The sequence below is a fragment of the Maniola jurtina genome, chromosome 26 (genome assembly GCF_905333055.1).
Source record: "Maniola jurtina chromosome 26, ilManJurt1.1, whole genome shotgun sequence".
Taxonomy (NCBI): Eukaryota; Metazoa; Arthropoda; class Insecta; order Lepidoptera; family Nymphalidae; genus Maniola; species Maniola jurtina.
The window spans coordinates 1347347-1778048 of record NC_060054.1 but is presented as its reverse complement, the minus strand read 5'-3'; the positions used below and the strand labels follow the sequence as shown (position 1 = coordinate 1778048).

Genomic DNA, 430702 nt, shown 5'->3' with positions numbered 1-430702 from the left:
TGTTGGTAGAACGTTTTTTGTGATGAAGAATTTTTGAAAATAGGGCTTTAGGCGCTTTTGATAGTTTTTAGGATTATTTAGGTTTTTAGGTTTTATTCGTAGATTCTTAGCTGATAAACATTTATCAAAATTAAAATATTTGTATTAAACAATACTTTCGAAAATCAGAAATTCAGTAAAAGTTTCAACGACCTTCATCTCATTCACTAAAGTTCATTCACCCACAATCAGCTGGTATTGACAGTTACGTCATTAAGCCAAATTGAGCTAGCCTCACGTGTCAAACCTAGTCCAAATCCGAGCATTGATGTCGGAGGAGCCACCAAGAAATTTTTCAAGGTCATTCATCTACGATTTCATTATCATAATATGATATCGTTGATTTTAAAATCCTGTGTCTACTAGTTTACTTACTTCTTGCATTGCGGACTGTGAACAGATACAAACCTGCTACAGTTAAAAAACTCAAACTATTATTTTCAAGCAATTTCATAAGAATCGGTCCAGTGACCAGTCGTACAATTGCATTTGGGTTATAATTAAATACCACTACTTATGGAATATAAAATGGAATAATGAATATCATCAAAATCAGTCCAGCGAATACTTTTTAATTTTTATTATCAAAGCACGTGCACATGCACACACATACACACACAACACTCAAAACATTACTTCCCACACGCTACTATTTATTTCATAAAATGACAATTTTTATCAAAATGTGCTCAGCATTTTTGTGATAGACTTGTAAACAAACAAATCGAGCATGCTTCTTTGACAGGCCACAGTATTTTCATCACGTGATGTAAACAGTCAGTGAGTGAGTCAACTTCATCGTTCAGTCACCAACTGACTTGTCAGGGTTGTAAACGATTTGGCGTTTCTAGCTAGCGGCTAAGCGGCTGAAACGTACATACTTGCATAAAGTGACTGACTGATTGACATACCTATGATTAAATTATAGCTGTCTAGAATTTTAAGATTTTGGCTATAGGTTTTCTTTATATCCTACATTTTTTTTCAGAAATATTCCCCCAGGGAAGACGAGGCCAGTATATAAGTTATGAGTTATACTATCACTTCCATAACAAAAAAATGAAAAAAATGTTAAAATTATTTTAAGTGACCTAGTATTTTTGCAGGATATGTTTTTTTTACGATAGTTAAGTAACTATCTAACCATTTATACCTACTAAAAATTGCTTTATTAGTTAAATAACAAAATAATTAGGTTGATATTGTTTGTCTGTACTTAATTTTCTTGCTATTCTAAATGACATACTTTTTTATTTATTATTAAAGCTTAGCTCATCGTATTTGTATAAAAGGAAAATTTTCTTCGTAAAATTCAGGTTTCAAATTGCACAATTTTTTAGATCTATTACTTTACTGCGTTATTAATAACCGATGTTTATTTTTTTTAATGTTTTTTGCAATAACTTTGCTTGGCAGCCCTGAAATAGTATCGATTATCAGGGCTATGTGTTGTAAGCTTCGTTAGTTGTGAGTGCGTGTGCGTAAATCGCTTACATTTCGGAAGTGTCAAAAGTAAAAGGTAATAGGAAAGGACAACAAAAATCGATAAAAACTAAGCATTCAAGATGGCGACTCCATCTAATGGCAGTGGTAATTTGGTCGAAGAGTTCGAGGAATCTTTTCAGGTAAGTAAAATTATGATCTTCAGCAATTTTCATGTCTTAAAACTACAATATTCCTGTACAATTCATAACCTCTTCTGTGAATTTATGTTTACTGTTTGTGTATCTGTCAAAATTAGTGAAAGATACCAACATGACAGATCTAAACATATCGTGGCCGGTGTTGCCGTGGTAGTAGAAGCTGCATAAGCTGATTCTGGCCGTGGGTACCGAAAATCCCAAGAACGAATTGAGTACGTGACCCGATTTCATTTATGCGTCTTCGAGTTCGATCGCTAGATTTTGGATTTTGTTGCAAGCGCATCTCATTCATGTCGGCCATTTTACTGATAATGTTTTCTCGTTACGAACAGTTTCATCGTGGTGAATAATAACTAATTAAAACGCGAATCTAAGCTAGTTTAATAAAAATAAATGAATAGAAACAGTGACATTTCGTTAAATATGGTGGTGTGGACTTTCTTGTGAAACTTGTGTTTCGGTGACGAAACCGTGTTTATTCGGACTTGTGTGAGCGTAAAATATATTGACAATGTCGTCGGCCGGGGACGAAGCTGGGCATTCCGGGAATGGCAATGCTATACAAACGTTCCGCCCTACGTGGGACGAGTTTAAAGACTTCAACAAGTACATACAGTACATGGAATCGAAAGGTGCCCATAAGGCAGGGCTCGCCAAGGTGATCCCTCCGCCTGAGTGGGTTCCGCGGAAGAATGGCTACGACTTGGAACAGCTTAACATCACGATACCGTCGCCGATATGCCAAGTGGTGACCGGGAAGCAGGGGTTATTTCAACAAATCAACATACAGAAGAAATCTATGACAGTCAAACAGTTTGCAGTGATGGCTAACTCTGCTAAGTATTGTACGCCCCGGCATACCAACTTCGAGGACCTTGAGAGGAAGTATTGGAAGAACGTGACGTATGTGGCTCCGATATATGGTGCCGATGTCAACGGCAGCATCACAGACCCTGACGTCAAAGAGTGGAACATCAACCACCTCGGCACGATCCTCGACTTCGTTAACTCGGACTACGGTATCGAAATCGACGGTGTGAACACAGCTTATCTCTATTTCGGTATGTGGAAGACTACATTCGCTTGGCACACTGAAGATATGGATCTTTATTCTATAAACTATCTTCATTTCGGAGAGCCAAAAACCTGGTATGCAATCCCACCTGAACATGGAAAGAGGTTTGAGAGAATCGCAGCCGGCTTCTTCCCAACTTCGGCTAAAACTTGCCAAGCATTTCTAAGACACAAAATGACTCTGATATCGCCTCAGATTTTGAAACAATACTCTGTACCCGTTAGTAAAATAACACAGGAAGCAGGTGAGATCATGATAACTTTCCCATTCGGTTATCACGCTGGCTTTAATCATGGTTTTAACTGTGCCGAGTCCACAAACTTTGCTGCGCCTAGATGGGTAGAGTATGGCAAAAGAGCCAACCAGTGTACGTGCAGTAATGATATGGTGAAGATATCTATGGACACATTTGTGAAGAGATTCCAACCCGATCGCTACGAACTATGGCTCAAAGGTCAAGATATAGGCTGCCACCCAGAACAGCCAGAAAAAATGGTACCAGCCCCACATCCTTCTGGCCAAGATATACTGTGCAACAAAAATAATACTGAGCTTCCTGAATCATTTATAGAAGCAGAAGAAGAAGGGTTGAAAAAGAAAAAGAGACATCCTTTACATTTGAAGAGAGCAATGGCTAGCAAGAGCATATCTGAAGGTGCTATCGCTGTGTCTATTCTCGGGCATGATGTCATGGATGATGATGAGATGACGATGGCTGAAGGAGACTTAGACATGATGACCTCAATGAAACGCCCCATGATGCCACTAGACCCTGATGACACTCAGTTAGCTGCTCTTGAAGATATTTGGCTGAAAGGAGACGAAATGGACCCATCAGAGGCAACTCTACCTGATATCGGTTACATCGACTCAGATAGAGACTCCGATTATGTTGCACCAAGTAAAAAGACAAAGTCAAAGAAGAAACGTAAAGAAAGCGTCAAAAAGGAGCCGAAAGAAAAAAGTATCAAAGAAGAATTAACAGAACTTGGTGAAGCCGTACCGCAGACGAAAAAGACACGCAGAAAAATGCAAACGAAAAAATTATCTAGTGAACAGTTGGAAGATATGGCTGACGTTGTGTCCACCTGGGAGTCCCCGCCGCATACTGAGGAAACTGTGCCGGTCGATCAAATCCCAATGCCTGGTGAAGACCCTCTCAATGACTCTACACAATCACAGACAAATAACACTAGTATAACCACAGATACTACTGGTGATACAAACACACCACAAGAAATCAAAAAGGAACCGAAGCCAAAACAAAAACGTAAACCAAAAGAAAAATCAGACACAGAGAAGACAGAAAAACCGAAAAAGGAAAGAGTAAAGAAGGAACCCGTCAAACGACAACCGGTTGTCAAAAAAGAGAAGGTCGAAGGCGAAATAAAATTGAAGAAACCTCGGAAACCTCGACAGCCAAAATTCAACCCAGCTTTTGCGTACAACTCACCGTTACAACCAGTAATGGGAAGCCAGACTAAATTATACGGACAGCCTGACGAACATAAACCTTCTACAGTGACTTCCAACTCGCCTGAAGCGGTTAAAACTCAGTCAGCTCACCATTTACCAAACCCACCCAAAGTATATCCTGGCCTTCTTAACACCAATTTAAGAGTACCAGCCATCGTACAACCGATTGACAAAAACCCTAACGCTTTTCAAGGTGAATTCCACAAATTCATGACAAGTGCAGCCAAAGTCATAGATATAACTCCGCCCAGACAACCAAAACCACCAAGAAAAACTGCACCCAAGAAAGCGCCTGCAGCCAAAACTCATCCCCAACAGCAATCAAAAATTTCAATGCAAAACTTTAACGAAGTACCATCACCAATCGGGCAGTATAACGACAGTATATTCGTTGAAACACCAATAGATTACAGAACGTATACGCCTCAAAACCAACCACCAAATCTGGAACGACTTCACGATAACATCAATCTTAACATGAGCTATTCTGAACGGATGCCGTGGCGGCCAGATTTCTACCAGAACCAACAAGTTTTACATAATATGCAGCCAATGTATGGGCAAATGAACTCAAATCAGTACTTCAGAAGCCCGTACCAATCACCGTGGTATGGTTACCAGAAATAGAGTATTTTCTCATAATAATTAGTATATTATAGTAATAAGTAGTATTATTTTTTTTTTAATAATTATTTTGCACATTAGTCATGATAATGTTGTGTAAATGACTTTTCCAATACCGAATTAACTCAGAGCTGATTTTTGAACCACCAGATCTTTTTTTTTTTTATTTAATTTTTTTTTTTTTTTTAAATAATCTTACATTTTTTAGCTTGCCAAATCTCTTCTAATATCTTCTATACCACATGAAAACGTAGTTGCAATATTTGCGTGGTGTTAACGGTCGGTTAAAAGTACGGTTTAACCTCAGATTAAGAACTAAAATTGTAGTTTTTACATGACAGTTAAGGCCGAGCAAATATGGTGAGTGCATTCATGCATTAATATGCACTAAAGATCATCACTTGAGAATGGCTCGACCGATTTGCCCCATTTTTAGGGTTCCTTACTTCAAAAGGAAAAATGGAATCCTTATAGGATCACTTTGTTGTCTGTCTGTCTGTCAAGAAACCTATAGGGTACTTCCCGTTGACCTAGACTCATGAAATTTGGCAGGTAGGTAGGTCTTATAGTAAAAATTACAGGAATAAATCTGAAAAGCGCGAATTTGTGTTTCATGTAAAAAAAAAATATTAAAATGTGTTTAAGTTTTCAAAGTAAGATAACTATACCAAGTGGGGTATCATATGAAAGGGCTTTACCTGTACATCCTAAAACAGATATTTATTTATTTTTATGCATAATAGTATTTATCATGCATAATGTTGGAAAACATACCCGAGTACGGAACCCTCAGTGCGCGAGTCTGACTCGCACTTGTCCGGTTTTTTGTTGTGTCCATAATTGTCAGGATAAGGTTTTTATGAATGAATTTTTTTGGAAAATCCACCAAGAAAGTGATTGAGAAATCAGTTTTTAGATAAATAATTTAAATTAGTATTTAAGGTATGATCCGTAATTTGTTTGTGTGAGTGCATAGAGTATTTGAAGATATTAATGTTCATTGTACAGTTGATAAATAAATTAATTGAAAATTTAGAACTCTTTGAATTTGGGGCAACTCAATCTTAGGCTGAAATCTATAGAGCGCACTTTGACTTTGCTTAGACTTAAGTTTCAGTTAAAACGAGACAGGTTCATGCAAGCGGTATATCGCTGTCTCGTTTTAACAGTGTCTTAAGTCTGAGTAAAGTCAAAGTGCGATCTATAGATTTCAACCTTCAGGTGCATGAGACGGGTCTGCCCGCGAAATTCAAATTTAATTTGGATTTTGGTCTTTCGCAATGTGTAAACTAATACGACAAAGTAGGCTTATGGCATTCTAATTCCGACTATGGCAGTACCATCTTCACAGGATTACATACAAATCTTTACTTGAAAGTGTTTAGTTTCAGAAATTAGTCAAAGTAATGAGTTTGACATGAGTTACTCACAAATTAGTCGATACTATAGCTAATTTCTTAAACTGGACACTTTCAAGTAAAGATTCTTATATAAACCTGTGAGGATGATACTGCCATTGGCGCAATTAAAGTGCCATAAGCCCACTTTGTTGTATTAGTTTACAAATTGCGAAAAACCAAATTAAATTTGAATTTCGCGGGCAGACCCATCTATTGCAACTTAATGGTCTGTTTACATTATTCAAGTCGCTGGATCCATTAAACCCATTCTAGTCCAGCACTGGAAAAGATGGTAACATTCTTATATCTTCATATTATATTGTGCTGTACACTATATTATGGGAAGACACTGCCTCCTGAAACACAGTTTTCACTTCATCAGGAGGCAGGGCCTCACACCAAAGTCTGTAAATAATGTTCTGTTCAGATAATAAAGATTTATTTATTTATTTATTTATTTATTTATTCTTCCATGAAAAGTATTATTTCTGCTGGATTGGTATAATGTGAAACGACCATTAATAGATTAAAAAAAAAAAAAAAGTTTTTTTCATCACATTTTTTTTAATGATGTACGTATTTTTTAATCTAAATTAATCTTAAAATCTATTTATCTAATTATTTTGAAATCGAAGCCATACTTTATTTTTCACCTTCCCATGGGTTTATTTTGACTGATTTATTTTAATTTTAAGAATTTTAGAGTATAGTAATTATTTTTATTTCGTTTGTATTTTTGTAAAATACATAGTAGGTATATTTCTAGAATTACCTATTTTAATTTAATAAAAAGACGAAAAAGCTATATGTATAAATGATATAACATTTCTAGTGGTTTTTTTTCTTTTTTGACCATCATTTGCTGTTTCTAGTTTTGTTAAGTCGCACCTACATGTTGCTGCACCGTTACAACCGGAACGTATAATGTTGCCTTTATACCTAATCTAAAGCATCATGATTTGATCAGTTTGACTATGATTCCTTTTAATAGGGCTCTCTCCGTCACTTACTCCACACAATCGTAGTCCCAATTTCATTTGAATATTAAGCAACCAAAGTCCATGAAATTTTGCAGACATATTCTAGAAACTAATATCTGTGCCTGTGGTGTTTTAGATATTTCTAAAAATATGTAGTTTTAACATTACAGGGGCTCAAAGATTTGTATGTGATTTTGTAAGACCGCGTAACTTTGAAACCGAATATTTTAACGGAAATCTGGTAAACCACAGGTATATAATTATATTAGTTCCCGGAACGTTTCTACAACATTACAATGAGTATGATTGGTTAGTATTCCAATGAGAGACGAACTACGTTTGTATGGAGCGAGTGACGGAGAGACCCTTCTTTGAAAAAATATTTATTAAGTTTGTATATAATAATTACTGCTTTTGCTTCATTTGCAGCTAAGGATAGATTAATTACCTATTATGCGCTAAGTATTTTAATTTAAAATTAAAATATTCAAAAAGAAAACAATGCTGTATTTTACCTATTCCTTCTTCTAGTGCTAAACTTTTCGGTTGCAATCTAATATGAACTTTATATACTCAAACATAAGAGACATATTCCATCAAAGCTTTGATTTGGATAGGATCAGCTGTTAGACTGCAGAAAACTTGCATCAATTGTTGTGATTGGCTGAATTTAGGGTATTCTTGTTGCAACAATACATTGTAGCCAATAGTGAGCGAGTGTCAACCAATCAAGTGATTGCAATCGTGACCTTAGCTGGAGACTTCGTCTGTGTTGGTGTTAGCTTGCGGGCGTGCTCTGCCTTTTTGGAGTGTTTTTTTTTTTGTTAAAACTGACTGGAAAGCGCTCTAAGGGGGTGCCGTGCGTGTGTCGGCGAGCGCCGGCACAGACGGGGTCCATACTTGTATAGTTTAACTAACTTGTTACAAATAACTACAAACTTGACATTGACTAATCTTTGTTAAAGCCCGACGAGAGAAAAAAAAAGACCTTAGCTGACATTTCCATCATGTTTCGTGACAATCTCAATTTATATTCTTATTCTGTACCTAATAAGGTACATATTAGATTGCTCTACATAAAGTGCATCGTTACGATTTGCGTTGTCAGTAAGCCGGGCCACGGCTTTAGTGATGCCGCAAGCGACGCGACATGCCTCTTTTAAAATCTATATTCAAATCACTTTAGCTGGCGTAAAACAAACAAGTTGCTTCTAACAAAAACTCGTAAGCGACGCCTTATACACGGCGTATAGGACGTTCTTACCAAATAATAACAATGTGAACAGATACACAACCACCGTGAAAAACCAAATAGAACGTCTTAATCGCCAGTCAGTTTGTTACGCAATAATTGTTCATAATACATATTATTATGGTTCGCTTTTCCTTAGTTTACTTAAAACATAAACAAAATCGCAGAAAACTTCTTTGTGAAACGCGTAAGCGACGCGATTTGCCTGGCGCTTAAGACTTTCTGGAGTTCGGGTTTTCACTCGTATCATGATTTCATTATCAATTCGCGGTAACAAGGTCGTATGTTTACCTTTAAAGTAATCCAACGAAAACTAAATATGGCGTATAGCAATGCGCCATAGAATTACAATGCTATATTCATCCGCAGGGTGCTGTGATTCGGCTGTATTCGTGCATTTTTAACCCCCGACCCAAAAAGAGGGGTGTTATAAGTTTGACGTGTGTATCTGTGTATCTGTCTGTGGCATCGTAGCTCCTAAAGTAATGAACCGATTTTAATTTACTTTTTTTCGTTTGAAAGGTGGCTTGATCGAGAGTGTTCTTAGCTATCCAAGAAAATCGGTTAAGCCGTTTGAAAGTTATCAGCTCTTTTCTAGTTACTGTAACCTTCACTTGTCGGGGGTGTTATAAATTTTTAATTTACACTTGTCACTATAATTAACACATTGAAAACAAAATTGACCCTATGTTTTGTGTGATGTGTTCTTAAGAGGGGTCTCTCCGTCACTCGCTTCATACAATCGTAGTTCCAATTTCATTTGAATATTAAGCAACCAAAGTCCATGAAATGCAGACATATTCTAGAAACTAACATCTATGCCTGTGGTTTTCCAGATTTCTGTTAAAATATTCGGTTTCAAAGTTACGCGGTTTTAAAAATTCACATACAAATCTTTGAGCTCCTGTAATTTTGAAACTACATATTTTTAGAAAAATCTAAAACAAAGGCACAGGTATTAGTTTCTGGAATATGTTTGCAAAATTTCATTGACTTTGGTTGCTTAATATTCAAATGAAATTGGAACTACGATTGTATGGAGTAAGTGACGGAGAGAGCCCTGTTAATTTATTTAATCGATTTTTTGGTCAATCTTAATTTACTTAATCGAATTTTTTGGCCAATCTTAATTTATTTAATCGAATTTTTGGCCAATCTTAATTAATTTAATTGAATTACGGATCATACCTACTATGTAAAATAATTTGTAAGTTAATTTTAGTAATCGAATTGTAATGAGCAATAAATATAGAGACAGATTTATTTAAACATTTCTTTGTTTTTTTTTTTTTTTGTATATTTTGATAGTATATTAGTATTCAATAATATTCGATTATTGAATATTATAAGCTGGATTCACACGCGCCGGTTGGGTCACGGTAGATAATCATTTTTTTGTAATTTTACCACCGGTGAATGTGTCTACTATTGATTTGTTTTGTTTCCGATGAAACACACTTCACTACAGAAGGTATGTGAAGAATACTTATAAAGCTATAGACCCACAGAATTCAAAATAGGCATGGAAGTGGTAAAATTATTGGAAATGATGTGAGGTTGCCTTACCAGCGTACCCTGAACCTTATATAGATACCAGTTCTATTACCTTTAAATGGCGTTTACATTGTATCGTACCAAAATCCTTAATCTACATGTGGTAAGTATTATGGTACAGATTTGCCTTATTGGATTAAAAGAAACAATCCTAGCTCCAGATTTACTTGGAAGTAGGAATTCCCAGATTTCTCAGTAAGACAAATTCCTGAGAAGTTAGGGCTTTACGTTAGAGAAAATATAGGTTTTCGTTGTCACGAAGAAGGCTATGGTTTTGATTTTCAGCTGAAAACGTAATTTACTTGCCATTAGTTTACAAAAATATAAGATAGAGACAAATTAGATTATCTAATAAGGATTAAAATATAGATTACAAATTAAGATAGACCTTATTACTGTTGGGTTAAGGGTTTAAATTAAAAGTGAGGTTTTGTATGAATTTTAATAAATCAAGTTACTTATGTCAACTTATCGATAGATGTCGCTAGTAATTTTTACAAAAATCGTAAAAATATTTGAGCCAATAATTAATTATTAAAATTACAATTTAAGAAATCGTTGCGTTTGGCCGTAACGTGTATGTCCGGCATAAGAGCTTTTATGTCCATAATTCAATAGTGTATGATCGATAAGGAAAAGTATTACGGGTTAAATGTCGATTTTGATGCACTTTTTGTGACGCCAGTGACTAATTAGTGTGAATAATAAATAATAATTGTGTTTTTATCATTTAAGTCATCTAATATTATAGTTTTTACTGTTAAGCGCGAATCGATCGCTGTTTGAACTAGCTTTACAATATTTAAGTATGATTGTTTGTAAATTAAATAAAGGATATTTAAAATTATATGTGCCTTTTATTTATGTATTTTATTTAGCTGATGCCCGAGACTTCGTTCGCGTGGATGTGGGTTTTTTAAAATTCCCGTGGGAACTCTTTGATTTTCCGGGATAAAAAGTAGCCTATGTGCTAATCCAGGGTATAATCTATCTCAATTCTAAATTTCAGCCCAGTCCGTCCAGTAGTTTTTGCGTGAAGGAGTAACAAACATACACACACACGCACGCACACACATACAAACTTATAACACCCCTCTTTTTGGGTCGGGGATTAAAAACAGGGCTCTTATGAGAAAAATTTATGCCATAGTCCACCATGCTTGCTAAGTGCGTGTTCGCACACTTTTGGGATCAGTATGGAGAACTCTGTACCACCACACGAATCTACTAAAACACACGTTTCGCTCCGACACCGGAGCATCCTCAAGAGATATATAGACCTTACAATGCACAATTGCAAATCCGACTTAATAAGTAACTAATTAGGTATCCATATGAATATTAAAAATGCGAAAGTGTGTCTGTCTGTCTGCTACCTTTTTACGGCCCAACAGTTTAACCGATTCTGACGTTTTGTACAGGATTAGCTTATATCCCGCGGAGACGGACATAGACTACTTTTTATCCCGGAAAATCAAAGAGTTCCCCCGGGATTCCCAAAAACCCATCCGCTTAACCGATTTGTATGTTTGGTACCGAGGTTGCTTGCGTTCCTGTCATTGGCATAGGCAACTTTTTATCCCGGAAAATCAAACAGTGCCCGCGGGATCTTTAAAAACCTAAATCCACGCGGACGAAGTCGCGGGCATTCGACTCTAGTATTTGTATATTTGGACAGGCGTGCCTAAACGTGCTGACGAAGCAAGAGGCGTCGCCGTGCGTGGAGAAGGAGGAAGTGAAGGTCGAGGTGGAGAGGTTCATTGACCTCGCCAGGCAGATGGAGGCGTTCTTCTTACAGAAAAGGTAAATGCTTTATTTTTTATTTTTATTTGTTAAGGAACGCTAACAATATACATATTTAACATTTTATATACATATACTTACTTACAAACTATTACATGACCGTTATGTATATCAATAACTAGCGTCCACAACATTTTTGTAGAGCGCCAGTAAACTTTAATTATTAAGTACAAAAGACTTAACAGATATAATAGATAGGTACATACAAGTACTTAAATAATAGGTATATGAAATATTATTACATTATAAAAAATAAAAATAAAATGACTACAATGACTATAGCTAAGTTAAACAAAGTACTAAAAAAACAAGTGTAAATTAAAAATTTATAACACCCCCGACAAGTGAAGGTTACAGTAACTAGAAAAGAGCTGATAACTTTCAAACGGCTGAACCGATTTTCTTGAATTATAGCTAAGAACACTCTCGATCAAGCCACCTTTCAAACAAAAAAAAGTAAATTAAAATCGGTTCATTCGTTTAGGCGCTACGATGCCACAGACAGATACACAGATACACACGTCAAACTTATAACACCCCTCTTTTTGGGTCGGGGGTTAAAAATACAGTCAGTTAGCTTTGGATAAAATATGATTGGTGAGTTTTTTTTTAAGGCAATAGGCGAGTCATGGAATATGTCGATGCCAGGTATCGTTTTAGATAGCTCATTATATTAGCTTAGTAAATTTACATCATCATGATCAACCCATTTCCGCCCCACTACTGAGAACGGGTCTCGTCTCAGAGTGAGAAGGGCTTAGGCCGTAGTCTGCCACGCTGGCCCAATGCGGATTGGCAGACTTCACACACCTTTGGGAACATAGAGAACTCTCAGGCATGCAGGTTTCCTCACGATGTTTTCCTTCACCGTTAAAGCAAGTGATATTAATTGCTTAAAACGCACATAACTGAAAAGTTAGTGGTGCGTGCCCGGGATCGAACCCCGGACCTCCGATTAGGAGGCGGATTTTCTAACCACTAGGCTATCACAGCTTAGTAAATTATGAAACAGTTATATTATTATATAAGCGGTTTCAGTAACTTGTCCTTGTATATAAAGTTAAATAAATCCATCTTCCGTACTAATGTGTGTCTGTCTGTCATGTCATAGCTGGTCGGTGCAGTAGTGCGTAGATAGGTAAGCAGGGACCGAAATACCGGTATTTTTAGGGTTCCGTAACTCAAAAGGAAAAACGGAACCCTTATAGGATCACTTTGTTGTCTGTCTGTCTGTCCGTCGTGTCTGTCAAGAAACCTATAGGGTACTTCCCGTTGACATCTGTTTTAGAATGTACAGGCTACAGGTAAAGCCCTTTCAAATGACATCCCATTTGGTATAGTTGTCTTACTTTGAAAATCAAACACATTTTAATTTTTTTTAATGTTAGAACCACAAATTCACGGTTTTCGGATTTATTCCTTTACTAGTGCTATAAACCTACCTACCTGCTGAATTTCATAATTCTAGGTCAACGGGAAGTATCTACCCTATAGGTTTTCTTGACCGACACGAAGGACGTACAGACAGACAGATAGACAGACAGACAACAAGGGTTCCGTTGTTCCATTTGAGGTACGGAACCCTAAAAATGATTTGTGACGATTTTTCTTGACTTATTCCTTTTTAGCAAGAAACAGTTAAAAATTATTTTGCTATAATCCGCCAACAGAAAAAATCTGTATGGTCAAACATGCAGTTACAAGCTACTTGACAATACAGCATTGTAAAGTCGAAATCTCCTGAGGATGCTCCGGTGTCGGGGCGAAACGTGCGTCGAGAGTAGTGGAAAAGTCTTGTGTGGTGTTGCATGTGAATGGTGGTGGCAGTGCTTGCTTGGGAACTTGGCTTTATTGCTTGGTTGGGGAGGTAAGCGGTGCTTAGCTTGTAACTGCATGTTTGGCCATACAGATTTTTTCTGTTGGCGGATTATAGCAAAATAATTTTTAACTGTTTCTTGCTAAACATGAACTTCCACAAAGTAACGCCTGATTCTATCCAATATTTATTCCTTTTTGTTAGGTTCCTGTTATCAGCAATGAAGCCAGAGCTGCTGGTGAAGGAAGACAACAACGAGCTGAAGTGTGAGCTGCAGAGGAAGGAGGAGCTGCTGCGGCGGCACTACGACAAGATCAGCCAGTGGCAGAACCTCCTCGCTGACTTGCAGGTGCTTTAAAAACATGTTTTTCACCTCACCAGCTCAAAAAGGGCGTCTTTGATGTCTAAAACCAGTGAGCAAAAGTCGTTTTTGCTCACTCAGTGTGAAAAAGTGTTGTCTTAAATAAATTCAATAAACTTTGCACGCCATGCTTGGCAGAATATGCGATTTTACGTAATATTAAAGACCAATGTGTATTATACCATATTCTAGTAAATAAACACTTATTCTTATTCTTATTCTCAAGAAAAGTTCAATACTTTTTCTCACTGAGTGAGCAAAAACGACTTTTGCTCATTGGTTTTAGGCAGCAAAGACACCCTTGTTGAAATCGTAGAAAGTTGTATGTAAGTTCTCACTCAGTGAGAAAAAGTGTTGTATCAAGAAAAGTTCAACCTTTTTCGAGTGCTTGATTTCAGTGAAAATCAATGTGCTCTCACCCAAAACATTCAACTCCGCGCGGGTGGTGGAGGGAAAGGCCAGCCGGTGCATTTTTATATCGGGGATCTCTCTCTCACACAATGTTAGGTGAAATAGCAAACAGATAACCAACGTGCGCTGGCAATTTCGGTCGAGCGTGCAGACTGCAGTGCCACCTTAAGGCCTCATTCATACGAGAGCTTTTTAATGTCCGTTAAAAAAGCATTCAAATAGAACAAATGCTCCCAAGTATCTGTTCACACTACAACGCTGTTTTATCACGCACTAGAAGATGCCCGCGGCTTCGCCCGCTTGGATATCGGTTTTTTAAATCCTGTAGGAACTCTTTGATTTTCCGGGATAAAAAGTAGCCTATGTCCTTCCCCGGGATGTATCCCAAGTCTGTACCAAATTTCATTAAAACGTAGCAGACAGACAGACAGATAGACAGACAGACAGACACACTTTCGCATTTATAATATTAGTATGGATAGTTGTATTTTCAGCGCAACGCAACGCAACGCTTTTTAACGCCCTAATTCACGCGAGCGTTAAAAAAAGATATAGAGATACAAAAGGGTTGACATGTGAGCAGATACTTGGGAATGCATTTGTTCTATTTGAACGCTTTTTTAACGGACGTTAAAAAGCTCTCGTCGAATGAGGGATAAGTATCCCTGTTTAAATTTTTCATGAAGGGATTATTTTTTGGAGTGGTTAAAGGCCGATTCACACCAAGCATGTACACGTGACGTGCGTAGTGACGCGCGTTACCCCCTAACACACCGGGTTACGCATACGCGCACCCTTTACGCAAGCGGTGTGCCATGTTTCATACAGTTCCATACATTACAACGCAATGATACGCGCTAGTTACGTATTATGGCAGCGTCCAGGGTGGACTGAAGAAAATGGAGGCTTTTTACCAACTAACTTTATTCTTAAAACTATAAATTAAGTGACAATGCTATTTACCATACTTAATCTATGTTTGACTTAATAACTAATTCTTTAGGTTTTATAATATCCGTGTCCCCTCTTCCATTCTTCGGTTATTGGTAACAGAGATCACGTACAGTTGCGAGCGGAATTGGCAGTGATGCTATGTGCCGCGTCGGCGAATTTCCACACGTAGTGCGTAGACATACTAACTCCTCTGACAATGCCTGCGTTCCCATAAGGGTACGGATGGAATACGTAACTCGCTACGTCTACGCTTACGCAGCCTGTGTGAACGAGCTATAATTGAATGGTATGTGAACAGACGCCGCAGCCCGCGCTGCAGCAAGCCGCGTCGCCGATGCCGACGCCGTGCGGCGTGCCGCAGCCCGTGCAGCAACACCCGCAGGCGCCCAAAGCCGAGTTCAGCTCGCCGCTCACGGTCAGTACTGATATCGGTCTAGTATTTACATGCTAGACTTCAAAATATTAGAAAGTTAACACAAGTTTAAAAATCTATTAAAAGTATGCTCCTGAAAAAAGCTTATTACACAATCGAAGATTATGTAAATGACAAAAAAGCTTGGATTTGACTCGCTCCAGCAATACACGGCGCTGCAATTGCTTTACATACAGTATGGCATATTATTGTAAATTGTACATTTGAAAAGAGCAACCGCCGAGTTTCTTGCTGGTTCTTCTCGGTAGGAACAGCATTCCGAACCAGTGGTAGATTATTTTGACGATTCAAAAGCACTTGTAAAAGTTTAATTGAATAAAAATAATTTGAATTTGAATTTGAATTTAGAAAAAATATTTGACAACAAAGGCTGATTGTGCTTCTTTGTCGCTCGTTCCGCGCTCTCGCTTGCACTTCAAGCCTTACATGTAACGCCTCAGAGCGAGGTAACGCCGCATGAGTCATGTTTTTTCGTGCGTGCAGCCGGCTCTATCGAATTATAAGACGTTGTCACGTCAATACGGCCAAGTGCGAGTCGGACTCGCGCACCGAGGGTTCCGTAGTTGAATATTTTTTTTCGACATTTTGCACGATAAATCAAAAACTATTATGCATAAAAATAAACGAAAATCTGTTTTAGAATGTACAGGTGAATCCCTTTTATATGATACCTCACTTGGTATAGTTATCTTACTTTGAAAATTGAACACATTTTAATTTTTTTTGGTATGCTGTAATCACTAATTCACGGTTTTCGGATTTTTTCCTGTACTTGTGCTATAAGACCTACCTACCTGCCAAATTTCATGATTCTGGGTCAACGGGAAGTACCCTATAGGTGTTCTTGACAAACACGACGGACGGACAGACCGACAGACAACAAAGTGATCCTATAAGTGTTCCGTTTTTTCTTTTGAGTTACGGAACCCTAAAAAAATTGAAAAAAGAATAAAATATCATCAATATTATTTAAAATAAAATATAAAAAAACATGGTTTAAACAATAATTACAAATTATAATGTCTTAGGTTCTTAAATTCAAATTCAAAATATTTTTATTCAATTAGACTTTTACAAGTTCTTTTGAATCGTCAAAAGCATCTACCACTGGTTCGGAAAGCCTTTCCTACCGAGAAGAACCAGCAAGAAACTCGGCGGTTGCTCTTTTCAAAGATTTGATATACAATATTATGCCATGTATAAAAGCAATTGAAGTTCTAGGTACTCATATGTAACTTTATTTATATTATATTTAAGCTACGATGTCTAAAATAACTAAATAAATTCAAATGAAAGCGTGCATCATCCAAAATGCAATATCATTATCATCACGATCAACCCATTGCCGGCCCACTACTGAGCACGGGTCTCTTCTCAGAGTGAGAAGGGTTTAGGCCATAGTCTGCCACGCTGGCCCAATGCGGATTGGCAGACTTCACACACCTTTCAGAACATGGAGAACTCTCAGGCATGCAGGTTTCCTCACGATGTTTTCCTTCACCGTTAAAGCAAGTGATATTTAATTGCTTAAAACGCCATAACTGAAAGTTAGTGGTGCGTGCCCGGGATCGAACCCCCGACCTCCGATTAGGAGCCGGACGTTCTAACCAAGTTAGGCTACCACAGTATTTTTATTTTATTTTATTCGACTAACCTACAACTTTTATACATAAAATATTAACAAAAATATAATAGTTTATAGCTACAAAGATACAAAGTATAAACGTTAATAAAAGGCTAGTACAGAAGATTTAGGTACAATGATATTTTTAACCCCCGACCCAAAAAGAGGGGTGTTATAAGTTTGACGTGTGTATCTGTCTGTGGCATCGTAGCGCCTAAACGAGTGAACCGATTTTAATTTACTTTTTTTTTTTGTTTGAAAGGTGGCTTGATCGAGAGTGTTCTTAGCCATAATCCAAAAAAATTGGTTCAGCCGTTTAAGAGTTATCAGCTCTTTTCTAGTTTTCTTGTAGAAAAGAAGGTTAGATAACCGTTAGGTTCATAATATTATGTCAATTGACAAATGTCAAGCTGTCAAGATGGACGTTGCCTAAATACATAATTATTTATTTGAAAATGATGTTTTGGAAATCTCAAATACTTTGTCGGGGGTGTTATAAATTTTTAATTTACACTTGTAAAAGATTAGTATGATAATAGTATTTAAAAGAGTAGTATAATACTAGCTGATACCCGCGACTTCGTTCGCGTGGATGTAGGTTTTTTAAAATTCCCGTGGGAACTCTTTGATTTTCCGGGATAAAAAGTAGCCTATGTGTTAATCCAGGGTATAATCTATCTCCATTCTAAATTTCAGCCCAATCCGTCCAGTAGTTTTGCGTGAAGGAGTAACAAACATACACACAAACACACACACACACACACACACACATACAAACTTTCGCCTTTATAATATTAGTGTGATTAGTATGATAATAGTATTTAAAAGAGTAGTATAATATGTTCTTCTACTAGGTGCAGCAAATGGCAGCCGCGGCGGCAGCGCAGCAAGCGGCGGCGTTGCAGCAGCAAGCGATGCAGCAACAGCAGGTACCGCGGCCCCCGCTCCCGCCCGCCTACCCCGCTAACGTCCAGAGACGGTAACAGGGGGACAACCCTGAGGGGGTTAACATCAAGTTGTTTTAGGATTGTAATATGCGAAAATTTGATTTAAGAGGGGCGAAATCGTAGACAAAATATTAACAGGACTCTCTCCGTCACTCGCTTCATACAATCGTAGTCCCAATTTCATTTGAATATTAAGCAACCAAAGTCCATGAAATTTTGCAGACATATTCTAGAAACTAATATCTGTGTCTGTGGTGTTTTAGATTTTTCTAAAAATATGTAGTTTTAAAATTACAGGGGCTCAAAGATTTGTATGTAAATTTTTAAGACCGCGTAACTTTGAAACCGAATATTTTAACGGAAATTGGAAAACCACAGGCATAGATGTTAGTTACTAGAATATGTCTGCAAAATTTCATGGACTTTGGTTGCTTAATATTCAAATGAAATTGGAACTACGTTTGTATGAAGCGAGTGACGGAGAGACCCCTCTTAAGCCCTGGCTAATGCTAATGATCTAAAATATAAATGCTCCATACCTATATTTTATTTGATGTCCTGATTTTCCAAAACTGAACCTACCTTTAATAGAATGGTATAGGTTTAAACTCCATTAAAATATGAAATAAATATTGTATTTTTTTATATTTTTGTATTAAGTAATAATATGCAAATATTAATAATGTCAAAAAGATTTATATAAGGAAAGGATTGGTGGTACAATAGTGTAGTTACTTCAAAATCTATGTGTTAAATAAATACTTAATTTAAAATATTATAAAGTAATTAGTGTAGTACACGACAAGTCGAGATGGCAATCGATAGCGCGGGTGACGTGCTGGTGTGCGCGACGTCCCCGCGTCTCATATTCCGATTGCCATCTCGACCTGTCGTAAGTGTAAGTTAGCTTTTATTAAAGTTCGTGATTACATTTGTAAGTTTTACATACGTAAGTAGCTTACGTAATTAATTGACAAAAAAATTTAAGTACTTAGGTATTTTTTAGACAGACAGACAACAAAGTGATCCTATAAGGGTTCCGTTTTTCCTTTTGAGGTACGGAACCCTTATAGGATCACTTTGTTGTCTGTCTGTCTGTCTGTCAAGAAACCTATAGGGTACAGGGTAGGGTAGGTTAGCCAGTTTTTTTACTTAAGTATATACATATTACGTACGTATAAGGGTTTTTACATCAGTAAAGTCGTAAGTTAATCATATAAGATCCTTACGTGAGTAAAACTTACAGGTGTATCCGCGGCCTTACATTTAATTTTATCAGCCTTAGTAGGTAAAACACGATTTATTTTTTAATTAAATCCAAGCACTTTAATGTAGAAATGCTTTTATATTGTTTTGAACTATCATTTGCAAATATAATTTTTGGATTGTGATTATTCTTAGTTTCATTTGATTTTCCTGCACTTTTTGTTATAGAGAATATTAATTTTGCTGCACAATTTTTATCAGGTGAGTTTTTTTTATTATATTACACTTAAAAGTATACTCGCTTAGTTTTTTTTTTTTGTAATATCGGCCTGTTTTTTTTTATGTATGTCTGTATTATAAAAAAAAAACATACTCGTTTCTCCAAGTTCACTTGTCGGGGGTGTTATAAATTTTAATTTACACTTGTTTATTTATCTATCTATGTTTTTTTTTTGTTATTTACTATAAAGTAAAAACACTTGGAAAATATGACAGATGCAGAACAGCCTGGCGCAAGGCATGTTCATGGCGGGAGGTCGCGGCGGGTACGGCGGCGCGGCGTTGCAGGGACCCCTGGCTTACCTGGAGAAAACTGCCACCAATATAGGTATACTTTAACGTTTAAACTAACATGAGTGATTCAAATTCAAATTCAAAATATTTTTATTCAATTAGACTTTTACAAGTTCTTTTGAATCGTCAAAAGCATCTACCACTGGTTCGGAATGCCTTTCCCACCGGGAAGAACCAGCAAGAAACTCGGCGGTTGCTCTTTTCAAAGATTTGATATACAATATTATGCCATGTATAAAAGCAATTGAAGTCCCGCGCATTGCTGGAGCGAATTGCAGGTCAAATCCACGCTTTTTTATCATTTATCTTCGATAGTATAATATGCTTTTCTCAGGAGCATATTTTTAATAGATTTTTTGAACCTAAAGGCAAGTCCAAAATTGGCTGAGGAATTTTGTTATAAAAGATTATACCCATTCATACGATTTCCATTATAACGTCGACTTAATACCTGAGAAGAGCCCACAACAACCTCGCTTCTCGCCATCTGTCAATCTGTAAGCTTAGATCTTTTAAACTACGCAACGGATTTGAATGCGGGTTACATCAATAGTGATTAAGGGGCAAGCGACGGGTCTGCCCGCGAAATTCAAATTTTACTTGGTTTTTCGCAATTTGTAAGAAGTTATTTCTAGTATCGACTATAACTCACAAACTAGTCGATACTAGAACTAACAACTTAAACTGGACCCTTTCAAGTAAAGATTTTTATATAAACCTGTGAGGATGATACTGCCATTGGCGCAATTAAAGTGCCATAAGCCTGTGTTGTCGTATTAGTTTACAAATTGCGAAAGACCAAGTAAAATTTGAATTTCGCGGGCAGACCCGTCGCTTTCACCTTAACAGGGCTCTCTCCGTCACTCGCTTCATACAATCGTAGTTTCAATTTCATTTGAATATTAAGCAACCAAAGTCCATGAAATTTTGCAGACATAATCTAGAAACTAATATCTGTGTCTGTGTCTGTGGTTTTCCAGATTTCTGTTAAAATATTAGGTTAGGCCCTCTTAAAGGTTTATACTCATAGTTTTATATTGTTCAAGATGTCAGAAGAAATCAAGCCGACTGAAATCACTTGACACTGTCACCACATTAGTATAAAATACTAGAGGATGCCCGCGACTTCGTCCGCGTGGATTTAGGTTTTTAAGGAATCGGTTAATTTTCCGGGATAAAAAGTTGCCTATGTCAATTACAGGGACGCAAGCTACCTCGGTGCCTTTCATACTAATCAGATAAGAGGATGGATCTTTAGGAATCCGTGCGAACTTTTTGATTTTCCAGGACAAAAAGCCTTTGTCCATCCCCGGGATATAAGCTAACTTCGTACCAAATTTCGTCAGAATTGGTTTAACTGTTGTGCCGTGAAAAGGTAGCAGACAGATAAATAGACAGACATACACACTTTCGTATCACACTATCACACTAATATTATAAAGGAGAAAGTTTGTATGTGTGTGTGTGTGTATGTTTGTTACTCCTTCACGCAAAAACTACTGGACGGATTGGGCTGAAATTTAGAATGGAGATATTACCCTGGATTAGCACATAGGCTACTTTTTATCCCGGAAAATCAAAGAGTTCCCACGGGAATTTTAAAAAACCTACATCCACGCGAACGAAGTGGCGGGCATCAGCTAGTTTATAATATTAGTATGGATTACTCCCATACGAAATCGCAGAAACCTTCTTCAAAAAGACGTAAGCGACGGGGTTTGCCCGGCGCTTTAGACATGGGTTAGGTTTTTATCATATCATGATTTCACACAGGCATTTCGCGGTAACAAGGTCGTACTGGCCCCACGCATAAATCAAATCAAAACAATTTTATTTGCTTAAATGCATACAAATTCGTTTTGGTATCACAACATTTGCCATGAGATGGCGTGCAAATTACGTGCGTGGTGAATATAGTGCGTCGCTTACGCATTTCGGGTCAGGAACCCTAAAAATTCAAATTCAAATTATTTTTATTCAATTAAACTTTTACAAGTGCTTTTGAATCGTCAAAATAATCTACCACTGGTTCGGAATGCCGTTCCTACCGAGAAGAACCAGCAAGAAACTCGGCGGTTGCTCTTTTCAAGTATTCAATTTACAATAATATGCCATACTGTATACAAGCAATTGCAGCGCCATGTATTGCTGGAGCGAGTCAAATCCAAGCTTTATTGTCATTTACATAATCTTCCATTGTATAATAAGCTTTTTTCAGGAGCATGCTTTTAATAGATTTTTTAAACTTGTGTAAAGGCAAGTCTAAAATTGATTGTGGAATTTTATTATAAAATATTACACTCATTCCCACAAATGACTTTTCCACTTTCCTGAGGCGGAGCGTAGGATATGCGAGCCTATTACGGTTTCTAGTTTGCCGGTCGTGGAAATCACCGATTTTTTTGTAACTAAGAATGTTTTGTAGTACAAAAATTATATTAGCGTAAATATATTGAGTAGCAACTGTAAAGAATACCTATTTTCTTAAATTTCTCTCGTAGGGAATCGCGCGGTTTTAAATTATAGATTGCGCGTATTGCCCTTTTTTGTAACATGAAATTTTTTTCCAATATCTGCCGCTTTACCCCATAGTAAGATTCCGTAAGACATAATACAGTGAAAATAGGCAAAATGTGCAATTTTTGCAGTTTCCACGTCAGTTATCTGTCGAATCTTTCTAATAGCGTAAGCAGCAGAGCTGAGTTTACCAGCAAGTGTTATATGGGCGTTCCATTGAAGCTTGAAAATGTAGGTATGTGTATGTTCATGTGTGGACTTCGTCTGTGATGGCGTTTGCTGGCGCGCGTGCTGTGCTTGTTTGGAGTGTTTTTTTTTGTTAAGAGTGGCTGGTTTTTGTGTTAGTTGCTGTTTTTTGGTGGTGGAACTGACTGGGAAGCGCTCTAAAGGGGCGCCGCGCGTATGTCGGCGGGCGCCGGCGCAGACGGAGTCCATACTTGTATAAATTCAGTAACTTGAAAATATCACAAACTTGACATTGGCTAATCAGAGTAAAGCCAGATTTAAAGAAAAAAAAAATGTTGATGTGTTTGTTTGTGTGTTCGCAGACATGGTGGGTCTGGGCGACGGGCGCAGGTGACGCGGCCGCGGGAGGGGCAGGGGCCGGGGCCGCGGCAGAGGCCGAGGTGAGCGAATGTCCGCTTGGCCGAATTTCGGCCACGGCGGCCAGTCTCAACGGAGACTAGCCATCTTTGCAGGAGATGGATACTTTGCAGCTATCGAAACTACTTTCAAAGCCCCATATTACACTCTTTGAACGAGAAATGACATATTGCTTTTTACTAAGTATATTTTTATTTATAACTAGAGGATGCCCGCGACTTCGTCCGCGTGGATTTAGGTTTTTAAAGATCCCGTGGGAACTGTTTGATTTACCGGGATAAAATGCCTATATCAATTACAGGGTCGCAAGCTACCTCGGTACCAAACATACAAATCGGTTAAGCATGGGTTTTTAGGAATCCCGTGGGAACTCTTTGATTTTCCGGGATAAAAAGTAGCCTATGTCCGTCCCCGGGTTATAAGCTAACTCTGTACCAAATTTCGTCAGAATCGGTTAAACTGTTGGGCCGTGAAAAGGTAGCAGTCAGACGCAATTATAATATTAGTATGAATTTAGAGCCTCGATAGCTCAACGGTTGAGGAGCGGACTGAATTCAGAAAGGTCAGGCGGTTACTTCAAACCCCACCCGTTGCACTATTTTCGTACCCACTCCTGGCACAAGCTTTACGCTTAATTGGAGGCGAAAGGGGGGTATTAGTCAAGATTAGCTAAATAATTTTTAAATATGTACATATCTAAAATTGCGGAACCGGTGCGAAGACGTATCAATAAGTGGTAGTATTGTAACTCTCCAAAGCTTGCTAATGCTATGTCTGTTTGTCTGTCAGGTCGTGGCGCATCCCCTGAGTATGGCGGCAGCATGACGCCGCCGTAGCGACCCTCCCGGCGCGCCGCGCTCTGTCTCTCTCACACACCACCACACAACACCACACACCACCGCACAACACCACACACCACCACACAACTCTTAACACACTCACTGATTCTGTTCAAAATCAAAATCACTTATTCAAAGTAGGTACTCTTGTACACCTTTTGTTTGTCAGATTTGCTGGATTTGAAAGATGATATAGTGGTGATAATTAATTACGTAAACTTAAAACTATAAAGCAATAAGGCCGCCTTTGCACACAATTGTTTTTTCTGTTTTCTTCCTTCTGTGTTGTTCGTTTACATGTATTTGTGTGCAATAAAGACTGTCTATCTATCTATCTAAAGCTACGAGGGTTCAACACATAGCTTGCATGTGTTGAACCCTCGTAGCTTTACCTGAATAAAGCCAAGGACAGTCACATAGTTTTACAAACACAAGAAGAGCATATTAATAACGTTATGAAAGAAGTTTGTCATTTTCTCTAAAAATGGGGGTTTTCGAATAAATCAGTGAGTGTGTATTTCTATAGCATTTTAAAGTATCTTTGCACAGGGCGACATATTCACTATCTACAATTGAAACGTGGCAAATGCAATTAAAACGTGTTGCGAATGTGATACCTCCCAGCGTGCGAGGCTATCGGCTAAATTGTATATATATGGGATTGGCCAAAAACCATGTTTTGACATTGATGCTGCCCTTTAATGCTGATTGATATATTTTTAGCTGATATAGGGGCGCTGATTAACTTCATATCAGGCCGACACACCTGTAAGTTTTACTCAAGAACTCTCTCATAAGTACAACTTTAGTAAAGCTATCAATCAATTACGTTAGCTACTTCTAGGCTGGTTTTACAGCGACGCTCACCGTCCGCGCGGGTGGTAAGCGCGAGTTACATAAGGACGACTGTCCAGAGCTGGTAGTGAAAGTAGAAGTCCTTTTTGGTTGTGGAATAGTTTAATTAGGTACTGATTTACATAAAAATGACATATTACAGATTAGACATTAGAGATACGTCCGTTTCGCACCGATGGTAGGTAACGAAGGCTGCGAGTGTAGTCTGCATTCGGTGTATGGTGCTATTTTACTCGGTCGGCACGTTTCGGTGATGAAGCAAATTCTTCCAGCGTAACGCGCGGGTGGTGCGCGGTGGCCGTATTGCCGTCAGCGCGGACCATCCGCGCGACTATGTAACGATCCAAGAGACGCAAAGCTCGTGGCCCGCGACGCTTACCAACCGCGCTGGCGAAAGCGTCACTGTAAAACCACACTAACATGAGTAAAACTTAAGGCCGATTCACACCAATTGCGTATGCAGCACGTACACGTGACACATGCGTAGTGACGCGCGTAATTCCCTAACACACTTTTACGCAAGCGGCGTGCTATGTTTCATACAGTTCTATACAACACAATGGTAAGCACTACGTCTACGCTTACGCAGCCTGTGTGAACGAACTCTTACAGGTGCAATCGCGGCCTTACATCTACACTCGCAATGAAGTTTGCAGTACAGTATATGGTGCGTTTGTAAAAATGCTCATAAAAATGTCGTCAGGTGTAAAGGCCCTTACTATTTCAGCCTACGTCACTATTCTAAAGGCGCGCACCCATTATTAAAGCGGGCGCATTATCTTTTGTTCTACATTTACACCATCGATGTATATGGATGGGCCCTTCGCTGATAAAAAACGCGCTCAAAAAGTCAAGAGAAATTGCAAAAGTCTCTTGACTTGACGATGACGTAAGATTCAAGCGTATTTTTGCGGACGGAATTGTATGGGAAAGGCTAATCCATATACATCGATGATTTACACTGCCTCATGTTTTCAAACTTTGCAATCCAATTTTTATATCACCGATATAAATACAGTAACTCTATCTATTCTATGAATACAAAAAATAATATATTTTTAGTAATCTAAAAAAAATGGGACTTCTCATAATAAAAGAATAATTAAATTGAAAATGTATATTTAAAACCTACCTATCCTAGTCGCTATTAGAAAGAGTTCCATTTTCTATAAACCATGGGAATGACTTCACTTGTAATTTCTTATATAACTTTGACGGATTTAGTACCTATATTATACTTGTTATGGGCAAAGTGAATAATCGGGCAATATGTTTATGCATAGAATATAATCCATACTAATATTATAAATGCGAACGTGTGTCCGTCTGTCTGTCTGCAAGCTTTTCACGGCCCAACAGTTAAAGATTTTGATGAAAGAAATCTATCTGTCTATCTACTATCTATTCGATAATTTAAAAAACTAGCTGATGCCCGCGACTTCGTTCGCGTGGATGTAGTTTTTTAAAAATCCTGTGGGAACGTTGTACGTTCCACAATTTGCCCTAATTAATCATTTTGCCTGCGACATAGCTAACTTCATTACACTTGCAAAATCATTAAGAGGGGTCTCTCCGTCACTCACTTCATACAAACGTAGTTCCAATTTCATTCAAGTCCATGAAATTTTCAGACATACTCTAGAAACTAATATCCATGTCTTTGGTTTTCCAGATTTCTGTTAAAATATTCGGTTTCAAAGTTACGCGGTCTTAAAAATTCACATACAAATCTTTGAGCCCCTGTAATTTTAAAACTACATATTTAAAAAAAAATCTAAAACACCACAGACACAGATATTAGTTTCTAGAATATGTCTGCCAAATTTCATGGACTTTGGTTGCTTAATATTCAAATGAAATTGGAACTACGATTGTATGAAGCGAGTGACGGAGAGAGCCCTGTTAATAAATACATACCTAATAATCATAATTTTAATAACAAAATGTATTCAGTAATCACTAATCATAGTATAATAGTTAATGTAATAAATAGTCTCCTAGAATATTAAGACATAGCTAGTAATTAGGTACATTATAGAGAACGTAGCATTTAATATATTCCAAAATAAAGTGATGCAATATTATATACAAATTGAGTTTTAATTATTCATACCTACCTAAGCTTTTTTCCCCATGACGAATCATAACTACTTGTAATAATATCAATTATCATGTATTCTGAACCCTGTATTTCTGTATGATAAAGAAATAAAACCACACAGTATATGCTAACAGCATTTATTATTATCATCAATTAAAACAGCATACACTATTATTCTTACAATTAAATACACGATTTCGTATCAAACCACATTTAACAACAACATAAATGCTTCGCTAAGTACGTTAGGCGGTGTACACACAGAGCGGGCTGGGATTAGGCAACAAACGCATAGAGCGTGTTTAGGCCCGGTACAGTAGGTGGAGACCGGCGGTATCCACCTAAGCGGAGAGGTGTGTTTAGTTGACCAATCAGATTCATAATAGATGACGCAAAAATATTATCACGTCATCTTGTAAAAATCTGATTAGTTGACTGTTACATATCTCCTCTCCGCTCCGCTTAGGTGGAGACCGGGCCTTATATTAGGTATACATGGCAATTGTAGAACCACAGTCCTAACAGTTACATTTTTATCTTTATGAGAAAATAAGGAAAATGCCTTTGAATACGTTGTTATGTTCATTCTTAAGTTTGGGATTTCTCAAAGAGAATGGTACAGTAATTAATATATTAATAATAATAATAAATTTTTTCAGTTATTTTATTGTTTGATATTTCTGTTAATTTATATTTGTTATTTTTGTAAACATTCTTTGAAAATACCGTAATAATGAGATAATGAATAAATGAGAGGAATATAATTGATGCCAAAGTATTCAATTTTAAGGCCGATTCACACCAATTGCGTACACGTGACACGTGCGTAGTGACGCGCGTAAACCCCTAACACACCGGGTTACGCTTAGGTGCACGCTTTACGCAAGCGGTGTGCCATGTTTCATACAGTTCCATACATTACAACGCAATGGTACGCGCTACGTCTACGCTTACGCACTTTTTGTGAACGAGCTATTATGGTCCATAGCGAACTGTTTTATTTTCATCCAGCCTGTCTGTCGCAAGCATAGCTTAGTATTTATTATTTTATATATATACCAAATCCATACAGCCCGCTCTGAATGTTCACTAAAATAATTACAAGCGGTGAAACGCTGCGTTTAAAAAAACGCTACAAGCACACTGGCGATTTAGTTTTTCTTACTCTTGGCCATTTGCAATACTTTTAAAGTCCGCGTAACTTTAAAACAAAATATTTTAACGAAAACCTGGAACACCACAGACAGCTGTGCCGGTAGGGTGGTAACTAGCCACGGCCGAAGCTTCTTAGACAGAGGCAATAAAAAAATCCGAATTTTTCTTGCTGAGAATCGAACCTGGGACTTCCCTATAATAATACCACTCATGTCATCATTCATAATCTCTGAATGATGAATTTATTGTTATATTTTTTTTTACCAAAATTAAAAAAAAAAAAAACTAAATCGCCACAATGCCAACTACTCTATAAAAAAAACAGATCTAAGTATATCACATTCTATTTAAGTTTATATAATTATTAATACATATCGTAAAAAATAAAATAATTAAAAAAAAATCGCATGGATTCCCATTCACATTCTACATTTGACTCGCATAATTTCGTTGGATAAAAAAATAAGCGCTAAAATAAAATAAAAAAATTGATGGCAAAAATATTTTTTACGGTTTTTTTTTTACATTAACATTATTGTCGTTGTACATTGTTTAACAACTATTTTTTTTAATATTTAAATAGATACGTAGGCCATATTATTTTGTTCAAGATTTTAAAATAAATAAACAAAAAATATGCCACAAAAAGCAAAAAAATTATAACAGTGGGTGTATTATACTTAACACAAAAAAAAATGTTGACTAAAGGCAGATTTTTCCATGATTTTTCAACGGACTAATTAGACATATTAAAATAGAATTTTGACATTTTTACACCCCATTATGAAAGCTGTCAAAATGTCAAAATGTGGTTACATTTTTGGCGAAAGGAAAATCGGCTCAAATCATGATTCCTATTAAATTGCCATTGCCATTGTGATAGGCTCAAAACATTAAATTTTATCAATTGAAATAAAATTAGGTACACATTTTTTCATACAAGAATATTCAAACATTTCAAGCTATTTGATCTCAAACATACATCAAAAATATTTAAGTGGAAATAACTTAAGGTGAACGCACATTACATCACGCGCCGCGATTAACGCTTATTTACCCGACTACGGCAAAAACGGAAGGGTTATGACTTTAGCAGTCTATGTATGTAGTTCCACCGTAGCGCCAAATTACTGAGCCGATTTTTATAAATGAAGGATTGTCAATCGATTCTTTATTGTAATCCAGGTGACATAGGTTGCATGTTATGAATAATCATTATGATCCAAACAAAATCCACGCTCAGTATGCTTTGGTATAGAGCTTCTAATTGAATAAAAATATTTTGAATTTGATGTCGTGTAGAAAAGAAATCAAAAGAATATGGTATGGGTTTAATGAAAACTGCTATACCTCTACCAGGTTAGATCGCTTTCATCTTAGACTGCATCATCACTTACCACAAGGTGAGATTGCAGTCAAGGGCTAACCTGTATCTGATTAAAAAAAATCTTGACGGAGATTAAGCAACTACGCAAAATAAATTATATGTACTGCTCGTGCGACGAATGTAACGTGCGTTCAACTTAAAAATTAATTCACTATAGTGTTAAGTATAATTTAAGTTAATCATAGTAGAGGTATACGTAGATAATTTTTGGCTTGGGGTTTTTAATACTTATCAAATTGTTTTGGCGCGATAATATTATGCGTTGTTAGTTAGTTTTAATTTTTATCCCCTTCAGGAAAGGCAAAGGTCGTAGACCATGCAGCCTGATAAGTCGGAGATGAATTATTCTTTTTTTTTTCTCTCTCGTCTGGCTTTACAAAGATTAGCCAATGTCAAGTTTGTAGTTATTTGTAACAAGTTAGTTAAACTATACAAGCATGGACCCCGTCTGTGCCGGCGCTCGCCGACATACGCACGGCACCCCCTTAGAGCGCTTTCCAGTCAGTTTTAACAAAAAAAAAAAAACACTCCAAAAAGGCAGAGCACGCCCGCCAGCTAACACCTACACAGACGAAGTCCTGAATTATTCTTATGTTGTTATGAAATATGAAGGCAAAGCCTGTTCAGTCGTTTCTCTTAATATTTTTTTTTTTTTTTTATAATTTCATTATGCGTTGTATTTTAATTTGCGAATCTTTTTTTTTTTTATTCAAAAACATCAAAAAAGTGTTGGACCACATGAGCGAATTTAGTGTCGCGCTAAATAATATGTATGTTTGTTGGAGACAAGATAGAAATTTTATATTGTTAGTTAGTCATTTTATATTGTTAGTTAGTTAGTTATCTAAAATATAAAATGTCGTTAAACCACGAAATAAGCTTAAAATCATTAAGATAGATATTATCTATAGCCTTAGTCAAATTGTAATGTGACATTTCACAAACAAAAAACATTTTTTTTAAATTTTGGCTCCGATATTATTGTTTGGTATTGGTAATGGATTTCCTGGATTTTTCAACAATTTTGAAATTCATATTATTGCGCCAAAACAAAATTTATGTTCTAATATTACGTGCAATCTATATAATGTCTATAAAAACAGTGCGTCTCTGTCTAATTCCTTGTATGTTTCTTAAGCTAGATAGAGATATCTATATATTATGTTTACTAAAACCTTTGTTTGTGTATTTGTTTACTTTTTTTTGGAGATAGGCTTGCGCTTGACGACAATCATCTCTACATAGCATACAAGTGTAAATTAAAAATTTATAACACCCCCGACAAGTGAAGGTTACAGTAACTAGAAAAGAGCTGATAACTTTTAAACGGCTGAACCGATTTTCATGGATTATAGCTAAGAACACTCTCGATCAAGCCATCTTTCAAACAAAAAAACCCTGTCCTCGATTGGATGTTGAAACAAGCAAATATACAAACAAAAATTCAACTTTTTCATTATAATTCTAAGGTTATGACGGATTATTTTACCCATAGTACATTTTTTAATCAATAACGACTTTACCTTAGTATTTAAATGGTTTTAAGGCCAAATTTGTATCAAGAACTATGTGGTCAAAATAAGAATAGGAATGTCTGTCCGTCATATTAAGACGTCTTAGGTGATGACATATGATTTAATCAGCGCTAATATTATAAATGCAAAGTGAGTTGGTCCTTCAATCACGCCACAATGGAGAAACGGATCGATCGGCAGTAGCCCATGCTAGCCGGGCAGGTCGATCCGATAAAAATTATATCCACTGATTTCTATGACATCAGTGGATATGATCGGGGGATATAATTTTTATCTACTACCCATGCTAGCCGGGCTGGAGAAAGACTTTTTCCACAGCTAAAATAATGTCGAAAAAAAATTGTTTTTGCGAACCATACTTTAAGTGACATTTGACAGATATAGGCCATTTCCCTTTCCCAGACTTTTCTATTCTCACTTTGATCGCATTGTATGTTATAATACTTTTAAATTTAATTTACAGATTAACATGAGATTTCTTATAATATGTGGTACATGCTAATTTTGTCTAGGTGTTTGACTATTTGTACTAGACTTTACTAAAAAAAAAAACTACGTTTTTTATAAAATTCTTGTCAGGAATCGTATTTCGAATAAAGTTAATAGTGAATTTTTAAACTAGTAGAGAAAAAATAAAATTATGATAGTGGCATTGTGATAGGCCACTTTTGACAGTTGTTAAAATGTCATTTTTTATTCACTTCTTCATTTAAACAAACGTATAATTAGGTACGTTGAGTACCATATTATTTTTGTTGTTGTTTTATATCTAAAATTATGACCCTTTAGTTTTTTGAATATTAATTCAATATTTCGCATGTTATTAATAATATAATAAATACATGCATGAATTGTACAGTAATTAAATAAGGCTAGCTTTAAGTTTCTTTGTAATACTAAAGGAAAAGTTTCTAAAAAATATTAAAAAAAGATTTTGAAAATAAAAAAATCGAAAAAAATACTTGACAATTAAAAAATCAGTAGATCGTGAACTGTCAAAAGTAGCTTATTACAATGACTTTACTATAGTAATATAAAATATAATCATGCATTAAAAATTTAATACATATTTATTTATACTAAATTAATGATCTATATTATAAATTAAAAATGATCTGATGTTTTAAGTACATAATGCATGCTAAAAATAAAATAATTTAATTTGATTTGATTTGCATTAAAAAATTTCGATAATAACTAATGACTAATATATTTTTCCATGAATTAAAATAAGTTTTGAAGCAAATCTTTCATAGCCTCACTTCTGTTGGATATTTTTACCAATCATAAAATATTAAAAAAAAAATATATTGAGTAATATCAAAAAAAAATATTGAAATGAAATTTATTATTATAATGAAAATGATAATAAATAAAAATGATAAATGATTTTTTTAGTATAAAACTGGGGCATATTTGGTTACTTGTTTTTTCATGCTTATGTAAATATTGAAACTAGGCTGTTAATGTTAAGATAAATATTGAAACTGGGGTCTTAATGTTTAGGTAAATATTGAAACTGGACTATTAATGTTTAAGCAAATATTTAAACTGGACCGTTGTGGGTTATTGCTTGAGTAGTTTCATATTTAAGTAAATATTGAAACTGGGTTATTAATGTATAAGAAAATTAAATGGACTGTTGTGGGTTATTGCTTGAGTAGTTTCATATTTAAGTAAATATTGAAATTGGGGTATTTTGGGTTAATGTTTGGCTAATTTCCTGTTTAAGTAAATATTGAAACTGGGCTATTATGGGATAATTGTTTGAGTAGTTTCATGTTTGTGTAAATTTTGAGACTTGGGCTTTTAATGTTTAGGTAAATATTGAAACTGAGCTGTTAATTATTAAGTAGATATTGAAATTGGGCTTTTTATGTTTAGGTAAATATTGAAACTGGATTCTTAATATTTTAGTAAATATTGAAACTGGGGTGTTAATGTTTAAGTAGTTTCTCCTGTTCGTCGTGGGTCGCTCGCGCGGCAAATACGTCGCCGTTGCGTTCGGGCGACATTCGCGATGCAAACGACGCGCGCGTCAAAGGCGACGCGGACGCGGGCGGGTTGGGCGACACCTGGAACAGACAGTATCCATAGGTATACAAGAAGAAACTGCCTATTTGTTGTTATAGCGGTATATATGTACACATTCTGTGAAAATTTGAGCTCTCTATCTATTAGGGTTCATGAGATATAACCCGCTGTCGGACGGACGGCCAGTGGAGCCGGTAATAGGGTTCCGTTGGCATCCTGGTGCGTGTGTGTGCGTGTGAAAGGGGTGAGGGAGTGGGTGAGGGAGAGAGGGGGGGGAGAGGAAGAGAGAGGGAGGGAGAAAGAGAGAGATCTGTATGTGTATGCGTGTAAGACACCACACAGTATACAAACCTGTCGGGATGGAGTCTTGTGATCGCCACTGATGCTTATGTCTTCATCCACTGATTCCAGCAGCTGCAAAAAAAAAAAGCTTTGAACATTCGTTACAACGGTTCGCTCTTAAATAAAAAGTAGCTGAAGCAACTAAGGTAGTTCCTTGCAGTATTCTCAGCGTCTAAAATCTAAACCGACGTGAGCATCGGTCAATCTTGTCGCTTTTCCCTCCCTCCCCTTCCCTCCGGACCTCTGAGGAGATCAGACGTGTTTAGACATAAAGCGATTTATTTTATTTGTTAATTTTGTAAATAAATAAAATTTTAATCCTTCCAAAAAATTAGGAGTGCATAGCATACAAGAGTATTCTATACTGCGCGCAACACAGCTGCACACTGAGTGAGTGATCATACATGATACAGTTAACACACACAGCACTTACAGACTGCAGGCTGGTGTGTGCGTCAGTCATAATGACACGCCCATAAAAACAACAATCAGCGATCGGACTAGAGAAAAAAGGACCACACTAATTTCGCTATTTCGCCACACAATCACCTGCTCCGATACGTCCGTGCAATTAACCAAACTCCTACTATTTCTAAAATCCTGGTACTATCGCCGTTAAAACAATGCCGCTGAGCCGAAGCCCACCTCAGGATGCTACCACATCGCGTCGCACAACTGATATGGCGGCCTATGAAAAAACTCCAACAAGTATTCCCTTTCGCATCAAGCGTAAGCGCTCGGAGGACATAAGTGCGGAACTACAAAGTTTTATGGCAGAAATGAGAAATTTATTTACAGAATTTAAGACAGAACAAGACACAAAATTTAATAAAATGTATACAAAGATGGAGGAAGTTTTAAAACAAAATTCCGAACTCAGAACGTCAGTTGACTTTTTATCAAATACCTACGACAGTCTTAAAACGCAAATTGACATATTAGAATCGGAACGAAAAAAGTACCTTCAACAAATGCAGTCAATGGAAAATAAACTCGAATTTTATGAGCGCCAAATGAAGTCTACGTGTATAGAAATCAGAAATATACCACAATCAAACTCGGAAACTAAAGACAGTTTAATTAACATTGTGATAAACATCAGCAAAAAAATCGACGTCGACTTGCAACCACGCGACATAAAGGATATTTTCCGTATAAATTCCCGAGACTCTGACCGAAAAACGATAATTGTTGATTTAACAAGTGTCATTCTCAAAGAAAAAATTGTAAGAATGTACAGGGCTCACAATAAACGACAATCATTTGATACAGAGTTTTTAAAATTAGGGGGCACCCCCAAACCAATTTTTATCTCTGAAAATTTAACACTAAACATGAAAAAAGTTTTCTTCTTGGCCCGTGATTTTGCGAAATCAAATGATTATCGATATTGTTGGATTGCTAATGGAAAAGTTTTCCTACGTAGGAGAGAGGGAGAGAAGCACATACGTATAACGAACGAATCTGGACTTTCGAAACTTAAAGAAATGGCGTGACTATCTTTTTTTGAAAAACGTTTTTTCTTGGCAGTGTTATATAATTTCGCTTCATTCCTAGTAGATGATAATTATTTGATTATGTATACCAAACATGTTTATAAAAATTACTTTACACTATTACTGCAGTTCACCTCCATTCACACACAATACTTTAGCTACCCACACACCATACAAATAAGTTTACAATTTCACGATGTCTTCTGTGTTTCACAAGCTAGCGTACGTTTGCTTAAAAACATATTTTTCGTAATATATTTTTTGATGTTTCTATTATGCATAATGTACTCGTATACAGTACGTCCATGTAATCGGAGATCCTTAATAATACTTTATATTACTGAATTACTTGAAAGTGATTTGATAGGAATTAGACACAGCAATATTGCTCATATGTTTTATTCTTACCTTCTTAATGGATGATCGCATAACAATAGCTAACGACATGAACTTATTATCAGTATCTCAGTCGTTTCGCTGCAACGCAGAACAATGCAACTACTACTTAAATTGCTATAAAACCGGCCTTACAATTCTTCATGTAAATATAAGAAGTATAACCTGCAATTTTGACAGTTTAACTGTACTTCTTAAACGTATTAACTTGCCAATCGACATAATTATACTCTCAGAATGCTGGTTGAGTAAATCTCCATTGCTCCCTGTGTTGCAGGGATACGACTCGCATAAGTCAACTTTTAAGAATCAGAACGACGGCATTGTTATCTATGTTAGAGAAAATCTATGTATTACAGTAGAAGAACCCTCGTTCAGTGAAGCAAACTGCCTGATTCTGAAATATCAGAATGAATTAGCTGTAATTGCGCTATACCGATCTCCGTCCTATCGAAACATATCTAACTTTATAACTAACCTTGATAACATTTTATCTAACTTGAGCAATTTAAGTACAACTGCACTCATTGGGGATATAAACATAAATATTTCTTCTAATAACAGAGACTCGTACTCGGACGAATATTTAAACGTTACAGCATCGCACGCAATGCTTCCCGCTCATGACTTTCCAACACGAAACATGAATTGTTTGGACCATGTTATACTAAAAACCAACAAAAACACTGTCACTCTTGTACTCGACTCCTTAATAACAGATCATGCACCAGTAATTTTGTATTATGATCAAGATGCTAATATTCAAATTGGAAAGAGTACTATAAAGCGTACTGATATGGCAGCTGTAGTTAAAACCCTAGAGAACACCGATTTTTCTCCAATTCTAAATATTCAAGAACCAGAAACTGCAGCTCAAACTTTGGTAAATATTTTGACTACCGTGGTTGAAAGTCATTCTAGTACTGTAACAATTCGCAATAAACATCGAATTATAAAGCCCTGGATAACAAAAGGTCTCCTACGTTGCATGCGCCACAGAGACAAGTTATATCGTTCTACCAAAAAGAACCCTACAGACGAAACTCAAAAGAAAATATATGTTCGTTACAGGAATTACTGCAACAACCTTATCAAAAAAGTTAAGCTCGAATATGAACGTAATCAATTTTTACAAAACAAATCAAAACCTAAAGCCACATGGAACCTCATTAAGCGAGTCGCTAATTTTGATATAAACAAAAACAAACATACAGAACTTCTTAAAACAGCGAGTGATAATAGCACTGCTGTTAATGCTATTAATAAATTTTTCGCTAGTATCGGTGAAACCTTAGCCACTAAAGTTAGGACTCTCAACACTAGTAATAATACAACCTTAATATCTGATACGTCTTTCCAACCTGTAGCTCAACCTAATTCAATGGTACTATATACTTGTGATAAAGAAGAAGTAGAAAGAGTTATTCTTGGATTGCGCGGTGACTGTGCTACAGGCTGGGATGGCATTTCTTGCACTTTGTTAAAACAAGCCAGACACTTTCTCTCACCCGTTCTTGCCCATATCTTTAATATCTGCTTTCTGAACGGTATCTTTCCATCTGTTTTTAAAAAAGCGGTTATACATCCTATATTTAAAAATGGGGACAGAGGCAACGTCAACAATTATAGACCAATTGCTGTCTTATCTTCCATATCTAAAGTTTTAGAAAAAATAATTAATAGTCGCCTTGTTACATACCTTAATAAATTCGAAATTCTATCGAATAACCAATTTGGCTTTCGAAGTGGTAAGTCTACAGAGGATGCCATCTTAGAACTTACGAGCATTATAACAGAAGGTTTGGATAAGAAAGATAAGGTAATTGGTTTATTTCTCGATCTGTCAAAGGCTTTTGACACTGTCTCAGTCCCTATTCTAATTGGCAGGTTGGAGGAAATAGGTATAAGAGGGATGGTACTAAACATTTTTAAAGACTATTTAAAAAATCGCACTCAGTGTGTGAAAATTGGTGATTGTATAAGCCAAGAAGAACCATTAACTTTTGGCGTTCCCCAAGGGAGTGTCCTGGGTCCGACACTCTTCCTCATATACATAAACCAATTATGTAATCTTTCTTTTCCCCTAGTTAAAATAGTAGCTTATGCTGACGATATGGCAATAGTTGTTCGGGGCAAAACCTGGACTGAAACGCAGACAATTGCAGAGCGGATGTTAGAAAAGGTCATGCTATGGCTCGCTTCTAACTTGCTTTCACTGAACCTACAAAAAAGTAAATATATCACATTCTCTTTAAAAAGGAACTCACAGCCCCAAAACCCTTTTCTAATCAAAGCTCATACTTGCGGCTCTAATATTGCTAATTGTAACTGTGGTAAAATGGAACGAGTTGACTGTATGAAATATTTTAGGAGTAATTATTGATAATACACTATCCTGGGCTCCACAAATTGACAAACTTGTCGGCCAAGCGAGAAAAATGATATACATATTCAAAAATCTCAAGCCCATACTCGACACAAAAACCTTAAAAGTTGTTTATTTTGCTCTGGTACAGTCGATCCTGTCTTACTGTATCACAATCTGGGGTAATTGCGGAAAAACACTACTCTTACGACTTGAGCGAGCTCAAAGAGCTATCCTTAAAGTGATGCTAGGGAAACCTATTCTATTTTCAACCCGTGAGTTGTATGGCTTATGCGATGTTCTAACGGTGCGACAGATCTACATACTCCAAGTAATCTTACGCAAACACAAACAAACGCACTATGATCCTACGTTGGACCATCGTAAAAGAAGATCCGATAAGGTATGCCAGATCAAATCTTGCAGAACTGAACTAGCAAGTAAACATTTTTGCTATGCTAGCCCAATATTATACAACAAAGTAAATTATCACTTAAATATTTACTCTGCTAATCAACGAACCTGTAAAATACTTATATCTCAATGGCTTAAATCACTCTCTTATAGGGACACGGAGGACATCGTAACTTTGAAATAATCCATTCACACTTGCATGCACATACAAACAAACAAACACACACACACACACACACACACACACACACACACACACACACACACACACACGCACGCACACACACACACACACAAACACACACAAACACACACATGCATATTAACTTAACACAATATTCATTGATTTTTAAGATTGTTACATATATATTTTTATTTTTCTTGTCTTTAGTACCTAATTTTGTTAATCTGGAGGTGGGCGTTAACAACTGCAACACAGTTTGTACTTAACTAACGCAGTTGTTATCGTTGTTTATTTTAAGGTAATGTTAAGTGTAAATAAAGATATTTTTCATTTTTTTTTTTTTTTTTTTTCGTTTTTTAAAAGATTTTTAAAGTCCTTGAACCAGTGTTCCTTTAAAACTAGATACTTTCAGGGAAATGTGGTTAACTACAGCTACATATATTAGATCGCTAAAACGCATCTAGAAAATTTCACTGAGTTTCATTGGTTAGTATTCAAATGAGATCCAAACTACGTTTCTTTGGATCCCTCTACGTATAAACTCCTCTTAAAAATTGTACTAGGGATACATAAAGTGACATATATATATAAAAATTTGAGTAAGTGGAGTGGCGTATTTTTTTTTAAATTTACATACTAGCGCTTGGCTGTAATCCGACTTAATGGCAAGTGATGATCCAGCCTAAGATGGAGCGCGCTTGCCTAGAAGATGCCTATTCACTCTTGACTTAAAGGTGCCCGTATTAAAAGTGGAGGGGAAAACTGATGCAGGAAGGGAGTATAGTGACAATGCATTGATATAGGAAGGAAAAGAAAGTACTAACATATTCCAATACCAGGCAAGATTCAAGTAGCATCTTTCTTCTCTAACAATCTTATGATCTTCGATAGCTGTGACATTATCAATTGATCGGAATAAGCCAACCTTCTTACATCGTTATCGTATCCGTCTATTCGATTAAATTCATCGAAATTACGTCTACTACGATTATCTTCGTCGAAATCGATTCTGTTGTTATCGATTTCGTTTATACTTTGTCGTTTATGTGCAGTTTCATGCGAACTTTTATCATCACTTTCTGTCTTATGACCACTTTGGATGTAATTTGGTCGATTTTGGTCTATTTCAGTGAATTTTTGGCGTTCTTGTTCAGTTTTATCAAAACTTCGGTCATAATTTGATCGAATACTGTCAGCTTGTTTTTGATTTTGAGAATTACATTCAATTTCGTTCATACTTTCTGTTTTATGGTATTTATCTGCATTTTGTTGAAGAGATTCATTTTTATACTCACTACATTTATGGTCAACTTCATCAAACTTTAGTCGTCTGCGATTACTTTCACTATTATTTTGTTCAGTAGAATTAGTTTCATCAAAGTTTTGTCTATTAAATACTGGTCTATTTTGTCTATTGCTATTAGAATCATTGAAATTTTGTAGATAACGATCAAGTTTGTCAATATTTCGTCGATTAATTTCAGTTGTATCAATATTGGGTCCTTTGTAATCACTTCCATAGTATTTGGTCATAAAATTTTGTCTATGAACGGTATTATCGAATTTCGTTTCTTTTTTTTTAATATTTATTCTGTCAATTTCCTTTGCATCTTTAATGTCTGTATTTGTTTTATCATCATGACAAGCGCATTCCACGTTAGATTTAGATTTTCGTCTTTCTTTGCCCTCTGTATTTAAGTTGTTCCTTAGTTTTGTATCGTTAGTGTTAATTTTATCTTTATTTTGTGATTTATCGTCAGTCAATTGAGGTGAATCATCTACATATGATTGTGTAGGATCCTTAGTTGTAAATTGGGCCTTTTTAGCACTATCTGTGGAGTTTGGATGGTTATTATGATTTGAACTTTAATTACTGAATAATATTATCCCTTTACTACAATTAATCTTTTCATTTAACAGGTTTTTGAGGTTAACAATCCCAATTATTCTGAATCCTTCTAAAAACCCTGGCCCTGGATAAATATGGAGTACAGTACTAATTAGAACAAGTGTAAATTAAAAATTTATAGCACCTCCGACAAGTGAAAGTTAACAGTAACTAGAAAAGAGCTGATAACTTTCAAACGGCTAAACCGATTTTCTTGCATTAAAGCTAAGAACACTCTCGATCAAGCCACCTTTCAAACAAAAAAAAAACTAAATTAAAATTGGTTCATTAGTTTAGGAGCTACGATGCCACGGACAGATACACACGTCAATATTACAACACCCCTCTTTTTGGGTAGGGGGTAAGAAAGATATTTTTTAAAATTATTAAGTAAACTTCTGAATTTATACAACTATAATAATAATATTTGACCCTAATTTCAAAGGTCCACTTGAGACAAAATTATTTAGTACTAAGGTAAACTTGAATACTCCTTGATTTTTTGAAGTTAATACCATAATATACTTGCCTTGCTTTTCTTCTTCAGTACTAATATGAGGCGTTTCATACTCTTTACCAATCTTTATGGACGTATCCGATCCCTTTGGCAAGGGCCGCCAATTCTTTGAAGTGCTTGGCAAGTGTTTCAAATCCCACATAGATACATTGGGCCAATCTTTGGGCAAATCATCGTCTATAAGTTCAGTTTGACTCTCATTCATGAGTTTTTTATAAGTTTTTGCGTAGTAATTCTTATTTTTGGAGGCAAATTTATCAACAGTTTTGTCTATATCCAATGTATTTTTCTGAGATTTGTCTAATTGGGTATCGCTTGGCGCTTTGAGTGTTTCTTGGGACCAACGTTTGGAAGACGTTGGACTCCAATAGGGTGCTAGATATTTGGAAGTGGTGGCCATTTCGTTGGTGATGTTTGGCAAACTCTTGGTCTCAGTTAATAAGGTTGCAATATCAGGATCTCGGTTTGTTGAAGTTAGTAATTCGAGTGTAAGCGGTTTTATTTCAACTGAGTTACTTCTGGATAGTTTATAGTTTGGAAGATATTCCAATTCTGAAGTATTTCTATTTTCCTGGTAATTTATGACCTATATGAAAATCTAGAAAACTGGGTTAGGTATGAATTTCTTTAGAAATAAATTTTAAAATCGTAAAACCGGCATCTCTCTGATAGTGAGAGAGCCAGCGCGTGCCAGACCTTCGTTGTTTTATAAAAGCTGAAAGTTTCTCTGCGTATTGCTCCCAACACAGGGAGGGACGATCAGCGACTATGAAGTGTTTGGACCATGGTGGCTTTAGGAGATAATAACCATTTTGAGTCACCAACCAATCACAAACGAAACTATGTTTTCTAACTGAAAACATTTTTTGAAAACATTTTCGAACTGAATTTCGAATGTTTTTTGAAAACATTTCCGAATTGAATTTCGAATATTTTTTGAAACTATGCTTGTGATTGGTTAATGGCTCAAAATGGTTAACGCCCACTGAGATTTTTGTCTCTATCATTTGTATGGGATAACAGAGACAGCGTTATACTAATTTCTTTCCGTGGATAGGGTATACCATCAGTTCGAAAAGCTGTTTTGTATGTATTTTGTTAGTTACCTTATCAACTTCAGTGTCGAACTGTTCGTTAGTAGCTCCCTTTGATAAGGCGCCCTTTTCCATCAGAGTCGCTCTCTTAGCCGCTAAGTACAACGACCTGAGGGTAGAAAGAAAAAAAATTTGTATGTATATGTAACTTTTACACAATTTCACCTTGAGGAAAAAACTACGTTTAAATCCATACTAATAAATGTAAAAGAGCGTCTAACTGTCTGTCTGCCACTTTTTATGGTCTATTCTTTTCAGCGACTTTGATGTTTGGTAGAGATATCTTAAATTATCTAAGAAGGTTTTTTTTTATTTATTCAGGTACAAGTTAGCTGTTACTGCAATCTCACCTGGTGGTAAGTGATGATGCAGTCTAAGATGGAAGCGGGTTAACCTGGAAGGGGTATGGCAGTTTTTACTAAACCCATACCCCCCTTTGGTTTCCACGCGGCGTCATATCGGAACGCTAAATCGCTTGGCGGCAGGTTTGCTGTTAGGGTGGTAACTAGCCACGACCGAAACCTCCCACCAGACTAGACCAGCGATTTAGAAATTACTAGATGATGCCCGCAACTTCACCCGCGTGGATTGGTCAGATCCCCTGCAGGATCAGGATTGAGGAGTTGGAATGCAAATTTTTATAGAACAATATCGCAAAGTTCCCTTAACGATTAAAAAAAATTACACAAATCGGTTCAGAAATCTCGGAGGTAACAGTGTACATAGATAGGTAGAAAAACACAACTCCTCCGTTTTTCAAAGTCAGTTAAAAAAGTAGCCTATGTTACTGCTTGGTTAATCCTCTACTTGTCTCTGAAAGTCCCGTCAAAATAGGTTTAGCCATTCCGAAGATTAGCCCGTTCAAACAGACATGACACTTCAATTTTATTTATTAGTATTAGTATAGATAAAATTCCAAACCATGCCGCGAATCGAACCCGGGACCTCCCACTAATAAGGCCACAGCGCTTACCACAGCGCCAGGGGGGTCGTCAAAGCTTGAGCGGTTACCGTTTGACAGTGAGGTAGTAGACATCGGCGACGGCTCTGACGGAGTAGTCCGGTACGAACGTGTGACGTAGCATCGCTTCCATGTTGAACCCATGCCCCTTTGTTTTACACGGCAACATACCGTAACGCTAAATCGATTAGTGGCATGGCTTTGCCGGTAGCGTGGTAACTAGCCACGACCGAAACCTCCCACCAGACTAGACCAGTAATTTAGAACCTGCCGGGAATGGAACCCGGGACCTCCCACTAATAAGGCCACAGCACTTACCACAGTGCCAGGGGGGCCGTCAAAGCTTGAGCGGTTACCGTTTGACAGTGAGGTAGTAGACATCGGCGACGGCTCTGACGGAGTAGTCCGGTACAAACGTGTGACGTAGCATCGCTTCCATGTTGAACCCATGCCCCTTTGTTTTACACGGCAACATACCGTAACGCTAAATCGATTAGTGGCATGGCTTTGCCGGTAGCGTGGTAACTAGCCACGACCGAAACCTCCCACCAGACTAGACCAGTAATTTAGAACCTGCCGGGAATGGAACCCGGGACCTCCCACTAATAAGGCCACAGCGCTTACCACAGTGCCAGGGGGGCCGTCAAAGCTTGAGCGGTTACCGTTTGACAGTGAGATAGTAGACATCGGCGACGGCTCTGACGGAGTAGTCCGGTACAAACGTGTGACGTAGCATCGCTTCCATGTTGAACCCATGCCCCTTTGTTTTACACGGCAACATACCGAAACGCTAAATTGATTAGTGGCATGGCTGTGCCTGTAGCTTGGTAACTAGCCACGACCGAAACCTCCCACCAGACTAGACCAGTAATTTAGAACCTGCCGGGAATGGAACCCGGGACCTCCCACTAATAAGACCACAGCGCTTACCACAGCGCCAGGGGGGTCGTCAAAGCTTGAGCGGTTACCGTTTGACAGTGAGGCAGTAGACATCGGTGACGGCTCTGACGGCGTAGTCCAGTACAAACGTGTGACGCAGCATCGCTTCCATGTTGAACCCATGACCCTTTGTTTTACACGGCAACATACCGAAACGCTAAATCGATTAGTGGCATGGCTTTGCCGGTAGCGTGGTAACTAGCCACGACCGAAACCTCCCACCAGACTAGACCAGTAATTTAGAACCTGCCGGGAATGGAACCCGGGACCTCCCACTAATAAGACCACAGCGCTTACCACAGCGCCAGGGGGGTCGTCAAAGCTTGGGCGGTTACCGTTTGACAGTGAGGTAGTAGACATCGGTGACGGCTCTGACGGAGTAGTCCGGTACGAACGTGTGACGCAGCATCGCTTCCATGTTGATTGAACCCATGCCCCTTTGTTTTACACGGCAACATACCGAAACGCTAAATCGATTAGTGGCATGGCTTTGCCGGTAGCGTGGTAACTAGCCACGACCGAAACCTCCCACCAGACTAGACCAGTAATTTAGAACCTGCCGGGAATGGTACCCGGGACCTCCCACTAATAAGGCCACAGCGCTTACCACAGCGCCAGGGGGGTCGTCAAAGCTTGAGCGGTTACCGTTTGACAGTGAGGTAGTAGACATCGGTGACGGCTCTGACGGAGTAGTCCGGTACGAACGTGTGACGCAGCATCGCTTCCATGTTGATTGAACCCATGCCCCTTTGTTTTACACGGCAACATACCGAAACGCTAAATCGATTAGTGGCATGGCTTTGCCGGTAGCGTGGTAACTAGCCACGACCGAAACCTCCCACCAGACTAGACCAGTAATTTAGAACCTGCCGGGAATGGTACCCGGGACCTCCCACTAATAAGGCCACAGCGCTTACCACAGCGCCAGTGGGGTCGTCAAAGCTTGAGCGGTTACCGTTTGACAGTGAGATAGTAGACATCGGCGACGGCTCTGACGGAGTAGTCCGGTACAAACGTGTGACGTAGCATCGCTTCCATGTTGAACCCATGCCCCTTTGTTTTACACGGCAACATACCGTAACGCTAAATCGATTAGTGGCATGGCTTTGCCGGTAGCGTGGTAACTAGCCACGACCGAAACCTCCCACCAGACTAGACCAGTAATTTAGAACCTGCCGGGAATGGAACCCGGGACCTCCCACTAATAAGGCCACAGCGCTTACCACAGTGCCAGGGGGGCCGTCAAAGCTTGAGCGGTTACCGTTTGACAGTGAGATAGTAGACATCGGCGACGGCTCTGACGGAGTAGTCCGGTACAAACGTGTGACGTAGCATCGCTTCCATGTTGAACCCATGCCCCTTTGTTTTACACGGCAACATACCGAAACGCTAAATTGATTAGTGGCATGGCTGTGCCTGTAGCTTGGTAACTAGCCACGACCGAAACCTCCCACCAGACTAGACCAGTAATTTAGAACCTGCCGGGAATGGAACCCGGGACCTCCCACTAATAAGACCACAGCGCTTACCACAGCGCCAGGGGGGTCGTCAAAGCTTGAGCGGTTACCGTTTGACAGTGAGGCAGTAGACATCGGTGACGGCTCTGACGGCGTAGTCCAGTACAAACGTGTGACGCAGCATCGCTTCCATGTTGAACCCATGACCCTTTGTTTTACACGGCAACATACCGAAACGCTAAATCGATTAGTGGCATGGCTTTGCCGGTAGCGTGGTAACTAGCCACGACCGAAACCTCCCACCAGACTAGACCAGTAATTTAGAACCTGCCGGGAATGGAACCCGGGACCTCCCACTAATAAGACCACAGCGCTTACCACAGCGCCAGGGGGGTCGTCAAAGCTTGGGCGGTTACCGTTTGACAGTGAGGTAGTAGACATCGGTGACGGCTCTGACGGAGTAGTCCGGTACGAACGTGTGACGCAGCATCGCTTCCATGTTGATTGAACCCATGCCCCTTTGTTTTACACGGCAACATACCGAAACGCTAAATCGATTAGTGGCATGGCTTTGCCGGTAGCGTGGTAACTAGCCACGACCGAAACCTCCCACCAGACTAGACCAGTAATTTAGAACCTGCCGGGAATGGTACCCGGGACCTCCCACTAATAAGGCCACAGCGCTTACCACAGCGCCAGGGGGGTCGTCAAAGCTTGAGCGGTTACCGTTTGACAGTGAGGTAGTAGACATCGGCGACGGCTCTGACGGAGTAGTCCGGTACGAACGTGTGACGTAGCATCGCTTCCATGTTGAACCCATGCCCCTTTGTTTTACACGGCAACATACCGTAACGCTAAATCGATTAGTGGCATGGCTTTGCCGGTAGCGTGGTAACTAGCCACGACCGAAACCTCCCACCAGACTAGACCAGTAATTTAGAACCTGCCGGGAATGGAACCCGGGACCTCCCACTAATAAGGCCACAGCACTTACCACAGTGCCAGGGGGGCCGTCAAAGCTTGAGCGGTTACCGTTTGACAGTGAGGTAGTAGACATCGGCGACGGCTCTGACGGAGTAGTCCGGTACAAACGTGTGACGTAGCATCGCTTCCATGTTGAACCCATGCCCCTTTGTTTTACACGGCAACATACCGTAACGCTAAATCGATTAGTGGCATGGCTTTGCCGGTAGCGTGGTAACTAGCCACGACCGAAACCTCCCACCAGACTAGACCAGTAATTTAGAACCTGCCGGGAATGGAACCCGGGACCTCCCACTAATAAGGCCACAGCGCTTACCACAGTGCCAGGGGGGCCGTCAAAGCTTGAGCGGTTACCGTTTGACAGTGAGATAGTAGACATCGGCGACGGCTCTGACGGAGTAGTCCGGTACAAACGTGTGACGTAGCATCGCTTCCATGTTGAACCCATGCCCCTTTGTTTTACACGGCAACATACCGAAACGCTAAATTGATTAGTGGCATGGCTGTGCCTGTAGCTTGGTAACTAGCCACGACCGAAACCTCCCACCAGACTAGACCAGTAATTTAGAACCTGCCGGGAATGGAACCCGGGACCTCCCACTAATAAGACCACAGCGCTTACCACAGCGCCAGGGGGGTCGTCAAAGCTTGAGCGGTTACCGTTTGACAGTGAGGCAGTAGACATCGGTGACGGCTCTGACGGCGTAGTCCAGTACAAACGTGTGACGCAGCATCGCTTCCATGTTGAACCCATGACCCTTTGTTTTACACGGCAACATACCGAAACGCTAAATCGATTAGTGGCATGGCTTTGCCGGTAGCGTGGTAACTAGCCACGACCGAAACCTCCCACCAGACTAGACCAGTAATTTAGAACCTGCCGGGAATGGAACCCGGGACCTCCCACTAATAAGACCACAGCGCTTACCACAGCGCCAGGGGGGTCGTCAAAGCTTGGGCGGTTACCGTTTGACAGTGAGGTAGTAGACATCGGTGACGGCTCTGACGGAGTAGTCCGGTACGAACGTGTGACGCAGCATCGCTTCCATGTTGATTGAACCCATGCCCCTTTGTTTTACACGGCAACATACCGAAACGCTAAATCGATTAGTGGCATGGCTTTGCCGGTAGCGTGGTAACTAGCCACGACCGAAACCTCCCACCAGACTAGACCAGTAATTTAGAACCTGCCGGGAATGGTACCCGGGACCTCCCACTAATAAGGCCACAGCGCTTACCACAGCGCCAGGGGGGTCGTCAAAGCTTGAGCGGTTACCGTTTGACAGTGAGGTAGTAGACATCGGTGACGGCTCTGACGGAGTAGTCCGGTACGAACGTGTGACGCAGCATCGCTTCCATGTTGATTGAACCCATGCCCCTTTGTTTTACACGGCAACATACCGAAACGCTAAATCGATTAGTGGCATGGCTTTGCCGGTAGCGTGGTAACTAGCCACGACCGAAACCTCCCACCAGACTAGACCAGTAATTTAGAACCTGCCGGGAATGGTACCCGGGACCTCCCACTAATAAGGCCACAGCGCTTACCACAGCGCCAGTGGGGTCGTCAAAGCTTGAGCGGTTACCGTTTGACAGTGAGATAGTAGACATCGGCGACGGCTCTGACGGAGTAGTCCGGTACAAACGTGTGACGTAGCATCGCTTCCATGTTAATGTTTTGGAGGGAACCCATCGCTGACGGAGTGGGGGATTCCGCTGGAAAACAAAGAAGTATGATGTAGTCGTTGTTAAGGCAGAAATAAGCAATCGGACGTGACCGTAAGCCGTGGCCGACAGGTGAGCACAGTTGTTTTGAACGCGGATTGCCAAGATTCTATCGGAGTCGGTGTTGAGTTCTCAGTAGCGGACGGCCCAAGGTCACGTCCGTTACTTACGACCGGTAGATAGTTTACACAGTTCAGTGTACATTTTATCATCTAGATATCCTATAGGTCGAAGGGGTAAAACAGGGGGTTGTTTGTGTACCTAGTCCAAGCAGACGTTGCGGGCATAAGTTAGTCAAAGTCAGTCATTTATTCAAATTGAGTACTATTGCACACTTTCTAATTGTCAAACGATGATGTAGTGGTGATAATTAATTACGTTAACTTAAAAGCTACGAGGGTTCTAAACGCGCCCAAGTCTGAGAAGAGCCCACAAGAAACTCAGCCGGGCCGGGCTTTTCTTGGGACAATAATAATGGTTTCCCAGATCCTTCCGCAAAAAGAGATAGTGGTGTTAGGAGTATAGTAAAAAGGACTATATATACTATAGCTCGCGACAGGTCGAGATGGCAATCGGTGTGGTGACACCCCTCACACCCACCGTGCTAACCCGACGCGGGATAGCGCGAGTGACGAAGCGTCCCCCCGCCTCATACCCCGATTGTCATATCAGCCTGTAACGAACTATACTACAAGTGTAAATTAAAAATTTATAACACCCCCGACAAATGAAGGTTACAGTAACTAGAAAAGAGCTGATAACTTTCAGACGGCAGAACCGATTTTCTTGGATTATAGCTAGGAACCCTCTCGATCAAGCCACCTATCAAACAAAAAAAACTAAATTAAAATCGGTTCATTACTTTAGAAGCTACGATGCCACAGACAGATACGCAGATACACACGTCAAACATAACACCCCTCTTTTTGGGTCGGGGGTTAAAATCAAAATCATTTATTCAAAGTAGGTACATCTTTCTACAAGACTTCTATCTATCTATCTGTCTATCTATCTATATTTTGAAGGTCAGATACTTGTTATAGTAACTCTTACCAACTCCAACGTTCTGTGTGAGGGCCTGAACCCCAAAGTACGTGAAGGGTCCGGCTTCGAACACGAGGTTCTCGCGACCCACCGTCACCTCCACGCGACCCTCCAGGATGAGGACGAAGTAATCCACCTAGAGAGAGAGAAACAAAAAGGCTATAGGTGTCGCATTGCATCTCTTTCATGCATAAGTTAAATGAGAGAGACAAAAAATGCACTTTTTTCTCCCGTATTCTCTTCTATCTTGCTCATTCACATGAGCTACTACAATACACCTACAATAATCCATCCATACTAATATTATAAATGCGAAAGTGTGTCTGTCTGTCTGTCTGCTAGCTTTTCACGGCCCAATAGTTTAACTGATTTTGATGAAATTTAGTACACCGTTAGCTATCATCCTGGGGAAGGACATACTTTTTATCCTGGAAAATCAAAGAGTTTCCATGGAATTCTCAAAGACCCATCCATTTAACAGATTTTTATGGAATTTGGTACAGAGGTAGCTGGCTTCTCAGAAATTGACTTTGGCAAGTTTTTATCCCGCAAAAGCAAACAGTTCCCACGGGATATTTAAAAAAAACCTAAATCCACGCGCACGAAGTCATAATCATCAAGACGCAGGCATCATCTAGTGTGTAAGTAATTCGGGTTAGTGCATTATAAATTACTTATCCATACTAATATTATAAATGCGAAAGTGTGTCTGTCTATCTGTTTGTCTGTCTGTCTGTCTGCTACGTTTTCACGGCCCAACCACTGCACCGATTTTAATGAAATTTGGTACAGACTTGGGATACATCGCGGGGAAGGACATAGGCTACTTTTTATCCCGGAAAATCAAAGAGTTCCTACAGGAAATCCACGCGAGCGAAGCCGCGGGCATCCTCTAGTAATAAATAAATTAAAAAGAACCCTGCCCAGTCAATGAGATTTGTATAATACAGAAGCTTTAAAACAATATTAGCGTGATAGAAGTTTTATCGAAGTCTCACCGGTTTTCCCTGCTGGAAGACGTATGTGCTAGGCTCGCCTTTGGTTTTTCCCTTCATCTTGATGTATTGTATGACGTCCTGTCTCAATAAGCGACGTAGAACAGTCTCTGAGACCATATCTGGCTTGAATGCGTCTACGCCTGAAACAAAATGGCCACTTTAGATAGTAAAAATCTTGTTTGGACTGGTAAAGAGGATGTTTAGTTTGGATATATAACTAAATACAAATATGACGAACAACTCTTTGTGTGGTTACGAGGGCGTTGTGTGTGGTTACGAGATTTTGTGTGGTTACGAGGACGTTTTGTGTGGTTAAGAATACATTTCATGTGGTAAGGAAGAATTTCATTGTGTCGTTATGAGTAAGTTTCATTTGGTCACATAGACACTTTCTTCTAACCTATTGAAATATTAGAGAGTTTCACAATTCCGATACAAAATCTAATTGACTTTTTCCTTTTAGGCATCAATTCAAAAATCAAAATCAAAATCAAAAATCATTCCAATTAGGCATAGTGGTAGGCCGAGTGGCGAAAACTCGGCAAAAGCGGCGAAATCTTGCAGCTTATACTGCGGGCGGTTGCGACGTTGCTTCGTGTGGTTTCTTCGTTTTGTGTGGTTTTGACGTCGTTTTGTGTGGTTTCGTGTGATTACGTGTCGTTTTGTGTGGGTTCGAGAGCATTTAAAGTGTTGATGAGGATGTTTGTGTGGTTATAAGTATGTTTTGTGTGGTTAAGTCAATGTTAAGAGTCGTATAAGTTGGATTCTGTATACAGATTATAAAAAGGCTATACTCACTGGTGCTAAGGAACTGGAAAGTGGCAAGCGTGAGTTGCGGTGAGATATGAATGCGTTGGTTTTCGTGACGTTCAGCGAACGCGGCGAAATCTTGCAACTTGTTCAGAGGGCGGTTGCGACGACGTTTCGATCTGTTGTCCGCTGTTGGGAAAAAGTCGAATATATCTATACATATAATAAAATTGTAGAAAAGTGGTGTCTGTACAATGGAAATATATAAAAAAAAGTAGCAGGGGTTGTTATTGTATCGATGCCGAACCCGAAATTGTAATTAATTTTTTTTTGTCTGTTTGTCTGTTTGTCTTTTTGTCTGTTTGTCTGTGTGTTTGTGCACGCTAATATCAGAAACGGCTTATTCGATTTAGATACGGTTTTCACTAATATATTGTAGTAAGCTTCACTTAGTATTTAGTGTTTATTTCATGTCAATCGGTTCATAAATAAAAAAGTTATGTCAATTTAAAGAATCACGGCGCCTCGCGCCTGAGCGTCCGTGGCTATATAAAGCGCGAAAAGTCACTATTCCACGCGAACGAAGTCGCGGGCACAGCTAGTAAAATAATACATATAAAGTTTATTGTCTACATATAAGTTATTTTTTGAATGGGTACTGTCTGCCGACTGACTGATGAGGTGAGGAACTGATAACTAAATTTGATTAGAGAGTGACTGATGAGTGACTGTTTAGTAACTTACTGATACTAATAACCTTACTAATAGGCTGAATTTGGCTGTATCTTTTTGTTTTTATAACATCTCTACTGTTTACCCATATTCGCATTAAGAAAATTGAATTGAATTGACTCGGTTCGTTACGTCTTCGAGAGTGACTAGACCGATGGTTTCGTAGGAGTCGTCTTCACCTTCCTTGGTTATACTAGTAGTTATCTAGAGAGAGACTGGTTGGTGACTGATTAGTAACTGAAAATTGACTTGTTAGTAACTCACTGAATACATCAGTTTCGTCGACGATCTCAGCCTGAATCATCTCTTCGATGACGTCTTCGAGAGTGACTAAACCGATGGTTTCGTAGAAGGGATCGCCTTCACCTTCGTTGTTGATGCGGTGGACGAATGCCATGTGACCTTTGTGACCTAAAATATTAAAAAAGATGTTGAGAAATTCCTTTTTAGGACAATAAGTTACGTCATTTTTTTATAGCTTATAAAATTGTGTGGTTATGAAGAAGTTTTGTGTGGTTACAAAGACGTTTTGTGTGGTTACGAGGACGTTTCGTGTGGTTAAGAGATAATAATAGTGTGGTTACGAGGACATTTTGCGTGGTTAGGAGGACGTCATAGATTGCAACTGTAATAAAAAAAGAAAAAGTGGATCTTGGATATTACTATTAAATACTTTATACGAGCGAAGTGAGCCCAAAAATGCTCTTTGCAACCATGCTGTCTTGTTTTCACTGCTTTAACGGGCATTTGCATCAAAGTTACCTTCTTTAAACTGCTTGAACATGACATCCAAGGTGACATCTTCGAAGACGAAGTTGCAGGGGTTCTGGTAGTACTGGCACAGCGTGCGCAGAGGAGTGTTGTCGTCAGGATCCACGAAGGCCAGGTCCTTGATGAAGAGCACCGTCACTATGTTGGTGCGAGCGCTCTCGTATACTGGGATGCGAGAGAAACCTGGAAACAACTCATTATTGCAACTTACCCCACTTTACTACCTACTAACCTTTTAAAATATCATTGTATTTAAATCTTTTGTACTAGCCTTTTATTAACGTTTATACTATGTATCTTTTTAGCTATAAACAATTATATCTTTGTAAATATTTTATGTATAAAAGTTGTAGGTTAGTCGAATAAAATAAAATAAAATAAAAACAAATCTGTGTTATAGCCACGCTTGAATTGGTGATAAACTTCCATGGTGCCATGGTTCCTAACCTGGGAGTAGGGATAAAACTGGTATTCTGCGGGGGTTGATACAGGTAAAAACCGGCCAAGTGCGAGTCAGATTCGCACACTTAGGGTTCCGTACTCTGGTATTTTTCCAACGTTAATAACTAGAGGATGCGCGCGACTTCGTCCGCGTGGATTTAGGTTTTCAAAGATCCCGTGGGAATTGTTTGATTTTCCGGGATAAAAAGTTGCCTATGTCAATTATAAGGACGCAAGCTACCTCGGTACCCCATACAAATCGGTTAAGCAGATGGGTTTTTGGGAATCTCGTGGGAACTCTTTGATTTTCCGGGATAAAAAATGCCTATGTCCGTCCCCGGGATATAAGCTAACCTAGTACCAAATTTCGCCAGAATCGGTTAAGGGCCGTGAAAAGGTAGCAGACAGACAGACAGACACACTTTCGCATTTATAATATTACTAGGGGATGCCCGCGGCTTCGCCCGCGTGGATTTCGATTTTTTTAGATCCCATGGGAACTCTTTGATTTTCCGGGATAAAAAGTAGCCTATTCCCCGGAATAGTTCCCCGGAATGTATTCCAAGTCTGTACCAAATTTCATTAAAATCGGTTCAGCGGTTGGGCCGTGAAAACGTAGCAGACAGACAGACAGACAGACAGACAGACAGACACACTTTCGCATTTATAATATTAGTATGGAAGTATGGATTATGGATATTATTACCTTTATAATGAAAGCAGTTTTTGGGTCGCGATCGGTTGGATTGTTTTTAGGTCTGTACGTAAGTCGTAGGTAGAAACATTTTTGTGTTTTACTCATAATATAATATCCTAAACAAAATGACAGACGGATGTGTTCGGACGGAAGAGCTAATTTTCCATGTAAATATATTACTTCATTTTCAATAGCATTGGGGCTAATTTTAATATGCCGTGAGTCACACCACAGTTACATATATTCAAACTTATGACGTACGTATAATATTCAGTCTCATCATGTCATGTCAGTCAGTTCGAAGAAATAGATTTTTTTTTCAAGTCCAAGGCTGTAAGTTCTAGCGTAAACTATTTTCAGGGTTCCGTATTTTCAGCAAAAAACCGGCCAAGTGCGAGTCAGACTCGCGCACCGAGGGTTCCGTACTCGAGTAAACATTTTGCACGATAAATCAAAAACATATGCATAAAAATCTGTTTTAGAATGTACGCACTGTACAGGTAAAGCCCTTTCATATGATACCCCACTTGGTATAGTTATTTTACTTTGAAATTTGAAACACATTTTTTTTTGTGATGTAATTACAAATTCAGTTTTCGGATTTTTTCCTGTACTTGTGCTATAAGACCTACCTACCTGCTAAATTTCATGATTCTAGGTCAACGGGAACTATCTTTTAGGTTTTCTTGACAGACACGACGGATTTTATTTATTTTATAATAGTTTTTGATTTATCGTGCAACATGTCAAAAAAATACCTAAATACGGAACCCTCGGTGCGCGAGTCGGACTCGCACTTGGCCGATTTTTTTTGGTGATAACTGAAAAACTATTTTTTGTAGCTAACAGCTTTTTAGATATAGGACGGTAGCCTTATTTATCACATGTCATCTGATAACGTGGTTCATTCCTCAAAGTGATGTTATAAACAAACAGCCAAGTACGCGTCAGACTCGCGCACCACGGGTTCCGTAATCACGTATTTTTTCCAACATTTTACAATAAATGTTTTGCATAAATCTTATGCATAAAAATAAATAAAAACCTGTTTATTATAGAATGTACAGGTAAAGCCTTTTCATATAGTATCCCCACTTAGTATAGTTATTTTGGAAATTGAAAATACTTATTATTATTTGTTCATAAACACATTTTTATTTTTATTTTTTTATTTTTTTGTGATATAACCATAAATTCACGGTTTTCGGATTTTTTCTTTTACTTGTGCTACAAGGCCTATGCCAAATTTCATGATTCTAGGTCAACGAGAAGTACTCTATAGGTTTTCTTGACAGACACGACAGACAGACAGATCCTATGAAGGTTCCTTTTTCCTTTTGAGGTACGGAACTCTAAAAATACACACGCTTGATGTGAATCGATGTTGGACCCCGTCCAAGGCTGTAGCGTAAACTATTTCTGTAATTTATTACAACGCTTTTTTTCATGTAAGGATCATTTTATTATATTGAAAGAAAATAATCCAGACAACAGAAGTTGGTCAATAAAATGTCCTTTAAAGACTTGAGCTATAAGACCTATCTACCTGCCAAATTTTATGATTCTAGGTCAACGGAAGTACCCTTAGATTTTCTTGATTGACACGACGGACGGACAGACGGATAGACAGACAGACAGCAAAGTGTTCTGTTTTTCCTTTTGAGGTACGGAACCCTAAAAATAAAAAAATCCACGTGAAATGACTAGCCTATTCAGCGACGAATTTTAAGTCCGCTAATAATTCATCTGCGGGGTATGTATCGAAATAGTTTACGTGGCAGCGACGTTGGAAGGGCTCCAGACTCCGAAATTAGTTTTCTATACTGGGCATTAAAGAATGTCATTTTTACCCGACTGCGGCAAAGCCAAAAAGAAGGGTTATGATTTTAGCAGGCTATGTATGTATGGATGTATGTTTGTATCCAGATTCTGTGTGTTCCATGGTAGTGCCAAAACTACTGGGCTGAGTTTGATGAATGAGGTGTCAACCAATTCGTTTTAAAGGTCCGGGTGACATAGGCTATATTTTATACAAAAAAAAAATTACCTAAATTACCTAATCAAAAAAGTGGGGGTCTCCAAAATCTTTTTTTGCTATTGTATCGAGAGGGATGTCAAATTAAAGAAGAGAAAATTCTGAGCTCATGAATATAAATGTACAGTAATATTAAAATAAACAAAGCGATAGAAAAACAATTTTACTCTAATATATCAGCGTTTATTAAAACGATCACAGTCGGGTTTTAGTTTTCAACTTTATAAAAGACTCAAGTTAAATTATTATTATTCTCCTCTTAAGATTCAATAGCTCAAAAGGCCATCCGATTATATAAATTGAGTATAACAAATAAGGCAACAAGATGATTAGTCGAGTATGGCCTTTTTTCTAATTAGACAAGTGTAAATTAAAATTTATAACACCTCCGACAAGTGAAGGTTACAGTAACTAGAAAAAAGCTGATAACTTTCAAACGGCTGAACCGATTTTCTTGGATGATAGCTAAGAACACTCTCGATCAAGCTTACCTTTCAAACAAAAAAAAAAAAAACAAAATTAAAATCGGTTCATTCGTTTAGGCGCTACGATGCCACAGACAGATACACAGATACACACGTCAAACTTATAACACCCCTCTTTTTGGGTCGGGGGTTAAAAAATGGCATCCATTTTTCAAACCGGTAAATGGCGAAAATTGAATGATATCAAACAATTGATATATGGGTGTATTGGAGGATTCTGATTGTTCTGATTACGAACATTACACACCTAGGTAGGTACTTGCAAATTAATAAAATGGTTGAAATACATTTTGATGCAAAAATGGGAATATTTTTTCTTTTTTTAAAAGATTATTAGCCATGCTAATCATGACTAATATTCCCCTTTCCCCTCCAACTAAGCGCAAAGCTGTGTTAGGAGTAGGTACGACAATAGTGCAACGGGTGGGGTTTGAACCGCCGACCTTTCGGAATTCAGTCCGCTCCTCAACTGTTGAGCTATTGAGGCTCTAATTTTATCCATATCAAATCCAAAATGGGAAAAACATTTTAATGTGGTCCAAAGAACATTGATTTTCTAAGATATTTCTGTATGGAGTGTGGTACAGATCTGTCTTGTCTTACGTCCCAGTCTTAGAGCAGGATCGAATGCTTGGGGTGCCAGCCAGGTAACCTCCTCGTGTGCCTGAGTGTTGTGGGTAATCCTGGTCACACTGTTAACGATTTCCCTTCATGGGATATTGTTAGCCGTAATTGACCTGGCAGGAAGGGGGTGTTGTCCGCATGTCGTAAGAGTTCCGAGCAGAGGGTGCAGTAGACGCACCCATGGGGCATAGCCCCAGGAGCGGAGGGTGTGGCTGTGTTGGGTGATGAATGTTTCATCACCCATGCATTTGCTGGCTGCCCTACCGGTTTCTCGCGTGTCCAGTTTGGTGACGGGCGAGGGAGATGTTGAGGATGGGGAACGTGGAAAGGGAATTGCCCTTCCCGCGAACCCTAGCCCTCGGGAGGACCTGTGGATGATAGACACGGGGGGGGTCCGTCGTTCACAGTGTGGTCCTCGGGTTGGTTGGCGTGCTGTGGTTCCGGCATGCCACTGACGGTGTTTGGGAGCACGAATCGTCCCAGTGGTGGGCCAAGAGCTGTGCTCACCGACATTCTAACCCCTAGGATATGGAACGCCCTTCCGGCGTCAGTTTTCCCTTCAACCTATAATATGGGTACCTTCAAGTCAAGAGTGAATAGGCAACTTCTAGGCAAGCGCGCTCCATCTTAGGCTGCATCATCACTTGCTAGCAGGTCTGATTGCAGCCAAGCGCTAGTCTATATAATTTAAAAAAAAAAAAGCCTCACCGGATTTGACGATCTCGGACATGGTCTCGAAGTCGAGCACGGACGTGATGGGCAGCATGAACACGTCCTCCAGCTTGGTCATCACGTCGGAGACGGTTTTCTTGCGCATCTCCAGGGCTCCGGAGATGATGTTTACCTCGTCTTTGTCCAGGTCGTTCACACCTGTCGTTACCTGGGACAAACAATAGTACATTATTGTCCTGTGAGGTGATTCACTAACTTAGTGTCTAACACTGAATGATACCGAGCTCATTTTTTAATCCATTGATGGTTTTCTACGAAAAAATGTTTTACTGTCAACCAGTGAACCACCAATGTAGAACAAACCTACCTCAGTGGCTATGACTAAAGACCGATTCACACCAATTGCGTATGCAGCAAGTACACGTGACACGTGCGTAGTGACGCGCGTAAACACGTAGGCACAGAATAGAATAAAATAGAATAGATTTTTATTCAAATAAACTTTTACAAGTGCTTTTGAATCGTCAAATAATTTACCACTGGTTCGGAATGCCGTTCCTACCGAGAAGAACCAGCAAGAAACTCTGCGGTTGCTCTTTTCAATGTTCAATTTACAATAATATTCACACAGCTGCAGGAATCACGTCTACCTGAACGTTCACGCCACGCAAGCGGTGTGCCATGTTTCATACAGTTCTATACATTACAACGCAATGGTACGCGCTACGTCTAGGCTTACGCAGCCTGTGTGAACGAGCTCTTAGTGCTAGACACCGAGTTAGGGAATCAACTAGCAGGTTGGTAATAAATCAATTGCCGGCACAAATTCACTGGGGTTTTCCCCCTTTACTTTTACTTGTGATATAAAACTGCTACCCTGCCTGAAAAATACCCTAAAAATACCCTCTTTATAGCATTAGTGATGCAGTATTTTTTTTTATTCAGATACAGGTTAGCCCTTTGACTGCAATCTCACCTGGTGGTAAGTGATTATGCAATTTAAGATGGAAGCTGGCTAACCTGAAAGGGGTTTGGCAGTTTTCCCATACTCCTTTGGGTAATTTAATTCAATTCATTTATTTATATGACAACAAGATCCATTTGAGTGTTAGTAACAATAAAAAACTTAATTACTATGTTAGTACTTAAACACTAACTAGTTAGTAACAATACTTAATCACTTTAGTACTTAATGGTTTGGTATGGTTAGTAAAAGAATCGCAGACGTTGGTACAAAGTAACCTTTTGGCATGGAACTGTTAGCGAAGTTAGATTGTGAGCGCGAATATATTTAGCTAACGAGACGTCACAGGTGTTGCAAATCGAGCGTTGTCTTGTTTTGACTACATATTATCATTGTGACGATAAGGACCGATATACGTATTATCCATACTAATATCATAAATGCGATAGTGTGTGTGTCTGTCTGCTGACTTTTCACGGCCCAACGGTTTAACCGATTTTGATGAAATTTGGTACAGAGTTAGCTTACATCCCGGGGAAGGACATAGGCTTTTTATCCTGGAAAATCAAAGATGGATTTTTGAAGAGGGAACCCTAAAAAGCTGACTGACTGATCAACTGATCTATCAACGTACACTCAAAGTACTGGGCGGATCGGGCTGTTTGACATACGGTAGCTATTATGATGTAAATATCTGATAGGAAAGGATTTTTGAATATTCAAACCCCTAAGCAGGTAAAATATGGCAACCCCTATTTTCTATATATATTTATATTTTTTACTAGAGGATGCCCGCGGCTTCGCCCGCGCGTATTTCGGTTTTTTAAAAGTCCCGTAGGAACTCTAAGATTTTCCGGGATAAAAAGTAGCCTATGTCCTTCCCCGGGATGTATTCCAAGTCTGTACCTTTCATTAAAATCGGTTCAGCGGTTTGGCCGTGAAAACGTAGCAGACCGACAGACACACTTTCGCATTTATAATATTATATAAGTATGGAAGTATGGATTTTAGTATGGACGTAAGTGTGGACTTTGTCCACACGAACAAAGTCGCGGGCATAAGCTAGTGTTACACATACCTTGACTAGCTCCTTGAGGCGCTCCCTGTTGTAGACGTTACCAATCTCCTCTCCAAGGAAGTAGTCCAGTAATTTGCTGACCGGGAAAGCCAGCGGGGCTGTCAGCGCCATTACTGCCTGAAAAACACGAATGTTAGAAAAAAGAAAGAAAGAAAAAACGTTTATTTTTGAAAGCTGTGCCACATACCACCAGTTATACCTATGGGTTAGGTTATCCCGGCGCGTCTAATGCTTGAGCATTAAAGTCTGAAGACCTCAAGCAGAAGAAGCGCCGGAATAAATTGTGTCCATGTGTGGCACAACCCGGAAAAAGGTCCCAACTGAGCATAAATGCTGTATACCTTGCACATACACAAAAACATACAACGCTGATTTTCGTTGGTGATAAAACATAAATATTAAAAAATAAAATAAATAAAAAACCGACCAAGTGCGAGTCGGACTCGCGCACCGAGGGTTCCGTACTCGGGTATTTTTTCGACATTTTATCATGTATAAATCAAAAACTATTATGTAAAAATAAATAAAAATCTGTTTTAGAATGTACAGGTAAAGCCCTTTCATATGATACCCCACTTGGTATGGATTATTTTACTTTGAAAATTGAAACACATTTTAATTATTTTTTAATTATGTAAACAAAAATTCACGGTTTTCAGATTTATTCCTTTACTTGTGCTATAAGACCTACCTACCTGCCAAATTTCATGATTCTAGGTCAACAGGAAGTACCCTATAATTTTCTTGACAGACACGACGGACGGACAGACAGACAGACAACAAAGTGATACTATAAGGGTTCCGTGTTTCCTTTGATGTACGGAACCCTAAAAAAGTCCGCGTCGCGAAAAAATCGCCTGAAGCGTTATTTCGCCCAGCAACACAATCGCCAGGGTCGAGAATATCACCGCGGACATGCCACAAGTTAGCTCCAGTGATATTGTGAACGTGGAATGGAGATGATGTCTATGTCAACAATAAATTATTTCTTACTAATTATTAAATAGAGTGTCTTCCAAAATTCGTAAAATCCACATTCGATGCTAGTTATAAGTTTGCTAACCATTTCAAATTATCGATCTCACTAAAAAAGTACGGTAAATTACGTCAAATGTTATGACGTCACATCTGTGAATTTCACACAAGCTACGTTTGATAAAAAGTCGCTGATTTGACTAGGAGTCATCATCCCTATTGTCTCACCTTGGTGATCATGATGCTCTTGGCGCCCACCATCAGCCCGTGCCGCGAGCAAATCGCCTGAGGCGTTATTTCGCCCAGCAGAACGATCGCCAGAGTTGAGAATATCACCGCGAACAAGCCAGAAGTTAGCTCGTCCAGTAATATTGTGAACGTGGAATTCACCGCCACATTTCCTAAAAAATTGGTTGTCTGTAAAGTCGGTTTACTGACGATAGTTGAACGTGACAACAAAGGCCGATTGTGCTTCTTTGTCGCTCGTTCCGCGCTCTCGCTTGCACTTCAAGCCTTACATGGAACGCCTCAGAGCGAGGTAACGCCGCATGAGTCATGTTTTTTCGTGCGTGCGTGTTTAGCCGGCTCTATCGAATTATAAGACGTTGTCACGTCAAAAAAATCAAATTTTATAGTCCATCAGTTGGGCTTAGGTCTCCTCAAGATTATCCCCAAGTCTTTGCTTGAAAAGGTCCATAAAGATAGATAGATAGATAGAAGTCTTTATTGCACACAAACAATGTAAAGGAATACAACACAGAAAGAAGAAAAACAGAGTGCAAAGGCGGCCTTATTGCTTAGAGCAATCTCTACCAGGCAACCTTTCCTAAAGGTTGCCTGGTAGAGATTGCTGAAAAACCAGATGAAAAGAATCTATTATGTGACGCTAACATTTTCCAGCCTTCAGTTTCTTGATGAAGTCACTAAAATGATCTAGAATAGTATATAGAATGGATAATTACCTAACAAAATACTGCACAGCAAATAGTTCCCATGGTCCCTTACAGGCATGATCGCTTTCGCATAGTTCCTCTCCTTCTCTGTGCCAGTATTGGCAATGATCTTCAACTCTGTTCTATCCAGGGACATTAACCCGAGGTTTAACCCAGAAAATAGTGCCAAAAACATCAAACAAGTTAAACCCATAGAGGTAGAGTGCCGAATACATTAAAAAAGTAAAAATTAGGGATGTAGAGACCCATAAAGGTAGTAAATAATTTGTTATGTGTAGCCAACTCTTCCAGCCTTCAGTTTCTTGATAAAGTCGCTAAAATAATCTAGAATAGTATAACGAATAGATAATTACCTAACAAAATACTGCACAGCAAATAGTTCCCATGGTCCCTTACAGGCATGATGGCTTTCGCATAGTTCCTCTCCTCCTCTGTGCCAGTATTGGCTACAATCTTCAACTCTGTTCTATCCAGAGACATCAACCCAAGGTTTAACCCAGAAAATAGTGCCGAAAACATCAAACAAGTCAAACCCATGGTGAAGAGACCCATAGAGGTAGAGTGCCAAATACATTGAAAAAGTAAGAATTAGGGATGTAGAGACCCGTAAAGGTAGTAAGGTAATTTGTAATGTGTAGCCAACTCTTCCAGCCTTCAGTTACTTGATGAAGTCGCTAAAATAATCTAGAATAGTATATAAAATAGATAATTACCTAACAAAATACTGCACAGCAAATAGTTCCCATGGTCCCTTACAGGCATGATCGCTTTCGCATAGTTCCTCTCCTCCTCTGTGCCAGTATTGGCTATGATCTTCAACTCTGTTCTATCCAGAGACATCAACCCAAGGTTTAACCCAGAAAATAGTGCCGAAAACATCAAACAAGTCAAACCCATGGTGAAGAGACCCATAGAGGTAGAGTGCCAAATACATTGAAAAAGTAAGAATTAGGGATGTAGAGACCCGTAAAGGTAGTAAGGTAATTTGTAATGTGTAGCCAACTCTTCCAGCCTTCAGTTACTTGATGAAGTCGCTAAAATAATCTAGAATAGTATATAGAATAGATAATTACCTAACAAAATACTGCACAGCAAATAGTTCCCGTGGTCCCTTACAGGCATGATGGCTTTCGCATAGTTCCTCTCCTCCTCTGTGCCAGTATTGGCTATGATCTTCAACTCTGTTCTATCCAGGGACATTAACCCAAGGTTTAACCCAGAAAATAGTGCCGAAAACATCAAACAAGTCAGGATCAGGGATATAGAGACCCATAAAGGTAGTAATTTGTTATGTGTCGCCAACATTTTCCAGGGTTCCGTGCCTTGGTGGAGGTATTTCTCCTCATCATGTTCTGGGTTCTGTACGCCCGGCCTCAGGTTTTTGGCGCATATGTATAGCTTGGAATCGATTAAGGGGGACGGTGCTCTAATTTCGAATAGCGCAGATGTTGGGGTCACGGAACCTTCAGCAGCCTGGAAGAAATGGATGTGTGAGATAGCAGATATTTATAGAAAACTCGAGGATGCCCGCGACTTCGTCCGCGTGATTTAGGTTTTTAAAGATCCCGTGGTAACTGTTTGATTTTCCGGGATTTTAGACTATTTGCATCCTTTTCTTACGAATGAATAAGAAAAGGATAGACAAACTTTATTTAATTTAGAACTGTCAAAAGTTTGGGGGCCAGTCTTGAGCATAGTGTTTTTTGTTGAGTAGCACTAAATAGAAAATGTTCCATTTCTTGATTAATGGAAACAGAGTTCACGACCCTAATCAGTGACGAATACGCGCGACGCAGAGAAACAGTACAGAAAGAGAAATACGTACCAAATACTCCCCTTTGAGTAGGAACTTGCAGGGCTGACCAAACGGCAGCATATCGTGGGTAAATGCGATGACCGTATGCGGTGTCAACCCTTGACCGAACAACCTGTGGAGAGTCCGATTTTTTAGTTTCGTACCCGAGCCTATGTCACCCGGACCATTACGACGAATCGATTGACACCTCATTCATCAAAATCGGCCCAGTAGTTTAGGCGCTACGGTGGCACACACAGAATCTGGATACAAACATACACACAAACATACATACATAGACTGCTAAAATTATAACCCTTCCTTTTGGCGCAGTCGGGTAAAAAAGAAGCTTTTGGTTTCTTATATACCATGGACTTCCGCAAAGTAACGCCTGCTTTTTTTTTTTAAATTCACTATAGGTAAGCGCTTGACTACAATCACACCTGATGGAAAGTGATGATGCGGTCTAAGATGGGACGTGTTTACCTAGAAGGTGCCTATTCACTCTTGTTTTAAAGATACCTGGATTGTAATTGGTAGGAAACACAGATCGCGGAAGAGTATTCCAAACCTTAGCCATGCGTATGAGGAATGAAGACGCAAAACGTTTCGTGCGTGTAGATGGAATGTCAACGACATAAGGATGGAAACTCGCCCGACGTCTTGCGGTTCGGTGGTAAAATGGTGAAGGGGGGACAAGATCGAAAAGTTCCTGTGCACACTCTCCGACTTGTACATCTATACATATAATAAAATTGTAGAAAAGTGGTGTCTGTACAATGGAAATATATAAAAAAAAGTAGCAGGGGTTGTTATTATATCGATGCCGAACCCGAAATTGTAATTAATTTTTTTTTGTCTGTTTGTCTGTTTGTCTGTGTGTTTGTGCACGCTAATCTCAGAAACGGCTTATTCGATTTAGATACGGTTTTCACCTTATATATTATAGTAAGCTTCACTTAGCATTTAGTGTTTATTTCATGTCAATCGGTTCATAAATAAAAAAGTTATGTCAATTTAAAGAATCACGCGCGCCTGAGCGTCCGTGGCTATAATATAAAGCGCGGTCACTATTCCACGCGAACGAAGTCGCGGGCACAGCTAGTACAATAATAAAAACATACCTGAGTACAAATTTACTATCAGCCAAAACGCTAGGAATTCCACTGTCAATGATCTTCGGTTCCTTATCTGAATCCTCTACCCTCAAGCCATCTATCATCACTGGGTAACCATCACCCCTGACTATTGGGTACTCCCCTAGATCACCTATATCACGAATATCACCCATTTGTGCATTAGATACCACCAGGTTCTTATCATCACCATTCTTTTGTATCACATCACTTGATTTCTTATCATCTTTTATTTCTTTGCCATTATCCTTGATTATTTCACGTTTAAATCTATATTGAGTGTTATCTTTTGAGATATCATCATGGTTTTTAATTACATCACTTAATGTTTCATTATCTTTTATATCTTTTATTGTTTCACGTTTTAATGTATATTGAGTGTTATCTTTAGAGATATCATCATAGTTTTTAATTACATCACTTAATGCCTCACTATCTTTTATATCATTTATTGTTTCACGTTTTAATGTATATTGAGTGTTATCTTTTGAGATATCATCATGGTTTTTAATTACATCACTTAATGTCTCACTATCTTTTATAGTTTCACTTTTTAATCTATATTGAGTGTTATCTTTAGAGATATCATGATAGTTATGTATACCATCACTTAAGTTCTTGTTATCTATTGAATCAATGCTATCTTTTGTGTTTGTGTGTTTAATTATTTCACGTTTCTTTCTATCAAGCGTTTCGATTTCAATTTCTTGTACTCTATTTCTGTTAGTATCGTAATTTATAACTTCTGCATTATTAATATCACTGATAAAACTTTGTACGTTATTTTTAATATCTTCCCTTGGTTTAGCATTAAATTCATTGATTATTTCACTGTTCAATTCATTAAAATTATCATTTTTAATTATTGACTCTGTATTTCTATTCGGTATCTGATTTGCAAAATCATTATAATTAAAAACTTCTGCATTGTTCATATCACTTTGACTTTCTCCATTATCATAGTTTCTTGCCCTAGCATTAAAACCTTTAGTTATTTCATTTATACCTTCTTTAAAATTATCATTGTTTGTTATTACCTGTGTATTTCTATCCAAAGTTTCTATTTCGTTGGCAAAATCATTATAATTTATTATTTCTGCAGCATTTACATCGCTTATATGACTAAGTGGTACATATTTTTCATTAATAAACACTTCTATATCATTTTCTTCTTCTCTGGTTGGTCTAGGTAGACCGGGTAGATAATTGACATCGGTGTCGTGGGATAGATCGGCCCATTGTGTACTGGTCTCTTGGAGATCATTGTGTGTCTGCTGCTCTTGGATTTCACTCTCTAATCTGTGAACAAAGAATTTTTAACGTTAGGTTTTTATGTTCCCTTGCATGTTACTGATTTTGACACTAATAGCTCGTTCACACAGGCTGCGTAAGCCTAGACGTAGCGCGTACCATTGCGTTGTAATGTATGGAACAGTATGCAACATGGCACACCGCTTGCGTAAATCGTGGATGTATGCGTAACCCGGTGTGTTAGGGGTTTACTCGCGTCACTACGCACGTGTCACGTGTACGCAATTGGTGTGAATCGGTCTTTAGAGTACCTTCAAGTTTGCTGCAAAGTGATAATATTTTGACTGTGAAAAATGCTCTGCGCTGCGCTCCGCCATATGTACCCCGGCCCTTACGCTAATACGTCTACGGCATCGATGTATATGGATTAGCCTTTCCCATACAATTCCGTCCGCAAAAATACACTTAAATCTTACGTCATCGTCATTGACAAAGTCAAGAGACTTTTGCAATTTCTCTTGACTTTTTGAGCACGTTTTTTATCTTCGAAGGGCCCATCCATATACATCGATGGTCGTCTACGGCAATGACGGAATGAAAAGCTTTTTAGCCAGCGATTTTATTGTCTGCGCCTATAAAATTCATTGCCAGACATCTGGTTAGACGTGTATCTACTCATAAACGTATTACGCAAGCGCGTGCATAAGTATGATTGAATCACTCCATTCACAAATCAGAAGTGTGTAGGTAGGCACTAGGCAGGTAGGTAGAGTATATAGTGACGCAGTTGGCACTCGGAAAATTTTACACTTTTCAACACATGCACTGACAAAATTGCCTGAAGCTGTGATCAGTGGCGGGCAGTTCATAGAGGCATAAAAGAATAGAATAGATTTTTAGAAGATTTTTATTCAAATACACTTTTTACAAGTGCTTTTGAATCGTCAAAACAATCTACCACTGGTTCGGAATGCCGTTCCTACCGAGATGAACCAGCAAGAAACTCGGCGGTTGCTCTTTTCAAGTGTTCAATTTACAATAATATACCATACCGCATAATATGCCATACAAGCGATTGCAGCCCCGCGCATTGCTGGAGCAAGTCAAATCCATGCTTTTTAGGGTTCCGTACCTCAAAAGGAAAACAGAACCCTTACAGGATCATTTTGTTGTCTGTCTGTCTGTCCGTCCGTCGTGTCTGTCAAGAAACCTATAGTGTACTTCCCGTTGACCTAGAATTATGAAATTTGGCAGGTAGGTAGGTCTTATAGCACAAGTAAAGGAATAATTCCGAAAACCGTGAATTTGTGGTTACATCACACACAACGGTACGGAACCCTCGGTGCGCGAGTCTGACTCGCACTTGGCCGGTTTTTGTCATTTACATAATCTTCGATTGTAGGTATAATATGCTATTTTTCAGGAGCATACTTTTAACAGTATTTTAAACTTGTGTAAAAGCGCCGCTTACCCTAATTGAAATTTTCATTAGTACCTAGTAGATAGATAGAGTAGTAAATAAATAATTTCGTAAATGCACGCCACTGTGTCTGTGATAGGTACCTAATAGTCTAGTGGTTAGGACGTCCACCTCCTAATAGGAGGTTCCGGAACCCTTCGTATACGAGTCCGACTCGCACTTGGCCATTTTATTGTTGTTAAAGCGACCACACTCCAGTCGTAACTCAGCCGCAAAGCATGAAGAATTTTCAAACATCTAGGTACCTTTAAGAGGGGTCTCTCCGTCACTCGCTTCATACAAACGTAGTTCGTCTCTCATTGGAATACTAACCAATCATACTCAATGGAATTTTGTAGAAACGTTCCGGGAGCTAATATCTATGCCTGTGGTTTTCCAGATTTCCGTTAAAATATTCGGTTTCAAAGTTATGCAGTCTCAAAAATTCACATACAAATCTTTGAGCCCCTGTAATTTTAAAACTACATATTTTTCGAAAAAATCCAAAACACCACAGGCACAGATATTAGTTTCTAGAATATGTGTGCAAAATTTCATGGACCTTGTTTGCTTAATATTCAAATGAAATTGGGACTACGATTGTATGGAGTAAGTGACGGAGAAAGCCCTGTTAAGACACATTTTAAGGTCTAAATATTTGTGTTCGGGATAGAATCCTACCACGAAGCAGAAAGTTACACTGTGATAGTTATTTATCCGTATTGAAATATTCCCTCCAGTCTACTGTGTTCTGGCTGAGGGCCAGTAATATTTTAAGCTGGCATAAACGGCGCATACAAATTACATCTAATATTACTATATTATGAGCGATCTTATGAGGCTAGAGGCCTTTCATTCAATAAGATTGACTTTTCTGCAGTTTTTGCCTGTGTTTTAATCTGCAGGTCGATTCCGTAAAACCTGCATCAATCATTGCAATTAATTTGATTGGCTGAATTAAGGTGCAGGGCATGTGTCTGCCCGCGAAATTCAATTTGGTTTTTCGCAATTTGTAAACTAATACGACAAAGTAGGCTTCTGGCAATCTAATAGCGCCAATGGCAGTATCATCTGCACAGGTTTATATAAAAATCTTTACTTGAAAGTGTTCAGTTTAAGAAATTAGTCAGAGTATCGACTAATTTTTGAGTAACTAACGTCAAACTCATTATTGTGACTAATTTCTTAAACTGTTACTCCTTGGTTAATCCTCTACTTGTCTGTGAAAGTCACGTCAAAATAGGTTTAGCCATTTCAAAGATTAGCCTATTCAAACAGACACGACACTTCAATTTTATTTATTAGTATAGATATAGATAATGTAGCTTTTTACTGGTAAAGGAATTTTTAAAATCGGTTCAGTGGTTTCAGAGATTACGCCCTATACAAACAAACTTACAAACTTTACCTCTTTGTAATATTAGTATAGATAATCCCAACAAATTGTCGGCAAGTCATCGGATATAGCTAGCAAAACTAGGCTGCGTAATAAAATCTGGTTCAAGGCCGAATCGCGAGCGTACACTCGTAAAGTATGAAAAATCGGTCAAGTTCGACACGGAGTCGCACACGGAGGGTTCCGCACGATCGCACAGGATATTTTTTAACCCCCGACCCAAAAAGAGAGGTGTTATAAGTTTGACGTGTGTATCTGTCTGTGGCATCGTAGCTCCTAAACAAATGAACCGATATGAATCTAGTTTTTTTTTGTTTGAAAGGTGGCTTGATCGAGAGTGTTCTTAATTGAAGAAAATCGGTTTAGCCGTTTGAAAGTTATCAGCTCTTTTCTAGTTTTCTTATAGAGGTTTTTGTGTATGGGGTTATTTAAATTTTGAGTTATATGACATTATATTCCTGTCCTAGAGAAACCTACATGCCGGAGAACTCTCCATAACGTTCTCAAAGATGTATGACGTCTGTCAGCGTGGCGGACTATGACCTAAACTCTTGATTAATATTTAGATACAAGTTAGCCCTTGACTGCAATCTCGTGTGTTGGTAAGTGATGATGAAGTCTGAGATGGAAGCGGGCTAACCTGGAAGGGGTCTGGCAGTTTTTATTAAACCTATACCTACCTCTTTGATTTCTACATGGCATCGTACCGGAACGCTAGATCGCTTGGCGGCACGTCTTTGCCGGTCTAGGCACAACTGAAGCCTCCCACGACAGAACATTCAAACATTCCACGTTCCCTTTGCCGGGAATCGAACCCAGGACCTCCCGCTAATAAGACCACAGGGCGCCAAGGCGGTCGTAAATATATAACACTTTTTAATATTTTTACTATGTGTTTTTATAGCAGCAATAGAAATATTCAACTCTACCAACGGTTCATAAGATACAGCCCGCTCACAAACAGACGGATGGACGGACAGCGGAGGCTTAGTAATAGGGTCCAGTTGGTGCCCTTCGGATACGGAACCCTATCAGCTAAGTTGGTATTATAGTTATACCCATTGCGAGCTGTCATAAACTATTGATATTTCTACCCAAGAGGACGTGGCAGGAATAGAGACTGCTAACCCTAATGCGCTCCCTAGCGATTTCCATACAAATAAAGAATTATTAAGAAGAATTATTTATTACCTATATTTTTTAACCCCCGACCCAAAAAGAGGGGTGTTATAAGTTTGACGTGTGTATCTGTGTGTCTGTGTATCTGTGTATCTGTCTGTGGCATCGTAGCGCCTAAACGAATGAACCGATTTTAATTTAGTTTTTTTTGTTTGAAAGGTGGCTTGATCGAGAGTGTTCTTAGCTATAATCCAAAAAAATTGGTTTAGCAGTTTAAAAGTTATCAGCTCTTTTCTAGTTTTCTTATAGAAAAGAAGGTTAGATAACCGTTAGGTTCATAATATTATGTCAATTGACAAAATATGTCAAGCTGTCAAGATGGACGTTGCCTAGATACATAATTATTTATTTGAAAATGATGTTTTGGAAAAATGCTCGGATACTTTGGATCGTAGGCGCGGAATAGTCCAAGAAAATCGGTTCAGCCGTTTGAAAGTTATCAGGTCTTTTCTCGTTACTGTAACCATCACTTGTCGGGGGTGTTATAAATTTTTAATTTACACTTGTTTATTAAGATGCCCATCTAGAATAATTCTAGTTTTGCCAAAAATTCCAGTAGAAGATATATTTTTTAAAACACATCAATTTTACTTTTCAGCATCAAAGTTGTGCCTGTTATAGTGTAGATCTTTCGCGACACTGTATAAGGCCTCATTCGCACGAGAGCTTTTTTAACGTCCGTTCAATTAGAACAAATGCATTCCCAAGTATCTGTTCACACTACAATGCTTTTTTAATTTTTATTTTCAGTGCAACGCCGGGGTTTAACGCAACGCTTTTTTAACGCTCCTGCGAATTAGGGCTTAATGAATACATAAATGAAATGAATTGTTCAATAAATAAATTATATTGAAGTTTATACGGCGGACAGACGAATAGACAGACAGACAGACAAAGTGATCCTATAAGGGTTCCGTTTTTCCTTTTGAGGTACGAAACCTTAGAAATAAAATAAAAAGTGATATTTCTTGTACAATGGTATGGTAGTTGGTACCCTTGGTGTGTCACTCTAACTCACACTTGACCGGTTTTTAACTATTCCCTTCAATTTAGTAAGTAATTACTGAGCAAGCATGAAGCATAAAGTAATTGGAAATTCGCCAAGTCCCTGGAGTAAACTCAAATAGCTTTTACTTTATTAGTTACAACTATGGAATGGAACCATGAAAAAAACTATGGAATAGAGCCCCAATAGCTCAACCGGTAAAGGAGTGGACTGAAAACCGAAAGGTCGATGGTTCAAACCCCAGGCCATTGCACTATCGTCGTACCCACTCCTAGCACAAGCTTAACGCTTAGTTGGAGGGGAAAGGGTAATATTAGTCACTAGCTGATACCCGCGACTTCGTTCGCGTGGATGTAGTTTTTTAAAAATCCCGTGGGAACTCTTTGATTTTCCGGGATAAAAAGTAGCGTATGTGCTAATCCAGAGTATAACCTATCTCCATTCTAAATTTCAGCCCAATCCGTCCAGTAGTTTTTGCGTGAAGGAGTAACAAACATACACACACACACACACACACACACACACACACACACACACACACACACACACACACATACAAACTTTCGGCTTTATAATATTAGTGTGATAGTGTGATGATTGAAATGGCTATTATTTTTTTTCAAACAAACAAAAAAGTTTTTTTAATAAATATTTTATTGCACACCACTTGAAAACTTTGTTTATTTACTTGGTGGTCAAGGCTATAAAAGCAAGAATGTGTTAGGTGAATAAGGGCTTGTTGATTATTATGCTTCCGTGTTATCTACAGGTTATAGTGAGTTTAGATAACAAGTAACAAACAATACTATCTAACTACAATTCTATAAAAAGTAATATTATCCATACTCAGTGCTTTGGTGCTGCAAATAACAGACAAACAGACTGTCTGCCTGTCTGTCTGTCTGGCCGGCCAGCCAGCCAGTCATCCAGACAGACAGACAGACTTAGGTTACATCCCGGGGAAGGACATAGCCTTCATTTATCCTGAACAAAGAGTTCCCACAGGATATTTAAAAGCCCATCAATTGGTATGAAATTTGGTACAGAGGTAGCTTGCATCATGGGAATTGACACAAGTAATTTTTATCTCGGAATATTAAAGTCCCCACAGGATTTTTAAAAGACTGAATCCACGGGGGAGAAGCCAGGGCATCATATAGTCAATTATAATAATAATTATCACCATCAGTTAATTACAATAGATTTATTATTAATTAAACATTAAAATTAAAGAGAGTATTAAATAATATTATATTTATCTACTTCAATAAAGATAACTGATTGATTGTTTACCTACTTCTTTGTCTTAACAGGGCTCTCTCCGTCACTTACTCCATACAATCGTAGTTCCAATTTCATTTGGATATTAAGCAACCAAAGTCCATGAAATTTTGCAGACATATTCTAGAAACTAATATCTGTGCCTGTGGTGTTTTAGATTTTTCTAAAAATATGTAGTTTTAAAATTACAGGGGCTCAAAGATTTGTATGTGAATTTTTAAGACCGTGTAACTTTGAAACGGAATATTTTAACGGAAATCTGGAAAACCACAGGCATAGATATTAGTTTCTAGAATATGTCTGCAAAATTATTGATGCAGGGCAGATATTGAAAAAATCTTAACAAGGTGAAGACTAAGGAATCCTCAGTGTGTTGATGATGAAATAATTAAAGGACACAAGTTCCTTCGTAAAAATTAGGTTTTTATTTTCCTTACAACATATACAAAAAGTCTTGACGTATATTGAGTGAAGGTTTTCTTTTCCTCGAACATTTATTTTTAAATATGTGTGTAACCTACAAAGACAAATATACAATTACGATTACCTATGCGTTGCTCCATACTTGACCATAATTAAATTAAGTATCTGACTCCAAGGTATTGATACAGTGCAGATATTGAAAAAATCCTAACAAGATAAAGACAATTATACAATTACGATTACCTATTCATATATTAACAATAATTAGATGATAATTTACTACGAACCATTTATGTAAGTGAACAGAACGTAAACAGAGACGCATAAAACAACTTACTTTTTATTCATATTTTCGGCCGCCTGAGCATCGGTTCTTGGCTCCAAAAATATATCACCACCTTGGTGAACCCATGTACCGCCGACCGGATTATGTTCTTTCTCGCTATGGCGTAAACAAAAGTAGATTCTTTCAACTACATTCGGCACCACGACACGAACTCGCGTATACAATTGCGTAGTTTCCACCTCATTTAACTCGTAATCAGAATATATATTATCACAACTGCTACCCCTAGCACCTTCTATAGACGTTAATTTCCAAGAATAATGCCCTAAGAACTCAGTACCGTTCACTAATAACGAATATTTACACTTAACATTTACACACGATTTCGCTTCCACTTTTAGAGACACTATCCATGGTTCCACAGTAAAATTCTTCGTTGCATGCACTTGAAATATTAAATACAATAATATCCCACAAGTCCGCAACGCACAAGACACTGGAGCCATTTTTAAAACACAATGCGGTGAAAAGAAAACAAGAAATTCTGTGAATTATTATGAAGATAGCGACATGTTTTTCTCGCGTTTCTCGCTTGACAGCCCGGCGGCAATTGTTGCCGGAACTGCAGTAGTTTGGAATCCACAAAATGTTGTCACATCCGGTTTTATAAACTTCACAGACTCACGACTTGTAGTATCGTGAATTTGCGATTAAAAGTAAAAGGCAACGCATGTAATATATAATCTGACGTCCCTTGCAGCAGACTGCGGTCACACGCTGACTCGATATATTCTAGTCTCTATTACGTGCTTCAAACATTTTTAGCATAGAATCAAAACATGTGTAAATTCAATAGAGTAATAAAATATTGTTAAAGTTGCAAGCGTGTCGCAAGTCTGCTCTGACCACGCTCTGTGTACAGATAAATAATTATACTTTTGACATTAACAGCTGGGTTTGACATTTTATTTCTTCATACCGTTCTGTCACATTGACAGGATTGACAGTCATGATGGGCCAATGATGGGCGGATTTTGAAATTTTGAAAAACATCTGTGGCCATTTGGCAAAAGTCAAAAATCAGTGTGTTGGCTCGATTTTAGGATTTTTAGGCAAATATATTCATTTTTATCACGTAATTACTTTATTATAATGCGACCTAAATTATTTAAGTAGCCATGAAATTAGTTAAAATATATTAATCGAGTGAATACGCATATTGGAATCGTTTTATCTTTTCGAGTGTACTATAGTTGGAGGTTCGGGCCGTCATGATATTGCATTGTTAGGCCAAATTTTGTATGGAAATTGTGAAAATGGAGCTCAGGGAGGCTGGTGATGGGGCAGCGGCTGGCGAATATGACCGCGGACCCAAGAAATACAGCTGGTCAGAGGTCCGACAGGCTGTGCATGATTTACGTAAAGAATTATCGTCTTTGTCGACCATGGTACCTATGGCTATATCGTTTAGGAGACTCGGCAATGGAAAAACGAGAGTCTACTTCTTGAGGACTCCTCAGAACGGGTGGGAGATCACACTGCTCTATACGGACGTTACGCCCTCCCAACAACCTAGCAATGCAAGGTAAATAAAATAAGTAAATACTTTTACAGTAGTTTTTTTTTTTAATTCAAGTTAGTTTACTTTTTGATAGCCAAGCGATTCTTCTACCGGCTTAGAAGGCCCATCTTAATAAAAAGGAGCATCAATAAAACTCAGCAGTTGTTCTCATAAAAATCATTGTAAAAAAAAGTTTATTGAAAACTGTTTTATTGTAATTTAAAGTTTACTTTAAAAGTAAGTAAACTTTTTGGTGCTTTCAACAAACCACCAAAAAGTGATAAAAAAAATTAAGTTTGTTTCTCTCTCCTCTGGCTTTACAAAGATTAGCCAATGTCAAGTTTGTAGTTATTTGTAACAAGTTAGTTAAACTATACAAGTATGGACCCCGTCTGTGCCGGCGCTCGCCGACACACGCACGGCACACGCTTAGAGCGCTTTCTAGTCAGTTTTAACAAAAAAAAAAACACTCCAAAAAGGCAGACCGCAGAGCACACCCGCCAGCTAACACCAACACAGACGAAGTCCAAAAAAATTAAGTGTATAATGTATATGTATACTTAATTCAACAATAGATTAATATATTGTTGAATAGATAGATACATTTGTAATTGATTATCTTTGAAACTGTTGAATCTATTTTAATAAGTCTTTCACTATTAGAAAGCTACTTCATCCAGAAGAAACATATGGAGGCTATATATTTTGTATAATATGTATATCTTTATTATATATCTTTTGTTTTGTATTTTGGATGATATTTTGAAAAAAAGTTTCTTTTACAGATTAGATTGGAAACCTCTCATCGAATCGAACGTAGCCCTGGGTGTGTCATCGGGCAAGTGGTCCAGAGAGGAACAGCTGTTGTGGGAGCGCCAGCGGGTGGCCGCGTGGGGCATAGCCTCCTATGAGCTGCACCCTAAGACGGGGCGGGTGCTGTTCCCATGCGCCTCTTCACTGTTCATAGCTGAGGAGGGGCCTAATCAAGTGAGTATCTTTTTTTATGATATTTCTAGGCTATCTGCAATTTAATAGTGTTTGTGTTACTTTATTTTTACCCAGGTCACAACAACATAGTGAACTGTGAGCATATTAGAATAAACTAAGGACAGTTATTGGACTGTAAATTAGATTTAGAAATTATTCATAAGTAGAAGTTTAAGCTAGAATAAATAATTATTAGCCCATCGGCTAGATGGTAGTAGCAATAAAGCTGCCATTATATAATAGAGCTTTATGGTAAGGAAAAAAAAATCTGCAATCAGTCATTCATGTGGACTATAATCTACTAGTATACTAGACTAAAATAGGAAAACGTAGCAGACGGACAGACAGACACACTTTGGCATTTATAATATTAGTATGGATTTTATGTTTGTTCCAGTCACCACCTCTAGTACCCCGCTCGCTCAGCACCGGCTGGGGTGCTCCGCTGACGCCCGCGATGTGTCCCTCCCTGCCGTCCCTAGTGGCGCACGCGGCTCGAGGGGACATCTGGCTTGCGGGGGACACTCTGCGCAGGCCAGCCAGACTCACCTACGCTTGCAAGGGAGGTGATGAGAAGTGAGTATGATTCAGCACAGGCCACTGACCTCCCTTTTTTTTGAAACTATTTTTTTTTCAAAGAATATTAGCCATGCTAATCATGACTAATACTCCCCTTTCCCCTCCAATTAAGGGTAAAGCTTGTGCCAGGAGTGGGCACGACAATAGTGCAATGGGTGGAGTTTAAACTGCCGACCTTACGGAATTCAGTCCACTCCTCAACCGTTGAGCTATCGAGGCTCTAAATTCATATATAAGTTAGCTCTTGACTGCTATCTCGCCTGGTGGTAAGTGATGATGAGATACTGCCCGCTGGCAGACAGACAGACGGACAGTGGAGGACAAACATACACGCCCACATACATAGACTGCTAAAATCATAACCCTTCCTTTTGGCTTTGCCGCAGTCGGGTAAAAAAAGAATCAATAAATTTGGACTTTAATGTAATGTTGCAGGTTAGCGGACGACCCTCGTCAAGCTGGAGTGCCGTGTTACGTTACGCAGGAGGAATTCTCCCGGTACACCGGCATCTGGTGGCAGCCCAAATGCGATGGTGAGATTACTTACTAGAGGATGCCCGCGACTTCGTCCGCCTGGATTTAGATTTTTAAAGATTCCGTGGGACCTGTTTGATATTCCGGGATAAAAAGTTGCCTATGTCAATAACAGGGACGCAAGCTACCTCGGCACCAAATTTCATACAAATCGATCAAGCGGATGAGTATTTAGGAATCCCGCGGGAACTGTTTGTTTTTTCGGGATAAAAAGTAGCCTATGTATGTATGTGCCCCGGAATGTATCCTAAGTCTGTACAAAACATTAAAATCGGTTCAGCGGTTGAGCCGTGAAAGCGTAGCAGTCAGACAGACAGACAGACAGACACACTCACTTTCGCATTTATAATATTAGTATGGATTTATATGCAAGTGCGCAAAGTTAGCAATTATAGTTAAACTAAATTGTATTTAAATTACTACATTGTAAATAAATTTAGAATGTAGTAATTTAAATAGAGGTTTTAACCTTTTTTAGGGTTCCGTACCTCAAAAGGAAAAAAACGGAAACCTTATAGGGTCACTTTGTTGTCTGTCTGTCTGTCCGTCCGTTGTGTCTGTCAAGAAAACTTATAGGGTACTTCCCGTTGACCTTGAATTATGAAATTCGGCAGGTAGGTAGGTCTTATAGCACAAGTAAAGAAATAAATATGAAAAACTTGAATTTCTGGTTATATCACGTAAAAATTAATTTACTAAGTCACAGATAGATGGTGTAGTCCGTCATTAACTTGCAGTGTTCTACATAAAAGTATTCCGTATATCTTGTACGATGGTACGGAACCCTTCATGTGCGAGTCCGACTCGCATTTGGCCGGTTTATTTTAACTTACATACAAATTACAACTTGGAAAATAAAATACCTCTGTAAAAGATGGCGTCTTCAAAGCAGCTGTTCTGTTTGGCGGCCACAATGGTCACTTCAATGTAAAGCGTCTGAATAAAGCACCTTACCGTACTTGTGCGATAATATAATATTACCGCACGTTGTCTGTAGATAACTGACTGTAATGATTGCAGATGACGTATTCCGGATAGTATACGAGGAAGTGGACGAAAGTGACGTGAAGATATTCAGCTTCCCCTCCTCGCAGAGCTCTAGCGGGGAAGTGGAGGAGTTCAGGTAATACATCCCCATTTTTTTTAATTATATAGACTAGTTATGCGCATGTCCGATGAACTGTGGGCAAAGACCACAACACAGTGGATGCCACAAAATTTTAAAAGACGTCGAGGCAGGCCGAGGCGTTGCTGGCGAGACGAACTCGATGCCTACATGTCGGCCTGGCCTCAAATTTCTATAGACAGAGACAGGTGGAAGAAAGAAGGGGAGGCCTTTGCCCAACATTGGGACAGTTCGGGCTAATAATAATATAGACTAGGGCTTGGCTGCAATCAGACCTGCTAGCAAGTCTATGCGGACTTCGTCTGTGGTGGCGTTTGCTGGCGCGCGTGTTGTGCTTTTTTGGAGTGTTTTTTGTTAGAAGTGGCCGGTTTTTGTGTTCTGCTGGTGTTTATTGGTGGTGGAACTGACTGGGAAGCGCTCTAAAGGGGCGCCGCGTGTATGTCGGCGGGCGCCGGCACAGACGAAGTCCATACATATAGTTTCCCTAACTTGTAAATAACTACAAACTTGACATTGGCTAATCAGTGTCAAGCTCGTCTGGCTTGACACTGATTAGCCTAGAGATAGAGTGCAAAATGTTGGGAAAAAATACCAGAGTATGGAGTCTGACTCGCACTTGACCGGTTTTTTTTTCTGTTGTTTTTGTTATTTTATTGTTTGTTGTTTCTGTTATTTTATTTTTTGTTATTTCTGTTATTTTAGTTTTGTGAACATTTTTTAAAAATAGGGTAAAATGAGAAAAATAAATAAATGAGAAATCAGATTAGATTTAATTTTTTTTATTTACACTTTTTTTTGGCCCTTTTTGGAGGTGATTAGTAATTTGAACACTGTGTACATGTTATCATATCAGGTTTCCACGAGCAGGGACCCCGAACGCGAAATCAATACTCAAAATGGTGACCTTCCGACTACAGAAGGCGACCCCCACCACCGTCTTAGATTATTATCAAGAAGGAAACTCGGAACGAATAGGTAGTTACCGCTTTCAATTTAAGTATTCTTCCATTTACTTTTGCCTCCCTTATTTTGTAAACAATATTTCCTTTTTTTTTATAAAACCACACATTAGTATAGTGCGTTTCATCGAATAGTACCTATGGCGTTATGTTGGCTCCCCTGTCTGTCCAAGTCATTGGCACCATATTTGCATAAGAAGACGCAGATTTTGTTTAATTTCATTTGATTTTCCTGAATGAATGAAATGAGAATCAAATGAAAATAAACAAAATCTGCGTCTTCTCATGCCAATATGGTGCCAATGACCACCCAACAGACAGGGGAGCCAACATAACGCCATAGGTACTATCCGATGAAACACACTATAGTTGTGTTTAATTACTGTACAGTTTAAGTCGTTTGTTTATATTAGGCTAAGTATTTCAAATTCAAAATATTTTTATTCAATTAGACTTTTACAAGTTCTTTTGAATCGTCAAAAGCATCTACCAGTGGTTCGGAATGCCTTTCCTACCGAGAAACTCAGCAAGAAACTCGGCGGTTGCTCTTTTCAAAGATTTGATATACAATATTATGCCATGTATAAAAGCAATTGAAGTCCCGCGCATTGCTGGAGCGAATTGCAGGTCAAATTACGCTCTTTTATCATTTACATAATCTTCGATTGTACAATATGCTTTTCTCGGGAGCATATTTTTGATAGATTTTTTAAACCTGTGTAGTTTGTTCATATTGTGTCGACCTAGTTCTGTTGCTAAGCTGTGGATAGTGTAGTTGATTATATATTTGCCAGTATTGTTTGATAGATATACGTTAAAGTTTTATTACATAATATCTAACTGTTTACTATCCCAAATAAATAAAAATAAAACAAAAATAATAATAATTTTTATTTACCAAAAAAACGTTAACAAAGGTATGATTTGGGCCCTAACTCCCAAAAACGCAAAAACTGTGCTATGGGAGTTAGTGCCTTCTTCTTAATAAACTTATGTTATATCTAAATAAACTTATCTTCTCCTCTTTTATTTACCATAGCAACTTAGAATGAATCTCAGTTTCAGACTCAAGCAATGATTCAATGGAAGTGACAGATATCCGGTGGTATGACCTTCGGCAGTCGCTGAAAGAGACCTTCCCTTGGCTGGAATACTTGGCCAGGGTGGGGTGGACGCCGTGCAATCAATAGTGAGTGTGTATTTTGTCCCTCGTAACTCACAAACTTGTCTTTACAATTATTAAGGGGCATGAGACGGGTCTGCCCGCGAAATCCAAATTTAATTTTGTTTTTCGCAATTTGTTAACTAATACGACACCGTAGGCTTATGGCACTTTAATTGCGATAATGGCAGTATCATCCTCACAAGTTTATATAAAAATCTTTACTTGAAAGGGTCCAGGTTAAGAAATTAGCTGTAGTATCGACTAATTCTGACACATTAGTCGATACTAGAGCTAATTTCTTAAACTGGACCACGGTGATACTAAAAAACTAAATTATGTCATACTAGAGGATGCCCGCGACTTCGTCCGCGTGGATGTAGGTTTTTAAAGATCCCGTGGAAGTCTTTGATTTTCCGGGATAAAAAGTTGTCTATGTCAATTACAGGGACGCAAGCTACCTCAGTACCTTTCATACAAATCGGTCAAGCGGATGAGTTTTTAGGAATCTTGCGGGAACTGTTTGTTTTTCCGGGATAAAGAGTAGCCTATGTCCTTCCCCGGAATGTATCCTAAGTCTGTACAAAATTTCATTAAAATCGGTTGAGTGGTTGAGCCGTGAAAGCGTAGCAGACAGACAGACAGACAGACAGACACACTTTCGCATTTATAATATTAGTATGGATTAGTGCCTCAGTGTGTATCGGCAAATATTTAAATTAAGGTTTTTATTTTATTTTTAATTATTTTTAACACCATATGGGTCAAGGCCTGAAATATTTTTTTTTTTTTAATTTATTTATTGAAAACCTCATCCTGTTTGGTATTTGTTTAAAAGTTTTTTTTTTTTTTACTTTTTCCAGCGTATGGGTACAGTTACTGGACAGGAAACAGCAGCGGTTAGAACTCGCGGTAGTGCCAGTGAGTGAGTTCAGTGCTCGCGCGAGCTACGAGAACGCGCCCGCGGATATGAACCCCGGGGAGATGAATGAGCCTATTCTGCATAATAATACTCAGGTATGTTGATTTTGTGGTTAAGTTTGCTTTAGACGGGTCTGCCCGCGAAATTCCAAAGTTGGTTTTTCGGTATTTGTAAGTTAATACGATAAAGTAGGCTTATGGCATTCTAATAGCGCCAATGGCAGTATCATCTCCACGGGTTTATATAAAAAATTTTACTTGCAAGTGTTCAGTTTTAGAAATTAGACAAAATAATGAGTTTGACGTGAGTTACTCACAGATTAGTCGATACTCTGACTAATTTCTTAAACTAAATGTTAAAATTTGTGTGTGTCTTAAAATAAAATGTCCATTCCCGGGATATAAGCTAACCTTGTACCAAACGTCAGAATCGGTTAAACTGTTGGGCCGTGAGAAGGTAGCAGACAGACAGACAAACTTTCGCATCACATCACCCTATCACACTATCACATCACACTATCACACTAATATTATAAAGGCGAAAGTTTGTATGTGTGTGAGTGTGTGTGTGTGTGTATGTTTGTTACTCATTCACGCAAAAACTACTGGACGGATTTGGCTGAAATTCGGAATGGAGATAGATAATATCCTGGATTAGCACATAGGCTACTTTTTATCCCGGAAAACCAAAGAGTTCCCACGGGATTTCGAAAAACCTAAAACCACGCGGACGAAGTCGCGGGCGTCAGCTAGTTTATCATAATATTAGTATGGATATGTCTACGATATGTGTAATCTATCATAGATTTAAACTTTACACAAGCAATAGCACGAGAGTTCCAAACGCGCCCAAGTCTGAGAAGAGCCCACAACAAACTCAGCCGGGTAACAAGAACTCACCTACGAATACAGATCGTTTTTTTTTTACAGCCAATCCAAGTCTTAGTACAAGAATCAGCGCCCGAAGCGTGGGTGAACGTGCACGACATCCTGCATTTTCTGCCTTCCTCTCTTGGCACCGTGAAGTTCATATGGGCGTCGGAGGAAACTGGCCACCTTCATCTATACCTTATTACATGCGCCGTGCCCGGGAAGAGAGCAGAATGTGAGTTCTACATTTCTACTATTATTCTACCTTTTTACCTTCATTCCACCCATTTTTTTTCCTCCCTTTTTACCTTTATGATACAATTGAACCATCATTCTACTTTTTAACCCCCAACCCAAAAAGAGGGGTGTTATAAGTTTGACGTGTGTATATGTGTATCTGTCTGTGGCATCGTAGCTCCTAAACTAATGAACCAATTTTAGTTTAGTTTTTTTTTTGTTTGAAAGGTGGCTTGATCGAGACTGTTCTTAGCTATAATCCGAGAAAATCGGTTCAGCCGTTTGAAAGTTATCAGCTCTTTTCTAGTTACTGTAACCTTCACTTGTAGGCGGTGTTATAAATTTTTAATTTAAACTTGTTACACTTTTGGCATTGTTGAATTAAAAAATGTAGGTGTTTTTCTGGTAACTTCAAATAGTGCATATCTCTTTGACCGATTTTGATAGAGATTTTGTGTTTTTTTTTATTCACTATAGGCAAGCCCTTGACCACAATCACACCTGATGGAAAGTGATGATGTGGTCTAAGATGGGACGCGTTTACCTAGAAGGTGCCTATTCACTCTTGTTTTAAAGATAAGAAAGTGTTATAAGAATGTACTAGCTGATGCCCGCGACTTCGTTCGCGTGGAAGTAGATATTTTAAAATTCCCGTGGGAACTCTTTGATTTTCCGGGATAAAAAGTGGCCTATGTGCTAATCCAGGGTATAATCTATCTCCATTCTAAATTACAGCCCAATCCGTCCAGTAGTTTTTGCGTGTAGGAGTAACAGACATACACACACACACTCACACACATACAAACTTTCTCCTTTATAATATTAGTGTGATATTAGTGTGATAGGCAAGCCCTTGACCACAATCACACCTGATGGAAAGTGATGATGTGGTCTAAGATGGGACGCGTTTACCTAGAAGGTGCCTATTCACTCTTGTTTTAAAGATAAGAAAGTGTTATAAGAATGTACTAGCTGATGCCCGCGACTTCGTTCGCGTGGAAGTAGATATTTTAAAATTCCCGTGGGAACTCTTTGATTTTCCGGGATAAAAAGTGGCCTATGTGCTAATCCAGGGTATAATCTATCTCCATTCTAAATTACAGCCCAATCCGTCCAGTAGTTTTTGCGTGTAGGAGTAACAGACATACACACACACACTCACACACATACAAACTTTCTCCTTTATAATATTAGTGTGATATTAGTGTGATAGGCAAGCGCTTGACCCCAATCACACCTGATGGAAAGTGATGATGTGGCCTAAGATGGGACGCGTTTACCTAGATGGTGGCTATTCACTCTTGTTTTAAAGATAAGAGTGTTATAAGAATGTATTATTGCCCACAGCGGTGATAGAGATGATAACAGAGGACGAGTCACACGCAATAGGCCCCAATATAATAAGTAAAGAAGCGATCACTACTGGTGAATGGGAGATCATGGGAAGGAAGATTTGGGTAAGTGAAGTTCCATTCGATTGCGGACCCCCTTTTTTGAAGTCGGTTAGTAAGATATAATGCATAAATTTTAAGAAAGGTCTCGTCATACTTGGTCTATGTCATCTGTAATGTGGAAGCGACGGGCCTGCCCGCGAAATTCAAATTTAATTTGGTTTTTCGCATTTTTCAAACTAATACGACAATGGTAGTATCATCCTCACAAGAAATTAGCTCTAGTATCGATTAATGTGTCAGAATTAGTCGATACTACAGCTAATTTCTTAACCTGGACCCTTTCAAGTAAAGATAAAAAACCTGTGAGAATGATACTGCCATTGTCGCAACTGAAAATACCATAAGCCTACGTTGTCGTATTAGTTTAAAAAATGCGAAAAACCCCCTACCCCTTAATCTAAGGGTATACAGTATTTTGATATCAACTTTTCGGAGTTATGTGTTTTTAAGCAATCAAATATCACTTGCTTTCATGCCATTGTTCTCCATAATGTCCTCAAGGGTGTGTTAAGTCAGCAAAACCGTACTGGACCGACTTGGTGGATTATGGCCAAAACATTTTTCATTCCTCATCACCACTCACCCATGCTCAGTAGTAACCAGTGATAGATTGATCATGATGATTATCTTCATAGGTGGATGAATCCCGAGGCCTAGTGTACTTCGTAGGGCTCCGTGAGACGCCACTGGAGCGCCATCTATACGTAGCGCCCTTCAACCCGCCTCGGCCGCACCAAGTCACTCTACTTACCACTGTTGGCCACTCGCACACGGTTGATATGGACGAGGTAAGGTGTGAAACAAACTTGTTCTTGTGTTTGATTTTTCACTATTTTTAGTGTTTTTTTTTGACGTGACAACGTCTTATAATTCGATAGAGCCGGCTGCACGCACGAAAAAACATGACTCATGCGGCGTTACCTCGCTCTGAGGCGTTCCATGTAAGGCTTGAAGTGCAAGCGAGAGCGCGGAACGAGCGACAAAGAAGCACAATCGGCCTTTGTTGTCACGTTCAACTATCGTCAGTAAACCGACTTTACAGACAACCAATTTTTTTTAAATTATATAGGCTAGCGCTTGGCTGCAATCAGACCTGCTAGCAAGTGATGATGCAGCCTAAGATGGAGCGTGCTTGCCTAGAAGTTGCCTATTCACTCTTGACTTGAAGGTACCCAATTATAGGTGGAAGGGAAAACTGATGCCGGAAGGGCGTTCCATATCCTAGCGGTTCAGATTAGGAAAGAGGAAGCAAATCGCTTCGTACGTGTTCGAGGAATTTGTGTTAGTGTTTGTTGGAACTATTACAAATCTCATTATCATTAAAAACAACCACCTATATTAAAAATGCTTGTTAACTGATTTGTCCTTCAATCACGTCAAAACGGAGCTACGGATCAACGTGGTTTTTGCATGGATGTAGTGAAAGACTTGGAAAATATTATAAGGCTATAACTTTTATCCGGAAATATCAAAGAGTTCACACGGGATTTAAAAAAAGTTAATCCATGTGAACGAAGTTGTTTTAGCTATAAGTGTGATATAATAAATTTTTCTGCAACATTTTTTTTTCTCGTCTGGCTTTACAAAGATTAGCCCATGTCAAGTTTGAAGTTATTTACAAGTAAGGAAAACTATATAAGTATGGACTTCGTCTGTGCCGGAGCTCGCCGACATACGCGCGGCGCCCCTTTAGGGCGCTTACCAGTTATTTCCAGCATGGTTCCAGCACCAAAAAACACCAGTGAAACACAAAAACTGGCCACTTTTAACAAAAAAAAAATTGGTTGTCTGTAAAGTCGGTTTACTGACGATAGTTGAACGTGACAACAAAGGCCGATTGTGCTTCTTTGTCGCTCGTTCCGCGCTCTCGCTTGCACATCAAGCCTTACATGGAACGCCTCATGGTAACGCCGCATGGTAACGCCGCATGAGTCATGTTTTTTCGTGCGTGCAGCCGGCTCTATTGAATTATAAGACGTTGTCACGTCAAAAACACTTCCAAAAGGCACAGCACGCGCGCCAGCAAACGCTAACACAGACGAAGTCCTGCAACATTTGCTATTTTAAAAATATTTTGTTGACAGGATTGCTCGATGGCGGTTATTACGTCCTCAAATATCAGCAGCGTGCCAAACACGCGAGTGTATCGAGTCACTCACGGAGCGAACACTATGCTGTTACCGCACGGGACTCTAGTCGAGAGAGCGAGCTCAGGTATGTTCTCAAAATCAAAATCAAAATCAAATTCAAAATATTCATAAAATAAAATATTCATCTATCCCATCCTATCCTATTCTATCCATAGGCTAGGAATCTATCAATATTTTTTTTCGGAAAATAACAGTTCCCGCGGGATTCCCAAAGATCCAGCTGCTTAACCGATTTGTATGAAATTTGGTAACGAGGTAGCTTGTCTGTAATTCACATTGGGCTACTTTTTATCCCGAAAAATAAAACAGTTCCCACGGGATATTTAAAAGTCTAAATCCACGCGGGCGAAGCCGCGGGCATTAGCTAGTATTATGTAAATATGTTCCAGAGTCATCGGACACGCGGTCGTTCAACGGCTCCTGGGACAGCAGGTCGTGTGACGGCGAGGACGACAGCGAAGTATCATTACTTGTGAGGGGTAAATACTAACGATACTCACACACAAAGCTTTGCACTTTCATGAAAAATACTTGAAAAATCAAACACAAAAATGCATAGTGTAATTTGAACTCAAAGATACACTAAGGGTGAGATCTATAGAGCGCGCTCTGCCTTTGCTTAGACTTAAGACAGAGTTAAAACGAGACAGAGCTATATCTCTCACATAAATCTGTCTCGTTTTAACTCAATCTTAAGTCAGAGCAAAGTCAAAGTGCGCTTTATAGATTTCAGCCTAAGGGTGAGGCCAAACGAGCGTAATTTTGTGAGTTGTCAGTCGCGTAACTTCTGCTGCATTCGGTTTCTTAGGGTGAGGCCAAACGAGCGTAATTTTGTGAGTTGTCAGTCGCGTAATTTCTGCTGCATTCGGTTTCATACAAAAGTCCAGTTCGTGCCACACGGCGACGCAAAATGAGTTGTCTTTTGTACGAAACTGAATGCAGCAGAAATTACGCAACCGAAATTACGCGACTTACAACTCATAAAATTACGTCCGTTTGGCCTCACCCTTACAAAAGTCCAGTTCGTGTCACACGGCGCACAACTCATTTTGAGTCGCCGTAAATTACGTCCGTTTGGCCTCACCCTAAAACGATAAGTACTTTAGTGATAATCTGTCCCTTTTTACCCTCCTAACTTCTATTTATTTTTGCGCTATACCTTTTTAACCCCCGACCCAAAAAGAGGGGTGTTATAAGTTTGACGTGTGTATCTGTGTATCTGTCTGTGGCATCGTAGCGCCTAAACGAATAAACCGATTTTAATGTACTTTCTTGTTTGAAAGGTGGCTTGATCGAGACTGTTCTTAGCTATAATCCAAAAAAAATGTACCTTCATTTTTTCACCATCACTTACCATACATTATTTCTACCATTTGCTTAGGACTCTTATAAAATCGTATTTCAGGTCATATCCTCTCATCTTGCTCATGAAAGATACATTTGGCAATATTTGTAAAATTGGTGAAAATTCTGCTTTTGCGACTGTCGTAATTTAAATTTTACGCTTACGCAGCCTGTGTGAACGAGCTTTAAGTCTGACGCTCTGTCGCGGCGTCACTGGCGCGACAGTCGCTCGACTTGAAAGCCCACCTTAGTAAATAGCAAAATGAATGGCCTGTAGTGTAGCTAACTTTTGTTCCAGAACGTTCCCTCAGCAGCATAGACGTACCCCCACCACAGATACTGTCGACGCGACTGTCGTGCGGTCTAATGGCGTATTGCACGCTGTGGCGATGCGCGGGCTCGGGCCGGCGACCCACTGTTCTACACGTGTACGGCGGGCCAGAGGTGCAGACAGTTACCAACAGCTACAAGGTACGACGCGATTGTCTTGCGACAAAATGTCTTAAGACAAATTTGTCTTGTGACGTTTTTACTGTGACCTTATAGTTGGGAAACGTAATCAACTTGCGACAGAATTGTCGTGCGACAAATGTGCCTTGTGACAAGCTTGTCTTAGGACATGACTATCTTGTAAATACCATGCATTACCTTCCGGGGACAAAATCGTCACGTAATTTTTAAGAAATTACTAAATGAAGAATTTGACTGGAGCGACAAAATTGTCTTGACGTTTTCATGTGACCTTATTGTTGTGATAATTAATTGAATTACGATAAATTTGTCGTGCTACACAATTGTCGCGCGACAAATGTGTCTTGCGACAAAATTGTCTTACATTATAATTAATCCTTCGCATTAAATTCTTAGGGTATTCGGCAACTGCGGATGCATATGCTGGCCGCCCGGGGTTTCAACGTGGTCGCAGTCGACTCTAGGGGGTCGAAGCATCGTGGCAGGGCGTGGGAGGCCGCCATAAAGGGGAAGATGGGGCAGGTGGAGCTGGATGACCAGGTATTTACGAGGTTTTAGCTACATCCCATACGTCAAGTCATTGCTTGTTTACCTTACTAGCTGATGCCTGCGACTTCGTTCGCGTAGAAATAGATTATTATATAATATACTATATATACTATAGAATATATAGATCCTTCGGAGCTATATAATTTTTCCAAATTTATTGTGTACTAATATTATGCGATCGGTCATGTATATTACATTGTGTTACCTGCATGAGTTGTGTGTGCCCGTAAGTGGTGTGTCACACTGAATAAGACTATACTATTGTATTTTTAAGTGTTTTGTGAACATGCTGTGGGCGTACCTTAAAATAATAAATAAATAAATAAAATTATGATTACTCCCCATGCAAAAGACCATATTGATCCGCTGCGGCATGATTGAAGGACAAATCAACAGTCAAACTTACCATGGTACAGTAACGGTTTCGTAGAGCGTTGTCTCTGTCGTTGTGACCGACAAAACGTCACATAGGTGTGAGTGACAGAGACGACGCTCTACGAAACCGAAATCTCTTTCTAAAGTTCGATCTACAATATTTCCTGCCGCGTCGTGCTGTAATGATGTTAGTCACTACTCAATCAGTCAGTCACTAAGTCAGTGAGTCGGTCACTAAGTCAGTGAGTCAGTCACTAAGTCAGTGAGTCAGTCACTAAGTCAGTGAGTCAGTCACCTTTTCCTTTTATATTATTATTTTGATAACCTTTTCGATGTTCATAAAATGACAGCAGGGTCCGCGTTATACTTTGTTTGATGTATTTTTCTCAGGTAGAAGTATTACAGTGGCTGGCCAAAGAGACCGGCTGCATAGACATGGAACGAGTGGCTATACACGGCTGGAGTTATGGTAAGTCAAAGTCAAAGACAAGGGCGAAGTCAAAATCAATAGATATCCCATACGCACCTGACACAATGGCAAAATAAGTTTCAAAAAGACCAGTTCCATAGACATCTAGAACTACGATAAGTCAAAGACAAGGTTAGAGTAGCGTCTGTAATTACGGTAAAAGAAATATTAGAATAGCTGGTCAAAGAAACCAGTTGCGTAGACATTGAATTGCTGTACACGGCTGAAGTTATAAGTCAAAGTCAAAGTCAAGGGCAAAATCAAAGTCACTAATTGTTTCATATCAACGGCAAATTAAGTATTTGAACGGCCTGCATAGACATGGAGCGAGTGATAACACTGTCCCAACTACACACTCGCTTCTCGTTGTTCGCCAACTCGTTTCTAGTTTTTAAACGTTTCGCTATTCGTCGGTGGTCGCATAAGTGCCTTAACTGGCTCGTCCGCAAACAATAAGGGCGTCGTCTCCCTAATATTTACGCTGTGCTTTAGTGATGTATGTTTTTTTTACAGGTGGTTACCTCTCGCTAATAGGCCTAGCGACTCGACCCAGCATCTTCAAAGTGTGCGTGGCGGGAGCACCCGTAACGTGTTGGCGACTCTACGACACGGCGTACACGGAGCGATACATGGGTCTACCCGCATGGGCGCCGCATGCGTACAGCAGAGCGAGCGTGCTTGCGCATGCGCCTTTCTTCCCCGACAAGTAAGTTAAGCATGAGCGACAAAAATGTCTTGCGACAAATTTGTCTTGCGACAGAATTGTCTTACCATGGAATTCACTTGTGGCACGATTTCTGCAACGGTATTGTGCTGTGACAAAATTGTCTTAAGATAAAATAGACGCATTGGAAGCATTGTTAATATTGCTAGTTAGATAGTACCTAATTAATGAGCTTGCGTCTAGACCTAATATATTCAAAGTGTGCGTGGGGACAAATCTGTCGTGCGACAAAATCGTATTAAGTTGAAATTGTCTGGTGACAAGATTTCTGCAACGGTATTGTGTTGCGATAAAATTGTCTTGCGACAAATTTGTCGTGGTCAATGGCGATGATTGTTTATGTTTTGATGATTGTTGCAGAGAAGGCAGGCTACTCATAATCCACGGGTTGGCGGATGAGAACGTACACTTCTGTCATACCGCGGCTTTGCTCGCCGAGCTTGTGCGGTTAGGGAAACCGCATCGCGTACAGGTTAGCATTGATATATAAGGTCGTTCGGATAGGAGGTCCTACACTCCTAAACCTATAAGAATGGGAGGTCATAGTTTTCTACGGGATGATCTATACCATGGTGCAAGCTATATTCCATTCAAACATGGATGCCCGCGATATGAATTTAGGTTTTTGAAAAATCCCAAAATTCTTTGATTTTCCGGAATATAAAGGCGCCTATGTCCTACCCCGATCTCTGTTCTAAATTTTGTCAAAATCGGTTAATAGACGATGTGAAAAGCTAGCAGACAGACAGACACAAACTTTCGCAATATTAGTATGAATTACTACTATACAACTATAATATACTATCAATATTTTTACAGTAACTGGCAAGAAATATTGTACATTGAACTTTATTATGAGATTTCGGCTTTGTGACGTTTTGTCGGTCTCAACGACAGAGACAGCGCTCTACGAAACCGCTATCTCTTTCTAAAAGTCGATGTATAATATTTCCTGCAATATGTTTTTTTTCTCAGGTTTACCCAGGCGAAAGGCATTCTCTGCGGGCGATGCACGCGGCGAAACACTACGAAGCAACTCTACTTCATTTCCTACACGAAAACCTGTGAACTACCCTCCATACACCATCAAACAGCAGTCGCCTACCAGTCGAGCAACTAGTCGACCAACTTGTCCAATACGGATAACTACCCTCACATCAACACAACACTCGCCTACCAGTCGCGCAACTTGTCGACCAGTTTTTCAGTAATGACGTCACGAAAATCTGCGAACTACCCTCACCATCAAACAACAATCGCCTACCAGTCGCGCAACTAGTCGACCAACTTGTCCAATACGGATAACTACCCTCACACCAACACAACACAAGTGATAGTACTGTAAATGCAGACATAATAATATAACTGGTGCAATTTTATTCATAATTTTTAATTACTTAAAACTGGTAGGCAAATGTTTCTTATAGAGATCACTCAGTATAAGGGTGCCTGTCCATTGAAGCGGAATGTAATATTAGTCCACCAGTCAGATATTTGAAAGAGAACGCGTTCATTTTATCATGTCATTTAAGTTCCTCATTTAAGTCCTCCGATTTGATCTGCGATTGTTCTGCTACATGTCTATTCCACTCCGCTTACTCGTAGTGGACAGGTACCCTAAGAATCGCAGGAGGCGAAAGAACGGTAAAAAGGCGAATTTTTCAATTCTTAAATTCGAGTGTAAATGCGTTAGCAGAATTAGGCACGCCGTAAAAATCCATGAGCTCTGTCATCAGAATTTCTCTGTTGCGTCCTATGCGGCCGAATCTTGCTGACATGCGCCTTTTTAGTATTGGAAAATGCGTATCTTTCGGTTAGTCTTATATGCGATCACCTTTATTATATTTTGTAGCGTTATGCAATAATGTGACAAGTTATTTTTTTTTAAATTTAAGTAATCTTATGAAGTACTAGCTGATGCCCGCGACTTCGTGCGGATATAGGTTTTTCAAAAATCCCGTGGGAGCTCTTTGATTTTCCGGGATAAAAATTAACCTATTTCATTCTCCAGATCTCTAACTAAAATCACGTTGATCCGTTGGGTCGTGATTGAAGGACAAACCAGCAAACAAATATTTTCGCATTAATAATATGGGTAGTGATGTTTTCAAGGAAGCCTGCCATAATAACTTTTTTTTTTTTATTCACTATAGGCAAGCGCTTGACCACAATCACACCTGATGGAAAGTGATGATGTGGTTTAAGATGGGACGCGTTTACCTAGAAGGTGCCTATTCACTCTTGTTTTAAAGATACCCGGATTGTAATTGGTAGAAAACACAGATCGCGGGAGAGTATTCCAAACCTTAGCCATGCGTATGAGGAATGAAGACGCAAAACGTTTCGTGCGTGTAGATGGAATGTCAACGACATAAGGATGGAAACTCGCCCGACGTCTTGCGGTTCGGTGGTAAAATGGTGAAGGGGGGACAAGATCGAAAAGTTCCTGTGCACACTCTCCGAAATATATCCTATAAAACACGGATAAGCCGGCAACCTTACGGCGGTGATCGAGGCTTTGAAGTTTCGCCAACAAAGGAGAGTCTTCGCCTATAAGTCTCCTAGCTCGACGGTCAACGGCATCCAGAGCCGCTAGTTGGTACTTAGCAGAGCCATCATAGAACTACGAATTCCTAGAAGGTTTTTTGTATTGTATCACAGTTAACGACGCTTAGGAAACTAGTAACAAAACTTCGAGGCTTGCGTCAAATGTTACTTACATTTGACGCTAAGTCTATACTTCTATACTAATAAGTATTATAAATGCGAAAGTGTGTCTCTCCGACAACCAACTCTGCGTGTTTGACCGATTGGTATGAAATTTGGTAAAAATATAGCTTGCGTCCCGAAAATTTAAATAGACTACGTTTTATCCCGAAAAATCAAAGAGTTCCCACGGGATTAAAAAAAACTATATCTAGTAGGCTAAAACGTCTAGGTACGAATATCTTTTATTTTACATCACCTTTAGCCTAATATTAGACAGATATATCGATTTAGGATTAAAACCGAGAGTTTCCTCACTAGTTCATTCTTATAGTATTTCAATGAATTGTTTCTTATTTATTGAATAAAAATAATCAAACGAACCTAGCATAATAATATCTTAGCTTTGCTCGCACAATAATTATAAGTATCAAAGATTATATATTATTATTTTTACAAATAATTTCTGCAATCTATCAATATTGTTTTTTTCAAATTATCATTTGATTTGAAAAAAAAAAAATTGATAGATTGCAGAAATTATTTGTAAAAATAATAATATATTTCTTTTTATATATATCTTTAATATATATCTTTTTATTTGATTTGAATATCAATATTTAAGCCTTTATTCGCTACAGGCTGAAATACACCAAGCGCAACGGATAAGGCCGACACTTTCTTGATAACAACTCATTATAGTAACTATTTTTAATTCCGTGGAATTATGACGTTTCTCGGTGTTACCAGAGATAAAACATTTCCCACAAAATAATTTTAAATCCATAAGTAATTATCAAAAACTGCGAAACTGGCAGGATTCGAACCTGCGTAAGACGCGCCCGGAGCGCCTTTGATCTAAACTCTGAATGGAAAATGAGCCTCTATAGCTCAACGGTTGAGGAGCGGACTGAATTCTAAAAGGTCGGCGGTTCAAACCTCACCCGATGCACTATTTTCGTACCCACTCCTGGCACAAGCTTTACGCTTAATTGGAGGGGAAAGGGGAGTATTAGTCATGATTAGCATGGCTAATATTCTTTAAAAAAATACTTTGAATTTTGAGGTTCAAATCCTGCTGGTACCGCAATTTTTGAAAATTATGTAGACCTTGAATTGTAGCGTACGTAAAACACTACTATAATAATAATTATGTACCTACTATAACAAATTTAAATAAAAATAATCTCATACTATTACACAGAACTGTCGCGCGGTGTGTATCAGCCTTAAACGTTTATTTAAAAGTATTTTTTTTTGTATTACAAAATGTATTGGTGCGTTATTGCATAACACTGTTTTTTTTTTACAAAATAGAAAATAGTCATCTTTATTAATTTAAGTTTTGCCCACTGTTACTACGAAATAAATATTTTAAAGAATTTATTACTTTGTTTTTTTGTTTATTTATCCATCCATACTGATAATACGAAGCTTTTTTAACCCCCGACCCAAAAAGAGGGGTGTTATAAGTTTGGCGTGTGTATCTGTGTAGTCTGTGGCATCGTAGCTTCTAAACTAAAGAACCGATTTTAATTTAGTTTTTTGTTTGAAAGGTGGCTTGATCGAGAGTCTTCTTAGCTATAATCTAAGAAAATCGGTTCAGCCGTTTGAAAGTTACCAACTCTTTTCTAGTTGAATGTAGGTAGGTAGTACTGTACGTATGACGCATATGTACAAGTCATAAAAATTTCCCTCATAGCATTATTCATAGCGCGCTTTCTAATTAGGATTCAAGGTACCTAATTAAAATAAACCCAAACTGACATGCAGAGTATCAAAGATAGATAGGTACCTGGATTGAACCACGGATCCCCAGATTATAAGGCAGATTACCACTAAGCTATCAGAGATACCGTTTTTAGGGTTCCGTACCTCAAAAGTAAAAACGGAACCCTCACAGGAACACTTTGTTGTCTGTCTGTCCGTTCGTCCGTCCGTCCGACCGTCGTGTCTGTCAAGAAAACTTATAGGGTACCTACTTCCGTTGACCTTGAATCGTGTTTGGCAGGTAGGTAGGTCTTATAGCACAAGTAGGGGAATAAATCTGGAAACCGCGAATTTGTGGTTACATCATTAAAAAAAATTAAAATGTGTTTCAATTTTCAGTGTAAGATAACTATACCAAGTGGGGTGTCATATGAAAGGGCTTTACGTATACATTCTAAAACAGATTTTTATTTATTTTTATGTATTATAGTTTTTGGTTTATCGTGCAAAATGGTGGAAAAAATACTCCAGTACGGAACACTCGGTGCGCGAGTCTGACTCGCACTTGGCCCGTTTTTTTTGAGGAGGTAGGCACTAAAACTATTTACAAGATGCACTCAACTTCCTCCACGTGAATTTAGGTTTTTAAAAATCCCATGGGAACTCTTTGATTTTGCCGGGATAAAAACTTGCACATGTCGATTCCCGGGATGCAAGCTATTTCTATACCAAATTTCATATAAATCGCTTAAACGGATGGGCCTTTAAGAATCCCGTAGGAACTCTGATTTTCCGGGATAAAAGTTGCCTATGTCGATTCCCGGGATGCAAGCTATCTCTATACCAAATTTAATATACATAAATCGGTTAAACGGGTGGGCCTTTAAGAATCCCGTGGGAACTCTTTGATTTTCCGGGATAAAAAGTAGCCGATCTCCTTTCCAAGGATGTAAGCAAACTCTGTACCAAACATTAAAACGTGGCATTTGTTAGGCTATGAAAAGCTAGCAGACAGACAGACAGACACACTTCCGCATTTATAATATTAATTAGTATAGATTTATTTCTTTACTACTAAATACAAGATGCACACGCATCTTGTATTTAGCAGTAGATTTACTATTTAATTTTATATAACTGTAACTCTAAGATTACCTAATATTGCTTATTTTTTTACTCTCATTTATTTAATAATTATTTGCTTAAATTACTTTTAGAAACTACTTATTGATTTCAATTATAACAGAATATGTTATGGAAAAGCGGGGCCGTCCGCCACAAGTATTAGTTTAATACTAGTCACTTACTGGGACGGTCCCAATTTCTATGTTATATGTAAACTTGTTTTTTACCGAAATAAATATTTTTGTATTTTCTATTTTTGTAATATAAATGATAATCATTTTGAAAATATAAATAAATAGGTATGCCTCAAGTATGTAGCGGTAGGTACCTAATAAGTTCCTTACTTAATTAATCTTACACTAACTAATTAGGTACAGTTCTTATAGTTAAACACTAGCTGCCACACAATCATACAAACAGACATAAACGATCAAACGGACTGGACGCAACTAAAAAGGATTTCTTGTTTTACTAGATGTGATTTGGCATATATCTGTGTTAGGACAAAAATTGTTTAACGACCTACGTTGGCTTTAACACTGGGTAGGTACTGTAGTCGGATTAATTAAATACTAAATAGTCGAGACAAAAGCGCGCGAATGCGTGCACGTTTCTCGCGTTCGGTCACAGATAAATAATAAAAACTTTTTTTAAAAATATTTTTTAATATATTTTAAAGACTTCATTAAAACCTTATCCGTGATTTTTTTTTTAAATTTAGTGTTAAAGTGACTGTTCATAGAGGATTTTCTCAAGGTCAGTGGGTTTCCGACTTTAATGTTTGATCTTCTTTTAAAACTGGTTCTGCAAATTAGTTATTACCACTACAGAGCTAATCGTGTTTCTTAATATATTCCGTAATATTATTATAGCTATCAAGCTATTATCAATTTTAAATCTCGAATCTGGGATTTAAATGGAGGTTAATTGGACGAGGAAAATTAAATGTTATCGTTTCTTTTTTTATATTTCGAACTTGACAGACCATAGTAAATTATTCACATTATGGTCTGAAGATTCACATGAAATTAAAAAAAACCGTCCAAATGCGAGTTGAGCCTTGATCTTTTAAGGTTCCTTAAAAAAATTATCATATCTAATTATGTTTTGGTCCCAGTTACCTACTTTATGAATCGTTGTTTTGTATTTAGTATTTGTTTGTATATCCACTAATAACTTCTAAACTTCTTGGCGGGTTTCAATGAGGTTTTCTCTTTTATTTAACTATCATCTATACATATAATAAAATTGTAGAAAAGTGGTGTCTGTACAATGGAAATATATAAAAAATAAGTAGCAGGGGTTGTTATTATATCGATGCCGAACCCGAAATTGTAATTAATTTTTTTGTCTGTTTGTCTGTTTGTCTGTGTGTTAGTGCACGCTGATATCAGAAACGGCTTATTCGATTTAGATACGGTTTTCACTAATATGTCAGCTCTGAGATGAGATCTGTGCTCAGTAATGAGCCGGCGATGTGTTAGTGATGATGAAACCAACCGTCCGAAGCCGAGGCTATTCAACTACTAGGTAGGTACCTACTTATTATAATCCATACTAATATTATAAATGCGAAAGTGTGTCTGTTTGTCTGTCTGCTACCTTTTCACGGCCCAACAGTTTAACCGATTCTGACGTTTGGTCCAGGGTTAGCCTATATCCCGGGGATGGATATTGGCTACTTTTATCCCGGAAAATCAAAGAGTTCCCACGGGATTCCTAAAAATCCATCAGCTTAACCGATTTGTATGAAATTTGGTACCGAGGTAGCTTGCGTCCCTGTATGTATGTTGACATAGACATTTTACCCCGGAAAATCAAACAGTTCCCACGGGATCTTTAAAAACTTAAATCCACGCGGATGAAGTCGCGGGCATCCTCTAGTATTTTTATATTCATAATCATTTATGAGTCAATTTTGATACCGACCTCAAGGCATGTATAATAAATATAGGTTCCTATTAATAATTATCTACAAACCTCTTAATAAGACAAATAGTAGGTAACATCTTTTTCCTTGTATGACAGTGTTATGGAGCTGTTGTAGGTATATGAGCTTTTTATAGTAGCTAGATAATGCAGAATAAATAAAAGATGCCTTACTAGGGTTTCGCACCCGAAGTATTATTGTACCACATAATATTATTGTAAAACTTGCTGATGCCCGCAACTTCGTCCGCGTGGATGTAGGTTTCTTAAAATTCCCGTGGGAACTCTTTGATTTTCCGGGATAAAAAGTAGCCTATGTGCTAATCCAGGGTATAATCTATCTCCATTCTAAATTTCAGCCCAATCCGTCCGGTAGTTTTTGCGTGAAGGAGTAACAAACATACACACACACACACACACACACACACATTCTCCTTTATACAAACTTTCTCCTTTATAATATTAGTATGAAGTATGATAGTGTGATGTGATGTGATTGAACGTTTGAAAAGAGCAACCGCCGAGTTTCTTGCTGGTTCTTCTCGGTAGGAACGGCATTCCGACTCCGAATAATTATTTTAACGATTCAAAAGCACATGTGAAAGTTTACTTGAATTAAAATATATGCTATTCTATTCTATTCTGAAGGGTGCTCTGTTACTAAGCCTCCGTTGTCCGTCCGTCTGTCTGTTAGCAGGCTGTATCTCGTGAACCGTAATAGGTAGAGAGTTAAAATTTTGCACAGAATGTGTATTTCTATTGCCGCTAGATAACAACAAAAATCACACTTATAATATTATAAAGACGAAAGTTTGTATGTGTGTGTGTGTGTGTGTGTGTGTGTGTATGTTTGTTACTCCTTCACGCAAAAACTACTGGACGGATTGGGCTGAAATTTAGAATGGAGATAGGTTATACCCTGGATTAGCACATAGGCTACTTTTTATCCCGGAAAATCAAAGAGTTTCCACGGGATTTTTAAAAAACTACATCCACGCGAACAAAGTCGCGGGCATCAGCTAGTAAAAAATAAAAATGACCGCCGAGAAAATAAAAAAAAAAAATAAAAAAAGTTATTTCTTGTGCGATGTACGGAACACCCGGATGTGCGTTTCTAACTTCGCACTTGGCCGATTTTTTGTACTTACATCGAGTTACATTACCGAGTACTTTATCGAGTGCATTAACCTCAAAGTCAATACTAACGATCTATTACATCGACTAAGATAGTGTAAGTATTAAAGTTGATTTCAAACTGCGGAATATAATATAGGATAGCCTAGAGGATGCCCGCGACTTCGTCCGCGGAGATTTAGGTTTTTAAAGATCCCGTGGGAACTGTTTAATTTACCGGGATAAAATGCCTATGTCAATTACAGGGACGCAAGCTACCTCGGTACCCAATTTCATACAAATCCGTTAAGCGGATAGGTTTTTAGGAATCCCGTGGGAACTCTTTGATTTTCCGGGATAAAAAGTAGCCTATGTCCTTCCCCGGGATGTACCCCAAGTCTGTACCAAATTTCATTAAAATCGGTTCAGTGGTTGGGCCGTGAAAACGTAGCAGACAGACAGGCATACATCAGACTTTCGTATTTACTTTACAATATTAGTATGGAGTAATTATGGATTAACTTGCCAGTACTATCAGGCATCCAGATTTCCTCACGATGTTTTCCTTCACCGTTAAAGCACTGATGCTAGTAAAAATTTCAATAATCAAAGGTCAGGGATTGATCTTGGAATCTTTAAGTATACTTAAGTATAATTCTACCTACTTTATATGGAAGGGTCAAGTCAAACAAGTCATGCACATTGGGGTTTTCCAATGTTAACGTACGTACATTTGTTTTGCACTGGCTCACTCGTCCGGGTGGTTTTTCTTACCTATTTCTCTGAAGAACAATTAATTAAGAGGGGTCTCTCCGTCACTCGCTCCATACAAACGTAGTTCGTCTCTCATTGGAAACTCACCAATCATACTCAATGGAATTTTGAAGAAACGTTTCGGGAACTAATATCTATGCCTATGGTTTTCCAGATTTCCTTTAAAATATTCGGTTTCAAAGTTACGCGGTACTGTAATTCTAAAACTACATATTTTAAAAAAAATCTAAAACACCACAGGCACAGATATTAGTTTCTAGAATATGTCTGCAAAATTTCTTGGACTTTGGTTGCTTAATATTCAAATGAAATTGGGACTACGATTGTATTTAGTAAGTGACGGAGAGAGCCCTGTCAATAAACAAAATTAGTCAAGTGACAGTCGGACTCGCCCACCAAGGATTCCGTACCATCGTAGTACAAGAAATAACCTTTTATTTTATTTTTTAATTTTCATGGCGGCTTTTTATGTAATGGCAATAGAAATACACATTCTGTGAAAATTTCAACTCTCTAACTTTTATGGTTCACAAGATAGCCCGCTGACAGACGGACGAACGGATGGACAATGATAGTATAATAATAGGGTCCCGTTGGCGTCCTTCGGGTACGGAACCCTAATAATTACGTGTTATGATGCCCGCTAGTATTCGTCCGCGTGGATTTAGGTTCTTTCAAAATCATGTGGGAACTCTTCGAAACTTCTTTTTGTCTTTTCTTTTTAACACTATTAGGTACGAGATATTGCCTATAAGTCCACACGAACGAAATTGTGGACTATAAAGCTAGTCTTTCCATAGTAATTTTATATTGCGAAAGTGTGTCCTGTCTGTCTGTCTGCTAGATTTTGATGTTTGGTACAGAGTTAGCTTAGATCCCAGGGAAGGACAGAGACTACTTTTATCCCGGAAAATCAAAGAGTTTCCAGGGATTCACAAAGGCACATCCGTTTAACCGATTTATTGGTAGCTTGCACCCCGGTAATTGAAATAGCAACTTTTTATGTGTTTTTATCCCGGAAAATCAAAGAATTCCCACGGGATTTTTCAATAAATTCAAATCCACGCGGACGAAGTCGCGGGCATCGTCGAGTAAAATTATAATTGTGCAATAATAAAATTAATTTACTCGGAATGGTCAGAAAATATTGCAATGAAACCTGTTATAAGTATTATGAAGAAGATGTAGGTATGTATATTCACAAGGTTATGTTTTTACATATTAATTGCAAGATATCTGAGATATAATATACTAGCTAATACCCGCGACTTCGTTCGCGTGGATGTAGGTTTTTAAAATTCCCGTTCCCGTTCCCAGGAACTATTTGATTTTCCGGGATAAAAAGTAGCCTATGTGCTAATCCAGGGTATAATCTATCTCCATTCTAAATTTCAGCCCAATCCGTCGAGTAGTTTTTGCGTGAAGGAGTAACAAACATACACACACACACACACACACACACATACAAACTTTCTCCTTTATAATATTAGTGTGATAGTGTGATATTCGGAGATCGGAGATAGATATATAAGTAGTTATAATATATAGTCATATATATTAATACTAGCTTATGCTCGCGGCTTCATCCGGGTGCACTACGAATTTCAATCCTCTATTAAACGCCTTTAAGGGGTTAAATTTCCAAAAATCCTTTCTTAGCGGATGTTTACGTCATAATAGCTATCGGTATGCCAACAGCCCGATCCGTTCCGGTAGTTTGTTTGCTCTCTCTCTGTTTGAGTAGGGGTTAAGCCCCAACCAAAAGGTTTCTTGCCTATTTTTTTTATTTTTTATAAAAGAATATTAGTCATGCTAATCTTGACTTTACTCCTCTTTCCCCTCCAATTAAGCGTAAAGCTTGTGCTAGGAGTGGGTACGACAATAGTGCAACGGGTGGGGTTTGAACCGCCGACCTTTCAGAATTCAGTCCGCTCCTCAACCGTTGAGCTATCGAGGTTCTATTTTGGTTGCTTCATGCACCAACTCAATGCTTATATTTCAGATGCTGTTACCGCTTCTGTTCTTGCTGACGGTGAAGGTCGCGTACCAACAGACCCCTGCAGTAGACCCCTCATTGCTGGTGGACATCTTCGGGACACCCCCCACGCCGACGAGACCTCCCAACCAACCCCCTAGACTTGAGGAAGTAAGTATTTTTAACCGACTTCAAAAAAAAGAAGGAGGTTCTCAATTCGTCGGTTTTTTTTTTAACGTATGTTCCCCGATTACTCAAAGACCCCGGGACCGATTTGGAATTTTTTTTTTGTTTGAAAGGGTCCCATATAAATTTGGTGAAGATCTGATGAATATCTTCGGAGATGGAGAACAGAACTCCTCAATGGGTAAGAGCAAATTGCTCGCGATTAGTGTAATAGCTTAGTAAACAGTAGGGTTTTAACTGGGCGTAGCATATTATAGTACAGTGGGGCAACTAAAAATTGTGAAATAAAAAATTTTCGTGAGAAAAATAAAACCGACTTCAAAAACCACAAACACTAAAAAGTAAGAAATAATTTTTGTTTAGCTACACAAAAATTAGAAATCAAAGTGTGAAGCTCGCCCGACTTCATACCTAGGTACATTAAACACGTGTAGCTAAACAAAAAATATTTTTTACTTTTTATGTTTGTGGTTTTTGAAGTCGGTTTTATTTTATTTTTGAATTTTTTTTTAATCATTTCTGAAAGAGGGTAAAATCATTGTACCTACCAATGGATAGTTGGTGACATTGATGTGCCTAGTTTGAACCCCGAACGGGTGAAGGATTCTAAATTAGAATCCTGAGTGTAGTGAGGGATTCAAATTCACAAGAAACAAAAAAATACAAGATGTAAAAAAACTGACTTTAATTATTGAAATTCAATACCTAGTTTAAGAGCTAGTGAGGGAAAAATTAATTTTTCCAATGCATAGTTGGTGATATTAAAATTTTTTTCCAACAATAGGTACTTATTACGGGTTTGACCTATTTTGTGAGGATGGCGGAGGATAGAGTGTGCAAAATGTTTTGTGTTGCGCTGTAGTTTTGTACCTACATATTTTAATAGTGCATGCCGAGTCCACATCGCGTACATGTATCTTTGTCTATGTATCATCTTGTATTTAAAAAAAAAAAATGTCGGAAAAATACCCGAGTACGGAACCCTCGGTGCGCAAATCTGACTAGCCGGTTTTTTTTACATGTGGTTTACTCTTCCAGATAACTGTAAGGCCTACAGAGAGCGGCGCAACGTTCACTGACAGCAACGGGGACGCGTGCCAGTGTGTGCCTTATTACCTGTGCGATAACAACCTGAACGCCGCGTGGACGAGGAACGAGAGCACCGGCTGGGGAGTGCTGGATGTGAGGTAAACATGACTGAACTCCGAAAATGTTACACGTGCCTGCTCAGGATCGAACCCCCGACCTCTTGCATACAAAGCGGACGTCTTAACTAGGCTATCAGCCAGGCTAACAGTACAAATAAAAAATTGAAAACTAAAACCTGACTGTGATCGTCTTAATAAACGCTGAAATATTATAATAAAATTGTTTTTCTGTCGCTTGGTATATTTTAATGTTGTAATACCAACCTACATTTAAATTTATGAACTCAAAATTTTTTCCTCTTTTCCCACTTGATTCAATAGTAATAAAAAAAATTTTGGAGACCCCCACTTTTTTTCAATTAACATCCGTTAGGTCAATTTTTTCGTATCAAATGTAGCCTATGTCACCCGGACCGTTAAGACGAATCGATTGACACCTCATTCATCAAAATCGGCCCAGTAGTTCAGGCGCTACGGGGGAACACACAGAATCTGCATACAAACATACATACCCACATACATACATACATAGACTGGTAAAATCATAACCCTTCCTTTTGACTTTGCCGCAGTCGGGTAAAAAAGAACCTGTTTCATGACAATCTGAACAGAATAAGGAAAAAAAAGAAGCCGTGTTAAGCTATACAAAGTCTCCGTTAACCATTTCGAAGGGTTGCCAGCAAAACATACATTAAATTAAAAAAAACTAGGCTATCACAGCTTTTAAAAAAATGCATTTTTGATTAATTATTATTAAGTAGTAAAATTCCCTAGAGTCTGCAAAAAAGAGTATTGTCTTTCAGATTCGGTGCGAACGATGAGTGCCAAGAGAGCGTGGAGAGATGCTGCAAGAACGTCCTACCAGAGCCCGAACCTGAGCGGCCTGACCCCGGCAAGCTGAGGGGCTGCGGGTACAGGAACCCCAACGGCCTGGACTTCCAGATCACTGGAGGCAACGTGAGTCATCATACCTTCGTCCACTTCCCATACGCCACGCCGCCATCCAGAAGCTCTCGCTTTGTTACATGAGGGAAGGAGTGTGGGGGGTGTAGGAGTAGGGGGAGGTCAAGGGGCCTGAAGGGCTATAGAGCGGATAGCATGGAGCGCCTGACCCCACCAAGCTGAGGGGCTGCGGGTACAGGGACTTCAACGGCCTGGACTTCCAGATCACTGGAGGCAACGTGAGTCATCATACCTTCGTCCACTTCCCATACGCCACGCCGCCATCCAGAAGCTCTCGCTTTGTTACATGAGGGAAGGAGTGTGGGGGGTGAAGGAGCAGGGGGAGATCAAGGGACCTGAAGGGCTTTAATGCGGATAGCATGGAGCGCCTGACCCCGCCAAGCTGAGGGGCTGCGGGTACAGGGACTTCAACGGCCTGAAATCCCAGATCACCGGAGGTAACGTGGGTCATATAGCTATAGTCAACTGCCAATAGGGGCGATGGTGCAAGGTCCTTCCCAGATACGGCCTGAGCGACCTGACCCCGGCAAGCTGAGGGGCTGCGGGTACAGGAATCCCACCGGCCTGGACTTCCAGATCACTGGAGGCAACGTGAGTCATCAATCATATGGACATAGCCTCGATAGCTCAACGGTTGAGGAGCGGACTGAATTCCGAAAGGTCGACGGTTCAAACCCCACCCGTTGCACTATTGTCGTACCCACTCGTGGCACAAGCTTTACGCTTAATTGGAGGGGAAAGGGGACTATTATTCATGATTAGCATGGCTAATATTCTTTTAAAAAAAAACATAGGTCTTTTGTAGGGATTTTCATACGCCACGGTGTTGCGCTGCCGTCATCCAGAAGATCTCGCAAAGTTACATATCATCTGTCACCTAATGGGAGAGGGGGGGGGGGGGGGGTTAGATTCATCATGATCAACCCATTTCCGCCCCACTACTGAGTACGGGTCTCCTCTCAGAATGAGAAGGGTTTAGGCAATTTTAGCTTAGTCTTTCCCAATATATTTCAGGGCAACGAGGCGCAATTCGGCGAGTTCCCGTGGGTGGTGGCTCTGCTGGCCTCCAACGGCACATACGTTGGCGTGGGCGTGCTCATCCATCCTCAGGTCGTGCTGACCGGCGCGCACGTCGCCAACAAGTGAGTTAACTGCCACAGAGTCTTGCTAAACGGAACCCTAAACAAGTGTAAATTAAAAATTTTCAACACGCCCGACCAGTGAAGGTTACAGTAACTAGAAAAGAGCTGATAACTTTTAAACGGCTGAAGCAATTTTTTTGGATTATAGCTCTCTATAAAGACACTCTCGATCAAGCCACCTTTCAAACAAAAAAAAGTAAATTAAAAGCGGTTCATTGGTTTAGGCGCTATGATGCCACAGACAGATACACAGATACACAGATACACACGTGAAACTTATAACACCCCTCTTTTTTGGAAGTCGGTTAAAAAGGGTAAAACCGGAGCCCTATTGATGTCACTCTGCTGTCTGTCTGTTTGTCCGCGTGTCACAACTCTCTAGCTAGTAGACGAAATGAGTTATAAACCTGAAATTTTCGTATTTGATGTAGAACGTTGTCCCAAAACAGAATGTTGAATTCATTTCATATTTGTGCATTTTGGATGGAGATCATGGGTTCGCGCGTGGGGCGACTCGTGGGGGGTTCGGGTGACCGGAGGTCTGGCAGTTACCTTGGTCAGTATATTAGTCTGGCCATTCAACGAGGTAACGCAGCCAGCGTTCTGGGCACCCTGCCTCGTTACAGTGGTTTAGATGACACTTGCCGATGCCCACGACTTCGCCCGCGTGGATTTAGGTTTTTTGAAATCCCGTGGGAACTCTTTGATTTCCGGGATTAAAAGTAGCCTATGTGCTAATCCAGTATATTATCTATCTCAGCCATTCTCAGCCAAATCCGTCCAGTAGTTTTTGCGTGAAGGAGTGGCAAACATACACACACACACACACACTGACATACAAACTTTCGCCTTTATAATATTAGTGTGATTTTTGTTTTGTAATTTTTATATTTACTTACCTAAGTATTTTGTAAATAAAGACGCCAACATAGTACAAAATCAGTGTCACATTTTTTTTTTGAATTTTTTTTTTAATGCATTTCAATGTCATTATAACGAAAAGCCGATTTTAGCAAGTTCACCTAGCAAGTTCTCCGAATGAAATCCAACAGGTTCTCTGAAGACGACAGTGAAGAATCTGGAGAATACTATATTGACAATGGAGAAGAAGGAGGCAATGGTGAATTTAATTTTCCGTACGTGCGATATAAGTGAATATTTATATTATAATAAAATTCTCTTCATTTTACATTAAAAAAATATTTAAAACTAATCGGATTTGGAAGATTTTTAAAGACCTCGTACCCCGATTGCCATGTAAATCTGTCGCGTATCATACATACTTAATATTTGAAAAGCACCAATAGTTATTTGAGACACAAGGGGCCAAAGTGATATTTTGGTCCCAAGTGACGCACACCACCTATGAGAAAAAAAAAGCGGACCAATCAGAAGAGAGAAAGTTCAAACTCCCATGAGAACTAATTCAAAAAAAAATTATTTACTCTTATTTTGTTCCCTAGATTGCAGCCAGGCTCGCTCATAGCCCGCGCTGGGGAGTGGGACACACAGACAAACAAGGAGAGACTGAAGTCGCAGGAGAGGGTAGTCGACGGCATCGTCATACGAGAAGGTAATTATTATCCAAGGAGTAAAAACCTTAACTTGGCTGGCTTTTCCTGCATGCTTAGCTGTGGGAGGGCGGGCGGTGCATATCACTTACTGCATGTTGTACAATACAGATTTTTAAAATATTTCAACAAACGAAAAATTATGGAACTCTAAAGTTACTTTTTTAACCCCCGACCCAAAAAGAGGGGTGTTATAAGTTTGACGTGTGTATCTGTGTATCTGTCTGTGGCATCGTAGCGCCTAAACGAATGAACCGATTTTAATTTAGTTTTTTTTGTTTGAAAGGTGGCTTGATCGAGAGTGTTCTTAGCTATAATCCAAGAAAATCGGTTCAGCCGTTTGAAAGTTATCAGCTATTTTCTAGTTACTGTAACCTTCACTTGTCGGGGGTGTTACAAATTTTTAATTTACACTTGTTGTACAAGTTAGCCTTTGACTGCAATCTCACCTGGTGGTAAGTGATGATGCAGTCTAAGATGGAAGCGGGCTAACCTGGAAGGGATATGGCAGTTTTTATTAAACCCATACCCCTTTGGTTTCTACTTGTTCCAGACTTCAACCCCAAAAACCTGAAGAACGACATGGCGCTCCTGCACTTGGCGTCACCGTTTGAGCTGGACAAGCACATCAACATGCTGTGCCTGCCCGAACAGGACGAGGACTTCGACAACTACCGCGGCTGCGTTGCTAATGGTTGGGGGAAGACTGTGTTCGGTAAGTTCTAGACCCCTCCCGCTATAGACAACCTAGATACTAGATGACTGGGGGAAGAACATGTTTGGTAAGTTTTAGAAGGATACAAGATCGTGGGGTTTGTTTGGTGGATTGACCCTTGACATGGAAGATTTTAGGGTCCCAAGGTGCAGGAGTCGTGACCCTACACAGGAAGCTGTGACGTTAGTAGATCTCCCTACTAGGTGGACCTCAGATAGTCACAGCGAGCCGCATAAGACCGTGGGGTGCAGAAGTCCATTCAAGAATCTTAAAATATCCTAGAAGGGATCGCGGAAGAATGTGTTTTGTGATTTCTAGAAGGACAAAAAGTTCCTTCACTAGATTATGGGACAAGGTAGATGGGAGACACCAAGTAGGTGGATGAAAGCTAAGTATCAAGTGGACAAGCATCAATATGCTGTGTCTGCTTGAACAGGACGAGGACTTCGACAATTACTGCGGCTGCGTTGCTAATGGTTGGGGGAAGACTGTGTTTGGCGAGTTCAAACCATCGATGTATATGGATTAGCCTTTCCCATACAATTCCGTCCGCAAAAATACGCTTGAATCTTACGTCATCGTCATTGACAAAGTCAAGAGACTTTTGCAAATTCTCTTGACTTTTTGAGCGCGTTTTTTTATCTTCGAAGGGCCCATCCATATACATCGATGGTTCAAACACAGTCAAATGAAAGACACCCCAGTCAAATGAAAGACACCCCACTCGATGTCTTTCATTTGACATCGTGTGGGAACCGGGATGTCAAATGAAAGAGGAGAAAATTCTGAGATCTTGGAAACAAATGTGTAGTACATTTGTTTTAGTACAACAATAATATATACCAAGCGACAGAAAAATATGTATTGTAAATGTATTTATAATATTTCAGCGTTTATTAAGACGATCGCAGTCGGGTTTTAGTTTTCAACTTTATCTTGTTGCAATGGGGATGATGCCTATGTCAAAATAAATTATTTTTTAGTAAAAATTATTAAATAGAGTGTCTTACAAAATTCGTGAAATCCACATTTAATGCTAGTTTGCTAACCATTTTAAATCATCGATTTAACTAACAAGTGTAAATTAAAAATTTATAACACCCCCGACGATCCAAAGTATTTGAGTTTTCCAAAACATCATTTTCAAATAAATAATTATGTATTTAGGCAACGTCCATCTTGACAGCTTGACATTTGTCTATTGACATAATATTATGAACCTAACGGTTTTCCTTCTTTTCTACAAGAAAACTAGAAAAGAGCTGATAACTCTTAAACGGCTGAACCAATTTTTTTAGATTATAGCTAAGAACACTCTCGATCAAGCCACCTTTCAAACAAAAAAAACTAAATTAAAATCGGTTCATTCGTTTAGGCGCTACGATGCCACTGACAGATACATAGATACACAGATACACAGACACACAGATACACAGATACACACGTCAAACTTATAACACCCCTCTTTTTGGGTCGGGGGTTAAAAAAGTACGATAAATTACGTCAAATGTAATGACGTCTCATCTGTGTATTTCATACAAGCTCATACCAGTCGCTGATTTGACTAGTAGTCATCAAATTCAAATTATTTTCAAAATTCGAATTCAAAATATTTTTATTCAATTAAACTTTTACAAAGTGCATCGTCAAAGTAATCTACCACTGCCTGGTTCGGAATGCCGTTGCTACCGAGAAGAACCCGCAAGAAACTCGGCGGTTGCTCTTTTCAAGTATTAAAATCCTCCCATTATCATCATTCATCATCCCTATTATCAGATTTACTTGATAGTGTCCATTCTCCCCAGGTCGCCAAGGTCGGTACGCTGTGATCCTCAAGAAGGTGGAGGTGGACATGGTGCCTTTCGCGAAGTGCGAGAGCCAGCTGAGGCGGACCCGGCTCGGGAACCGCTTCCGGCTGGACAAGAGCTTCGTCTGTGCTGGTGGTGAAGAGGGGAAGGATACTTGCCAGGTACCTACCAGATCTTTTTTTTTTAAAAAAAAACAAACACAAATGATCATATTATTATTTAAAAAAAACCAACGAATACACAAAAACACAATACCGAAAATCATTGATATAAATGACCGAAAATATGTTTTAATGTGTTAAATAACCAAAGAATACCTACACAATAATTATTATGAAGCACAATAGTCAGGGAGTCCCTAAGTAAGTGTTCCCTCACTGAGCCTATCGCTGTCCTCCCCAGCCCAGCCGATTGTATTACATATTTTAGGAACTATATATTATGCGCTTATTATTCTATCGTAGTAGTTATACATTTTTGGCACTGAAAATCTCACCTTCTTATTTATTCTAACATCTCTCTATGCCCTTATTTATATCGTAATTTTTTAACGTAAAAATCTGTTTTAGAATGTACAGGTAAATCCCTTTCATACGATACCCCACTTGGTATAGTTATCTTACTTTGAAAATACCTACTTATTATTTGTTCATAAATACATTTTAATTTTTTTTTTAGTGATTGTAACCATAAATTCACGGTTTTCAGATTTTTCCTTTATTTTCTAACCTACCTATCTGCCAAACATGATTCTAGGTCAACGGGAAGTACCTATGATAGGTATTCTTGACAGACGCGGCAGATGGACAGACAGACAGACAACAAAGTGCTCCTATAAGTGTTCCGTTTTTCCTTTCGAGGTACGGAACCCTAAAAATACCAGTAATTCGACCCCTGGCTCTAAATGTCTACCCTTTGTCCTCAGGGCGACGGCGGAGCACCCTTGGCGTGTCCCGTGGGTGGCGACCGCTACCGGCTGGCGGGGCTGGTCGCGTGGGGCATCGGCTGCGGACAGAAAGACGTGCCCGCGGTGTACGCGCGCGTAGCCCTGTTCCGGCGCTGGCTAGATGGCGTCATGGCCAACTGGGGCTTCGGCGCGGAGGCCTACACCGCCTAGAGCACCGCTAACGTCTGGGGAACTTCAAAAAAAAATCTAATCGTAAAAATTTTGCGCTCGCTGCGCTTGCGTTAGTATCATCATTCCATTCCACCAGTCTGTATGCGTCCAACGCTGGACATAGGCCTTTCCAAGAGCGTTCCAACGCTGGCTAGACGGCGTCATGGCCAACTGGGGCTTCGGCGCGGAGGCATACACCGCCTAGAGCACCCCTAACGTCCAGGGAACTTCAAGAAAAAAACAATCGTAATTTTTTTGCGCTCGCTGCGCTTGCGTTGATAACAATACTGCCTTCATTTTCAAAATCTTGACGTTTAGTGACGACAGATTGATTTTATTACTATTGTCTCAGCTGCATTTTTTTTTATATACCTAGCACTTATTTGATGATTTCTATAGATAGTGATACCATAGACAAAAATGTAATGAAATACAGTACCTACCTTTAGCGTCTCAGATTGACCATAATGAAATTAATGTGATAAATAACTTTAATGAACGATATATTGTGATTTTCTACGACGTATTTTTTATAATAAATAGTTTACTTTGTAAAAGTTGTGTTTTATTTTACAAACCATTTAAAGCTGTCATTTTAATTTAGTTTAAAGCCAAAATTAATAATCCTATCTATCTGCCGATTGATTTTGACATTTTTCGAGAATTGTATGGTATTTTTGGTATTTTTTAACAATTTAACAATGTCAGTAAATAAGTTATAGACATATTACGGATAGATTGATTACTAATTTCGGCCATTAGAGATTATTACAATAGAATTAGAGCAGTTACGCACTCATCCAATTCGAATCTGTGAAAATCACACTAATATTATAAAGGTGAAAGTTTGTATGTGTGTGTGTGTGTGTGTGTATGTTTGTTACTCCTTCACGAAAAAGCTACTGGACGGATTTGGCTGAAATTCGGAATGGAGATAGATAATATCTTGGATTAGCACATAGGCTACTTTTTATCCCGGAAAACCAAAGAGTTCCCACGGGATTTCGAAAAACCTAAATCCACGCGGACGAATCGCGGGCGTCAGCTAGTAAGGATATAAAACTAGACCCAAGTCGGATATTACTTACGTACTAATCCGATCTCTGATCCAAATCCAAGCTATTCAGTCGACATCTTTGACATATCTACGTCATACGTCCGATTTGAATCCGAGACACATCCGATATATTCTCACGGATCACGGACAGAACTCGGATGACGGAAGTCGAATCTACTGCGTAAGCTACCATACAAATAGTTCTATGACTACTTCTGAACGTAGTTTCACAGATTCGGATCGGATGGGTGCGTAACCGCCCCTAGCCACGCTGGTGTCGATATGAAACAAGCTTCCCCTATCAGCTTATCTTAATATAGTTAAATACTTTGGAGTGAAGAGGAATCTTCTAGGCAAGCGCGCTCCATCTTAGACAGCAGGTCTGATTGCAACCAAGCGCTAGTCTATAAAATAAAAACTTGACAGCGAGAGGTTATTCCATACAGTGCCATCTATGAATGTCAAGTGGAAGTATCAAAATGAAATCTGTTACGTATCTTACATAATAATTTATTTCATATAGAATCTATTTAATTTTCACAGTGGGTAGAGCGTTCCCACAGTTGGCCTTCTTGAGTTCAGCGTGGATTTGGCGCGAGTGTTTGTATTCAATACCATCGTGGTATTATTTGATCATCATCCATCCATCATGATCTAACCATCGCCGGCCCACTACTGAGAACGGGTCTCTTCTCAGTATTAGGCGGGTTTAAGCCATAGTCTGCCACGCTAGCCCAATGCGAATTGGCAGACTATTATTTGATAGCGAGAGGTTATTCCATACAGCGCCATCTATGAATGTCAAGTGGAAGTATCAAAATGAAAACTGTTACATATCTTACATAATAATTTATAATAAAAATTGTTACATATATTACATAATAATTTATTTCATATAGAATCTATTTAATTTTCACAGTGGGAAGAGCGTTCCCACAGTTGGCCTTCTCGAGTTCAGCGTGGATCTGCTTAAGGCGCGCGCGCGCAAGCGACAAGCTCGCATTGGTCGCTCGCATACTCTCCTGTAAACAATTATGTGACTGATTAGAAAACTGTTTTAAACAGGAATTAAAAAAATTGGCAGTCAGTGGGGATGGGCGACAGAAGTGAAAACACAATAGCGCCGATTCTATTGTCTCTACATCCTACTCTTTTTAATATTGTTAAAAAAGAGACCCAGTCCCACTATTTGTTTGGCCCTGTATTTCCATTCTAAATAGCCAAATCCGTCCAGTACTTTTTTCGTGAAGGAGTAACAAGCATACAAACACACACACACACATACATACAAACAAAGGAGATTGGCGAATTTCATAGAACTTCTGACCCAAACCCTTAGAACCGCGGGTCTCACGAAGCAAACTTCTCATGCTTGTTCTAGTAAACCAGTCTAACAAAAAACTTCATCAAAGTCTATCAAATAAAGTTGGGAGAAAAAAGATATTCACTTGTATTGGCCATGTAACGGTTATTTATAATGTGTACTTGTGAGAATAATTATATTTTTGATCCCCATCTTTAAAAGTATCAGGCTTACACAGAAAAATACAGTGGACCCCCGGTAATCCGACAAACGTTTAACAGGACATTGTCGGACTATCGAAATTGTCGGATTATAGAGCCTAACCCCAATAGTCCGGCGTTTTTTAGAAAAGAGTACCTTGTAATCCGACAAATTACAGATCCAATGATAAGATTCCATATGTCATACATACTCTGAAGTACAAATCATACTTCACTATGTATGTCAGATTTAGTAAATTCAATAATAATAGACATGTCGGATTACAGGGGGTGCCGGATTAGACAGGGGCCGGATTACCGGGGGTCCACCTCTGAAAAATAATATTAAAATTAAATGATTTCTGAATCTGAACGGTTTTTAAAAATGCTGGGTTCAAATTCGCCAACCTTCTTTCGCTTTTATAATATTAGAGTGATATCCGTACCTGCACACTGAGCAAGGTTTTGTCGGCCCGGCTCAGTTTTTCCACACATATATCCGTAGTGTGCTTCGCCAGGCCTTCCACGGTGGCTCGCAGAGATACATTGCATTCCCCTGACACAACAACACATTCATATCAATAAACGTTCTCAGTATAATTTTTTAAACGATCTATATTAGCTTCACTTATTATAACTTTAAACACTTACTTATTTGACATAGATTTATATTAATGACTAGGACACTTTGATATTGTAATTGTTAGAATAATGAACTGGTGTACCTAACCAACTGTAACATCTCACTGTCATAGGTCGCGTGGTCATTTCAATCTCAATTAAATAGTCTAACTATATATTTTGCACGCCATACACAAATGGCAAAATGTGAATGACCAAGGACCTGTCAATATACCTACCATCATTGTTACTCACATTTCGCAAAATAAAGAACCATTTCATTTCATTTCATTTCATACAACATGTCAATGCATACAACATATTCATTTGTATGGGAATAATAATATGGAATCCTCGTAGCTTTAGTTTTAAGTAACGTAATTAATTATCACCACTATATCGTACAAGTTTAACAATTTCGACCATCAATAGAAGTACAATTGTACCTACTTTGAATAAATGATTTTGACTTTGACTTTGACTTTAATTATTTTGAGTCTGTGACTTAAGACACTGTTAAAACGAGACAGCGATATACCGCTGGCATAAATCTGTCTCATCGCAAAGCATTGCCCCCAAGTGTTTTATCTTTCCAATACAATACTGCATAGAAACCGATAAAGTTTAGTAAAACTGCCATAACTCTTCCAACTTACCCCTCTTCTTTCTTAAATTGCATCATCACTCACCACCAGGTGAGATTGTAGCCAAAGGCTAAATTTTTGTTTTTTTAAAAGAATATTAGCCATGCTAATCATGACTACTACTCTTTCCCCTTCAATTAAGCGTAAAGCTTGTGCCAGGAGTGGGTACGACAATAGTGCAACAAGTGGGGTTTGAACCGCCGACCTTTCGAAATTCAGTCCGCTCCTCAAATGTTGAGCTATCAAGGCTCAACTGTAACTTGTAATGGCATTGGCGGTTCCTCTGGTACTGCAAATGTTAATGAGTGATCGGTGATCACTTAACATCAGATGACCGTGCTCGTTTGCTCGCTATTTTTATTTAAAACTAGCTGTGCCCGCGACTTCGTTCGCGTGGAATAGTGACTTCTCGGGCAGCATGTACGTTAAAAATGTTCGCCGTGATTCTTTAAATTGACATAACTTTTTTATTTATGAACCGATTGACATGAAATAAACACTAAATGTTAAGTGAAGCTTACTACAACATATTAGTGAAAACCGTATCTAAATCGAATAAGCCGTTTCTGATATTAGCGTGCACAAACACACAGACAAACAGACAAACAGACAAAAAAAAAATTAATTACAATTTCGGGTTCGGCATTGATATAATAACAACCCCTGCTACTTTCTTTTTATATATTTTCATTGTACAGACACCACTTTTCTACAATTTTATTATATGTATAGAAAAAAATATAGTACATACATAGCTTCTGATGTAGCAGTGAGTTATGTATCAGCTTGGTTGGTGATGACGGTGATGAAGTGAACATTGTATGCAGCGGGGCATCCTGCTCATCACTTATTGGTGATGGGAGCTTGCTTTCTGGAACGTGAAAACTTTATTAACATCCTTCTAGCAATCCTAAGCCCCATTCAAACCAAGTTTAGTTCTTATTTTAATACTACCTATGACTTTTTAGGGAAAAGGAAAAACGGAACCCTTATAGGATCACTTTGTTGTCTGTCTGTCTGTCCGTCCGTCCCTCGTGTCTGTCAAGAAAACCTATAGAATTATTCCTGTTGACCTAGAATCATGAAATTTGGCAGGCAGGTAGGTAGGTCTTATAGCACAAGTAAAGGAACAAATCTGAAAACCATGAATTTGTGGTTACATCATTAAATTTTTTTTAATGTGTTTCAATTTTCAAAGTAGGATAACTTTACCAAGTGGGGTATCATTTAAAAGGGCTTTACTTGTATATCCTAAAATAGATTTTTATTTATTTTTATGTTTAATAGTTTCTGATTTTTTGTGCAAAATGTTAAAAAATACCTGAGTATTCCTTACCCCCCTATCACTCCCTCGGTGCGCTAGTCTAACTTGCACTTGGCGGGTTTTTGACATTGATTTAGGTTTTTAAAAATACCATGGGAACTCTTTGATTTTCTGGGATAAAAAGTAGCCTATGTCCTTCTCTTGGATGCAAACCATCTTTGTACCTTTCGTTCAAATTGGTTCAATGGACAGGCCTTTAAAATTTTTGTGAGAGTTTATTAATTTTCCAGGATAAAGAGTAGCTACGTAGCCTATGCTCTTTGTGAGGATGCTAGCTAGTTCTGTACCAAATTTCGTCTAGTTGGTCAAACAAATGAAAAGGTGACAGACAGACATACTTTGATACTAGCTGTGCCCGCGACTTCGTTCGCGTGGAATAGTGACTTTTCGGGCGAGGCGTGTAGTACGTACTCTGTACGTTATAAATGTTCGCCGTGATTCTTTAAATTGACATAACTTTTTTATTTATGAACCGATTGACATGAAATAAACACTAAATGTTAAGTGAAGCTTACTACAATATATTAGTGAAAACCGTATCTAAATCGAATAAGCCGTTTCTGATATTAGCGTGCACAAACACACAGACAAACAGACAAAAAAAAAATTAATTTCAATTTCGGATTCGGCATCGATATAATAACAACCCCTGCTACTTTTTTTTATATATTTCCATTGTACAGACACCACTTTTCTACAATTTTATTATATGTAATAGATTTATAATATTAGTGTAGATTACCATCATCTGATTCAGGAGCTTCTCCGGAGATCACAAATGCTTTAGAGGAGGGGAATGTGTCCTGAAAATATATAAATACTGTTTATATAATGCCTTCAAAGACGTCGCTTTGTGATGACCACGACCGCTCTGCCAAGAGTGTTACAATGCAGAAGTTTATATAGACACTCTTCGAATTCAAATTCAAAATATTTTTATTCAATTAGACTTTTACATGTGCTTTTGAATTGTCAAGAGCATCTACCACTGGTTCGGAACGACGGAAGAACCAGCAAGAAACTCGGCGGTTGCTCTTTTCAAAGATTTCATATACAATATTATGCCATGTATAAAAGCAATTGAAGTCCCACGCATTGCTGGAGCGAGCTGCAGGTCAAATCCACACTCTTTTATCATTTACATAACCTTCGATAGTATAATATGCTTTTCTCAGGAGCATAGTTTTAATAGATTTTTTAAACTTGTGTAAAGGCAAGTCCAAAATTGATTGTGGAATTTTGTTATAAAAGATTATACCCATTCCCACAAATGACTTTTGGACCTTCCTGAGGCGAAGTGTAGGAGTCGCAAGTCTGTTACGGTGTCTAGTCAGCCTGTTGTGTAGATCGCCAATTTTCTCTTCATTTATTCAAAACCATTCCACCACTTTAGCACCTTGGGACCCTAACTTTTATTGATTTTTCGAGCTATGTGCCAAGCATTAGGTGCATATTGTAAATTGAACCCTAGAAAAGAGCAACCGCCGAGTTTCTTGCCGGTTCTTCTCGGTACGAACGGCATTCCGAACCAGTGGTTAATTATTTTGACGATTCAAAAGCGCTTGTAAAAGTTTACTTGAATAACAAGTGTAAAATAATTTATAACACCCCCGACAAGTGAAGGTTACAGTAACTAGAAAAGAGCTGATAACTTTCAAACGGCTGAACCGATTTTCTTGGATTATAGCTAAGAACACTCTCGATCAAGCCACCTTTCAAACAAAACTAAATTAAAATCGGTTCATTGGTTTAGGCGCTACGATGCCACAGACAGATACACACGTCAAACTTATAGCACCTATCTTTTTGGGTCAGGGGTTAAAAATATATTCTATTCTAATTATATTCTATAGTTTCATGAAATATTCTAATCTAAAACTCGCAATCTTTTATTTGCTAACTTACCGGTGATTTGCCGACTTCAACATCTGAATCTGACTCGGACGCCTCTCCGTCCACAACGTGAGCTGATTTAGACATTCTTTTAAATTAATAAACGCCACTAAATCTTTAAATTTTGTACGAATTAAACGAATAAACACCAAAACACCATTGTTTTGACATTTGTTTGATTTGTTGTAATTATTTCACATGACAACTGACAACAACTGACAAGTGAAACTTTGCTTTTTTTTTCTCTCGTCTGGCTTTACAAAGATTAGCCAATGTCAAGTTTGTAGTTATTTGTAACAAGTTAGTTAAACTATACAAGTATGGACCCCGTCTGTGCCGGCACTCGCCGACACACGCACGGCACCCCCTTAGAGCGCTCTCCAGTCAGTTTTAACAAAAAAAACACTCCAAAAAGGCAGAGCACGCCCGCCAGCTAACACCAACACAGACGAAGTCAAATCTTTGCTTTGACATTGACAGTTAAACAATATTGCCATAGAAATAAAAAATAAGAGCTACCTATTCATTAACCGACAAAATAAACTTCAATGCTTCATGCAGTCATGAATAGAAGAAGAAGAGAAAGAGAAAAAGAAAAACTGTTTACTTGGCGCCACAAGAAATATAACATAATATATAAAGTCGAAAAAAGATGAAATGCGTGGTGTGTGGTACCAAAATGGATTCCACTCAGCATTTGCTGCACCTGTATCGGAAACGCAGGCCCAGCGCTGGTCTTCCGTGAAGCCAGCTAGAAGAATATATAACTGACTACGTCCTTGGCGCCGAGGTGAACGCTGTGGTCTCTTAATGGTTTGGGTTCGATTCCCGGCAGTCTAAATTGTCTCAGGTGGGTGGGTTGGAGGTTTCAGCCTTAATTAATACCCTAACCACCACCGTACCAGCAAACTCCAAACGATTTCACTACGTTATTTACATTTATGATTCTAAAATTTTGTATTCCAATACGATAAAAAGTACCTGACTATTCTGTGATTCTAAAGGCATGATTTAATTAATGCAATATATAAGTACCTACCTCTATATCTGGTAGATGCTCTTGACGATTCAAAAGTACTTGTACAAGTGCAAATTAAAAATTTATAACACCCCCAACAAGTAAAGGTTACAGTAACTAGAAAAGAGCTGATTACTTTCATACGACTGAACTGATTTTGTTGAATTATAGCTAAGAACACTCCCGATCAAGCCACCTTTCTAACAAAAACAAACTAAATTAAAATTGGTTCATTAGTTTAGGAGCTACGATGCCACAGACAGATACATAGATACACACGTCAAACTTATAACACCCCTCTTTTTGGGTCGGGGGTTAAAAAATTTAGTTGATTTTTTTTCTAGTATTACTCTCGATCAAATGTTACAAACATGTTGGTACAGAACCCTTTGTTTGCGAGTCTGACTCACACTTGACCAGATTTTGCTATTCACAGTGAAAAGGAAAGCAAGAAAACACAAAGAAACATGAAGAACTGGTTTACTATCAGTTGTAACGTGGACGTATTGACACAGCGACAAATATTTACAGTAATTTATTACACATTACACAATAACGTCTTAAGGATCCCACACACGCTTTTACCCAGTCACATGATGAAGAAAAAATACTTACTTGTGATGTCAATTGTGACACCTCTTTATTATAAAAGAGCAGTCGAATTTGCCGTCAGTTACAAGTAGATTCAATCTTATTAACAGAGATAAAGAATCAGGGTCTAGACTATTTGGTGATGTTATAAAATAGTTATTTGTTCAACAAGATAGCAAAGTTCATTTTTCTTGCAAGTGCCTAGTTCGAAACACAAGCGGGCGAAGGATTCTATTATAGAATGTAATAGTAGCGATTTATGGGTTAGTTAGAATCCCGAGTGTAGTGGGGGATTCAAAGGTACAAGAAATAAAAACTTTGGTATCATGTGATACATACAACTTTTTATCTCACTAGTTGTTCAAAAAGGGCACCTTTGCTGTCTAAAACAAGTGGGCAAAAGTCATTTTTGTTCACTTCGTGAGAAAAAGTGTTGACCTTTTCTTGAGACAACTCTCTTTTCTCACTGAGTGAGCAAAAACAACTTTTGCTCACTGGTTTTAGACAGCATAGGCACCTTTTTTGAGCTAGTGAAGTAAATAATAAATAAATAAAATTTAGATAAGAATGGTGTTTGTTGAAAACTTTAATTCATAGCATAGTTTTTCCAAAAAGCTGGCTGTATTGAACTGCCATATTTTTATCCAAGAGCAGTTGAGTTTACCGGTGGAGTTAACCATCCCAAATTGCAGTTATGCCTACGAGTTTATGGAATTTCAATGTTATAGAGCCAATATTGGGCCCAGATAGATTCAAATTGTGTTTATTTTACTAAATTTTTTCTTCCTCATGTCACAAAGGTTGACAAAGACATGAACTCCGAACTAGAACTTTGTGACAAATTGATAAAATTATACTATTGTAACAATAGACATATTGATAAAACTTTTATTTAACTTACATAAACTTCTGAAGAAATAAATAAAAATAGTAGGTACAGAGTAGGTATCTATTGTAGTTAGAATAAAGTCTATTATTTAATTTCTGATGTAAAATAAACTAAATAAGTAAAAGTTATTTTGGTACAATGGTAGGTATTCGATTTTTTAAACTAAGTTTAAATTATAATTTACAGGTTTTACTTTCTAATTAAGTAATTTACGTAAATATTAAACAGTCAATCGAATATAATTATTATCTAGATACAATAATTCATAAGATAGAACCTTTAAATATTGTGTCACACTAAGCCTGGCTTTTTCACTAAAATCTTATATATATATATATATATATATATATATATATATATATATATATATATATATAATATAAATATATATAAATAAATAAAAAACTATTGCAAAGCATTCGAGTACCTGCTTGTTTCAACTTTAGCTTTAGACGATGCGTTTTACTTCAAAGTTTAGTTTTAAGTAAACTGTAAGTTTAGGTAAACTGAACTAGAGTGACAAAATATTTAAATTAGAATACTTATTAACTAGAAAAGCTTAAAAATGTCAATAATTTTAAAATATTAAAAACATAACAACTGCTGGGCAGTTGCAGGATATAAATTATTGATACTATAATGGCCTAGACTCTTTGTTTGGCATCGGCTGTAATCTGTATACTCGTAGATCTGACGCGAGAGCTCAATTGGTGCCATACTTACATTTTTATAACGCTTAGTTTAGTCGGACACCAATGGTATGTCCTTTGCATGCGTAAGCCATGCAAAGGACATACCATTGGTGTATGCTTTGTCTACTTGAATAGGTCATAAACGTCATGTTGTTGCCATTCACATTTTCAGAAATGAAAAACATGGACTTCCTCGGTCAGTAAGGCCCTAGTTAGTATTTTTTTTTTGCAAAGTATGATTACAAAAATAAAGTTCTTTAACCGGTTTTATTTTTACACTTTTAACACATGAATTATGTTAAACATTAATTTCATAAATTAGTTAGTAATAAACATTAATAATAATTAATTATTATATTATTATAATTAATTAATTAATTAATTAATAATTAATTATTATATTATTATAATTAATTAATTAATTAATTAATAATTAATTATTATATTATTATATTATTATAATAATTAACTATATGATATGAAGATTAGAATTGCTTTTATTAGATTCAACCAATGTTATATTGGAACAGTTTATGATTTTTAATCTTCATATTAACAAATATATAGAATAGTTATTTTTAACGGAATTTGTAATTAATCTGTAGAACATCATTAATGTATTTTGAATATCGAATAGTTTAAAAAATTATTTAATCGATGATGAAATTAAAACTGAGCACGTACCGTACTAGCCTTAATTTAATTTTTCGTAATGTAGACTAACGCGTCTAAACTATCAAAGGGAAATTGTTTCTGCTGTAGATGTTTTAGCTCGAAATATTTTGAATTTATACATTTTTGATATATTTTACTACATACTTACATAATTTTGTAAGTCAAATTTTCAAATTTTTGAAGGACAAAATCAATTATAAAGACACTGAATTTAAAAGCATTTGTATTTGTATTAGCTAGGACGTTATAATATCACGGACGATCTCCCTTTGGGGCATTTCACGTCAAGCGGACAACTAAAAAAAAGTGAGGTCGTGAATTTTGTTTATACTCTGGTCAGTTATACTTCTAGTAGACGTGGATATATACACACTATGTTTTTTTCGTATGATGCTTTATTGCTGAGTTATGAGCTTTTAAAAATTTACTAAGAATGAAGTCCGTTATTTTTGGATGCTTATTATTTGTAACAATTCATTTGTAAAAAAAACTAAAAAGCATTGTTTATTATAGTTAAAAAGTTGAAATTTTTATTTTTTGTATCGAATTCTAAACTTAAATTTTTTAACGTATAGTAAACCGGAAGTGAACATTTCAAATCGATATTTGAGTAACTTGGCCAAAATAAAAATAAACTTTTTTTACCGTGAAATAAAGCTTACATGTACTTATTCTTCACCAAAAAAAATTGTAACGTGATGTCTAATAGTTTAGGACTTAGAGTGGTTTTATTAATTGAGATTGAAACAGTATTAATTAAAATGGAGTGTTTTATTTTGTAACTAGCTGATGCCCGCAGCTTCGCCCGCGTGGATTGGTCAGATCCCCTACAGCATCAGGATTGAGGAGTTAGAATCCAAATTTTTTATGAAACAATGTCGCAAAGTTCCTCTATCGATTAAAAAAGAAATGACGCAAGTCGGTTCAGAAATCTCGGAGATTTCGGTGTACATAGGTAGAAAAACACAACTCCCTTTTTGAAAGTCGGTTAAAAAAGGAGCCTATGTTACTCCCTGGTCAATTTTCTACTTGTCTGTGAAAATCCCGTCAAAATCGGTTCAGCCGCTCCGAAGATTAGCCTTTTCAAACAGACAGACAGACAAAAAATTTAAAAACGTGTGATTCAGTTATAGTATCGTTCAAATAACCATATGACCTTAATATGCGGTAGTTATTTCGATATTACAGACAGACACTCCAATTTTATTTATTAGTATAGACTAGCTGATGCCCGCGACTTCGCCCGCGTGGATTTAGATTTTTAAAAATCCCGTGGGAACTCTGACTTGCCGGGATAAAAAGTAGCCTATGTTACTCTGCGTCCTTTCAAGTATCTTTATGCTAAAAATCAAGTTGATTGGTTGCTTAGTCAGGGCGAACAAATCTTGTGGGAACTTTTGATTTCCCAGGACAAAAGTGGTCTATCCGTAATAGCCCATCCCCGGGATACAACGTGTTTCTCTACCACGTAAAAACATTTAAACGGATGATCCTTTAAAAATCCCGAGGGATCACCAGTATTTAGGAATGCAATTCCTTACAGCATCAGGGTTGAGGAGTTGGGTCCCCGAGGTCAAAGCCAAAAAGTTTACCTGTTATAGATACCTTCCATATCAATTTATAACCGACAGTTTCCAAATCCCACCAGCTTTAGTGATCGGGTCCCCTGCAGCATCAGGATTGAGGAGTTGAAATCCAAATTTTTTATGGAACAATGTCGCAAAGTTCCTTTATCGATTAAAACAAATTACGCAAATCGGTTCAGAAATCTCGGAGATATCGATGTACATAGGTAAAAACACAACTCCTCCATTTTTGAAAGTCGGTTAAAAAGTAGCCTATGTTACTCCCTGGCCAATCCTCTACTTGTCTGTGAAAATCCGTTAGAATCGGTTCAGCCGTTCCGAAGATTAGCCCGTTCAAACAGACAGACGAACAGACAGACAAAAATTTTAAAAACTTGTGATTCAGTTATGGTATCGTTTAAATAACCAATTATGAGCTTAATATGTGGTAGTTATTTCGAAATTACAGACAGACATTCCATTTTTATTTATTAGTATAGATTATATTTTATTTAAAAAATCTTTTATTTTTGTATATTTCATGTTAGAATGAATGAATAAATTATTCATAGCGTAGTATTTTAGCATGTTAGTGCATAAACCCGACTGCTTAGAAAGTGCTCATACTTATATCTATGTATTCTATATGCTCTAAGTCCTAAACTATTAGACACCACGTTACAATTTTTTTTGGTGAAAAATAAGTACATGTAAGCTTTAATTCACGGTAAAAAAAAAATATTTTTATTCTGGCCAAGTTACTCAAATATCGATTTAAAATGTTCACTTCCGGTTTACTATACGTTAAAAAATTTAAATTTAGAATTCGATAAAAAAAATAAAAAATTCAACTTTTTAACTATAATAAACAATGCTTTTTACTTTTTTTTACAAATGAATTGTTACAAATAATAAGCATCCAAAAATAACGGACTTCATTCTTAGTAAATTTTTAAAAGCTCATAACTCAGCAATAATGCATCATACGAAAAAAACATAGTGTGTATATATCCACGTCTACTAGAAGTGTAACTGACCAGAGTATAAACAAAATTCACGACCTCACTTTTTTTTGGTTGTCCGCTTGACGTGAAATGCCCCCTTTCTTAGTTTAGTCGCGTTATACTCAAAATACTTATGTACGGAGTTATTGTTACCAAACGTTGTACGACGTGTGTATGCAACAGTTAAAAAAAGCTGGAAAATAAAGTAATTTCACTAATATTAAATAATAACTCATTATTATGCAATACAAGAAATGAAATAAATTAAATTTGTCGCACTTTGATGTCGAATCGTGTATGGTTAGCTTTATTGGTTAATAGACTATGGAGCGTTCAATTTTACCATGGACTATAATATTGACCACAGACACAGATACAGCTGAAGAAAAAGCTAAGAAACATCGGTTGCCAGTATTTTGATGATTTTTATTTATATTCATTTTCTTATTAATATTATGTATTAAATATTTAATTAACATTAAACGTATGTATGTAATTATTACAAAATAAGAAATATTAAAAAATAAGCTCCTGTTCGGTTTTTAGAAATTTAGAAATTTATAGGTTTAAAAAGTAACAATAAAAAGTTAGGTACAATTTTGTTGCATGGCATTAAATTATCAAGCTCTTTTTTTTAAAAATAAAATAGATTTTTATACAAAAAATGTATTAGGTACATATCAATAGTGTAAGAGCCAATGGAATAAATTGAAGGGTGGTTAGTCCCTGCGATTTATTTCGGGGCTCTTGTACTATTTGTGGATAGAAAATAGATGAATACTTAGTATGAAGGCAAAAAGAATTTGTATTCAAAAAATATGGTAGTCATTAAGCGTATTCAAATACTAATAAGTAGGTATATTTTTCTTTTTGTAAAATAGGTAGGTAAGCATTTTTCCAGTTACATACAGAAGAGGACTTGTACCCTGTTATTTTGGTCTTATAAATGAATATGAATATTTAAAACAATATATTATTCAAACCATTTTTTTTATTTAATATCGAATAATAATGCATAACTATTTGTCAGGTTAAATAATTTATTTTTTAATTATTCCGGATTATCCTCCTTGTCGTTTCAATTTTTAAAGCATGTTGCCTAATTTAAAAAAAAAAAAACGAACTACATTGTCTATTATCTATGACGCATTGCGTGTTTTTTAAAAAAAATCTCCTAAAAACCAACAAGTGTTAAACTCAACAAAACCTATTAACACTATGCCTAAACATCTCTACAGGTAAAACAACTTTAATTTCTGGGGTCTAGAATTATTAATAATAATCACTATCTACAGCAATCATTAATATACATACATTCTAAGAAACGATAAACTGCGCTTTCAATAGCCGTAAATACATTTTTTTCTAGAACAAGAAAAAAATTGAAAACTAAAACCCAACTGCGATCGTCTTAAGGTGGAAGCGAAAAGTTAGTTCTAGTATCGACTAATTTGTGAGAAAAGTCGATACTAGAAATAATTTCTTAAACTGGACCCTTTCAACTAGAGATTTTTATATAAGCCTGTGAGGATGATACTGCCATTGTCGCAATTAAAATACCATAAGCATACGTTGTCGTATTAGTTCACAAATTGCGAAAAACCAAATTAAATTTGAATTTCGCGGGCAGGCCCGTCTCACATCCCTTAAACGCTGAAATATTAGAGTAAAATTGTTTTTCTGTCGCTTGGTATATTTTTATGTTGTTGTACAATTATATTCACGACCTCAGAATTTTCTCCTCTTTCATTTGACATCCCACTCGATACAATAGCAAAAAAATTTTTTGGAGACCTCCACTAATTTTTTGATGTAACATCCGTTAGGTCAATTTTTTTCGTATAAAATATAGCCTATGTGACCCGGACCTTTATAACGAATCAATTGACACCTCATTCATCAAAATCGGCCCAGTAGTTTGGCACAACGGTGGAACACACAGAATCTGGATACAAACATACATACATACATAGACTGCTAAATCATAACCCTTCGTTTTGGCTTTGCCGCAGTCGGGTTAAACGTGTCTAGTGCGAGTTTACATAGTTCTGTTATCAAATAAAATTCGTCATTGAGGTGTTTTAGAGCCAGCTCTAGCGGAATAAAAATTAAAAATTCAGTAGAACAAAATATACCATCCCAAAAAAATTTTACTAAGGTAATTTTTACGCGAATTTGACTTTAATATACGAACAAAATATTACCGAAACGGATCTAGTAGGATACCCAAAGGTGCTTTTTTTACGCAAATTTTAGTTAGGTAGGTAGATAAAACTAAATTCATAGGTACGTAAAGTAATTTTTACGCGAACTTAACTTTAACAAACAAACAACATATAACCGAAACCGAAACTGATCTAGTAGGATACCCAAAGGTGTTTTTTTACGCAAATTTTAGTTAAGTAGGTAGATAAAAAACTAAATACATATGTAAAGTAAGTTTTAACTGAAGTTTGCGTACGTAATCACTATTGGCCATTGATAGCGCAGCTCTACACCCTGTTCAAATGCTAAGATGAGGTGTTGCGTCTCTTCATGCTAACAAATAAGATTTTGCGTCCCCTGCTAACTAACTTCAGTCACATCTTTGTTCGGTTACAGATACATATTCTATTTTTTTTTCTCTCCCGTCTGGCTTTACAAAGATTAGCCAATGTCAAGTTTGTAGTTATTTGTAACAAGTTATGGAAACTATACAAGTATGGACCCCGTCTGTGCCGGCGCTCGCCGACACACGCACGGCACCCCCTTAGAGCGCTTTCCAGTCAGTTTTAACAAAAAAAAAAACACTCCAAAAAGGCAGAGCACGCCCGCCAGCCAACACCAACACAGACGAAGTCCTACATATTCTATTTTCATAAAGACCGTTTGGCTATGTTTGTGTGAGTACACAGAACGTATCTATACATCGCTGTTATAGTGTGCGTGGGGCTTAGTGGCGACCAAACACAGTTTACGTTATGCACACAAATGCGCCAAGGTACATGACACGGGTCTGCCCGCGAAATTCAAATTTAATTTGGTTTTTCGCAATTTGTAAACTAATACGATAAAGTAGGTATGGTATATAGTTATGGTATTCTAATTCCGCAAATGGCAGTATCATCTTCACGGGTTTACATAAAAATCTTTACTTGAAAGTGTTCGGTTTAAGAAATTAGTCAAAATAATGAGTTTGACGTGAGTTATTCACAAATTAGTCGATACTATAACTAATTTCTTAAACTGGACCTTTTCAAGTAAAGATTTTTATATAAACCTGTGGAGATGATACTGCCATTGGCGCAATTAGAATGCCATAAGCCTACTTTGTCGTATTAGTTTACAAATTGCGAAAAACCAAATTAAATTTGAATTTCGCGGGCAGACCATCATGCACCAACCAAGGCTTAGCGGCCATTGTGAAACAGAGCATCAGTCCAACTTATGAGTATGAGTGAAGTTAGAAGGAGATGTCTATGAGCATTTGAATAGGGGTTTTAGATTTTATTACTCTGTATTAACGAACATTCCCAACTATATGACGATCTACCTGAATTTTATTTTCTTTCACCGATTTCGCTATGGCGTTTCAACGCTTCCCAATCATAATAATAATATTTATTAAACTTTAGAAATGTCTAAAAATGATCCGTCGAATAAAAACGAGTGCAGAAGTACAAAAGAAAAAAAAAGAAAATTACTTCGCACCTAATAAAATAATTTAAAAAAAAAAACCGATTTTTTCCCATGTAATCCACAAAAAGTCAGTTAAACTTGTTTAATTTTTGTGTTATGTTGACTGCGTCAGTAGGTTAAGAGGGGTCTCTCCGTCACTCGCTTCATACAAACGTAGTTCCAATTTCATTTGAATATTAAGCAACCAAAGTCCATGAAATTTTGCAGACATATTCTAGAAACTAATATCTTGTCTGTGGTTTTCCAGATTTCTATTAAAATATTTGGTTTCAAAGTTACGCGGTCTTAAAAATTCACATACAAATCTTTGAGCGCCTGTAATTTAAAACTACATATTTTTAGAAAAATCTAAAACACCACAGACAGATATTAGTTTCTAGAATATGTCTGCAAAATTTTATGGGCTTTGGTTGCTTAATATTCAAATGAAATTGGAACTACGATTGTATGAAGCGAGTGACGGAGAGAGCCCTGTTAAGTAAGACTTAACAATTTACAAATTCAGCATTTTCAATATAAATATATATTATAATATTTTTAATAAAAATAAGTAATTCAAAATACTTAAATTGTTTAAAAACATTATTTTTGATACCTCACAGCTGTTATTTGACTTCTGCACTCGAATTTATCTAAAATTCCCTAAAATACTTCAAATGGAAACACCCCTCGAAAAATCCATAGCCTTATTGGAAATATAGAAAAACAAATATTTCATAATATTACATATTAATAATTTAAATCCTAATATAATTATTGATTTTTTAAAGTAATTATATTGTACCCGATAATCAAGTATAATAAAAAAAAACTGTACTTCAATAAATTAAAAAAAGGCTTTAAAAAAAATGAAAAAATTGGTTGTCTGTAAAGTCGGTTTACTGACGATAGTTGAACGTGACAACAAAGGCCGATTGTGCTTCTTTGTCGCTCGTTCCGCGCTCTCGCTTGCACTTCAAGCCTTACATGGAACGCCTCAGAGCGAGGTAACGCCGCATGAGTCATGTTTTTTCGTGGGTGCAGCCGGCTCTATCGAATAATAAGACGTTGTCACGTCAAAAATAAAAAAGGAAAATAATAAAAAGTCAATAAAATCAAACAAAAAAAAACTGTTTATTCTGTAAAACGATTTCTTTTTACATTTCCAATCGGGCTGTGGGGCACGCTAACAATTAATTAAAAAAAGTCTAGAAATGGAAAAACAGTACGCTCCTGATCCTCGGCTTGAGCACTCGCCGGTAGAGGTTGTCTACGGCTGCGGCGCAGCGCGCGAGGTTGGCGCGCGAGAGCCACGCCGCCGCCATATTGTAAAGGCCGTGGCAGTGGCATGCGTGGTGGTATGTGCGCTTTATTACGACCCTGGAATTTAAAAAAAAACCAGTCAATTGCAATTCGAACTCGTTCATGAAGGGTACCGTAACTTCGTACAAGAAATAACATTTTTTAAGGGGCATGAGACTAAAGAATTATGGTTGACAGGTAGAGCAATGTCTTAATAGCACAAGCAAAGAAAAAAAACCCTAAAACCGTGGAATTGTGGGTACATCACAAGAAAATATGTACGGGCAAGCGACGGGCCTGCCCGCGAAATTCTAATTTAATTTGGTTTTTCGCAATTTGTAAACTAATACGGCAAAGTAGGCTTATGGCATTCTAGTTGCGACAATGGCAGTTTGTTCAATTTGTTTGAACAGTTTGAACAGAAAAAACAGAAAAAACAGTTTGCGACAATTTCGGGTTCGGCATCGATATAATAACAACCCCTGCTACTTTTTTTTTATATATTTCCATTGTACAGACACCACTTTTCTACAATTTTATTATATGTGTAGATAGATGTACGTGACGCTCAGTTTACGGTACATTCACTACTACAACCAAGTCTGAGCGGTCATCGTGGAAAGAACATCTACATAATAAACAGAACCAATTTTTAAATTCTTGACCTTCCTGACCTGGAGTCCACGTCAGTCTGCCGTCATAGCACTGTGTCGAACATCTGCAGCGAGCGCGTGATCACGTCGTCCTTGAGGCACGACTCCAGGAACTCCTCGATCGTGATCACGCCGTCCTGGTTCAGGTCCAGCTTCCTGAACACGCGGTCCACCTGGAATAGTTCCAATAATATGATATTTTATTAGCCTCTGACAGGAATGACAACTTGGCAAAACCTGTTTTCTTCAATCTCATAGGAAAAAACATGATTAAGGAAGCGCAGCGAGCTGAAATATTTTCGAAAATTTTAGAGAAGGGATGCTTTCAAAAGGCAAGCGTGGAGCGTTCACTATTTAAGTAATCAGTTAGCGTGGAGCGTATTTAATTAATTTAACAGAATCTATCAGATGATACATGAGATTCAGCATTTCAGGGCTGTCAGGTCAAGTCTCATTTTTATGGTGAAGTTGGTCTGGGGACTGGTCTATTACATACTGGAACTAGGAAAACGTGTATCTACCTAGCAAGTCTGGATCTGCTATCATATCCTCAGCACACTCCTGTCTGGTGATGGTACCACCACCATCATCACTAGGTTATGGTGCTCTCACCTGTTCGTTAGCCTTAGCATCGTCAACCCTGGAGGCAGGTAACCCTGGAGGTGTGCGTCTACCCAGCAGCTCGTGAACTGCTACCACCACCTCAGCCAACTCCTGTCTGGTGATGACACCGTCACCATAATCACTAGGTGAGGATGCTCTCACCTGTTCGTTAGCTTTAGCATCGTCAACCCTGGAGGCAGGTGACCCTGGAGGCGCGCGTCTTTCCAGCAGCTCGTGAACTGCTACCACCACCTCAGCCAACTCCTGTCTGGTGATGACACCGTCACCATAATCACTAGGTGAGGATGCTCTCACCTGTTCGTTAGCTTTAGCATCGTCAACCCTGGAGGCAGGTGACCCTGGAGGCGCGCGTCTTCCCAGCAGCTCGTGAACTGCTACCACCACCTCAGCCAACTCCTGTCTGGTGATGGCACCGTCACTATCACATCACTCGGTTATGATGCTCTCACCTGTTCGTTAGCCTTGGCATCGTCAACCCTGGAGGCAGGTGACCCTGGAGGCGCGCGTCTACCCAGCAGCTCGTGAACTGCTACCACCACCTCAGCCAACTCCTGCCTGGTGATGGCACCGTCACTATCACATCACTCGGTTATGATGCTCTCACCTGTTCGTTAGCCTTGGCATCGTCAACCCTGGAGGCAGGTGACCCTGGAGGCGCGCGTCTTCCCAGCAGCTCGTGAACTGCCACCACCACCTCAGCCAACTCCTGCCTGGTGATGGCACCATCACCATCAACGTCATAAAGGCGGAACGCCCAGCGCAGTCGCTCGTACACCGACCCACGGAGTAAGGTCGACAGGGTAACTAGTAACTCCTGGAAAGAATTATATGTATCCAATTAAAATGTATAAAAACTTCAAAAGCGTTTATTATTTTGAGACCCCGTTGCCCGTCAATTTTCTGCTTCTTATAATAGAAAAGTTTTAGGTGTTTATTCATTTTACTAGGTACTATATGACTGCGTGGATTTGGTTTTGTAAAATCCAGTGGGAACTCTTCGATTTTCTGGGATATAAAGCTGCCTATGTTAATTTCCGGGATGCAAGCTATCTCTGTACCAAATTTCACATAAATCGGATCGGAATCGGACGGATGGACCTTTAAGAATCCCGTGGGAACTCTTTGATTTTTCTGGATAAAAAGTAGCTCCGCCTCAGGAAGGTCCAAAAGTCACTTGTGGGGATGGGTATAATCTTTTATAACAAAATTCCTCAGCCAATTTTGGACTTGCCTTTACACAGGTTCAAAAATCTGTTAAAAATATTATGCTCCTGAGAAAAGCATATTATACTATCGAAGATTATGTAAATGATAAAAGAGCGTTGATTTGACCTGCAGCTCGCTACACTGCTACAGCAATGCGCGGGACTTCAATTGCTTTTATACATGGCATAATATTGTATCTCAAATCTTTGAAAAGAGCAACCGCCAAGTTTCTTGCTGGTTCTTCTCGGTAGGAAAGGCTTTCCGAACCAGTGGTAGATGCTTTTGACGATTCAAAAGAACTTGTAAAAGTCTAATTGAATAAAAATATTTTGAATTTTGCAGAAAAGCGCAACCTAACGCCGAAAACCTCCACTGGTCTGAAACTTCCACTAGTAAAAATAAATAATCCAATTTGGTCCCATCACATACAGCAGACCCTTTAGTCTCAACGATTTGGCACATAATTTAACGTAGTACCAATACAAAACAACCTGACGGCACAAATCTGGGAATTTGGGAAATGCTTGGCGCGTTTCCAACAGGGTAGTGTCTGTCTGTTAGTTGTCTTATTTAGTACTAGAGGATGCCCGCGACTTCGTCCGCGTGATGTAGGTTTTTGAAGATCCCGTGGGAACTGTTTGGTTTTCCGGGATAAAAAGTTGTCTATGTCAATAACATGCACGCAAGCTACCTCGGTACCCATATAAATCGGTTGAGCGTATGGGTCTTTAGGGATCCCGTGGGAACTCTTTGATTTTCCGGGATAAAATTAGTCTATGTCCGTCCTCGGGATATAAGCTCTCACAGCAGACCCTTTAGCCTCAACGACTTGGCAGAGAATTTAACGTAGTACCATTACAAAACAACCTGACGGCGCAAATCTGGGAATTTGGGAAATGCTTGGCGCGTTTCCAACAGGGTAATAGTGTCTGTCTGTTAGTTGTCTTATTTGGTACTAGAGGATACCCGCGACTTCCGCGTGGATGTAGGTTTTTGAAGATCCCGTGGGAACTGTTTGGTTTCCGGGATAAAAAGTTGTCTATGTCAATAACATGCACGCAAGCTACCTCGGTACCCATATAAATCGGTTGAGCGTATGGGTCTTTAGGGATCCCGTGGGAACTCTTTGATTTTCCGGGATAAAAAGTAGTCTATGTCCGTCCCCGGGATATAAGCTCTCACAGCAGACCCTTTAGTCTCAACGACTTGGCACATAATTTAACGTAGTACCAATACAAAACAACCTGACGGCACAAATCTGGGAATTTGTGAAATGCTTGGCGCGTTTCCAACAGGGTAATAGTGTCTGTTGGTTGTCTAAGTGTAATTGGTATTCAGCTGACATGTCGTTACGTACCTATTTTTAACCGACTTCAAAAAAAGAGGGGTTCTCAATTCGTCGGAATCTATTTTTTTTACTGTATGTTCTCCGATTACTTAAAGACCTCTGAACCGTTTAGGAAAATTTAAAGGGTATACCTACTGTGTATGGTCCCATATAAATTTGGTGAAGATCTGATGAATATCTTCGGAGATGGAGAACAGTTAACTCCTCAATGGGTAAGTGTAAATTGCTCGCGATCAGTGTAATAGCTTAGTAAACAGTAGGGTTTTAACTGGGCTTTAACTGGGTTTTATAGTAAAGTGGGCCACTAAAAATTGTGAAATATTTAAAAAAAAAAAAACACTAAAAAGTAAAAAATATTTTTTTTTTCTACACGTGTAATGTATGTATGAAGTCGATGCCATGTAAAAACCAAAGGGTTTAGTATGTACACTACTTATAATATAAGGGTTAAATGGGTTTAGTAAAAAGTGCCATGATACCCCTTCCATATTAGCCCGCTTCCTATGACTGTATCATCACTTACCACCAGGTGAGATTGCATTCAAGGGCTATCTTGTATCTGAATAAATATCAAAAAGACAGCGATTTTATGGCTTAACCTCAGATTTCAGAAAACATACCTAGGTAGATATAAATATTTTACGCACACCACAAAATATACAAGCTTCACGATTTTTATGACACAAATCTAGTTCAATACAATTTAACTGCTTGCGGTTGCATAAAAATGTTATTAGCTTATTGATAGAGTTAAACATCTCGTTTGAGATCGTCGAAACTCATACTGGGTGGTCTCCGAAAAAAAAAAACTTTTTTTTTTTAAACCCCGACCCAAAAAGAGGGGTGTTATAAGTTTGACGTGTGTATCTGTCTGTGGCACCGTAGCTCCTAAACTGATGACACAAATCTAGTTCAATACAATTTAACTGCTTGCGGTTGCATAAAAATGTTATTAGCTTATTGATAGAGCTAAACATCTCGTTTGAGATCGTCGAAACTCATACTGGGTGGTCTCCGAAAAAAAAAAAACTTTTTTTTTTTAAACCCCGACCCAAAAAGAGGGGTGTTATAAGTTTGACGTGTGTATCTGTCTGTGGCACCGTAGCTCCTAAACTGATGACACAAATCTAGTTCAATACAATTTAACTGCTTGCGGTTGCATAAAAATGTTATTAGCTTATTGATAGAGTTAAACATCTCGTTTGAGATCGTCGAAACTCATACTGGGTGGTCTCCGAAAAAAAAAAAAACTTTTTTTTTTAAACCCCGACCCAAAAAGAGGGGTGTTATAAGTTTGACGTGTGTATCTGTCTCCGTGCTCCTAAACTAATGAACGGAATTTAGTCTTTTTTGTTTGAAAGGTGGCTTGATCGAGAGTGTTCTTAGCTATGATTCAAGAACATCGGTTCAGCCGTTTGAAAGTTATCAGCTCTTTTCTAGTTACTGTAACCTTCACTTGTCGGGGGTGTTATAAATTTTTAATTTACACTTGTTCTTATGAAGGTATTATCTTTTTTTTAAATAAATAAATATTTTTTTAAAATATAAATTTATTATTTTAGGGCATACGTAAAGGAGAGATAAATCTATATATGACTTAATTATATATCTATTACTACAAAACAATAGAATGATAGGCATAATACGTTTGTATGGAGAAGCGCGTAAGAAGAGCCAACTTGATGAAACTTCCTCTTGTTCTGAAATGGGTTTCATGTTTTATTACGGAACTCTAATAATGCACTGATCGAAACTTTTATCACACATCGCGCGATATACTCGGCGCCATGGGATGGCAAACTTTCAAGACACTAAAAGTCAGCCAGACTGAATTATCTGCCATTTGCTACGCACTTGTTTGTTATTGTGTTGACCTGGTAACCCTTCCTTATCCGTTTCAGAAGCTCCGGACTTATGTAACGTGAATAAAGCGTGAATATATATATATATTTTTAATTTATTAACTTTTTATTTCAAACTAGCTGATGCCCGCAGCTTCGCCCGCGTGGATTGGTCAGATCTCCTGCAGCATCAGGATTGAGGAGTTGGACTCCAAATTTTTTATGAAAGAATGTCGCAAAGTTCCTCCATCGATTAAAAAAGAAATGACGCAAATCGGTTCAGAAAACTCGGAGATTTCGGTGTACATAGGTAGAAAAACATAACTCCCTTTTTGAAAGTCGGTTAAAAAAGTAGCCTATGTTACTCCCTGGTCAATTTTCTACTTGTCTGTGAAAATCCCGTCAAAATCGGTTCAGCCGTTCCCAAGATTAGCCTTTTCAAACAGACAGACAGACAGACAGACAGACAGACAGACAGACAAAAATTTTAAAAACGTGTGATTCAGTTATAGTATCGTTCAAATAACCATATGACCTTAATATGCGGTAGTTATTTCGAAATTACAGACAGACACTCCAATTTTATTTATTAGTACTTATATAGATTTCAGAACATCTAAAATCTTATAAATATTATTTGGTCAGTTGCCCCTGTAACTGTTTATTTTGTAACCCCTGACCCAAAAAGGGGGTGTTATAAGTTTGACGTGTGTGTCTGTGTATCTGTCTGTGGTATCGTAGCTCCTAAACTAATGAACCGATTTTAATCTAGTTTTTTTTTGTTTGAAAGGTTGATCGAGTGTTCTTAGCTATGATTCAAGAAAATCGGTTCAGCCGTTTGAAAGTTATCAGCTCTTTTCTAGTTACTGTAACTTATTCACTTGTCGGGGGTGTTATAAATTTATTTTACACTTGTTATTGAAAATGTTACCTACTCAAATAAAAAAAAAACGTGGCCCGGCCAATAATTCCTAAACCATAAAATACGTTCACTTTAGACATATTTTTATTGTTATAAATTACCTGGTTTTGATAGAGAAAATTGGAGATGTAAAAATACTGAATGTTTTCACGACTTTCCTCTATGAAATACTACCGATATGTGCCGATTACAAGTGTAAATTAAAAATTTATAACACCCCCGACAAGTGAAGGTTACAGTAACTAGAAAAGAGCTGATAACTTTCAAACGGCTGAACCGATTTTCTTGGATTATAGCTAAGAACACTCTCGATCAAGCAACCTTTCAAACAAAAAAAACTAAATTAAAATGGGTCCATTAGTTTAGGCGCTACGATGCCACAGACAGATACACAGATACACACGTCAAACTTATAACACCCCTCTTTTTGGGTCGGGGGTTGTTCGGGACAACGACGCAGGAGCAACTTAGAGCAGGACAGCCTGCTCCCTTTCTACAAGCAGCTGTTAGAGCGAGATAGCCTGCTCCCTTTCTACAAGCAGCCGTTTAGAGCGGGACAACCTGCTCCCTTTCTACAGAAACTCATGCCCGCGCGCATATTAAAGTTTTAATTAAATAAAAATATATTAAAATATGTAGATAAATAATATGCTAGGAGATAGACAAGCTTAGTAGATTTATAAGTATATAATTTTTTGTATGGCAGATTGAATAGTTTAAAAATAATCTTATTGTAAAAATGTGCTACTACCAAATAAACGCATGACAAACCCCCTTGGTGGCAAAGCGGCTCTCTTTAAGGTAAGCACTCGGGCGCATAAAACCCAGTGTGCGCGCCGCTCGAGCGTGGTTGCAATTTAACTTCGAAACAAGAAACAAGGAACATCAAGACAAGAAAACAAGAAGAGAAGCCACCAAGCCACCAAGGGAGGTCCTGATTTTCAAGATATATCAGTGGTTTCATTTTCCGGCAGTACTCGAGTCCTGAACCTCGGTACCTTCGGCCAGTATTTCGTCCGGGCACCTTCCATCTAATCTGCCTTTTTCAAGGCGGACCAGCCCGGCGAGCGCAGCCGAGAGGTACACCTAACGTGTACGAACGGACACCAAGCGCCTCCGTTCCGGTAACCACTGCGGGGTCAGCCTTCCGAGACTGACCTACGCAATCTTTCCTTTTTGCGAGCCCTTTTCAGGGCTCCGCCCGGTTACCAAACGGATTTCCGCGCCTGTCCAGTAAATGTACTGGACAGGCGCGGAAATCCGTTTGGTCCTTCTCTGCCGGATCGAGTACTGCTTCTTCAGCCAGCCGACGTGTATATCATTTTGCAACCACCCACGTCGTGAATAAGCCAGTAGCGATTCCGTCAGTGTAACAAAGCGCGCGTTTAGTAAATCGCCGCGCCCGCGTTCCGCGACCCCGCACTTTAAGCAATCGTGCGCCGTACCCCGCGTTTCGCGACCTCGCACGTTAAGCAATCGTGCGCCGTTTCGCGACCTCGCGCATTAAAGTCGTGCGCCGTGCACCTCTGTCCGACCGCGCGGCGCCTCGCCGCCGCGCCCCTCGCGCCACACCCCGCGCGCCGCACCCCGCGCCGCACCCCGCGCTTAGGACGCTCCGCCGTCGTAGCCCGCGCGCCCCGCGTAGCTCGCCCCGTGCATCTCGTTCCGCCACCGTCCTCCCGCGCTACGCGTCGCACCCGTCATTTCGACGAGTTTTTTACTTGTGTTTTTCGTACTGTGCCAATACAAGAGGCACGAATTCTGCGTCCATCGTGTATCAAGAATACAAGTAGTGTTTCGTCATGCCGATTACAAGGTCTCAAGGACAAGCAGCGAACATATCCGAAGAAGGAAGTGCAGTACCATTTGCAGCTTCTGGACTCATCCGCCATTCTCCAGTGCCACGATCGCAACCGCGGTCACCGTCTCCTACATTGGTCCCGTCGCGAGAAGAAATCTCAAGACAAGAACAGCCGGCGCCGCCAAGCAGGTCGTCGTCGCGCCATATAAGAAGCAGACAGCCGGTTCCGTCCGAAGGAAGGTCGTCACCGCGTCATGCTAGAAGACACAGCAGACACTCAGTTTCGTCAAGTCAAGAGTCGTCGCCGCGTCGTACAAGAACACCACGTAGGAAGTACTCCACACTTCGAGGAGAGGAGATGGCAACATCAACAAGGAAGGGCGCTTACACACGGAAAACATCTAAGAAAGAAAAGGCTCAAAAGTTCGACGATGAGATAAGTGATTTGAAGTATCGTCTCAAGCAGCTTACAAGAAAGAAGAGGCAGCTTGCTACAGAATCCGAAGATGAATACGACGAGGACGACGGGCGTTCAGAATATGTGAAATCGTGGTTACATGACACCGCTGACATCAGGCCCGCGTCGCCGCGCGCCACCGACCGGGTTATTCAAGAGGACGACGTCACCAGCCAAAGGAAGCATGGATCGTCGCGCCTACCATCATACCTGGAACGGCCGAAGCAGGGACAAGCATGTTCGTCGCACAAGGCAGCGGACCCCTGCCCGGCAAATCAAGATGACGACCTCGCCAGTCAAAGGAAGCATGGATCGTCGCACCAACCGTTACAGCCGAAGCGGGGACAAGTGTGTTCGTCGCAGATAGCAGCAGAACCCCGCCCGGCCAAAAGAAGTGTTGCTTCACCCAGTGAACAAGTGCCTGTTTCTCAACCTCAAGGAGAAGGATCGAAGAAACAAGATACAAGTATTGAAGATAAGAAATTCACGATGTTGCTCGAAATGGAAGAAGAGCTTATCAATTTTAAGAAAAAGTTTTTCGGAGTAGGGTGTCCAAGACGGTCAGGAAAAACCGAGACAACCCGCTCACCTACAAGAGAGCCCTATAAGGAGGGAGATATTCGTGTTGATAGTTACGCTATCACATCATTCGTTATGAAGTTACCAGAATTCAGTGGCGATGTGAACGGTTGGATTTCATACAAATCGATATATGAAAATTCAAAGTCATCGTTCAGCCGATTTGAAAACATCGTAAGATTGAGAAAATCATTAAAAGGAGAAGCCCTGGACTGCGTGAACGTTTTGATCGCTACAAACGCCGATCCTGACCAAATAGTGGAAGAGTTGCATCGAACATATGGCCGCTCCGACCAGATGGCTTTCAAGGAGTTCAACGTATTGAAAGACTTGCCTAATGTCAACGACAAGCCAAAGGAGATCGTCCAATTCGCCCGGAAAGTCAGACAAGGAGTCCTACTTTTTAAAACACTTGGGGAAGAACGTTACCTCGGGTCACCGGAACTCATGCAGTACCTTCAAGCTAAGCTACCAAACAGCATGAAGAGCAAGTGGAGGAAAACACAAGCATCAAATAAGAACAAGGCAACACTAGTACAACTGAGAGACTTCCTCGACGAAGAAGCGGACAGCTGCATTATCGACCTACCGCTGGACGAGAAGAACACTGCGACTAGGCGGATAGTGCACCGAACACACACCGTAACCGAAGATCCGGAAGAAATAGAAGAAAGGAAGTCGACCACTGTTGAAGAAAAGAAGAAGCCTGCTGCAGAACCCAGCTGCAAGATCTGCAACAGGACTGGACATCGAAGCATTGACTGCTACAAAATGAAGAATGCGAGCGTGGATAAGCGATGGGAGCTCGCCAGGCAGTCACGGCTGTGCTTTCGGTGTCTACGGCCACACGCACCAGGACACTCTTGCCGATGGGTGAAGTGTGGCATCGACGGTTGTATTGGCACTCACCACAAACTACTGCATGGACCCAAGAATGAGAAGACAAAGAAAGAGACCGTGGCGAACACCTGGACAAAATTCACCCCTCAAGCATATCTGAAGATAGTTCCAGTCACTGTTTTTGGACCGGCGGGAGAAGCGAAAGAGTTCGCTCTCCTTGACGACGGATCGACCGTGTCTTTGATGGAAGAAGAGGTGGCGAACAAAATAGGAGCCCGGGGCTGTATGGAACCACTACATGTGCAGACAATGGGAGAAAACATACAAGCTTCAAACTCTCGAAGAATCACCGTCGCACTCTCTGGCCGACGTGGCGAGAAAGTCAGCTTCAAGGCCCGTACAGTTCCATCGCTCAAGCTATCGCCGCAGACCGTCGCTGAAAAGGACATCAAAGGATGTAAGCACCTTGACAGCATCAAGAAGGAGATTATGTACAAAGCCGCCGCTCCAAGAATATTAATCGGACAAGACAACTGGAATTTGTTGTTGGCAGAGGAGGTAACCAAGGGACCGGAGTCACAGCCCATAGCTTCACGCACACCCCTGGGGTGGGTGCTACACGGCGCTCATACCCGCACTCTTGGACACAAGGTCCTGTATATGAATTTGACAGCGGATGCAAGCTTAACCAACAAGTTAGAAGAATATTTCGCGCTAGACTCGCTACTGATTAATCCAAGAAGACCAACTTCCGACCCCGAGAAGAGGGCAGAAGAAATTTTAAACAAGTATACACACTTCACAGAGGAGGGTCGCATAGAGACTGCGCTTCTCTGGAAAAAGGAAGATTTCGTGATGCCTAACAACTTCGAAAGCGCTATGAAGAGGCTCACAAACATCGAACAAAAATTAGATAAAAATATGGAGCTGAAAAGGAAATACACGGAGCAAATGAACTCCCTAATTGAAAAGGGGTATGCCGAGAGAGCTCCGAATCAAGTAACACAAGGAAAGACATGGTATTTGCCACACTTCGACGTAAAGAACCCCGCGAAGCCGGACAAGTTCAGAATCGTCCACGATGCGGCTGCCAAGACGAGAGGAGTGTCGCTCAACGACTATCTCCTCACAGGACCAGACCTCCTTAGATCCCTACCTGGGGTCCTGATGCGATTCCGCCGCCATGAGATCGCCGTATCCGCCGACATTGCAGAGATGTTCATGCAGATAAAAATAAGGGAAGAAGACCGAGATGCTATACGCTACCTGTGGCGAGGGGATCGTCGTGAAGGCGCGCCTGAAGAATACCGCATGACGTCGCTGATCTTCGGGGCTGCGAGTTCGCCGTGCACTGCCATCTACGCGAAAGATTGGAATGCAAGACGACATCAAGAAGAATTTCCAAGAGCGGTGGAAGCCATTACCGATAACCATTATATGGATGATTACCTCGATAGCTTCAAGAGTGTCGAAGAAGCCATCGATGTTTCGAAGAAGGTCCGGTCAATACATAGTGAAGCACATCTAAACCTACGCAAATGGATTTCGAATTCGCGAGCGGTTATACAAGAATTAGAACCTGACAGCGATACGGCCAATTTCGTGCACATCGGCTCCAAGGAAGAGAAGATCCTAGGGTTAATGTGGAATCCGTCAACAGATCAACTGGGCTTCAACCTGGGGATGGCTCGGCTTCCAGCGGATCTGATCAACAAGGAAACTGCAACAAAGAGAGAAGCTTTGAAGATAGTAATGACGCTATACGACCCACTCGGTTTTGCGTCTCCAGTCACTGTGAACGCGAAGAAAATACTGCAAGAAGCCTGGAGAAAGAACGTTGATTGGGACCAAGAGCTCGACGAGGATCTAGCTGCCCGATGGACTGCGTGGAAGGAACACCTTCAAAATTTGAAGATAGTCACTTTACCTAGATGCTACTCCGGCTTCACCGATGCAATCTCTCTGCAGTTACATACGTACACCGACGCCAGTGAGACCGCCTATGCAGCAGCAGTATACTGGAGGGTGGTCACTCTTGACAATCGTGTTCATGTGTCAATGGTCATGGCAAAGGCGAAGGTGGCTCCGTTGAAAGTTACATCGATCCCACGACTGGAATTACAAGCGGCCGTCATGGGCAGTCGCATGGCCGCCGCCGTCATAGAAGAACATCGTGTGGTACCCGAGTCGAAGACCTTTTGGACCGACAGCAAAACGGTTCTTTCATGGGTGAAAACAGGTGCCAGATCATACAAGCCGTTCGTCGCGCATCGGGTGGCGGCGATAGAAGAAAACAGCAAGACTGATGAGTGGCGCTGGATTCCTACAAAACTTAATGTCGCTGACATCGCCACTCGAGAAGTGCCTCCGGATTTCGGACCAGAACATGACTGGTTCAAAGGTCCAGCGTTCCTGTTCGAAGATCCCGAATCTTGGCCCAAAGAAAAGCTAACAGTCATCGAATCGACCGGGGAAGAACGCGTGCACACCTGCATCGAAACAGCAAGTAGGCCCAAGCTCAAACAAGCAATTCCAGATCCAAGTCGTTTTTCAAGATGGGAAAGATTAGTTCGTGCTACAGCAAGAGTCCTACAGTTCGTACACTTGTGTCGAAAATCAAAAGAGAAGACGTATTACAAAAGGACAACTCGTAATACAGAAACAGATCCTGATTGGCGAAAGAAGAAAACAAGAAAACCAAAGAAAATTTCCTCAGTTGCTCCGAAACAAGCGTCAAAGAACTTTATACCTCTCGAAGCGGAGTTCATGAAAAAAGCAGAAGTCCTTCTCGTCCGCGCCAGCCAGGAAGATTCCTTCGGGGAAGATATCCCAATTCTACGTAACAAAGAACCAGTGAACAACCACAGTCGCCTGAAAACGTTGCCAGTGGAATACCGTCCAGATCGAGACGGCCTTATAGTTCTTAGAAGTCGAATTGCAGCCGTCACTGACGTAAACGAAGAAATCAAGTCACCGCCGGTAATGGATGGAGATCATCGCATCGCTCAGCTGTACATTGATTGGACGCATCGCAGCTTACATCATAGTGGAACTGAACCCACAATCAATGAGGTGCGCCAACATTATTGGGTAGTCCGGCTCCGACCCACTACCAAAAAGATCGTCGGTCGTTGCCTCCAGTGCCGCATCCGTAAGGCACAACCTCCGATACCGCCCACTGGTGATCATCCTATGACAAGACTCGCGCATCATAAGAAACCATTTACGTTCACTGGATTGGATTATTTCGGACCACTCTCCGTTACTGTGGGCCGCCAACATCACAAGCGCTACGTGGCCCTATTTACGTGCCTCACCACCAGAGCGGTTCATTTAGAGATCGCTGCCAGCCTCAACGCAGACTCCGCCGTGATGGCACTCCGCCGTTTTGCCGCACGTCGTGGTTGTCCTACCGAAATACACAGCGACAACGGTTCGAACATGCATGCTGCAGATAAGGAACTCCGCGAGGCACTCCAAGAAGAAGCAAATCGTCGAGGGATAGTCTGGCGCTACATCACGCCCTCCGCGCCTTTCATGGGAGGGGCGTGGGAGCGACTAGTTCGCTGCGTAAAAACTACCCTCTACACCGTCCTACACGAGAGACACCCGACAGAAGAAGTCCTGGCCACTTTGCTCTGCGAAGCAGAGTACACCGTCAACAGCAGGCCGCTGACACACATTTCAGTGGACCCCGACGACGACGAGGCGCTCACCCCTAACCACTTCCTGCTAGGGGGATCTGCAAGATTACCAACTCCTGGAACCTTCGACGAGAACGACCTCATCAGCAAGAAACACTGGCGGCGCGCCCAAGCACTAGCAGACATGTTTTGGCGCCGCTGGATCCGCGAGTATCTTCCCGAGCTTCAGCACCGGCGGGAGCCCCATGGCCGTGGCTCCACCTTTGAAGTTGGCGATCCAGTCCTCATCGCCGACTCTCAGCTCCCACGCAACACATGGCCGCGCGGAAGAATCGAAGCCGTCTACCCGGGGAAAGACGGCCAAATACGCACTGTCGAAGTTCGTACGTCCGGAGGAATTCTGAAGAGGCCGACAAAGAAGCTCGTCCCTCTTACCAAGTAAGCGACGTCGCCCCTCACCGATTGGATTGCAGCATCTCGACGAGCCTGATGCTGCACGGCGGGAGAGATGTTCGGGACAACGACGCAGGAGCAACTTAGAGCAGGACAGCCTGCTCCCTTTCTACAAGCAGCTGTTAGAGCGAGATAGCCTGCTCCCTTTCTACAAGCAGCCGTTTAGAGCGGGACAACCTGCTCCCTTTCTACAGAAACTCATGCCCGCGCGCATATTAAAGTTTTAATTAAATAAAAATATATTAAAATATGTAGATAAATAATATGCTAGGAGATAGACAAGCTTAGTAGATTTATAAGTATATAATTTTTTGTATGGCAGATTGAATAGTTTAAAAATAATCTTATTGTAAAAATGTGCTACTACCAAATAAACGCATGACAAACCCCCTTGGTGGCAAAGCGGCTCTCTTTAAGGTAAGCACTCGGGCGCATAAAACCCAGTGTGCGCGCCGCTCGAGCGTGGTTGCAATTTAACTTCGAAACAAGAAACAAGGAACATCAAGACAAGAAAACAAGAAGAGAAGCCACCAAGCCACCAAGGGAGGTCCTGATTTTCAAGATATATCAGTGGTTTCATTTTCCGGCAGTACTCGAGTCCTGAACCTCGGTACCTTCGGCCAGTATTTCGTCCGGGCACCTTCCATCTAATCTGCCTTTTTCAAGGCGGACCAGCCCGGCGAGCGCAGCCGAGAGGTACACCTAACGTGTACGAACGGACACCAAGCGCCTCCGTTCCGGTAACCACTGCGGGGTCAGCCTTCCGAGACTGACCTACGCAATCTTTCCTTTTTGCGAGCCCTTTTCAGGGCTCCGCCCGGTTACCAAACGGATTTCCGCGCCTGTCCAGTACAGGGGTTAGTAAAAAGATGTACAAAATGGACGCAATTTTATTGTTTAGGACTTGGCCGAGCCACTTTGTTAAAAGACAGTGTTCTTTCACAATCATTGAAATTGTTACATTGTGTGAGAGAGAAGGAAACAGCTCACCACAACTTTACTTACCCTAAAACTGATGGCGCCACTGCAGTTGACGTCGAAGGCTTTGAACACATAGTGCGCGTACAACGCTGAGTCTGAAACGTGAGAAACATGCCTTATGTAAAGAAACAGCTAATAATATCCATACTAATATTGTAAATGCGAAAGAGTGCTGTCTGTCTGTCTGTCTGGCTGTCTGTCTGCTACCTTTTCACGGCCCAACAGTCTAACCGATTCTGACGAAATTTGGTACACGGTTAGCTTATATCCCGGGGACGGACGTAGGCTACTTTTTAACCCGGAAAATCAAAGAGTTCCCACGCGATTCCCAGAAACTCATCCGCTTAAGCGATTTGTATGGGTACCGAGGTAATTAACATAGGCAACTTTTTATACCGGAAAATCAAACAGTTCCCACGGGATCTTTAAAAACCTAAATCCACGCGGGCGAAGTCGCGGGCGTCCTCTAGTCAACTATATAGCGGAGATTTAGTAACAGGGTCTCGTTGGTCAGCCTTCGGCTACGGAACCCTAAAAAATAGGTATTCCTGTCAACAAAATGTATACTTACTTCCATGTGGAAAGAATTTGGCATAGATATCCTTGAAGGAGTCTTCGTGGACCACCCCTTCCGGACATTCCTGGAAACAACAAAATACTGTTTAACAGGGCTCTCTCCGTCTCTTACTCCATACAATCGTAGTCCCAATTTCATTTGAATATTAAGCAACCAAAGTCAATGAAATTTTGCAGACATATTCTAGAAACTAATATCTGCCTGTGGTGTTTTAGATTTTTCTAAAAATATGTAGTTTTAAAATTACAGGGGCTCAAAGATTTGTATGTGAATTTATAAGACCGCGTAACTTTGAAACCGAATATTTTAACGGAAACCTGGAAAACCACAGACATAGATATTAGTTTCTAGAATATGTCTGCAAAATTTCATTGACTTTGGTTGCTTAATATTCAAATGAAATTGGAACTACGTGTGTATGAAGCGAGTGACGGAGAGAGCCCTCTTAATCTGTTGAAATAGAATAGGTAGGTTTAGGTATCCATATCTTCTAATAAATAAAATTGGAGTGTCTGTCTGTAATTTCGAAATAACTACCGCATATTAAGGTCATATGGTTATTTGAACGATACTATAACTGAATCACACGTTTTTAAAATTTTTGTCTGTCTGTGTGTCTGTCTGTCTGTCTGTCTGTCTGTCTGTTTGAAAAGGCTAATCTTGGGAACGGCTGAACCGATTTTGACGGGATTTTCACAGACAAGTAGAGAATTGACCAGGGAGTAACATAGGCTACTTTTTTAACCGACTTTCAAAAAGGGAGTTGTGTTTTTCTACCTATGTACACCGAAATCTCCGAGATTTCTGAACCGATTTGCGTCATTTCTTTTTTAATCGATAGAGGAACTTTGCGACATTGTTTCATAAAAAATTTGGAATCCAACTCCTCAATCCTGATGCTGCAGGGGATCTGACCAATCCACGCGGGCGAAGCTGCGGGCATCAGCTAGTAACAAAATATACTGACACGACATTAGTTTTTTTTTTTTCAAAATTCAAAATATTTTTATTCAATTAGACTTTTACAAGTTCTTTTGAATCGTCAAAAGCATCTACCACTGGTTCGAAATGCCTTTCCTACCGAGAAGAGCCAGCAAGAAACTCGGCGGTTACTCTTTTTAAAGATTACAGATTAGTATTTACATTGCACCCGAGGGCAGCCAGGGCGGGTCGTTAGTAAGTGTGTCTGTCTGTCTGTCTATCTGCTGCTAACTTTTCACGGCCTATCTCTTTAACCCTTGGTAAAGGTACAAAGATAGCTTGCGTATGGGACGGACTCGATCAGTCATGGTGCCTACAGATTTATATATCTGTACCTATTCCTACCCATTTTTTACCCGATTGCGGCAGTGCCAAAAGGAAGGGTTATGATTTTAGCAGTCCATGTATGTATGTATGTGTGTGTCTATGTTTGTATCCAGATTCTGTGTGTTCCACCGTAGCGCCTTAACTACTGGGTCGATTTTGATGAATGAGGTGTCAATCGATTCGTCGTAAAGGTCCGCGTGACATAGGTTACCTTTTATACGAAAAATTGACCTAGAACGGATGTTACATGAAAAAAAGTGTGGGTCTCCAAAATTATTGTTTATGAATGAGGAGAATATTCTGAGTTCATGAATATAAATGTACAACAACATTAAAATGAACCAAGGGACAGAAAAACAATTTTACTAAAATATTTTAGCGTTTATTAAAACGATCGCAGTCGGTTTTTAGTTTTCAAGTTTATCTTGTTGTAAAATACTATTAACTCAACTTCTACTGTAGTATGTAAATTATACATGTGATTAACATACTACAGTACGATAATACAAGGCTTATCTATATACATATAATAAAATTGTAGAAAAGTGGTGTCTGTACAATGGAAATATATAAAAAAAAGTAGCAGGGGTTGTTATTATATCGATGCCGAACCCGAAATTGTAATTAATTTTTTTTTGTCTGTTTGTCTGTGTGTTTGTGCACGCTAATATCAGAAACGGCTTATTCGATTTAGATACGGTTTTCACTAATATATTGTAGTAAGCTTCACTTAACATTTAGTGTTTATTTCATGTCAATCAGTTCATAAATAAAAAAGTTATGTCACTTTAAAGAATCACGCTGCCCGAAAAGTCACTATTCCACGCGAACGAAGTCGCGGGCACAGCTAGTGCGTACTATGTTACAAGAAATATGCGAAATAAACACGCAATAGACCGAAAGTATGCGTTGCCAAAAAACCTTCGACGCCCATGACAAAGCAACGTAAATTGGTACCTGTCGTTGAGTTATATAGACCATAGAGATGCAGACCCCGTACCACTTGAACAGATATCTAAAAAAAGAAAGAAAGAAAAAACCGGCCAAGTGCGAGTCAGACTCGCGCACTGAGGGTTCCGTACTCGGTTATTTTTTCCAACATTTTGCATAAATCAAAAACTATTATGCATAAAAATAACAGGTAAAGCCCTTTCATATGATACCCCACTTGGTACAGTTATCTTACTTTGAAAATTGAAACAATTTTTTTTTTAACATGATGTAACCACAAATTCACGGTTTTTGGATTTATTCCTTTACTTGTGCTATAAGACCTACCTACCTGCCAAATTTCATGATTCTAGGTCAACGGGAAGTACCCTATAGGTTTCTTGACAGGCACGACGGACAGACAGACAGACAACAAAGTGATCCTATAAGGGTTCGATTATTTTTTTGAGTTACGGAACCCTAAGAAACAAAATTGCCGCCATGAAAATGCAAAAAAAATTAAAAATGTTTATTTCTTGTTACACAATATGCCTCTGTTCAGGACTATTTGTTTTGCGCGCTCTATATAACGACAGCTCTCTGGTAAGTATGATCTAGGAATCGCGTTTTTGTATATTTTGGCCGCTGTCACGCAATGGCGCAGTGGCAGGCACCTTGGCGATAACAATCATTTGTATTATAATGGGCTTTGAACACAGAATTTCAATTTAAGTACCTAGCCATAAATAACTGGGGAAATTTTTGGAATAATTCCAGAGTTTACGTACAAAATTCGTGAACACGTGAAAATCCGTGCTAATATTTTAAACTAGGTAGATAGAGTACTAAGGAACTCGAAGTACTAAGGAGTAGGAAGGAAGGAGAAACAAAAATTATTTTTTACTTTTTAGTGTTTGTGGTTTTTGAAGTCGGTTTTATTTTTCTTTTCAAATTTTTTTTCATTAATTAGAGACACGAGTAAAAAATATTTCGATCAAAAAGTGAATCGGAAAAACGAATGATGCACTCAAAGTGTTTTTAAAATGAAATTATAACGATACACACGTTCCAACTTTCAGTATCCCATCCGACGCGACGCGACGAATCAATTAAAGTTAATTGGATGCTAATTGAACTGACACTCGAAATTCGAAATTCACTTTTTTTTTTCGTCGATATCTCATTTCGTGCTCTGGATTCTAGTTCATTGAATTATCAGCATCTCTTTGAAATTGTTCGGATTGGGTGGGAAAAATTTATAACACCCCCAACAAGTGAAAGTTACAGTAACAAGAAAAGAGCTGATAACTTTCAAACGGCTGACCCGATTTTCTTGGATTATAGCTAAGAACACTCTCGATCAAGCTACCTTTCAAACAAAAAAATCAAAATTTAAATCGGTTCATTAGTTTAGGAGCTATAATGCCACAGACAGATACACAGATACACACGTCAAACTTATAGCACCCCTCTTTTTGGGTCAGGGGGTTAAAAACTAATGGACGGATTTGACTGAAAAGAATGGAGATAAATGATAGCCTGGATTGCTACTTTTTGCAACTTTTTATACCGGAAAATCAATGAGTTTCCACGGGATTTTTAAAAAGATATATATATATCCACGGGAAAGAAATCGCGGGCATCAGCTAGTACAAGATAAATGTGTCTGAAAGCAACATCAACTGAAAGGTCACTAGGTAATGTCAAATGTCAACGACCGTTCGCGCCAAAAATACCCCGCCGTCACTTTGACAGGTGTTTGGAAGCCAACATGGACGTCGGCGGTACACGTTCGGAAATAGTGACAAGGGTTATGTAAGAGTGTTTATTTTAGTAACTGATATGGCTGTGTAAACTCCGAAACTATGCCAATATATTGTCGGCGTGGTCAGCTAATCGATAGACGTCCACAACACCTGGACATGAAATGAAATGAAAATTTATTTATCTTTATTTAAGTAGGTACATGCGTTTCATGGAGTCCTGGCCCCTAAATTAGGACAGTCCGTATTATAGGGGCCAATCTATCCATAGGTATCTTGAAGGGAATTCTACATACTCGTTTGATGTCACTTGTCGATCTAGTAGACTACACTACACTTTCCATTATGCCAAGGGGATCTCCAGCCCCTTGGGGTCAAGGTGTTGGGATGGCGACCTCACACCGGAAATCCCGGCGTCGAAAGACCACCGAAGCCCTAAAAACTAGGTAACTAGGTAGGTATCTACAAAACTGGCCAAGCGCGAGTCTGACTCGAAGGGTTCTACATAACATCGTACAATCACACTTCACACTAATATTATAAAGGCGAAAGTTTATATGTGTGTGTGTGTGTGTGTGTGTGTGTGTGTATCTTTCTTAATCCTTCACGCAAAAACTACTGGACGGATTTGGCTGAAATTCGGAATGGAGATAGATAATATCCTGGATTAGCACATAGGCTACTTTTTATCCCGGAAAACCAAAGAGTTCCCACGGGATTTCAAAAAACCTAAATCCACGCGGACGAAGTCGCGGGCGTCAGCCAGTAAATAATACTTTTTAATTTCTTTTGTGATGTAGCCACAAATTCACGGTTTTCGGATATTTGTGTTTGTCTCTACTTGTGTTATAACACAAGTAGAGACAATGATTCATGATTTTAGGTGAATAGGTTTTAATTCCCCCTAATTGATAGTAACGACAGACAGACAGACAGGCAGTCAGACCAACAGGCAGACAGCGGAGTGATCCTATAAAAGCTCCTTTTTTCTTGTTTTTCCTTTTCAGGTACAGAAACACCAAAAAGTAAAATCTAGCTTTTAGGCTATACCTAGCTAGGTTTCAGAATATTAGCAGCGTTTTTATCCAAACTATAAGTTTAATTCATGAGTATTTCCCGCGCGAGCTGCATGAATACGTAATTCCGTTAAGATTTCACTTTGAGTCAGACTGGAGGAAGATTAAATTAAAAATGCATGCAAAGAAGCACATACTACCATATATTGCTCCAAGCAATAAGGCCGCCTTTGCACACAATTGTTTTTTCTGTTTTCTTCTTTCTGTGTTGTGATCCTTTACATGTGTTTTTGTGTGCAATAAAGTGTAATCTAAATCTAAATGTAATAAACTAATGTAATCTAAATGTAATAAAAATCTATCTATCTATCTATACTACAGACTATAGAATACCATAGATGATACCCGACTTCGTGCGCGCGGAATTAGGTTTTTTGAAAATCCCGTGGGAGCACTAATTTTTCGGAACACACGGGTCTGCCTGCGAAATTCTTTAATTTGGTTTTTTGCAACTTGTAAATTAATACGGCAACGTAGACTTATGGCGTTCTAATTGCGCCAATGGCAGTACCATCTTCACGGGGCGCCAGCCAGGTAACCTCCCAGTGTGCCTGGATGCTGCTGGTCCCTTTTGGATGCGTCCGAGGGGAAGAGCAGTGTTCGGGCCGGTGCGCCCCGGTAACATGGCTAATAATTTCTCTTCGGAGATATTGTTGGCTATGGCTAATGACCTGGCAGGGGGGGAGGTTTCTCCGCGTGTCCCTCTGACTAGCAGAAGGCACAGTGGATGAAGCGGAGGATGAGACGCGGGCGACGTGCGCGTTCCAAGGTCGGGGGACGCACTTCGTTGGTGCGTCCCGGAGGTGCGTCGATGGGGACCGAGCAGGTCCCCGGTGGAGGGTCTGCCTTGGCAGACGTCGCTGGCTGGGTCGCGGTTGTTTGCTTCGGCCGTTCCCGTGACCCAGTCGCCAGGCGACGCGCAGTAGCGCCGCTGGGGTTTAGTGAGTATTCCGGTCGCCTCTCGGCCGGTGAGTCCCACATACCCTCCCTCCGGGGGGGATGCGTAAATGCATTCCCCAGCGTCAACAAAAAAAAAAAAAAAAAAAGTACCATCTTCACAGGTTTATATAAAAATCTTTACTTGAAAGTGGCCAGTTTAAGAATTTAGTCAGAGTATCGACTAATTACTATTATTAATAGTCTAATTAATTAATTAGACTATAGTGAGTAACTCTAGTCAAACTCATTATTTTGACTACTTTCTTAAACTGAACACTTTCAAGTAAAGATTTTTATATAAACCTGTGAAGATGATACTGCCATTGGCGCAATTAGAATGCCATAAGCCTACTTTGTCGTATTAGTTTACAAATTGCGAAAAACCAAGAATTTCGCGATTAGATCCGTTTCGGGCGCCCGCCTTAGGAAAATACTTAGGGCGATTACGCACTGCATCCGATCCGAATCCGTGAAAATACGTTCCGAAGTAGTCATAGAACTATTTGTGATACTACAATGAATATAAAAAAAAAGAACACAATAAAAATGTAGGTAGTGAAACATAAATTACACGCCAAGGCTACCACAAAGCGGCTTTCGCATTTGGCACCGCCCAAGGTCTGGGGTTCGACTCCCGCGTGCAAACAAAATGTGTTTCTTTAACGGCCGATAAATTTGGAGCAATAGCGGTGTTAATCCAATGTGAGATGGTTTTATTGACTTTTATTATTTCTTTGGCGTCGTTTTCTTATTACTGAAAACCACTGAAAACTGAAAATTGGAATAGGTATGTAGGTATAACTAAATTTTGGGTATTTTAGCCTGGTAGTATGTACTAGGTACGAAGTTTCGTTTCGCAACTATAGACCGTTCACTGTTTATCTTGTCCCCTGGATGGCGTCATATTGGCACTATTGCTTTATCAGCTTTATTTATTTGTGCATAAGATTTATTATTGTGTGATTTGCAATGCTGCCAACATGAAAGCAAGTACAAGTTATAGTGAACGGTCTGCAGTGGTAGATTAATTTACTTATTACCAGCGGACAGACTCTTAAAGATTTATCGCATTTTTTGTTAGAAAACAATTTTTCGAGAAAAAAATACATAAATAAAGAATCTATCTACTTTTCAAATACTAAATTTTAGCTCTTTAGGGCTCAGGTTTTAGTCCTTTGAAGCAGAAAGAAAAATGTAGTAACTCACCGTTTTGAATCCCCGATACATGACCCTGATCTCCTGTTTTGAGAACTTCGTCTGTCTGCACAGCTCCTCTAAAGCAACCGGGATCGGTTTTGGCGTTCTAGAAGGTTCTAATTCATATGCGTGTTCTTCCACGGGCGAATCCGGCGGCGTGGCCATTATAAAACCTTTTTGCACTCACTCACACATCTGTCACTTTTTATTTTTATCTGTGGTTCTGGCTAGCACATCGTTTCGCACTTGGCCAAAACTTGGCGATTTATTAACTGTCATTCATTAGCGAGTTAAGTTGTCTATGTAATTAGTAGGTTCTTTAGCTAATGTTCTATTATTTTATTAAATGTCTATAATTCACAAGGTACTTTTTTGGATAAAGATTTCTATGCTTTTTAGTTATCTATGATTTAGTAGGTTTCTTTTTTGTTAATTTATCTATTATTTTACTATTTGTCTATGATTTACTAGATTATTTTTTGGATAAGCTTTTATTTTTTAAATTTATTGTCTTTCACTAGGTTCTTTTTGGGGCATGTTATATTTATTTATTTATTGTAATAGGTTCTTTTTATGTACAGATCACAATTCTTGAAATATTGTTTTAGAAGACTTGGATGGTACAAGGGCAGGATTTCTGAAACAAACAAAAGTTCATATTAGAATGTGTTATTTATGGTCGGCGTAGATGTAATAAAAATATATTCGAACAAAATATATCCGGCGCCTAATAAATAAGCCATACAGAAAAATTCAATTGCTTACGTCGATTCCGAAGCGTTTTTGGCAAATCGCCACAACAACGCTTCGGCAATGTTGTAAAAATATTGTAATTGCTGGTTTTTAGCTGAGTTTAGATTATTTCTGAGGATTAAGAAAACTTTGTAACTTCGCAAAGAGTAAGTAAATTCGATCGCTAGGATGTGTGTGCTGTCCATGTATAATAATTTAATTGGACTTCGTCTGTGGTGGCGTTTGCTGGCGCGCGTGTGTTTTTTTTTGTTAAAACTGACTGGAAAGCGCTCTAAGGGGGTGCCGTGCGTATGTCGGCGAGCGCCGGCACAGACGGGGTCCATACTTGTATAGTTTAACTAACTTGTTACAAATAACTACAAACTTGATATTGGCTAATCTTTGTAAAGCCAGACGAGAGAGAAAAAAAAAATTTTTAGGGTTCCGTACGTACATGAAGGGTGCCAACGGAACCCTATATACTAAGCCTCCGTCCGCCCGTCTGTCTACCAGCGGGCTGTATTTCATAGTACCGTAATAGGTAGAGAGTTGAAAATATCACAGAATATGTATTTCTATTGCCGCTATAACAACAAATAATAAACAATATGGCCACCGCTAAAATAAAAAAAAAAATAAAGTGTAAAGTTATATCTTGTAATAAAGTCAAAGTCAAAGTCATTTATTCAAATTGGGTACTATTGTACACTTTTTGACTATCAAACAATGATGTTGTGGTGATAATAATTAATTTAATTAATTACGTTAACTTAAAACTAAAGCTACGAGGGTTCCCGACGCGACCAAGTCTGAGAAGAGCCCACAACAAACTCAGCTGGTTATTCTTTTTTAATATCACCACTTTACATCATACACTTTCAAGCATGGTACGGAACCCTCCGTGAACCTATGTGAAATAAATACCTAAGTACATTTTACTAGAGGATGCCCGCGGCTTCACCCGCGTGGATTTCGGTTTTATTAATCCTGTAGGAACTCTTTTCCGGGATAAAAAGTAGCCTATGTCCTTCTCGGGGATGTACCGAAAGTCTGTACCAAACATTAAAATCGGTTCAGCGGTTGGGCCGTCAAAACGTAGCAGACAGGCAGACAGACACACTTTCGCATCTATACTAATAAATAAAATTGGAGTGTCTGTCTGTAATATCGAAATAACTACCGCATATTAAGGTCATATGGTTATTTGAACGATACTATAACTGAATCACACGTTTTTAAAATTTTTGTCTGTGTGTCTGTCTGTCTGTCTGTCTGTCTGTCTGTCTGTTTGAAAAGGCTAATCTTGGGAACGGCTGAACCGATTTTGACGGGATTTTCAGAGACAAGTAGAGAATTGACCAGGGTGTAACATAGGCTACTTTTTTAACCGACTTTCAAAAAGGGAGTTGTGTTTTTTTACCTATGTACACCGAAATCTCCGAGATTTCTGAACCGATTTGCGTCATTTCTTTTTTAATCGATAGAGGAACTTTGCGATATTGTTTCCTAAAAAATTTGGAGTCCAACTCCTCAATCCTGATGCTGCAGGGGATCTGACCAATCCACGCGGGCGAAGCTGCGGGCATCAGCTAGTTTATAATATTAGTATGGATTTATCGATTTTTAAAAATTCCAGTAAAGTGAAGCCGTCTAGTTGAAAATAATTGTATTATGAATAGTAAAGCGGCTTACGACACGCAAAGTCGTTCTGTTGCGGTCATGTCGCGATCTGCGATAACTAACTGATAACATCGGCTTAGCACAGCGAACCTGGTTAGTTTATACGTTAGTTAGTTAGTTAGTTATTTTATGGGAAAGGGCAGTTTTATGAGCAAAATATATTTTACCCTACTGCGACGAAGCCCAAAAGGAGGGTTATATATTTGACTTGTATGTATGTATGTCCGCCCCAATCTGCAAAACCCTATGTTTGCGCATCCACTCCGGTCCTACTTTTTGGGCAAAAACATATTTAGAGAGATTTGGGGGAGGCCTACGCCATTAAGGCATTAAATATTAATTTTACTAAGTATATAATAAATGAACTGATATTATGAATTGATATTGAATTGAGTATGATGAATTTATGAACAAAATAAGACGTTAAATAAATAAATTATTGTAATACGAGATAGTGAATATACATATTTGGAAAACGTATGGATAATAAAGGCTTTTTTATTTATTTATTTTTATTTATGTATGTCCGTTCCTGAAAAAGATGAAATGCAAACCACAGTCGGGGTTTTTTGAAAACTTTTAATTATTTCTTAAACAACAAATCCAAGGTAAAACCAATCAATAACACGACTTCGCTGTCAAATAACGAACTGAAAAGTAAAACTTTTCACCTTTTTAACCCCCGACCCAAAAAGAGGGGTGTTATAAGTTTGACGTGTGTATCTGTGTGTCTGTGTATCTGTGTATCTGTCTGTGGCATCGTAGCGCCTAAACGAATGAACCGATTTTAATTTAGTTTTTTTTGTTTGAAAGGTGGCTTGATCGAGAGTGTTCTTAGCTATAATCCAAAAAAATTGGTTCAGCCATTTAAAAGTTATCAGCTCTTTTCTAGTTTTCTTGTAGAAAAGAAGGTTAACTAACCGTTAGGTTCATAATATTATGTCCATTGACAAATGTCAAGCTGTCGAGATGGACGTTGCCTACATACATAATTATTTATTTGAAAATGATGTTTTGGAAAACTCAGATACTTTGGATAGCTATAATCCTAGAAAATCAGTTCAGCCGTTTGAAAGTTATCAGCTCTTTTCTAGTTACGGTAACCTTCACTTGTCGGGGGTGTTATAAATTTTTAATTTACACTTGTTCACATTTGAAAATGGCGCTATAGGTACAGACACCATGTTCCCACACTCTCAAAAGGAAAGATAAAATACAGTGATAAAGTATCATTTTAGATTCTAGATTCAATAAATACTTAATAAGTAAATTGTATTCCAATCCCCTTTCTTATTCTCGACATGATATATTAGAGTCTTGGAGTAATTTTGCCTCGAATAATCCCAACCCGTACATGATAAAGAACCGAGGATAAACAATATGGCTGCCACATAGCTGTCACTTTGACGGATGTCGATGCTCGAATTGCGTAGCTTGACGCGAAAACGACAAGGAAATTCGATAAGCTGATAGGTGTTTGACAGTGACTTTCTATATCGAATTTACAAACTGAAAGGGCCTTTTTCTTTTTTAAAGAATTTTTTTTAACTATCGCGCGTGTAAATTTGATTTTTAGTGTTACGTACCTCAAAAGGAAAAACGAAACCCTTATAGGATCACTTTGTTGTCTGTCTGTCTGTCTGTCCGTCCGTCCGTCGTGTCTGTCAAGAAACCCTATGGGGTACTTTCCGTTGACCTAGAATCATTAAATTTGGCAGGTAGGTAGGTATAGCACATGTACAGGAATAAATCTGAAAACCGCGAATTTGTGGTTACATCATTAAAAAAATAATTAAAATGTGTTTCAATTTTCAATGTAAGAAAACTATACCAAGTGGGGTATCATATGAAAGGGCTTTTACCTGTACATTCTAAAACAGATTTTTATTTATTTGTATGTATAATATATGTATGATAGTTTATGATTTATCGTGTCAAATGTTGGAAAAAATACCCGAGTACGGAACCCTCAGTACGCGAGTCTGACTCGCACATGGCCGGTTTTTTTGTGGCACGAGTTGGTACCTACCTAACTAATATACCTACTTCTGGGCAATAACACGAATTCTGGATTGTGAAAAGAACAGACAGACAGACACATTTCGCATTTACACTATTAGTATGGAAATATGGATTAGATAAATATAGCACGTTTCTGTTGCACATCATCTGTCAGTTTTCAATTAGTGTTTTTCTATCACTAACCACTTGAAACTTATCGTAACAAATGCTTTTACGTAAATATTAGGTAAGTAAATACTAACTGATGTCCGTGACTTTGTCCGCGTCGATTTAGGTTTTAGAGAATCCCGTGGGAATTCTTTGCTTTTCCGGGACAACAAGTAGTCTATGTCCGTTCCCGGGAGGCAAGCAATTTTTTTAACCAAACGTCAAAATCAGGTTAAACGGATGGGCCGTGAAACGCCAGCAGACAGACAGACACACTTTTGCGTTTATCATTTAAAATAAATAGAATAGAATATATTTTTACTCAAGTAAACTTTTACAAGTGCTTTTGAATCGTCAAAATAATTTACCAGTGATTATATCTTTACCAGAGCTTTGATTTATTTATATACTACCAAAGTACCTACATATACTTTTTCAAAACAATTAAACTAGAGAAGTTAAAAAACTGAAACTACGTCCATGTGAATATTAAAAATTGTGCGATCTAATTTACTGAGTGTAAACTCTATGAATTTATAATACCGAAGTCAATTTCGGATCAAAGAGATCTGTCCATCATAAAAAACCTAAAATATACCTTGTCTGTGTTTATGGCACTGTGTTTACTCATTACTGTGACAATGATTTGTAGAGTTTAGGAAGGGCGGTTACATAAATTAAAATAAAACCCGGCCAAGTGCGAGTCAGACTCGCGCACCGAGGGTTCCGTACTCGGGTATTTTTCCGACATTTTGCACGATGAATCAAAAACTATTATGCATAAACATACATAAAAATCTGTTTTAGAATGTACGAGTAAAGCCCTTTCATATGATACCCCACTTGGTATAGTTATCTTACTTTGAAAATTAAAGCACATTTTAATTTTTTTTAAATGATGTAACCACAAATTCGCGGTTTTTAGATTTGTTCCTGTACTTGTGCTATAAGACCTATCTACCTACCAAATTTCATGATTCTAGGTCAACGGGAAGTACCCTATAGGTTTCTTGACAGACACGACGGACAGACAGACAGACAGACAACAAAGTGATCCTATAAGGGTTCCGTTTTTCCTTTTGAGGTTCGGAACCCTAAAAAAGAGTTTAGGATTGATTAGTAACATTAATAAATTTTTAAGTGGGGATTTTCGAAAAGAACGAGGAAACCCGTAGGAGAATCAAGGTCACTGACATAGCCCAAACCATCAGCAAGCTAAAGTGGGACTGTTCGGGCCATGCTTTTTGCAATCAATCAGTCAATCAAAAAGAAAGAGTTTGTATGTGTGTATGTGTGTATTTGTTACTCTTTCACGCAAAAACTACTAGAAGTTGGAAGATAGATTATTACTTACACCCTGGATTTTTATACATAGGCTACTTTTTATCCCGGAAAATGAAAGAGTTCCCACAGGATTTTCAAAAACCTAAATCCACGCGAATGAAGTCACGGGCATTAGCTAGTTTGTTATATACATGAGACATGAGTACTAGGTTAAAATATTATAGCATTGTTTTGTTACGAATATAGATTGCAGAGGCTCTGAAAACTTTACCTACCTATGTTTCAATTCAAGTTATTTCATTTCATTGCAAGTATGGTTATAAAGTTGGTCCACTTTAAATAAACGCGCTAGTACATATCCCAGGAATCTATTAAACTTTAAAGAAATTAAAACCACATTTTATCGAAATAGGAAAATCGTCTAAAGCTAAGCTTTGTGGTTACTCTACATCTACGAGTATTCACGAAACGCTCAAATTGAAATTTGAATTTCGAATGGTGAAATATTCCAGAGAGAACTAGAGTGAGGGAACTCTCGGTTTGATCCTCAATCGACGATATTATGTCAAAATTGGGCTATGGTGACGTGATATCAAAGAACGAGTGTAAATTAAAAGTTTATAACACCCCCGACAAGTGAAGGTTACAGTAACTAGAAAAGAGCTGATAACTTTCAAACGACTGAACCGATTTTCTTGGATAATAGCTAAGAACACTCTCGATCAAGCCACCTTTCACACGAAAAAAAAACTAAATTAAAATCGGTTCATTAGTTTAGGAGCTACGATACCACAGACAGATACACAGATAAACGAACAGGTGGCTCGCTCGTTTACTTGCTATTTTTTTATTAAAAATCCATCTGGCGGTATTATATCACACAATGATTAAACGTTAGATATCCGATGTAGGCATATCGTGAACTTGAATATATCTGATAATTTAAGATAACTTTGTATTCACAGGTCACTTGAGATTTTATCTTAAGTAACATTTGGCGCAATACACCTTTTTACCCGACTGCGGCAAAGCCAAAAGGAAGGGTTATATGATCACATGATTTTAGCAGTATATGTATGTATGTATCCAGATTCTGTTTGTTTCACCGTAGTGCCTAAACTACTGGGCATATTTTGATGAATGAGTTGGCAATGGATTCGTTGTAAAGGTCCGGGTGACATAGGCTATATTTTATACGAAAAATTGACCTAACGGATGTTACATCAAAAGATACGTGTGTGAGTCCGACTCGGACTTGGCCGGTTTTTTGGAAGTTTTTGAAATAGAATTAATTTAAAAATTACGTTTTTTCTATATTTATATTCAGAACTAGCTGTGCCCGCGACTTCGTTCGCGTGGAGTAGTGACTTTTCGGGCAGCATATACCTACTCTGTACGTTAAAAATGTTCGCCGTGATTCTTTAAATTGACATAACTTTTTTATTTATGAACCGATTGACATGAAATAAACACTAAATGTTATGTGAAGCTTACTACAATATATTAGTGAAAACCGTATCTAAATCGAATAAGCCGTTTCTGATATTAGCGTGCACAAACACACAGACAAACAGACAAAAAAAATTTAATTACAATTTCGGGTTCGGCATCGATATAATAACATCCCTGCTACTTTTTTTATATATTTCCATTGTACAGACACCACTTTTCTACAATTTTATTATATGTAATGTATAGATTATTCTCAAAATAAGTAAACCTAAACAAACTCGGCCATTTTGTACAAAGTCACAACATTTTATGTTTAAAAGCACAAACCAATGGAAAATCAATATAGTAGGAGAAAATAGGAGAAAACATTAGGGGTAATTATACGTAGTACGAGCGAAATATTTCGATAATTTTTTGGAAAAAAAATTCCTTGCCTACGGTTTTGGGACGCATAGTCCCTATTTTGTTAATACAGTTTCAAGTAAGTGGGTGCATTACTAAATTCAGTTTTTGACGTGACAACGTCTTATAATTCGATAGAGCCGGCTGCACGCACGAAAAAACATGACTCATGCGGCGTTACCTCGCTCTGAGGCGTTCCATGTAAGGCTTGAAGTGCAAGCGAGAGCGCGGAACGAGCGACAAAGAAGCACAATCGGCCTTTGTTGTCACGTTCAACTATCGTCAGTATACCGACTTTACAGATAACCAATTTTTTTGACGTGACAACGTCTTATAATTCGATACAGCCGGCTGCACGCACGAAAAAACATGACTCATGCGGCGTTACCTCGATGCGGCGTTACCTGCGAGGTAACGCCGCGATCGGCCTTTGTTGTCACGTTCAACTATCGTCAGTAAACCGACTTTACAGACAACCAATTTTTTTTAACTTTTAGGGAGGGGGGGACCTCTTTTTTAGATAAAGATAAAAATAAAGATAACATATCTGAAGATTATTTAAATCTCTAAAAGCGGAGAACAAAAATCTATAAATATTATTTCTCCAAGTGTTTTTCCATTGAAGTGCACTTTAAATGGCGATAGGGCGTGTTATGTAAGTATTAAAATATTCTTATTTTATTTTACAGACAGACACACTTTCGTATTTATAATATTAGTATGGACTAGATGATACCCGCAGCTTCGCCCGCGTGGATTGTTCAGATCCCCTGCAGCATCAGGATTGAGGAGTTGGAATCTAAATTTTTTTATGGACCAATGTCGCAAAGTTCCCTAAGCGATTAAAAAAAATTACGCAAATCGGTTCATAAATCTCGGAGATATCAGTGTACATTGATAGAAAAACACAACTCTATTTTTCAAAGTCGGTTAAAAAGTAGCCTATGTTACTCTTTGGTTAATTTTCTACTTGTCTGTGAAAGTCCCGTCAAACTAGGTTTAGCCATTCCGAAAATTATAGCCCGTTCAAACAGACACGACACTTCAATTTTATTTATTAGTATAGGTACAGTGTTACTGGTAATATGTCGGCAATCCGTTAAGTGTGTAGGCGAAGTAATTTGCAACCAAATGACCCCTTATAACCCCTAGGCAAATGTCGACCATTTTCGAGTAATTTGACTTTTTGTGTTTTTAGAAGAATTTGAGCTATGCAACTTTGAAAATTTATAAAAAAAACCAATGCGTGATTTTTTTATTATTATTATCTGCTTGCTAACACTTCAATACATAATAATTAACCATTAAGTGACACTTATCTTTAATAGTTTTTAAATCACAGCTACAAATCTGTACAAGTTTCATAATTTACACCAGGTGGTCTGACAAAAATGGTCGAGTTATGTAAAAAATTACCAGTGAAGAACTTTATCGGCAGAACACATGAAAAACATGTACAACTTCTCAGCTATTTCTCTTTGTTATAGTTTGTTGGTGGGTATCTGCGCGGTGGTACGCTGTGACCCCAGGCACGAGGTACGCAAGTTCCCTGATGGCTTCATGTTCGGTACGGCCACCGCGGCGTACCAGGTCGAAGGAGCGTGGAATGCCGATGGTACGTGCGATTTTTAGGGTCCCGTTTAAATAAGGAACCCTTATAGCATCGCCATATTCGTCCATCGGCTTAGCTCAAAAACTATTATATTAATAGGTCTAAAAATTGTAATTTTGTTTGAGTATAATTTATATATTATTTGGAGTTCTGTGGGTATAGAATAGAATAGATTTTTATTCAAATAGACTTTTACAAGTGCTTTTGAATCGTCAAATAATTTACCACTGGTATAATACTTACATTTTTTGAAAACATAATTCTTTAATGTACCTCCATGGTACACATGCTAAAGTGGGAAGATGGTATTGTGGGGTGTCAATAGATAGGTCTTTCAAAAATGCTATGTGTGTGTGAAAACCATTTTTCGATTCAGAGGTCTGTTTGCGAAATACTAAGCTTGAATATTTTTGTAAGAGTCATCAAGTGCTGGTCAAGTGTTTAACTGAATAGTAACCAGTCAAAATATTTTGTAGACCTTTGTCTGTGGTTTGACGCGTTACCGTAGAAATAACTAGTTTTAAATTTAATTAAACGGGTTTTAACATTTGTATGTAATTATGGATTTATTAACAAACTTTACATAGTTTTAAAAATTAAAACTATGTAAAGTTTGTTAATAAATCCACATTAATTTCAGGTAAATCGGAGAGCATCTGGGACCACCTAACACACAACCGCCCAGGGGCCATGACTGACAATTCCAACGGCGACATAGCCGATAACTCTTACTATTTGTACAAGAGAGACGTGCAGATGATGAGGGAGTTAGGACTTGACTTCTACAGGTAGAGTACTGCTTCTTTTGTGAGGTCACTATTCTAGCATCTTGGAGACCCCAACTTAATTTCAGGTAAATCGGAGAGCATCTGGGATAACCTAACAAACAAGCACCCAGACTATCATAGACAATTCCAACTCTTAGATAACTCTTACTATTTGTACAATACAAGAGAGACGTGCAGATGATGAGGGAGTTAGGCCTTGACTTCTACAGGTAGAGTACTGCTTCTTTTGTGAGGTCACTATTCTAGCATCTAGGAGACCCCAACTTAATTTCAGGTAAATCGGAGAGCATCTGAGACCATCTGACACACACCACTCAGACTCCATCATAGACAATTCCAACGGCGACATAGCCGATAACTCTTACTATTTGTACAAGAGAGACGTGCAGATGATGAGGGAGTTAGGACTCGACTTCTACTGATAGGGGACTACTAGTTTTGCAAGGTCACTATTCTAGCATCTAGGAGACCCCACCTTAATTCCAGGTAAATCGGAGAGCATCTGGGACCACCTAACACACACCACTCAGGGTCCATCATAGACAGTTCCAGAGGTGACATAGCCGACAACTCTTACTATTTGTACAAGAGAGACGTGCAGATGATGAGGGAGTTAGGCCTTGACTTCTACAGGTAGAGTACTGCTACTTTTGTGAGGTCACTATTCTAGCATCTAGGAGACCCCAACTTAATTCCAGGTAAATCGGAGAGCATCTGGGACCACCTAACACACACCACTCAGGGTCCATCATAGACAGTTCCAGAGGTGACATAGCCGACAACTCTTACTATTTGTACAAGAGAGACGTGCAGATGATGAGGGAGTTAGGCCTTGACTTCTACAGGTAGAGTACTGCTACTTTTGTGAGGTCACTATTCTAGCATCTAGGAGACCCCAACTTAATTCCACTGCCGTGTAAACCCAATACACTGTAACTTGAGTTACAGTGTATTGGGTTTATAGCGCCCATTCAATTTGTCTTGCTGAGATACATACCCCAGAAAATAAATTTAAAATTTTACATCATTTGTTATGGAAATATGACTATTCCAAAAACACTGTATTTCAAGTAGATTTATAGTTTATAATGGCATGACACCGTAATTAGAATTACAGTGTCTTGGTTATACTGATCCTGCGAAACAAAAAGTTACAGTGTTATGGCTAGATGGATCGATCGGATCCATCGAGCAGCGGCATGTGCCTTGCGGGAGACCTGCGCGGGGCGAGCGGGGGAGCTCCCAAGTCAGTGGTCGCGTTGCAATGCGTATGAGTGGACGCAACCGCGAGTAGTAAAAATGAGTGCTTCTCGAAATTTACTTTTGGTAAAATTATCACAAAATAATGAACAGCATTATAACCACTCCAGCACTGCTACGATGGCGTCAACATTAAACAATGTTTTGATTGAGAAGGAGAAGAACATCGGAAACAAGGAATGTCCTGGACCTAACAGTCCATATGATCAATACGACCAGACCATCGAGCTTGACAAAATTTATATGTGTAATTCCAAGTTTTCTTACAATGAATTTGGAAATACAATCAGTCCCTTAATATCATTAAGCGAATCTCAAGTAAATGAATGTCTATCTGATCATCTCGGAGAGGACATTAACTACACCGAATTATTACCGGCCGCAGCTGCTGTATGTTGTAGTACTGTTGAACATCGATCTCGTACAAATGCATCTCAGATTGCGCGGGATGAAATATCTGATGATTGCCCCAGTACATATCGCGTGATACTTCCCAGGATGCTCCCGAAGAAAATATACATGAGTGTCCCAGTACATCACGTGATGAACTCCAGATGGTTTCGGAAGCTTATCATTCGCCAAAGAAGAAGTTAAAAAGAAGTCGAGATCCTAGCATCATGTTGGCCAATCAACGGAACAAGCATCCTATTAAACCACCGTGCCAAAATTGTAAAAAAAACTGTAAAGATAAGATACCTGAAATTGAAAGACTGTCAATTTATAATCAGTTTTGGAGTGTGGACAGACAACGACGACGCGATTTTTTGTCAAGGCAGGTACATAAAACACCCACGTCTCATAAAACTGCTGGTCCGAATTCACGGAGACGCAACACTTTAACATGGACACTAAATGACATAAGAGTGTGCAAAACATTTTTTTTACATACCTTAGGGTTTTCGAATGATGAAGTGGTCGTAGCAGTTCTAAGACAAAATCTTTTGACTGGAAACAAGAATCCCAAAATAAGTGCTGCACCGGATCCTAGAGGGCGTTTTACACCACATAATGCTTTTACCGAAGAGTATCAGGATGACATGAAAAACTTTATACTAAAATTTAACCCTGTTCCATCTCATTATAATATTAAACATGCTCCAAACAGAAGGTATTTGCCGATAGGTATAACTTTCACTGCTATTTACAACGAATTTAAGTTACATTGTCTAGAGAAAAATCAGAAAGTTTGTAGTTGGCCACATTTTTACAGCATGATTAAGCAGCTTAACCTTTCAACAGCAGAGATAGCTCAAGATATTTGCACAAAATGTAAAAACCACGAGATAAAGCATAAAACATTACCCTTGCCCTGTAATTGCAATGACTGTTTAGATTTGGAACAACACTTAGAAAACAAAAGAGCTTCCAGAAGAGATTATAAAATATTAGAAGAAAAATGTAATAGCTCTGAAGGACAAGATGTACTTTTTACAGTGGATATGCAAAAAGCAATTTGTATGCCACTATTAACTACTAAAGAATACTATTTTTCGAGAAAACTTGTGCTGTTTAATGAATCCTTTGTACCACCGGGAAAAAACAAACAAGCTGCCTGCGTAGTTTGGCACGAAGGTGAAAGTGGTAGGAAAGCTCACAATGTGGCTACCACATATGTCTATTTCCTTAGAAAATATTGTAGAGATGTAAAGTCTGTAACATTCTTCCTGGACAACTGTAATTCACAAAATAAGAATAAACTACTCTTTTCAGCCCTAGTAAGAATCATAAATGATAACATGACAACCATCGAAAGAATTACTCTTGAATATTTTGAGTCTGGCCATACTTTTATGGCAGCAGATGCTGTACATGCAGCAATCGCAAAAAAATTGAAGTCCAAGGGCGAAGTATACGATCTTAATGATTTTATTACGACCATAAAGACATCACGAAAAAATATGGAAGTGGATTTGATAGATCACAAAGATATGATAATTTTTAGTAACGATTCCAAACTGACATACCCCAAAGGTTTCAACATACAAAATCTCAAAGTCATAGAGTTTCGACGAAATAACCTGAACTTATTTGCAAAAAATAACTACAATGCGGATTTTACAGAAATATCCTTCTTGAAAAAAAAAATAGTGAATGATTTAAAAAAAAAATTGGACAGTGGCAAAACTGATCTGATTGCCGAGATACCCAGAGAAGTTGAACCTCGAGGTATCAGTGACATAAAGAAAAAAGAGCTATTATCGCTTTGCAAATCTATGCCGCAATCAAGAAGATCGTTTTATGAAAATCTTATTGTGTCAGATTCGCCCGATCTTGATGGGATTGTAGATGACCACAATGACTAAAACTTTCGATTGTATTTAATTGTGCCTTATTATGTGCTATATTATAGTCTGTTCAATAAGTCAGCTTACAAAGATTTACATGGCTATTTTGCGCAGAAATTAAAAATCGTTATTTGGCGACACGTCACTTGCCGTTTAAAAACCACATCCTAGTAAATAAAATAACTTTTAATATTAGAAATTTTAATAACTTAATATTTTATTATCTGTACCATTTATCAATAATATTATAATTTATCCATGTAAACTGAGTTGTTGACCAGACTATTTACAGACAGGATTATTTTTGTTTATATAAAATATTTATCTTCCGACCCGTCCTACAAACCATCTTTAACGGTTTTGTAGTTCATTAGTTATAGGTCAGTTTTTAGTGTTAAAATTTTAATCTAGCTAGTTGATTTGAAGTCGAATTTTTTCGTTTATTGGTAACTGTACCAAATATATTTTATTTTGATTTTTAGAAACTAAAAAAGCGTTCAATTAATCTTTTGATCTCATAATCGTACCAAATATTTTAATTTTTAAAAACTAAAAAGGCGTTTAATTATTCTTCTGATCTCAAGTCTAAGTTTTTTTTCATTAATAATAATTTAATTTTAATTCAATTCGGGTTTTATTTGAACTGAAACAGTTACCTATACATCAGTCAAACCATTTATATTATGTATGTAATACTATAATGGCATAATATTATCATGACAAAAGACGCTATCTCGAAATACCGTGTTTCAGTTTAATGTATTGGAGACCTTCTTAAAACGCCAAAAAACTGTAACTAGAAACACAGTGTTTTGGTTGAACAAGTAAGCTAAGTTTCTTACGGCTTTGCTTTGACAATACACGTTTATAAAGATTATTGCAAATACATTAACAGTATTATCCTAAAACTTACATGGCTTTATCAATCATAAAAATATCTTTCGATTGATACCTAATGACACATATTTTATTTGAAAAATGTAGCTTAAATCAACCCAAATTAAAAAAAAACTTAAAACACAGTTTTATCAAAAACGGTTTTTCTAAGATACAGTGTTTTGGATTTACACGACAGTCCAGGTAAATCGGAGAGCATCTGGGACCACCTAACACACACCACTCAGGGTCCATCATAGACAGTTCCAGAGGTGACATAGCCGACAACTCTTACTATTTGTACAAGAGAGACGTGCAGATGATGAGGGAGTTAGGCCTTGACTTCTACAGGTAGAGTACTGCTACTTTTGTGAGGTCACTATTCTAGCATCTAGGAGACCCCAACTTAATTCCAGGTAAATCGGAGAGCATCTGGGACCCCCTAACACACAACCGTCCAGGGTCCATCATAGACAGTTCCAGAGGTAACATAGCCAATAACTCTTAATATTTGTGCAAGACTACAGGTAGAGTAGAAGTAGAGGTAGAGTAAATATGGAAATAGAAATCCAAGTTATATATATATTTTTTTAACCCCCGACCCAAAAAGAGGGGTGTTATAAGTTTGACGTGTGTATCTGTGTATCTGTGTCTCTGTGTATCTGTGTATCTGTCTGTGGCATCGTAGCGCCTAAACGAATGAACCGATTTTAATTTAGTTTTTTTTGTTTGAAAGGTGGCTTGATCGAGAGTGTTCTTAGCTATAATCTAAAAAAATTGGTTCAGCCGTTTAAGAGTTATCAGCTCTTTTCTAGTTTTCTTGTAGAAAAGAAGGTTAGATAACCGTTAGGTTCTTAATATTATGTCAATAGACAAATGTCAAGCTGTCAAGATGGACGTTGCCTAAATACATAATTATTTATTTGAAAATGATGTTTTGGAAAACTCAAATACTTTGGATCGTCGGGGGTGTTATAAATTTTTAATTTACACTTGTTTAAATATTACAATAAAACTTAAAGCTAGCCGTAGCTTATCTAATTACTATGCAAATCATGCCCGCATGGAATAGTGCCAAGAATACTGGCTGCATTTCCGCGTTGGACAGCCAGGCTGATGCGTTGCGCAAAAAATGAGCCAGCCCTTCTGTCACCCGATGAGGCTATTAAACGCGGTGAAATGTCTATCTAATCTAATCTAATCTAATCTAATGCAAGTAGTTAAGTAAATTATTATTTTTCAGTGGACATGAAAAAGGTGCCGAAAATTTTTTTTTTGTTACTACGCGGTTTATGGCGATATTTTTGAGACCCTCTTGACACTTGACCTGTTTTAATTTAATATTATTTAAAATCAGAATCCTTTTGAATCGGGGAAATAATTATTGGTATATTTTTTTTGTCGGGTTGTGCAACACATAATATGAATGTGTGGCGTGGCACAACTCGAAAAAAAGGCACAACTCAGCATGATGCTGTACGCCTTATACATACACAAACAGCGCTGGTTTTCAGCCAAATTATTTATATTTATTTTTTCTCAGATTCTCCGTATCCTGGACAAGAATCCTTCCCACCAGTTTCCCGGACAAAACCAACCAAGCTGGTGTCGATTACTACAACAATTTGATAGACGAACTCCTCAAGTACAACATCCAGCCAATGCTGACGCTGTACCATTGGGACTTGCCCCAGAAACTCCAGGATTTAGGAGGATGGACCAACCCGGAGATTGTGACGTGGTTTGGGGACTATGCTAGGACTATTTTCACGTTATTCGGCGACAGAGTCAAGAATTTTATCACCATTAATGAGCCGTACCAGATCTGTGTTGCTGGTTATGGAACTGATTGGCTTGCTCCACAGTTAGCCGGGAAGGTAACTCTATCAGGTTCATTATTATTAACCGCTAGATGCCCACTGCTGGACATGGGTTCCTTGTAGAGACTTCCACACATGTCGAACCATTGGGACTTGCCCCAAAAACTTCAGGCTTTAAGATATTTATAATAAATACTCGACATTTAAAGAACCTCGACAGCAATATGGAGCTGTCCAGCAATTTCTATTACAGTCCTCTTGGAAATTGGCGTGTGGCCAGTTTAGACCCGATTACTGTCCTCTGTAATGAAATCCTTTTTTCAGTAAAATAGCAAATTCCGAGTAAGTGGGGAAAAAATACCTTGATAATAAATAAAAAAAACTGGCCAAGTGCGAGCCAGACTCGCGCACTGAGGGTTCCGTACTCGGCTAATTTTTCGTACATTTTGCACGATAAATCAAAAACTATTATGCATAAAAATAAATAAAAATCTGTTTTAGAATATACAGGTAAAGCCCTTTCATATGATACCCCACTTGGTATAGATACTTGGAAAATTGAAACACATCTTAATTTTTTTTTAAATGATGTGTAAGTAACCACAAATACGCAGTTTTCAGATTAATTCCTAGATTTGTGCTATAAGACCTACCTACCTGCCAAATTTCATGATTCTAGGATACTAGGCGGCATGGCTTTGCCGATAGGGTGGTACTCAGTCACGGCCGAAGCCTCGCACGAGATAAAATATCATCGCTCTCAAGCAGCTTCAGTAAAGTTTATGATTTTGATTTAAGGGAATCGCTGAATACATGTGCGCAAAGAATGTGTTACTAGCCCACGCGAAGGCCTACCACATCTATGAGGAGTTCAGATCTACCCAGAAGGGGAACATCTCCATATCGCTGAGTGCCCAGTGGTACGAGCCAGCGACTGACAGTGCAGCGGATGTGGAAGCAGCCCACGAAGCGAATCAGTTCAATGTGAGTCAGTCAGTTAATCTATACTAATAAATAAAATTGGAGTGTCTGTCTGTAATTTCGAAATAACTACCTCATATTATAAAGCTCATATGGTTATTTGAACGATACCATAACCGAATCACACGTTTTTAAAATTTTTGTCTGTCTGTTTGAAAAGGCTAATCTTGGGAACGGCTGAACCGATTTTGACGGGATTTTCACAGACAAGTAAAGAATTGACCAGGGAGTAACATAGGCTACTTTTTTAACCGACTTTCAAAAAGGGAGTTGTGTTTTTCTACCTATGTACACCGAAATCTCCGAGATTTCTGAACCGATTTGCGTCATTTCTTTTTTAATCGATAGAGGAACTTTGCGACATTGTTTCATAAAAAATTTGGAGTCCAACTCCTCAATCCTGATGCTGCAGGGGATCTGACCAATCCACGCGGGCGAAGCTGCGGGCATCAGCTAGTCATACTATAAGTTTGGTTGGACTTTACTGATTAGTTATTAGTAAAGATTAGGTCTCATTGATTACGAGAGTGAGGGAACCGAGATTCCGCCTACACTCTAGACTCTAGTGGCTATCTTATAGTAGTTAGTTATATACCTGGTCTTTCTCCGGTCGTGTCGGATTGCCGTCTCATCGGACTACGAGAGTGTCCACCGAGAGTCAATCCGCATCTCAATACTCCAGACCCTTGTCGCTATTATAGTGGTTCTGCACCTGGTCTCTCTCCGGTCGTGTCGGATTGCCGGCTAATCGGACTACGAGAGTGAAGGAACCGATAATCCAATCTACATTCCTTTAGTGATTAGTCTGTAGTGGGTAACTTATAGTGGTTAGTCCTGGACTCTCTCCGGTTGTGTCGGATTGCCGTCTCATCGGACTACGAGAGTGAAGGAACCGAGAATCCAATCTACATCTCTCTAGTCTCTAGTGGGTAACTTATAGTGGTTAGTTCTGGACTCTCTCCGGTTGTGTCGGATTGCCGTCTCATCGGACTACGCCAATTATTTTTATGATACTCCTCATTAGGAGGTCAAAATACATCGATGGTCTAAATACGTTATTATACAGATTCATCGGAGGTATGCGATTTTCGGAACTTTATCGTAGTATCATAAAGTCTATGTCCAGCGGTGGACAAACATACTGACAGATTGATTTCTTTCAGTGGGCACAATACTCCTGGCCAATTTTCTCTGACACCGGAGACTTTCCACCAGAGATGCGTAAGAGGATCGCAGCAAAGAGCGAGGAGCAAGGGTTCCCCCGGTCCAGGCTGCCGGAGTTCACCCCCGAGGAGGTAGAGCTGCTCAAGGGGAGCTCCGACTACTTCGCCTTGAACCACTACTCTACGCACCTTATACATAGGTATGTCCCATCGCATTGTGAGAGTGAGGGAATAGAGAGTGCACCTGCAACCTCAAGACTCTGGTGGCAAGCTCCTATAGTTGTTGGTCGTGCTCCAGTCGTGTCAGATTATCGTCCATCGGTTTACGAGAGTGAAGGAACCGAGAATCCACCTGCATATCTAGACTCTAGTAATTATCTTCTAAGAGGATCGCATCGAAGAGCGAGGAGCAAGGGTTCCCCCGGTCCAGGCTGCCGGAGTTCACCCCCAAAGAGGTAGAGCTGCTCAAGGGGAGCTCGGACTACTTCGCCTTGAACCACTACTCTACGCACCTTATACATAGGTATGTCCCATCGCATTGTGAGAGTGAGGGAATAGAGAGTGCACCTGCAACCTCAAGACTCTGGTGGCAAGCTTCTATAGTGGTTGGTCGTGCTCCAGTCGTGTCAGATTACCGTCCATCGGTTTACGAGAGTGAAGGAACCGAGAATCCACCTGCATATCTAGACTCTAGTAATTAGCTTCTAAGAGGATCGCATCGAAGAGTGCAGAGCAAGGGTTCCCCCGGTCCAGGCTGCCGGAGTTCACCCCCGAGGAGGTAGAGCTGCTCAAGGGGAGCTCCGACTACTTCGCCTTGAACCACTACTCTACGCACCTTATACATAGGTATGTCCCATCGCATTGTGAGAGTGAGGGAATAGAGAGTGCACCTGCAACTTCAAGACTCTGGTGGCAAGCTTCTATAGTTGTTGGTCGTGCTCCAGTCGTGTCAGATTATCGTCCATCGGTTTACGAGAGTGAAGGAACCGAGAATCCACCTGCATATCTAGACTCTAGTAATTATCTTCTAAGAGGATCGCATCGAAGAGTGCAGAGCAAGGGTTCCCCCGGTCCAGGCTGCCGGAGTTCACCCCCAAAGAGGTAGAGCTGCTCAAGGGGAGCTCGGACTACTTCGCCTTGAACCACTACTCTACGCACCTTATACATAGGTATGTCCCATCGCATTGTGAGAGTGAGGGAATAGAGAGTGCACCTGCAACCTCAAGACTCTGGTGGCAAGCTTCTATAGTGGTTGGTCGTGCTCCAGTCGTGTCAGATTACCGTCCATCGGTTTACGAGAGTGAAGGAACCGAGAATCCACCTGCATATCTAGACTCTAGTAATTAGCTTCTAAGAGGATCGCAGCGAAGAGCGAGGAGCAAGGGTTCCCCCGGTCCAGGCTGCCGGAGTTCACCCCCGAGGAGGTAGAGCTGCTCAAGGGGAGCTCCGACTACTTCGCCTTGAACCACTACTCTACGCACCTTATACATAGGTATGTCCCATCGCATTGTGAGAGTGAGGGAATAGAGAGTGCACCTGCAACCTCAAGACTCTGAAAATGTCTCTGACATCTTGTCAGGGGTGCGGTGACACTTGTCATAGCGACAAGAAAAAAAAAACCTCAAGACTCTGGTGGCAAGCTTCTATAGTTGTTGGTCGTGCTCCGGTCGTGTCAGATTACCGTCCATCGGTTTACGAGAGTGAAGGAACCGAAAGTCCACCTGCATATCTAGACTCTAGTGACTAGCTTATAGTGGTTGGTCGTGCACTTTTGATTTATCATGGAAAATGTCAGAAAAATTACCCGAGTACGGAACCCTGGGTGCGCGAGTCTGACTCGCATTTGGCCGGTTTTTTTTTCATAAGAAAGGCTCATGCCCCGTAGCCTAACGACCATGTTTCGGAACACCTCATAACTAAGCTATTCCTATTATAATAAGTTTGAAAGGGGCGTGTATAGCCTGCAAAACTGTATTAGATTTATTATTTTGTGTTTATCCTGTGTGTGTTACCGGGACATAAACTGTGTATATATTTAATATTTGATAATAAAGACATTTTTCAAACAAACAAAACAAACTAAGCTATTCATATTTTCATAGGAATGCAAGTGTACCAGTGCAGGATGTACCTTCATATTCGGACGATCTTGGCGTTGGTAGCTATCAGCTGTCAGAGTGGCAGCTTGGAGAATCCAGACATAGTATGGTAATGTATGCCTTTTCTATACAGTTGTAACCAAAACGCCAGCTACAAGTGTAAATTAAAAATTTATAACACCCCCGTTTAAAGGTGTTGAAGGTTACAGTAATAACTAGAAAAGAGCTGATAACTTTCAAACGGCTGAACCGATTTTCTCGAATTATAGCTAAGAACACTCTCGATCAAGCCTCCTTTCAAACAAAAAAAACTAAATTAAAATCGGTTCATTAGTTTAGGAGCTACGATGCCACAGACAGATACACAGATACACACGTCAAACTTATAACACCCCTCTTTTTTGGTCGGGGGTTAAAAACGAAGACAGGTGATAGCACTGATGATTACTGATAAGATACCATAGAAAAACTACGAAATTAAAAAAAAAACGTATTTTTTTAAAGTTCTCAATATATTACAAATAAAACATCTGACTGACGCTAGAAGTCAACGAACGTTCCGTAAATAGGTCACTTGAAGTCAATGAAGCGTCGTAGGTGGGGTACTGACCCGAGTTTTGCATGTTATACAATGCGGGTTTCAAAAATACTAAATCACTTAAAGTACAAGATAAGGTTTTGCTGCGATCTGGTTACACCCTGTAGTTACTACACGGGGTACTTTGATGCTGAGCTGTTCAACGCTGTCCATCGTTGTCCAAAGTTGACCAAAGTTTTGTTCTACAGTGTTCGAAATTATTGGGTATACTGGGACACTTTTCCAATCCAACGTTGTCCAACGTTGACCAACGCTTTGAACAACAAAATTCAGAATCATAGGGGATACTTGAACACTGTTCCGAGCTGTCCAACACTACCCAACATTGTCCAACGCTGGTCAACGCGTTGGACATCATTTAAAACTCTTTTCCCTTCCAGTACGTGCCATGGGGCTTCAGGAAGCTCCTGAACCGCATCAAGAACGACTATGGGAACCCACCGGTGGTCATCTCGGAGAATGGTGCCGGCTCGCATGGCGGTATCGTTGACGATGACAGGGTACAGTACTACAGGGGGTACTTGGACGCTGTGCTGGACGCGTTGGACGACGGCTGTGACGTCATAGCTTATACTGCTTGGAGCCTTATGGATAACTTTGAGTGGACCTCTGGATATACGTAAGTATTCAAGAAGAGAATTAAAAAGATTGTAATTTTTACAGACAGACATTTTTACGCATTTATAATATTAGTATGGACAGTTTTTGATTTTGTCGTGCAGTGTCGAAAAAATACCCGAGTACGGAACCCTACATGCGCAAGCCTGACTCGCCCTGGGCCGGTTTTTTAATTCTGTCATACCTAGCTCACCCTTTGATTAAATACATAATCAAAAGACCTCAGCCGAGTTTCGCACGCGCCTGCCTCAGCCAAAAAGAGATAGCAATAACCAAACCAATAACCATTTTTTTTTTTAGGGAACGCTATGGTCTATACGAGGTTGATTACGACAGCATCTACCGCACACGCTCGCCGCGCAAGAGTGCGTACGTGTACAAGGAGCTGCTGCGCACGCGCACGCTCGACCATCACTACGAGCCCGACCTGTCCGTGCCCATCACCATCGACGCAGGCCATTGATGATGATGATGACGACTGATTTATAAAATAAAGAGAATTTTAAAAATAAAGAGATTTCATTTCAAAACTATTTTTTCTAGTGTAATCTGTCACTGCTTCATAATACAGGTAGGTACACCATTGTTAAAAGACTGTATTTATTCATTACCTATCGGTGCAACTTTAACCTGCAAAACAAAAAATACCACAGACTAAAATTAATAAAGATTAAAAAAATACGTTTAGAACGCTCTGCCCCACGTTGGGCGCCAGTAATAGAATGCTCTGCCCCACGTTGGGTGCCAATTATAGAACGCTCTGCCCCACTTTGGGCGCCAGTTCTAGCAGTGCAGAGGTAGAGCATTTTACAGTCCGCAAGTCTCTTTTGGCGCGTGGTCAAAATCGGAACTAAAGCCGCCACTTTGAGAAGTGCACTTGTTGATAGTTCGCTGTGTCGGCATAAAGCTACAACAGCGCCCTCACTCAAGTGCCAAGAGAGCCTTGTCGGACTGTATATACGTTTTTTTAACTTGCATACCACAGAGTAAATGAAGATTTAAATTTTAAAAAGAGAATCTTTATTTTTCAACCCGCTGCAAAGAGTTCATGTGGTGGAAACAAATTGTAAGCGGTCCCATTCATCGCTCAGCTCACTCGTGCCCCAGTATTATGCGGAGAGCGGAGACCTTTCCGTGCAAACATTAAAAAGTGAACTGTATTTTTAGCTTGACGAGATGTTTTTTTAACCGATTCCAAAAATAGGAGATTCTCGATACGACCTGCTATGAAGTTACGAGTATGTATGTCCATTATGTACCTAGCCTCTACCTAGCTATCTTTGTTTACGCTCTGGCTAGCTAGACCAAGTTGAATGCAGTTTATTTTATTAGAAAAAAAAATTGGTTGTCTGTAAAGTCGGTTTACTGACGATAGTTGAACGTGACAACAAAGGCCGATTGTGCTTCTTTGTCGCTCGTTCCGCGCTCTCGCTTGCACTTCAAGCCTTACATGGAACGCCTCAGAGCGAGGTAACGCCGCATGAGTCATGTTTTTTCGTGCGTGCAGCCGGCTCTATCGAATTATAAGACGTTGTCACGTCAAAAGAACTTCCAGTAATAAAGCTAGTTGCACATGTCATCATTCTTGTTTATATTAAATTTCGTTCATACAACAAGCTTGTGTTTCACCAAGCTTTAAAGGAAAATAAACTGCAATACCTACTTATGAAAACAAGTCTATATTTTTCACACACACACAGTTTATTCCGGCACGTCGCGTCGGCTTGAGGTCTTTTGGTTTTTTTTTTTTTTTTTTTTTTTTTTTAATTTAATGCTCAAGTGTTAAAGACGTCGGGATAACCAAACCCTAAGTAGGTTGTACTTGTATCCTTGTGGACAAAAGAAAGAAAAACGGTAGGTACGACTGGTGATGTGTGGCTTTTAAAGAATAAACGTTTTTTCTGTCTCTCCCGATTTTGTTTATATAATCTGTTCGTACTTCGTAGCCCCTCTACTAGCCCTCTACAAAGTCTACGAATGTCTACGGATGGGCTACTGTCTACAGAGATCGAATTTTCAACTCGTAGAGTTCAAAAATTCCTTACGCATTATTTTACTGAACGTATCCACTTAAGTTTTTATAGACAGGTTGAGAATTTTCTATTTATAGCCATAATAACATTATTTCAATAAAATAAGTAACATTTAGCCGATTCATACTAAAAGGCATCGCAGCTTACGTAGAGTTTATTGCATAGGTACTCTAGAATCTTACGGTTCAAAATAACGTCGGGCTAGCAAGAGATGCAATTTTTTCCCATTCAAAAGGAAAACCTCTTTCGGTGCAGCATAAAAGCATTTTTAATATTGCCATTTTCCATTTTAAAGAGAAACTTGCCGTGAAAGAAATAAAACAAAGCCTAATAAGGAAAAGTGGTCATTTTGAAAGAATATCTTGTGTTTGCGAAAATTTTATTTATCCAATTATACATATAACACAGCACCGTGACTAACTGACTGACCAGCCTAAATCATTTATCATACTCGTAGATTTGAAATTGGAAGACATTTAATATTCCTTAGGCACTCTTGGAGCGTTAAAAAACTTTAATCCATGCAGAATAGGCGAATTCAAACCAGTCTGTTTAAAAGAATATTAAATGGGTTTTTAAGATGTCGCTTTTTTTTTAGAATCAACAAAATGCGTAAAGATTAGCGCACATTATTATTTTTTGAATATTATAATTTTATGTGTAATCTGTAACCATAGACAATTTTATTAATTCATTGGACATTTTTATTTTTATTCCAATTCCGAACGGCACAGAATGCAGCATGTACTTCACCATATTTTTCCACGAACAATTATTTAGTATTGTTTGTTCGTAGTTTTACAAAATCCAAACAGTCGCTTGTTATTTATTTACGTGATGTTATTGAAAAGTTGAAAACGGGTGTGTATCGGTTTGTCGTTTCACCGGTATCGTTGGCTAACTGCCATGTTGGGTATATAGCGCGGGCTAATTGAATCGGTCATTTTTAACCGACTTCAAAAAAGGAGGTTTTCAATTCGTCGGGTTTTTTTTATTTTTTACTACCGATGCCCACGACTTCGCCCGCGTGGATTTAGGTTTTTCGAAATCCCGTGGGAACTCTTTGGTTCCTTCCAAAGTTTGGTTCTTTCAAGGATAAAAAGTAGCCTGTGTGCTAATCCAGGATATTATCTATCTCCATTCCAAATTTCAGCCAAATCCGTGTAGTTGTTTTTGCGTGAAGGAGTAACAAACATACACACACACACACACATACACACACACATACACACTAACACAAACTTTCGCCTTTATAATATTAGTGTGAAGTGTGATAGTGTGATGTATGTTCCCCGATTACTCGAAGACGTCTGGACCGATTTGGTTTTTTTTTATTTGTGTTTGAAAAGGTATACTGTGCAGGTGGTCCCATATAAATTTGGTGAAGATCTGATGAATATCTTCAGAGATGGAGAACAGAACTCCTCAATGGATAAGAGCAAATTGCTCGCGATCAGTGTAATAGCTTAGTAAACAGTAGATTTTTAACAAGGCATAGCATATTTTAGTACAATGTGACCACTAAAAATTGTCAAATAAAAAATTTTCGCAAAAAAAAACCGACTTTAATAACCACAGATACTAAAAAGTATTTTAACTAAAAAAACTTTTTGTGGCGCGAATTGTCCTGTTCCGAAAATATCTGGAAAATCTGTATCAATCATTATTATGATCGCAATTGTTGTGATTGGCTGAATTTATGGTATTCTTGTTTCAACAATGCATTGTAGCCAATAGTGAGCGAGCCTCAGCCGTCAACCAATCAGAGGTGATTGCGATCGTGAAATTGCAGCTGTCATTCTATTTTTTTTTCTCTCTCGTCTGGCTTTACAAAGATTAGCTAATGTCAAGTTTGTAGTAATTTGTAACAAGTTAGTTAAACTATACAAGTATGGACCCTGTCTGTGCCGGCGCTCGCCGACATACGCACGGCACCCCCTTAGAGCGCTTTCCAGTCAGTTTTAACAAAAAAAAAACACTCCAAAAAAAAGCAGAGCACGCCCGCCAGCTAACACCAACACAGACGAAGTCCTGTCATTCTACCGTAATGGAGCTGCAGTACTTTTGACTTGACAGTTGACATATAGAGCAAATATGGCGAGTCTTTTCTCAGATTGTACGCATAATACTTCGTTGAATACATAAATTTTATGTACATAAATTATATAATACTCTTCATAGAGAATATATATTGTAAAGTGCATTGTTAGATAAATAACAATGCATTTAGACCGCGCTCCGTTTATCTGTATTATGCGAACGCACTCAAACCACAAGTACAGTCCGCTTCGAATAATACGTTACAGTCCGAAAAACCGGTCAAGTGTGAGTCGGCTTTGCACACGAAGTACAAGATTACATCATCATCATCATTATGATCAAACCATCGCCGGCTCACTACGGAGCACAAGTCTCCTTTCAGTATGAGAAGGGCTTAGCCAATTTTAGCCTTGCTGTTAAGTTTAAAAAATCTATTAAAAGTGTCCTCCTGAAAAAAGCATATTATACCGAGTTTCTTGCTGGTTCTTCTCGGTAGGAACGGCATTCCGAACCAGTGGTAGATTATTTTGACGATTCAAAAGCACTTGTAAAAAGTTTATTTGAATTAAGAGCTCATTTCCACAGGCTGCGTAAGCGTAGACGTAGCGCGTACCATTGCATTGTAATGTATGGAACTGTATGAGACATGGCATACCGCTTGCGTGGCGTAAACGTTCGCGTAGACGTAATGCGTGCAGTTACGTCTACGGGTTCACGCGCGTCACTACGCACGTGTCACGTGTACATGCTGCATACGCAATTGGTGTGAATCGGCCCTTAGGGTGAACCGTACTTTGGACTTGACAGTTGACTCACAGAGTAATAGTAATAGAATAATATTATTATTATTATTATTATTATTTATTTATTATTTAAGCAACAAAGGCCCACAATATTATGTTAGTAAACATCTTAACCTATGTTAGTAACTAAATTATAATGTAATGTATGTTAGTAGGAAACTTATTCTATGTTAGTTAATATAATTAATATACTTATTAACTAATGCAGACATCCAGTGCGCTTTGAGAGCGCTGTCCTGTCTGTCTGCTATCACCTTCAGGATAATGTTGGGACTTCTCTCCAGCCTGCTTTTAATTGAGGCGATCCGTTTCCGCATTATTGCGAAGAAACCGTCTACACGGTTCTCCGCAAACATACCGGACGCGCTACAGTATCGAGGCAGTCCCAACATTATTCTGAAGATGTTATTATACTGGACTCGGAGAGCGTTTATAGTTTTTTGGGTATAGTCAACCCACAGACTGCACGTGTAGAAGCTCTGACAAAAGGACTTGAACAAAGTGACCTTAACTTCTTTTGAGCAACGTGCAAATCTGCGAGCTATCATATTCCCTCTAACCGCCAACGCCCTCCGTTCCCTATCTATGTCACAGTTATCTTTCATGTCTGCTGTAACCACATGACCCAGGTATGTGAATTTGGGCACCCTAACCAGCTCTGCACCGTACAGTCTCACTGGAGGTACATAGCTGGGAGAAATGCTACCCGCCGCAAAGACCATTAGCATGCTTTTTTTTACATTATATTTAAGTCCATGCTTTTCAGCATAGTCTTCGCACACCCTCAGCAAATCTCTCAGCGCACAGACCGATGGGCTCAGCAGCACCATATCATCCGCGTAACTGATGTTATTAATCATCTGATTATCAATCGAACATCCCGCATGCATGCTGCTGAGCCCCTCGATCAGCTCGTTCATGTACAGGCTGAAAAGCTTCGGTGAGCTCCGTCCACCTTGCCTGACTCCGCATTCCAGCCTATACGTGTCCGAGTATACCCCCGCCCACCTTACCTGGTTAGCCTGCCTTGCATACCAGTGCCTAAAGATGCTGATGAGTTCCTGCGGCATGCCAGTGCGTCTGAGCTTGTCCCAGAGTATCGGGTAAGACACCAGATCAAACGCTTTTGAGAGATCCAAGAAGCAGGCGTACACTGGTGTTTTCCTGCTCGTATAATACTTGACGGTCTCCTTTAGGGTCAACACGGCACTCTCGGTGGAGAGCCCCGCCCTAAACCCAAACTGTGCATCATGCAGGTCTAGGTATTGATCCAGTTGTCTATCCAGGAGGCCGTCAAGTACCTTGGCTGTTATGGTAGCTAATGAAATCGGTCTATAGTTTTTGATATCTGTAACGTCCCCCGTTCTGTCCTTCACAACTGGCACCACCACATTCCTCATCAATTCCTCCGGCAAGTATGAATGGACCATGCATATGTTATACAGCAGACATAAAACTCTAGGCAGGTGCACACCAGCATACTGAAGATGCTCAATGCTCAACCCATCATGCCCTGGCGATTTTCCACGAGTCATACACTTGACAATCTTCTTGACCTCTTCAGTTTTAAAAAAGGCCAAGGTGTGATTAGGTTCAGCATCAAGTCCCTCCACTGTATGCTCACTTACATAATCGTGCGTAACAGGCAGCGCTTGCACCCTGAAATGATTCATAAACAAATTGGCTATGTCCTTGGTGTCACTAATTCCACCGACACACACAGGCAGGCCAGGCCTTGGCGTTAAACTTCTGGTACACTTCCAAAATTCTTTAAACTTTTTATTCTTATGATTTTTAGCAATAATATCCATTTTAATTTCGTCTTGGTGTCTAATACACCATTTTAATTTAGATTTAAATATTTTCCTGCTTTTAACCATAGAATCATAATACTGACCCACGGAGGGCTTGCCAAAATATACCCATACATGAAAGCAACGCTTAGCCTCCCTGTGCGCCTCGCCTACATGTCGATTCCAACCTACCACTACTTTATTTTTATTTTTACAATTTTTTTCCCTATAAGTAACAGTCGCAGCCTTTGACATTACATTTACTATTCTTAGGTACATATCATCAATAAGTAGCCTATGATCGACACACTGACACATCTTATTCTTCACACATTCAATCATTTCACAAGGAAAATCTATGTAACGTAGCTCCTCATTACAAATTTGAGTGTACTTCTCTACCTGAGTCAAGTCCCTACACCCCCATATAACCCTATTTATCTCTTTTTCTCTACCCGATGTCGGCATTGAGCGACGAAAAGCACCAAGATTACAATTAATGACAAGTGGAAAATGGTCAGAGGAGTGCACACCATATTCCACACAAATGTCCTGAATAGTTATTCTAGCCGCTCCCGTAACTAAGCAATGGTCTAACCATCGCCTACAGTTGTTATGAGCATCACTAATGAACGTAAATGTGTCCGAGTCCATACCTAGCAGCTCAATATCCGCACATATCAATTTTTGCTCCGCGCAAAACGATAAAAGTTCCTTTCCAAAACACCCAGTCGGGTGGGCATTAAAGTCCCCAAGTAAAAATGCATGTTCCGCCCCTGCATTCTCAATAATAGCACTTAACTCACCTAAGCACTCCGTAAATATAACTAAATTTTCCATACAATCAGTAGGCATGTATACACTGCACACTACATACTCGCAACCACTCTTTGAGATTTTTATCGCAGCTATACGATTATTATTTGATTCGATAATACACACGTTATCAAACATCGATTTACGCCACAGAACCGCAACGCCGCCATGCGGCCGGCCGCGCAATATGCCCGATGTGATGTCAACAGCTGATTTTCCGTGAAATTCAAAGTCATCGTGTATCTGACCCAAGAAAGAGATATCGTAGGGCAACAACCAAGTCTCCTGCAACGCTATAATATCCACTTCATGGCAGAGTTGTCTTATTTCATGGACAGAAGTCTTGACATTTTTACAATTATAACTAATAATCTTATTTACGTAGTTCTTACTGGCCATTTAAGTTTGTAAAGGAACCGTATTCGCAGCTATACTGTGTCTAAAATATATAAAATTACGGAAGGAAATCCCCTCCGGCCATAACGTATCATTTAAGTACAGATTCCTTTTGCCTTTAGACACCCATACTTTATATGAATTGTAGCCTTTATCTATCTTCATATTTATTTTTTCTAGCTGCACTACTTCCTGAGTATTACTATGTATGTAGTCTATAATATCTTTTTCAGTGGTATCTTTATGCACATTCGATATAAACAACGGCACCTTAGTCTCAGCTGCCCTAAACTTGCAATTCTGCTCACTAGGGGCCTTTCCAGTCTTACCTTCAAAGCGGTTCCTATACCTTCGTCGTCTCACTTCCGTCCACTCCTCCGGTGACTCCCTCCGCTTCCAGTCTCCTTCCTTTCGGACCACGTCAGCCATAGTAGCCACAGGACACACTCCATCACTACCTCGATTCGTCGAGACCAGTTCCGGTACCGGCCGAAGGGGCTGACGGCCAGGAGGCGCACCCTCACACGTCAGTTGTGACGAAATCGTGGCACCGCCGCCCTCGCCCTCTGAATGAGTAGTATTCTTAGTATTCACCATGTGTAGCAGCCCTTCAGGCCCACTATCCAAACATATGGAGATGTTCGCGTTCGACGCTCCTCTTCTTTTATTTACATTTTTAAAGCAACTAGCCGGTGGCGGCTGTGGTGACCGGTCACTCGGTGAGCTCTGACATTTGGGTGAAGCCATATCCACGTTATGCACCTGCAGCATTTCTTTTGTAACATAGTTGGATTTAATAAGCTTAATCTCCTCCTGCAGAATGATCAGATCCTTTAACACTCGGGTTGCATCTATGTGGTCAAATGTCACGGGTGGTAATTTATGGAGCTCACGGGCCACGAAAATAGGAAAACTTTCCGCATCTGTCTCCTTAAACAAACATATAATATCTTCCAGCTCTCTTTGTGCCTTTCCATCCTTCCGTCGCGAGATATTTCGTTTTTTTGTCGTTACTGAGTCATACAATAACATCTTAGCCTTTGATATTTCTTCCTCCGTAAAAGCCGTTACACACAATCTAATTAAACTTTCATTATCCATAACCCGTAACTTTCCCTGTATGTAACATAAAATTTCATTTATTATGACCCCACAGCCACAAGTAATTAAATTTGAAGCCATAATTCAAAATCTACAACTTTTTAGACCGTTAACTAATCAATTTCACTAATCACATCATGTAGGTACTCGCTCCCGTGCGCCCACGCACAACCGGTTTAGGCCGCGCGGGTCGACAGACGATATTATGGCGAGTGAGTTCTTACAATGTATAACATTTTACCGTTCATTTAGCTAGGTGCCTTATAACATGATAAACAAATATGGCGAGTCCTTTCTTAAATTTTACGCATCAAATATGATTAAATAAGTAAAATAAATATTCGTAGTCGAGTGTACGAATACATCATTTTACGATATACGTACGTGGGAGGTAACGAGTTGTGAATTTAATTTCAGCTTTCCAGAATTCAGATAGGTACAGTAAAATATGTAAAATTTTAAACGATTTTTTTTCTGACATTTACTTTTCACGTTCAAAATATTAATAACGTTGTGAAAATGTTAAAAAACTTATAGCCAATTTTGAGCCCGAAGGAAAATAAAACCATCTCTTCTTTTTACCCGACTGCGGCAAAGCCAAAAGGAAGGGTAATGATTTTAGCATTCTATGTATGTATGTGTGTATGAATGTTTGTATCCAGATTCTGTGTGTTCCACCGTAGCGCCTAAACTACTGGGCCGATTTTGATAAATGAGGTGTCCATTGTTTCGTCGTAAAGGTTAGGGTGACATAAGCTATATTTTATACGAAAAAAATTAACCTAGCGTTTGTAACATCAAAAAAAGTGGGGGTCTCCAAAAATATTTTTTTGCTATTGTATCGAGTGGGGTGTTAAATGAAAGAGGAGGAAATTCTGAGTTCATAAATATAATTGTACTAGAACATTAAAATATACCAATCGACAGAAAAACAATTTTACTATAATATTTACTTAGCGTTTATTAACACGATGGCAGTCGGGTTTTAGTTTTCAACATTAGCTTATTCAGATACAAGTTAGCCCTTGACTGCGATCTCACCTGGTGGTAAGTGGTGATGCAGTCTAAGATAGAAGTCGCTGCATACGTAACGTGTTTTTTCACGTCCCAATTTCTTAAACTGATCCCTTTCAAGTAAAGATTTTTATATAAACCTGTGAGGATGATACTGCCATTGGCGCCATTAAAGTGCCATAAGCCTACTTTGTTGTATTAGTTTACAAATTGCGAAAAACCAAATTAGATTTGAATTTCGCGGGCAGACCCGTCGCATGCACCTTAAATTGTGCTTGCAACGTTCTAAATTTAAATTCACGTAGAACTTAGTGCCCCGGCCATCACTTGGCTTCAGTTAAATCGTTTAAGAGGGGTCTCTCCGTCACTCGCTCCACACAAACGTAGTTCCAATTTCATTTGAATATTAAGCAACCAAAGTCCATGAAATTTTGCAGACATATTCTAGAAACTAATATCTATGTCTGTGGTTTTCCAGATTTCTGTTAAAATATTCGGTTTCAAAGTTACGCGGTATTAAAAATTCACATACAAATCTTTGAGCCCCTGTAATTTTAAAACTACATATTTTTAGAAAAATGTAAAACACCACAGGCACAGATATTAGTTTCTAGAATATGTCTGCAAAATTTTATAGACTTTGGTTGATTAATATTCAAATGGAATTGGAACCACGATTGTATGGAGTAAGTGACGGAGAGAGCCCTGTTAAATTACACTTCTCCATACATCAGTTACCTACCCACCACGATAGCGTCCGAAAGATAGGAACACCTACCTATTTATACGTGCAAAGCAAAATCAACCTTTTCAATAACGCTTTAAGATTCACTTTACGAAACACCTTTATAAGGTTTGTATAAATCAGGGTTGCTAGCATTGCTAGTCACTACCCATATTGTAAATGCAAAAGTGTGTTTGTTTGTTGGTTGGGCCTTCCATCATGAGCAAGGATTGACCTAATCTTTTAACCGACTTCAAAAAAAAAGGAGGTTCTCAATTCGTCGGAATCTTTTTTTTTAAATGTATGTTCCCCGATTACTCATTAGGATAGATATAGTTGAAGAGAGTGACATAGGCTGTTTATTGATTCCGGAAAATCAAAGAGTTCCCACAAGATTTATGAAATTCTAACTATCCTTCTAACTTCTATTTATAGCTGGCATTGTAATATGGGAGTTATATTTTTACCCGACTGCGGCAAAGCCAAAAGGAAGGGTTATTATTTTAGCTGTCTATGTATGTATGTATGTATGTATGTTTGTATCCAGATTCTGTGTGTTCCACCGTAGTGCCTAAACTATTGAGCAGATTTTGATGAATGAGGTGTCAATTGATTCGTTGTAAAGGTCCAAGTGACATAAGCTATAATATATTGTACGAAAAAATTTACCTAACGGATGTTACATCAAAAAAAGTGGAGGTCTCCAAAAAATTTTTTTGCTATTGTATCGATTGGGATGTCAAATAAAGGAGGAGAAAATTCTGAGCTTATGAATATTAATGTAGAACAACATTAAAATATACCAAGCGTCAGAAAAACAATTTTACTCTAATATTTCAGCGTTTATTAAGACGATCGCAGTCGGGTTTTAGTTTTCAACTTTATCTTTTTAGCTATTGTTATTAGTAAGATAAAAACCGTAAACTATAAGCAAGTATTAAGTTTTTTTTTTCTCTTTCGTCTGGCTTTACAAAGATTAGCCAATGTCAAGTTTGTAGTTATTTGTAACAAGTTAGTTAAACTATACAAGTATGGACCCCGTCTGTGCCGGCGCTCGCCGACATACGCACGGCACCCCCTTAGAGCGCTTTCCAGTCACTTTTAACAAAAAAAAATTGGTTGTCTGTAAAGTCGGTTTACTGACGATAGTTGAACGTGACAACAAAGGCCGATTGTGCTTCTTTGTCGCTCGTTCCGCGCTCTCGCTTGCACTTCAAGCCTTACATGGAACGCCTCAGAGCGAGGTAACGCCGCATGAGTCATGTTTCTTCGTGCGTGCAGCCGGCTCTATCGAATTATAAGACCTTGTCACGTCAAAAAACACTGCAAAAAGGCAGAGCACGCCCGCCAGCTAACACCGACACAGACGAAGTCCAGTATTAAGTTAATGAAAATATTACTTGCCATAGCAGGCAACCCTATAAATAGTTTGCATAATGAATTACCTTTAACCACACAAGCAATTCTAAACCGTATCGTTTTAAGCAAAGTATGCACCATAAAGATCAAATTCCTTTGAAATTGTGATAAGAAAATTTACATGCTTTCTCGGCCAAAATATCGCTGCATACTTAATTTTCTATCCCTTTCTAGCATGTGGTGGGACAATATATGCGTCCCTGTCGTGTAATAAAGTCGAGCAATTTTGGCCGAAAGTAGGCAAAGTTTTTTTTTTTTTTAATAATGAGGACTAAAAGCCTGGTCCATTTTCTTTTTGTTTTGAGTTTTTCTGTATACTGTTTTCAGATGAAACTTAAAATGTAGGCCCTTTTACATTGTTGCAAAATAAAAATCATAAGCACAGGTAGATATACTTACGATCAACCCATCGCCGCCGGTCCATTACTGAGCACGGTTGTCCTTTTAGAATGTGAAGGGTTGTATAGATAATTACTAATACAGTGCCCGACAAAAAACTTGAGCATTGACGCGATTGGCTAGCGAATGGCGAATGGCGATTGGCTAGCGAATGGCGAATGGCGATTGGCTAGCGAATGGCGAATGGCGATTGGTGATTGGTTGATCAGTCGGCGCGGGTGCACGTGATTGGTTGATTCGTCCACTTTCGCCAACTTTCTCTCAATACACCTCATCAGGTACAAGTGTACTGAACGTCAAACTGTTTGGAAAATCCTATTACAATGTAAAGGATTATTTGAATGATATGAAAGCTTGATGATAATAAGAAAAAGAATACCCAGCTGAGTTTGTTGTGGGCTCTTCTCAGACTTGCGCGCGTTTGGAACCCTCGTAGCTTTAATTATAATCACCACTATATTGTACAAATATAACAATTCCCACCATCAAAAGGAGTACAATAGTAATACCTACTTTGAATAAATGATTTTGACTTTGACTTTGACATTGTATTGATTAAAAAGTACCTACCTACTCTTGTAATTGCCTATATCGATTTTCAATATATAATTTATTGAATGAGGCTTGCAGTGTTCATAATAATAGCGTCTGTAGGCGTTCTCACGGTTAGTTCTTTGATAGGATATGAAGTGGTTTTCTTAGTGCATTGTATCAACCTATTTAAATAGCTTTTTGTTAAGAGTATGAAATAGTTAATTTATATGGTTAATACAAAAAGTTACGCATTTTAAAAAATACCACAAAATTTTTTGCACAAAAAACACGAAAAATATTCGCGTGTAAAGCTTTCTCTTTATTTTTAAATATAAAAAAAAACATGAATAAAAAGGGTTGGATATGGGTTGGATTATTTTCAGTATTACAAAAATTTAAAACCATAGAGATAGTATTTCATCCAAGTTTAAAACGCAATCTTTTTGATCCATAGACAATTATTAATAATGATAATTAAGCTAAACGCACATTGTTATTCATTATCTGCATCTACGATAGTAAATACAAAGGCGTCAAACTTGACGTTGCGCGTTGGCTAATCTGTGAAACTGTAAAGCCAGAAGAAAAAAAAGTCTGTGGACAATTTTCATGAAATTAACTCGTAGCTTTAGTTTTAAGGTGGAAGCGACGGGCCTGCCTGCAAAATTCAAATTTAATTTGGTTTTTCGCAATTTGTAAACTAATACGACAACGTAGGCTTATACCTATTTTAATTGCGACAGTCGCAGTATCATCCTCACAGGTTTATATAAAAATCTTTACTTGAAAGGGTCCAGTTTAAGAAATTAATTCTAGTATCGACTAATTTGTGAGAAAAGTCGATACTAGAATTTATTTCTTACTAGCTGACGCCCGCGACTTCGTCCGCGTGGATTTAGGTTTTTCGAAATCCCGTGGGAAATCTTTGGTTTTCCGGGATAAAAAGTAGCCTATGTGCTAATCCAGGATATTATCTATCTCCATTCCGAATTTCAGCCAAATCCGTCCAGTAGTTTTTGCGTGAAGGAGTAACAAACACACACACACACACACACATACACACACACACACACACACACACACACACACACACACACACACACACACGCGCACACACGCACACACACACACACACACACACGCACACACACACATACAAACTTTCACCTTTATAATATTAGTATTTCTTATCCCGTCTCATGCCCCTTAAGTTTACGTAAGTACCTGATTAATTATTATCACCACTATATCTTACAAATCTAACAATTCTGACCATCAAAAGATATCAATTATATCAAAAGATATTAGATAAAGATACTTTGAATAAATGATTTTGAGTTTGAGTTTGGAACGCTAAGCGCACATAATGATTAAGTAATAAGTATTAATTTGTTTTCCACATGGAACTTAAAAGTGTTCATCAGCTTCATAATAGGTCATTTAAAACTGTTCCCCTCAGAGGCTAATAACTAGGTCATAACAAAGTCATAACACGCAGTCTCTCTAAACATAGCGACAGCACAGACAGTACCCAGGGACCATTTTGTACTTATTGCAGACGGTTCCAAACTTCACACTGTGATATTCGCTAGGGGATGTTTTTTGGCAGCGGTTGTGAGGAAAATACATAAACTAAAAGAGGTGAGAAGGATTTCGTCTATCGTGGCGTTTGCTGGCGTGCGTGTTGTGCCTATTTGGAGTGTTTTTTTGTTAGAAATGGCCGGTTTTGTGTTCTGCTGGTGTTTACTGGTGGTGGAACTGACTGGGAAGCGCTCTAAAGGGGCGCCGCGTGTATGTCGGCGGGCGCCGGCACAGACGAAGTCCATACTCGTACATATATCATACATTTCCCTAACTTGTAAATAACTATAAACTTGACATTGGCTAATCAGTGTAAAGCCAGACGAGAGAGAGAGAAAAAAAAAGATGTGAATGTGTCAAGAACCATGGCGTGATTTTCTTAGGGTTCCGTACCTCAAAAGGAAAAACGGAACCCTTATAGGATCACTTTGTTGCCTTTGCCTGTCTGTCCGTCTGTCGTGTCTGCCTAAAATCTATATGGTAGGTATTTTCCGTTGACCTAAAATCATGTTTGGCAGATAGATAGGTCTTATAGCACAAGTATTAGGAAACAATCCGAAAACCGTGAATTTGTGGTTACATCACAAAAAAAAAAAACTATTTGGCTTCGTATTCTAAATTTTAAGATTTTTATTTATTTTTACGCATAGTAGTTTTTGATTTATCGTGCAAAATGTCGGAAAAAATACCCGAGTACAGAACCCTCGGTGAGCGAGTCTGACTCGCACTTGGCCGGTTTTTCTGTGAATTAACTACTTAGGTACCCAATATTTGAAATGTTTTTCGAAAAAATGTTTGTTGGCTTGTCTGCAATCACGTTGCAACTTGCAACGGAGCAACGGAGTGTGTATTTGGCATGGGTACGTATAGTTGAAAATCTTAAAAGTGACATAAGCTACTTTTTATCCCGAAAAATCAAAGAGTTCCCACTGGATTTAAAAAACTAAGTTCACGCGAACAAAGTCGCAAAAAACGTTTGTGCATCAAGCTTTTTTTAAAAAGATTATTAAAAAAGTTGATGATTTTCAATTCAAAAATTAAAATGTGCGGTAATCTTTAATAATCCATAGACAATCAATAGATTTTTAAAGATATCTAAACGCACAATGATGACTTCAAATAAATTTAATTTGAAAATCCCAAAAAAAAAACTGCTGTTTCAATTCTTTCGGCAGTTCCGGATTTCGAATTTTATTTTAGTTTAGGTTATTTTGAGAAACTTTGAATAACTTTGATGGCTATACATTTTCTAAGATTAGCGCGCACAGACAAACAAACGTCACCAAGGGAACATCTAGATAAATTGTTAATAAAGCGGTTAAACTTTTTTTAATGCCAAGGTCTTTTTGATGTCGAGATTGGCATTTCAAACAAAGTTTTATTCTGGAAAAGCAATAATTAAGTAGTCTGTTATCTTTTGAAAATTGGCAAACAGCAAGAGGCGTCTTAAAAATCAACTGGCTCGTAAAGTAGTGCTAATTGGTGATATCTCCGATGGGGTACGGTCAGGGCCGGCTCTACCCCATGTAGCGCCCGGGGGCAATCAATACCGACGAGTTATATTATTTAAAAAGGACGACAGGGCTTATATCCATACTAATATTATAAATGCTAAAGTGTGTCTGTCTGTCTTTGACTCTGCTTAGACTTAAGTTTCGGTTAAAACGGGATAGATTTATGTCGGCGATATAACGCTGTCTCCTTTTAACAGAGTCTTAACAGGGCTCTCTCCGTCACTTACTCCATACAATCGTAGTCCCAATTTCATTTGAATATTAAGCAACCAAAATCCGTGAAATTTTGCAGACATATTCTAGAAAGTAATATCCGTGTCTGTGGTGTTTTAGATTTTTCTAAAAATATGTAGTTTTAAAATTACAGGGGCTCAAAGATTTGTATGTGAATTTTTAAGACCGCGTAACTTTGAAACCAAATATTTTAACGAAATATGGGAAACCACAGGTATAGATATTAGTTTCCGGAACGTTTCTACAAAATTCCATTGAGTATGATTGGTTAGTATTCCAATGAGAGACGAACTACGTTTGTATGGAGCGAGTGACGGAGAAACCCCTCTTAAGTCTCTCGGCCTAAGACCCAGGCATTTATACGCTGCATACCCTGCATCATAGGTAAAGCCGGCCCTGGATAAGGTCATCGATTCGCGGCGAGGGTCCGTCGTAGTTCCTCAGCCGTCTATTTGGCGTGACGCCAAGCTAAACGCTCAAATGACTGGTCTATTGACTGTTTTTCTTTTATAGCTGCTAGCACTGCTAGCTACTGTTTATTTTATTACTTTTTTTAACCCCCGACCCAAAAAGAGGGGTGTTATAAGTTTGACGTGTGTATCTGTGTATCTGTGTATCTGTGTGTCTGTGTATCTGTGTATCTGTGTATCTGTCTGTGGCACCGTAGCGCATAAACTAATAAACCGATTTTAATTTCGTTTTTTTTGTTTGAAAGGTGGCTTGATCGAGAGTGTTCTTAGCTATAATTCAAGAAAATCGGTTCAGCCGTTTGAAAGTTATCAGCTCTTTTCTAGTTACTGTAACCTTCACTTGTCGGGGGTGTTATAAATTTTTAATTTACACTTGTTAGTTGTTGTTGCTTACAATCCCTTCGAGACAGGAAAAATCTATGACTAGGTTTTCATTATTCAGCCTTAGGCCTATGTACCTAAATATCCATGCAAACTTTTTTTAGTCTTAGTATGTTATTATATCTAATAGAACTTATCCCTTTCGGGATAAGCAAAGATTGCAGACCATACAGCCTTATATTTTTTTTAATTACTTAGTTTTTTTCTAATTTTTTTTAGTCTAATCGTTTATGGTCATAAGAAATAATAGACGCTTGGTATCCATCCTTGGGTGTATATTTTTTTCTAATAAATAATAAAGATTGTTTTCAAGAAAAGTAAAGCCTTGCCCGTAAATCTCTTTTTATGTTGCATAAAAGACTTTTGATTATAAAATGTTTCCCTTACTTGTAAATAACAAACCTGACATTGGCTAATCTGTGTAAAGCCAGACGCGAGAAAAAAAAAACAAGATTTTTTTAATATCAAGGTGCTTTACGATGTCAACAATTGACATAGCTGATTAACAGCCATTTTGTTGACGTGATCCGTATACAGATCCTATAGTATAGTATACCTAGATGAATGGCGTGACACCAAGTTAATCGCTCAAATGACTAATGCCTGTTTTTATTCTATACCTACCTTAACTAATTAACTATAACTTACTAGCTCTGCTACGTTGTATTTACAGTTTTTCTATAACCCCTTTAGGAAAGCAAAGCTATATGATCGTTGTTCAATCGTGCTAACTATTTTTAGAACCGCTTTCATTTCTTTTTTTTTTAGATAATAAAGGCGCACCTGTAACTTTATATTAACAAACATTATTTTTTAAAGTAATCTGTGTAAAGCCTATGTGTAAAGCTTAGTCTACAAAACCTATTTTACACATCACGATTTTTTTTAATTACAAGGTGCTTTATGATGTCGACAATCAACATTTTATTTGAAAAAAAAAAATATAAGCATCAGGCCTAGATCGCTGTTTATTTCACAGCCTACTTGGCACGGCGCCAAGCTAAACGTTCAAATGACTAGTCTTATTGACTAGTTTCCTTTATTTCTTACCTATTCTTTTCACATCCAATTTTATTTTTCCATAGACAATAATAGTTAAAGAATTGGCGCGTACACATTATTAACATTAGGTATTACACATTATTTCAAAACCCTATTTTACCCTCTTGGATGTTGAATTTTCAAAAAACCCCGGTTAGCCCACTTCTATCTTAGACTGTATCACTTACCATTTTTTTTTTTTTATTCACTATAGGTAAGCGCTTGACCACAATCACACGTGATGGAAAGTGATGATGTGGTCTAAGATGGGACGCGTTTACCTAGAAGGTGCCTATTCACTCTTGTTTTAAAGATACCCGGATTGTAATTGGTAGGAAACACAGACCACCAGGTGTGATTGCTGTCAAGGGCTAACTTGTATCTGAATAAAAATAAAAAAACTTTCTAAGCAGATGCCCACGGCATAATAGCTATCTGCATGCCAAATTTCACCCCGACCCGTCCAGTAGTTTGACCTGAGCGTTAATAGATCAGTCAGTCAGTCAGTCACCTTTTCTTTTTACCCGACTGCAGCAAAGCCAAAAGGAAAGGTATGTATGTATATTTGTATCCTGATTTTGTGTGTTCTACTGTAGCGCCTAAACTACTGGGCCGATTTTGATGAATGAGGTGTCAATCGATTCGTCTTAAGCGTCCAGGTGACATAGGCTACATTTGATACGAAAAAATTGACCTAACGGATGTTACACGAAAAAAGAGTGGGGATCTCCAAAAATTTTTATTGCTATTGTATCGAATGGGATGTCAAATGAAAGAGGTGAAAATTCTGAGTTCATGAATGTAAATCTGCTACAACATTAAAATACCAAGCGACAGAAAAACAATTTTAGTATAATATTTCAGCGTTTATTAGGACGATCGCACTCGGGTTTTAGTTTTCAACTTTATCTTTTACTAGAGGATGCCCGCGACTTCGTCCGCGTGGATTTCGGTTTTTAAAGATCCCGTGGGAACTGTTTGATTTTCCGGGATAAAAAGTTGCCTATGTCAATTACAGAGACGCAAGCTACCGCGGTACCAAATTTCATACAAATCGGATGGGTTTTTGGGAATCCCATGGGAACTCTTTGATTTTCCGGGATAAAAGTAGCCTATGTCCGTCCCCGGGATATAAGTTAACCCTATACCAAATTTCGTCAGAATCGGTTAAACTGTTGGGCCGTGAAAAGGTTGCAGACAGACAGACACACTTTCGCATTTATAATATTAAGTATGGATGTATATTTAGATTTGACGACAGCATTAATAAGTAAATATGAATCACAACTTCAATCAAACAAACGCCACATTTCGTCGAGCACTTGATTATTCAAAAGCTGCGAGCTTTCAACGCACTCCTCTAAATGGATTTTGCTCTTTCAATGTTTAGTGACTATTCTTGCTAGTTAGGTATTTGATTGTGAAGGTACATTTACAAGAACTCAAAAGAAAAAACGGAATCCTTATAGGATCACTTTGTTGTCTGTCTGTCTGTCCGTCCGTCGTGTCTGTCAAGAAACCTATATGGTACTTCCCGTTGACCTAGAACCATGAAATTTGGCAGGTACATAGGTCTTATAGCACAAGTACAGGAATAAATCTGAAAACTGCGAATTTGTGGTTACATCATTAAAAAAAAATTAAAACATGTTTAAATTTACAAAGTAAGATAACTATACCAAGTGGGGTATCATATGAAAGGGCTTTTACCTGTACATTCTAAAACAGATTTTTATTTATTTTTATGCATAATAGTTTTTGATTTATAAAAAAGATTTTGGGAAAAAATACCCGAGTACGGAACCCTCAGTGCGCGAGTCTGACTCGCACTTGGCTGGTTTTTTTTAATTTATAGACTAACGTTTGGCTGCAAATTGCAATCAAACCTGCTAGCAAGTAATGATGCAGCCTAAGATGGAGCGCGCTTGCCTACAAGTTGCCTATTCACTCTTGACTTGAAGGTACCCATATGAAAAGTGGAAGGGAAAACTGATGCCGGAATGGCGTTCTATATCCTAGCGGTTCGGATTAGAAACGAGGAAGCAAATCGCTTCGTACGTGTCCGAGGAATTTCAACTACGTACAGACTACAGATGCAGACCTTGACGATGCCTTGCAGTGCGATCATGGCCGTAGCCAGGCATTGGTTTGGGGGGGGGGGGGGGGGGGGGGTTTATCCGGGTCATAACAAAATCTTTTTCATGAGAAAAAAATCTCTTGCTCGACTTGACGGGGTTGGTTTTACCTTTCAATTTGACAGCAGGATAGAATACAAGAAGATATAGGAAGATATAGGAGCACTAGCGAAGCGAGCGATTTTTTTTTGTTTAAAAAGCTCAGCCATAAAAAAATATTATGTTTTAACGCTTCTCGCTCTACTTTTCTGATGTTCGATGAAGGAAGGAAGGAAGAATCAGGTAAAAGAGTTCTATTTTAAACTCTTAATCATTGGCGTTTTAATTTTGCCACCCAGTTTAATATCAAAGGTGTAGCGGAACGCTGGAGGCGGGAAAAGCGATTTGTTCGAGGAGGCCTTTTGAATAGTCAAGTGGCAAAAAGTGGGCTAGGCTGTACAAGGGCCGGCTCGTCGCTCCGCGTTGGTTTTTTTACAGTTTTACGTTGAAATTGTAAAAAAAACGCTATGCATCTTAAGTTTAATTAAAAATTTGAACTGAATAATCATGGTGAAGAAAGAAAAAAACTGTTGAATTAAAAAAACCAAGTAGGTACTTACTGCTTACCTATCTAATAAAAATAGATTCCACTAGAATTTTTAAACTTACCTATTTCTTTTCTTACCTACTCTCTCCTTTCAACAAACTTTGCCTGATGGAGATTGCTTTAAGCAATAAGGCCGCCTTTGCATACAATTGTTTTCAGTTCATAGTTTCTTGTTTTGTCTTGGTTTTTTCTTGTTTTATGTCCAATAACCTACCACCACTACTTCTACCTATCCATCTATCTATCTATCTATTAAGGATAGAGGCGGGAAAAGCGATTTGTTCGAGGAGGCCTTTTGAATAGTCAAGTGGCAAAAAGTGGGCTAGGCTGTACAAGGGCCGGCTCGTCGCTCCGCGTTGGTTTTTTTACAGTTTTGCGTTGAAATTGTAAAAAAACCCTATTAAATTAAAAATGTGAACTGAAAAAACATGGTGAAGAAAGAATCGCAGTATTTTAGTAGGTACTAAGTCATAAGTATGTTTTAAAAAAACTGTTGAATTAAAATTATATAAAAACTAAGTAAATACCTACTTATCTACCTGAATAAAAAGAGTTTCCACTAGATTTTTTAAAGTAGTACCTATTTCCTACCAAGTCTCTCCTTTCGCCAAATTTTTGCCTGGTGGAGATTGCTTTAAGCAATAAGGTCACCTTTGCATACAATTGTTTTTAGTTTATAGTTTCCTGTTTTGTCTTGGGTTTTTCTTGTTTTGTGTCCAATAAAGTCTATCCATCTATCTATTAAGGCTAGAGGCGGGTAAAGCGATTTGTTTCGAGGAGGCCTTTTGAAAAGTCAAGTGGCAAAAAGTGGACTAGGCTGTACAAGGGCGGCGTTGGTTTTTTTACAGTTTTGCGTTGAAATTGTAAAAAAAACCCTATGCGTCTTAAGTTTAATTAAAAATGTGAACTGAATAATCATGGTGAAGAAAGAAGCGGAGTATTTTAGTAATTTAAAAAAAAAAAAAACTAAGTAGGTACTTGCCTATCTTAATAAAAAGGGTTTCCACTAGAATTTATTAAAGTAGTAGATACCTACCTATTTCCTACCTAGTCTCTCCTTTTACCAAACTTTGCCTAGTGGAGATTGCTCTAAGCAATAAGGCCGCCTTTGCACACAATTGTTTTTTCTGTTTCCTTCCTTCTGTGCTGTTCCTTTACATGTTTTTGTGTACAATAAAAATATCTATCTGTTTGAACGAGCTATAAATCAGGGAAGCGTAGCAATCTGCGTTTCGTTTCACGCCGGAACATACAGAATATAGTACACACAGGTATTTTATAAAGCGTCAAAAAGGAAACAAAGAAAATACATTGCTTTTCATTTGAATTTTACGAAACATTTTGTAAGTTGCAAACCGGATGCCTTCCGCTCCAACAGTCGCTTCCATTTCCGCTACAAACTACTAGCTACACATATCTATATAATACAGACTACAGAATAGAACCAATTTATCGGAGTTTGCTTTTTACCCGACTACGGCAAAGCTGAAAGGAAGGGTTATGATTTTAGCAGTCTATGTATGTATGTATGTATTCAGATTCTGTGCATTCCATCGTAGCGCCTAAACTACAGGGCCAATTTTGATGAATGTGGTGTCAATTGATTCGTTGTAAAGGCCCGGGTGACATCTATATTTTATACGAAAGAAATCGGCCTGACGGATGTTACATCAAAAAAAGTGAGAGTCTTAAATTTTTACAATTCATTTATAGTATCCGTTCTTGCGATGAAAAGGTAATTAACTAATTTTTTTAAAAATAAAAATGTGCGTTGAACTTCATTCAATACAAGTGAAAATTAAAAATCATAACCCTTTTTTGGCTTTGCCGCAGTCGGGTAAAAAGTGAACCCATTTCATTGATGTTTCATTCATCCAAGGGGCAAACCGTACTTTGGACATTTTGAGTTAAATATTGTTCGGACTATAGCTAATTTATTTTATATCTGTGAACTATATTCATTTTTATCCCCCGACCCAAAAAGAAGAGTGTTATAAGTTTGACGTGTGTATCTGTGTATCTGTCTGTGGCATCGTAGCTCCTAAACTAATGCACCAAATTAAATTTAGTTTTTTTTTGAAAGGTGGCTTGATCGAGAGTGTTCTTAGCTATAATCCAAGAAAATCGGTTCAGCCGTTTGAAAGTTATCAGCTCTTTTCTAGTTACTGTAACCTTCACCTGTCGGGGGTGTTATACATTTTTAATTTACACTTGTTTGTTCGCATTATGTATGTACTAATGTGCGTTTGGGTTTTTTTTATAAAATAATGCCTTGCGGATCTCGATTGTATTATGAGTTTTATAATATTAATTTTTTGCTGGCTCATTTATTGCGCAACGGATCAGCCTGGCTGTCCAACGCGGAAATGCAGCCAGTATTCTTGGCACCATTCCACGCGGGCATGATTTGTATACTAATTAGATAAGGCTAGCTTTAAGTTTTATTGTAATATTTCATTACAAAAAAATTAACGATAATATAAAGTAAATGTGTGGAAAACATTTCGTGAGCACCAAAAGTGCAACAAAGCAGCTGTCTACTACACAAAGGCAACTTTGACTCGTTTCAGCACTTGTTACTTGCTTTCAAAGCTTTGTATTATGGCGTCTTGACACCTTCATAAAAAGAATGTAGAATAAATAGCTTATTTTTGTTAGATTTCCGTACCTGAAAAGGAAAAACGGAACCCTTATAGGATCACTTCGTTGTCTGTCTGTCTGTCCGTCGTGTCTGTCAAGAAACCTATAGGGTATCTTCCCGTTGACCTAGAATCATGAAAGGTAGGTAGGTAGGTCTTATAGCACAAGTACAGGAATAATTCTGAAAAGCGCGAATTTGTGGTTATATCAGGTAAAAAAAAAAGTGTTTCAATTTTCAAAGTAAGATAACTATACCAAGTGGGGTATCGTATGAAAGGGCTTTATCTGTACATCCTAAAACAGATTTTTATTTATTTTTATGTATAAAAGTTTTTGATTTATCGTGCAAAATGTTGGAAAAAATACTCGAGTACGGAACCCTCAGTGCGCGAGTCTGACTCGCATTTGGCCGGTTTTATTTTTTAAATAGCGAGCAAAAGAGCAGGTGGGTCACCTGATGTTAAGTGATTACCGCCGCCCATGAAAAAAAACGTGCAGCTGTTGGCTAATCTCTATGAAGATTGGCCGCTATTTGGCCAAGCGAACATTATTATTAGCATTAAAGTTACGACATCGTACCAGAACGCCAAATCGCTTAGCTTATCCCAAACTCGGGGATCTAATTTAAAGTTAGAAAGATCCATTAGAGGGAAATGCAATTACATGTCTGGAAAAAGTTAGAAATACATTGTTTTATAGCCAACTGAGTTGGAGTAAGGTCGAGTTTATTGGACTTTGGGGTTTTGTTTTTTATTATTTATGTAATTTCTTTCGGTCTTTACATAAATGCTAGTTGATGCCCGCGACTTCGTCCGCGTGGCTTTACGTTTTTCAATATTCTGTGGGAACTCTTTGATTTTCCGGGATAAAAAGTAGCCTATGTGTTAATCCAGGATATTAAAGTAAAGTAAAGTAATTTTCTGAATGTACAATGACACCTTATTGAAATGCATTGAGAAATTTAGGTGCGAGCTAATTTTGTTATTGTTCCGTACCTGAAAAGGGAAAACGGAACCCTTATAGGATCACTTTGTTGTCTGTCTGTCCGTGTGTCGTATCTGTCAAGAAAACCTATAACCTACTTCGCATTGACCTAAAATCATGAAAGGCAGGTACATAGGTAGGTCTTATAGCACAAGTAAAGGAAAAATCCGAAAACCGTGAAGTTGTGGTTACATCACAATAAAAATTGTTAAAATGTGTTCATGAACAAAGTATTTTCAATTTTCAATGTAAGATAACTATGTAGATTGTAGGTATATATCAAGTGGGGTATCATAATATGAAAAGGTTTGACCTGTACATTCTGAAAATAGTTTTTTATTTATTTTTAAGCATTTTTGGATTTATCGTGCAAAATGTCGGAAAAATACCCGAGTACGGAACCCTCGGTGCGCGAATCTGACTCACACTTGACCAGTTTTTGCAATTTTATGTAGGTAAGTAAAGTACCCATTCCTCCATTCACCCATTCCTCAATCTAATAACGTATCATTTATCAAAATAGGTTGAGCCGTTGAGTAACTGCGAGCGGATATACATATGTACATACATAACAGGTCAAAAAAAAAACAAAGTACATAAGTAATTAAAGTAAAAACAATGAATTAGTGAAATGCGAAGTCGCTTTGACGTAACAATGGGGGTTAAGAGCGCTCACCACTTGGCGGGTAGAGACTGACGACTTGTTGTGCTTAACAGGGCTCTCTCCGTCACTTACTCCATACAATCGTAGTTGCCATTTCATTTGAATATTAAGCAACCAAAGTCCATGAAATTTTGCAGACATATTCTAGAAACTAATATCTGTGCCTGTGGTGTTTTAGATTTTTCTAAAAATATGTAGTTTCAAAATTGCAGGAGCTCAAAGATTTGTATGTGAATTTTTAAGACCGCGTAACTTTGAAACCGAATATTTTAACGGAAATCTGGAAAATCACAGGCATAGATATTAGCTTTCTAGAATATGTCTGCAAATATGGACTTTGGTTGCTTAATATTCAAATGAAATTGGAACTACGTTTGTATGGAGCAAGTGACGGAGAGACCCCTCTTAAAACAACTACTTCACCTGACAAACTTTATAAAACACTACATTATGTAGTGTTTTACCTTCGACTTCGTTCGCGTGGATATAGGTTTCTTAAAAATTCCGTGGGAACTCCTATTGATTTTCCGGGATAAAAAGAAGCCAATGTTTTAATCCAGGGTATAATCTATCACCATTCCAAATTTCGGCCAAATTCGTCCAGTAGTTTTTGCGTGAAAGAGTAACAAACACACACACAAACAAACTTTCGCCTAAGTTATGATATTACGTTCGACTTTACATCACGTGTGAAAGAAGTTAACCATTTTAAGTCGTCTCCAAGTTCCAACCAATCTAAATTTTGAAGTTAATTAATTAATTAAAAAAATTAATTAATTAATTAATTTAAATGAAACTATATTTCGAATTAAATTTCGAATGTTTTTGGGTACATTTCCGAATTGAATTTCGAATGGTTTTGGGTACATTTTCGAATTGAATTTCGAATGGTTTTGGGTACATTTTTGAATTGAATTTCGAATGTTTTTGGGTACATTTCCGAATTGAATTTCGAATGTTTTTGAATACATTTTCGAATGTTTTTGAAGAAATGTTCGCGATTCAAAATGGTTAACGTCCACTGAGATTTTTGTCTCAGTCATTTGTATGGTATTACGTAACAGAGACAGCGCTATTGGTACTAACTTCTTTCCGTGGATAGAGTAAAGGTACATCGGTCGTGTAAAAGGGAGGTCGCTCTATTGCCCGGGCCACATTAACAGGGCTCTCTCCGTCACTCGTTTCCACTCGTTTCATAGAATCGTAGTTCCAATTTCATTTGAATATGAAGCAACCAAAGTCCATGAAATTTTGCAGACATATTCCAGAAACTAATATCTGTGTCTGTGGTGTTTTAGATTTTTCTAAAAATATGTAGTTTTAAAATTACAGGGGCTCCAAGATTTGTATGAAAATTTTTAAGACCGCGTAACTTTGAAACCGAATATTTTAACAGAAATGTGGAAAACCACAGACATATATATTAGTTTCTAGAATATGTCTGCAAAATTTTATGGACTTAGGTTGCTTAATATTCAAATGAAATTGGAACTACGATTGTATGAAACGAGTGGAAACGAGTGACGGAGAGAGCCCTCTTAAGGTTAACGTCAATCCCCAACAACGGCATAATTCCGCCGATCTACACTTGAACGGTTAACGTCTAATGCCAATTGAATTGGGGTTAATCGTGTAACGCCAAACGGCAATGTGAATGCCGTTGTAAAATTAACGCGTTAGGTAGTGGCTACACCTACGGTTAACGGCCATTAACGCGTTTTTCAACGTTGTTTACCGTTAATCTAGCCGGGTCTTAACAGGGCTCTCTCCGTCACTCGTTTCCACTCGTTTCATACAATCGTAGTTCCAATTTCATTTGAATATTAAGCAACCAAAGTCCATGAAATTTTGCAGACATATTCCAGAAACTAATATCTGTGTCTGTGGTGTTTTAGATTTTTCTAAAAATATGTAGTTTTAAAATTACAGGGTCTCCAAGATTTGTATGAAAATTTTTAAGACCGCGTAACTTTGAAACCGAATATTTTAACAGAAATGTGGAAAACCACAGACATATATATTAGTTTCTAGAATATGTCTGCAAAATTTTATGGACTTAGGTTGCTTAATATTCAAATGAAATTGGAACTACGATTGTATGAAACGAGTGGAAACGAGTGACGGAGAGAGCCCTCTTAAGGTTAACGTCAATCCCTAACAACGGCATAATTCCGCCGATCTACACTTGAACGGTTAACGTCTAATGCCAATTGAATTGGGGTTAATCGTGTAACGCCAAACGGCAATGTGAATGCCGTTGTAAAATTAACGCGTTAGGTAGTGGCTACACCTACGGTTAACGGCCATTAACGCGTTTTTCAACGTTGTTTACCGTTAATCTAGCCGGGTCTTAATAGCGTTGGTCTACGCCTACGCGGAAATCAATCAATCAATCAATGTACATTTAAAAAAGCTATTCAAAGGGTAAGTTTTGGACTTCGGTACCATGACGTGGTACCATTGAGATTCCTTTGTTGGCCTATATTGAATATTTTTTCAATCAATCGGTTTTGATCAAATATTGTTCCAATTAATTGAAAAAGTTGCCTTTCAACCTTGTTTGTCGTCTAATTGCCTATTGACGTCAAACTAAAACCCCACAGTACCTACTACGGCTTTTTAACCCCCGACCCAAAAAGAGGGGTGTTATAAGTTTGACGTGTGTATCTGTCTGTGGCATCGTAGCTCCTAAACTAATGAACCGATTTTAATTCAGTTGTTTTTTGTTTGAAAGGTGGCTTGATCGAGAGTGTTCTTAGCTATAATCCAAGAAAATCGGTTCAGCCGTTTGAAAGTTAGCAGCTCTTTTCTGGTCACTGTAATCTTCACTTGTCGGGGGTGTTATAAATTTTTAATTTACACTTGTATAATAATATGTTACAGTTACACCGATGAACTGTCAAAGGCCGTAAGTCGTGTAGCACCTTAATAATCATATTCGCGTGACACACTTATGCACATGCATTAGATCTGTGTGGCGTGTTTATAGATAAAGGTTATAAGTGCGACAGGTTTTTGATGCAATTGTTTCGCGGAGTTGCTACTCGAAATCTGAGGCCGACCGTACCTGCGCAGAAATCTTAATTTTAAACGGCGCAAAAATATCTCAACCAATCATAGCGCGCGTCCGTCCGCTATTATAACCTTTCAAACAAAAAAAATCCGAATCGGTCCAGGCGTCTTTGAGTAATCGGGAACATACATATAAACAAGTGTAAATTAAAAATTTATAACACCCCCGACAAGTGAAGGTTACAGTAATTAAAAAAGAGCTGATAACTTTCAAACGGCTGAACCGATTTTCTTGGATTATAGTTAAGAACACTCTCGATCAAGCCACCTTTCAAACAAAAAAAAAACTTAATTAAACTCGGTTCATTATTTTTGGAGCTACAATGCCACAAACACACGTTAAACTTATAACACCCCTCTTTTTGGGAATAACAATTTAAAAAAAAGATTCTGATGAATTGCGAACCTCCTCCTTTTGTGAAGTCGGTTAAAAATGCAACAGAGTAGAGGTATTGCCGAAAGCACTAAGTTGCCAACACGCCATAAGACGTGACCTAATTTCTTGGCCAAGTCATAACTTGGTATAGGCACTAGGCATTGGCATGGCTATTTTCCAAGACTTGGCTCTTAGTGACCACATAAAAGCAAAATGCAGGAGTTGAGAAGCAATAAACGTAAATTAAGCAGTGATAGCCTAGCGGTTAGAACGTCCGCCTCCTAATCTGAGGTCGGGGGTTCGATCCCGGGCGCGCACCAATAACTTTTCAGTTATGTGCGTTTTAAGCAATTAAATATCACTTGCTTTGACGGTGAAGGAAAACATCGTGAGGAAACCTACATGCCTGAGAGTTCTCCATGTTCTCAAAGGTGTGTGAAGTCTGCCAATCCGCATTGGGCCAGCGTGGCAGACTATGGCCTAAACCCTTCTCATTCTGAGAGGAGACCCGTACTCAGTAGTGGGGCGGAAATGGGTTGATCAGGTAAACGTAAATTATTACAGGTTTAGATCGTTATCGTGGTTGTTATGTTATTCGCATATACAGGTTGTTTGGTGGACTTCGTCTGTGTTGGTGTTAGCTGGCGGGCGTGCTCTGCCTCTTTGGAGTGTTTTTTTTTTTTTTTGTTGAAACATGGTTGAAACTGACTGGAAAGCGCTCTAAGGGGGTGCCGTGCGTATGTCGGCGAGCACCGCCACAGACGGGGTCCATACTTGTATAGTTTAACTAACTTGTTACAAATAACTACAAACTTGACATTGGCTAATCTTTGTAAAGCCAGATGAGAGAGAGAGAGAGAGAAAAAAAGGGTGTTTGGTAATTAGTATATAATGACGACACGTATCCATGCTACTTTGATCTGATAAATACAATGCTGAAGTAAAATGACGAAATAAATTTATACAAATTTCCATACCTTTTGTTTTTAACCGACTTCCAAAAAAGGAGGAGGTTCTCAATTCGTCGGGATCTTTTTTTTTTTTTTTTATGTATGTTCCCCGATTACTCAAAGACCCCTGGACCGATTTGGATTTTTTTTTTTGTTTGAAAGGGTATACTGTGCAGGTGGTCCCATATAAATTTCGTGAAGATCTGATGAATATCTTCGGAGATGGAGAACAGAACTCCTCAATGGATAGGAGCAAATTGCTCGCGATCAGTGTAATAGCTTAGTAAACAGTAGGGTTTTAACTGGGCACAGCATATTATAGTACAGTGGGGCCACTAAAAATTGTGAAATAAAAAAATTTCAAAAGAAAAATAAAACCGACTTCAAAAACGACAAACACTAAAAAGTAAAAAATAACTTTTGTTTAGCTACACGTGTAATGCACCTAGGTATGAAGTCGGGCGAGCTTCACTCTTGGATTTCTAATTTTGTTTTAATATGCTCGCTCGACTTCATACCTAGGTGCATTACACGTGTAGCTAAACAAAAGTTATTTTTTACTTTTTAGTGTTTGTCGTTTTTGAAGTCGGTTTTATTTTTCTTTTGAAATTTTTTTTATGTCTAACGTGCGCTAACTCACTGAGACTCGTTGGCCATCTTTAAACGGAGCCAACGATCTCAGTGAGTTAGGGCACGTTAGGGTCATGAAAACTTTGGCATAATTTTTTTTTAATTTTGTTTGGAAAATTTTATTTCGTCATTATACTTCAGCATTGTGTTTATCAGATCAAAGTAGCATGGGTACGTGTCGTCATTATATACTAATTACCAAACACTCTGTATAATTTCTGGCCTGTGCGTCGGTGAGACGTACAGACAGACAGACTTTTGCGTAAAATTTTCATTTAATTTTTAGCCCAACTTAGCCCTTGATTGCAATTTCACCTGATAGGCTACTTTTTATCCCGGAAAATCAAAGAGCCCGTTTGAGATATAGGTATTGAAAAACCAAAAAAAACCGGCCAAGTCCGAGTCAGACTCGCGCACTGAGGGTTCCGTACTTGGGTATTTTTCCAACATTTTGCACGATAAATCAAAAACTATTATACATAAAAAATAATTAAAAATCTGTTTTAGAATGTACAGGTAAAGCACTTTCATTTCATATGATACCCCATTTGGTATAATTATCTTACTTTGATAATTGAAACACGTTTTAATTTTTAGTAGTTTGAGCTGTGCGTCATCAGTCAGTCAGTGTGCGTGCGTGATCAGTCAGTCAGTCAGTTTTTTCTTATTATCTATACTAATAAATAAAATTGGAGTGTCTGTCTGTAATTTCGATATAACTACCGCATATTAAGGTCATATGGTTATTTGAACGATACTATAACTGAATCACACGTTTTTAAAATTTTTGTCTGTCTGTCTATCTGTTTGAAAAGGCTAATCTTGGGAACGGCTGAACTGATTTTGACGGGATTTTCACAGACAAGTAGAGAATTGACCAGGGAGTAACATAAGCTACTTTTTTAACCGACTTTCAAAAAGGGAGTTGTGTTTTTCTACCTATGTACACCGAAATCTCCGAGATTTCTGAACCGATTTGCGTCATTTCTTTTTTAATCGATAGAGGAACTTTGCGGCATTGTTTCATAAAAAATTTGGAGTCCAACTCCTCAATCCTGATGCTGCAGGGGATCTGACCAATCCACGCGGGCGAAGCTGCGGGCATCAGCTAGTGTAATATATAGATGTGTATGTGTATTATCCATACTTTATATTATAAATGCGAAAGTGCGTCTGTCTGTCTGCTAAGTTTTCACGGCTCAACCACTGACCGATTTTAATGAAATTTAGTACAGACTTGGGATACATCCCGGGGAAGGACATAGGATTTTTTTTATTCCGGAAAATCAAAGAGTTCCTATCCGATTAAAAAACTCCGGTTAAAAAAACCGACCAAGTGCGAGTCACACTCGTGCACTGAGGGTTCCGTACTCGGGTATTTTTTCCAACATTTTGCACAATAAACAAATAAAATAAATAAATGTGCTATAAGGCCAACCTACCTGCCAAATTTCATGATTCTAGGTCAACGGGAAGTACCTTATAGGTTTCTTGATAGACACGACGGACAGACAGACAGACAGACAACAAAGTGAACCTATAAGGGTTCTGTTTTTCCTTTTGAGGTACGGAACCCTAAAAAGGAAAAGCAGACTGACTGACTGACAGACAGACAGATCTATCCCACGCAGGCGAAGCCGCGGGCATCCTCTAGTATAATTATAATATTTAGTATGTATTTTCCTCTTCTAAGAAATATATACCAAGTAACATTTTAGCTACATTGTTTGTTCAGTAAACTATGAACTATTTTCAAGTATGCCGGGTCTAAACATGTTTGTTTACGTTGCAGACCATTGTTTCTAGAAACTATGTTAGAAATTCTAATCAGTGCTCTCTCCATGTCAGTAAGAAAGTAATGCTTACCATAAATTACTCTATTTTTAGGGTTCCGTAACTCAAATGGAAAAACGGAACCCTTATAGGATCACTTTGTTGTCTGTCTGTCTGTTCGTCCGTCTGTGTCTTTTAAGAAAACCTATAGGGTTTTTTCCGTTGAACTAGAATTATGAAATTTGGCAGGTAGGTAGGTCTTATAGCACAAGTAAAGGAATAAATCTGAAAACCGTAAAGTGGTTACAAAATTTAAAAAAAATTAAATGTGTTTCAGTTTTCAAAGTAAGATAACTATACCAAGTGGGGTATCATATGAAAGGGCTTTATCTGTACATTATAAAACAGATTTTTATTTATTTTTATGGCTAATAGTTTTTGATTTATCGTTCAAAATGTCGAAAAAAATACCCAAGTACGGAACCCTCAGTGCGCGAGTCCGACTCGCACTTGGCCGGTTTTTTTTTTACAAAATTTCATCAAAACTGGTTAAACTCCCACGCCCCACTGAAAGGCTAGCAGACAGACACACTTTCGCATTTATAATATTATTGTATGGATTTGTTTTATTTACCCAAAAAGAGGGGTGTTATAAGTTTGACGTGTGTATCTGTGTATCTGTCTGTGGCATCGTAGCTCCTAAACTACTGAACCGATTTTAGTTTAGTTTTTTTTGTTTGAAAGGTGGCTTGATCGAGAGTGTTCTTAGCTACAATCCAAGAAAATCGGTTCAGCCGTTTGAAAGTTATCAGCTCTTTTCTAGTTACTGTAACATTTACTTGTCGGGGGTGATATAAATTTTTAATTTACACTTGTTGTTATCTCAACAATTAGTCAGCGGTTTATTGACCCAGCGTTATAATTACTAAACGCCGACTGATTGTTAGCACGAAGCCATACAAACAAGGAAAGGTCATATTTTGTGGTTGCGTCAATATTCAACGGCCTCTAAAGTAGGTACAGAGTAGGTAGGTACTACGCATTCATCGATCTACATAGGGTCTTGGACTCTACTTGTAGTAATAAAACTGGCCAAGTGTGAGTCAGACTCGCGCACCGAGGGTTCCGTACTCGGCAGTGACGGATTAACCCTTAATCAAATTAAGCAATTGCCTAGGGCATCACGTCTGAGGGGGCACCAGAAGAAGCACAAAAAAAATCCGTCCTTAGGGCATCACGTCTCACTCTCACGTCAACAAAAATCACACCAAAAAAAGTTTCTAGGACTAATTTGAGAATTCGCGCGTTTTAAGTTGACATAGAGTCTATCTAGAGTCATAACCCCACTCCCGCTTGCCCACTCGCTGCCCGCTTGTGCATTCGACAATTCGTATGCCCCCGAAAGCCGCAAGGCGCATTTCAATAAATAAACAAAAAACTAATGTTTTTAGGCGGTAAAGGTTTAAAGACCGATTCTAGTTGACATACGGATAGGGGGGCCCACAGGCATGGATTGCTTAGGGCACCAAGTAGGTAGTCTTAATCCGACACTGGTACTCGGGTATTTTTCCGACATTTTGCACGATAAATCAAAAACTGTTATGCTTAAAAATACATAAAAATCTGTTTTAGAATATACAGGGTAAAGCCCTTTCATATGATACCCCACTTGGTACAGTTATCTTACTTTGAAAATTTAAACACATTTTAATTTTTTTTTTTAAATGATGTAACCACAAATTCACGGTTTTTGCAGATCTATTCCTTTACTTGTGCTATAAGACCTACCTACCTGCCTTTCATGATTCTAGGTCAACGGGAACCTTATAGGTTTCTAGACACACGGACAGACAGCAAAGTGATCCTATAAGGGTTCCGTATTTCTTTTTGAGGTACGGAACCCTAAAAATGAGTTCGGTGGCTATCATTTATTGTTAGACACTGAGTGAACGAATCACCCGGCTGATAATAATCGGTCTATCGTTTTGTCAAAATAAAGTTGAAAACTAAAACCCGACTGCGATCGTCTTAATAAACGCTGAAATAATTATAGTAAAATTGTTTTTCTGTCGCTTGGTATATTTTAATGTTGTAGTACATTTACATTTATGAATTCAGAATTTTCTCCTCTTTCAATTTACATCCCACTCGATACAAAAGCAAAAATAAAATTTTGGAGACCCCCACTTTTTTCATGTAACATCCGTTAGGTAATTTTTTTTCGTATAAAATGTAGCCTATGTCACCCGGATCTTTACGACGAATCGATTGACACTTCATTCATCAAAATCGGCCCACTTGTTTAGGCGCTACGGTGGAAGTGAGTGGAACACACAGAATCTGGATACAAACATACACACATACATACATAGACTGCTAAAATCATAACCCTTCCTTTTGGCTTTGCCGCAGTCGGGTAAAAAGAGAATTATAAACCTACATGGTTAACCAATTATGAGCCTCATAAGAAAATATTGATCGAAACCACTCGAAATTGTAGGCGATTGGTTATGTAACTCGCGTGGGATTCACAATAATTCAGCTAGGCATACCATTATTAGAAACGAGGAAGCGAATCGCTTCGTACGAGCTCTAATAGGTACGTTTGTACTTTTGCAAGTTTTAGTGTTGAAGCACATTTGTTTTATTGCTATACAAGTGTAAATTAAAAATTTATAACACCCCCGACAAGTGAAGGTTACAGTAACTAGAAAAGAGCTGATAACTTTCAAATGGCTGAACCGATTTTCTTGGATTATAGCTAAGAACACTCTCGATCAAGCCACCTTTCAAACAAAAAAAAAAACTAAATTAAAATCGGTTCATTAGTTTAGGAGTTACAATGCCACAGACAGATACACAGATACACACGTCAAACTTATAACACACCTCTTTTTGGGTCGGGGGTTAAAAACTAGACCTTGTTTGGAGTTGGTGGTCCAAGGTTCTAACCTACATTTTAATGACGTCATCAAAGTTTGTTTTCAGTACTTTTTTAATAACACCCTCGCGAGATGTGGAGAACGTGGATGCAGCTTTTAGGGTTCCGTATAGCGAGGCCATATAACCCTCCGCTGTCCGTCCATCCGTCTGTCTGTCAGCGGGCTGTACCTCATGAACGGTAATAGTTAGAGAGTTGAAATTTTCATTGTGTTACATTTCTCTTGTCGCTATACAAATAGGTAGGTAACTAATAAAAAAACCGGCCAAGTGCGAGTCAGACTCGCGCACTGAGGGTTCCGTACTCGGGTATTTTTTCCAACATTTTGCAGGATAAATCAAAAACTATTAGGTATACATAAAAATAAATAAAAATCTGTTTTAGGATGTACAAGTAAAGCCCTTTCATATGATACCCCACTTGGTAGAGTTATCTTACTTTGAAAATTGAAATACGTTTTAATTTTTTTTTAAATGATGTAACCACAAATTCACGGTTTTCAGATTTATTCCTGTATTTGTGCAATAAGACCTACCTACCTTCCAAATTTCATGATTCTAGGTCAACGGGAAGTACTCTATAGGTTTCTTGACAGACAGACGGACGGACAGACAGACAAAAAAGTGATCCTGTAAGGGTTCCGTTTTTCCTTTTGAGATACGGAACCCTAAAAAACCGGTCAAGTGCGAGTCGGACTCGCACTCGAAGGGTTCCGTACCATCGTCCAAAAATTAATATTTTTTTGTGTTTTTTCACGATGTACTAAATTTAATAATATTAGTGTGATTAGATGATATTAGTATAGTATAGTATGGATTGTTTAGAGTCTATACATTCATCTATTATTTACGACGAAACTGCCTTAGGGTTCCTTGTTTACTACGGAATAACGGAACCCTCAATATCATCATTTCTAGTTTGTACCCCCATAAAATTGTCCGCACACTAATAGGATTAGGGTGATCAAGGGAGTTCTATCTCTCCTGTTTTGTATAACTTTTATATAATAAGTAGGTAGATACCTATACCAATTTACTCCATACATCCTTTCTACACGCAAGCTTAATATTAAAGTGACTTAATTAAAATCTAACGCTAGAACGTTAGAGTCTAACGCTGGTCATACATGACTAAACGGACTTAAAGCGGAATTTACATTACGATATTAGTGGCACTAAAATTAGTGTCACGACAAGCCTCGATAGCTCAATGGTTGAGGAGTGGACTGAATTCCGAAAGGTCGGCGGTTCAAACCCCACCCGTAGCTCTATTGTCGTACCCACTCCTGGCACAAGCTTTACGCTTAATTGGAGGGGAAAGGGGATTATTAGTCATGATTACCATGGCTAATAGGTATTCTTATTTAAAAAAAAAAACACTATCAATTGCATGTGTCAATAATTTCGCAATGCATGCATTGATAATGATAGTTAATGATAGTGATAGTGATTGCTAGTGAAATTAATGTCGTGACACTAATTTCCACTAACGTCGTAATGTGAATTCCGCTTAACGCGGCATCCAGTAAACTGAGAGCCATACACCGTCAAGTAGATATACTGGACTCCGCAAACTCGACTGGTGAACTTGATATCATGTATAGCCAGCTTAAAGCACAAGCCTAGCTAAGATAAGGTGTTTTTATATCCATACTAATATTAGAAATGCGAAAGTGTGTCTGTCTGTCTGTCTGCTACGTTTTCACGGCCCAACCGCTAGACCGATTTTAATGAAATTTGGTACAGACTTGGGATACATCCCGGGGAAGGACATAGGCCACTTTTTATCCCGGAAAATCAAAGAGTTCCTACGGGATTTAAAAAAATCGAAATGCACGCGGGCGAAGCCGTGGGCATCCCCTAGTTATATATAATTTTTAACTGGTATCACGGCTCTGGGTTCAAGCCCTTTTGAGCATAATGCTATGTTTTTTAACGGCCGACCCAAAAGAGGGGTGTTAATTTTGACGTGTGTATCTGTGTATCTGTCTGTGGCATCGTAGCTCCTAAACTAATGAACCGATTTTAATTTAGTTTTTTTTTTATTTGAAAGGTGGCTTGATCGAGAGTGTTCTTAGCTATAATCCAAGAAAATCGGTTCAGCTGTTTGAAAGTTATCAGCTCTTTTCTAGTTACTGTAACCTTCACTTGTCGGGGGTGTTATAAATTTTTAATTTACGCTTGTATACAATACGCAGTCATACAAGATCTCGGTCACACAGGAACCGTAAACGTTACGTAAGCGTAGACGTAGCGCGTACCATTGCGTTGTAATGTATGAAACTGTATGAAACATGGCATACCGCTTGCGTAGCGTGAACGTTCACGTAGACGTAATGCGTGCAGTTACGTCTCTGGGTTCACGCGCGTCACTACACACGTGTCACGTGTACGTACTGCATACGCAATTGGTGTGAATCGTTCATTAACATGTCCAGATAAACAGAGAAGTCCTAATTTCAAAACTTTTTTTTTTTAATTAAGTAATTCGCTGTGTTATTTAAATGTGCATGATATAATAGGAATAAAGTAGGTAAGTATAATAACAAAAGAAACAAACACAACGATAAAAAAAAACAAAAATTTATTCACAAAAAATTATAAAAAGGTTACAGAAATTAAATATAAAACAATCAAACACTTTATTAATAGTTAAAAGTTAAAAAAAACCATAGACTACAGACCTATATCTAAAGATCTATACTTTAAACAGTAATCTAGCAAAGTAAATAGTTCTAGCAAAAGAAAATAATGATTTCCAAAAATTAGGAAACATTATAAAACGCAAAAATATGTTAAGCATGTCAAAATAAAAGGTAAGCAAATGAAATAAAAGCTTTTAAAGGCAAACAGCCTAAGTATTTAAACTAAAAATAAAGAACTTTATCAATTAAATTAGTTCACAACAAGCGAAGCAAATTAAAATACTAATTACCTATTAACTTAATGTACAATATAGCGAATTAAAAAACACCAAAAAAAAATATTATGACTAGTGAACAAGTAGGTATCTAGGCAGATAACATTGCAAGGAATTAATTGGTAATTATATATTAAAATTAATACAATACAATTAGGTACTTACAGTATTATAAAAACATCAATAAATGCACATTATATCTTTTAACACAACATTTCGTTCATTCCATTCGAAATTTAATTTCACAGATCACTGTAATTATAGTCTATGGGACGATTTTGAAAATCGAACGCGAATTCGAAACACTGACACACAGATTACAAATTTTAATTATTACACAAACGACGAGGCTATCCTTTTTGCTTAGCGCTGTCTCACTCTTATCCTGGTAAACGATAGTCCGGGATTTGTGGAACGATTTGAACACTTTGCGTACCATTTATGATGTTATTTTGACTGTTTTCCTACATTTTTTATTCATGGTGTGCCATCTTGGGGTGTGTTTTGGTGTTCGCGTGGGATTATTGGTACGATTTCGTGGTTTTTTTGGGAGGATCGATTCGACCCTGGAACGCGTCCGCTTTAGCCCCGGCCCGGGCGTACACTGAATACTGACATAATAAGTTCTTGGTCGGTGCTGCCCTCTGAAATATATCGATGTGCGAGTGACAGATTGGTAAATGCACTTGAAATGAAATGAAATGAATGAAATCAATTTATTGATATCACTAGCTGATGCCCGGCACTATGCCCGCGTGTATTTAAGTGTTTAAAATCCCGTGGGAACTCTTTTATATTCCGGGATCAAAAGCCTATATCACTCTCCAGGTTTTGAACTAACTATATCGATGCAAAAAATTACGCAAATCCGTCTCTCCTTCGCGACATAATTGAAGGACAAACCAATAAACCCACAAACAAACTCACTTTTGTATTTATAACATGGGTCGGGATGAAGGACAGTATTACCATTACAAGGAACCAAAAACTTAATTTGCTTAATTGCTCTTCGGCATTGTAAAGTCTACATCTCCTGAGGATGCTCCGGTGTCGGGGCGAAACGTGCGTTGAGTGGTGTTGGGATTTGTGTGGTGCTGCGTGGTGGTGGTGCGTGTGGCTTGCTTGGTGGCTGGCTTTTCCTGCATGTTTATCAGTGGGAGGGCGGCACGTTGTATGTTGCACCATACAGATTTCTTTGGTTTGGTTTATAGCAAATTAAGCTTTTGGTTCCTTGTAAATCATGGATTTCCGCAAAAGAACGCATGCTTCTCATCGATGATGCTTCTATACTAGTATTACCATTTATGATATGCAGACTACCACAGCGCCGGTTCGGAAAGTAGTTTCTACGAGAAGAGCCGGCAAGAAACTCAGCAGTTGCACGCAATCTTGCCATTTAGGATTTCTTCACTATATTAGTCGACTAATTTGTGAGAATAGTCGATACTAGAATTAATATCTTAAACTGGACCCTTTCAAGTAAAGTTTTTTATATAAACCTGTGAGGAGGATACTGCCATTGTCGCGATTAAAATACCATAAGCCTACGTTGTCGTATTAGTTTACAAATTGCGTAAAACCAAATTTAATTTGAATTTCGCGGGCAGGCCCGTCTCATGCCCCATAACAGAGATCATAGCTACGGGCCGTAGCAACGACCGTAGCGTAGGAGCCGTAGCACGGGCACGTAGCACTGACACATTATAGCACCGAGGCCGTAGCACAGCCATGTAGCATCGGACCCCTAGCAGACCCGTAGCACACAGGGTCAAAAAAAAATTATGTAAGTATTACCGAGCTCGTAGCATCGGGGTCGTAGCACAAGCTGTAGCAAGGACCAAAAACCGTCCTCACTGACCTTGACCTAGATTCTAAAACATGACTACTAAATTAAATAGAGTTTGATTGGTTAATCTATAATATACTTACTAATAAATAAAATAAGAGTGTCTGTCTGTAATTAAGAAATAACTACTTCATATTAAGCTCATTATTATGGTTATTTGAACGATACCAAAACTGAATCACACGTTTTTAAAATTTTTGTCTGTCTGTTTGAACGGGCTAATATTCGGAACGGCTGGACCTATTTTGACGGCACTTTCACTGACAAGTAGAATCGACTATAACTCACAAATTAGTCGATACTAGAGCTAATTTCTTAAACTGGACACTTTCAAGTAAAGATTTTTATATAAACCTGTGAGGATGATACTGCCATTGTCGCAATTAAACTGCCGTAAGCCTACTTTGTCGTATTAGTTTACCTACAAATTGCGAAAAACCAAGTAAAATTTGAATATCGCGGGCAGACCCGTCGGATTCAAATTCAAATTCAAATTATTTTTATTCAATTAAACTTTTACAAGTGCTTTTGAATCGTCAAAATAATCTACCACTGGTTCGGAATGCTGTTCCTACCGAGAAGAACCAGCAAGAAACTCGGCGGTTGCTCTTTTCATCGGATATCTTAGTCAACAAGTGTAAATTAAAAATTTATAACACCCCCCACAAGTGAAGGTTACAGTAACTAGAACAGAGCTGATAACTTTCAAACGGCTGAACCGATTTTCTTGGTTATTTAGTTTTTTGTGTAAGAACCTAGTTAATAAAAAAATTCTTTTGGGAAAAATAGGCGTAATTCCAAACATCGATTTGAATTCTCCCTTTGCCGTTTTTAACCCCGACCCAAAAAGAGGGGTGTTATAAGTTTGCCGTGTGTATCTGTCTGTGGCATCGTAGCTCCTAAACTAATGAACCGACTTTAATTCAGTTTTTTTTTTGTTTGAAAGGTGGCTTGATCGAGAGTGTTCTTAGCTATAATCCAAGAAAATCGGTTCAGCCGTTTGAAAGTTATCAGCTCTTTTCTAGTTACTGTAACCTTCACTTGTCGGGGGTGTTATAAATTTTTAATTTACACTGGTTGTAAGTACTAATACTATGAGATTGATCAGATTACTATCTAACTTGCCTATCGCGTCTCGCCGCCCATCTAGTTTCTTTATTACTAATTTTGTTTCCTCGCAATTTCGTGGCACCTTGAAATAGGTACTCCCATAATTTAGAGGTAGGCCTCTAAATTATGTATAATCACCACTAGGTACCCATATTATAGATGCGAAAGTGGTTGTTTGCTGGTTTGTCCTTCAATCACGTTGTAAGTCGCAGCGGATCGACTTGATTTTATGCGTGGATATAGTTAAAGACCTGGAAAGTGATATAAGGTACTTTTTATCACGGAAAATGAAAGAGTTTCCGCGGGATTTTTGAAACCTAAATCCACGCAAAAGTCGTGGGCATCAGATAGTTTTGAAATGAATCAGGGATGCTGAATTCAATACTGGTACTATAAGACTTAGGGTGCCTTTCCACCAAAGATGTGCTATGCAGCTATGCTATTGGATGTGAAAATCTACGCTACGAAAATATGTGACCGTTTCCACCAATACTAAGCTATGTAGCTGTGCGAGGAGGATGCGCTATGAAGATGCGCCGCCGCAAAGTAGCTGCGCGAGAAAGATGCGCAGCTCGAGCTATGCGATGTATCGATGGTAGGGAAGCGGTGAGGACTCTCGCGACGGCCCATAGCAGGCATCCATAGCACGCATCCTTCCATATAAAAGACATATTATAGTTGAATCCGTTTCCACCAGTGCTAAGCTACCTATGTGCACCAATGAATGATTGGTGGATATCAAACGCATCCATAGCAACGTAGCATAGCACATCTCTGGTGGAAAAGCAGCCTTTGATGACCTCCATGGTACAGTGGTCTTATAAATGGAAGGTCCAGGGTTCGATTCCCGATATGGGCGATTTTTGGCCTGGTCTGGTGGGAAGCTTTGGCCGTGGCTAGTTACCACCTTACCAGCAAAGCCGTACCGCCAAGCGACTTACCGTTCCGACGCGATGCAGTCTAGAAACTGATAAAGAGTATAAGTTTAATAAAACTGACATCCTGATCCTTCCAGCCCTCACCTTTGGTGCTGAGACGTGGACACTGACAAATGGCCTTGTTCACAAATTCAAAGTTGTTCAGCGAGCTATGGAGAGGGCTATGTTAGGAGAACCAAGGTCACTGACATAGCCCAAACTATTAGCAAGCTGAAGTGGCAGTGGGCAGGCCATGCCTGTCGTAGAGACGATGGCCGTTGGAGCCGGAAAGTCCTTGAGACTGTGTACAAGCAAGCGTAGTGTGGGACGCCCTCCAGCACGATGGACCGACGATATAAAGCGGCTGGCGGGAAGTGGCTGGATGAGGAAGGCTTAGGACCGGGTGTGGTGGCTCTCTTTAGGGATGTCCTATGTCCAATAGTGGACGGATAGTCCGATGATGATGATGAAATGGTCATTGGATCAACAATTGACTCTTTTCATTGCAGTAAATAAAAGGCGTTATAAATAATACAACAAAAAATAAATTCGTTTAATTTCACATAATAATTTATGCATATTTTTCAAAAATATTATAAAGGCGAAAGTTTGTATGTGTGTGTGTGTGTGTGTGTGTGTGTGTGTGTGTGTATGTTTGTTACTCCTTCACGCAAAAACTACTGGACGGATTTGGCTGAAATTTGGAATGGAGATAGATAATATCCTGGATTAGCACACAGGCTACTTTTTATCCCGGAAAATCAAAGAGTTCCCACGGGATTTCAAAAAACCTAAATCCACGCGGGCGAAGTCGCGGGCATCGGCTAGTTTTTCATATAGTAAGTACTAAGTACCTAAAGCATTTATGCTCAGTTGGGAACTTTTTTCCGGGTTGTGCCACAAATGACACAGTTTATTCCGACGCTTCTTCTGCTTGAGGTCTTTAGACTTAAATGCTCAAGTATTAGAGACGCCAAAATAACCTAACCCGTAGGTATAATTGGTAATGTGTGGCACAGCTTTCAAAAACTCAAAATTTAAAAAACCCCCGTCACAAAAACCTCTATAAGAAAACTAGAAAAGAGCAGATAACTTTCAAACGGCTGAACCGATTTTCTTCGATTATAGCTAAGAACACTCTCGATCAAGCCGCCTTTCAAACAAGTTTAACTAACTTGTTACAAATAACTACAAACTTGACATTGGCTAATCTTTGTAAAGCTAGACGAAAGAGAAAAAAAAAAGTATAAAGTATACATCGTTTAGGGTTCCGTATCTGAAAGGGAAAAACAGAACCCTTATAGGATCACTTTGTTGTCTATCTGTCTATCCGTCCGTCGTGTCTGTCAAGAAAACCTATAAGGTACTGCCGGTTGAACTAGAATCATGTTTGTCAGGTAGGTAGGTCTTATAGCACAAGTAAAGGAATAAATCTGAAAACCGTGAATTTGTGGTTACATCATTAGAAATAAATTAAAATGTGTTTCAATTTTCAAAGTAAGATAACTATACCAAGTGGGGTATCATATGAAAGAGCTTTACCTGTACATTCTAAAACAGATTTTTATTTATTTTTATGTATATGTTTTTGATTTATCGTGCAAAATATACCCGAGAACGGAACCCTCGGTGCACGAGACCGACTCGCACTTGGCCGACAGTCAGACAGACAGACAACGAAGTGACCCTCTAAGGGTTCCGTTTTTCCTTTTGAGGTACGGAACCCTAAAAATCACGACGATCCGTTACTTCCACTCCAATTCGGAGCAAGTACCGGGGGGCTCTCCCGCGATTCGGCCCATATAACCGAGAGGTTGGTGGGGCCATGGGTGGTTGGAGGGTTGATCCGTTACTTCGTTGCGACTTGCGGCCTGATTGAAGGACCAACCAAGAAACAGACACACATTCGCATTTTATAGTATTGATTTGCCAAGTGAATTTGAGTTTTGCATAATTATTTTGATGGAATGTAGATGTAGGGTAGTCAGTTTTTTGCTTCCTCCATTGGAATGATCGTCATGCAAGATCCTGTAGAAAAAGGCGCTATTTAAAAAATAATACCACTAAAAGTGCAAATTAAAAATTTATAACACCCCCGACAAGTGAAGGTTACAGTAACTAGAAAAGAGCTGATAACTTTCAAACGGCTGAACCGATTTTCTTGGATTATAGCTAAGAACACTCTCGATCAATCCACTTTTCAAACAAAAAAAACTAAATTAAAATCGGTTCATTGGTTTAGGCGCTACGGTGCCACAGACAGATACACAGATACACAGACACACAGATACACACGTCAAACTTATAACAACCCTCTTTTTAGTTTGGGGGTTAAAAAGAAAAGACAAACAGACATTGGATCTAAGTTAGTGAATTTTTCTTTTAATTTGTTAAAATCTTTAATCTAGTTGGATAGGAATTTACTTGATTTCATTAATTTTTTTATGTGTATAATAAAGTAAATAATTAAAATTCAAATACCCCTATTTTTATAAATTTTATTTAAATATAAGTGGGTCAGATATATTTTTTTATAATAAATAGCGAGCAAACGAGCAGGCAGCTTAGCATCACCTGATGTTAAGTGATTACCGCCGCCCACGGCATTTGCAGCACCAGAGGTACCGCGGATGCGTTGCCGGCCTTTCAGGAATTAGATGGTCAGCCCCTTGAATAACCCCATGTTGTAATCTAGTGGGAACACCGCCGATGGGAGCTGATTCCACAGTTTGCATGTGCGTGGAAAAAAGAATAAATAGATCTAACACACATTAATGATGATCAACCCATTTCCGCCCCACTACTGAGTATGGGTCTCCTCTCAGAATGAGAAGGGCTTAGGCCATAGTCTGCCACGCTGGCCCAATGCGGATTGGCAGACTTCACACACCTTTGAGAACATGGAGAACTCTCAGGCATGCAGGATTCCTCACGATGTTTTCCTTTACCGTTAAAGCAAGTGATATTTAATTGCTTAAAACACACAAAACTGGAAAGTTAGTGGTGCGTGCCCGGGATCGAACCCCCGACCTCCGATTAGGAGGCGGACGTTCTAACCACTAGGCTATCACAGCTTTTTAACACACATTAATTCAACAAAGATAATGTTTCGTTTTGAATTAATGATATTTGAATTCAAGTTTTTCAAGGGGAGTTATTCAAGTGGCGGTCCAACGAATTCCTGAAAGGCCGGCAATGCATCGACGATACCTCTGGTGCTGCAAATGTTCGTGGGCAGTGGTAATCACTTAACATCAGGTGACCCGCCTACTCGTTTGCTCGCTATTTTTATTTATTTTTAAAAATGTCTTTACATGAGTTACACATACAGTAGCAACAGTACAAAATAATTCAGGAAGTAAAAATGTTTTAGTCATCTCCTATCCAATTTTACAAAGATTTTTATTATACCAAATGTTAATTAATGCATTTTTCAAATTAATTTACGTGGTTTCAGTCTTAACCTATAATTTTTTGAAAATGTCGTTTGGGGTACAATGATACAATTAAGTCTGGGGTACATTAATACGCACCAATGTAATACATTATTTATAGAAATATTTGAAATATCCAAAATCATGGAAATAAGGAAACATATTCATAAACAATTGGATGCAGGATTTACTGAAGGGAACTTGGACATAGAAATCCCTGAAAATATAGGTAATATAGGTAGGTGGCTGTCTGTCTGTCTGTCCGTCCATCCGTCGTGTCTGTCAAGAAACCTATAGGGTACTTCCCGTTGACCTAGAATTATGAAATTTGGCAGGTAGGTAGGTCTTATAGCACAAGTACAGGAATAAAACAGGAGTAAACCGTGAATTTGTGGTTACATTACAGAAAAAAAATTAAAATGTGTTTCAATTTTCAAAGTAAGATGACTATACCAAGTAGGGTTGTATCCAAATTGTTGTTTCCAAAATGTTGGAAAAAATAACTGAGTATGGAACCCTCAACGCGCGAGTCTGACTCGCACTTGGCCAGTTTTTTTTTTACTTATTTAGACTATTCTTCAAGAAATATATTAGTATCTAAAAATACTTTTCAATAATAAAGTTTTTCCAGTGATGTATTAATCTGCCCCTCGTTGCCAGTGGGACGAAATGTACCAATCCCGTTATTTATTTAAAATGTTATAACTTTTTAACCTCTTTATTTAACCAGTTTTTTTAATTGTTATTATAATATTTATAAAATTTACTATAAGAAAACAAAAAATCTAATGATATTTATGAAGTGAAATAATGTTACTTTGAATTCTTCTGCATTAATCTACCCCACTTTCCCTAAATAGTGAAATAAAAAATAAAAATTGTTTAAAAATTAAGTCCTAAGTAAAAATTTACATTTATTATTATTATCAGTTATTAATATCGAGTAATAACAAAATAATACTTATTAACTATAAGAGGAGTCCTTTATTTTTTTTTAAATATTTAATAAAACCACTCACACAACATAGCGTCCACACTACCACAGATTATATTACACTTCATAATGTTTATAGTTTATAGTCTATGCTCTTTTGTTTGTTTTTTCGTATGGCAACTTATCATACCATATTTCGACCGTTGTCGCCTGCTATCCTGTCCACGATCTAAAAAAAAAAAACAAGGTATTTAACGACACAGAAACCTGTAGTTGGTAGGCACAAGTGTAAATTAAAAATTTATGACACCCCCGACAAGTGAAGGTTACAGCAACTGGAAAATAACTGATAGCTTTCAAACAGCTGAACCGATTTTCTTGGAATTTTTCCGATAGCTAAAAACACTCTCGATTAAGCCACCTTCCAAACAAAAAAAAAACTAAATTAAAATCGGTTCATTAGTTTAGGAGCTACGATGCCACAGACAGATACACAGATACATACGTCAAACTTATAACACCCCTCTTTTTGGGCCGGGGGTTAAAAAATTAAATTTTGTATAGAAGCAGGCGTTACTTTGCGGAAGGCCATGATATACAAGGAACCAAAAGCTTAATTATTTGCTATAATCCGCTAAACCAGATAAATCTGTATGGTTCAACATGCAGTATGCGATATGCACCGCCCGCCCCCCCACTGCTAAACATGCAGGAAAAGCCAGCCACCAAGCAAGCTATACACACCACCACCACGCAGCACTTTGCGATTGGGCATTGTAAGGTCTACATCTCCTGAGGATTCTCCGTTGTCCGCACGAAACGTGCGTCGAGTGGTTTTAGGATTTGGTTGGGAGACTCCCACTTTTTTTTTATGTAACATCCGTTAGGTCGATTTTTTGACGTGACAACGTCTTATAATTCGATAGAGCCGGCTGCACGCACGAAAAAACATGACTCATGCGGCGTTACCTCGCTCTGAGGCGTTCCATGTAAGGCTTGAAGTGCAAGCGAGAGCGCGGAACGAGCGACAAAGAAGCACAATCGGCCTTTGTTGTCACGTTCAACTATCGTCAGAAAACCGACTTTACAGACAACCAATTTTTTTTTTTTGTATAAAATATATATGTCACCCGGACCTTTACAATTGACACCTCATTCATCAAAATCGGCCCATAAGTTTAGGTGCTACGATGGAAAACACAGAATCTGGATACCAACATACATAGACTGCTAAAACCATAACCCTTCCTTTTGGCTTTGCCGTAGTCGGGTAAAATGGTATCTTACCCCTCTGATGATGGGCAGGTTGAGGAGGGAGCCCAAAACTGGCACCATTCTAAGGAAGTTGACAGCGGCTGGCAGGAACCCTCTGAAATACATCAATTTGATTTTCTTTTTTTTCTCTCTCGTCTGGCTTTACACTGATTAGCCAATGTCAAGTTTGTAGTTATGTACAAGTTAGAGAAACTATATATGTATAAGTATGGACTTCGTCTGTGCCGGCGCCCGCCGACATACACGCGGCGCGGCCCTCTAGAGTCTAGAGTGCTTCCCAGTCAGTTCCACCACCAATAAACACCAGCAAAACACAAAAACCAGCCACTTCTAACAAAAAAACACTCCAAAAAGGCACAACACGCGCACCAGCAAACGCCACTACAGACGAAGTCCTTGATTTTTTTATTATATGCAAGGTATTATATATATATTTAACTAGAGAATGCCCGCGACTACGTCCGAGTGGATTTATTATTTTAAAGATCCCGTGGGAACTGCTTGATTTTCCAGGGTAAAAAGTTGCCCATGTCAATTACAGGGACGCAAGCTACCTCGGTACCAAACATACAAATCGGTTAAGCAGATGGGTCTTATGTATCCCGCGGGAACTGTTTGATTTTCCGGGATTAAAAGTAGCCTATGTCCGTTTTCGGGATTTAAGCTAACTCTGTACGTAATTTCGTCGGAATCAGTTAAACTGTTGGGCCGTGAAAAGGTAGCAGACAGACAGACACAGACAGACATACTTTCGCATTCATAATATTAATATGGATTTAAAAATAAAAACCGGCCAAGTGCGAGTCGGACTCGCGCACTGAGGGTTCCGTACTTGGGTATTTTGTTCGACATTTTGCACGATAAATCAAAAACTATTATGCATAGAGATAAAAAATCTGTTTTAGAACATACAGGACGTATAGCCCTTTCATAATATGATACCCCACTTCGTATAGTTATCTTATTTTGAAAATTTAAACACATTTTAATTTTTTTTTTAATGATGTAACCACAAAATTACTTGTGCTATAAGACCTACCTACCTGCCAATCATGATTCTAGGTCAACGGGAAGTACCCTATAGGTTTTCTTGACAGACACGACGGACAGACGGACGGGCAGACAGACAGACAACGAAGACGTGATCCTATAAGGGTTCCATTTATCCTTTTGAGGTATGGAACCCTAAAAAAGAAGATAGTTCACCTGAACAGTAACAGAAATCCATATATTTCCGCAATCATGCCAATCATAGGCCAGCCGAGGAGCACAACAGTGATTCCACCGAAGAATGCCGCGGAGGCTTTGACCTTATGCCGCTGGAAGAAGAAGAAGAATGTCCTCTGGAGCCCTATCACGCACGCGAGGCCACTGATGAAGAGGATCTGGAATGGAGATTTTTTTTTTTTTTTCAAAAGAATATTAGCCATGTCAAATGACTAATATTCCCCTTTCCTCTCCAACTAAGCGTCAGGCTTGTGCTAGGAGTAGGTACGACAATAGTGCAACGGGCGGGGTTTGAACCGTCGACCTTTCGGTTTTCAGTCCACTCCTTTACCGGTTGAGCTATTGAGGCTCTAATGATAATATAATCTTTAGATCAAATCCTGGTACTGCACTTTACTTTTTTTTTTTTAATTATACAGACTAGCGCTTGGCTGCAATCAGACCTACTAGCAAGTAATGATGCAGCCTAAGATGGAGCGCGCTTGCCTAGAAGTTGCCTATTCACTCTTGACTTGAAGGTACCCATATTAATAGTGGGAGGGAAAACTGATGCCGGACGGGTGTTCTATATCCTAGTGGATCGGATTAGAAACGAGGAAGCAAATTGCTTCGTACATGTTCGAGGAATTTCGACTACGTACGGATGCAGACCTTGACGATGCCTTGCAGTACGACGGTAGAAAAGTGAAGGAGGAACCAGGTCAAAGAGTTCTTGTGCACACTCTCCGAAATATATCCTGTGGAATACCGATATCTATAAGATATACTATAATTGCCATTTGGGATCCCCAACCTCACTTCATGAAGCCCTCGGCAACCTGGGCGGTCTACTCGGCTTCTGGAACGAGCTTGGATGGCTGGAGTGAAGACTTCGGCGGGGAGGAGCAACGCACGCACAACAGTCGGAAACGTATAAGTGTGGAAACCAGCCCAGAGAGAAGAAAGAAAGAAGATATACTATAATACTTACATTCCCAATAGCTAATAGACCCTTATCAAACAGCAGGAGCACACCCAGGAATAGGAATGTCATACCAAAGCCTGCCAGGCCTACACCAATTTCTAAAAAACATAAAAAAAACTCAATTAGTTTTAAAGAGTTTGACTTCACTTGACTTGATCAATCCATTGCCAAGCACGGGTCTCTTCTCAGAGTGTGAAGGGTTTAGGCCATAGTCTGCCACGCTGGCCCAATGCGGATTGGCAGACTTCACACACCTTTGAGAACATGGAGAACTCTCAGGCATGCAGGTTTCCTCAAGATGTTTTCCTTCACCTTTAGAGCAAGTGATATTTAAGTGAAATTTAATTGTTAGAGGTGCGTGCCCAGGATCCAACCCCCAACTTCCGATTAGGAGCCAGACGTTCGAACTACTAGGCTATCACAGCTATAGTTATAGAGTTTATTTCCTGAAAAAGAACAAAAGTTCACTTACATGAGAAAAATTCTAAATATAAATATAGAAGAAAACATAATCTTTAAAGGTAGGGTGACTTAATTTATTGAATTTGGTAGATATAAGCAATTAATTCGCATTAACAATATGCCAATATACAATATTTATTTGACACTTGGTTCACTAATTAAGGTAGGTATATTATAAGGTTAAAAAAATTATGATGTAAAGTATGAAGTATTTTGTTCTCAAAGGTGTGTGAAGTCTGCCAATCTGTAGGTACCTGGCCAGAGGAGGACTATGGTCAAAACTTTTTTCATTCCGAGGGAAGACCCGTTCTCAGTAGTGAGCCGGTCATGGGTTGATCATGATGACGAAGGATAACGTTAACGCTCGTACATTCTAAATTAGCGCCTATTCTTTAGGCCTAAATTAATAGGCTGTGTTTACCAGAAGAATTATCTAATTGAAGCTTACAATAGCACCGATAGCTCGATATGAGAATACTTAACGTAACTGCTTTTAAATTACGCCATCTTCATTGATAAATACTGATTTTAATCAATTAATGTAACCAAAAGATATACGACAATTTAATTGCATTGTAATTTATAATATACTTACTCTGGGTATCTGATATCTCTATCATCTTGAAGCCTGTACACTTATACGTCTTTTTATAAAGTATTTACTATTTATATTGCTAAATACATAAGTAAATACGATTTAAAACAAATTCATAACCTTTTACTCCACGTCATTTTTGTCTAGCGAATTCACAACTGTCAATGTCATATGTCATATTGGTTAGTTAGTTTTAATTTTTATCCCCTTCAGGAAAGGCAAAGGTCGTAGACCATGCAGCCTGGTAAGTCGTAAATGAATTATTCTATGTTATTATGAAATATGAAGGCAAAACCTTTTCAGTCGTTTCTTTTTTCTTTAATCTTCAAAGATTCATCTGAATGTCTTTTATGTGTATATTTCTTTCTTTTTCCTTATCTCCGGCACGGGTCAAATCTAGTTGTTTTTTAGCTTTTTTAGTGTCATATTGGTCATGAAAGAAACTATTGTCCTCTTTTTTCGATCCGCTTTTGTCAATTTCAGATGTTATGCTAGATCCACATGCTTGTGACAAACAGCAACAGCAAGCGTGTGGACATGTGTTGGCGTATGACCCATAGACTTACGAAAGCGAAAAAATCGTAAGTCTATGGTATGACCATACCCCGCCTAGGGTAATATTGTTCTATGCGTATGATTGCCAACCATTTCTTTTTTTCTTCAGATCTATAAGATTTTTATATAAACCTGTGAGGATGATACTGCCATTGGCGCAATTAAAGTGCCATAAGCCTGTGTTGTCGTATTAGTTTACAAATTGCGAAAAACCAAATAAAATTTGAATTTCGCGGGCAGACCCGTTGCATCCACCTTACCACCCTACTGACAAAGCCGTGCCGCTAAGCAATTAAGCGTATACATCGATGGTTACGGTGCGATGCCGATTAGAAACCAGAGGGGTATGCCGTATGGGTTTAGTAAAAACTGCCATACCCCTTCCAGGTTAGCCCGCTTTCATCTTCACCAAGCTTACCATTACTTACCACCAAGTGAGATTTCGGTCAAGGGATCTTCTTCTTTCTTCTCTCTGGGCTGGTTTCCGCACCAAAACGTTTCCGTCTGTTGTGCGTGCGTTGCCCCTCCCCGCCGAAGTCGGTCAAGGGATATGTTTAAATAAAAAATCGGACAAGTGCGAGTCGGGCTCGCACAAGAAGGGTTTTCTACCACCGTAGTTACAAGAAATAACTCTTTTTAATTTTCATGGTGGCAATTATAAAATTTCTAGTATTTGTTGTTATAGCGGCAATACAAATACACATTCTCTGACAGACGGACGGACAGCGCAGTCTTAGTAATAGCACTTAATAGTGTCCCCTTGGCACCCTTCGGGTACAGATTGCAGCCCTAAAATTAGTACGATAGTAATAGACTGGGGAGGACTTCGTCTGTGATGGCGTTTGCTGGCGCGCGTTCTGTGCTTCTTTGGAGTCTTTTTTTTGTTAAGAGTGGATTGTTTTTGTGTTAGTTGGTGTTTTTTGGTGGTGGAAATGACTGAGAAGCGCTCTAAAGGGGCGCCGCGTGTATGTCGGTGGGCGCCGGCGCAGACGGAGTCCATACTTGTATAGATTCAATAACTTGAAAATAACTACAAACTTGACATTGGCTAATCAGAGTAAAGCCAGATTAAAAAAAAAAAAAAAAGACTGAAGACGCTCCACACAGCCTCCGCGATATTCTGGTGCGGGATAGAGTGCGGATAGTGTGCGGGGATTCCCGCCGCCTCATACCCCGATTGTCATCTTGACCTGTCGCGTACTGAGTATACTTACATTATTTTTGAACTTTGACAAGTGCCCAAGCGTGCACAAAATACCGTTTAAATACCGTAAGGTTGAGAGCGTACTTACTTTGACTTTACTCAGACTTATGTTTAAGCTGAAATGAGACAGATATATGCCAGCGAAATAACGCTATCTCGTTTTAACTTCAGTTAAGTGCGCTCTACAGATCTCAACCTAAGAGTTGCAGCTCAGAGTCAACCGTAACTTAGGTATAGTACGCGACAGGTTGAGATGGCAATCAGGCTACGAGGCGGGGTTACCGTCCGCCCACTCACCCGTAGCGGGTTAGCTCGGTGGCTGTGCGGTTAGCAACCGCCGAGTTTCTTGCTGGTTCTTCTCGGTAGGAAAGGCATTCCGAACAAGTGGTAGATGCTTTTGAGTCTTGACGATTCAAAAGTATGTACTTGTAAAAGTCTAATTCAATAAAAATATTTTGAATTTGAATTTGTGCGGATCGTCCACACCGATTGCCATCTCAGCCTGTCGCGCACTATACCTACTATTGTTGTATTTATTAAGCAACTGTTTAAGTTAGTATGTAGGTACATAGGATAACAAGTGTAAATTAAAAATTTATATCCCCGACAAGTAAAGGTTACAGTAACTAGAAAAGAGCTGATAACTTTCAAACGGCTGAACCGATTTTCTTGGATTAGGTATAGCTAAGATAAGCTAATTAAAATCGGTTCAGTAGTTTAGGAGCTACGATGCCACAGAAAGATACACAGATACACACGTCAAACTTATAACACCCCTCTTTTTGGGTCGGGGGTTAAAAATAATTCAGAACTTATAATTAAAAACATTTTAATGTTAATTTAATACTTAACATATAATTAAATTATTCTATATTTATTGTATTTTTTACAGAATAAGATACATAACTAAAATATCTTTAGTTATAGTAGACTAGAGGATGCCCGCGACTTCGTCCGCGTGGATTTATTTTTTTAAAGATCCCGTGGGAACTGTTTGATTTTCCGGGACAAAATGCCTATGTCAGTTACATGGACCAAACATACAAACCAGTTAAGCGGATTGGTTTCAAGGAATCCCGTGGGAACTCTTTGATTTTCCGGGATAAAAAGTAGCCTATGTCCGTCCCCGGGATATAAGCTAACCCTGTACCAAATTTCGTCAGAATCGGTTAAACTGTTGGGCCGTGAGACGGTAGCAGACAGACAGACAGACACACTTTCGCATTTATAACATTAGTATGGATAGGGGAGCCAACGAGGCTTAATTCCTCGAGCGTCGTTGGGGAGCGTCCTATTAAATTGTGAACATTAGATGCTAACTAAAAAAGGGACTTCGTCTGTGGTGGCGTTTGCTGGCGCGCGTGTTGTGACTTTTTGGAGTGTTTTTTTGTTAGAAGTGGCCGGTTTTTGTGGTCTGTTGGTGTTTGTGGAACTGACTGGGAAGCGCTCTAAAGGGGCGCCGCGTGTATGTCCGATGTCACAGACGAAGTCCATACTTATACTATACATATAGTTTCCCTAACTTGTGAATAACTACAAACTTGACATTGGCTAATCAGTGTAAAGCCAGACGAGAGGAAAAAAAAAAGATGCTAAAAAGAAAAAATATAAACATATTCGTACTCTACTCAATCAGCTCTAAACAATGATACCTACCCCAATTTCTTAAACTAAACACTTTTATATACTTAAACCTGTGGAGATGATACTGCCACTGTCGCAATTAAAATACCATAAGCCTACGTTGTCGTATTAGTTTACAAATTGCGGAAAACCAAATTAAATTTAAATTTCGCGGGCAGGCCTTAACAAATACGACAACGTAGGCTTATGGCACTTTAATAGCGCCAATGGCAGTATCATCTTCACAGGCTTATATAAAAATCTTTACTTGAAAGGGTCCAGTTTAAGAAATTAGTTATAGTATCGAATAATTTGTGAGTAACTCATGTCAAACTCATTATTATGACTAATTTCTGAAACTGAACACTTTCAAGTAAAGATATTAATGTAAACCTGTGAAGATGATACTGCCATTGGCGGAATTACAGTACCAGAAGCCTACTATATCGTTTACCTACTAAATAAAATTTGAATTTCGCGTTTAGACCCGTTTAGTGCGTTTTAAGGCCAAAGCGGGCGTTTTTTTTTTATTATTGCACCAACAACTTCCATACAAATAAGACAAAAAAAAAAATTACAAAATAACTTCAGTATGGTTGTCAATTACAGGTGTATACTTTATAATAATAAAACTAATTTAACACTAACCTAAAGTACAAATTCTTAATATATGTATATATTTTAGAAACAATGGAAAGTACATTTACAGTTAAACTAAAAAACACACTATTTAACTAGAAACGAAATAAAAACATTAAGTAAAATCAAAAACATCATGTAAGATAAAAAACAAGTGGATTAAAAGTTTTTTTTCCTTTCTTCTTTTTTTTATGTATATAAATATTCAAGTAAAAAAAAAACCCCAAAAATATCCACTATCAATGATCATCAATTAAAACTATTCTCTTTTTAAATTTGTTTAATTTATCATGAAAAATGTTCTTGTGTAAAAGTGTGTGTTGAAGCGTTATCTTTTTTTTTTCTCTCTCGTCTGGCTTTACAAAGATAAGCCAATGTCAAGTTTGTAGTTATTTGTAACAAGTTAAATAAACCATACAAGTATGGACCCCGTCTGTGCCGGCGCTCGCCGACATACGCACGATACCCCCTTAGAGCGCTTTCCAGTGTTTTAACAAAAAAAAAACACTCCAAAAAGGCAGAGCACGCCCGCCAGCTAACACCGACACAGACAAAGTCCAGCGTTTTCCAACATATATAGCTCCTCCTTGAGACGCTCGCCTACTGTCACATACAGTCTACATTTCTACAGTATACACGAAGCACACTGTCTGTTGTAGAGTGTATCGCCTGAGCATTCTCCGGTGACAGAGTGAGGCGAGCGGTTCACGAACACGATGGTTTCTCGCCAGTGTGAGTTCTCATATGCTTAGCTAAATAATCATTTCTTGTGCATTTATAATTGCATAAATTGCATGAATATGGTCTTTCGCCAGTGTGAGTTCTCATATGCCTCACTAGATGGCTATTACTCAAACATTTGTAATGGCATAACGAACACGAGAATGGCTTAATGCCAGTGTGAGTTCGTAAGTGCACCATCAAATTGCTACTTTGTGCACATTTGTAATCGCATAACGTACACGAGAATGGTTTTTTACCAGAGTGAGTTATCATGTGTTTCACTAGATGGGAGTTTCTCGCACTTTTGTAATCGCATAACGTACACGAGAATGGTTTTATACCAGTGTGAGTTCTCAAGTGCTCCACTAGATGGCTATTTACCGCACTTTTGTACTTGCATAACGAACACGAGAATGGCTTTATACCCATGTGAGTAACTCTCATGTGCCTTGTCAAACGACATTGATATTTAAATTTGTGTTGGCAAATCTCGCAAGTGAACTTTCTTACTTCAGTGTGAATCTTAATGTGATTAACTAAGATACTTTTTCTAATAAACTTTTTCCAACAAAAATCACAAGTGAACGAATTTTTCTCAGTACACAAACTATTTTGCGATGAATTAATGCATTGGTCTCTATTAATGACATGATTCAGACTAGTACTACTAGTGACTGGTACAACGTATTCTGTCGTAAGGACTTCCTTCTGATTTGTTGCCTGATAACTGGAATCTTTAGACGCAATATTCTGACTGTCACAAGCCATATCAGCCTTGCGTGTTTTATGTGGAACAACTTTCTGATTTGAGAAAATATCATATAACTTGACTACACAATTCTTGAAACTATTGATGTTCACATTATTTTTACAAGTGCTTTCAGATGATTGGTATTCTAATTCGCTATTGCTCATTTCAAACACTTTTTCAGTTTTCAGGATTGTATCGGCTGCTTCAGTAGCGTGAACTTTGTTCTCGTCATTTGTCGCAACACTCATCGACAAGGCAGCGACTGAAACAAAACACTTTTCTTACTGTTTTATATTTAGCGTAGTAATCGCTATGTTCAGCTAGATTAACTTAAAACTGAATTTGTTCCGTGAGATGTAATGAAATAAATGTTTTTCCAGCCACCGAGATAATTTCTAACTATAGGCTGAAGAGCCTAGCTCTCAATAAAGAAACTAGTTTTGTTTTTGGTAAATACGTTTAAAAAAAATCAATTCTATTAAGTAAACTTTTTCTGAAAATTTATAGCCTTTCTTGCAAGGTTTTATTTTACATTTTGATTAACTGACCTATCTACGTTCTCCTACTATGTGGGCCCCAACTTCTGCAGAGTGTACGGACACGCAATAAACAGTTTCCTTATTATTGTGTGCATTGAACTCGCACGCTAGTCCCGTGTATCAATATCTCAAGCCGCGGTCTCACCAGGCGTATGGCTTGCGGTCGCCTGTTTGCTCGAGGTCGCACCAATGATAAAATTAATCAGTGCGGCATCTCACTAGGCGTACAGTTCACTGTTGGGGTTTGCGAACTGGTCAGCAACGGCTGCTCACTCGACGGACGCACCGAATGTAGAGCAACCTAAAGCTGGCTACGTACGTAACTGCAAGCATGACAAGCAAGAGCTATCATTTTGTACAAACGTGCACAAACTCCCTAAGAGTTCCAGCTCAGAGGCGACCGCAACTTACTATTATATTTAGCAAAGTAACCATTAGTAGGTTCGTAGAATTAAAAAACTTACAGTTAAAATCATTTTAATAATAATAATTAATAATAAAGTGGTTATTCAATAATTTAACATTGTATTAAATGTATTGTGTTTCAGAATTAGATAACCATTTCTTGCTTAGTAATAATAATTATAATATTAACATCAAGAATCCTCAAAGCGGGCGTGACATACACAGATCCTCCTTGACACGCTCTACACAAGCACACAGTCTGTTGTAGAGTGTATCGCCTGAGCATTCTCCTGTGACGGAGTGAGGCGAGCGGTTCACGAACACGATGGTTTCTCGCCAGTGTGAGTTCTCATATGCTTAGCTAAATAATCATTTTTTGTGCATTTATAATTACATAAATTGCATGAATATGGTCTTTCGCCAGTGTGAGTTCTCATGTGCCTCACTAGATGGCTATTACTCGAACATTTGTAATCGCATAACGTACAAGAAAATGGTTTTATACCAGAGTGAGTTCTCATGTGCTCCACTAGATGGCCGTTTCTCGCACTTTTGTACTTGCATAACGAACACGAAAATGGTTTAATGCCAGTGTGAGTTCTCATGTGCACCACTAGACGGCCTTTTGTCGCACTTTTGTACTTGCATAACGAACACGAAAATGGTTTAATGCCAGTGTGAGTTCTCATGTGCTCCACTAGATAGCCTTTTGTCGCACTTTTGTACTTGCATAACGAACACGAAAATGGTTTAATGCCAGTGTGAGTTCTCATGTGTATCACTAAACTGCCACTTTGTATACATTTGTAATCGCATAACGTACATGAGAATGGTTTTATACCAGAGTGTGTTCTCATGTGCCTCACTAGATGGCTACTTGTTGCAGATTTGTAATCGCATAACGCACAAGAAAATGGTTTTATACCAGAGTGAGTTTTCATGTGCTCCACTAGATTGCCGTTTGTCGCACTTTTGTACTTGCATAACGAACACGAGAATGGCTTTATGCCAGTGTGAGTTCGTAAGTGCACCATCAAACTGCTACTTTGTGCACATTTGTAATCGCATATCGTACATGAGAATGGCTTTATACCAGAGTGAGTTCTCATGTGCTTCACTAGACGGCTATTTGTTGCAGATTTGTAATCGCATAACGTACACGAGAATGGTTTTATACCAGTGTGAGTTCTCAAGTGCTCCACTAGATGGCTATTTTCCGCACTTTTGTACTTGCATAACGAACACGAGAATGGCTTTATACCCATGTGAGTAACTCTCATGTGCCTTGTCAAAGAACATTGATATTTATATTTGTGTTGGCAAATCTCGCAAGTGAACTTTCTTACTTCAGTGTGAATCTTAATGTGATTAACTAAGAGACTTTTTCTAATAAACTTTTTCCGACAAATATCACAAGTGAACGAATTTTTCTCAGTACACAAACTATTTTGCGATGAATTAATACATTGGTCTTTATTAATGACATCATTCAGACTAGTACTACTAGTGACTGGTACAATGTATTCTGTCGTAAGGACTTCCTTCTGATTTGTTGCCTGATAACTGGAATCTTTAGACGCAATATTCTGACTGTCACAAGCCATATCAGCCTTGCGTGTTTTATGTGGAACAACTTTCTGATTTGAGAAAATATCATATAACTTGACTACACAATTCTTGAAACTATTGATGTTCACATTAATTTTACAAGTGCTTTCAGATGATTGGTTTTCTAATTCGCTATTGCTCATTTCAAACACTTTTTCAGTTTTCAGGATTGTATCGGCTTCTTCAGTAGCGTGAACTTTGTTCTCGTCATTTGTCGCAACACTCATCGACAAGGCAGCGACTGAAACAAAACACTTTTCTTACTGTTTTATATTTAGCGTAGTAATCGCTATGTTCAGCTAAATAAACTTAAAACTGAATTTGTTCCGTGAGACGTAATGAAATGAATGTTTTTTCCAGCCACCGGGATATTTTCTAACTATAGGATGAAGAGCTCTTAATAAATTTGAAACTTTAGATTTGCCTTTGGTTAATACGTTTAAAAAAATCAATTCTATTAAGTAAACTTTTTTTGAAAATTTATGGCCTTTCTTGCAAGGTTTTATTTTACATTTTAATTAACTGACCTATCTACGTTCTCCTACTATGTGGGCCCCGACTCCCGCCGAGTGTACGGACACGCAATTAACAGTTTCCTTATTATTGTGTGCATTGAACTCGCACGCTAGTCCCGTGTATCAATATCTCAAGCCGCGGTCTCACCAGGCGTATGGCTTGCGGTCGCCTGTTTGCTCGAGGTCGCACCAATGATAAAATTAATCAGTGCGGCGTCTCACTAGGCGTACAGTTCACTGTTGGGGTTTGCAAACTGGTCAGCAACGGCCGCTCACTCGACGGACGCACCGAATGTAGAGCAGCTTAAAGCTGGGTACGTACGTAACTGCATGCATGACAAGCAAGAGCTATCATTTTGTACAAACGTGCACAAACTCCCTAAGAGTTCCAGCTCAGAGGCGACCGCAACTTACTATTATATTTAGCAAAGCAACCATTAGTAGGTTCGTAGAATTAAAAAACTTACAGTTAAAATCATTTTAATAATAATAATTAATAATAAAGTGGTTATTCAATAATTTAACATTGTATTAAATGTATTGTGTTTCAGAATTAGATAACCATTTCTTGCTTAGTAATAATAATTATAATATTAACATCAAGAATCCTCAAAGCGGGCGTGACATACACAGATCCTCCTTGACACGCTCTACACAAGCACACAGTCTGTTGTAGAGTGTATCGCCTGAGCATTCTCCTGTGACGGAGTGAGGCGAGCGGTTCACGAACATGATGGTTTCTTAACAGTGTGAGTTCTCATATGCTTAGCTAAATAATCATTTTTTGTGCATTTATAATTACACTAGCTGACGCCCGCGACTTCGTCCGCGTGGATTTAGTTTCTTCGAAATCCCGTGGGAACTCTTTGGTTTTCCGGGATAAAAATTAGCCTATGTGCTAATCCAGGATATTATCTATCTCCATTCTGAATTTCAGCCAAATCCGTCCAGTAGTTTTTGCGTGAAGGAGTAACAAACATACACACACACACACACACACACACACATACAAACTTTCGTCTTTATAATATTAGTGTGATAAATTGCATGAATATGGTCTTTCGCCAGAGTGAGTTCTCATATGCCTCACTAGATCTCTATTTCTTGAAGATTTGTAATTGCATAAGGTACACGAGAATGGTTTTATACAAGTGTGAGTTTTCATGTGCTCCACTAGATGGCCTTTTGTCGCACTTTTGTACTTGCATAACGAACACGAAAATGGTTTAATGCCAGTGTGAGTTCTCATGTGCTCCACTAGACAGCCTTTTGTCGCACTTTTGTACTTGCATAACGAACATGAAAATGGTTTAATGCCAGTGTGAGTTCTCATGTGTATCACTAGATAACCTTTTGTCACACTTTTGTACTTGCATAACGAACACGAAAATGGTTTAATGCCAGTGTGAGTTCTCATGTGTATCACTAGATAGCCTTTTGTCGCACTTTTGTACTTGCATAACGAACACGAAAATGGTTTAATGCCAGTGTGAGTTCTCATGTGTATCACTAAACTGCCACTTTGTATACATTTGTAATCGCATAACGTACATGAGAATGGTTTTATACCAGAGTGAGTTCTCATGTGCCTCACTAGATGGCTACTTGTTGCAGATTTGTAATCGCATAACGTACAAGAAAATGGTTTTATACCAGAGTGAGTTTTCATGTGCTCCACTAGATTGCCGTTTGTCGCACTTTTGTACTTGCATAACGAACACGAGAATGGCTTTATGCCAGTGTGAGTTCGTAAGTGCACCATCAAACTGCTACTTTGTGCACATTTGTAATCGCATAACGTACACGAGAATGGTTTTATACCAGTGTGAGTTCTCAAGTGCTCCACTAGATGGCTATTTTCCGCACTTTTGTACTTGCATAACGAACACGAGAATGGCTTTATACCCATGTGAGTAACTCTCATGTGCCTTGTCAAAGAACATTGATATTTATATTTGTGTTGGCAAATCTCGCAAGTGAACTTTCTTACTTCAGTGTGAATCTTAATGTGATTAACTAAGAGACTTTTTCTAATAAACTTTTTCCGACAAATATCACAAGTGAACGAATTTTTCTCAGTACACAAACTATTTTGCGATGAATTAATACATTGGTCTCTATTAATGACATCATTCAGACTAGTACTACTAGTGACTGGTACAATGTATTCTGTCGTAAGGACTTCCTTCTGATTTGTTGCCTGATAACTGGAATCTTTAGACGCAATATTCTGACTGTCACAAGCCATATCAGCCTTGCGTGTTTTATGTGGAACAACTTTCTGATTTGAGAAAATATCATATAACTTGACTACACAATTCTTGAAACTATTGATGTTCACATTATTTTTACAAGTGCTTTCAGATGATTGGTTTTCTAATTCACTATTGCTAATTTTAAACACTTTTTCAGTTTTCAGGATTGTATCGGCTTCTTCAGTAGCGTGAACTTTGTTCTCGTCATTTGTCGCAACACTCATCGACAAGGCAGCGACTGAAACAAAACACTTTTCTTACTGTTTTATATTTAGCGTAGTAATCGCTATGTTCAGCTAGATTAACTTAAAACTGAATTGTTCCGTGAGATGTAATGAAATAAATGTTTTTCCAGCCACCGAGATAATTTCTAACTATAGGCTGAAGAGCCTAGCTCTCAATAAAGAAACTTTAGTTTTGTTTTTGGTAAATACGTTTAAATAAAGCAATTCTATTACGTAATTTTTTTTAAAAATAAATAGCCTTTCTTGCAAGATTTTATTTTTACATTTTGATTAACTGACCTATCTACGTTCTCCTACTATGTAGGCCCCGACTCCCGCCGAGTGTACCGACACGCAATTAACAGTTTCCTTATTATTGTGTGCATTGAACTCGCACGCTAGTCCCGTGTATCAATATCTCAAGCCGCGGTCTCACCAGGCGTATGGCTTGCGGTCGCCTGTTTGCTCGAGGTCGCACCAATAATAAAATTAATTAATCAGTGCGACGTCTCACTAGGCGTACAGTTCACTGTTGGGGCTTGCGAACTTGTCAGCAACGGCTGTTCACTCGACGGACGTGCCGAATGTAGAGCAGCCTAAAGCTGGCTACGTACGTAACTGCAAGCATGAACAATCATTTTGTACAAACGTGCACAAACTCCCTAAGATTTCCAGCTCAGAGGCGACCGCAACTTACTATTATATTTAGCAAAGCAACTATTAGTAGGTTCGTAGGATTAAAAAACAGAACTTATACTTAAAATCATTTTAATAAAGTGGTTATTCAATAATTTAACATTGTATTACATGTATTGTGTTTCATAATTAGATAACTATTTCTTGCTTAGTAATAATAATTATAATATTAACATCAAGAATCCTCAAAGCGGGCGTGACATACACAGATCCTCCTTGACACGCTCTACACGAAGCACACTGTCTGTTGTAGAGTGTATCGCCTGAGCATTCTCCGGTGACGGAGTGAGGCGAGCGGTTCACGAACATGACGGTTTCTCACCAGTGTGAGTTCTCATATGCCTCACTAGATGGCTATTACTCGAACATTTGTAATCGCATAACGTACAGGAAAATGGTTTTATACCAGAGTGAGTTCTCATGTGGTTCACTAGCTGGCTATTTGTTGCAGATTTGTAATCGCATAACGTACAAGAAAATGGTTTTATTCCAGAGTGAGTTCTCATGTGGTTCACTAGCTGGCTATTTGTTGCAGATTTGTAATCGCATAACGTACAAGAAAATGGTTTTATACCAGAGTGAGTTCTCATGTGCTCCACTAGATGGCAGTTTCTCGCACTTTTGTACTTGCATAACGAACACGAGAATGGCTTTATGCCAGTGTGAGTTCGTAAGTGCACCATCAAACTGCTACTTTGTGCACATTTGTAATCGCATAACGTACACGAGAATGGTTTTATACCAGTGTGAATTCTCAAGTGCTCCACTAGATGGCTATTTTCCGCACTTTTGTACTTGCATAACGAACACGAGAATGGCTTTATACCCATGTGAGTAACTCTCATGTGCCTTGTCAAAGAACATTGATATTTATATTTGTGTTGGCAAATCTCGCAAGTGAACTTTCTTACTTCAGTGTGGATCTTAATGTGATTAACTAAAAGACTTTTTCTAATAAACTTTTTCCGACAAATATCACAAGTGAACGAATTTTTCTCAGTACACAAACTATTTTGCGATGAATTAATACATTGGTCTCTATTAATGACATCATTCAGACTAGTACTACTAGTGACTGGTACAATGTATTCTGTCGTAAGGACTTCCTTCTGATTTGTTGCCTGATAACTGGAATCTTTAGACGCAATATTCTGACTGTCACAAGCCATATCAGCCCTGCGTGTTTTATGTGGAATAACTTTCTGATTTGAGAAAATATCATATAACTTGACTACACAATTCTTGAAACTATTGATGTTCATATTAATTTTACAAGTGCTTTCAGATGATTGGTTTTCTAATTCGCTATTGCTCATTTCAAACACTTTTTCAGTTTTCAGGATTGTATCGGCTTCTTCAGTAGCGTGAACTTTGTTCTCGTCATTTGTCGCAACACTCATCGACAAGGCAGCGACTGAAACAAAACACTTTTCTTACTGTTTTATATTTAGCGTAGTTAATCGCTATATTTAGGTGATTCGCCAGCACGCAGTTGAGCTGTAAAATAGCTCTTCTGGCAAACGTGTGACCACTCATCAACCTGTATACTAAGGCGGCATGTGCAGAACGAATATGCAAGCACTAAATGTGCTTCAACACTCAGCGGGACCACACATCGTAGGAGGCCGTAGGTAGGTCAGGTAATTAGTTCCAGATTTGTTCAACCAAATTAACTTAGAACTGAATTTGTTCCGTTGGATGTAATGAAATAAATGTATTTCCAGCCACCGGGTTTTTTCTTAATATAGGCTGGAGAGCTATTAGTGGAGTCAATGAAGTCCTCAGAAATAGCTCCGATTTCGATGTTTTTAACGTGACAACGTCTTATAATTCGATAGAGCCGGCTGCACGCACAAAAAAACATGACTCATGCGGCGTTACCTCGCTCTGAGGGGTTCCATGTAAGGCAAGCGAGAGCGCGGAACGAGCGACAAAGAAGCACAATCGGCCTTTGTTGTCACGTTCAACTATCGTCAGTAAACCGACTTTACAGACAACCAATTTTTTTTTTTTTAATTTTGGAGCGGGGAAATAGTTTTTAATATAGCGTCCAGTAAAACGTTACCTCCTCTTTGAGAGGAGGTCAAATGCTATCAAATAACCTCTGAACACCTATGGGCCAGAAGGCCCCGTTTTTGAGTGATTGATCGTTTTCAGAAAAAATACGTATTTGTTTCTTTTAAAATTTATTTAAAAAAAGTAAGGCAACTATACCTATAAGGTATATACTGCCAACTTTTTATTTCGTTTCTAAGAGACAAACATTTTTAAAAAACAAACATAATTATTATAGGTTCCCCGCTTAGGGTTCTAAGGAGCCCTAAGTTTCATAATTTCTATTTGGTTACTTTGCTATAAAAAAATTGCCATAAATGCTATTCTTTTTCTTAAAATCACTGAAAATTTTGGCCTGCAGATTATGTCTAAAGCTTCTACACATTCTCAGCTATCTAATAACGTACAAAACTCTATAACAAGTTGCAAATTTAGCTGCAAAAATGATAAATTATAGCACAAGGGAGAAACGACATTCCATCTACACGCACGAAACGTTTTGCATCTTCATTCCTCATACGCATGGCTAAGGTTTGGAATACTCTCCCGCGATCTGTGTTTCCTACCAATTACAATCCGGGTATCTTTAAAACAAGAGTGAATAGGCACCTTCTAGGTAAACGCGTCCCATCTTAGACCACATCATCACTTTCCATTCCATCAGGTGTGATTGTGGTCAAGCGCTTGCCTATAGTGAAAAAAAAAAAAAACTTCTTAACGCAGAAATTTTCAAAAAACTCGTTTTTTCTGAGAGAGGCAGTCTACACTAAGAGGAGTAACATTTTACTTTTAAAATGTAGTTTGGTCAAGTTGGATCATGAAGATGGCCACGGGACAGGTCGATCGATCGATAGGAACAATTTATTGAAAACTAGAGGATGCCCGCGACTTCGTCCGCGTGGATTTAGGATTTTAAAGATCCCTTGGGAACTGTTTGATTTTCCGGGATAAAAGTTGCCTATGTCGATTACAGGGACGCAACCTATCTCGGCACCAAACAAACAAATCGGTTAAGCGGATGGGTTTTCAGGAATCCCGTGGAAGCTCTTTGAATTTCCGGGATACAAAGTAGCCTATGTCCGTCCCCGGGATATAAGCTAACTCTCTACCAAATTTCGTCAGAATCGGTTAAACTGTTGGGCCGTGAAAAGGTAGCAGACAGACAGACAGACACACACACTTTCGCATTTATAATATTATATAGTACCTATGGATTTCAGGGTTAAGAAATTTCTCCCTTTTCCACGTGCCTCTGGTTGCTCACTCGACGGACGCACTGACAATAGAGCAGCCTAAAGCTGGCTACGTACGTAAATGAACAATCATTTTGTACAAGCGTGCACAAACTCCCTAAGAGTTCCAGCTCAGAGGCGACCGCAACTTACTATTATATTTAGCAACTATTAGTAGATTCGTAGAATAAAAAAATACAGAACTTATACTCAAATAACTTTTATTGACGTGACAACGTCTTATAATTCGATAGAGCCGGCTGCACGCACGAAAAAACATGACTCATGCGGCGTTACCTCGCTCTGAGGCGTTCCATGTAAGGCTTGAAGTGCAAGCGAGAGCGCGGAACGAGCGACAAAGAAGCACACTTTACAGACAACCAATTTTTTTTAATATAATAACTGGTTATTCAATCATTTAACATTGTAGGTATTTAATGTAATTTTTTTCAGAATTAGATAACTATTTCTTGCTTAATAATAATAATTATAATTTTAACATCAAGAATCCTCAAAGCGGGCGTGACATACACAGATCCTCCTTGACACGCTCTACACGAAGCACACTGTCTGTTGTAGAGTGTATCGCCTGAGCATTCTCCGGTGACGGAGTGAGGCGAGCGGTTCACGAACATGATGGTTTCTTAACAGTGTGAGTTCTCATATGCTTAGCTAAATACTCATTTCCTGTGCATTTATAATTGCACTAGCTGATGCCCGCGACTTCGTTCGAGTGGATGTAGTTTTTTAAAAATCCCGTGGGAACTCTTTGATTTTCCGGGATAAAAAGTAGCCTATGTGCTAACCCAGAGTAAAATCTATCTCCATTCTAAATTTCAGCCCAAACGGATCTTAACAACGGATCATTTTTAACGTACAGAATATATGCTGCACGAAAAGTCACTATTCCACGCGAACGAAGTCGCGGGCACAGCTAGTAAATAAATAAATCTCAACAAGTGGAAGAAAAGTGCATTATCGGCCATCCTATCCTGACATACATTTAGGGTGTAACCACCAACCATTATACCAATATACCATACCATTTACCAATAACCATTTGCCTTATACATGTAGTTTTTTTAAACCCGCAATTTATAGCGTGCAAAGTCCCGCCTACGACGTGGGATTGACTCCGCAGCACTTATCTACGCAACATTCGTTGACCTCTAGTCTCAGTCATGTGTTTTATTTGCAGGACATTGCGAACTTTAAGGAAATAAAGGATTTTTGTTTTTGCTAGCATTCTACGTTATCCCTTGTATTTGTTATATGAATCCATACTAATTATAATTATCCATACTAAATACTTTAATATTATAAATGCGAAAGTGTGTCTGTCTGTATGCCTGCCACCTTTTTACGGCCCAACAGTTTAACCGATTCTGTCAAAATTTGGTACAGAGTTAGCTTATATCCCGAGGACGGACATAGCTAGGCTACTTTTTATCCCGGAAAATCAAAGAGTTCCCACGGGATTCCTAAAGAGCCATCCGCTAAACCGATTTATATGAAATTTTGTATCGAGGTAGCTTGCGTCCATGTTATTGACATTGGCTTAACTTATTATCCCGGAAAATCAAACAATTCCCGGGGGATCTTAAAAAACCTAAATCCACGCGGACGAAGTCGCGGACATTTTCTAGTGATTAATAATGAAGTATCTTACCTTCAGCTTCGGTCTGATCAGCGTCTGTGGAAAGACTGGGGTCTGCCGGCCTGTGAAATATATCAGGAGGTATATACACTCTATCCACGGAGAGAAGTTAGTATAGAGCTCTCTCTGTTGCGTAATTACATACAAACGACAAAGACAAAAATCAGTGGGCGTTAAGAGGGCTCTCTCCGTCACTCGTTTCATACAATCGTAGTTTCAATTTCATTTGTATATTAAGCAACCAAATTCCATGAAATTTTGCACACATATTCTAGAAACTAATATCTGTGTCTGTGGTGTTTTAGATTTTTCTAAAAATATGTAGTTTTAAAATTATAGGAGCTCAAAGATTTGTATTAAAATTTTTAAGACCGCGTATTAAAACTTTGAAACCGAATATTTTAACAGAAATCTGGAAAACCACAGACATAGATATTAGTTTCTAGAATATGTCTGCAAAATTTCGTGGACTTTGGTTGCTTAATATTAAACCGAATATTTTAACAGAAATCTGGAAAACCACAGACATACATATTAGTTTCTAGAATATGTCTGCAAAATTTCATGGACTTTGGTTGCTTAATATTCAAACGAAATTGGGACTACGATTGTATGAAACGAGTGACGGAAGGAGCCCTCTTAATTATTTTGAGTGAGCGTAAACACTGCGCTATCATCGATTTAAACTAACTTTTTCCCTAAGACTACGCTTGCCTGTCTACTAAATGAAAAATCAGGGTACTTGGATGTTCTTGAAACCCGAAAATTATAAAAAAAAAACTAGGGGATGCCCGCGACTATGTAACTCCTTGGTTAATCCTCTACTTGTCTGTGAAAGTCCCGTCTAAATAGGTATAGCCATTCCGAAGACTAGCCCGTTCAAACAGACACGACACTTCAATTTTATTTATTGGTATAGATTTTGAATTGGTACTGGTAGGTATACTGACTTGTTCTCAGTGATGAGTGAAGAGTTTGAAGAGCTGGAACCCGCGGCTGTATCAGGCTTGCATTCTTGTGATATGTCATCCCCATCGCAGTCACCATTCTGTCAACAAGTGTAAATTAAAAATTTTCAACACCCCCCACAAATCATTTTCAAATAAATAATTATGTAGGTATATCTAGGTAACGTCCATCTTGACAGCTTGACATTTGTCAATTGACACCTGAATATTATGAACCTAACGGTTATCTAACCTTCTTTTCTACAAGAAAACTAGAAAATAGCTGATAACTTTTAAACGGCTGAACCAATTTTTTTGGATTATAGCTAAGAACACTCTCGATCAAGCCACCTTTCAAACAAAAAAAAGTAAATTAAAATCGGTTCATTCGTTTAGGCGCTACGATGCCACAGACAGACACACGTCAAATTTATAACACCCCTCTTTTTGGGTCGGGGGTTAAAAAGCGGTCAAGTGCGAGTCGGACTTGCATACGAAGGGTTCCGTACCATCGTACAAAATATCTTAACACTAGCCGATGCCCGCGACTTGGCCCGGGTTACGCATACGTCCACGGTTTACGCAAGCGGTGTGCCATGTTTCATACAGTTTCATACATTACAACGCAATGGTACGCGCTACGTCTACGCTTACGCAGCCTGTGTGAGCGAGCTATAATAGTGCAAAATTGTCTCACCTGGATATGCATGCACATATGTTGCATGAATGCTTGTTCATGGGCAAACTCCTCAGAACAAAGTGTGCAGTGGAAGGGAGAATCTTCATACTTTAATGGATCCATAACAAAATCATCTTCATATAGTATCACTTCTGTGTCGTCGACAATTGATACAGAATCATCACTTTTCTCAGTTTTCACGTCAATTTGGAGTTCCTGTTCGGTTTCCTCCGAGTCTGTCTGGTTGTTTTCTGCTGAGTATTCTAGTATGTGTAAGTCACAGTGGTCAGGTCCTAGCGTTGTCAACGTTATATTACTCTTTAGTTTGTGTCTGCGGTTTATCCTATTTATATGTTCTCTTGTGATCTGTAGAGACAATTTATATATTAAAATATACATACTAGAGGATGCCCACGACTTCGTCCGCGTGGATTTAGGTTTTAATAGATCCCTATGCCTATGTCAATTACAGGGACGTAAGCTACGTCGGTACCAAATTTCATTCAAATCGGTTAAGCGGATGGGTCTTGAATCCCGTGGGAACTCTTTGATTTTCCGGGATAAAAAGTAGCCTATGTCCGTCCCTGGGATATAAGCTGACCCAGTACCAAATTTCGTCACAATCGGTTAAACTGTTGGGCCGTGAAAAGGTAGCAGACAGACATACTTTCGCATTTATAATATTAAGTACAAGAGGATGCCCGCGGCTTCGCCCACGTGGTTTTCGGGGTTTTTTAATCTGTAGGAATTCTAAGTTTTTCCAGGATAAAAAGTAGCCTATGTCCTTCCCCGGGATGTATCCCAAGTCTGTGCCAAACATTGAAATCGGTTCAGCGGTTGGGCCGTGAAAACGTAGCAGACAGACAGACAGACAGACAGACAGACAGACAGATAGACAGACAGACAGACAGACACACTTTCGCATTTATAATATTAGTATGGATGGATATTTTTTAAGCGTTTAAGCAAGCGTCGTGTGGGACGCCCTCCAGTACGATGGACCGACGATATAAAGCGGCTGGCGGGAAGTGGCTGGATGAGGAAGGCTGAGGACCGGGTGTGGTGGCGCTCTTTAGGGGAGGCCTATGTCCAACAGTGGATGTCCACAGGCTGATGATGATGATAATAATAAAATAGCTAGCAAATGAGCAGGCGGGTCACCTGATGTTAAGTGCATACCGCCGCCCATGAACATTGTAGTACCAGAGGTACCGACGATGCGATTTGATTTTTTGACCCCACTTTGTAATCTAGTGGGAACACCATTGATGGGGGTTGATTCCACAGTTCGCATGTGCCATGTGCGTGGAAAAAAGGATCTGGCACAACGGGCGGTCGAAGTGCACGAGGCACCCAGGTGGTGAGAGTGAAATTGCTTGTGTTATCCATTCTAATATTATAAATGCGAAAATGTGTCTGTCTATCTGTCTGTCTGTCTGCTACCTTTTCATGGCCCAACAGTGTAACCGATTTCTGATGAAATTTGGTACAGGCTTAGCTTATATCCCGGGGACGGACATATGCTACTTTTTATCCCGGAAAATCAAACAGTTCCCGCGGGATCTATAAAAATCTAAATCCACGCGGACGAAGTCGCGGGCATCCTCTAGTGTACATATAAAGAAAGAACGCAAGTTATTCATGTATTAAATACTCACTAATTCATGTTTTTCAACTAAATCCATCATCAGTGCACGGGCTCTCAAGCTCTTGTCTCTAAATCTATTAAAATTTATCAATCTCTGAGCGCATTGTACACAGACTGTTTGTTTTAGGTTTCCTAGTTCACACAACTGAAACAATAAGTAATAACATAATTAGAATTCAAAAAATTCAAAATTCAAAATATTTTTATTCAATTAGACTTTTACAAATTCTTTTGAATCGTCAAAATCATCTACCACTGCTTTGGAATGCCTTTCCTACCGAGAAGAACCAGCAAGAAACTCGGCGGATGCTCTTTTTGCTTGATTTGCTATACAATATTATGCCATGTATAAAAGTAATTAAAGTCCCGCGCATTGCTGGAGCGAGCTGCAGGTCAAATCCACGCTCTTTTATCATTTAAGTACATAATCTTCGATTGTATAATATGCTTTTCTCAGGAGCATATTTTTAATAGATTTTTTGAACCTGCGTAAAGGCAAGTCCAAAATTGGCTGAGGAATATATACATCAATATTCATAATCCATCCATACTAATGCGAAAGTGTGTCTGACCTAATTTTGTAACTTTCATCAAAATGGGTGACAAAAATGAAAAGTCAGCAGACAGACAGAGAGACACACTTTCGCATTTATAATACATATTAGTATGGGCTTTTTTTTTGTTGACGCTGGGGAATGCATTTACGCATCCCCCCCGGAAGCTAGCCAGCCAGCCAGCTGAGGGAGGGTATGTGGGACTCGCCGGCCGAGAGGCGACCGGAATACCCACTAAACCCCAGCGGCGCTACTGCGCGTCGCCTGGCGACTGGGTCACGGGAACGCCGAAGCAAACAACCGCGACCCAGCCAGCGACGTCTGCCGAGGCAGACCCTCCACCGGGGACCTGCTCGGTCCCCAACACCGCACCTCCGGGACGCACCAACGAAGTGCGTCCCCCGACCTTGGGACGCGCACGTCGCCCGCGTCCCATCCTCCGCTTCGTCTACTGTGCCCTCTGCTAGTCAGAGGGACACTCAATTTGTTGAACACATTTTAATTTTTGTTTGTGATGTAACTACAAATTAGCGATCTTTTCCTTTACTTGTGCTATAAGACGAAGGCTGAGATCTATAGAGGGCACTTTGACTTTGCTCAAACTTAAGAGATTGTTAAAACGAGACAGCGTTATACCGCTGGCATAAATCTGTCTCGTTTTAACTGAAATGTAAGTCAAAGTGCACTCGAAGTATCCTATTGATTTTCTCGACAGACATGACAGATAGACAGACAGACAACAAAGTGATCCTATAAAGGGTCCCTTTTTCCTTTTGAGGTTGAAACCCTAAAAAGATGATAAATAAATAACTAACAACTTACAGGATGTCCAGTTAACTTTTCATAAGCTTCTTGCAATTTGTGTTTACTCATTAGAAACAGCTTGCTGTCAGTGTCTAGGCATACCATGCAAACCTGTAAATATACTACTATTTAGTTATTTCTACATTGCTGTTTCCATACAGGTATGTGAGGAAAAACCCGCCAAGTGTGAGTCAGACTGGCGCACTGAGGGTTCAGTACTTGGGTATCCAGGTTTCAAGACTGGGCACACACCCCTAAGGGTGCCGTTCCACCAGAGATGTGCTATGCAGCTATGTAAATATGTGACTGTTTCCACCAATACTAAGCTATGTAGTTGTGTGAGGAGGATGTGCTATGAAGATGCGCCGCCGCAAAGTAGCTGCGCGAGAAAGATGCGCAGCTCGAGCTATGCGATGTATCGATAGTAGGGAAGCGGCGAGAGCGACGCGGTGAAGAGAGGCGCTCACGCGTCCTGCCGTGCCTGCACATAGCTACACCACTCGCGACGCACGCATCCTTCCATATAAAAAACATATCTTAGTTGAATCTGCTTCCACCAGTGCAAAGCTATGTGCACCAATGAATATGATTGGTGGATATCAAACGCATCCATAGCAACGTAGCATAGCACATCTCTGGTGGAAAAGCAGCCTAATTATACAGTGTGAGCACAGGTGTGAGTTTTAAACAATTAAATATCACTTGCTTTAATGGTGAAAGAAAACATTGCAAGGAAACCCTGCATGCTCTACAAGACTTCTGCATAATGTTTTTAAGTGTGTGGAGTCTGCCAATCTGCACTTAGCATGGTTAGCCAAATCCTTTTGTTTTAAAATTCAAATACAAGTTAGCCCAGCAATCTCACCTGGTGGTAAGTGATGATGCAATCTAAGATACTGCGGGCTAACCTGAAACCCATCCACCCACTCTCTCCACTCTAATATCCACTTCTCACTCTAATAGGAGAACCATGTTCAATAGAACATGGTTCTCCTATTAGAGTGAGAAGGGGTATGAGTTTAGTAAAAACTGCCATACCTTCCATCTTAGACTGCATTATCACTTACCACTAGATGAGATTGCAGTCAAGGGCTAACTTGTAATGGAATAAGAAATTAAAAAAAAACACTATCAAGTATGAGTTACCTGCACTGTTGAAGGAATAGCACCATTGGCTATTACCCTTGAGCCACCTTCTGTTTCATAAATGTCATCATTAACAAAATGCTGCGAGCAGACCACAGCCGAGTCTGGTAGGAGGCTGCCTTGTTTGCCGAGGGCTCTGAGCCAAGCACCACGGGCATACACTTCACTGGGGAAACTGGAAATTACCACGTCCATACTTTAATATTATAAATGCAAAAGTGTGTCTGTCTGTCTGCTTTTTATGGCCCAACAGTTTAACCGACTTTAATGAAATTTGGTACACAGTTAGCTTACCTCCCGGGGATGGACACAGGCTTTTTATCCCGAAAAATCAAAGAGTCTCCACGGGATTCTTAAAGGCTCATCCGTTTATCCAATTTATATGAAATTTGGTATAGCGGTAAGTAGTTTGCATCCCAGAAACTGACATAGGCAACTTCTTATCCCGGAAAAGCAAAGTTTCAACAGGATTTAAAATGAATCCACGCGGATGAAGTCGTGGGCATCATCTAGTCACTCTTATCACATCACACTATCACTCTAATAATATTATAAAGGCGAAAGTTTGTGTGTTTGTGTGTATGTTTGTTACTCTTTCACGCAATAACAACTGAACGGATTTGGCTGAAATTCGGAATGGAGATAGATAATATCCTGGATTAGCACATAGGCTACTTTTTATCCCGAAAAATCAAAGAGTTCCTACGGGATTTCGAAAAACCTAAATCTACGCTGACGAAGTGGCGGGCGTCAGCTAGTAAGTTATACATTAGCAAACAGTATGGTGATTGGTGCGTTCACACCTAAGCATCCGGTTCTTTGCGGGAACTGTGTTTTGTAGGATCTGAATCATGTTACTCATCCTACATGATGTAAACTCAGAAATACTCACCTATGAAAACTAATCCTCTGCCCCCTTTCTGATACATTTTCGGAAGTATTCTTGCAAAAAGGCACAAAACACCGCATTTTCAATGCTTAAATTGTTATAACTAAAGATGATTTTGACTGGAATCTCCAATTCACAATATTACTTAAAACTTTGCCGTGTATCTTTCTAAGTTTATCTTTATTTCAGTTTTCAATTTTATTGCCTTTATTGGTTAAGTTATTTATCTTTATTCAGAAATTAGTAGCGATAATTTATAGTCTTCACTAAAATAATTGGAAAATAAATTATGATGAGATGCAAAGAAAGAAATACAGTTTATAGAAAGAAGTTAGGCACAGACAGGTGATGGTGAATTCCAGAAAACAGAAACTCAAAACTGCATCAATCATCATTACAATCGCAATTGTTATTATTTGTTGTGATTGGCTGAATTTAAGATAGTCTTGGTGCAACAATGCATTGTAGCCAATAGTGAGCGAGCATTAACCAATCAGAGGTGATTGCAATCGTCATACCATAGCTGAATGGTGAAAACAAGCGGTAAGCAATGATGTGCCAGTCACAGCGGCTCACAGCTCGCACTATGTGCGTTGTTGTATCGATAATATCGATATTGAGATTGAATCGATATCCATCAGCTAATAAAACCTCGTTGTTTAGTAACGGTGTGATATGATTTAAAACTGATTCAGAAAAATAAAATAGCTTATTGAAATTATATAAATTAGGCACTCTTTTCCAGTTTTAAAACTTCATTCGTAAGTGGAAATATTTTACACGATTTAAAATTGCTACTCGATGTATAGCCAAAAACGCGAAACATCGAAACGAAACCCCGTATACCTATTCAATATACTCTGTGATCGAAACTTGATTTGTCATTTTTCTAACCTCATTTTTTAATCGATGAATGGCGGCGTCTTAGCCTGTGGTCTTAGCCATTTTGTTATTTGTTGTAATTTTAACAATTTCAGTGTATCTTAATTAAAATCAAGCTTTTTAGTCTGAAATTGATAATTAAAAAGTGTAAAACCTTTATTACTTGATATTCCAGTAACCTTTTTCTTTACTGATACAACAGAAAAAAATTGCCAAAAACTAAGTTTTTGTGGTAGTGTTTGTGAAAGAAAAGTTTTGCTGAAATGGTTCGCGGATCAGGCCGTGGCGGGCGTGGAATGCCAGGCAGAGGCGGCATGGGACGCCCGCCCTTCAACAGGCCCCGCGTATTGATGTTACGGCCACCCTTTGACTTGATTTTGGCTGAGCCCGCGTTTCCTCGATGCAAGCCGGCGCCCGACGATTCAGCTCTGACGCAGGTAAAATAACCTAATATTTTTTGTAGCAAGCATAAGGGTGGGCCTCCGCCAAGGCACTATCAAACCAGAAGAGGAGATAAGCAGAGACGAACGTCGTAAACAGGTTCCTTCCACCAATTCCAATTATATATATGTAAGTATTTACCTAAAAAAAATCGAGTCGGTCTTGCTCACGAAGGATTCCTTACCGTCGTACAACAATAACATCATACATAATATTATTGTAGATAACAGGTACATACTACGATTAATTTGATAATTTTCATCAAGCGATATTTCAATAATATAATTCAAAATATTTTTATTCTAACTACTTGGCGTAAATAAAAACACAATTTGTACCCAACTGCGGCAAAGCCAAAAGGAAGGGTTATGATTTTAGCAGTCTATGTATGTATGTCTGTATGTTTATATCCAAATTCTGTGTGTTCCACCATACTGCCTAAACTACTGGACCGATTTTGATGAAAGATGTGTCAATTGATTCATTGTAAAGGGCCGGGTGACATAGGCTTTATTTTATACGAAAAAAATTGACTTATCGGATGTTACATCAAAAAAAAAATGGGGGTCTCCAAATTTTTTTTTCTATTGTATCGAGTGGGATGTCAAATGAAAGAGGGGACTCATCAATATAAATGTACAACCACATAAAAATGTACCAAGCAACAGAAAACAATTTTACTATAGTACTAGCTGTGCCCGCGACTTCGTTCGCTTGGAATAGTGACTTTCCGCGCTTTATATAGCCACGGACGCTCAGGCGCGAGGCGTGTAGTATGTACTCTGTACGTTAAAAATGTTCGCCGTGATTCTTTAAATTGACATAACTTTTTTATTTATGAACCGATTGACATGAAATAAACACTAAATGTTAAGTGAAGCTTACTACAATATATTAGTGAAAATCTAAATCTAAATCGAATAAGCCGTTTCTGATATTAGCGTGCACAAACACACAGATAAACAGACAAACAGACAAAAAAAAATTAATTACAATTTCGGGTTCGGCATCAATATAATGACAACCCCTGCTACTTTTTTTTTATATATTTCCATTGTACAGAACCACTTTTCTACAAAATTATATGTATAGATTTCAGCATTTATTAAAACAGTCGCAGTGGGTTTTAGTTTTCAACTTTTATGTCTTACAGGCTCTTCTCAAAAGACATACAGAGCTGTGTCCGACGCCTGCCGAGCAGTCAGCCGTCCTAAGTATTGTCACAAAGCTTCAGACCGTTCTTGACAATCTTGTGGTTGCACCCGGAGATTTTGCTGCTTGTGTGAGTTTTTTTTTTTTTTTTTCTTTAAATATTTTCTTTTCTATGCATATTTGTCATTTAAATACTTAAACTCATGTAGTAAACCATTTTATATTGTAAATATTATTATAAATTTTTATTAAGCCTTCATGTTAAAAATTCTGTGTATATCTTGTGTAATGTATATTTTATTTAGGTATAGTATTGCTGTGTACACCTATTAGGGGTTGTCACTTAGATTAGGATCTTTGTTTTTATGTTTGGACCATTTTTAGTTACAACCTGTTTTGTGTACCTTTAAATAAATAAATAAATAAAAATAAAAAAAAAATCTGGCTTTACTCTGATTAGCCAATATCAAGTTTGTGATATTTTCAAGTTATTGAATTTATACAAGTATGGACTCCGTCTGCACCGGCGCCCGCCGAAATACGCGCGGCGCCCCTTTAGAGCGCTTCCCAGTCAGTTCCACCACCAAAAAACACCAACTAACACAAAAACCAGCCACTCTTAACAAAAAAAAAAACACTCCAAACAAGCACAGCACGCGCGCCAGCAAACGCCATCGCAGACGAAGTCCACTCTTGTGTGAGTATACATATCATATAACCATCATAATATTAAAAAAAAAGAATATTAGTCATTTTTAGGGTTCCGTACCTCAAAAGGAAAACCCTTATAGGATCACTTTGTTATCTGTCTGTCTGTCAAGAAACCTATAGGGTACTTCCCCTTGTCCCAGGATTATGAAATTTGGCAGGTAGGTAGGTCTTATAGCACAGATACGGGAATAAATCTGAAAACCGCGAATTTGTGGTTGGTGAAAATGTGTTTCAAGTTTCAAAGTAAGATAACTATACCAAGTGGGGTATCATATGAAATGGATTTACTTGTACATTCTAAAACAGATTTTTATTTATTTTCATGTATAATAGTTTTTGATTTATTGTGCAAAATGTTGGGAAAAATACCCAAGTATGGAACCCTCAGTGCGCGAGTCTGACTCGCACTTGGCCGGTTTTTTAGTCATCACTAACATTCCCATTTCCCCTCCAACTAAACGTAAAGCTTGTGCTAGGAGTGGGTACGACAATAGTGCAACAGGTAGGATTTGAGCCGCCAACCTTTCAGAATTCAGTCCGCTCCTATAACCGTTGAGCTATATAGGCTATAATATAATGTCCACTTTAAACATAAGGCTCAATTTACACTGGAAGAGAATGGAAGCAAATTTCTAAAATACTATCACACTAATATTATAAAGGAGAAAGTTTGTATGTGTGTGTGTGTGTATGTTTGTTACTCCTTTACGCAAAAACTACTGGACGGATTGGACTGAAATTTAGAACGGAGATAGATTATACCCTGGATTAGCACATAGGCTACCTTTTATCCCGGAAAATCAAAGAGTTCCCACGGGAATTTTAAAAACCTACATCCACGCGAATGAAGTCGCGGGCATCAGCTAGTAAAGCATATTGGCTTTTATCTCCACCATGTAAAACACAAATTTCTCGCCCAAATGTTTATTAAAAAAATATTAAAAAGTAAAATAGATAGAATAGTACAGAAAACATAGTTTTGTTTGTGATTCATTGGTGATCAAAGTTAATAGTTTAATACCCACTGAGTTTTTTCTCTTTGTCATTTGTATGGGATTAACAGAGAGAGCTTTATCCTAACTTCTCTTGGTGGATAGAGTATAATAGTGTTGTGTATTACAGCAACTGGAAGAGGTGAGACAAGTGGGGTCATACAAGAAGGGTACGATGATGGCGGGCAAGAATGTGGCCGACATTGTGGTCATTATGAAGACCCTGCCCACCAAGGAGGCTGTGGAGGGGCTCTCCAATAAGGTATGATACATGTGATGTAACATCAGTAAGAGATGATGATAATGATGACGATTATCACACTTAATATTATAAAGGCGAAAATTTGTATGTGTGTGTGTATCTGTATGTTTGTTACTCCTTCACGCAAAAACTACTGGACGGATTTGGCTGAAATTTGGAATGGAGATAGATAATATCCTGGATTAGCACATAGGCTACTTTTTATCTCGGAAAGTCAAAGAGTTCCCAAGGGATTTCAAAAAACCTAAATCCACGCGGGCGAAGCCGCGGGCATCCTCTAGTTAAAGAATAAACTACTATCAGTAAACTTAGGTAATGATGACTGAGCAGATAAATCAGGATTACAACCTTTGGATTAACTGAGCCTTTGTGGGTGCACTAACAATACTCTCACACTAAGAGACAACATGGACTGTCCTCAATGATTACTGTAACCTCACTTATAGGGTAAGATACCAAGCTTGCCAAGATTCCAATGAGACTAGACAACGCTAACTAACCCTACCTAAGTCACCTTCACATTTATAGTGATTCCTGGATAGAACATCTAACTTACCTACTACAACCTCAACCATTCAACCAACAGGAACCACAATAGGTCATAGTAACAATTCCAAAACCTACAGTACGATACACAGAGTCGTACTGTAGTTCAGTCATTAGAATCAGTTGTTGTATTGTCTTATTGATCTATCAGGTGAATGAAGAGCTGAACAAGTTAATGCGAGCAGAAGGCCTGGGCAATGTGACAAGCACTTGCCACGAGCGCGGTTTCACTGTGAGCGCCGCCGCGGCTGCCGTCAGAGTATTGGTCACTACCCTGCACCAGAACCTGAGGAAGCTGGAGCCAGAGGTGAGATATACAGACAGCTGAACAAGTTGATGCGAGCAGAAGGCCTGGGCAATGTGACGAGCACTTGCCACGAGCGCGGTTTCACTGTGAGCGCCGCCGCGGCTGCCGTCAGAGTATTGGTCACTACCCTGCACCAGAACCTGAGGAAGCTGGAGCCAGAGGTGAGATATACAGACAGCTGAACAAGTTGATGCGAGCAGAAGGCCTGGGCAATGTGACGAGCACTTGCCACGAGCGCGGTTTCACTGTGAGCGCCGCCGCGGCTGCCGTCAGAGTATTGGTCACTACCCTGCACCAGAACCTGAGGAAGCTGGAGCCAGAGGTGAGATATACAGACAGCTGAACAAGTTGATGCGAGCAGAAGGCCTGGGCAATGTGACGAGCACTTGCCACGAGCGCGGTTTCACTGTGAGCGCCGCCGCGGCTGCCGTCAGAGTATTGGTCACTACCCTGCACCAGAACCTGAGGAAGCTGGAGCCAGAGGTGAGATATACAGACAGCTGAACAAGTTGATGCGAGCAGAAGGCCTGGGCAATGTGACGAGCACTTGCCACGAGCGCGGTTTCACTGTGAGCGCCGCCGCGGCTGCCGTCAGAGTATTGGTCACTACCCTGCACCAGAACCTGAGGAAGCTGGAGCCAGAGGTGAGATATACAGACAGCTGAACAAGTTGATGCGAGCAGAAGGCCTGGGCAATGTGACGAGCACTTGCCACGAGCGCGGTTTCACTGTGAGCGCCGCCGCGGCTGCCGTCAGAGTATTGGTCACTACCCTGCACCAGAACCTGAGGAAGCTGGAGCCAGAGGTGAGATATACAGACAGCTGAACGAGTTGATGCGAGCAGAAGGCCTGGGCAATGTGACGAGCACTTGCCACGAGCGCGGTTTCACTGTGGGCGCCGCCGCGGCTGCCGTCAGAGTATTGGTCACTACCCTGCACCAGAACCTGAGGAAGCTGGAGCCAGAGGTGAGATATACAGACAGCTGAACAAGTTGATGCGAGCAGAAGGCCTGGGCAATGTGACGAGCACTTGCCACGAGCGCGGTTTCACTGTGAGCGCCGCCGCGGCTGCCGTCAGAGTATTGGTCACTACCCTGCACCAGAACCTGAGGAAGCTGGAGCCAGAGGTGAGATATACAGACAGCTGAACAAGTTGATGCGAGCAGAAGGCCTGGGCAATGTGACGAGCACTTGCCACGAGCGCGGTTTCACTGTGAGCGCCGCCGCGGCTGCCGTCAGAGTATTGGTCACTACCCTGCACCAGAACCTGAGGAAGCTGGAGCCAGAGGTGAGATATACAGACAGCTGAACGAGTTGATGCGAGCAGAAGGCCTGGGCAATGTGACGAGCACTTGCCACGAGCGCGGTTTCAAGCGTAGTGTGGGACGCCCTGCAGCGCGATGGACCGACGATATAAAGCGGCTGGCGGGAAGTGGCTAGATGAGGAAGGCTGAGGAGCGGGTGTGGCGGCGCTCTTTAGGGAACGCCTATGTCCAACAGTGGACGTCCACCAGTAGCAGTAATATTTATGTATGTTGTTTCAGGTACACCTGGACTACAAGGTGATCAGTAGCCACCTGGCAGCGATCAGACACAGCCGATGGTTTGAGGAGAACGCCCACCACTCCTCCATCAAGGTACATCTTGACTTTCACTGATGCTGAGATTGAACAGCTCATGCTAATCTATACTAATATTATAAAGAGGAAACCTTTGTATTTTTGTATGTTTGTATTGAATAGGCTCAAAAACTGCTGGACCGATTTCAAAATTTCTTTTACCATTACTTAGAGGGATTCTTCCGAATCCGTATAGGCTATATTTTATCCCGGAAAATAGAAAAAATAAATGTCCACCCGTGCGAAGAAGGGGCGGGTCGCTAGTATAATATACAAGCCTCGATAGCTCAAGGTTGAGGAGCGGACTGAACTCCGAAAGGTCGGCAAAAAGTTACCTATGTCAATTTCTGGGATGCAAACTATCTCTATAAATCATTTAACAGATGGACCTTTAAGAATCCCTTGGGAATTCTGATTTTCCGGGATAAAAAGTATCCGATGCCCCCATCCCTGGGATGTAAGCTAACTCTGTACCACATTTCATCAGTTGGGCCGTGAAAAGCTAGCAGACAGACAGACACACTTGCGCATTTATAATATTAGTATGGATGGACACAAACATTAATTTTTAAATCCATGTATTTTTACTGCAGGTCTTAATACGTCTTCTACGGGATATGTGCGCGCGACACTCGGGGCTCGAACCCCTGACCCCCTGGATGATCGACCTCCTGGCTCACCACTGCATCATGACCAACCCCGCGCGCCAGGCGCTGCCCATCAACGTGGCCTTCCGGTGAGTGACGTCAGCGCAGATCCAACATGGCGGACGCGACACTCGGGGCTCGAACCCCTGACCCCCTGCTGGCCATCACTGCATCATGACCAACCCCGCGCGCAGGGGGTAGTTTTATTATCACCAAAATTTGCGTCAAGCTCATATTTGCTATGTATATATTTGCATAAGTTGGAGATAATTCAAGCTTCAAAATAATCACACATATCTTTTCTACGATGCGGAACCCTCGGTGCGCGAGTCTGACTCGCACTTGTTTAACGTGATGACGTTTATTGCAGCCGCGCCCTGTCCCTGCTGGCGGGCGGGCTGTTCCTGCCCGGCTGCGCGGGGCTGCCGGACCCCTGCGAGGCGGCGCACTCGCGCGCGCACACCGCGCTGGACCTCGCGGCGCAGGACCACGCCGCTGCCACCGCGCAGACGTGAGTGCGCACACAGCTTTATATTTAACTAGCCGATGCCCGCGACTTCGCCCGCGTGGATTTAGGTTTTTCGAAATCCCGTGGGAACTCTTTGATTTTCCGGGATAAAAAGTAGCCTATGTGCTAATCCAGGATATTATCTATCTCCATTCCAATTTTCAGCCAAATCCGTCCAGTAGTTTTTGCGTGAAGGAGTAACAAACATACACACACACACACACGCACGCACGCACGCACGCACGCACGCACGCACGCACGCACGCTCGCACGCACACACACACACACACACAAACACGCACGCACGCACGCACGCACGCACGCACGCACGCACGCACACACACACACACACACACACACACACACACACACACACACACACACACACACACACACACACACACACTTTCGCCTTTATAATATTAGTGTGATTCTTTTTCTGCTTTGGGGCTATGCAGGTACCCTGGATCTCTTCGTTGATGACCTCGTAGGACACATTAAGATTTGATTTTAAGGTGGAAGCGACGGACCTGTCCGCGAAACTCAAATTTGGTTTTTCGCAATTTGTAAACTAATACGACCATGTAGGCTTATGGTATTTTAATTGCGACAATGGCAGTATCATCCTCACAGGTTTATATAAAAATCTTTACTTGAAAGGGTCCAGTTTAAGAAATTGATTCTAGTATCGACTAATTTCACAAATTAGTCGATACTAGAGCTAATTTCGTTGTATTAGTTTAGAAATTGCGAAAAACCAAATTAAATTTGAATTTCGCGGGCAGGCCCGTGGCTTCCACCTTAATTACCAATTTTGTCAAAATTTGTATGTTAGACTACTATTCCGAGTATTAGAACTTGTGGGTATTATATAGCGACATTGTCTTAGCTCGAAAGTAAAAAAGTCAAAATCAAAATCATTTATTCAAAGTAGGTACAATTGTACTCCTTTTGATGGTCGAAATTGTTAAACTTGTACGATATAGTGGTGATAATTAATTATGTTACTTAAAAACTAAAGCTACGAGGGTTCCAAACGCGCCCAAGTCTGAGAAGAGCCCACAACAAACTCAGCCGGGTATAATGCCGGGTAAAGCCTGAGCAAACTCAAAGTACACTCTCAACCTAAGAGTAAAATGGTCAATTTTGCCCCCAGCTTGCTTCGCGTGGTGGCGCGAGGCGGCCACAGATACGTCCTAGGGCTCCAGGCCTTCGAAGGCGGCAAGGACATATCCACGGAGATCACGGTGTGGGATGGCGTGGTGGTGTCTCCCCTCGCGCCCGCCTACCACGACACGCCCGAACCCATGGACACCGACGACAAAGGTTGGGTCTAGTGAGGGTCGCGACCCCTGCCATTGATCACAGATTGATCAGATTAAACTCATTTTTTTACACACTATACATATGTTTTTTTAGGGTCAGGATCACTTTGTTGTCTGTCTGTCTGTCCGTCTGTCCGTCGTGTCTGTCAAGAAACCTATAGGGTACTTCCCGTTGACTTAGAATCATGAAATTTGGCAGGTAGCTAGGTCTTATAGCACAAGTACAGGAATAAATCTGAAAACCGCGAATTTGTGGTTACATCATTCAAAAAAAATTTAAATGTGTTTCAATTTTCAAAGTAAGATAACTAACTATACTTAGTGGGGTATCATATGAAAGGGCTTTACGTATACATTCTAAAACAGATTTTTATTTATTTTTATGTATGATAGTTTCTGATTTATCGTGCAAAATGTTGGATACGGAACCCTCAGCGCGCGAGTCTGACTCGCACTTGGCCGGTTTTTTTGTTAAAAAAGTTTTTTTTTTTTCAGATGATGACGGCGTTCAAGATGGCGTGGCGGCTTAGTGATAAGATATCAAGTGTGACCGTAACCTATTGTGTTATGATACGAACTTTTTAAGAATTTCTAATAAATAATATAGGAATTACCTGCTATTTCATTAAACTCAAACCCAAAATCATTTATTCTTACCTACCTACGTACCTACTTAGTTCTCCTTTCAGCAAAGGTTGCCTGGTAGAGATTGCTCCAAGCAATAAGGCCGCCTTTGCAGACAATTGTTTTTTCTGTGTTGTGATCCTTTACATGTGTTTATGTGTGCAATAAAGTGTTTTATCTATCTATCAAATTCAAATTCAAATTCAAATTATTTTTATTCAATTAAACTTTTACAAGTGCTTTTGAATCGTCAAAATAATCTACCACTGGTTCGGAATGCTGTTCCTACCGAGAAGAATATACCGGTATCTACTTAGGTACCTACTATTGTACACCTTTTGATGGTCAGTATTGTTAGATTTGTAGATGATGTAGTCATGATCAACCCATTTCCGCCCCACTACTGAGTACGGGTCTCCTCTCAGAATGAGAAGGGTTCAGGCGATAGTCTGCCACGCTGGCCCAATGCGGATTAGCAGACTTCACACACCTTTGAGAACATGGAGAACTCTCAGGTATGCAGGTTTCCTCACGGTGTTTTCCTTCAACGTTAAAGCAAGTGATATTTAATTGCTTAAAACGCACATAACTGAAAAGTTAGTGGTGTGTGCCCGGGATCGAACCCCCGACCTCCGATAAGACGTTCTAACCACTAGGCTATCACAGCTTGAAGATGATGTAGTGGTGATAATTAATTAGATTAACTTAAAACTTTAGTTTTACGAGCTACGAGGGTTGATATAAAATCATCATCATGATCAACCCATCGCCGTCTCACTACAGAGCACGAAGCTCCTCTCAGAGTGAGTTCTTGGCCATAGTCTACCATGCTGGCCAAGTGCGGATTAGCAGACTTCACACACCTTTGAGAACATGGAGAACTCTCAGACATGCAGGTTTCCTCACGATGTTTTCCTTCGCCGTTAAAGCAAGTGATGTTTAATCCTAACCACTACTAAATTCTATAATGGTAGATTGATTGTTAGTTTTACTCTGAATCAAGTTAGCCGTGGACTGCAATCTCCCCTGGTGGTAAGTGATGATGTTCTTTAAGATGGGAGCGGGCTAACCTGGAAGGCATATGCCAGTTTTATTTAAACCGATACCCCTTTGGTTTCTACATGGCATCGTACTGGAACGCTAAATCGCTTGGCGGCACGGCTTTGCCGATAGGGTGGTAACTAGCCACGGCCGAAGTCTCCCACTAGACCAGACCAGAAATTTAGAAATTATAAAATTCCAAACCCCTTGCTGGTTCTTCTCGGTAGGAAAGGCATTCCGAACCAGTGGTAGATGCTCTTGACGATTCAAAAGTTCTTTTAAAAGTCTAATTGAAAAATAAAAATAATTTGAATTTAATGAAAAACTGCCATACCCCTTCCAGGTTAGCCTGCTTCCATCTAAGACTGCATCATCACTTACCACCAGGTGAAATTGCAGTCAAGGGCTAACTTGTAACTGAATAATAGAAAAAAGCCCTTTATTTCTTTGGACAGAGTAGGAGTAAAGGTCAGTTTTTAAGGAATAAGATCCTCAAAAAAAAAAAGAATCAGTGACACGTCAAAATTTTTAATATGAAACATTTTAAAACGGATTTATTTCGGAACATTCACCTCGAAACCAAACAAACAAAAAGATTTACCTTGGTACCTATTTTTTTGAGACAAACAGAATAAAAAAAAAAGAATCGCAGACACATACGAAACTAAAATTGTACCTATAAGAGTAGGTACAGTCCGACAAGGCTTTTTTGGCGCGTGGCCAAAATCGGAACTAAAGCCGCCATATAGAGAAACTTTTTTTTTTTTTCAAAAATTTTTTCTCACTCAAGTGCCAAAAGAGCCTTGTCGGGCTGTAGGTGTCTACTGGAGCCCTATCACCTTGAAACAACAGTACCGAATGCAATACTGGTCTTAGTGGTCAATTTCTTGAGTTTTCGGTTCTGGGTCTTCTTGGACAGGATATCGTTGCCGGGATACAGGCCGGACACTTTTGTACTCATAGACAATTTACTTAGCTTCTCGTCCAATCCTTGAACAGATTTATTAATTTAACAAGTGTAAATTAATTTATAACACCCCCGACAAGTGAAGGTTACAGTAACTAGAAAAGAGCTGATAACTTTCAAACGGCTGAACCGATTTTCTTGGATTATAGCTAAGAACACTCGATCAAACCACCTTTCAAACAAAAACTAAATTAAAATCGGTTCATTAGTTTAGGAGCTACGATGCCACAGACAGATACGCACGTCAAACTTATAACACCCCTCTTTTTGGGTCGGGGGTTGAAAATAGCGAGCAAACGAGCAGGCGAGTCACCTGATGTTGAGTGATTACCGCCGCCGATGAACATTTGCAGCACCAGAGGAACCGCCAATGCGTTGCCGGCCTTTCAGGAATTTGTTAATCCGCCCTTTGAATAACCCCTTGTTGTAATCTAATGGAAACATCGCAGTAGAGTCTTGATTCCACAGTTTTTGACGTGACAACGTCTTATAATTCGATAGAGCCGGCTGCACGCACGAAAAAACATGACTCATGCGGCGTTACCTCGCTTTGAGGCGTTCCATGTAAGGCTTGAAGTGCAAGCGAGAGCGCGGAACGAGCGACAAAGAAGCACAATCGGCCTTTGTTGTCACGTTCAACTATCGTCAGTAAACCGACTTTACAGACAACCAATTTTTTTTTTATTCACTATAGGCAAGCGCTTGACCACAATCACACCTGATGGAAAGTGATGATGTGGTCTAAGATGGGACGCGTTTACCTAGAAGGTGCCTATTCACTCGTGTTTGGTTCTGCTCGTTCGACGCGTTCGGCTCGGATAAGTGTGCGTTTACCTTTATTGTAAGGTATGTGTAGGTACCTGGTTTGTTCACGTGTTTTGAAAACTGCGGGGCAAAGCATGAAACCGACGAGACGGTTATAGCGTCGTTGACGCTTACCTTCCTGTTCTCAGTGTAGTTTGATCTTATTTTACCTTCAAATAAGTAACATGTAAGTATATATATTTTTAGGGTACCGTACCTCAAAAGGAAACCTCAAGGAAGGAAGGAATTTACCTCAAAAACCGGCCAAGTGCGAGTCAGGCTCGCGCACTGAGGGTTCCGTACTCGGGTATTTTTTCCAACATTTTGCACGATAAATCAAGAATTACTAGACATAAAAATAAATTAAAATCTGTTTTAGGATGTACAGGTAAAACCCTATCATATGATACCCCACTTGGTATAGTTATCTTATTTTGAAAATTGAAACACATTTTTTTGTGATTGAACCAGAAAACGGTTTTCAGATTTATTCCTGTACTTGTGCTATAAGACCTACCTGCCTGCCAAATTTCATGATTCTAGGTCAACGGGAAGTACTCTATAGATTTTCTTGACAGACACGACGGACGGACAGACAGACAGACAACAAGCGGGGTACCGCACGCCGCGGGGTAACACATACCAAGTGGGGTATCATATGAAAGGGCTTTACTTGTACATTCTTAAACAGATTTTTATTTATTTTTATGCATAACTAGCTGATACCCGCGACTTCGTTCGCGTGGATGTAGGTTTTTAAAATTCCCGTGGGAACTCTTTGATTTTCCGGGATAAAAAGTAGCCTATGTGCTAATCCAGGGTATAATCTATCTCTATTCTAAATTTCAGCCCAATCCGTCCAGTAGTTTTTGCGTGAAAGAGTAACAAACATACACACACACACACACACACACACACACATACAAACTTTCTCCTTTATAATATTAGTGTGATAGTTTTTGATTTAGATAAAATTGGGAACTCTTTGATTTTCCGGGATAAAAAGTAGCCTATGTGCTAATCCAGGGTATAATCTATCTCCATTCTAAATTTCAGCCCAATCCGTCCAGTAGTTTTTGCGTGAAGGAGTAACAAACATACACACACACACACACATACAAACTTTCTCCTTTATTATATTATAAGTGTGATGTCGGAAAAAATACCCGAGAACCTTCAGTGCGCGAGTCTGACTCGCACTTGGCCAATGTTTAATATAAAACATATTATACCGTATATATCTATATGTTGTATGACATTGAGAAGTTCGCATTTCTTGTAAATTTCTCGAATTCGTTGCACCTCATTGTTGAGGGTCACAGTGCCGACCTCGAAGGTTTGCTTCGCCATCTCGTTGGAATTAATATGTTTTCTTAATCATAATATTTTAGGATTTTTCTAAAATATCACTTGAATTTTAAACAAATTTTAACAGCATGCAATAATTTACCTGGGCAGTTGTCAAAAATGACTTGTCTTGGATTCAAAGAGTATATGTAATTACTATGGTTGGATTTTAATAAAGACACGAAATTGACGCCTGTCAGCAGTGGCGTGGCATAGAGGCACGAACGCACTGCTTACCATAGGTGTGGTAACTCAATGCTTATTTATTCTTTACTAGCCGATGAATGGAAAAGCAGTTACCACGGGATTTTTAAAAACCTAAATCCACACGGACGAAGTCGCGGGCATCATCTAGTATTATATAATACTTACACCTATTTTATCTTTGGTTTACCTAAAAAGGTCTTTTATGGCGGAAATAATCCTAAATCCTATCCTATTAATGTAACTAATTATAAATGTAAAAGTGTGGATGTTTGGATGTTTGTTACTCAATCACGCAAAAACGGCTGAACGGATTTGGATGAAATTTGGAACGGACATAGTTTATACCTTGGATTAACACATAGGCTAATTTTTATCCCGGAAAATCAAAGATTTCCCGCGGGATTTTGAAAAATGTATTTCCACGCGGACGAAGTCGTGGGCATCAAAAAATAAAAGTCAGCAATTGGTTTTTAACATTTTATATTCAATCATTAATTAACCTAGTTTCAATACAACTAGCTTACATCATAAAACAGTTGGCTTCCAATTCATGAGCTTATGCTGTGGACACATCTAACGTGATCATTCAAATTCAAATTCAAATTCAAATTATTTTTATTCAATTAAACTTTTACAAGTGCTTTTGAATCATCAAAATAATCTACCACTGGTTCATTGGTTCATTGTAGCATACGGCTCAGTTTACATTCAAATAAAAACATAATATTCAATCAATGAAGTAAATTCAATTTTTGGTAAACACGATTCAAACACAAATTGTGGCAGAGATAGTCAAGAACTAAAATCAAATCAAAAATTCCAAATCAAAATTCAAAAAATATTTTTTATTGAAAAAAATTAAATTAAATTATTGAAATATACACAATAAATAAATTTGAATTAAAAAAAATACAACAGAGATTAAACAAGCTTTATTAAATGTAAAAAAAACAACGATCATAGATTTTTCTATTTTACAAAAAAAAAAAACAGTTTAATTTTACATTTTTTTTTTACATTCATGAAAATGTGTCCCCACCACAGAGTTTCATTTAAATGTAATTTTTAGGGTTCCGTAATCGACGGGTGCAAACGGGACCCTATCACTAAGCCTCCTCTATCTGTCAGCGGGCTGTATCTCCCGAACCGTAATAGGTAATGAGTTTAAATTTTCACAGAGTGTGTATTTCCATTGTCACTATAACAACAAATAATAAAATACCAAGATGGCGAATTGGGTATTTTCCTACTTTTGAATTTGATAAATATTATTATTTTACTGTAAACTAGGATAAAAATAATGACGTACGCTGATAATAATATTAAATTCCAACAAAGATTTACAAAACAGGCATTTTAATTTTAGAGAGGGAGGGTCTTCTATCACTTTCTCGCAACGAAAATTTGTATGAAACCGCAGGAAGCTACTATGGCATTACCACGGAGTGACATCAAAATGCTATATCGCTATCTCTGTCTAATCTGAAATATTTAAATGCTTATAACTTTTTGGTTATTTGATCGATTTAATTAGTTTTTTCAGTTTACGTCATTATTTTTATCCTAGTTAAAGCAATAAAAATATTGGAGTAAAATACCCTATTTCAAAATGGCGGCCACGCAAACTAAAAATTTCAAAAAGTACATAGTATCATATCTTGTATGATGGTACGGAACCCTACGTGCGCGAGTCCTACTCGCTCTTGACCGTTTTTTATTTTATTTTATTATCATAATACTGCACGTTACACAAAGTCTCTATACACTCAAACAGCGCCCGTTGCGTTCTCTTCACACACTATCTGGTAAGTGATCAGGTATTCAGGATACGCCTGGAAAAAAAATTTACAATACATACTTAAATGTGTCATAACATGTGAGAGTGAGGGAATAGAGAGTATAGGAAGTTTACCTATTCTCCATGACATACACCGTACTAAAGGAAGCACAGACCACCCGTGCGAAGGCATGCTCTAGCGATGGGTGATTCATTCGAATAACAATCGAAATATTCGATTGTTGTTATTGTTCGATAGCAATCGAATAATAATCATTGAACATTTGAAAACAATCGATTGTTTTCGATTGTTCAATTCTTAAATAGCGCGTGGGTCGAGAACGAATGAATCGAAAATCAAGTGTAACTGAGTGATTAGTTTAATTCATACCAGACTGTGTACGTGCGGTCCGCACTTGTACATAATTGATTGTTTAATTGTTTGATTCGTTCGGCTGTTTTTTTTTTTGCTAAAGTCGCCCATCGCTAGCTTGCCCTCTACACCGAACTATGAGAGTGAGGGAATAGAGAGTATAGCGCACCTGTTCTCCTCTATACACCACGTACTCCGGAAAGAACATTCCACCGTGCGAGGGAGTGCCCGCTACACCGAACTATGAGAGTGAGGGAATAGAGAGTATTGCTCACCTGTTCTCCTCTATACACCACGTACTCAGGAAAGCACAGTCCGCCGTGTGAAGGCGTGCCGGCTACACTGTGGTGGCCGGGCGGCGCGTGCGCCATTTTCATAGCACTGAGCAGTTGGAAGCCCCGCCCTAACGTCACTCGACATAAGAGCATTTGTCTGGGAAAGCACAAAAAACATCTCATATATTGCATGAATGAATGAATGAATGAACCAGAAAAATCTATACATATAATAAAATTGTAGAAAAGTGGTGTCTGTACAATGCAAATATATAAAAAAAAAGTAGCAGGGGTTGTTATTATATCGATGCCGAACCCGAAATTGTAATTAATTTTCTTTTTGTCTGTTTGTCTGTGTGTTTGTGCACGCTAATATCAGAAACGGCTTATTCGATTTAGATACGGTTTTCACTAATATATTGTAGTAAGCTTCACTTAACATTTAGTGTTTATTTCATGTCAATCGGTTCAGAAATAAAAAAGTTATGTCAATTTAAAGAATCACGGCGAACATTTTTAACGTACAGAGTATATGCTGCCCGAAAAGTCACTATTCCACGCGAACGAAGTCGCGGGCACAGCTAGTATGAAAATAAAACAATAAACAACACAAATAGAAGTACAATTTGCATGTTGCATTTTTAGAACAATCTTTGATCGAATGTCCATAATTCCCACAGTTACAACGTTTGGATTGGCCCTCCTAGACTACTTTTCAAAGTATGCCGGAATTAGACACCTTTAATACCCCTATACCATACTTCCGTACTAATATTATAAATGCGAAAGTCTGTCTGTCAGCTTGCCCATCCGTCTAACCGATTTTGGTATAAAGTGAGGTAAAACAATATGGTGTAGTGAATTGTTACATTCTAATAATGTAACTTTTCCGATTAGAAAATAGCAACTACTGCCTTTTTTGCAGCGAGATACGAGATTGCTCTACATGAAATAATTAAATTTTGATTTTAAAATATTTATTACAATCATTAGCAACATGTCATTGATACTCACAATTGAAGCATTTTGTTGCACTTACAAAATCACACTATAATATGTGTGTTTGTGTTTGTTACTCTTTCGCGCAAAAATTACTTGACGGATTTGGCTGAAATTTTGAATGGAGATAACTTATACCCTGACATATGACACAGACTAGTTTTATCCCGGAAAATCAAAGTTCCGCGGGCTAAAACCTACATCCACGAGGACAAAGTCGCGGCTATCATCTAGTAATCAACAGTTATACTCACCTATGACATAGATAGCAGGATCGGTCCTTATGCGTGGGACAGCCAGAACCTCCTCCGAAGCCATACACGTACTGATTACTTTTGGACGAGTGTTCCGCGAAGTAAATACCCGCGCCGAACATGCCACCTGAACAAAACGATGTTTTTTAAAGAGATACGTGGGTAGAGTTGTCTCCGTCCATTTGTTCGCCAGTCAATGATTTGCTTCCTCCTGTGTATGTTAGAGATGTCAAATAATAACTCAATCAACTCAAAAGCCAAGGGGGAAGGGGGGGGGGGGGGGAGCTCCTTGTAACAGGCGACATTCCCACCGAAGCACAGGCTAAAGCTCTATCTAAAGAATGGGCACAGAGGTAAGTAACTTTTTACCCGACTGCAGCAAAGCCAAAGGGTTATGATTTCAGCAGTCTATGTTGGATGTATGTGTGTATGTATGTGTGTGTGTGTCCAGATTCTGTGTATTCCACTGTAGCGCCTAAACTACTGGGCCGATTTTGATGAATGAGGTATCAATCGATTCGTCGTAAAGGTCCGGGTGACATAGGCTACATTTTATACGAAAAAAATTAACCTAAAAGATGTTACATGAAAAAAAGTGGGAGTCTCAAAAATTTTTTTTTGCTTTTGTATCGAGTGGGGTGTCAAATGTCAATTTTTTTTTTAAATATTTTATGATACAAAATATTAAATATTTTTCTGTAACAAATGTTAATACATACTATGATATACTTACGAATATAACCATATTTGACACCTCTAGTGTATGTGTGTATGTATGTCATATAATTACCAATGTACGCGTGTCTCTCGTCAAAGCCCTTCTGCACGATGGCGTTGATGAAAGGCGAGCCGTGGAACAGCATCCTCTCATTGGTGACTCCGGCCTCCTCCGTCACCTCGCGTCTGCGATGTTGGTACCGCTCCCACAGCCGCCCGTTCACGAGCTTTTGTATCTGTACAGACAGACAAAGTCATCATAAGTGTTTCCACACTTATGATGACTTTGTCTTTGTCTGTTTGTCTTCAGTGGTAGTTACAGAAAAAATCTCAATTTCTAGACTCTGCAGTTTATATATTTACAGTCTGTATATTTTGTAAGAATTTTTTGTGACAGTATATTAATTTAAAAAAAAAAGTTTGATTTATACATTGCTGTCAGTCAGTTTTTCTTTCTACACGTATTTTGTAATTTTATTACATTTGGTAAAACAGCAATAACAAAATAAAGTATCACCCTTGCATTTAGTGCATGATATAAATTCTAACAATCTTTAGCCTAATGTCCTTTGTTTCTACAGTTATAACAATGTCCGCTTTAATCTGCATGAATATGAAGAGCATGTAATAATATGGCTATTTGTTCCTTAAATTTTTCATTAATAACTCAACTGTGGGCGGTTCTATAATGAATAAAATAAAATGAAACTCTCCGTTTTCTCCGCACTCTTACCCTAACAATGTTGTATCTAGTGAAGTGTCCGCCCGCATGGTCCCTGTGCATACGCACGCCAGCCTGCATCTCTCTCTCCAGAACTGCGAACTCGCTCTCTCCGTTCTCTCCGCACTCCCCGGTGCTGGGCGTCACGTCCACTAGTGTTGTGCCACCATACCATTCTGTTAACATAATAATGAGTTAGTTAGTTTTATTTTTATGCCCTTCAGGAAAGGCAAAGGTCGTAGGCCATGCAGCCTGTTAAGTCTCATACTATACTGTATCCACGGAGAGAAGTTAATAGAATCTCTCGGTTAGGTACAAAATCCCATACAAATGAAAGAAAGAAAAATCTCAATGGGCGTTACAAATTTTGAGTCACCAATCAATCACAAACGAAATTGTCTTCGAATTGAATTTGGAATGTTTTTTTTGAAAACATTTTCACATTGAATTTAGAACGTGTTTAAAAAAAATATGTTTGTGATTGGTTGGTGACTCAAAAAGGTTAACACCCACTGAGATTTTTCTATCTGTCATTTGTATAGTATTATGTAACAGAGAGATTGCTATACTGACAGTTTTTCTTTCTTCTCTCGTCTGGCTTTACAAAGATTAGCCAATGTCAAGTTTGTAGTTATTTACAAGTTAGGGAAACTCATGGGAAACTATAAGTATGGACTTCGTCTGTGCCGACGCTAACCGACACACGCGCGGCGCCCCCTTAGAGCGCTTCCCAGTCAGTTCCACCACCAAAAAACACCAGTGAAACACAAAAACCGGCCACTTTTAACAAAAAAAAAAAAACACTCCAAAAAGGCACCGCACGCGCGCCAGCAAACGTCAACACAGACCTATAGTACAGTTAGATACAGCTCTTTCCCCGCTCCACATAAGGGTGCTATCTTACCGGAATGCGTCTGCAAGCTGTGTCGAGCAGCCTTAATCAGTCGATGCCGATGCCCGTACGCAGCCACGCCCACCGCTCGCAGGTCTTCGTGACACATCTCGGATAAGATGTCCACCGTTATCTGTTCCCGTTCCAAAACAGGTGCCAGCTGTTCCAGACCAATGCTGGAACAATATATTTCAGAAAATCAGCGATAGTACAGAACACACCAATATTTCAATAAATACGTCGCCAAAACAAAGTAATGCAATCCGTACTAATATTATAAATGCGAAAGTGTGTCTGTTTGTCTGTCTGTTACCTTTTCACGTCCCAACAGTTTAACAGATTCTGACAAAATTTGGTGCAGAGTTAGCTTATATCCCGGGGACCGACATATGCTACTTTTTATCCCGGAAAATCAAAGAGTTTCCACGGGATTCCTAAATACCTATCCGCTCAACCAATTTGTATGTTTGATACCGAGGTAGCTTGTTTCCATGTTATTGATATAGACAATTTTTTTATCCCGGAAAATCAAACACTTCCCACGGGAACTTCAAAGACCTAAATCCACGCGGACGAAGTCGCGGGCATCCTCTAGTTTGAAAATAAATGACAGAACAAAAGCTGTCTTGCCCAAGGATTCACTGACATGATTCAACATTGTATTTATTGTGTAACACTGATAGCCATCAAACTAATTTGACATTTATTTCTAATCCAGAGGTTTTCTACGAAAAAATATTTTAATATCACTCAGTGAAGCAGCAATGTAGAACGAACCAGCTCCGTGGCTATCATTTAGTGTCAGACACTGAGTCAGCATTCACTAAAGATGATATTCAAAAAAACATTCGCCAAAGAAAGCAAAAAACGAATCGAGAATGAAAACACGACACTGAATAACTGAAAAAATTAGAGACATGCAAAGGTCACTTACTGAGGGGCATGAGACGGAATTCAAATTTAATGTCCAGTTCTGTCCAGTTTAAGAAATTAGCTCTAGTATCGACTGACTTGTAAGAATTAGTCGATACTAGAGCTAATATCTTAAACTGGACCCTTTCAAGTAAAGATTTTTATATAAACCTGTGAGGATGATACTGCCATTGTCGCAATTAAAATGCCATAAAGCCTACGTTATCGTATTAGTTGATAAATTGCGAAAAACCAACTTAAATTTGAATTTCGCGGGCAGGCCCGTCGCATCCACCTAGGGCAATGTCTAGGAGTGAACCCCTGCTGACTGGTTGATAGGATTTGAAAGGATACTTGGATTTAAAACTAAAGTCATTTTAAACTATACTAATATATGTATATAATACCTGGTCAAGAAAGTCTGTAGAGATTCAGAAGTGGAGAGAGCAGAGGCAGGTCTGCCCGCTGCATCCTCTAGGCTTCCACGGGAACCCTCCGACCAGTAATTTGTAGGCATAACCTGTATGAAAATTTGTTGATTTTAATAGAAGAATCCGGTTTCCATATTTGGGTATACCTATCAATATTTCTACAGATAGGGGCACACAATCTATCACAATAACTTGAAGTGAAGTTTGACACCATTAGCTGAAGTCAGTTGTTACTTACAGCTAGTGGAACAACCATGCCTTTATTATCTTACTATACTCCTGTCTAACCATCTCTACCCACTTAAAATCACTAACCCTGGTGATCTAGCAGAACAGAGACATGGTAATGGCTCTAAAACTGAGTCTTTCGTTGTGTCGAGAAGAATAAGAACCCGCCACGGCACTACCCTTCATAGCATCCTGGAGTAAGGATCTGACGTCATCAGCATTATACTCACGGGTAGGGGTAGAGGCACGGTGTCACCGCTGGGTAGCAGCACGGGGCAGTGCGGTGGCGGTAGCGGCGCGGGCGCGGGCGGCGCCACGGGCTCAGATCCCGCTACGGCACTACCCGTCATAGCATCCTGGAGTAAGGATCTGACGTCATCAGCTCCCGCCAGCTCCACGGCCGTCTGACCCTCCTGGTTCTTGAGGAACGGGTCCGCACCATGTGCTAGCTGTGAGAATAACTTTATGGTTAATTTTTTTTAACCCCCGACCCAAAAAGAGGGGTGTTATAAGTTTGACGTGTGTATCTGTGTATCTGTCTGTGGCATCGTAGCTCCTAAACTAATGAAACGATTTTAATTTAGTTTTTTTTTTGTTTGAAAGGTGGCTTGACCGAGAGTGTACTTAGCTATAATCCAAAAAAATCGGTTCAGCCGTTTGAAAGTTATCAGCTCTTTTACGTAGTTAGTCACTTATCGGGGGTGTTATAAATTTTTAATTTACACTTGTTTAATTTGTACCAGTTGTAACAATAAAGACAAAAAGAAAGAAAAAGTGGACAGGGAAGCACTTATCTCTATAAGAGATCTCTACCAGTGACCCTTGGCAGTGCGAGAGTTTGTAAAGGGAGTAGAATGTTAAGCATTTCGTTATTCACATACTCGTAGTTGTCAATTCTGATGGTTTTCTCTAAACTAAATTTAGAGTATCTTCTTCTTATTAATATCGCTAAAAAAGGATGGAGAATAAAAGACAGAAAATATGGTAATATATTTCCTTTACTTGTGCTATAAGACATTGCTAACCTGCCAAATTTCATAGGTTTTCATTCCCTTCTCTTGACAGCAAACAGACACAACAGACAGACAGATAGACAACGAAGTGATCCTATAGGGGTTATATATAAAATTTATATAAAAATAAATAAAAATCTGCTTTAGAATGTACAGGTAAAGCCCTTTCATATGAAATCCCACTTGGTATAGTTATCTTACTTTGAAAACTGAAACACGTTTTAATTTTTTTTAAATGATGTAAAAACAAATTCGCGGTTTTCAGATTTATTCCTGTACTTGTGCTATAAGACCTACCTGCCTGCCAAATTTCATGATTCTAGGTCAACGGGAAGTACCCTATAGGTTTCTTGAGAGACACGACGGACGGATGGACGCGGACGTACGGACGGACGGACAGACAGACAGACAGACAACGAAGTGATCCTATAGGGCTTCCTTTTTCCTTTTGAGGTACGGAACCCTAAAAACGTTTTCATAATAGTTTTTCGATGATTTTCAACGGCAAAAAAAAAATAACTAAAATACATCAATAATAAATAATTAGGCATTACTAAACGAGCACACATTATTTAAATTGTTGCGTGGAGTTATGCTTATTACAGTAATTTATACAAATTATTTTTTGTATGATGAATATGTTATCGTCAATTACCGTGTATACAGGAAAATGATTTGATTATAACAAAACTAGCGACCCGCCCCTGCTTCGCACGGATTCCATGACGCCCGCGACTTCGTCCGCGTGGATTTAGGTTATTCGAAATCCCGTGGGAACTCTTTGGTTTTCCGGGATAAAAAGTAGCCTATGTGCTAATCCAGCATATTATCTATCTCCATTCCGAATTTCAGCCAAATCCGTCCAGTGGTTTTTGCGTGAAGGAGTAACAAACATACACACACACACACACACACACACACACATACAAAATTTCGCCTTTATAATATTAGTGTGAAGTGTGATTGTAACACACATTATGCAAATAAATAATTTCTATTCTATTCTATTAAAAAGACAATGGTTCATAGTTATTACCATTATGTACAAGAAATAATAAAAATGATATAAAATCTATGTGAAAAACAAACATCAAAAGCAAAAAAAAAAGTATGTCAACATGCAATCATTAAAATTATTGTTAGTCTTTTTTTTTATTTGCAGACCAGCGCTTGGCTGCAATCAGACCTGCTAGCAAGTGATGATGCAGCCTAAGATGGAGCGCGCTTGCCTAGAAGATGCCTATTCACTCTTAACTTGAAGGTACCCATACTAAAAGTGGAAGGGAAAACTGATGCCGGGACGGCGTTCCATATCCTAGCGGTTCAGATTAGAAACGAGGAAGCAAATCGCTTCGTACGTGCCCGAGGAATTTCAACTACGTACGGATGCAGACCTTGACGATGCCTTGCAGTACGATGCTAGAAAGCTGTTTCGTTTTAACTGAAACTTAAGTCTAAGCAAAGTCAAAGTGCACTCTATAGATTTCAACAGAAAACCTGTTATAGAAACTATGAAGAGCAACCGCCGAGTTTCTCGCTGGTTCTTCTCGGTAGGAACGGCATTCCGAACCAGTGGTAAATTATTTGACGATTTAAAAGCACTTGTAAAAGTTTATTTGAATAAAAATCTATTCTATTCTATTCTATGAAAAACATACCAATAAAGCACACAGCTGCGTCCGGGCCTTATGCGCAGCCTCGTGAAGGGGGGTGAAGCCCCATCTGTCCGCCGCGTTAGGGGGGGTTCCAGCCCTCAGCAGCAACGCGGCGAGCTCGACGTGGCCGTAGGACGCCGCGTTATGGAGGGGCACTAACCCCCCTTTGTCTCGTGCGGACACCGCCGCTCCTGCCTCTAAGAGTGCTTCGGCGACTTCAAGGTTGTTGTAGCCCGCTTTAACAAAATATCGTACGTTATTAGGTTCCGTACCTTAATAGGAAAAAAGGAACCCTTATACGATCACTTAGTTGTCTGTCTGTTTGTCTATATACAGGGTGGTCAAAAAGTCGTGGATCAAACAAAATAGGGAGATAGAAGAGGTCATTTCCAGCAAAAAAAAATTCTACTGCATGGCCATATTTAAATTGCCCTAAGAGTTATGAATATTTTTGGGTTTTTTAACAAAATACCAGATTCTCTTACAATTAGACTAATTAAAAAAAAATGAGATAAAAAACAATAAAACAAACGATGCTGTGTCATCACTAGATAATGTATCAGCACTACAAACCTTCTATTGAGGCTGTGGCTACCAAATTACAAGAGCAATTAATTTTTTTCCAAAACTTTTAAAGCGTTACCAAAAATTAAATGTCACTTTAAAAGCGCACTGTGAAAAAAAATTGTACTACGGAAAAGTGACCCTGTATCAGAAAAACTTGCTGATTTAATGCCAATTTAAATGAGGTATAACACATTACTCTTTGTTTCGTAATTCTGGTATTATAATCGTTTTTTCATATCAAGGTGCAAATTTCAGTAGATTAGTTTAATTCAAAATAATTTTGAAGATTATCATGCTGCTAGTTAAACTGTTAGTTTTTTGTACGTTGGAATGCTAGAAACATCACTGTGCTTGTCACACTTAAAATTTGTGAAAATAACAGAAACTCTTCACTACCACCACGTGCCAGAACTACCCAGAACGCCCTCTTTTCTAGGAAAAAATGGATAAAAAAACTATGCCTCTCTTTCACATCCTTCCTTATTCCAACAATGCAAATAAAATGGATGATTAGTGTGAACGAGAGGCATAGTTTCTTTATTCTTTTGTTTCCTAGAAAAGATGAACTACTTGCAAGACGGGCGTTCTGGGTAGTTCTGGCACGTGGTGGTAGTAAAGAGTTTCTGTTCTTTTCACAAATTTTAAGTGTGACACACAGTGATGTTTCTAGCATTCCAACGTACAAAAAACTAACAGTTTAACTAGCAGCATGATAATCTTCAAAATTATTTTGGAGTAAACTAATCTACTGAAATTTGCACCTTGATATGAAAAAACGATTATAATACCAGAATTACGAAACAATGAGTAATGTGTTATACCTCATTTAAATTGGCATTAAATCAGCAAGTTTTTCTGATACAGGGTCACTTTTCCGTAGTACAATTTTTTTTCACAGTGCGCTTTTAAAGTGACATTTAATTTTTGGTAACGTTTTAAAAGTTTTGGAAAAAAATTAATTGCTCTTGTAATTTGGTAGCCACAGCCTCAATAGAAGGTTTGTAGTGCTGATACATTATCTAGTGATGACACAGCATCGTTTGTTTTATTGTTTTTTATCTCTTTTTTTTTTAATTAGTCTAATTGTAAGAGAATCTGGTATTTTGTTAAAAAACCCAAAAATATTCATAACTCTTAGGGCAATTTAAATATGGCCATGCTGTAGAATTTTTTTTTGCTGGAAATGACCTCCTCTATCTCCCTATTTCATTTGATCCACGACTTTTTGACCACCCTGTATATATGTCGTCTTTGTCAAGAAAAAGGAATCAAAACGTATAGGGTACTTTTGACCTAGAATTACGAAATTCGGTAGGTAGCAATGTCTTACAGAGCACAAGTAAAGGAAAAAATCCGAAAACCGTGAATTATTGGTTACATCATTAAAAAACCGGCCAAGTGCGAGTCAGACTCGCGAACTGAGGGTTCCGTACTCAGGTATTTTTTCCAACATTTTGCACGATGAATCAAAAACTATTATACATAAAAATAAATAAAAATCCATTTTAGGATATCAGGTAAAGCCCTTTCATATGATACCCTACTTGGTAGTTATCTTATTTTGAAAATTGAAACACATTTTTTTTTAACGATGTAACGGTTTTCAGATTTATTCCTGTACTTGTGCTATAAGACCTACCCACCTACCAAATTTCGTGATTCTAGGTCAACGGGAAGTACCCTATAGGTTTCTTGACAGACACGACGGACAGACAGACAGACAGATAGACAGACAGACAACAAAGTGATCCTATAAGGGTTCCGTTTTTCCTTTTGAGGTACGGAGCCCTACAAAAATTAAAACGTTTTCAACCGATTTCGACAAAGGTACAGATGTCGTCTTGCAACCCGGAGACCGACATAGGCATTTTTTATCTCGGAAAATCAAAGACTTCCCACGGGGTTTTCGAAAACCCTGATTCTACGTCAATTTTACTATAGTATTTAAGTGTTTATTAAAACGATCGCAGTCGGGTTTTAGTTTTCAATTTAATCTTGTTCGTATAAAATGTAGCCTATGTCACCTGGACCTTTACAACGAATCAATTGACACCTCATTCATCAGAATCGGCCCAGTAGTTTAGGCGCTACGGTGGAACACACAGACATATGTACATACATACTTACATACATACATAGACTGCTAAAATCATAACCCTTCCTTTTGGCTTTGCCGCAGTCGGGTAATAAAGACGAGGTTCCGGAAATTACAACTAATTACACACGTAATTATACTTATAATTAGATACTGAATAACAAGCAAGACCGGTTGAATGCTAGTTAAAGATGCGTCGAACGGAACACTTTGAATCACAATAATTTTTTTAATCCGGATGTTTATAGCCTTTGAATATAAACCAAAACTTAAATTCAAGCAAAAGTATGCTAAAATTGAATCAAACTTTTGTGATCTCGATTACTGAATACAAAGAAGTTGGCCCGTATTCGGAGGACTAATTGTACAATATATAAAAATCCAGCCAAGTGTGAGTGAGACTCGCGCACCGAGGGTTCCGCACTCGGGTTTTTTTCCAACATTTTGTACGATAAATGAAAAACTATTATACATAAAAATAAATAAAAATCTGTTTTAGAATGTACAAGTAAAGCCCTTTCATATGATACCCCACGTGGTATGGTTATCTGACTTTGGAAATTGAAACAAGTTTTAATTTTTTTTTAAATTATGTAACCACAAATTTGCGGTTTTCAGATTTATTCCTGTATCTGTACTATAAGATCTACCTACCTGCCAAATTTCATGATGATTGGGAAAATACCCTATAGGTTTCTTGACAGACACGACGGACGGACGGACGGACGGACGGACGGACGGACAGACAGACAACAAAGTGATCCTATAAGGATTCCGTTTTACCTTTTGAGGTACGGAACCCTAAAAACGGCTACAAATACGCGATAGGTAATGTAAAATGAATAAATTCTCACCAGCAAGATGTAGAGGTGTGGAATTTCTACCGTGCGAGTCTCTACAGTTGACATTTTGTGGTGTTATCAATTTCCTGAAACAAACACATTTAATAAAATTCTATACAGGATGTAAAAAACTTCATCATCATCATCATCAGCCTGTGGACATCCACTGTTGGACATAGGCCTTCCCTATAGAGCGCCACCACACCCGGTCCCCAGCCTTCCTCATCCAGCCACTTCCCGCCAGCCGCTTTATATCGTCGGACCATCGTGCTGGAGGGCGTCCCACACTACGCTTGCTTATACGCGGTCTCCACTCAAGGACTTTCCGGCTCCGACGGCCATCGCCTCTACGACAGGCAAGGCCTGCCCACTGCCACTTCAGCTTGCTAATAGTTAGTAATAAAAAAACTTATTATCACATTGATGGTTTCATATGATACCCCACTTGGTATAGTTATCTTTGAAAATTGAAACACATTTTTAACCCCCGATCCAAAAAGAGGGGTGTTATAAGTTTGACGTGTGTATCTGTGTATCTGTGTGTCTGTGTATCTGTGTATCTGTGTATCTGTCTGTGGCATCGTAGCGCCTAAACGAATGAACCGATTTTAATTTAGTTTTTTTTGTTTGAAAGGTGGCTTGATCGAGAGTGTTCTTAGCTATAATCCAAAAAAATTGGTTCAGCCGGTTAAGAGTTATCAGCTCTTTTCTAGTTTTCGTGTAGAAAAGAAGGTTAGATAACCGTTAGGTTCTTAATATTAAGTCAATTGACAAATGTCAAGCTGTCAAGATGGACGTTGCCTAAATACATAATTATTTATTTGAAAATGATGTTTTGGAAAACTCAAATACTTTGGATCGTCGGGGGTGTTATAAATTTTTAATTTACACTTGTAATTTTTTTTAAATGATGTAACCACAAATTCGCGGTTTTCGGATTTATTCCGGTGCTTGTGCTATAAGACCTACCTACCTGCCAAACATGATTCTAATTCAACGGGAAGTACCCTATAGGTTTCTTGACAGACAGACAGACAACAAAGTGATCCTATAAGGGTTCCGTTTTCCTTTTCGTTCGTTCGTTCGTACGGAACCCTGAAAAATAAGCAGGATCAAATCAGCAGTAGTAACTCACTTGGCTCTAGCGAGGTCCCCGCGTTTCGCAGCGTCTAACAGCGCAGCATCCCCTCGCAGAGCATCTGCAGTATCGCTATCTCCCGCTCTCACCAGCTGGAGGGGCGTGAGGCCGTCGCGATTCCGTCGTGTCGGATCCGCTCCGTGCTGCATAAAAGATTTATATCCATACTTCCATATACATACTAATCACACTAATATTATAAAGGAGAAAGTTTGTATGTGTGTGTGTGTGTGTGTGTATGTTTGTTACTCCTTCACGCAAAAACTACTGGACGGATTGGGCTGAAATTTAGAATGAAGATAGATTATACCCTGGATTAGCACATAGGCTACTTTTTATCCCGGAAAATCAAAGAGTTCCCACGGGAATTTTAAAAAACCTACATCCACGCGAACGAAGTCGCGGGTATCAGCTAGTAATATTATAAATGCGAAAGTGTCTATCTGTCAGCCACCTTTTCATGGCCCAACAGTTTTTTTTAAGAAATATTAGCCATGCTAATCATGACTAATACTCCCCTTTCCCCTCCAATTCAGTGTAAAGCTTGTGCCAGGAGTGAATACGACAATAGTGCAACGGGTTTGAACCGCCGACCTTTCGGAATTCAGTCCGCTCCTCAACCGTTGAGCTATCGATCAAGATTGACCGATTTTGATGAAATTTGGTACAGAGTCAGCTTACATCCCAGGGACGAACATACGCTACTTTTTATCCCGGTAAATCAAAGAGTTCCCACGGGATTCTTAAAAACCCATCCTAGCCTGAGGTAGCCTGCGTCCCTGTAATTGACTTAGGCATTTTATCCCGGAAGATCAAACAGTTCCCACTGGATGTTTAAAAACTTAAATCCACGCGGACGAAGTCGTGGGCATCCTCTAGTACGTGAACATAGCCGTAACAAACTATACTTAAGGTGTGTTGTAGTTGTTATCGAGGTGGTCATTACTTGTAGTAGTGTTGCTCTATTTTTTTATGCTGGGGGTGTTCCAATAGACATAATGTATGACGCCTGTCTTTTTCCCTTCCACTGACCTTGAGCAATAACCTGACTATGTCCGCCTTGCCCTTAGCAGCGGCTTCGTGCAGCGGCGTAAAGCGCCAGAGGTCCGCCGCGTTGACCCCAGCGCCCGCGGACACCAGCAACTCAGTCACCTCGAAGTGACCGTACGAGCACGCATTGTGCAGAGGCACCAGACCACTGAAAAAATTCAAAAAAAATATCAAAATCCATACTTCCATACTAATATTATAAATGACAAAGTGTGTCTGTCTGTCTGCTGCCCAACCGCTGAACCGATTTTAATGTTCCAGACTTGTGATACATCCCGGGGAAGGACATAGGCTACTACTAGGACTAGGTCGTGCATGGAGTACTGCAGTCGCCTCTATGATGGCTCCGCAAAGTACCAACTAGCGGCTCTGGATGCCGTTGACCGTCGAGCTAGGAGACTTATAGGCGAAGACTCTCCTTTGTTGGCGAAACTTCAAAGTCTCGATCACCGCCGTAAGGTCGCCGGCTTATCGGTGTTTTATAGGATATATTTCGGAGAGTGTGCACAGGAACTTTGCGATCTTGTCCCCCCTTCACCATTTTACCACCGAACCGCAAGACGTCGGGCGAGTTTCCATCCTTATGTCGTCGACATTCCATCTACACGCACAAAACGTTTTGCGTCTTCATTCCTCATACGCATGGCTAAGCTTTGGAATACTCTTCCGCGATCTGTGTTTCCTACCAATTACAATCCGGGTATCTTTAAAACAAGAGTGAATAGGCACCTTCTAGGTAAGCGCGTCCCATCTTAGACCACATCATCACTTTCCATCAGGTGTGATTGTGGTCAAGCGCTTACCTATAGTGAATAAAAAAAAAAACTTTTAATCACGGAAAATCAAAGAGTTCCTACGGGACCTGTATCAGTAGTGGGGCGGAAATGGATTGATCATGAATATATTTACAAGTACTTTTGAATCGTCAAAGAGACGAAAGAAAAGAATGGAAGATAGAAACGAGTCGAGATTGAAAAAAAACCGGTCAAGTGCGAGTTGGACATGCATACGTAGGGCTCCGTACCATCGTGCAAAATAAATAACTTTTTTTTCATTATCATGGCAGACATTTTAAAATTTTTAGGGTTCCGTACCTCAAAAAGAAGAAAAAACCGTATAGTATGTTGACGGGTCGTCGTGGTCATTTTGATTTAATTTACAGACTAGCGCTTGGCTGCAATCAGACTCGCTAGCAAGTGATGATGCAGCCTAAGATGGAGCGCGCTTGCCTAGAAGTTGCCTATTCACTTTTAAATTGAAGGTACCCATATTAAAAGTGGAAGGGAATACTGATGCCGGAAGGGCGTTCTAGAAGTTCGGATTAGAAACGAGGAAGCAAATCGCATCGTACGTATCCGAGGAATTTCAACTACGTACAGAATTTCATTTACCACAAGATCAAAGCAGACAGGCATTCCGAACCAGTGGTAGATGCTCGTGACGATTCAAAAGTACTTGTAAAAGTCTAATTTAATCAAAATATTTTGAATTTCAATTTGAATTTAACGATTTTGTAAGATTTTGGTACAGATCTGTAAACAAGTGTAAATTAAAAATTTATAACACCCCCGACGATCCAAAGTACTTGAGTTTTCCAAAACATCATTTTCAAGTAAATAATTATGTATTTAGGCAACGTCCATCTTGACAGCTTGACATTTGTCTATTGACATAATATTATGAACCTAACGGTTATCTAACCTTCTTTTCTACAAGAAAACTAGAAAAGAGCTGATAACTCTTAAACGGCTGAACCAATTTTTTTAGATTATAGCTAAGAACACTCTCGATCAAGCCACCTTTCAAACAAAAAAAACTAAATTAAAATCGGTTCATTCGTTTAGGCGCTACGATGCCACAGACAGATACACAGATACACAGATACACAGATACACAAATACACAGACACACAGATACACAGATACACACGTCAAACTTATAACACCCCTCTTTTTGGGTCGGGGGTTAAAAAAGGAAGGGGAGACCTTTCATCGAATGAAAAATGAATAAAAAACCTCTCATGATGTATTTGAAGACCACTTACCCCTTATCTTTAGCATGGACATCTGCCCCTCTCTGAAGCAGTAGCTGAGCAAGCGGTAGCCTGTTGTATCTGAAACAAGATAAAGTTGAAAACTAAAACCCGACCGCGATCGTCTTAATAAACGCTGAAATATTATAGTAAAATTGTTTTTCTGTCGCTTGCTATATTTTAATGTTGTAGTACATTTATATTTATGAACTCAGAATTTTATCCTTTTTCAAAATAATTTTCTGTACCATTAATAAAGATGCATCCATCATTTGCAGTAAATTGCTTCATATGGTCACGTAACGTCATAATTGGCTAATTTGCCTAGATTGAGTGATTTCAATTGTCCGTGTAAACGCAAAATGCGTGTTCTGAGAAAACTTTTTTAGGGTTCCATACCTCAAAAGGAAAAACGGAACACTTATAGGATCACTTTGTTGTCTGTCTGTCTGTCTGTCTGTCTGTCCGTCCGTCCATGTATCGTGAAAAATGTTGGAAAAATACTCGAGTACGGAACCCTCAGTGCGCGAGTCTGACTCGCACTTGGCCGGTTTTTTAGGGTTCCGTACCCGATGGGTACCAACGGAACCCTATAACTAAGCCTCCGCTGTCCGTCCGTCTGTCTGTCTGCCAGCGGGATGTATCTCGTGAACCATAATAGGTAGAGACCTAAAATGTTCACAGAATGTGTATTTCTATTGCTGCTATAACAACAAAATTGCCACCGATATTTTATGTGCGAGTCCGACTCGCACTTGACTGATTTTAGTTATTTTTAATAGGGTTCCCTATCTCAAAGGAAAAACGGAAGCCTTATAGGATCACTTTGTTGTCTGTCTGTCTGTCCGTTGTGTCTGTCAAGAAAACCTATAGGGTACTTCCCGCTGACCTAGAATCATGTTTGGCATGTCGGTAGGTCGTCTAGCACAAGTAAAGGAAAAAATCCGAAAACCGATGTTACATGACACAAAATAAAATGTTTCTATTTTCAAAGTAACATAACTATACCAAGTGGGGTATCATATGAAAGGGCTTTACCTGTACATTCTAAAACAGATTTTTATTTATTTTTATGCATAGTAGTGCAAAATGTTAGAAAAAATACCCGAGTACGGAACCCTCGGTGGGCGAGTTTGACTCGCACTTGGCCGGATTTTTTTTTTGTACAAGACTGACAGTAGTCTCCGTAATTGTACTTAACTGTCGATCGACTTATCATTAGAAATGAACGTAAGTTAGCAGAGGTTAGAAGCTTGTTCATTCAATATTAATGGAAACTATATATTTCTAGGAAGACCAAGGTTTAGAAAAAACCCGACCGCACGTAAAGATATGGTAAACAAAAATTGAGATAAATAACGTAGTTACACGTAAATTGGTTACATTATGTAAAATAATGTACGTGTGTAGTTTTGATTAAGTACACGATAATATATTTTTTGGGTTCCGTACCCAATGGGTAAAACGGAGCCCTAATAATGTTACTCTGCTGTCTGTCTGTCTGTCCGAGTGTACACGGGTCTCTAGCTTATGGACGAAATGAGTTACAAACCTGAAATTCTGGTATTTGGTGCAGAACGTTGACCCAAACCCAATATTGAATAAGAAATTATTCAATGAAATTGTTTTTCAGGGGACTCATATACATGAATAAGTAAAAATTCCTACCCTAGCATGTGGAGTATCTTTGTTTAAAGCTTATTGAGTAGAGTATGAATAGGTTTTTTATTCTTTTTATCAAAAAAAAAAAAAGAAATGGGTGGCCGTCAAAGTTTTAGACCATTTGTGTGACGGGGTCTATCTCAAAAACTAAACCAGTTAAGACTATGAATTATTAATATATTATTATTAATATGTATATGAATATTTTGGTATACTATATACTGTATTTAAATAACAAATACTGAGACTGCGATAAATAAAACCTAGAATCATGAAAATCGGCAGGTATGTAGGATTTATAGCACGCGTAAGCGGAAAATCTGAAAACCGTGAATTTCTGATTACCTGCATCACAAAACAAATATTATAATGTGTTTATAAGATTAAGGTATCGTATGAAAGGGCTTTATCTGTACATTCTAAAACAGATTTTTATTTATTTTTACGCATTATAGTTTTTGATTTCTCGTGCAAAATGTCGAAAAAAATATAGTTCCTCCTTCCTTATCTCCGAATTAAGTTTTCCAATCGAAAAATCTCTAATAAATATGGTCAACTAGCTGATACCCGAGACTTCGTTCGCGTGGATGTAGGTTTTTAAAATTCCCGTGGGAACTCTTCGATTTTTCGGGATGAAAAGTAGCCTATGAGCTAATCCAGGGTATATTCTATCTCCATTCTCAGTCCAATCCGTCAAGTAGTTTTTGCGTGAAGGAGTAACAAACATACACACACACACACATACAAACTTTCTCCTTTATAATATTAGTGTGATATGTAAATTAAAACAAAACTTATGTACGGAATCCTCGGTGCGCGAGACTGACTCGCACTTGGCTGGTTTTTTTATTCTTTAAAGATGTTTTGTTTGTTTATTTTCATCGAATTACTGTATTAGCCTAGAGGTCAAGGTTACGGCCTTAGAGCGATGAGCGGTGGTTAAGACCTTAAATTAATATTCGGGGATCCAGGGTTCGATCCCGGGATAAAAAATATAGTAAATCTACTTATAGTAAATCTAGATGATACCCGCGGCTTCGTCCGCGTGGATTTAGGTTTTAAAAAATCCCTTGGGAACTCTTTGATTTTCCGGGATAAAAAGTAGCCTATGTCGATTTTCGGGACGCAAGCTACAATATTCATATAAGTCAATCATAAATGCATGGGCCTTTAAGAATCCCGTGGGGAAATCTTGGATTTTCCGGGATAAAAAGTAGCCTATGTCGATTTTCGGGACGCAAGCTACAATATTCATATAAGTCAATCATAAATGCATGGGCCTTTAAGAATCCCGTGGGGAAATCTTGGATTTTCCGGGATAAAAAGTAGCCTATGTCGATTTTCGGGACGCAAGCTACAATATTCATATAAGTCAATCATAAATGCATGGGCCTTTAAGAATCCCGTGGGGAAATCTTGGATTTTCCGGGATAAAAAGTAGCCTATGTCGATTTTCGGGACGCAAGCTACAATATTCATATAAGTAAATCATAAATGCATGGGCCTTTAAGAATCCCGTGGGGAAATCTTGGATTTTCCGGGATAAAAAGTAGCCTATGTCCGTCCCTGACCTGATGATACAGTGGACCCCCGGTAATCCGAAAAAAGTTTTGCAGGCCAGTGTTGAACTATCGAATTTGTCGGATTATAGAGTACCCAGTCTCGACAGTTGACGAGCCTCGGCCGCGCATTCAGGATCGTCCGCGCGATTTCCACGTCGCCGGTCCGCGCGGCTTCTAACAGCCGCACGCAGCCGAGTTGGTTCTTACCCGGCAGCGAAATGTAAGGGCGTGGAATGTCGTCCGTCCACGTCTCGACAGTTAAAGAGCCTCGGCCGCGCGTCCAGGATCGTCCGCGCGGTTTCCACATCGCCGGTTCGCGCGGCTTCTAAAAGCCGCACGCAGCCGAGTTGGTTCTTACCCGGCAGCGAAATGTAAGGGTGTAGAATGTCGTCCGTCCACGTCTCGACAGTTGACGAGCCTCGGCCGCGCGTCCAGGATCGTCCGCGCGGTTTCCACGTCGCCGGTCCGCGCGGCTTCTAGCAGCCGCAGGGCAGCTGCGTTTGAACAGGCATCTAAGGACAAACGAATGAACAACTTGAGTGATGACTTCTATTGACTGATAAAGAGCCACCATGTTGCGTCTTGCCATGTCAGGCAGTGACTAAATGACTGATCTATCAACTACTGGACAGTTCGGGCTGAAAGGCATACCTACAGATAGCTATTATGATGCAAACATCCGCTGAGACAGGAATTTTGAAAATTCAACCCCTAAAGTGGGGGTTGTATTAGGGGTAAATAGGGGTTTGTAATTTGTGTAGTCCACGTGGACTACAAAAAACAATATAAAATATAATATAATTCCTCATTATCTAGGTAGAACGTATAAAAAAATTGTGATCATTTTCATTTATCTGTATTTTTATAAAACTGTGTAGTTATATTATACTACGAGACATGAAATGGTTATGTAACTTACTTATACAGGGCTGTTTGGCAATTAGTATATAAAGATGACACGTACCCATGCTACTTTGATCTGATAAATACAATGCTGAAGTATAACGAAATAAAATTGTAAAAATTTCCATACAAAATTAAAAAAAAAAATTATGTCAAAGTTTTCATGACCCTAACGTGCCCTAACTTACTGAGATCGTTGGTCATCTTTAGATAGGCCAAGACAACGATCTCAGTGAGTTAGGGCACGTTAGGGCTATGAAAACATGGACATTAAAAAAAAATGGAAATTTTTATAATTTTATTTCGTCATAATACTTCAGCATTGTATTTATCAGATCAAAGTAGCATGGGTACGGGTCGTCATTATATACTAATTACCAAACACCCTGTATGTTAAGTAGTAAGTACTTTATATACGACTAGCTTTTGCCTGCAATTTTGTCAGCGCGACATAGTTTATAGACATTATAGCTTATTAGATAACCGCGACTTCGATTTAGGGTTTTTAAAAAATCCCGTTTTAAAATTAAAAAATTTAAAAAATTAATTCTTCGGGATAAAAAGGAAAGTCAATTTTCGGGACGCAAGCTACCTCTGCACCAAATCCATACTTAAGGTATGATATTCTCTCCAGCCGCGACGCGCGGCAGTGACGCGCTACGCGGTACGCGCGTCGCGGCTGGAGAGAATATCCCGCGGGGCGCTGCCGCGACGCGCAGTTCAGTTGCAGTTCAGTTCAAGTGCGTGGGCACCTTTTAATCTTAGCGAAAGTGTGTCTCGTTTCGCGTCTTCGTCGTCGCGATTTAGAAAACAATAATCGCGATTATCTTCGGAACCTTGCCTAAAGGGACTTCCTTTAATCATTTATTTTAGTTATTATATTATATTTTGTAAGGTTTTTTTTAGTTTTAGGTTCATTATTTTAATTATTATTATTTAGTTTAGTTGTTTAGTTTATTATTAATCATCGCGATTTATATAAAAGTTCTACTAACTTAGGTACTTTATCCAATTTTCGTAATGTTGCACGCCACAAAGTGGTAAACTGTTAGGACTAATAAATTAACAACACCTAAACATGTACACAGTTCATGCAATAAACTTATTCTTAGATTTTTAAAAATCCCGTGGGAACTCTTTGATTTTCCGGGATTAATCCTAAGTCCGTCTCGGGATGTAATTTTGATGAAGTTCGGTACAGAGTTATCTGTGTCAAACTTCATCAAAAAATCGGTTAAACGGATGGGCCGTAAAAAGCTAACAGACAGACAGATAGACAGACACATTTACGCATTTATAATAATTTATGGTTTTTCTATAAATATTCCATGCCTAGAACCGTTTACGCTGAGGTTTTTGTGTAGGTTTTTTCCCATCTACCTATCCATCGCGTGACGTATGTTAATAGGCATAGGTATTATTTATTATAATATATATACAGGTTCTATACTTATACCTATTATGATATATACACACAAAACCGCTTTGGTTGGGGTTTTGCCCTATGCGCTGCCTCTTCTGTATATTTTAAAGGCCCATATAAATATATACGATCATAATTACGATCAACCCATCGCCGGCGCACTACTGAGCACAGGTCTCCTTTCGGTATGAGAAAGATTTAGGTTATAGTCCGCCATGCTAACGGGAGTCACACATCTCGACGTCACGTCGATCCGCGGCACGTATATGAGTATCTCCGTGTTTAATAATTCGTAAAAACATAAGATGGCTCAAAAAAGCCTTGAAAATTTGATAAAAGAGTTGCAAAAGACAGTGCTTACTTTGTGTAATAAAGTGGATAACTTAGAAACAAAACTGAATGACCAAAGTGCGCTAATTAATCAGCAAACAGAAGTTATAGCACAGTTAAAATATTTCACAAACAAGTCAAGTACCGTCGAGTCATCGAATGTGGACGTGCATGCAGGCAACGATAATAAAGCGCTGCAGCGACCGGTTCGTCAAGCGCGTCTAAAGGCACCAAAAAGTGAAACAGCGGCAATAAAGCGCCTCAAGGTACCGGCCGGCGCACCTCGCCGAGCAAGCATTGCATCGTCGGTTGACTCATCTGAGTGTGGGGCAACGCCAATCACTGCATCGGCGCCAAACACTCCGCCAATCACCGCAGTTGGACAGAAGCCGTCACTTGCGCGTGCGCAACCTCATGATCGGACTGACTGCATTGATGTAAACAATGAATGGACGCAGGTTACGAACCGACGACCGCGAATTCAACGGAATGTTATACGTGGTGTAGCCGAAAAAGGTAAAATTTCTTTGGAAGCTGCCGAACGTTGGAATTACTACCACTTGTATTATGTGAAGGAAGGGACATCCGACAGGGACATAGCTGAATATTTGGAAAACTTGTGCGCCAACGAAAAGTGTGTGGTCGAAACCCTAAAGTCTCGCGGCCATTATGCTTCATTTAAAATAGGCGTTAAGTCAAAATTTGACAGTCTGATTCTGGACGGGAATAATTGGCCAGAGGATATCTGTATAAAGACGTGGAGAAATGGGTTTCGGAAGCACACCGAAGCTAAGCAGGACTAAATCCTGTGATATCCTATATCAAAACGTCAGAGGGTTACGTAGCAAAATTGATACATTTAAACTTTCGATTATAAGCCAGCCATATGACATCTATGCGATCACCGAGACGTTTTTAAATAGTGGTGTATATGACGCCGAGTTGTTTCCTAAAGGATATACGGTAATTCGATGTGACCGCGCTAACGAAGCCGGTTGGGGTGGTGTTTTATTGGCAGTGCGTGATTCTTATACTGTTCGTGTAATTAATGACGTAGTAAACTATGAAAAAAGTGTAGAAGCGGTATTTGCAATTATATCATGTAAATATATTAAGTTTCTTTGTGGGGTAATCTATATCCCACCTAGTTCCAGTGACCATTTTTACTTACATATGTTGGATATTATAGAAAATCTTATATCTGAGTACTCAGAACTTAAAGTTATATTACTAGGCGATTTTAATTTAACTTCTTGTAGTCAAAATGTAAGAAATCAATTTAACTGTACTTTGGAATTTTGTAAATTAGAACAGTTGAACACTATCGGAAATAAATACGGTGGTATCTTGGATCTGGTGCTGAGTAATTTTGACGGCGAGTATGTTTCAAAAATACAGCTTGCGGAGCCGCTCGTGCGTCCGGACGCGTACCATCCTGCGCTCGAGTTCAGCCTGGCGCTGAAATCGCCAAACTGCGGTCCGTCGTCCGCGCATGCCGCGCCGCCCGCGCACCCCGCGACGTCACCACGGGAACCGCGCGATAAGCAGTATAACTGGCGTAAGGCGGACTATTTCTCGCTGTACGAAGCTATGGCATCAATTAACTGGGACACACTGTACAGTGTAAATGACGCGAATTTAGCTGTTCAAATATTCTATGATACACTGTACGACTGTTTTAATCAAAATGTCCCAGTTAAGAGATTATTAATTAGAAATTTTCAATATTCATATCCGTCATGGTATACGCCGGAAATAATAAAGTACATAAGATTTAAATATTTCAACCATAAGAAGTATAAATCTGAGGGGAAACCCTATAACTTGGAAATGTTTAAATACTATAGGCATCTAGTTAAAATATTAATAAATTCTGCTTACAAAAACTATATAAAAAATACCGAATTTAAGATCAACAGTGATCCAGCAAATTTTTGGAAATTCTTAAAAAATCAAAAAGATTTAAAATCTGTTACAAAGGAGTTTATTAACAAGGGTAAAATCATTTGTGAGCAGGAGGCAGCACAAGCGTTTGCTACTTACTTTGAGTCGGTATTTCTGGTAAACAGGCCCGTAGTAGGCGATATAACCACTGATAATATGCGCTCCAAATCTTCTGTGCTGATCGATGTCTATTTAATTGATGACAAAAGTCTAATTAAAGCGGCAAAAAAAATTAAACCTAACACATCGGCGGGACCAGATGCAGTTCCACCTTTCATCGTCAAGGACTGCTTACGCTTGCTGGCAGAACCTCTAAAATACTTGTACAATCTATCATTAACAACTGCGACGTATCCTAATGTATGGAAAATTTCTAAAGTTACGCCTATCCCCAAGCAGAGCTCCAACAACAATATTGACAATTTTAGACCAATTGCCGTGCTTTCAGTCTTCGCAAAGCTTTTCGAAACCGCTATTAACAACCAAATTAGACAGCAAACTCAAATATACATGTCTAATTGCCAACACGGTTTTCGAGCCAGTCGGTCTACTTTGACAAACCATATAAATTTTGTTGACTATGCTTTGGCTGAAATGGATGCTGGTAGACAAGTCGATGTTGCATATTTCGATTTCAAAAAAGCGTTTGACCGCGTGGAAACGTCTGTACTTATGCAAAAGCTATCAAATATAGGGTTTACTCCTAAACTTTTGAACTTTTTTCAAAATTATTTTACGAACAGACAACAATATGTTCAATTGGCAAGATATAGATCAGACTACTACCCAACACATTCTGGAGTGAGTCAAGGCAGTACCTTGGGACCTACCTTGTTCTTGATTATGATTAACGACTTGCCTGACGTCGTAAAAAAGGCAAAATGTTTAATGTTTGCTGACGACCTAAAACTGTTTCTAAGCATAGAGGATGTAAAGGATGTAAACTTACTCCAGCAGGACATAAACAATGTAGTTGTATGGGCAAAGAATAATTTATTGGAATTTAATATTTCTAAATGTAAGATCATGACGCTATCACATAAAACTAACAATATCATCGTGGACTATAAGATATCTGGCGAATCACTTGAAAGGGTTACACAAATCCGAGATCTAGGCTTAACGGTTGATGTGAAACTTAGTTTTAATGACCATATAGATAAAATATGTAAGGAGGCCCATAAGCTTTTAGGATTTGTTATGCGACAGAGTAAGCGTTTCACCAATCCGCTAGTATGTGTTACCTTATTTAATGCTTATGTCCGCAGCAAGTTGGAGTACAACTCTGTAGTCTGGAGCCCACTCAGTGCTAGTCATATACTTACCATTGAGAGGGTCCAGCGAAAATTCGCGCGTGGTTTATACAAAAAAATGTACGGATACTATCCATATCTGTACCCTTCCTTATTCGTCTCGGGTATGGTGGGTCTAGACTCTCTGGAGTTAAGACGAAAGAGAGCTACTCTCATCCATTACTACCTACTTATGAACAATAAGGTGGATAATCCGGACACATTGTCGCGTTGTGCGTTGGCGGTACGGGCGCCGGACAAGCCGCTCCGGTCATGCCGGAAGTGGCCTTTCTTTGCGCTCGAGTCGTCCCGCACGCGGTATGCTCAAAGTGCGCCAACCTCCCGCGCCCTTTCCGCGCTAAATCAATTGATTGCTCAGCACCAGAGCCTAGATTTGTTCAACATTAATATCAATAGTTTTATGTTATGTATAGAATAGTAGTAATAGAAAATATTTGTTAATAATTAATTATAATATAATCATTAATCATAACTTGCAATGCGGTTTGGCATTTGCTTGCTGTTAGCATTGTAAGAATCTGAAAATAAATAAATAAATAAATAATAAATAAATAAAATCTTTGAGAACAATATGGAGAACTCTCAAGCTTGCAGGTTTCCTCACGATGTGTTCCTTGTTAACAGGGCTCTCTCCGTCACTCGTTTCATACAATCGTAGTTCCAATTTCATTTGAATATTAAGCAACCAAAGGCCATGAAATTTTGCAGACATTCTAGAAACTAATATCTGTGTCTGTGGTGTTTTAGATTTTTCTAAAAATATGTAGTTTTAAAATTACAGGGGCTCAAAGATTTGTATGAAATTTTTTAAGACCGCGTAACTTTGAAACCGAATATTTTAACAGAAATCTGGAAAACCACAGACATAGATATTAGTTTCTAGAATATGTCTGCAAAATTTCATGGTCTTTGGTTGCTTAATATTCAAATGAAATTGGAACTACGATTGTATGAAACGAGTGACGGAGAAAGCCCTCTTAAGGGGGTAAAATAGGGGTCTGAAATTTGTGTAGTAAACGCGGACGAAGTCGCGGGGAGAAGCTATTAACACTATAATATTAAGTTTTTTTGATTCCAACAAACAATACCTAAATATAAAAAAATAAGAATAAAAAATTCATTGCCGGCCCACTATTGAGCATGGGTCTCTTCGCAGAGTGAGAAGAGTTAAGACTTTAGGCCATAGTCTGCCACGCTGGCCCAATGCGGACTGACAGACTTCACACACCTTTGAGTACATGGACTTATGGTTAGGTAGGTACATTAACACTATAATATTATGATTTGTTTGATTCCAAACAACAATATTAGTAGGTGTAAACACATATGAGAGGAGTTCCACGCGCTATGTCTCTGTCACAGAATTTCACCAAAACATCCGCAAGGGTTAGTATGACCAAAATGAGATTTTCATATGATTCGAGCGTCGAGTCGAAACTTTTTTAAATTTTTTTGGGTTCCGTATCTCAAAAGGTAAAACGGAACCCTTATAGGATTACTCTGTTGTCTGTCTGTCTGTCCGTCGTGTCTGTCGAGCATTTTATGTATAATAGTTTTTGATTTATCGTGCAAAATGTTGGAAAAAATACCCGAGAAGGGAACCCTCAGTGCGCGAGTCTGACTTGCACTTGGCCGGTTTTTTTATTTTTTCTTCAGATACAATAGTTAGCCCTTGACCGCTATCTCACGTAAGTGATGATACAGTGTTAGATGAAAGCGGGCTAACCTGGAAGAAGTATAACAGTTTTTACTAAACCCACACCCTTTTGGTTTCTACACGGTATCGTACCTTTGCCAGTAGGGTGGTAACTAGCCACGGCCGAAGCCTCCCAACAAACCAGATTTAAAAATTATAAAATTCTTAACCCCTGCCGGGAATCGAACCTCGGACCTCCCACTAATAAGACTACAGCGCTTACCACTGCGCCAAGGAGGTCGTCAAAAGTGACGGATAGTCTTGTTTCCAATTCGCTAAGATATGGAAAGCCCTTCCGGCATCGGTTTTCCCCTCCACTTTTAATACAGGTACCTTCAAGTCAAGAGTTGCCCAAGCCTTAATATTTTAATAGTTTGTAAGTTTATGCCTACAACACTAATTACCATAACAATTCGACTTAATCACAATTCGACACTATTAAGATGTTCAAGCAATTTAAAAAACTTAATTGAGTTTCCTAAATAGAAATGATTGCTCAGAAAAAAATAGCAATAATTGGTCAAAATATTGTCAGTGCACACGTGATGCGCGGTGATGCCATGCCGGCTCGTTATACGTAGCCTATAGTTAATAAACACATTTTTATTATGTTTTTTTTAAATAAAAACAAACATTCCTAACTTTCGTTAAATTACAGTAAAAAAGATAAATACGATAACACATCAAAACCAATAAACCTTTTCTGTATTCGCTTTTTTTTAGGGTTCCGTACCAGAAGCATGCAACCCGGACTCCATTAGCCTCCGCTGTCCGTCAATCCGTCTGTCTGCCAACTTGCTATATTTCGTGAAAAGTAACAGATAGAGAGTGAAATTTTCACAGAATGTGTTTCTATTACCGTTATAAATGCGGTATATCAACAAATACTTAATACAAATTTCGAAATGGGCACCACGAAAATTATAAAAAAATTAAAAAGTGTTATTTCTTGTATACTGGGGCGGAACCATTCGTGCGCAAGTACGACTCGCACTTGACCGTTTTTTAAAGTAATTAAAAAATAGCCAAGTAAATATAAATGCGAAAACCACATCAAATTAGACGGGAATGTCATACTTTGAACGCTGGAAAATTTTCTTTATATCTACACTTATTATTATAAAGAGGTAAAGTTGTGAGTTTGGTCAAAAGTCAAATTATTTATTCATAACAAGTGTAAATTAAAAATTTATAACACCCCTGACAAGTGAAGGTTACAGTAACTAGAAAAGAGCTGATAACTTTCAAATGGCTGAACCGATTTTCTTGGATTACAGCAAAGAACACTTTCGATCAAGCCACCTTTTAACAAACAAACCTAAATTAAAATCGGTTCATTAGTTTAGGAGTTACGATGCCACAGACAGATACACACGTCAATCTTATAACACCCCTCTTTTTGGGACGGGGCTTAAAAGTAGGAAACATTGTACTCTTTTTCATGGTCGGAATTGTTAGATTTTGTAAGATAATAATGTAATTACGTTAACTTAAAACGCGGTTCTAAACGCGCCCAGGTCTGAGAAGATCCCACAAAAACTTTCATCTTTTCATTTATATGAACCTTTACATTGTAATAGGATAGATCTTGTAAAAATACTTTTGTAAATGTTGTTGATAACAAATAAATAAATTAAAAAAAAAAACTCGTCATCGAATTTCTTCGAAAACTATCGACTGGTACTAAGGTTGCGGTCATATAGACGTAATTCGCTAGGCATTATAAGCTTCCGTCACCAATGTTCACGGCCAGTCAGTCATCTGCCGGCTTGTTCAGTTCGTTGTAGTGTCTTCTGTGTTTTGGTGCCTTAACCTTGGATCGTTGTGATAAGTTCTAAACGTAAGTACCTAACTACTTATCTATAGGCCTCATATCTTTTAATAAGCGACGGTATAAGTGACAGCCCGTTCACACATGGGAGTCCGTTTTACTGGTACGTTTTTAACGGATACGTCATAAATTTATGCTCTGTTCACACATAGGCACCGTATAACGTTCAACGGATCCGTCATTACTGGAAGCGATGTGTGAACAGAAAACTCGCAGTATACCGCCGCTATTCTACAAGGACGGATCTATCCATTGAAATTCTACGTATCCGTATATTTCCGTTCCGTCCGTCCAGTATTCGATGACAAAACGGAATGTAATTTTTTTACGGAACGATATTTTTTACTGTATACAGAATACTGTGCCCTGTGTGAAGTCGCTCATACAACCACATACGCCATCAACGAAAAAAAAACATACACGAAAAAACGGAACAGTAAAACGGAGACATGTGTGAACCGGCCGTGACAACAGATCACTTTAAAAAACAAGTGAAAATTAAAAATTTATAACACCCCCGACAAGTGAAGGTCACAGTAACTAGAAAAGAGCTGATAACTTTCAAACGGCTGAACCGATTTTCTTGGATTATAGCTAAGAACACTCTCGATCAAGCCACCTTTCAAACAAACTAACCTAAATTAAAATCGGTTCATTACTTTAGGAGCTACGATGCCACAGACAGATACACAGATACACACGTCAAACTTATAACACCCCTCTTTTTGGGTCGGGGGTTAAAAAGTAAGTACCTTACTACTCTCTAATTAGGCCTCATATCTTTTAAGTAGCGAAGATAAAAGTGGCTATAGGTATTTTATATTGCTATAGGTACGGGGGAAAGGAAAAGGCAAAATTAGGACCTACAAAGTCGGTCATCCCATCTAGTTACTGACCTGGGTCAACTTTACTTAATTAGTGTAATCAACAATATAGGTACGTTGTCAAAAGACCTCTCCCTCTCTGTCATATTAGGGTACTAGCCGATGCCCGCGACGTCGCCCGCGTGGATTTAGGTTTTTTAAAATCCCGTGGGAACTCTGTGATTTTCCGGGATAAAAAGTAGCCTATGTGCTAATCCAGGATATTATCTATCTCCATTCTAAATTTCAGCCAAATTCGTCCAGTAGTTTTTGCGTGAAGGAGTAACAAACATACACACACACACACATACAAACTTTCGCCTTTATAATATTAGTGTGATGTGATAGTGTGACTAGTTGACTCGCCCCAACTTCGCTCGGGTGTTATGTCTGTATATCCTGTGTGTCTGTGAGGGTCAACAATCAACATTTTACAGAAAACCTATATGAAAAATCTCAGTTTTGTAGCCCCAGTTGTACGTCAATACGTCAGTCAGTGAGTTACTCCTTTTGCATACGTGCAACGATTAGGTTAAGTACATGATTAACAACACCAATTTATTAACCCCCGACCCAAAAAGAGGGGTGTTGTAAGTTTGACGTGTGTATCTGTGTATCTATGTATCTGTGTATCTGTCTGTGGCATCGTAGCTCCTAAACTATTGAACCGATTTTTAACCCCCGACCAAAAAAGAGGGGTGTTATAAGTTTGACGTGTGTATGTGTGTATCTGTGTATCTATGTCTGTGGCATCGTAGCTCCTAAACTATTGAACCGATTTTAATTTTTTTTTTTTTTTTTCGTTTAAAAGGTGGCTTGATCGAGAGTGTTCTTAGCTATAATTCAAGAAAATCGGTTCAGCCGTTTGAAAGTTATCAGCTCTTTTCTAGTTACTGTAACCTTCACTAGTCGGGGGTGTTATAAATTTTTAATTTACACTTGTTTAAGGTTAATTACCGGTTACTTAACACATACTAATATTAGAAGTGCGGAAGTGTGTCTGTCTGTGTGTTACCTTTTCACGTGTCTGGCAATCCATGACGTGATTTCTAATATTATTCCGAAGAAAATATAAAAAAATTAGACTTTATATTTTGACGTAAGATTTTTTAACCCCCGACCCAAAAAGAGGGGTGTTATAAGTTTGACGAGTGTATCTGTGTATCTGTCTGTGGCATCGTAGCTCCTAAACTAATGAACCCATTTTAATTTAGTTATTTTTGTTTGAACGGTGGCTGAACCGATTTTCTTGGATTATAGCTAAGAACACTCTCGATCAAGCCACCTTTCAAACAAAAAAAACTAAATTAAAATCGGTTCATTCGTTTAGGCGCTACGATGCCACAGACAGATACACAGATACACACGTCAAACTTATAACACCCCTCTTTGTGGGTCGGGGGTTAATAACGAAGGTCTGGCACGCGCTGGCTCTATAATAACTATGTGCGTCGTCGGTTCAAGTAAAGGAAAGGTTTATTGACCTATACACAAGTTCAAATTTTCAACTCAACAAAAACTCAACATAGAAATGACTTTATATTTTGCCGTTCACAAAAAAGCTGTTTTATATTTCTAGTACTTTTCTATCTGCAACACAAAAGTTTAGCATGTAACTGTTTTTAATGTACCTACCTAAATTAATTTTAGTATCTACTAGCTTATACCCGCGACTTCGTTCGAGTGGATGTAGGTTTTTTAAAATTCCCGTGGGAACTCTTTGATTTTCCGGGGTAAAAAGTAGCCTATGTGCTAATCCAGGGTATAATCTATCTCCATTCTAAATTTCAGTCCAATCCGTCCAGTAGTTTTTGCGTGAAGGAGTAACAAACATACACACACACACACACATACAAACTTTCTCCTTTATAATATTAGTGTGAAGTGTGATAATAGTCTTAAAGACCTGGAGAGTGACATAGGCTACTTTTTATCCCGGATAATCAAAGAGTTCCCACGGGATTTTCAAAACTTTAAATCCACGCGAACGAAGTCGCGAGCATCAGCTAGTAAAGAATAAGGGAGTCGTGTACACCAATCTCTAACCACACAATCTAGTAGGTATAGTTAACACAAGGAACGATAAGCTTAATTCGCTATGTATGATCAACCCATTGCCAGCGCACTACTGAGCACGGGTCTCTTCTCAGAGTGAGAAGGGTTAAGCCCTAGTCTGCCACGCTGGCCCAACGCGGATTGGCAGACTTCACACACCTTTGAGTACATGGAGAACTCTCAGGCATGCGGGTTTCCTCACAATGTTTTCCTTCACCGTTAACAGGGCTCTCTCCGTCACTCGTTTCATACAATCGTAGTTCCAATTTCATTTGAATATTAAGCAACCAAAGTCCATGAAATTTTGCAGACATATTCTAGAAACTAATATCTGTGTCTGTGGTGTTTCAGATTTTCTAAAAATATGTAATTTTAAAATTACAGGGGCTAAAAGATTTGTATGAAATTTTTTAAGACCGCATAACTTTGCAACCGAATATTTTAACAGAAATCTGGAAAACCACAGACATAGATATTAGTTTCTAGAATATGTCTGCAAAATTTCATGGACTTTGGTTGCTTAATATTCAAATGAAATTAGAACTACGATTGTATGAAACGAGTGACGGAGGGAGCCCTCTTAAAGCAAGTGATATCTGTTTGCTTAATTCGCTATAATACACAAAAAACAATATAAATCTTCTTTTTTTTCTCTCTCGTCTGGCTTTACAAAGATTAGCCAATGTCAAGTTTGTAGTTATTTGTAACAAGTTAGATAAACTATACAAGTATGGACCCCGTCTGTGCCGGCGCTCGCCGACACACGCACGGCACGCCCTTAGAGCGCTTTCCAGTCAGTTTTGACAAAAAAAGACACTCCAAAAAGGCAGAGCACGCCCGCCAGCCAACACCAACACAGACGAAGTCCATCCACAATATAAATCTACTTACACATAAATTGTTTGGCGGATTATAAAGCGATAAGCCGTAAACAAATATTTTTCCTCGTGTAATCACTTTGAGGAAATCATATCACAAATACCTACTTCCGTATAGTAACGCCTTCTTCAATCCAAAATCTATAATATCTCCTTCATATAGGTTGCCTGGAAGAAATGAGTTGTAACGAAAAGGCCTTTATTTATTGCTAGTTAAATGCTCGCGACTTCGTCCGCGAGCACATATGACTATGTCATGGACAAAATGGACAATATTGTAAATAAAAATAAATAAATAAATAAACAATCAAAGGCTCGAAAGGGGGTCCATAAAAATCACGAAATATCACAAGGAGGAATTTTTTATAATAAAATCAGATGATACACCTATACTTGTATTTTATCAATATTAAAAAAAAAAAGATTCTTTGTAGGTACTAAAAAATACGCGTGATATATTTTGTTTGAAAGGGTATACTTTGCAGGTGGTCCTATATTATATTTTTTTTTTAAAAGAATATTAGGCATGTTAAATGACTAATATTCCCCTATCCTCTCCAACTAAGCGTCAGGCTTGTGCTAGGAGTAGGTACGACAATAGTGCAACGGGCGGGGTTTGAACCGTCGACCTTTCGGTTTTCAGTCCACTCCTTTACCGGTTGAGCTATTGAGGCTCTAAATTTGGTGAAGATCTGATGAATATCTTCGATTCTTTCGACCGGAGATGGAGAACAGAATTCCGCAATGGATAAGAGTAAATTGCTCGCGATCAGTGTAATAGCTTAGTAAACAGTCGGTTTTTAACTAGGCATAGCATATTTTAGTACAGTGGGGACACTTAAAAATTGTGAAATAAAAAATAATAAAAAATACATACAGCCGACTTCACAAGTTAGTCCAGTAGTTACTGCGTAAAACATTAACAAACACACATACAAACAATATTTCGCCTTTATAATATTAGTGTGGTTCTATCACACTAATAATAGCTAACAATAATCACACTAATATTATAAAGCCGAAAGTTTGTATGTGTGTGTGTGTATGTTTGTTACTCCTTCACGCAAAAACTACCAGACGGATTTGGCTATTTGGAATGGAGATAGATAATATCCTGGATTAGCACATAGGCTACTTTTTATCCCGGAAAATCAAAGGGTTCCCACGGGATTTCGAAAAACCTAAATCCACGCGGGTGAAGCCGCGGGCATCGGCTAGTTAGGTATATAATTAGTTTTAGTAGGTTTAAAACCGTAGATTGCGAAAATTTTTTTTTAATGTCTAAAACTAATTATTATGTAACATGTTTTGTGGTTTTTAAAGCTCTGACGTAGATGGATAGTTAATATGTTATAGGTTTTTAATAATTTTTTCAAGGTCTCTCTACTCCTATGCTAGGATCTATACTAGCTTTCCCCCGCGACATCCTTCACGTGGATTAAGGTTTTCTGAACATCTTGTTAACAATAGAAAGACAAGTAGAAATTATTTGTTCGGAAAAACATGCATCTATATAAAAAAAAAAACAAAAATAAATACAAATCAAAGAGATACTCGGAAAAAATAAACTAGTAATACCATATTATAACCTTAAAACTATAGCCCGAACCAGCCCTTACTATAATTCTGTAATAATATTTAATAAACTGCCAAGAATTATAACAGACGAAACTAAGGATACAATATTTAGAAGAAGGCCAAAGAAATGGCTAGTACAAAAATGTTTCTACAGCGTGAAAGAATTTTTGAACGAATAGACCTCAATAACACGATATAGTTATAAAAAAAATTATTGATACTTTTTTAAAGATTGACTAATAATATAATTAATAGGATATAATTAGTTAGGAATTTCCATAACATTTTTTAATTTTAATTTTTTTATTTTTATATACTTACGTGACATTTTATTTATATGTAATCACTTTGCAGCGCCCTGACGGGGCTTCATGTTGTAATATTAAAATTATTTTTTTCTATTATGATGTAAAACATGAATGCAAATAAATAAAGAATAAAGAAGGAAAGAAAGAAAAATTGTTTAGGTATTTGGTGCCACAAAAATAAGATTGGGCCATGTGTATGCCCAAGATTGAAGCCCCAACCTCCCAAATAGAAGACGTATTAACCACTAGGCTATCAAGGCGTCTAGTCAAAATTCAAAATATTTTTCAACCCCCGACCCAAAAAGAGGGGTGTTATAAGTTTGACGTGTGTATCTGTATCTGTCTGTGGCATCGTAGCTCCTAAACTAATGAACCAATTTTAACTTAGTTTTTTTTTTGTTTGAAATGGCTTGATCGAGAGTGTTCTTAGCTACAATCCAAGAAAATCGGTTCAGCCGTTTGAAAGCTATCAGCTCTTTTCTAGTTACTGTAACCTTCACTTGCGGGGATGTTATAATTTTTTAATTTACACTTGTATTCAATTAAACTTAATTACAAGTACTTTTGAATCGTCAAATGCATCTATCCACCGGTTCGGAATGCCTTTCCGGCGGCGGAAACTCGGCGGTTACTCTTTGCTTTGCTCTTCATAGAAGCGAAAGCGAATTTATTTGATAGTTCATTGGTAGGTATATCCTTCAATCACGCCGCAACGAAGTAAACTATCAACGTCATAACATTACTAAGCTACGGCAAAGCCAAAAGAAAGGTTATGATTTAAGCAGTTTATGTATGTATGTGTGTATGTATCACTGTATGTTTTTTATTCTATACTAGAAAATCAAAGTGTTCCCACGGGATTCTCAAAAACCCAAATCCACACCGACGAAGTCGCTGGCGTCAACTATTATAATATATAGTTATAGTTATAGTCCTTCCATAATTGGAATTCTAACCACATTTTTAACATTCAATCGTTGAAACTCAAATAATACCTATTATTTCGAAGAATACAGTTTCATTCAAGAGTTATTAAAATATTACCACACATAACAGTTATTAAAATAATCAAATCGAAAACAACAATTATTATGTATTTAAATGTTAAGTAACTTATTATTGAACTGCTTATTTATTCATATAATCCATACTAATATTATAAATGCGAAAGTGTGTCTGTCTGTCTGTCTGTCTGGTACGTTTTCACGGCCCAACCGCTGAACCGATTTTGATGGGTACAGACATGGGCTACATCCCGGGAAAGGACATAGGCTACTTGTTATCCCGGAAAATCAAAGAGTTCCTGCGGGATTTAAAAAACCGAAATCCAGGCGGGCGAAGCCGCGGGCATCCTCTAGTTATTATATAAGTACTTAGCTGATGCCCGCGACTTCATTCTCGATGATGCAGGTTTTTGAAAATCCCATGGAAAATCATTGATTTTCCGGGATAAAAAGTGGCCTATGTGTTAATCCAGGGGATAATCTATTTCCATTCCAAATTTCAGCGAAATCCGTGCAATAGTTTATGCGTGAAAGAGTAACAAACATCCATACATCTATCCATACATACAAACTCTCGCATAATAATATTAACAGGGCTCTCTCCGTCACTCGCTTCATACAATCGTAGTTCCAATTTCATTTGAATATTAAGCTACCAAAGTCCATGAGATTTTGCAGACATATTCTAGAAACTAATATCTGTGTCTGTGGTGTTTTAGATTTTTCTAAAAATATGTAGTTTTAAAACTACAGGGGCTCAAAAGATTTGTATGTAAATTTTTTAGACCGCGTAAGTTTGAAACCGAATATTTTAACAGACATCTGGAAAACCACAGACATAGATATTAGTTTCTAGAATATGTCTGCAAAATTTCATGGACTTTGGTTGCATAATATTCAAATGAAATTGGAACTACGTTTGTATGAAGCGAGTGACGGAGAGACTCCTCTTAAGAGGCCGTCACCTTTACCGCCCTAATGAGTTTCGGAGGGAGCTTTAAATGTGTGCGTGTATTTCACAATGGCACTGTTAGCTGCATTCACACATAGACATAGTATACTTAACGTAGGTCGGACAAGCCCATATTGATACTTTCCGCAGTCAGTGCAAAAAACTTCACGTGCTAATGAAACAAAATTTTAGATCTTAGTATATTTATATTATTTATTTTTAATTCGTTAGATTTAGGTAAGTACATATCCTGATGTTTAATAGTTTATATTTAGACACTAGCTGTGCCCGCGACTTCATTCGCGTGGAATAGTGACTTTTCGCGCTGTATATAGCCACGGACGCTCAGGCGCGAGGCGTGTAGTACGTACTCTGTACGTTCTTCTTCTTCTTCTCTCTGGGCTGGTTTCCGCACTTAAACGTTTCCGTCTGTTGTGCGTACTCTGTACGTTAAAAATGTTCGCCGTGATTCTTTAAATTGACATAACTTTTTTATTTATGAACCGTTTGACATGAAATAAACACTAAATGTTAAGTGAAGCTTACTACAATATATTAGTGAAAACCGTATCTAAATCGAATAAGCCGTTTCTGATATTAGCGTGCACAAACACACAGACAAACAGACATACAGACAAAAAAAAAAATTACAATTTCGGGTTCGGCATCGATATAATAACAACCCCTGCTACTTTTTTTTATATATTTCCATTGTACAGACACCACTTTTCTACAATTTTATTATATGTATAGATAAGTAAATACCTGTAAGAATTAAGTTCAGCTATATCACTAAACATATTATAAATGCGAAAGTGTGTTTGTTTATTGGTTTGCTAGTTTGTCCTTCAATCACGCCGCAACGAAACAACAGATTGACGTGATTTTTTGCACGGACGTAGTTAAATACCTGGAGAGTGACATAAGCTGTATCCCAGAAAATCAAAAAGATCGAACGGAATATTTAATTAAAAAAAAGTAGAAAAAACTATAACCCGACTACGGAAAAATGAGACAACTTGAACCCGACTTGAACAAGTAAAATAAACTAAAAAGAAAGAAACAAGATAGGTGCTTAGTGCTATCATCGTCTTCATCGTCTTGAGTAAGATTCAATACGAATGCCGTGGTCGTGCGTTGTCGACAGCGTATTTCTTATCCTTGATTGACGGCATTCCCAATGATTTTATTTGTTTTTATGTGTCTACCAAATTAGAATATTTTCTTTTTGCTGTCGACAACGCACGACCACGGCATTTGTATTGAATCTTACTCAAGACGATGAAGACGATGATAGCACTAAGCACCTATCTTGTTTCTTTCTTTTAAGTTTATTTTACTTGTACCAAGTCGGGTTCAAGTTGTCTCATTTTTCCGTTGTCGGGTTATAGTTTTTTCAACTTTTTTTTTATTTGAAACTTTTCCGTAGTTTATGCGACGACCAACCGAGGTCTCGTGAATGACCAAAAGGTCATTCACGAAACCTAAAATTAGGCGCTGTACAAGAAATAATAATTATAATAAAAAATGGTTTTCTGTCGCTTGGTATATTTTAATAATAACTATATTTATATTTATGAACTCAAAATTTTCCCTTCTTTCATTGGACATCTCACTCGACACAATAGCAATTAGTTTTTTTTAAGACCCTCACTTTTTTGATGTAACATCCATCTGGTCGATTTTATTCGTATAAATATAGCCTATGTCACCCGGGCCTTTACAACGAATCGATTGATACCTCATTCATCAAAATCGGCCCAGTAGTTTAGGCGCTACGGTGGAACTCACAGAATCTGGATACAAACATACATACATACATACATACATAGAGTGCTAAAATCATAACCCTTCCTTTCGGCTTTGCCGTAGTCGGGTAAAAACGTAAATCCACGCCGTCAATGTCGCGGGTATCACCTAATATTTTCATATTTCTATACTTTTCCAATATTAATAAATCATAATATTATAAAACTATATAATTACCGGTGTTATTACCACTGTTTTCTGCCATATTTTATAGCTGAAATGAACTTAGTAACAAATTGCGATGAGCCATTGAAGGAAGGATTAGAGACCAGTGTAATAAAAACTGGCCAGTAATCCTTCTTTCAATATCCTTTCCTCAATAGAGCGATCTGGTTATCTCAGGGATAATATTGTTATTTTGACAAAGAAGTGTTTTCATGTGTGTAGTTTATTGTTTACTAGCTACCCGCGACTTCATTCGCGTGGATGTAGGTTTTTTGAAATTCCCGTGGGAGTTCTTTAATTTTCCGGAATAAAAAGTAGCCTATGTGCTAATCCAGGGTATAATCTATCTCCATTCTAAATTTTAGCCCAATCCGTCCAGTAGGGGTATATTTGTTTATTATTATACATAACTCTCTAGACTTTAGGTATGTATTATTTTTAGGGTTCCGTACCTAAAAATTCCTAAAAAATTGGAAATCGAGCTGACGGCCTCTTAAGTAGCACTAGATTATATCCGCGACTTCGTAAGCGCGTAATTCACGTATTTCAAACCCCTATTTTACCCTCTTAGGGGTTGAATTTTCAAAAATCCTTTCTTAGCGAATGTCTACGTCATTTTAGCTATTTGCATGCCAAATTTCAGCCCGATCTATTCAGTAGTTTTAGCTGTGGGTCGATAGATCAATCAGTCACTTTTTCCTTTTATGCCTATACTAGATGATGCCCGCGGCTTCGTCTGCGTGGATTTAGTTTTTTTTTAAATCCTGTGGGAACTCTTTGATTTTCCAGGGTAAAAAGTTGCTAATGTCAATTTCCGGAATGCAAGCTACCTCTGTACCCACATAAATCGGTTAAACAAATGGGCTGTTAAGAATCCCGTGAGAACTCTTTGATTTTACGGGATAAAAAGTAACCTATGTCCGTATGTATGTGGGCGGATTTGGCTGACATTTCGAATGGAGATAGATTATACCCTGGATTAACACATAGGCTACTTTTTATCCCGGAAATCAGAGTTCCCGCGGGATTTTGAAAAACGTAAATCCACACGGACGAAGTCGCGGGCATCAGCTAGTATTAAATATATACTTACAAACATTAAATTTACAATAGTCAGTCAGCGAAGGAATGGGGAAAAAAGAAGGAAATGGGGAAGGTGAAATAGGAGTAGCGAAGTCCACGCGCACGCAGTCACGGGCATAAGTTAATTTTTAACCCCCGACCCAAAAAGAGGGGTGTTATAAGTTTGACGTATAGTATCTGTGTATCTGTCTGTGGCATCGTAGCTCTTAAACTAATGAACCGATTTTAGTTTATTTTTTTTGTTTGAAAGGTGGCTTGATCGAGAGTGTTCTTAGCTATAATCCAAGAAAATCGGTTCAGCCGTTTGAAAGTTATCAGCTCTTTTCTAGTTACTGTAACCTTCACTTGTCGGGGGTGTTATAAATTTTAATTTCATCTTGACTACAATATAATAATAGAAGTAGGATTTTTCTCATATTTCAATAAAAATAGGTAATAAAAGACAGATTAACGTCGATCTTGACTTGGTGGGAACACCTTTGAACTTGACTGGTGAGGTGGTAAATTAATTATAGTGTTATTATAGCCGTGTCATTAATTTTTTTTATTGCCACCTCTAAAAATATATTATATAACATTATTATATAGGCACAGCTAATAAGTTGCATGAAACAAATTATAACGGCCGGTTCACATTGAGTTAGTCGTAAAATCCAGAAAGTTCTTTGAATCGAATGGATGACATTGGTACTGATTCTGAAGAAACTAAATAGAGTAAACTCGGCTCGGAGACTCGGCACTGAGGGTCCCGTACTCGGGTATTTTTCCGACATTTTTTGCACGAGAAATCAAAAACTATTATGCATAAATATAAATAAAAATATGTTTTAGAATGTACAGGTAAAGCCCTTTCATATGATATCTCTCTTGGTATAGTTATCTTACTTTGAAAATTTAAACACACTTAAATTTTTTTTAATGATGTAACCACAAATTCACGGATTTCGGATTTATTCCTTTACTTATGCTATAAGACCTACCTACCTGCCTGATGATTCTAGGTCAACGGGAAGTACCCTATAGGTTTTCTTGACAGACACGAAGGACGGACGGACAGGCGGACAGACAGACAGACAGAGACAACCTCGTGACTTTATGTGCCAATCTTAGGCATAAATTTGTAGAGCAGCACAAAAATTTACTATAATTTCAAATTAATTTTTCATCTGTTTGTAGCAATATTAATAACTTAAAATTTAAAAACCCCCGACACAAAAACCTCTATAAGAAAACAAGAAAAGAGCCCGGACCCAAAAAGAGGGGTGTTATAAGTTTGACGTGTGTATCTGTGTATCTGTCCGTGGCATCGTAGCGCCTAAATGAATGAACCGATTTTAATTAAGTCTTTTTTTGTTTGAAAGGTGGCTTGATCGAGAGTGTTCTTAGCTTTAAATAATCCAAGAAAATCGGTTCAGCCGTTTGGAAGTTATCAGCTCTTTTCTAGTTACTGCAACCTTCACTTGTCCGGGGTGTTATTAATTTTTAATTTACACTTGTTCTTTGATTTCACGTCACCATATCATAATATTTGACATATCGTCGATTCAGGATCAAACCGAGAGTTCCCTCACTCTAGTCACTCTGGTTATGCTTTAAGGTGCCCACGCACTTGAACTGAACTGCAGCTGAACTGCGCGTCGCGTCAGCGCCCCGCACGATATTCTCTCCAGCCGCGACGCGCGTACGTCACTGCCGCGCGGCGCTGCTGGAGAGAATATCGTGCGGGGCGCTGACGCGACGCGCAGTTCAGCTGCAGTTCAGTTCGAGTGCGTGGGCACCTATATGCCTGTAGCAATACAACAATGGATTTGATGCAACTCGAATCATGTAAACCGGCCATAACGCCTGGTTAGTTTTTATTAAGTAAAATCTATACTAATAAATAAAATTGGAGTGTCTGTCTGTAATTTCGAAATAACTACCGCATTTTAAGGTCATATGGTTATTTGAACGATACTATAACTGAATCACACATTTTTTAAATTTTTGTCTGTCTGTCTGTCTGTCTGTTTTAAAAGGCTAATCTTGGGAACAGCTGAACCGATTTTGACGGGATTTTCACAGACAAGTAGAAAATTGACCAGGGAGTAACATAGGCTACTTTTTTAACCGATTTTCAAAAAGGGAGTTATGTTTTTCTACCTATGTACACCAAAATCTCCGAGATTTCTGAACCGATTTGCGTCATTTCTTTTTTAATCGATAGAGGAACTTTGCGACATTGTTACATTGTTTTATAAAAAATTTGGAGTCCAACTCCTCAATCCTGATGCTGCAGGGGATCTGACCAATCCACGCGGGCGAAGCTGCGGGCATCAGCTAGTATTATAATATTTCCGAAGGTTAATCTGCAAAATATTGCTTATAACATTTTCATCTATAGTAAATACTCGTAGGTTATTTATTGTATCTCTGCAAAAAATCATCGCTAATTTACTATTTCAGATTTATGTTTTTGTTTACAAAAAATCGATTGCGGATTTGAGCGACAAAAAAGTGTTTACCATTGCAATGAAAATATATTATTAGCGTCAGTTAAAAAAATACTATACTAGCATATGTCAGCCAGCTTTGCCTTTCTAACCCCCGACCCAAAAAGAGGGGTGTTATAAGATTGACGTGTTTATCAAAAACTGTCAAACCCCTCTCAGTTTAGCCCGTTAACATGTTAGACTGCAACATCACTTACCACCAGGTGAGATTGCAGTCAGAGATAACTTGTATTCAAATAAACATTAAATAAAATATATTGCCTTATCAACGCATGCCCAACATTTCACAAAAAGTAAATTTATTAGTCACCAACAAACCAGTTAAGGAAGTGCTATACACACAGTTGGGCCTGCACATTCAAAACGACAGTTTTTCTTGAATAAAACCGACACGATATAACTTCTACTTACCTACCTACCCCTTCCACTTTCTTTAATTTTTATTATCTCCTCACCCTAAGGTTGCCTGGAAGAGATCGCTATTTTAGCGATAAGGCCGTCTTTTGTACATAAATCTATAATGTTATTTATATATTACTATGTCTTGTTGGTGTACAATAAAGAATATTTTACTTTTACTTTACTTTTACTTCTACTATGTATATTGTAAGGTTATTTTTAAAAATTGATTTGAGTTGTCAAAAATAATATAAAATTATTAATTTATCTAATGCAGGTAGTTTGATAAAATCGATATTTGGCTCATTCGATGTCATACAATCTGTTGCTAGGCGGCCAACAAGATTGAACTTGCATAAATACGGGTGTTTCGAAGGTTTTAGTTGAGTCTCCTTCTGAGATTCTGAGCGATATCGCATATTTTCGGTATTTGGATTGTGAACTGAATAATTAGATGTTGTGATAGCAATCACGCTCTAATTAAATAATTTATTTTGGCATTAGTTTGTTTAGATTAAAACTCTCGGATAACCTTACACATTAAACTTGTGTTTTTTTTGTGTTGGTTTTGGAGTGGACATTCCAATAATTCGATAAAAATATTTAAATAATACCTGCTTTTCTGAGTGACGCCAATAATATAGATTAATAATAATATGTATATAGATTAAGAATAATTAGAATATAATTAAAATTTAATAACTATAGATCTATAGATCTAGTTTTTTTTTTAATTCCTGTGGGAAGTTATTGACTTTTCGGGATAAAAATTAGCATCTGTTCGTCTCTGGAATGTAAGCTGTCTTTGTACTAAACTGACTGCGATTTTATCCACGTAGATTTAGGTTTTTGGTTTTTAAAGAATCCCGTGGGAACTCTTTGGTTTTGCGGGACAAAAAATTGCCTATGCCCCTCGGCCTTCCGCGGAATGCCATCCCTGTACCAAATTTCGTCAAAATCTGTTAAAGTGTTGGACCGTGAAAAGCTAGCAGACGGACAGAATACATGTTCGTATTTATAACTAGCTGTGCCCGCGACTTCGTTCGCGTGGAATAGTGACTTTTCGGGCAGCGTATACTCTGTACGTTAAAAATGTCCGCCGTGATTCTTTAAATTGACATAACTTTTTTATTTATGAACCGATTGACATGAAATAAACACTAAATGTTAAGTGAAGCTTACTACAATATATTAGTGAAAACCGTATCTAAATCGAATAAGCCGTTTCTCATATTAGCGTGCACAAACACACAGACAAACAGACAAAAAAAAATTAATTACAATTTCGGGTTCGGCATCGATATAATAACAACCCCTGCTACTTTTTTTTTATACATATTTCCATTGTACAGACACCACTTTTCTACAATTATATTATATGTATAGATAGATATAGATATTAGTATGGAAGTATGGAATATATGAATCGGTTCTGCCAAGCCGACTATGTGTACAGCAATCTTACTACATAACAGGTTTATTGACGTGTTTATTGCTTTGATGCGTATTTGATTTAAATAGTCCACCCATCGAAAAGTTGATAATATTAAAAAATTCTTTTCAACAAGTGTAAATTAAAAATTTATAACACCCCCGACGATCCAAAGTATTTGAGTTTTCCAAAACATCATTTTCAAATAAATAATTATGTATTTAGGCAACGTCCATCTTGACAGCTTGACATTTGTCTATTGACATAATATTATGAACCTAACGGTTATCTAACCTTCTTTTCTACAAGAAAACTAGAAAAGAGCTGATAACTCTTAAACGGCTGAACCAATTTTTTTAGATTATAGCTAAGAACACTCTCGATCAAGCCACCTTTCAAACAAAAAAAACTAAATTAAAATCGGTTCATTCGTTTAGGCGCTACGATGCCATAGACAGATACACAGATACACAGATACACAGATACACCGATACACAGATACACAGATACACAGATACACAGACACACAGATACACAGATACACACGTCAAACTTATAACACCCCTCTTTTTGGTCGGGGGTTAAAAACAAGATAAAGTTGAAAACTAAAACCCGACTGCGATCGTCTTAATAAACTATAACTACTATATTAGAGTAAAATTGTTCTTCTGTCACTTGGTATATTTTAATGTTGTTCTACATTTATATTTGTGAGCTCAGAATATTCTATAATCTATACAATAAGCAAAAACAAAATTTTTGAAGATCGCCACTTTTTTTTTGACGTAACATCCGATCGTGTAATTTTTTTCGTATAAAGTGTAGCCTATGTCACCCGGACTTTTACGACGAATCGATTGACACCTCATTCACCAAAATCGGTCCAGTAGTTCAGGCACTACGGTGGAACACACAGAATCTGGATACAAACATACATACATACACATACATCGACTGCTAAAATTATAACCCTTCCTTTTGGCTTTGCCGCAGTCGGGTAAAAAGAAGAACTGATTTGAAATGCAACTATAAAGCGTAATAATCACTACCCAGTATCCATCACACTATCACACTAATATTATAAAGGAGAAAGTTTGTATGTGTGTGTGTGTGTGTATGTTTGTTACTCCTTCACGCAAAAACTACTGGACGGATTGGGCTGAAATTTAGAATGGAGATAGATTATACCCTGGATTAGCACATAGGCTACTTTTTATCCCGGAAAATCAAAGAGTTCCCACGGGGATTTTAAAAAACCTACATCCACGCGAACGAAGTCGCGGGCATCAGCTAGTAAAGCGTAAAAATGATTACCCATATTATAAATGCGAAAATGCGTTTGTTTTATTAAAAAAAAAAAAAATCCTTTACTTCGACCATAGATCATAGATTATTGGTTTGTCCTCATAGACATTGTTTTGAAACTTTATACAAATAACACTATATTGAGCATTTCTCAAAATCCTAAAGCGGTATAGCACCTGTTAAATTCCATTTAGAATAAAAGTTTAAGGTCAAATTGCGAACTTTGTCAAAATTGCGAAAATGGCCTTAGGGCCACGAGTACGAGTTTACGACGGACGGACGGACGGACAGACAGACAGACAGATAGACAACAAAGTAATCCTATAAGCGTTCCGTTTTTCCTTTTGAGGTACGGAACCCGAAAATTGTTTATCCGCATCCGCACGTGTGTATCTGTGTATCTGTCTGTGGCATCGTAGCTCCTAAACTAATGAACCGTTTTTAATTTTGTTTTTTTTGTTTTTGTTTGAAAGGTGGCTTGATCGAGAGTGTTCTTAGCTATAATTCAAGAAAATCGGTTCAGCCGTTTGAAAGTTATCAGCTCTTTTCTAGTTACTGTAACCTTCATTAATTGTCGAGAGTGTTATAAATTTTTAATTTACACTTGTTATTTATCACGCTAATGCCTACCTATTATAAAGGCGAAAGTTTGTGTGTATGTTTGTTACTCTTTCGCGCAAAGACTACTGGACGGATTTGGCTGAAATTTAGAATGGAGATAGGAATACCCTGGACTAACACACAGGCTACTTTTTATCTCGGAAAATTAAAGAGTTCCTATACGGAATATTAAAAAACTTATATCCACGCTGTCGAAGTCGCGGGCATCAGCTAGTTATTTATATTCATCCCTGCTTTCGGGTTTATATTCAAAAATAAAAAAATGAAATACATCTAATTACAGAAAAACAAAATGGCGCCCTCCTCAACACACACAGAAACCACAACGATCACAGAAAGCGAAGAGGAGTACCCGAAGCTCATCGCACCGCAAGCGGCACCAAGGAAATATGACATAATCTACTTCAATTTGCTCACATTCAGCTATGCACATCTGGCTACGTTGTATGGAGTTTACCTAGCCTGTACCGTCGCTACTTGGAAGACTTTGATGTTCCGTAAGTACCTCATCTTATGTCAAATTGCAGAACAGGCGGTAAAAGTCTGGAGGCTTCGGTCGTGGCTAGTTACCACCCTACCAGCAAAGCCGTGCCGCAAAGCGATTAAGCGTTCCGGTACGATGCCGTGTAGAAACAAAGGGGTATGGGTTTATTTAAAACTGCCATACCCCTTACAGGTTAGCCCGATTCCATATTAGACTGCATGATCACTCACCACCAGGTAAGATTGTAGTCAAGATCTAACTTGTATCTGAGTAAAAAAAACGTTACCGTTAAGATGAATGAACACCGGAATTCATAGCCAAAGTAGGGTTTTTTTAACCCCCGACCCAAAAAGAGGGGTGTTATAAGTTTGACGTGTGTATCTGTGTATCTGTGTATCTGTGTTTCTGTGTATCTGTGTTTCTGTGTATCTGTGTATCTGTCTGTGGCATCGTAGCGCCTAAACGAATGAACCGATTTTAATTTACTTTTTTTTGTTTGAAAGGTGGCTTGATCGAGAGTGTTCTTAGCTATAATCCAAAAAAATTGGTTCAGCCGTTTAAAAGTTATCAGCTATTTTCTAGTTTTCTTGTAGAAAAGAAGGTTAGATAACCCTTAGGTTCATAATATTCAAGTGTCAATTGACAAAATGTCAAGCTGTCAAGATGGACGTTGCCTAGATATACATAATTATTTATTTGAAAATGATTTGTCGGGGGTGTTGAAAATTTTCAATTTACACTTGTTAGAGGATCATTCTCATTTCTCACACATGTATCATACTCACGCTAATGCATTGCATAAAGGTTGAATATGACACATTGATGTCATCATACGCATGGCTAAGGTCTGCAATACTCTTCCGCGATCTGTGTTTCCTACCAATTACAATCCGGGTATCTTTAAAACAAGAGTGAATAGGCACCTTATAGGTAAACGCGTCCCATCTTAGACCACATCATCACTTTCCATCAGGTGTGATTGTGGTCAAGCGCTTACCTATAGTAAATTAAAAAAAAATCTGAATGGTCACCTGAAGAAGTCTATCTTGGCTATGAATTCCAGTGTCACTCTGGCTACTTGAGGGACATTGATATTTCATCAGTAAATGCCTAATGGATGCCCGCGTTATTAGTAACGCTTCATTTACCCCAGAGCAATATAGTGCCTTTTTTCATTTTGAAAATTCAACATTTTAGGAATTCAACTTTTGGACCTGAAAGGGATTACGAATCTAAGATTTATTAATTTCTATACTCTAGAATCTAGACCATTAGACTGATACAGCCTAACTTTATACTTGCAGATTACATAATATTCATACTGGCGGCTGTGGGTGTTACCGCAGGCGCGCATCGGCTGTGGACACACCGGGCATACAAGGCGAAGACACCTCTACAGATTATATTGATGGTGATGAACACGCTCGCCTTCCAGAACTCTGTGATACACTGGGTGCGCGAGCATCGCATGCACCATAGGTAAAGATTCACAATATGTAAAGTATTCACGCTTGAACACCTGCCCGTAAATCACTCATGCATTATAGTGAGTGATAATGCAGTCTAAGATGAAATCCAACGAGAAAGAAATGCTTTTATAAAATCCCAATTAAGCCATTAACTTTTATCTTAGCTTTACGAATATGATGTCGAAGACTGTCGCAGCTTTTGTTCTATGTATGTATATGTTAAAATATGTGTGTATTTATGCATGGATTTGATTGCTCCAGCAATGCGTGGGTTGCAATTGCCTGTATAGTATGGCATATTATTGTAAATTGAACAATTATTTACAATAATATGTCAAGTTTCTTGTTGGTATTTTTCCGGCATTCCGAACCAGTGGTAAATTATTTTGACGATTCAAAAGCACTTGTAAAAGTTTCCTTGAATAAATATATATATTCCATTCTATTATATGTAAGTATAACCTTATTGTTACTGTTCCAGATATAGTGATACGGATGCAGACCCGCACAACGCGACACGAGGCTTCTTCTACTCACACATTGGATGGCTGTTGGTCAGAAAGCATCCAGAGGTGAAGAGGAGGGGGAAGTTTGTCGACATGTCCGACATTTATGCCAACCCTGTGCTGAGTTTTCAGAAAAAGTGAGTATTCTAACACACAAATAATTGCTATTAGAAAACAAGATGGAGTTAAACAGCATTTGAACTCGACTACTACCCGCGAACTGCCGACAGATATACGTCCAAAATTAATGTTCAATCTATCTTTAACTTGTCGATAAGTTACTTAGCAACGCTGTTATTTGTCAAAAAGACTTTGGAAGAATAACAACATTGTCAAGTAACTTATAGACAGATATAATTACAGATAGATTGATTTTAATTTTGGCCGAAGATGGTAAAATTGTTTTCTATCGCTCGGTGTATTTCAACTTAAAGGTGCTAATTGATTCACCAGACACTAGGTATCGCTGCACGAGTGTGCAAGTAAACACAGGCGGACTCCTTATTCTCATAGTCCGATGCAACGGCAATCCGACACTCCCGGAAACAGATCAGGATCAGCCATGTGCGGATTTTTATAAGGACTTTTTGGGCTGCAGCCCTGAGCACGTGGCTATATAGAGCCCCCCCAGCTCCCGTTAGACAAAAAGGACAAAATTGTGAATTTAAAAAAACCGGCCAAGTGCGAGTCAGACTCGCGTACTGAGGTTCCGTACTCGGGTATTTTTCCAACATTTTGCGCGATAAATCAAAAACTAGTATGCATAAAAATAAATAAAAATCTTTTTTAGGATCTACAGGTAAAGCCCTTTCATATGATACCCCACTTGGTATAGTTATCTTATTTTGAAAATTTAAACACATTTTAATTTCTTTTATATGATGTAACCACAAATTCACCGTTTTCGGATTTATTCCTTTACTTGTGCTATAAGACCTACCCACCTGCCCAATTTCATGATTCTACGTCAACTTGAAGTACCCTATAGGTTTCTTGACAGGACACAACGGACGGACTGACAGACAGACAACAAAGTGGGTTTGTCCTATAAGGGTTCCGTTTTTGCTTTTGAGGTACGGAACCCTAATAACAATGAATTATGATGGAATTGGTATTCGACCATAGGGAAAATACGAGTTATATATTCTCTCTCATAATCTTCTCTCTTTCTCGTTAAAAATGAGTTTAACCTTGACCTTTTCCACCTTTCAGATACGCAGTACCCTTCATCGGAACAATCTGCTTCATCCTACCAACCATCATCCCCATGTACTTCTTCGGAGAAACCCTCAACACAGCATGGAACCTCACCATAATGCGTTACGTGTTTAACCTTCACATAACCTTCTTCGTCAACAGCGCCGCTCATTTATGGGGGAACAAACCCTATGACAAGAACATCAAGCCAGTTCAGAACCTGTCAGTCTCCTTCATGTCATTTGGGGAAGGTTTCCACAACTACCATCACGCGTTTCCATGGGATTACCGAACGGCGGAGTTGGGGAACAACTGGCTGAACTTTACCACTAAGTTTATAGATTTCTTCGCGTGGTTGGGTTGGGCGTATGACCTCAAGACGGTGCCTGACGAGGTGATACGCTCGAGGGCAAGCAGGACCGGGGATGGGAGCGACATGTGGGGCTTCGGGGCGGATCGGGATAAGACTGAATAAATTATGTGATGACTTTAAGGTTGTTTTATTTTCAAAATTGCTGTTTTTGTACGCTTGCTACGCTTTAGTAAGAGTGCAAAACAGCTAATTTAAGCTAAGACAGAGTTTCTGCCAATCAGCCAACCACCACGAACCAGACCAAAAATGCACTTACACTTTTAAACCCCGACCCAAAAAGAGGGGTGTTATAAGTTTGACGTGTGTACCTGTGTACATCTGTCTGTGGTAACTAATGAACCGATTTCAATTTAGTTTTACATATTTTGTTTGAGAGGTGGCTTGATCGAGAGTGTTCTTAGCTATAATCCAAGAAAATCGGTTCAGCCGTTTGAAAGTTATCAGCTCTTTTCTAGTTACCTACTGTAATCTTCACTTGTAGGGGGTGTTATAAATTTTTAATTTACACTTGTGTACGCTTGATATACTTTAGCAAGGGTACAAAACAGCTAATTTAAGCTAAGACAGAGTTTCTACTAATCAACATACCAGACCAAAAATGCACTTAGGTACATTTTTCAACATGTTATTGGTCACGTCTGACCGCGACCGTTTGTCTTATTATATGACTAGCTGATGCCCGCAGCTTCGCCCGCGTGGATTGGTCAGATCCCCTGCAGCATCAGGATTGAGGAGTTGGACTCCAAATTTTTTATGAAACAATGTCGCAAAGTTCCTCTATCGATTAAAAAAGAAATGACGCAAATCGGTTCAGAAATCTCGGAGATTTCGGTGTACATAGGTAAAAAACACAACTCCCTTTTTGAAAGTCGGTTAAAAAAGTAGCCTATGTTACTTCCTGGTCAATTCTCTACTTGTCTGTGAAAATCCCGTCAAAATCGGTTCAGCTGTTCCCAAGATTAGCCTTTTCAAACAGACAGACAGACAGACAGACAGACAAAAATTTTAAAAACGTGTGATTCAGTTATGGTACCGTCGTGTCCCGTTACTTCGCCTGGTTTTTGACAGTTTTTGTCTTCCCGCCTAGAGAGTGCTTTTTATTTCAAGTCCTGCTTTTAATATATGGTGGCCTTTAGACATGACTATAAATTAAGACTGTTACGAAAAGTAATGCAGTTTTTAGAATGCCTCAAAAACTGTTTTGACTGAGCTAGGCGAAGTAAGGGCACAATTCCTAACTTCGCCTAGCAGCGTTTCTATGTTTATTGTCTATAATAACTGTCTCTGAAAAAGCGAAAGACCTATAGATTATGCCGCAAAATCATTTTGAAACGTATATGGCAGAAAACAAAGTTCATTTTAGAAAAAAATTATCGGTAGGCGAAGTTAGGAACCCAACTGCCGTTGTTTCCATACATTTTGTTCTTTTTTGCTAAGGGTTGTCAAAAGACAGGAATCATAAAAAATACATATTAATACTGAACATGGTTTTCATTAAAAAAAAAAATACAAATCCTTAAAAGTTTTTATGAAATTTTTAATGAGAAAACTAAAACCAAAATTAAATCTAAAAACTAAATCAGTAGAAGTACCATAAAAAATCAGGCTTTTTTTAGAAGGTAGGAAAGCGCATAAAACAAAAAATGTTGCAATAACAAATAGAAACAATAATTTTTGAACAAATTAAGTGTATATAACACAATAAAAGTAAGTAGTAAAAATTTTGATAGCCTATATTTTTTATATACAAACAGAAATAAATCAATATTTTTTCTTCTTGAACAGTACAAAATACGAACCCACGAGACAGTTTATTTACAGTTTTTTTAAAAATTAAGATTTGTTTGTTCAGTTGTGTTGTTGTATTCAGTTGGATAGGTGCCTATTATTATCTATACTAATAAATAAAATTGAAGTGTCTGTCTGTAATTTCGAAATAACTACTCATATTAAGCTCATATGGTTATTTGAACGATAGCATAACTGAATTACATTTTTTGAATTGTTTGTCTGTCGGTTTGAACGGGCTGATCTTCGGAACGGCTGAACCGATTTTGACGGGATTTTCATAGACAAGTAGAGGGTTGACTAGGAAATAACATAGGGAACTTTTTAACAGACTTTCAAAAAGGGAGTTTTGTTTTTCTACCTATGTACACCGAAATCTCCAAGATTTCTGAACCGATTTGTGTATTTTTTTTTAATCAATAGAGGAACTTTGCGACAATGTTTCTAAAAAATTAGCATTCCAACTCCTCAATCCTGATGCTGCAGGGGACCTGACCATCAAAACTGATAGGTACAAATGAATTTATCAAAGATTAAGTGACAACCCTAGGGTTAGGCGAAGTACGGTACCATCATGGTGGCCGCAGTTACCTTGTTGATAAATCTTGATGTAACTCATTATCTACATAAGATATATTGAAAACAATTGTACAACATAAAAGACGATAAAGTAGTGATTTTTTTTTTACAATAAAATTTAGCCATACTTGTCGTAGATTCTTGGCGGCACGTAAAGTTTTTGACCGGTAGAAAAAAACATCTCACTTCCCGCAGCAGATAAATGGCTCTGGTCGCTATTGTTGTAAAGTTAGTTACAAATGGTCAGGAATAGTATTGCCGTAGATAACACTAGTATTCAAATTCAAATTCAAATTCAAAATGTTTTTATTCAATTAGACTTTTACAAGTTCTTTCGAATCGTCAAAAGCATCTACCACTGGTTCGGAATGCCTTTCCTACCGAGAAGAACCAGCAAGAAACTCGGCGGTTGCTCTTTTCAATGATTTGATATACAATATATATCAAATCATTATACCAAATACAATATCAAATATATATTTGATATTGTATTTGGTAGGTTTTGAGCTGTTCGGTTCCCAACTTTAGCAGATTTTTCGATGTTTTTAAAATTAGGCGAAGTATGGTTTAGCAGGCGAAGTCAAGGGACTCGACGGTATCGTTCAAATAACCATATGACCTTAATATGCGGTAGTTATTTCGAAATTACAGACAGACACTCCAATTTCATTTATTAGTATAGATTTAACTGTACAACAAAAACATCATGATTAGCCCATCGCCGGCCCACTACTGAGCATGGGTCTCCTCTCAGAATGAGAAGGGTTTAGGAGTCTGCCACACTGATCCAGTGATGATCGGCGGACTTCACACACTTTTGAGAACATAATGAAAATCAAGAAAACTAGAAACGAGCTGATAACTTTCGATAATAATTTATTATCGTATTCGAGAATCAATATCTTTTTCAATGATTCATAGATTTATTGGTCTATGAATCATTGAAAAAGATATTGATTCTCGAAAGAATACAAACTAAAATGACTTTGTGCGTAAATAGATAACATTAGGAGTGTGAAAATTCTAAAACAAATTAACTTTAAACATAGTTTATTTATTCTCATTAGCTGAAATAAATTTACATTGCAGACATATTCTACGACCTACCTACCTGCTGTGCCTGTATGGCAGATTATTGTAAATTGAATACTTGACAAGTGTAAATTAAAAATTTTCAACACCCCCGACAAATCATTTTCAAATAAATAATTATGTATATCTAGGCAACGTCCATCTTGACAGCTTGACATTTGTCAATTGACACTTGAATATTATGAACCTAAGGGTTATCTAACCTTCTTTTCTACAAGAAAACTAGAAAATAGCTGATAACTTTTAAACGGCTGAACCAATTTTTTTTGGATTATAGCTAAGAACACTCTCGATCAAGCCACCTTTCAAACAAAAAAAAGTAAATTAAAATCGGTTCATTCGTTTAGGCGCTACGATGCCACAGACAGATACACAGATACACAGATACACAGACACACAGATACACAGATACACACGTCAAACTTATAACACCCCTCTTTTTGGGTCGGGGGTTGAAAAGAGCAACCGCCGAGTTTCTTGCTGGTTCTTCTCGGTAGGAAAGGCATTCCGAACCAGTGGTAGATTATTTTGACGATTCAAAAGCACTTGTAAAAGTTTAATTGAATAAAAATATTTTGAATTTTGAATATATAACAAAATCCCTCAATCAATTTTGGACTTGCCATTACACAAGTTCAAAAAATCTATTAAAACTATGCTCCTGAGAAAAGCACATTATACAATCGATTATTATGTAAATGATAAAAGAGCGTGGATTTGACCTGCAGCTCGCTCCAGCAATGCGCGGGACTTCAATTACTTTTATACATGGCATAATATTGTATATCAAATCTTTGAAAAAAGCAATCGCCGATTTTCTTGCTGGTTCTTCTCGGTAGGAAATTTTACTAAATTACATGATTCTAGGTGAACGGGATATACCCTATTTTCTTGACAAACACGACAGACGAACAAACATACAGACAACGAAGTGATCCTATAGGGGCTCTTTTTTCCTTTGAGGTGCGGAACCCTAAAAATAAGAAAAACTTCATTTCAAAAACTACCCTGAAAATCGAACTCATGACCTTCCGCTTACCATTGCGCCGGGAAGTCATTAGTCAAGAGGTGAACAACATTTCTATAGGTATTATAATAATTACATGTTTATAATAAAGGCATACATAATAAAGGGCATTAAGAAATTGTCCTCTTAAGGGCCGGCGCACATATGGCGGAGCGCAGCGCAGAGCATGCCCGCGAAGTTTTCTAATCGCGTGACACATTACGCGAATTTCTACCAGAGAATGCGCGAGCACGCGTGGGACAGCGCGCGGATGCGCGATTATCCGCACGGATGCACAATTGACTTTAGATATTACTAGCTGATGCCCGCGACTTCGTTCGCGTGGATGTGGGTTTTTTAAAATTCCCGTGGGAACTCTTTGATTTTCCGGGATAAAAAGTAGCCTATGTGCTAATCCAGGGTATAATCTATCTTCATTCTAAATTTCAGCCCAATCCGTCCAGTAGTTTTTGCGTGAAAGAGTAACAAACATACACACACACACACACACACACACACACCCATACAAACTTTCTCCTTTATAATATTAAGTGTGATGTGAAGTGTGATTTCAATGAGGACAATGTCGATAATATTTTAACTGTGAAAAATGCTCTGCGCTGCGCTCCGCCATATGTGCGCCGACCCTTAGACAATATGGCGAAAATTGATCGAGTTTGGTTTCAAGTGAAAGCTATCAAGGTATAACTTACTATAGTTTTTTTTTTTTTTAAAGAATATTAGCCATGTTAATCATGACTAATATTCCCCTTTACCCTCCAACTAAGCGCAAAGCTGTATTAGGAGTAGGTAAGACAATAGTGCAACGGGTGGGGTTTGAACCGCCGCCCGACCTTTTAGAATTCAGTCGGATCCTCAGCCTGATGAGCTATTGAGGCACCTGCGACTTCGTCTGCATGGATTAAAAAAAATCAAATCATTTATTCAAAGTTGTGCTATTGTACTCCTTTTGATGGACAAAATAATAATTGTTAGAATTGTACAGATGATAATATAGTGGTGATAGTTAATAACTTAAAACTAAAGTTATGAGGGTTCCAAACGCGCCCAGGTCTGCGAAGAGCTCACAACAAACTCAGACGGGTTTTTAAAATCCAATGGAAAGTTTTTGATTTTTAACTCCCGACCCAAAAAGAGGGGTGTTACAAGTTTGACGTGTGTATCTGTGTAACTGTCTTTGGCATCGTAGCTCCTAAACTAATGAACCGATTTTAATTTAGTATTTTTTTTTTTCAAAAACCGATTTTCTTGGATTTTAGCTAAGAACATTCTCGATCAAGCCACCTTTCAAACAAAACCACACACAGACACACAGATACACACGTCAAACTTATAACACCCCTCTTTTTGGGTCGGGGGTTAAGAATGTGTTCGATTTTTCAAAGTAAGATAACTGTACCAAGTGATAGGGCTTTACCGGTACATTCTAAAACAGATTTATTTTTTATTTTTATTTTTATGCATAATAGTTTTGGATTTATCGTGCAAAATGTCGGAAAAATTACCCGAGTACGGAACCCTCGGTGCGCGAGTCTGACTCGCACTTGGCCGGTTTTTTTATTCCAATGCTGTTGGGCCACTATCACATACCTATATCTGCTCTAAACATGTCGATAGCTTTAATAGTGACAGACGAACGGTCGGAAAAAGTCGCACCAAGTTCCATTTGTACCATTTCGGTACGGAACCCTAAAAAATGGGAAGAGGTGACGACCCACGTTAATGAGTAACAGAGTTAGGCAAATCTACTCACGTGGTTATAACAGCCGGTTCCCATTTGTCGTCTGTCGGGCCCGGATTTTAATCGGGTGTTCCAGTGGCAGAACATTTTGACACAAAATCGGTTTCAAATAAGTGTGAATAGTTTCATATAAAATGTTCTGCCACTGGAACATCCGATTAAAATCCGGGTCCGACAGACGACAAGTGGGAACTGGCTCTCACTGGAACATCCGATTAAAATCCGGGTCCGACAGACGACAAGTGGGAACTGGCTCTCACTGGAACATCCGATTAAAATCCGGACCCGACAGCCGACAAGTGGGAACAGGCTGACGCTACTGTCAATACTTCACAAAACGAGACCAACTTGAAATAAGAGCAAGGTAAATTAATTTAATTCAACAAAAATTGTTTACATTATTTTTTAATTACGAGGACGACAACAATTTTCGGAACATTATTGGTAGAACGTTTTAGGGTTCCGTACCAAAACCTTGCCCGTATGCAGAGCCGAGTTAGTTAAGAGGGGTCTCTCCGTCACTCGCTCCATACAAACGTAGTTCCAATATCGTGAATATTAAGCAACCAAAGTCCATGAAATTTTGCAGACATATTCTAGAAACTAATACCTATGGTTTTCCAGATTCCCGTTAAAATATTCGGTTTCAAAGTTACGCGGTCTTAAAAATTCACATAAAAATCTTTGAGCCTCTGTAATTTTATAACTACATATTTTTAGGAAAATCTAAAACACCACAGGCACAGATATTAGTTTCTAGAATATGTCTGCAAAATTTCATGGACTTTGGTTGTTTAATATTCAAATTAAATTGGAACTACGATTGTATGGAGCAAGTGATGGAGAGAGCCCTGTTCAAACCATCAAGCAGGAAAAAGGAGCCGAATTTTTTTTTTCTTCTTACTCGAAGCATGTGGAGTATCACTGTTTAGAGCTCATTGAGATAGAGTAGGAGTATATATTTTTTTTTTAAATAAGGAAATGGGGGGCCGTCAAAGTTGTCGACTTTAGACCATCAAAAATACTCAAAAACTAAACTAGTTACGAATATGAAATTTCAATACTTTATGTACCATATACTGTATTTAAACAACAAATTCTGAAAACAACGATTTATAGTGTAAATTAAAAATTTATAACACCCCCGACAAGTGAAGGTTACAGTAACTAGAAAAGAGCTGATAACTTTCAAACGGCTGAACCGAGATTGGATAATTTTTGGACAACCGAGGAGTTGCGATACCACAGACAGATACACAGATACACACGTCAAACTTATAACACCCCTCTTTTTGGGTCGGGGGCTGAAAATAGTTTGTTAGCTGTGACCAAAACGAGCGTGCGTGCGAGCGTGCGTGCGTGCGTGCGTGCGTGAGTGCGTGCGTGCGTGCGTGTGTGTGTGTGTGTGTGTGTGTTAGTAGTATATAAGGTGTTAAATCTGAGAAACATAGAATTATGTACGGAACCCTAAAAGACCGGGCCCGAATCGTTCTTGACCGCTTTTTATTAATTTAATAATATTAATAAGTTGTCCTATTAAAGGTTTTATTGTAAATATTACATAATCGATACATAATTGTGGACGGTCGGTGACGGCCTAGTGGTAAAGCCTCAATAGCTCAACGGTTATAGGTGCGGACTGAGAACCGAAAGGTCGGCGGTTCAAACCCCACCCGTTGCACTATTGTCGTACCCACTCCTGGCACAAGCTTTACGCTTAATTGGAGGGTAAAGGGGAGTATTAGTCATGATTAGCATGGCTAATATTCTTTATTAAAAACAAAAAAAAAAACTACTGGACGGATCGGGCTAAAATTTGGCATGGTATATTAAAAAAATATTTTGGTTACTGCAAATTATTATCGGTCGGATTTTTTCATTACTCGGATTATGTGACCTTGCCCTTTGCCAATTTTCATTATTCTAGGTCAACGGGAATTAGGTCTACCGAATTTCGATTTATTTGCGACTGTCAAGTGTCAATATATATGCGGCAAAATTGCCGTATTTTTTCAAAATCAATGATAACAATTAGTAACAAAGGTCAAAATATATAAAAGATATTTTTTTTAATAATTTCTTCGGAATAGTGTTGGAAATAACGTCATGCATTGCCAGACAGTGGCAACCCCCAAAACTAAGTTTAAGGGTGGCACACATGTTTTAAAATCTAATAAAACTTAAAACTAAAAAAACTTAAAAACAAAAACGCTTCTGAAAAATGTTTACAATAAATATGCAATCGAAGCGAAGCGTGGACCTGACTTACATCTCGCTTCAATGATGCGCAGGATTGCAATTTGAAAAAGAGGGTTGTTATAAGTTTGACGTGTGGATCTGTGTATCTGTCTGTGGCATCGTAGCTCCTAAACTAATGAACCGATTTTAATTTAGTTTTTTTTTTGTTTGAAAGGTGGCTTGATCGAGCGTGTTCCTAGCTTTAATCCAAGAAAATCGGTTTAGCGGTTTAAAAGTTATCAGATCTTTTCTAGTTACTGTAACCTTCACTTGTCGGGGGTGTTATAAATTTTTAATTTACACTTGTTTTAATAATAGATATTTACATACTATTCTATTGTAAATCTAAGTGCAAGTCGGACTCGCACACGAATGGATTTGAATCCATACGTCCAAGAATCCATACTAATATTATAAATGCGAAAGTTTGCCTGTCTGTCTCTCTGTCTGTCTTGCTGGCTGGCTGGCTGGCTGTCTGTCTGTCTGTCTGCTACCTTTTCACGGCCCAACAGTTTAACCGATTCTGACGAAATAAAAAATATTTCCATTTTATTCTATTCTATTGTAAATCTAATAATTCTACTAATAATTCGGACTCGCGCTCGAAGGGTTCCGTACCATTGTACAAGATAAACGTACCTAACATTTGTATGTAGGAAACTGCAATTTAATGAGATGTAGTAAATTAATTTTTTTCGAACACATTTTAATTTTTTTGTGATGCGACCTCAAATTCACGGTTTTCCGATTTTTTCCTTTAGTTGTGCGATAAGGCCTACCGTCCTGCCAAATTTGTGATAACATCACAAAAATAATTAAAATGTGGTCATGAACAAATAATAAATCAGTATTTTCAACTTTCAAACCAAGGTTCCCACTAGATTTTAAAAAACCTAAATCCACGTGATATCGTCTGTTTGATACAGGGATTGCTTCTTGGAGATAGACATAGGCTACTTTTTCTCCCGGGAAATCAAAGGATTCCCACGGGATTTCTAATAAACTAAATTCACGCGATCAAAGTCAGCTAGTTATCTATACATATAATAAAATTGTAGAAAAGTGGTGTCTGTACAATGGAAATATATTAAAAAAAAAGTAGCAGGGGTTGTTATTATATCGATGCCGAACCCGAAATTGTAATTAATTTTTTTTGTCTGTTTGTCCGTGTGTTTGTGCACGCTAATATCAGAAACGGCTTATTCGATTTAGATACGGTTTTCACTAATATATTGTAGTAAGCTTCACTTAACATTTAGTGTTTATTTCATGTCAATCGGTTCATACATAAAAAAGTTATGTCAATTTAAAGAACCACGCTGCCCGAAAGTCACTATTCCACGCGAACGAAGTCGCGGGCACAGCTTGTTTTAAATAAATCAATGTTAGTCCATTGTTGGTCATTTCCTTTTCTAATTCGAATTTTGATAAAAGTATACTTATAAGAAAATTTGATACTTAAACATTTTCATTAAACCTGCTATTATTATAAGTTCGTTTCGGGGAACTGTAATTTAATATTCATTTTGCTATGCGAAACTTCACAGAAAACCAGACAAAAGGGTATTGAATATCGATCTCTTTTTATGACCTACACAAAAGCCTTTGATTTTGGTTTTTCGACTCCTATAATATAATTTATAACATGAAAATTCAATATCACACTAATATTATAAGGGAGAAAGTTTGTATGTGTGTATGTGTGTATGTTTGTTACTCCTTCACGCAAAAACTACTGGACGGATTGGGCTGAAATTTAGAATGGAGATAGATTATACCCTGGATTAGCACATAGGCTACTTTTTATCCCGGAAAATCAAAGAGTTCGCACGGGAGTTTTAAAAAACCTACATCCACGCGAACGAAGCTAGCTAGCTAGCTAGCTAGCTAGTAATAGATATTGTTGGCACGAGGCGACGTATAAAATAATTACCGATTAAGTAAGTACATACTCTCTCTCTCTCTCCTAGGCACTCGTGTATGCAAATTTTTAGGGTTCCGTACCTCAAAAGGAAAAAAGGAATCCTTATAGGATCACTTCGTTGTGTAACTGTCTGTCTGTTTGTCTGTCTGCCCGTCTGTTTGTCCGTCTGCCCGTCTGTCGTGTCTGTTAAAAAAACCTATAGGATACTTCCCGTTGACCTAGAATCATGAAATTTGACAGGTAGGTAGGTCTTAAAGCACAAGTAAAGGGAAAAATCTGAAAACCGTGAATTTGTGGATACAGCACAGGAAAAAAATTAAAACGTGTTCATGAACAAATAATTAGAGTAGGTATTTTCAATTTTCAAAGTAAGATAACTATACCATGTAGGGTATCATATGAAAGGGCTTTACTTATTTAGGTACATTCCAAAACAGATTTTAATATATTTTTATGCATAATAAGTTTTTGATTTACCGTGCAAAATGTCGAAAAAATACCCGAGTACGGAACCCTGGGTGCGCAAGTCTGACTTCCACTTGGCCGGTTTTTATTATTACACTAGCTGATGCCCGCGACTTCGTTCGAGTGGATGTAGTTTTTTAAAAATCCCGTGGGAACTCTTTGATTTTCCGGGATAAAAAGTAGCCTATGTGCTAATCCAGAGTATAATCTATCTCCATTCTAAATTTCATCCCAATCCGTCCAGTAGTTTTTGCGTGAAGGAGTAACAAACATACACACACACATACAAACTTTCGCCTTTATAATATTAGTGTGAAAACAAGAAGACGACACACAGCTGTTTTTGAAAATAACGAGGTACCCAAGGTTTAATGATAAATTATAAACATGACTTAATGAGATATCAAAGGTTTAGTATCAATTAGTTACCTAGTGCCATATATCCTTTCGTTGTCTCAGCTACTTGTTAAACGTTTCTTCGAGCTCACAGAAGTTTATTACGGGTTTATTTCCGCGATCAGCTGTTTGCAGGCTTGTCACATTGGAGTTTTAAGAGGGCTCTCTCCGTCACTCGTTTCATACAATAGTAGGTCCAGCGGGCTAAAGGTCGTCCCACTCTGGTACCCGGTACGCTGCTCCACTCCAGAACACGTCTACCCCATCGGCCGTCGGTTCTACGACAGACATGATCTATCTGCCCATTGCCACATCAGCTTGCTAATCCTTTGCTATATCGGTCGCTTTTGTTCTTCTGCGAATTTCCTCGTTCCGGATTTTATCCCTGGGAATAATACCCAACATAGCTCATTCCATAGCGCGCTGAGCGAGTTTTAGTTCGTGGACGAGGCCAACTGCCAGTATCCACGAACGTACGTTTCCGCTTAATTGAAAACCTTAGTCTTGGGTGAGGTGAAGCAGGCGTTACTTTGCGGAAGTCCATGATGTTTCAGGAACGAATTCAAAAAAGGTTTCTATACCATCTAACTTACAATGACTTCAAATGTGACAAATTGTTTTCATACGAATCTCGTCTCTCTTACTATAAAATGAAATCCCTTAGAGACCGTAGAAAGATTACGGATGTCATTTTTCTGGCAAAACTAATGAAGGGTCTCATTGATGCGCCTGAGTTACTTGAACGCTTGAAGTTCGTTGTGCCCCGTGACTGTAGCCGCTTACACAATCGCAAGACGTTCTGTTTGCCTCAAACCAAAACCAAGCTTGGGCATCATAGTCCGCTATATAGAATGCAGTCTCTTGCAAATAGTTACAGAGATGTTATAGATATCTTCTGTGACAATATACCAAGAATAAAAAGTAAGTTAAGTATACAGATAAGTAATTGTTAGAAAGTAGTTTGTATAAGGTTTTTCCTATTTTGTTAGTAGCTGTTCTGGTTTAAGTTTTTGTTCCTTGTTTGTTAAGTTTATTTTGTGTTGCGCTGTAGTTTTGTACCTACATACTTTAATAGTGCATGCCGAGTCCACATCGAGAAGACGCAATTGCGCGCATGTATCTTTGTCCATTTATCATCTTGTATTTTTTCTTACCAATTGTAGTCGGTTTTGTGGACTGAATAAAAAAAAAAAAAAAAAAGAACCTAAACCTTAATTCCGTTATAATCCGCCAAAACAGATAAATCTGTATAGTACAACGTGCAACATGCGACATGCACCGACCGCTCTCCCACCACTAAAGAAGTAGGAAAAGAAACAATACGTACAACACCACACTATCCTTCTAGAGTTAATCTGTGTTAAAAAAATACAACATGCGTTATGCACCGCTCGTCTTCAGATAGCTATTATAACGGAGACAAGGGTGTCTGAAAAATAAACCTCTAAGGGAGTAAAATATGCTAGCTAGGATAGCTAGAAGATACCGATCATAAATGTCAGAAAACACAAGACAAAAAAAAATTATGTCATAGTTTTCATAACCCTAACGTGCCCTAACTTACTGAGATCGTTGGCCATCTTTAGATAGGGCGAGGCCAACGATCTCAGTGAGTTAGGGCACGTTATGGCCATGAAAACTTGGACATAAAAAGAAATTAAAATTTTGTATGGAAATTTTTATAATTTTATTTCGTCATTTTACTTCAGCATTGTATTAATCAGATCAAAATAGCATGGTTACGTGTCGTCATTATATACTAATTACCAAAAACCCTGTATACATCCTTCCTTTTGAGGTGCGGAACCAAAAAAAATACAATGCTAATTACACTAATTCAGGTTCCTTGTGGTTCCAAAATGTAACAATATCGGAAACAAAAAGAAGTCGTTATATCGGTCGCCGACCGTGATCGTTGGGCGAAGGGATTATTTAATTAAGAGTTCATTCGTAGCGCAGTCCACACAAACGTAGTTCAACTCTCATTCAAATTCAAACTCAAAAAAACTTTATTGAAATACTTGGAATAATTTAAGAAGCATGCAAAATTGATAATCCTACTAATATCATAAATGTGAAAGTGTGGACGTTTAGACGCAAAAACGGCTGAACGGCTTTGGATGAAATTTGGCATGAAGATAGATTATACTCTGGATTAAGACAGGCTACTTTTTATCCCGAAGAATCAAGGGAACTCTTTGAATTTCCGGGATAAAAAGTAGCCTATATGCTAATCCAGGATATTATCTATCTCCATTCCAAATTTCAGCCAAATCTGTCAAGTGGTTTTTGCGTGAAGGAGTAACAAACATCAAAAAGAGGGATGTTATAAGTTTGACATGTGTATCTGTCTGTGGCATCGTAGCGCCTAAATGAATGAACCGATTTTAATTAAGTCTTTTTTTGTTTGAAAGGTGGCTTGATCGAGTGTTCTTAGCTATAATCTAAGAAAATCGGTTCAGCCGTTTGAAAGTTATCAGCTCTTTTCTAGTTACTGTAACCTTCACTTGTCGGGGTTGTTATAAATTTTTAATTTACACTTGTTTCTTGTATATATATAGAGATGAGAATCAATATACGTTTGTATGTAGGGAGTGACGGAGAGACTGCCGCGAAAAGGTATAAAATAATGTATACCTGCTTACACGGAAGTTTAGTATTACCTGGGCAGAAGTGTTATATAATAATAAAATCAGTTTACGAATTACTATATAAGTATTGAATTTAACATATTTAGTGTAATATTCAAGTTATCCTTGCATAATCGCAATGTCTTTTTAGTTAATTCATTATTTATTTATTTAAATGTAAACAACCATATTTATTATTGTGTTAAAATAGTGTTTTAAGTGGTATTTAAAAAGTGTTGGAAATTCTATTTAACTTTTTATCAATAGTTATATGCAAGTAGTTAGTTGTATTTCGGAAAATATTCCTTTAAATAAACGAGAAGGTACATCCATATTACATACATAAAACACAAACAATGTTTCTACCTATGTTCGTTATAGACTTTGAAGCCATCCAACCAAGCGATGTGCCCCAAACCGGTTTCATTAGAAAGGCAATAATGCGAAGATGTTATAAGACCACTAAAACAATGCATTAGGCATATTCTTTTCTTTTGTAGCACACCACGGTTTATCCGCTAATACTAATATTAAATACCAGCTTTTGCCCGTGACGTCGTCCGGGGTGCATACGTTATTTATAGTCTACTAAATTGATTTATGTTTTTAAAAATCCCGTGGGAACTCTTTGCTTTTTCAGGATAAAAAGTTGCCGAAATCAATTTCCGTGGCGAAAGCTACCTCTGTACCTTTCATATAAATCGGTCAAACGGATAAACCCTTAAGAATCCCTAAGAACTCTTTAATTTTCCGGGATAAAAGTAGCCTATGTCCGTCCCCGGGATGTAAGCTAACTCAGTACCTTTCATCAAAATAAAAAAATAAAATAAAATAAAAATCGGTTAAACTGTTGGGCCGTGAAAAGCTAGCAGGCAGGCAGGCGGACAGACAGACAGACACACTGTCGCCTTTATAATATTAGTATGGATTAGTATTATAATAGCTTATGCCCGCGACTTCGTCGGCGTGGGCTACACAAATTGCCAACCCATTTTACCCCCTTAAAGGTTGATTTTTAGGGGTCCATACCTCAAAAATCTATCAGTCCGTCTGTATGTCAAGAAAACCTATAGGGTACTTCCCGCTGACCGAGAATCATATTATTTGGCACGTAGGTAGGCCTTATAGCACAAGTGAAGGGAAAATTGCAAAACCGTGAATTGTTCTGTGGTAGAATGATTGTTTTAATTTTTTTTTGTCACAGCGCCATGCCTCCTTCCCTAACATATACGGAGACCATCCAAACTCAAGAACATGCCAAGATACATACAATCGAAGATACCAAGCTAGACCCGTACCCCAAGTTGGTGGCGCCGCAAGCAGCGCCGCGGGAGTACACTATCCTCTACCCGACCGTCGTCATATTCACTTATGGTCACTTGGCCGCGGTATACGGACTCTACCTCGCTTGCACCGCTGCGTCATGGAACACTTTGATATTCAGTGAGTATTGCCGTCATTTGACTCCCCAATTACAATGGGTCATTTGACTTTGGTCAAAGTGCAGGTACCAAGTTGGTGGCGCCGCAAGCAGCGCCGCGGGAGTACACTATCCTCTACCCGACCGTCGTCATATTCACTTATGGTCACCTGGCCGCGGTATATGGACTCTACCTCGCTTGCACCGCTGCGTCATGGAACACTTTGATATTCAGTGAGTATTGCCGTCATTTGACTCCCCAATTACAATGGGTCATTTGACTTTGGTCAAAGTGCAGGTACCAAGTTGGTGGCGCCGCAAGCAGCGCCGCGGGAGTACACTATCCTCTACCCGACCGTCGTCATATTCACTTATGGTCACCTGGCCGCGGTATACGGACTCTACCTCGCTTGCACCGCTGCGTCATGGAAGACTTTGATATTCAGTGAGTATTGCCGTCATTTGACTCCCCAATTACAATGGGTCATTTGACTTTGGTCAAAGTGCAGGTACCAAGTTGGTGGCGCCGCAAGCAGCGCCGCGGGAGTACACTATCCTCTACCCGACCGTCGTCATATTCACTTATGGTCACCTGGCCGCGGTATATGGACTCTACCTCGCTTGCACCGCTGCGTCATGGAACACTTTGATATTCAGTGAGTATTGCCGTCATTTGACTCCCCAATTACAATGGGTCATTTGACTTTGGTCAAAGTGCAGGTACCAAGTTGGTGGCGCCGCAAGCAGCGCCGCGGGAGTACACTGTCCTCTACCCGACCGTCGTCATATTCACTTATGGTCACTTGGCCGCGGTATATGGACTCTACCTCGCTTGCACCGCTGCGTCATGGAACACTTTGATATTCAGTGAGTATTGCCGTCATTTGACTCCCCAATTACACTGGGTCATTTGACCTTGGTCAAAATGCAGTTATCAAGATTGTATATATATACCCGATAGAGATTGTATATATTATATGTATACCCAAGATATACCCGAAATTGACGTATGGCGCTGAAATGTGGACACTGACAGTTAGCCTTGTCCACAAGTTTGAAGTCGCTCAGCGTGCTATGGAGCGGGCTATGTTAGGTGTCACTTTGTGGTTCTAGGAATCTAGGAGAACCAGAGTGACCGAGATACTCAAATAATTAGTCAGCTGAAGTGGAAGTGGGCAGGTCATGTCTGTCGCAGAATCGATGGCCCCTGGGGCAGACGTGTTCTGGAGTGGAGACCGCATATAAGCAAGCGCAGTGTGGGACTACCTCTAACCCGCTGGACTGAAGACCTTAAAACGGTAGCGGGAAGTGGGTGGATGAGAAAGGCGGAGGACCGTGTGTGCGCGCGCTTTTGGGAAGGCCTATGTCCAACAGTGGACGCAAACAGGCTGATTGATTGACCCAAAGTCCGTGGCGCCTAACTCTAACCAACCGTAGTCAATGCTCATATTCACTTATCGTCATCTGGCCGCGGTATATGACTGTACGACATCATTCTCTTCTCTTCTGTTCTAGATTTCATCGTGTACATTCTAGCGGGTATTGGGGTAACGGCAGGCTCACACAGGTTGTGGTCGCACCGCGCGTACAAAGCCAACACGGCACTACAGATCCTCATCATCCTGATGAACTCCATGGCCTACCAAAACACCGCCTTCGACTGGGCCAAGAAGCATCGGCTCCATCACAGGTATAATCTAAACACGGCAGACATTGGAGGACCTTTGGCTCAATGTTCTTAACACTGAGCTAAAAGTCCTAGTTTCGGAAAATCTGCACCCATGCGTAAACGAAATTCAACACGCGTACGAAGCGATTTGCTTTTTTCCTATTGGAATTGCTCGTTAGGATATGGAACGCCCTCCAGTTTTCCCCTCCACTTTTAATACAGGTACTCAAAATCAGAAGGAAATAAGTTTAAAAAAAAATGACCCTAGAATACTGCCTTGCGGCACTACCCTCTTTTTACATTTTTTATGAGTTTCTCCCTGTGTTGGGGACAATACGCACAGAAACATTCAGCTTTTATCAAATAACGAAAGTCTAGCACGCGCTGGGTATAAGTTTATCTGTTGGTAGCTCAATGAATAAATATCACGTTTTCTTTCTTTTTCTCTTTATTGTTACAACTTTCTGGTACAAGTAAATAAAAAAAATAATTACAGATACAGTGACACGGACGCAGATCCCCACAACGCGACCCGAGGCTTCTTCTTCTCCCACATCGGCTGGCTTTTAGTCAAAAGACATCCAGACGTGAAGAAACGGGAGCACCTCATCGACTTGTCAGACTTGTACGCCAACCCTGTAGTCATGTTCCAGAAGAGGTGAGACCAGATACCATCATCACCACAAAACTGGTAGACCGAAAGCCACAGCAGCAATAGCTGACCAAGTGTAGATTAATTTATAACACCCCCGACAAGTGAAGGTCACAGTAACTAGAAAAGAGCTGATAACTTCCAATCGGCTAAACCGATTTTCTTGGATTATAGCTAAGAACACTCTCGGCCAAGCCACCGTTTGATTTGTTGTCAAGCCCCCGTTTTTAACCCCCCACCAAAAAAGAGGGGTATTATAAGTTTGACGTGTGTATCTGTGTATCTGTCTGTGGCATCGTAGCTCCTAAACGAATGAACCGATTTTAATTTAGTCTTTTTTTGTTTGAAAGGTGGCTTGATTGAATGTTCTTAGCAGCTATAATCCAAGAAAATCAGTTCAGCCGTTTGAAAGTTATCAGCTCTTTTCTAGTTACTGTAACCTTCACTTGTCGGGGGTGTTATAAATTTTTAATTTACACTTGTTGTAATAGAGTTAATCTCTTTCAGGTACGCCTTCCCGATGATAATATTCTTCTGCTTCTCCCTACCAACCCTCATCCCAGTCTACTTCTTCGGAGAAACCCTCAGCCTTGCATGGCACATCAACATACTGCGATACGTGTGTAACCTTCACATGTCCTTCTTCATCAACAGCGCCGCCCACTTATGGGGGAACAAGCCATATGACAAGAACATTAAACCGGTACAGAATCTCTTCGTCTCCTTGGTGGCTTTTGGGGAAGGCTTCCATAACTACCACCACACGTATCCATGGGATTACAAGGCGGCGGAGCTGGGTAACAACAAGCTGAACCTCAGCACTAAGTTCATAGATCTATTCGCGTGGATCGGCTGGGCAAAAGACCTCAAGACTGTACCTGAGCATGTATCGCATACCAGGATCGTCAGAACCGGGGATGGAAGCGACATGTGGGGTCATAAAGATCACTAACCCATCACTACCTAGTACCTATACTATTTATTAATGCGAAAGTATTTGCTGGTTTGTTTATTAGTTTGTTCTTTAATAACGTCGCAACGGAGCAATCGATCGACATGATCGCGCATGATGACATGAGCTCTTAGGAGTTGAATTTTCAAAAATCCTTTTCTAACCCCCGACCCAAAAAGAGGAGTGTTATAAGTTTGACGTGTGTATCTGTGTATCCGTCTGTGGCATCGTAGCTCCTAAGCTAATGAACTGATTTTAATTTTTATTTTTTTTTTGTTTGAAAGGTGGCTTGATCGAGCGTGTTCTTAGCTTTAATCCAAGAAACTCGGTTTAGCGGTTTAAAAGTTATCAGATCTTTTCTAGTTACTGTAACCTTCACTTGTGGGGGGTGTTATAAATTTTTAATTTACACTTGTTAACGGATGTCTACGTCATAATAGCTATCTGCATGCCGCATTTCAGCCTTTTACATATTTAGATATAATATTTAAATTAATGTAAGTTTATTGTATTAAAAGATTATTAAATCAAATATTAACGTTAATATTTAATATTTAAAATATTATAAGTTTAAATTAAATGGTTACGTTTACGTTGAATGTTTAAATTGCCCATCGCCCATTGGTACCTAAACCTTAACTTTGTTTCACCACAAAGAACTGACACGATCTCGGAATTCATATTAAAAAATCGGCCAAGTGCGAGCCGGACTCGCACACGAAGGGTTCCAAGCCATCGTTCAAGAAATAACACTTTAATCCTACACCCAGCTCACCGTGCACTCGTGACCTCGTGCAAGCTAATGACGAACTGCGCCATCTATGATCTGGTTTAGAAAATTATTTGTTCAAGAACACATTTTAATTTCTTTTTCATCCCAAAATTGTGAATTTGTGGTTACTAGATGGACGGACGGACGGACGGACAGACAGACACACAGACAGACAACAAAGTGATCTTATAAGGGTTCCGTTTTTTCTTTTAAGGTACGGAACTCTAAAAAAGTCAAAAATTCTCTCCTTTAGCCAGCATCGATTTGCCGACTCTGGCATCGAATGTGCTTATGACACTGCGGGCATGGCTGCGTTGAAAGAAGAGCATCATGATCAACCCATCGCCGGCCCACTACTAAGGACAGGTCTCCTCTTAGAATGAGAAGGGTTTACCACGCTGGCCAAGTGCAGATAAGCAGACTTCATGCATACTAATATTATAAATGCGAAAGTGTGTCTGTCTGTCTATCTGTCTGACTATCTGTCTGTCTGTCTGTCTGTCTGTATGTCTGTCTGTCTGTCTGTCTGTCTGCTACGCTTTCACGGCTCAGCCGCTGAACCGATTTTAACGAAATTTTGTACAGACTTAGGATACATTCCGGGGAAGGACATAGGCTACTTTTCATCCCGGAAAAACAAACAGTTCCCGCAGGATTCCTAAAGACTCATCCGCTTGACTGATTTGTATGAAATTTGGTACCGAGGTAGCTTGCGTCCCTGTTATTGACATGGGCAACTTTTTATCCCGGAAAATCAAACAGTTCCCACGGGATCTTTAAGAGCCTAAATCCACGCGGACGAAGTCGCAGGCATCCTCTAGTTAAGAATATTATGGAAAATCTCAGGCATGCAAGTTTCCTCACGATGTTTTCCTTCACCGTCAAAGGATTTGATATTGAAATCAATACAATTATTATTTACCTTCTAATAATTATTTTAGATATCACCGCTTTTATTATTTGATATTAATGGGAAATTGCTCAGACAATATGTAGACATATTGAACAATAAACGTACGTGTTTTCCTGTTGATGAATTGCACACAGCTATCTAATGAGTGGGTATAAACCTACCAAAAAAATTGGTTGTCTGTAAAGTCGGTTTACTGACGATAGTTGAACGTGACAACAAAGGCCGATTGTGCTTCTTTGTCGCTCGTTCCGCGCTCTCGCTTGCACTTCAAGCCTTACATGGAACGCCTCAGAGCGAGGTAACGCCGCATGAGTCATGTTTTTTCGTGCGTGCAGCCGGCTCTATCGAATTATAAGACGTTGTCACGTCAAAAGCTTTTAGATTCTCTACGTAGTTACGTCATCACACTTAACATTATAACGGTGAAAATATGTGTGTATGTGTGTATGTGTGTGTATATTTGTCACTCTTTCACGCAAAAACTACTGGACCGTTTTGGCTGAAATTTAGAACGGAGATAGACTATACCCTGGATTAACACATAGGCTACTTTTTATCCCATAACAATTCCCGCGGGATTTTAAAAACCTATATCCACGCGAAGTCGCGGGCATCAGCTAGTTGAACAATAAACCACAGGTAACAGTAACCGCAGGTACGTGTTTTCCTGTTGATGAATAAAATTACACAGCTATCTAATAAGTAGGTATAGTTACCTTTTTTTTATTCACTATAGGCAAGCGCTTGACCACAATCACACCTGATGGAAAGTGATGATGTGGTCTAAGATGGGACGCGTTTACCTAGAAGGTGCCTATTCACTCTTGTTTTAAAGATACCCGGATTGTAATTGGTAGGAAACACAGATCGCGGAAGAGTATTCCAAACCTTAGCCATGCGTATGAGGAATGACCTACCAAAAAGCTTTTAGTTTTGTACGTAGTAGTTAGTTACCACGTCATAAAGCATAATTATTTTTTCCTCCTCCGCTCCCTTTATTGAATTGCTAGCTGATGCCCGCAGCTTCGCCCGCGTGGATTTAGATTTTTAAAAATCCCGTGGGAACTTTTGATTTCCCATAAAAAAGTAGCCCCTCCGTAATAGCCCGTCACCGGGTAAATGGACGATCCTTTAAAAATCCCGAGGGATCACGAGGATTTAGGAATGCAATTCCTTATAACATCAGAATTGAGGAGTTGGAATCCAAATTTTTTTATGGAACAATGTCGCAAGGTTCCTTTGTCGATTAAAAAAAAATCCTCCAAAATTGAAAATATCCGCCATGAAAATAAAAAATAATAACAAGTGTTATTTCTTGAACAATGGTACGGAACCCTTAGAGTGCGAGTCAAGCTCGCACTTGACCAATTTTTAAATTAAATAAATAAATAAAGGTTTATTTCAGGTATTTCCATCCATGGATGTTAATATAGAAATTAGCATTATCTAGTAAATTTTCGCGATTAGTTTAGTTAACTTGGTTAGCCGTTGCAACACTGATTTTTTTAAAGAATATTAGCCATGATAATCATGACTAATACTCCCCTTTCCCCTCCAATTAAACGTAAAGCTTGTGCCAGGAGTGGGTAAGACAATAGTGCAACGGGTGGGGTTTGAATCGCCGACCTTTCGGAATTCCGTCCACTCCTCAACCGTTGAGCTATCGAGGCTCTAAATTGGGTATTATGTACACTTTCTGATTGTCAAACAATGGTGTGTTGAATAAGTTAAGGTGCACGAGACGGGCCTGACAGCGAAATTCAAAATTAATTTGGTTTTACACAATTCATAAACTAATACGACAAAGTAGGCTTATGGCATTCCAAATCCGACAATGGCAGTATCATCTTCAAAGGATTACACAAAAATCTTTACTTGAAAGCGTCCAGTTAGTTATAGTATCCACTAATTTGTGAGTTACTCATGTCAAACTCATTATTTTGACTAATTTCTTAAACTAAACACAAGTACATTAACTATTAGTTTATTAGGAATTCAGTCCGTTCCTCAACCGTTGTGCTATCGAGGCTCTTTGCTGCGTTCATCGCCAATGCAGCGGCATTCATCCCGGCTATTAAGTTGGTTTACTGGTTGGTTGGTTGGTTTACTGTTAATAATTTGCTTTTAAATGCAAAGAAAACTAAGTGTGTCGAATTCGCATTGCCCAATACTAAGACGGCAAATGATTTTAATTTAATGGTAAATAATGATATGTTGAAAGTAGAAGAAACTACCGTGTTCCTGGGGATAACTTTAGATGCAAAGCTTCAATGGAACGCCCATATATCAACACTTGCTGGTAAACTCAGCTCTGCTGCTTACGCTGTTAGAAAGATTCGACAGATAACTGATGTGGAAACTGCAAAAATTGTATATTTTGCCTATTTTCACAGTATTATGTCTTACGGAATCTTGCTATGGGGTAAAGCGGCAGAAATTGGAAAAATTTTCGTTTTACAAAAAAGGGCAATACGCGCAATCTATAATTTAAAACCGCGCGATTCCCTACGAGAGAAATTTAAGGAAATAGGTATTCTTACAGTAGCTTCTCAATATATTTACGCTAATATAATTTTTGTACGACAAAACATTCATAGTTACAAAAAAATCGGTGATTTCCACGACCGGCAAACTAGAAACCGTGATAGGCTCGCATATCCTACGCTCCGCCTCAGGAAAGTTGGAAAATCGTTTGTGGGAATGAGTGTAATATTTTATAATAAAATTCCACAATCAATTTTAGATTTGCCTTTACACAAGTTTAAAAAATCTATTAAAAGTATGCTCCTGAAAAAAGCTTATTATACAATCGAAGATTATGTAAATGACAAAAAAGCTTGGATTTGATGCGCTCCAGCAATACACGGCGCTGCAATTGCTTGTATACAGTATGGCATATTATTGTAAATTGTAAATTTGAAAAGAGCAACCGCCGAGTTTCTTGCTGGTTCTTCTCGGTAGGAACAGCATTCCGAACCAGTGGTAGATTATTTTGACGATTCAAAAGCACTTGTAAAAGTTTAATTGAATAAAAATAATTTGAGTTTGAGTTTGAGTTTGAGTTTAAGGGGAAAGGAATAAGACCGGGAAAATCCGCCCAGCAAAAGATCGAGAAGGAAATCTATTAGGGAACTGACTCAGCATTCAGCAGCTGGTAAAATACTCAATGAGGAAAAAACATTCAAAAAGCTCCTATTATTAAACTAGCTTTCGCCCGCGCCTTCGTCCGCGTGATATAATTTATACTCATTGATTTTCCGGGATACCTAAAAAGTAGTCTCTGAAAAATAGATCTGTTAATCCAGGGTATAATCTATCTCCATTCCTTTCAGACAAATCCGTCCAGTAGTTTTTGCGTGAAAGAGTAACAAACATCCATCCATACACACTTACAAACTTTCGCGTTTATAATATTAGTAGGACAAGCGGATAGCGGCGTGGATTTAGGTTTTTAAAAATCCCGTGGGAACTCTTTAGTTTTCCGGGATAAAAGTAGCCTGTGTATTAATACACGGTATAATCTATACCCATTCCAAAGAGTCAAATCCGTCAAATAGTTTTTGCGTGAGAGAGAGACAAAAACACACACACACACACACACACACACACACACACACACACACACACACGCACACGCACACGCACACGCACACGCACACGCACACGCACACATACATACAAACTTACACCTTACCGCCAAATTTCGTTTCGAAGAGCACAATATAACTAAATTCATAAACCTTTACGATGAGAACCGCATAAAAATTCCTAAAACTACTGCGCACAGACAGACAAACGCGGCAGAAATACTTTGTTTTGATAATATGTAGTGATTCAGGATTCTATAAAATATACAGTATAGTATGATATCCTTCTATTGTTGTTTAATTCTTGCTTGGCGTACATCCTCCGGGAGAAATTAGGTACGTACTTGCTTACTTCACATCTTGGTCCGTTGCCAGCGCACTACTGAGCACGGGTCACCTCTCAGATTGAGAAGGGCTTAGGCCAAATACCTCATAAGCAATAAGGCCGCCTTTGCACACTTTTCTGTTTTCTTCGTTATGTGTTGTTCGTTTACATGATTTTGTGTGCAATAAAGACTTCTATCTATCTATCTCATTGGCCAAGTGCGGACCCCTAGTAGAGTTCAACCCCTAAGGGGGTAAAATAGGGGGTGTGTGTTGTCGACGCGGACGAAGCCGCGGGCATTATTTAGTGTAAAATAATTAATAATTTAAATAATAATTTTAATCATTTAAAAAGTATAAACAATTACAGAGAAAATGGCAAATAACAATGGCGAGAGAATTGCTGATTGAATTTTCAAAGGTCTATAAATAAAGATATTTATTATTTATTAAAAAAATTAAAAAAACCGGCCAAGTGCGAGTCAGACTCGCGCCTTGAGGGTTCCGTATTCGGGCATTTTTCCAACATTTTGCACGATAAATCAAAAACTATTATATATAAAAAAAAAACTGTTTTAGAATGTACAGGTAAAGCCCTTCCACATGATACCCCACTTGGTATATTTATCTTACTTTGAAAGTACTAATTATTATTATTTTTTATTTTTTATTCTAATATTTTTAAGGGGCTTTTATAGGTGTCCTATATGCCAGCCCCATCGGTACAATCTAAATTAAAATTAAACTAGGTATATACCTAAAACTACAACAATTTGAGAGAATCACTAACAAATTCATACACTTTCATTGCCGAGACGCTCAAAGGTTTGTTTAAAATACAGTTGAAAATACCAATATTCATAAAATTTAAATTTAGTTCACACATTAGTGTTTCTCTCAAATTGTGATTCCGAACACATGCCAGTAGCAAGTGTGAGACATCATCTACGTACTAATTATTTGTTCATTAACAAAGTTCAATTTTTTTATTTTTTTGGTGATGTAACCACAATTTCACAGTTTCCGGATTTTTTCCTTCACTTGTGCTATAAGAATTACACCTATCTGCCAAACGCGTCTTCGTCGTCATTAGTATATTTTGGTGTAGTTTGATTTTCTGCGCACAGAAATGACTGCCTCGACGGATAAAGAGATAATCCAAAACCAAGAAGATGCAAGGCCCGAAACTGTTGAAGATGATATAAAGTTAGACCCGTACCCGAAGCTGGTGGCACCACAGGCAGCGCCGCGGGAGTATGATATCATCTGGATGTCTGTGATCAGATTCACATATGGTCACCTGGCCGCGGTATATGGACTCTACCTAGCTTGCACCGTCGCGTCATGGAACACTTTGATATTCAGTGAGTATTGCCGTCATTTGACGCTCGTGTTATAGTGCATCATTTGACTTTGGTCAAATAACCCATAGGATATATCATCAGTTTGCCTCCTATAAGACATCAAGCTAGATCGTATCTCGTCTTTTGACACTCGAGTTATAGTGGGTCATTTGACTTTGGATCATGTTACACCTGAGCCGAAAGTTGGTGGCGCCACAAGCAGCGCCGCGGGAATATGATATCATCTGGATGTCTGTGATCAGATTCACTTATGGTCATCTAGCCGCGGTATATGGACTCTACCTAGCTTGCACCGTCGCGTCATGGAACACTTTGATATTCAGTGAGTATTGGCGTCATTTGACGCTCGTGTTATAGTGCGTCATTTGACTTTGGTCAAATAACCCATAGGATATATCATCAGTTTGCCTCCTATAAGACATCAAGCTAGATCGTATGTCGTCTTTTGACACTCGAGTTATAGTGGGTCATTTGACTTTGGATCATGTTACACCTGAGCCGAAAGTTGGTGGCACCACAAGCAGCGCCGCGGGAATATGATATCATCTGGATGTCTGTGATCAGATTCACATATGGTCACCTGGCCGCGGTATATGGACTCTACCTAGCTTGCACCGTCGCGTCATGGAACACTTTGATATTCAGTGAGTATTGCCGTCATTTGACGCTCGTGTCATGGTGCGTCATTTGACTTTGATCAGTGACTTTGGCCAAATGACCCATTTATATCTATACTAATATTATAAAGAGGAAACCTTTGTATTTTTGTATGTTTGTATTGAATAGGCTCAAAAACTACTGGACCGATTTCAAAATTTCTTTTACCATTACTTAGAGGGATTCTTCCGTATCCGTATAGGCTATATTTTATCCCGGAACACCCGTGCGAAGCCGGGGCGGGTCGCTAGTAGGATATATATACACTTTGATATTCAGTGAGTCATTTGACTCCCCAATTACACTGGGTCATTTGAACTTGGTCAAAGTGCAGATACCAAGGTGGTGGCGCCGAAAACAGCGCCGCGGGAGTACACTATTCTCTACCCGACCGTCGTCATATTCACTTATGGTCATTTGGCCGCGGTATATGGACTCTACCTAGCTTGCACCGTCGCGTCATGGAACACTTTGATATTCAGTGAGTATTGCCGTCATTTGACGCTCTTGTCATGGTGCGTCATTTGACTTTGGTCAGTGACTTTGGTCAATTGACCCATAAGATGTATACGTATCATCAGTATGTCCCCTATAAGATATGTTTTGTCGTCGAGCAACAAGCGCTAGTCTATCACACTTCACACTAATGTGTGTGTGTATGTTTGTTACTCCTTCACGCAAATACTACTGAACGGATTTGGCTGAAATTTGGAATGGAGATAGATAATATCCAGGATTAGCACATAGGCTACTTTTTATCCCGGAAAACCAAAGAGTTCCCACGGGATTTCGAAAAACCTAAATCCACGCGGACGAAGTCGCGGGCGTCAGCTAGTACTCTACTAGCCGATGCCCGCGACTTCGCCCGCGTGGATTTAGGTTTTACAAAATCCCGTGGGAACTCTTTGATTTTCCAGGATAAAGAGTAGCCTATGTGCTAATCCAGGATATTATCTATCTCAGCCAAACTCATCTAGTAGTTTTTGCGTGAAGGAGTAACAAATACACACACACACACACACACACATACAAACTTTCGCCTTTATAATATTAGTGTGATAGATTTGTAAAAAAAAACATCTTTTCTTCCAGATTTGATAGTGTACATCCTAGGGGGTATTGGGATTACAGCGGGGGCACACAGGCTGTGGTCGCACCGCGCGTACAAGGCCAACACGGCGCTCCAGGTCCTCATCATGCTGATGAACTCCATGGCCTTCCAGAACACCGCCTTCGACTGGGCCAAGAAGCATCGGCTGCACCACAGGTTTTTTTTTTTTTTTAATTATATAGACTAGCGCTTGGCTGCAATCAGACCTGTTAGCAAGTGATGAGCAGCCTAAGATGGAGCGCGCTTGCCTAGAAGTTGCCTATTCACTCTTGACTTGAAGGTACCCATATTATAGGTGGAAGGGAAAACTGACGCTGGAAGGGCGTTCCATATCCTAGCTGTTCGAATTAGGAAAGAGGAAGCAAATCGTTTCGTACGCGTTCGGGGAATTTCGACTACGTACGGATGTACAATCTAAACACATGGTTTGCTGACCTCGAATCGGACAACGCAGCGTTGGAAGAAAAAATATACCCTTATAGGATCACTTTGTTGTCTGTCTATCTCTCTATCAAGAAACCCTATAGGTACTTTCTGTTGACCTAGAATCATGGAATTTCGCAAGTAGGTAGGTCTTATAACACAAATAAAGGAATAAATCCGAAAACCACGAATTTGTGGTTACATCATTAAAAAAAATTAGAATGTGTTTCAATTTTCAAAGTAAGATATACCAAGTGGGGTATCATATGAAAGGGTTTTACCTGTACATTCTAAAACAGATTTTTAATTATTTTTATGCGTAATAGTTAATGATTTATTGTGCTAAATGTCGGAAACAATACCCGAGCACGGAACCCTCGGTGCGCGACTCTGTCTCGCACTTGGCCGGTTATTTTCAAATTATTGCTTTCATAAATACCCTATAATATATAATTATTCATTATAGATACAGTGACACGGATGCAGACCCCCACAACGCATCCCGCGGGTTCTTCTTTTCCCACATCGGCTGGCTCATGGTCAAAAGACATCCAGAAGTTAAGAGGCGGGAGCATCTCATCGACTTGTCAGACTTGTACGCCAACCCTGTGCTCATGTTCCAGAAGAGGTGAGCCGACATCTTTTTTTTTCTATCGTCTGGTTTTACACTGATTAGCCAATGTTAAGTTTAGTTATCTACAAGTTAGGGAAACTAAAAGTATAAGTATGGACTAATCTGTGCCGGCGCCCACTGACATACACGCGGCGCCCCTTTAGAGCGCTTCCCAGTCAGTTCCACCAGCAGAACACAAAAACCGGCCACTTCTAACAAAAAACACTCCAAAAAGCACAACACGCGCGCCAGCAAACGCCACCACAGACGAAGTCCGCCGACATCTTTGTCATACCATAATCATAGTATTTTTTTAAATTTACAGACTAGCGCTTGGCTTCAATCAGACTGGAACCCTCGGTGCGCGAGTCTGACTCGAACTTGGCCGATTTTTTTCCAACTTAGCGCTAATGCTTCCGAAGCAGCCTTCTTGTTGAAGGCTTTGACTGGACATAAATCAATAAAATAACTCTTTTCAGATACGCCGTCCCAGTCATAGGTACCGTCTGCTTCATCCTACCGACCTTAATCCCAGTCTACTTCTTCGGAGAGACCCTCAGCGTTGCATGGCACGTCAACATCCTACGCTACATCTGCAACCTTCACATGTCCTTCTTCATCAACAGCGCCGCCCACATGTGGGGAAACAAACCTTACGATAACAGCATTAAACCAGTGCAGAATCTCTTCGTCTCCTTGGTAGCTTTCGGGGAAGGCTTCCATAACTACCACCACACGTATCCATGGGATTACAAGGCGGCGGAGCTGGGTAACAACAAGCTGAACCTAAGCACTAAGTTCATAGATCTGTTCGCGTGGATCGGCTGGGCAAGAGATCTCAAGACTGTACCAGAGAATACGGCGCATGCTAGGATGAAGCGGACGGGGGATGGTAGCGATATGTGGGGGTACAAAGATAATGAATAACTTTTGCAAAGCTGCAAAGTTGATGTTTGGCGCGAGTGCTTGGCGAGAGCAATCGATATTGAGAAACGACGTGCGATGTCGTAACCGCTAGACGATCCGACATGTGAATAAATAATTAAAATAGTTAAAATAATAAATAATTAAGTGAAATAATAGAATATTGGTGCTCACATTGTTATTTCGTTGAAGTGTTAGGTTATTATTTGTACCGAGTATTAAGTATTTATATTAAATTTAGTTTATTAATATTAAGTAATAACTAAGCATGCCTTAAAAACAATGGTCATGTTGTGCAACCATCTAGGATTGCAATAAAGTCATAATGTAGTAATTTAAGAATTAGCTTAGAATCATTATTGTAATCTGTTTTGGTTGCCAAATAAAAAAATTAAAAAAATCGAATTCAATAATATGCTGTTTTAGTAAAATGAGGATTATGTAATGACGCTCGTCCCTGCTGCCACTCCTAGCTCGAGTGAAGCCAGTATAATGGACGAGGTACTATAAAATTATAATAGGTAAGTATGTAAAATAGGTATTATATAGGTAGGTAAAATTGGCAATTATTATTATTGTAAACACACACATGTTCACACACAAACACACACTAGCACACACACACACTCACACTCGCGTATTTTTAATTTTTGTATTCTGAACTCCCTTCTTTTAACTATAACGAAGAGAGCACTCTTTACTCGTTGAATAAAGACGTTTAATATTCTTACTTCTATAATTAAAAGTCATCTTTGCACTCCTAACTCGTTGAACAAAGACGCATATCCTTTCTCCTATAATTTAAACAAGAGAGCACTCTTGTTAAACAAAAACATAAATATCCTTTCTCCTACAATTTAAAAAAGAGAGCACTCTTAACTCAATGTACAAAGATGATTATCCTTTCTCCTACAATTAAAAAGGAGAGCACTTATTGAAAGACGTATATATCCTTTCTCCGATAATAATTATAAAGACAGCACTTTTTACTTGTTGAACATAGATTTATATCCTTTCACCTATAATTATAAGATAGCACTCTTAACTCGAACAAAGACGATCTTTAATATCCTTTGTCCTATATATATAAAGGGTACTCACCATCGGAGTCTGCTCTGGTGTCCGGGGCGTGCGCCCCGCATGCTAACAGCAACCGGCATGCGGCGGCGGAGTCGCGGCGCGCTGCTAGTGATAACGCGGACTCGCCGCGCCCGTCACAGGCGTTCACTTTCGCGCCTGCAACAAAAAATATAGAAAAAAAACTCACAAACTAACAAACAAACATAATTGAGAAATTCCTTTTTAAGGTTCCGCACCTCAAAAGGAAAAACGGAACCCTGATAGGATCACTTTGTCGTCTGTCTGTCTGTCTGTCTCTCCGTCTGTCCGTTTGTCGCGTCTGTCAAGAAAACCTATAGGGTACTTCTCGTTGACCTAGAATCATGAAATTGGGCATGGTAGGTACGATTAGATCTTATAGCACAAGCAAAGGGAAAAGTTTTTTTTAGATACATTACAAAAAAAAATTAAAATGTGTTCATGAACAAATAATAATAATAAATTAGTATTTTCAATTTTCAAAGTAAGATAACTATACCAAGTGGGGTATCATATGAAAGGGCTTTACCTGTACATTTTAAAACAGATTTTAATTTATTTTTTTATGCATAGTTTTTGGTTTAACGTGTAAAATGTTGGAAAAAATACCCGAGTACGGAACCCTCGGTGCGCGAGTCTGACTCCTACTTGGCCGGTTTTTCCTTTTGAAGTACGGAACCCTAAAAAACGGTTAACTAGTAATTGATAAAAGTCTTGCTTATAGTCTCGACAGAAGTTAAATAAGTGCCACTTTTAAGGAAATGTATTGAGAAAATCATAACAATTGACTCACCATGCCTCAGCAAAAGGTCCATCGCGTCTAAATGTGCGTTTTCCGTGGCGACGTGTAGTGGCGTCTGTCCATCTTTGTTCTTCTCGTTCACTCGAGCGCCTTTTCGTATTAAAATCTCCATTACCTAAAAAAGAATGCATATTTTATACTAGCTGTGCCCGCGACTCCGTTCGCGTGGAATAGTGACTTTTCGGGCAGCATATTTTGAATTACATATACCGTCGTTTGGGTAGCTACTCTGTACGTTAAAAATGTTCGCCGTGATTCTTTAAATTGACATAACTTTTTTATTTATGAACCGATTGACATGAAATAAACCATAAATGTTAAGTGAAGCTTACTACAATATATTAGTGAAAACCGTATCTAAATCGAATAAGCTGTTTCTGATATTAGCGTGCACAAACACACAGACAAACAGACAAAAAAAATATTAATTACAATTTCGGGTTCGGCATCGATATAACAACCCCTGCTACTTTTTTTATATATTTCCATTGTACAGACACCACTTTTCTACAATTTTATTATATGTATAGATATACATTGACGCCGATTCTGATATCTTTCTTTAAACTAAATTTAAAGTATCTGCATCTTTTTTTATTAAATAAAAGGGCAGAACATGAATTTTACATTTAAAGACTCTAAAGTTTAGTTCACAAAAAACTCGCAACTGTCAGTTAAAGGCACGACGTTTGACAGCTCTAAATTAAATTTTAAACTGTCAAACTGTATCTGTCCTTTTCATATTAGATTAGTAAGAAGATCTGAGTACTCTAAAATTTGGTTGCGCTCAGAATCAGTACCAATGTCGTCTATCCGAGCTAAAGAGCGCGCGAGCAAGACCAATCTCATCCCTGTGTTTAAGACAAGGAAAAAGATCCGAAAAACGAATTTTGACTGAATTTGATTTTGACTCTGAAACTCGCTCTTTAGAGACAGTGGTGCTGTGTGGGTGTTCAGTAGTGGGCCAGCAGGATTGACACGATGATATCTCTATCAAGGTCATACCTGTTTCCTCTTAGGGTACACACTAGCTGCGGCGCAATGTAGCGGTCGGTCCCCTGTACCCAGATACTGGAAATTGACTAGTTCTGTAACTCGCTCGTTGGGGACAGATACTGGCGCATGTTGGGTGCTTAGTAGTGGGCCAGCAGGATTGAGACGCGATATAAATGTCAAGGTCATACCTGTTTCCTCTTAGGGTACACACTAGCTGCGGCGCAATGCAGCGGTCGGTCCCCTGTACCCAGATACTGGAAATTGACTAGTTCTGTAACTCGCTCGTTGGGGACAGATACTGGCGCATGTTGGGTGCTTAGTAGTGGGCCAGCAGGATTGAGACGCGATATAAATGTCAAGGTCATACCTGTTTCCTCTTAGGGTACACACTAGCTGCGGCGCAATGCAGCGGTCGGTCCCCTGTACCCAGATGTTGGAAGTTGACCAGTTCTGTAACTCGCTCGTTGGGGACAGATACTGGCGCATGTTGGGTGCTTAGTAGTGGGCCAGCAGGATTGAGACGCGATATAAATGTCAAGGTCATACCTGTTTCCTCTTAGGGTACACACTAGCTGCGGCGCAATGCAGCGGTCGGTCCCCTGTACCCAGATGTTGGAAGTTGACCAGTTCTGTAACTCGCTCGTTGGGGACAGATACTGGCGCATGTTGGGTGCTTAGTAGTGGGCCAGCAGGATTGAGACGCGATATAAATGTCAAGGTCATACCTGTTTCCTCTTAGGGTACACACTAGCTGCGGCGCAATGCAGCGGTCGGTCCCCTGTACCCAGATGCTGGAAGTTGACCAGTTCTGTGACTCGCTCGTTGGGGACAGATACTGGCGCTTGTTGGGCACAATGGAGGGATGACATATCCTGGAAACAACCAGAAAGAATTACCCTTAACCTGGACTTCGTCTGTGTTGGTGTTTGCTGGCGCGCGTGCTCTGCCTTTTTGGAGTGTTTTTTTCCGGGTTTTGTGTTTTACTGTTGTTTTTGGTGGTGGAACTGACTGGGAAGCGCTCTAAGGGACCGCCGCGCGTGTGTCGGCGAGCGCCGGCACAGACGGAGTCCATACTTATATAGTTTCTCTAACTTGTAAATAACTACAAACTTGACATTGGCTAATCTTTGTAAAGCCAGACGAGAGAGAGAAAAAAATACCCTTAACCTTTAACACGCCTTGGGTGATTGACAGGGGGTTGTGAAACTAAAGATGATTTAAAGAGAATCTAGGGTTTAAATTTTAAAATAATTCAATATTCAAATGGAAGGCTGAAAATGTGTATAAGTGATTTTTCACATATGCTTACCTGTTGTCCCAACGTGGACAGTTGTTTCTTCACACGCGCAGGCTCGGCCAGACGACATGCTTCTAATACACAATGGCCGCGGTACTCGACTGTCAAACAAAATATTTGCGGAATAAAACAACTGTGACCATGTATTAACAATGGCAGTCATCGTCAACCCATCGTAACCCTGTCCATAACCATAATATTCCATAATATCCATAATTCTATAATTTCCATAATAATATTATAAATGCGAAAGTGTCTGTCTGTCTGCTACCTTTTCACGGCCCAACCGTTTAACCGATTCTGACGTTTGGTATAGAGTTAGCTTATATCCCGGGGACGGACATAGGCTACTTTTTATCCCGGCAAATCAAACAGTTCCCACGGGATTCCTAAAGACCAATCCGCTTAACCGATTTGTACGATATTTGGTACCGACTACCGAGGTAGCTTGCGTCCCTGTAATTGACATTGGCAACTTTTTATCCCGGAAAATCAAACAGTTCCCACAGGATCTTTAAAACCTAAATCCATGCGGACGAAGTCGCGGGCATCCTCTAGTAATATTATAAATGAGAAAGTGTGTCTATCTGTGTATCCATACTAATATTATAAATGCGAAAGTGTGTCTGTCTGTCTGCTACCTTTTCACGGCCCAACAGTTTAACCAATTCTGACGAAATATGGTAAAGAGTTCGCTTATATCCCGGGGACGGACATAGGCTACATTTTATCCGGAAAATCAAAGAGTTCCCACGGGATTCCTAAAGACCCATCCGCTCACTGATTTGTATGTTTGGTACCGAGGTAGCTTGCGTCCATGTTATTGATATAGACAACTTTTTATCCTGGAAAACCAAACAGTTCCCACGGGATCTTCAAAAACCTAACGGCCGTATTCACTATTATCACTATGAGGTCTCACAGTGCGCTCGAACGCATAGTGTAGGTTCCACCAATCAGATGACTGTATCACGTCAATTTACAATGATAGTAGTGATAGTGACCTCATAGTAACGTTTGTGAATACGGGTGTAAATCCTCGCGGACGAAGTCGCGGGCATCCTCTAGTTAAATTTACATTGAGTTACTTACAAGCCAGTCGATCTCTCAGTTCCCTGGTGGGAGCCACATCGAGGGCTGACTTCCCATGGCAGTTGAGCAGAGTGGGGTCCGCGCCTTCGCTCAGTAAGAGGGAACACACCTACGGACAAAGAATTTTAAGGATCCAATGAGTCCAATAACATAAGAACTTCAGGTTCGGGGGACGCCTATACTCTATCCACGGAGAGAAGTTAATATAGGGCTGTCTCTGTTACGTAATCCCATACAAATGACAAAGACAGAACAGTCAGTGGGCGTCAACCATTTTGAGTGTCCAAGCAATTCAAAATTCAAATCATTTGTTCATAATTACAAGTGTAAATTAATAAGACACAAGTGTAAATTAAAAATTTTCAACACCCCCGACAAATCATTTTCAAATAAATAATTATGTACCTATATCTAGGCAACGTCCATCTTGACAGCTTTACATTTGTCAATTGACACTTGAATATTATGAACCTAAGGGTTATCTAACCTTCTTTTCTACAAGAAAACTAGAAAAGAGCTGATAACTTTTAAACGGCTGAACCGATTTTCTTGGATTATAGCTAAGAACACTCTCGATCAAACCACCTTTCAAACAAAAAAAAGTAAATTAAAATCGGTTCATTCGTTTAGGCGCTACGATGCCACAGACAGATACACAGATACACAGATACACAGATACACAGATACACAGACACACAGATACACAGATACACACGTCAAACTTATAACACCCCTCTTTTTGGGTTGGGGGTTAAAAATTTATAACATCCTTGACAAGTGAAGGTTACAGTAACTAGAAAAGAGCTGATAACTTTCAAACGGCTAAACCGATTTTGTTGAATTATAGCTAAGAACACTCTCGATCAAGCCACCTTTCAAACGAAAAAAACTAAATTAAAATCGGTTCATTAGTTTAGCAGCTACGATGCCACAGACAGATACACACATCAAACTTATAACACCCCTCTTTTTGGGTCGGGGGTTAAAAATAGTAACATTTACAGTTTTTGATAGACAGTTGTTGGATTTGTAAGATGATAATATAGTGGTGAAAGTTAATTACGTAAACTTATCGATCAGAAACAACTATGTTTTTCATACTAACTTTATTTCGTGGATAGAGGAAGTACGGAAAACATAAGCTCGTTTGTGATTGAGCTCTGAAAAGAGCAACCGCCGAGTTTCTTGCTGGTTCTTCTCGGTAGGAAAGGCATTCCGTACCAATGGTAGATACTTTTGACGATTCAAAAGAACTTGTAAAAGTCTAATTGAATAAAAATATTTTGAATCTGAATTTGAAATTTGAATTGGCGGCGAAGCCTATGTATGTGACCTATAGTAAAGTACATACAGGATACAATGGTAAAGAATTCTGCCAGAAATCTGTCTTGCGTAGGGGCGTAAAAGCCCAGTGGTTGGTTTGACTACAGTCTCCGTCACTTAAGAGGTCTTGTAATTGGGGCCTATGGTGCAACAGTACGGGATGGTGTGATATACCTCGAGCCTGGCTTTGCTGGCCGCTTCGTGCAAGGGCGTAAAGGCCCAGAGGTCTGTAGCGTTGACGTCAGCACCGGCTCTCACCAACATTTCTTTCACTTCGTAGAGACCTTACGTAGTTGGGCATATGGTACATTACAACGGTACGGGATGGTACATTTACCTCGAGCCTGGCTTTGCTCGCCGCCTCGTGCAAGGGCGTAAAGGCCCAGAGGTCTGTAGCGTTGACGTCAGCACCGGCTCTCACCACCATTTCTTTCACTTCGTAGAGACCTTACGTAGTAGGGCATATGGTACAGTACAACGGTACGGGATGGTACAGTTACCTCGAGCCTGGCTTTGCTCGCCGCCTCGTGCAAGGGCGTAAAGGCCCAGAGGTCTGCAGCGTTGACGTCAGCACCGGCTCTCACCAACATTTCTTTCACTTCGTAGAGACCTTACGTAGTTGGGCATATGGTACAGTACAACGGTACGGGATGGTACAGTTACCTCGAGCCTGGCTTTGCTGGCCGCCTCGTGCAAGGGCGTAAAGGCCCAGAGGTCTGTAGCGTTGACGTCAGCACCGGCCCTCACCAACAGTTCCGTCACTTCGTAGTGGCCGTATGAACACGCGTTGTGTAAAGGGACTAGACCTCTGAAACAATGAAAAATTGTTCATGAATGAATGAAGAGGGCTAGTTGAGTAAAAACCAGCCAAGTGCGAGTCAGACTCGCGCACTGAGGGTTCCGTACTCAGGTATTTTTTCTAACATTTTGCACGATAACTCGAAAACTATTATGCATAAAAATAAATAAAAATCTGTTTTAGAATGTACAGGTAAAGGCCTTTCATATGATACCCCACTTGGTATAGTTATCTTACTTTGAAAATTGAAACACATTTTAATTTTTTTTAAATGATGTAACCACAAATTCGCGGTTTTCGGATTTATTCCTGTACTTGTGCTAAATTTCATGTTTCTAGATCAACGGGAAGTACCCCATAGGTTTCTTGACAGACACGACGGACAGACAGACAGACAGATGTGTCAAAACAAAGTGATCCTATAAGGGTCCCGTTTTTCCTTTTGAGGTACGGAACCCTAAAAAGTACGAAAAGATGGCTTTATTGCTTTATCACGCGCTGCGAGCCTGCGATTAAGTAACTTACAAAGAACAAACTAGATGTCACCACAGGTATTTTTAATCTTTCACCATGGAGCCTGAATCGCGCTTACGAAGTTTTTACTACAAATTACTATATACAACTGTGGGACCAGCTGGGTATAGCAACAGTCTGGAGGGAAATCTTCCTATTGTTACGGTCGAGCGCACATTACCTAGTACCATACAATTTATACCCCATTTAGATACTTTATGAAAACTTGGGGTGAAACCTAAGAAAATCTAACAAAAAGGCCTGAAAGGCCGGCCTCTGGTGCTGCTAATGTTCATGGGCGGCGGTAATCACTTAACATCAGGTGACCTGCCTGCTCGTTTGCTCGCTATTTTTTTTTTATATTACAAAAAAACCTAAACGAATCTAGGGGTAAGATTACCTACCCCTTATCCTTAGCATGTACATCAGCCCCCCTCTGCAGCAACAGCCTCACGGCGCGAGCTCTGTTGTACCCCGCCGCTAAATGCAAGGCCGTGGAGCGCCTCCCGTCGCTGGCATGCACGTTTACATTGAGAGGAGTTAGGAGAGACGCTAGCCTGTCATCGGCGCCTGAACGAGCGGCCTCTAGCACATCCGCTGCGCAGTATTCACCTGGGAATACAAAAAAACTTTTACAGGTGCTTTTGAATCGTCCAATGCATCTACCGTCTATCTATCCAGTACTTTTTAGGGATACACCCCCGACAAGTGAAGGTTACAGTAACTAGAAAAGAGCTGATAACTTTCAAACGGCTGAACCGATTTTCTTGGATTACAGCTAAGAACACTCTCGATCAAGCCATCTTTCAAACAAAAAAAACTAAATTAAAACCGGTTCATTAGTTTAGGAGCTACGATGCCACTGACAGATACACAGATATACAAGTCAAACTTATAACACCCCACTTTTTGGGTTGGGGGTTAAAAATGAAGAGGTGAGGTAGTTTACCTGTAAGAACAGGCCTGGTAGCAGAGTCAGCTAGGTCGAGTGGAGTCTTGCCTTCCGTATTTCTTATGTTTGGTTCCGCCCCATGCTGAAGCAGTGCTGCAAAAGAATCAATGAATGAATGGTAAAACACTACATGGATTTCGGACTTGATGTACAATAGAATGAAAAAAAGTGAGGGAACTCTCGGTATGATCCTGTATCGATATGTCAAATATTAGGTTATGTGTGAGTGAAATCATAGAAAAAAATAGGAGATTCATAGGCTACCTAGCGTCAAATGTAAGTAACATTTGACACCAGCCAGACATCGAAGCATCGACGTGAACTGTCACAGCAATGAGTCTTGTCTAAAATATTTCTGTAGCGATTCTCGACGACTGACACTAGATGGCACTACAGGTATGTTCAATCACTCGCCATAGAGACTGAATCGCGCTAACAAAGTTTTCACTTGCAGTTCTATATGTGGCAAATTCTAAAATTGGGCCAGTCGGCTCCCTGGGCATTACAACAGTTCAGAAGATGCCTATTGTTACGGCCGACCCTACCTCTTCTTCTTCTCTTGTTTGCTGGCTTTGTGAAGTGCCAGAATTTTGGCAACGCACTTTGCCAGTGTCAAAGCCTACCTCATCTACTCCTGTATATTTCAAAGTAAACTAACAACTACATAATGAACACATTTGAGTGGCTAGCAAAAGCTCTTCATTCTTCAATATTGAATGGAAGCAGGCATCACTTTGCGGAAGTCTATGATATACAAACTAAAAACTTAATTTGCTATAATCTGCTAAACAAGACTGCTTGATGGCTGGCTTTTCCTGCATGTTTAGCAGTGGGAGGGCGGGCGGTGCATATCGTATGCTGCATGTTGCATCATACAGATTTGTCTAGTTTAGCGGACTACAGCAAATCAAGCTTTTGATTCCTTGTCTTCATTCTTCATCACCCATCTTCATTTTTAAAGTAGGTGTCAGCTAGCATTCTTAGGCCCGCACCACATCGGCGTGCCTGAAAGAGCACGCGTCGTGTACTGCATTTACTCACCAATGCACACGTCCACCTTCCCCTTAGCGGCGGCCTCGTGCAAAGGCGTGTATCCCCAGTTGTCCCTCGCAGCGGGCGGCGCGCCGGCCGCGAGCAAGGCCCGCACCACATCCGCGTGCCCGAACGAGCACGCGTTGTGTAGGGGCTGTAAGCCACCCTCGTCACGAGCCTGTAGGGCTGCGCCTCCCGCTATTAGAAGCTCTACGACTTCTCTGCGCCCATAACCTGTAACAAGAATTGAATAGAAAAAACTGGCCAAGTGTGAGTCAGACTCATACTCAAAAACAAAATCCAACATTTTACATAATAAATCAAAAACTATTATGCATAAAATAAATAAAATCTGTTTTAGAATATAAAGGTACCCTTTCACATGATACCCTACTTGGTACAGTATTCTTACTTTGAAAGTTGAAAATACAAATTATTTGTTCATGTCCACATTTTAATTTTTTTTATGATGTAACCACAAATTTATGGTTTTTGGATTTCCTACATATGCTATAAGAGCTACCTACCTTTTTTTCATGATTCTAGGTCAACGGGAAGTACCCTATAGGTTTTCTTGACAGACATGACGGATAGACAGACAGACAGACAAAGAAGTGAGTGAGGTACAGAACCCAAAAAATTATTGATATTGTTTACCTAGTGTGTGATGTCACCTCACTAGAAAATTGCCATGTCGACCTGTCGCAAACAATAATTCTCATCTGGCTATTTACTTCAAACTTACAGTAGATTTCATTTTAGTGAGTAATGCATTTAATCTAAGCTAAGTATCAACCCTGACCCAGTTTTCATCATTACAATGCAAAATTAAACTCATTTGTTGTCTTACGTAATTAAAATACACGTTATAAAAATACTGTTGCTATTTCCTTCGTTCATTTTGAAAGATTCTGCACTTGACTTGTTATCGACATATTATTATAAATGCCAAAGTGTCTGTCTGTCTGTCTGTCTCTTCCTTTTTCACTTACCATCCGCTTAACCAAGTTTGTCAAAACTTTGGTACAAAGATAACTTCCATCCCAAGCAGTCATAGGCTTCTTTTCATTCTGTACCTAATACCCTGTACCCAGTACCTAACCAACTGTAATATCTCACTGTCATGGGTTGCATGGTCATTTCAATCTCAATTAATATTCTTATTTTTTATTGGTTATTTATTGTAATTAATAATAGTCTAACTATATATTTTGCACGCCATACACAAATGGCAAAATGTGAAGGACCAAGGACCTGTCAATATACCTACCATCATTGTTACTCACATTTCGCAAAATAAAGAATCATTTCATTTCATTTCATTTCTGGGACATTCAAAGAGTTCCCACAGGAATTATATGAAAAGCAATCTATGTTGATGAAGTTATGGGGCATTGCCTACTAATATAATTATACTAGCTTATGCTTGTGACTTCATCCATGTGGATTACAATTTCAAACCCCTATTTTTATTTCCCACTATTAAGGGTGAAATTTTCAAAAATCCTTTCTTAGCGGTCTATTCGAAAGCACTAGTAAAAGTTTACTTGAATAAAAATATATTCTAATCTATTCTATGTCATAATCTGCATGATAAATTTCAAACCAATCCATCCAGTAGTTTGATTGATAGATCTGTCAGTCAGTTAGTCACCTTTTCCTTTCATATATTTAGATAAAAGGAGAAAGTGATTGAGTTATTAAAACATAAGCCACCCAAATAGGAGGTTATCATTTTAGTTTTTAACCACATAGAGGAACCAAAAAGTAACAAAGAAACCAGCAGCTTCATTTAAGTACTTAGATACATAGATTTAGTTTTTTTTTGTAGATTCTGATGGGATTCCTATGAGTTAGTTGTTAGCCTGTAAGTATTAGTAATATAGGGGGTTCAAGTAACACATGTTCTGTTTGTATTTCTACCTCAATGCCCTTAAAATTTCCACTATATTGGAACCTATATGTCAAATCTGAGGTTCTAGACCGAGTTGTTTGAATAGAATATTGATATTGTGATATTTATCGTAATATCTTTAAGTATTTTATAAATATATAGTATGGATGGAAAGATAGAACTAGAACTGAAGAGACTTAATGTTCTTACAATCGAAAGCTATCTAAAATAACTGAATGCAATGATCATTAACGAAATTGAGAGGAAAGCGAAAGAGCAATAACATTAACATTATCCAACATACTCACATAACATTATTCAATATATCATTAAAAAAACTCTCAAACAATCGAAAACAACTCGGAAATATACTGTAAAGGAGATAAATCACGACATTTGGCGCAACCAACAACCGTGACCAATTATGCAATGGCCAAAACATTCAACCATTGTAAGATTTGTAACCTTTCTCTTTATGTTTTACTACCAATAACAACATGGGCGAAATTGGTCATTATATTGAAAATATGAGCGTGTTACCTGCAGCGAAGTGTAAAGGCGTGGATTTCCGTCCAGCTGTGTCCCTAGCATTAACGGTTTGCGGAGTTATTAGCTTCTTAGCACGAGCGACATCTCCAATTTTGCAAGCCTCGAATAGGTCCCGTAAAGGGTCCGAAGGCGCCGGGAGGGAATCCAGCGCCGAACCAAGCATAGAACGGCGGCTCGACATGTTCGTTTAACGCATTTATCACCACTCTATCATTACAAATTCATATTCGATTAAAATACAAAAATATTGTATGAAAACACGTATAAATTACAGCTGCTCTGGATCGGTTTGACAGATCACTGAAATGTTGCCATATATTTGTTTTGAAATGACCCGCAGACTCACGAAATAAGCAAGAGAAAATACTCACTTTTTGATCGTTTTTCAGCGAAGGATGAATTGCCCATACAAACTTAATACCAAAATAATTTGTACTTCGAGAATACCTATCTCCACCGTATTGAATGCGGTTATTTGGATTCAAATTGTATTTAACTATCTAGGTTCCTGGGTGTAAATATTTTCAAAATACTTTACTTAAATGAAATTGTGTTTTGCATCATAGAATCATGAAATTTAGCAGATAGGTAGGTAATATAATACAAGAAAATCCGAAAACCGTGAATTTGTGGTTACATCACACAACATTGAGTTTTAGGGAAAGTTTTTATTACTAGCAGCACTTTCATAGATAAAAAATATTGCAGAAAAAAAATATTATATGTCTGTTAGTCTGTTGTCTGGATCTTTAAATTATTATGGCGCTTCTTAAAACAAAGGTTAACTCTACCGGTTAACTCTTCGATTTACCTAATCCAAGGGTTAACTTAAACAACAACTTACTGTGTTGATTTTGTCTGTATTATTGTCTATGATTAGTCACAGAGTATCAACCGTACCAAAGATAATACAAATGACGTTAGTTGACGAAATCAAAATGGCGTCGTTCACGGGATAGTGCATTTATCCGCCGCACACGGGTTTCTCTGAAAAATATCGCGAATCGATCTTTTGTTTGTGCCAAAACTGATTGTGAACTGGTTTACAGTGTTTTTTGTGATTATATATATGCTAAGTCATATATGGGATAACATTTCGTCGTCAGTAAAAATTTCCGCAAGGTATGTCCCCTTTCACCTAACAAATATTTAACACGATTAAATAGAGAAATTATGGGTTTTTGATGGCGTTAAGTTGAAGGAAACTCGTTGTTAGGGTCGAATGTTGTTGAGATTATTGTGATTGCGGCCCGGAAACTGCGTTCTTTAGATCAGTAGGTGACTAGTGGGTGAGTCAGATGAACAGGTTTTTTGTCGAGGACGCGGCCAGAAGGCGAGGCTGGGTCATATCTTCACTTTTCATATCATTCATGTCGTGCAAACATTACGAAAATGGTTCTCCGGCCGTTACGATGTGGTTTTGGTCCACACTAATTGAATTAGCCAGGTGCCTACAATTTCTCTAAACTTCCGATGTAGTCGTGTTTATGTGGATATTTTCACTTTTGAACGCAATGTGTGCACGGACTGCAAACTGTATTGGATTTATTCCAAATTTTAATAAGGTGAACTTTACTTTTTTTTTCTCTAAATTTATTCTACTTTGCATTTCACAGTTTCACAGATAAAAAAGTTTTAAGGCTGTAGCGAAATTAGAATAATTGTTGATTAGTATGTCAGTGACTGTAATTAGGCAATTTAACACACATTTATACCAGTTAGGTGACATTCCATGCTAATTTGTTTGTAGACGCTAGGTTCATTTGTAATTTAGGCTCTGAAACTATGTCACATACCATATTCTACAAATAATTAAACTATTGTCAATGACTTTTAATGTCATCATTCACATTAAGCCATTGCCAGCTCACTATTGAGGATTGATGTCAGGTGATTGATTCAGAATGAGAAAGGTTTGGTCATAGTCTACGACACTGCAGATTGGCAGACTTCACACACCTTTCATAACATGGAGAACTCTCAGGCATGCAGGTTTCCTCACAATGTTTTTAACCCCCAACCCAAAAAGAGGGGTGCTATAAGTTTGACGTATGTATCTGTGTATCTGTCTGTGGCATTGTAACTCCTAAACTAATGAACTGATTTTAATTTAGTTTTTTTGTTTGTTTGAAAGGTGGCTTGATCGAGTGTTCTAAGCTATAATCCAAGAAAATCGGTTCAGCCGTTTGAAAGTTATCAGCTCTTTTCTAGTTACTGTAACCTTCACTTGTCGGGGTGTTATAAATTTTTAATTTACACATGTTCTCCACTGTTACAGCAAGTGATATTTAATTGTATAAACGCACATAACTCTGAAAAATTAGAAATTGTGCCTGGGATAGAACCAATACACACTGAATGTTACACTGATATATAATACATTTACACAATATTTGATAGTTTATTCGTAACTAACTACTTAGTACTTATCATATTATTTTTTTACAAAACAAGTTTGTTATCATGTAATTAATGCAACCAATAATGTTTGGAGCATAAGTAATCACTTTCTCGCTACTAAATGTTAATTAAATTCGGAGCTATTAGTAAAACGTGTAAATCCAATATGTTAACATGTTTTTAACCCCCGACCCAAAAAGAGGGGTGTTATAAGTTTGACGTGTGTATCTGTCTGTGGCATCGTAGCGCTTAAACTAATGAACCGATTTTAATTTAGTTTTTTTTTGTTTGAAAGGTGGCTTGATCGAGAGTGTTCTTAGCTATAATCCAAAAAAATTGGTTAAGCTGTTTATCAGCTCTTTTCTAGTTTTCTTGTAGAAAAGAAGGTTAGATAACCGTTAGGTTCATAATAATTAGGTTACTAATATTCAAGTGTCAATTGACAAATGTCAAGCTGTCAAGATGGACGTTTGCCTAGATACATAATTATTTATTTGAAAATGATGTTTTGGGAAACTCAGATACTTTGGATCTTAGGCGCGGAATAGTCCAAGAAAATCGGTTGAGCCGTTTGAAAGTTATCAGCTCTTTTCTAGTTACTGTAACCTTCACTTGTCGGGGGTGTTATAAATTTTTAATTTACACTTGTGTTATAAAAGATTATACCTATTCTCACAAATGACTTTTGGACCTTCCTGATTCTGAGGGGAGACCTATGATATTTACATTTAGACAAGTCAGAGTTGAAGGATCAAATCCCAGACACCCAGAATAAGGGTTGAAAGTCTTAACACCTAGCACATCTGCATTGTTTAACTAGAACCTAATAATATTATGCTGTCTATATTATTGTGTGTGTGTGTGTGTGTGTGTTATCTATTATTATCTAGGCAAGTAGGCATCCCAACAATGTGTGATATGATAGTGTAAGACATAAGTTTATCAAAATCTCTTATCTGATATGTTCTGCTGATAATGCCTCAGAAGAAAGCTGTCATTTATTTACCTTTGGTTAGGTATATTAAGGTATATTATTATTCTAAATTCCCATATGTTTATTTTACTGTTATTAAGATTGTTCCATTTTGAGTATAGTTCTTACAATTCACGAAGGCGAGTGAACTTTACTTGTGGTTACGTCATATACATGGGCATTGCGCAAGTGTGCGTGCGTGTCGGACCAATCAGTCGCGAGCAAGCGCTCACACACACACACATTTAGTGTACCTTACTTATACTGATACGACTGAAACACAAGCATGAGCCACTCGCCTTCGTGAATTGCAAGAACTGTAAATGTAATGAGACCAATAAAAGTTAAAAATTTGAAAAAAATTCTTTACTTTTTAGGGTTCCGTACCTCAAAAGGAAAAACGGAACCCTTATAGGATCACTTGTCTGTCTGTCCGTCCGTTCGTCCGTCGTGTCTGTCAAGAAATCTATAGGGTACTTCCCGTTGACCTAGAATCATGAGATTTGGCAGGTTGGTAGGTCTTATAGCACAAGTAAAGGAATAAATCTGAAAACCGTGAATTTGTGGTTACATCACAGAAAAAAAATTAAAATGTGTTTTAATTTTCAAAGTAAGATAACTATACCAAGTGGGGTATCATATGAAAGGGCTTTACTTGTACATTCTAAAACAAAGTTTTATTTATTTTTAAGCATAATAGTTTTTGATTAATCGTGCAAAATGTCCCAAATCGTGCAAATGAGTATGGAACCCTCGGTGCGCGAGTCTGACTCGCACTTGGCCGGTTTGAATAATATTTGATATTGCAATCATTTCAAAAAAATATAATTTGTACTGCTAGTATAAATTGACCCTTAAACATTATGATATCCCTTTTATAATATACACAAACCCATAAATGACGCTTTTTGTACATAACACATAGCTGGCAAGCTTACACTAGTTATCTGTTATAGTAATCAGGAAGTAGTTATAAAGGCACGTGTCTTGATGTACCATAAAAGTCTTTTCTGACACACCACAACTGACACACCATTAAGGTTCTTTCTGACATGCCACATACCATACATGATACAACAGCGACAAAACAACAGCTAGGCACAGAATCGTGTGGAAATTCGTAATGAAACACTTTTATTTGCGGTCTCAAATTGGCTGTCGCCAATGTGTGGTCAATACAGACGACATACACCGCGACCAATACGCAACGCGTAACGCAATAACGCGACCGTCCACACTTAATATTCTATTGTGTTCTGTGGTATGGTTGTGGTCCGTCCGAATAGACACTTAGTTTTGGCGGATACTCAAAGAATGTGATGTATAATTAATTGTGATGAATATTATTGTAAATTGAACAATTGAAAAGAGCAACCGCCGAGTTTCTTGCTGGTTCTTCTCGGTAGGAACGGCATTCCGAACCAGTGGTAAATTATTTGACGATTCAAAAGCACTTGTAAAAGTTTATTTGAATAAAAATCTATTCTATTCTATTTTATAAATAGATTATTTATTGTTGGAAACTGTATATAGTACAGCTGTGTAGCAACGGATCAACGGTTTATATGGTAACTGGGGTAACTGAGAGTTTCAAAAACAATCATTATTTACCCTACTAAGTACTAACCGAGCATGGATTTAGGTTTTCAAAAACCCCTGGGGGACCCTTTCATATTCCAGGATAAAAAGTAGCCCATGTTAGTCTCCGTCCTTTCAACTATCTCTATACCAAAAATCAAGTGGATTGGTTGCTTAGTTAGGATGTGAAGGAAGGACAAACAAACACATGTACGCATTATAATATTAGTATAGATTCTAAAACGGTTAATAGCTGTTAAATTACATCACCCTGTCAAAATAGCGCTCAAGAAAAAGAGCATAAAAATACGATATTGTGATCATAAATCAAGCTATTTCAGTCAGCCAAAGCTGAGACGCACAAAAACCGAAAATCCCTACTATTTTATTGCATTCTTTACATAATACCAACTAGCTGTGCCCGCGACTTCGTTCGCGTGGAATAGTGACTTTTCGGGCAGCGTAATTCTTTAAATTGACATTTTATTTATGAACCGATTGACATGAAATAAACACTAAATTTTAAGTGAAGCTTACTACAATATATTACTGAAACCGTATCTAAATCGAATAAGCCGTTTCTGATATTAGCGTGCACAAACACACAGGCAAACAGACAAAAAAAAAAATTACAATTTCGAGTTTGGCATCGATATAATAACAACCCCTGCTACTTTTTTTAATATATTTCCATTGTACAGACACCACTTTTCTACAATTTTATTATATGTATAGATTAGCGTAGGCGGCGACCTTCCTGGCGCAGTGGTGAGCACTATGGTCTTGTAAATGTCCTGGGTTCGATTTCTAGCAGGACAAAATAACTTCAAGGCAAGAGTGAATAGGCATCTTCTAGAGTCTAGACAAACGCGCTACAACTTTGCCCTCATTGTTGGTTTCTGTTAGGCATGATTGTCGTCAAGCGCAAGCTATAATCAAAAAAAAAATATGAAAAACAGGACTGCTCGGCTGTACGAATTTTATTTTTTTCAAAAAAATTATAGCCAGTGCCACTCAGGATCATGTATCCATACATACATCGAAACTTCTCCCAACTCCCAACAAGATTTTTCGAAATTTTTAACATATTTCCTAATTAATAACGTCACATTGTGCGGTCAGTGACTATCAATGACGTCACAACTCAAGGCATAAAGGACAATTTTTTTTTTTTAAATTTATTTAATCAAAATAATTTAACATGGATCTTTAATATCAAACTCGCCAAACTGGTGGGCCAGTTTGTTGGCGAGTTGAAATATTTTTCAATAAAAAAAAAATGGAGTAATTTCTGTGGGAAATTATTCTCTTTAATTAATTATTAAATTATTCTCTTTAATTAGTTATTAAAGAGAATAATAATAATTCATTCATTCAATCAAAACATCACATCATTTTATTACTGCACTCCAAGACCTTCTTAATTAATTATTCGTCTGGGATCAGCTTTTAGTAAAGACAACTATAAAACGTAGCCGGTTTGCGTTTCTCCAAACACGCAAGAATCTCTCATAAATCAATGAACTGGCGGTCAAAGGGAATTCCTTAGCGTTTAGAATCGAAAGCGTGTCACAGAATGCCTATGTTATGTAGTTGTCTGTTCACTTGTAAAGAAGTTCGATTTCTATCCATATTATTTTTAGTGTACACTTCTTATGCGCTTCTCTATAATATAAACGTACTAGAGGATGCCTGCGGCTTCGCTCGCGTGGATACTTTCCGGGATAAAAAGTAGCCTATGTCCTTTCCCAGGCTGTATCCCAAGTCTGTACCAAATTTCGTTAAAATCGATTCAGCGGTTGAACCTTGAAAACGTAGCTGACAGACAGACAGACACACTTTCGCATTTATATTATAAGTATGGATGGAAGTATGGATTACGCCTATTATTCTATTCTTTGTTGTTCTAGATCTATAACTAAGCCACATTTCAATTTACCTCTCCGTTATGGTAAAATATTTATTTTTAAAGTTGTGGCCCTTGGAAAATCAGTATTTTAGGGCCAATTTTGAGGCTACTTCGGACGAAGTCGCGGGTTTCGGACTCGAAATTTAAAAAACCCCCAATACAAAAACCTCTATAAGAAAAGTCGAAAAGAACTGATAACTTTTAAACGGCTGAACCGATTTTCTTCGATTATAGCTAAGAACACTCTCGATCAAGCCACCTTCCAAACAAAAAAAAAAACTAAATTAAAATCGGTTCATTCGTTTAGGCGCTACGATGCCACGGACAGATACACAGATACACACGTCAAACTTATAACACCCCTCTTTTTGGGTCTGGGGTTAAAAACAAACCTCAAATGAGCTTGGTGGCCATCATTCAGTGATGATCACTGAGTTAGCGAATCACGCCTCTGCGCTGGTGCTAGGCCAGCTGATTATAACAAAAACATAACAGTATCAATCACCTCTTAAGTTCGCTGTGGTTTCTCTAATTGACTGCTAACAGCTAACAGGAGATGGTACAATTAGCCGTTCATTCTCGCACTCAGCGCGCATCTCAATTGAGTTGACGTATGGCCCAAGTTATAGACGAAGCGGGCTACATACCAGTCATCTAATAACACTGAGGTTGAAATCTGTAGAGCGCACCTTGACTTTCACACACTAAGTGTGAGTGAAAGTCAAGACTTAACTCAGACTTAAGATACTGTTTAGGAGCTACGATGCCACAGACAGATACACAGATACACACGTCAAACTTATAACATCCCTCTTCTTGGGTCGGGGGTTAAAAATGCGTTTCTTCAATATCCGGAATTTACTGTTCGCTGTTTGTTTTTCACTTGTACCAAATCTATATAAGACCATGACATCATGTTGACACCGACGTCACTGTAGGCACCTTAGGTATAATATATCTTAATTGTGCATGTTTGTTCGCGTATGACTAATATCCGAAACCGTGATCAGGCGGTGACATAATGACGGATGTTAATTCACTTACGGCCAAATACCATAGTTCACGACAGATTGAAAACTTATAACAAAAGTGTAAATTAAAAATTTATAACACCCCCGACAAGTGAAGGTTACAGTAACTAGAAAATAGCTGATAACTTCCAAACGGCTGAACCGATTTTCTTGGATTATAGCCTAAGAACACTTTCGATCAAGCCACCTTCCAAACAAAAAAAACTAAATTAAAATCGGTTCATTCGTTTAGGAGCTACGATGCCACAGACAGAAACACAGATACACACGTCAAACTTATAACACCCCTCTTTTTGGGTCGGGGGTTAAAAACAAACCTCAAATGAGCTTGGTGGCCATCATTCAGTGATGATCACTGAGTTAGTGAATCACGCCTCTGCGCTGGTGCTAGGCCAGCTGATTATAACAAAAACATAACAGTATCAATCACCTCTTAAGTTCGCTGTGGTTTCTCTGATTGACTGCTAACAGCTAACAGGAGATGGTACAATTAGCCGTTCATTCTCGCACTCAGCGCGCATCTCAATTGAGTTGACGTATGGCCCAAGTTATAGACGAAGCGGGTTACATACCAGTCATATAATAACACTGAGGTTGAAATCTGTAGAGCGCACCTTGACTTTCACTCACTAAGTGTGAGTGAAAGTCAAGACTTAACTCAGACTTAAGACACTGTTTAGGAGCTACGATGCCACAGACAGATACACAGATACACACGTCAGACTTATAACACCCCTCTTCTTGAGTCGGGGGTTAAAAATGCGTTTCTTCAATATCCGGAATTTACTGTTCGCTGTTTGTTTTTCACTTGTACCAAATCTATATAAGACCATGACATCATGTTGACACCGACGTCACTGTAGGCACCTTAGGTATAATATATCTTAATTGTGTATGTTTGTTCGCGTATGACTAATATCCGAAACCGTGATCGGGCGGTGACATAATGACGGATGTTAATTCACTTACGGCCGAATACCATGGTTCATGACAGATTGAAAATTTCTAACAAAAGTGTAAATTAAAAATTTATAACACCCCCGACAAGTGAAGGTTACAGTAACTAGAAAAGAGCTGATAACTTTCAAACGGCTGAATCGATTTTCTTGGATTATAGCCTAAGAACACTTTCGAACCACTTTCAAGCCACGTTTCAAACAAAAAAAACTAAATTAAAATTGGTTCATTAGTTTAGGAGCTACGATGCCACAGACAGATACACACGTCAAACTTATAACACCCCTGTTTTTGGGTCGGGGGTTAAAAACGTCGAGGCTTCCACGCAGGCGTGAAATTTTAGTACATTCGACGCAGATAGCCTTAAAGTAGCCCTACTTTTCTATGATTTCATGTCATACCCCTAAAGTAGGTAGCCCTATTTTTCTTTGATTTCATGTCACCATAGCCTAATATTTGACATTATCGTCGATTCAGCAGGACCAAACCGAAAGTTCCCTCACTATATCCTACTAATATTATAAACGCGAAAGTTCGTATGTATGGATGGATATAATATATGGATGTACGGATGTTTGTTACTCTTTCACGCAAAAACTGCTGGATGGATTTGGCTGTTTAGAATGGAGATAGATTATACCCTGGATTAACACATAGGCTACCTTTTATCCCAGAAAATCAATAAGTTTCGACGGGATTTTTAAAATCCTATATCCACGCGAATGAAGTCACGTAACCTAATATTTGACATATCACCGATTCAGGATCAAACCGAAGTGGGGACGCCCCGCACACCCGCACAGCTTCCGCACTCACCCGATGCGGCATAGCGCGTGTGAAGTGCGGGTGCGCGGAGCGTCTCCCCGCCTCATACCCCGATGGCCATCTCAACCTGAGGTGTACTATAGGACAGAGAAAGGCACGTTAACGGGCCGTCACAGCTGATCGAGTGACCGTACACCCACGGCGACCCGGCCTCACCACACAGGGATTGCGAGCCACATCTTGCGTTATATTCCACTTCTTGAAACATGCGTATTTATTAACCCGACAAGATGATGGTCAGATGGTTTGATCAGATCATCAGGATTGAGGAGTTGGAATCCAAATTTTTTTATGGAACAATGTCGCAAAGTTCCCTTAACAATTAAAAAAAATTACGCAAATCGGTTCAGAAATCTCGAAGATACATAGATATATACATAGATAGTGTACATAGATAGAAAAACACAACTCCATTTTTCAAAGTCGGTTGATAAAGTAGCCTATGTTTCTCCTTGGTTAATACTCTACTTGTCTGTGAAAGTCCTGCCAAAATAAGTTTAGCCGTTCCCAAGATTAGCCTTTTCAAACAAACAGACAGACAGACAGACAAAAATTTTAAAAAGGTGTGATTCAGTTATAGTATCGTTCAAATAACCATATGACCTTAATATGCGGTAGTTATTTCGAAATTACAGACAGACACTCCCAATTTTATTTATTAGTGTAGATATAGATTTCTGCAAAGTCAAAACGAAATATGCATCTAGTAGCTGATGCCCGCGTCTGCGTTCCCGTGGATATAGGTTTTTGAAAATCCCTTGGGACCCATTGATTTTTCGGGATAAAAAGAAGACTATGTGTTAATCCAGGGTATAATCTATCTCCATCCCAAATTTCAGTCAAATCCGTCCAGTCGTTTTTGCGTGAAAGAGTAACAAACATACATTTATCCATACATACAAACTTTCGTGTTTATTATATTCGTGGGATGTAAGTTTGTATTTATGTGTGTTCCACCGTAGCGTCTAAACTACTACACCGCACCTACATACATACATAGACTGCTAAAATCATAAACCTTCCTTTTGGCTTTGCCGTATTCGGGTGAAATTAGCTAATCATGCTAAAATTAAGTTATATTAAACTACTTAAGAAGTTAGCTAATTCAATCACAAAATGTACATGTAAAAGTAGTGAAGAGCCTATAATTCAGTTAGTTGACTACTTATTATCGTGTCAACGGAAACTCAGTAGGCCGCTGATAAAACAAGTAGTTAGGTCATTTTTAACGCGATGACAAATGAATCATTTAGATGGTGGTCCAAGTCATGAGATGCTGATTTCATGTCGGACGTCATTGCCGTCTAATGCCGAATTAATGACCTCCTTGTCGCTGTGGTCTTATAATTGACCATCACATAACCTAATATTATAAAGTTTGTGTGTATGTATGTGTGTGATTATAAAAGCGAATGTTTGTGTGTATGTGTGTATGTTTGTTACTCTTTCACACAAAAACTACTGAACGGATTTGGCTGAAATCCGGAATGGAGACAGGTTATACACTGAATTAAAACATAGGCTACTTCTTATCGCGGAAAACAAAAGAGTTCCCAAGGAATATCCACGCGAACCAAGTCGCGAGCATCAGCTAGTATAATTTAATAAAATAAAACATCTCTTCCTGTGACATGAACCACACGTCAAGAGCCCATATAAATATAATTACTTATACTGAATTTCCTCCATCCTTGAATCCTTGTTACAATAGCAATAAGAGCTAGTTTCGCCTAATCCTCCGTATCACAGAGAGACAAGGTCGCGCACAAGGCTTTGCTCCCAAAGGTTGTTCCAAAGACATGATTAAAATACAGGACATAGTTCCAGGAAGACCCAAGACCCAATCTGAGAATGTGATGCATTCTCTTATGTCCTTGATTATCTTTTAGACTATTATGTTTGCTACTGAATTTCCTCCATCCTTGAATCCTTGTTACAATAGCAATAAGAGCTAGTTTCGCCTAATCCTCTGTATCACAGAGAGACAAGGTTGAGTACAAGGCTTTGCTCCCAAAGGTTGTTCCAAAGACATGATTAAAATACAGGTCATAGCTCCAGGAAGACCTAAATCTTTGCCTAAAGATTTGCTATTGAATTTCCTCCATCATTGAATTCTTGTTACAAGAGTAATAAGAGCTAGTTTCGCGCGAGACGTCTCCTCCGTATCAGAGAGACAAGGTCGAGAACAAGGCTTTGCTCCCAAATGTTGTTTCAAAGACATGATTGAAATACAGGAGACAGTTCCATGATAACCCAAGACCAAATCTGAGAATGTGTTTTTCTTTTGTCCTTGTTCAAATAAATTAGTAAAAGTTTATTAGAGCTCAGCCTAAATTGGCTTAGTAGACATAGCAAAGCTCTAATGGAATAAAAATCAAAATAAGAACTTAATACGAAAATTGAATTAACTAATAACAAACGTAATATGTTCCTGAAGTTTGTCCGGACGTCACGTTCGGCCGAAGTAAGGTTAATAGAATAGTTGTATGACATTGTTGTGCACATTACGTACATACAATTTTTGTATGACATTGCACGAAGTTTTAACTAGCTCCTTGGCTCAGGGGTGAGCGCTGTGGTCTTATCAGTGGGAGATCCCGGGTTTGACTCCCAGCAAATGCAATTTTTTTTTTTTTTAAACAAATAATATTAGTCATACTAATCATGACTAATACTCTCCTTTCCCCTCCAATTAAGCGTAAAGCTTGTGCCAGGAGTGGGTACGACAATAGTGCAACGGGTGGGGCTTGAACCACAGTCCGCTCCCCAACCGTTGAGCTATCGAGGCTCTATTTGAGAATTTGGTGGCTACGGCTAGTTAGTAGTTGTTACCAACCCTACTGCCAAACTCGTGCTGCCAAGCGATTTAGCGTTTCGTTACGATGCCGTATAGAAACTGAGTGACGAGTTTAATAGAACAAGTGTAAATTAAAAATTTATAACACCCCCGACGATCCAAAGTATTTGAGTTTTCCAAAACATCATTTTCAAATAAATAATTATGTATTTAGGCAACGTCCATCTGGACAGCTTGACATTTGTTTATTGACATAATATTATGAACCTAACGGTTATCTAACCTTCTTTTCTACAAGAAAACTAGAAAAGAGCTGATAACTCTTAAACGGCTGAACCAATTTTTTTAGATTATAGCTAAGAACACTCTCGATCAAGCCACCTTTCAAACAAAAAAACTAAATTAAAATCGGTTCATTCGTTTAGGCGCTACGATGCCACAGACAGATACACAGATACACAGATACACAGACACACAGACACACGTCAAACTTATAACACCCCTCTTTTTGGGTCGGGGGTTAAAAATGCAATACCTCGTCCAAGTTAGCCCGCTTCCATCTTAGACTGCATCATCACTTATCACCAGGTGAGGTCGCAATCAAGGGCTAACTTGTAACGGACTGCACTTTGCTTCTTTTCCAGCGCCCATTCCTTAGCTTTCTTAGACATTTCATTAAAACTTATACTCAAACTAGATCATACCCGCGAATTTGTCCGCTTGGATTATGTTTTTCAAAATCCTGTAGGAACTCTTTGATGTTCCGCGAAAAAGTTGCCTGTGTCAATTTCCGGGATGCCAGCTACCTTTGTACCAAAAATATAGATCAGTTAAACGGATAGGCCTTTAAGAATCCCGTGGGAACTCTTTGATTTTCCGGGATAAATAGTAGCATATGTCCCCTGGATGTAAGCTAACGCTGTACCAAGTTTCATAGCTGTTGGGCTGTGAAGAACTAGCAGACAGACAGACACACTTTCGCATTTATAATATTAGTATAGTATAGTGTAGGTATAGTATGGATTTTTGGTACAGAGTTAGCGTGCATTCCGGGAATTTACGTAGTCTACTTTTTATGCCGAAAAATCAAAGAGTTCCCACGAAATTAAAAAAAAACCTAAATCCACACGGACGAAGTCGCGGGCATCATCTAGTACTCAAATAATTTTGATTTATTTGTAATTTTGATGTGTATTTTTGTTCTGTTTCCAGAAATAGCAGCGGAGGGCCCACAGGATGAATAAAGACGGTTGAGACGCCCGCGCGTCGGAGGCGACGCGCGCACAACACCAGTCATGTCTTTTTTTAATAATCTCAAAAAGGTATGTCGACTCCATTTCTCTGTTGTATGCAGATACACTGTAACTCTTCCTAAAATGTTGTCAATTTCTACAATCCCTAAAAAGTTTCAACATCCACATACAAACATAAAACCCTGCTGACTCTTAAAAAGGCAGATCCTCTAAAGTCTACAATCTTGTACGATCTTGTACGATACACTCTTAAAAGTGTACAAACTTATTTAGTCATTTTTTGTAAATCTAGACAAATCCATGCTGATTTTCAAAAAAATCTCTCCAGATATAAAACCATGTGGACCTCTTTAAAAGTCCACAATTCGATTAAACCCATTGTATATAAATTATAAAGTCTACAGCCAGATATAAACACAATGTTTCCCTCAAGTCTTTTAAATTACGCTACAAATTTATGAAAAGTCTCCATCCAATATTTGACTTGTCTTCAACATGCCAAAATTCTACAAGGATCCAAAAGCTTAATTCGCCATAATCTACCAAAACAGACAAATCTGCATGGTACAATACTACTTGCAGTATGTGATGTGTACCACGCGCACTCCCACTGCTCTAGAGCGCCCTTTGACTCTGCTCAAACTTAAGACACAGTTAAAACGAGACAGCGTTATACCGCTGGCATAAATCTGTCTCGTTTTACGGCCAATTCACACCAATTGCGTACACATGACACGTGTGTAGTGACGCGCGTTAACCCCTAACACATCGGGTTACGCATACGTCCAGGCTTTACCTTGCGTAAAAGCGTGTGCCATGTTTCCATATGTTACAACGCAATGGTACGTGCTACGTCTACGCTTACGCAACGCTTACGCAGCCTGTGTGAACGAGTTATTAACTGAAACTTAAGTATTTAGTAAAGTCAAGAGCTGTAAAGCTCTATAGATTTCAACCTGACCTGGAGCATCCTCAGAAGATGTAGATTCCACTACACAATTGCAAAGTATACCAAGCATCTATAATAACTTCATTGTTGTACAGGTGCTGCACCTCGGCGGCGGCAATGACGCCAAGAAGAAGAAGGTGTTCAGCAACATCCGCGACAACTGCGACCCCGCCGACAACTGGGACATGATCGGCGAGCTTGGCGATGGCGCTTTTGGCAAAGTAACTTTTCAAATTCAAAATATTTTTATTCAATTCGATTTTTACAAGTACTTTTGAATCGTCAAAAGCATCTACCGCTGGTTCGGAATGCCTTTCCTACCGAGAAGAACCAGCAAGAAACTCGGCGGTTGCTCTTTTTAAAGATTTGATATACAATATTATGCCATGTATAAAAGTAATTGAAGTCCCGCGCATTGCTGGAGCGAGCTGCAGGTCAAATCCACGCTCTTTTATCATTTACATAATCTTCGATTGTATAATGTGTTTTTCTCAGGAGCATAGTTTTAATAGATTTTTTGAACTTGTGTAATGGAAAGTCCAAAATTGATTGAGGAATTTTGTTATAAAAGATTATACCCATTCCCACAAATGACTTTTGGACCTTCCTGAGGCGGAACGTAGAAGTCGCAAGCCTGTTACGGTGTTTAGTTAGCCTGTTGTGCAAATCGCCAATCTTCTTGTAACTAAGAATATTTTGTCTTACAAAAATTATGTTGTTGTAAATATGATGAAACAGTGGGTTTAAATAAAAAGAGCAAATCAGTATAATCGCACAAATTTATTATATCACTTCACTCAACACACTAATAATTACTCTCATTTATTTGTTACTAGCTGATACCCGCGACTTGGTTCGCGTGGATCTAGGTTTTTTGAAATTCCCGTGGGAACTCTTTGATTTTCCGGGATAAAAAGTAGCCTATGTGCTAATCCAGGGTATAATCTATCTCCATTCTAAATTTCAGCCCAATCCGTCCAGTAGTTTTTGCGTGAAGGAGTAACAAACATACACACAAACACACACACACACACACACACATACAAACTTTCACCTTTATAATATTAGTGTGAAGTGTGAATTAGTGTGATATAATAAATTGATACTATTTATATAATTTCCATTTATTTACACAAACTGACATAGTTTCAGCTTATAATATCGAGAGGCTACTGTAAGGATACCTATTTCCTTAAATTCGCAGGTATACAAAGCGCAGCACAAGGTAACCGGGCAGCTCGCCGCGGCCAAGATGTGCGTTCTGGACAACGAGGACGACCTCGCTGACTTCACCGTGGAGATCGACATCCTCTCCGAGTGCCGCCATCCCAACGTCGTCGAGTTACACGAGGCCTACTTCATAGACAACAAGCTGTGGGTGAGTGGAACCACGATACACCATCAACATCATACTGATTCTTTCAAATAACCAATAGTCACATCCATATCCATTTGTAGGCTCTTCTCAGACTTGGGCGCGTTTGGAACCCTCGTAGCTTTAGTTTTAAGTACGTAATTATCACCACTATATCGTACAAGTTTAACAATTTCGACTATCAAAAGGAGTACAATTGTACCTACTTTGAATAAATGATTTTGACTTTGACTTTGACATATATGCCACAGAACTTCATGAAATACTCATTTCTTCCTGACATACCTACTTTACACTACCTACTTACAAGCGGCCTACTTCATAGACAACAAGCTGTGGGTGAGTGGAACCACGATACATCATCCACATCATACTGATTCTTTCAAATAACCAATAGTCACATCCATATCCATTTGTAGGCTCTTCTCAGACTTGGGCGCGTTTGGAACCCTCGTAGCTTTAGTTTTAAGTAACGTAATTAATTATCACCACTATATCGTACAAGTTTAACAATTTCGACTATCAAAAGGAGTACAATTGTACCTACTTTGAATAAATGATTTTGAGTTTGACTTTGACATATATGCCACAGAACTTCATGAAATACTCATTTCTTCCTGACATACCTACTTTATACTACCTACTTACAAGCGGCCTACTTCATAGACAACAAGCTGTGGGTGAGTGGAACCACGATACATCATCCACATCATACTGATTCTTTCAAATAACCAATAGTCACATCCATATCCATTTGTAGGCTCTTCTCAGACTTGGGCGCGTTTGGAACCCTCGTAGCTTTAGTTTTAAGTAACGTAATTAATTATCACCACTATATCGTACAAGTTTAACAATTTCGACTATCAAAAGGAGTACAATTGTACCTACTTTGAATAAATGATTTTGACTTTGACTTTGACATATATGCCACAGAACTTCATGAAATACTCATTTCTTCCTGACATACCTACTTTATACTACCTACTTACAAGCGGCCTACTTCATAGACAACAAGCTGTGGGTGAGTGGAACCACGATACATCATCCACATCATACTGATTCTTTCAAATAACCAATAGTCACATACATCCATATATCTCACAGAATTTTTTGAATGGATATCCTTAGGCTGCTTTACCACCAGAGATGTGCTATGCTACGTTGCTATGGATGCGTTTGTTATCCACCAATCATATTCATTGGTGCACATAGCTTTGCACTGGTGGAAGCAGATTCAACTAAGATATGTTTTTTATATGGAAGGATGCGTGCTATGGATGCCTGCTATGGGCCGTCGCGAGTGGTGTAGCTATGTGCAGAGTAGAGTACCTACATAGCTTGGTATTGGTGGATATGGTCACATATTTTCGTAGCGTAGATTTCACATCTTCGCAGCATGCTGCATAGCACATCTCTGGTGGAAAGGCACCCAAGGTGTGATCTATAGACTTTGCTTAGACTTAAGACAGAGTTAAAACGAGACAGAGATATCTCTCACATAAATCTGTCTCGTTTTAACTCAATCTTATGTCTGAGCAAAGTCAAATTGTGCTGTATAGCTCTCAGCCTTATTCCTCCCTGTCTTGACAACAGGCCTATTTTCTGCTCCTCTCTGCTCTGCTGTTATTTTGTAAATGAAATAATTTTGTTCCCAGATGCTCCTAGAGTACTGCGATGGTGGCGCGCTGGACTCCGTTATGTCGGAGCTGGAGAAGGGGCTGAACGAGTCGCAGATCGCATACGTGTGCAGGGAGATGTGTCGCGGGCTGGAGTTCCTGCACTCTCGCCGCGTCATACACCGCGACCTGAAGGCCGGCAACGTGCTGGCTACCATGCTGGGCGGCGTCAAGCTTGGTCAGTGGATAATATTCAGGGTTACTTGGCTTTGGAGGTCATGCTGGGCGGCGTCAAGCTTGGTCAGTGGATAATATTCAGGGTTACTTGGCTTTGGAGGTCATGCTGGGCGGCGTCAGGCTTGGTCAGTGGATAATATTCAGGGTTACTTGGCTTTGGAGGTCATGCTGGGCGGCGTCAAGCTTGGTCAGTGGATAATATTCAGGGTTACTTGGCTTTGGAGGTCATGCTGGGCGGCGTCAAGCTTGGTCAGTGGATAATATTCAGGGTTACTTGGCTTTGGAGGTCATGCTGGGCGGCGTCAAGCTTGGTCAGTGGATAATATTCGTGGTTGCTTGGCTTTGGAGGTGGTTGCAGAAGGAGGAACCTGAAGACGATCAGCTGGCTGTTCCCATTGGTATGAGGAGACCACCAGGTTGCACTTGCATCATCATGGCGCGAGTCAAGCTGTGTCACTGCTTGCTTCTGTATATGGTTTGAAGTTGGTGATAGAAGAAGTAGCTTGTATTTAGGAGCCGAAAATGGTCGGTAGAAATTTTTCCAAAATTCTGGCAATCTTAAAACATTGGCGTCAAGCTTGGTCAGTGAAAATATTCAGGGTTGTTAGGCTTTGGAGGTGGTTCCAGAAGGAGGAACCTGAAGACGATCAGCTGGCTGTTCCCATTGGTATGAGGAGACCACCAGGTTGCACTTGCATCATCATGGCGCGAGTCAAGCTGTGTCACTGCTTGCTTCTGTATATGGTTTGGAGATGGTGATAAAAGAAGTAGCTTGTATTTAAGAGCCGAAAATGGTCGGTAGAAATTTTTCCAAAATTCTGGCAATCTTAAAACATTGGCGTCAAGCTTGGTCAGTGGATGATATTCAGAGTTGGTCTTCCAACAATTCTTTCTAGCATGCATAGACCATCAGCCTCCATGACTGGAAGGAAAAGTTGAGATTTTTTCAAATTAACTACTACTTACTAATTAACTTTCAAGCTGTCATTGTTTTTAAATGAAAAACAGTGGACGAAAACTTTATTCAAATTCAAATTCAAAATATTTTTATTCAATTAGACTTTTACAAGTTCTTTTGAATCGTCAAAAGCATCTACCACTGGTTCGGAATGCCTTTCCTACCGAGAAGAACCAGCAAGAAACTCGGCGGTTGCTCTTTTCAAAGATTTGATATACAATATTATGCCATGTATAAAAGCAATTGAAGTCCTGCGCATTGCTGGAGCGAATTGCAGGTCAAATCCACGCTTTTTTATCATTTACATAATCTTCGATAGTATAATATGCTTTTCTCAGGAGCATATTTTTAATGGATTTTTTTAACCCGTGTAAAGGTAAGTCCAAAATGGGCTGAGGAATTTTGTTATAAAAGATTATACCCATTCCCACAAATGACTTTTGGACCTTCCTGAGGCGGAGCGTAGGAGTCGCAAGCCTGTTACGGTGTCTAGTCAGCCTGTTGACATGTATTCCTTCATATATTCAAGGTTTAGGCTATGGAGAAAAAGAAAGGGCTTTTAGGATATAGAGGTGGGGAGGGAGATATGGGAGGGTTAGCGTAGGAGAAAATGCTTGGATTTGACAGCCAGGTATGATCAGTTAATTTTTTTTTTTTTTTTAATTTAAAAAGTTAAAGTTTCAGTTAAATTTTAAAAATGTTTTTGGTGTCAAAGTGTTAAAAGGCTCATATTGAATTGTCTGATGAATTAATCTATTAAATCCTTTCTTTCTCCCTACTTACCTCATCAAGGTCATATTAAAGTCCAAACGAAAATTTTCGGAGAAATAACTCGGAGTATTTGGTTGCAGCTGACTTCGGCGTGTCAGCCAAGAACAAGTCGACTCTCCAGAAGCACGACACGTTTATCGGGACGCCATACTGGATGGCGCCGGAGGTGGTGCTTTGCGAGACCTTCCGAGATAACCCTTATGATTTCAAGGTAAGGAGACCTGTGTAGAAGAAATCATTTTTTTTTTACTTTTTTTTATTTATTTAAAGGTTTACTAGCGATTTAACATAAACTTAATAACTATAGTAAATACATTGGTTTTTCTATCATGCTCAACTATGTTAAATCATTTAAAAGTAAACACTGCATGCAAATTCCGTACAAATACCACAAAGAGTTACAAAGAGGATAATATACTAACGATTTTTCTAGTTCAATGCAGTATGAAAGATACATATTATACTAGATGATGCCCGCGACTTCGCCCGCGTGGATTAAGGTTTTTCGAAATCCCGTGGGAACTCTTTGATTTTCCGGGATAAAAAGTAGCCTATGTGCTAATCCAGGATATTATCTATCTTCATTCCAAATTTCAGCCAAATCCGTCCAGTAGTTTTTGCGTGAAGGAGTAACAAACATACTCACACACACACACACACACACACACACACACACACACACACACACACACATACACACATACAAACTTTCGCCTTTATAATATTAGTGTGATTTAAAATGAATTTATATTTAAAATAAATTGTATGAATATTGTACTTAGCGGCGGTAGCCTTAGTGGTTAAGGTCTTCTATTCGGGAGGTCGGGGTTTGATCCAGGGTAAGCACCTGTAACTTTCGGAGCTATGTGCATTCTAAGCAATTGAATATCACTCGCTTTAACCGTGAAGGAAAACATCGGGAGGAAACTTGTATGACTGAGTTATCCATAATGTTCTCAAAGGTGTGTGAAGTCTGCCAAAGTTAAAGACTATTTCCTTAAATATAGTAAGTATCTTAGATATAGTATTAGAATTAAGTAAATAGATAGTTATAAGATCACTTATATTAGTTTTAAGGTGTGTTATTACTAACAATTATGATCAATTTTATGGTCGAAGTAAAGGATTTTTTTTTTTAAACCCTTCTGATTGTGAGAATAGACCCGAGCCCAGTAATGGGCCGCCGATGTGTTGATCAAATGACGATGATGATTTTACGCAAACGAAGTCGTGAATATCGTCTAGTTAACTAGTCTAGTCGTTTAGTCGTCTAGCTAAAAAGTTTTATGTTAATTTTGTTTCTTTTTAGACCAAATGAATAAAATCTTAGATCAAATGAATAGAATTCTTTTTAGACCAAATGAATTGATACAAATGAATAAAGCTTCATTCTGTTGCTTCCAGGTCGACATCTGGTCCCTAGGTATAACGTTAATAGAGTTCGCGCAAATTGAACCTCCAAACCACGAGATGACTCCAATGAGAGTGTTGCTCAAGATCCAGAAAAGCGACCCGCCAAGCTTGGAGCAACCCTCGAGGTGGAGCAAAGCGTTCAACGATTTCGTGGCCAAGGCGCTGGTCAAGGTGAGCCAAGTTTTATATTAATGTCCTCTCAACCGCATTTCGGTGACCAATCTTCGTAGAGTTTAGCCAACTGCGCGGGAGATATTATAGTGCACAAGTGTGTGCACAATCACGGTTACTCTCATAGCCCGATGGGACGGGAATCCGACACGAACGGAGAGAGATTAGGCGCGGGACCGACGGCTTAACGTGCTCTCTGAGGCACGGGGGTGAAGCACTATCGACTTCCTAATTCTGAGCTATTACTGAAAATTTCTTAACAGAAAAATTCAATACGGAACAATTTTTGGCCAGTGCTGACCGTAATTAACTTGTTGTGCAGTTTTATGTGCTGACCGTAATTAACTTGTGTACAGTTTTATGTGCAACTTTGTGTTGCACATAAAACTGTTATATCTTGTACAATGGGGCGGAACCCGTCGTATGGGACCCTGGCTCGCACTTGACGTGTTTTTCTTACAAGTTCAAACTGAAAAATATTTTGTTCTATCCCCAGGACCCAGAAAAAAGGCCCACAGCGACCGACCTCCTTAAACATGAGTTTGTTTCCGGTGACCTTGACTCCAAACCCTTACGGGATCTTCTGTTGGAGTACCGAGCTGAAGTGGTGGAAGAAGAATTACTGGATGATGATTCAGAGGTATGTTATTGCTGTATGAGTACTCTAGGAGCTGACTAGACTAAGAGCTGTATACAGTAGTGTATAGCCTTGACTAGTCTAGGAGACGGCGATTTCAATCAGTTGCTGAGTACTCTAAGCGAATCGAACATTTCTTCAGTTTCTGGTAAAGAGGGTAGTTTTGCAAACGAATTAAAAAGCATACTATAGTATGTACACGTGAGCATTATTATATGAGTATTTTGTAACACCAAAAATGTATTTATAAATTATACAGATAAATAATATTGTATTTGTATGCCCAATGGTTCATTTATAGTTGGCTATGTTGGCTACACTTTTATCGTAATTAGAACGCTAGCAAAAACTTAACGCTATTATTATACTACTTGAACACAATCCAATACCAATCTTTTGCGTTGTACTTGTGATTTTATTGATATTGTAGTAGTTAATTTTTCTAGCCCGCAATGTATAGCGTGCTAAACCCCTCGCGGCACTTATCCACGCAACGATCGTTGACCTCTATCGCCAGTCAGATGTTTTATTTCCAATACATTGCGATCTTTTAAAAAATATAGGGTTTTTTCAATCGCGTTTTTTTGTGGTGTATTAGGTCAGTAAGCATCAGTACTATCACTTGTTTTAGGTCGGAATCTATAGAGAGCACTTTTACTTAATTTCAGTTAAAACGAGACAGATTTATACCAGCGGTATAACGCTGTCCTGTTTTAACATTGTCTTAAGTCTAAATCAAAGTGCTCTCCATAGATGTTCGCTTTAGTTTTTGCTCGCATTCTACTTACACCTTGTATAATTAATAAATACATATAAGTATAGAATATTGTAAATATGCAAGTATCATATGTAATAACTAACTAACTAACTAACTAACACCGCCACGTGTGTCGCTTGTCCACGCTTACTAACGGAAGTCGCGCGCGCGTCGAAGTCGCCTTCGCAACAAGGAGCAGTACCAGAGAGTTGGTTAGTATCTACCGCTACACTGACAAGTCCATGTACTGCGTACTTCACCCTAACTAAAACCAAAATTCCATGATTCCTAAGATTCAAAGTATACTAGGTTGTAATAACAGACACGACAGACATACAGACAACAAAGTGACTAAGTAAGAAATTAGTCAAAATAATGAGTTTGACATGAGTTACTCACAAATTAGTCGATACAATAACTAATTTCTTAAACTGGACCCTTTCAAGTAAAGATTTTTATATAAACCTGTGAAGATGATATTGCCATTGGCTTAATTAAAATGCTATAATCCTACTTTGTCGAATTAGTTCACAAATTGCGAAAAACCAAATTAAATTTGAATTTCGCACCTTGCACCGTGGCACCTTAATAACACAGTTGTATTTTGTTTGCTTTCCATTCACAATAATTGAGTTGTCGTAATCGTAACAATACGTTAATGTTACGTTTTGTGTGTGATCTACATTGCATGCGAATCGGTCGCCCAGCCGCGAGAGCCTCCGCCCTCGTCGAAGGTACCTTAGTTCTTTAGCACTTACGCCCGTATTCACAATCATTACTATGAGGACTCACAGTGCGCTCGAACGCATAGTGTAGGGTCCACCAATCAGATCGTTGTAAATTGACGTGATACAGTCATCGTCATACGTGGTAGATGCTTTTATGTGGTAGCAGTCTAAGTATGTATGTTTGTATCCAGATTATGTGTGTTCCACCTTAGCGCCTAAACTACTGGGCTGATTTTGATGAATGAGGTTTCAAGGTAAAGGTCCGGGTGACATAAGCTATTTTAAAGGATGTTACATCAAAAAAGGAAAGTCCTTGAGTGGAGACCGCGTTTAAGCAAACGTAGTGTGGGACGCCCTCCAGCACGATGGACCGACGATATAAAGCGGCTGGCGGGAAGTGGCTGGATGAGGAAGGCTGAGGACCGGGTGTGGTGGCGCTCTATAGGGAAGGCCTATGTCCAACAGTGGACGTCCACAGGCTGATGATGAAACATCAAAAAAGTGGGGGGTCTCCAAAAAAAGTTTTCAACTTGACAAAAAATCATCAATCATCCAGGACAATCGATCTCTGTTCCGAATATCGTCAAAATCGGTTAAACGTTTGAGCCGTTAAAGCTAACAGACAGACAGACATACTTTCGTACTTGGTAGATTTTTTTGACGATTCAAAAGAACTTGTAAAAGTCTAATTGAATAAAAATATTTTGAACTAGATAAGCCCGCGACTTCGTCCGCGTGGATTTTGATTTTTTTAGATCCCGTAGGAACTCTTTGATTTTCCAGGATAAAAAGTAGCCTATGTCCTTCCCCGGGATGTATCCCAAGTCTGTACCAAATTTCATTAAAATCGGTTCAGCGGTTGGGCCGTGAAAACGTAGCAGACAGACAGACAGACAGATAGACAGACAGACACACTTTCGCATTTATAATATTAGTATGGATTTGAATTTGAATCTGATTGGTGAAAAATACACTGCGTTTGAGCGCACTATGAGACCCCATAGTAATGATTGTGAATACGGGCATTTAACTATTGTGATTGATTTCCATTAGAAATATAGATGATGCCGCCGCGTTGCGAGCTAACCTTTCAAAAAGGACCTCGGATGGGTTCGAAACTATAGTACGCGACAGGACAACATGGCAATCGGGCTATGAGGCGGGGGGACGCCCCGCACAGCCGCGCTATCCCGCACTGGGTAAGTGCAGGGGCTGTGCGCGTGTGCGGGGCGTCCCCACTCCGATTGCCATCTCGATCTGTCGTATACTATAGTTGGGCTTACGTTGATTTACTATATGAGTATAGCCGGGATCATCTATATTTTGTACCTTAGTTTGTTTACTTAACGGTTTGTAAACAATTTAAATCTGCCAATAAGTTACCAGTTGCATGACAGATGGTTAAAGTTAGACCTCGTTTATTCGTCATGAACACCGCACGATTTCTGCTGGATAAATCTTTCTGAATACATAGTGGCGCATACACGGAGTATAGAACCGTTCACGCGGTTTAAACTGTACAGTTTTTTATCGTACAAACAGCAAAAGACGTGCGAATTGTTCTTCACTCAATGTGTGCCCCAATATGTATCCAATAAGATTTATTCTATAAAAAACGGACGGTGAAAATGTGTGAACAGGGTCTAATCTGCCAATAAGCGACATAGGTCTAGTTGTATGACAAGCGGTTAAAGTTATGTTAGGTCGACCGCACTTTGGGTGCGTTTTCGTCAGAATTTATCTCGTACGAGCATTCTCGACGCACGAACAATCTCGAGCTTCTTTATTCTTTATTCTTTTAAGGATTTATTAAGTGGAATCAAAATGGAATCCAAAAAGAGAATCATCACCAAAGAGGACTTCACTAAACAGATATCATTGGGACTCTGTAAATTGCAATTGACGGCAAAACGCATTCAGTATGCGCACTCAATTCGTACGACCAATATTCATACGTTTACGTACGATACAAATTCGTACCCCAAGTGCGATTAACCTTATGGTTAAACTTATCAAACTGTGACCACCAAGAAAACGCTCAGTGGGTTGCACAAGTTATTATAACTTATATTGTACTCTCTATAATTTTTATTTATTTTGTAGCTTTATGTAACGTTATTTTAAGACTCTGTATCTTGTTTTCTATATCTTTGTTGTTTATATTTTTAAGGAACAAGCAACAGCTGTTTGTATATGTATACTTGTTGGTTGTAACGGCTTGTCTGTCTGTCCGTGTGCGCAGGAACACCGCAGCTCTCAGATGCATGTGGACATGGAAGATGACTCCACGTCCGTGAGGTCGGGCGACACGCCGGACATCAAGAGTGAGTATTTTCTTTACCTTGGTTGTATTACCCGACTACCGGCAAAGCCATATGGAAAGGTTATACATACATTACATACTTGTACATACATAGACTGCTTAGGTCTATGTATGTATGTATCCAGATTCTCTGTGTTCAACCGTAGCGCTTAAACTACTGGGCCGATTTTATTGAATGATGTGTTAATTGATTCGTTGTAAAGGTCCGTCCCGGTGACATAGGCTATATTTTATACAAAAAATTGCCCTAACGGATGTTAGTTACATCAAGAAAAGTAAGGGTCTTCAAATATTTTTTTTTTGATATTGTATTGAGTGGAAGAAAATTGCGAGTTCATTCATAAATATAAATATAATACAATGTTGAAATATACCGAGTGACAGAAAAATGAAGTTCGCGGGTAGTAGTCAGGTTTTGGTGCTGTTTCTTCATCTTGTTAACAAGAAGGAAACGTGTTTTTAACCCCCGACCCAAAAACAGGGGGGTTATATGTTTGACGTGCTTGTCTGTGTATCTGTCTGTGGCACCGTAGCATCTAAACTAATGAACCGATTTTAATTTAGTTTTTTTTGTTTGAAAGGTGGCTTGATCGAGAGTGTTCTTAGCTATAATCCAAGAAAATCGGTTCAGCCGTTTGAAAGTTATCAGCTTTTTTCTAGTTACTGTAACCTTCACTTGTCGGGGGTGTTATATTTTTTTATTTAACATACTACCACCTTCCAGTGTCAGAGGCGGAACCGAGTGCGGGCGCGACGCCAGTCCCGGTGGCGGCGCGCGCGGCGCCCCCGTCGCCGTGCGCCGCCTCCCCCGCGCCCCACGCCGCGCACACCCCGCAAACCCCTACCAAGCGCGCGCTGCCCGACGACGCGCCGGCCGCTGACAGGAGACCGCCGGTGAGTGAGGCTGAAACAGGTGCTAGAGGACTAAAATAGAGCACTAGTTACACATCTAGGGGTCACTTTTAAAAAGTAGGGGTCCGCTGTTTGCACGTGTAAAACACGCCAGCATTTACAGAATCCTCTAAGTAATTTTGCTGCAATCTAGGGGTTAAAATTATTAAATAGGGGTCCGATGTCCATTTAATGATCCTCAGTGAGTGATTTTGCTGTACATTACAAACTTGGGGTTACGATTATTGAGTAGGGGTCCGATGTTTTCACGTATAAAACACGCCAACATTTAATGATCCTCAGTGAGTAATTTTGGTATACATAACAAACTAGGGGTTATGGTTATTAAGTAAGGGTCCGTCGTTTTCACATATAAAATATGCCAGCATGTATAAGACCCGCCGTGAGTAATTTGGCTGTGCGATTCAATCTAGGGGTCACGATTACAACGTATAGGTTCGTTGTTTTCACGCAAAGAACACCTTTATACGACTGTCCATGAGCAATTTGGCAGTGTCAATTAAAAAGTAGGGGTTTGTTATATTCACGCTCAAGACAACCAGCGTTTATCATAGGATGCGATTTGGTTCAATGTCTCATTATAGGGGTTCACGGTTTTCTAGGGGTAATAATAAGGGGTTTAACTGATTTTATACCCAATCACGAGGGTATAAAATCAGTTCGTTAGGATATTATAGATGCTGTACTCTTCCCGCAGGCACCAAAGAAGGAGAAAGGTCCCGCGCCCCCTCCCCCAGCCGTCACGGCCGCGCCTCCCCCCTCGCCCCCCTCCCCGGGCCCGCATGCGCAAGCTGCGCGTCCCACACGCAAGCAACCCGCACCGCCGCCGCCTGCGCCCATCACGCCTACCACACCCACTGTGCCCACGCCCATGTCACAAGCGCCCACGCCGTCCACGCCGCCGTCCGCCATCGCAGGACACATCGTGGAGCAGGTGAGTCACCAAACATAATCACAAAGCTACTTGAAAAGGTACTAAAGTAAGATAAAGGGCCGCGCTATCCCCCATTGTACCGCTGCCACCAATGCAACGCCCACCACGCACGCGCCCATCACTCATACGCCCACGGCGCCCACGTCCGACCGAATTTGTCATTGTGTTAGTCAAAGCGGAATAGCGATTAACAGTATTCTTTAGTGGCGATAATTTAGTAGGTAAGTTTTATGAAATACCTTGTAGTAGGAGAGTTTTTAATTTTTTTCTATGTTCTTCAGGTATGCCGAGAAGCAGAAAAGGTGGTGGAAGAAAAATCTGACAAAACAACAGACAAGACACAACTCAAGGATGTAGAAGTGAAACCAAAGCCTGATAATAGAATAGCTACCCCAGAACCTTCTGAAGACAGACTCAATGGCCTCATGGACCTTGAACAGAGTGTCAGAGAAGTCGATAAAACTAGTCCAAAATCTGAGAAATCCAGTCCAAAAGTTGACAAAACGAGTCCTAAAGCCGACAAAGCAAGTCCAAAGGTTGACAAAATAAGTCCAAAAGTCGACAAAAGTAGTCCAACAGTCGATAAAATAAGTCCAAATGTCGACAAAACGAGTCCAATAGTCGACAAAAGCAGTCCAACAGTCGAAAAAGTTAGTCCAAATGTCGACAAAACGAGTCACAAAGTCGACAAAATTAGTTCACATGTCGACAAAATAAGCTCAGACATCAAAAAAATAGAAGGCTTCAAAAGATCTAGCATAGAAATCAATGATATTAATGTAGATGTCAATAAAAGTCCGGATGTCAAAAAAATGGACGTCAGCAAGTCAAACATAGATGTTAACAAAACTAGTCTTGATATAAACGTCAAAACGAGTACAGACTCGCCCAAATCACCTGAGAAACACGATAACAAATCCAAAGTGGATGTTCGAAAGAGTGCAGACGATGTCAGACTCGAGAATAGAAACGATTTTAAAAGAAGAAGCACTGATATAAATATAATGAAATTCAATGAAATGAGCAGATCTAGTGTTGAAATTAACAAATCTGATGTCAAAGCTGAAATTCGTGCGATCAACGATTTGATAAGGGGTGATAAGAAGGAGCGGTCGAGATCGAGTTCCACGGAGATTGATACGAAGCGTGTGAGTGCGGAAGTGAGTAAGATAGAGTCGCGGTCTCGCTCTGTAGATGACACGGACAGGAGTAGTGTGCGACTGAGACGCAGCGATGAGTACTCCCGCTCTGGCTCTATTGAGGAGCAGGAGATTGAGAAAGAGACGCCCAATGCGGTGGAGATACGGTCTGTCACGGTGAGTTACAGTATTTTAGGTTGAATAAGTAGAATCGTAATCAAACTATTATGACGCGTACCAATGACTAAATTAAATTGAAGCGATGCTAATCATTCCATCTCATTCACACACTATAGATATTAATACTGTGTAGGTGAGATCGAATGATTAAAGGCGCTCTTTTCGGTTCGTTTCGTCATTTTGTGACGTCATTCGCAGTTAGATAAGTAAGGTCTTAATCTATTTTAACGGAGGTTGCTACGAAGCGTGTGAGTGCGGAAGTGAGTAAGATAGAGTCGCGGTCTCGCTCTGTAGATGACACGGACAGGAGTAGTGTGCGACTGAGACGCAGCGATGAGTACTCCCGATTTGGCTGTATTGAGGAGCAGGAGATTGAGAAAGAGACACCCAATGCGGTGGAGATACGGTCTGTCACGGTGAGTTACAGTATTTTGAGTTTTATAAGAAAAATAATGATCAAAACTATTATAACGCGTGCCAATAAAGAATTAAATCGAAACGTAAGCGATGCTAATCATTCCATCTCACTCACACACTATACTGTGTAAATGAGACCGAATGATTTACGTCGCGTTCTGTTTAGTAAATAAACCTGAAAAATAAACAGATTGTATTGTCCACAGCCGCCTCCATCTCGAGATTGTGGTGCAGTGTCGCTGTTAGCTCAGCAAGCGGTCACAGTAGTGGCGGTGAGCGCTGAGCCTAACTCCTTAGCCGCGGCGCCCATCGGCCTTGTTACTGTCACCACCACGCATCCACCAGTGTTGAACACTGCAGCACCGGTAAGTTTCATCGCTAAAGGTCCACTGTTGGACATACATAGCTTTCTTATAGGGATTGCCAACTGTTTGAACTTGGAATACTAGTAAGTTCTGTTCTATCTACTCCAAGCTCAGAGTCACTCAGTGGGCGATGGAGTGAGCTATCTCTCTCCATCGCCCACTGAGTGCTTTTTTATGAGATCCATAACAACCACCATGTCTTGGATCCAACTGACATAACTGGCAACACACTGGTCAAAGATTTTTGTCTTTCTTCGTGGAACTAATTGTTAATTATTCCATTTTTTCAGCTACCACATAATGCGGTGACAATATCCACCACTCCACCGATGGACGAAGTGGTGGTGGTCAGAGCCAGTTCTTCCTCAGATGACGACGCCTTCGCGCCATCTTCGTTGGACTCACTGGATTGCACCACTTGCTACGCAGGTATTGGATATTTGCCACCTCAAATATGATAATAGCCGTCACCACCAGTGGCGTGCAGCTCATAGAGGTATAAAAGTACTGCCTACCCTAGTTGTCCTAAATCAACACTTATTATCCACTAGCTGTGCCCGCGACTTCGTTCGTGTGGAATCAGCGCGCTTTATATAGCCACGGACGCTCAGGCGCGAGGCGTGTAGTACGTACTCTGTACGTTAAAAATGTTCGCCGTGATTCTTAAAATTGACATAACTTTTTTATTTATCAACCGATTGACATGAAATAAACACTAAATGTTAAGTGAAGCTTACTACAATATATTAGTGAAAACCGTATCTAAATCGAATTAGCCGTTTCTGATATTAGCGTGCACAAACACACAGACAAACAGACAAAAAAAATTAATTACAATTTCGGGTTCGGCATCGATATAATAACAACCCCTGCTACTTTTTTTTATATATTTCCATTGTACAGACACCACTTTTCTACAATTTTATCATAATATGTATAGACCTGCCAGAAAATAAGTTCATACCTTAATGCTTCCCCTGGCTTCAAACTCTGTGCATGCCACTGGACTTACCGCAATATGTTGGTTTGGGTTGGTAGAAGTTTTGGGACTACGGTGGAACACACAGAATCTGGATACAAACATACATAGACTGCTAAAATCATAACCCTTCATTTTGGCTTTGCCGCAGTCTGGTAAAAATTGGTTTCTATCACAGTGGATCGGAGACGGTCGAAGAAGGGAGTCCTTTGGGTTCCCTACTTCACTTCATAGCCCCAAAGAAGCCCCCAGGCCAAATACATTTTGTTCGTTTGTTGCAGAAAAGAGTCGAGGCAGAAGGCTAGACAGCAGTGAAGTGTTAATACTTAGTCATGGGGCCGGCGATTCCGGAGTCTTCGACGACAGCCAACACAACCATCTCAATCTGGTGAGATTTCTATTTGACATTTAATTTTTTTTTTAACATTTATTATTATTATCTACAAACACAGTTCATAAAATCACGGTAGCACGCATTCCAAAAGCATCAGAGTTTGTGTGAATAAAATTCAGAACGAATTATCTATAGAAAACTAGCCGATGCCCGCGACTTCGCCCGCGTGGATTTAGGTTTTTCGAAATCCCGTGGGAACTCTTTGATTTTCCGGGATAAAAGTAGCCTATGTGCTAATCTAGGATATTATATATCGCCATTCCAAATTTCAGCCAAATCCGTCCAGTAGTTTTTGCGTGAAGGAGTAACAAACATACACACACACACATACACACAAACTATCGCCTTTATAATGTGATAGTGTGATTAGTGTGATTCTCACTGCTTTCTTCTTTGCTAACAGGATACGTCTCATGTATCAGTGGTGACGGTCGGCGAGGAGGTCCAAGTGCGGGACTCCTCCGCTCCCACGCCGCGAACGCCTCACAACCAAAGGCCGTCGAGACTCAGTCCAGATAGTTTTGAGAGGTAACTAAAAATTGTTTACCTATGTGACCTATTTACGGAATGTTCGTTATCTCTAGCGTCAGTCAGATGTTTTATTTGCAATATATTGTACTGGACTCCTCCGCTCCCACGCCGCGAACGCCTCACAACCAAAGGCCGTCGAGACTCAGTCCAGACAGTTTTGAGAGGTAACTAAAATTTATTCTTTCAAAAATTTCATTTGTAAGAATATCTTCTATAACAAACTATCTCCGTGACTTCATCCGCGTGGACTACACAAAATTTAAACCCCTATTTCACACCTTAGGGGTTGAAATTTCGCATGTGTACATCATAATAGCTATCTGCATGCCGAAATTCAGCCCGATCCGTCCAGTAGTTTGAGTTGTGCGCTGATAGATCAGTCGGCTTTTCCTTTTTTTTACGCCAAGTTTTTAAAATGGAGCTGTTGTTGGTTCAGTCCAGGTGATATTCAACTCTTACTCCTAAAACTTAAGGCTCAGAAGTCGAATGCACGTACGACGCGGCATTGACTTCGCCTGACCTGTTTACGAAATGTTCGTTGACCTCTAGCGTCAGTCAGATGTTTTATTTGCAATATATTGTAAACTTTTGAAAAATCAGGATTTTAATTATTTTTTTCGTAGTTTTTTTAATGGTTTTTAATTATTAGTAACCATCAGTAGGTACTATCAGCTGTATGTATTCTATTCTAATAAAAGATATATTGTTGCAGTGGCAGATCACAATCGGATAGCGGGTCGGTGGCGTCGGAAAGGTCGCGTCGCGGCGACGCGGACTCGCTGGCCACCACCGCCACCAGTGCGTCACACGACTCCCACCATTTGCTCAACGGTGCTGCCAGGTAATGACACCGACATTCGTATGCTGCGGCTACATTAAGGTCAATGCCCAACAACGCCTTAAACAACGCAATAATTTCCGGCGGTAAACAACGCGTAGAACTGAGTGGCCACACTAACGGTTAACGTCTAATGCCATTTACAATGTTGATTACTTTGGCGTTAAAATGTCTTCATTTCAAGACAGCCAGTGGAGCATTTTAATTTTGTTTTTGTTTTAATTTGATTTTTCACTTGACGTGTGATATAAGACCTGCCTACCTGTCTTCATAATTCTATGTCAACAGAAAGTACCCTGTAGGTTTCTTGACAAACACGACACACAGACAGCGAAGTGATCCTATAAAGGTTTATTCTTTACCCGACTGTGGCAAAGCCAAAAGGAAGGGATATGATTTTAGCAGTCTATGTATGTGTATGTTTATATACAGATTCTGTGTGTTCCACCGTAGCGCCTAAACTATTGGGCCGATTTTGATGAATGAGGTGTCAATCGATTCGTCGTAAAGACCCGGATGACATAGGCTACATTTTATACAAAAAAAATTGACTTAACAGATGTTACGTGTTTTTTTTTTTGCTATTGTATCGAGCGGGGTGCCAAATGAAAGATTTACGGGTTAAATGAAACGGGTTTTAGTTTTCAACTTTATCTTGTTTCTTTTAAGGTAAAGAACCATAAAAATTAAAATAGCGGAAAAAACTCAAATATTTACGCCGCTCGCAGCGTTCTTGTATTGAACGCACCCTTTGTTGGGAACGTGGCTTAAAATTTGTGCAAACTAAGTGTTGACATAGGTTTTGGTCCTTTGAGCCGGATTTCATTCAACGTTTTTATTTTCAGGGTGAACTCGGAGAATCAAACGATAGACACGGAAGAGGTGGTGCTAAGAAGGAAACCTCAAGACGGACAGCCTAATAGAATGCAGAGGTTTGTGTTATATTTTCGAAGTGTTATTTCTTTGTATTGTTTACGATTTTACTTGCTGATGTCCGCGACTTCGTCCGCGTAGATTTAGGTTCTTAAAAAATCCGTGGGAACTCTTCGATTTTCCGGGATAAAAAGTAGCATATGTCACTCCCCTTTTAATGTGTATTTTCACAGTGTAAATAACTAAATCTATTTAGAAACCTATTTAATTGAACATTTTGAGTCAAGTAGAAAAAAACGCATCATTCAAAAGTGCTCATAACACTTTGACCCTGACCTTCTCAACTAATTTTATCTGATCTTGAAAATTGACAAAAAATCCAAGTCAATAAATAAGTCCGATATCCAAATTCCATGGAATTAATTCCAACTGACGCAACTTAAATTATAGTTCTCATAGCGTTTGGTTGTTTCAGATCCAAAGAAGATATCCACATGGCTAATCTCAAGAAGAAGACGAGAAAACGCACGAGAAAGTTCGAGATCGATGGAGTCATTGTCACCACCACCACTTCCAAAGTAAGGAAGCTTCTAAATATATAAAAGGAAAAACTGACTGACTGACTGATCTATCAACACACAGCTCAAACTATTGTACGGATCGGGCTAAAAAATAACCTAACTATTGTACCGCGTACTGGGAAAATTCGATAGTACAGTAGTTCAGAACCGAGCAACCTCCTTCGTGTTTTCTTCAATCTACCGACATTGGCGAACTAAATTGTGCCGTGGTGGTGCGACCAAAAGCCACTAAACCATGAAACAACAAAATTTGGCATGCAGATATAGCTACTAACATTGACATTTGCTAGGAAAGGGTTTTTGAAAATTCAAGCAGTAAGGAGGTAAATTAGGGGTTTGAAATTTGCATAGTCCACGTTGATAAAGTCGCGGGTATAAGTTATTTTATAAGTTTCAAAGTTGAATAAAATTGGTAACTATTTGTCCAACTTGGTCCAAGATGTTGAATTTTTTTTTTAAATTATAGGTTATCTGGGGCGACGAAGAGAGCGGTAGGACGTGGGACGACCACGCGCTTCGCAAACAGGAGTTGCGCGAGATCAAGATGCTGCAGAAGCAGGAGCAGAAGCAGTTCCAGGACCTCAATGCTAAGGAGCACCAGCTCAGGGAGCAACAGGACAAGAGGTCAGTATAAAAAATCTACGCTTGCTTCGCTCGTGTTACCAATATATTATGATTATGTCCTTCCCCGGGATGTATCCCAAGTCTGTATCTTTAATTAAAATTGGTTCAGCGGTTGCGCCGTGAAAACGTAATAAATAGACAGACACACTTTCTCATTTATAACATTAGTATGGATTATTAATGTCAGATGTACTAGATTTAAGACTGATCCAGATTTAGTTAGGGTATTTATGGGTCAAAAATTCTGAATTAAAAATCATATATGCGAGCCTAACAAATATGCAGAAAACTTGTCTTCTAAATAAAGCAATAAGAACATTTTCGTAGGTTCGAAGCGGAACTAGCGTCGCTCGCGCGAGCGCACGAGGCCGACCTCGACACGCTCGCTCGAGCGCAGCGAGCGGCCGCCGAGCGAGCCGAGCAACAGCTGGAGACGGAACTGAGGCAGCACGCCAAGCGACTGCGCACCGAACACGAGCGGGACCTGCGGCACTTCCGGGACACGCTCAAGCAGGAGCTGCGGCTGCTCAAACAGGCGAGTGCTGTGACGTCAGCGCTAATCCAACATGGCGGACATTGAGATGCGCTCAAACAAGCTAATATTATGTATGACGTCATAACTAATCCAACATGGCGGACATTGAGATGCGGTCAAACAAGCTAACATTGACTTTGTCTGTGTCGGTGTTAGCTGGCGGGCGTGCTCTGCCTTTTTGGAGTGTTTTTTTTTTGTTAAAATTGACTGGATAGCGCTCTAAGGGGGTGCCGTGCGTATGTCGGCGATCGCCGGCACAGACGAGGTCCATACTTGTATAGTTTATCTAACTTGTTACAAATAACTACAAACTTGATATTGGCTAATCTTTGTAAAGCCAGACGAGAGAAAAAAAAAAGTTAATATTATGTATGACGTCATAACTAATCTAACATGACGGGCATGACTAACAAAAATAGGAAACGCCCGAATAGGCACCCTGTGTGCCTATGCAGTGAGGATTACATGTCTGTTTTTTTTTAAATTATTAGCCATGCTAATCATGACTAATATTCCCCTTTCCCCTCCAAGTAAGCGCAAAGCTGTGTTAGGAGTAGGTACAAAAATAGCTCAACGAATGGGGTTCGAACCGCCGACCTTTCGGAATTCAGTCCGCTCCTCAACCGTTGAACTATTGAGGCTCTAAGAGGCTTTTATAATATTTTTGGTTATTAATAGAACCTTTTACTGCAGGAGGTGGAACTAGTGGCCAAAGAGCGTCGGAAAGAGACGTACAGACAGCGGCGGACGCGACTGGACGCGGAGCACGCGAGTCGCGAGCGCGCCTTCGTCGCGTCGCTCGCGGACGCGGGGGACGCGATACTGCGTCGCGTGCACGACAAGCATCGAGAGCGGCAGGCGCTTGCTGACCGCCAGTATCTACAGCAGAGGCATCAGGTGGGTGAATAACTAAAGAAGAATAATTCACCAGAAACAGTTCCTGAATCTTTATGGTTTAGGAGTGTAGTACCCTGCATCAGCATTGAGCAGTTGTGACTTTCAGTGTAATCATGTTGTCGTTGCTTGGTACCTACGATATCAATTGACCATCAACAGTTCCTGAATTCTCATAACTTGACAGGCAGTTAACCCTGTAGGATCCGAATTAAGTAGTTGGAACCAGAAAAATTTATTGGACTGTGTAGTGTACTTTTGTCTATTGAGTACTGAGGGTTCCATACTCGGGTATTTTTTCCGACATTTTCATGATAAATCAAAAACTATTATAATCAACCCATTTCCGCCCCACTACTGAGTACGGGTCTCCTCTCAGAATGAGAAGGGTTTAGGCCATAGTCTGCCACGCTGGCCCAATGCGGATTGGCAGACTTCACACACCTTTGAGAACATGGAGAACTCTCAGGCATGCAGGTTTCCTCACGATGTTTTCCTTCACCGTTAAAGCAAGTGATATTTAATTGCTTAAAAACGCACATAACTGAAAAGTTATAGGTGCGTGCCCGGGATCGAACCCCCGACCTCCAATTAGGAGGCAGTTATCTTACTTTGAAAATTTAAACACGTTTTAATTTTTTAATGTTGTAACCACAAATTCACTGTTTTCGGATTTATTCCTTTACTTGTGCTATAAAACCTACCTACCTGCCAAATTTCATCATTCTGTGTCAAAGGGTTTATATAGGTTTTCTTGACAGACACGACGGACAAACAGATAGACAGACCGACAGCAAAAAGATCCTATGAGGGTTCCGTTTTTTCTTTTGAGGTACGGAACCCAAAAAAGACGTCGACGAAGTTGCGGGCATCAGCTAGTGTTTTCATATGTTTTTTCCACAGATAATGCGTACCAGAGAGGCTGCGCTGTGGGAATTGGAAGAGAAGCAGATCCACGAGAGGCACCAGCTCGCAAAGCGTCAGTTGAAAGACGAGTTCCTGCTGAGAAGACACCAGATGCTCGTCCGGCATGACAAGGAGTTGGAGCAGATCAAACGGTTAGTGACGTCATTACTATTTCAATATGGCGGACCGGCAGACAATACGCAGACATCCATACTTCCATACTATCCATCCATATACTAATATAAATGCGAATGTGTGTCTGGCTGTCTGTTTGTCTGCTAGCGTTTCACGGCCCAACAGTTTAACTGATTTTGATGAAATTTAGTACAATGTTAGTTTACATCCCGGGAAAGGGGATAGGTTACTTTTATCCCGGAAAATAAATTGGTATAAAGGTATATTGTAATTTGGTATAAAGGTAACTTGCATCCTAGGAATACACCACAGAATACACATTATACATGTGATGGGATACAGAATACAGACAACTTTTATCCCGGAAAGTCAAAAGAGTTCCTACGGATTTTTAGTAAATCTAAACCCACGCGGACAAAGTCGCGGGCATCATCTAGTTATTTATGATTTATGACCGTAGCAATCTATTATTTGTTGTCATATCTTTCAATCGACTTTTCTATCGATTTTAATGAACGATGTGGGTGGCGTGTGCGTTTAACTCATGTTGGAAGCTCAGCAGAGTAGTTTGTGAACATTATTTTTGTTTACAGGAAAAACAGTCGAAAAGAGGAGGAATTAGCCAAGTGCCAAGCGTTAGAAAAACGCTCGCTGCCGAAACGAATCCGCGCCGAGCAGAAAGCGCGCGAGATGATGTTCCGCGAGTCGCTGCGTATCGGCGCCGCGCCCGCCTCCGCCGAGGACGACCGCGAGAGGCTCAAGAAGGTGAGCCATAGAGGCATAAAAGCACTGCTTACCCGGATTCAAATATTTCAATGATCATTATTCATCATGACCGCTAGTAAATAGGCCACTACCTAACTTATGCCTAACCTGGCTATAGATCTTGTGCACGCCACTGGCCATTTGTATACAGTGTGTAACCAGAACGCTAGCAAAAATAAAACATCTGACTAACGTTATCAACGGACGTTGCGTACGTAGGCCACACGGAGTCAATGCCGCGTCATTATAATTATGCGCCGCGCCCGCCTCCGCCGAGGACGACCGCGAGAGGCTCAAGAAGGTGAGGCATGTGTATACGGCGTGTAACCAGAACGCTAGCAAAAACGGAGTCAGGCGATAGTACTGATGATAACTGATAAGGTATCACAAAAAAAAAAACGCGAAAAAAGTAAATTAAAATTTCTGTATTTTTTAAACGTTCACAATATATTGCAAATAGAACATCTGACTGACGCTAGAGATCAACGAACGTTGCGTAAGTAGGCCACTCGGAATCAGTGTCTAAAGTCTTTCAAAGAAAAGAAAATTTTCCAAATTGGTCTGAGTAATCGGGGAACAGACATAAAAAAATGACTAATTGATAACCTCCTCCTTTTTGAAGTCGGTTAGAAATGAATAGTTGTCTTTTGTATCCAGTTCCAGGAGAACGAGAAGCGCCGGTACCGGGCGGAACAACAGAGGTTGGCTACCAAGCACGCTAAGGCGAGGGAGGAGCTCAAGGCGCAAGGGGAGGTGAGCTGCAGCTTCAATATTTTTCAATTGACATTTTTCATTGCAAATATTATACATATGACTTGAGGACTTGGGCAAGCGTGGTGTGGTGCGCCCGCCAACACTGGACTGACTATATTAACAGGGCTCTCTCCGTCACTCGTTTCATACAATCGTAGTTCCAATTTCATTTGAATATTAAGCAACCAAAGTCCATGAAATTTTGCAGACATATTCTAGAAACTAATATCTGTGTCTGTGGTGTTATAGATTTTTCTAAAAATAAGTAGTTTTAAAATTACAGGGGCTCAAAGATTTGTATGAAAATTTTTAAGACCGCGTAACTTTGAAACCGAATATTTTAACAGAAATCTGGAAAACCACAGACATAGATATTAGTTTCTAGAATATGTCTGCAAAATTTCGTGGACTTTGGTTGCTTAATATTCAAATGAAATTGGAACTACGATTGTATGAAACGAGTAACGGAGAGAGCCCTCTTAAGGGGGTGGCGGGAAGTGTCTGGATGAGGAAGGCTGTGAGGACCTGGTGTGGTGGCGCGCATTAGGGAAAGCCTCTGTCCAGCTGTAGATGGCTAATGGTTAATGTAGATGGTTAATTTTTTTTATGTCAAAGTTTTCATGACCCTAACGTGCTGAGATCCAACTCACTGAGATCGTTTGCCATCTTTCAATAGGCGGAGCCAACGACCTCGGTGAGTTAGGGCACGTTAGGGTCATGAAAACTTGGACATAATTTTTTTTTTTTGAATTTTGTATAATTTTATTTCGTCATTATACTTCAGCATTGTATTTATCAGATCAAAGTAGCATGGGTTCGTGTCGTCATTATATACTAATTACCAAACACCCTGTATAATACGTATGGGTAGTAATAGTTTCTCCATTTTTTACACAGGCGCTTCTCCGCGAGCTGGAACAGTACCAGAACGAGAAGCGTAAGGCCCTCATGAACCACGAGAGTGGCAAGATGAAGGCCATCGAGGAGAGGTACGCGCACGAGCTCAAGGAGTGGCGCGCCACCCTCGCGGACAGGAAGGCGGTAAGTGGTCACCGGCACCGCAACCATGGTCACCATGGGCGTGCCTGAAACTTTACTGAAGATCTAAGGCTGAAAAAGCGCGCTTTGACTTTGCTCTGTCTCGTTTTAGTTAAAACGAGACGGATTTATGCCAGCGGTATAACGCCGTCTCATTTCAACCGTGTCTTAAGTGTGAGCAAAGTTAAAGTGTGCTCCATAGATCTCAGCCTTCAAATCACTTTTCTAAAAGCTAGCGCGCACCACGGAACTTTCACCCGTATTCACAAACGTTACTATGTGATCTCATAGAGCACTTGAACGCGCAGTGAAGATTCCACCAATCAGATGACTGTGTCGCGTCAATTTACAATGAACTGATTGGTGGAACCTATCAGATCTGTGATCTGATTGGTGGACTGTGAATACGGCAGTGTGTATCTTTGGTTTTTGATTCAATTTTTAAATCAGTATTCGAACTACTTTATCTACCTTTGTTGGATGAACTCGCATGACTGTTTTCCGTGTGTACAGATATCGTATGCAGTTGATTGAAATAAAACTATATTAGAAACACGATTATCCAGAATTCTATATCTGCTTCATCATAATCATCAATCGATATGGGGGGAGTTACGTTTTTATTGCAAGATATTCATTCATGTCGTGACGGTATTTAGATTAGTGCATCGATTTTGTATACTAGTGTAAATTAAAAAATAACACCCCCTACAAGTGAAGGTTACAGTAACTAGAAAAGAGCTGATAACTTTCAAACGGCTGAACCGAACACAAAGAACACTCGATCAAACCACCTTTCAAACAAAAAAAAAACTAAATTAAAATCGGTTCATTAGTTTAGGAGTTACGATGCTATAGACAGATACACAGATACACACGTCAAACTTATAACACCCCTCTTTTTGGGTCAGGGGTTAAAAACAGGTCTGGATAATCTGGTTTCTACACATTTTTATATGAAATCTGATTGGTGCATGGACTGTATGTATGTAAATTGTATATATTATAATATAAACGGCATGGTATGCATGTGGGTGAGCTTTAAATACTAAACTGGTGATGGGAACAAAAGGTACTATTTATTTACAGGTAATATTCTTGTATATTATATTTACGTTGAAATTGCAAAACCAAAAAAAAAAATTATAACTATCATTGCAAATTTAAAAATTCTTTTACAATTTTATATAAACAAAGGAACAAAGATGTATTTAGAAACGGGGTTTGTCAGTGTATGTCCGACTAACCTTAATAACTCAAGAAGAGTCGCGTCATAGCTATGAACACGTTATATAAACTCTTGGATGAGTCATGAGAATGAGGCCAGTCGGACATACGCCGACAAAAGCCTGATGTATAAGGAATCAGGCTTTTGTTGGTGTATGTCCAACTTACCTAATTCTCATCAAGATTAATGATCCTATTCACGTGGCAAGATTATGCACATGCATTAGATGTGTGTGGCGTGTTTATAGAAAAAGGTCATAAGTGCGACAGGTTTTTGATGTAATCATTTCGAGGAATTGCTACTCGAATTCTGAGGCCGACCGTACACGATATTTTAAAGTCAACTTGCAATATCAACGTAAATCACCAACCAAGTATATTATATCCATAAGGTTTAGAAACAACGGATGAAAGGTTACGTGTTTGTGCTGTCCCACACACCGCGAACCGCGCTAACACTAAACCCTTCCCAACAGAACCTGATTAAGGCCTTCGAGAAGCACCTAGATGATCACGAGAAGAAATTCGGCCTAAAAATACCCGATCGGAGCGTATACCTAGATGTACCGTGGCCCAAAAACGTCTTACAACACGTACTAACAGCTTACCATCAGAGGAACTCGTTTATCGGATCGCTTTCCAGATCGCGGACGAGTCTTAACCTCATATCCGCATCCAACACTCCAAACATGGACAGAAGGAGGAGCATAAGCCCTATGTCGGTCAGACAAACGAAATCCGCCGTCTCCAGTTTAACTAACACGGCGAAACGCGGGAAACTTTCCAAACCACAAAGATACGGGTCCACATCCAACCTCAAACTGGTCTCCGAAAAAATATCCGGTTTCTCAGTCTTCAATAACTCCGAAATCCGACGCGAACCCATAATGGCGTATGAGGAATCACACATCCAAAAGATAGATGAAGAGCCACGGAAGTTGGAAAGATCCAAGCCAGTTGAACGGACTCCTATTAACTCACGCGTCAAAAAGTATAACAGGCAGAGTTTAAGCGATCAAATGTTCAAACAGGTTAACGAAGACCCGATATTAAAACGTAGCATATCCCAACAGAGTTTGAAACAGGATATAGCTTTGGAAGCTGTGGTCATAGATATGCCATCTCTAGATGGGAGGTACGACACGTATAAAAGCGTTGCCAGTTCTAGCACTCAGAGTAGTGAGGGGGAAGAGAGGGGTTTGAGCCGTTGGGGCGCCTTCAGGGGGTCCAATAGTTACTCGAACGCTCCTGATGTGCCTGTCAGTCAGTTGTCCACACTCAATTTGAAGGCTGTAGCTGATAAGAAGGATTCGCACGATTCAGTCGTCTAAAAACTTACTTCGGCTATCATAGTATTTTATTTCTATGTCCAATAAGCAGATCCTATATAAATTGACGATTTGCATGAGACGTTAAACTAATCGAAAGAGAGAGAGAGAGAGAGACTTTGTCTCATTCTGTCGTATTCCTTATTGTTATTTAGAAAATACAGTGTAACTAGAACGCTAGCAAAATTTTAGCGTTATTATTATATGCACTACCTTAATATAATCCAATGCCAATGTAACCATTTGTCTTACTTTGTAGGTTTAGTGATTTAATATTTTTCAAACCCGCATTGTATAGCGTGCGCAAAATTGGGGTCAATGCCCCACCTACGATGCGGAATTGACTTCGAGTGACCTATTTACGAAACATTAGTTGACCTCTAGCGTCAGTCAGGTGTTTTATTTGTAATATATTGTGAACTTTTAAAAAATACAGGATTTTTTTGTATTTTTTTCGTAGTTAATCATCAGCACTATCGCCTGTCTTGCTAGCGTTCTAGTTACACCCTGTATATGGAAAGACAATTTTTAAACGACGAGCGAGCGAACAAAACAGATAACAAATAAAAAAAAATGATGTAAAGACAACTAGTGTCTCTATTATGCTACGTCTTTGATTCTACCACCTGTTCGATATGTAGGTTCTACTGAAAAGAGCCGGCAAGAAACTCAGCAGCTGCTCTATCCAAAACATAAGTCTCTTTGAATGTCTATAAACCTACAGTAGATTTTAAAAATCTTCCAATAAAATTCCCGAACTAAACGTATTTGCTCACGATAACATTCCAATATAAAATCTTCCAGATTTTAGGCTATGCCTCACTTATTCCCTTATTCAATATAATTAATATTCCTTTTTAGTCTGTATGTGTTTCGCGTCTTACGATAAAGTTAAGGACGGTTACGCGTTCATCCGATCCGAATCTGTGAAAATACCTTCCAAAGTAGTTATTGAACTACCAGAGGATGCGCGCAGCTTCGCTCGCGTGGATTTCGGTTTTTTAAATCCCATAGGAACTCTTTGATTTCCCAGGATAAAAAGTAGCCTATGTCCCTCCCCGAGATGTATCCCAAGTCTTTACCAAATTTCATCAAAATCGGTTCAGTGATTGGGCCGTGAAAACGTAGCAGACAGACAGACACACTTTCACATCCATACTTAATATTATAAATGCAAAAGTGTGTCTGTCTGTGTCTATCTGTCTGTCTGTCTGATACCTTTTGCCTCGGATTCAATTCGGATATATGACGTAGATGTCCACTGACTAGCTTGGGTTTGGATCAGAAATCGGATTAGTGCATAATCAATATCCGAATTCGGTCCGAGTTTTTTATATTCGTGTTTTCACGGACTCAGATCGGATGAGTGCGTTACCGTTCTTAGAATATATTTATAAAGAGTTTGACAATAAGTACTAAAACAAAATTTTTAAGTTTAGTTAGCTTACATTTCATTAGGTAGTTGATAAAAAGCATAACCCTCCTTTTGGGCGTTGTCGCAGTCGGGTAAAAACACTAAAATATCTACACATAAATGGTTTTTAGTGCATAAAAAAGATGGACTAAACTCAAATTTTTGGTTTGATACCTCCAAATCGAGGTAGTTGGTATATATTTAACAGGGCTCTCTCCGTCACTTACTCCATACAATCGTAGTCCCAATTTCATTTGAATATTTAGCAACCAAAGTCATTGAAATTTTGCAGACATATTCTAGAAACTAATATCTGTGCCTGTGGTGTTTTAGATTTTTCTAAAAAATATGTAGTTTTATGTACTACACGGGCTCAAAGATTTAAGATCGCGTAACTTTGAAACGGAATATTTTAACGAAAATCTGGAAAACCACAGGCATAGATATTTCCCGGAACGTTTCTACAAAATTCCATTGAGTATGATTGGTTAGTATTCAAATGAGAGACGAACTACGTTTGTATGGAGCGAGTGACGGAGAGACCCCTCTTAATAGTACTATGTCAGTACTATATTAAGTTTTTAGACTAAAATTCAATGTGCCTAAAATTAGCCTATATGATTATTTGTTAGCATTTATAGTCTTTATTATACCAATCATAATAAACTAAGGTTGATTAAATGTTTATATTATAATGTTGTTCAAATTATTATTGTTATTAACTAATTAATTATTATATTCATAAAATATTAGTATGTAGTTTACTTTCTTAATTATAAGGGAATTATAATTATTGAAAAAATTTGCTCCGTGGTATTCGCCACAAGATATCATAATGCCCGTGGAATAAATTCTCCACAAAAGAAACCTTAATTCGTTATAAATATAACTAACTAGCTGATGCCCGCGACTTCGTTCGTGTTGATGTAGGATTTTTAAAAATCCCGCGGGAACTCTTTGATTTTCCGGGATAAAAAGTGTCCTATGTCCGTCCCCGGGATATAAGCTAACCCTGTACCAAATTTCGTCAGAATCGGTTGGGCCGTGAAAAGGTAGCAGACAGACACACTTTCGCATTTATAATATTAGTATAGATATATCTTTCAAGGTGCATACTTTTGCATTACACGTAAATGCTCCTAGACAGAACGCAACTATTTGACCTGTTTGTATTCAAAATTGTCTCGGTTTGGAAAATTCTTCGTGTGGAGAAGAATTTGCAAGAAACCGTTGTAGGTACCATTAATGAGTTATATCGAAATTGTCACAAAATTGAAATTAATAGAAATAGAAAGATTTTTTTTATGGGGCAAGCGACGGGTCTGCCCGCGAAATTCAGATTTTACTTGGTTTTTCGCAATTTGTAAACTAATACGACAACACAGGCTTATGGCACTTTAATTGCGGCAATGGCAGTGTCATCCTCTTTAAAAATCTTTACTTGAAAGGGTCCAGTTTAAGAAATTAGTTCTAGTATCGACTAATTTGTGAGTTATAGTCGATACTAGAACTAATTTTTTAAACTGGACCCTTTCAAGTAAAGATTTTTATATAAACCTGTGAGGATGATACTGCCACTGTCGCAATTAAAGTGCCATAAGCCTACGTCGCATTAGTTTACAAATTGCGAAAAACGAAGTAAAATTTGTATTTCGAGGGCAGACCCGTCGCTTAAAAAACGATAAAATTTTTGTTTCCTTACTGCCAAATACTTAAACGTCTCTTAATACTTAAGGGCATCGTAATAAAAAAAAGATTCCGACGAATTGAGAACCTCCTCCTTTTGTGAAGCCGGTTAAAAAGTGCTGATTTTTGACTTTCATATAACAAAATATGATTAATAATTTAAAGTTGCCTTCAAACTACCGAAATATAATATAATATATAAATATCGCTCACCCTACTTTGAAATGTCACTGTTTACACTGAGATATAATATTACTAGCGACCCGCCCCGGCTTCGCACGGGTGGACATTTATTTTTTCTATTTTCCGGGATAAAATATAGCCTATACGGATTCGGAAGAATCCCTCTAAGTAATGGTAAAAGAAATTTTGAAATCGGTCCAGTAGTTTTTGAGCCTATTCAATACAAACATACAAAAATACAAAGGTTTCCTCTTTATAATATTAGTATAGATAGATATTGGCGATATTTATATATTATATTATATTTTCGTAGTTTGAAGGCAACTTTATAGTTAAGATTCGCTTAGGTTTTAAGAGACGTTAAAAATTGTAATGTGTTTTATTTAAGATGTTTTTAGTATTAACGTTTGTTTAAAAAAAACGCATGTATTTTGCTGTGCTGTAGATACTGATTGCTTTTTACGTAATATTTAACCAATTATAACCTAAAACATAATGCCAATTAACTTGTTAGTACTATTTTTCCTTAATTGCTTAAAGGTGTTCGCACATTGCACAGACTCGACGTCGACTCCCAGTAGTTGACTGACAGTAAAGCATGGAAATGTGAGCTTTATATCGTGTAGCTTACGGTGGAATTTTCAACATTGAAGTGTGTAATTAAAGTGTGCTACGCGTGGTCCACGTGTCGTACGTAATTCTTTCAATGAAATATTGAAAACTAGATGCTACCCGCGACTTCGTCCGAGTGGAGTCGGTTTTTTTTAATCCAGTTAGAACTCTTTATTTCCCGGGATAAAAATTGCTCATCTCAATTTCCGGGATGCAAGCTACCTCTGTACCTTTCATATAAATTGGTCAAACAGATGAGCCTTTTAGAATCGCGTGGGAACTCTTTGATTTTCCGGGGTAGAAAGTATGTCTATGTCCTTCCCCAGGATGTAAGCTAACTCTGTACCAAAATTTATTAAAATCGGTTCAACTGTTGGGCTGTAAAAGCTAACAGACAGACACACATTCGCATTTATAATATTAGTATGGATGCCACCGTATCTGTATATCGTGTTCCACATCTCACATTTCCATGCGTTACTGTGTGTCAAGACAGAGTGGGCTCGACGTCGAGTCTGTGTAATGTGCGAGGACCTTTATTAAGGCTGTACGTTCATAGAGAAGCGATTTAACCAGAGCTCTCTCCGTCACTTACTCCATACAATCGTAGCCCCAATTTCATTTGAATATTAAGCAACCAAAGTCCATGAAATTTTGCAGACATATTCTAGAAACTAATATCTGCGCCTGTGGTGTTTTAGATTTTTCTAAAAATATGTAGTTTTTAAAATTACAGGGGCTCAAAAATTTGTATGTGAATTTTTAAGACCGCGTAACTTTGAAACCGAATATTTTAACGGAAATCTGGAAAACCACAGGCATAGATATTAGTTCCCGGAACGTTTCTACAAAATTCCATTGAGTATGATTGGTTAGTATTCCAATGAGAGACGAACTACGTTTATATGGAGCGAGTGACCGAGAGACCCCTCTTAAAATCGTACTTTTGACATGATATTTGACACATAAAGTTAAAATTGCGCTTGAGAACTCGTTTTTCACTTGTTTATACTAATTATTATTATTTATTTTTTCGAAACTATCGATAAAATTATTTCTTTGTATGATTCTTCGCCCTAATGCAATGTTATGAAATAGCTTGAATAGCTTGGCATGTGGTATTGTATACTTTGTAACATGTTAACATTAAGAACATAATATGAATGTAAATAAAGAAGTTATGTTTATATTATTCTTGTTTGCTTTATTTCCACTAACTCAATAAATATACACAGAATTTTGAATAGAGTATAGGAATGGTAGGTTTCAAAAAAAAAAAAGATTCCGACGAATTGAGAACCTCCTCCTTTTTTGAAGTCGGTTAAGAGGGCTGTCTCCGTCACTCGTTTCATACAATCGTAGTTCCAATTTCATTTGAATATTAAGCAACCAAAGTCCATGAAATTTTGCAGACATATTCTAGAAACTAATATCTATGTCTGTGGTTTTCCAGATTTCTGTTGAAATATTCGGTTTCAAAGTTACGCGGTCTTAAAAATGTTCATACAAATCTTTGAGCCCCTGTAATTTTAAAACTACATATTTTCAGAAAAATCTAAAACACCACAGACACAGATATTAGTTTCTAGAATATGTCTGCAAAATTTCATGGACTTTGGTTGCTTAGTATTCAAATGAAATTGGAACTACGATTCTATGAAACGAGTGACGGAGGAGCCCTGTTAACAAATAGTCCAATCCGAACACTTGAATTGAGGACTTGGCCTTGGTTGTACCGAATATAGTACCTTAAAGATACAGAAAGCTTGCTACGAAAAGACGCTCAAATAAATAGCTACTCTTGTATGACGTAATAAAGTGCAATTCAGCTCGCAGCACTGCGGTCTAAAGTGTAACAAACGCCTCTCTTTCTATCGCGTAAACTCTTATATCTCTGTCTCTCTTATGAGATCGGGAACGCCTCTGCAGTACGTAGCGAAAACTAGTATGTCTATGAGTACAACAATACAGTAGGTATATAACAACTACTTGTAATTGCCATTTTAAAAATCGATACTTTACACTTCTGTGCAGTTGAAAAATTTGAGTTTCCTAAAATAAATATCCATAAAAATAGCAAATACCTACTTAATAATAATTAATTATGCTTACAAATATATGACCAATTATTATTATTACTTAAAATTAGTCAAAATGTACAGTTAGACCCATAAGTTTTTGAACAGTTTTTTAGTAATTTTGTATGAGCATGGTACTGGTAACTAATAAGGTTTATGGTGATCTAACATCGCGCTGGATTTCGACTCACGGAAAAGGACTTGCAATTTGCATGGTAGGTTGCTTATTTTCCTATTTTCATATAGGTACTTATTACTCTGCATGGTTTCTATTGCATTGCTTTTTTTAATTTCTATCCCACACTCTCAAGTAGCTGGATCACAGATGCAAATAGGACTATTAATAAAAAAAGAAAACTATAATTCTAAACGCGCATGCCCGATTATTTTTAGTAATAGATATTCTGTGGATCTTAAATTTATTAATAGTCATTCATCAGTGGATCTTGAATGATTATCAGTTTTTTAGTCTCAAAAGGGCTAGAACCCAGAACCAGTTAAAAAAAATCAATTTATTCTGAAAAAATATCTCCAATAATTTTTGAAAATAGAACTGCATGATTTACTGCATAGATAATAATAATTAATAGACTGAAAAATTCGGGTAACTTTTTTTTTACGCAATGATCATTTTCTTTTTTTTATACGCCTAATTCATGCAACGGTCAACCCGCAGGCATTGGAAGAAGAGTTCACAGCCCAACTAGAAGAGCAAGAGAGACAAGCGGCGAACGCCCGTCTCCCTCCCCCCACCACAAGCATGCCCCAACACAGCTCAGCGCTGCATTCATCAAGAACCAGCTTAGCGTCAAGCCATTACGATTAGTGTATGAATAGTAAGTCCGAGGCAGTTAACTCTTTGGCTGAGATTTCTAGAGCGAAATTGACGTAAGACACTGTTAAAACGAGACAGCGTTATATCTACGACATAAATCTGTCTCGTTTTAAATTAAACGAGAATACACTCCATAGATCTCGGCATTTGATTATAACTAAATGTTGTTATGTAGATCAAAAGGTTGGAACCCAGAGCCGTAAACTCAGTTAAAAAGTGATTGTGACATTAAAAAATTGCCGCTAACGCTGCATTTACACACTCGCCATTGTGGCGCGCTGTTCATTGATAGTGTCATCGCGTCGACATGTGGTGTTCATAAAAATAGGAAGTACTGTTTGCGATTAGTTCTTATTCTACTGAAATCTATAGAGTACTTTGAGTTTGCTTAGACTTAAGTTTCAGTTAGAACGAGACCGATTTATGTCAGCGATATAGCGCTGTCTCGTCTTAACAGTGCCTTAAGTCTGAGCAAATTCAAAGTACTTTATAGATTTCAGTAGAATAAGAACTAATCGAACTATAGATCGCAGGCTAAGTGTCGCGCACAATTAATCATACCTTTACCGGGTTGCAAGACAAGATCGAAGATGAATGTATAAACAGGTAATTCGCCGTGCCCTTTTACGAATATGTAAATACACCTTTACCTATAAAAGTATAAATATGAGAATGCTTTGAACTTTAATTCCTGAACGGATCAAGAGAAAAAATTAGAATGTCATGTGACATCTAAATTGCCGCCTAAACATGTGACACATAGAGTCCATAGACAATTCTTTGAACTTTTTATATATAACACAGAGGCAAAAGTCAAAAGTGCCTGATCTAACCGCTAAGGTTTGGAACGCCCTTCCGGCATCCATGTTTCCTGCCAGTAAGGACTTTCAGTACCTTCAAGGCGAGAGTAAATAGGCATCTTGGCAACGAAGAACCCATCATTGCTTTCAATGAGGCATGATTATCAAGCGAAGCCTGTTTTAATAAAATAAAAAAGATTCCGACGAATTGAGAACCTCCTCTTTTGGAAATCGGTTAAAAAAAACTATCATAGTAACGTATTATCTTTCGTATTAATAATTATGCCAATATTCATTTTAAAATCTTTCTATTGATATATTGTCTCTTAGTGATTTTTGTCCCCAAAGAATGTTCTCGACTGTTTCTGAGATTTTGAAATGTACGAGTTCACGAAATATGAGAAAAAAAAAGAATTTTAATCTCCATGCTGGTTGCGTGTGATTTTTTAATTTTTACTGTGTTAAGTATTCGCTAAATAAGTACTTATCAAAATTAGGTAAAATAATAATTAATAGGATGGTTTTATGTTAAAATACACAAGACATGCACGGCCTATTATATTATATTAATAACGAAACGACATAAAACTTCATACTTTAGGTAATATTGGACTTTATTGGAGGAACATACGGCCTATGGAATAAGTATTTATAGTTCGTTAAGGATTTGAGCTTATTTTTTACTTTTTGGTATAAATAATTGCAATAAGTGCCAAATAGGAGCATTTAAGACTTAAAATATCAACTATGACCAGTAAACTACTACTTAACTCTTCGGAGAGAATCTCACGGTAAATAAACTATTATCAATAAACGTTCTAGAATATTTATTATTTTCGGATAAAAAAATCGTTTTTCATGAAAAACTACTTAAAATGAGAAAATCATTTTCAATGTTTGTTGTGATTATACCTACGTCTCAAATTTATAAAGTATTTAAAAAGAATTAAATAGTAGAATATTCCTAAAAGCATGTGCACACGAGCAACTTTTGTCTCTGCAACATTTTGTCTCCCGTGCTATTAAACGCACAGCAATTTTTATTGAAGTGGAAACTTCTTAAGCCGCGTTAAGCGATTTTTGTTAGTAGATTCGTGGCGTGCAGCGGTTTGTGTATAGGCATACAATATTATATATGTAGCAAGTATATTGTCAAAGCCTTACAATCTCACTAGTGATATTATAATTAAACGGTAACTTCATTTCTCGCAATTTAACGTTCTGATTTTAGTGTCATTATAATGTTACGGGACACTACAGTGATATTGTAAAGTAATGATATTTTGACAATTTCACTGGTCGTTAGATTATGTGGCCGCCTCTGATTGCTCCGTTTCCGATATTGAAAAGGAATAGACTAGTCAGAACGCTTGACGTCTCCCACTGCCAACTTCACTCATAATATACCTAGATTTTTTAAAATGTCACTATAAAGACCCCGTGACATTACAATGTCACTAAAACCAGGCCGATAAATTGTAAGAAATGAAGTCGCTTGACAATCTACCGTTTATTAACTATAATATCACTAGTGAGATTGTAATATCACGGTTTTGACAATATACCTGCGGCAAATACACTAAGACATAGTAAATTGTGTGTTCACTTCTGTGGGCAGTCCCCACTGACTGCCAATTTTTTGGGAATCTTAGTTGGTGAGACAAAAGTTACTCATGTAGATGCTAACGAAATATTAAAAAAATGCGTGATTTTTAAATAAATAAAATTGTAGTTAGGCAATGAAGGAATTGATAGCTTATATTCGGTGCACTTTGGAGACTGCTTGCTTGTAACGTTGTAACGTCAATACGGTGCTTTGATATCTAATTTAGATAAAGATTTTGTGATAGGTGTAAACTGTAATGTCATCTATCGATAATGTTCTGTTTGTTAATTTTATAGTCCAATTTATGTAATGCATGGAGTAGAGCACAGTTTAACCAGGGAATAGAATGTTTTAATTGTATTTTTTTTTATTAGTTCCCTTGTGAACAGGCAAAGATCTTAAACCATAATACATCCTAATCTGGTTTATTTTAATCAAAAATTCTTGAGTATTGAAGAACGTTTTAAATAGCATCTAAACTTGTTATCCATTATAATACTTCAAAGTTATTTGAAAACAATGTGGGATACTATTAAACTAAAAACTATTGTTTTCATTAACTACTTATAATATTATGTGAGCATCATTTCTGTCACACTCCATGCACTTATAAATCGGACTGTATACGATTAAATGAACGGAAAGATCTAACGAAGTATTAAAACAGTTTGGTAAGAAAAGCAATTTAGTTTACATAGTGGTGTGTGATAAGTTATGTTAATATCGGTGTGTGCGTGAACTTATTTCACGAAATCTAAATTATGGTTGATGTAAGAGATAACTAGGTAGGTTGGTTAAGCTGGAACTTTTCAATTTATTTTTTATCTACTAGTCGTCTTGTTAGAAAAAAAAGTTTTTTACCGCTTCATTGAAATTTTTTGATAGACTATGGACTATGGTTTAAACGTATATCATAGACCATTCTACTTTCTACTCTATTCCCTTATTGTCCATCGTCTTAATATGCAAGAAAATCGGGGTCACTCTAAAATAATCGCCTTTTTGAATTAAAGGATTAATTTTAGCTGTCAATTTCTTTGCTATTCTTCTAATTTAATGAGGTATTTAACATAAACTAAGCCGATGTTGTGTGATTTTCTATTTGGATATTCCAAAATATTAATTACTTATTGATATTAATAAAATATTTCGCTTTAAGAGTATCATTAATTGTTTACAAAGACTTTATTTTAGATATTGCTTACACAATTTACATGGTTCGAGATCGTAGTCAACTTGAGAAAAAACGCAATGTTCAAGACGGTCAATAAATATTGTGATACTGGCCTCAATATTTATCAATATAAGAACGTTTATCGCGTTAACATATCCATTTGTTGATGGGATCACATATTATATGACAATATTTATTGACAGTCTAAAGTTTGTGTGATGAAAAATGTATATTTTGTACAGATAAGTGAAAATATAGTCAGTTTAAATAGATCGCCGACTGACATGTAGATATAGGAGAAAAAAAAATATTTTTTCATGTACAGTATTTGTGTATTTTTTTAATTAATGTGCCTACTTAATTTATAAAAGACTTTAGTGTGTGGTTTTGTTAATTTGACTTTTTACCACGACCACGTAAATAGAGTAGGTTTATTGTCAGACCAATTAAGTATAATAGTCAGAGTCTTAGATATTATTCATTTCTATGAGAAAACCGTCTAAAATGCTTGATTCCGTATCTAATACGACTAAATTTAGTTTCTGAATATAGTTGTCACAGATTGTAATCACTGAGGTATTTAATTTAGATTCGCAATAAGATATTAATTGTAATGATAAAAAACTCAATCATTCTCCTGACCGATTTGTACGTTTGACAATAGCTAGACTTTATCTATTTATATTTCCTTGGTCTGAAGTTTTATTGTAAAAAAAAAACTAACCACTTTGTCTATGGATTTGTTTTTAGGAATAAAAATGGCTATTTCATTTCTACTTGCGAAAGGTACTTGATAGTATTTCCTTACCATAGTTTTCAATGTGTACGGTAAACCAAAGACCCTGTCCCAATAAATTCATTAAAAAAAAAGCAACGACATATTTTAATCCATAGTAACTCCTTGGCTGGATAATTTTATTTACAACTATAAAATGACGGTAATATTCAACTAATGCCCTATTTTTTTTAAAAAAAGAATGTTATCCATGCTAATCATGACAAATACTCTTTCCCCTCCAATTAAGCGTAAAGCTTGTGCCAGGAGTGGGTGCGACAATAGTGCAACGAGTGGAGTTTGAACTGCGGACCTTTCTTGATTTATTGTTGTTCATATAAAATTGTCCAAACAAGTTGTTTTTGTCCATATCCCAATACGCTTAAATCAAAATGGTCTTAATGTACAAAAATGTAGAAACTATTTGCTCGGATCTTCGTATGTAAAATACTTAAAAAAAATGCAATTTATTTATTATTTTTAAAACAGTACCTACATTTTTTCAGTGTAAGGTAAAGGGTGATGCAGGTAGGAAGGTATTTTGTTTGTACATTGTACAATTTTGGAATATTTTACTAAATGTGTCTTATTTTTATACTAAATGTGAAGAGAAAAATCAATTGAAAACTGCTCAATTTGAATTTTTAAGGCATCCTCTCTGTGTCACCTTCATAAATGTTAGTTTAAAGTAAGAACAAATATATAGATAATAAATAAGCAAAAAGGCATGTAGTTGTTTAGTAAAATCCAAATTATAAATACATAGGAACATCGAAACTTATTTTATTATACATGGTTAGGTTTTAAGATTCAAAGTCCATTTAATTTTTTTGTAACACGTCTCTTTGAACATATCCCGTTCGTGTTGTTTGACTAAACGAAAGATTTTCAATTAGTCCGTATCTTAAAATGGCAAGGAAAAAACTGTCAATAAATATCGCTATACGACATTGTTATCGCGTTTAACCGTCAATAATTATTGACTGTCAAGAGTTTGCCGGTATTTATTGACAGTCTGCATCTAGCATATTAGCAAAAAAATGTTAACAGAGCTCTCTCCGTCACTTACTCCATACAATCGTAGCCCCAATTTCATTTGAATATTAAGCAACCAAAGTACATGAAATTTTGCAGACATATTCTAGAAACTATTATCTGTGCCTGTGGTGTTTTAGATTTTTCTAAAAATATGTAGTTTTAAAATTACAGGGGCTCAAATGTTTGTGTGTGAATTTTTAAGACCGCGTAACTTTGAAACCGAATATTTTAACGGAAATCTGGAAAACCACAGGCGCAGATATTAGTTCCCGGAACGTTTCTACAAAACTCTATTGAGTATGATTGGTTAGTATTCCAATGAGAGACATTTACGTTTGTATGGAGCAAGTGACGGAGAGACCCCTCTTAAACTGAAAGTCCAAAATTATTTTTTGTCCATAAATAGGCATATAAATGATAAAATAGGTCTATACATATTGTAAACTTGCATTTTCACGTTACATAGGTATTTTTTAACCCCCGACCCAAAAAGAGGGGTGTTATAAGTTTGACGTGTGTATCTGTCTGTGGCATCGTAGCTCCTAAACTAATGAACCGATTTTAATTTAGTTTGTTTTTGTTTGAAAGGTGGCTTGATCGAGAGTGGTCTTAGCTATCATCCAAGAAAATCGGTTCAGCCGTTTGAAAGTTATCAGCTCTGTTCTAGTTACTGTAACCTTCACTTGTCGGGGGTGTTATAAATTTTTAATTTACACTTGTTTTTAGGTACTTTCTGAGATTACCACAGTATTGGAGATGTAACGGTTTTTTTTTTAGTTTTAACACCGTAGCCATTTTTAATGTTAATCTTATTATTTTAATAATATTATTTTTGTCTATAATTGAAGTAAATTATTGTTACATCATTACGAGATATAAAGAACTTACTTTGTAGTGAAGTGTTTTATTTAAAAAAAAAAATCTTAATCGATGTGACCGCAAATTGCAGACATATTCTAGAAACTAATATCTGTGCCTGTGGCGTTTTAGATTTTTCTAAAAATATGTAGTTTTATTACAGGGGCTCAAAGATTTGTATGTGAATTTTTAAGACCGCGTAACTTTATTTTATTTATTTTTTCTCTTTATTTTTTTTTTTGGTGGGGGTTTAGTCTAAGAAGACTATGTCCCCCCCGTAGGTTCTAAGATTACAATGCAATATGCATACATAAAACATAAACATCAAAAAAACACAAATCATATATATATATTATAACAATATTAACTAGTATTAAAACCACGTAACTTTGAAACCGAATATTTTAAAGGAAATCTGGAAAACCACAGGCATAGATATTAGTTCCCATAACGTTTCAACAAAATTCCATTGAGTATGATTGGTATTCCAATGAGAGATGAACCACGTTTGTATGGAGCGAGTGACGGAGAGACCCCTCCTAAGGTCAAGGGCTAGAAAACTGAAAAACAGGTTATATACAACAAAATTTATTACGCTAATATTACAATATATTAACAATTTTATTTGCAGACTAGAAACACCTACTAAGTACATATTAGACTAAAACTGAACACGTTTACACTATCTAATAATAATGTGTACTAGTGATTAATAACAATATTTTCTTATTATCAACTTACGATATCATTGGATTAATATTACATAAATTTCCTAAAGGTACGCTTACACGGGCAATTGAAATTCCGCAATTCCAGGCAATTTAGTCAATTATGACGCCACAACAACATAAAGCAATTTACATCCACTTTCAGCAATTTAATGCAAAATAATTGATCTATACGTAAATTGCCTTGAATTGCGGAACTTCAATTGCCCGTGTAATAGTGCACTTCGTGCGCAATTTTTAAAGCAATTATCACTCGGCAACACGTATGGATCAATCTGAAGCAATTATTTCGCATAACATTGCTGAAATTTTCAGGTATTGCAGTAAATTGCTTCATGAAGTCAATATCAAAATCGACTAAATTGCATGGAATTGCGGAATTTCAATTGCCCGTGTTACAATAAGCGTACATTTATGTAACTACTAAGTCAGCCAGCCATATTTGTTTCACGCGCAGAGAACAGCACACCTACTCAAATCATTTAGACATGTGAACACTAACTTTGTTAGACGAAACCTATATTCAAAGACTAAAAGTAAATAATCATACCGCCTGTATTTTATTCAGGTTGCAATATTTTTAGGTACACTGCTTTTACATAAAACTTGTGATCACACTGATATACAGGGTGTTTGGTAATTAGTATATGATGACGACACGTACCCATGCTACTTTGATCTGATAAATACAATGCTGAAGTATAATGACGAAATAAAGTTATAAAAATTTCCATACATTTTTTTTATGTCAAAGTTTTCATGACCCTAACGTGCCCTAACTCACTGAGATCGTTGGCGCCGCCTTTATATAGATGGCCAACGATCTCAGTGAGTTAGGGCACGTTGGAGGTCATGAAAACTTTGACATAAAAAAATTTGAATGGAAATTTATTTCATCATTATACTTCAGCATTGTATTTATCAGATTAAAGCAGCATGGGTACGTGTCGTCATTATATACTAACTAGAGAATCGCCCGCGACTTCGTCCGCGTGGATTTAGGTTTGTAAAGATCCCGTGGGAACTGTTAGATTTTCCGGGGTAAAAAGTTGCCTACATCAATTACAGGGACGCAAGCTACCTCGGTACCAAAAATACAAATCGGTTTAGCAGATGGGTCTTTAGGAATCCCGTGGGAACTCTTTGATTTTCCGGGATAAAAAATAGCCTATGTCCGACCCCGGGATATAAGCTGACTCTGTACCGAATTTCATCAGAATCGGTTAAACTGTTGGGCCGTGAAAAGATAGCAGACAGACTGACAGACACATTTTCGCATTTATAATATTAAGTATGGATTACCAAACACCCTGTATAATGGATTCAACCAAGTTTTACGCGCAGGGATTCAAATCATCCGTCATATTCACATGAGAACACGTAACTTTCTGTCCGTTTGGGACAGCTATGCGGAACAGCTTGCCTTGAGGCATACAGACACACACTTTGAACTGGCCTGTACCGTGGAACTTTTCTGATTTATTCAAGGGCAAAGCTATTGGTAGGTATCTGACATCGATAAAGACTCCTTCTTTGCCGCTCAATACCACGGAACCATTGATGGATTTTAGGTAGATATCCTGGTCGGCTTTCCAGAACAGTTCCTTGGATTCCATATGAGTGCCTTCTGCTCCACGGAGGTGAGCTGACGCTTCGGACCTGAAGGTCAGGTCTTCGTCTACTGGTGACGAGATGCGCTTGGTTGCTACTTGCTGTAAAATAATCGAATTTTCCTATTAATACTAACTAGCTAATGCCCGAATTTTCCTATTAATACTAACTAGCTAATGCCCGAATTTTCCTATTAATACTAACTAGCTAATGCCCGAATTTTCCTATTAATACTAACTAGCTAATGCCCGCGACTTCCTTCTCGTGTATGTAGGTTTTTAAAAAACCCCGTGGGAACTCTTTGATTTTCCGGGATAAAAAGTAGCCTATATGCGAATCTGGAGTATAATCTATCTCCATTCCAAATTTCAGCCAAATCTGTTCAGTAACTTTTGCGTGAAGAGTAACAAACATACACACACACAAACTTTTGCCTTTAATATTAGTGTGATGTGATAGTGTGATAGTAATTAATATTAGCTCCAAGGAATAGATGTCTCGAAGAATTCCATACAAGTGCCATCTTTTTTAGGATTCTGTACCTCAAAAGATATATAGATAAAAACTTTATTGCACACAAAACATGAAACAATCAACACAAAAAACTAAAAACAATTGTATGCAAAGGCGGCCTTATTGCTCAGAGCAACAAGGCTGCCTTAGGCAGTTAGTTTGGGTTCGGAAGGGACTTACCTTAGCATTGAGGTTGTTCACTGTGTCTCCAAGTGTGAGCATCGGGCTGGCAGTGCTGAACACTTGCTCGCCAGTGTCAGGATCTGACACCTCGTACAAAGACACCTGATGCTGAATGGGTTCGGAAGGGATTTACCTTAGCATTGAGGTTGTTCAGTGTGTCTCCTAGTGTGAGCATGGGGCTGGCAGTGCTGAACACTTGCTCGCCGGAGTCAGGGTCTGACAGCTCCAGGGAATTGACGCCTCGTACAAAGACACCTGATGCGTTTACCACGAGTTTTGTATCAGCTCTGGATAATCTGCAATACACATATTTAATTGCTGCGTTTAGTTGCATCCATAGAGATGTAGCTACATGCGACTAACTTCTTGCCAGTGAATTTAGATCAAATCATCATCGTGATCAACCCATGAACGACCCACTATTGAGCACGAGATGGGTCTTCACTTCAGGATCTTTGAAAAGAGCAACCGCCGAGTTTCTTGCTGGTTCTTCTTGGTAGGAAAGGCATTCCGAACCAGTGGTAGATGCTTTTGATGATTCAAAAGAACTTGTAAAAGTCTAATTGAATAAAAATATTTTGAATTTGAATTTGGATATAGTACACCACACTGACTGCTGGCCAGTATTATGGAGAACTCCCAGGCATGCAGGATTCCCCAGGATTTTCCTTCATCGTTAAAGCTAGTGATACATGATTAGAATAGCTTAGAAAGCAATAGGAAGCGAACAACTTAACCATTTGGCTATTACTGCTCTTACTTAAGTACTTAGATCACACTCATGGTAATTTATTATTTAAATAAGAAATCTATGGGTGAGCAACACTTATTAAAATTACATAAATGTAAAAAATATATATTTTTTAAACGAATATAGCCATGCTAATCATGACTGATACTCCCCTTTCCCCTCCAATTAAGCGTAAAGCTTGTGCCAGGAGTGGGTACAACAATAGTTCAACGGGTGGGGTTTGAACCGCCAACCCTTCGGAATTCAGTCCGCTCCTCAACCATTGAGCTATCAAGGCTCTAGTTACCTTGTCTGTAAGTTAAACAGCACAGATCCATTGTCGCTGGTAATACTCATGGGTGTGTCTCGGAAGCTCTCTATGAGGCCATCTCTCTTATACACATGGTCCAGGTCAGCTGTACCAAAGAACTTCATCGCATTATGTTCTGGAAGGAATTCCATGCTTTCCAGGCCTGAAATAACGTATGAAATAATCACATCAAACTAATATTATAAAGGAGAAAGTTTGTATGTGTGTGTGTGTGTGTATGTTTGTTACTCTTTCACGCAAAAACTACTGGACGGATTGAGCTGAAATTTACAATGGAGATAGATTATACCCTGGATTAGCACATAGGCTACTTTTCATCCCGGAAAATCAAAGAGTTCCCACGGGAATTTTAAAAAACCTACTACCACGCGAACGAAGTCGCGGGTATCAGCTAGTTATATCTAAAGGAGCTCTTATAATAGCCTTATTTGGCGTTGGCCTACATGAAGTAAATAATATTTTATAAATTGTTCTTTTTTATTTTCAAACCTTTACCCTGATCAAATGCTAGTAAGTACTCGTAGGTAAGTACCTACCTAGTTTTAAAAGCAAACTGCAGAACTTGTCTAACTATCCAGAACTTATAAAAAAAATTGACCAGATGATGTCCGGGACCATCGTCCACGTTTGTTTGTTTAATTTTTTTTTTTTTTTTTTGTAAAATTCGGTTAAATAGATGGGCCGTGAAAAGCAGACTGATAGACAAACATATTTTTTCGCATTTATAATATTAGTATAGATAAGGATGGTATGAAAACCAATCATTACCTTGACCAAGCCTCAAAACCGCGAGAATAGTAAAAGTCAAAACCAAATTTCCAATAGCCAACACAAATAACAGACAAACGAGGGTCCAGAACGCAAATGTACGCCTTCCTTTATGGATAGTCTTCGTCACATCGTTCCCATTCTTATCAGAATAGTTTTTAGCACTGTTCGTAGTCGTTTTATGTAAAAATACTTGACTTTGCGATGGAGTTTTTGTAAGAAGCGCTTTCTCGCCACGGTTTCTTTCTAATGTATCAGACATTGCTTCGGATAAGGGCGAAACGCCGCGGAGATTTGACATCATTTCTTTTCTATACTCACAAGCGAAAACAATTTACGGAAACCTAAAAATAGCTCGAAAATGGGATAAAATTGACACAAATGTTTTGAAAAGGTGCGCGCGCATTATTCAGCGGAATCTTCGATACTCATTGGCCTGTTCAATAGCCAATCAAATCATACCAGCCTTGGATACCTGGTTTTTGTTTTTTTTTTATAAAATCGGTAACCTGAGATATTACCGATTCGTTTTAGAAAATTAATTCACCATAGTAGTACTTGCAAATTTCGAGGTACGCAGCGTTAAAAGGTAAGTACATACGACATCGAAATAAATCATCGTCTCTTCGTTTTTCTGTTTTGATAATATATTTTTATGCACTTTGCCGATTTTTTTCATGATTCTGCAATTTTTTACTTCAAATTTTAATTTTGAGGTTCAAAAGAGCTAGAAGCCAGAGCTGTATATAAAAAAAACAATTCTAATTTGACATTTGAATTTTGACAATAATTTGCTTTGTAATCATGGCGTCTGAGCGCTACAGTTTTTCTCTAACAACATTCAGGTAAATTAATATCTTTTAAATAGAATTGCTATTAAGAATAACGTATTTACTAGTTCACTAGCTATGCTTTTCAAGTTTCCTGTAAAATGCTTCTCAAAACTCGTAATAAACCGGTGTTTTCAAACTTCGATTTCGAAAGTGACTTTTTGCTTGAAACTTAATTTCCTTGCTATTTTATTGCAGCCCGTCAGGTAAATTAGTACAAATCGAATATGCTCTAGCCGCTGTAGCCGCCGGCGGGACGTCTGTCGGTATTAAAGGTAATTTTTTGTATATTTTATAGGTTATTGTTTAGTCATCCATAATGATTAATGACAAAAAGTTTGATCTTAAAATTATACGTTTAACCTACTTATTTGAAGAAGACTGCTCTCATAGCCGTGATAACCTAGTGGTTAAGACGAAGATTAATTCGAGTGGTTGTGGGTTCGGTCCCGGACACGGAGTTTAGGCACACACTAACAGAGTTGTGCAGACAATGCCAGTGTGTACTATAGCTAACATCTTCTCATTCGGAGACCTGTGCTCAGTATTGAGCCGGCGATGGGTTGATCGTAATGAATCTGATATGGATACAAAAGTTTCAATTATTCAATGAAATATTTATTTTCTTTGTTTTCAGCATCAAATGGAGTTGTGATAGCAACAGAAAACAAGCACAAAAGTTTCCTCTATGATGAGCATAGTGTGAATAAAGTGGAGATGATCACTGGCCATATTGGTATGAACCTTTTTAATAGAATAGAATTTTTGACGTGACAACGTCTTATAATTCGATAGAGCCGGCTGCACGCACGAAAAAACATGACTCATGCGGCGTTACCTCGCTCTGAGGCGTTCCATGTAAGGCTTGAAGTGCAAGCGAGAGCGCGGAACGAGCGACAAAAAAGCACAATCGGCCTTTGTTGTCACGTTCAACTATCGTCAGTAAACCGACTTTACTGACAACCAATTTTTTTTATCTAAATAAACTTTTACAAGTACTTTTGAACTGTCAAATGCATCTACCACTGGTTCAGAATGTCTTTTCTGCCGAGAAGAACCAGCAAAAAACTTGATGGTTGATCTTAACAATGTATAAATGTAGTAGTTTTAGCAAGCTGCAAATCAAATTTACATATTCTTCGATTGCATAACATAATGCTTTCCTCAGGTGCATACTTTTAGTAGTTTTGTAGCCTCTGAGGGAACTAGAGTGAGTGAGCTCTCAAGTAATAGGTATAACATAATGTAAGGCTAAACTTGTTGGTACTAGACCTTACTCCTTAGTCCATGACTTGTTTTTAACCCCCGAACCAAAAAGGGGGGTGTTATAAGTTTAACGTGTGTGTCTGTGCATCTGTGTATCTGTCTGTGGCATCGTAGCGCCTAAACGAATGAACCGATTTTAATTTAGTTTTTTTTTGTTTGAAAGGTGGCTTGATCGAGAGTGTTCTTAGCTATAATCCAAAAAAATTGTTTCAGCCATTTAAAAGTTATCAGCTCTTTTCTAGTTTTCTTGTAGAAAAGAAGGTTAACTAACTGTTAGGTTCATAATATTATGTCAATAGACAAATGTCAAGCTGTCAAGATGGACGTTGCCTAAATACATAATTATTTATTTGAAAATGATGTTTTGGAAAACTCAGATACTTTAGATAACTATAATCCTAGAAAATCAGTTCAGCCGTTTGAAAGTTATCAGCTCTTTTCTAGTTACGGTAAACCTTCACTTGTTGGGGGTGTTATAAATTTTTATTTTACACTTGTTTAATCACTGGTCATAGTAATAACCTTTCTCCAGGCATGGTGTACTCCGGCATGGGCCCGGACTACCGGCTGCTGGTGACGCAGGCCCGCAAGATGGCACAGCAGTACTTTCTCATGTACCACGAGCCCATCCCCACCGCGCAGCTGGTGCAGAGGGTTGCCACCGTCATGCAGGAGTACACACAGTCCGGGTGAGACAATATACCTATCAGGACATCTTGTTGGTTTGGTGGCTATGCAGGGCACTTCAGACCCTGTATCATTTTGACTGTTGCCAATCTATTGTGATCACCACCGTTTTACAGTTCTCGTCCAATACTGATTGCCGCCAGGAACAAAGGCAGTTTGACTGAGATGGTTTTCACCTTCTCCGAGTGCAGTATATTTCCCTAGTTAGAGACTATGTTTATGCATTAGTGTCTGACATTGACAGATGATGTGTAGGGGCGATTTAACAGGCACATCACAAAAAAACCGGCCAAGTGCGAGTCAGACTCGCGCACTGAGGGTTCCGTACTCGGGTATTTTTTCCAACATTTTGCATGATAAATCAAAAACTTTTATACATAAAAATATATAAAAATCTGTTTTAGGATGTACAGGTGAAGCCCTTTCATATTATGATATCCCACTTGGTATAGTTATCTTATTTTGAAAATTGAAACACATTTTAATTATTTTTTGAATGATGTAACCACAAATTCACGGTTTTCAGATTTATTCCTGTACTTGTGCTATAAGACCTACCTACTTGCCAAATTTCATGATTCTAGGTCTACGGGAAGTACCCTATAGGTTTCTTGACAGACAAACACACAGACAGACAACAAAGTGATCCTATAAGGGTTCCATTTTTCCTTTTGAGGTATAGAACCCTAAAAATTAAAAAGTTATTTCACAAGAAATAGTACAAAATGATGTTAGGGAATCTTGGTGTGCAAGTTCAACTTGATTTGACCAATTTTTTAGTATTTGTGGTTAATTGTTTTTTATTTTCATTTTTAGGGTTCCATACCTCAAAAGGAAAAACGGAACCCTTATAGGATCACTTCGTTGTCTGTCTGTCTGTCAACAAAACCTATAGTGTACTTCCCGTTGACCTAGAATCATGAAATTTGTTAGGTAGGTAGGTCTTATAGCATAAGTACAGGAATAAATCTGAAAACTGCAAATTTGTGGTTACATCATATTTAAAAAAAATTAAAATGTGGTTCAATTTTCAAAATAAGATAACTATACCAAGTGGGGTATCATATGAAAGGGCTTTACCTGTACATTCTAAAACAGATTTTATGCATAATAGTTTTTGATTTATCGAGCAAAATGTAAAAAAATACCCAAGTACGGAACCCTCAGTGCGCGAGTCTGACTCGCACTTGGCTGGTTTTTTTTACCTTTTGAGTTGGTTCCTAAAAAAATTTGACTGGTAAACTCATTGTTCTAGCGGTGTCCGTCCGTTTGGAGTGTCACTGCTGATCTGTGGCTGGGACAGCGACCGCCCCTACCTGTTCCAGTGCGACCCGTCCGGAGCATACTTCGCGTGGAAAGCCACTGCGATGGGCAAGAACTTCAACAATGGCAAGACCTTCCTCGAGAAAAGGTAAAGGGAATACTTTCATTGTATATAGCTGATGCCCGCAGCTTCGCCAGCGTGGATTGGTCAGATCCCCTGCAGCATCAGGATTGAGGAGTTGGACTCCAAATTTTTTATGAAACAATGTCGCAAAGTTCCTCTATCGATTAAAAAAGAAATGTCGCAAATCGGTTCAGAAATCTCGGAGATTTCGGTGTACATAGGTAGAAAAACACAACTCCCTTTTTGAAAGTCGGTTAAAAAAGTAGCTTATGTTACTCCCTGGTCAATTCTCTACTTGTCTGTGAAAATTCCGTCAAAATCGGTTCAGCCGTTCCCAAGATTAGCCTTTTCAAACAGACAAAAATTTTAAAAACGTGTGATTCAGTTAAGGTATCGTTCAAATAACCCTATGAGCTTAATATGAGGTAGTTATTTTGATATTACAGACAGACACTCCAATTTTATTTATTAGTATAGATTGCAACATTAAAATAAAATCCAATAGGGTTGGTAAGAGATTTTTTACTTATAAACAAATGATTAAAATAATATTAATAATAATAAATAGGCTTTATTGTTTTCTTATCGCTGGTTACATAAACATGTGTTATATATTAAATCTATAAAATAAAAAACTAACAATTAACAAAATTAACAAAATTCCCCTAAATATCTCTGATTTAAAGTCAAACATTCAGTACAGTGTGGAGCCCTGGCAGTAGATATTAAATTGATGAACTTTTTTTTTACTACAGATGATAAAATAGACCTTTCTTATTCCACAGAAAAAATGTTGGTTTTTTTTTTTTTTTTTGATTTTTTATGAACTACTAAATCATGTTTTTGCCTTATGGAGTAACAAACATACACACACACACATATACTGATACAAACTTTTGCCTTTAAAATATTAGTGTGATAGTGTGATTTGCGATACTCTTGCAAACCTATAAGTCTATTGGTATACAATAATGGCATATTATTGTATATTGAATACTTGAAAGGAGCAACCGCCGAGTTTCTTGCTGGTTCTTCTCAGTAGGAACGGCATTCCGAACCAGTGGTAGATTATTTTGACGATTCAAAAGCACTTGTAAAAGTTTAATTGAATAAAAATACTTTGAATTTGAATTTTATTAATCTACTATTCAAGTCGCATGTGTCATCACACTTCACACTATCACATCACACTATCACACTAATATTATAAAGGCGAAAGTTTGTATGTTGTGTGTGTGTGTGTGTGTGTGTGTGTGTGTGTGTGTGTGTGTGTGTGTGTTTGTTACTCCTTCACGCAAAAACTACTGGACGGATTTGGCTGAAATTCGGAATGGAGATAGATAATATCCTGGATTAGCACATAGGCTACTTTTTATCCCGGAAAACCAAAGAGTTCCCACGGGATTTCGAAAAACCTAAATCCTCGCGGACGAAGTCGCGGGCGTCAGCTAGTAATAATCTATTTTCGTTTCTCTCAGGTACACAGAAGAATTGGAGCTGGATGATGCAGTCCACACGGCAATACTGACTCTCAAAGAAGGGTTCGAGGGCGCAATGACGGCCGACAACATCGAGGTGGGGATCTGCGACGCGAGCGGGTTCCGTAGGCTCGAGCCCGCCCACGTTAAAGACTACCTCGCGAATATTCCCTAATATGTATCAGTGTGTTAAATAAATGAAGGTTTTCCGTTTTGTATGAAGTGTTTTATTTCTAAACTCATTATATAGGTTGGCTCTGAGACTATTATTTTGTAGGAAATCTTTAAAAATGTACTAGCTCTTGGACTATTAACCTGTCTGCGTAGGCATAAGACAGCTTTAGCAGTACAGTAAAAAAGGCTGTGCCGCAGATGTTCGGCAACTTTGAATTTGGAATCAGGATGTCATCCACAGACTACAAATTATAAATGTCATCTGATACTGACATTTGAACAGTGTTGCCAACTGTAGTTAATAAGAATAACTAACGGCATCTGTCATCTGTGGTAATTTAAGGCGGTGGTCTGTAACAAACGCCGTAGGTCGCGTCCGACGTGACGCTATACGCGGCCTATGAATGCTTACTATGGAAATGCACTATAGTGGTCTCTCTCAGACGCCTGACGCGGCGCACGAACGCCGTGCGCCGCGTCCATCGGTCGTACGCCGCCTACGCAGGCATTTCGGAGCATTCTGGCGTACCGGACGCGCGTGTTTTTACATACAAGATGGTAAAATTGGTAAACTGATCCTTTGAAATACGAAAGAATTCTTTAAACTAGGCATCGTTAGTACATAAATGTTTTTTTATCAACGTATTGAAACAACCCTCGACCTCTCTCTTCACGAAAAGATCGTGACGTCTTTTTCTTCAGTCCTGTTTCAATAACATTTGTAGAACGAGATCATCATCTTCTTCCTCTTCGAGAAGAACTCTTAAAATTGTTTGTTCATCCATATTTTAATCGCTCACGTCCATTCACATTGAGCGCATGCGCGAAACTAAAACACTTCTGTGTGACCATCGCAAACAGCGCTGCGCCGCGTACAGCGTCAGCAAACGCTGGACGCGACGTTCGGCGTTTGTTACACTTTTGTTACAGACCACCGCCTAATGTATGCCTCTAAATGCCAATGGATGGAATATAAAATTATGAAAACATGAAGGGAAATTCGAAAATATTCAAAATTCAATTCGAAAAAATAGTGACTCAAAACGGTTAATATGCTCTGAGATTTTTGTCTGTCATTTGTATGGAATTACGTAACAGAGACAGCCTTATAGTACTTTGTATACTAACTTCCTTCCGCGGGTAGAGTATCGGAGAAAACTAGCTAAGCTGGATTTATAAATAAAAAAACAACTTTGCACCATCCATATTTATTATAAAATATGACATTGTAAAACAGTACAATAAATTTATATGTATAAAAATGGTTCACAAGATTATTTTGTACGATAAAGTTTACATATTATGTAATTTATAACAGCTTTAAAAACATTCGTAACATAATATTATATATTTTGTTAAAAAATTGTTTATAAAACTACATGGTTTTCAAGGTTGCCATATAAAAGTTTTTAATTTCTACTAGTTAAATTGTTAAAAATGGACACAGTGCAAAATTCGGACTTTTTTTAATTTCATACATCTAATATTATAATTTATGTTTTAAAAACATTGCATTGGTCAGCATTAATAAATTACTTGGGACAAAAACAGCACCGGTTTTTTTTGTAAACACTTAATAAGGCACAATTTTGGAAAAGGCTTTAAGAAAAAAAGTTTACTGGTAATAATAACAAAATCTATAAAAACTACAAAGTATAACTACAGATAAAATAGTAAAAAATCGATTTGTTAAAAATGCAAAAATACCTATAACATATTTTTTATTTATGTATAATTTCTTAATATTTTTATAACAATATGTTTTCTAAAAAGCTTAGCTTGACATATATTTTCTATTTGGATGGATGTATGTGTGCACACACACAATAAAACTACGTACGTTCGCATTCACATACACAAGTGTGTGAATAAATAAGTGGAATAGTTAACTTATTAAAAATATAACATCCACAACATTTATATACTAAAAGCACATAATAAATTGTAAAATTTTAAACGTTTATATTCTAGGCGACATTTTTCTTTACTGTAAAACAAATAGAAGAGTAAAAACATATTTATATTTAAAAAAAAAACTTATTTTAAATCATTATTTATACAAAATCGTTATTTTTAATTATTAAAAAATTGGGTAAGTATAGCTAGTAAAAAAAAAAGTTAAAAAGACGAAAATATCAACAAATTATTAAAAATTGACTAGCTTAAATAATTGCAAAAAAATAAAATACTTGTGATGCTTTCGATTTCAGTGGAAGTAATTGGAAAAAATGGAAATAGTCTATTACATATTTAGTTTTTTAAAATGTCGCCTTACTATAAAAAAAAACTGCAAGCGCATTGCCATACATGAATAAAAAAAAAACACGAAATAAGTACTGTAGTTCCACTTAAAAACTAAAGGTGCAAACACATTACTGTGGTGTATTGTGACGTGGCAGACGGCAACAGGAGTCATACATTTTACACGAAGATGCACACTGATCTGTTGTGGAACTCTTGACGGTTTTGCTCGAGGCGCATGCTCTAATTGGTCGACCGTGTTGCAACACAGTAATGTGTGTGCACCTTAAAACTAAAGCTATTTTACTGTTAACGCAACAAATGCCATGTTAAATACTATTAAAATTATTTTTTTTAAAAATCTTACGTAGTAGTGATTGTAACAAACTTATAAAACTGAAAATCTACTTTAAAATTAAGCTTTCATACCGCGAAATTGTCATTTTGGTAGCGCTATTGGGGCAGTGTTGCCTTACTTTAGGATTTTCTATTAATTTGGTAGTTTTTATCTAAAAAAAGGGGGTAAATTTAAGTTAAACGTGATGTAGCCACACTGCCTTATAAACTCTTGCCATCCGAATCAACACTCCACATATACACTGCCATGCCATGAGTATATAATTTAAAATATAATGACGAATTTGTTCTTAAACTTGAGATTTTTTATTATTGTTTTTTTTTTATAAATCAAGTAATTTTTTTCGGTTTTCGGCGGTTCAAATCCGAGTTCATGAGAGTTACGAAATACCTGTCATTGCTATGGTATACTAGATTGAAATGTATCGTAGGTACTAAAAGGCAGACGGAACTTTGCAAAACTTTTTTTTAAAAAAACGTGGCGAAGTACTTAATTTGAATGCCCTGTTCAGGAGTTTATGGGGCAGTGTTGCCAGTGGTTTTACTACCGTTCGTGGTCTGCTGATTTGATAATATTGTTCGATAACCGTTTCTATTTTAAATTTTTATTGTCATTATGGTAGTTTTCAGGCAGTGTTGCCTGACGTTAGGGATTTCTACTGATTTGGTAGCTATGGGGTCAGTAGCTTTTGTTCTTCCGGATTGGGCTCTCCTTTGTCGTAGGACTTGAATGTGGAATTGGTCACTGGGCTAGCAGACGCGGGTAAAAGCTGCAAAAAAAAAGCTTTGTCAAAATTACTCAGACAAAGTTGGCGTCTCGTAAAAAGATTTCTTTCTGGGTGTCTCCTTTATAAAAATATTCTACTAATATATAATCTACTAATATCAAAAGTTTGTGTGTATGTGTGTATGTTTGTTACTCTTTCACGCAAAAACTACTGGACGGATTTGGCTGAAGTTTGGAATGGAGATAGATTATACCCTTGATTAACACAACACATAGGCTACTTTATCACGGAAAATCAAAGTGCTCTCGCGGGATTTTGAAAACTATAAATCCACGCGGACGAAGTCGCGGGCATCAGCTAGTATATATATAACAAGCTGATGAATTCGTTGACGTGGATACAACTTTTTTTAATCCCGCGGTAACTCTTTAATTTTCTAGGATAAAAAGTAGCCTATTTGTTAATCCAGGGTATAATCTATATCCATTCTAAATTTCAGCCAAATCCGTCAAGTAGTTTTGACGTGACAGAGTAACAAATATATACACATACACACAAACTTTCGCCTTTATAATATTAGTGTGATAGTTATAAATATGTAAATAATATCATGGCCATATCCTGGCAAAATAAATGATTATGATTATAGTTAAATACCGTAGATTTTTTTATAATAATATTCTGAATACCCACCAAATAATAAAGATTTTAATGTTTCGTTTTAGGAACTTCCAATTCCTGATAGCATGAAATTTAAAAAAAACACATTGAAATCCATACAGAGTGTTATTTTAGCAGCTGTTTGTGAGCAATTCTTTTTCTAGAGTTTTACGAGAAAAATGCTCGCTCCAATAAAATATTAAATTACGAGCGAAGCGAGCGCGCGAATACAATTATAAGTTTTCCATATAAGTGTACACTTCAGGGTAGGCTTCATCACTTTCGCATCGTAGGATACTTCCAATGAAATTAAAATCTACTGGCAAGTACAGTAATTTCCTGTTTACCTGTTTGGGCGGCGTTTTCTGTGTCTGATTCTCAATGATGTCATCCAACCGGTCTCCATCGCGAAGCAACTGTGAACAATTTTTTATTGAAATTAAAGGCTGATTCACACCAATTGCGTAGTTACACGTGACACGTGCGTAGTGACGCGCGTAACCCTCTTACACACCGGGTTACGCATACCTCCACGCTTTACGCAAGCGGTGTGTCATGTTTCATACACTTTCTTGTCAACCTTACCTTGTCAACTTCGGGTTCTATCTGCTCATTGGTCCCTCCCTTGTTCAGGGCCCCTTTCTCCATGAGCGTGGCGCGCTTGGCGGCCAGGTATAGCGATCTGGAGGGCAAAAAACAACCGAAATAATACAATTTCTGCACATTTGCTTGTAAAGTGGCTCTTACTTCATTGCTTTCAAACTTTTAAGACTCGAGTATAATTTTTTACTTTGCGCACTTGTATCGTAATCATTAATCACAACGCATATTATAAATGGGTAGTTATGTGTTTGTAAACAGTATACATATTCGTTTTTTGGTTTCTTGGTTTGTTCTTCAATGACTTTGCAATGGCTAATCGGCTTTATTGCATGGGTTTTGCATGGGTATACTATACCACAGGGTATAGTTAAGGACCTGGAGAGTAACATAGGCTACTTTTTATCCCGGACAATCAAAGAGTTCCCAGGGGATACTTAAAACTAAAAAATTACGCGGACGAAGTCGCGGGCATTAGTTAATTTGCTAATTTATTTATTTACTTATTTTATCAATCATCATGAACGGCAATGCCACTTACACTAATTACTAGTTGATTAATGTTAAATTCTACAAACACAAAAAGGGGCAAAATACAAAAAGGGTAAAACAAATAAATTATTATTAAAGGATGTAAAGTGGCATTAATTTAATTGCTTTCAAAACTCGACTATAATTGTTTACTTTGCGCACTTGTATCGTAATGTACTATTACGGCACTATTGTTACCTCTTAATGGTGAGGTAGTAGACCTCAGCGATGGCCCTCACGGAGTAGTCGGGAACGAAGGTGTGACGCAGCATGGAGTCCATGTTCAGATTCTGGAGGGAACCCAGCGTCGATGGGGCCGGGGATTCCGCTGTAATATTATAAAACATGAGTCACAGAGTATGGATATTAAGCGTTGGTATTTTCCTACCATTCAAAAATAAGATTTCTGAACAGGTACGGTCAGCGTCAGAATTCGATTAGCAATTCCGCGAAACTATTGCTTCAAAAACCTATCGTACTTATGACCTTTTCTTATAAACAGGCCACACACCTAACGCATGTGCATAACCGTGCCACGCGAATATGATCATTAAGGTGCTAAGCGATTTATGGCCTTTGACTATACTACCACTTATAAAAGTGGTAGTACTGTACACGGGTTGAGTTTGAGCTGTTATCAATAAAGACGCTACGTCTCAGCTCCACTCTGCAGATGTGCGTTGCGCCTTAAGTCTCAGTTGAGAAGATGAAACTAAGCATAAAATATCGGTCAAGAGCGAGTCGACCTCAAACTCAAAGGGCTCCGTACCATCGTACAAGATTGTTTTTCTTTAATTCATATGGCAGCCGTTTTGAGTTTTTTATTGTTCGTAGCAGCAAAAGAATTCTGTGAAAATTTCCACTCTCTATCTATTACGATTCATGAGATACAGGCCGCTCACAGACAGACAGACAGACAGACAGCGGAGTCTTAGCAATAGAATCCCGTCGGTACCCTTCGAGTAGAGAACGATAAAGATGTAAATAAAATTACCTAATCCAACGTTCTGGGTGAGGGCCTGAACCCCAAAGTACGTGAAGGGTCCGGCTTCGAACACGAGGTTCTCCCGACCCACCGTCACCTCCACGCGACCCTCCAGGATCAGCACGAAGTAGTCCACCTGTGTACAAAATAAAAATTTAAACATTACTTCATATTAAAAAAATTGGTTGTCTGTAAAGTCGGTTTACTGATGATAGTTGAACGTGACAACAAAGGCCGATTGTGCTTCTTTGTCGCTCGTTCCGCGCTCTCGCTTGCACTTCAAGCCTTACATGGAACGCCTCAGAGCGAGGTAACGCCGCTTGAGTCATGTTTTTTCGTGCGTGCAGCCGGCTCTATCGAATTATAAGACGTTGTCACGTCAAAAGTATTCCAAGAGTATGATTATTTAGTAATCTTATAAAAGGAATGAGGAAATAATAATAGGGAGATGTCAGCCGAGTTACTCAAATGTGTGCAAAGGAGAAAGCTCGAATATCTGGGCCATGTAATGCGTAACTCAAAATAAAGGAAAAAGCATATTATACAATCGAAGATTATCTATACTAATAAATAAAATTGGAGTGTCTGTCTGTAATATCGAAATAACTGCCGCATATTAAGGTCATAAGGTTATTTGAACGATACTATAACTGAATCACACGTTTTTAAAATTTTTGTCTGTCTGTCTGTTTGTTTGAAAAGGCTAATCTTCGGAACGGCTGAACCGATTTTGACGGGATTTTCACAGACAAGTAGAGAATTGACCAGGGAGTAACATAGGCTACTTTTTTAACCGACTTTCAAAAAGGGAGTTGTGTTTTTCTACCTATGTACACCGAAATCTCCGAGATTTCTGAACCGATTTGCATCATTTCTTTTTTAATCGATAGAGGAACTTTGCGACATTGTTTCATAAAAAAATTGGATTCCAACTCCTCAATCCTGATGCTGCAGCGGATCTGACCAATCCACGCGGGCGAAGCTGCGGGCATCAGCTAGTGTATATGATAAAAAAGCATGGATTTGACTCGCTCCAGCAATGCGCGGGGGTGCAATTGCTTGTATAGTATGGCATATTATTGTAAATTGAATAGTTGAAAAGAGCAACCGCCGAGTTTCTTGCTGGTTCTTCTCGGTAGGAACGGCATTCCGAACGGATGAATTTTTTATTTATTTTTATGCACAATAGTTTTTCATTTATCGTGCAAAATGTCATGTAATCTGACTTGGCGGGGTTTTTACTGATCGGTGCGGAACTCTAAACCTAGACTCACCGGTTTTCCCTCCTGGAAGACATATCTCTTAGGGTCGTTCTTGTCCTTATCAGCTCGGTCCTTGATGTGCTGGATGACGTCCTGCTTCAGCAGACGACGCAGCACCGTCTCCGATATCATGTCCGGACGGAATGGATCCACACCTGGTGATAATAGTTACTTTTACCTCACTAGCTCGAAAAGAGCGCCTTTGCTGTCTAAAACCATTGAACAAAAATCGTTTTTGCTCACTGAGTGCGAAAATGTGTTGTCTCAAGTTCAAAGTTCGAAATCTTCATACGCTAACATTTTATTTCATAAAACTTTTTGAATTCTCTATTTCACTATTTAATTAAATTACTACTAACTTACTTACTTAGACTTTCAACAATTAAAATCAGTTTTTTCACTTCTTGTATTCTTTAGCTATTTAGATGAAAAGTTGTATGTATCACACAATAGCAAAGTTTTTGTTTCTTGTGCCTTTGAATCCCAAACTACACTCAGGATTTTAACTTGAAGTCACTCGCTGCGCTCGTGATTCTATTATAGGATCCCTAGTCCGCTCGGGGTTCAAACTAGGCACTCGCAACAAAAATGAACTTTGCTATCTTGTTGAACAAATAACTATAATCTATACTTCAAAACCTACAAAAACGCTTGCCTCAAGACGAGGAACGACGTTCAATGGTCCAGGCACGATATACAACACATGCCTCGAGTCAAGGCCAAGTTATAAGGCAAGAACCTAAGTATACTTCAAGTCGAGGCAACCGGGAGATATTCACTGGTGCTCACATGTTGCATGTTGACGCTTGCCTCGGGTTGAGGCAAATTTGCGACGCATGCCTCGGGTTGAGGCACGATGTTTTACTCTTGCTTATGGGGCGAGGCAGAATTTTTTATCCATGACTCGGGTTGAGGCAAAGTTGCAACGCTGCCTCGGCTCGAGGCATTTTTGTAAGGCATGCCTCAGTTCGGGGCGCGACGTTCATCGCTTGTTGAGAGTTTATGTGCCATACAATATATGCCTCGGGTCGCATCAAGTCATGCCTCAGGTCGAGGCAAGAGGGATATACTTACTGGTGCTCAGGAACTGGAAGGTGGCCAGGATAAGCTGTGGCGAGACGTGGACCCGCTGGTGCTGGTGGCCCGCGAACGCCGCGATGTCGTGGAGCTTGTTCATTGGCCGCAGTAGACGCTTCTTGGTGCGGTTGTCACCTGCGAGCAAACAATAAACATAACGTAAAAGGCTCTAAAGTCTAATGCCTAATTTGAAGCCTCAATAGCTCAACGGTTATAGGAGCGGACTGAAATCCGAAAGGTCGGCGGTTCAAACCCTACCCTATTGTCGTACCCACTCCTAGCACAAGCTTACGCTTAGTTGGTGGGGAAAGGGGAATGTTAGTCATGATTCAAATGGCTAATATTCTTTTTAAAAAAAAATGCTTAAACGTAGCATCCACCAAGGGAAACAGTGTCTGGAAATATGCAAAACCCTTCAGCTGGATCCCATATTCAGGCGACTTCTTCTATGGCGGGTACAGCGGCCGCCAGCGGAGAACAGGCCAGGAGGCGGAAACAATGGCGTGCAAGCCGTAGAAGCATAAGAAAGAAAAACTGTTTATTTGATTGATTTGATTTGGGTCGTGACGGTTAAGAAATTAGCTCTAGTATCAACCAATTTGTGAGTTAATAAATGAAGATTTTCCGTTTTGTATGAAATGTTTTATTTCTCAACTTACTATATAGGTTGGCTCTGAGATTATTATTTCGAGGGAAACCATTAAACATGTACTAGCTCTTGGACTATAAACCTTTCTGCGTAGCCATAAGGTGCAAGAGTCGGGTCTGCCTGCGAAATTCAAATTTAATTTGGTTAAGGTGGACCCTTTCGAATAAAGATTTTTATATAAACCTGTGAGGATGATACTGCCATTGTCGCAATTAAAATGCCATAAGCCAACGTTGTCGTATTGGTTTACAAATTGCAAAAACCTTTTTTTTTTTAAATTTGATTAAAGAATTTCGCGGGCAAACCCGTCTCATTATCACAGTCCCACTATCTCGTACCGTCACCGTGCGTTGTGTATACTCACTGATGACGTCACTCTCGTCCACGATCTCGGCTTGGATCATCTCCTCGATCACGTTTTCGAAAGTGATCAGTCCCACTATCTTGTACCGTCACCGTGCGTTGTGTATAGTGCGGTATACTCACTAATGACGTCACTCTCGTCCACGATCTCGGCTTGGATCATCTCCTCGATCACGTTTTCGAAAGTGATCAGTCCCACTATCTCGTCCCGTCACCGTGCGTTGTGTATAGTGCGGTATACTCACTGATGACGTCACTCTCGTCCACGATCTCGGCTTGGATCATCTCCTCGATCACGTTTTCGAAAGTGATCAGTCCCACTATCTCGTACCGTCACCGTGCGTTGTGTATAGTGCGGTATACTCACTGATGACGTCACTCTCGTCCACGATCTCGGCTTGGATCATCTCCTCGATCACGTCTTCGAGAGTGATCAGTCCCACTGTCTCGTACACTGGGTCACCGTCGCCCTCCTTGTCTATGCGTTGAGCGAACGCCATGTGACCTTTGTGACCTGGAACAAGGGAGAGAGGTCAATATAATACAAACACAATAATTTAAAGCACAAAAATATATACAACGGAAAACCAAACTTTTGCAGGAGAAAAACCAAAAGGAGATGACTATGTTTCGAATTCAGGGTAGGTATTTTACCCACTTTGATCCTAAGGTGATAATTTTTAGGGTTCCTATACCTCAACAGGAAAAACGGAACCCTTATAGGAACACTTTGTTGTGTGTCTGTCTGTCTGTCCGTCGTGTCTGTCAAGAAACCTATAAGGTATTTTCCGTTGTTCATAATATTCTATCAAATGTTTTTCATAATATTATAACAAGTTATATTTAATACTAGCTGTACCCGCGACTTCGTTCGCGTGGAATCAGCGCGCTTTATATAGCCACAGACGCTCAGGCGCGAGGCGTGTAGTACGTACTCTGTACGTTAAAAATGTTCGCCGTGATTCTTTAAATTGACATAACTTTTTTATTTATGAACCGATTGACATGTAATAAACACTGAATGTTACGTGAAGCTTACAACAATATATTAGTGAAAACCGTATCTAAATCGAATAAGCCGTTTCTGATATTAGCGTGCACAAACACACAGACAAACAGACAAACGGACAAAAAAAAATTAATTACAATTTCGGGTTCGGCATCGATATAATAACAACCCCTGCTACTTTTTTTAATATATTTCCATTGTACAGACACCACTTTTCTACAATTTTATTATAATATGTATAGATAGATCTCAAACATGAGCTTTACTGGAACGCCCCACTTATGGTGGCGTATAAATAAACCCGCCCAGCCGTCTGGTCGGGATATTAATCATACCAAATTGTACATTCATAATGTTTGTATGTTTTTACATTTACACGAAGTTCCGGCGAAACACCTGAATTTTGAAATAGGAAGAACTGACCTATTTTTAGCAGATTAAAAAAATTATCACACGTTTTCTCGTAGTAAAGAAAGCCAGTGCGTGCCAGACCTTCGTTGTTTCATAAAAGCTGAAAGCATACTTTTTGCCTTGGAAACTAACAGGAAATAAAGATGTCAATAATCTTGCGCTACCCAC

General features: G+C 38.9%; 19 protein-coding genes and 1 long non-coding RNA gene across 33 annotated transcripts in view; 9 read left to right on the top strand and 11 right to left on the bottom strand.

Moving 5' to 3' along the window:
• The first annotated feature begins 1858 nt into the window (after positions 1–1858).
• LOC123878276 (lysine-specific demethylase 4A-like) lies at positions 1859–24177 on the top strand. Its single transcript, XM_045925424.1, has 8 exons — positions 1859–4857; positions 11722–11846; positions 13867–14011; positions 15687–15803; positions 18300–18374; positions 20094–20205; positions 23237–23314; positions 24081–24177. The coding sequence occupies exons 1-7, from the start codon at positions 2194–2196 to the stop codon at positions 23266–23268; spliced, it is 3270 nt and encodes a 1089-aa protein (XP_045781380.1). The 5' UTR covers positions 1859–2193; the 3' UTR covers positions 23269–23314; positions 24081–24177.
• Positions 24178–32610: 8433 nt separating this feature from the next.
• LOC123878473 (unextended protein-like) lies at positions 32611–73000 on the bottom strand. 2 transcript variants are annotated; one of them, XM_045925647.1, is made up of 16 exons: positions 72442–73000; positions 64098–65408; positions 63004–63106; positions 62252–62651; positions 60454–60626; positions 59251–59367; positions 57245–57416; positions 52246–52437; positions 51748–51894; positions 50800–50940; positions 50002–50141; positions 49013–49139; positions 47821–47950; positions 41906–42002; positions 33549–33611; positions 32611–33238 (listed from the first exon to the last, which is right to left on the bottom strand). In XM_045925647.1, the coding sequence occupies exons 1-16, from the start codon at positions 72894–72896 to the stop codon at positions 33101–33103; spliced, it is 3906 nt and encodes a 1301-aa protein (XP_045781603.1). In that variant the 5' UTR covers positions 72897–73000; the 3' UTR covers positions 32611–33100. The 2 variants fall into 2 exon arrangements, with proteins under 2 accessions (XP_045781603.1, XP_045781602.1); XM_045925646.1 differs by lacking the exons at positions 32611–33238; positions 33549–33611; positions 41906–42002 and adding an exon at positions 47291–47593 and having other exon boundaries at positions 47904–47950.
• A 412-nt stretch (positions 73001–73412) lies between these two features.
• LOC123878474 (dipeptidyl peptidase 9) lies at positions 73413–90887 on the top strand. 2 transcript variants are annotated; one of them, XM_045925650.1, is made up of 19 exons: positions 73413–73975; positions 74737–74938; positions 75336–75514; positions 75953–76050; positions 77072–77174; positions 78031–78152; positions 79202–79325; positions 80162–80315; positions 81150–81324; positions 82674–82783; positions 83416–83568; positions 84865–84994; positions 85320–85409; positions 86573–86745; positions 87142–87285; positions 88060–88138; positions 88652–88844; positions 89223–89334; positions 89838–90887. In XM_045925650.1, the coding sequence occupies exons 1-19, from the start codon at positions 73692–73694 to the stop codon at positions 89928–89930; spliced, it is 2718 nt and encodes a 905-aa protein (XP_045781606.1). In that variant the 5' UTR covers positions 73413–73691; the 3' UTR covers positions 89931–90887. The 2 variants fall into 2 exon arrangements, with proteins under 2 accessions (XP_045781606.1, XP_045781604.1); XM_045925648.1 differs by having other exon boundaries at positions 79196–79325.
• A 4083-nt stretch (positions 90888–94970) lies between these two features.
• Positions 94971–126375, top strand: LOC123878489 (phenoloxidase-activating factor 2-like). Of its 3 annotated transcripts, XR_006798832.1 has the most exons (11): positions 94971–95159; positions 100222–100365; positions 101419–101567; positions 102332–102485; positions 103506–103633; positions 104686–104769; positions 105097–105206; positions 105758–105919; positions 107725–107888; positions 108653–108914; positions 126365–126375. XR_006798832.1 is itself a non-coding variant. In XM_045925676.1 (10 exons), exons 2-10 carry the CDS (start codon positions 100222–100224, stop codon positions 108842–108844), a joined length of 1287 nt encoding a protein of 428 aa, XP_045781632.1. In that variant the 5' UTR covers positions 94971–95159; the 3' UTR covers positions 108845–109401. The 3 variants fall into 3 exon arrangements, 2 of the variants coding, with proteins under 2 accessions (XP_045781632.1, XP_045781633.1); XM_045925676.1 differs by lacking the exon at positions 126365–126375 and having other exon boundaries at positions 108653–109401; XM_045925677.1 differs by lacking the exons at positions 104686–104769; positions 126365–126375 and having other exon boundaries at positions 108653–109401.
• On the bottom strand, positions 100070–116085 carry LOC123878496. Of its 2 annotated transcripts, none has more exons than XM_045925691.1 (6): positions 115899–116085; positions 114736–114796; positions 113421–113540; positions 111851–111960; positions 110804–110923; positions 100070–100118 (listed from the first exon to the last, which is right to left on the bottom strand). In XM_045925691.1, exons 1-5 carry the CDS (start codon positions 115971–115973, stop codon positions 110804–110806), a joined length of 486 nt encoding a protein of 161 aa, XP_045781647.1. In that variant the 5' UTR covers positions 115974–116085; the 3' UTR covers positions 100070–100118. The 2 variants fall into 2 exon arrangements, with proteins under 2 accessions (XP_045781647.1, XP_045781648.1); XM_045925692.1 differs by lacking the exon at positions 100070–100118 and adding an exon at positions 110397–110469 and having other exon boundaries at positions 110846–110923.
• A 717-nt stretch (positions 126376–127092) lies between the features above and the next one.
• LOC123878494 (Kv channel-interacting protein 1) lies at positions 127093–210887 on the bottom strand. The gene is made up of 7 exons (XM_045925689.1): positions 210366–210887; positions 150428–151055; positions 143200–143269; positions 142653–142723; positions 129161–129370; positions 127954–128105; positions 127093–127357 (listed from the first exon to the last, which is right to left on the bottom strand). Exons 2-6 carry the CDS (start codon positions 150581–150583, stop codon positions 127977–127979), a joined length of 636 nt encoding a protein of 211 aa, XP_045781645.1. The 5' UTR covers positions 150584–151055; positions 210366–210887; the 3' UTR covers positions 127093–127357; positions 127954–127976.
• LOC123878275 (myrosinase 1-like) lies at positions 159686–172738 on the top strand. The gene is made up of 11 exons (XM_045925423.1): positions 159686–159752; positions 160390–160537; positions 166502–166835; positions 167577–167762; positions 168923–169122; positions 169311–169445; positions 169957–170091; positions 170280–170414; positions 171025–171130; positions 172000–172238; positions 172538–172738. Exons 1-11 carry the CDS (start codon positions 159698–159700, stop codon positions 172698–172700), a joined length of 1836 nt encoding a protein of 611 aa, XP_045781379.1. The 5' UTR covers positions 159686–159697; the 3' UTR covers positions 172701–172738.
• Positions 210888–215721: 4834 nt separating the features above from the next.
• Positions 215722–223135, bottom strand: LOC123878497 (vesicle transport protein GOT1B). Of its 2 annotated transcripts, none has more exons than XM_045925694.1 (6): positions 222965–223135; positions 221914–222005; positions 220928–221101; positions 219729–219815; positions 218632–218670; positions 215722–216101 (listed from the first exon to the last, which is right to left on the bottom strand). In XM_045925694.1, the coding sequence occupies exons 1-6, from the start codon at positions 222987–222989 to the stop codon at positions 216090–216092; spliced, it is 429 nt and encodes a 142-aa protein (XP_045781650.1). In that variant the 5' UTR covers positions 222990–223135; the 3' UTR covers positions 215722–216089. The 2 variants fall into 2 exon arrangements, with proteins under 2 accessions (XP_045781650.1, XP_045781649.1); XM_045925693.1 differs by having other exon boundaries at positions 215728–216101; positions 219729–219810; positions 220923–221101.
• Positions 223136–227521: 4386 nt separating this feature from the next.
• On the bottom strand, positions 227522–246647 carry LOC123878760 (zinc finger protein 26). Its single transcript, XM_045926063.1, has 11 exons — positions 246316–246647; positions 245424–245598; positions 244296–244388; positions 242930–243064; positions 241290–241637; positions 240596–240693; positions 239658–239707; positions 235024–236115; positions 232776–233431; positions 229909–230176; positions 227522–228133 (listed from the first exon to the last, which is right to left on the bottom strand). Exons 1-11 carry the CDS (start codon positions 246390–246392, stop codon positions 227691–227693), a joined length of 3435 nt encoding a protein of 1144 aa, XP_045782019.1. The 5' UTR covers positions 246393–246647; the 3' UTR covers positions 227522–227690.
• Positions 230255–232219, bottom strand: LOC123878765 (oocyte zinc finger protein XlCOF28-like). Its single transcript, XM_045926069.1, has 3 exons — positions 231539–232219; positions 230443–231252; positions 230255–230276 (listed from the first exon to the last, which is right to left on the bottom strand). Exons 2-3 carry the CDS (start codon positions 231236–231238, stop codon positions 230269–230271), a joined length of 804 nt encoding a protein of 267 aa, XP_045782025.1. The 5' UTR covers positions 231239–231252; positions 231539–232219; the 3' UTR covers positions 230255–230268.
• A 558-nt stretch (positions 246648–247205) lies between the features above and the next one.
• LOC123878761 (interleukin enhancer-binding factor 2 homolog) lies at positions 247206–256317 on the top strand. Its single transcript, XM_045926064.1, has 9 exons — positions 247206–247631; positions 248789–248917; positions 250621–250752; positions 251450–251605; positions 253150–253242; positions 253818–253960; positions 254242–254382; positions 255536–255705; positions 256200–256317. The coding sequence occupies exons 1-9, from the start codon at positions 247458–247460 to the stop codon at positions 256232–256234; spliced, it is 1173 nt and encodes a 390-aa protein (XP_045782020.1). The 5' UTR covers positions 247206–247457; the 3' UTR covers positions 256235–256317.
• A 1813-nt stretch (positions 256318–258130) lies between these two features.
• Positions 258131–260606, bottom strand: LOC123878767. Its single transcript, XM_045926072.1, has 3 exons — positions 260373–260606; positions 259197–259310; positions 258131–258359 (listed from the first exon to the last, which is right to left on the bottom strand). Exons 1-3 carry the CDS (start codon positions 260488–260490, stop codon positions 258205–258207), a joined length of 387 nt encoding a protein of 128 aa, XP_045782028.1. The 5' UTR covers positions 260491–260606; the 3' UTR covers positions 258131–258204.
• Positions 260607–262301: 1695 nt separating this feature from the next.
• Positions 262302–354198, bottom strand: LOC123878759 (poly [ADP-ribose] polymerase tankyrase). Its single transcript, XM_045926061.1, has 24 exons — positions 353902–354198; positions 351477–351701; positions 350433–350528; positions 349888–350095; positions 348835–348979; positions 346849–346957; positions 345769–345857; positions 345185–345331; positions 343455–343578; positions 342665–342799; positions 282248–282401; positions 278678–278746; positions 276616–276781; positions 275581–275726; positions 274458–274531; positions 270945–271177; positions 268504–268722; positions 268022–268134; positions 266715–266878; positions 265823–265986; positions 265163–265325; positions 264373–264499; positions 263120–263276; positions 262302–262526 (listed from the first exon to the last, which is right to left on the bottom strand). Exons 1-24 carry the CDS (start codon positions 354089–354091, stop codon positions 262461–262463), a joined length of 3483 nt encoding a protein of 1160 aa, XP_045782017.1. The 5' UTR covers positions 354092–354198; the 3' UTR covers positions 262302–262460.
• On the top strand, positions 291235–312422 carry LOC123878764 (acyl-CoA Delta(11) desaturase-like). The gene is made up of 5 exons (XM_045926068.1): positions 291235–291338; positions 308557–308770; positions 310062–310236; positions 310708–310869; positions 311945–312422. The coding sequence occupies exons 2-5, from the start codon at positions 308566–308568 to the stop codon at positions 312402–312404; spliced, it is 1002 nt and encodes a 333-aa protein (XP_045782024.1). The 5' UTR covers positions 291235–291338; positions 308557–308565; the 3' UTR covers positions 312405–312422.
• On the top strand, positions 326308–341986 carry LOC123878762 (acyl-CoA Delta(11) desaturase-like). Of its 2 annotated transcripts, none has more exons than XM_045926066.1 (5): positions 326308–326505; positions 327387–327625; positions 329118–329292; positions 329768–329929; positions 330431–331118. In XM_045926066.1, the coding sequence occupies exons 2-5, from the start codon at positions 327391–327393 to the stop codon at positions 330873–330875; spliced, it is 1017 nt and encodes a 338-aa protein (XP_045782022.1). In that variant the 5' UTR covers positions 326308–326505; positions 327387–327390; the 3' UTR covers positions 330876–331118. The 2 variants fall into 2 exon arrangements, with proteins under 2 accessions (XP_045782022.1, XP_045782021.1); XM_045926065.1 differs by lacking the exons at positions 326308–326505; positions 327387–327625; positions 329118–329292; positions 329768–329929; positions 330431–331118 and adding exons at positions 336413–336483; positions 337599–337835; positions 339585–339759; positions 340493–340654; positions 341119–341986.
• A 646-nt stretch (positions 354199–354844) lies between the features above and the next one.
• Positions 354845–407131, top strand: LOC123878757 (serine/threonine-protein kinase 10). 5 transcript variants are annotated; one of them, XR_006798873.1, is made up of 28 exons: positions 354845–355032; positions 367593–367702; positions 368678–368803; positions 369787–369960; positions 371613–371811; positions 373620–373750; positions 374944–375123; positions 375620–375763; positions 379488–379569; positions 380293–380462; positions 381178–381414; positions 381696–382730; positions 383357–383515; positions 383806–383944; positions 384776–384882; positions 385292–385416; positions 386132–386260; positions 387103–387189; positions 387606–387708; positions 388178–388335; positions 388663–388870; positions 389564–389767; positions 390668–390822; positions 391399–391570; positions 392228–392323; positions 393221–393364; positions 402566–403017; positions 403053–407131. XR_006798873.1 is itself a non-coding variant. In XM_045926058.1 (28 exons), the coding sequence occupies exons 2-28, from the start codon at positions 367676–367678 to the stop codon at positions 395917–395919; spliced, it is 5262 nt and encodes a 1753-aa protein (XP_045782014.1). In that variant the 5' UTR covers positions 354845–355032; positions 367593–367675; the 3' UTR covers positions 395920–396993. The 5 variants fall into 5 exon arrangements, 4 of the variants coding, with proteins under 4 accessions (XP_045782014.1, XP_045782015.1, XP_045782013.1 ...); XM_045926058.1 differs by lacking the exons at positions 402566–403017; positions 403053–407131 and adding an exon at positions 395065–396993 and having other exon boundaries at positions 381696–381909; positions 381994–382730; XM_045926059.1 differs by having other exon boundaries at positions 402566–407131.
• On the bottom strand, positions 373103–392391 carry LOC123878768. Its single transcript, XR_006798874.1, has 3 exons — positions 392379–392391; positions 392034–392035; positions 373103–373214 (listed from the first exon to the last, which is right to left on the bottom strand). It is a non-coding gene; the product is annotated as an uncharacterized LOC123878768 (long non-coding RNA).
• Positions 407132–410288: 3157 nt separating the features above from the next.
• Positions 410289–414244, bottom strand: LOC123878763. The gene is made up of 5 exons (XM_045926067.1): positions 413840–414244; positions 413048–413213; positions 412144–412306; positions 411020–411415; positions 410289–410328 (listed from the first exon to the last, which is right to left on the bottom strand). Exons 1-4 carry the CDS (start codon positions 414141–414143, stop codon positions 411038–411040), a joined length of 1011 nt encoding a protein of 336 aa, XP_045782023.1. The 5' UTR covers positions 414144–414244; the 3' UTR covers positions 410289–410328; positions 411020–411037.
• A 358-nt stretch (positions 414245–414602) lies between these two features.
• LOC123878766 (proteasome subunit alpha type-2) lies at positions 414603–419705 on the top strand. The gene is made up of 6 exons (XM_045926071.1): positions 414603–414684; positions 414868–414944; positions 415307–415405; positions 416468–416624; positions 417878–418033; positions 419488–419705. The coding sequence occupies exons 1-6, from the start codon at positions 414644–414646 to the stop codon at positions 419660–419662; spliced, it is 705 nt and encodes a 234-aa protein (XP_045782027.1). The 5' UTR covers positions 414603–414643; the 3' UTR covers positions 419663–419705.
• Positions 419706–420853: 1148 nt separating this feature from the next.
• Positions 420854–430702, bottom strand: part of LOC123878770 (unextended protein-like) — a 38244-nt gene continuing 28395 nt past the window's right edge. Inside the window, exons 10-18 of one of the 3 annotated variants that reach the window (XR_006798875.1) lie at positions 429482–429628; positions 428100–428237; positions 427038–427180; positions 425773–425899; positions 424977–425106; positions 424233–424329; positions 423995–424063; positions 422821–423029; positions 420854–422392 (exon numbers count right to left, since the gene is read on the bottom strand). Coding sequence is in view for 2 of the 3 variants with exons in the window: in XM_045926078.1 (XP_045782034.1) it covers positions 422931–423029; positions 423995–424063; positions 424233–424329; positions 424977–425106; positions 425773–425899; positions 427038–427180; positions 428100–428237; positions 429482–429628 (950 nt within the window). In the remaining variant the exon portion in view is untranslated. Of the gene's footprint in view, positions 423030–423994; positions 424064–424232; positions 424330–424976; positions 425107–425772; positions 425900–427037; positions 427181–428099; positions 428238–429481; positions 429629–430702 lie in introns of all 3 variants that reach the window. The other 2 variants (XM_045926078.1, XM_045926076.1) reach the window with 2 other exon arrangements.

Excerpts from the sequence above, each read along its gene's own strand:
- LOC123878276 (XM_045925424.1), top strand. The coding sequence starts at position 2,194 with ATGTCGTCGGCCGGGGACGAAGCTGGGCATTCCGGGAATGGCAATGCT. Across the intron at positions 11,847-13,866 it reads GCGTTCTTCTTACAGAAAAG|GTTCCTGTTATCAGCAATGA; the intron begins GTAAATGCTTTA and ends CCTTTTTGTTAG. Across the intron at positions 18,375-20,093 it reads AAGCGATGCAGCAACAGCAG|ATGCAGAACAGCCTGGCGCA; the intron begins GTACCGCGGCCC and ends AAAATATGACAG.
- LOC123878473 (XM_045925647.1), bottom strand. The coding sequence starts at position 72,896 with ATGGCTCCAGTGTCTTGTGCGTTGCGGACTTGTGGGATATTATTGTAT. Across the intron at positions 62,652-63,003 it reads TACTCAAAGGGGAGTATTTG|GCTGCTGAAGGTTCCGTGAC; the intron begins GTACGTATTTCT and ends CATTTCTTCCAG. Across the intron at positions 50,941-51,747 it reads CGACGAAACTGATGTATTCA|CGGACAACAGATCGAAACGT; the intron begins GTGAGTTACTAA and ends TTTTCCCAACAG.
- LOC123878474 (XM_045925648.1), top strand. The coding sequence starts at position 73,692 with ATGGAAATTGTGAAAATGGAGCTCAGGGAGGCTGGTGATGGGGCAGCG. Across the intron at positions 73,976-74,736 it reads CAACAACCTAGCAATGCAAG|ATTAGATTGGAAACCTCTCA; the intron begins GTAAATAAAATA and ends TTTCTTTTACAG. Across the intron at positions 83,569-84,864 it reads ACACGGTTGATATGGACGAG|GATTGCTCGATGGCGGTTAT; the intron begins GTAAGGTGTGAA and ends TTTTGTTGACAG.
- LOC123878489 (XM_045925676.1), top strand. The coding sequence starts at position 100,222 with ATGCTGTTACCGCTTCTGTTCTTGCTGACGGTGAAGGTCGCGTACCAA. Across the intron at positions 105,207-105,757 it reads CGGCATCGTCATACGAGAAG|ACTTCAACCCCAAAAACCTG; the intron begins GTAATTATTATC and ends TACTTGTTCCAG. Across the intron at positions 105,920-107,724 it reads TTGGGGGAAGACTGTGTTCG|GTCGCCAAGGTCGGTACGCT; the intron begins GTAAGTTCTAGA and ends CATTCTCCCCAG.
- LOC123878496 (XM_045925691.1), bottom strand. The coding sequence starts at position 115,973 with ATGTCTAAATCAGCTCACGTTGTGGACGGAGAGGCGTCCGAGTCAGAT. Across the intron at positions 114,797-115,898 it reads TTGAAGTCGGCAAATCACCG|GACACATTCCCCTCCTCTAA; the intron begins GTAAGTTAGCAA and ends ATATATTTTCAG. Across the intron at positions 111,961-113,420 it reads ACTGCTACATCAGAAGCTAT|GGGAATGCAATGTATCTCTG; the intron begins GTATGTACTATA and ends TTGTTGTGTCAG.
- LOC123878494 (XM_045925689.1), bottom strand. The coding sequence starts at position 150,583 with ATGGCCACGCCGCCGGATTCGCCCGTGGAAGAACACGCATATGAATTA. Across the intron at positions 143,270-150,427 it reads TGTATCGGGGATTCAAAACG|GAATGTCCGGAAGGGGTGGT; the intron begins GTGAGTTACTAC and ends TGTTGTTTCCAG. Across the intron at positions 128,106-129,160 it reads ATGCCAAGGCTAACGAACAG|GTGGACCGCGTGTTCAGGAA; the intron begins GTGAGAGCATCA and ends GAACTATTCCAG.
- LOC123878275 (XM_045925423.1), top strand. The coding sequence starts at position 159,698 with ATGTTCGGTACGGCCACCGCGGCGTACCAGGTCGAAGGAGCGTGGAAT. Across the intron at positions 167,763-168,922 it reads ACGAAGCGAATCAGTTCAAT|TGGGCACAATACTCCTGGCC; the intron begins GTGAGTCAGTCA and ends GATTTCTTTCAG. Across the intron at positions 171,131-171,999 it reads GAGAATCCAGACATAGTATG|TACGTGCCATGGGGCTTCAG; the intron begins GTAATGTATGCC and ends TTTCCCTTCCAG.
- LOC123878497 (XM_045925694.1), bottom strand. The coding sequence starts at position 222,989 with ATGATAGAGATATCAGATACCCAGA. Across the intron at positions 222,006-222,964 it reads AGAGATATCAGATACCCAGA|AAATTGGTGTAGGCCTGGCA; the intron begins GTAAGTATATTA and ends TATGTTTTTTAG. Across the intron at positions 218,671-219,728 it reads ACCTGCCCATCATCAGAGGG|ATCGTGGACAGGATAGCAGG; the intron begins GTAAGATACCAT and ends TTTTTTTTTTAG.
- LOC123878765 (XM_045926069.1), bottom strand. The coding sequence starts at position 231,238 with ATGAGTGTTGCGACAAATGACGAGAACAAAGTTCACGCTACTGAAGAA.
- LOC123878760 (XM_045926063.1), bottom strand. The coding sequence starts at position 246,392 with ATGCGGTGTTTTGTGCCTTTTTGCAAGAATACTTCCGAAAATGTATCA. Across the intron at positions 241,638-242,929 it reads TAGTTGAAAAACATGAATTA|ATCACAAGAGAACATATAAA; the intron begins GTGAGTATTTAA and ends TTGTCTCTACAG. Across the intron at positions 230,177-232,775 it reads AAGGCTGTCTAGTGGAGCAC|ATGAGAACTCACACTGGCAT; the intron begins ATGAGAACTCAC and ends TTAGTGATACAC.
- LOC123878761 (XM_045926064.1), top strand. The coding sequence starts at position 247,458 with ATGGTTCGCGGATCAGGCCGTGGCGGGCGTGGAATGCCAGGCAGAGGC. Across the intron at positions 250,753-251,449 it reads TGGAGGGGCTCTCCAATAAG|GTGAATGAAGAGCTGAACAA; the intron begins GTATGATACATG and ends TTGATCTATCAG. Across the intron at positions 255,706-256,199 it reads CATGGACACCGACGACAAAG|ATGATGACGGCGTTCAAGAT; the intron begins GTTGGGTCTAGT and ends TTTTTTTTTCAG.
- LOC123878767 (XM_045926072.1), bottom strand. The coding sequence starts at position 260,490 with ATGGCGAAGCAAACCTTCGAGGTCGGCACTGTGACCCTCAACAATGAG. Across the intron at positions 259,311-260,372 it reads ACAACATATAGATATATACG|GTAAAATAAGATCAAACTAC; the intron begins GTATAATATGTT and ends ACTTATTTGAAG. Across the intron at positions 258,360-259,196 it reads AAAACACGTGAACAAACCAG|GATTGGACGAGAAGCTAAGT; the intron begins GTACCTACACAT and ends AATCTGTTCAAG.
- LOC123878764 (XM_045926068.1), top strand. The coding sequence starts at position 308,566 with ATGGCGCCCTCCTCAACACACACAGAAACCACAACGATCACAGAAAGC. Across the intron at positions 308,771-310,061 it reads TTGGAAGACTTTGATGTTCC|ATTACATAATATTCATACTG; the intron begins GTAAGTACCTCA and ends TTATACTTGCAG. Across the intron at positions 310,870-311,944 it reads GTGCTGAGTTTTCAGAAAAA|ATACGCAGTACCCTTCATCG; the intron begins GTGAGTATTCTA and ends TCCACCTTTCAG.
- LOC123878762 (XM_045926065.1), top strand. The coding sequence starts at position 337,601 with ATGACTGCCTCGACGGATAAAGAGATAATCCAAAACCAAGAAGATGCA. Across the intron at positions 337,836-339,584 it reads ATGGAACACTTTGATATTCA|ATTTGATAGTGTACATCCTA; the intron begins GTGAGTATTGCC and ends CTTTTCTTCCAG. Across the intron at positions 340,655-341,118 it reads GTGCTCATGTTCCAGAAGAG|ATACGCCGTCCCAGTCATAG; the intron begins GTGAGCCGACAT and ends AACTCTTTTCAG.
- LOC123878759 (XM_045926061.1), bottom strand. The coding sequence starts at position 354,091 with ATGTCGAGCCGCCGTTCTATGCTTGGTTCGGCGCTGGATTCCCTCCCG. Across the intron at positions 343,579-345,184 it reads TGTACCCTAAGAGGAAACAG|GTAATGGAGATTTTAATACG; the intron begins GTATGACCTTGA and ends ATTCTTTTTTAG. Across the intron at positions 276,782-278,677 it reads GTCCATGCTAAAGATAAGGG|TGGTCTGGTGCCTCTGCACA; the intron begins GTAAGTGGTCTT and ends GAATTTTTTCAG.
- LOC123878757 (XM_045926057.1), top strand. The coding sequence starts at position 367,676 with ATGTCTTTTTTTAATAATCTCAAAAAG. Across the intron at positions 385,417-386,131 it reads AGTCCAGATAGTTTTGAGAG|TGGCAGATCACAATCGGATA; the intron begins GTAACTAAAAAT and ends ATATTGTTGCAG. Across the intron at positions 387,709-388,177 it reads TCACCACCACCACTTCCAAA|GTTATCTGGGGCGACGAAGA; the intron begins GTAAGGAAGCTT and ends TTTAAATTATAG.
- LOC123878763 (XM_045926067.1), bottom strand. The coding sequence starts at position 414,143 with ATGATGTCAAATCTCCGCGGCGTTTCGCCCTTATCCGAAGCAATGTCT. Across the intron at positions 413,214-413,839 it reads GGTTTTGAGGCTTGGTCAAG|GCCTGGAAAGCATGGAATTC; the intron begins GTAATGATTGGT and ends ACGTTATTTCAG. Across the intron at positions 412,307-413,047 it reads CTGTTTAACTTACAGACAAG|ATTATCCAGAGCTGATACAA; the intron begins GTAACTAGAGCC and ends TGTGTATTGCAG.
- LOC123878766 (XM_045926071.1), top strand. The coding sequence starts at position 414,644 with ATGGCGTCTGAGCGCTACAGTTTTTCTCTAACAACATTCAG. Across the intron at positions 414,685-414,867 it reads TTTTCTCTAACAACATTCAG|CCCGTCAGGTAAATTAGTAC; the intron begins GTAAATTAATAT and ends ATTTTATTGCAG. Across the intron at positions 414,945-415,306 it reads GACGTCTGTCGGTATTAAAG|CATCAAATGGAGTTGTGATA; the intron begins GTAATTTTTTGT and ends CTTTGTTTTCAG.